Source organism: Neodiprion pinetum, chromosome 4, assembly GCF_021155775.2.
Source record: "Neodiprion pinetum isolate iyNeoPine1 chromosome 4, iyNeoPine1.2, whole genome shotgun sequence".
NCBI classification, from domain to species: domain Eukaryota; kingdom Metazoa; phylum Arthropoda; class Insecta; order Hymenoptera; family Diprionidae; genus Neodiprion; species Neodiprion pinetum.
In genome coordinates, this window is record NC_060235.2 from 6875741 (window position 1) to 7358213 (window position 482473).

Sequence of the window (482473 nt, forward strand, 5' to 3'; positions counted from 1 at the left end):
GCGCAGTCTCAATACGCTGCGATCAACGCATCGAAAGTTACAGCCGAAAAACGAAAACCTGAATTTTCGACATTTTTCAGCGGGTGCTTTTTTTCGTGTATCTTCTCTCCCGTTGATCCCACGCTTCTTTTGCTGCGTTTTCTGAGTTCCTTGGGGTCCAATTGTTCGGGAAAGAGTCATACGAATCAATTCTGAGACGAAAAATTTTTTGGTCGAAAAAAAAGGAAGGTTAACCCCTTTGTATTTTTGGCGAAAATTTTCGCGATTTTCAAAAGTGCTGGAATAAATTAATTGTGGCACTATTCCGACGTACTTTTGCGAGGGAAATCGATTAGGCGCAGTCCCAATACGCTGCGATCAACGCATCGAAAGTTACAGCCAAAAAACGAAAACCTGAATTTTCGACATTTTTTAGCAGGTGCTTTTTTCCTCGTACCTTCTCTCCCGTTAATCCCACGCTCCTTTTGCTGCGTTTTCAGAGTTCCTTGGGATCCAATTGGTCGGGAAAGAGTCATACGAATCAATTCTGGGACGAAAAATTTTTTGGTCAAAAAAAAAGGAAGGTTAACCCCTTTGTATTTTTGGCGAAAATTTTCGCGATTTTCAAAAGTGTTGGAATAAATTAATTTTGGCACTATTCCGAAGGACTTTTGCAAGAGAAATCGATTGGGCGCAGTCCCAATACGCTGCGATCAACGCATCGAAAGTTACAGCCCAAAAACGAAAACCTGAATTTTCGACATTTTTCAGCAGGTGCTTTTTTCCTCGTATCTTCTCTCCCGTTGATCCCACGCTCCTTTTGCTGCGTTTTCTGGGTTCCTTGGGGTCCAATCGGTCGGAAAAGAGTCATACGAATCGATTCCGAGACGAAAAATTTTATGGTCAAAAAAAAAGGAAGGTTAACCCCTTTGTATTTTTGGCGAAAATTTTCGCGATTTTCAAAAGTGCTGGAATAAATTAATTGTGGCACTAGTCCACGGTACTTTTGCGAGAGAAATCGATTGGGCGCAGTCCCAATACGCTGCGATCAACGCATCGAAAGTCACAGCCAAAAAACGAAAACCTGAATTTTCGACATTTTTCAGCAGGTGCTTTTTTCCTTGTATCTTCTCTCCCGTTGATCCCACGCTCCTTTTGCTGCGTTTTCTGAGTTCCTTGGGATCCAATTGTTCGGGAAAGAGTCATACGAATCAATCCTGAGACGAAAAATTTTTTGGTCGAAAAAAAAGGAAGGTTAACCCCTTTGTATTTTTGGCGAAAATTTCCGCGATTTTCAAAAGTGCTGGAATAAATTAATTGTGGCACTATTCCGACGTACTTTTGCAAGAGAAATCGATTGGGCGCAGTCCCAATACGCTGCGATCAACGCATCGAAAGTTACAGCCAAAAAACGAAAACCTGAATTTTCGACATTTTTCAGCAGGTGCTTTTTTCCTCGTACCTTCTCTCCCGTTGATCCCACGCTCCTTTTGCTGCGTTTTCAGAGTTCCTTGGGATCCAATTGGTCGGGAAAGAGTCATACGAATCAATTCTGAGACGAAAAATTTTTTGGTCAAAAAAAAAGGAAGGTTAACCCCTTTGTATTTTTGGCGGAGATTTTCGCGATTTTCTAAAGTGCTGGAATAAATTAATTGTGGCACTATTTTGACGTAATTTTGCGAGGGAAATCGATTGGGCGCAGTCCCAATACGCTGCGATCAACGCATCGAAAGTTACAGCCGAAAAACGAAAACCTGAATTTTCGACATTTTTCAGCGGGTGCTTTTTTTCGTGTATCTTCTCTCCCGTTGATCCCACGCTCCTTTTGCTGCGTTTTCTGAGTTCCTTGGGGTCCATTCGGTCGGAAAAGAGTCATACGAATCAATCCTGAGACGAAAAATTTTTTGGTCAAAAAAAAAGGAAGGTTAACCCCTTTGAATTTTTGGCGAAACTTATCGCGATTTTCAAAAGTGCTGGAATAAATTAATTGTGGCACTATTCCGACGTACTTTTGCGAGAGAAATCGATTGCGCGCAGTCCCAATACGCTGCGATCAACGCATCGAAAGTTACAGCCAAAAAACGAAAACCTGAATTTTCGACATTTTTCAGCAGGTGCTTTTTTCCTCGTATCTTCTCTCCCAATGATCCCACGCTCCTTTTGCTGCGTTTTCTGAGTTCCTTGGGGTCCAATTGTTCGGGAAAGAGTCATACGAATCAATTCTGAGACGAAAAATTTTTTGGTCGAAAAAAAAGGAAGGTTAACCCCTTTGTATTTTTGGCGAAAATTTTTGCGATTTTCAAAAGTGCTGGAATGAATTAATTGTGGCACTATTCCGACGTACTTTTGCGAGAGAAATCGATTGGGCGCAGTCCCAATACGCTGCGATCAACGCATCGAAAGTTACAGCACAAAAACGAAAACCTGAATTTTCGACATTTTTCAGCAGGTGCTTTTTTCCTCGTACCTTCTCTCCCGTTGATCCCACGCTCCTTTTGCTGCGTTTTCAGAGTTCCTTGGGATCCAATTGGTCGGGAAAGAGTCATACGAATCAATTCTGAGACGAAAAATTTTTTGGTCAGAAAAAAAGGAAGGTTAACCCCTTTGTATTTTTGGCAAAAATTTTCGCAATTTTCAAAAGTGCTGGAATAAATCAATTGTGGCACTATTCCGACGTAATTTTGCGAGGAAAATCGATTGGGCGCAGTCTCAATACGCTGCGATCAACGCATCGAAAGTTACAGCCGAAAAACGAAAACCTGAATTTTCGACATTTTTCAGCGGGTGCTTTTTTTCGTGTATCTTCTCTCCCGTTGATCCCACGCTCCTTTTGCTGCGTTTCCTGAGTTCCTTGGGGTCCAATTGTTCGGGAAAGAGTCATACGAATCAATTCTGAGACGAAAAATTTTTTGGTCGAAAAAAAAGGAAGGTTAACCCCTTTGTATTTTTGGCGAAAATTTTCGCGATTTTCAAAAGTGCTGGAATAAATTAATTGTGGCACTATTCCGACGTACTTTTGCGAGAGAAATCGATTAGGCGCAGTCCCAATACGCTGCGATCAACGCATCGAAAGTTACAGCCAAAAAACGAAAACCTGAATTTTCGACATTTTTTAGCAGGTGCTTTTTTCCTCGTACCTTCTCTCCCGTTAATCCCACGCTCCTTTTGCTGCGTTTTCAGAGTTCCTTGGGATCCAATTGGTCGGGAAAGAGTCATACGAATCAATTCTGAGACGAAAAATTTTTTGGTCAAAAAAAAAAGGAAGGTTAACCTCTTTGTTTTTTGGCGAAAATTTTCGCGATTTTCAAAAGTGCTGGAATAAATTAATTGTGGCACTATTCCGACGTACTTTTGCAAGAGAAATCGATTGGGCGCAGTCCCAATACGCTGCGATCAACGCATCGAAAGTTACAGCCAAAAAACGAAAACCTGAATTTTCGACATTCTTCAGCAGGTGCTTTTTTCCTCGTATCTTCTCTCCCGTTGATCCCACGCTCCTTTTGCTGCGTTTTCTGAGTTCCTTGGGATCCAATTGTTCAAGAAAGAGTCATACGAATCAATTCTGAGACGAAAAATTTTTTGGTCAAAAAAAAAGGAAGGTTAACCCCTTTGTATTTTTGGCAAAAATTTTCGCGATTTTCAAAAGTGCTGGAATAAATCAATTGTGGCACTATTCCGACGTAATTTTGCGAGGAAAATCGATTGGGCGCAGTCTCAATACGCTGCGATCAACGCATCGAAAGTTACAGCCCAAAAACGAAAACCTGAATTTTCGACATTTTTCAGCAGGTGCTTTTTTCCTCGTATCTTCTCTCCCGTTGATCCCACGCTCCTTTTGCTGCGTTTTCTGGGTTTCTTGGGGTCCAATCGGTCGGAAAAGAGTCATACGAATCAATTCCGAGACGAAAAATTTTATGGTCAAAAAAAAAGGAAGGTTAACCCCTTTGTATTTTTGGCGAAAATTTTCGCGATTTTCAAAAGTGCTGGAATAAATTAATTGTGGCACTAGTCCGCCGTACTTTTGCGAGAGAAATCGATTGGGCGCAGTCCCAATACGCTGCGATCAACGCATCGAAAGTCACAGCCAAAAAACGAAAACCTGAATTTTCGACATTTTTCAGCAGGTGCTTTTTTCCTCGTACCTTCTCTCCCGTTGATCCCACGCTCCTTTTGCTGCGTTTTCAGAGTTCCTTGGGATCCAATTGGTCGGGAAAGAGTCATACGAATCAATTCTGAGACGAAAAATTTTTTGGTCAGAAAAAAAGGAAGGTTAACCCCTTTGTATTTTTGGCAAAAATTTTCGCAATTTTCAAAAGTGCTGGAATAAATCAATTGTGGCACTATTCCGACGTAATTTTGCGAGGAAAATCGATTGGGCGCAGTCTCAATACGCTGCGATCAACGCATCGAAAGTTACAGCCGAAAAACGAAAACCTGAATTTTCGACATTTTTCAGCGGGTGCTTTTTTTCGTGTATCTTCTCTCCCGTTGATCCCACGCTCCTTTTGCTGCGTTTCCTGAGTTCCTTGGGGTCCAATTGTTCGGGAAAGAGTCATACGAATCAATTCTGAGACGAAAAATTTTTTGGTCGAAAAAAAAGGAAGGTTAACCCCTTTGTATTTTTGGCGAAAATTTTCGCGATTTTCAAAAGTGCTGGAATAAATTAATTGTGGCACTATTCCGACGTACTTTTGCGAGAGAAATCGATTAGGCGCAGTCCCAATACGCTGCGATCAACGCATCGAAAGTTACAGCCCAAAAACGAAAACCTGAATTTTCGACATTTTTCAGCAGGTGCTTTTTTCCTCGTATCTTCTCTCCCGTTGATCCCACGCTCCTTTTGCTGCGTTTTCTGGGTTCCTTGGGGTCCAATCGGTCGGAAAAGAGTCATACGAATCAATTCCGAGACGAAAAATTTTATGGTCAAAAAAAAAGGAAGGTTAACCCCTTTGTATTTTTGGCGAAAATTTTCGCGATTTTCAAAAGTGCTGGAATAAATTAATTGTGGCACTAGTCCGCCGTACTTTTGCGAGAGAAATCGATTGGGCGCAGTCCCAATACGCTGCGATCAACGCATCGAAAGTCACAGCCAAAAAACGAAAACCTGAATTTTCGACATTTTTCAGCAGGTGCTTTTTTCCTCGTACCTTCTCTCCCGTTGATCCCACGCTCCTTTTGCTGCGTTTTCTGAGTTCCTTGGGGTCCAATTGGTCGGGAAAGAGTCATACGAATCATTTCTAAGACGAAATATTTTTTGGTCAAAAAAAAAGGAAGGTTAACCCCTATGTATTTTTGGCGAAAATTTTTGCGATTTTCAAAAGTGCTGGAATAAATTAATTGTGGCACTATTCTGACGTAATATTGCGAGGGAAATCGATTCGGCGCAGTCCCAATACGCTGCGATCAACGCATCGAAAGTTACAGCCAAAAAACGAAAACCTGAATTTTCAACATTTTTCAGCAGGTGCTTTTTTCCTCGTATCTTCTCTCCCGTTGATCCCACGCTCCTTTTGCTGCGTTTTCTGAGTTCCTTGGGATCCAATTGGTCGGGAAAGAGTCATACGAATTAATTCTGAGACGAAAAATTTTTTGGTCAAAAAAAAAGGATGGTTAACCCCTTTGTATTTTTGGCGAAAATTTTCGCGATTTTCAAAAGAGCTGGAATAAATTAATTGTGGCACTATTGCGACGTAATATTGCGAGGAAAATCGATTCGGCGCAGTCCCAATACGCTGCGATCAACGCATCGAAAGTTACAGCCAAAAAACGAAAACCTGAATTTTCGACATTTTTCAGCAGGTTCTTTTTTCCTCGTATTTTCTTTCCCGTTGATCCCAAGCTCCTTTTGCTGCGTTTTCTGAGTTTTTCGGGATCCAATTGGTCGGAAAAGAGTCATACGAATCAATTCCGAGACGAAAATTTTTTGGTCAAAAAAAAAGGAAGGTTAACCCCTTTGTATTTTTGGCGAAAATTATCGCGATTTTCAAAAGTGCTGGAATAAATTAATTGTGGCACTATTCCGACGTACTTTTGCGAGAGAAATCGATTGGGCGCAGTCCCAATACGCTGCGATCAACGCATCGAAAGTTACAGCCGGAAAACGAAAACTTGAATTTTCGACATTTTTCAGCAGGTGCTTTTTTCCTCTTATCTTCTCTCCCGTTGATCCCACGCTCGTTTTGCTGCGTTTTCTGAGTTCCTTGGGGTTCAATTGGTCGGGAAAGAGTCATACGAATCATTTCTAAGACGAAATATTTTTTGGTCAAAAAAAAAGGAAGGTTAACCCCTATGTATTTTTGGCGAAAATTTTCGCGATTTTCAAAAGTGCTGAAATGAATCAATTGTAGCACTATTCCGACGTTCTTTTGCGAGAGAAATCGATTGGGCGCAGTCCCAATACGCTGCGATCAACGCGTCGAAAGTTACAGCCAAAAAACGAAAACTTGAATTTTCGACATTTTTCAGCAGGTGCTTTTTTCCTCGTATCTTCTCTCCCGTTGATCCCACGCTCGTTTTGCTGCGTTTTCTGAGTTCCTTGGGATCCAATTGGTCGGGAAAGAGTCATACGAATCAATTCTGAGACGAAAAATTTTTTGGTCAAAAAAAAAGGAAGGTTAACCCCTTTGTATTTTTGGCGAAAATTTTCGCGATTTTCAAAAGTGCAGGAATAAATTAATTGTGGCACTATTCCGACGTAATATTGCGAGGGAAATCGATTTGGCGCAGTCCCAATACGCTGCGATCAACGCATCGAAAGTTACAGCCAAAAAACGAAAACCTGAAATTTCGACATTTTTCAGCAGGTGCTCTTTTCCTCGTATCTTCTCTCCCGTTGATCCCACGCTCCTTTTGCTGCGTTTTCTGAGTTTTTCGGGATCCAATTGGTCGGAAAAGAGTCATACGAATCAATTCCGAGACGAAAATTTTTTGGTCGAAAAAAAAGGAAGGTTAACCCCTATGTATTTTTGGCGAAAATTTTCGCGATTTTCAAAAGTGCTGGAATAAATTAATTGTGGCACTATTCCGACGTACTTTTGCGAGAGAAATCGATTGGCCGCAGTCCCAATACGCTGCGATCAACGCATCAAAAGTTACAGCCGGAAAACGAAAACTTGAATTTTCGACATTTTTCAGCAGGTGCTTTCTTCCTCGTATCTTCTCTCTCGTTGATCCCACGCTCCTTTTGCTGCGTTTTCTGAGTTCCTTGGGGTCCAATTGGTCGGGAAAGAGTCATACGAATCATTTCTAGGACGAATTATTTTTTGGTCAAAAAAAAAGGAAGGTTAACCCCTATGTATTTTTGGCGAAAATTTTCGCGATTTTCAAAAGTGCTGGAATAAATTAATTGTGGCACTAATCCGACGTTCTTTTGCGAGAGAAATCGATTGGGCGCAGTCCCAATACGCTGCGATCAACGCATCGAAAGTTACAGCCAAAAAACGAAACCTTGAATTTTCGACATTTTTCAGCAGGTGCTTTTTTCCTCGTATCTTCTCTCCCGTTGATCCCACGCTCCTTTTGCTGCGTTTTCTGAGTTCCTTGGGGTCCAATTGGTCGGGAAAGAGTCATACGAATCATTTCTAAGACGAAATATTTTTTGGTCAAAAAAAAAGGAAGGTTAACCCCTATGTATTTTTGGCGAAAATTTTCGCGATTTCCAAAAGTGCTGGAATAAATTAATTGTGGCACTATTCCGACGTTCTTTTGCGAGAGAAATCGATTGGGCGCAGTCCCAATACGCTGCGATCAACGCATCGAAAGTTACAGCCAAAAAACGAAAACCTGAATTTTCGACATTTTTCAGCAGGTGCTTTTTTCCTCGTATCTTCTCTCCCGTTGATCCCACGCTCCTTTTGCTGCGTTTTCTGAGTTCCTTGGGATCCAATTGGTCGGGAAAGAGTCATACGAATCAATTCTGTGACGAAAAATTTTTTGGTCAAAAAAAAAGGAAGGTTAACCCCTTTGTATTTTTGGCGAAAATTTTCGCGATTTTCAAAAGTGCTGGAATAAATTAATTGTGGCACTATTCCGACGTAATATTGCGAGGGAAATCGATTCGGCGCAGTCCCAATACGCTGCGATCAACGCATCGAAAGTTACAGCCGGAAAACGAAAACTTGAATTTTCGACATTTTTCAGCAGGTGCTTTTTTCCTCTTATCTTCTCTCCCGTTGATCCCACGCTCGTTTTGCTGCGTTTTCTGAGTTCCTTGGGGTTCAATTGGTCGGGAAAGAGTCATACGAATCATTTCTAGGACGAATTATTTTTTGGTCAAAAAAAAAGGAAGGTTAACCCCTATGTATTTTTGGCGAAAATTTTCGCGATTTTCAAAAGTGCTGGAATAAATTAATTGTGGCACTAATCCGACGTTCTTCTGCGAGAGAAATCGATTGGGCGCAGTCCCAATACGCTGCGATCAACGCATCGAAAGTTACAGCCAAAAAACGAAACCTTGAATTTTCGACATTTTTCAGCAGGTGCTTTTTTCCTCGTATCTTCTCTCCCGTTGATCCCACGCTCCTTTTGCTGCGTTTTCTGAGTTCCTTGGGGTCCAATTGGTCGGGAAAGAGTCATACGAATCATTTCTGAGACGAAATATTTTTTGGTCAAAAAAAAAGGAAGGTTAACCCCTATGTATTTTTGGCGAAAATTTTCGCGATTTCCAAAAGTGCTGGAATAAATTAATTGTGGCACTATTCCGACGTTCTTTTGCGAGAGAAATCGATTGGGCGCAGTCCCAATACGCTGCGATCAACGCATCGAAAGTTACAGCCAAAAAACGAAAACCTGAATTTTCGACATTTTTCAGCAGGTTCTTTTTTCCTCGTATCTTCTCTCCCGTTGATCCCAAGCTCCTTTTGCTGCGTTTTCTGAGTTTTTCGGGATCCAATTGGTCGGAAAAGAGTCATACGAATCAATTCCGAGACGAAAATTTTTTGGTCAAAAAAAAAGGAAGGTTAACCCCTTTGTATTTTTGGCGAAAATTATCGCGATTTTTAAAAGTGCTGGAATAAATTAATTGTGGCACTATTCCGACGTACTTTTGCGAGAGAAATCGATTGGGCGCAGTCCCAATACGCTGCGATCAACGCATCGAAAGTTACAGCCGGAAAACGAAAACTTGAATTTTCGACATTTTTCAGCAGGTGCTTTTTTCCTCTTATCTTCTCTCCCGTTGATCCCACGCTCGTTTTGCTGCGTTTTCTGAGTTCCTTGGGGTTCAATTGGTCGGGAAAGAGTCATACGAATCATTTCTAAGACGAAATATTTTTTGGTCAAAAAAAAAGGAAGGTTAACCCCTATGTATTTTTGGCGAAAATTTTCGCGATTTTCAAAAGTGCTGAAATGAATCAATTGTAGCACTATTCCGACGTTCTTTTGCGAGAGAAATCGATTGGGCGCAGTCCCAATACGCTGCGATCAACGCATCGAAAGTTACAGCCAAAAAACGAAAACCTGAATTTTCGACATTTTTCAGCAGGTGCTCTTTTCCTCGTATCTTCTCTCCCGTTGATCCCACGCTCCTTTTGCTGCGTTTTCTGAGTTCCTTGGGATCCAATTGGTCGGGAAAGAGTCATACGAATCAATTCTGAGACGAAAAATTTTTTGGTCAAAAAAAAAGGAAGGTTAACCCCTTTGTATTTTTGGCGAAAATTTTCGCGATTTTCAAAAGTGCTGGAATAAATTAATTGTGGCACTATTCCGACGTAATATTGCGAGGGAAATCGATTTGGCGCAGTCCCAATACGCTGCGATCAACGCATCGAAAGTTACAGCCAAAAAACGAAAACCTGAATTTTCGACATTTTTCAGCAGGTGCTCTTTTCCTCGTATCTTCTCTCCCGTTGATCCCACGCTCCTTTTGCTGCGTTTTCTGAGTTTTTCGGGATCCAATTGGTCGGAAAAGAGTCATACGAATCAATTCCGAGACGAAAATTTTTTGGTCGAAAAAAAAGGAAGGTTAACCCCTATGTATTTTTGGCGAAAATTTTCGCGATTTTCAAAAGTGCTGGAATAAATTAATTGTGGCACTATTCCGACGTACTTTTGCGAGAGAAATCGATTGGCCGCAGTCCCAATACGCTGCGATCAACGCATCGAAAGTTACAGCCGGAAAACGAAAACTTGAATTTTCGACATTTTTCAGCAGGTGCTTTCTTCCTCGTATCTTCTCTCTCGTTGATCCCACGCTCCTTTTGCTGCGTTTTCTGAGTTCCTTGGGGTCCAATTGGTCGGGAAAGAGTCATACGAATCATTTCTAGGACGAATTATTTTTTGGTCAAAAAAAAAGGAAGGTTAACCCCTATGTATTTTTGGCGAAAATTTTCGCGATTTTCAAAAGTGCTGGAATAAATTAATTGTGGCACTAATCCGACGTTCTTTTGCGAGAGAAATCGATTGGGCGCAGTCCCAATACGCTGCGATCAACGCATCGAAAGTTACAGCCAAAAAACGAAACCTTGAATTTTCGACATTTTTCAGCAGGTGCTTTTTTCCTCGTATCTTCTCTCCCGTTGATCCCACGCTCCTTTTGCTGCGTTTTCTGAGTTCCTTGGGGTCCAATTGGTCGGGAAAGAGTCATACGAATCATTTCTAAGACGAAATATTTTTTGGTCAAAAAAAAAGGAAGGTTAACCCCTATGTATTTTTGGCGAAAATTTTCGCGATTTCCAAAAGTGCTGGAATAAATTAATTGTGGCACTATTCCGACGTTCTTTTGCGAGAGAAATCGATTGGGCGCAGTCCCAATACGCTGCGATCAACGCATCGAAAGTTACAGCCAAAAAACGAAAACCAGAATTTTCGACATTTTTCAGCAGGTGCTTTTTTCCTCGTATCTTCTCTCCCGTTGATCCCACGCTCCTTTTGCTGCGTTTTCTGAGTTCCTTGGGATCCAATTGGTCGGGAAAGAGTCATACGAATCAATTCTGTGACGAAAAATTTTTTGGTCAAAAAAAAAGGAAGGTTAACCCCTTTGTATTTTTGGCGAAAATTTTCGCGATTTTCAAAAGTGCTGGAATAAATTAATTGTGGCACTATTCCGACGTAATATTGCGAGGGAAATCGATTCGGCGCAGTCCCAATACGCTGCGATCAACGCATCGAAAGTTACAGCCAAAAAACGAAACCCTGAATTTTCGACATTTTTCAGCAGGTGCTTTTTTCCTCGTATCTTCTCTCCCGTTGATCCCACGCTCCTTTTGCTGCGTTTTCTGAGTTTTTCGGGATCCAATTGGTCGGAAAAGAGTCATACGAATCAATTCCGAGACGAAAATTTTTTGGTCAAAAAAAAAGGAAGGTTAACCCCTTTGTATTTTTGGCGAAAATTATCGCGATTTTCAAAAGTGCTGGAATAAATTAATTGTGGCACTATTCCGACGTACTTTCGCGAGAGAAATCGATTGGGCGCAGTCCCAATACGCTGCGATCAACGCATCGAAAGTTACAGCCAAAAAACGAAAACCTGAATTTTCGACATTTTTCAGCAGGTGCTTTTTTCCTCGTATCTTCGCTCCCGTTGATCCCACGCTCCTTTTGCTGCGTTTTCTGAGTTCCTTGGGGTCCAATTGGTCGGGAAAGAGTCATACGAATCATTTTTAAGACGAAATATTTTTTGGTCAAAAAAAAAGGAACGTTAACCCCTTTGTATTTTTGGCGAAAATTTTCGCGATTTTCAAAAGTGCTGGAATAAATTAATTGTGGCACTATTCCGACGTTCTTTTGCGAGAGAAATCGATTGGGCGCAGTCCCAATACGCTGCGATCAACGCATCGAAAGTTACAGCCAAAAAACGAAAACCTGAATTTTCGACATTTTTCAGCAGGTGCTTTTTTCCTCGTATCTTCTCTCCCGTTGATCCCACGCTCCTTTTGCTGCGTTTTCTGAGTTCCTTGGGATCCAATTGGTCGGGAAAGAGTCATACGAATCAATTCTGAGACGAAAAATTTTTTGGTCAAAAAAAAAGGAAGGTTAACCCCTTTGTATTTTTGGCGAAAATTTTCGCGATTTTTAAAAGTGCCGGAATAAATTAATTGTGGCACTATTCCGACGTAATTTCGCGAGGGAAATCGATTCGGCGCAGTCCCAATACGCTGCGATCAACGCATCGAAAGTTACAGCCAAAAACGAAAACCTGAAATTTCGACATTTTTCAGCAGGTGCTTTTTTCCTCGTATCTTCTCTCCCGTTGATCCCACGCTCCTTTTGCTGCGTTTTCTGAGTTCCTTGGGGTCCAATTGTTCGGGAAAGAGTCATACGAATTAATTCTGAGACGAAAAATTTTTTGGTCAAAAAAAAAGGAAGGTTAACCCCTTTGTATTTTTGGCGAAAATTTTCGCGATTTTTAAAAGTGCTGGAATAAATTAATTGTGGCACTATTCCGACGTTCTTTTGCGAGAGAAATCGATTGGGCGCAGTCCCAATACGCTGCGATCAACGCACCGAAAGTTACAGCCAAAAAACGAAAACCTGAATTTTTGACATTTTTCAGCAGGTGCTTTTTTCCTCGTATCTTCTCTCCCGTTGATCCCACGCTCCTTTTGCTGCGTTTTCTGAGTTCCTTGGGATCCAATTGGTCGGGAAAGAGTCATACGAATCAATTCTGTGACGAAAAATTTTTTGGTCAAAAAAAAAGGAAGGTTAACCCCTTTGTATTTTTGGCGAAAATTTTCGCGATTTTCAAAAGTGCTGGAATAAATTGTTTCGTACACTATTCCTACGTAATTTTGCGAGAGAAATCGATTGGGTGCAGTCCCAATACGCTGCGAGCAACGTATAGAAAGTTACAGCGGAGAAACGAGAACCTGAGTTTTCGACATTTTTCAGCTGGTGCTCTTTCCTTCGTAGTTTCTCAGCTGTTGATCTTACGCTCTTCTCGCGGCGTTTCCTGAGTTCTCAGGCGTACAATTGGTCCGGAAATGGTCATACTAGTCCAATCGGAGACCAAAATTTTTTCGCTCAAAAAAACAGTATGGCTTACCCCTCTGTATTTCTGGCAAAAATTTGGCGATTTTGGAAAGTGCTGCAATAAATTGTTTCGCGCACTATTTCGACGTAATTTGGCGAGAGAAATCGATTGGGTGCAGTCACAATCCGCTGCGAGAAACGTATAAAAAGTTACAGCCGAAAAACGAAAACCTGAGTTTTCGACATTTTGCAGCTGGTGCTCTTTCCTTCGTAGTTCCTCTGCTTTTAATCCCGCGCTGTTTTCGCTGTGTTTTCTTAGTTTTCAGGGGTACAATTGGTCTGGAAAGGGTCATACTAGTACAATCGAAGACTGAAAGTTTTTCGCTAAAAAAAACAGCAAGGCCTACCACTGTGTTACGTGGGGGTTTACGTGTACTGAGCGGTGATAGTTAATGATGAATGGAATAATCAAAGATGCTCCACATCAACGATAATGGATAAAAATCAAAACTCAGAATACCTACCTTCCAATAAGCCGGTAATGTAGGTACGTTGTTGCCTAGTCCTATACAGGTTTGTGAGAGTTGTTCAAATGGTTGAGGCTAATCTATAATAATGAAAATGGGAAAAGGTCGTCGTTCAAAATAAATGGTTTGAAGTGATTCATCTGGTAAAAGATAAAGTATATTCTGTAACAATGAATGACGATAATGACGTAGGACCCGAAAGTAGCAATTCAATAAAGTGTTTGAGTAACATACAACAGTGCACGCTGACGGACGAATTTATATTCAAACGCAGAGAAGCCGCAGAATCACTAAATTTGACCGTTTGCGTGTTTGAGCAAATCGTGTGTCATTCTGTTCTAAATGCTATTATTTATTTGATGCCAAGAACATCTATCCTGAACGATACTTATAACTAGCTGGTCGTGATTATTCGATATTGTATCTCTCTTTTTAGATTATCTTGAATTAATTATAAAGTGGGGCCGAGCTGAAGACTGGAGAATAACTCTCTGAATTCCCAAGGAAATTGCCTATAGCTGGACACCAATTCTTGTTACTGTTATTTCGAATTGTGTTCAAATCTTGGAAACAATACCTTTGATCTAATTAAGGGTAGTGAAGCTAGCCACCAACTTTAGTCTTACTTTTAAATGGATATTACACCAGTCAATTTTGATTAGAAAGGTGAAAACAAGAATTCGTTCGCTGTTGGAGATTAGCATTCGGATTGACTTATCTTTAGATGTATTCTTGTGGTGATGAGATCGAGAGCCGTCGGTAGGTCGGTCTGTGTCAGTAGTATACTGGAGCAGGGCCTCACCTCGAGTCCTTAAGGGTGGATGAATGATATTGGAAACGATGAACCCGGTCCCTCAGTCTTGATTATCAAAAGTTACTTTTCACAATAAATGTCCATATGTTTCACTCGTGGTTTTGATATGTAATGGTTTGTATTATTATTATTGAAATGATTATTTTACGGAAGTGATAAAGTTCTTGATTATTATAGTAAATGCTTAATATTACCAGAACCGGATTGAATCTGGGCTAAACTTCGTTTATTTAAGGAAAATGGATTATCATAAAAATGTCTATTCTCGAAGATATAAGAAATAGTAAAGAACAGGAAAGAATTTAGAAGGTAGGAGATAGTGAGTCTTTTGTAGCTAACAGAATAACTGAATGTTCGGATTTGACGAATTAGCAAGAGTTTTTAGGCCGGTCACAACTAAGATTTTCCAAACGCTACTATTACTCGAGAAGGGCTAATACGGGTTGACGTCCACGCACCTCGCGACTTGACAGACGAAAGACATGGCTGCTTGGGCCTGAGGATATTAATAGGGAAAAATCTGCAGTTGCAATAAGTTGCAACGGTAATTAGCCAATTAAGCGCGGGGGCGACCTCCCGGTGTCCAAATCTACACGGTCAGCGTTAGTTCGCGCCTTTCGACGGTGTTCCGACGATTCTCAATCTCGTCACTTATACGTACAAGATGTTGACAAAAGGTATCTTAAGATAATTCTCACGCATTCATCCACACATCTTAACAAATAATCTATTTTAATTTGGTGGTTGCAAAGGTAGTGGTTTATCCTAATTATTGATGATAATTTTCACTTAAAAATAGAGATATTCCCGGGCTGAGCGCCGCTGTTACTAGGTCAGTAATTTTATAGCGCAATTCTTGGTGTCAGCAAATAAGATACAATGTCAGCGGATTCTGAGGACTGTATGTGACCTTATTAGAATATGAGATTGTGATGAAATAATTGAAGAAATTAGAGAAATGAAATGAAATGGAATTTTGAAAAGGGTACGCCAAGGCGGTACGTCGGGGCGTAACACCTTTGTATTTTTGGCGCAAATTTTGGCGATCTTGAAAAGTGCTTGAATAAATTCTTTCGTACACTTTTCCGACGTAATTTTGCGAGAGGAATCGATTGGTCGCAGCCCCAATGCGCTGCGAAAAACGGATCAGACGTTACAGCCAAAAAACCAGATTCAGTATTTCTGATATTTTTCAGCTGGTGCTCTTTCCTTCGTACTTTCTCTGCTGTTAGTCCCACGCTCTTTTTGCCCTTTCCAGGTATAACCCGAGGTGGTTGTCGGAGGTGGTTGACGGTGGTTGGAGGTGGTCGGAGGTGAACGAGGAGGACGATGATTTGTGCTGGGTGAGTAAAACATTTTTATAATATTTGATGGCAATGTTGATTGTATTTGATATATAATTTTGCAAACTTGTCACGCTGACAATGAATTATTTCAATTCATTTTTCGCGCGAGCACAAACTCAGTAGATATTAATGCGCTAATAAAATGTATTATGTAACTGATTCCTTAATTAATTACATTAATCCTTACACAATATTTTTAATGTGTTCTTATACTGTAAATATATACTACTGTTCCCGGTATAACCCTAGGTGGTTATCGGTGCTTGTTGGAGGTGGTTGGCGGTGGTTGGAGGTGTTCGGAGGTGGACGAGGAGGAGAACGAGGAAGACGAGGAGAACAAGGTGGACGAGGATGACGAGGATTTGTGCACTGTGAGTATAACATTCTGAAGTATTAAACAGAGTAGCAGTAGGGTTAGGAGTAGGATCAGGAGTAGGATCATGAGTAGGAGTAGGAGTAGAATCAGGAGTAGGAGTAGTAGTAGAATAGGAGTAGGATCAGAAGTAGGATACCCTACCCTACTCTACCCTACCCCTTCCTACCGCCTACCCTATTCTATTCTTTCCTACCCTACTGCCTACTCTACTTCTCTGGCCACCCTTCTACTCCTAATCCTATTCTAACTTATACTATTCCCACTACTACTCCTATTCCTACTTCTCTTCCTGATCCTACTGCTTCTATTCCTACTTCTACTCCTACTCCTTCTCCTACTTCTTCTCCTTCTCCCACTTCTAGTTCTGATCCCACTCCTATACCTGATCCCACACCTACCTTCGACCCTACTCACACTTCCACTCCTGATCCCACTCCTACTCTTGACCCTACTCCTACTCCTGACCTACTCCTACTCCTGCTCCTGATCCTACTCCTCCTTCCACTCCTGATTCTACTCCTTATCACACTGCTCCTTCTACTCTTGATTCTATCCCTAATTCTACTCCTGATTCTACTCCTACTTCTACTCCTGATCCTACTCCTGATTTCACTCCTACTCCTGATCCTACACCTACTTCTGATCCTACTCCTACTCCTACTCCTGATTCGACTCCTTATCCTATTCTTACTCCAGATCCTACCCTACCGTGCACAAGTTGTCGTCCTCCTCGTCGTACACCTCCGACCACCTCCAAGCACCGCCAACCACCTTCAACAACCATTCATGACCATCTTGGGTTATACCTGGAATAGTGATAAATATTTTCAGTATAAGAACACATCAAAAATATTGTGTAAGGAATAATATAATCAATTAATCAATCAATAATATAATAAATTTTACTAGCGCATTTATAGCTAATGAATTTGTGCTTGCGCGAAAAATGAATTGAAATAATTTATTGTAAACATGACAAGTTTGAAAAATTTCAAATAAAATATAATGACAATTGTTATGCAATTTTATAACAATGTTAAACCCACCGAGGACAAATCCTTGCCCTCCACGTCCACCTTGTTCTTCTTGTCTTCCTCGTCCTCCTCCTCGTCCACCTCCGACTACCACCAACCACCCCCAACCACCTCCAGCGACCACTGCTAACCACCTCGGGTTATACCTGGAATAGTCACAAATATTTTTAGTATAAGAACACATAAAAAACATTGTCTAAGGATTAATATAATTATTTATTGAATTATTAATATAATAAATTTTATTAGCTCATATACAGCTACTGAATTTGTGCTTGCGCGAAAAATGAATTGAAATAATTTATTGTAAACATTACAAGTTCAAAAACTTTTAGAGAAAATAGAATCACAATCGCCAATAAATATTATAAAAATATTATACTCACTGTGCACAAATCCTCATCCTCTCCGTCTGCCTTGTTCTCCTCGTCTCCCTTCTCGTTGTCCTCCATCTCCTTGTCCTCTGCCTGAAGTCGAGTTTTGCCGGCTGGTCGACCTGGAGCGCAGGAACCACGGAGCGCTTGCCCTGTAGTCGAGTTTCACCAGGTAGTGGACCTGGAGCGCACGAACCATCGAGCGCTTGTCCTGGATGTCGAGTTTTACCAGGTTGCATACCTGGAGCGCAAGAACCACGGAGTGCGTGTCCTGGAAGTCCAGTTTCACCAGGTAGTGGACCTGGAGTGCAAGAACCATGGAGCACTCGTCCTGGAAGCCGAGTTTTACCAGGCTACGTACCTGAAGCAAAGGAACCACGGTGCGTTTGTCCTGGAAGTTGTTTCTCCAGGTAGCGGACCTGGAGCGCAGGAACCACGGAGTGCTTGTCCTGGAAGTTTAATTTCACCAGGTAGCGGACCCGGAGCGCAGGATCCAGGAGATAGAGAACCCGGTACTCGAAATCTGCGGAGCGCGATTCTCATACGTCCGCTCTACTGCGCGGTTGTTTCCAGACTGAGGAATTCGGCTAGCTGATTACTATAGATCGATGACGTCAAGAGAAAAAAAATTTTTTGTGTGACGTCACTTTCTGAACATCCGAACATCCAAACTTTGGTTTCGAACTTTAATACTATTCATGATGATGTATGATGTATGATGTATGATGAAATGATATGATGTATAATGATTTTAGTTTTTACATTTCATACAGAAAATACGCACTTTATCTTTCCTGCCGATTCCAGAATCAAGCGGCTAGGCCCTTCGATGGTCAGCCGTTGACTAAAGATGTATTCTTCACTTAACGGGTCAGCTAATAACGCTGCCGTTCTGCGACAGTTGGATCATAACACTTTTTGCTCGTACCTTTCAAATGTGTGTTAAAATACACTTGAAGTTTTAAGAAGCTTCGTTCGGTCTTTCCCTATCAAAAAAAAAAAAACAAAAATGTTGTCGACAATCACCTTCTTAGGTCTTTAAATCAGGACACCGTGTTAAATACTGTTTCATATACGGAGCATCCATTTCATCTCGATTGAAATTAGCGCATCCGTGATGCATTACAGTTACTCTGAATGTTTTTCCATACGAACACTTTTTAAAAAATAATTCTGCTTCTCTACCTGACGTAGATACTTCACTTGCGACTAGCTAAAATAGCGTTTCGATTCTATGCCCACGATAATTCAAGATCGAGAGAGCAAATGAAAAGTCGTTGCAATGATTATCAATATTAATATTATGGAATACATCGAGTGCGTATCGAATAGAATCCCGTTTCGAAATGAATATTTCTTCTATTTTTATATCATAGACGTATTATTGTAGATAATCTAGTTTATCTCCTGAAAAATTATCAAATTTATAGTATGCATCACCTATTAATCGTAAATGGATCATACAGATTAATATCGTACATGGACCGCATATACATATATACTGTCTGGTCTCTGCATCATTATTACATCTGATCTATTATTATTTACGATCTATGTATCCATACTTGTCTCGGGTACCTATACTTTAATTAAATCACTGTTTTGCTGCGAATTTCGCAAGAAATTTATTCGTATTATCATGTTCTTATATCGCCAGCAAGTTTGTAAGTACACACAGGCTGAGTACTGGCTTGGGCTTACCATTGCGAAGACTGTGCTACTTGGAAGGTGAATGCGGCCAGCATCATGTCGAAATCGGTAAACTCTCTGATGTTCTGCAATAAGTTCTCAACTCTACCGTTGGAACATCTCAGGGAGCGCAAGCGCACGACGATTTTTGGTTGTCACACCAAAGCCCATTAGGGCAACTGTCTTTATATTCTTTAGTCAATGATTCAGGTATCAACATTATTGTATGTATAAATCTTCGAATCTCTTTCAAAGCAAGTGCATTTTTATCCGAAAATTGAAACTCTTTCACATATAAAAAGTATGTGTACATCATTTCAAGATGTTTATAAAATACACAGTTTTCAATTATACTTGAGTCCATGTTGCAACAAAACTTCAGGTAAACATCAGGCAATAATTATCACAAATGTGATAGAAAAACAATTTCCATCACTTGATTGAATAATTCCATCGGTAACCGACATCTAAATGTAAGATTGATCAGATATTTGTTAGTTATATGATCCGGAGAATTTCTCGTATTGGTCCGATTCATTATACACCTGAGGCAGTCTCCGTGTTCTTTGTTAGGAATTCCGAGTTTGAGAATATGTATCCCCGATGAAGTCGATGCTATTTTACCCGGGATTTCAGCATTTTTCCGGTAACCCAGAGAATACAATTGTGTCATAATTTCAATGCCTGAACTTCATCTGTGGGATAGTAAATTATATTATCATCAAGAAATTTCTTGGAATGAAAATCCCCATACTGACTGTTAATAATTTAACCATAGTATCCAAGGATCGAACGCGTCATTTATTTCCGTAAAAATCTGCGAGCATAATTATATGTTGTGACTACAAACGGGAAACCCGATTTTCAACATGCTTTGATTCGTTTCATTACACATCCGCACATGTCCGTGTTTACATGAACGGAAGTAATTGTATTTTTCATTTGTATCAAAACAACTTGATAGATTTTATCGCCAAGTGATCTTCGAAGTTCGAATGTAGAATCGTGTCCGTCTACTAACACTTTTTCATGTCCAACGTATGTGACCGTCGCACCTGGTCAGAAGCGCACAAGTTTCATCAACCCCCACAGTTATCCCTTCGCAAGCATTTGTTCCGAGGACATCGCTGAATGACGCAGGCTCAGAGCCGCCTATAGCCCCATAGGTACATATAGATAAAAACCGGAAATTGGGCAAGGGACACCGGAGATTGGAGGAACGCTAACCGGATGAAACGTTACACGAGATGAGAAGTGCTTTATCAGATGTTGGTACGCGATAATTCATGGGCTTTGCTTTGCAGGCTCGAGATTTCGCGACATCCTAATTCTCTGTGTCAACCTGCTGCGCAGCACATAAATCAACGAGTTCTCGAAAATTTCAATCAACGGTTTACGCCTCACGGTTTAGGGAAGCGGGATTTGGTTAAGGAAATTATTACCAGGATTCTTCATCATTTATGCCAATAATTACGTACATTTTACTATTTCGTAACACAGTTATGACCAGAATTTTTCATGTTTACTGCTATAGATATTACATATTCTACGTTTGGTCCTTTTCTATGCATAATGAATTCTTCTTTGTTCATTTCGATGGTCGATCTTTTCCGCAACGTGTCAGGCCAGACGAGTATGACATCAATCAACCGTTTTTCAGCATCGTCTTTTCTCCGCCCATTATTTCACCCTCGAAATTCGAACAAAAGATAAGAAATTAGCAAGTCTGAGCTACGCAATTATATATACGCTGCGATGGACTCTTATTCTATACGGAAATCAGATCCGCTTTATAGGTATATACAATATGTACAAATATACCAGGTCTACACTTTCCCAATTATAAAACACATTACACGATCGATCTTACTTATACATATGTAATATCATAAACCGTATAGCTGCATTTGCGTTCAAGAAATTCAAAGGATATTAGCGCTTTACGGCTCGGTATCGGAAATTGTCTAATTTCCTTTCCCAAGTATCCAAGTTCCGATAAAAATACATTTATATATGAATAAGACTAACATGTATAATGTTTGTGGATGGATGATTCATTTCAGATGTCATCGTTCGTGAACGATGTCGGCGGTGTATGGTTTGCGAGTATGAAAAATCCTAACAAAATTAAAGTTTCTAAGCGTCTAATTTCCTCTGATTTTTACACTACATACCTGAATAAAATAAATTCTCGTGAGTAACTGCAACCAAAATTTGATGGATCTCCTCTTACCTCCAGTTATTATACATTCTATAGCATAATGTGTATATTACAATTCAACTTAACGCCGATATTAAATACGTACAAACGATTCTTGCAGTTGACAAGTATTCAAAATAGTTTTTACGTAGGCATGCTCAAAGTCCGAGTCTTACACGGCGTTCCTTGAACACTGTAGAACCGATTCAGTGCACTTGAAGACGGTCACTAAAGTCGAATAAACCACTAACTACTTTCTTTTAGAAGCACGGCAAGGTCGGAGGTCGCGACTCGCGACGCAGCGACTTCCGGCACAGGTGATTCTGGCGTTTCCGGTGTGTCAGGTTCGACCAGCGGTTCGGTGGATTGATTATTCGCCCGAAATCGGTTCTGCGGCGAAGCCGCATCTGCGGCTTTTCGCTGCTTCGGCGAGACGCGAAGCGCGTCGATATTCCGAAAATTCGACGCCACGTTAGTCCATGACGATTTCACCGATATTCTGGCGCGACGTCGTCGCCGCTTCGGCGACGATTCATCGCCAAAAAGAGCGGTGTCCCCGAACCCAATTCCCCGGAGGAACCAATTTCCGAAACCCCTTTTCTCCCAATCGCTTCCGCTCGACGCATCGGTCATCTTCTTGCGTTTCTTGCGGTCACTTGAGCCCCGCGTACTTTGATCGGCGATTTCCGCAGATACTCCGTCTTCGGTGGATGGAACTTTCGAGTAATCCGCAGCCTCCTCTCCGCCGAATCCTTGCAGCTTCGATTTTTCTCTCGTTGAGAAAACGGCGCCGTCCGTACGTCCGTTTATTGCACCATCTCGGCGAATCTCGGCGACAGCTTCGAACGGCTTGGACAGCGTGTTCTGGTTCTTCGTTCGTGGTTTATTTTCGCTCTGCGAATCCTCGCCGCTCTCGTTTTTTCCACCGAAATTGAACAGTTTTGATATACGTAGCTCCGATTTATTTGGGCAGGTCTTATTTCTGCTCGGCGAAGTGATCGTCTTCATTGTCTCAATAATCCGCTTCTTTATTCTCGTCACGCTCATCGGACTGATCTTTGGTGCCGTCTGCTGCTGCCGCTTTCCACCAATCTCCTTTACGTAACAGTCATTTTCCCCCGACTCAGCCGTTCCGCCGCTCTGCAAGCCCGAAAGCTTACTGGCCCGTCTACCGAAAAATTGCGCGACTGTAATCTGAAACAAATTTACACAGATATTAGGAAAAATTACTTCGAGGAGAAAGGTTTCGTGAAAACGTGAACATTTTGAGGATATTATCAAGTGAACCGGCAAAGAGATGGTATCAATTAGATAAAATTTATCGCGTGTGCGGGGTTCAAATGAAAATTCAGTGACGTAGAGAAAAAAAACTAGGTAAAAACGGTCCAAAAAATTTCAATCATGGCAATCAATTTGCGTTCCTATGTAGAAACTATATCTTGAAAATGCAGGTTGATAATCTGGAATTCACAAATTTCTACCAAACAAAATCTGATCGACGAATTCAGATCAATTGCCTCATTTACAATCGTATTTGTAAGCAGGAAATTGGGGAAAAGCTTAAGAGGCTTTTTGCTAAGCATTTAGCCGGATCAACTAGCCAATTTGTTAACTGAAAACTTAGAATTTTATCATGGTATAGCCTGCATAATTTTGTAAACTCAACGATATCACATAAATATTCGTAAAACTGATTTAGCAAACTTTGTGAAATGAGTTATAATTTGAATCTCATACCACGAACAGCCTCGTTATTTTCGCAGCGATATGAGTTAAGTCTTGATTTTGTCAAGTTTACCAAATGAATATTTAGTACGCGAGGAAACAATTTTCTCGGCTGTTGCCTTGGCGTAAAAAATTCAAGTGCTAGGCGAAAAACCACCGATGAATAAATTTATGGAGAAACCATGTATTTTCAGTATAAAAGATATTTATAATTATGAAACAAGGACGTAATTAAAGAGTTTTTGACCATAACCGTTGACTCTAATTCCTATTATATTTACAGATACTCTAGATTGTTCTTTTCTTTGTAGATACAGTGATCTACAAAAAGATTAACTAATAGATGTATCGCAAATCGAAGAATATTACCAAAATCCTGATCAGGCCGCAAATATTTTACACGAATCTGTTCAGTCAGGTTTAGACTGGCTTTAGAGGCTTCAAGGACACAGTGGGGCCCTAATTCGAGCTGATTTACGGGATCAGAGTCTTTAATCCAAAGTAATGGGGCGCTAATATGATCTTAAACAAGACGAAAATTAATTCCATTTTGAGGTAAATTTATAACTCGGTGCTCCAAGTTGGAATTTTCGAATATAATCAAGCCTGCTATAATCGGAGGCTATAAGCCGTACCGCGATGGTTACATCGGCCTGCAGACTTTGCTCTTTGGTTTCTGTTTCTGGCTAAAGTGAGAGAGTGCTGCTCACTCACACAGAGGCGAGACATATCCGACATCACACGATTTCGCCAGGTTTCTACTCGTACCTCATACCTAAAGGAGCCAATACCATTTGGTGCTAGAGTTCTCTCAAATAAGCATGGCGCTTTATCTTGGTTGGAACACCTGGCTACACGCTCGATACGTGCCTCGTTCAAAACCGCAATATTAATATAGGATTCCTGAGTCGGACAGGTATTCAGGCAGCATCACAGCAGTTATGGTGACTGGAAAAAGGAAGGGGTCCTTAGTCTGAATGAAAAGTTTCGGAGAAGTGAAAAAACCGTGCGAAACACTCTCGCCAATTTCGATTTAGCAAATTGGAATTAACACGAATGGAAAAACTTCATTATTGTTCAATAGAAATGGATCTCGGCAAATTCGAGTAACTCAAGCTCAGACATCTGAGGAAGGCTGTTTAACCCATTTCGTCCCAAATGTCCAAAATTTGTATTTTTGTTTATCAAAAAAATTCCAACGCGATATGAACGGGATGATCAAAAATATACCATTAGTGCCCTTTACAATGGTCGGTATTGCTTTTTCATTGTCAGAATATGCGATTTTTGCGAAAAAACATGGAAAAAATGGTCATAACTTTTTTCCAAAAAATCGTAGGCTGATTTTGACCATGCCATTCGAAAGAAGAGATCAACAGCTATCGATTTATGTTTTTTTTTCTTTTTTTCAAGCGACGCTTTGATCGAAAGTTACATCGCGGAAAGTCGTGTACAAATTTTGGACATTTGGGATGAAATGGGTTAAAGTTTAGCCAGAATGCTTTTTCCCAGATTTCGTTGCAGAGATTTGTCGAAAAGTCAATAAATATAGTAACCGATAGAGCGAAACTTGAATTGAACGTTTTTTTTTTTTTTTTTTTTTTTTTTTAAACAAACTATTTTTCGGTAAATGTAATTTGTTGGTTTCTTTTTATACTCGCAATAAGTGGGTTCGTCTAGATACTGCGGTCGGAACGAAAACTAGATTCAATTAATTTCTGCGTCCAGGCAACGTACGTTGTGTGTATTGGCAGCTGGAGGAGTGGCACGTCATTCGCCTAAGAGAAATTACGGGATGTATCGCGATTCGATCGGCATGCTTCTCCCATGGTGAATAAATGTTACGACTAGCTATCCCACTTCATTATCTTATTAACCAAGGATATTACTCGTCTTTCTAGTCTTCCTAGTGCTAATAATTGCCCTAATTTCTGATTTCCGATCAGTTAGGATACTGTTTATTATAACAATACGACATGGTTTTAATTGCGCATAATAATAAACTTAATAATATTTTTTCACGTATATATACACGGTATTGGCAATCGCAATAGATTGAAGTTGAATGTATTAACTTCTAATAACAATAAATAAGTTTAATAATTAATAGAGTCTTTAGGTTTTCACCAGACGCCGAACTCGAATCAAATTTTTCATCTTCATTTTATGATTTTCAACTATCGTAGAAAGAGAGCTATGTCGCGCTGAGGTTCCTTCGAAAAAGAAAATCAGACATTGACCTGCCTTTAAATTTCATAACTAAACACACTGGCGAAGAAAATAAATAAACCATTTAGTCCAGAAGTCTATAATACGCTGTTGTACCAGATCATTTGCACTGTCTTTTTTCGAAATAAAGAGAAGAAGATCATTGTCACGACGAATGCTTACCAGAGCTATCAAGACCACGAGAGCCAGTATCGCAACTCCGTACCAATGGTCCGTTATCCATCGTTGAAAAGTGGCTAAGCTTGCGTCCGATAGAAGGAGTCGTCTGAGGGTGGCCAATGGTCCGCTTGGGTCGACCTGGCAAGGATAAGAACGTGATATTTTACATTTTAAACGCTTTGTTTCATTTTTATCGACGAGATTAGCGAATGGGAACATATTTGTGTACGCACCTCCCGACACTTTTGAAAGATATCGCAGTATCCGTTATAGTCGTTACAAGGTGTCCCTGGTTTCGAAAACATGTCAGGAATATCGTAAGGTGGCAAATTCCAAGCGAAGGAGGATCTGAAAATTGTAAAAAAATATTCCCGTGATTAAAGATTGCACTAGAAATAAAAAAAAAATACGCGGCAATAACATCTCGTGAAAAAATTACAAGCAGGGCTGATTTTCGCCAGGTATTTTGCAGCACAGCTCGCAGCTCTTGGTCGGCGGATCGTCGGGCGCAGCGATGCATTGGCACGATTCTAGACCATAGGCAAGGCAGATGCTCCCGGTGCATTCCTGTGAAAAAAAAAGTTAATGATAAAAAGTGAACAAAGTTGAAGAATTTTGTTTCATCAAGACTAGCGTTACGCATTGGGGGATTATGAGAGTGATGAATCGCTTTGAAGGAAAGGTAGAAACTTGAAACGTTTCCTCCCTCTCTCGTCTGGAACCTTCGTGTAACCAACTGCTACTCGAGGTATTACTCTCATCAAAAAAAAAAAAAAAACAGGAGGAAAAAGAGGGAAAGCAGAAAGTTTATGGACGAAGATGAGTCGTGGCGAGAGACTACTGCGAACCATTCCGTGTCTGACTCCATTCCTAATTACTCGTTGGCTTAATTAAGAGGAAGCGATTAAATGTGGCCAGACTAGTTGGGACCAAGACGAATGATCAGCGGTGTAATAAGAAGGGAGAAAAAAAGAGCCGGAGAAGAGAAGAAAGAGAAACTCGCAGCTAGAAGAAGATTTCATTGCACCCTTCGAATACAAAACTTTCATATTCCCTGCTCCGCGATAGATCATTCCAAGCTGAATGAAACAAATCTGTAGCGGACGGAATCCGCTACGATGCGTTACACATGTGAAAAAGTTCTGGCAGGAGGCACGTTGTCACGGGTATTACGATTGTCCGTGGCGGATAAAGTGCCACGTGCGAAATATCAGCGCCATGAATAGTTGATCAACCGGGAGTTGAGTGGGGGCGAGGGTCTGCAGCTGTTTGGTGTTCAATATTCCCAATCGACGGTTCCTAATCTGCAAGTACGATAGGCAGATCTGCATGTATTGCAAGTTTGCCATTGCCACGGAGCTCACTTGGTGTAGACAACGATGTTACAAAGGTGTCGTTGCCACACGGGAGTTCGGCCATTATAACTTTCGAAACTTTGTGCCGCGCTGCGATTACAAGTGTTCCGTTTGTCTTCCGATAATTTATGGAGCTACACACCTCGCTCGAGGTCCTGGCTTGCGCGAACACCGGTATGAGTCGAGGCATATACGAGAGGTACTCGTAACTCTTAGTTAAATAGTTTATCTCGTGGAACGCCATGCTGTGGACGAGAAAGTCGTATATTTTTAGAACGTCCAGAAGAACAAGTAGGAAAACAGTGGTAATAACTTACCGAAGAGCGAAACAAACTCTTCGGAATATACGTATGTATCCCATCTGTACGATTGCTGTGTGTAACGCTTGGTTGATGAATGAATCTGATCCCAGATTCAGGGACGAAGAGTTCATCATTCCGAGATGGAACGTATTTCACGTCTGCTTCATGAATTCGAAAAAAACTTGGTTATATAATTTCAAACGTGCTTAAGCGGAGTCTTCTTCTTCTTCTCACCAAAGTTTGCTAATTGGAAACAATTTCCGTATATACCGAACGAACAAATTCACATCTTGGAGCAGACAGTTTAGATTGTTTGGAAACCACTATAATCGACTTCCAACACTGTGACTTAAGGGTTCATCACTTCGCAGATTTAGCAAAGCACTCGCGACTCCGTTCCTACTATCTCATTTCTCGTACCCAAGTTCATAGGAGTTTCCACAATCTTGTCATACTCGTGTTGCCCCAACTGAAGCAGAGATTAATAACAAAGAGGCTTTACGGCGCTTCGCAGTGTTCGCTAATCCTGATCTTAACTTCGTGTCGTTTACTTTGATACAAGAGACAGCTTGAGAAGATTCCTATGAGTCGTTCTCAGTGTTTGCTCTCGGTGTGTGCTTAAGGCTTTCGTAAAAGCGGGAAGGTAAAAAACGAAACGTTACAGGTGTTCACCGACGCGTACGACAAAATGATACCCAGATGGAGATCTTTTTGAATTTATTTGAATATCCAGAGACGTTGGCGACACACTGACCCTGACAGAATTTCTTCTGCAGTGTAACAGCTGTGAACGATTTTATTCCCCCACACAGAGACGAAGCCACATACAGAGGCTGGGAGAAATCCGCGTGCTTGGAGATCAATACATCAGAGGTAAATGTGACGGGGTGATACGAGGAGGCTGTAAGTGGTTTCGAGACGAGGAACAGAACGATACGTACCGCATAAGCTATATGCCGAATGCCTATTTACTGTTGGGATGAGATACTCACTCCCATGTAGCAGACGAACTCCTCGTTGCATATGGTTTTGTTGGGTTTGTTGATGGATTGCGGACACTGGGGACCATAACCGTCGCAAAAGCTCGCATCTCGGCATCCGTTATCGTCCCTGCATTTGTCTCCGTTTCGCAAAGTGCATCCAGACGTACAGCAAGGCCCCTTGACAGATCAAAATACAAAATTAATGACAACTTCGGTAATCAATGCGGTGAAGAGGATCGTGAATTAATACAGGTTTTAATTTGACGCGACGTTGGCATATTTCGAGTATATTTTCAGACTCTGCCAATCGTATCCGACAGGATAAGACCGGAATACGCTCCGCGTAGCCAACGTATCTGAAATGAAATAGTCATGAGAGTCAAAGAAGGCGAGCTCCGCTTCAATCTGGGTTTAATTATATCCTTCGCGTACTGTTACTGCTACTTTTTGCTAACGTTACCTCTACGTCAAAGAATCTGAGGTACGAAAGATAAAATTTTAATGAAATCAGAATTCCTAAGCCTGCAGCAACTATGCGAAACTACACCATGATCATCAGGTACAAGATTGCTTCGCTTGATACGAGCCATTCGAACCCACCGTGTACCTCACATTACCATTTTGGTGTTCCGACCCGCGACGTACATATAGATTCGTGTACATGCACACCGGGTGGCTTTAAAGAAATGGATATTTTTGTCTGAGACTCTACGGATTTAACATCTGGAGAAGAGAGACTTGTTCGAAATACAACGTAATTTTATTCACAACCGTCAAGGCATGTTTACAGCTCAGTAATTTGGATTCATTTGTACCAAATTGTTGATGACGAATATGGTTTCGAAGTATTCGAGAACCACAATTCGCATGAAAAAGATTTCGGGTCGAATGAAGAAGCGAAAGGTTGAACAAAAAAAAAAAGATAAATAAATAATACCGCATTGTTGGGGAACGCGTGATTGATTTTCCCCTTGACAAAACATGAACTTTGCATTTGACGGGTGTAGGTGCGGGATCGAGAGCCGTGACGGCGCTGCGGCAGTGTGAAGAGGAGAATGCTGAAAGCTCTGCGGGCTTCAATATCTCTGATTGAACTTTCAACGCCGAAGCCATCGAGGCTGACAACCGACAAATTCAATCTTCGCTAACATGCAAATGCGCGTTGGATTGTGAGAATGAAAAGGGTGGGACGATCTGATGGAACAAAGTTGTAGGTATCCAATTTTCGTTACAAGGCGTCGACAATTCCAGACGTAATACAACAGTTCGAAAGTTTGGGAATTTCGGGGGAAACAGGGACGAACGATTTGGCGAAATCGTGCTACCCTCTTCTCATGCGCGTAATTTACCCGTGTATAACACAATCGCAAGAAAAATTCGATAAAGTATCTCACAATGTCGAAAGCATGCAACGTATAACTCTCCGAACGTTATTTGATCTCGTGTACAAACCAGCGAGAAAGAAAATTGAAAGCTGAACTCGGTTTTACCGTCGACACTCTTAAGACACCGTTGAAACACGCCGGATTTGTCGAGGCTTTAATTGTAACGACCGGGAACGACGCCGCGCCCAGCGGAAACCGGGGAAATAAATCGCTTTGAAAGAAGCTTGGACAAGTGTGAATCGCACTTGTATCATGCTCCTGGTATCCGGTAAGTACCGAGGGGTGGTGGGCACTGGTGTACCTTATACTTCGTATCCCGCATTTGAGAGGTTGACGCTCTTCCAGCCACAGGATGCTTTGTACATCGGGTCTCGGTGAGCATTTAGCATCGTTTGGTGCCCGAGCGGCACGGCTAAAAGCCTGGATGTTTACACCGAGTAAAAAGTAACTTTTTCCAGCACCCAACTCCATTTATCTTGGACGATCCTAAAGGGGGTAGCAGGACCGGGGTGGTTAGGTCGGAAATTGTCGGAACGGCCGAGCCGCAACTTTGCAGTAGCAGTTGCACTCACCTCGGCAGATGTGATCTATCCATTCCCATCGCTGCAGTGGGTATTCTGTACGTATTTCTGTAGCGAAAGTCTTCCAAAGTTTCTTGTTCTATACGCCACCCGCCACCCGCCTCTCTAATGCACCGACTTCCGTTTTGGAGACTGCAATATGGTAGCTCTATATACGGTTCGTAACGCCTCGGGAAGTTCTGCAACATCGAGAACCCGGAGACGTGCAGCTTTTCCGTCTTTTCCGAGTTGAAAATTCCGCTTCATCACCGTCGAATGGACTCGATAAGAAATACAACCGCGTGGATCGTGGTCGCAGTTTCCAGCGGTGCTTATACACACGCCTTAGGGATTAGCACAGTTCGTTTTCCCCGCGTGTATTCGAGATTCTGCGACAAGATTGTCCGCGTGTTTGCAGAGGAAATGAGAATAATTAATCAAATGAATTGCGGCGGTAGCTCCGGGCCGGTTTCTATATCGCGGGGTAGGAAACTTGGTCCAAAAGCAACGAGAAGAGATAAGATAATTAATCTTACCACTTTGTAAATCAGACGGATACCACCCGCCTCCTTCCACCACCCGTTCGCGTACATAAACCCGACTTTGACTACCTTTAATGGTGATAGATTACCGCCCGAACTCGTTTAGTCTAAGAAAACGTACGTTCGATGGCAGGGAGTAGATTACCAGGGACTGCAGAAGCTCCGCTGGTGGGTTTTCGCTTTTGATACTCAACCAACGGGAACAAGGAATTGAATCTTGGCGATGTTCAATCAGGAGACAGGGTCGCTTCCATCCATCACGAACACTTTCATCAGATTTACACATCAGGACTTTGTGTTGATTTTACGCATAAATATGATCGCATCGTTGTACGAACAAAACTAGGAACGCAGACAGTACACGTAAAGGCGGTACCGTGTATAAACGGAACTTATACCAACCCGGCAAAACTTTATGTCCCACGCCTGCCGGAGGAGTTGGTGTACCTCTACAGGATGTTGCAGCGGTCCGATAACGGAAGACGGTTTACACAGGTCACATCCTGGTACATGTTTGTCCTCAGCAAACCCGTTACATCCCGCAGGATCCTCGGCTCCCTTGGTCCTTCAGCATGTACTATAATACTATCGAACACGCCACGAAGCAACGCAACTCTGACGCAAACAATACGTGCAGCTTCTGCTTTCCGCAACTTCAGTGTTACACTTGTCTTTGATGTTAAAATGGCAGAGACGCCTCAACAACAACCGAGTTACTGGATCAATCGAATGACCAGTAATGGAGGCCGTCGAAGATGATTCGTCAAGGGTGCTAAACGCTGGTTTTTTTCATAGTCTTCGGACCGCTAAAGTCTTTTTATGAAACTATGTTCTCACTGTTCCATTCGTAGGAATGGGAAGCAGTACGTTCAGAGCTGCAGAGTAAACGTTTGAACAAAAAGACAAGACCAGAGGAAATTGGATGTGGCCTACGAGAGTTTCGTCGGTGTACATGAAACTTGGGGAAGTTTTGGCCCAAACTTTGTATTAATATTGGACCCTTTGATTATCAGAGCCGCTGAGATAGCTACTAAAGCTCATCGCAGTAATAAACGTGTAGCAAACACAGTTGCAGAGTAACTTAATTTCATTAATAATTGAGTTGGAGTGGCAAGAAAAGGGACGGGTTTGTTTTCTTAGGCTCTCGAATAACCCCGTCTCTTTTCGTTTGGAGACGATGAAACCGGATGCAATAAAGCCAGCTAGCGGCATCCAATATTCCGTCCTCAACGGAAATCAATCTCGGTTTGGTACGCGAAAAATCCACTGGAACGAATCGCGTGACCCGCGTAAATCAGCCGGCGGTAGGAAAGTCATGTTGTATACGTGTCGTTCAATCTGTATTGTAACCCAAACTTCTAAATCGTCTTTGAGAAAAAATCTCACAGTCAAGGGTCGTCGAAAACAACGGCGCAAGACGCTGCTGCGATTTCCGAAACGGTTTGTCTTCCGGTATTATGAGAATATCAAGTACTCTCACCTGACTCGGGCTGCAGACCGAACCCTCGGTTAACCGACAGGGTATCTCGTGGGCTGGATGATGACGTCGTTGAGGATGACAGCAGGGATCGTTGCAATCCTCTTCCCAACCGCAATCACACTCCTCGCCTTCCTCCACCACACCGTTTCCGCAAAGCGAAGACTGTGGCTCTGTGAAGAGAACAAAAACTGTATCAATCACTCTAGACACAATGCTGCATATGATAATTTTTTCAAACGGTGTATGCCAAAATTTGATAGTTGACACGATTGATTCTACGTTGAATACTGGCGTGTGATTTATCTGCAAAAAAAATCCTATAGTGTCACTTCTTTCAAGTGAAGAATTATTCCGTTGAAAACTCCCGTCGAAGTATCCAAAGGACATTAAAACGTTTTACTGAACTAATTGTGAAAGAACAAATTTATTGACTATGATTTTTTCTCAGTGTATTGCAAAGGTTGGTTATATTCTTCAAATCTTGAAATTTACGCGATGACGTTCAAGAACATTAGAAATAAAGCTATGAGTATATATTTTTTTCGACGATGCCTTGTTTCAGTAAATCACGGATGTTCACACTTGTTTCGATAAGAACGTATGGGTTATAGTGTTGATAAAAGCTTTGAGCATGAAATCCTACTTACTACCGTATGTATCCAAATGCCTATACACACATACTAACAGAAATACGAGGAATGGAACGATGGTATTGTAATTCCCAGTAGGGAAAGAGCTGTCTCGGAATACCAAATGCACCCACATATACCCGGTGACAAGAGCGTTTCACACTAGTGTAGATTAGCGGACACGAGTGGCGTAAAGTGCAGCAGCGAAAGAAGAAAGAAGCTGGTATTGAAAAACAGCGCTTCACTCGATATAATGGACTGCATGGCGGGAGGAAAAGTGGGTCGAGTGCGAAAAGAGCGGTAAAGAAAGATTCAAGAACTCGCTAAGCGACCGACGATGAGTTGAAGCCGAAAATTTACTTGTCCTGAGCTGTTTTTGATACGGGAAAGTTGGCTTAGCTAATACCGCAGCTTATCCACGGCGTTCTAATGAAATATGCAAGGCATGTACTAAACGGGTCCGGGCTTCTTCCCTTTTACCTAGCAAAACTTCAGCCCTGCGCTTTTTCTTCGGTATAGAAAAGCTCGCGAGCCACGCGGGTGACGCGGCTGTCAGCCTAGTTTCACTCTCCATGCAATCACTCTGAATCACCTTCCAGAATCCAATACTCCACCTACTGGTTTGCGCTGCTTACAAGGAGTCTTCCAGCTTTTGTTGGAAAAGGCGAAGGACGCGGTGTCTGAAAGGAAAAACTCCCATGCTGTATACCGTCACACTATGCACTAAACTGGAATGAAAAGCCTCATCGATCACCTAGAGTCTTGAATTTTCGGGGCACTGTCAAACACGTATTCTACGCCCAGTATTATACCAGCACCGGTTGACCTCGTCCCATTCGATACTCGGCCGCATCACGCGATTGGTCAAAGACTTTGCATGTTTCAGGTCAAACTCCGGGAAATATATTCCGTTCGCGTTAGGCTATTGGCAACAAAATCAAGTGTAAATCTCTTGTCTCATCCTAACAGTGACGACAAGTTAAACAGAGAAGTCAGTCGTCAATACAACAGTTTGATATCGCGGATGTTACTTGTTTGTCATTATTGTATTTACCTTCACCAGCTATTTTTAGTCTTCTCATCCATTTTATGGAACGATATGCTGACGATACTTATTGTTGGAGTGAAGTGTACATATTGCGAAAAGTTTTTCGGAATGAGAATTGATTTACAACCACGCGTGATATGCGACGTCAACTCGTGTTATCATCAGATGTGCACCCGTCTTCAAATACGTATACCTAGATCAACGCCAAGTCACTTGATTAACTTACTCACAATGATAGGAAGTCATTTGAATTCACTCGCAGTAATTTAAATTCATGTAGTAAGTCGAGCGTACGACTGACCGTAGAACTGAGAACGGTCAACCCCTCGTCAAAATGAACCGTCGCACGCAATGTTGAGAAAGTACCTGCATCAAGAGCCTAGCGGATACGGTTCGAGTAAGGTTTCCATGTTTGATCGTCGCTGCAGGCGGTTAACTAGCTCTATTGGTTAGTCCTGCAGCTAACGGTGCCTGCAGGGTGTAGATCGGGCCGTATTTGGATGGGTACCGTCAAGGGAAGAGGGCGGTTTCAAAGGGGGTCAGTTTGGAGGTGCAAGCAGCCTGCACGCCGTGTGACTGGTCTATGCATTATGCAGTTTCCCGATAAACTTGTGTCACCGCGAAGCACGGCAAGCTATACGATGTGAACCCGGGTTGAGGAAGGGGTGCATCAAACAGCGTGCAAGTTTCAACTGCATTCACAAGCTAACTGGGACTCCAGCAATAGCTTCGGGTGCATCGCATGGTGATTGGGAGAATGTGAGAGGAGAGATCTTTATCGCGTTGAGGTTGGGCAAATACCGGGGTATAAACTGACCCACGTCTTTAACCGGTAACTCTGGAACTTGCGTCCTTCTGCAGATGTTATAGATATGTTATTAATACACTGGAGGGGCACGCTATCGCTTTAACGCCGTCGGCTGGACCGGGCACCGAATTCGTATTCGATTTGGACCAATCAGCTGCACGGTGCGAGTCAACAAAAGGTGGATCCGATGGGTTGGTGGATAGACAGTCCATTAACTGCGCCTTTGTTGAGGCTAATCGAATGTACCGGTGATACCGTTCGCCAGTTCTCTTCTCAAGCCTTCTTTCTATCCTATCTATCTATCGACACGTATCAACCGGCGAAACCCCCGCAACCCCCGGCGTCTTTGCGTGCTCCACGGGCATTAATTGAATCCTTCAGAAATTTTTCCACCCCTTCCAATAATAATAATAATCGTCTCTCCCTACGTGTCAGAATCTGTTACGTGGATCGCCACACTGTCGGGAAACTCGCCTGCGCCACGGAGAGGGTTCCTAATTCAACGAGACACTGTAATATATGGACCATCACACGCGACTGCCAATTAACGCAATTGGGCGTTCATCAGGTAGTAACAATCGGTGTTTCGCGGTGGTAGTTGAAACCAGCAAGACTTCTTTCAGTCTCAAACTGAATTTTTTAGCGTAAGGTTCATCTCAGGGACAGTGAGGAAGATCATATTTCAGCTTGAAATTTCATTTCACTCACTCGTCGTTTAAGTGATGAGTGGCCAATATTCATTTTAGCCGATGTAATTCTTGTTCATAATATTTTATACTGATAAATTCAGACGCGTTGAGGCACTTTGTTCCATTCCACGGTCCCTCCTACATTTTCATCACATGTAGAAATTGTTCTTATGAAATTTTCCCATTTCATTGTAACAGGCACCCCGGAGATATATTTCAATATGGTAATGCGGCCATTATTTTTATGACGCCACGACAGCGGACAGAGGGTTGTAAAATTGGTTTCACGGCGGTAAGGACTGAAACTACACTTCTTGCCCAGAGGTTTCCGTTACACGATATAATTTGAGAATGCCCTCGAGTTCGGAAATACTTTGAGGTGTTCGGAAAAAAGAAATGAGGAGAAAGCTTAAGCCAGCGTATAACGCAATCTTTGCCGAGAGTTGAAATTAGAATTTCTAATTTGCAGGACAATCACGAGTAAAGGAAAATTCCGAGGGGTGTTTATCACCGTGGTAACGGTCGAGGTGGTTCGAGGCACCGTGTGACCAGCGTTTCGCTGATATTTGCGACAATCCCGGGGCGTGTAACGTAAAAGGGTGCGCGACCCTTTTCCGGAGTCAAACGTCGTCCGGGGAGTTAAATTCGCGCAAGGGTTGCCGAATGAAATTCGAATCCGTGGGGCACGCACCCCGCGTACCCCGTTTAACGGGTTTCATTTAAACAACGGAGGCGGAGACGTCGACGGCGGGTCGAGTGGAGGTAGGGAGCTGGATTTTCCACCCCTGACAGATTCAGGCTCTTGGAATAAATATTTTAAGGAAGCTAAGGGCAAATAGGGTTGCAGGCGGGTGTAAGAATCCGGCAAAAGTGTGCACGATGCCTTTTACGCTGGAGCGGGTGATCAGGGGGATGATGGGGAGGAGAACTGCAGGGGCAAATACGAAGGCCCGGATGTTATTGCCGAACTAGGCGAGGCGGCGAGATGAGCCGGCTGACCCTCTTCACCGCCTAAAACGCCGCCGGATCCTTAGGATCGGGTTTCGGCTCGGCGGACGATGCGGAAGGAAAATTCGAAACGAATGGGAGAATCGCGGTTGTTCCGCCGTTGCCGTCGGTCGAGTCGACGAGATGATCCTCGTCTTAGTCGATTCGACCCACTACTTTGTCCGCAGAATATTCGAGGCCAGTCGGCCGTGCTTAAGGCACATCCCAGTTCACGCTTCGTTCACCGCAACTTGGCCGCATGTGTCGGCGTGATTAGAAAGGCTTCCGCAAACCCGTGAAAAATGTTTGGACAAAATTTGTGTATAACTTACGTAAGGGTGATACTGAATTTATATGTACGTTAGGGTGGTTGAAAAAACATTTGTTTTACACGCTCTGACCCCCTCAAATATTATTGATTGACAGAAAAAAGATCCTATGGAAAGATCAGTTTTTTAGCTTAAATGTAACAGTTGGCTATTGTAATTTTTATTTTCCATTCATTTAACACGGAAAAATATCACCTTTTGTTTGAAGTTAAAATCCCCGTAAGCTGTTCAATATTTTTTGAATTCATGTATAGATCAGCCTTCAGGCTGATTCTGCAAGTTTTTCAAACCTCTATGGCAGAGTATAGGTTTTTACCGAAAAGGAGAAAATCAGTAGTTTTCAGACGACTGTGATGTGTGTTCTAATAATGATTACTATGCTTTGTCATAGAGGTTTGGAAAATTTGAAGAATCAGCTTCAAGAATCTATGCATGAATTTAAAAGATATCGAAAGGTTTACGGATATTTCAACTTTTAACGAACAGAGAATTTTTTTCACGTTAAATGAATAAGAAATAAAAATTAAAATAGCGACATGTTGATTTAAGCTAGAAAATTCATCTTTTACGAGGATTTTTTTCGTATCAAACACTAACGTAAGGGGATAAGAACGAAAAAAGACAAAACCTATTTTTGAACCATCCTAATGTACATGGTACGTCAAGAGTCATGAAATAAATGATATCAGATCTAAAATTTGCTTTTGATTGATGATCATGCACAATTCTGGGCATTGAGTCAAATTCGCTACATACGACACTGAGAGTAATTTCGTTTTGTTAGGATTTTGTACTAGAAAATTATGATAAAATAAGTATCGCTACAGTTTGAATGTTTAAATATTGTTGCATTCATAAAAAATGTGGCTTAAGTAGCTATTTGGTATGATTGTAGTTCTAAGTACTATATTTTCTCGATATTTTATTATTAATTTGTTTGTTCGGTTTAATACTTTTTTCCAATCGAATTATTTAGTTGTAAAATCACTGCGTTGTTGGAATAAAATGAAATAATCGCAACAGTCACAAGAAAGTGTAGCACGAGTGATTATATCCAAGAAGAATATCAACATTTGAGGAAGATTTACCACTTATGGTAACTTCATTCATCATTTGTGGAAACTTTCATAAAATTCTGTATTCAATTAGTGTGGTTTTTGATCTATTTAAATTTTCAATTCATAACTAAAACTCGGCGTCGAGAAATTTTTAGTGAATGATTGCCAACACTTTACACACTTTGTTTGAAAATTGATCATTATTACTAAAGTCAAAGCACGAGCTTTGAACAATTTTTGGTCACAAACTTCGATTAGGCGTAATTAATGTGGCCAGAAACGGATTAAACGATAATCGTGATACATTTTCTGCATGTGACAGCTGAAAATTTCATCTCGGTTTAGCCTACTTCTAAAATCTTAATTTTCGATTACGATAAGAAACGAACGTAATCAATGACTCTACTTGATTTACTTACTTGCATTACTAAAGTCACGTGAACTTAAAATTCCTCCAAGTACAAGCCTGCAAAATTAAAGGACCAACTGCACTCACCGGCAAAGCATCCCTTGGCCGAACGGGCCTTGTTGTTGAGCACAGGGTTGATGGAGAGCAGACTGCAGGGGCTGAAGCGGTTGTTGTTCCGTTTGTCGCCACTGGTCGCCCTGGCGAACATGATGAAGTTGCCGTCTTCACCCCCGGGCGAGCACTCGTCCGGATCGTGCTGCAGAAAGGTCGGTCGGAAATGTTGGCAACGTTACGTGGAAGGCGGCGGGCGTATTATAGAGGCCGATTTTCGAAGGGTAGGTGAAGGGAAAGGGCAGAGGGATGATGTTCGGGGCGAGCGCGGCTCACGTGAAGGACTGGCAACAGCTGTTACGCCTCAACTCCGGTGACGTACGACTGTATGGGTTTTCGATTCCACTTCCAATATGTTATTGCGCTTTCGGTCTCCCACCCAGTTTCACCCCAAGCCACCCCAGACGACGTGACCCACCCCCAGTTACACGCTAAGGTTGCACAAATTTTAAAGGTGGCGCATGCCTTCCGATTCGGTTATATCGACACAAGTTTTACTTACAAGGAAAGTAACCGAGGTGTACTTACTTCGACGATTATCTTTATTCTGTGATACGTTGTGGTACGTAAAGAATAAAATTAGAAACGTTTTCACGCCTAAAGCTCTGCAATAGTTTATCGCACGGTAAGCTCGAAAAAATCCCACTTCTGACACCAGTTTAACGAACTTGTCCTACAGAATAAAATTACGGGGCTCGTTGAACGGAAAGAAATGATCAATAAGGCACAAGTGAATTCAGAGATACGTGTTTATAGATAGAAGTCAGAAACAAGAATGCTTTTACAATAATATCGACTCGCGCAGCAATCTTATTCAATTTCGTGACACATGAAAGCTTTTGTGCGTCTTTTAGCTGTGACGACTACTAGATCGGAAAGGTGGGGCAAGACGGGTTATTTCACCTTTTGTAACAGTATGTTTGATCACATGATTATTTTTAGGTTATTTAGTGGATTAAAATAACCGCCTGAAAAGCAGTGCGCACATTATCGTCTATTGATAGTGAATATTTAATTGGCTCCTACGAAAAATTTCATGTCATTATCGGGAGATCTCAATAAATTCAGTGGTGGAGGTAGATTTTAGGGGCTATTTTTGCCACTTGAACGACTGAATTAGCATGAAAAAAAACGTTTCCAATATTTTTTTTATATACGGCAATACATTACATACAGACGTGAAGAAAATCGATAAGATTCACCTCGGGTGAGTTTTCTTCGTGAGTTCAAAACCCTGTATGCTGGAAATTGGGGTGTTTTTGAAAACTGTGTGTTGACCGATCCACCAACTTTCGGACAGCCTTTCATGATCTAAATTTTGATCCGGTTAGAAATTAGGCATGTTTATTGCACGATGAGATTCGAAAATCGTACCATTTTCAAGCAGTTATGCATTGTTGTTTGTCAATAAATTTTTACGCCAAAAAGCTGGCCAAAAGTTGGTGGGTCGGCCGAAATACTTCTTATCTAGATTTTCACTCTGCATACAACCGATTTCGCATTATTGGGGAATATTCAGGATGTACAAAACATAAGTTTTGATACCGGAAGTTCGATCAAGTCGATTGGAAGCGAATGAAATCGGCAAAGTGGCAAAATTTTTAGTGAAGTTTATAACGAAGAATTTACAGTATCAGGATAAAAGTAAACATTTGGATTTAGCTGATCCATACCTTCGACGTTTTCGCCAAATTTTTTAACTCCGACAACAATTTAAGCCCGCTTGTGAAATGTTGTTTGAAATACCGGAATACCTCGTTCAACATTCCGATTTAATTCCGCAGCCAATGCGACTGCCGAATAAAATGACACCCACCGCTGAAAAAATTCACTCTTTTTTCTCTTTCGGTTTTTTCCTTTTTAGTGAGATTAACGCGAGCCTCTCTATTTCATTGATATTCCACAGACTATGTCGAGGCAACGGCCAACTTCCCTGATGATTAGCGCTCAAGTTTGGCGCCAGGGGATCGCGAATTTTGCCCGAATCGCGAACCCGAGGGAATGAGGGAAATCCTGCTTGTAGGTATATGTACGGCCTGTGTATAGCTATAACCACGTAACAACAACTTACCGGCGATCCAAAGTTGTGACCGATTTCATGGGCCAGGGTGACGTGCGATACCGCAGGTGGAACGTGCTTTCCGTAATTCAGCAGCGTTATTATTCCCGTGTTCAACGACTTCATGCTTCCTCTGTAATGCTGGAATCAGATATTTTCCCAAATTATCGTACTTTCAGACTTTCCGCGAGTCTTTTGCTACCCAAAAAGCTTATCATTCCGTTTGGGTCTAATAATATGTATATTCATCTGTGGCGGGTGACAAGCTTTTATCCATTGAAAATGAATTGTAAATAAAATTATTTCGGTGAATAGAAAACACACGAGTTGGAAAATGATTGTTCACGATTCGTTTCTTTTTACATACAAATGAATCGTTGTGACTTTGTGAGATTATAAAACGTCACGACAGATATGATTCTTAAATTTTTTCAAAGCTTTACAAAAATTTAGTTCTTAGTTAGAACAAACATGGACATGACTAAGCAATATGGCGTCGAGATCTGGTTTGTTAACCGATAGATTTAGGTCAACTACGCGAACAGGAAAGTACAGACAACTTCATGCAAGCTGTGAGGTCTTAGTTTTCTCGGAAGTAATCAATACACTGTAAAAAATACGACGAAAGATGTAATTTAAAATGATATACAGCTCAATCGGAGTAATTCATATTCTTGCCATCAGACGTCACAGAGCCACATTATCATTCCCAATAACAAGTTCGGTCTCTTTCACCACTAGGTATGCAATCAGGTATCGACGAAACTTTAACACATCGTTGTCCGAATTGAAGAATCGATGCGACAACACGGAGACGGGAAGATTATTCCGTAATGTCTGTAACTCTGACGGGTTTGAATAATTTTTAGTCCTTTATCCGGCTGGCAGACGTTGTCTGCCAGACGGTATTTAGCATAATATCAGGGCGAGTAGTCGACCCGTAGTGCATGGAACTCCTCCTATCCTACGGCGAGTAAGTATACCCTTGGAGTTTCAGTCCTGCATTCAGCTGCGGACCATGCAACTCAGTTTCAAGAATATTTCACCGCTCTATAACCCCGCGCAATTTCCGGTACGGGCTTACGGCCAAGGATGGTGAGGCAAAAGAGCAGACATACCCCGTTCTTCTCGCAAACGCCTCCGGCGTTCTTCAAATCGCCTGTCCAGGCCAGACCCAACGTTCCTTTCTCGAAATCCCGATAGGTGAACATGTAGGACAGGCAAAAGGCGTCGTAGTCCTCCTCTGGAAGAAATTATTGCAATTACGTCCACGGAGTACAAAAGAAATGCACATGTATAGAAAAATGGAGTGAAGGAGGCGAAAAAATTTTTAGTCATTGTATATTGCTATGATAATAGTACTTTACGCAACGAGTGACGAAAATCAGAGAATAGTCACCATTTCCTCGTTTCATCACTAATTGCATACAATTTTTTTCATCACGAATGCGTCGAAAACGAATGTTAATGACCGTAACACTTGCCTGAAATGGCCTGCAACGTCAGTTGTGTATCGGACCTAGCCTCGTTCGGTTTGCTTCGAGTACGCATGCGTAGCGGTGCGCTATGTTTTCTACTGCGCGTGCGCAGCGACGCACAACATTCTATACGACGAAGCGCGCATGCGTAGCAGTGCACGGTGTTTTATATGATTCGGACTGCGCAACGCCGCTGCATACTGCCATTTCAGGCACATGTTACAGGCGTCGAAAATTGCGTTTATGACGCGTGTATGATAAAAAAAAATTATTCACTACCAACATAGATTTAATTGAATTCGAAGATAATTTTTATTTCGTAATAATCCAATTTAATTTCGATAATAAAACATGCGTTTGTGAGAATATCAATTAGTGCAGTTACTTAAAAATGATGTCCATGTGTTTAAAAAATTGCATCAAGATGCTGCAGCTCGATTTTATGCCACTTTTCTCACTGTTGGATGAACGATGCTGGCAAGTTGGATACAGCGGGAAAATTACGTTCGATAATAAATAAGCCACTCTTCAATGGCAAAGTATGAAAGACGGTGCGAAACCCGTCAATGTCAAGTGACAGCTGAGCTATTAATAAAGACGGCCTTTGACAAAGTTCCATTCTACGTCGCCGCGCGCTTAATAAACTTTTATCATCAATCATACTTTTGAACGTATATACATATATACGTATACACATATGTACATAAATACGTATATATCCATGTATACACAACCAATCCAAGCGTGTTCTCAATACACAGGCGCATTTCATCTTCACGCACACACATACACGGATATCTGGTGTCAGATTAGAAGATTATTAGACGAAAGTTACACGTGGAAGCTGGCGAGAGAGAAAGAGAGAGAGAGAGAGAGAAATCGATCGAAGATCGCGTGTCAATGGTTGTAGGAACAATCAGCGGTCTGAGAAACTTCCCGCCGCCCTTAGGATATAATAATGAGGTTATTTTTCCTTCCGATCCAATCAGGGCCTAGAGGGTGCGTATCGAAGCATTTGATCTGCTTTGAAACGTGATGATTGAATCGAGAGAGGCTTTCGCAAGCGGCGAAGATGTGGCGTCGGAATCGAAAGACTGGAGTCGACTGCTTAATCCGATTGGACTATAATTATTTCCGCGAAAATGGTGCACAGAGTTTCCTAATCGTCGTACCGATAATTCAATCAGCGGCCGTGTTTACGAGAGAAGAGATACGCGCATCTAGGCAAGTAGTTATACGTATACGAGTGTATTTACCCCACATAGGGTGTCAAAAATTTAGGGGGTTGGAAAAACGTGGATTCTGTTATTACGTATACAACGAAAAATGAATTAAAATTGAAATTACTGCTTTCAGGGGGTCGTACACGATGCTTTAATACTCCTCGGCTCCGAGATGCGCGACGCTGAATCGGTAAAACAGCTGTTTTATTTGTTTTAAATGATCCACCCTCCGTAAATACAATTTTCCTGTTCTTTTGTTTTTCTCACTTTTACTTTTGCGCAAATTTATTTTTCAATATACCCTGCAGGCGAGGCGAAATTGGGAGGAAAAAATTATCCTCGCACGAATTCACCCCTCGTGTATTTCTGTACGACGTCTTTAAAGGCCGCTTTTTATTTCCTACGCTCGCACATACCTTTATATATATATGTATGTATTCGTTTACGTATACACGTATGGAAGAGTGGAAAATAGCGGTTATATAGGTACGTGGTGTTGAAATACTGAAATTAAAATATACCTACGCGTGGCTCGCCGACCATTCTCGTTTTTGATTTATTTAATACGCTATCTATTCCAGTTATATCAAACCGATGGGAAATACGATGAAAACAACGTTATTCGTATTACTTTCTGAAATATTATACCGCTCTCAATGACGTCGAGATTAAAATTTATAAAGGATTTTGAAAAATCAAATTGGAACGCAAAAAATAACGAAAGCTAACGAGCTCGAAAATTCGTGCACGTGTGTGTCGTTTTACAGTACATATATATATATATATATAAAATTGTGAACAAAGTGCCAAAACCTGTAATGAATTCTTTTTCAATCAGAAATCTCAAATCATAAAACTCGTTGTTATTCATCCGTTAAATGAATGAATGATTAGTTGATCAACAGATTGATTCCTGATTCTTTTGAAACAAATCTATAATCTTACGAATATTCCTACTGTATAAATATTCATGCAATTTTTTATAAAATTTTACACGTTGTTACGTTATAAAAGATCCGAAATTGAACAAATATATTTAAAGTCTGTTTTGAGTGAAATGTATGATGGCTACCCTAAAATTTCAAAGTGTAATATATAACAGCGTAACGTTATTTCTCACGAATTTTGCCCTTTTGAAACTTTGAGCGTAGGGTTTCGGACCATTCGAAACTTCGATATTTCGTCGAAGTTTGATTTATTTACTTTAAGTTTCACCATCAAAAAATTCGGATTTCTGCGCTTTCGGAACTTATCCGATTCGGAATTTCAACCCAGCCCCATTTTTTCCGGTTACATCGGAGAAATTCAGGGCTTGATTATATATGTATACCTATAGGGGGGTTCGTCTTGTATTCTGCAGGGTTGTATTCAAGTTGTTCTCCGCGGGGCGTTCAATGTAACGGATAAATGGCCCTCCCTCCAGGTCATTACCTAGAGCTTTGCCTACTAAAACGTTTCCCTCAACTGTTGTAAACACTAATTACACCGTCGAATGATTCGTTTAAGGCGCCTCACGGTTTCATTTGACTAGTACCTACTCTGCAGGCGCTGCGATACCTTATCCCCCACTATTCTCACCCTGGTGATAACGACGCTTACATTGTACACCAAAGCCAAAGCCTTTCCTGCTATTTCCACTTTTCAAGGGAATACTCATTCGCTGGTTGATCGAAAGATGTCTTGTTTTTGATTTGTACTTTTCGTTTGACGTGACAACCGATTTGACAATTCGTATCTATAATTCGTGAGTGCAAATTTGGACTATTTTCTTTTTCTTTTTCTATTCTTTGTTTTTTTTAACTTTTCGTTTACCTGCATGATTAAAATTTCAGCGGCGAATATGCGAATATCAATTATGGGACACAAGAAATTTGATTTTGAATTTGACTTCAAGATGAATGCAATACAGCTGAAATTTATTCTTTGAAATTTGTAGACTCGTTTCTGTCTATTCTCTACCTTCACGGTTATGTTATGCAGTATTCAGAACGAAATGTGTTAAATTGTTTGACGAAATAGAAGAAGAAATTTCTCAAAGCTGTTGAATTCTTCATAAACATCCGAATCATGTTCGGTGACGTGAGAAAATTTGAAAACAATCAGGGAGGTAAGAGCTTGGCTGATTGAGTCAAAATGTTATCTGAAGCACGCATATTGGTTTGATGGTACAAAACATAACGTATTCAATAATCAAACTTGTAAACTGTAAAATTAGTCCGGAAGGTCAAAAGTCATCAGGTCAAGGACCTGGACAGCCAGAACTATGGAGCGCTTGTCCTGGAAGTCGCGTTTCGTCAGGAAGCGGATCCGGAGCGCAGGATCTAGGAGGTAGAGAACCCGGTAATCGAAATAATCTTGATCCGGACAAGATGAACCAGCTGATCAGAGTGAAATCAGACAAATTTTTCCAGGTTTTTGAACGTTCCAGTGCAATTTGAAATGAAGTAAACTTTCGTTGATTATTCCTGTATTTTCTACTTTTGCATTTCCAAACGGATTGTTATGGCTTAAAAAATGAAAAATGATCAACGTTTAATGCGCGAAAATCTCGTAATAAAATAATTAAAAAAGTGTCGACTTATGGCCGAGCAGCCTGCTTGATATGAGCTTAAAAACTGTGTTAAATGAATGGCAACACAACACGTAAGGAATGTAAAGAATGTAAGATGAAAAAAAAAAAATTCTAAACTAAAATCTAAATGCATCGATTCCTTCCGAAATGGACGCATTTACTTGTATAAATCGGAGGGTAAAATTCTTTCCGGGTTAACCGCGCCCGCTTAAAGTTCTCAGGGGGGTAGAAGCCATGAGGGGATGAAAAGCTGGCTTATTATTCATTTTTGACGAGCTTTTCCCGGCTCGGCGTAACGGTGAACTGCCCGGTGTTAAAACGGCGATAAGAATGCCGGGCGGGGTTTTTAGGGGGTTGCAGCGGCGATGAGATGGAGCAGCGTAAGCTGGAAGCTGCGAACTATCCCGACTCAATTTACCCGAACCAAGCCAAACCAAACGAAACGAAACGAAACGTAAACGCGAACGGTAAACTATTATCATTGTCGGGGGTGTTGTTCGCTTATCGGGAGGCGCGCCCAAACCATTGTGGCGTTTCTGGTCGATCGGACGAAGCAATGAACCGGGGTATTATGGTTCGCTTCGCGCGGGTAACGCGGCTCGGCTTCAACTGGAGATTCTCATGGAGCCAGCGTAGCCGCCCAGAGAATGCCGGACCTGGTCCTGAGCAAATCGGAATCGGCCTGATATCTCGGGCTGACTCGCAAGGAACACGCCAGTTTGATGTCCTCTCTCCGATTTCGTTTCCTCCTCACGTATGTTGTAGAGCATTAAAAATTGAAAGACACGTACTTTATATTTTATTGGAGGAAAAACGGTTTAAAGGGGGTGAAAACGACCCCCGAAGATGGGCGCTCAGCGAGTCGATTTTTTTAAAGCGCTTGATGTATTTGAATGGACTTAACGCTGAAATGTTTCTATTAATGAATAAAACGTTGGATTCATTCGATTACATCAAGCGCTTCTGTCTGATACCGAGGATCCACACCGTTGGATGTCCATCTTTGCGAGTCGTTTTCACCGGTTTGAACCGTTTTTTCGCTGATAAAGAAATATGCATGTCGTTTAGTTTTAAACGCTCTTCAACATGCGCGAATTGCAACGAAATCGGAGTGGGGACATTAAACTGATGTTCCTTGTAAGATTCGAACCCCCGCAGTAAATGCATTGCGACTTATGCATGTATGGGGTCCATGTGTAGTGATCGGATTGAAAATGGGTTGAAACAAGAGTGTGACAAAACAGAGCTTTAAATGGTGTCGTTGAAGCTGATCTATTTACATTGGAATGAATATTTAAAGTTAATTTGATCCAGGAGAAAATGTTAGAACACTGAAATTAGACTACAAAAATCTTTACGTCTTAACTACGTGATAGGAATCTGATTGTTTTACTATTTTTTCACTGGAACTGATTTTATTAGTAAATGATTTATTAACAGTAACTTGTTTCTTGTTCAGTGACTAGTGTAACATGTGAAAATTACTACAACAGTACGTATCGGTTTTATTTTTTTCCAACCGAAGAACTCGGGAAAGAATCCGTATCAGAAATTTTTTTAGGAACTTCATTTAGGAAGATAATCAGTTATTTTTCAATAGAATCAGACGAAGTGTACAGATTTTCTGGTGAAAAAATAGTTAAATAATGTGATTCTTCTGAAGTTCTTGATAACAAGTTATTTACAATTCACGTGTAAGGTAGAAATTTTTTTTCTACATCACCGAGACTTTCATGAATCAGATTCAACTTAATCAGCTTTAGTTGCCTTGACTAATTTTCATATTTAATTCGACATATTTCAACTACCCTTTTCTGTATTTTCACTAGAAAAAAGATTGTTATTCTAATCAACCGGAAACAAAAAGTCGCGTTTTCGCTACGCACGTGATTAATTTTTTTTCCCGATGATATCTTGAGAACGAGTAACCGCATTTCAATGATTTTCGTCTCAATTGACGCGGCTTCTCCAAACTTAGAACCGATTAGATCTTAGCTTCGATCGGTTCAGTACTTTTCGAATTATTCAATTAACAAAATTTGAAAAAAATAAAATAGCGATCATGATATCTTGATAATGAATGAACGAAGTTTTATAAAAATTGTTACCACCGGATTTTTATGGTCGATGGTCAAGAATCTAAGGCCAGATGAGAAAAAAACTGTACCTTATAGCTACAGGTCAAATATAATAGTCAAAAGTTCGAAACTCCTGTGATTTTTGTGTATTAAAGCACTTGGCGTTCTTTAGTCATTGTCACGAATTTAACATAGTGCTTCCGTAATTCGAACAAGATAACGACGTTGTTGTTGTTGTTGTTGTTGTTGGTGTTATTGTTGGTGTTGGTTGTTGGTGTTGGTTGTTGGTGTTGGTTGTTGTTGGTGTTGTTGTTGGAGTTGGCGTTGGCGTTGGTGTCGGTGTCGGTGTCGGTGTCGGTGTTGGTGTTGGTGTTGGTGTTGGTTTCGTAGACTTGAGAGCAAGTTTGAAAACGGGAAGTTCAAAGACTGGCTTACGGTTAACCCAAACCCGGTCGTTTGACCTGCAGACTATACGTCCCGTGTATCCTTAAGCCTGGGCTCAATCCTCGGATGTGTCGCGGGCTTGTTTCGCACTGATTTCCGGTGTCTGTAAGCACAGAGCTTTCTTCGGGTCCGACAGCTCGGGGTATAGCTATTCTGCTTTGTATGCAGATTTGGGAAAGACACCGCTGGGATCGCGTATCCTCCTCTATTCGAATATTGTATGCGCGCGGTATAGTGTCTAGTATAGCCTAGGATTTTCGGAACGCTTGATATGCTCCTGGGCCCTGGGGAAATGAATTTTCAACATCGCCCCGGCCGCTCGTCGATTCCCTGCCAACGTTAAGACCCACGTTCTTAATCAACTCGCTACCCCGTTAATGAAATAATTTTCAATTCACGTCGTTGTTCTGGCACGAAATCTTCTTTGGTGCCTGACAGTTTAATTCTTTCCTTCGTTGTCGTACCTAAGCAATTCTCATATTTTCATTACCGGATTTGTATCGAAGTAGTTTCGAACAGTCAACGTCAATTTGCAAATATCAGTTAGTTAGTTAGTTATTTCATTTTTGTTAATCTATAAGACATCCATATTCTGACATGTTTAAGTTTGCTTCGTTGGTAATTGTCGTCACTTTTCTCACACATAAAATAATAGTTGAATCAAACAATTTTATACACTCAATTTCGATCGGTGAGGTTCATTCGAATTTACGCGACGTCGAGAAGTGTCAGAATAATTATATTTGAAACCTGTTATTCATCACGGAAAGACGACGTTGGATTGATTATCATCGAATTCTTATCAAATTTTGCCAGTGAAAACATGATCAACATTATTTATGTACAATTATGAAAAGACAGCATTTCGGTTATTGCGAAAGGAAATCGCATTGAATTATAAACTTCGAATATCACTCCCTTGATAAGTAACTTGAATAGAAAGTGTGAGGAAAAATAAAAAAAAAAAACACTTTGCAAATATTTAGAACCAATTACTTATACGATTGAATGACTCTCTGATGCGAATAATCGATTACATTGCATTAAAAAAGGTTCGTGGATTGAAACTTGGTTTGATTTTCTCGTGTAACCTAAATCAATTGCAGCTTCTTTTGTCGATGTTTTACTCTGTGAGTTTTCCCATTTACGATGGAAAATAACGGACTGATGAAAGCTTGCACGAACCGATAGGAACGAAAATAATTGTACCATTTGAAAGCACTCAACTCTTCGGTTCCCTCCACTGTTTAACCGAACAAAAGCAACCTTCGTGTAATATTCGAAGCACGAATCGATACGCAGACTAGTGTATAGATGCCTTGGTGTTCGTGTATAATATTGACAGCACTTCGAGATACGGGTAGATACGTTACGCGTAATGCTTCCAATATTTGAGGACGTTGGTTGTTTAAAAATCGATACTTTTTGTTAGTTTTATTCCAACATATGATATCAAATTGTGATATTTGTCGGCTTTGTGATGTTTGTTGAATATCTAGTTTTGTTTTGTTCTATTTCAAATCGACAGATTATTTTCTACAGCGTAACTGAAACGGATTTTTTTTTTATCCATGTTTCGATCGTTGAATATTTAATTTTACAACGTTACAGCGATATTGATTATGATCAACAAGTGGCAATATTAAATTGAGGATTGAAAAGTAAAAGAAAATCTGGTGCAATGATTCTGTAGAAAATAGTCTTTTGCATGAAACAAGTCATAGTTAAGTAAAATTGAACGAACCCGCCGAATAAAAAAAAAAAACCTACAAACAACGCACACTGCGATCTGGAATTGAAATTGGACCGAAGCATCGATTCGGAGTTTTGTTTCATGCAAATATAAGCTGTAAGTATTTATGATCAACAAATTTGTAGGAAGTTTTAGAAAAAAGCGTCACAAAAGTTTTATTGATTATTTTTCGTAACAAGAAGTTGACGTTGAAGAATTTCACGAATTTTCTAAAGTTCGTCTGTCAGAGAATGAAATTTAATATTTTTTATCTCAAATACGAAACAGATGATTCACAAAACAACGAAACATGCGATGTTTCAAAAGTTTCACCAGATTTGTACACATGTGTAAGCATAATACAGGGGGAATTCCAGGCGAATCCAACGAACGTCTGATTCTCAAAATTTTTTATCACGTTTAAATTTTTTTCTGCTATTGTCTCAACTCTGAAACAGTACCCTGAATTTTGCCACATTTTTCATTCAACTAGTTAATTATTTATAAATATTGAGAGGTATTTTGAAAGAGAGCTTTTTAAAATTCTCAAAAACTTTATTTTCTTTTACAAATATTACATATTCCAAGAAATGATGATATCTTTTTAGCACTTTCGCTTTTTTTCTGATCAACTAACACATTGTTTAAACGGTCTGAAAATTCCTAAAAAATTCTTAAAACTTCTATCTTTCAATACAACACTTCAAGACTGGTTTCATGGAATATGGAATTGTCTGGAATTCCCCATAGGTATACACCTACTCTATACTTCTGGAAATCCTTCATCAATCTATTAGTTGACTGTAGTTAACGGAGTGAACAGTGAAGAATGCAGTTCGCTTTTAGTTCGAGACTCGACCATACTTCTCTTCGTCCAAACTATCAAATATCCGAAGCCTTGCGATTCGAGATTGGAAAAGTAAGACGTACCATGAATTCAAAAAAGTAACCGCATATGATTAGAGAACGTGTGATAAAAACATACATCAAATTTTCCTCCAGAGCTTTCACGCGGATTATCAGAGTTTTCCGATACATACCCGATGTTACCCCGAAAGTTGGAGAACGGGGGAAGCAAGAAAGGGTGAAAAGGAAATAGAAAGGAGGAAGTGGATGAGCTGCTTGTTAAATTCGCGAGGCGGGGGAACGTGCATGAAATTCAAAACGACGCGGGGTTAAAGAAAAGCTCGATACGATGCAGCCGATCGAGGAGGTTGGATCACATGTTGGGCCGTATGGGATCCATGCATGGGAGAATTCCAGGGTGCGAGGGATGATTTTTCCCCATAATTTTACCCCGCTGCAGCTGGCAATTGCGAATCATGCGCAATCACACGTATCGCTCAGGATTTTTATTATTTAAGTTTAAAATCGCGGATATTTGCGCCGCGGCTTCCGGGCTTTTATCGTGATCATGATACAGTTTTATTGATAAGCTCCGTGCTTCACGTCCGGCGATCGTTCTCGTTCATCGCGGTCGTTTTACTCTAGTGCTGTATAGTAGCTGTATGGTACGTATCGGAAAATTGACGTGAAATGTTTCGTGAAATACGATATACATTTTTGTGGAAATTTCTGCTTCTCCTTTTTACGGATCGTTGGAAACTTTTTATGGCGATGGCATATATCGCGATATGTACGATTGAAAACGATTAAGTAACTCGATTGTAAAACAAAAACAAAACGAAAAAGAAACTGTACACGTTATTAACAAGAAATCAATAAGAATGTTATGTTTTTTTTTAAATTGTACTTTCATATGGGCTATTCCGCGTCAACCGGATCAGTCATCTCTCAGATATTTTTTTAATTTGGCATGTGGATTGTGTGGGACGAGTTAGATTTTTGTGCCAAAGCGCGAATCTCATAATGCAAAATTCGATTTTTTATTAACAATAACAAATTAGACTCCCATTTTTTTCAAAAATTCATAACTTCGGCAAAAAATTAGATACAATATATTTTTTTTTTTCAAATTACGCGGAAAGCTCCATAGAATTTAAAAAAAAATACGAAATGGTAAAAACAAGTTGTTATCAATTGTTTATTTAACAATTAATTTTTCAAAGATTTTCAAAACAGTGACTGACACGATCAAAAAATTTTTTTAAAATTCTGACATGTTCCTTGAACTGTACTACAACCTGTGAATTAATTCCAGAGGGGTGTTTTTCTTCGTTTTCGAGTAAAAAATCATTAAAGGTGTCGATGCGCATGAAATTGCGGCCCGCCGAGTCTCTACGTAATGGCGGGCGGCCGGTTGCCGTCCACCGCTACACCGCGGTGGCGTCGCAGCGTTATTTTAGAGTCATTTTCACGATGTAGGACATGATTGAAGAATCTGAAAAAAATACTGTACCTTCACAAGGCCTGCTCAAAGCGATAAGTGAAGTTTCAGGAATGTGTTTTTATTTTAAAATAAGTAGCAAGTTATGTAATTATTATCATTTATGTGCACTCTCATGGTGTGTAACCGTTATTTTGAATCTCTGTAATAAAAAAACGGTGAAAAACACATTCCTGAAACTTCACTTATCGCTTTGAGCAGGCCTTGTGAAGGTACAGTATTTTTTTCAGATTCTTCAATCATGTCCTACATCGTGAAAATGACTCTAAAATAACGCTGCGACGCCACCGCGGTGTAGCGGTGGACGGCAACCGGCCGCCCGCCATTACGTAGAGACTCGGCGGGCCGCAATTTCATGCGCATCGACACCTTTAATGATTTTTTACTCGAAAACGAAGAAAAACACCCCTCTGGAATTAATTCACAGGTTGTAGTACAGTTCAAGGAACATGTCAGAATTTTAAAAAAATTTTTTGATCGTGTCAGTCACTGTTTTGAAAATCTTTGAAAAATTAATTGTTAAATAAACAATTGATAACAACTTGTTTTTACCATTTCGTATTTTTTTTTAAATTCTATGGAGCTTTCCGCGTAATTTGAAAAAAAAAAATATATTGTATCTAATTTTTTGCCGAAGTTATGAATTTTTGAAAAAAATGGGAGTCTAATTTGTTATTGTTAATAAAAAATCGAATTTTGCATTATGAGATTCGCGCTTTGGCACAAAAATCTAACTCGTCCCACACAATCCACATGCCAAATTAAAAAAATATCTGAGAGATGACTGATCCGGTTGACGCGGAATAGCCCATATAGGAGTATAAATTATTTTTCGAAATCGTTTGTATTGTGGTACTTCAGTCCATGTGTTTTGAGTTTTAAACGGATGACGAAAATTGGTGTTTAAATTTTTTGAAGATACAGTACGTACTAATACCGATTTTGACATTCAAATTGCTGTTGTAAAATGGCGAGTATAAAAATCTCGAGAAATTGGACAAACTCTGTAAAATTTGAGAATCTCCAAAATCAGTTATTTCAAATTTGGCGTCGAGTTTTCAAAATGCTATGAGTTACATTCAAGAAACACTAAAACTTATTTTATTAGTAACTACGAAAATCGTAATTCCTAGTTTTTTGGAGTAACCGATGTTGGGTTACGAATTGAACTTGCAGAATGCTGAAGAAAATTCAAGAATTAACTAAAACTCGTCCAATTGTACGAAGGTCGCTATTAATAAATTTTTGGACTAACTGATTTCGAATTTTCCAATCAAAGTTCGGAATTTAATTAAGAAAACAACAAAACGTTCTCATATATTGACCAAAAGGTCGCTGACTTTGAATTTGAACGTAGATTTCGTAAGTTTTGAATCGTCAGATAACGACACCGTAACCGATAGAAAACTAGCAATAAATCAATTACCGGAAATCGGGATTACGTCGTAGTTTAGAACGCCGCGAAGCATAAAGCCTGCTTTCCCCTGTATGTATCTCATCTCCGAGGATTAGGCTCACGATGATCAACAATTTATAAGTGCGGATTATCCGCTTCGATAGGTTTCGTTTCACTTCTTCCAGCACGCGGCTTACATGTCACATCCCACGTGCACGTCACGAGTTATAAATTTCCTCGTTAATCAACGCAACTGCCGGTATATACACTCATGCATTTTATTACACGTATACGTAACTTATTTGTACATACATACACACACTCACACACGCACGTATAAACTTGCAAGTAGTCGAAACGCGATACTTTTTCACTCTCCCTTATAATTTGTTTTTTTTTTTCGTTTCATTACTTATCCGTTCATCGCAATTCATTTCATCGTGCTTCACTAATTATATACCTAACAAGAAACCTCAATTTACGTTGCAGTAGGTAATCAAATTGCAAAAAAATTGGGCGTAAAGGATATCATCGAGATATTCGACGGAAATTTTAATGAAGATGAACGTGAAAAAACGACAACTAATTTGCCAAGCTTGCACGAATTTTTTTGATTTAGAAACAAGACCGAAGTTAACGTCGACTTACAGTTTTTGCGAAGTATATTTTTATTCCGTATTTTAGAATATAAATTCCTACGATGATATTTTGGGTCCAATGAATAGGAACGAACTTCTTTTTTTTTTCGCGAGTATCACGAATCTTTGAATTTCGTGAATGATATCAAATAAATGATCGCAATTTTATTGGTTTATAGTTTAACACGTGACTTTCATTGATTCTCAACGTTAGCTCTGATTTCAAATGTTTTCCTAGAGTTCTAGGTAATTTTTAGTTACTTCGAGACTAGCTAGTCACAAGAAATCACTGAAAATTACCTGATGAACCAGAAATTAAAGAAATCACGCTGCATGATAGAAATCGAAGAATGCTAATGAATCGAAAACATCTTGCATTTGCCTCAAAATTTACAGAAATTTTCACAACTTCTAACGCTTATCGAAATATTTTTTTTCGAGCCGCTGTCATTCGGTAAATTTTGATAGAAAAAAAATATACAATAAAACAAAACCTCCACAGCAAAATAGCAGCTCTCATACCGATCAATTATCTTTTTACAAATATCGTTTCATATAATATTTATGGCTACAACAGTGTAAACCGTGAGTACACCTTGTTTTTCGAAGACATTTTCAACCGTCAAAGAGAACGTAAAAAAAAAAAATACACGCTTAAAAATTCATTTTCTATTCTTCGTGAGTGTTTTGCTTTGAAATTTTGAAAAATGCTACTGATTAGCGCAATTTAACGATTGTAAAAAAACAATCGCAATAATCACACTGAGAAAAATTTCATTTGTTACAGTAACTAGAAAAATTCAGTAAGACAGGTATCGTTAAAAAAAACTGTTTGAATATTGTTGGAATTGCGAAAAACGAGGCACGCCTAACCATTTTGCGCTATCGTCGATCCTTTTTCGGTTATTGCAACGCAAAATCAGTTTGTGAGGTTTACTCTACTTTTTTAGTCAAACAAGGCTTTAACGTCAATTTATCGTTGCACAAGCTTTAAATTTTCGCAACAGTTGGAAGAAAATATATCAACAGCGATCGTAACGAGAAAGAACAGTAACGGATACCAGACTTTCCGGTAACAGCTAGAAAACTAATTTTCATTTTCTACCTAGAACTATATTTTTTGATTGTGGTAAAAAATGAAAATAGTCGAGGACTGAGCGGTAACCGGAACTAAAAATTTCCATCAGTGCAGCTGTTTTTCGCCCCCGATAGCCGGGGACGATCCCTGAAAGAATAAATTGTTGACAACTCACCAGAAAAAAGCTCGAGGAATTCTTCGACCCCGTAAGTGCCGGTGAAGCGATAGGTTGGGTCTTGAAGGGCGTCGTGACCGTGTACTTTGACCCGTTTAATCATGAAGCTGATGTTGTCGGGCTGACCGTCCTGGTTGAAATCTGCAGAGTCATATAAAAGGCAATTAATTAATGCGGCGAACCGGCGATTAAGGTATTATACATAGAGGATAAACCCTGCGCCCTGTATGACTGCCCGCGGTGTTTCTAATTTGGAAAATAATTTATTGTCGCATCGCGAGGATTAATTTTAAAACCCGCAAACGATATCTGATCTGGAACGCAAACCGGAAGTGGGTATGTACCGCGGGGGCGAATCTAATGTCGCGCACGCGATAGATCGGATACACCGATGAATCGTTTCCGCAATCCTTCTCCATGCACATGCATCGTATGTACAACACGTACATGTGTTTACGAAAATACTCGTTCGCTTGCTTCGCGGTCGCTCTCCTCTTCTATTCCGATTTCATTAACAAAGTGTTTTATATCATTCGTGCTAATTATGCATTATACGCGAATAATAAAATACACGAGAAAATGACCCCTGTTATATTTGAAATTAGCGAGTTTGTTTTTCTTTCTCTTTTTGCATCGGAGTGAAATTCGTTTGTTACGATAAACGTTTTCAAGTTAACTTTAATGTAGCAGGTAAAAAAAAAAATTCTATTTCCTTGTACGTATGACTATTAATTAAAAACTCGGTATAATTTTTTTCGGGACACGGATTTTATTTATTTATTTATTTTTTTTTTTTTTTTTGACATATACGGTTAACCCGAAATTTCATCAATGGGGAAATTTCATGGGGAAAAACTTCTACTTCTCATTCGTGGGTAAAGTACAGTACCTATAAATTTTTTTTTCCATCGTTATAAACGACATTTGCAACAGTTACGTGCAATTTTGAAATTAGCACGGGTGAAGACGTCGCATAGTCTGAAAATTTTTATCTCTTTAAAATTGTATAAATTTTTATCGTCAAAAGAGTGATTAAAACAAAGGACCGAATTATTTTCCCCCAAATTGCTCATGAAATATAATATATTTATTCAACCGATGAAAAATCAGCTGTTTTGTTTTAGATCAATTGTGTTTTTCAAATTGCAATTTTTGTAGGCGCATCTAAAAAAAAAAAAAAACATGTCGATGAAAAAGGTTCAATTTCACAAAATTTCTAAGCTTGCCGCACCTTCGGATAACTCGGGCAAATATATATTCAATAACACGAAGCTGTATAAATAAATCAATTCTATGATGGTTATAAATTCGATCAGTTCGCGTGCCGAGGAACAGTTTGCACCTTTGCATGCAATAAACCATCGATCGATGGAGAAAAATCGATCAGAAATAAAGGAAGGACCGAGTATAAAAGAAAGAAGAAAAAAAAAAAATAAGAAATAAAATAAAAAACTGAACCGAGAGCGAGCAGAAAAAAGTTTCCTGTAAATATTCAGATTAATTTGGTTTAGAACGAAGTAGATATATACGTTGGGTATACATATGTATATACGTATTACAGTGGAATCTTATCGTAAAATCAAATTACGGCTTAGACATTCGGCGTGGCTGCACGAGCTTGCGCTTCGTATATTTAACACATACGAGAATGAGCGAGCGAAGTTTAGAAATATACATACAAATACGTACAAGTACACACGTGTTGTACGTTTACGTGCATACGGAAGACGCGGGCTTGGCGTGTCTGGTGGCATTTAATCACGGCTTCTAACCATGCAAGATTCGAAAAAAAAAATAAATAAACAAAGATAAAAATAAAAGAGGGAGGAGAATAAAAAAAAAAAAAAAAAAAAAAAAAAAAAAACAAGAAGGAAGGAAAGAAAAGAGAACGGAGAAAGAAGTATAAAAACGTTACGAAATCACGCAATCTTCGTGGGTGAGCCTTTGTCACTTTGGCGTCGATTAGGTGGATGTTACCTTCGGTTGGAAAAAACGATGAGGAAAATAATTAGAAAAAAAGATTATACTGAATAGCAGAGACTCGGCGGACGATAAATTACCGGTTTTGAGATACCGCGGCGCTCCCGATAATACGATAAAAAGGAAAGTAATTGCCATTATCGAGGGTTGAATAAAAACTGTAAGATATCTTCTCGCCCTTTGTTTTTTTTTTTTCCTTTAGAGACGAGTGAAAAAAGTGACGGAATGAAACTGTGATAAAATCAAAGTTGACGAAAAGCGCGAGAGCGAAACTGATTGAGCTGAATTTTATAATATTCTCATTTTAACAAGTATAACAATTTGTGCTTGTAAATTTCAATGAATGAAGTTTAATTGATGCAATAAGGAAAAATTCGTCGAGTGAAGATGATTTTTCATCAATTTAAAATTTATTTACAAAACATGTAAATTCGTTTACGTTTACTACCTTCAATCATGCCGTTTAAACAACATCAAAACTAAAAAGATTGTCACTTATTTCGTCGAAACGTCGAATTTACATGGTTTGCAAATAAATTTTAAATTGATGAAAAATCATCTTCACTCGACGAATTTTTTCTTAATACAACACGACAAGGTCACGAATAATTTCTAAAGTTCAATTGATGGTGAAATAGAGAAATCACACTTGACACGAATGATTTTTTATAAGTTTGATATTTTATCTCTGAATAAACTAACACAAGTTAATCGATTACAATTTATAAGAACGTCTAATTAATTCAATGATAAAATGGAAAATCAAATTATTTCAGTAAATTTATCGAGGATTATTTATTTCTTTTTCATAGTAATTGCTAAAACGTCAAGCTGGATTTCGTCACCCGACGCGTGGCGGCGATTATCGATAAATCCAGTAATTCGAGTGCTTTCATAGTTTTCGCCCTACTCAAGGAACAAAGAAAAAAGAAAAAGTAAAACCGGTTGCTGACTACGGATGCTCCGGGCGAGGGATTAGGATTTTCTGGTTTACCTTAATCAGCTTTGCTTGGCAGCAACATTATAACTTGTCGTAATATCGCAGGCATTGAAACCGCGGCTTGCCTCTTTGGCGCAAATATGAGGTACAATGTACTTTATCCGAGTAGTAAACGGCGGAACTCAACAAATAGAGCTTCCGACTGCGCATGGGTGAGATTTGTCGAATTTTCATGCAGGCTAGCAATCTTAAACTTCAGCTATCAAACGCAGCTTATGGAGGTTATGTGGAGAATGCGATTATTTTTTTAGGTTAGAAGGATCTGAAATAGTCGATGTAGTCACGCGGGAAGGCTTGAAAAGCTTTTATCGTCAACTAACCGATGGTAAATTATGGCTACGAGTCATTGTGACCACATAATTTCAATTCACCACTCGACGCGGCAGAGTTTCGCATGTCACGCCTAGTTTCTAGTGAGTTGGCTGCCCTGCTTTGCAGACGAAAATATCGACGCGGTACAATGAGAAAAATTTCATTCGTTGTAGTAACTAGAAAAATTTAGCAAAACAGGTATCTTTAGTAAAAACTGTTTGAATGTTGTTGGAATTACGAAAAACGAGGTACGCCTAACCATTTTGCGCTATCGTCGATCCTTTTTCGGTTATTGCAACGCAAAATCAGTTTGTGCGGTTTACTCTACTTTTTTAGTCAAACAAGGCTTTAACGTCAATTTATTGTTGCACGAGCATTAAAATTTTCGCAACAGTTGCAAGAAAATCTAGCAACAGCGATCGTAATGAGAAAGAACAGTAACGGATACTAAACTTTCCGGTAACAGCTAGAAAACTAATTTTCATTTTCTACCTGGAACTATATTTTTCGATTGTGATAAAAAATGAAAATAGTTAAAGACTGAGCGGTAACCGGAACTGAAAAATTTCTCTCAGTGTACGATCTCACCGACCAATAGCGTCCAGTTATCACGCGCATGCGCAGTTGGTCGTTTAGCCTGATAAGTTTCATCGTTTCTTCTCGGTAAGCCTCGAAATTCCGGCGCACTATGCGGGATGAGTTGCCCGCCTTGATGCGACGCCGTCTATACGTCTACACGCACTCGTATAATCTACGGGAGGCACGCACCACTCGAGTCGAGACCTACCTCCACCCCTCGCCCAACTTTATGAGGGTTTCCTAAAAATACTAAATAATGCAGAAGCCCATAAGCTGAAGGATGAAAGGGACCGATGTGAAAAAAGAAACCAGACGAGTGCAGCTTAAGCCTCTAAAATGAGTATGGCCACGCCGATCTCTCTCGGCGCTACATCCTTTCATAAAACCGCATGAGAAGGATCGAAGCACGTTTCTCTTTGTTTCCTTCTCAATCGGAAAGCTCGACTTGATGCGTATATTAAGTCGAGAATTTTAGCCATAGGAATACTTGTGTACTTTATACGGCGAACGCGGCGTATTGCACAAAAATAGGAAAATTTTTTTGCTGATCAACAAAAACACAATGACGCGGAAGATGGAAAAATCAAAAAAAAAAAAGCGACCATTGAACCCATGATTTTGTATTTCATTTAAAATTTTGCAATTTACTATGGAACTCCAGTATTTCGAAATACTTTCGAGGTTTCATTGAGAAATTTCAGAAATAATAATCAAGTATCTTATGAAATAAAGGTTTACATTATTCCCTAGAAAATTTTTAGATATACATGGCAGTTTGAGAAATTCTGGTCGGATGATATTATTATGCATATTTCAGGGGCAAACTTTCCGAGTCAGAAGAGGCGTGCGAATGTTGGTGTGGTATTAATTCGGGAAAGATGCAACCAACTTCTGGAGATGAGGGAGATGCGGGGGAAGGGAAAAATACGCGCCTGCAGGGAATATCGAAGAACCCGCGGGGTGCAAAATGTATTCTGATGAGCGTCTCAGCGGGGAAGATTGCAAGGAAGTATCTACTTCGAACGGCTTCAAGATAAGAAACAGCTAAAGAATTTCTAAACGACTTCTCGTTCGAACTGGCAAAGTATCTTTCACCGTATAAACATGCTGTAAATACAGGTCACCGTACGTATAATGAAAGCAGTGAATTGTGCGATAAGATATTTTTTTTTTAAGAAAAATGACACATTTTCGAATAAGGAATAAAAAATTTTATGGTTGAATGCGAACCGTAAACAAAAATGATTGCCACTCTTCGCTTGGATTCTTTTTTTTCCCCGCCCGTGTTTCCGCTTTTGTAATAAAATAAACCGCGAGTGTAATTATTACTTCGCACAAGTAGTCCAATCACGCAAATGTAGCGTTATTTTATTTACCTAATTGGTTGTATTAATTCGTTTGCACATTTTAAACCTATTACTTTTATCTACATGAGTGTATTTGTTTTGTTATTGGAATAATTGTATTTCATGCAAATGAGTGAGGTAATTTTTTGATCAATCAATTTATTTCCCCCTGTGTGAATCTGGCCGATTGCTTATTAACAAATATGATAATTCTGGCTCCGCGCGATTCGAATGTATGAATATTTATCCCAACGCGTCACGGTAACGAGGTCGATTTTTTCAGCGTCAAATAAAAAACGAACAATAAGAGGAAATTGAGGACAAGAGTAAAAAAAAATTATTGGCAATCGGAAACGTGATAGAGTCGTCGGATTCGAAAATTTATTTTTTTATTTTTTTGTCACTAGTATAAACCAGTACAACAATTTAAATATTTTTCAACAAGTTTCAATACAAATTAAACATCATATTATTAACGATGCAGAGTTAATAAAATCTATGTAACAAAAAAATTACAATTAAAACTCAACTTTTCGAGAATAATTCGCGTTCCGGAAAATATATCTCAAACCGTTCGTAACCTCGATATTAAATTAATTATTGAAAAGAAAAAGAAAATCTGGTTCAATGATTTTGTTGAAAATAGTTTACCGAATAAAATAAATCATCGTAAGGTAAAATTGAACGAATCGACCAAATTTCTATCGATCTGAAACCAGATTGAAACGAAGTATATCGACGTATTTAAACCTTTGTTTAGAAAATTCATTGTGTCTTTATTATCCGTGAGAAAAATAATAGATATCATAGATTTTTGACTAATAAGCCTCGTCAACCGAAATCCGTTCAATCGAGGTCAAAGGACACGACTGGATTTATCATCCATCACGCTGTCTTCAATTTCATCGGAAACTCTAAAATCAGATCGTATTGACAGGTATAAAAATGCTTGCTTACCCGTGTATCTGTATATCGCATTGACGCGTTGAACATGGCGAGTCATGACCTCGATGCAGGCCTCTTCCGATTTGTAGTGGGCGAAGAAAGTGTGGTCAGCCTGAAGGTAGAGCATACACGTTGTCTTTTTCGGGTCCACCGAGGTACGTTTGCGGAGCACTCGAGTGTACCTCTCTCTGTACAGTCTAAACAATACAATTCCAACCGATGTTATGGCTGAAACAACCCTTCTCTGTATGGGGTCAAGTGTGCCTAAAATAATAGGGAAGGGATCGAGGATTTTGGGAAAATTTGGAAAGGATTCAGAGAAGCGGGCATCAACATCCCGGAAAACCAAGTAAAAGCATCGTTTAACCCTGCTAGGGAATTTCTCTTATAGATTTTTCCCGTGAAAATTCACTTCCAAACATGCAAAAATCACTCTTCTTTTATCATTTGCAAATTAACTCACGGAATTGAGAACAGATATGGAGATCTCCTGAAGAATTTTCCAAGCAGAAGCTTGGTGTATCAATACGTGAAACAAACTTCTAAACAGTTTGTCGATATGAACTTGCTTGCGGTTTTTGTGGTTGTTATTTTATGTAGATGAAAAAGACAGGCTGACTGAACATGGCTGTGATATCTTTACAGCCTAATGCGAATATATAAAAAAAAACAAAAAACAACATGAAACTTTAGTTGAAGCAGGTCGTTTGAACGTCATTTTATGGTAAAAATAGGTATAAGACGGTAAAGGGATCTTACTAGACAGTTTAACTAACGATAAGAAAAGGTGGAAGAAAAAAAAAACCAGTAAGAACATTATCAGAAAACCCTCAAAGCGATTCTTCTTTTGTCGATCCAAACTTAATTAACAGTAAGAAGATTTCCAGAGAAGACAGATGACTTTTTGTACATCATAAACGTTTCTGGCAATGAAATAAATTTCTTGAGTTGCAAAAAAAAAAGATTTCTGACCAAGGAAAAAGTAAAAATCTAACCGTCGGGCAGGGAATTCGAAAATCCTTTCTTCCTAAAAACGTTCGCTTTGCTATTCGCGGTTTTAAAGTGTCCGCAAGCTCAGCTTTAATAAAATGTTTGGATAATTCAGTCGGGTGCATCGAGCCGTTTATGAAAAGCAAGAAATTGTTGGAAGAGACATATTTCATTCCTTTTCCTCCCCCTATTTTCTCTTTCTCACTCTCTGTCTTTCCTCTCTCTGTTTTTCTCCATCTTTTTAGCTGGCTTTCCCTGAAATTTCCTTCCTTAATTTGTCGTAAAGAAAACATGTCTGTACAACGTATAAAGAGAAAATACCGTTGAGAAATGAAACAGGAAATCTAAATGTTACGACGTAAAAAGTCCCTAGGACGTTTGATTGTACGTTCGCATATCAATCATCTTTGGTAAACTGAGTTGAAAATCATCATCGGTAATAATATTCAGTTTATTTCATTCAGTTTCAGTTAGAAAAAACAAGCGAAAAGACCAAAAAAAAAAAATTGCATACAGATCAGATGAACATTTGATTTTCTGTAAATAAGAAATTGGATTGGAAAGACGAGAATCAAACGAAAAACTACAAAATCATGTAAAACAGATTTATTCTTTCATTTTGTTATGGTTTCAGCCATGTTCAGTCATCCTAAAGAAACCGAATCAACATGAAAAAGGACAGTCAATGAAAAATCTGTAAGAATACATCCTTCGCTGTTTCAAAACTGAATTGACAAAAAATCCAGATTTCATAGAAATTCTTTTTTCCTTCACAGCCAATTTCGTATTCCGATGAATTTAATGCTAGCGAATAGCGGATATCTTTGAGGAAAAATTCCAAGACCGACGCAAATAGAGAGGAAGACGGAGAGAGAGAGAGAGAATATTTGGCCAAGGAAAAAAAGATTGCCTGAACCTACTTGTCGAGTAGTTCCAAATTGTGGGAACTGGCAGTTGGTTGCTTCCTTCGAGCATCCTTTGGATAAAAGCCGGGCTTTGCGTGAGACTTTCCATCGTTTAGGTGCTGGTAGATCGGCTGCGAGGTGTTGGGCTGATAGGTTGCCTCACTTTTTCTGAAACTGGAGTTCATCTTTTCAAATCGCGTGGGCATCAAGATCGAGCTCGAAGATACGGACTCATCCTTCCTTACTCGAACCCTCGATGGTCACCCTTGACGCTATCCTGACCCGGACTTCTTACCAGCTATCGTTCTTCGTAATCGTTTCCCCCTCCCTCCCTCCCTTCACCCCTTACCCCATTCCCGTCCACCTTTTCCTCCATTTCCGCGGAAGTCCGAGCGATATATTACGCGGAAATTTTCACTCTGTAATTTTTTATAAACTTGTCGCACCCTCCGGGTTACCGTCGATGCACGTTTCTTATCGTCACACGAAGCCGAGGCAGACTTCCTTGCATGCTCAACGTAATTAGCTCACGTCGTATCGTTTATTTTTACACATGTAGGACGTCTTATAACCGTGACTTTACTCTTGTACGTATACAATTGCTGATAATACTTCCGCTGCGTCACTCGAGCGTTTGATTGAGGAAATAAATAAGTTCATTGTTAACGTTCAGGAAAATCATTCCAAACGAGAATTTACATAATTGTACGTGTGTAATCGCATTGCGTACAATACAACTAGGAATGTAATTTTTCAATCACAAATTACAGACATAATTTTTTAATTGAGGCGAGAATAAAATGCTTTTTGCATTTTGTTGTTTTTTTTAAATTAAAGAATCAACATCTACTTTATATTTTATTTTGCTCGCGAAATATTATACGAGGATAATCGTGTGTACGATACGACGTGTGAAAGGGGGCTGATTGCAAGGGATGACAAATTCAACGTATCATATGCGATAATGATCTCGACACTCATCGTCGTTCATCACATGAGATAGAATTGTACCGCTTCTTTTTCCTTACTCTCCTAATTGCGACGTTTACAATTGAAAAGATCCCCCTCGTAAAACGAGTGATTTATACGGTATATTCGAGTATTGTTATGCACACAGGTAACGAGAGTTCACCTACTCTTGACTTTCAGTGAAAAGAATTTCAATAGGTAGAAGGAAATGAGGAAATTTGACGCCAGACGTTATTTCACATACGTTTGTTTATACAAGGAGTTTTTTTTCGCCAAAAATCAATACAATCATTTCATTTTATTACTAGTTGGTATATTTTAAATACATTGAGAATATACCAAATTGTTATATTCGCATCCCGCGGAGATCTCGTTAAAAATACAAAAATAAAAAATATCATAAGTTTCAGAAAAGGTTGGATATCTATGCTTGATTTTAAATCGTTTCAAAATTCGTGAAAATCTAGTAGATTCGTTTCATTTCATTCTACGTTGGCTCATTTTATTGAGAAGACTATTTACTAAAAATTCACCGAATCACTTTTTTTTATCATATTGGTAACGTTAAATATCTGATTTGACAATATTCTACCGACATTTTTTATGATTTACAAAACGCAATATTAAATCAACTACTGTAAAACAAAAAGAAAATCTGTTACAGTTTCTTTTTTTTAATTATCGAAGAGAGCTTCGTAGCTTACGAACACAAGCTTATGGGAAAATTAATTAAGAGATAAAAAGTATCGATTTTTGGACAATTCATTTGAAAACAATCTTCTAAATGTAAAGCTCTTACAATTTAAAACGAAATAAATTTACTATAATTCAATTTATTTTGAAGCAATTTAAAAGGATGATATTTTATATTTTCTTATTTTCGAAGATACGAGTACTCAACGAACAATTATCTTGTATTATCATGAAGTTATTAGACAATATCGATCTTCAGCTAAGCAACCTCGTCAATCGTGAATCGACGAATACCCATATCGATTGTCGTTCGTTTGAAAAGCACAAGAAAAAAAAAAAAAAAAATGGTCATGTTCATCATAGTCGAATAAACTTCAGTACTTGAATAATGTTTATGGAAAATGCGCGAATGGAGTGAAATCCGCACGCCTCACCTTACATTTGATATTCTAGCGTATCTAAGAATTGAAAGTTTATATCTACTCGTGGCTGTTACTCACGTATGGTTGAAGTTGAGGCTACCATTTCGATGGAGAAGCTCGCTGTCGCACGAGTGCTCTTGGCGCGGCGTCGCGACGTCGTTGGAGCGATACGCGATCGTGTGGTATATGGGACTGACGTCGTCCTCGTCGTTGACGTCGACGTAGTCGAGCGACGGTGACTCGCTTCGTCTCTTCCTGAAGTACCTGCTTGCTGGCTCTATGTAAATTTCTTCACCGTTGGCACTCCGCACTGTGCCGTCGAAGAGACCGTCTGACGTAACAACCCCGTGAACCAATGCGGTCTTGTCATCTGGAAAGAATCGCCGGAAATATTTCCCTCAACGTTAGTATAATTTCTCGTCCGAAGGATGGTTTTTAATATGTGAATTGTAACGTTTTCGTTTCGAAACATTCAAGGACGAGACTCTTGAAACGCATCGCGAAGCATGAAAGTCTCTGTCCTTGAAAAAAAAACGGAAAAAAAATGTCTCTCCATCTGAAAATAATTCGCAGCAAATATTTTCCTTAACGTGAATATAATGTTTCGTCCCGAAGATGGTAAGCGGTGTACAAGAAGAGTTCTGGCCACAGATTCCTGCGCCGACACAGTTACCGACACTTAGCCAAGACACAAACCCGTTTCTAGAACGTTCGACGGCGGGAGACATCCTCGCTTTGATTGACTTTATCGATCCTTCCGAATTTTGTTCAATGAGAGTTAAAACTATAGTAAAGCAGCGAAAATTGCGATTAAGGTAGGGCAACAAAATTATCGGCTGATCCATAATGTTAGACAATTAAATGATCAAATGATCGACAAAGTCCATCAGAATGGGGATATACCCTACCCTCAAATGTTCTAGAAGGGGGTTTGTGTCTTGGCTAAGTGTCGGTAACTGTAGCGGTGCAGGAATTTGCATCCAGAACTCTTCGTGTATACCTACTGATGGTTTTCAGTTATCGAATTTCAATATTTGTATTTCAAAATAATTAAGCATCAAAATTTCTATCCTTCAAAGCAGCTAACATCTACAGTACCTAATGTTCACGAACGGTTGGTAAAAACTCGCTATTTCTAAACGTTACAGTTTCAAGTATGGGATTAGTCATTCTTTTCTTCCTTGTAAGTTTTTCAGACTATTGGTTCTTCAGTTATTGGTTATTTAGACTAATCGATCCTTTCCGTTATCCCATTTTTCAATTGATCAATTAATCCACCGTAACGATCGATCGATTACTCGACTTTTCAAATTAAATTAATTCTTTATCCTATCAGTCGACTGATCGAATTCCACGATTAATCAAAGTTGGCATGTCCGTGCACATAGGCGGGTAGAATTACGAACCAGCTGGTAATGCAGCGTTGAATAATTTCGCAAGTTGTATCATCTGCTTCTAGTCAGTCGGAGAATCGATAACTGTGTGATTAACTTGCAGCTCAATGCAGAGATCTGTGCAGGATACGGGCGGGTACTTCGTTACTCGTAACATTCGCAGACAGCTTCGTGTGCATCGCGGGGGAGAGGAGAAGAGAGCAGAGAAGAGGAGAGAGGGAAGGAGAGCGTGACGTACTGAGATTATTGAATTAAATCATAGCATATCGCTTTTTGGGGGGAGCAGAAATTTCATTTGCTGGCTAATTGCTCGCTGATGGAGTAGATTCGATACCAAACTTGGGCTCTCTCCCCACCAAATTCGTATGAATTTATCTTCTCTTTACCCCGTCGTTTAATTCTCATTAAAAAAAATTTCGCACAGAAATTTCAAAGGGGTTTTTTAGTTACTTCTGTAACTTGTTCGTTTGTCGTTAAGTGTTTTCATCAATAAGTAAGCGGGACGTGGAAGCGTTGAATTAACAATACAAATATAATTTACACTTGTCAAACACTATATTTTTGCGATCGAATATTTTATTTTGATAAAACTTCAATCATTATTTGACTATTTCAAGGCTGCATCGAACGTATGGTCGAATAAAAAAGTATCAGTGGGAGAAAAATTCTAATACGAGTTAAGAAATTTGTGAGATACAAGTTTGTAAGGTTATTGCAACGATCATACGTTTCAGGGAAATATTTCGGAATCTCCTTATACTTTGTGAACTATATTTTGTGAACTATGATCCTCAAAAATTATTCCATTGTTGCAAAGCAATAATTTTTCCGTGTCTTCAGTCTTCAATCTCGTACTTAAATTTGAGGAAATTTCTAATCGGTTATTTTCTAGAGTTTCTACATTACGCGTTAAACAACACACGGATCGAACCGGAGGTTAAGTAAACAGTTGTAATAGCGGAAAACGAAAGTTCCAATGAAATCCCGCAATGATGAGCATCGGCTGAGCCGCGAATTTGCATAAGCACTATTTTGCGGGTTGTTCGGTTTCGAGCCTGGCATTGGTTGCCTGCTTGCGTCAACAAACAGCGAATTCGATTAAACGCGTGAATACATATTTAAGTGCGTGCTCGTCGTTCTACGTAACGATATTCCGGACCAAATTCCACAGTTAAAACAACATCGCACGATAAGAGAAACGGCGAACGAGTTCATCAAACTTCTCAGACACGTCGACACTCAGACAGCTCTTCCTGATAATTTTCCATCGCCGGAGGAAATTTCAATAAGCACACATTCCGAGCCCGATCGGAAAACTTCTCTACAAGTGTTCCTGATTTTCCAAGCAACGTCGTCACGCCATCAGTCCAGTATTATCCGTCAAGTAGATAATCTTATTCAGGATAATCATCTTATTTTTTTTTTTAAAGCTTCGACGTCTACCCGATACAACCAAAAAATTTGTTCGCTCAGTAAAAATATATTCAAAGAAATTCTTATTCAATTAAGTATAATATTTCGTTTAAACCGGTATTTTGTTTCAGCAATACCACCGAGTAACTATGTATGGATTTGAAAAAAGTATCCGTTCTCGATGAACATTCTACTTTATTGAATCTAAAGAATTTGTTTTTGTTTGAATCAAATAAATTCCTAAGACGAATAATTTCCTTTTAAACAATACAAGCAATTTTATTTTGCATTATGCGAAATGAAATCAAACTTTGCCATCTTTGAACACATTTTCGTTTCTTCAGATCAAACGAAGCGATTTGAAACAATAATAATTTGTCGTAAGAAACAAATTTTTTTCTTCAAACGAGCCGCCGAATTCATCATCGACAATGAAACTTTGGGCGTGACTGAATCGACCGTTCCAATCTAAGGACCGCGTTTCTAGCTCCTTTCCTGAATCCTCGGAGGGAATCCTCGCTACGATTTCAATTTATTACACGAGAGAATGCAGCTTGCAGTTCCCTCGGGACTTCGAGAAGGAGGAGAAGGACGTGCGACGCTGCAGGAAACGGTCGAGCGAATTTCTACGGCTGGCCAAGTCTGCTCTGCATTTCTTGCCGAGGAGGACCGTCCGCAGCCTCAGATCTGTTACAACCAGCCAGCCTCACTCCAGGATCCCAGAGAGCTCAGCGCCGGCTGAAGTGGGGTTGGAGGACAAGGGCTCTGATTGCCACTCCACTGCCCGTCGAGTCGGCTTCCCCATGTGTCATTCTTCATCTGGTCGATAGGCGGTGAGCGAAGCTACGCCATTGGGCACTTCTCTTGAAACCGTTGCGAAAAACCCGCGGAGTCAAAAACCGCGCAGTGGATGCACAACGGCTGGTTTCCGAAAGTTAATGAATTTGGCGTCGTGAAATTTGGGACGAATGGGCACAAATTATCTCTCGAATGGGGTAACCAAATTCAGGAAGCGAGAAAACAAAAAAAAAAAACTCACGTCATTTGCGCCAACGATTGTGAACACGAGTGAAAAAAAACATTCCTGCTGTGTAATTGGAACGAATCTGGCCAAATTGTAACAAGACAATCCGAAGTACTAACAACTATTTGAGAAAAAGTTTCATGATCAGAACATTCAAAGTAATCGAACAATGTGTTCTTTCCTCTATTCCATTGTTTCTGGGCTTATTTTGTAAATTACATAGTTTCCTTTTTTTTTTTATCTTTTTCACAAGTAATCATCTTCAGAGTGATTGAATGGTATGTTGTTTTACAAGTACGGAAAGTGGTCGAAAAAAAAAAAAAACAGTAAATAGAAAGGCAGTCAGGAGCAAAAAAAAAAAAGAAACGTTTTGAAAGTTGTTGAACAAAAAAACCGTTATGCAAGAAATATATTTATATTTTTAAAATCCAAAACGTAATTAACGCTCAAAGGATTTGCGCGGCTTCGATTTACGATTACATGAACAACTGTTCACTAGAATCAGACAAGAAATATCAATTGTTCGGTAATTGTATAACGAGATAACATGATTGGTCTAACAATTTTATAAAGCAATAAACTGTTCACCGTTGCAATTCAATATTAAAAAAAATGTCATAAGATTAGCTTGAGTTGCATTTTGTAAACCTTTGATGATTCATTACGTTGTTGTTTCAGCCCACCTTTCACCTGACTATACATCATCAAATGACTTCTGGCTAAGTATAAACGTTACGGCGATTTTCGCACCAAGTTTTAAAGATCTACGGCACTACATTCGTGTAATATTTCGTGTATAAAATCCGAAACGGATTGGGTCAGCACGGAGCTACGTGCTCGATGTACACTGCAGCAGCCAACGGGGTTTAGCCATTTTTCATGCGCTTGCAGACGTTTCCCAGTACCTTTAGCGAAGAGGTGAACCAACCGAAACAACAATAAACATTGAACCGGGTCAAGTAGTCTGTCTAGAGTACCGCGGTCTGCTTTTTCCCAAAGTGTATATTATGCGTTTGAGTATTTGTGTGTGTGTGTGTGTGTGTGTGTGTGCATCGTTCTCGGTAACTAAACGGTGAACTTTACTGGCTGGATTTAATAGACACACTCAGCCCCCCCGGCCATGTAACATAGCGTATCGTTCAATCGATAAAGGGTCGAACCCTACCTCATATCAACTTAGAAGAAAAGTATCCCAGTTGATCTATCCGATTTGATTTCTTTTGTAATATGTCATAGAAGACTATTAACCAAGCGACACTTATTTTTTTTTTATCTGCCATTTAACACTTTAAGGGGATGAAACCACCCTCAAAATTAAGGCACGTCAAGGGACGATTTAGCATTTTCACTCACAAGAACATAACATTTTTCAATCAATTCAACTGGATAAGTTTTCTCATAACGAGAAATGGAAAATTTAAATTGTTCAATTAGAAGAAAAAAAAAATTACCAAATCGCCATTTGACATGCCTTACTTTGGAGGGTGGTTTCACTCTCCTAAAGTGTTCAATGGCAGATAAAAAACAATATGTGTCACCGAGTCTTTAGTCTACTGTAACATATCACAAAGGAAATCAAATCGGAGAGATCGACTTCGGATGCCATCCTTGTTAGTCACCTTTCCCTATCTCGTGATTTCCACAACAGCTCTGATATCCAGCATGCTTTATTCCTCTGGAAGCGATGATACGAAGGGTTTGGACCATTCGCTGAACGAGTGAATCAACGTCCGTTGTTCCGGCAATCGGAATAACCTTCGCTGGAGGTCAACATAGAACAACAGAGTTTTCGGTACATGGACGTGGGTGCGAAAGAAGAATTTATACACCTCTCACGCACGGACGCGTATTTATGTCGGTAGAGTGGTTTCGAGGCTGCTAAACTACTCTCACCTCGGTGAACGAATGCCATGGACAGATGTATGGGATACAAATACGCGGGTAGCACTCCACCGTGCCAGAGAACATGGAGGTGCGGCCAACTTCCCTTAAGGGCCGGAAGTGCCGGGTTGCGCCTATTTATCAACGCACCGTTGACTACTTCTTATACGCAACCGAAGGGGGCCCTTACATCCTTCTTGCTCCGTCTCGCCCATCCATCTTCTGTATACCTTATACCTACCTCGCAAATAAATATATTCACTGTACAACCCGGCACGGATGCCACTGAAACGCGTGTGAGTTACGCCTGCCTTGGAAAGGAAGATCGAAATGCACTCAGCGGTTCGTGTGTACGCGATAATTTATCATCTCCTAAGTGTTGGAACGGTTCGTGTACACTCTACAGAGGACATGAATCTCACCTTGGTTATAATTCAGGTACTCAAAACGAACTCTGGCATTGTCCGAAATTTCAGGATCTACATTGCAGGAGAAACGTGATCAGGTGCTTTCAGCAGTCGATGTTCGACCAGATCAAAAACATCGGAATCGGATCGTTTCAAGTGTTCCAATAGTAAAACCTTTTCTCAAATTGCTGATAGCTTGACTTGTGGTACTAAATTTCGCTCAGATTAGTTTCTATCGAAAGGTAGGAACGTTATTTCATTCGCGTCCATCGTCATTGGCGCCAACTGCATGGTTGCAGAATTTATTCAAACACTTTTTCCTCTTTTTCCAACTGATTACCCCCCAACGAAAAGTCGTCGAAGTGATTCGCCAGTTATTGCACAACTTGAGACAGTCCTCCGTCCTTACGTAGCTTGAATTGTAAGCAATATGAAGCATCGTTCGACGATCCAGCATACCCGAAGCAGATCAGACGTTGAACCGCGAGTTATTACTCCGGCAATATCTATCAAGATGTTGGGCATGACTTAATGGTGGAGTTGGGATCACGTAGCAGGTGCCTGCCCACTAGCTCAATTCCGACGGAGCGATGGTATGCCTGGGTCAGTTGGTAATACTTCGAACCCCGCGTCTAGCCTTGTCTCGTTCACGGTGGTCAGGAACGTTGAGAATTCTTCCCCAAAGATTAATCATCGGCATCGGTGTTTCGCTCCAGCCCATCTCCCCCCATTCCCTTCGCCTCAAACTCATTCGCCAATGTCACTTAAATTCCGATGAAAGAGCCCGTCATACTTTGGAAATTGAAGGAGAGAACGACTCGCCTTCGCAACCCTTTTCCAAAGTAATTACTGCACTCAGTGACTCATGGTAAAGAGGTCTTTGCAGAGTTGTCATCGTTTCGCCACTTCCTTTGCGCCTTTTCATCCTTTCATTTCCAACGGCGAGCATTTCCTTTTCGTTTATTCAACTCCTGTTTTTCTAATTGCAAAAATTCAACTTGAACCTTCCGCAGCTAAAATGTTGGTTGCTTTAAGTGTTCACCGTTACAGCTGTAATTATTTTGTCAAGTTTCTACCCGACGTTAATTAAACTGTCGGTACCGACCGGTCAACACTACAAACACATTTACGGTCAAATTTTCCAAAATTACTCAAGTCCATTAATCGCTGAGCTATTGATAGTTAAAAATTTAACTTTTCGGTTACATCGTGCCGAAATACCAAATCAATTTTATTTGTCGATATAAAATTATCATACAATTTTCGTTAACCATTAGTATGAACCAACGACCCTAAAGCTTGGCATTTCGTCAGTCCAGTGAAACATATTTTTTCCTTTAACTTTATTACAAAAATTTCTTTTAATTAATCCGTTTCTGTTGACAATCTCGCCTTGAATTTCTCCGGAGACCGTAAGTCAGCTGCGTGCAGCAATGCGATAAAAAGCAAGAGGCCGAGGGTTGAGTAAGCATTTTCAATGGTTTTTAGAATGGGGGAATAAATTCATTGAGTAATTGCGGTAATTAATTAGCCAAGTGTTTCCGCAAAGCCGTATATATGTGTATGTACATAGTGAGTAAATTTCAGGCCAAATTACAGGTGAAAGTTTGTACAACGAGTCTTGCGCATAAACAACATCAGCGATAAAATATTCCCATTCCCGTACAATGCATTGGTTTGAAATAATACGTAATACGCGGGGGAATTATGTCGGATTCAGTATTGAATTTTTCAAATCGGTGAATATACTGCTGATTGTTTCGTATAAATAAAAATAGAAAAAAAAAACAAAAAAATAAAAATAAAAAAATACTCACTCACGCAGTCACACACACACTTGGGTAATTAACTGCAGTGTAGGATCGAGGAATTATGAGGCCAATTAATCTGTCGAAATTGGGATTAAAAATCGTGTAAAAAAAAAAAAACCCCCGAGTGAAAATGAAAAAAGAAATATATCGATTTCATCGATTTCACACGAATGCAGAGGCAAGCTCACGTCACGCACACACGGTCCCCAAGTCACGGGGGGATAAATCTAGCCCGATTTGTTGGCTATTCTGGTGTTCGTCAGCATTTCGTGTGGTCGAAAATTAATGCTGATGGCATCCGATGTTGTATGACGCCGGTTTAGCGGTAAAAGCGTGCAATCAGAGCAGTGATTGATGCGGCCCGCCTCCGGGGCCGAGACTCGACTCTCCGCCACCCTCGAAACGATATTAAACCGTTCCTCTGCACACACGTAACCTGCAGCCTACACTGAGAGAAATTTTTAGTTCCGGCTACCGCTCAGACCTTAACGATTTTCATTTTTTTACCACAATCGAAAAATATAGTTCTAGGTAAAAAATGAAAATTAGTTTTCTAGCTGTTACTATTCTTTCTCATTACGATCGCTGTTGCTATTTACCAAAAAAGGCTCGACAATAGCGCAAAATGGTAACGCGTATTCCATTTTACGTAATCCCAACAATGTTCAAACAGTTTCTTTAACGATACCAGTTTCACTGAATTTTTCTAGTTACTGTAACAAATGAAATTTTTCTCAGTGTAGCCACCCTCTTTCTCTTTGTTCGTTCGGTCTCCGTTTGAAAAAAAAAACTATACGTGAAAACGAAAAAAAAAAAACACGCCAGACGGAGTAGAAAAAAAAAATATTAATTTTACCCCGCGATTAAAAAAAAAAAAAATAACGTTCTTACGATATATCGAAGAATTTTTCACATAACTTGGAACTCAAGTTTCTGTCTGCTACTTCTTTTTTCAAATTTTAAGACTTTGGTATTAGTTTAACTGGCTGTTATTTTGTAAACTGATCGTTTCTGCCAGGTCTGTATTTTACCCAATTTCCTCCAAGTTTCATCCGATTCTGTAAATTAGTTTTCTCGGAATTTAGGACACAAGTTAATGATTTTTCGAATGTTCAAACACTCGTCATTTCTTAGCCCAAAGGTTATGCGTAAGTTTAGAAAGTCCCACTAATCATCACAGACAGATATTTGATTACGCCTCTGAAAAGTTCGTCCGAATCATTCAAATCGGTTTTTCCGAAATAACGACCAAACACGTTCTCACACACTTATGCACGGTAGAAAACGATTCTATGGCCAACGGAACGAGTTTCCAAGTTGAAGTAAAATATTATCGCTTTTTTTTAATCTTCGAAACTTTTCCAGACAACAAATCTAACAACCTATTTCATTTTGCGATGGTATCAGGAAACCATGAAATTCAAACGTGATATTCAGTAACAGCTAAAAATAATCGTTGCATCGATTGATCGAGTCTGAAAAAAATAATCGAACATGTCTCAGTTAAATCCATAATTTCGTATTCTTTTGAATCGGTGCCTTTGAAACAAAAATTTTGTAAATTCCGTTGCGTAGTCCTAACGGAAGAAAACTTTTTGTATAATTCATAGTTTCATTAAAAATATTTTTCAATTCCAGGTAAAAATGTTCATTTATCTCTCACCAATTATATTATTGCGTCTTTTAGAGAAGTAAAAAAAAAAAAAACCAAAAAACCGATTGCGATGAAAAATAATCGTTGAGATTATACTGGATAAATCGGGGAAAACAATCGTGTATTTATTCGAAAATCGATTATTTTTCGTAATTCTCGAATGGAAGGTAAATCTGCTCGTCGATCTTTCCCGGGTCGTGACAATCGACCGGGTCGCAAAATTGCTTCGACGTTTGAAATTCGTTATTCGATTAAGCCGCTCTTCCTTCTCGTAACTCGGGCGATATTTTCTCACGACGAATCGCGCCCTCGTCACCTGTTAGCGAAGGGAACGTAGGATCGGTAGAATCGTCGACGACAGCCTACGGGAGAAGCTGATTTGTAGAGAGAATATTGTACTCGCTCGGGAGTTACGGAGAGAGCGGGTGTAGGACGAGGACGAGGACGAGGAGGTGGACAAGGAAGAGAAGGGAGAAGGAGAGAAGCTCGTCTTGTTCGACGGAGGAGGGTTCAGGTATTGAAAGAAACATGAGGCGTTGACAACGTCATTATTTCACCCCGGAGATTTCCTTTGGGACATTGTTAACGCCGTCTACACACCGTCGCTCATTAATTCTCACGCAAACTATAACGCATGAGAGAGAATGGACCGAGGTGTTATTTTCACCTCTTCGGCACTTTCGTCGAAAACCGGACTGTCACGGTTGTGTCAGTTGCATAATTTCATCAACGGGGAAAAAGGTAAAATAACCTAACGCGTAAAGGTTTATCAGGTATTTTGCCCCGAACCGACCTACGTCTGACCTTCGTCATCAGCGATTTAGAACATTTTCAAGTATGGTGTAGAATGTGCAAAACATAGAAAAAAAAAAAAAAAAAACAAAAACATTTTTCACCGGGTTTGAGATATTTTAGACCACGGGTGCGATTTTTACTGCTTACGAAAACACGGAAACGCAATTTTCTAATGACAATAGCCGCAATCGATCGGCTTTCAATTTTTCTCACCAATTCCTTATCAGAAACGAAAATTTTAAGACCAAGACAAGAGTGGCCAAGCTTTTGGTTTAAAAGCCACAAGCGAAACATGGAATGAAAAAGTGAGAAATATCTAATTACATATGTATAAATTTTAAAAATACACAATAATATTTTACACGTTTTTTTTTTTACAAGTGCCTTAATCTGTAGTATTTTATTGTACTTGCATAATTGCATACGGTTATTACTCGGTCATGTCAAGGTTTGAACTTTTTTATCTGAATTTAGTTACAGACAAATGTAACTAGAATTGCCAATAATAAATTTAATCGAAATATCTCGTATGATATCAGTAATCAGAATCGTTTCAGATGGTACTAATTAAAAAATTCATAATTAATGGAGAAAAACTCAATCCGCGTCGAATATGCACAGTCCGATTTCTTTTTGTTGATTTTTTTAAAATTTTTTTATTTAACTAATATGTAAGTAGAAACGGCATAGTTCTGGAATCTTCAATTTTTCGTTCGAATTAGAAAATCTCCTGTCATCGTTTGCGATAGAGATTGAGATTACTTATTTTGTTTTCTTTCTTCGTCGAAACGTTTGTGTAAGAATACACATTCCACGTCTCGGCAATTTCATCATAGAACGAGTCATCATTGAGAAAAGAATGTGATAAGAAATAACCTTTAAATATTTTCTAGCATCGCAATATTCATTCATCAGATTCATCTGAATTTAATAAACATATCCGTGCAGTGGTGTGAGAGAAAAAAAAAAGTTAGTAACAATCGAGCAAAAAAATACGGTACGGGTACTTAAGTCTCACAATCAGTTCTGCTCGGTTCGTGAAATCGACTTGTCGGCTTGAGAGTTCACTACAGATTGACAATTGAGAGTCACAGACTCGGGTTTGAGGATTTGGATAATCTTGTTTACGCAACACCAAATCGATAGGCCGGCAGTTCAAGTTTGAATTTCACGAAACGCAAACAAAGGCACAAAGTGGTTACGAATATTGAATGAAATTGCAATTTGTACGACAGTTTTTTGTTAAATGAAATATTCGCGAATCCAGAACTGTGGAAGTCGAATAAATATTCCCAACAACAAGTCGCAATGCAATGAAATTGCTGGAAAAACTCACTTTTCAATTCTTCTCAGACCAATATCTGAAATACCCTCTATTCGATTCTACTCGGGCCGATATCTGAAAAACTTTCATTTCAATACTGCTCAGAGACCAATATCTAGAGAAGTATTGCATGTTACGGTAAATTCAAAATTTAAATCAGATGGAGGCAGGTTCATTTTGTGTAAATAGTGTTATTGAAGTTGAAACTTCATGCTAGCAACATGTTTTCGTTGAATAAATAAAATCTCAATTTTCGCAGTCGCCGTAAGCCAAGGTTACAGAAAAAAAAGAGCACGATTCTTTATAACTTTAAAACTGGTAACTTTTGCCGGTGGAAAATTATCGTTTAATCAGTTTTATTTAAACTTTCATTCACGATTTACTGCATTCTTGACGTTGACGTCAAACTAAACTCCAATCTCGTGCAAATTTTCTTTCCATCTCTGTTTTTGCATGCACTATTCTCTTTTCATCCGTTCCTTTACCAAACTATAAACTCGATAAATTTTTGTATTTGCTTATATTCATTTCTCTTCTAAAGCAATTTATTGTATTCAAATTTTAAAAATAAATTTTTCTCGATAGAAGTAAATGGCAATTTTAAATAAGTAGTTATCTTTCAAGGACAATTGGAATAAACATTTTCTTTTCCCAAGTATACGGTTGTTTCTTCGTTTTACTTCACTGTCATTGGCGCAAATAACGTTTCTCGAGATTTTTCAAACGCTTCTGTCCTTCTCCTGTAACCTTAGATTCTTACGGTCCAGCCGATTTCTCCTTATAAAATTCGCCTGAAGGTATATAAAAAAAAAAGCTTTCCCCTCGCTTACATTTTAGCAGGTTGACAATACCCGAGGACATGTATCGAGGGTTTTTCCATCCCTCCTGCAGGCGAACGACGCGTTTGGCGACGCAGATACGCGAGCACAATGAAAGACGCAAAAAACTACCCCACTAACGCGTTGAATCCATTCGAGAAGCCACTCTCACTCTCTCTCTCTCTCTCTCTCTCTCTCTCTGTCTCTCTCTCTTTGGAATACACAGCCGAGTAGATAACGTTGCAGGTATACGTACCATGTACGTATATTGGATACACACGCGTGATAGACGCTGTTTATAAAGGAGGATTGTAAGATGATATACCCAAGGCATTGTGGGCCAGTGATGCCTTTCAAACATGAAAATACATTTTACGCAAATCCACGGAGGCGATGGATCCGTGAGCTTGCGTTCGAACTTTTGACGCGTGCGGGCGTGTCGTGCTTTATTTTCATCCCCTTACACCCGAAAACCGAAAGGCAGAGATTGGTGAAATCGAATTTCAGCTCAAGGGAAGCCGAAGACGTACACTGAGTGAAATTTTTAGTTCCGGTTACCGCTCAGTCCTTAACTTTTTTCAATTTTTACCTCAATCGAAAAATATAGTTCTAGGTAGAAAATGAAAATTAGTTTTCTAGCTGTTACCGAAAATTCTAGTATCCGTTACTATTCTTTCTCGTCACGATCACTGTTGCTATATTTTCTTGCAACTGTTGCGAAGATTTAATGCTTGTGCAACGATAAATTGACGTTAAAGCCTTGTTTAACTAAAAGAGTAGAGTAAACCTCACAAACTGATTTTGCGTTGCAATAAGCAAAAAAGGATCGACGATAGCGCAAAATGTTTACGCGTACCTAGTTTTTCGTAATTCCAACAATATTCAAACAGTTTTTTTAACGATACCTGTTTTACTCAATTTTTCTAGTTACTGTAACCAATGAAATTTTTCTCAGTGTACGTGCATCATCTTTTCGAATCCGAAGCTTGTGGAAAAATCGCAGGTGTATCTTTGGACGGTGGGAAAGCGAGACGTGATTTTCTTCAGAGTTTTTCCCGTAATAAACCTCGGGCAGAAAATCGCGTGTGCGAATACAGCGGTAGATCGGTGTTTCTGTGCCTCGTGCGAGTGTATAAGACGCCTAGCTTGGAGGGAAGACGACTTATGGCTGACACACGCCCGGGCGACAGAAGGGAGGAAAGGAAAGACGCCTCCAGGAAGCAAGGCGCTGTTCCTAATCGTTTTGCTTCAGAACTCGCTCGAGCGTGGACACACGTGCTATCGTATTTCCAGGAAATATGTAACTGCCGAAAGATCTACGGTTTATACACGTGTAAGAAGAGAGAGACGGAGAGAGGAGGAAAATAGAGAGAGAGAGAGAGAGAGAGAGAGAGCGAGTGAGAGAGGTTGAAACGCGAACGCGTCTCAAAGTGGAGCGACATGAATTACAAACCACAAGTTTCATTGCATATTGCGTATTGGCCGATGCGGAGATATTTTTTATGTTATGAGATACGACTCGTATAACGAGCTTTCGTCAAATTTTTTTTTACTCCTAAGATGCGAAGATCGTCGCTTAAAGGCCACAAAATTATGAACAGAAGCTTAGAACTCGATGCATCGTTTCAGATTGCTTTGAAATTTTTTCAACTTCAGTGTGCTCGTTCGATTTTATTTTATTATGCCTGATTTTGTTCGGGAAAATATTTTCTAAAAAATTTACCTGACCTCTGTTTTTTCTTCTTTTTTTTTTTTATCACATTGGCATTGTTAAATATTTATTTTTACAACGTTGCATTGATACTGATTCACAAACAATTTGTACCAGTGTCTTTATGGAAAATTATCATCTGAATAAAATGAACTGTCATAGAGAGAAATTGACGGAATCTAGTATATTTTTAAGAATTCTGAAGCCACCTGAAGTCGAGCATTGATATCTTAGATTTTATTCAATATTCTGGTATTTTTTATTTTTGTATTTTTAGAAAGATTTTCGTATCTCACGAATATTGATAAAAAGTGTAGATTTTCGATCAACCCACCTCCTTCGTTGTTAGAATATATTAACTCTTCAGCTACTTCGATTACTCCGTTTGTATAATAATAATCACTAATTTTACTCAAAGACTTTATAACTAACGATCACACAATGAACGTATGAATCGCACCGTCATTCCATATTGATTGACCAAATTTCGGCAACAAGAACAACGTGAAAGTAGTTCGGTGATCTTGAATTCCTGACGAAAATTGAAGTTGGTAAAGTTAACGTAAACTTGGGGACAATGAGTCTGAGACGGCGAATTTTTTCTACTAGAAAGTTATGTTGGTAACACAGAGAAACCTACAGCGCCACAGTCGGCGGAGCGTAAAACAATAGAATACCGCGGGGATAATGACTTGTTGGATTGAAACGTATTTTAAGGTTAGATTCGACGGTCATGGGTCATGTAACGTTTATTGAGATTGAGTTAGTTTCGCGCTCGGCCGACTCTGGCGCTGTAGGTTTCTTTGTGTTGCCAACATAACTGTCTAGTGTAAAAAATTTGCCGTCTGACAGTCATTGTTTTCAAGTGTACATCCAAATATGGACTTTCAGAAGAAAACGGAGTTTTTGGTGTGTCGGAAATGAAGTAAACAGTGATGAGGAAAATGCTCCCGAGGTATATACACATAATTCGGAAGTTAAACAACTCGAAAGTCATTCCGTGGTAGATAAAAATAGTGAGAGTTTCTCCAGCACTTCGTTGCGCAAACGTAATTAACTTCAATCTTGTAATTCCCGCCAATCTAATAAGTAAACGGTAGACAAAGAGAGCGAGAAGAGAACCCTGACGATGTTTCACCTTCAATTCGCACGTTCATTTATTACACCATTATTACATTAACTCAGGGTGCGTAAGGCGCGGATCAGAAGCTCGAGGCTTGTATAGGAACGTTAATAACTTTGCTCCACAGGAGCTGCATAACGGTGTGTATCCTTTGCTCGTACATACAAGGGAAAATACACAGGCAGACGTATTTACCTCGGTCGGTAAATTGGCACCGCAGTATAATACGAAGACGTATAGATATAGGAGCTGTCTCGAATTACTTCTAGTAAAGCTTACGTCAGCAGCGAGCAATTAGTTGGTATCAAATGTCCCCTACAACTTGCAATTAGAGATGCTGGATGGCTGGAGTTGGTTACCACTGAATACCCGATTTGGTCGATGGGTCTCTTGTCCCTTATCCAGCCTGTATCTGCTACGCACACTTTGCGCCTTGGGCGCCCAGCCGATCGTTAGGTTACACAATTGTTCACCACACTATTTCCGATTGTAGTTTATGCCGTACATCCGTTACCAAGGATTCGTTTTCGACTTGAACACTCTTCAAATCACTTCCGTGTATTTGGCGAGAGGTCGCTTACGAATTTGGTCAAAGTCACTGGAAGTTACGGAGGTTCGTTTAAAGTAACGCGAAGTGACGTCAAGATATGTAAGTTCGTTTGAAGCGATATTAATGCACTTGAAGTTATGGAAATTCATCTGAAGTCCTTTTGATGCGTCTGAATTTATGGAAGATCGTTTAAAGTCATGCGAATTAGTGACTCGAAGCTACAGAAGTTTATCTGAAGCCATTTGTAGCGGACTTGGAGTTATGGAAGTTCATACGTAGTGTTTTGAATACACTTGAACCTATGAAAGATCATTTAGTCATGTAATAGGTGACTTAAAGCTATAAAAGTTCATCCGAAGCCATTTGTAGCGGACTCGGAGTTATGGAAGTTCATCTGAAGTGATACGAATGAACTTGTATTAATGGAAATTCATTTCAAGTCATCTGATTGCATTTAATTCCAATTCCATTAGTTCCTTAGTTAACTTAAAATCGTGCGAACAAATCCGATCGAACTCTGTGATTCATTCTTTCTGAATTCAGATAAATTCATTTGAGTTAATCAACGTTATTTTGAATAAATATTGCGTTCTGGAATAGATTTGGTTAAAAGTATACATATATCAAATGAATAAACCCATCCAGTATTGAATTCCCGTAAATAATTTCCTGTACTTTGAATCTATTCGACGACGCGTTTTTTAATCGAAACTTTCTTTCCAATCAAAGTTGGAATCGTTAAATTTTTTTCTCTATTATTGAGATTACTTTTCCCACTTTTTCGACATTCCAGTCAGCTCATAATTCTTCCGCTTTCGTATCCCGAGGGAAAACAGCGAGGCGCTTGGATAACTCGCATGTCTTTAACGAGACAAGACAGACTCTGATGAGATTTCCAACTCTCCTCCGTCTGTCCCGCACTTTCGTCCCGTTTCAGAAACGTTTCTCCGTCAATTTTCCTCCGACTCTCGTCTCTCCGTCTCTGCATCTTCGGAATTGAGTCAAGTACCTTTTCCCTGGCCTCGTGCAGGTGCCTCATATTTCGTTACAAAGATGTTGGGACCCCGGAATTTCTACGACCGATATTTCGATAACCGTTAAGAGGATGAATAAGAGTAGACGGCTGAAATTCGGTTCAATTTTTAGACATTTAGGCACACGTCGACGATCAATTATTCAATTCGATTTCAGGCTTTGTTTTAATCAAAACAACGTAGATCGAGTATAATGAGAATATTTTTGTTTCTTTATTTATTGAAATCAAATAATGAGTAGCATTGTCATTGACAATAAAGTCAATCGTCTAGTTCTCAAAAACGGTTCAAAAGATTCTCTTCAAATTTGGAAACAATATTCTTCGATAATTTACCCTCTTTAATTAACATTATAGTCTTTAGTTGACTGGATCTTTTTTTTTTTTCTTCTTAATCTTCAATTTTCAACGAAAACACGGACTTTGACTTCAAACGTTAGCCATTTTTTCAAAAGGAGGGAAAAAAAAAAAAAATTGGATCGTGGCAAAAAGAATAAATAATTCAAGTCTCTGACGGAATAAGCCAGTTTTTCTTCTCACACTTGTCGAGTTCTCTCGTCACGAGTCACGCCTCAATTCACTTTCTTTCTTTCTTTTACTCTTCTATCAAATCACTCCGTTACGTCCTCAGCCGTAACGTCGCAGCAGGATTGAGGGTTCGTAATCGCGTTGATACAAAAGGGAAGGAGACAAGCTCTTAAAACTAATTCGCTTTACTCTCGAGATGGCGACGCTAGTGGAGAGAAGAATTTCACTTTCGATTGAACAGCGGCTAGACGCGTTGACTACGTAAACAAAATGGGAAAAAAAGTGAGTAAAGTAAGAGGAGTAAAAAACAAAAAAAAATAAAAAAACCGTTCGACTGACGGTTCTTCGTACGTAACTCGAATGAAATTTCTCGTCAGATTTTCTCACATTTCAAATCCGTACATCTTCAGTTATTCTGAATTCATCTACGAACGAGATGATTCAGAATAATTTATAAAAATTGTACCAGTGATAGATTTTTGTTGTTAAAACAATTTTAGAAAATCACAGTTCTCTTTTTACTTATATCTGTTTGGACGCAATTTTTTTGTTCTACTTTTTACCAGTATTCCAATTTTTTCATCTACATAACAAACGTGCAAAAATTGAGCAATCTTCGATCCGCGTTAAATAAATTTCACACCTTAAAATAAGTATCGTGCGCGTGATGCGATGATAAATAACCAATGTTCCTGTGATAAATAATTCTTTCGGCGGGAGGGAAAGGTAAATATGAAAAGAGGAATGTAAAAAAAAAAAATTAAATTAAATAAATAAATAAAAAAAAATAAAAAAATAATCACCCGCCCAGTTGACGTGTAAAGCTTTCGCGTTATAGATAAATCGATATTCTTTACGCTCTTCGGTGGACTAATAAATTTCTTCGCTTAAACCAAAACGAATTTCTCCCTCCACGTATGCATGCATACAGGAATATATGTGTATATATATATTTATATGATAAATAGGGCATTCCATGCCAACTCTACCCGCCATCAACCCTCACCACCTCCGATTTTGCTTCAACTTTAACGCTTTAATCGAAAAAGTAACCTCTAAATTGTTTCACATATTTTCGACAGCTGGTACTAAAAAGTTGTCTTAATTTCGCACTAATTTATATCCCAATATCCGTCAGTCATACGAAACAATCATTAATACAGGAAATTCTCAACGATGACGTGGAGATGGAAGGAAAATATTTTTTTTTTCCGACCTGCTGATAAATTATTCATTTATTTTGTTTTTCTTTTTTTTTTTTTGCTAAAATACGTTATATTTTCATGAATTTCATTTTCACCAAAAAATTACTCGCAAAAATACAAAACTTTTCAGACCTTGCCAAAGATTGGGAGATCTTTGGTAACGAGAAGTTAGAACCAAACGAATGTCAAGGAAACGAATAATATCAAAGTATTTAACCTGAACTAAATGTCTTCGTAATTGAATTACATCTTACAAAGTGAAATTGTCAAAATAAAATCAATTATTCACTTGTTTGGTGAAGAAAAAATTCAGGGTTACACGTATAATTACGCATATCGAACACGATGTTAGATCTATCACATAATGAATGTCTTTCATAAATATGTAGTAAAAATGAAAAATTATGTACCTACGTAAGTTTATGAAATTAAGAACACTCATTTACTGATTATACATCGAGTTATAAATGAAATTTGTTGGTATAAAAAATAGTGCGAAAATAAGACAAAATTTTAACCGACGGTAGAAAAAATAAATAAATAAATAAATAAAAATGTAAAATAATTCAGGGGCTACTTTTTCGTCCCCCGAAATACTGTAATTGAAGTTTCATGAATTGTAATAAAAAATAATTATCGATGGAATCGATACGATATTTCACTCAGGGAATAGACGCTGGTAATTTTGGTCAGGAAGCAAGTCTACTCTGCTCGAGTGTTGTATGGTTTAGAGAAAATTCGAGGAAAACGGCGACTCCTCGAGATAATAAAACTCTCCGTCTTAAACTGTAGGAAGAAGGTAAATCCGGATGTACGTTTCTTGTTTGGGAGGTTGGAGCTTGGCAAAAAGATGTTGATGCATCCGTTTAACCGAGATTTCGCCGAATGCTAATCCTTGTGCATTATTAAACCGTTCTTGCAGCCGCCGGAGCCTCGTGCCTCCGAATCTAATCTAGGGTGGTGATTTAACGGCGAACAGAGAGAGAGAGAGAGAGAGAGAGAGAGAGAGAGAGAGAGAGAGAGAGAGAGAGAGAGAGAGAGAGAGAGAGAGAGAGAGAAAAACCCTCGACGGTTAGAAATAGAGGAAAAGGAAATTCTTCGGAAAACTTGGAATATATTATACCCAAAACTTTCCGCACGTCGACGATTTTTATATATAACCGACGACGCAGAATGCATATTGTTATTCGGTACACTGAGAGAAATTTCATTTGTTACAGTAATTAGAAAAATCGAGTAAAACAGGTATCGTTAAAAAAAACTGTTTGAATATTGTTGGAATTACGAAGAACGAGGTACGCGTAAACATTTTGCACTATCGTCGATCCTTTTTTGGTAATTCCAACGCAAAATCAGTTCGTGAGGTTTACTCTACTTTTTTTTAGTTAAACGAGGCTTTAACGTCAATTTATTCTTGCACGAGAATTAAATTTTAGCTACAGTTACGAGAAAATACAGTAAGAGTGATCGTAATGAGAAAGAATAGCAACGGATACTAGACTTTTCGGTAACAGTTAGAAAACTAATTTTCATTTTCTACCTAGAACTGTATTTTTCGATTGTGGTAAAATATGAAAATAGTTAAGGACTGAGCGGTAACCGAAACTAAAAATTTCTCTCAAAATCAGTGTAGGATTTGTCGCTACGTTGCATAGCGCGAAAAAACGGAGATTCATTCGAATATAAAGCTGTTGAAATATTCACTTGTTACTTCGAGAAAAATTCCATTTGCTTGTGAATAAGGAGAAATTTTGGAAAACTATAAAGAGTCGAACGTATACGGTATTCGGATTTGAATAATGAAATTTCGATTCAAGGAATTACGTGTCAGAAAAAAAAAAAAAAACAAATTTACGGGAATGCATTGCTAGTGAGATTTATTTCACGTTTTTGTTGCGTCATAGAATAAATCGTTTTCTCAGTCCTCGTATAATTTTTTGTAAATCGATCTTACTTGCACTTTTACGCGGATGAAAACGACACAGAATAAGGAGATAAATATCGAATGAATCGAACATTTTCCTAATGAGAATTAAATTTTTAAACCCGCTGTTGGATAAAAGGATCGGAATAAAAGGAAAGCTCAAAAAGTGGGGAAGAAAATACGGTAAGAGGAATACCTGTAATGTATTGTATTATATGTTTTAACGACGAGTCTCAGCGTGATGCAACGTTCAATATTTAAAAACTTTATGCACAATTTATTTTCGCTCAAGCCGACGAGGTTGATTAAAAATTACGAGCTTACGAGGTACTTAACAAGTTGTTTTCATTATTATTTTTGTTTCTTCTTTCATTTCGTTCGAGAAAAACGAAGAAAGATTAACTGCACGATGTTTCGCGCTGTTTACTCGCCCTGCAGTGCAAAGAAAATTGTGCAACTATTTGAAGGCTAGAGCTAAAGTAAGCGAAGAGAAGAAGTGGATTATTTTTAACGTGTAACTAAAGAATGAGTAGAATTTTTATTTTTTTGAAACTTTGAGACTTATTTATCAACGTAAAAAAGACAAAAGCAAACTTTACAAGTAATAAATAACGATTTTTGTTATTATCCGACGTATAGAATCAAAATTTATTTATTTAAATGAAAAAAATTTTTTTTCTTGTCAACCTGTGATTAATTATTATTTTTGAACGTGATTTAAATGCAAAACTAAAGTTTTCGTAATTGTTATTTGCAATAAATATTTGAGAAAATAGGTAACTTTTGCTTAATATGCGAAATATCGTTTTGGTTTCTAAAAAAGCAAACTGTATCTAATAAAACTATTTTTTCTTTCATCAGTCACGTGCAAGGAATGAAAATTTGACATCTAGAATCCAGACTCAAAATTCGTTATCCGACCGGTGTTATAATCGAGAGTTTTCTTACGGGTAAAAAAATTTCTCAGCTCGTGAATGAAAATATTTCAACTTATAACGATCGCAGTATTTGGATGAGAGAATTGAATCTTAATTCGATAGTTGAAAATTGTGTTAATTATAAACGTAATTTTGAAAACCCGCTTGACAGAGATTCAACTTTTATAAATTCAGTTTTTAAATAACTGTATTACACCAGCAAAACGCAATCCCGTATTGAAAATCTGATTGGAATTTATGTTGCAAAGGGTGGTATAGTCTAGGTTGGGGCGCGCAAGCGTATTGCCGAAGCTCGGAATTTATTCGTGACATCGAAATCGAGGGCGAAATCCGTTGTACATAAAGTTTGCTCGTTGAATAACGCTTCATTAAATCCCCCAAACCAGTCGGTGTAATACAAATCAACGAAAACCTCCGAATATAACAAATACCGAGAAGGAGAGGAACAAAAAAAAAAAAAACTTACCCTGCCTGTATAAAATACAAGTGCGTAAAACGCGCATAAAAAAATATTGTACAATTTCACACCCTGATTAATCGATCATTCGTCAATACCGAAGATATTCCAATTTTGTCTGCTTAAATTCCTACGATTTCCTTTTCTATTTTCATTCAGAATTATGTCACATTTTCCAATTAATCAAATTTCCGACAAATTTGTCTGTTTATTAGCACCACTGTAAAAATGATTATCAATTTACTAAACATTTACTGCACAAACAAGTTAATTAAATTTACAAATTCGGTGAAGCTCGGTTAAGTTTACGATAAAAATGTTTCATTTTACTAAAATTTATAAGAAAAACACAGGAAAAAAAGTAATTTGAATTTAGTAAACTGTTTAGTCAATTTATTATATTTGTAGATTGAATAAACGGTTGAACGTATCCGAATAAAATATCCAATACAGTATAGAAATTTTTAACAGTGTCGGTGGATTCGCGGATGTAAAATTTAATTCAAACAAAAAAAAAAAAAAAAGCACTGCAAGATTCATCGTACGGTAAAATTGAAAAATTTACGTTAATACACTGAAACCGTTTTATACAGAGTGACGACAATAATACTAATAATAACAATAATAATATCAAAAAAATGAAGATTGAGTCCCGATTATCCGGCAACGTGAAATTTGACAAATTACAATTTTCCGTTGAATAAACAGGCGAAAAATTGAAAAAAAAACAAAGGACCTCAGATAAACGTGTCGCAGAATCATCGCGGTAAAAGCTTTGCTAAAAGGCTGAACAACTCGATGTACGTATAAAGTTCACTGCTTCAAGTACACAAGTTGGAGGAAACTTTTGAATTACGTGATTTCATCGCGTACGATATTTCGCAATACATACAATGTGCATACGCGATAAGTAACCGCCTCGCATTATAATTAATTATAATTCATTACAGGTTGTAATTAATTGGCCGACAGGCAATCAAAGTTGATAACATACAACGTTGACGATAACGCCGCAGAGTTACAACATAACAATAACCGTATCATAATTAATCAGTTGGGAAGGATGGAAACATATGTATAGATGCGTGTAAAACGCTAGTGCATGTGTAACGCGATATTCCTGCGGCTTTCTGTCGGCAAAATTCTTCAGAATAAATTGGACGATTTCGCCGTACGGAAAAAAAAAAAAATGGAAGCACGGTATATTGCGATTTGTGGGTATCGTGTAACGTATGCAAATGCATATATCATACGCACGTTACGCAATGCGTGAAACAATATTTTACCAATTACCGTCTCACCGAGGATAATCAGACCTAACCTCAAATGTGAGGAACATGATATTTGAATTTATGTTTTTCAGAAATTTTAAACGTAATCCGCGAGGACCATCCCTGCAGTTGATAGATAATGACGAAAAAACAGTGTCTGAATTGTTTCAGATTTTTAGCTTGTTTTTAAAATGGTGCCGAAATCGTTACGAAATTGGAAAAAATTATCTCAATTTTCGAGTAAGAAAATTAGAAAATATCGTTTCATTCATTTTATTTTTTTCAAAGATGAAGGAAGATTTTTCTTCTTTTCGCCCCCCCCCCCCCCCTTTTTTTGGAGCAAATAAAACGATATAAACAATAGTTTCTAGTTTTTTTACTCGAAGGTTGAGAATTTTTTTTTTCAAATTCAAATTGATTTCGGAAAAAAATTAGAAACTATCGTTTCATTCGTGTTACTTGGTCAAAAGAAAAAGAAGATTCTTCTATTTTTTATCCTCTTTTTCTGACCAAATGAAAGGATCTAAACAATAGGTTTTAATTTTTTTAATCGAAAGTTGAAGATGTTTTTTTTTTCAATTTCAAATTGATTTTGTCACCATTTCCAGTCAAGCTAAAAATCTGAAATAGTTCATAAACTATTGTTTTGGGCCTTATTCATCGATTCCAAGGGTGGCAAGCACACATTGGAAATTATCAACCATAACTGATATGTTCTACTCAAAAGCGAATGTCTAGTTAAGCATTTTGTTAATTTTAATTTATAATCTGAAGATGTTCGGCGAGTTCCGTCGACACGTCGTTTACGTATTATAAAATATATTTGACCAAAACTCGACGAGTCTTTCTTCATTATGAGAAAAATCAAATAAATATTATACATTATATTTCTCCTCTTTAGAAATAGAAAAAAATAAAGAATTGCACTCCTGCCAAATTCAGCGAAAGTTCGTCAAGAATACGACGAATGATTGATTGATTGATTCGTGTGAAAAAATTTCTATAATGTTCGTAATTTGCGTAAAAAAATGGCGGGAGTTTGAAAAGTTGACTTCAAAGAATACGAGAAAGAAAAAAAAAAGATGAAAAAAAATCAGTAAGTGGCTGAGGGGTAAGATTGAAAACGTCAAAAAAATCTGTTCCGAGTTATAACGAGTATGCGTACCGATTATATAAGTTGTATTACACACCCACATATATATATATGTATGTATATGCGAAGAAAAACAACCCCTCCGATATTTACTTCGAAACGGTCGAAAATTTAATTGATGTTTGAAGCATGAGATTCGCGGTTCCAACGAAGAAGACGGTTAATTTGCATGAATTATCAGAAAGTTGTGACCCAGCTGCAGATGGTTTTAGGAGAGAAAAAGAAGTGAAGAAAAGCGACGGGGTTTCAAGCCTGTCCAAAGCAGCCGAATCTCGGTTGCGTTGATTAAAATCACTTTCAGAAAGGACCTTCTTCTTCCCGCAGGAGCGTTAAAATTTTCCACCCAGCCTGGAGGTAATTGAGTGTTATATAATAATTAATGACGCTATGTACAATTAATTAACTTCGAGTCAATATTATATTCTTGGCGTTATTAGGTATATTCTTCTTCTTCTTCTTCTTCTTCTTCTACTTCTCCGACATCGGGGAACATTATAATGCATATACGTATAGCGATTGCGACGTATAAATTTATCGGAGGAAAAATCAAAGGGACTTAAAGCGATTCGATTCGACTTAAGGAATAAAGTAGTGTGGAGAAATTTGATTTTTGGTGTTATTAAGACTTGTACAGTCTGAACAGAAAGAAAAACAAAAAATATTATCGTGAGAAAATAGCTAAATTTAAAATAGACCGATACCTTCTTGTTAAGTTAGGGAAAATATTTCAAATACACAAATTTCAACGCGACTAAGATCAATTTTGTTGAAAATTATTCAAAGAAAAATAACCTGTTTCACTCTTGTGTTTCCAGCGCTAAAAACTACTGTTCTAAAAATTTTAAGATGCTGTCTAAAAAAAAAAAAAAAAAATGTATGAAAATTCTGTCCACCAAATTATTCATAATAATTCAACAACCGAATATACTTGGTTTTAATTTGCGTCTATTGACTTTTACTTATTTTTCCTTCAAAGTCACGGTATTTTTTATTTTTTCAAAAAAATTCAACTCGAGTCACCAAAGTTCACGCTTTTTGACCACCGTCGCTCCGATTTAACTTCTAATTTATCAATATTTCGGTACTTGGCGGTTACACGCCTAATTGGTAGAAATTTACGAGTAGGCACTAATTTGGCTAAAACGTTGCGTGTGCCCCGTGACCGCAGCTGCGTGTTTGTACGTGCATATACGTATACAAACATATATTTCATTAGCCGCAAAAAGCTTGTCACGGTGAAATAAGTAAGTCCAAAGTAAATGAAATAAAACGGCGAATAAAAATGTCAGACTTGGCGTTATTCCGAATTGATACGAGAATTTCTCCTTAATTAGACTTTATGAAAAGAAAGTACGCTCTAATCACACTTTCCATTCGTTCAGCCCGACTGCAGCTGCAGCAAAAAACTTGCCAATATTTTTTCGTACATCTCCAAAAGCTGTATATATATATATAAATATACAAGTTGTATTTACTCTGCAGCGGAAAACGCGAGGTTTTCGAGATTTGGTCGGAGGCAGAGAGATAGAGAGAGAGATGGATAGAGAGAAATATAGATGTGAAAAAAGTTCACGTAGTATATGCATCGTAATAATATAATGCAAATAAATGCTGAGTTGATTTTAATATATATATATATTACATATATATGTATGTATGTATATGTATATATAAAAGGTCCTAGGTGTGTATATACAAGTATATATGTACACCGAGCAGGGAAAGAACTCGCTGGCGAAGCGAGGCGTCGACGGAATGAAAATTGAAGCTTTCGACCGAGTCAGCGTATATTCGCAGTTGGAAATTATTTTCACGACGGTCCATGGCTTATGAAATAACGTATAAGCATGGGTACCTATGTGATTATTATTCAGAGGCCCGCTAAAGTTTCGCGGCACGGATCAAAAGAACGTCTCGTTCTTCAAAGTGCGAAGTTAGTATGTACGATGGGAAAATAATTGAAAATACACAACGAGTTTGCGTCTGGAAAAATTGTTCAGCGACGAAATTGATTAAGTTATCCTTGCACCGTCGGAAATCAAACTCGTTACGATTGATTTTTTTTTCATTATCTTCTTTTGTTTTTCATCCATAATTCTAAGCCTGGTGAGTGAATTGTCGTGATTGAAAATTGAGATGAAAATAGTTGAGAGGTGTTGACATTTTTTTGAAAGTCAACTTAACGTTCTATTTTTCATTCTCTTTTATGCCGAGATCGCAAACTTTCCCTAATTTTGTTTCCTTTCATTGTTCAATCGATTCTATACTAAATTAACAACAACAAGATTGTTTCATGACTTGAGAACTTTTAAGACGATACTAATAACAACAACTTTAATTTGACTAACTCGAATCACAGTTTTGGAACTTTTTTTCCGCCTTCTAGATTCGTTTTAAAACTTTTTTGTATTACATGCATTTTTGAAGAATTTTTTCATTACTTTGTAATTTCCGTTATCGAAAATTTGTAAAGGCTGCCTTTACCAAACTATTCGTTCAATGCCCCGGAAAATTTTTAATCGCAATGCACAACGTTTTTACAAAAAGGTATCCAATATTTGCGATTCTTCCTCCATTTATCAAAATTTTAAATTCTCGAAAACGGAAATTTTAAAAATAATGAGAAGATTCTTTAAAAATTCAGGCATATTCAGAGATATCGACGAATTCATTTCACATGGCAAAAGAAAACATTCCCGGACATTTTTTTAAACAATTTGTTGATACGTTCGAAGCTGACAAGTTAACCGAGATACATGTTTGAATTGCAAGCTCGCACAATAACGCAATTCTGCACGTTTTCATATTGCATATAATCAAAAGTATATTCTGATTTCTAATACAGTTTTTATCCGGTTTTAGGGTTCGTTTGATCCCATCCGAGGAGATTTAATAACTTTTCTCAAGAGGATGCGAAGAGCGGAACAAAATTTTTGCCGATTAGTTTTGGTAATAAAAAAAAGTTACCGTCAAGATTTTACAAACTTTGGTAAAGCTCGTTTGCAAGTAAATCAAATATGGAACTCTGTATATGTCTCGTCCATAAAAATGCATGGAGTAGTTGAAAAATTTCGCAACTTGGAAATAAGCTTCTTCAATTCTCTGAAATAATTACGGTAAGATGTAAAATAAAATGTAATCCATAGAAAATGCTGTCACGATTTTACGGTAGCAAATGTCCCGATTTTTTTTTTTTTTTTTATAATTTCGAGGTTTTTGATCGCCATTTTTCTAATTTTTATTTTATTTTCAATTTTTCAGGAGGGATCGATAGAGAAGAGGCCCGTAAAGAGATCCGGACAAAGAGACTTCGGATTGGATTATTCGTTCGTTTGAGATCGTGGTTAAAACCCAATTTCACCTCATTGGACAAATTAGGTTAGACCGTCCATATTATTGATCCAGAAACCCTGCTATACAATATAATTATTCGTAAAAATATGCCAATAAACATCACTGAAAGTATGAACCGGTTATATTAAATTCTACCATTGTTATAAACAATCAAAGTCCCGTAAAGTTTAAAAATCTCGAACCTCTACAGTCCCCTTAAATCAATTTAACAAACCTAACTAACAATTCTGTAAAACAGGCACAGAATATTACACAATCACACGCGAACACAGATTAAACGAAAAGGAAATAGTTGATTGATTAATAACGTTGAAGCACTTCGGTCATCTCAGAAGCCGAGAAGGAGCAATTATTTATCATCGATACGATTCATCGTTTATAACGATACATCAACAAGCCGGCTGTTTTTCACACACCAGCGCATCGTAAGTACGATTAATAATAATAAATGTCTGAAAGAAAAGTAGTAATTTCGGGGTGCGAACAGGCGAAAGAAATGTCAGACGAAATCCGACAATAAAGTGAAAAAGCTCCTACGGTCGCTGTGAAGGTGTAAAAAAGCAGCATTAATTCATTCGGTTGGTCGGCAAAAATCTCCCCATTAAAAAAACTTGAGGATAAAATTCCCCCTGGACAAAAATTTCCCCCTAATAACCAATTTATTATAACCGAAACCGTGACTGAAGGTTGACTGCTTGGACCAAAGTTTAGAATATTGTGGAGGGCCGGATTTTGAAAAATGATATCGTGGACGGCGAGCTTAATTCGACGGATCAAGATTCATTCATACCTGGTCAAATAGTTGAACATGGTCAGTACACAAACGGCAACGGCTTCGTCCGTTTCAAACACGAGACCCTCATCTTCAGCAAAGCGAAGGCGTTCGCTCCTGAGGGCACGGCTTGGGTACAGAGTCTTTGAAACGTGGCACGGAGTGTGTTTGAAGGAACCGGGGTAGTCTCAAGGGAACCCTAAGGTACCCAGGCTTGATTAAAGCGGTCGACTATGTCTTTTGAAGCTGCACGATTAACGTTGCAGATTCAACATTTTTTTTTGTTTTTTTTTTTTTTTTTTTCTTTACACGCCGCGCCTTCCGATGAACAAATATTACACGAGCCGTAAGAAATAGGTAAACTATATTTGTGCTTTGATTTTTTGTCGTGTCAGGATTCGATGTCTACACTGAAAAAAATTGAGTGAAACAGGTATCGTTGAAAAATAACTGTTCGCGTATCGTTGGAATTGTGGTAAAAAATGGAAATAATTGAGGACTGAGCGGTAACCGGAACTGAAAATTTCTTTCGGTGATAGTGTAATATGTAAGTCATGTCATATGTAACATCGTTCCGCGGTAAACTTTATTCCTTATTTAAAACCTATCGCGAAGCGAACGAGAGAATTTTGGCTCGGTAATTTTTGACCATATAAACAAGGAATATAAAAAAAAATATTACTACGACTGTTTGAACGTTTTGGTAGTAGCCACTGATCGGAAACGTTAGATACCGTGCGTAACGATTTAAATAATAGATAGAATATCAAGGGATAAAAAAATTTGTTCACGTAGTTGGAAAATTTTTAATACCGTCATTTATCGTTTCACTATAAAATCCGTATACATTTTAAATACAATACCGTTTGAACAATAATTGCAGTAACGAAAATTTAATACTATTCAACATTATACATGTATAATACTTTGTAACGTTTTCAATTTCACTTAGCGAAAATTTGGCGAATAGAACGAGCCGAGCAGTATTGGTAAAAGAGTAAAACCGGCCGAGCACACTATATGTAGATATGTGTTGGAAGAAATGTTAATGGAGAATAAACCGGTGCGCATTAAAAAGGTCCTGCTTTGAGAGGATTTGTTTTTTTTTTTTGTTTCTTCAATCGCCACTCAACATTTTTGTACGAATCCGTTTCAATTTTTCAGCAGTCGCGATATCCGCCCGCACACACACGGACGCGTGATACGTATAACCGATAAAAGCCCCGCAAGCTCTCATTTCATCGCAGAAAGTGGGTTTGCCAACGAGGGTCCACTCGTTCGATATTCACCCTGTTAATATAAGGCTAATTAAAATCTTGTGGAGTGCGTACGGCAATCAAACGAATTAACCAAACCACGTGATATAAACCACCGATTTTACCGTAGCAGCCGTGCAGTATAAAAGTCGACTGCGGACAAAGTTTTCGTTACAAAGTTGTATGATATCTAACGAGTAAGGTATCCCGGATCGATCTCTCCGATTTCATTTCTTTTGTAATATTTTATGGTGGACTAAAAACTAAGCGACGCGTATTTTTTTTTTTTTAGCCGCCATTAAACACTTCAAGGGAATGAAACTACCCTCGAAAGTAAGGCAGGTCATGGGGCGATTTGGTAGTGATTGTTTTTTTTTTGTAATTGAGAAAATTATATTTTTCATTTCTCGTTACGAGAAAACTTTTCCAGTTTAAGGATTTGTTAAAAAATATCATGTTCTTGAGGGTGAAACTGCCAAATCACCCCTTGACACGCCTTACTTTGGAGGGTGGTTTCATCATCTTAAAGTGTCTAATGGCGGATGAAAAAATATAGTTCTCGCTTTGTTTTAGGCTACTGTAACATATTACAAAAGAAATCAAATCGGAGAGATCGACTTGGGATGCCTTTCTCGTAAGGTACCCAAGTCTGCAAAGATAGGCTCGTTTTGTTTTTTGCCACGCTTGAGCCTTGCTACCCGTTGTTATGAAAGTCGTCCAACGTTCGTCAACTGCCCAAAAAAGTCGAAAGGAAAAATTATATTGCCCGTGTTAGTCCGCTGTCACACTTTTTAGTTATTGTTACGCGTCGAAAGGAATACTGACAATAATCTAACGATCAAAAATTAGGTAAATTAACATTGAATTCTTCCTTGTGGCGAAATAGAAAGCACATACCGGTTTGTCTTTACTATTCCATTTTTCCCTCATTAAAAAAACGCGCTGATTTCATCATTTTTCAACTACACTATCCCATTTTGCTCCCACTGTTTCATCTTACACTCACAATTATTTTTCACTCCCAGTATCCCATTTTTCCCCCACTGCAACTACTCGCTGATTACATCATTTTTTAGCTACAATATCCCATTTTCCCCCCGATATCCTATCGTGCTTCTACTAATCCATTTCATCTTTACTATCCAAACTAACTTATGGCGCAAAAATTTTTTCCTTTTTAACCTGTTTTACTAATACTATCCCATTTCACCCCCATTATTCTATTTTGCTCCCACTATTCCATCTTACACTCACAGTTATTTTTTACTTCCAGTATCCCATTTTGCCCCCGATATCCCATTGTGTTCCCGCTATTCCACCTTGACCTCCACTATCTCAATCAGCTTCTGGAACAAATTTGTTTTTTTTTGTTTCATCCCATTTTACCTGCACTTTTCTACATTATCCTCACTGTTCCACGATACGTTCACTATCCCATTTTACCCCCATTATAAAATTTATCAATTTCTATTCCATTCCATCCTTGACCATCCCATTTTGTCTCCACTATCCAATTTCGCAACTACCGTCCTATCCCGACGACGCTATCCCATTCCGCCCCACATTATCCAATCCACGAAAGATCAAATACGCGAGTAGAAGAGGTATTGAAAAAAACGTGGACGTCTGGTTGCAGGGTAAAAAGTGATGTGTAATCTTTCCTGACTCTGCCTGCACCGTGGCTGTTTGGAGGGGGATTAATTGGTGCCTTTCAGAGTCTGGCGAGGGAAAAAAAGCGGGAAATCCTAGCTCAGCAGATCCCGAGGCGCGACGACGACGTGGCTTTCTTTTGTGATTAGAATTTCCAAGCACGATATTTCCACCGCGATCCCATAGACTCCGGATTACCGTTGGGCGGCGCGTTCCGCACAGAGCCGTAGTTAGATCCGGAAAAAAGGTCCGCCAAAGTTTCGCACGGTGCATTTTAAGCACGTGGTTAAGGCAAGGCGGCAAGGCGGCAATTCGCCTGCCCCGCATGCCTACATACCGATCTGCCTAACGCCGGCTCGGAAGAGTCAATACTTGCGGGATTCATAATCGAGTGAGTTCCCCGCGGAACCCGTAAGCCACACGGCGTGAAACCAAATTAACCGATAAGGTTACGTGACGCGAATCGGCGAGCAGGGTTCTCCGATCCTTCCTATTCGGAATGTACAGGATGCGGTCCACCGAAGACAACTACTGCCGGAAAATGTCCTCGCGACGTCAAAGTTTGCACTGAGAAAAATTTCATTTGTTACAGTAACTAGAAAAATTGAGTGAAACGGGTATCGTAAGAAAAAAAAAAAAACTGTTTGAATATTGTTAAAATTACGAAAAATGAGGTACGCGTAAACATTTTGCGTTATCGTCGATCCTTTTTCGGTAATTGGAACGCGAAATCAGTTTGTTAGGTTTACTCTACTTTTCTAGTTAAATAAGGCTTCAACGTTAATTTATCGTTGCTCGAGCATTAAATTTTCGCAACAGTTGCGAGAAAATATAGCAACAGTGATCGTAACGAGAAAGAATAGTAACGGATACTAGACTTTTCGGTAACAACTAGAAAACTTATTTTCATTTTCTACCTAGAACTATATTTCTCGATTGTGGTAAAAAATGAAAATAGTTGAGGACTGAGCGGTAACCGGAACTAGAAATTTCTATCGGCGTGGTTGTCGGCGCCATGTAACCTAAGTTTTTTCATTTTAATCGAGGCAAATATAACCCTCGAGATTTCCGCATCTGGACTTTTAAGGGTTTTATAAACTTGAGACAAAAATGTCCAAGGGCTTTTTTACGCGTTATTGGATTTTTTGGATGCGCATTTTTCAAAACAATAAAAATTCCAATTTAATTTAAGGGGTTTCATTGCAATCTTAACACTTTGGATTGCAGTACACATTAAACCATAACTCTGGGAAAAATTATTCAATGAGCATTTTTATTACTCTTTCAATTCTCTACTTTTGCTACAAATTCTTCATCTAGAAACAATGATTTTTTCCATTACAAGGAAGTGGAATTGAGCCTTTAACATTTTTTTTTCCGATTCTAATTTTTTCAATCAATCCCAAATTCGAAATATTAGAATTTGGAATCGAAGAAAATGAATAAGAAGAAGGAAAAATTTCGCTGAATATTTTACGTCTGAATATTTACGTTTCGGGCAGATAAATTGCCTCTTAATGTTTGAATAGCAAGAATTTTTTGTTCAAACTAACGAGTTTGTGATTAACGACTGAATGTAACTGACGGAAATTGATTAACGTAACCGGTCTATGCTTGAAAAAAAAAAAACAATAATAACCTAAAAAAGGAAAGTAAAAATATATTGAACGAAATTCTTGGTACCGATAATAAAGTTACACGTAGCTAGACGCTGTATTTAATATACCTCGCAGTGCCATTTTCAACAGGTTTAATGAATAAAAGTCCAGGTTGTAATTAAATATTCCACCCAGCGTTACGCCTGCAGACGTAGAGTCGTGCAAAGTTTATATTATTACAGTTCGTATGTGTTATGAACGTAAGTACATACATGTATGGGGTTCTATACTACATACAAATATACTACAGAATTATGGCGAATTCCTGTCGAAATAGGAGAAAAAAATTGCGAGACGAAGAAAGATATCCACATGTATGTATATATATATGTATAGAGTGTGCCACGCAAATTAGAACAGCTTTCGACGGTACTGTTTTTTATTTTGGTCGACACGTTTTCAAGTAATATTAACGCCTTTGAAAATCCTAATTTTTTCATTCTCGCAACTGTTTTCGAGTTACGAGATTTGATACCAAAAAATTAAGATTGGAGAAAATATTTTTTAAATATATCATACAATTTTCCAATATCTTGAGCAGTATTAAAGCTATTTTAAAACTGTGCAGAAGATAAAACCAATCTCTTCACCTGTACTTTGTATCGTTGTTTTCAAAAACTATTGTGTTTGAAATCAGTTGCACCTCTTACATAATTTAAACACGTCTGATACACGGTAGATCAAATATTTCAGAATTTCTGTAAAATTCGAAAAACGATTCATCGCTGCAGATTTCTGTGAACCTGAAATTTTCGCTTAAGCTCATCCGTAAATGTAGAAGAAGAAGAAGAAAAAAAAAAAAGAAAGAAAATTATGAATAACAATCAATCATTTCGACTATCTCAACGTTAAGCAACCACCGACTGTTCGAGATTCACTCCGAAGCGCATGTCAATTAAATTGACTTGACAAAGAAAAGAAGGGAGAAGAAAAAGTCATGCAAAATATGCAAAGGATTGAGAGAGATAGAGAGAGAGAGAGGGAGAGAGGAAAAGGTGTATATATATACGGAACGCGTATCCTCGTCTGGAAATCGTAAAAATGTATTCAGCATTGCAGGTCGGTTCTTTTCAAATTCCACGGGCTATTATACGCGAAAGGAACGGCAATTGTTCCGTTTTCCTTTTATACAAGTGCGCTTTCGAAGAGGCGGACTTGGCTGAAACGGGGACGTCTTCTTCTCGGGCGGAAGATCGACTCGGGAAGCAAAAGGGATCTTTTAATGGGCACTCGAGCCGAGCTTAATACCGGATGGTTTTCACCTTCGACCTGCAGCCTGAGGCCCGGACTGATGTACCTACTTCTTACTCGGCTGCGTATAAGCGGGGCGGAGAGAGAAAAGAGAGAGAAAGAGCTCTCAAGCGAAATCCTGGCGAAGGTGAACGGAGCAATTTGCCACTTCCTTAATTAATTACTCAAGGCAGATAGCCGGGCAGTGAGATAAAACCAAACTCGCGGCCTGCAGCGCTGGGAATAATGGAGGATCGCTGGGAAAGGCTGAGAAGGGGAGGGGGTGGAGAATGAAAAAAAAAAAAAAAAAAAATGTGAAAGAATGAATAAAAAAAAAAAAAAGAAGAAAGTGTACAATTTTAACAAAAATATGCATATGAGCCCGAAAGTCCACAATATGCAAAAGCTGCACATTTGCATAATCACTATCAGCGCCGGTTTTGCACGCGCAGCTTCAACTCGCTTGCAGACTTTTTCCGGGATGAAAGGTAAATTTTCTAACAGCGCACTCGAGACGAGACTCGAGAGGGCTGAGTAATGAAAAAAAAAAAAAAAAAAAAAATTTATAAAAAAAAGAAAAATTTGCAAACTAAAACGAACCGAAGAAAATATACGGCTGAGAACTATGGGACTGCTTTTGAGAACGGCGTGATCCTAATTGATTTTTTACACGGAATATTTGAAACCTCGAGAGAGTTTTATCCGGGTTACTTTTGTCGAATTGAAAATTTATTCAATAATTTATTCAACGTATATTTGGAATGAAATAGTATCGTGACCTAAGAAAGAAGTGGGATGAAAACTTCTTGAATGTTGAAAAACTTTGGAAACGCCCGAATTTCAGATTAGGAGGAAGTCTCGAGAGTAAATTAATTTTTCAACTTATTACAAGTTGTTATTGTATCCATTGCAATGAATATGAGTTCAGAGTTGGGTTCGTTTTTTTTTTTTCATTTTATAAGAAATATCTGAAATGATCAATTTGATTGTTTTGTTTAGATTATATATCTGGATAAAGTGAACTGTACAGGAAAAATGATCAACGTTTTAAACATTTATTTTAAGCGACTTGGATTCGGAATCATTTAGAAACAAAGTAAGTTCTGGTCTGTATATATTTGGGATATATGGTACAATTTTGTGTCGTTGCAGATATTAAAGACGAATAAAATTGTTGGTGATTGTGTTGAATTATCTATTTAAAGACTATTTTTTAACAAGTCACTGAAAAACGTTTTTTTCTCGTGTTGGTATCTTTAAACTTTTGAGTCACACATTATTGTGGTGAGTCAATTCTCGTAATAAGATAGTGTTTTACGGTTTTTGGAGTCACTGATTAAGAATCTGAAATTATGTTTCAAAAATTCAAGACGGTGAATCCAATATGGTGAACGAAAATTTCAAATTTAATCAAACAGGGTCAAAAACTCTATGCGGGGGTTTTCAGGGTCACTGATTGAATTCATCGTATTGAATTTTGAAAATCTAATTTGAGATTCGTAATCAGCAATCCTAAAAACCCCTGGACACAGTTTTTTCTTTGGATTCGATCGAATTTGAAATTTTCGTTCGTCGTATTGAATCCGCCATCTTAAATTTTCAAATGCGATTTCAGATTCGTAATCAGGGACCCAAAAAACTTATAACTTAGGCAAAACATGCTTATGTGTAGAAGAATAACTTTCTCAAAACTGAATTATTCCCTCAAGTTTCTCGATTTCTCCAATCAATTTGTGTCCAACAACAACAATTTACAGTATATCGTAATCATTACTCTCAAGTACTGAAAATCTGTTTGTATAATATCAGAAATAGCTAATAAGCTCAAAGGGTTAAATAATTAATTTTACAACATTGTACAGACATTGATGATAATGAAAAAATAGGTAATACTGAATTGAATACTGATAAACAAGAGAATCTTTTTCACTGACTTTGTAGACAACATTGATCTGAATAAAACGAGCCACCTTAGAATGAAATGGAAGAAAACTCCGAAATTTCCAACGATCTTCAAGCGATTTGACATTTTTTAGCATCGGTGTCTGTAACAGCCTTTGTTTATAACTCCGGTACTATTTATTTTTGTATTATAATACGATAATTTTCCAAAAGCTTAATACTTCTACAATAATAAAGTCCAACCGTCTCTTAATAAAATGAACAAAATTATCCATTTCTTGCCAACCAACCTTCTCAACCGATGCATCATAATTTCCAAAAAAATTAAGGATCGTCCCGATGTGAAAATTCCACGAAGCTCAACTGCTTCTAGCTTTATCCATGCGGCGTGGCGTTTGTTTATTGATTGAAAAATCGAATTCCCCGGCGGTTCAAGGACCCGAGGTGAAGCTTCGGCTGTCGTGGTAATAAAACGGGACTTAATTGCTCATTACCCACCGGAGGAATGACTAAAAGTGTGAATTTACCCGACGCACTTAAACTTCTCGTGTATAAGAGGCACGACTTGATCGCTACTCGTTAAGAATCGATTGGATCGACCGATAAAGACGAGCAGCGATAGCTGCGATGGTACAAGAAAAAAAAAAAAAAAAAAATCCACTTCGCGTGTAAATAAACGACGAAGAGTAGACAAAATTGCCCTGCCGTATATCGCTTTGCATTTACGTATAATCTATAGTAAATATACCGAATATTATAGAAGGACAGAAACGACGTCGGAATAATAAATATTTCTCTTAACGCGGACGATCGATAAAAATTTTTTTCACTTTATTTAACAGACCGATCATATTTTATTATAGTTTACCGATTTGTCACTTCAATTTTAACTGAATGTGTACAGTATTTTTTTTCACAATAGTTAATTTTGACGAATATTATACAATTGCAAGAACGATATACAATTCCCATTGTATTATAGAGTACTGAAAAAAAAAAAAAAAAAAAAAACGACCTGTAACGTAGTTAGGAAAATTGATACACCGACGGTTTTTAAGTCTCGATCTTCGCTTCCTCCATAAATCGATTGTGGTTAGATTGTGCAAGACTTGTGAGTGGCTAAAAAGAAGAAGAATCGATGAGCCTGGTTGAAGGGCGTTCAATAAGCCGTTGGAAAAACGGCATTCAAAGAACCGCTTATCTCGGTCTTCACCGTGACAAAAAAAGTGAAGTGTACCTCCACAAAGTCGCGTCGTTGTGATCAAAGAAGGATATATTCTGGAAATCTTCGGCGGGATGCAGCGCCGTACGACAAATGCCGATATTGATCGACGTTTTCGGTTGAACAAAAAAAAAAAAAAAATTAGGGATGTACATAAAAAGAGAGTTCACTCAAGGGAAGAAGAAGAAGAGGAGGAGGAGGAGGGTACATAAGACGAGTAAATCGATAGTGTTAATTGCTCGTTATACACTTGGTGTATGTATACCTGGGTACATAAAGAGAGGTTAAGAAAGAGAAGATAAAAGACTCGGGTGGTCAGGATTGCGGTCGGTTTTTTTTTTTTTTTTTTGGTCCGAAATGAAAGACGTATACACCGTATATATATATATACATATACCCGCTTCCCAGTTTTCTCCGTAGTACCCCGGACGGGAACAAATCGGCAAGAGGTCAATTTTCCTGGATCGCTTGACCGTTTAAGGCCTGCTGCCCGAAGCACTTAAGGGTTGTAGAATAAAAGGCAATTCCTCAGCCGGCCAGAAGGACGATCGGGATGTAGAAGAAGCCAGAGAGAGACTTGAAGACGTGGGAGAGAAGAAACCGGGTTAAATTCCCCCTCGGTATTGGTTTTTATGACACCCCTAAAACGTAACGACTAACGGAACGTGAGCGAGCGGAATACCTTAACAACCCTATTGTCTCGAATTCCGCGTATAGCTATACATATATAATATTGCATATATTGCATGTATACCTGAGTATGTAATATATATATATATATATATCTATATAGTAGAGCTTGCGCAGCTTTGCGAACGATTTTCACGGGCGTATGGCGCGCCCACATCCGAATTATCTGTAAATTCTAAGCGTGATGGGGGAAGGAAGGGAGGGGGAGGGTGGGGGTGGGGGGGGATGAAACCCCAGGAATCCTTGGAGCGGAGCCCATGATGTTCCCTGTCCTCACGTCGCTTCGCTGACCCCTCATTAGACCCCGCGAGTATTGCTGCAGCAGCAGCAGCCCATGATTAATTGATTTTTGATTTACGATGTACAATAGGTGTGATGTGATAAGGATGAAACGTGGTGAGAAAATGATGCGGGGGAAAATGAATTCGTTTCCACGATACTTTGCGTTTCAAATTATACGGATGTAAGCAAATATCGGATTTTTTTATCTCGCTTACATAGCAGGGAATAAATACTACGTTAATCCTAATGAGTCACGGCTCGGTAGAATCGCGCAACTGACACACGGGGGTGAAATTTACCCCGGAGCTCCAAAAAAATTAAGATTATGCTTTAACGATGAGTTTTAAAAAGTCTAAAAAAAAAAAAGAAAGAAAAAAATCATCCAGTTATTGATTAGGAATCGCGGTAAAAGTTTCTCTCAATTTTCCTAACCAAAACTGATTGTTTAAATATTGTGAAAAGTCAAGGTAAAACGAAAAAAATACATATTACGGAGTTGTTTTTTGTTCCTTTTTTTCTTTTTTCTTCTAAGGAATTGATTTCGGGGAAAAAAACCTGCGAAAATCTATTTCTGAACTCTACGAGGAGTTTGAAAAAAGAAAAAAAAAAAAAACATCAGAAATAAAAATACAAGTAGAAAACGAGAAGCATGAGAAAGAATAAAATATGAAAGACACAGGTTTGAAGAAGAGAGGGAAATGAAGAAAACGTAGAGGAGGGATAAAAAGAAGGGTTTTTAATTAGTTTGAAACGTTTTAGAAGTAACATAATATAACTGCGTAATACGCGTGTCGGGGGGGTGGGGAGGAAAAGGTGGGATATAATTTAAGCCGGACGTCGGGTGGGGTAAGTAAAATATGCGTTGGGGCGAGAAGAAGGGAGAAGGTGAAAGGAAGAAGACAAGAGAGACACAAAAGCTGAGGACCGTAACGACGCAGCATCCGGCTCATCTCGAGCAGCCACCTAACACAGATATTTCACGTTATATTCTCGAAATTGACAAATTTCACCGGTTACTTATACCCTGAACGAGCTGCAGGGCAGTACAGGGGAGGGGGGAGAGAAAAAAATATAAAATCCGCCATCATTTCGCCGGGGTCAGACAATTTGTAACCGGAAACTAAAAGAGTAATGATATTCATAGCGTCCCGCCCTCATGCTGCAGGGTTCGGGGCTTCGGAATTGGGGTGTTCTTTAGGCCTTGCGAAACTCTCCGAGAGAGAAGGAGGAGGAGGAGGACTTTTGAAATACTACGACAAGGTGATGGAGAGCCAAAAATTTACTTTTGTCGTCGGTTGTGTAAGATTGTATAATTGGTTGTTTTTTTTTTTTCTTATTTTAATTATAAAACTTATTACTTCGGTACCGCTTTGTCGTACAACTTTTGTTTGTAATGAAAAAAACATCCGCTGCAAATTTCAACTCGATCGGTTTCTTATTTTTTTCAGAGGTCTCGCTTTCGAGTTTTCGTTTTTACATTTAAATAACGTGTAGAAAAATGCTCATTCAACGATATTACTTACAAGAAAAGGTCTACAGATGTTTTATGCAATTTTGCAAATTTTGAAAATTATTGTGAATTGAGAATGGAAAAGTTGAAAAATCAAAAACAATCGTATCAAATTTAGACATAAATAAAAGTTTTTATTATTTTTCACTTTTTTCTATATTTTCATGCAAAATTGACGGTGAGTTAAGGTAAGCATTTTCTCACGTCTCATTTCAAAGTAAAAACGAAAATTCGATACCGAGACCTCTAAATCTGATCCGATAAAGCTCAAATTTGCAAGGGATTTAATTATCATCATGAACGGCACTTTTACGAGGAAGTGGGACTGGAAAAAAAATTATTTGTTTTTCTTTGAACCACCCTAATGAATATCTTATGTATGGGGCATCCCACGTCAAATCAACGGGTCATCGGCCTGACTCCTTGGGATTCTAATGATCAATGTGGTTTTTTGGTTTGTTTCGGTCAAAAAATGACGACCTCATGAAGTGAGGACATATCCTTGACATGAAAACGAACAATTTTTGAAATATGTGAAATAGTTTTGTAAAATCAGATACTTGAAAACACATTCTTATGTCACGGTTCCAAAATGGGATGAGAATGCTAAATATCTAGGTCTTTTTCTTTGAATATTCGAATATTTTTTTATTTTTTTTTTTTTATTTGAGAATTTTTATTTTCATGTTGGTTCCTTCTAGTGAAAAAGAAAATGAAAAGAAAATCCACAGTGACAAAATTCGATTTTCTTTTTGTTTCAAGAGTAAAACGAAGGAAACGATGCTTAATTCGAAAAAAAAAAAATAATAGAAACTCAATCAACAGGAATAAATAATCAATTATTTAGGATAATGCCGTAATTTTTGTCATATTTCAATAACACTTTCATAGAATTGGTTATTTCAAATAAAACGAGTGAAAACGGTCAAGCCGCTGACCCGTTGATTCGACGTGGAATGCCCCGTATACACCATATACTCGTAGAAATAAAGAAAAAAAAAAAACGGATTATGTATCGATATTTACCCGAGTTCGATCGTTTTGTTTGAGAAACGTTTGTTCTTTGTTTTTGAAAATTTCAAATTTCGAACCGGGGAAATAAACTTGACGTTGGGCTAGATTTTGAGTCGATTTAGGAAAGTTTCAGTGTTACGTTAAATCGAGTTGAGAAACATACTGTTTTGAATAAATTTTCAAGATTTAAATAAACTACTCAATCATAAATTTTAAAACCAATTTTCCGCTCTCAATATCAAACTATTACCAATTTTAAACAACCAACTAATTGAAATCATACGATAGGAACTATGAAGCTCAGTAATTTGTTTACAGTTTCACTGCTTTAATCCAAAATAAAATTGCAGTGAAATTTTGAAAATAATATCAAACCAGACCATGAATCCGTGCGGAAACAAAGGATGAAAACCGAAAATTATGTATAATCAATATAATTCGGAAAAGTGCTTGAAGTACAAGTAGGAAAAAAAAAAAATCAAAATTTAACAAACAGTTACGATTTCACACGCGTGACAGAATCGAATGAATAGAATAAATTAACATACGAAACAAAAAAAAAACTTGGTATCCGATTACGTTGATAAAGTCGTTGAAGGGTTGCTAAGCGTCAAAACGTCTGTTTCCCTGAAGGGTTTACCAGACTTTGAAAAGGCGGGAAACGAATTGGATTATGAATATTCAATGGGCCAAATTCATTTAGCTCGATCGATTGCTCGCGAGAATTGAAGACTGAAGAAGAGGTAGCGGGGTTCGAAACAAAGGTATTTGCATATCGCGTGATCGAGATATTTTTGCGAAAATTATGCGTTGAGAATATTGGATGCAATGTGACAAATTTCATTTTTTATAAAGTTACCGTGAGATTTTGGTGAAATGATTTGAATATAATTGGAATGAAATGAAAATGCGGAACAATAATTTAAATACGACCTTGACATTAAATTATCACAATAGTTCTCGCAATGTTTGTAAGAAGATATGTGACAATTGATCGTAATTAGAAAGAATAGCGAAATATGTGTGTACCAAATTTTCTGGTTACATTTACAAAACTAAGTTTCATTTTGTAATTAGAAGTGAAATATTTTTTGATCGTGATAATGAATGGAAATAATTGAGGACTGTGCAGTAACTGTGACTAGAAATTTCTGTCGGTTCGTTGAATCGAGGCGTGGTTGAAATTCCGAACTTGAAAAGTTTCGAAAGCCCTCAATTCCGAATTACTTAGTGGCGAAACTTGAAGTAGAGAAATCAAACTTTTACGAAACGATAAAGTTTCGAATGGTCGGAAACCCGACGGCTCAAGGTTTCGAAAATTCAAGTTACGATAGAGCAAAGTTCCAAAAAGTAAAGTTACAATACGGCAAAATTTCGAAAAATAAAGTTTCGATGAAGTAAAATTCCGAAAATTGAAAAATACTCAGACACCGTAGTTTACTTAACCAGTGCGCGTAATAAATCAGAAAAACCAAAAATCAGGATGACCAGGATTCAGAACGTAAAAATATCGAAAATCCAAAACAAAGATCAAAATGGTGAAATATCACCAAGCCAGAAATTCACAGAACTGTAAATCTTTGATCATTCGAAATTCCGATGTTTCAGATTTTTAAATTTTCTTATTTCCGCATTTTCGGAACTTTGACTTGTCGGATTTATGCTATTTCGGCATTTTGTCTTTTCGGAACTTTTCACTTTTGAAACTTTGCACTTTTGGAACCTTGAGCATTGGGTTTCAGACCATTTTAAACTTTGATGTTTCGTCAAAGTTTGATGTCTCTACTTCAAGTCTCACCGCACTAAAAAATTCGGAATTTGTAGCTTTTGGAATTTTTCAAATTCGGAATTTCACCCCCGTCCCGTACGTAAGTTTTTGCAAATTTTGCATTATAAACAAACTTTTTTACGCGCGTGTAGAATTGTGGAAACAGCAACGAAATTAGAAACGATAATGACACGTCGAGCAGCGAGTGAAAAACATGTTTTTTTTTATTCAAGGCTTGTGCACTACGACAGGGGGAGAATTTATAAGTAAAATTAGCCACATTCGTACACAGAGTACAACTTAATTTCCCTCGGAATTTCCCCCTCTCGCAAGCATAACGATTTTCAAAAGGCTCCGAAGAGCGTCTCCACTCGTAAAAATGAACACTCAATTTCGGCTTTTTATGTTTCCGACACTCCTCTAGAAAGTTTCCAATCTGTAAATCGAACAACAATTCCAAAATTATAACAGTATCGATTTTTCTCTTTCTCACGTCCTAGATAAAATTCAGAATATGAATTATTCATCGAATGCTGAGCTTTAAAAATTAACATACAAGTTTTGTTACCGTTATAAGAGAGCTCAACGAATTTGGCAGTCAAAGTTTGACACAAATAATTGACTAAATATGCCAAGAAATCGAAATGGTGTATCAACGAAGTGGAAATACGAGAAGACAGGATGGCGTTGAGAACTGCTTATATTAATTAACCTGGTTTGCAGATTAATCAGATATCAACCTCGTGCCCGCGTTAATAATCCGAATTAATCACGGTGTACCTTATAAACGAAACAATATCGGCTCGTCCATGCTGCCCTGAACCCATATTAAATATTCAATCTCGCGATGGATTATAATTAAAGGTACACGTACTTTGTCCTGCCTCGAATATAATCCCAAGAACTTGTTAAACGTCACTTTACGTAATTTTGATATGTATGAATAAAACCCGAAATCACGGAACGCGATTTTAATTAATTAAATATCCTTACACGCGTTACTCGCATATTTTCTAAAGAAATTCCAAGACCACTACTCTTGATCACGATGACTCAAAATTACCAGGGGTTTTATTATCTTTTTGAAATCGAAGCATTTTAATCCTGGCAAAAAATAATATCCTTCGTTTCATTTCATTTATTCCCTCACGTTGTTGAATGTAATCAATCGATTCTAAAATTGGCCAGAAATTTGTTCAGAAATTACAATTGAGTGTGAATCGTTTTCTTTGAAACATATAAAATTGTGTATCAAAACAAATTGAGTTTGTTTTAATTTATTTATTGTTCAGTCAAGATTTCAATAATTGAAATAGATAATGAATTTTGTTGTTAAAAAAATCTCTTGCATTGACTGAACATTGGGTTTATTCTGTATATAATTCTGTCGACTTCAAATTAAGGGTTTTCCTCTGTGGGTGTTTTCATTGGTTTTGAATTTCGAATTACAATGGAAAACGTAAATGAATTTTTGATTATCGATTGAACGTGTCCATTGACAAGAAAATATTGAGCTCAAGTTTAATTTTCTCTCAAAACCTCTCTCTTCTATTTTTTACACGATTTTTAAAAAAAACTTAATTCGTGTTTCAAATATGTTCATAATTGAAATGATCAAGTAGAAATCTTAATAGAATTTTGTTTATACCGACATTACTAATTTTCAACTTCCGAATCCTTTCTTTTCCGTGACAATTAGATATCACTCTCCATCACCATTAAAGATTATCTATTCGACGTTGGATTAAAATTTACTTACCGAATTTCACGTACGACCTACAGAAGCAAGCAAATTTATATCCACATAAATTGTTTTTCTCTTTCTACGAATCCAATTTCGAAAATTCGTGTAACTTTCGAACCGTGTTAGAAGCATTTTCACGCAAATTCATGGCGTGTATAACAAGGTCTGAGGCGGGCAAGGGCGGGGAAAAAAGGGTGTCGGAAACACATCCCTCGGATTTGTCCCGTCAGACCCTGCATATGCAGTTTGATTCCGCCTCGCGCCCACATATCAGCGGGATCCCTTCTCTGAGCTGATATTTGCCGGGAGAAAACTGACTCTTCGAGGGTTTGCGGGTCGCTGAAACAGGGGCCAAGTTGGTTAATAACGTGACCATAACTCCCCCCGAAGCTGACACCCCTTTATCGAGGCGGAGGCCAATATCGGAGTGCGATAAATTTATTATCACCTCGGCTAGGCGCCCGTCGAGACTTCCAGGATTACATGACGAGGGAGATTTTCATCTTCAATATTACACCGAGACTTTTCTCTCGAGAAATGTTAAAGGTGTGCCAAGTGTACGGTTAGGTCAAAGAGATTTCTGCAAAGGCAGAAATATCGTCAAACTAAGGTATTCGAGTTGAACTGAGTTGAAACGATATGCTCTCGGCATAGAACGAGATTGAATGAGAAATCTTAAATTTCAGATCACAGTATTAAATTGTTTATACAATGAAAACGACTTTAATGAACTAGGAGCTCATTTTGATCGTAAACGAATTCTCTATATGTTCAAATACGTAGTGAACCAAAGTTTTAATAAATAAAAAATACTTCACCGTTATCCAAAATCTGATGTTTCAGATTTGTAGAAGATTGGATCACGAACAAAGTGAGTCCTAGTTTATTGAAATTGGTCAAACTGTGCGAGTTTTTCATTGCACAAATGATTCGTTAATGAGATCTTTTTAAGGTTATTAATAATTTTGATGTCGCAACTGAAATTGACGAATTTCTTTTTAGTGGGGGAATATTGTTTCCTACTTATATAATTCAGACCACAAGATGAAAAAGAGAAGAAAATGGCTAAGAGTTGCAACCGATCAGATTCTGAGCAAAGTCGGCTCAACGACTAGTTCTAGTTTTTTATTTTTTTTTTTTCATTTCCTACGTAAAGCGACGAGTTCTATTCCCACAACTCGAGGTTGCCAGTTTTCACGTATCGTTACCATTCGCGAAAGAAGGATTGTTGCGGAAAAGAAATTTTCTGCCACGGTCGGGAAAACAGACATCATTTCCCTACGCAAACGATCCATCAATTACAATGGAAGATTTTCTTCTTGAATCTAAGAAACTTTCGGAAATTCGCAAAAAAAATTTAGAGACTACAGAAATTTATTCAAAAGTTAACACAGCCAGATAAATTGAGAGATCAATTTTTCTATTTTTTTTTTTTTTTTTTGTTTTTTTCGAATCATCATTTTTACGGATTTAATACTCTGACCGTGAGAATCGTTTTACGAATGAAGAGAAATAAAAAAAATTCTGCAACCGAGCGAGGTCTCGTAGTTCGATAGTTATAAACTGCGGGATCCTTCGAGCAAGTTTCAGGATATTATAATTACGTGTGACCACGAAACAATATGTGAATCCTGTAAAGCTATCCGCACGGTTTACCATCATGGCTGAATGAGACTCCGAGTATAAAGGTAAAGGCGTAATTTTTTGAGGGTTTTGGTTGAAAGCTCGAGAGCGGTTCACCGTGGATTGCATGAAATACCAGCGACCACTTTTTGCGTTTTGCGGTAAAGGGTGGCTGTCGGGAGGTAAGGGTGGGAAGAGCCTCGGCTAATAATAAAGTGGACGAAACACTCGAGTCGAGGGTTTCGGGCGGAGGGTGAAATGACAAGAAATAAAAAAAAAAAAAAAAAAAAAAAAAAAAAAACAACAACAACAATAATAATTGTGGTAGCAAAAAAGAAAAAAAAAAATGAGAAGAAAATGAGCTCTTGTATTAAGTTGACGTGAAAACCTTTTCCGAGGAAAACATTTTCTCTTCGTCTTTCTCTCTCTCTCTCTCTCTCTCTCTTTCCCAGTTTTTAAGCGCCTAATACGATTAATAATTTAACTAACGCGTCTAGACGCCCACGGGGGATCTTTCGAAACGACGGAATGCCGGATCGAGGCGTAAAAGGTGAAAAGGATGACACGGATTCGTGAGTGAGCACAGCGTTGGAATTCAACTTGCGCCTTGAATCACTTCTGTAACTAATTTCAGAGGGGCGAGGGGGTGATGATATAAGCACACCCTCATGCAACGCAACGACATTTACATGCAAGCATTATATATATATGTATATGTAATCATTCTTTTTCAAATGCATAATCTGATGAAGGTGATGAGAAGAGAAAAAGCTGATGCGAGAGAAATATTCAGGGAATGTTGTTTCAGCAATGTCTGTAATTTTTTAAACTCATTTTTACTCTTTAATATTGCTTAATATTCGATAATCCCAATTTAGGTAAATTACAAGTGTAAGGAAAATGAACCCTAAGTTCAGCGATGGAAGATGAAAGAAACTAAGAAAAAGTTAGTGGATCAATCTAATACGATTCATTGCTTCTATACTTGTGAAATAAGTGTGAAGTATTTTTAAATTTTTATAATAAAGGTATCTGTAATTATTAGGGCCCGAACAAAAATCTGTATTGAAAATTACAAAATATGTACGTTTGTACGTATACTATTGACTTGAAAAACTAAAATATAGAAAAAAATATGGAAAATAGAAACTGTATTTTCTGGATCTAAGCATCATACTGTATGTAGATAACCAAATAAGGAATGAAAATGATTTGAATAAAAAATATGTATTTACATATTAATCCAGGCCCTAGTAATTATATTAAAAAAAGAAAACTAACGAAAGTGAATAAAATTCAAGTATCTCCTGGCACAAGATTTGAAAAAAAATATATGCGAGTTTAGAACTTTTCTAGTTCCTAATTATGAATTTATTGATTCAATGTATTACCAAGTAATGGAGTCGATTTTCCTAGAAAATTAAAGAAAAAACATTTCAGTCAATGAAAATAAACTGTTGAAAAAAAATTTTTTCAAATTTGTTACAGTACTTGTATTGTGGAAAAAGTTTTTTTCAGAATAACAACGAACCATCGTGAAGTGAAATTGAACAAATCTATCGATGTTTCACTATTTGAAAATGATTTATAATGAAAAATCGATAAAGTCCAAACTCTGGTTCGTAATTTAAGTGTTTTAATCTTATTTCTCTAGATGTATCGATTAGATAAATACTCAAAGTATTTCCCAGTAAAATTAAAGATAGGTAATGCGGAGAAACGAAGACGATGCAAAGCAGAATGGAAATCGTTGCCAAGTTTCGAGCGTTACGTAACAATGTATGCGATACATGTTCGACGTTCACGTGTACGTGCAAAACACTCTGAATTTTCGTCGATAAGTGAAAAAGTTTGGCAGTAGTCTGAATTTCATTTTGTCGAAGGAAATAAGAGATCAGTATCGAGGAAAACATAATTACGGGAGAAAATCAAATCAAGAAAGTCTCTCGTCCTCTGCTTGGATTTCGGTCAGATGCAATTGCTGCTGCTTCTTCTTCTTCTTCTTCTTCTTCTTCTTCTTCTTCTTCTCTTCCCGCTCATGGCTTTCAAACTTTTTCTCCGAAAGTTTAATTCGAGTCCTCGTCGATAATCAACGGAATGAAATAAGAGTTTCTCCCCGGCTACTTTCCCTGCCTCTCTCTCCACCTCTTTGAAAGATTATACTCTCAACGAGGAAAGAAGAACCTTTGGTTTATTCTATATGACGTCATTACGCGTATTATACGAACGTTAGAGAATATTGTAAAATTCATATATATTGCTTGTGATTCTTCCACCTTTGATGAATTTCAACTTTCAAACTTTTGAGCAATTGTTATTTTTTAAATCCTTCATAAAAGTTCTTTTGGTCTTTGATTTACATATCTGTGAAAATATCATCAAAATTGAATTGTCAAAATGGCCGACATTAATTTCGTTGATCAAGCAGTTACCAGAAACGCGGTTTTTTTTTTGGAAAATACTAAATTTTGCATATGGTGTTTTCTTGTAACAGCCTACGAGATATTACGATGAGAATTTGATTGAAAATGGTGAGGATGAAGAATGTCGAAAGATTAGAAAACAGAATAATCGCAATAACGAATTTTTCAAAGCGCAAAAATTTATTTGCTAAAATTTTGAAACGCAGAAAGGTGAAGCATGAATAATAAAACTAACAATAAGATATGTTTCGGCTGATTGTTACTTTCTTTTTTCTTCGCACGTTTCTATATGACCGTTTTATACATTCATATTTCTGTGCCTCAAATTTCTGAAATTCTGTGAAATAAATTTTCATGTATTCGAAAATTTGACATTCTAACCCTTCCATCTTCTAATCGTTCTATATTTTCATCTCTATGTCCGTCTGTATCGGTGGCGAGTAGTATAATAATGAGAGTTGCTTCGTACAGATCCCAATACCGACATCTTACCGATATCTCAGCCGCTTGACAGTTCAGACCCAAACCCTTTTTTTTAAACTGTCGGTAAGATGTCGGTACGGAGATCTGTACGCGGAATTTTCCTTATTACAAGTCTCTGGTGATTCTATTTCTGGCTATCCCATATTTTCCGAAATTCGAAAACTGCGGAGATTCGTTTACCGGCACGTATCGCAAATTGCGAGCTTTCGCGGGTGTTCACTGAAGCGTAAAAGCGGCAATCAGTGAATACGTACGAGACGGGTATGTGGGTAGGTAGAATTCAACTGTTATCCAGTGCACGAGGAGGTGTGCTGAGGTAGGAAGGGAGGGTGAAACCAGATTAAAAGTTCGTCTGCACTTGACACAAGCCGCATGGCGGAACAGAATCGGAAGATGGACGTGCGGCCCCGAGGCGTCCGAGGAAGAGGATGTTAACAGGTTTTATTTTTATTTTCTCTTAGATTTCCTCTTAACTTATTCCGACCGAGATCGAGCTTTTTTCTCTCGCCCAGAGAGCTTATGTCCGTCAAATCAGCGCTTCGTCGCATTTATCGTAAGGATTTCCCCGTTTTTCTTTTCGATAAACGTTAGCCCCCGTTTTTCAACCCCTCAAACTCTATGGAATCAATCATATTATTGCGATTCGTCGCCACTGCAGTCAAAGACTTATATTGAATTTCGTCTGTCATGTGCAAACTTGCGATTTAGTTGAAGTCAATTCTAATGATTCTATTTTTCAAAGTCCCGTATGACGTCGAGTGAATTCAGATGTGACTTGAAAATGGTTTGAAAATTTTTGCACGAAGTAGATGTGGCTCGAAAATTACCGTGATGGAAATTCAGGCAACTTAAAAATGTTTGCCAAATCTTCAGATGACTCGAAAAAAATTTCAACAATAACTTTCAAAAGCTTCATATAACATCAAGTGAATTCAAACGTGACCCGAAAATATTTAACAAACCTTTGAAAGTATTTTGAACGCCTTGAAATGACTTCGAGAGACTTTGATCGAAAACATCCAAAAGACTTCAAAAAACTTGTCGCCTTTTCAAATATAAGTTTGATGGGAATTCGGTTGGCTTGCAAATACTTGAACAAACTTCGAAAGAATTATCGTTTCAAGACTTTATAAGAAATTCAAACGAAATCCAGGTAACTTCAAATGAGTTTATTACATAACACCAAGCGAGTCGAAAAAAAAAAAACAGACGTCTGTTTGAGCGTAGAACTTTCAATGGGAATTTCAATAACAATAATGATTAAGATAGAATTAAGATAGGAATACATATAATATCAAGAAATGTAATTGAATCTCGTACTGCAGCGGAGGGAATTTTATTTCTTTTTTTTCTCATTCTATTGCAATCCGCTTTTGCACTTCTGAAGATGGTATATATATATGTATATTTCGATTGGCCGATGCTGATCTATTGAAAATAATATTCAAGTGAGCATAAAAATCCCCGAGGTAAAGCAGTCAGCTCTTCTCGCGGCATGAGCGGTAACCTTTATGCTTGTTTTTCGCCGCTTTCAACCCCTCAAATTACGGGTTGGAAATTCCAAGCCGCTCGTGCCAATAACTTTGAGACGTAAACTTCTCAGACTCGGTTTGGTTATACAATTACAACTTTGACAATAAATCTCTGTCGCCTTGCGTAACTTCCGCAATCGCACTTGCAATCGATTTGGCCAATTTTCCGATCCCAGGGGAAAGTTATTTATCGCTCTATTCCGAAATCATATCCGGCTTCAGTCTCTCGTCTCTCCTCTAGACCGACGTTATTATAATATCTATGCATGTTATATCGTGCTTGAATTTGATAACGAGCCAAAAAGCAAAGTTCGAAAATCGTTCAATTTGTATTTGAATCGAGTGTTTCATTTTTGAAGAAGCAAAAAAAAAAAAGTAAAAAAAAATTCTTCACCCACAAACAAAGGATTTATTTACTTCGTCAAACATACTGACGAAAATTCCATTTCCTTGAACAGGGAAAACACTTTGGCCACATTTAAATATTTCACGGAGAGAAATATTGCTTCCATTTGCGTTTATTTTCTTTTTTTTTTCTTTTTGCCCAATTCTAAACTGAATTTTATTTTGACGAAAGAAATACAGAACCATTTCGTTGTACCGGGAATATTCCAGTTGCGCGGATCGAATTAACTCATTACAGAGTACTGATCAAGTAATTAGTCGATTTTACCTGTTAATATGCGTTAAACTTACAGAATATTGATTCGGCCTTAATAAATGTAGTCAAATATGCATTGTGTTAGCAATCCAAAATTGATGCATTTCTGTAGTTTACAGAAACTGTGTATAATTCGTATTTTTTTTTTTAACAGACTTTATATTAATTTTCGTTTCATAGTAGCGATAAAATATTTCACGAAACGGAAGTGAATTTCAATTATTCATTATTCATAAAAATCTGTAAATTTTTTCTCCCCACTGTATTTTTGGTAAAAAAAAATGTGCCAAAATATTTTTTGCACTCTACGTACCTTTGCGTGCAATATCATTGATCAATTAGCATTCCTCTCACAGACAGTAACACGATACTAAAAAAAAATAAATAAACTTCAAGGCTTTCTGTTAAAGTATATCATACGTATCTAGAGTTGGAAAAAAAAAAGAAAAAACCAAATCAATTACAGAAACAATAATAATGAATAACCGATTTTTGTTCAATCCTTTTTCTATCGAAACACGGTTTTAAAACTGGTCGTGCATTTCGACCGTGAGGTAAATATGCACGGGCTAAGTGTTGCGGCACCAGTACCCGCAAAATTTTCGGATTTGATGCGGTTCAGCCTGAATTCCGTCGAGTGGCGAGCTGCAGAAATTCGGTACACGCAGTCCTGCCAACTGCGAACTGTTTCTACTCTCTGGAATATATCTGATTGTGGGCACTGGCGCGTGTTTCGAACACGCGGTACCCAGTACATTTATTTCCGAGATATAAGGCAGGCGGATTGAGGATGATTCTGTCCATCCAGTATTGGAACAGCATGAGAATATATACACAGAGAACTACACCGAAGCGGAATTTCCGCTTACCTTCTCTTTTTACTTGTGTGAAACAAAACTGCGCACAGTATCGGCTGGCTAATGCGACACACACACACACACACACACATACACAAGTGAAATTTAATTTAATTTAATTCAATGTGTTATCAGTTTTTTTTTTTTTTTTATTTTATCTATTTTCAGTCCCGAGTTATTTTTCTCTTCGTTTATGTTTGTCGTGGGTTATTTTTGTCTCAGGTTATTTTCATCGTGGCTTATTTTTGCCATGAGCCATTTTTATCTTTGTTCATTTTTGTCTCGGGGTATTCTCGTCTTCATTTATTTTCGCACGGGTTATCATTGTTTTGCGGGTTATTTTTTTCACGTGGTATTTTTGTCTTTGGTTATTTCCTCTTCGTTAATTTTTCTCGTGAATTATTTTTGTCTCAGATTATTTTCACCATGGGTTATTTTTGTTTAGGTTACTGTTTTTTTTCAGGCTATTTTCGTCTTCGTTTATTTTTGTTCCGTTCATCTTCTCCTTGGGTTATTTTTGCCATGTGTTATTTTCCCCTTCGTTTATTTTTGCAACGAAACATTTTTGTCTCAGGTTATTTTCACCGCGGGTTACTTTCGGCATTGTTGGATTTTGTTCGGATTATTTGCCAAACGGGACATCAGTGTCGTTCACCGTTAAGAATCCAATCCCAACCCGAAAAAAAAGTTAAGCTGATCAACATGTTCATCAGCCTCGGCGGTTGTCTGGATAATTGACAAGTCCCCGCCAGCAGACAGTCCGCAAGTCGAACTCGCGTTTCAACTCGTACCGAAAAGTCTCAGTGTCCTAAAAATTGCGGAGTTGGCTTCGCGTCGTCGGCTGTCACCCTTGGAAAATCCCACGGATTTTCTCCAAGTTCCGAATTGTTAGTTGAGTCGCGGGCGCGCGTCTTAGGCGGGCTTCAAACAAAGCGGTAACCGACTTGGCGAAGGGGGTGCGTATAGTTCGATCTCAGGTTTCGGTGGAGAAGGGGTCGCGGATTTCCTCCCTAAAATCGTTCGTAAATAACACAGCCACGCTGGGGTCTCAAGGCGCGGAAAAGTTTCCGCTCGTAAAAACCAGTCAAGCAAAATGGACCCGCGAAAGCCGCCGTTTCGGGGGTGCGGCCGGAGGGGGGGGGTCCGCCGGATGAAAACTTGAGCGAGAAAGAGAGCAAGAAATAGAGAGACAAAGCGAAAGAGAATGAGAGAGAGAGAGAGAGAGAGAGAGAGAGAGAGAGAGAGGAGAGAGAGAGAGAGAGAGAGAGAGAGAGAGAGAGAGAGAGAGAGAGAGAGAGAGGAGAGAGAGAGAGAGAGAGAGAGAGAGAGAGAGAGAGAGAGAGAGAGAGAGAGAGAGAGAGAGAGAGAGAGAGAGAGAGAGAGAGAGAGAGAGAGAGGGAGAGAGACGAATATTTGAACGTTTAACGAATTCTGACGGGTGAGGGAATAATTTTGCTCCCCCCTCCTTCCCCTTTCCTCGCCACCACCCATTTACCTTTTCGCCCCCGGAGGACCACTCTAATTTCGAACGCATCCCCGTCAGCCTGACGGATCATTCTCTGGAGAGGCAGTCATCACGAATTCCGCGCGAAGGCGATTTTCGCGTGTCCCAGCTTCCAAACAATATATACCTGTATTGTATATCAACCTATTGGCGAAATAAAATACATATATACATATATATATATATATATATATATATTCGTGCATCGACGCTGGGGGGACACGAATATAGGTTCGCATAAATAAAGCTGTGTACTATACCTGCCACTTTCAGGATCGAGGGTATATTTCACGCTTTTTCAAAACACGCGACTCCCACCTCCTCCTCCTCTTCCGCGGTAGTTACCGTTAAAATATAATATATTCTATCCAATAATGTATACACGTATACATATATATTTTCTATACCTATTTGTAATTTGCAATGTTTCTTTGACCCCTTAACTTATCGACGAATAAATTATGACTGACGCTATTCAAAATTACTCCCAGCAACCGTTCGATCACCTCGTTAGTTTCTGCTGTAATTTCACATCGTTTCACTTGCACATCCGATTAGGTGAGGTATTCTTGTACGTTATCAATAAATTTAAGCGAATTCAAGTCAATTCGATTTACAGTCGATCGAATTCAACCGTGGTTGTGATTTTTTTTTTTTTTTTTTTTTTTATCGATAAAACCGCTATGTTACAAATTCACTAATAAGGTTAAAAAGTTTTTAATTTATAATTAGACGTCGGATATCGATTTACCACGTTTTACAAATAACGAGCGATTTATCTAAAACGTATTGAGAAATTTTCCTATTGTCAGAAAAGAATTTGACACTCTTCTAAATTTCTATAAAAAGTCGAACCATTCGCAATTACGGAGATTCTTAAAAAAAGGAAATAACCGAATTAATTCTTTCCAAGAACTATTCCAAACAGTTGTAAAAATTCGTCAACTGATTTATTCAAGCCCAAGTTCCGATATCGTTTGACGAATCGTCGTAACAAAAATCGAAGAAAGACAAAGAAGGAAGAGAAAAAACAAAACGAGTCGACGCAACGTTCGCAAGTAATTTTGGGACAAATTTTTCCACTGAAATTATCATCCGAACGCAACAAAGGCAACGTATGGGATAAACGTCGAAACCGATGCGAAATTAGGGGGGGGGGGGGGGGTGAAAATGATTCCAGGAATTTGGTTGTTCATCACAGGGTGTGTTGCGGTTTTCCTTAAAATCCCGAGGGAAGCATGTATTTGGTAACTGTACACGGGATATTAGCGGATTTACCGAAGCGACTGTAACTCTCCGGGAGCGGAATCGATTTTTTAAAAATCGATAAAATATACCAACGTTATTCCATTTTCTCTTCGCGGTGAAGTTATGAAAAGCAGAGAGAGAGAGAGAGAGAGAGAGAGAGAGCTTGCAAGCTCTCTGTTGCTTTGGCATAATACACGTGCAAGTGTTTGTGTGTGTGTGTATGTGAAATGTACTTACTTACGTGAATCGTACGTATATGCATACACACGATGAAACGGGAGAGAAGATTGCGTCGCCTTTGGCACGAAGATAACGATTCTCAAAAGGACTCGTAACTCCTCCTCCCTTAGCGCCATTCTCAATTCTCAACCCTCAATCCTCCGTCAGCGACTCGCTCTACCGCTGCTTAGGAATTTATTTTTAATGTCAGATTCCTGAGTAATTAAGCGTCCTGTTTCAGAAACGAAGACAAAGCGGGTTCGGCTTCATTATTACTCCCATGCATATTCTACACTCTTACAATTACTTCCAATTAATGTCGGTTTATAACGTTCGTGATTTGTTGTTTTACTTATTGAAATAAGCCAGTAGTTCCTTTATTCCAGTGTTCGGGTGTTGGTTGAGTTTAATTAGTGCAACTATCCGCTTAAGAGTTATTATTTGTCACCGGAAAAAAGTGAAAAACACTAAATGCAGCAACGAATCTGTACCACCAAATCGATCGTTTAACACAGTTTAATTGTTTCATTTCTAGCGTGATGATTTCAGAACTATTATAAATTACCAAACTTGGTTGATATCACTAAACTGTACTGTACTGATGCGGTAAAAGTATTTACTGGCATACCACATTTATTCGACTTTACACTACATTAAGACGGGTCTAAAATCATACCTATTTTTAGTAGTTTTTTTTCTTTTTTTTTTTATAAAGACAATGAAAACACTCGGAACAATTTGAGTTTCAGGGTTTTATTATTTATAGCTTTAAGAACAGTTGATAATTTTCTCATTGAAGTTAGTAACAAAATTATCTTAAAAAAAAATTCAAATTGCTGTAAGCGTTTTCATTTAAAAATAAAAACGCTCAAAAATAAGTATTATTTCACCCTTAAACACGGTCAAGCTAAGTTTAAACCATGTCATCGTATGAAAATTCGTGTTTAGAAAATTTCTTCGAACAAGAAGTAGATCTATTAAGCACGAGAATTTCCCTCGGTGAAAAACCGTCAATGGCAATGATACGAAATTCAACGTTCAATAATATTGGCCGTATAGCTTCTCAACGGCGATAAAGCGTACATGTAAGTCGAAGCTTTTATCGGGGTTGTAATTGAGATGTGTGAGGTAGAAACGATGCCGAGAATGTCTTGTACGCCTAGACTATAACTGTAAATCCTCTAGGTGTTGGGCTAAGTAGAGTTAGGTGAGGTTGGTTTTGGGTTGCAGGTAACGCGAAGGTTGCAGACAAGGCGGTTTTTCCGTACAGTTGCGGAGGAAAAACAGATCGTGATAAAATAGCGATTCCGAGGAAAACGACCGCGGGGTATAAAAAAAAAGCTAAGTAATCTTCGTTTCAAACCTTATACACACCGTGGCTAGAGAGCATAAAATGAAGAAGGCAGTAGCCAAGTTTCTGCAGAGCTTCGGCCGTTCCGCCAACGTCTTCCGTCAGAACCGAGGAGAAACTAACCGGGACGATAAACTTTTTCAGTCACATCCAGATGCTGCTGCTGCTGCTGCTGCTGCTTTTGGTGCTGTTATACCGTACGTAAAGGAATAATCTTTCATTTTTAATTTATTATTCGCCATCCGACTTAGGATCGTAAAGGCAACGTGGCTGCCTTATTTATCGAATCTCCGACGGAACTTCAAGTTTCGGTCGCATGATAATTCCTACAACCGATTGGTGGTCGGGGAAGGAAAATAAAAGGGTCGCGGCTATGGAATATGTCGTAAAATTACAAAATTTATAAATGTCAAATTAAAGAAGAAGAAAAAATATAAAAGAAAAACAAAAAAAAAAAAAAAATCGAAATATGAAACTGTCAGAATGAATAAGAATACGTTTAGCGTATACCAAAACATTCGGAATTATGACACAATCTAGAATTCATTCGAGTGTTGTTCGATAATGGAAATAAATTTGCAAAAACTGAACTAGGTAGAAATTTTTTCTACCAATTATCGATATATTTTGTTTTCACGTGAAATTTGACTTTTCGAATTCGTGATTTTTCTGCACGTGCCGAGTTTCACCGTTTCAATTTTGTTTTTTAAAAAAAAACACTGTCACCGTGACACCCTCTTACTTTCATTCTCTATGCATTTTTATCCTCGGAGCGAATAAAGCGGAAGGGTAAAAAAGTAAAAAAAGAATAAAAGACAAAAAAAAAAAGAAAAAAACCGTCGGCACGCGGTTACCAAACTTTGATATTATTCCACCTCCGCGCGGGAGAATCGTTCGGTGTTATCATACGAACGGGAAATTTTTATTTTTTTTTTTTTATTTTTTTTTTACCGAAACGGCGTCACGCTGATCACGTTCGTTCCACGCTTGGTCAATAATTGAAAATCAATTACATCCGAATATCGGCAATATCCCAGCTATACACGCCCGTTCCTACTCCCAATTTTATCGACACACCCTCGAACCGAAAATACTAAAATCATCCACCTGCTGTTCCAAAACAGATACAACGATATCAAAATATGAAACGCTAAAGAAATATTGGATCACTGCTGGTGCTACAAAAAAAAAAAAAAAAAAAATTGATAAAAACAAAAAGGAACAATCCACACTGCGGATTCATGTTTTTTGTTTTCAATCTTGCGCCAAAACTTTAATTCCTGAATAAGATTGCGTGGAATAAGCAATAGTGCGAATCAAAGTGAACGATTAACGGCAAGTAAAATATTGAATTTGTTTTAAATTTATTTTCATAAAGACGCAATTCGTCGTTGTTTAACTGATACAAAAACGATCAAATGAATTTTTTCTCACAAATTCTAGCGGCTTCACGCGTTGGTTAAACAAAGAATTGAGAGAAGGCCAGTTAAGGTCTTACCGGCCGGATATTCCTAACCAAACTAAGTGTCGGTGAAAATATTGAACACTACGCGATGAGATATAAATCTGAGAAAATCGATCGTAACCAAGTCGATAAGACGATTTTTGTTTTTTTTTTACTAATAACAATGCCAAAAAGTTGTTGATAAATTTTCTGAACAACAATTTTGCCAAAAAACTCCAGTGAAAATTTTTCAATTTCACGTAAAATGAATTCATTGATTTTTCGAATACCGGTGAATTTTTTTTTGCTACGAGTTTTCAGCGATTTTGAAAAAACCGTTTTCGAGAATTTAAAATATTTTGAAAAATGGATCAATGGTCCTGAATTTTTTAATAGATTTTCGTAAATGATTATATATTACACCGAAGAAGTTCTATAGCCACGGAAAGAATGGTTTCATAAATAGAGCGTTGGAAAATTTCGGACAACAGAATTATTGCAAATCATCAAAAATTCAAAAAAAAAAAAATTCATAGCTAGTCAGAAAAATCAATGAATTCATTTTGTATGTAATTAAAAAATTCACTCCAAGGATTTGGTTCAAAAATATTTCTTCAAACAACTGATCAACAATTTCTTGGCATTAATATTATTCGAAACTAATCATCTTATCAACTCGGTCACGATTGATTTTTTTCTCAGTTTTTCATCTCACCGCAAATTTGTCTTCAATAGTTTCACCGAGATAGACTTTTGGTTGTGAATATCCGTCCAATAATACCTTAATTAAAGTATTAAATCGCTAAAAACGTTGATTGTTAAACAGTAATCTCAGTTGCAAAAACAAAGGCGATTTCGTGAAAAATTTGTCCCGAATTGCAATACCAACAATATTTGAACAGTTTTTTTTTTTTTAACGATACCTGTTTTCCTGAATTTTTCTAGTTACTGTAAAAAATGAAATTTTTCTCAGTGCATGCAGTTTAGATAATAATCTTCAGAGTCCCGATAGTCCGAGTATCCGTTGCGAGTCGATGAACAAAGTTCGCGAGGTGATCAACCGTTAAATGTTCTGTCACGTTTTTTTTTCCCCCCGCATCCCCCTGACACCCTAAATGCCTAGAGCCAGGGGCGCCCTTGCGTGCAGTCGATTTAGTTTCGTTTAATTTTGCGAAGGTCAGGGACGAAGCCGAGCCCGGAGGACATCGTTTTCGGCGATGAAGCGTGAAGCCGCGGTGTCGAGGCGCCAGAACTTTGTTCGAAACGAGTTTGGCAGCGAACTGGAAGGGCGATTCGGACAGGTTGAAATGAGGTGTAAGAAACTTGCGTATATAGGTATACATGTTCGTATTTGACGGTTTCAGATTAGGGCAATCCCGTTTTTTTTTCCATTTTACCGCAACAATTAATGCCCGAACGTCGGTTTTTTCTTTTCGAATTAAAAATCTTTATCAAGTCTTTTCAGCTCACGTTCACAACGAAATATTGAAATAACGTGAGTGAAAAACGTACACTTGTTACAGTTTCTTCGCAGAATTTTCTTTTCCAAAAATAACCGTGTAACAATGCGAATTAACAATTGGATTGGATCCATTTTGATGCAAATAATGACACATTTATAGATCTTGGAAAGTGGCTTCGGTCCGACATTTTCAACGAAAGTTATAAAAAGTTCTGACTTTTCAAAAAGTTATCACGATTGTTTTTGAAGATTATTAATCAACTGTGTGCACCATTTTATCCATAAAGGACCGTGCTCTAGATTATTACGGAAAATTGTAAATTTCAATACGCCGTCGAAACTTCACAGTTGAAAGCTGATTAGTTTAGACTTTGTCTAAATTGTAAAACACACGAGTATAGAGAGACAGACAACTTTTTGCGAGTAATTCAATTACTTCTGTTCAGTTAAGCCGAGTTTATACCGAGCGACGTTCATAGTTAAATAAAGACTCGGTTAGGGTATTAAATTTTTTCTCACTAGATGGCATCCTTCGATATTTCGTATCCCATCATTCGTCACTTTAATTTGAAACAGCTAGTTTGGTATATTTTATTCTCTACATACTATACCGAGAAGTTTTAATCGAAGGATCTGCTCGATTTTCGCAACCGTCTAGTTTACAAGCGCAGCCAACTTCGTAAAAATGTTACCAGAATTAATAGGCCGGCCGTTATTAACAGGTTAGAGGTTACGGTTAACTGTCACTTGTCAGCCGGTTGATTCTAGGGAATTTCTTCTGGTCAGTGAAGGTTTGCTTCAGGATGCCAGCACGGACGTCAGCCAATCAAAACTAAGCAAGTTGAATCTCGCTCCTTACGAGCGGATCTTTTCAAGAAAACCTCTCGTTACGAAACTCAACGTATCTCCGTATATTCGCTTATAACTCCAGAACTACGACTTCTCACCAGATTCTAGGCTATATTTAATTACGACCAGATCAGTAGGTTTGGATACGAAACGATATTTGTAAGCCAATACGACTGTGATGCGAATGCTGACTAAACTCTTACGGATCTATGGAGGAAAGTTACTTTATAAAATTTTTAAGATTTCGATAAACTCTGTAAAAAAGTCTGCCAAGCCATAACTGTGTCAATTAGTTTTCCCATAAGCAGCATTAGAAAATATTCGCGTGCCGATAGTGCGATGCCGATATATTATACTTGTGTGCACAGAGAAAAATTTCATTTCTTACAGTAACTAGAAAAATTCAGTAAAACAGGTTCGAAGTACGAAAAACGCGGCACGCCTAACCATTTTGCGCTATCGTCGATCCTTTTTTGGTTATCGCAACGCAGAATTAGTTTGTTCGATTGACTCGACTTTTTTTTTTTAGTCAAACAAGGCTTTAACGTTAATTCATTGTTGCACAAAACTAATTTTCATTTCGTACCTGGAACTGTATTTTTCGATTATGGTAAAAAATGAAAACAGTCAGGTACCGAGCGTTAACCGGAACTAAAAGATTTCTCTCAGTGTGCAAAAACGTAGGTGAGAATCGGTAAAGGAGGTGACAACATCTGGCCATTACAATGATATAACGTCCGACTTGACCATATCTCACCCCCCGTTTCTCCCGCGACATCATTTTTATACCTTTATACCCCATTAAATCGGGGGAAAACCCGTCGGACCTTTGCACCGGAGTAGAATAAGAATAAGAAGTAATAGAACGTGGGAGGAAAGGAGAGCCGGGGCGGCACGCTGTCGCCCCATACTTTTTGATTAAGGTGACTCTACTGCCCGAGATGGTGCCGCCGCCGACTCCGTTCTACCAACTCGATTCAATTACTTTCAATTGTGCTATACGCACCGGAACGACGACGCTACGTGATAATGGGGCCCAACTTTCGTCACTCCGGATTATAACCTGCACCGGCGTTGAAAAGAATCGCGGAGGCTCGATGGCTTTTGCAAGCTTCTGCAAGCTCCCTAAATCGGTGGGACCACGTGACGCCGAGTTTCTTTTTCGCAGATTCTTACGAGCTTCCATTCAGCGAAGAGCTTTTTCTTTCTTCGCTCGGTTTCGCTTTTTATTTTTACTTTGTTTTTATTACCGTTTCTTCTTCTTTTTTTTTTTTCTTCTTCCTCATCTTCTTTTCACCCCCTCTTCTTTATTCTCTCTCTCTCGCTCTCTCCGTCTGTCCGTCTGCCTGCTTCATTCTTTTTCGCACCAACGCTTCACCGCTCACCTCGAGCAGCGCTCTTCGTTCACCCTGCATAAATGAGAACGTGTTGTGTCTGCAATGACCCAGCAATTCTCTCCAACTCTGCACCCGACTCTCCTTTATATTATACTCGTACTCAATGCAAGCATGTGTAATACGTGTATGGTACATATGGTACCGAACATCGCCAGCTTCCTCATTTAGCAAACTGCCAATTAATTTAACGTCGAATTTGTTCAATATCGCCTTCTACGGTAGCGGATAATTTTATATCTGTACGTACGTATCTAGTCGATAATGCTGATCGAAGAGTTTTCATTTTTTTCATCGAATTCTCTAATGGGTATAATTAATTATGTAGTATGATGGTTAACTGATCAATTTCTTAATATAAATATAAAGAGAAAATCAGGCTGGCGGTGATCGTTGGAAAACTTTCGACGAATTTTCAGTGAAAATAAATTTTGATGCTGAAATGTAAAAAAAAAAAAAAAAAAAAATCCAAGTAATAATATCTCCCCGCGGCGATTCTCATTTTATTCAAAGTTCGGTGGATGGATAATTTCACAGTGGGAGAAAGAAACTTGATACGACCGATGTTTTGACACCGATGAATTCTAAAACTTGGAACTTCTTTAACGAATCGCAAAACTCTCCCGCGACTAATCAAAATTCACCCAACGAATAAATGGTCTTGCATGTTTGTGGGAGAAACGATCATTTTCGTCGTAAGCTTGCAGCTATCCACAATCAGTAACCATACGAATAATTATCGATTATCAGTAATAAGACACAAGATCGAAGGATAAAATCTTTGTAAGAACGTCCGGATTTGTCAATCAAATAAAAAATTAATTAATATGTCCGTAGCGTTTCCTATCCTGTAAAAAAAATGGGACGTTGTAGAAAAACAAAACTTGAGATTTGAAAACGGTGGATTGAAATATCAAAACGTAATTAGCCGCAAGTTATATCCTTGGCGGCAGAAGGAAATGAAGGGTATATTATAGGAATCCTGACTAATATGCGCGATCTACGCTCGAGTAATTTATATGTAGTTACGAAAAATTAATACGAATATACGGGACATTCCGTGTCAACTCAACCTGGATCTGACCCTCAACCTCTCTGATTTGGTTCGCGATTTTTATACGATTGTTTTCAATCTCGGAGGCATTAAATTTTTTTTCTTTTCTTTTGTTTTATTCAAAATTTTTCGAATCGATTGGAAATATCTGAAATTTAAACAAAAAAACGAATATATTGATCGAGACGATTTGAAAATCTGAAATAATTCTGAAAAATCGTGTGTCCGGTATCAAAATTGTTGAGCTTTGATTTAGGGCAGGCTGGTTTTCTCTGTTTGTTTCTTTCGAGCTCTTTTTCAAAGAAACTTAAAAAACAATTGTTAAAAAGAAAGAAGAATTAGAAGGAAGAGTCAGTTTTCTACACACAATCGGTCAAACATTTTTATAGGTAACATCGGATTTTTGAGAATGTTTTCAGTTTTATAAATTGTGTCAATTAATATATTGGCTTTTAAGAATTGTTTATAATTCAAGTCGATTCGAAGAATTTGAAACAAAAAACATAATTATAAAAAAAAAAAAAAACGTCTTTGAGAGTCAAAACAGTGACGTAAAAATTCGTCAACCGAATCAGAGATGTTAACGGTCAGACTCGGATTGAATTGGCATGGAATGCCCGATACATTTGTGTGTGTATATAGATGATTAGTATAACGAGGCACGAAAAGAGAATTCTGCAGGTAAATTCGCGGAAAGCGTGTAACGGATTGCTCGCGCCATTTGTACAACTATACCAGAACCAATTTCTAAATGTGCAGAAGCTTAATTTCCCGGCCATCTGCACAAAGTTTTCCCTCCTTCTCACCGCTTGGTCTGACGCCAACTTGTTCTCATAGTTCCGTTCACACATAACTACAGCAGCGAAGCATCCTCCTCTGCAAGATTTCGACCTGCGCTAAGGGGTCGTAAAATAATTTGAAATTATTCACGAAAACTGTAAAGTAATCGGCAAATTTTCGAATCTACTTCCGTATACCATATAAATTTGAAAAACGACTATTTACATTAAAGTTACTGATACTACAATGAGAGAAATTTCATTTGTCATAGTAAGTAGAAAAATGCATACACAAAATGCTAAATCAATTTGAGGCAATAATGATCTATGCAATATTATACATCTTAACAACTTTATACAAAATTATCGTTCGGATTTCTTTATTGTTTTTCTTCAGCTTATACGGCATGTTTTCTAATTTTCAACAGCTACCTACACAGTGGAAAAAAAAAAACGGCAAGACACAAGCAGTTTTCCCTCATTTTACAATAACTTCAAACTCATTTTCAACACGTTATAAACAAAAATATGTACTAACGTTAATTTTAAGTACACCTTATTTAGTTAAACTTTAGATAACGGTGATAAGAAATATATTAATCAGTGCAAAAAATTTTCATAAAACCCTAAACCCTGAAATTTATTAATTTAATGACAAATACCCAGAAATAGAATTAGATCAAAACTTCATTATTGTACATCCACATTCCGCATTGTTTCTTCTAAGAAATAGAAAAGTCGTTCATTATACATTTTCAATTTTATCGTTTAATATTATTCTGCCTTTATATTGTTTTCAATTATTATACAAACTACGTTCAACTCTCTGTTTTGCACACCGTGCGGAAAAATACGCTTGCAACCCCTGTAATAAATACCGATTATTTTTAATACCAGCGAATCTCTCTCTCTCTCTCTATCTTTTTGTCAGGACTAATCGCGAGCCAAAGGCGATTCGCCATTGGTGCACAGAGCCGCACGGCACGACACGAGAGACGAATTCGCACGCGTGTATAAAGCTCGTATATAAAAATACACACACACACATGTATATATATATATATACATACGTATATATAGGCACACGAACATACATTTCTACACTTGACTCGGTTCTGGGCAAGAGATACCTTATCTCGCAGTTTCACGCCGCGCTGGCTTAATACCCAATTTCATCCAGGCTTCATTTTTTCGCATTTTTTTTTTTCTTTTCTCTTTTTCCTTTTTCTATCCCCACCTTCTCTCTCTGTCTCTCTCTTCGTTCTTTTTTTCCCCATGTTTTAATACATGTATAAAAACAGTTTGGTTAGAAAAAATATTGGATACCTTAATCGTAGGTCAGATATTACGTGGAGAAAAATGTGTGTAACAAATGCATGTGATATATTACAAGCAGAATATTATATGTATATACATCGACTTGAATATACGGTCTCAACTATTAACTTTTGACCTGATATTCGGGGTGAAAATTACGGTCCAACTGTGTAAGTCTACGTTGGAGTACAAAAATTTTTCAGTTCTCAGGTCTTTAGGGCCTTGATGCTTATGCGAAACGCGTTAATCAATTGTATTTCGTTTAAGAATCGAACCTTGAGTTTTGGAATTTTTGGACGTCGTGTCGTCGGAGAAAAAAATTTGAATCGATCGGTTTTTCGTGTGAAAAAAATTTGATCCTGCTCGATATAAAATTTATTTGAAGATTAATCCTCAGGGGTTGCCTGAATTTAAAATTTTTCAAAAACACTTTAACTCGTGTACAAGCACATAATTGCATAATCGTAATAATTATATTATACAACGTTAGTCGCAAACTGTCTGTATATTTTTTTTTTCCACTAGTTCCACTCGACTAGATCCAAATCTTTATTACAACGTAATAAAATCAACTTAAAATTTAAGTCCGCATCAAAAAGACGTCGAAAATTCGAAACGACCGCTGAAGAGATATTTTCAATCCAGTTATTCTCATTCCTCCAAAGATAAATATTCAGTTGGATGCTTAGAAAAAACCGCATTCCATTGTCGCAAACATACATCAGTCGATGTGCAGGAAATTAAAAAATTTCCCCACCATTCGAGAATCTACGTACGTATCATAGTTGTTTGTTTGGCAGCATTACAACCCGTGGAATGAAGGGTGTGATAAAAAATGTGAAGAGAAATAACTCTATTAATCAAAGCGACGCTCCGTATCTACTATCAACAGCCGTTTGTAATTCGAATTTTGTTAAATTTCATAGTACTATGTGTACATAGATATACATCTATCTATATGGGTAATGGGGTAATGGGTATACAATGTATATGGGGCGTTCCGCGTCAAACTAGCAGCCCGTGTACATTTTCGATTTTAATCATTTTTTAGTACGATGTTCGTACCGATCCAAAAGGGTCTCGGGATTTGTTTCGGATTTTTTTAGCCACCGGTGAAATTTGAAAAAAAGATTGAAAACCAATTCCGAAAACGACTTTTTTTTTAAATCTGGAAAAAATTCACAGACCGATTCTATGGTTTAAAATGTGATTTTTAAGAACCACACGACAATGGGATCTCAGTGTTTGCAATTTTTTTAGCAACTTTTAGTCTTTCCATGTCGGAATTGGATTTTTTATTTTTTTTTTAATTTCTTTATTCACCGATCTAAATAGATCACGGATTCATGAAAATAACGTGATTCTGCAATCTATTTAGATATAGGCACATAAAAAATAAAAAAAAGCAAAAACAATTCCGACGTAGTAAAACTAAAAACTTACGAAAATAATCGTAAATATTGACATCCCATCATCGTGTATTGTTCAAAAATCACATTTTGAATCATATAATCAGTGTGAACTTCTAAAAATTAAAAAACATTGGCGTTTTTTCAATTGGTTACGCGATTATGTATAAATTTCACCGGTGGCTGAAAAAATTCTGAAAAAATTCTCGACACCGTTTTGAGTTTGTGAGAACATCATGTTGAAAAATGATCAGAATCTAAGAAGGTGAAGTACACGAGCTGTTAATTTGACGTGGAATGTCCTATATACATACACAAAAGCGGTGCGACGGTACGACTTTTTGTTATATATCTATAGGTATGTGTCATTCGAAAGTTTGAAAATTTTTTTCAATTATTTATAAATTTATTTCTCACATCTTTACCTCTTATTTCTTTTTCTTGCCAGTCCGATTGACGTCACTTTCATCGCAGAGCATAGTATATTTTTTTTCAGCGATTCTTACGAGAGGAACAGCGATATAACCTCACCTTTTGACGAGGAAACCTCTTACGTATTTTTCACGTACAATTGGAGAGGGGTCGATTCTTTTTTTTTCTTATCTTTTTATCGTTTTATTTGTTCGTTTCTTTTTTTTCTCTCCCCGTGTTTGTTATTCTTTCCGTTCCTTTTTCCAAAGCTGGGGGACGCAGCGCGATACACGCACGTTGAGAAAAATTCATCCTTACAAATATACATATATATATGCGGAGGAACTGAAGTGGCTGTAATATAATTGGCTGTATGTATATTCAATATCCATTACCGTATACTTATGTTGTATATACATAAAATTGTTTCGGAAAATCTTTTTTCAAGTGGTTCTTTGATGGGCGCCTCAATTTTCAATATTAATTAAAGATAACAACAATCAAACAGTCGGTGGTGGTCTCACTAATAGCAAGAGCTCGAGTAGCAGGTTCGTTTTCAAATTAAATTAAATCATCGGTCCACGGTATAAACAAAGAAGAAATCAACTCGACTTGAGAACACTTGTGAGCCGTACCGTCTGAATAAAAATTTAGGTAAGGAGGATAAACAGTTGAAAAAAATTTCCAGCAATATTTATTACGGCAATAATAATGGTGAACGCGAAAATAAAAACATCCATACCTATGTATGAATGTAATAGAAATGGTTCTGAGCAATTAAGAACGACGAAAGTTAAGACATCGACAATTTAAGAAAAATTTTCACAATTTGAACTTGCGATACGATAAAATTAGTGTTTTTGATTTGAGATCCTTACGTTTTTGGGTTTATTTACATTGTCATAGAAATTTTCAAGGATCGCTTGGAAACCGTTTTAGAAATCCTTATTGTTAATTAACGTTGTAACAACTATTGATAAGAAAATTACATTAGCTTTGTAAAACCAGGCTTGTATGAGGTAAGATTTCTTGAATGATTTTGGAATAATTTTTTGGTGATCTGAGAAAAATGATTTGACAAACATCAGATTCGGATACAGAAGAAAAAAAGACACCAGAATTAATTCTTTTTGAATGTTCTGGTATCATTTGAATTTTGTCGAATTTATTGGAATGTTGTTTCATTCGTGTTCGTTATAAATGTGAAAAATATACGATGAAAGTAAATCTTTCAAAAGATTTTTCCTGACTTTTTTCCTTCTCCTGACATTTCGATTCAGACGGTACTGTCCATAGACCCTTAGCTTGGATTCCGTCAAAGCCGGTCGACGTGACGTCAGCTGACTTGAAATTAGGTGAATCCGCTTGAATTCACTCCAAGTATCGACTGTCAATCGGAATGAAACTCTTCCGTTTTTGGTTAAACGTGCAGAGTAGCTGGCAGAATTGGGATATCTGAAAGTGGATGGAGGCAAAGCGAAGTCGACAGGATGAGCGGAAGGGGGGGAAGATGAAAGTGGAGAACTCGGTTTCCTTCTCCGAGCCGAGTTGCCAATTCGCGAATAGAACCGGGGCAGCGGATGGAAATTGGTTTCGACAAACAGCCAATAAAGATCGAGGGAGGGCCTATAGTTATATACCGGGGGGGTGTAAAACTCAGTGACAATAGGCAACGTGGACGTTCGCCGTCGAAGAAGCCGGCAGGGTTGCCATTCAAGGGAAAATTTCTTATAGTCGAAAGAAAACTGCCCCTCCGAGTCGTTCGGCTTGAAATTCGAAATTGAGTAGAAGAGTGAAGCGACGCAATAGTTACTGTTTTTCGCACGGTTAGTCCGATCAAAACAGATCCGAGTTAAAAATATTCTGGATATCGCTGAATTTTTGTGCAGAGGAATTTTCTACCCTTAGGAACGCAAATCAGAAGTCGTGTTTGAGCTGCATAGCCGTAGTTTCGAGAAAACAGAAAAACTTGACGTTTTTTAGCGTTTTCCTCAAAAACTGCTATCGTATAGATGAAAAATAACTCGACCATCGTGTAGGGAGGAAAATTCTACATCGAATTGTGTCCTCGTGTGTTAGAAACGGAATCAGATTAAAAAATTAATAAAAAAAAAGGAATTAATTCACCAAAATTCCCCAGATTCCGTCGGTAAGTAGAATTTCTTGGCAGCACAAAAATGACTTCAGATGTGAGTTCGGAATATTTTTAATTCCGACCTATTTTGACCGGACTATGTTCCACGTTGACGAAGGAAAAACTTATCGGCAATTTACAGGTATCTATGAAACAAAAAACTGTGCTTCGATTAAGCGAAAGAAATTCATTCCAACACTTCTAAAATTACTCGAACACTGTTTTCGACTTGTTCGAAAAGGAACGAAAACTGACTCGCAGAGTGACTGCGCTTACGCAATATAATCGAAGTTTATTGGTTTGAAGTATCGAACCACGCAGTATATTTTCGTCTGCAAGGCAGGATAGCCAACTCACCTAAAACGAGCCTGAATGCAAATCCCCCAAGGCTTGCGCATGCGCACTCGGAAGCTGAGTCTGTTGATTTTCACAACACGGCAGGGCAGCCAACTCACCGGAAACGAGGCATGAAATGTTAAACTTTCCTGTATCAAGCGGCGATTTGAAATCATGTAAGCTGTCGTCGGTCATCAATCAATTAACGATAATAGGTTTCCATGCCTTCCGACTATTTCAGATCTGTCTAACCTAAAAAACAATCGCATCACGCACGTAACCTCCGTAAGTCACGTTTGGCAGTTAAAGCTCGACTAGGTGGCCAGCCTGTATGAAAATTCCCCAAAGCTTGCGCATGCGCACTCTAAAGCTGAATCTGTTGCTTTTCGCCGTGTCCTCCCGATAAAATAGAATTCTTTCCTCGATAAACAAGCCTCAGGGGAATATCCCATATCAGACGACGTGTCAGCATCCCAAACCGTTACATTCTGAACTCTGAAAACGATTTCGGTGCGCAATTTAGCCTCACGATTGTTCGCCAACGTTCGGCAACTACGCAGAGTCAGAGCGGAGGAAGCGGTGCCCTTTGACGATGGTAATTAGGAGCTGTCAGAGTTTGAGAAGAAGGTGAAACAAGTATGGCATCGCTCCGTATCACCATCCCGATCTCCGAGTTTCTGTTTGTCTCGCGGAAGTCTGAAGCATGCCTCTTCACCCTACGCAGGTATGACGGGGGTACATAGTAACAAGGGCTGCTGCTGCGAAGGGTTTCGCATACCTCCGAGCGAATGGGTATTGTGTCTAAATTGCGGCTCCGAAGGTGACCTTGAATGATATCATCGAGACAGAAGTAATTGGGGTCCCATACGTACGCGTGCCGCGAATGAAAGTCGGTACGAAGGGGATGTTCGACGACAGTGACGAAGGTCTTCGTGCATATCTTTGTACATGTATACGTAGTCATAGTTTCAGACGCGATTTGGTAAGCTGAGAATTTGACGTACCCACACCGAGTATCAAATTCCAGACCAAACAGAGGACGGGCCTTTGAGCACTTATTCCTCGTCATCCCCCCTCCTCTTGAGCCTGTCGTCGCGTATTAGAAAAATCAATTTTCCAACGAAAAAGATTCGCCGTTGTGTTATCATTATTATATTACTTTTCTCGACTGATTTTCTCTCTTCTTTCTCTAATCCATCCTGCCGTAGCGTTTATATTATAGGTACATTACAGTACATGCTACGAGATTAAAAACTTACGGGTGAGATTTTAATTCGAAAAATATCGTTGGAAGTGATTTTTGCCTCTCTTCGTTAATTGATAAATATTCCGTAGGGTTGTGTACACAGGGTCGTTCCATGCCAACTCAACGAGGTTTAAACCCGACTATTTTTAATTTTGTCGAAACTTTTTTAGGTAATCGTACGACGTCTCTAAATCCAATATTTTTCTTTTTCATTAATTTTCACATAACGATTTTCGACTTATGAATATTTAAACATTGTTACAGTTTCACCGTTTTTAATATTCCTGAAAAATTCATGAAAATTCCGTTACTTGTTCGGATAATTTTAAAATCAACGCTGTGATCGAAATTGTTTTTTTTTTTTTACTTATCTTTTGTTTTAGAGTACTCGAAAATTTTCAACGCACAAAAAATACGATTTTACTTCAAGTTTTTCAAAAATAAACTGGTAACATACTAAATCAATTAATACTAATCCTGGAATGAAAATTAAAATTTCTTCTATAATTCTATAAGATATTGGAAAGTTTCGGACTGCTAAGAAAAATGTAGGAAACAAATTATTTCATCGTGTAAACGATATTGAAAAAAATTTTCGCAACTTTTAAATTCTTCGACATTTTTCAACTATTATGTTCGACTATGAAAAATTTTCGTGCAAATTGAATATGGCAGTCAGAATCTGGTCAAGCGGGCATAGAATGTGCCATACAAAATCAAAAATCGCGATGGTGTCTGGTTAGAATTAGTTTTGCACCGTTAAATTAAACTGTTTTCTATTATTCAACGTACTCGCTTCACAGAAACCACAGCAGATCTATTGTTAAAAAAACTTTTCCTGCTTTTCATATATACTGAGGTATATTGTGCAGTACATAGTATATATATATATATATATATATATAGGTATATATAATACGCTCGCATGCGTATGCATGTCAAATATTGTGAAATATTGCTTTCCGCCTACCGGCTTTCCGTCCTTGTAATATAGAATAGAATGTATATGTCTACTATATTCAGAACGAAGAAATATACCGAGTAAAAGCAACTTTCTCGCTTCTCTTTCAAACTTCCTTCTCTCTCTCTCTCTCTCTCTATTTTTCGGTCTCTTTCTCGCGTTACAATAGTACAGGGATAAATTTCACAATCCGAATATCAAATTCATTGAATCATCGAATTCGATGAATTATATTTTGTGTAATAATCAAAAACTGCAACCTAAGAATTACTCCTCAGTCGCAGATGTAAATAAATGAATGAATCTGTTATTTTTTTTTTTGTAATGACGCGTTAGAATAATTCGATTTGTAAGATATGAAAACTGTCAGATATCGAATGACAAACGCATCGCAGATGAATGAAACGAATATTTCTGATTCCATCGTTTTCAAAAAAAAAAAAAAAATACATTCAAAAAGCTTTTCCGCTGGATCCTTTTTTTTTGTTTATAGATCCTCTGACTATTTTCATTCGAGAACGGCAAGTGATCGCCGACAAGTCATAGTGTGCAGAAATTGTGTAAAATTTTTCGCAACTCTACAGAAAATTAGTCACGAGAGAAAGCGCGAGTCGAAAAGTTTGACGATAAATTAGGTGGTGAAAAAAGGCAGAAAACGGGTTGAGGTATGGAGGATCGGACAGGGAAAACGGTTCGCCAGCAATGGAAGCATCCGTCGGTGCCAATCGTAGAAAAGTTTGGCATTCGGTTAACTCATTGAGTTAATGTGCTTCCCGTGTACCGAGACACGCTTTACTGGCCCATCAGGACGTAGCCGAGTCTGTGTTCCTCGCCATCCCCGACGAGGACCGCTGAACTCACCCCCGGCTCTTTTCGCAATCCGTTTTCCGAGCCAATTCAATCGCACCGCGTCGCTTCACCGACTAATCCCCGGACTTCCGGGCTGCAAGGGAGAAAAAGGCGGTAAACACGCCGCGGTGCACATGTGCGTTGAGATAAAAGGACCTGGTCCTTTTTTTTTTTGCTCCAAAATTATCCCGTCAAGCTGAGAATCAGTCGGTGAAACGCGCCTCGCGTGCCAGGCGAGAGAGGAAAAAAAAGAAAAAAAAAAAACCGTACAGAGGAAACGGTAATACGATTAGCGGAGCGCTAATCGGGTGCAGTTTTTCGGGGTTTGGAAGCTTTTCGGAATCTGAAATTCCCTGAATTTTCCAGGTATTTCAGCATGGTTATAAAAAATTTTTACCAACCTTACAAGAAATATGATGTCGATTAGTAAAATTTTTTTTTTTCATACATTAATATTACTGCCTTTGATATTACTTGGTAATTATCTTACTGTCTGACTATCAATTTACAAACAATAACCTGCGATTTTGAGGTATATCCCTTCAACTTACGCAAGAAGTATTGAAATTTGATTTTCCTGTACTTGTTTCAAAAATTTTTATACCCTTTCACAATTTCTGTATTTCATACTTTGACTTTATGATTGAACATTTTGAATGATCCTGCGATAAAATACATTTACACGTTTTCAAAAATTCGGCATTTGTAACCTTTGAGTATTCCGATCTTTCCTCCACATTGTTACTCCACCTTCCTGCGCCTATTTTATGCATGCATGGGAGAAAGGTGGATGATGACACGAGGAAAGGGGTTTGTCGTAAGGTCTCGTCGGGGACAAAGCGTTGGGTGACTCAGGGGGGTATATATATTAAGGCACAAAGCCGCAGAGAGTGAGTGCGACTCGGAGGCGAAGGAAGATTAAAAAAATGTTTCTCAAAGAAGGAACGCGGAAAAAAATGATGACAGGAAATGGAACAAAAAATTTTCAATCTCTTCTTCAATTTCTCGCCTTCTCGTCGTATTGTTTTCCCTGCCTCGCAAAACGCGAAATAAACGTACATCCGACGCAGTTGAAAAATTTCAAACCGTTCGCTCAGCGAATAGTTTGCAATGAAGAGTCTCTGTATAATAAATTCGGCTCTATGCGGTCAGATTTCCGATCGACTATTTACTCGAATATTTTTAAACATCAAACGAATTATACTCAACAAAGTAAAGTTACAATTCGTTAACTAAAAACCATCAGTAGGTATACAAGGAAAGTTTTCTACACAGATTCCTGCATCGACACAGTTACCGACACTTAGCTGCGACACAAACCCTTTTTAACCTTACTCTTAGACTGATGAGTATCTTCAGAATTCATGAAACAAATTTCATTATTTTTCATTGTTTTTTATATTATTTTTGTTATTATATATCCATCGTGAATCTTGTTCACTATTATGAGCCTTAATCCGTTCACAATTTCCACATTTTGGTGGTTGAGTTGAAAAGTTTCGAACACACCCGGGAATTGGTCGAAAATAAAGAAGGTCGGGCCGGAGTCAAGATAAATACAAAAAAACGGGTCCGCTTCTTTTATGGGAGGACACTGCAGGATCTGTTTAACAACCGGCGAAGCTACGAGAGTCGGTTTAATTACAAAATCGAGTATAAAATGATGCCAAGTTTATTTACAGGCTGCATGTGAGTCTGTGAGTTTGTGTTTGTGTATGTACTTACGAGAATAACGATTCGTACGGGGAAAATCCTCAATCCGAACACGGAGAACATAAATTATACGAGTTTCTGTCGCAGACGGAAAAGAAGAAGGGGTCGTAAATAAGTAAATATATATGGTATATACATTCGGGATTTGAAAGTTCAACCATAAAAGCAGGGGAGACCATAATTCGCGATGGCATTGGAATCGCACACTTTCACAAACGTGCATACATGTCGTATATTTATATGGTTATATAAACGTGTCTGAATATTCTCGTCGAAAAAAGGATGACGTCGTCATTATATATCGAGGGTGATAACAAACTCATAAGATTAATGATTGGAACTCTGCCAACTTGCCGGCCGAAGGTCGAAATTCGCGGTTCAAATTAACGCGATTTTAGAATATTTGACTCTTGTCAATCTAAAATATTTTACGTACGCCGATTGCTGCTAATTTTATCCATCTTAGACGATTATAAATTCATTTCGTGAAGAGTTAGATTAGCATGTTTGTTTTAGTTAATATCGAATAGCAACGATCATGTCGGTAATCTACGAATAGAAAAAAGATTGAATTAGAAATCTACGCGTAAAAGTTTACCTGGAGAAAAATAAACAGGTGATAGCGAAGATACTAATTGTATCAATTTTTTCGTTTTGTTTTGGTTTTTTTTTTCCTAATGACTATCTCACAATCAGACGTGATTAATCAAAACTCAACCTACCGCAGGTATAAATTATCAGTAATAAACTTGATGTCTAATTGACAAACAAACGTTACGAGAAAAACTGCAATTTTGCTCGTTTGACTCAGAATATTGTAAAACGTGCGAATGCTTAATGATATGAACGAAAAAGCAAAACCTAAAATTTGTTCTTATGGTACGTTATGCAATGATTTTGGAAAATCAAACTTCACAAAATCAATTGATTTTAGGTTTTCAAAATTTTTACACGCAGTTATCATAAAAGTCTTATTGTTAGGTAAAATCGATAAAACTGTAAAAAATATATTGAGTAAGTCGAAATTTTCTCCCAACATATTTCCATTGAACAAGTCTATTGTATGATTTCGAAATGAATGCAACGAAGTTGTATTTCGACTCTTTTTTTAGCATGGATATTTTCAAGTATTGTTTGAAAAGACTTTTTTTCAACAGTTGTGTCATGAAAATAAATGAAAATAGATTTCCACATGTTCGATACAGCAAATTTGACAATTTATGAGGATCTGTTCCGCGAGAAAAATGAGCCCAAAATCAATGAATTCAGATAAAAACCAGAATTTCATCAGATTGTACGTTAATTCTGATCATAAAGCCTTTCCTTGAATTGTTGAGATATTGCACGTTGGTAAAAAATAAATACTTTTTATTTATTCTATTGGAAGATCACAAATTATTATTTCCGTAAGCTGTAGCGTAGATTCATTTGTTAGTAACAAATCGAAAAATTTTGAAGTATTTATAAGAAGGCTTAGATATTGATGCTTGATTTCAAAACGTTTTAAAATAGTAAAAAATTCCGCAGTATCATTCGACTAAACTCTACGATGGCTTATTTCCTTCAAGACTATCTTTCATGAATTAATTAAAACACTTTTTGTCCATTGCGTCAGCATTGTAAATTATATTTAATTTTGCAACATTGTATTGATGTTGATTACGATTTAAAAAAAAAATAACAATTTCGAACTGACTACTGAAAGAAAAGGAAATCTGTTTCAGCGTTTTTACAGAAAATATAGTCTTCCGAATAAAACGAGCCTTCGTAGAATAAAATGAAACAAATATGCAATATTTTCATCGATTCAGAAGCGATCAGAAACGAATCGACATCGATTACTAACCTTTCGTTAATACTTCCAATATTTTCTATTCTTGTGCTTTCAAGAATATTCCCGTAGCTTAAGTTTACAAAAATTCATTAACTAAACGACCATCTCCTAACGAAATTTATAAGCAAAAGCATTTACTTTCAGGCAGCAACTATAACCTCCTCAAACCGCACAAACTAATTTTCTTCGCGTGATTGGAATCGCGTCGTTCAGTTGATGACTCGCGTTTAAATCGCGACGGATCAGCCAATCATGCACACGTTCTATATAACATATTTCAATATGATTACGCGTTACAGAAGGAGGGGGAGGAGGGTGGTGGTGGGTTGAGGGTAATTAGTGCCCATCAATTAGGTTGCTCTCTGCGTGACGCGTGCGTCGAATTTGCATTGTTAGCGAAACGGGAGTGCATCGATCGCGTTTCAACGTGACAGTGCGTGTGTGTGCGTGCGTGTGTGTGTTCAGATATTCACATAACCGTGTAAAAATAAGCTTTGCTAATTACGCGAAGGCAAAAGGTCAGGATCGAGCGATGACAGACGGGGATGGTGTGAGATGTTAAAAAAACAAATAATCCCGCCATACCGCGAGGTGTTAATTATTCATCACGCAAATTTCATGCGTCACGTGTAAGAGGAAGAAAATATTGAAAATAATTTCCCTTCGGCAAAGAATTATATTAATTTATAGATTATTAAAAAAGTTTATCGTCTTTTTTCTTGTGCCTCGTTTTCTTTCATTTTTAAAAATCGATTCGTTAATTTACAGAATTTTTCGAAAAATAAAAACAAAGAAAAAAAAAAACATCGAACACAACGATGCGTTATCTGTAGTAAAATCAATACTTCAACCAATTAAAAACTAGCCGTGGCATCTTGCCTTCGCAGACGCGTATCGTCCTACCTTTATGTAACAACCTCCGGGAGAATATAACGCGCGATGCGATGTGATATAATGCACACCTGGATGCGCACGTCAAAAGCAGTAATAGGGGTGTTGAGCTTATTGCCGGCACGCGGGATGATCGATGACGGACGCACAGAGATATATGCTGGTGTTAGTCGATGTAGGTGCATGCCGTGATCGATCGATCCAACAAAGTAATCAAAGATAAAACCTAGCAAATTTACGGTATATCCTGCAGCCACCACTCGTTCGATTCGTATTGTTATATTTAATCCCGACTCAACTACATATAACGTGCACTTTTTTGTACGCCGAAAAGCGGGACGAAAGTGGCAAATTATTCCCCCAATGAGGGAAAAAAGTAGCAGTTTTCCTCCGCATTTGCGGGAAATATGACCTTATATTTCCCGCAAATTAATTTTTCACTTTTTTTCTGGTTTTCTCTCTTTATTTTCCATTTTAAACTACATCTCTTCGTATTGTTATAAGCTTTCGAATATATTATAGTTTTTAGACTGATAGATCACACTTACGCGTGAAAGAAAAATACTTTCATGTCAATAATTTGGCCAGAGTTGAGTCGGAAATTGAATCCTATAACAGGGAATAAATGTTGATCATTTCCTCGCTTACCGCCGGCACTAAACTCACCCGCGGGAATAATCTTCGACTTTATTCCCTTGTTACATAATGTACTATTTTAAAACGGCAGACTCTCGAGTATAACAACAAAGCCTAAAAATTACAAGGTATCCTCTTTTCTGTCGCAATTTTATACGGGGCATTCAATCGACGATCACCATTTTTGATTTTGTTCAAATTTTTCTACACACTTCTCCCAACTGTAAAACAGCACGCTGAATTTTTACAATTTCTCTATTTGACCGATCTTCAAATGTTTGAAATAAGAAATACAATTTTTGATGAATTTGAAAAATGGTCGTTTTCAACATAACTAAATATTTATAAATAATTAACCAGTTGAATAAAAAATTTGAACAAATCCAGCTGATTGTTTTAAAATTCTGACAATTCTGTAAAAATTTTCGAACAAAATCAAACATGATTATGCTCAAGCATGTTTGGCCGAATTGGCGCGAAAGCTCTGCGAGTATATTAAATTCTTTAAAATTAGGGCAATGTTTTTTACTCCTTGTTTTCCCGAAACAATCTATACTGAATAATCGCAACGACGAATACTTTTTACACACATCTCGATTCCCCTTCTTTTTTTTTTTCTTCTTCTTCTTTTGGATTATTATTTTTATTGAGATCATCTCCACCGAGTGAAAAAGGCACGTTGAGACTCATCGCCGCGTGTTGCGCAGTGCAGTGTTCGCTGAGTGTGAAATTTATACGAGATGAATTTTTACACAGTCGACTGCCCTCCCCTCCTCCCCTCCCTCACCGCCGGCTCAATCCTCCAGCATTAATCTTAACCATGATTTTTATTTAGGTTTTCATATTAATAATTTTTCCACCTCTCCAGCGTTTCCCCCTTTTCTTTGAAATTACACTTGGCTCCCGTTTTACGAATTATTATAAATAATTTTTTTATATCATACGTCAGGCGATCGCGACGTCCGCCAAAATACGAAAACGGTGTGACGATAATTGTTATACGCATATAGCTACGTATACATGTAAATATTTCTTACGTATGTACCTAATATCGATGAAAAAATTTATGTAAGTTGGCAAACTATTTGAGAATATTATTCTGTACGGAATGCAATTTTTGCAATTTTTTTTTTTTTTCTTTTTATTTTAGCTGTAATTTTTCTACTTACAAACATTCCAAAAGATAACGAAGATAATTGTTATAAAATTTTTTTATCGCGGTACGAAAAATCTGCAAAAATTTCACTTCACGCCTTGTAACATTATGTCAAATCGGCACCAAATATAGTCAGCAACAGTTTGTCACATCGCCGAAATGTTTTCACTCATAGTGTGGAATAACGTGTATTGCAGATATTTAATCAAAGCATGCGATAGTATAACTCAAATGAATGAAAACCGTGTAACGTTGCGAATAGTTTCAATCAATGAGTGTAAACCTGCGCGCCCATGAATAATGTATGACTCGTCATCAAAGGAGTCGTGATGGTCAGGTTCTTTGACGGTATAATGAGTAAGCGACCAGCGCGTTGCGGGATTAATAATTATCCAGAAAGCTTGGATACGCAGGCACGTAAGCCGTCGCATTGGAAAGTTACAAAGAACATTCGCATAGCGATACGCAGGCGCATACATATTTATTTATATGTACATATATATATATATATATATATGTTGTATTCGGATAAAATTAGAAGGAGACAAAATAGACAAAATTCGAAGGTCTGTTCGAGGGTCAAAACTGGCAAGTTTACTCACCTTCGAGTGTCCCTGTGTAGGCGTGCTGAGTGTTGTAGGCGATGAGCCGCCCTTTTGAACCTTCGAACTCGGCGTCCGACGCGAACAGACCAACATCCCTTACAAGCCTCATCTTGAACACTCTGCAACATTCGACATATATCTTTAATCTTCGTTCCCATCGTATCACGCTTTACATTACGATCATGCGGCGGGAGGGTGGGGGGGGGGGGAGGTACAGCTTGGACATCAACATCAACAAAAATCATACCTATCTGTTGGAGTTTTACATGAAAGAAAATGAAAACACTTGGAGAAATTTGAATTCGAGGAGGAATTTGAACTTGTAAAAGATAAGAATAAATTTTTCGAGTTATACGATTACGAACGAAAAATTTCATTTTTCGACCAACGAATTGTTAAAAAAAAACATTTTATTTAAAAAAAAAAAAAAAAAAGCTTTGGAATTGATATTGAACAATCTAGCCACGACCTCGAATGTATAAGCAGGATTTAACGATTGTGTCAAAAATTTCAAGTCGATCGGATAAAAATCTAGACCGAGGAATCTGCGTCAATGGATTGAAAACGTGGTCACTCGCTACTTATATGCGTCATGATGCCGTTTTGTTATTAATTATAAGCAAAAAAATTCTGAAATGTTCTTGAAACTATAAACAAACAAGTGTTTCCAAGTTTTTGAAAGAGACGTGAAAATGTTTGAAACCCTGCATAAAAGGGGAAAGAATTATTTTTACATCTCTACTACTTTGGGTACTGGCGCATTTTTGTCGTTCACGATTAGTACGATTTTTGTTACTGGAAATTTTTTTCTCTGGCTAATTAGACTGCCTATCTAGTAACTCAGAATATTTCTCCAGTAACTTCGACAAAAAAACTCCGCCAATCTCTCACATTTCCAGAGAAATTGTAAATCCGACAGTGATTTTTTTTTTCCGCGCAGAAGTTCCTACAAACATGTTCTGAAACCTACCAATTTACACGAAGGTTACTTCTTTTTTTTTTTATTTCAGTTGGAACAAGTTCCAAGCCTTAGTTTTCGTGGTACAAAAAACATTCTCCCTCGGACTGGAAAGATTTTTATATTGTACAATAGATGCACAATCTTGTGAGTAGATGAGACAAAAAATGTGACCTTGTTGAAACGATGAGAGAATACCGAGGTTTGCAAGATGTTGAGACGGGTTGGAGAAAAATCGGGGAATTTATTTTCTCGGTAATCGATTCGACGTTGCTTGCTTCCCACGATGTAATCTGACACGTAATAGCTTTCCTCGTTACAATTAATTGTGCAGGTAAGACGATTTCTATGTAAGATATATATATATACCCATTTGTACGTGTTTGCTATGGTTCTTCTTCTCTGCAGGAGACATTTAAGTCACGTATAAGATGTGCATATATATATATATATATATATGTATATTGTATACCCAGGAAAAGAAACAATAGAAGGAATTGGAAAGAAAAATAAATCGGAAACTCGTCTCGATGCCCCGACCGTAATCTTTTCCTCTCTTTTTCTCTTTCCCCGCTGTCTCTCTTTCTCTAACTGTTTCTCCTACCTTCGAGCTTAGGTTTTTATTCACGTTCAATAATATTGAACGGTAAGCTCCAATTAATACGGAAGCCGATTGTAATAATCCAACTTGTTTCAGATACATTTTTGCCGTTTTTCCTTCCCCCTGCTCGATAGATTGAATTAATTAAATCCGCCTGTGCAGTGTAACGAGTTTCTTCGGTAATAATATTTCCCTGGATACCTTCACCTGCAGGTTATTACTCGATTCATACTCACGTATTTGAGGTATGTACATAATATAAATGTATATTATTACATGTACTAAGTCGTGGAAATTTTCAATTACCATAGAAATTGACGGTATATATAAAGTGTAAGGTAGAAAGTTTCTCGCCTGCGTTCGCCGCGAGAAGACGTGAAATGAATTTAAAAAATGCACCGTTCGATACTTGCTAAATAACAAACCGATACACCGGGTACTAACATAGCCTGCATTTTTTATACAAAGATACAAAATCTAAAATATGAATTGAAATCATTACATCAAATTGAAATATTGTCAGTTAAAGGTTGTAGGTACGTACAGTTTATAGGTCGTCATAGAAACTTTAGTTAAATATTTAATTTAATAGTTAAATATTTAACTTCGCAACATTGCACCGATACTGATAGTGATCAACGAATGGCGGTGTTGAACTGACAATATTGAAGAAAAAGTAAATTATTTACATTAACTTTGCAGAAAACAGTATGCTGAATAAAGTGATGCTGAACAGTTGATGCGATAATATTTGGCAATAGAATGATTGAAGAAAAAAAAGTATGGATTTCTTGACAGCAGCCCCGCAATCTCTTCACGGAGCGTGCATGCAGGTTGGAATAATTTACGTATATAGATACGTACGGGTTAACAAGCTCTTAATCTTACCCGCTAAGCCTTCTACGTAACTAATTGATTTATCCTTAGTCTCAGCGGCGTGCAAGGGTCTCCGATCAATACACAGACTAACACATAGAGATCAGAGCCGAGTTCCCAAAGGTTGCATGCACGAACACTTGGTGTTTGAAATCACGTTATGAGGCAGTCGGCGTATCGTGAATGATGCAATTCCCTCTCTGAGAAACTGCACGGTGTGTATAACGCAGCGACTAAACCCGCACACACTGCACGCATAATGGAATGGTGCGCGCGCCCAAGCTTTGGTCTCGCATCGGTAAGACCATGGCGAAAGTGGATCCGGGTAGAGACGAGGAGAGGAGATGGGAGGAGAGAACGATAAGAAAGCCAGGATGTCGGGGGCGGGCTGCACGCGGCTAAGCAAGGACGATAAACCGGGATTATTCCCTCATGCTAGGAGCATAAGGAAGCTCCCGTAATGCGGCACTCGACTGGCAGCGTCGAGACGTCAGGTGGTAAATGTTTACCCGCGACTGCACTACAGCTCCTCCTATGGATCGATCAGGAATATCGTCGAGTTTACGGAGAAGTATCTCCTATGGGTTTGCGACTTCGAAAGTGTCGGCGAAAAAGCGACAAATAGTGGTTCAACAAGTCACCGGAATCGCGTTAATAAGCGATCAGGATTCAATCCAATTCGCGCTTTCTTTTAAATGTGAACGTCATGTTACAGCAACGCCATCTTGACTGTAATCTGTTTTACGGATACCTTCTGTACACGGATGTAGTACTCCTCGCTTCAAACCTCCGTAGTCGAGTGTGTAAGCGCCGTGCAGAATGGCAAAACGCAAATTGCTGATAATCGGGACTGGCCGTTTGCAACTGGCACGTCAGCGCGATGAGAGATAAGCGGAAACTGTAAGATCGCCGGAGTGTCACATGGTCAGGATGGCCCTTGTTTAGATAAGTCGATATACCCTGAAGAAGAGCTCCTCGAAATTACCTCACTACGCGTTCAGATTCTACAGATATTGAGAGGAGGAAAGATATCCCAAGCTTCTCTGTTATGGACTGGGTCCTAGCTCTTATCGGTAGCAATTTTTCGTTTTTTTTTTTTTCTCCCTCTTTCATTCAACTTTCACCCTGGCCGATCAGCCCTCAAGGTTTCGGGTCAATTGAACATTACGACGGCAGATGTATAATATATAATAATGCGAAACGCGATAGGGGGTTTGATTTTGCAGACAAAGGACAATGTCGCTGTATGCGTGTAATGTGTATTATACTGAGAAACAGTGCTATATCACAAATGTAGAGAAAACGAGAGACATTGAACAGAAATCGAAGTGATGGCCACTACTGAGTTTCGATGAACCTGACTTCAGGACTTTACCGAGACTGCAAATGACTTCCGAGTGTTTTCGTGACCTTAAGTAACTTTGAGTGACTCAATGTCACTTCAACTGACTTTTCGACTTCGTGACACCATAACTTCACAGGAGTTTTCAATGACGACCAGTGCTAAAGTTAAGTGTACCTGACTTCAGGACTCCGCAAGACTTCAAACGATTACAAGTGACATTATGACCTCAAGTAATTCAAAGTAATTCAACTGAGTTTTTGACTGTAAGGTCTCAAAGACTTCACGTGACTTCAAATGACTTCTTGACCTCGTGACTTCGCACGACTTCACGTGACCTCGAGCGATTTGAGAAGATTTTTCTATGGTTTACACATGACTACAAGAGCGGTTACCCCCCTTAACAATGCAGAGACTGAACATTCACTCTGTGCCAAATTAATATGCAGCGAAACCGAAGCAGTGCATAGATAATAGCCGCCTAGTTATCGCTAATGGGTTAGGCCTGAGGTATCGAGAAGCAGAGGCACTCGACAGTCTCTGCAGGGGATATTCCGAAACCAAGAGCTACGCTGCAACCACTCGGCGGTCTAGATACGATCCACTTCCGGTTCCACATCCTCGTCCTCGTCATCGCCCTTCTCTCCGGTTCATCCCTTCATCGTAACTCGTACACGAGGTCAATCAAATGGGTCATTTGCCTAGGCTGAACGAGCCAAGGCAAGGTCTGCAGCCCTCATGGTCGATAATCTGCATCCCATATCTGTCCCTTATCTGCGGTGCAGTGCAGCGCATATTCCCAGGTCGATATATACTCAGTGGTTTATTACACCGCATGGATTTTAATCTTACGGATTGAACCCTGGTACTGAAATCCAATGCGTCAAAGAACCAGTCCTTTTCCCAAGTTATTCGATGGCAATCAGTCTGAGAACTGTTCGCTTTATCGAGGTGCGCTGCTCACCAGCGGAAAAGGAACTCTGGGTACCTATAGAGCCAGTCAAAGTGAAAGCAGTTCTTGTATCCATGCCTGGATCTTATTACGCAAGATCCTTTTCATCCGTTCTGCAGTGATTGTTCAAAGTAAAAGACTTGGCACCGTCAAATGAGCGTTCAAATAATTTCTGTGCGATAGCCACTTCGAGAAGAATCTTCAACTTAGGTGAGTATTTTCCTCTCCGTCACGTAATGACACTTTGCAAAAAACGTTCAAACTTGTGAGTTCGGGCGGTAACTTCTGTCCATGGAATTGTTTCTAATCAAACTTGGAGAGTAGAAGAAGAAAAAGTAGAAGAAGAATAGTTTCATTTTCTGTTCTTTTCTTTTTTTAAGAAACAGAAAAGAACGTTCTCCGTACAATTGTTCCAGAAGAAATTGGACGGTTCTGGAAAGATACCTTCATTCCTTGTCACGGCCTATACCAATTTAGGGGTTGGATGTATTGAAGATTACTTTCAGGCAGCAAATCGCCTGAGAAAGAGTACCTTTCTCTTCTTCTTTATACATTTACGATCCAACACGTCACCGAACGATGGAAGCGCGATTGATTGTGCTTTGTGGTTATTTGACGCATGTGTCATAAATGCAGCTCATGTAGCCCCCGAAATTACAACTCCTTTTCCGACCACGACATCGTTTGTATCATGGTTCCACTACAGGACAGGTTTCACTCGCTCCGACTCCACCCATGACCCACGTGATCTTCCTCTAGATTCTGCCCGCGAAGCTTTATTCATAATTCATCATGATTCCACGTCATAAAATACTCCGACTGCGTCGTGCTGCAGCAGAGAGTAGCTTCCAGTTACATGGTGATAAATCATTCAGCTGCACCGAGTGAGCGAGCATCAATTTGTCCTAAATGACAAAGGCGTGATCCGTATCCTGATGCACGCACGATCCTCCGATGATGCATTCGCTTAAGGAAGTGATGTACAATTTAACAGTTGGAACTCAAATTGTAAATTCAAGGAATTTAAGTGACTGAAATATCTTTCGAAACAACGAAGAATCTATCGAAATCACAGAAATTATTGAAATTATTACGGATTACTTGTAATCAAATGACAGCGCTGAATAAATCCCGTGGCAAAATATTGAAAATAATGGACATCGTTGCGAATGCCAAATGGTATCAATTCAAAATGGTATCAAAACTAACTACCCGTTTCAGTCACACATTTTTCAACTGAATATTTTGACCTGAATTTTCTTGCTCGGAGGTTTTTGGGATCGATGATCACGAATCTGAAGTCGGAGTTTGGCTATATCACCATATCGGATCCGTCAGGTTGGATTTAGAAACCATCAAATTCTGACTTCAGATTCGTGATCGGTGACCCCAAAAAACCCCGTGCAATAAAATAGAGGCCAAAACATTGAGTGGCAAAATGTGTGACTGAAAGAGTTAATCATACGTGACTTTCTGCGATTCTGTCAAATTCCAAAATCATAAAAAATTTCATAGAACGTTAGGAAATCATTGAAAATCAGGGATAATACTGTAAGTCAAGGAAGATCACATGCCGAGTTATAAGTCCTTATAAATCAATCCTGATGAATCGAAGTACTCGATTTCATTCCCAAATGAATGTTTCCTGGAAAAGATGAGACCCAAAGCTTTTCTGCTTCTAGAAAACCAATTTGGATCCACGCTTAATCTGGACCCCCGTCGTCTCCTCCCTCTCTCTAGTATTTCGCACAGAAGGGTTATTCTCGTCTGGGTGTGATTGTGACATGACAGACGGATCTCAAGGAGTGCAACGCGAGGTTCGTACGGTGATGTTGAAAATCCGTGGTCGTACCGAGTATAATGCATAATGCTGGTAGCGAGGGCGAGCGATAAAGCGTCTCTATAAGCGCAGCATGTGAGCCGGCTCTTTGAAAGCCGCATATTATATATATGCGCGTCGTCTTTGCGTAGTCTTGTTTATTGAGCAAGAGATTGCCGGCGTGACGGGTTGTCAAACATGCATAGATGCAGGCATACGTGCTCTTGACGTTGCTGCTCCAAAGAGATACCCACCTGCCAAGGGCCTCAAGACGCAATACCAACGGCCGTTCCGGTGTTCCCGGTGATTCCGAGTCCTTATCCACCGCGTCTCGACGCCATCTGCCTCCGTGATGCTCCCGCAGCGACGACGTGTCGTACCAAGCTGGTCCATAACTTCTGATGTACGACCCTTGGGTTATTCCTGAAACAGACAAGCACCAAGGTACGGATCAGATCGTTGCTTTTTAGCTTGTAATTATGACAGAGATATCAGAAACGGCAGATTTATCGGAGACAAATAATACATTATGTCACAAGGGAATAAAGTCGACTTTTATTCCTGTCTTACATGTAGGACTTTATTTCCGACTCAACTCTGGCCGCGATATTCATTTGAAAACTTGGTTTTAGGGAAAAGTATGCCACTTTTTTTACAAGTCGATCGTCGATCAATTTGTCTTTGGGCCTTCAGACCTCAATTTATAAACTCGTTGTTCAAAATTTATACCTATGTTTACTTTTCTCTGCAGTTGTAGTTTTTTCAACTCTATAAAAAGCAGCCAAATTTGGATTACAATTACATATCCTAAGGTGTGTGTTATACGAGTGCCAAAATTAAAAAATTTAGTGTACCTAATTTAGTATTAACAATACATTTAATCCTACGCAGGATTCTTACATTACTACATAATGACGATGTTTAATTTTCAACGTTTGATACTTCTTGAAAAAGAACATTCAGGTATTTTTGTTCGCCTTGCTTTCCACTGAATATTTTTTTTTCTGATTTTGGATGAATAAAACGACGAATCAATGAACAGACTCAATTTCTTCTTACCTCGACTCATTAAAAGTTTTACACTGGAAAGAAAAAAACTGATGATGGTTACTGTTGTACAGTCCTCAAATATATTTTCATTTTTTTGCTATATCTGACCGTAAAATATGGTTTCACGTACGAAATAAAAATGAGTTTTCTTGCTTTAACTGAAATATCTGATACGTGAATGTATTCTTTTCGGATGTAATCACACGTACTATATTTTCATGAATCAATTTTGGTGCAGGGATTAATATTAACAACAATGATCACATTTAACATTTACTGGTAACGAGTGTCAAATTTTCTTATCACTGCAACAATATTTGATAATTACTGTAATGATACTGAATTTCCTCCAACGTTTCCAGATAACTCTAATGAAATGAATTTTCTCTAAGTATATCAACGATATTATCAAATTTCCTCGATCTTCTACTTCATAAAACTATCATATGGACACATTGGAATCTCATTTTGTTCCGAAATTTCTGTAGAGTTAAAAAATTGGAATTCAAACAGATCCGACAACTGCAGAAAGTATCGCACAGCTGGAGTGTTGAACGAGGAAAATAGAGGAGGAGGAAAAGCTTGGAGGGAAAAATGAAAATCCAGGTTCATTATACTATTCTATCTGCCTCTGCATTGGAACAAAACGTGGACAAACGTCGAACAATCCAAGTGGACTGTGAGAGTCCAGTGATGAATGGGTGAAATGAACAATCGGACAATAGTGCCTTCGGCCATCGATAGATATATATATATATATATATATATATATATATATATATATATATATATATATATAACTAACTTACGGCCGCTGGGTAGAATATCGATTTCAGATTGCTGAGTCCGCTTGATGATGCTCTGCTGCTCCTCGGCTGTCAGAACAACGCGAAAAGGTGCTTTTTTATTTTTATTTTGTTTTTTTTTCATACAACGCGAGCATGTTTTACGCGTTTTTTTATGCCTGTTTTTCATACACAAAGTATCCGTTTTTATGACGGTCGAGTGAGTCTGCGAATGCGCATCAGCGGAGTACGGAAAATAGCACTTTTGAGTCCTAGAAGTTGAAAGTGGTCTTTTCCGTACTGCGCGCATGCGCTGTCACGAATAAATCTAACATTACGCGACCCTAACCTCAATTTCGTGCTTCGCGAAAAAACGCTCAACATACTCATGTTATGTAAAGAATCGTGTGCAACAAAGAGTTAACGTTCCTTTCCTATTCGTCTTCGACTTCACCTACGACTCGTATTGCAAACTTGCGCTCAGCCCGAAAAAAATCGAGTTTGCTTGCTTGTTACGCGATACAGGGTTTTTTTTTCACTGTTAATGAAAAACTGTCACTTTTGACCTGTTTGAAAAATTGTCCAAAAAAAAAAAAAAACAACAGTGGCGGGATTCTGACACTTCTTTTCGATACATATGCAGCGGAATAATTGAAACAATAATTCAGAATACATCGTCAATTTTTCAACAAATCACCAGCCGTCAGACGGTGTTAGAAAAATTTTTCACACCTCGAATAGGGTTAAAATTCTGGGAGTGAATTTTCCCTTCCCTGCATCGATAGAAAGAAAGAAAAAAAAAAAAGCAGAGAACCAAAGTTCGCATTCGGAGCTGCGTGCATTTTTATTATTCTATTTTCTCACACGTCACAAAAATATTTATAGTTTTGAAAGAGGCATTATATTTCAGCACGTCGGTCCGCTTGTGACACCTTATAATACATCACCTGCATAAATATATACATGTATACACATATATAAATATATATAGACATACGTGCTGAAGTGTGAAAAATCTCTGTCGCGATCAATCGCCGCGTTGCAAAATTGCGTTTTCTTTCAATTTACGGATAAAAAAAAAAGAAAAGAAAATTCAATCAATCAATTTCAGAGAGACGGAACCGGGTGAAAATTCTTTCAATTCAGAAACAGGTATTGGATCCGCGACTGAATCGTACTTGCGACTTCGATAGCGAAATTCTAAATGCGAAGAAAATATCTAAATCAATCCGAATATTATAAACTAGTCAATTCATTTATACATAGTTGAACGAAATTTTATTCGCAGACTAGGTGTTATGTATGTATATAAATTATAGTCTAACAAAATGAAGTTTGCTCCCTTAGATAAATTATTCAATAGAGATGTATATACATATATTAGGTCTGTACGTTGGATTAATTCAGGAGGCTAATGAGATCCGAAAAGAAATTAATTCAATGGGTCTAATAAGCGATTAATCGAAATTTCCAATAAATATATTTTTAAAAAAATGGATAAAAAACAATCAACGTCTACGAATGATCGATTTATATCAAAGCCCCAACATAATGTAAGGGTTTTTTTTTTTCAAGTAAGATTGATTGAATTGACAGAAAAATTTATTTGTGAGCGTGTGGAAAATTTATCGTTATTGAAAATCAACTCTTTTAATGTGAATCAGTTATAAGTATACCATTGGAAAAAATCAGTGTATACACAAGTGAAAAATCACTGAATCGTTAGAGTGTGTTAGAGTGATCCTTAATAGGGTGTTTTTTTGAATTTTAATGCTGCCAGGGGTTTTGAATGCTTTCAAATTGAAGTAAAAATAATTACCGAAAAATCTGAGCTCTCTGTGTATCATCTTTAAGACAGTCGGCTTTCCGATCGAAGTATCGCATGGAAATAACACGTGGAAAAAAATCTTTTGCTCTTTGAATTTTTGTAACTCGTTGACGAATATACCGATTCAAATTTATAGACTACATCGTTATGAATTCCAAGAAAATCAAATTCTCCCGTCATTCAATTACGGAATTCGATACCTGGGCGTGTATTCCCAGAGTAAATTTTTAACCGCTTTCTTTCAACGCTAGGTAAACGTGCATGCGGTTAATTAATTATATAAAATAGAGTAAAAATTCATTGGCAACAAGCCGTAAGTACCGGGTAAAATGAGAATATAAGAGCTTTTGCGGAAGCGAGTGGGTTGGTTAAGATAGGTGTGTGTATGTATGTAGATACATACATATATATATATATATACATTTACCGCATATACACCAAAAACCCGTAATATTTCCTTGCTGTCAAAAGTTAACGTGCGTGTTGGGTTTCGGATGAAGATAAGACAGGCCTGCCATGCTGTAACAGAAGCGGCGTGGCGAAAAAAAAGCCAAGGTGAACTGGCAGCCACCCCCGCGGCCCCTTTGCCACGACGCCACTTGCTGCGTGGTTTCTACCGGGTTTCCGGACACGCGAAAGTTATGCTAAATTAGCTGTAAACAAAGGCACCACCGCGGCCTCGATCCGCTTGCCGCGATAAGGGTAAAAATCTCGCGGAATAAACTTTTACATAGATAACGTTGCGCGCGGGGGCGAGGAGCAATAAAAAAGAAAAAAAAAAAAGAAATTGCGGAAAAAAGTATGATACGGTAAAATATCTGTAATATATATTGTACGTACGTGTGTATATAGTGTATGAAAATGTGCGTTCGTGGGCGAGATTTCGTTAGTGAAAACTTAATTATACGCCTGCCCTCGTTCTGCAACTCGAGCCCGATTTTCAACCGGGAAGAAGTTTCGTTGGAGAAAAATCGATACTTTTCATTAATTTTATTACGAGACACCCGAAATATTGAGTTTTGCCGAATTGGTACATTTTTCTTTTTTTTTTCTTTTTTCATTTACGAAGATCCGTGAAAAACCAAGAAACATGTAAACAATAATGGAATTATGAAAAAAAGATCGTAGATCCATCCATGCCTTGTTTCAAATCGTTTGATATTCGTTAAAAATTTAACAGGATCATTAAATTTCACGATGTGCTGGCTCATTTTATTCCGATCATTGTTCACTACGAAACAAACGAAAGATTTTGTTTTATCTCGTTGGCATTGTTGAATATTTGATTTAACAATATTGCACCGATATAATTGATTACGGTCAAGAAATGGCAATATTGTATTAACGCCTGAAAAAAAAAATCCAATCCAGTGACTTTCTAGAAAACATAGTATTTTGAATAAAACAAGACGTCGTACAATTGAATAGATCGAATCTACAAGATTTTTAACAATTTCGAAACGATTTGAAATGAGAGAATCTCAATACCTCAGAGTGTTTGAAGTGTGTAGCTGACGAATATAACAATTGCTTTTCTTATTGTGTCATTATCTTTTAATAAAATTTTCAAAACGTATCGATATTTGGACAATCAACCTCAATTTTCACCAGTAACAACACAAAAGTTATGTCAGAATTTCGACAAACACTTCTTTTTCGTCGAATTTTTCTCACATGGAGATGAAATTATTCTATTCCTATCGACATACATCAAAAACTAATTCTTTCATTTTTTCAAGGTGTCAAAAAATTCTCCAATTTATTCGTTGAAGCTGTTGAAACTTTGTGATTTCGTTGAAAAAAAATTCGTCACGCAATTTCGAAACAATACAAAACAGTGCGACAAATTTGCAACAAAACCGCTTAAGATTTTTTCATTTCGCGTGAGTTTCTACCCATTTGAAAAAAAAAAATAAACAAATAAAAATACGAATAAGCTTTCGATCGTTTGATGTAGAATTCCAACGAATTATGCACATAAATACCCGCGAAAATTTTTCATCGTCAATTATAGATTCTTCAAAACTCTTCTTCTTCTTTTTTTTTTTTTTTAATTGTAAATCGGTGGGTCTGTAACGGGGAAAGGTCTACGGGGAGGACTGTCCGCGAGGCGAGGGATTTATCAGGGTGGTCTTGAGTGGAATGAAAAGCGGCTTTTCAGATCGCAAACCGAGAGTGTAACGGTGACTCGGTGGAATGTGGTTGCCGGAACGCTTTTCAATCCGTACCGGAGTAAACAGAAAATGAAACATGGAGTCATTGACTGTACGAGTGCTCGATGAATAGCCCGTTCAACGTGCAGTAGGATACGCATTTCGGAATATGAATCCAGGAACGTGAAAGTCGAGAGAAAAACAACCGGCATCGGCGCTTTCGCCCCTCAATCACTAAAGGCCGAGCGGTTTATTCAAGTCGCGATTGGACGTAACCAGCGAAGCATATACGGACTGGAAAAACGTCATCGCCGTCATCGTCGTGACGTGACGTGACGTGCAAATGCAATCCGTTTCCCGTTCCAACTTTTGCCGTTACTCTTTATTCTTCCCTGCAAAGTTTTCTAGCCCGCAGCAACGGTGTACAGACATGTTAATTTATTGAAATTTGTTCATCGGAACTAGGATCAAATGAACCAGTAGAAATAACCCGAATCGAAGTAACACACAAAAAAATAACACGTGTGAAATTCAATTTAATTTGCTATAAGCCAATTTTTTTAACGCATAAATTATTTTTGTATATATACATATATATATATGTATGCGTCACTTGCCTGGTTTTGCACCCTGTACCAATAAGGATCTCTCCTCGACGATTTTACCGACTAAATTATCAAAGTGAAAATGCTCGTTACATTGTGACCTATAATTATTTCGCAATTAATTGGAAAAGGGCTCGGCCCGCGTTGAAGTGCTTTTCAATTTAGGGGCTTCTATTATACGAAGCGATGACTTAATCGACTTGTCACCCCCTTTCCCCTTCAAACATTACCGAGAAAAAGAAATTGCAGTTTTCCTTACCGCCAGATTTTAATTGGACGGTGAATATTGTTTCGAAAAATTAAAGTTTATTTTACGTGGTAAAATTTTAACGACAACGGTTCATTGTACAAGGAACAATTACGCACGGTGTCACGAATTTCCGTTATGCGAATCCGGCAATACGATTTCAAACTCACTGCACCCTTTTCGCATACTTCTTTTCGAGTTCTAGTGTATTGTATTCTATTGAAAAGAGGAAAGCAACGTAACAAAACACATTCACACGCATTGTTATACGTATCGCGAAAAACAATCGTCACGTAAACTATAATAAACGAGTTTAACAGATTCATAAAAAAAAAAAAAATGTTATTCATCGATCATACGTAACGATTTTATATTCGCTCGGTGAGGTAGGTAAAACGCTTCTAAAAAATGTTAGCAAAAATTAGAAAGAAAACAAAAAGAACGAGAAGCACGAAGAATTGAAGAAAGAAACTATCCGTCAAGACGGTGACAATAAAAAATGAGCACAATGAACGACATTTATATACACATGACGTACCTACGCTCTGGCAAAAACTGAGCATTGCAGAGATACGGCGAAAAAGTGGAGAAACAGCAGCAGAGGTAGGAGCAATTCTTGAAAGGTTTCATTTAGGTGAATTCATTCTACGTGTAACTTCGCTTCCAGAAATGCGGGTGTATATAATTTCCTTCTCTGGATTTACCTAGAGGTGAAGAGAGAATGCCTTTAGAATTGTTGCAGGCATGTTATTAGATTCTGCATAACCGAGCCGAGGACGCGCTAAATTCCCGTGGCTTCCAACTTCCCCTGATATAACCGTATGCGTCTTATCCTCGGCGACGTCTACAACACTCTCAACCTTTACATTCGCATTCATTTACACCCGATCACGTAAACGCGTGAATGCCACGACACGTGACGCTGTATTTTCTTGTGATTATCGCAATAATCTGATGTTGGTTAAACAATAAATTGATGCCACGGACTTGTTTAACTCTTTAATTCACTTTGGGGCACTCGGCGTTCCACGTAATTTTTTTTTTTTTTTTTGCAGCTTTTTATTTACTAACTTAATTTTTCGGTAAAAACTGTCGCGTTTTTTGGTTCTACATATTCCCTAAAATATTTACAAGTCCGAAGAAAAAAGATGAAATTTAAATTTAAACAAGTAGTCGAAATTCGTACTTTTCCGTGAACAAAAGCGTTTTTTAACCGATTGCCAATTTTTTCACAAGCTTAGTACACGCAAAAAACGTTTACAGAATTTGTTAAAAATTTATTTTCTTCGTGGTTTTGTTTGTCCGCCATATTGGAACCACTATATTCAATTTTTAAATTTCGATTTCAGATTGGTAATCAGTTACTCCAAAAACCATGTAACATAGAGTTTCATCAAAATCGAATAACTTTTTGAATTTACGTACACCATATTCGATTCACAATTTTGAATCTTTGAATTTCAAGTTCAGATTCGTGATCAGCGACCCCAGAAAAACCCCCGAATAAAAAAAATTCCGACTAAAACATCGAGTTGAAAAACATGTAACTTAAAGTATTAACAAGAGGACTTCGATTCAAAATATATTCGCTTTTTTTTTTTATGCATCCATCTTTGCAGTGAGATTTCTTTGACTCGACGTTTGCTCAATCACGCATAGAGAAACCCATTAATTACTTTGTGAATCGTATCCTAGAAGATTGCCGTCTAATTACACAGGTAGAGGAAAGATCCAGTCGTCGTACAGTTCGTATCGAACAAAAGCGGGTAAATTTATTTGCCTAGATCCATGACAGAGAGATGTATACGAATAATTTCCGGTTAGGTGCTTTGAGTTAATTAATGAAGGCTTAATTAATGAACGAAAATCAATGGACAAAGGGCTCAAGGTTTTGGCCGAAAGGCAGTCGTCAAGCTTCTGCCAAGCCAGCATCCCACACCAGGGTTTATACCCGTGGCAAGGATTAACAAAAGCGTCCGACAGACAACAACAAGCCTGAATGAATCGTCGGGCAACCGGCCGCGCTGAAGGATGCTGCTAATTATGAGACGGCGCGCAGAGTCGATCGATCTTTCCGTCTATACATGTATATACACACACGCACACCTATACACCTATACACATGTACGAACAGCGTCGAAAAAGACGTTCGAGTGTTTCTGATAGCCTTCCGCAATTTGCCGTGGCTCGTTGATCGTTCCGCTAACAACTTGCCGTGCCCTCTTCGCCCTCCCAGTTTTCGTCCCTCCTCATCCAACCCCTACGGCGTATTTCTATCCCGGGGAAAAACGAGCCAGCCAAGAACAAAAGAGGAATAAGGCGGTGGTGAAAGAGAGAGAGATAAAGGAGGAAAGGAGAGACGAAAAATAGAAAATGGGCGGGGAGGTGTATGAGTAAAGAAAAGTGGAAGAAAAGGAAAAGAACTAGAGGCAGCAAAGCTCACAGGGATGGAGAAAAAAAAAAAAAAAAACAAAAATAAAAAAAATGAAACGGAGGAAGAGAGGAAGCGGAAAATGGTGAAGGAGGGACGAGGAGAGGGGGGGAAAAGGCGACCGCGTGTGCTCGAGGCTGCCTGACGAGACTCTGACTCGTTCCACTTGGCACAGAGTCAGCGGAACGCGGTCGGTCTGCAAGTTGCAACCCTCGTGCCGTTCCGCAGGCAAAACGAGCCAACCTTCCTTCCCACAGGACTCATGGCCGTCTTCCTGCATCCTTGTAGTTATGCATTCGCCGGGTAGAATGGGGATGTGTAACAAACGCTGCGGACCGGATGTTCTTGTACCTTATACTTGTTTTTTTTTATTTTTTATTTTTTTTTTTTATTTCACGCGGTCAAAGGGTAAATATGCGGGATGAGGATCGGACGATAGAAGGATAGAAGGATAGAGAGAATATGTTTTCTGGAATATTAAAGTTTAGATAGAAAGTAAGGAGAGACAGATTATGTATTCGTCGGAATTTTTAAATGGAAGTAAAAATGCACGATGATCGTAAATTGAAGGGATTGCAATATCGGATTTGTAATAACGCGGAAATCCATTTCGTAAAATATCAAAATCTGTGTAGAAAGGTTGAAGCACAGAAAGCCAAATTATATGATCAGAAAATAAAAGGGTCCGGCTGTACCGATTTTTCAAAATGTGGACAAATTCAAAATATAAATTCGTAAGAGTTTTAGAACATACTGGTAAAAATGTTTGAAGATCAGAAAATATGTGTGTCGCATTATCGAATGTTTAAACTCGCTCACTACCTATCTATCATTTCAAAATGTATACGAGAGTCGAAATATGTTGAAAGAAAATATAAATTTAGAAAGATCCAAGGTCGAATATAAATACATATAACAATCAAGCTGGATTTCATTCGGAATTAGATTTTAACTTTGTTAAGAATTCAGATTTTTTTTTTTTAAATATCGACATTCTTTCAATAAATTTTCGCGTTTTTGTCAATCCGATATTCTGTCGTTTCTATTTTCTAATCTTTGCGAAATTTTATCGACACTCGCCATTTATTAATATTTATTGACACTTGCAGAGTGGAAGATCAGAAAATCGATATTCATTACCTTATCACTCTTAGCTTTTTGATAATTCGATTTTGAAAATGGATGAAAGATAAAACGTATAACCGTGAAAGTTTCCTCCTGAAATCAATTAATAAACTTACCGATGATGAATATTGAATTAATTTAATCCCATTGCAGATTGGTTTAATAATAATTTGAGAAGGACAGTGAAGAAGAGACGTTTGACCCGTTTATTTTCGTTCGTTATGAAATTTCCATTATTATTACAATTGTGAAAAATTTACCTTTGAATATTGTTAACAAAATCAGAAGAATCTGCCACAAGAAATCCAGTTTCGTGAGTTTGTTTCTAAAACAAGAAGTGCAGTAACGATTTGTTGTTAACCCCTTTCCAAGAAACCACCCCCATTCTCCATATTCAAACGAAAAATTTTGTGTACAAAATTAATCCCTAAACACAGAGTTCACAACGGACTTGAAGTGTTTTTAGAAAATGGAAGAAACCAGATTTGATTTATTTCTTTATCACGAATAGAGCCAAAAGAATCTAAGAATATTTGACTAAGTGATTTTAGTTTCTATGAAACGGGGATCGGAATCGTTATCATCTACGTAACTAACTGTGATATTTGATTCATACGTATGTATTTTATTCCTCGTGCATCCGTAAGACATTCAAGAGGTAAGAACCACCCTTAAAGTTTGCCCCAAAAAATCGATTTCTCACAACATCTCGGTAACAACGTATAATTAGATTTCTGTTTCTTTGTTTTTTGAAAAAAAGGAAGTTATTGTAATTACTACGAAAATGAAAACTTGTGCTTTCAATAGATCTCCACGTTTCGAAGTTTAGAGAATCATCTCTAATCGTTTTCGGATGGACGTTTATGTGTGTCCAATTATTTATGTGATCAATTTTTTTTCCGACTCCAATGATTTCAATACTTTTCGTCTCAATCAAACCGAGTTTTCTGAACTTAGAACTGATTAGATTTTGGCTTTGGGCGATTCAGTACTTCACAATTATTTAAATAACAAAATTCAAAAAAAAAAAAAAAAAAAACAAATTCAAATGACATCTTGAGAATGGACAAATGGATTTAAATGAAACCTGGTACCGTGAAGTTTTTGGGTCGCTAATCACGAATGCAAGGTGAGAATTATGAAATTTAAATTCCGCGTATTCAATAAGCTGAAAAAAAGCCTAAAAACATTTGGATTTTGATAAAAATTGGAACTCGTTGGTTTGTTGGGTGGCTGATTACAAATCTGAAGGCCAATTGCAAAATTCAAAATAGGGATCAAATATGAAATATGGTGGAAAAAAATCGAAAAATATTTCGGTTTTCGTAGAAATTGGTCGGCGCAAGTTTTTTCGGTCACCGATAACGAATCCGAGGTCAGACTTGCAAAATTAGTAATTTTGGATCCATTAAAGTGGTTCAAAACCAAAAGAATCGTCACATTATCATGTAATATGATATCCAAGGGTTTTTAAATCGTCAATCACGAATTTGAATTTGTAGTTCGAAATTTCAATTGGACATTATTCTTTTTTTTTTTCTTCATGAACTTGGAACGTAGTGCAGTGTAAGAACGGGAAGTTCGATGGCTAACTCATGGCCAGTCTAAAGCAGTTTGTTTTTCGATAAAACCGAGTGAAAATTATTACAACTATTTTCAACAGACGATAATATATGCAGTGTTTTTTATACCCACAGGAACAGCATGACTTATTTGCTTGAGATAAAATCTGGGGTGGTTTTTACCCCTCGAACGGCAGAGCCAATACCTAGAAAAATACGATGCCAATATTTTCACATATACTACAATACGTCGCTGAATAAAAATAAATTGTTGAGTCACATCGCGGGTACTTTCCTCGTCACTGTAAAAAAGAGCTTCGTGCAGACATTGTCGTAGCGCGGAGAGAGAAAGAGAGAGAGAGAGAGAGAGAGAGAGAGAGAGAGAGTGAGAATCGATATCCCGTAACGTGATGATGCTCATCCCTCGCAAAACCTGAGATAAATCTCACACAGGCGTTAATAAGTCGTTGAAGCTTAATATCGAGTACACCGGAGATAGGTTATTCCAGACTGCTTAACAATGGTCCAGGTTAGGAAATATAAGAGCTGTTACCTGCCACTTACGAAGGGAACCAGAAAACAAAATGGTCTAAAACCATGTCGAATCTATTACATACCGGATCAACACGTTCGTTCCATCCTAGAATTGAAGTCATGATCAGACCGATATTTCGAACCTTATTAGTATACTCAATTCTATGATTTCCAACCATAATCAGTAGTATGTGAGAGGCATTTAGCCTTCTTAATGAACTTGAAACTACCGCAAAATTAACACTCAAGCAATTCTTACCGGTTCAATGATGATTGGCTTTACACATCATGCTAGACTTTACTAAAGCCATCGGTAATATTTAATGGTAAGAATGAAAAGTAAATTTGTCTATAGGTCATCGGTATATAAAACAAGCTTACGGTAAAGTATCGAGGCGGGTGAATCGTTGAAAAAAAAAAAAAAAAATGGAGAAGAAAAAGAGGAGAGAGGAAGAGAGATAGATAGAGAGAGAGAGAGAGCGAAAGAGAGGGAATCGATCACCCTCTAACAAGTCCTTCATTTCTCTCGATGGACGGATGACACTCGTGGGAAATACCGAGAACGAACCAGCACGGCAGCTACAGGCCAACCGGTGTTAGAACCCGGTGTAATCGCAAAGCGTGTAGAGCTTTCACATACAGGTTTGGTATATAGGAGCTTTTAATTATAAGCCCACCGTGAAACGGCAATTTAACCCACACGCGTCTGCATACTTCAAGCTTCCGGAATTAGCTGTTGTTTACTTTTAACCTCCTCGCCTAGTCTCGCGTGACACGCGAATCGTATACCAAGCCGGTTGCATAGTTCCCTCGCCGCTATAAGGTGTAATACATCACTCCCAACTCACGTCACGCTGCATACTCTCACGTTCGCAAATATATTATTCGCATGGAGGCATAAAATTTCCTTCAACATGGTAATTAATACTGAAATAAATTGAAATATTTCTGCGGTTTTGTTTCTTTTTTTTTTTTTTTTGTTTCCTTGTGTTTCAGTTTTGTTATCACATATTCGAGTATCAAAATAAAATTTTGAAAACGTATGGGGTATTCGGTGTTAAGTTAGTAAACGATTTACAATTCTAGGTTTACGGTTCTTTTTTTTAAACCTGTCTCAAAAGTTGACCAACCGATTTTCAACCAACGACGATACTGGTACTCGTTTAAGTTTTGAATTTGAATATTCTCTCATAAATTTCACAGAATCAGCTTAGAACCTTTCGCACCAATTTTCATCATTACTAGTATTATCTTTATTCTTATTATTATATTAAAATTGAGAAAAAAGTAAGTAGTCAAGCATAGACCACACGTGTTTTATTCTCCTATTCAGACACACCCTTTGACACGGAGGGTCTTCTTTCCGTCGGCGTTCGCGTGCGGGAATTTCGCTTTTGAGCCTGGTAGCTAAAAGGGTAAGTAAGCTTTTACGTTTAGACCCCGCGGACACGCAGCGGACTTTGGGGCAGGGGAACGGAGGAACGGCGGAACGGCGGAACGGCGATGCTGGAGGAGGAGACTCCAGGATGCCGAGGGAAAAGAGGAACGGGGACTCGAAAGCAATTAGTTTCCACTTTTGTAGAGAAAGGGTTGAAGGGTCGAGCTTCGGGCGTCGAGGACGTCGACCTCCTCCTCCTTCCCCCTCTTCCTTCTCCTTCTCCTTCTCCCTCCTTTTCCTCTTCCTCTTCCTCCTCCCTGGAGACCTCGAGATTGCCGAGAGGCCTTCGAGTTCCCACCGAACGGCTACCGCGGCTAACGGACATCGGACGAATTGTTCCGAGTACACAGAAAACGCGTGTGTAAAGTTAGGGAAACGATCGCTCGTCGTGGAAATCGACCGAGTTAAAATATTTTTCTCAAGCATCATTTTATTCACCCCGTAAATATTTCACTCGTTACAGAATCGATCGATCCGGTTTCATTGCCGTCAACGATTCTCGATCACGCAACCGTGATTAGTGTAAAAATAAAACGAGAGTACAAAATTTTGCCGCTAGATGGTGCTCCGCCCGCTAATTTTCTCGCGGAGAAGGCAATTACTTCTAAAACCCGTTTATATCAACACGATAAAGTTCTTTGTCGATTGAAATAATTTTTATAAACCAAAAAATAACGAGCATGAGTTGACAGTTCGAAATAATCTCGTTACTTAAATGGTATTTATATTTCTTTCGTGACGGTTTACTTGTCGAAACAACAATCTGGCTATATTTTATTTTGACCGATACTGTTGACTCTGTTTTCATTGAATTCAGATGGAATTTGATGTATAGTAACATTTTACAGCAGGAAGGAAAAAACACATAATAAGAAATGCGTAAAACCGTATTGGTAACTGAAATTTTGTTTAGAAATAAAAGTAGCTTTTATCCTGTATACAGAATATAAAATTGAAATATACGAGCAGAAATTGTACCAATTTCCATCGACAAAGTAACTACAGCGTGGAAGATAATAATAATAATAATAATAATGAAAATAACATAGATACCAGTGTACAAGTATTTCGCTCCGGGGATTTGTTCAACGGCATACGCGCTGTAACGCAAAACTGAAAATAATAACGAGACCCGGTTTGGTATAGCGATTCGCACGGAATGAGTTTTTTTGTAAAAAATGACCGCGCGTGTAGTTTTTCACGCATTGCAGACGATGCAGTGGAATTGAATTTTAATCCCACAGCATACAACGTTCAAACACAAGCTGCGCGTTAAAAATACACATTCCTCCGTACGTTTTCCAAATTTTATGAGTTTCCGCGCGTGCGTGTGTGTGTGTGTGTGTGTGTGTGTGTGTGTATGTGTTTTTTCCCGTTAAAAATAAAGCATCGCTCGTAGATAGAAAAATAATGAAACTCGAAATTCGAAACTGGTTAGTGGTACACTTATTTCATTTTATCGATGAGGAATGCAAGATTCATAGGAAAATATTTTCAACCCTCTCGACGCTCTTTAACCTCGTAATGCTAATCTGTATGCATACTATATTGAAATGAAAGAGCAACAAGTGCGAGGCTCGGGGATCCGAGCCCTGTCTGTCTGATCACAAACGAACTGTTACCACTGTGAGAACTCTAGCATTTCGACACAGTTGATTTTTATCGAAGCTCAATCCTCGTCTTACTATTCCTGAATTCCTGAATTATCCTCTTCGCCTCTGAAATAAAGTATTTCAGTTTCGAGGGTCCGACAACAACAAAAAAAAAAAATAAAACGCGACTCGGACCTCATTTTAAAACGTGACAGTCTCAGGCGGGTTTTTCTCATTCGCTTTGAATGTCGAGCAATTCGGAACAAAAAGTGGGATGAAAAAATCGTCGGTGATAAGAATCCGGGGTATATTTCTTATATGCAGATGTTGTTCGTATACCTACGGACGCTTTGATGTTCGAACTTGAATACGATTCAAAGTCGGGTAAATATCTGCACCCACGGAGTCTTTCATCTTTCATATTTCAACCCGGGATATTATCGACTTTCAGCGAAGCACATGACAGTTAACGGGAAAGGAATGGGAAAAAAAAAAAAAAACTTCACGTACCGCGTGCCGCGGTCACGGAGATGAAAAATCCCGAGATTTTTCATACCATTGGATAGCCCGTCGAACGGAAAGTTGAAAAAGCGACGGAGATGGAAATTGCGAATCAAAAGTTAGAAATTAGCGAGGAATCTACTGACCGTCGAAATTTTTCGCTTTATACCGCGACGTTTGATGTCGTGTAATCAACTTTTCCGATTTATTGACGATGTTTCAGGTGCGCAGTTCGCTCAAAAATTATTTAAATATAATCAAGGATTGCAAAGTGAAGCTGAAGTTGATTGAGTGCAATTTTAATCAAAAAAATTCTACTCAATGTGTAACTGAAGTAAACGGTGAAAAATTCAAATGTTGTTATCTTAGTTTTTGGTGGTCTGAGTTGATAGAAAAATGTTATTTGTTTGAAAGTTTATTATCCATAAATCCAATGCAATAAGTTTATCTATTGGAATGATTTTTATCTCGAAACTAAAACTCGACGAGCAGAACCGCATAACTTCGATAAAATTACGAGATAATCATAGATCGAGTATTCGTCGAATGATTGTTTTCGTAAAAATTAGCAAATAGCAAAATTATGAACAGAACAGCTCAGGTATCGATGTTTTATTTCAGAAAACATAAAAATTGTTAAAAATCTGATAGTTTCGTTTGACTTCGTTGTACGATGGCTCATTTTAGTCATCAGTCAATTTAATGTTGTCATTTCGTGATTTCAAACCATCTCATCGCAACGATATAAAACTAAACATTTAAAGATGCAAACATGAGGAAGAAAAATTTCTAACGCATTTGTAAAGAACAATCTTCTGAATAAAATGAACCATCGCTGTATTGTCGAGTGAAATAGAACGAATCTATTTGATTTCTAACCATTTCAAAGCAATTTGTACTGAATCATTGATATCCAAAGCTTGTGTTCATAATTCCAGTATTTTTAATTCTTATAATTTTAAAGAGGTCTTTGTAGCTCACGAATATAATAACAGCAAATTATGTAACAAGGGAATAAATTCGAAGATTCTTTACTTATCTAATATTACCCGCAAATGCGGGAGAAAAGTGTTACTTTATTCCCTCATCTGCGGGTAAAAAGTAAAGAGGGAATAATATGTCACTTTCGTCTCGCTTTTCAGGTAAAGAAATTTATCATTGCGCTTGAGTCGGGAATAAAATACATCAAATATACTATTGAACTAGTTTAAAAGTAGAGATCTTCTGCCAACCATTCTTAACAACGATCCTGCATCACTCACCAAGTACTGACCTCAAAATTTGCAAAGTTATACCAAACGGATCGGGATTGAAATGTTGAAGGGAGACACACGCGGCGACAATTATCATTTCACAATGCGCACATAGCCAATGAAACGGATGATAGAAAGGGAGAGACGAGACTCGGAATGAGAGAGGAAGCCGTAGAGAATAGCCCCGAGCCAATAAACTGTGCGAATGCAAATATCTATTCCATATTCAATTCCGTCGGAGGTAATGGAAAGTTTCCAAGCTAGCGGTCGCTCTGCTGCTTCTGCTCGCTTTTCGATGGGCTTCAGGATGTGTCACACAGTCGAACAAACTGGTTTATAATACTCTCCACGCCGCGAGCGCCTTTTGTTTACTTCGATTTATACGTCAATTAGCATCAATTCGCACCGGGAACCTTATCGCAAAAAACGTATGATTTTCAACGATATTTCCCAACTGTTATTTTTTTTTTTTTTTTTACACGCACATTCAACTACCTGAATTCTCGTGATGTGCGTCATTCATTTTTTCTTTTCTTTCCTTTTTTTTTTCTTTTTTAACATGTAAAATCTAACATAATTTATTCCCCGGAATTGAGATCGTTTGTTCGAGGGAACTGATTGGACTTTATTTTTGTGAGAGATCGAAAGAACACAATAAAAGTATCTTCGACAAAGGAAAAATCAGGTTTTCGAAGAGTTTCGAATTATGTGTTGAAAAAAGTATTCAAATTTTATAGCATTATTGTTGCATTGCTTTCGTAATAAAAAAAAATAATGCGACACATTTTCAAATTGGACACTTTCATTGCCTACTGTCTGTTTTCAAACGACTTAATCACGAATCACAGGGATCGGGAAATGATGAGCTAAAAACAAGACAAGAACCTGTCGCAAGCAATTCGGAAAAAAGTATTTGTTCGCGAAACGAATGAACTACAATTGACGTATTGACAAAAGACATGACACAAAAATATGAATTATCTGCAATTGTAGCAAGTTGGTAAATATTTTTCGTATAAACTCGATGTTCTTTCATCGATCCTGTTTTGCACGATGATAAACAGTCGTTTCAAAAACAAAATTAAATCCAACTTGATCAACATCGTTCACAATTTTTGAATCCGTATTTTATTGTGGAACCTTTTTTTAATCAGCCAATTGTCGATAAATAGTTTCTGACTTTTTTTTAACTATCTGTATCTGCTTTAATTTCGTCCATCTTAAAAATCCTTGCCAACAACGATCATCGACAAAAACAAAAACATGTACGAGTGAGTGATTCTGCAAACAAATTGAAATGCTTCTCCGCCAATCATCGGTGGATTCGTAATTCTAATTCCTGCGGAAAAACCACGCGGTGCGTTAAACAGAAGACAGGCGTATGATAGATGCAAATTGAAGTAATTGGAGGGATATAACTCAATCCAATCCGTCAGAGCGGTCTGCGTAACATAAATACAATTACGACGTTGGCCCTCTGAAAATTTGTTGTTCGATTTGCAGGGTGGAGATTTTTTTTACAACGTGATATACGATACAGGGTGAATTTCTAACGACCGAACGGTACGTCGTCTGCTAAAGTTTAATGCGCATGAGCTACGATCCGAGAGCAATTGTTTGCCAGGGTAACCGATCGTCATAAATTTTTGAGGTTACGTTCACGGCGATTGGTAACCCTGGCAAACAATTGCTCTCGGATTGTAGCTCATGCGCATTAAATTTTAGCAGACGACGAACCATTTATTCGTTAGGAATTCATTCTGTACAGGAAGCAGCCTGAAATCAGCTTTCTTTTCTTTCGTCTCGCCAACTTTTTGTCGACATTTTTTTCCCGTTGGTCAGGAAAAAAAATCCGATTGTCAACAGTTTCACCGTTGTTATTTCTCTGGTCTTGAAATAACCATGGAAATAATCACTGGTTCAAAGAGTTCGATTCGAATTCATTCGAATATTTCCAGCCACTTTCATATGGGTCATTCTATGCCATTCGAGGGTGAACACCACCAAACGGAATTTGAACTAACGACATATCGAATTTCACAAAGTAAGTATTTTCCAGCTGTTTTCCTGTAGTTCCCAAGGTATTGGTTCAAATATCATCGAGAATTGATGATATATAAAAAGCTCTGTCACACTTTTCACCGTCAAGACTTTGTACAATTTTCCGTCAACCCATCTGATTTCTTCATTGATTTGTAACCACCTTTTTCAGAAGGTAACGCATGTTCAGTATTTTTTTCAGGCACTTATACCTTCAATTACTTCTTCAGTATAAATTTTCCGATTCCGATGATCGTATCATAACGTTTAACCACCAATTTGTATAAGCACGATTCGAAAATGATTTGTCCTAAAATTCACATCTCAAAACATCGGCAAAATATCAAAGTATGTAAAACGACGTCCAGCCTACTTTCACCAACAGAAGTATTTTTCAACCATAATAAAATTGACCTTTCTCAGAGCACGTAACATTCTCAATTCATCGATCGTTAATATTCAAAAATATATACACAGCGAAGGGAAATTAGGAAAAAAAAAAATCTTCAACCAATATATTGTGTATTCACCGGGGGTCGCAGTTTGTATGGAACGCACCATAGGTATACCAAAATTTAACCTCAGAATTCGTATGAGCGCTACCGCGTTTTCTCAACGTTTTGCTGCCTTGCTGCTGGTTGAAACAGCCGCACATAGGTAGAAGTTTGCGCATACGGCATAACTCGTACAACGAAAAGCGAGAGAAAAGTGGCAAGGGGGGGGGGGGGGGGGGCGGGGGGAAAAGACGAAGAGAAAAAAACCGACATTCGGTGTATTTCGCGGGGGGATAAAAATTGAAGAACCCTGCTGCAGCGAACCGGTCAAAACCCGAACCGGCGCTTTTAAGTTTTAAGCTTTCGAGCTTTAGGTGGGCTTTGAAACGACCGTCCCAGCGAATCCCCTGTGTTTTTGAGGTTTCAAAACACGAACGGAGAAATCGCCAACACTGCGGTAACGAAACGTGCAGCGAACGTGCGACGGAATTTGCCAGAGAATCCGGGTTTGCTCTGCCTAAGCCCGGAAAAATGATTCGTTCGAATGCGAAACTGCTGGGGTGTTATTTTTTTTCTTTTTTTTTTGGAGGGGTGGGAGGGGGGAGGGAGAATTTCTTCACCCACGAGTCATTTTTTATTCGCAATCAAAAGTCAAAGTCGTACTCGAAGAGTTGGAAAAAAATGTATTCCAACATCGAAGCGCGCGTCAAATTTCATTTCAACCAATCGAATGATTCTTGTAATTACCGAGCGATATTTTTCATTGACGGTAAAAGAAGAAGAAAAAAAAAAAAACAAACAAAACGAAAAAACGCGGTCTTAAATAAGACTTTTTTCAATTATTTCACGATGGGACAAACAATTTCTCTGGGTGCTAGAATCGATTCGAAACTTTCGAAACTTTCTGGGTAATCTGAAAACTCCATTTGTTTTTTTTTTTTTTTTCTCAAAATTCGTCACACGATTTAACCTCTCGAAGTTCAAGGAAATATCATTTTTCAATACTGCTCAGATTGAATCAAGTCCAGATTTCGAACCCGCTGTGTTAACACAGTATGAGTGCGAGAGAAAAATCAAGATATTGTACGAAATTACATCGAGTTTTTGCGCTGTGAAAATATCGACCGGTTTGTTACAAGAATTAGAAACAGTGAATTTGTATTTACTCAAGGTATAAAGAGCAGGCTTCGCGAGTGAACATTTTAACAACATGCTGCCAGTGGTGAAAGCGGAAAATCGGATGTGGATAACAGTTGAAAATACGCTAGCCACTGCGTTGATTTATTCCGTACCTAAATCAAATACGGCAAAAGCTGGCGAGGCGGAAGGGCGATTCGTTCCCGTAAATATTGAGATTCTCAATTCCAATTTGGTATTGAAATACAAACTGCGCCGTTTCAACGTTGCGTATCTTACCGCTTATCGTCTGGTTTATAAAGTACTTGGGTGAAAAATGCGAGGATTTCAAAGTAGAAAAATTACAAATATAACGACGAACAAGATGGCAAGGATAATTCAGCGAAGACAGGTTATCGAGGAAATACGATGATCGTATCATCCGAAGGCAGGAGGAGAAGATCGAGTGGCTTTTACAGCGAAATCTTTTTCGTCTCAAGTTCGTTGATCTTGTTTGTTTCCAGCCGACATTTCATTTCTTATTCCCCCTTATACTTTCAACTTATTCTACGTATCCCGCCCCTCGTTCTTTCTCTCTCTTTTCACCCACCTTGAATCACCGCCTTACCAAAAATACATTTCGAATGCTTCGCGCGGCCCATTAATCCAAGAAAAAAACCAGCCCACTGATTGATGAGATGAGATTTTCAGAGAGACGGAAGGTTGCGCTTACCTTTTCCTCCGTATCTTCAACGTTAAAAATATCGCGACGTCGCACTGACCTCCCGACGCGAAAGAGAGAAAGGGAGGATAATCCAAGCGAGTCGCTTATTTCCTATCTCTCGAGTAAAAAGTCGAGAAATTCGAGGGTCGACAAGCGAGTCATGAAAAAGCCGACTGAGAGACAGAAGCAGGCACATGCCAGGGTGGAAATATTCAAAGGGAGAAATTTCCACCGATCAGAGTGGAGCAGAGCAGGCAGGTGCTTATACAAGCGATAAATTTGAAACGTAGGTGGGTAGAAGCAACCCCCCTTCCGCTTTCATACGATTATGTTCCGGTTGAGTTGACTACACCAATTCCCGATAAAGCGGCGCAGCGGGAAAAGTAGAATTCGGAATTTCCCCGATTCAAAACGATTTTTTAATTGGCAGATCAACCCGGAAATCCGCAAGGGTGTGATAAAACGTCAAAGAATAAAGTACGTACGAGGAATAAAGAGCCTTTCTAATGACAGTCCCGCGGCCTCGTTAAAACCAAGGGCTTGCCCTCGCACACGTGCAGGTGGTAAGCCTTTATTACACCGGATCCCCTTATCGAGGCACGGCAGACGTTTGGGATCCACGATATGTTCCCTCGCGAGTGGAACGAACCGAAGAGTGAAAAGCGAGCGTAGAGGAGAAATTTTGCACCCCGAAAGCCGAGATGTCAGGTCTCCTCTCTCGTCAGAACGTAACTGGTCGTATCGTAATTATTGAAACTTTGATCCCACCGCAGTCACCAAATTACATCAAACTACACGGCGGAATCGCGTCTATTTTAACGATCCTGTTGCGAGGAAAATTCGAGTCAAGAACTAACTTCGGAACGGTGGTAATTTGATGGAAAAAATTTCAACATTTGAAATATTTTTTCATACATTTTCCAAATAATATCGTAGCCGACTGAGAATATCTGTTCAGGCGTTGTGTAGTTTCAGCTTCAGATTATATATTTTTCCAAAACTCAATATCAAATTCAGAAATTTTTGCTAAGCCAAGTCGTCACTTTTGCTTTATGACGATTTAATTTTGTCATCAAATGAATCTGATGAAATTTTTCTCTGACATATGAAAGTAGGACAAATATCTCATTTTCTCTACACTGCAAATAAGTTAAAAGCTCGATTTTAATTGCAATGGCTAAAGCAATAATAATTATCACTGACGTATCAAAACTATCAATTTCGTTTGAAATAGTTCATCCAATGACGAAACGAATGGAATATTGTTGATACACGATCACGCTGATGTGAATTTTTTTTTTTTTCAACCGAATCAATGATGTCAAAAATGAGCTTTTCCAATATTCCCTAGCTTTCAACACTCGGACTACTTTATTAAAAAATATAAGTATAAAACAAAAAAAAAAACATCCACCAAGTCCTACCGAAAAATTAAACAGCGGTAAATTTCACGGTTTATAATAACGAATTACTTGAACTAAGCGAAAAAATAATTCGTTTCCGCAAAGTGTGTTAACCAGTCCCTGATCTTCCTTCGATGACCTTCAACGGAGGTAAGGCAGGCAATATTTCTATAAGCGATGCATATGCATCTGGAGTAGAAAATGTATCTTCACGGGAGAGAAGAAGGACAGGTTTTAGTCTGCAAGGTGAACATGCCAGGTGTAATAGGAATATGTAAAGTTTGCGAATATTTATGTGCTGCACTGAGGATAATAATATTATTCGCAGCTTTTATATCCGAGATCAGAACTGCAGCGGTGGCGCGAGAGGTTATATTAGAGGGTAAAGTAGGTACATGTAATACCGGGTATACAGGCTGAGTGTAGTAATATTATGGAAATTAATATGGTGGGTGGTTGCGTTGCGCGTTACGTGTAAGAGGGGCTGGTGGCGTGGAGAATATCAAATGTCAGGTGAAATGGTAGGCAAGACAAATAAACTCGCGTGTTCTCGTTACGACTAGACCGTTCTGTCTTATCTCCTTTCTCTATATCTGCGGCTCAGCCAGCGCCGCGTGGAAGTCAAATGTAGATATTTGTCATTTTGGCTTATCCACTCGGTGTCGCTGAGCCATCGGTTTATTACACACCGCCTGGTGAAGGTGAAATATTCTCGAATCTAAAAGCGTTGAAAGAGAAAAACGACCCCCCTCGGTAAGTTTACCTTCGTCCAACTTTACCTCGCCAATATTTTATCCCGCGGCGGAGACTCGACGGATGGAAACGCCCATTCAAATACTCAGAAGTTCATTATTCCTTTTCCTTATTCTCGAACGGCAACAATTTTCGCTTACGTTGTGACGCTTGGATATTTATAACCGAAGCGTCGGAGAAATGAACCATTGAAACGGTAAAGTAAATTAAGGAAATGCGCAAAATGAAAGCCGAAATTTGTTAATAATTCAACTTTAACGCAGTCAAGTTTTTCGCAAAGAGACAACGAATATTATGTACGAGGAAGAAATTAACAATTAAAAAAAATTCTTTTACAATATCTGTACAAAACTTTGCATTCGACAAATTTTAACCATATTTTCGTACATCCGCATTTTCATTCATTCCTGTGAGAATTGGGCTCAAAAACGGTCAATTTGCAAGTTACGTTGGCTCGTCGAGGTTAGTTTGCGTAACCGGGTGAATTTCTGTATTCTTGTATAACGAGTTCCTCGATGTTTGAATAGGTATCGACTCTCGGTGTAAACAGCAAATATCGAAACACCGCCTGTAATTAGCGATGTTGAACGAGTCGAGTCTTGTGTAACTTTTGCTTTAAGCACGCTTGCGCGAAATTTCGCGAAGGGCTTTCCAAACTCGACCCCTCAATCGCGCGTTGTGTGTTTACACGTGTAAACCTGACATACGAATAATTTTCTGACTTTCCCCTGGTCCAGAATCAACGTAACGATATGAGAGTAAAAAAAAAAAATTAGTGCTTTCGAAAATTTTGCTCAATCCCGGATAAATTCTTTAAAAAACAAACTTCAAAACGAGCTTTCGATATACCTCAGATACAAAGTTTTTCTATACTTTAAAAACCAGTTGCATTTCTCAGAGAAAAAAATAAACAAATTTAACAATTTATCACTTTTCATCAGGAAAGCTCAGTCGTTAACAATTTCAGAAAGTCTGCATCTCACTACAGATTTTCCTCCTTCAATTTCAGGCACATAATTTTGTTCGTCAATTAATCCTTTGTAAAACATTCAATATAAACTTTGGATAACAACAACGGATTTTTCGTTGATCCATAAATTCATAACTACAACTATTGTAGATCGTAGATTTTCATTCGGTACCTGACAAGCCCAATTATCAAAGAAATTTTTCTTCAGTGATTTGAGGAAAAAAATTGATTTACGCAGTTTCACCATCTTGTTGCGGTATTGTAAATATTTGTATCAACGATTTTGCCCACTCATATTTATATGAGGATTATAAAACGGCACCTGTGCACACGTATCTCCATCCGGCTAAACATAAAACGATATAATAAAATATGAAAGAATCTGAAATATAAGAAATATAAGAAATATAATAACAACACACCGCAAGAAAGAAGAAAACATATTTTTCTCGCTTGTGTTCATAGCGTCTGCAATGAAATTCGCGTGTATAATATGCACATTATATAAATATACGTATCCGTTGGAAAATTATTGATAAAGAATACCTCTCTGATTTGTTGGAAAATTGCGTTTCGCTTCTCATTAATTTCATTCGTAAGGTCGCGAAATTCAATTACAGAATGGAGGGGCGATGAGAAGGAAGGAAAGAAAAAAAAAAAAAAAATTTTAAAAAGAAAACATGATAAAATAATAAAACGAAAATAGAAGAGAAATAAAAACAGGAACAAAATGAATAAAAGAGGCAGAAAAACTACGTAACGAATCCCCGTTGTGGCGCAGAATCCTCGTCTCGTTCATTCGCGGAAAAATCTAGACTTGATTGCTTGCCAGTTGGCAAAAGAAAATTTGAATAAACATCCCCGACAGCAGCAGCTGCAGCAGCTGCAGCAGCAGCAGCAGTTCTCGCAAATTCATTCATCTCTTCATACAAAGTTGCTTGATGCTAAATCCGCGTGCAGTGCGCGCATCAGCGTAATTCAGCAACGATTTTACCGCGGTTTTACCACCCTCATGCGAAACAGTAAAATTACAACTTACGGCTTGCGATTTACCAGCATCATATTTACTCGCAATTACAGGTACCTACACGTTATATTCATCCACTCGGAATTACTATTCTAGGAAAATTGTATGAACAAACGTGCGATTTCCAGCTGCGTAATACGGGATGTTTCCGAATTGAAGTTGCCTACCATTGAGGGGCACAAATATCGTTAATACAGACCTACCGAGTTATCTACCGATAACTCGGTAGGTAACGAAGTGCTCGCGTCGGTAGGTCTGTCTTACCGATATTTGTGCCCTTTGATGGTAGGCAACCCAATATACTGCGGCGTTTACTCAAAAATATCCTGTGTATATACATCAAATATTCAATCTCTTTCTTGTTCCCCCGTTTGTTTTTTTTTTTTTTTTTTTTTTTTTTCATACAAGTTCTTTTTCTGTTGCCATCGCATGCAGCCACCCAAGAGCAGGGATCAGGCAGTTGTAATAAAAATAAATTCACCAGCCGCCATGCCCAAACTCTTCGACCCGAAAGATTTAAATTGAAGTGAACATCGACGAACAATATAAGTCTGGATTCCAGGGCTCTCGATTGTTCGTTCGTTTATTTCACGGCGGCAAGTTCGGGAAAAGAATTGCGTCCTTCAGACGGAAAAACTTACTAGAGAGCAAAATTCAACGATCCTTGAGAATAGATCGACAATATTTCAAAAGATCGAAAATCATAAACGTCTTGAAGAGAAACTATCTGAATGATCACATTCACAGTTTTTAATGGCTCGGTTCAATTAGGTAGATATTGAAATAGTCGAGTTCTGAGAAAATTGTCGTACGTAAAAATATCAAAATGGTGAACGATTTTGAGAAAGAGATGGAAATAAATTTAGAAAAAAAAAAAATACGATTCAAACAGTAAAGTAGAGCATTTCAGAATGAAATATACTATCGAAATAAAAGTAAAAACGATGAATTATGATAAATTATAAAAGAAAGAACGTGTGACAAATTTTCGAAAAATTCGTGGAAAACTACTGAGACGATTGTGAATCCTTTCCGAGAGTCTAATTTTATAAAGAGAGAAAAGAAAACGAAAAAATTGATAGAAATCGTTTTTCACGAAGCAAAGTTTTTCGCGATTACAACTGCAATGGACATTCCATTTTACGATAGTGTTTAGAAGTGAATAAAATAAAAGTCACGAAGAGGTTCTCTTGAAGCGAGATACGTGATAAAATAATATAGCGAGAAATGAAAAGTTTCCGAAACACTATCAGCGTTAAAGATTGTTGAACGTACGCAGGTGGAATTTTTTATTTTTATTTTTCACAATATTATATAATATTTTGTGCGGTCTCATCCCATTTCATGTGGTATACGTATATTATGAGAGTTCATTTTCGGCGGGACGGGGACGGGAAAAAGTTTTTCCTGTAAATGAAAAAAGTTGCCGACAGTGATATCGAAAAAGTTCAGCCACGGAGCTTCGAGTCTGTGATATGAGAATACAAACGTCACGGACCAGTGGAAACTGCTTCCTTCGCGATTGAAAACTGAAGCGAATGAACGACCGCTGTGCCAAGGTCTGTGTTCGCCCCCTGAATCCCCATTTTTACCCCTCCGCAAACGGTGCATTTTATTATTTTCGGTGAATATAAAACGCAGGATAAAAATAAACTAGGAATTTCCCCTCGTTAATCTTCGAGTTTCGTTCAATATACACGATTCTTCCTTAGCCAAGAGCCCACCCCCCACCCCCCTTCGACCTCATCAATTTGAGTATTGACGTTTTTTTCACCAATATTCGGTGATAATTGAATCGTTTTAAATTCGAAATATTTAAACGGACCTAACAACAATGAGTGGCGATCGAAACGATTAAATTCAGTTCAGAGGTAGAGATATTCAAATTTATACAATTTTAGTAAAATTAAAGTACAAAATCTGGTGGATTGAAATCGAAATTTCAAATAAGTGAAAAACTTGAGTCTTGAGAAAATTAAAATATCCTGACTCGATTTAGTGCTAATTAATTTTTCCGTTTTGTTAATTTCTTTATGTTTTATCGAAGCACACTGAGAAAAATTTCATTTTTTATGGCAACTAGAAAAATTGAGTAAAACGATGTAAGCGTAACCATTTTGCGCTATTGTCGATCCTTTTTTGGTTATTGCAACGCAAAATCAGCTTGTGAGGTTTACTCTACTCTTTTAGTTGAACAAGGCTTTAACTTCAATTTATCGTTGCACGAGCATTAAATTTTCGCAACAGTTGCAAGAAAATACAGTAACAGCGATCGTAATGAGAAAGAATAGTAACGGATGCTAGACTTTCCGGTAACAGCGAGAAAACTAATTTTCATTTTCTACGCAGAACTGTATTTTTCGATTGTGGTAAAAAAAAATGAAAATAGTTAAGAACTGAGCGGTAACCGTAACTAAAAATTTCTCCAAGTGTATGGAGGGATTTTTAATTTTTATCAATTCGAATAATAATTTTATTCTTTCAATTTTTTTCGGCTTTCTAAATTACAACGCGGGACCAGCGATACGAGAATCGAATTGACGGATCGTGAAGAGTTGAAGGGGAATTTGCATAGAGCGCGAGTTGGAATCGTATATTTCCTCGGCACATACCGCATCAAAGAAGAACGGTTAAATCGCGGATGGGATTTCAGAGAGAACAAAAGTGGGGCAGGAGGTTGGAACGCGTTGCCAAAAGTTGCGGAATCCCGTAATCTGTCGAGATTTTCTCCCCCACCACGTTCACCCCCTTTCGGTTTCGGCCCCGTAAATACTTTATACACGGCACAATGAAATCGCTTTTCCGAGGGTCGTTCGACGGTTGATAAAAGATAAAAGAGACAGGCTGGGGTGAAAACTGCATTGAACAAAAAAAAAAGAAAAAAAAAAAAAAAAATACAGAAAGAAGCCATGCGTGCTAGCAAAGAATGGAAAAATAATAATCCGCAGCACGCAGCGTAGTCAGAAAAGCGTAAAATGATAAAAATCGGTAAAGCGATAGGTGAGGGTTGGTTAGAACGGCATTCTCCCTCTGAATTACCGGATGCTGGAAATAATTTCCCACGTTAGGTAAGTGAAGCGATTTTGTTAGGGTGACGAATACTCCACTTTAAAAAAAAAATAAATTCACCATCCGATCGTGAGTTGATAAGAATATTTCCGATTATTTCAAATACCTGCACTTCTAGATAAAAACGGAAGCTGTTATATTAACAGCGACAATGTAGAGTCGAATTTTTATTCGATTCAACCCCCTCAGACAATCATCGAAATTCGGTTATTCGTTCTCAAAATATCCTTCTTTTCATTCTTACGTGCGTAGGAAATTATACCTGTAATAACGGCTTGGCATATCGGTACGATCGATTTTTCATCCGACGATATCTCAAGAACGATTGAACGAACTTCGATGATCTTGGTCTCGATCAACGAATTTCTTTGTGATTTATAACTGATAAAATTCTGACCAGAATCGGTGAATAGCCGTTCGTGAGTTATTCGCGAAAACGAGAATTTATTAGCCCGAGATTTTTAACTTCGGAAGTGCCGCGGAATCGGCAAGAAATTCGATTATTTTTCCTGCTTGTTTGCCTGGATGATAAGTAAAAAATCGATTCGTAAAATAGAGAAAATAATTCGTTAACTGGATTCCTACTAGATGTCACCGATGATTTGGCATTCCCGTAAGAAAAGATTTATCAAAATTGAACATGATCCATTCTGAAAATGACCAGATCAGAAGACCAATCGAATGTTTGATTCTGCATAATCCCATCAGTTTTAGTGGGTAAAATTTTGAAAACAAATTGAAATTCTTCCGGCGTTAGGAGTAAATTTATGACGGATGCATTTTCAGGATAAATCATTATTTCGTAATTTTAGAATTGTCGAAGATCCAGTGAATTACCAATGGCTATTTAGCTAAAAGTAATCGATTATTCGATTTTAAAAAACAATCGATTACACTCGATTAACCGGGAAAAAGTAATCGATGAAATGTAAAATCGATTATTTTTGGCCATCCTTACTGAGTAAGAACCGTATATTGAAGCAAAATCATGCTGCAACCAGTTTTGAAAACTCAACTCATTCGAAGCCATTAAAAAAGTTGCAAAATCGTGATTTTACGATTCAGCGTTTCGTTCCTAATAATTTCATCCCCATTGAAATTATTCACCGAGAGAAATTTCCAGTTGCGGTTGTCACGAGGTACTTGACTATTTTTGTTTCTCACCATAATTGTAAATTACAGTTTTGGGTACGTAATATAAACTAGTCCGTGATCAACAGCTCTTATCGGAAAATCTTTTTTCTTATCATAGTCAGCCGTTTATCCGTACTATATTTACTTGCGCAACCGTCGTCGTAACGATTTCATGTTATTACAACGATAAATCTACATTGAGGCCTTAATTGGAGTAAAAAAATGTTGAGCATAGACTAAACCGAGAACAGATAGACAGAAATGGGAGCCTACTAAAGAAAATTGTCAATAAAACAGATAATTTAAACGGTATACTTTTTTTTATTAATTACGATCGTAAGCTTTACTTATCTGGCTACCAGAAAATCACTGAAAAATTACTAGGCCGAATAATTTTTGGTTAAAAAACATAAATAATTGAACCTAAGAAATGTCGTTTCCTTCCATTAACCTACACTTCGTAAAATGGGACCCATTAAATGTCGCATACGTTACATGAAAGCCATTAATTTTACTCGGTCTGACAAAAGTCTAATCTTAGGTTTCAATCTGTCTTAAGAAGCTCTAATTTTTTCTGCCTCAGTAATCATTAATCTGATAATGAGTAAAAAGAAATATAATATTTGATAAAAAAAATCGTGTAGCTTCTATTTGAAAAATAAAAAAAAAAGTAATAATTTCATCTAATTTTTTATTGCAATTTCAATAGTGACATCTTAAATTCGATAGATATGGTGATATAGCTGGTGTGAATACAATATACTAACTGTGAATTTTCACGCTTATCCGGAACGTTGAAATTTCGTACTTTTTACAAGCGAGGAGCAAAAACAAACAATTGTCCCGTTGAAATTCCAAATTTGAAACAGTTCCAAAAGCGCCAAATTCCGAATGTTTGGCGGCGAAGCTTGAAGTGAAGGAATCAAACCTTTACGAGACAAGAAAGATTCGAATGGGCGGAACGCCGACGTCTCAAAGTTCCGAAAACCAACATTCCGATAATTCAAGTTACGATGAAGCGAAATTCGAAAAAACAAAGTTTCGATAGAGTAAAATTCCGAATATTAAAATATCCTCACACAGCTTAGTTCACTCAACGAGTAGATGTAAAAAATGAGAAAAACCGGAAATCAGAATCACCTCAATTCCGAACATAAAAATATCAAAAATTTACAAAAAAAAAAAATACGAAAACACAACGCTGTGAAGTTTCACCAAGCCAGAAATTCACAGATTTGAAAATCTTTGATCACTTGCAATCTGTCTTAAAAATTCTCTCACATTTTCCCACTTTTGGAACTTTGACTTGTCGGAGTTACGCCGTATCGGATCTTTTGCGCTTTCGGAACTTTGAGCAATGAATTTCGAACCATTCAAAGCTTTCATTTTCGTCAGAACAGGCACGATTTCTTTGCTCCAAGTTTCATCGCCAAAAAATGCTGAATTTCGCGCTTCGGCAACTTTTCAAATTCAGAATTTATACTCCGACGCGTTACTCCGACGATCCACCCGATTTCACTGAAACTTTCCTACAAATAACTGAAACGAATGAAATTTCTTCTCGGCTTGCGGTCGCAGCGTGACTTACCATTGAGCTGCGGTATCGGAGTGGCGGCAGCGAGGCAGAGACACGCCAAAAGTACGGGAAACATTTTCAACCCCGTCAACGTCGGCCGAACTGGAACTTTCCTCCCTCTCCTCCCTCTCCTCCCCCTTACCCCTCCCCCCTTCTCGTTCCGGTTTTGGTTCTCTTTCACCTCCGAGTGGCGAATTGACTCGCACTCGGCACGTGATATCGGGATTTCGCGGGGTTATCAGCCCTCCACCTCCGTCCCGGTGCCGTAGGGGCGAGAGTTGCGGGTCACGGCTTAGCGGCTCAAAAATATAACCGGAAAAAAGAGAGCTTTGAAAACGAGTTGCACAAGAGCGTCGGCTGCAGTTGACGATTATCGTACGTATTTGAATCGTCCTTTGCACATTTCCCGAAGCAACGAAGACATAATTACACTCTCTGTCATAAATCGTCGATCATCGGTTCCAGCCGCGAGATTAAAAGCGATTTTCTTCACTTGCACTTCCGCGCGTTTCACGTCTCTGAAAGTCTTTACGCGTGTCTTCTTTTTTTCTTTTTTTTTTAATCACTCTCTCACACCGGCGTTATAACCGTTTTGATTTCGAATTGTTTAAACCGTTTAAATTCACAGGCGATAATTATTACAGACACTTCTAGGAATTTGTTCCAGAGGTAATAACATCAATTTCGTTGTTACTGTTATTCAGTTTTTATATCGAACCTCTCTGGTTGAAGTTCGCAATTTTGATCGTTATTTTGCGACTTAAGAATTTTTCGGGATCCATTAAACAATGTTTCGTTACTTAAACGCTACTACCTGATTCAATTTCGTATGAAATTTGTTTAGGGTCTGAACAGAAAACGTCCTCAATTAGAACGTGAAGCTGAAATTCTGAACTATAAAAGTTCGAAGTCGAGTCACCCTCGTGGAAAAAAAGAAACCAAGTTGGGTGTAAATTCCCATAGTGAAAGAATTGAGGGTACGAATTTAAACCCAAGTTCAGAGTTTTTTTCCTTCAGGCCAATTAAAAATTAGCAACATTACTGTATTACTTTCTAAACAAAAAAACTTTTCACTTCGTCGGATTTCAAATATACAGTTCATTTTTTTTCTGTAAAATCAATTTTCGACGTCACGTCAGGTTAATTTCCGCAACGTTCGCGCAATTTATACACAAGATCCTTTTCGTTGATCGAAGTGAACTCCGATGCATAGAAATTGGCATAAAAATATGATTTGATGGGTTTCGAAAAGAAGGCACGGTAATCTGATTTGTTTTTCTTCAAAATAAAATTCACAGTTTTCACCGTATTTGTTTCGCAATAAAATTAATTTCAATCATGATCATTTCAATTTCAATTTAAATCAAACATTACGGTTCTATCATTCCTCTGTTTCAATAATTTTTCCACCATACCGAACAACGCTCGGCAGACTTTGTAAAAGTCTGATGCCTGTCAACGAGAGGATTGTTTGAATCTAAACCACATCAAAAAAAAAAATTAATAAATAAATAAAAAAAAAATTATTATACAACGAGTTGAAAAATATACCGAGATAAAACGCGGGGTATAATTCTGTACAGTATGTAACAATCGAACCGTGCGAGGAAAATAGTACATGTCTAAGTGGAGAATAGAGAGAGAGAGAGAGAGAGAGAGGGGGGGGGGGGGGGAGAGGGGTGGGATAACGCAGAGCGTTACGCAATTAGTAATAAGGGTGGAAAGTTAAACGTTCGCAAGTTGTTTAAGCTCTGTTCGTTGTTTGAACGCACGATAGAAGCTTTCGAAAGCGGGGCGGGAAAACGAGCGAGAAGGAGAGAAATGGAGAGAGAGAGAGAGAGATGGAGAGAGAGAAAGAGAGAGGGTTTTCCGGAACACCGGGAACAGAAGTTCGAGGTGGTGGTTGTACGTGGCTCGTTCGTCTCTTCGTTCTCCACATGCCGACCAACCGAGCCGAGTTATTGCCACTAACTTTATACGCGGCCCTCGGCTTCCTGCCGGTCATCTCGAAACTCTAATTACTTACGTATACAGAGAGAGAGCGAGAGAGAGAGAGAGATACGGAGAGTGTGAGAAAAAGAGAGACTTCAAATGCTTCGTTAAGGCTGTCTTGTTCTCCTCGCGTAATTCGATCCACATGTGAAAGAGCTTCTTATTACCACACTAATAGACCTCTCCGCAAACCTCGGTGGTCTAGACGTTTTTCAAAATTTTTACCCTCCGGCTTCGTTTTCGGTAATTTAGAAAAATTGAACAGATTTTAATTTTTGCTTCGTTTTTTTTTTTTTTTTTTTTTGACATAATTTTGGTCCTGGAGATTTATTCAAATTTCTGGTTAATATCAAGCCATTGAATTTCGGAATATATGATTTACGTAAGACTTTTGAAAGACATTGTTAAACAATTGAGTAACTTTTTGTAAGGATGGAAATCATTTTGTTCAGAATTCTTGTTACGATGAAAGGATTGTGATTTTTTTTTTTTTTTTTTTTTTTACGTCAAAATTATACTGGGAATTGTCTTGAAAAAAAAAGTGAAAACGACCAGATATTTTTCTTCTTGATTAATTTGCTTGCAGCTCGGTAGCAAATTAATTTGTAAGTCATACGAATTTTTATCAGGTCAGTTGAACGTTTAATGAACTAAACTAACCTCGACTAACGAGGCTACAAAATGAAAAGAAGGGAAAAGAATTTTTACTTCGTTGATATTATTGCAACGAATTAAAGTTAAAATGTATGAATTGAAACGAGTTTTTTTGGCTCTCAATAATAAGCGTTAAATTTTCGCAACAGTTGCAAGAAAATATAGCAACAGCGATCGCAATGACAAAGAACAGTAACGGATACCAGACTTTCCGGTAACAGTTAGAAAACTAATTTTCATTTTCTACCTAGAACTACATTTTTCGATCGTGTTAAAAAATGAAAATAATCAAGGACCGAGCGGTAACCGGAAGTAAAAATTTCACTCAGACGTACACGTATTACAAGTGATATGATATGCCAAAATTCTTTCGAGTGAAAAAAAAAAAAAAAAAAATTGCAAAGTGGTTTAGCGAAAAAAAAAAAAAAAAACGACGCAAAGAAAAAATAACTTTCGTAAATACACGGTAAAATTTCATTGATAATCAAACCCCATCGCGGATTTATTGCTATCCAACAACCTTGATACAATAATAATAAAAACAGCACCGTCGTATTTTTTCGAACGTCAGATCGATGGATGGGGAATTTGGGATGAGCCGATAGCCGAAGGGGATTGATGCCCCTGATTTTGCGTCAAGAACCACAAACTGCAGTAACTGGAGGGGTGCAAGGGGTGTGATAGGGGTTGGAGAGGGAGGACGAACGAGTAGCGACTGCGAATTGACGTCCGCATTTAGCCTGCCCCGGAACTCCTCTCTTTGCCGCTCTTCAATATGTCAATAATTGAATGAGTTCCTCGTTTCGCAACCGCCGGTACTGAAGGGAGGTAGAGGAATAGGGGAGAATCGAATTTAATATTGCAACAGGCTGTGACTTCCCTCGATCGACTTTCCCCCCCCCCCATAATAACACGTGCAACGGGTTTCCACGACTGACGAGCACCTGATACAGCCATGAATGATAGAAAATCGTGCAGGTTCAACCTCAGCTTTCAATATCCAATCCTCAAATTTTCATTACCAAGTTCCTGCGTTAGATTTCAAATTACCGAGTGACAAAATTATGCCTTTAAATATCATTGCATCGATCATCGATCGTTAGTAATTTTCAAGATTACAAATCGTTTCAAACTTCGAGTACGCGTGAAATGAATCATTTTTTTTTTTTTCTCATTAAAAAAATTTCAATAAATCATTCACCAATCCACCGAAAATAATTTTACACCGCAATTTGGATTGTAGTAGTCATTCTATAATTGTCAATTTCATCTGTTTAATATTTTCAACTCGTAGAGGGTAAAAAATCTTGTTCACGTTCCTGCGAGAATATAATTTTGAAACATATTTTTTTTTTTTTTGTCAAACATATTTCGCTCTTCATCTGTTTACTTAGTAATGAACATTCCAACAATTTCAAAATATATCTACAATATCAATAACTGTACTGGAAACTACTCGAATAATTCAAGTATCATAAATAACATTAATCGAACCAACTTTTTTCCCCACTAACAGTCCAACTTCAATATTTTTTATCATCAGCCAACATTCATTATTCTATAATAAAAATATAAGCACACACGCACACACACAAAAAGAAAAACGCGAACCTAACAAAGTTGGCAAAAAAAAAAAAAAAAAACAACATTTCATCGAATCAAATCGTAAATGTAAAAGTTTATATCAAACAAATATTGTTCGGTACGGGATTCGATTAGTGAGATTGCTCGCCGACGACGACGACGGTTGAACTCTTTCTTTTTTATTTATTTATTTATTTATTTATTTATTTTTTTGGTATATACCTTTCGCCCCCGGGACAAATCGATTCATTTTTCATGACGGTATACCGCGGTCGCTTATGAAACAATAATACGGACACAAAATGGAATAAACAATGGCTAGGAAACGATAGACGAGAAATTACCGAGGAAAACACGCGCACACCATAATGTACACATATGGTACATCCATAACCAAACACATGTATAATAATAAACCCGTAATCGAACCTTTACCTGCGACTCGATGGCTAGAGAACATTATATTCATGTCTAAGTATACGGTAAAGATGTAGTCAAAGCTCGTAAAGCTGGCTTCACGCTACACGTTCGATAAAGTATACATATATATAGTATATATATATGTGTGTGTGTGGGTGTGTGTGTGTATGTACGTAATCAGTGGATAATATCGATAAGTGGCCTGTTGTATACCATATACATAATGTATATTCGCGGAGGGAAAAGGAAAGCTTTTCTCTCTTTTTTTTCTTTTCTTTTTTTCTTTTTTTCTTTCATCTAGTCTCATTTTCTTTTCTTCTCTCCTACACATATACACATATAGCCTTGTCTCAGCAACGGATTGCTTCGTGAATATTTATGAGAAATTGATCGGCACGTTAATGAAGTTCGGATCGCGACGATGAACGTTGTTTTTCTTTTGGATCATGCACATACGTATAAAATACAACACCCAGCAAGCAACTGCGATGCTCATTCACGCCACGTTGGTTGTACCAAGAACCTCGGACTTTATTATGAGTTTGCACATTTTGTTGCCGGGAAACGATGGCGGGGGAAAGGGAGGAGAAGGAACAATCACCTCGTAATTATACCTTAGACGGTGAAACTTGTAGGTACTGTTGACTTAATTTCAATCCTGTTTTTTTCTTTTTTTTTTTTTTTCTAAATATCTTACGCGGTTCGTAGAAATATTAGTTATCGTGGTGTTAAATTATTTCGTCTTTTTGACGGTACGTATCGGGGAGTCAAAATTCAAAACTTTGTCGAATTTTTCACCGATTAGTTTTAGTCGGCGGTAACGGAATTGTTTGAAAAAAAAAAGCAAAAACACTTTATTTCATACCGCGCGTATAGTACGAGAAGCGGAATTTTTATTTTTTTTATTTTTCCCCCTTCGCAAAACTTTCCCATCGCACGATAAACTTGCAGGTGTGAAACTAGACGAGTGAAAACCTGACAAGTAATTAATTCGAGAGGAAAACTTTGCACGCGGTATGGTAATTATTACGAGTTTGCTTTTTTTTACGAGCCGTGGACTGTTTTATTACCTTATTTGAAACAAAACCTCTGAATCGGTAAAAAGACACGTTCGATATTACACGGACGAGAAAACCATATTACAAAAATTTATAATCCACATTTTCCGACAATACGGAGGAAAGAAAAATAGATTCGAAGCTGCAATTATAATTACACCCAAGTATCGATTTACCATATCATTCAAAGGATGGTGTACGTATAACTTGTACGTACAATCCGTTGTGCAATAATTAATTTGTTTAGAAACTCTGGCGACTTGGTGCAGGTAAAGGGTGAAAGGGCGGGGAAGGGAGGGGCGGAAACCTATTTGCGGAGCTTTTCAATGCGCCGGAGACTTTCTCTCCCTCTCTCTCTCTCTCTCTCTCTCTCTCCTCTCCGAACGCGCGGGGCTGTTTGTAATACCTAGGCGAATTAATTAACACGACTACCGAAGCAAATCGGCACCGCGAATTCACATCTACATGCCACTTTGTTTAAACACCCTGTCAAAACCACGTGCGCCGCTTCTCGCCGGCCACCCGGCAAAACATCCCCCCCTTTACCCTTCCGGCGGAGCGATAAACACCGATTCAAAACTCGCCCTGCATCGCAGATTTAATTAGACATTGCATGGTTGGCAAAACTGTGGTGCTAGTTTCAAAAAAAAATTAATCATCGAACAGAAATTTTTAGCCGCTCCCTTGTACGAAGATTCTTCTGGATCAAAAAACAGAAAGCTAAAAAAAAGAAACACTTGTTACCAATTTTTATGACTAGAAATTCTCGTCGTGATTTTGTAAATTTAAGGAACCTGATCGTTTTCGAAAATCAATCATTAAACACGAATTTTAGCTCCTTTGACGGAAATTCTTCAGGATCAAAAAACAGAAAGTGAAAAAAGAAATACTTGTCGTCATTTTTTGTGATAAGAAATTGCTGTCGAGATTCTTTGAAGTTTGAGGAAACCGACTGTGTGAAAATACAATGCAAATTAAATTCTGTTGTCAGGCTCGTTTTATCACAGTTAAATAATCGAAATACAGTTATTTGTCAACAACGACAATTTCAAGATTACATAAGCTTTTGAATTTTTTACCCGATTCTTCGGTAGCTAATTATTCTGATATCAGTTATTAACTTTTTGAAAATTTTCAAACAATTAATTAACGATCGATCAATTATTTTCTTCACCCATTATTTGAATTCTTTACTTCAAACGGATTGAATTATACGAGTAAACATGTTTCGTGGGAGTTGAACCTCCCCGATTCACGATACTTTCACCACTTTCACCTACTTTTCCCTTTACTTTGGGTACGAATATTAAGACAGTAATTTTGAGTCGAAAAAAAAAAAAAAAAAAAAAAAACACTTGGATACAGAAAATCGCTCTGTGAAACTTCAAACCAATCGAATCGCTGTATTTTTTAGCAACGAAAAATTCGCCTCGCCAGAAATTCGACATCGGCATTTCAGGCATCTGCCGCGTGCTACGCGAGGGAAGGTTGGCTGTATAGTGTGAAATTCCAACGAGTCAATCGAGAACGCGTACATACAAAATATACACGTAGGTACAAATGGATGTAGTGCAGAGATACAGGAGACCGAACCGCGAGCATTCGGAGCGCGATAAATTTGTTTGTTTGTTCGACACGTGTCACGTGAACCAGATTTCAACCATACCAAATCCGCATAAAGCGATTTCGGGGGACGAGTTTCGAGCCGGGCGTAACAAATCGTTTCAATACCGTTGTGAAAAGCGTGACAAAAACGCACCATTTTCTCGATTAATTATAGCAAAATGCGACTATTTTGAAAATTAGAAGACGAAAAGTTTTCATTCGATTAAATTCAGTCACTATAATTCATTATTCACGACTCCGATTCCTACGCGATGAAATATTCTTACTAATTATACACGTATGAAAGGATCGACGAATTTTTAGGATAGCGGAAATATCCGTCACTGAAAAAAATTGATTCCGGATCGTTGAACAAATCGCAGACCAACGACGAAGTAAGAGAGAAAAGAAATTTAAGAAAATAAACGACAAAGAAACATTTAAGAATCTTTCACCCTGTCGGAGGAAATAGGACCGATAAAATTCCTTGCATCATTTTTCGCACGATTCGAATTTGCACGTGCTGAAAATTTTCACCGGAAAATCTCGTGATCTGAGAATCAAATTTGTCGACTGTAACAGTTATTAAAACATATTTACTTGTAACTTGATTTTTTTTTTTTAATTTTACATCAAGTCACGCGATTAGAGATATTAATTACGAAGCTCTCAAGAGGGAAAATTTTCTATCGTCTCAACATTCAGGATTGAATATTGAAACCCTCCGCACGTGACGATGGAAAGAAAAATGAAAGTAAAAACGATAAAAAAAAAAAAGAAAAAAAACATCAACAACTAAATAAAATAAATTCACATCCTCGAGGAAATAATTAATCGATCCACTTGAATAATCACTTGAAGTTTAACAGAGTTGAATTCCACCTGAATTCGACCGATTGGAAAAGTTTAATAAAATAATTTCGAGTAATTCCAACGGACGAACAATAAATTTTATTGGCAAGGATGAAAGAAAAGTTATTTCATCGACACTGCGCACAAGTATTGTGAACAATTCTGTAAAATTTATTTCTGGGTTCATGTTTCAACGTTATTCGACACGTGTAAGAATCCCTCGATTATTCGACTGACATCCACTTATAGCCAGCCACTCCTAGAGATTTTCAAACTTCGCACATCCGTTTAGGGAAAGATTTGTTCGTGACTGGTGAGAATAATGGACACAAAATCCAAAAGCAAAGCTTTCCCTATTTTTTCTCCCTAAGCGCTGGGTGCAAAAGTCACGTGTGATGTTCGAGTAATTGGAGAAACAGCAAAGACTGAATCAATCATCTGATGATAGATAGTCGCAGGATGAAACGGAAGAAGATTAATTTGCCTGCGAGTATCTGATCGTTACAAATTTCAAATCATATGAGATTGAAGAATAAAAGAAAAAGAAAAAAAAAAATGTCGTCGAGATATAACAAAAACGAAACCACGTTGAAATAAAGAGACGTTTCTACCAATTCGAATGAATCCAAAGACTTTCGTTTTACACGTGAGAAACGAGTCGAACCAAAAAAATAACAGTATGAAGTGAAAGCAAAAAACCTCAACCGCGCAGGAAGAAGCCAAAAAAAAAACGGAAACGAACATTTCGACACGATTCATTCGCTGAGCTTAATTTTCTCCATCGTAATTCGACAAACTGAAAAATCCACCCTCCTACATCTTTCCCATATCAACCGAAAATCCATGTACATACATACGTGCAAACGTTGCGATAGTTTTCAAGAGAGTTTTACGGAAGGTCGGCAAAAGCTACGTTTCGAATCTTAAAAGACGATTATAAAAAAAAAAAAAAATCAGCTTTTGTTGCAAACTTGTGAGTTTCGCAAGCACGTAAGCTTCGAGTCACGTGTAAACGAAATTTGAATATCCTTGTTCGAGACGGGTAGTTTTGTTATTGATTACTGTATACCGGGCAGCGTGACTGTCTCACGTTTTAAAATCGACTTTCACCCAATAATCAGGATCGGCAAAAGCTTCCTGACGTAGCAGTCGCGTCGCGTGGCGTTTCGGCACGTGGCGACAACATCGCGGCTCGACGACTCGACGGGCTTTGAAAGCTCAGGGCGATTCGCGATCCGGGAAGGCGACTGGCCCGGTGGAGCGCGCCCGGCGCACTGCTCAACGTACGACGATAACAAACCTCCGGTAGGGGCGCCGCCACCCCGTCACCCCACCACCGCCATCCACCCCCGACGAGGAGAGCCGGGGGTTGCACGTGTGGAGCGGGGACACGCGACGAGACGCGTCGCGTCGCGACGCCGAAGCGCTCTTCCTAACCTTATTGCCCGAGGGGGTTGGGTAAGACGTTATTTTCGGGGACTAAATTTACCGAGATGAAACAATGGGATTTATTTTTTTACAACCCCCTTCGCAGCGCCCTTTTTTTTATGGCGGTAGTAATAGTGGCGGTGCAGAGTCGTCGGGGTGGGATTGATGTTCCGAATTTCAAGAGTTCCGAAAGCGTAAGATTCAAATTTTTTTAATGGTGAAACTTAAAGTAAAGAAATCCAAGTTCCGAATCTTCCGAAACCCCACGCTCGAAGTTTCAAAAGTGGTAAATTCAGAAAGGGCATGCATAAAATTCGACGAGTCAAAGTTCCGAAAGTCCGAAAATGAGGTGATTCAAAAATCTGAAACATCGGAATTCCGAATGATCCAAGATCTTCGATCCTGTGAATTACTGGCTTGGTGGATTTTTCACTACTCTGATCTTTCTTTGTTTTGAATTTTCGATTCGTAATTCTGGTGATTTGATTTTCGGTTTTTCTCATTTTCTTTTTTTTTTCTTTACACCCTATCGTTGAGTAAACTACGCTGTGAGATTATATTTTAATTTTCGGAATTTTACTCGATCAGAATCCTTACTTTTTGCAACTTCGCTCTATCGTAACTTGAATTTCTGAACTTTGAGCCGACGATTTTACGACTATTCGAAACTTTGTCGTTTCGCAAAAGTTTGATTTCATTACTTTTCAAGTTTCGTCACCAAATAATTCGGAACTTGAAACCCGACCCGGGTTGTCTGCTACGTTCCTATACCCACAAGGATCATCAACGAGGATACAAATTTTAAAATCAATGTATGGGGTTATTCACGCCAAATTTGTAAACGGTTCATCATAATATTTTTTAATTTCATCAAGAATTTTTTCCTTCTTTGTACGATCCCTGAACACCTTCCAAAAAAAAAGATTTCAAATTTTTTTCTATTACTCGTCTTCGCCCCATGAATTTTTAAACCCATGTCAAAGACACCGCAACCGATTTTTATAAAACAAGAAAAAAATAAAAACGTCTTGTTTCCGAAATAGAACATTTTCACGCAAGATTCGTAGTCGAAGGACGGTTTTTCTTTTTCAATTTCAAAATTATTTTTTCCATTAACTGCAAATAAAATTAATTTGAAAAAAATCTCTAGTGTTTACGATTTAGAAAAACAATTAAATCTCAGGACTAAAAAAATAATTTGAAAAAATATATTTTGATCAAATATGAAGAGAGAGAAAACAATTTTAAAACTAGAAAAAATGCTCTTCCGCTTTGAATCTTGTGTGGAAATGTTCTGTTTCGCAAACGGAAAGCTTGTTTTTTCTCGTTTCACATAAATCGATTTGAGTGTTTACGAATTTGAAAATTCTTCCGGTACGGTTTTCAAGGTTCGTACTATTTAAGGAGATATCCTTGATGAAATTAAAAATTGTAATGATCAACCGTTTACAAAGTTAACCTGAAAAACACCGTATAAACATATAATACGCATACATAGGAGATTCCACCATCCTGACCTAGTCATGACTATAATAATATTTCATTTTCATTCACTGTTATACGGAAAAATCACTTCTCCAGTCATCGCTAATTTTGCGCAATCATTGTTACTATTATCGTAAGCAATTCGGACGGTAAGTTATTCGTAAAAAACGAAAACCTTAAACCCACGGAACAGGGATGGGTGTGCATTTAGTTTGCAGGTAGACACGAGCAATTACTTGATTAAAAAAAAAAGAGAAAAGAAAGAAAGAGAAAAAAAAACAGACATTAGTTTCAAAAAGTTGAACGGGAACGAAAGGTCTGCAGCGAAAAAAAAAGGAAAATTCACAGCGTGGGAATTTTACGCTCCGAGTTTAAATCCCGATGAAGGATTTATTCTTGCTAATCTCTTTTGATCCTTTTTTTTTTTTTGAACAACCAAACACACGCCTATCTCAGCTCGGGATTGACATTTTTCTTTTCTCTTTTTTTTTGTCTCACAAATGAATTTACCTCGCGAATTTTATCGTAATCGATTGCGGTTAACAGTAATTTCATCATCCTAGAATTTCGCACTTCAGAAGCAAGTTTTTCGAAGATTTCACTTTAGTTGATCAAGTTTTCTGCTCGGATTGCAGCTTCGAATTTGATACTTATGCAATCGCATAGGAAATCTTCCAACCAACGAAAACTCATGCCTGTCGAAATACTTAAATTTCAAATTTATTAACTTTATAATATTCGCAACTTGTTTTTTTTTTAGTGCTTCTTTTTCGCGCCTTTCGATCGCGGCTTTGACTCAGAGGTCTAACTTTTTTTTCATCACTTTGATATTAATTTGTATAATAACCTGGATATAAGTAAAAATTTCACTCAGTTCTAAGCTAGAAATTTATCTTGGCGTAAGATTGCAAAATTATCGAAGCTGTAATGCTGGCATTTTTAACTGCTCGCGCGATGTGAATGTCCAAACAAATAACTTAGGTTTAATAAAACTAAACCGTTAAAAATTTTTACCGCTTTTCCTACGAAATTTGACAATTTTCTTAATTCCATACGAGCTGACATGCATTCGTGTAAAATTTTCAACAAGTCGAGTGAAGTTGATGAAAAAAATTTTCACCCTTGTTCAAATTCGTGTAAATTTTCACTAGATGGAATAAAATTCTCTGTGGTCCATATTGACTTGAAATAATACGAAATTTTCTCGAAATTTCTTCACCTAATTCTATTCAACAACCGCGCTATTTTCATCGTGAAAGAAACATAGATAGTATCGATTAAAAATTCAACCAAAAATTTCTTTTTTCCTACAGTACGAACCGATTTTCTCCCAGTCTAACTCATTGTTAGTTATTCAAATATAATCGTGTTGGGATTTTATAATTTTTTTATTTTTTTTTTTGTGTAAATTGCAAGGAAAATAAAATGAAACAATGAAATTTGACGTGATGGAGAATTATGCGGCTTAAAAATATTGCACAAGCTTCGTGATTTTCTGAAAATTTTTTCAATGGCACGTTCGCCCGTTCAACATCACGGCAGGGATTTATCCGTGCTTTTAAGAGTGGCCAAAAAAAAAAAAAAAAGAAGAAAAAGAAAACTGAAAAAATGAAAAGTAAAAAGAAAAAAAAAAAAAAAAAAAAAAAACAAGAAGAAATCCCCACCTAAGTGATTTGTGATTTATGATTCGTAACGTTTCCGAATACGGTGTCCCGAGACACGCTCACGCAACTCTCGAAACTCCGAACGAAGGAACTTGGTCGGGTGTGTAGGCAGCAAGGCGACGAGGGTAGCCGGGAATAGCGATCCGCAAAAATGAGAAGGGTCGAAGGGACCGCCCGCTAGTCGCCGGGCTGCGTAAACAGACTGCGGAAGGGTCACACGCGATAAAACTTAACCCGCGCCCTTGCACCTCGCCGCTCTTAAAAAAAAAGAGAGAGAGAGAGAGAGAGAGAGAGAGCCTCGGGCCGAAATAATTCCCCAAAAGGGATTCGACACTTTTCGCCCGGCTATAAATATTCCCAGAGTTACGTTTCTCGTCTGGCTTTACAACTCGTGTGGTTGCAAAGGGTTAGAAAACGGAAGACGACGATACGAAAAATGTTATATTGAAAGAAAAGAGTACGGTACGGTTCACCAAAGCACGTGTTTTTTTTTTTTCTTTCTTTTTTTTACGTACAATACGGTGTTTCAGAAAGATACAATTTGCTATTTTCGATCGTGAGAAACCCTGAAAAGTTTGTCCAGGATGAAATTAAGATTCTGTCAAAAGACGAGCGTTTTACTTTATCTGGAAAACATCGCACTCGGTTGAATTTTTAACTATTTTTTTGCATTTTTTTGAATTTATGAAGCATCGTGAATAGTATTTTATTATTTTTATTATTATTATTATTATTTTTTTTTTTTTTTTTTATCGTTTGCGTCAATCATAATATCAATTTACGTAATTGTGACTATTAAGATCGAGTCTTTGGTTGATGTTTGAAAAGTGTATCTAATGAATTTTTCATTATTAATTCAATCTCGTAAAATAGTTGTAATTTAATATGAAATTTTAATTTAGGAGAGCACAAGATTTCCCGGTTGATATATTGTTGTATTACGGATCGTAATCTTTGGTTTGAACATAAATATGAGGAAAGTAATGACAATTGAAGTGCAACAGCGTGTTTCTTCATAAATTGAAAAAAAAAAAAAAAATCAAATAAGCGAAATATGAAATAAGCGCAATCTAACACATAACGCTTATCTTTTGAAAAAAATTTTCTTTTAACCTAAACAAACATTTTAGGGTATGCCACGGTTAAAAATCGTAAATTATTGTTTCCTGAAACATGCCAATGCATATTATACGTGTATATTTTTACACTTTGTTCTTTTTTGCAATTTTTCTGGAGGAAAATGTTTTTACAAAATTATAAACTCTGCGCGAGCTGATCGTTTCAGTTACTTTGTAGAAAAATAAATTTACGATATTACTGCGCCAAAGTACGATGATAATTTATTAGACGGTTTTGGAATTGGAAATAATTCCCTGTTTTATGAATTTTTTTTTTTTTTTTTTTCACTTACAAATTATCATACGTCTTCGAATTTCGATCCAATAAAGAACACACGTACCTTTAATCTGAATCGGACGAAGAAATAAATAGTAGGAAAATAGTTTTATTTTTTCAAAACTGTCTCCACCAATTATTATAATCTAGAACGGAACGGTCGTAATAATTTCAGTTTATCACAAGTTAGGATCATTATGTAAAAAGTATGATATATAGAACGATAACGATGAATGATAAGTAAAAATTCAAAAGTGTGCTGGACGAGATTCAAGTTACAAACAAAAACACCAGAGATTCAAGGGTGGATTTTGATTATCCGGTCATATGGTGCAAAGGCTGAATAAGAGGTGTTACTTTTCTCCTAATTAGAAGAAAGAAAAAAGAGAAAAGAAAAAAGAAAAAAAAAAAAGAAATCACACAAAAAGTTATTACCGGTTACTCAAGCCTTTCGCTCGTTATAGTCTTAAGTTTACAGTTACTCGAATATACTGTTATTACGTAAGACATAGAGCTGAAGAGCGATGTTGTATTTCAACAGAGCCAACATTATCCGAGCAAGCGAAACGTGATAATCGACCCGTCAACGTCACCTGTAATTAACCCGGTAAAACTTGTTGTTTCTACGTCCTCTGCGCCTGTACACACGAACATAAATATATACATGTATAATACGGCTTTTATAACCGCGATTGTGTACTTTTTTACTCGAGTACCAAAAACCTACCACGCACCCCTCAAGCCTTAATTACAAGGGAAAGGAAAAAAGGATGTGTAAAAAAAAATATTTCTGGTTTCTTTTACCTTCTAATTAAAAAACAAAAAGTAAAACCCTTTGCAAGCCGATCTTTTTTTTTTTTTTCATTCTCTTTGAGCCCTCCGAACTTCCGAAAGCCTGCAGAGCTTTACTCTCGAGCCGTGCGGCACGTGTCGTTGCGAATATTTTTTTTTTTTTTTTTAGCTACGGGAAGAGAGCGCGATGATTGACAAGTCGTTTGGAAAATTTCGTCAAAACTTTTTGACGAGCGGATAGAAGAAAAATATATATATATATATATATAACAGTTAAAAATAGCCGGCTGATCGCAAAGTCAGTCCCAGCCGTAAGGAAGACGGAGAAAAGCTTAGCTTTTTTTTGGAAATAGGAACGATCGGATATGATCGCATTTCCATTGTCCTCGGTAGTTCGGTTCAATTTGTTGGAGTTTTGAAGAACGAAGACCGTGAAAAATTGTCGTACGAGAATTAATTTCGAAATGATAAACGATAGGCAAGATATAAAAAAAAAAACAATTTCAACAATCAAGTTAAACGTCGTGCAATTAATCGAATCCAAATAATTAAAAGCTTATTGTTACAAACTGAAAACAAAGGATCACGTAACAAATTCAAAAGAAATTCGCACAAGATTCTGAGAATTATGAATTTCTTTCCGTATTGTATTAGATTTTTAACAGATATGATGATATAAAATACGGTTGAAATTTTGAAAGAAATGATTGAAGAAACAGAAAAAAGAACCGAATCTGAATCTTGCGTAAAAATGTTTCATCTCGGAAATGAAATGTTTTTTTTTCTTCTCGTTTCATAAAAGTGAATTTTGTGTCTTTTTGAAATGGGTTTAAAAAATCATAGGTTAAAGACGCGTGATTCGAAAAATTTTGAAAAAATTCTTGGTACACTTTTCACGATTCGTACTAATGTGGAAAAAAAAAATTCTCGACAAAATTAAAAATTAACACGGTCAACCGTTTACCGAATTGGCGTGGAAAGATATTTTCTATTCATTATTGCAGTATACTATTAATCAGCATAAAAGTTCGAAACAACCTTTTTTTTTTACCCACAGGCAATAAAAGTGCCGCTTCAGTCCCGGATTTTTGTCCAAGCATAAACAAATTGTCAATCCGCAAGGTGTTTTTACCGCAAAGAAAACTTCTGACTCTCCGTGAGCCTGTTCGTCAGATTTCCAACAACAAGTTTGGTGGCAAGAAAGCTCAACGGATCTTCCCCGTTGACGATATTATTTCAACAAACCATTTCCAACTGTTTCAGCAGTAACTCGACGCCTGTGCAAACAAGTAATAAATTACTGTTCACCCGCAGCTGCGCCCTGCAAGCTGCACGTACGTCAGTTTCGGACACGGAAGGCGGTATCCGTTGTGGGCAAGATCGGTGGGCTTTACCGCCGTGCCTCTTTGCAGAGCTTGCAGCTTCGCGGAAAGTAATATCCTGACGGTGGAGCAGCCACTGTACGTATATATACCGACCGAGTCAATGTTGACGCGTCGTCGGCACAACCCTTTTCGTATACCGTCCACAATTTCAGCCCCGAGGCACCAGCCACTCAGACCAACACGTACCCATTAGTCTCTCCTTCTCCTTGTCCTTTTCCCCCTTTCTCTCTCTCTCTCTCTCTCTCTCTTTCTAGTTTTTCTATAATTTGTTTTTTTTTTTTTCTTTTTATTCGTTTTCTTTTTCCACCGTAGAAGATTGCCTTCTTACGCAACGTTTTAGTTTTTAATTTTCATTTATTTATTTCTTTTTCGCTTTTATGTACATTTTTTTTCATACTTGACTGTTTGTTTGTTTTTTTTTTTGTTTATATTTTCTTTTCTGCTTGATTGTTTGCTTATTTATTTATTTGTCTTGTTGTATTTTGTGAAAAGAATAAACTGCATACTTCTTTCTTTCTACTGTTTAGTTTTTCAAGCATTGTACGTCTTGTAATAATATTGTCTGTGGTTCTCAGGGAGGTTACTCGAGAACCTAATAAATTACTTGTTACTCTACTCTACTCTACACTCTCTCTCTCTCTCTCTCTCTCTCTCTCTCAGTTTTTCTCGGTCTATTTCGAGTGAGGCGAGTGTGCGTCCAGCACCACCCTGTTGAAATAAACGTCACTAGCGGTTGGAAAGAAGACGGTGCGAGAAATATCCTCGACGATTCATGGAATAGAACTGGAGATGTATTGAAAAACGTGAATTACCGTAGAGGTGATTATACAATACCTTCTTGGCAATTCCCGTTTCCGTTGTATTTACGAAAAAACGACTCTTTGCAACGCTTGCCGACTGAAATTATATCGTATTTATTAATCAACGATCAAGTCAACAAATCGGAGACTCCTGAAAAAGACGTTCTCTTAAGATAATTATTGATTACGTGTGGACCAAACACAAACGAACGTGAACAGATCGATTGGAAATTGACTCGGTATCAAAAAATAGTTTATGCAACTATTTTATCCCTCCGTAAACCTGGTGGAAATAATTTTCACGCCTATCTACGACATTGATTCTACGATTAAGTAGAGAAATTCAGAAACTTTCGTAGCTTTGGCATAGAATTTTTTTCTTCAGACTCACGTAATTTTTCGCAGATTATCGTCATTTTCAAGAGACAAGCGTGAAGTGACTCGCATTTTCACGATCGTTATATTGTCATATGGAAATGGTAAAAAGGATATAATTTGTTGTTGAAATATCATAGAATTTTTCGTTTTGTGAAATAACAAATCTTAGTTTTTTTTTCATAAGACTCACCTAATTCGAATAACGCGAGATCGAAAATATACGATAGATTTTCTAAATCCTTCCACATCATACTCACGATCAGTCTTCGGACGTATACCCGAATTTTGCTAGAAACTTGACTTGTCTGCGATAAGTTTTATTTGCGAGAGAGAAATGCGGCAACTAGCTGTGGTTCAAAAATAACATTTCATACTTTTTTGTTTTGAACATTTTCGTCATCTTATCGATCTAAATCGAATTCTAAAATTGTCGATTGCCACAATTTTTCGCAAAAATTCGTACTCTTTCGTGACAATTCATGAAGTTTATAAAAACTAGTACTTTCAACTTTCAAAATTCTTAAAATACTGCAAGAAAAAAAATTTATGTCGTGTGCGTACAAAATTGTAATTATTTTTTATAGAAAAGTGTAGATGTTCATAATTTCTTATAGAAATTGGTAGTTTTTTTTTTTTTCTTTTATATGAAATTCCACGCGTTTCTACCGAACAATAATCTCTCATAAAAAATTGTAGACTTTCGTAATTTTTGTCGATTTTCCATAATATTGTAAGCTATTCACGATTTCCTCCGATTTTAGAATATTTCCTACAATTTTCATCGAACATCAAAAACTCAGGAGTATTATTCACACGTTTATTCACGATACTGCCTCGTGACTCTCGGACAACGCGAACAAAAACGGAATTTTGAAAACAATTCTAATACCTGGTTATGCAGCAGCGAGATTTTAAAATTTCTATAAAAATCATATTTTTCTAGTCATACTTAACACTGTGACATTATTCTCATTCTCATTGACTTCAGTCCTCATAGTTACCTCGTCTCAACACTATCATTCAATTCTTTTCAAGTATAATTTTTCATCCGTTGACATTATTCTCGTTTCGATCATTCGAATGTTAGTCAGCGTCTCGAAGAGCGTGCAAGTTTAAAATTACATTCATTGATTTTGTAAAAACGCACGATTCGGTTACAGAAATGTAACGAACCTTGAATTTTTACTCAAAATTAATTTCAATAACTCGGCAATGTATCATTTCCTCCGCGTCATTGCCAACGGAGAATTCATCGCTGTGTGCAATTTGAGTACGTGCAAGTATTTCGTCATAATTAGGGGAGCGGTTGATGCTGCCGCCTCTGCTAATTGTTCCGCAATAGCCGTGCTCGACATGGTGTGTAAGTGCATATACTCGGTATGTGTAGAATTCTGCAGCTGCTGCTGCTGCTGTTGTAGAGCTCGGCATGCCCGCAAATACATTGTGCAAAACGGAGGTTCAAACGAGATGCCCAATTATCGCGTGTCACTTGCCTAAACGATGATTCATGGATAATTATCTCAGTTAAAGCGATTTTTTTTTTTTTTTTTACCTATAACGCACGTTTTGTACTGAAAATTATGCGTTTTTTTTTTTTTTTTTTTTTTTCAACGCTGACGAATAGCTACAGAGTCGTTTCAGCTTGTCAATGGATATCGTGCACTCGAAATATACATGCAGATTAGGGTGAGTCAAAAAATTTAAATTATCGAATCTATGGTCTTAAGAGGAGCTGTTTACCGAGAAAAAAATTATCCCATTTGGAAAAATTTTTAGCTCAATTTTAAAAGGTGTCGCTGGCAATTTGAAATTTCCCATTTAAACGACACGCAACATTTTTTTTTTTTTTTTTTTCGTTAAAAATGCTATAACTTTTGAACCGTTTGAGATCAAAAAATTTTCACGGCATATTCTTGTAGGGCATTAAATTCTCTAAAACAAGACCGCCGAGTTGATTTTCTAGACGCGAAAATTCGCGTACTTACGGGCCACGAAAGTCGAAGAAAAGCAGAAATATGCAGTTTTAGGGCTCTAAGATTGGAAATATCCGTACTAAATGAAAAAACTTAAACTAAAATGAAACAAGGTGTGTGAAAGATGCTGTTTATAAACTAGATTCGTCAAAGGAGTAGAGTTTTAACTCATTTATTTATTTTTTATTGCACTTTTAAACATTAATATTCTTTTTAATTGTTAATAAAACTTTGTTTGTTACAATTAGGATTGCAAAATGAATTGTTTTTTTTCTTAATTTTTCGTTAAAGTTCGATTATAATTTTGTATCAACGCTGCAGTGTATATTTTTGCTTTTCTTCGACTTTCACGGCCCGTAAGTATACGAATTTCGAGTCTAAGAAATCAACTCCGAGGTCTTTTTTTTAGAGAATTTAATGCCCTGCAAGAATATGATTGGATAATTTTTTTAATTCAAACGGTTCAATAGTTGGAGCATTTTTAATGAAAAAAAAAACTTGTTTGTGTGTTATTTAAATGGGAAATTTCAAATGGCCAGCGACACCTTTTAAAATTGAGCTAAAAATTTTTCCAAACGAGAGAATTTTTTTCTCATTAAACAGATCCTTTTAAGACCATAGATTCGATAGGTTAGTTTTTTTGGCTCACCCTTATCCAGATGTACATGGTCGTGGAGAATCGACGAAGTGACGAAGTTTTTACGCGTTTTACTTGTCATCGTCGTGAAAAAGGAAAAGTCTGCATCGCAGGAGTTTTTCGTTTTTCCGAATTCTAGAAATTTGAAAACGCGAAGGTTCGCTGAAAATAGCAAAAGTGATTATCGACCGAAACCGATACCTTTCCTTACATCACCAAAGATGATGAAAAGTAAAAATTTATTGAATTCCTTGCCGAGAATCGGGCGAGAGATGAAATTTGTTTGCAAAAAATTGTTCATTGCTGAGGATGAAGAAGTTTAGCTCCACTCATTTTGATAATTGATCGTTGCGATTCCACTCTGTTTATACAATAACCATGAATTATTCGAGTTATCTCAATGGTGTAATTTAACTCCAAGTGTACCCAAACACGACGATGGACTTGTAACAGATTGCAGACATTAAATTTTCATTCATTACGTAGCAAGTTTGTCAATTCGTCGGCAGTAGTATTAAGCTAAAACCCGAAGCATACAACCGTAACACGTGAAACATCGATTAAATTCAACAATAATTTTCACCTCAAAAGAATAAAAATCGTCACCGTTTCCACGACCATTTCCACGACCGTTCCATTCGAAAAAATTGAATGTAAACGAACGATGAACAAGTGCGCGAGTTTTTAAAGCAAAAATCCGTTGGTACCTGCACTCGGAGATGATTGTTTGCACCGCTAATTGTCAACACAGAAGAAAGCTCGACTCCAACCGGTCTTGATGAATATCGGTGAATGAAAAACGTTTGCAAAAACAAACAACTGTTCCAACAAAGAATTGGTTTTCGCAACTGTTACACGGTACCAACAAGGATTTCTTTCCGTCCAATGAACAGCGCGAAGCGAGTTTGTTTTATCGGCAATATTATCGACCCCTTCACCCTTACACAAACCAAAAGCTTGTTCCCGGTCTCTCCTACAGTATTATATAGTGACAACTCTTGACTCTCTGGGCGGCCTTTATCTCTCTCTCTCTCTCTCTCTCTCTCTCTCTCTTGGATATTCAGTGAAGTCTCGAACAATACCGGGCGGTTGGCTGGCGTTGAATTATTCAGGTACGAAAGTAGCGAAACCTGCAGCCCCGAGGTCCGGCATTGATTAAAAGGCGCTCTCTCCACTCGGAGCACTCGAAACCAAGCCCGTTGCACAGCCGGTTGCCGGCCAGCTTTTACATCCTCCTCGCCTCTTTTCGAGTGTTACCTGAGATACCTTTAATTAACCGACAGACGTTATTCCGGTTTTGGTTGGAGAACGGACTCCATCCCCGCCTCGCTTATTTTTCTTTTTACGAAAACTTGCGAGTCGAAACCCTCGTTATATTATCAGGCATGTTAACCGGAGAGCGGCTTCGCCGAATTATACTTGAAAAAGGAATTTTCCCTTTTATACTTTTTAGGGGCTTCTCTGTAATCTTACCCTTTTCAAAAAAAAAAAAAAAAACAGTCACAAGCGCTATTTTCTCCAATCAAAAGGCAGCTTCGAACGGTAATCGGCATTTTTATAATGAATGGACGTAACTTACGGAATCGTGATTACGATACCTTTATGCGGATTAGGGTGGTCTTTAAAAAGATCATTTTTGAATTTCGACCAGCTCACCCCCATAAATCGGCTACAAATAATTTATAAATAATTTCCTATTTTTTAACATATTTTTATTTCAACTTAAAACCGTGCCCGCAAGAAGATAAATTTCCTCATTTAACCCTTTCGGGGAGACATTAAATATACTGAAAGGATCTCGGAGAAATTTGGTCGGAGGAGGTTCGTTGGGCTGCTGATTACGAATTTGAACTCAAAATTTGAAGATTAAATACGGTGGAGCAATATTACGGAACAAAATCCTAAAAGTCGTTTGATATCGCCATAATGGATCCATCGTTCCAAATTTTCTAATTTCAAATTCAGATTCGTAATCAGCAACCTCAAAAACTTCCGCGCACCGATTTTTTATTGAAATCCATTGACTTTTTTGATTTTGGTCGAAGATATTGGATCCACCATCTTACGGGCCCGGGTTAAAGTTGAAATAAGATTTTGAAAAAATTAGAGAACTATTTTCAAATTATTTGGAACCGATTTGGTGAATGAGCCAGTTGAAATTCAAAAAAAGACCTTTTTAAGGACCACCCTAATGCAGGTACATCTAAATCCGATAAGGTTTCTTACTTTCTTATTTTTTTTTCCATTCTAATAACGTACTTCAATAAGTTTCAATAGATACATCAAGTTTTATTAAATAGTTGGCGCTGTTGATAAGATTCGATGACAAGTTTGTAAAGAGATGATCACACTGAGAGAAATTTTTAGTTCCGGTTACCGCTCAGTCCTTGACTGTTTTCGTTTTTTACCACAACCGAAAAATATACTTCTAGGTAGAAAATGAAAATTAGTGTTATAGCTGTTACCGGAAATTTTAGTATCCGTTACTATTCTTTCTCCTTACGATCACTGTTGCTATACTTTCTTGCAACTGTTGCGAAAATTTAATGCTTGTGCAACGATAAATTGACGTTAAAGCCTTATTTAACTAAAAAAGTAGAATAAACCGAACAAACTGATTTTGCGTTGCAATTAGCAAAAAAGGATCGACGATAGCGCAAAATGGTTTTTCGTAATCCCAACAATATTTAAACAGTTCTTTTTTTAACGATACCTGTTTTACTCAATTTTTCTAGTTGCTGTAACAAATGAAATTTTTTTCAGTGCAAAACATAGCTAATTGTAAATATAGCGGTTATCTAGTTACTCGTTGATAGTGGAATGTTTTTCGATGAAGTTTGAGGATTCTAAATTTCAGGTACATTATTCTAAACCGATCATTTTATCGTCAATGTTTTTTTTTTTTTTCTTTTATTCTCTTTTAATCCGACTCTGTAACCTTCCACATCATAATACTATTGAAGTTAGACGTTCGTTCTCAGTTGTTAGCTATTATCTTTTCTCAACATAACGAAAAAACATCGTTCTCGATCTAAAATAAAATTGAGTTTCATTGCTGTAATCAGAAAGTCTAGTGTACATATATCAATGTTCGTTGTTCGATTCCGGTCACTCGTACTAGGTTGCGTGTAAACTTTCCGAAATGAAATTTTTTCATTGAAAATATAGTCAGTCAGACGTCCAGAGTCAAGTTAGCGCAGAATACCTTATACATAAATGCAGGTTTTCCGGTTGGCCAGAAACTCGAGCTCGCCTTGGCAGCGAAGAGATTGGTCTTTTGGATTCCCTTACATTCATGAGGCTAGAATATACGTCGTATGTATCCACGAATAAGCGTGCATATTTCGCGACCCTTTTTATCGTTACAAGCACGCGGTACAGCTTCTAAAAATTTATGACGAATTATTCAAACGTAGGATTTCCCGACAATGCACGCCTTTCAAAGGCTGCTGCAGTTCCGCACGCAACGTTGAATAATTACTGCATAAAGGAGTTAACGAGGCGCGTCCAAATTTCAGATTTTACGACGAAAAGGAAATGCGAAACGGGTCACACGATTCGTAAATGCTAATGAAAAACCGCGATTTGTGGTGTGGAATGAATGACGACTCCGAGATTCATTCTGAAATCAACACGCGGAGAGATTCACGGATTTCAAATGATCGATAAAAACGTCGCGATCGATTAAAAAAAAAAAAAAAAAAATTAGCAAGACAATTCGACTAACAATTCAAAAACAAAAACTTATGCGGCGGTGATTGAAAAAATTGACACTTCAGTGAATATTGACGAATTTGGTTTAGAAATAATTTTCCAAACACAAAAGACAACCGATAATAAACAATTTAATTTTAACACCACAAGCACACTGCTCATAAAATTAACGTATTCATGTTTGTTTCTGCATAGCTCATTCATAAAAAAAAAGCTTTCTTATAAATTATATGAAAGGGTTATTATTTTCCAACAATTCACAAGTTCACGCAACCGTTTATAACTTGTCCCACTACAATCTCCCTTTTTTCGTACCAACTAAACAACTAGATAAAAAACCGATGCTACAAAATTTCTAGAAAACTCATTTTTGACGCTTATATTGGCGTTAAAAAGATCATAAATTATTGCAATCTCTGTATAAAGTTGTCAATATTGGGACATCGAGTATAAATTTTATGCGAAAGGATTTTTCTCGTTACCAAGGAGTGTGCGAATAACATTAATTTCCAACAATTTCAGCATCAACTTTTAATGGCGCTTAATTAATTGGTTATCGAACTGAGAAAAGATTAATTTGACAATTTTCTCTCGACCTAATCAGGTACATCCGAGTATGTATATCTATAAAAATATATTCGCTAAACGACGAGCCTCTGCCTGTCTATAAGTAACAATCCTCATTTTTCCCCTTTTCCATTTCCCGTATTCTGTTTATTAACTGTTTTGTTTGCCTCAGCCCATCGCGATGAAAAGTAACGCTGTAATCCCAATAGCTTGGCGCATACTTTGCGTGCGGAAGTACTAAAAAGTTCAACTTTATGAACTCGTAAAAGTTTCCTATATAGTCTCCGAGAGCACCGTTTCAGGCCCCCATCTCCTTTCGCTTCGCCGATGTTGCCATCCTCTCGCAAAAACAGGCATCAATTGGATCCAACTTTGTTAAATTGCTTTTGTGTGAACTACTACATATGCTACGTGAAAAACAAACTTTCGTAAAACGTGTCAAACTCTTGAAACTATATTATTTTTTTCAACAGAGATTTTCTCCTTTCACTTTTTCAACGTATGTATCGGGAAAGAAATGAAATCACGAATAACGACAGAAACGAGACAATTCTGCGCAACGAGTTGCGCTCCTTTATACACGGAGGGAAAGAATTTTTTGATTCAATTTTTTCAACCAAATGCTGTAATCAAATGCGGCGGACACGATTCAATACAGAACTGCATCAAACCTTTGAATGATCGTGTTGACTATAAATTTATTCAAAATAACACGACGTGAGTTTCTCGCGATAATATGAATTTTGCATCCAGAAAATGTGTGATTAAAATTTCTAAAAATTTCGTTTTGCTTTGTTGCAAAAGTACGAAATCTTCTATACCAAAACAAATTGAGCTTGTTTCAATTCATGTTTTGTTGAGTCAAAAGTTAAATAATTGAAATAGACAATGAATTCTGTCGTTACAAAAATCTTTTGCATTGACTGAACCTTGGATTTATTCTGTATATAATTCTGTTGGCTCCAAATTTGACGGGTATTACACTTGTTTCAAAGCATGCGGTGTTTTTTTTTACGTCATAAACGAATTGGTGCAACTGATTCAACCAGTTACGCCAAACAAGCTCCGGTTGGATCGACAAAGCATTCGATCTATGTAAATTTTTTGTTGGCGAGATTCACGCGCTTATTTTATTTCAAGTGCCGAATTGTTTCTGTCAACGAACGTGCGACTCGGAGGAACAATGCATAGACTTGAAACAATTTCGGAAACACATGAAAAAGTTCACTCAAATCGATACTTGACTTGATCGCGACAAAAAAGGCTTTTATAGAATCAAGGAATTCCCTTTACTAAATCGTATTTACAAACTAAGTAAGTCGTAATTGTTGAATTCAAGTAATCGTATTTGGAATGGACTCCAACAAAAAATCAATTTTGTTGGTTAAATGATTTCTTTTCCTCTATGTATCGCTTCGCCGAAAGCAATAATTTTTTATTCACAAAACAACCGAATAAAGTAAATAATTTCAAATCAACGCGACTTCTTCCTCCTCCGTGAAACGATAAAGAATTTAAAAAAGATCAGCCGTCGTATATTCTATCAAATTTACCCGTTGCCTCCAAATTTCATAGATGTGAGATAATAAGACGCGAGGCACTAAAGAGCCCTAAACCTACAGTCAGTCGGTTAATTCGCGGCGTAGCCGAGCCGGTGGAAAAGTGGATGAAAAATAGAAAGAGAAAAAGAGAGAGAGAGAGAGAGAAACGAAAACGGAAGTTACGTGAATAGTGAGAGTTCTCTCCGCATAGGAGCAAGTAAACGGACTTAATCGCCGATGAACAATGCGCAGCCCCCCCTTTCTTTCGCCACCCCCGAGTTGCTGACCCTTTTAATACGAGGTGAAGTTACTCAACCGGTCCATAAAATGCATTAAAACGCCTGGCTCGGATAAAGTAATTGCCAGCCGCCAAGCCAGTCTTCCTTCGCCTCTGCTTCTTTGCTCCGCTTTCAGCCTTTCCCTCTCTCTCTCTCTCTCTCTCTCTCTCTCTTTCCTTCCGCCGTTTCACCCGGCTGTCCCGCTGGACTTCCGCTGCTTCTTTCCCCCGTATGTTAATCCACTTCCTGTACGAGGGTTGTTTGAATCCACCGCCTTTCCTTACCCGTAAATTATTATAGACGCTGGGATGTAGCCTGGGAATGCATTGAGTTGAGGAAGTTGCTTCTCCAAACGTCGATACTTTTTTTTTTCACTTTTAACACGAGTTAATCGTACAAATTGAATGTTTAAAAAAATATTGTACAAAATATTGTACTCGTAAGCTGTCAAGATTCTATTTAAAAAAAAAAAATACTTTATTCGTCGACAAAAGTTTCGGTATTATTGTTTCATTTCAAACCAGTTAAATATTATTGAAAATCTGTCGTATTCTTTCGATTTCATTCTAAGATCGCTCGTTTTGCTCATAATACTATTTTATTCGAATTTAATGAAACAATTTTTTATTTTTATTTAACGTATTGGAATCGTTATATGTATACTTGATTTCACCAAAAAAATGTAAAGTAATTTCAGCAACTGTTCACATTCGTTCCTCAAAATTTTGTGAAAAATGTCCGTCAGGGTGATATTCGAATTTGTCAATAAAATTAATGATACCTGAAACCAGCTATTTATGATTATTCATTCTCACTGCGCCGGCTCGAAAGAGTTTTTTTGTTTTTTTTAATCTGAACTCTTAATTCGAGCGCAAATTTTATTTACCTTCAATTTCGAAGTATCGTATTAAATCAACGTGCTTTGCCTATTCCCGTCAGTAACGTCATTGCACGTGTAATTGATTTAAATCCCCGTAATTCTAATCAGCGTGTAATATAAAGTGACTTCAATGCCGGGTAAATTTCCACCCGGTAGGTATAAAGTATATCTGCAACCTGCAGCGAGCTTTTTCGCTTTCGGTATATATTCAGCCGGTCTGCTTCGGGCTTGTTTAGGACGTTGAAAAACGTGCGCACATACTACAAATACAACATCAAAGCGACGAAGGTCAAATAAATACTCACCAAAAAGAGGCAGCGCAAATAAGTTGCGTCAGGCGCGACGCTTTTCCCAGGCCGGAAACTCAGCACCACGATGTCAATACACTCTCAATTTTCGTAAAAGCATTTTCCACGAATGTTTTATTACGCCAACGTCACCCGGTTATCGACACGTAGGTACGGAAAGGTGGATTATTTACTTATTCACTGTGTTTTTACATCAATTATCGGAATTGAGGCATTCTGATTATTTTAAAAATAAGAAAAAACTGAATGTCAACGACGTTTTCCGCTCTAATGGGGGGGGGGGGGCTTCTCAAACTACGAACATTTCACTGAATGAAAAATGTATTTCGAAAACACATTTATTCCCGACTCAACGATAAAGTTAATTTTTTTTACCTCAAAAGCGGAACGAAAATGTCACATTTTTTTTTTCTAAAACGCATTTGCGGGAAATATGAGCCCAATTCGAAAGTTCCAATTTTCAGATAAATATATTGCTACCAGAGTTGAGTCGGAAATAAAGTTTTCTATGCAACTCGGGAATAAAAGTCGATTATTCCCTTGTTACATAATGTACTATGAAACATATATATCAATGCCGACTTCACGTATCTGGATGTAAGTTGAAATACTTTTACGTTCTACGTTTTTAATTTTTTTTCTCTGTATAATCACGTAATATCAAATTGTTACACAATTCTGGTTGTAAAATATATATTTTTTTTTTCACGTTCAATTTTTTTTTATTCCGATCCGATGATCCCGAGAAAAATTTCCACATCGTAATTGCAATCACAATTTGTATTATAATACAAATGATTTTGTAACGTGATAAAAACCTGTATTCATCGGGAAAAAACTAGGGGGCAACTGGAGCTAACGAAAAGTTGAAAAGTGATATCCGTGAAGGTTGCCGGCAATAACTAGACATTTTATTAAGCACATTTCAGGGGAAAACACGACAAAAATCACTAACAAGGGCCGTGGCCAACAACACTAATAAATTATTCAACTTAATATCAAGTCGACCGTACTTTATTCCTTCTAGTTTCTCGCGGATCGCGTATAATTACGACCGATCACTTTCGCGTCCGTTTACGCACTGCTTCATTCTGGTGTGTCTGACCTCTCGACGGTCCGTTCGATCTGTTGTTTATTATTTCAAATCGTACGATCTAATCCTGAGAAGGTGTTGTTCGTTCTCACACTTTCGCACACCTACACTTTGTGTACATTCTTATTCTAGGCTGCGCAATTCCATCGGCTCCTCAAACCAAAACAAGTACATATTCAGTTACAATTGATCCTACTTGTACACCACGCGGTGTTCGTTTTCTTGAATTTACACCTGTCCTCGTCTTTCTCTCTCTCTCTCTCTCTCTCTCTCTCTCTCTCTCACACTCTCTCTCTCTCTGTCTTTAGAGCAAAACATGGCAAATTTTCATTTTTATAAATTTCGTCTACATTTTGAAGATTTTTTTACATTGATAATAATTATATATAGTACTTTTCTCACAAATAATATTTAGACGAATACATGGGTTGAATAATCAGTAAATCAGTAAGAAGTTCTGCATTAAACCCCGTGAGATATCTTCGAAAAGAAAATAACATTAATTTGCAATTTCAGCGAACGTGTTGCCATTAATAACATCGATCGATCTGCGCTGTTGGTAACCAAAAGATAAGTGATTATTAGTGAAACCATTGAAACATTTAAAATGGCAAAACTTCATAGAAATATATAAAATTAAAGTGAGAGAGTATTTAACGATGCAAGTAAAAGAGAGATAATTTACATGGACAGATTAAAACAAGAAAGACGATTTATTCATCCAATTTTTAACTAAAAAAAAGACGATTTACAGTTATAATTTTACCTTATACTCTTTTTGACCGATAATTTATGAATTATATGAGTGAATGATTGAATGGACGAACGAATAATATAATATATTTTTCGGCTATTGCCATAAATTTGTATAGGAAAAAATTAAAGGAATCTTTACAATTTTCACAATCTATAACATAACATTATTTTTCTAATTTATTTTTAAAGATTTCGATCCACACGTACAACGTAATACGATAAATAATTTTTTCACCGTCGAAATCGATGTCTGTAAATTGTAGTAAATGTAAAAACGAAAAATTAGACGCTCGGTGAGGCGCGAAGAGACGATAAGTAGTACGAGCTGTTATTGGTCGGACGCAAGCAACGCGAGGCGTCCGTCATTTTCGCTCAGTCGGTAAATCGCCAGGCGATGTGATCGATCTTATCGCGTGTCGCGAAACGAAAGTAACGCAGCTTATTTCCCGATTAACCACATTTTCAAACAGAGCAATTTTATTCTGTAGTTTCAGCGTCAATTCACAGGTTATAATTTCCAGTGGATATTTATGCGGAAAAACGTATGCATAATGCTCTTGACTTCACTTGTAGGGGTTGGTTTCAAATTTTAGGATCATGAAAAAAATAAAATCTCTGACCGGAATTAAAACTGCAGGGTATTTATTTATCAATAATTTCGATATTTGAATACCTATCACTTTAATTATTGCACACACTTGCTCGATTATTGTTACGTTTTTATAATCCGGTGCATTAAATTGTACACGTGATTTATTCATAACTGTTATGTCCAGTCCGTTACTAGATCTCGATAAATTTGTACATTCGGAACGATTTGGAAGATTGACAAATTTTGTGAATCAATTTTATTCACTAATGAATTTCATCTTTAATATGTTTATCGTTGCAAATTTTACGAAAAAAGTAACATGAATTTTTCAATACTTTCACGAGAATCCTGAAAATTACATTAAAATCCTTTGAAAGATTATTAAAAAAAAAAAAAAAATACAAACCGTATTTCGGGGCACGAAAATCGTGAATATTCATCACCGGATTACTGTAAAAATTTCACATTCTGTAGGTAATTTTTCAAATTAAAGAACAATTTCCAATTACTCCACCAACAGCAATAAAAATTTGCACAAGGTTTGCATTGGCAAGAAAAAAAACAACAACAACAAAAATTAAAAACATCGTTTCTTCACTCCGTTTAATTTTTTTTTTTTTTTTTATCGAGAATCGTGTTTTCCAGTTACATTATAACCTGAAAACATTCCGCGGCGCGTCGTTTAGAAAATATTCGATAAAAGACAAGGCCCGACGTATCCGCCGTTGAAAAATCGTCGGATTAAACCTGTCGAAAAGTCGTTCTTCAAAACGACCCCTTCATTCCAAACGTGTCAGGGTGTAAATTCGTCGCGGGTTATTTAATGGTACAAATTTAAATTATCCCGCGTAAAATAATAACGCAAGGAAGTCTCGCGAGCTTAAGCGAGTGTGTGTTTTGCGTATTCGGGGGTGTGGAGAATGCCCGTGGGACTCTGAGGGATGAGCGGCGGCGCAAGGGGGGGGGGGGGGGGGGAAGGGGTGAAGCGAAAAGGATGGCAAGGGAGGAGGAAAACAATCGAGCGAGGAATGCAGATGAGCGCAACCGTTAGGAATAGCTGTTAATGCGAGTGCTTCTGGCAGAATGAGACGGAACGAAAAGAGGTTTTAGCGCAAGGACGAGGGCGGAGAGGCGAGGGGGGGGGGGGAGGGGGGGGAGGAGGAAGAGGGTGGAAGGATAAAGATGAGGCGGAAGACGGGGTTAACGCGAGACGAGGGGTGGGAGGGAGGAAGGGAGGGGAGGATTTATTCTCGGGGCGGAATATATGCATGAAAGAGTCGTATGGGCTACGCGAGCCGCGTGAAATAAGAATACCAATTAGGGGCACAAATAGAATCACCATCTTCCTTCCTTCCTTCCTCCTCCTCCTCCTCCTCAGTCGCGGTGAGAAAAAGAGCCGCTTCGTTCCGATGGGAAAATCCAGCGCCGTTGCTCCCTTTACTTCGCCGACTCTTAAACGAACGAATTATGTATGGATGCGGGTATTATAAAAAGGAGAAAAATTTATGTACGTATATTTTGCATTACGTATTCGTTATTCTCCCACCGAGCTGTTGAGACAAAAAAAAAAAAAAAAAAAAAAATGAAAAAAAAAAGACAACCACACCTTACCAACGAGAAAATTTCATTTGTACATTGCAGAATTTTAATACGAGAGACAATTTTATCGTGGGGCGGTGTTGGTTGTTGGATTATTTATTGAAATTGAACCGATCGAACGATGAGAGTCTGAACAATGGGTGAAAATCAGATGTTTTTGGCTTTTAAAAATCTTGATTACAGATATTTGAAATAGTATTTATTTATTTATTTTTAAACCAGTCCTATCACTATTGGAAATGATTTGTCGCATTTTCTGTTGATATATTCGTCGAAAGTTTCTCGCTACATAGCGATTGAGTTACTTATTCAATGCGAGGATATTCTCAGAAGAATAAGGTCAAATGAAATTTGAATAATCCGAAGACTACGTTTACTGAAAGTAGAAGATAATGGAATAAGTGGGTATAATAATTGGGAGAAAATTTCTGAGCTCCAGACTGTGAAACTTATCAATTATTATTGCAACAAAATTGCAGATTTGATTTGAGGCAGAAATAATGGAATAATTTTGGAAACCTTGTGATATTATTGTGTGAACGTGAAAACACTTGCGGAAAATATTCATTCGAAATAAGCCAGAAAAGGAGGAGAAAATATTCCCTTAAAGCGGGATTACATTTCGTGTATAAAAGTGCGTGATTTAAATCAAGACTGTCAAAGTTTTGATCGCAATTACAGACCGATTTTAGTTGAAAGGATCAAAGGTATATTACGCGGCAACACGCGGCCGACGTCATTTCAAGCTGGAAAAGAGGAGGAAAGTAAGAAAAAAGGTGTAGAAGAGATCTCAATCTTTTGGAAAGACACTTGACACGCGCTCGGGCGGACTTTCGTCTCTGAGAAGAAAAGGGAAAAGTTTATATCAAAGTTGAGGGAAAAATAAAGCGATAAGAAATAAGGAAATGTGTGACACGAACGTCAGGTGCACGTAAAGTTTGATGAGTTAGCGCGTATTATATATGTATAATAATATACGGAATACGTATACATATATATATATAAGCAGGCAAAGCGAGTTGATAACGAAGTATTCTCGAGTTATTATTTGCCTTATTCACGAAATTGTTGGACCAATCTCCGGAAAGTTATACGTACCGGTAAACTTCGGTCTAAACGTATATGGTATATATATACATATATATATATATATATGTATGTGCGAGGATAACTTGAGGATTTTATCCCTCCAAGGGGGAAGGAAATATATGACTGTGCGTAGCTGATTGTTAAATAAACGCGTGTGTGTGTGAATAAAATTTGCAAACCATTTAGCGTGCGTGCAGGAATTGTGTTCACTGCATTGGCATAAAATAGCATAGATAATTCATATGGTGAGGTATGACGAGAGAAGAGGGGGAAATATTATCACGCTATTTCTGTTGCAAAATTCATCCTTTGTTCTCGATGTTTCCTCCAAAGTTATGTTTGGTTTTATGTTTCCCGATGTCCGTTGTCGCCAGTTTTCATTCTTCAACGTCTGGGAGATGAAAATTTGAGAATAATGTACGCTGAGAAAAATTTCATTCGCTATAGTAACTAGAAAAATTCAGTAAAACAGGTATCGTTGAAAAAAACTGTTCGAATATTGTTGGGATTAGAAAAAACGAGGTACTCGTAACCATTTTGCGCCATTGTCGATTCTTTTTTGGTAATTGCAACGCAAAATCAGTTTCTTCGGTTTACTATACTTTTTTTAGTTAAACAAGGCTTTAACGTCAATTTATCGTTGCGCGAGCGTTAAATTTTCGCAACAGTTGCAAGAAAATCTAGCAACAGCGATCGCAATGAGAAAGAATAGTAACGGATACTGGAAAAATAATTTTCACTCTCTACCTGGAACTATATTTTTCGATCATGGTAAAAAATGAAAATAGTTGAGGACTGAGCGGTAACCGGTACTAAAAATTTCTCTCAGTGTAGCGAGAAGGAAAGAAGGAGAAAGACAAGACGTCGTTCCTTTTCTCTTGTCTTGGAGAATACGCCACGCGGTTACTTCTCCGGTTTAAACTCGTAACTCATACAACTCGCGGACAGAATTCTCGTAACCGATGGGATCGTTACGGGTCTTATGCGAATTCGCTCAGCCGGCATTCTCGGGGCGAATATCTCGGGGTGACAATAGATCGTCATTTTAGTCAAATAAATGTCCGACTTGGGGCGTAAAACCTGTAACGATCCCTTCGCCCGGCACCTTGTGCACCGAATTTATGTCCTCGCCTATTGGTTCCCAGCTATGTTAACGCCTCTGTTTATCTCCGAACTACTGGAGGAAATCGTCCGTTGGGGGTGATCATATTTTTTCTCGGAACTCCGCGCTATCGCGTTCAAGCCAATTTTGTACAACGCGCTTGGTCGAAGAGGGTTTTCTAATTTTATTCCTAGCTTTGATGATAAATGTTGTTCGTCTCCGCGTGGTAGAAAACTTTTACTAGAGATAAAAGGACCGAAAATATAATGACAAAAATCTGTCAATTATTTTGGATCAGCTATTTGAAATGCAGAAGTTTCCTCACGAACCAGACGGCAATTCCTTGAAAGTCTTCAAGTCCACATTTTGCTGCATGAAATTACCGATCCACTCGTCACTGACACTTTAAAACCATCGAACGCCATTTTTGTGCCATCAGACTCAAGTTTATATTAACGTAAGAATAATCTACAAGTTTTTGCAATATTTATGCGCCATTACGGATTTGGTGTACATCGAATTCCAGACGCGTTGAACAGATTCGTGTTCAGTGATGACGGAAATTCGTCGAAAAGAATGTTCAAACATATATTTTTCATGCCCAATTGCAAAATTATAAAAAAAAAAAAAACATCTACGCGTCTCTTTGAATTCTACAAAAACGAGACGACGTAAGAAGCACGGCGTCTAATCTTTCGACAAGTCCAACGACACTTTGACTTTCATTCGAAGCTTTCACAAGCCTGAACTGTCAGAATGCAAGCTCAGGGCGAAAGGGGATCCGTGTAGGTACTTTTGACGCTTCTTTGTAAAGACAACCTCTCTTAGACGGCGACGTGTTCCGACAATACGGGTGAATTTTCGTAATATATTTATAACGCGGTATGGAAAGTATAATGGTTGTACGACAGGTTGTCGATAGAATCCGTCGACGTTTTGATACATTGCCGCGGCATCATTGCCTATTATATATTATATATTACCCAAGAGTTACCGTCCCGCGCGCATACGCATTATACAGGCGATGGATATACTTGTCGATAATAATACGAAGCCCAAGCGAGAGGGGTGAGGGTGACTTTGCAAACATCCATACCGTGCGCCCTCGTCCATTCGGATCGACGTTTCGGATACACTTACCACCATGGTGGTATGACATACATGATACATAGCTGCTGTAACGTCGCCGATGGTTCATCTGTTTTCGATCAACGGCATAATGCATATCACTCTCGCTAATTGCGATTACACTTTAGATACCTTATCTCCCCCTGCAGTTTCTCCGTGGAAAAAATTCGATTAGACGAAACAACGCAACTCGTTACAACGTCGATCGTCGAATGCTGACGACTCGTAAAAGCACACGTATCCATTTCGGTGGGTTTGGAAACGGTACCGATAATTGAAATTCAATTGGCTCCACGTCGATTGGACAACATCGTCGTACAACGTACATATTGGGTCCTAAATCGCACCTGGGTTTCTTGTTCAACACCGCTGAAGATCGAGGATCGCGCTACCGAGGTACGGTTATTCCGACATAATATTTGACGGACCGGGAACAAGTATGAAGACTTTTCAACGTTTATCTGCCTCCCTGATCACCCTCTCTATCTTCTTTTCAACATTGATCCAGCTATCCGTACGCATGGATTCGCGTATACGGGGTTTTCTCAGACACTTAAATCAGACCCAAAGCCCCCGAGCATATTGTGGGAGGTATGAAGTGTTAATTATTGAACCTGATCAACCCTGCCGCGGGAGAATCAATTCCCAATATCCCTAACACCAATACGCACAAGTGTAATTTGCACTTCAGCTCGAGGCAAAGGTTCATTGAAAACGATCAGGGACACGTAGATACGCCCGCTTACACGTGCAAGGTGAGTTTAGGTTGGGCCGAGGGTGAGAGTGCTCACTTTCAATTAGGGGGAGGAACCAACCGACTTGCTAAATTACTGCCTCGTTATGCGATACTTACAACAGTACGATCGTATATCATATACGTCTTGATTACGTGTAGTTGTACATGCGAAGATGAAGTATCGGGTGGAGAACTTTTGACATTTACGATGAAACTATTGGGGTACTGGTTCTGGTCGAGAGATTGGACTTGAACTTAATCGCCAACACTCAAAATTTCACCGCTTCGAGTGGTTTTAGAATTTACTTGGAGTACTGACAAAGTTCCCGAAACTCCGTCTTGCTGATGACTCGGGCAAAGACAAAAAGAATATCGCAGAATTTTTCGAAGCTTCTACGAGAATACGGTAAAAATCATTGCTCAGCGACGAAACTTGAGTGTTGATTAAAAGTTCTCTTCGTCAACTTTTCACCAACTGTATTCAAAGCTTCTTTTAGAACATGAAGTGCTCTTGAAGATTGTCAGAATGATTGCTCAACGACGAAACTTAAATGTAATATGTGAGCTCTTCCCATCAACTTTTCCCAAACTGTATTCGAAGCTCCTTTGCGTATATGAAGTGCTTTCGAATACAGTAAAAATCATCATTAAGCGACGGAACTTGAATGCTGATTAAAAGTTCCCTTCGACAACTTTACTCCAACTGTATTCAACGTGTCTGCGAGATCATAAAGTGCTCTTGAAGTTTGTCAGGATCATCATTCAACAACGAAACTTGAATGCGGAGTAAAAGTTCCTTTGATCAACTTTTCTACAATTGTATATTCTACGTGTCTGCGAGAACATGAAGTGTTCTCGAAGATTGTCAGAATGATCATTCACCGACGAAACCTCCATGCGGTTTAGAAGCTTCTATCGTTGACTTTTCTCGAACCGAATCATCCAAGAATATCATCCAGAAACTCTGATGACCAAGCCGTTCACCTACCACTAAGTACAGACGTAGAACGAGGATCGGGTGCTCGGCATGTGGTTCCCAGTGTCGGGAAGCGTTCCGAAGTATTGCGTATAAACCGCGAGGGTCGGACACCGGCGCCAGGGAGTTTCATATTGTAGTTAACGGGGAAATTCGTGCACACGTACGTACGTACACCTTGTACGTGCACGCATTATACCTACGGGAAATTCATACGGTGGGCGAAAGTTTCAAGTTACGAGAAGGCACGACCCGCACGAGGCTCGGCAGGAGAACTATAACGTCGTGGCGCCGAGGCCACATCCACGTTTAGCTTGGGCACACAATGTGTCATAACCTAGCCAAAGCGGGGGCGTTTATTTGCCAAGTTACACGCGATATTAAGCTACGGCGCTACGGGTTCCCCTATTCTGACCCCCCCCCCCCCTCCCCCCCACCCCGGCTCACGCCCACCAGAACTTCCATCTTATTTGCAATTAGGAAACATCTCCCGTGCCGTTTTCATTAACACGATACCTACCTGCTTCTGCTCCTGATGATAATACCAATGCCGATGTCGCTGGTTTGCCACCTATCGCAAGCAGCGGCGTATGTCGCTACTTCCTCTCCATCAATTCAGACTTCCTTGAATACCAATCGATTTAAACATGTGAAACGAAGCTTAGAGAAAGAAACAGTCGTTCGAAAAACCTTTTAGTAGGTCATAGAAATTAATTTGAGTGGAGAAATGAAGGAAATACGACAGATATAATTTCAATTATTGGAGGAAAGGTTTATTGACTAATACGTCCATTATTTAACTCTTTTGTTTTTGATCCTATTCTAATTTTTTTCTCAACTCTCTTTGCTCGTTGAACAGATTTGAAAAAATTATGTAGAGAAAATTTGAGAAATATTCGATTATACAACGTTATTGTTGAAGAGCATCCGATGAACTCGACTTACACAAATCTAATCTAATAGAAGACTATTTCTAAGAAAAATAAAATTCAGACAACCTCTGAAGTTATTACCCATCGTGAACAAAATGAGTCTAAAAATACTAGAATAGGCTAAAAACGACACCAGAGCTTAATCATTTTGGATGTCATAATTGCGAGACTTTTTCGCCGATTATTTACATCTCAGCTTGTCATACTCAAATTAACTCGTGTTCATATCTATCACCCAGTAAAGATGTCGATTCATTAATTTTGGCCATCATTGGCGGCAAAAAGACGGCTGTAGATTTTTTGAACTATTTTTTCTCATTTCGCAACTTTTGATTCCGATTCGTTCCTTAACACATTGTCGGAAAACACAGGAGCTTCAAAAACTGCAGGGTGAAAATATCAATGCGAATTACTCTATCACAGTTCCTGACACTACATCGTTGTAACTTTCAAACGCGTAGTACAAGTGTAAAGATAAACTGCAGCAAACGGTTTTGATTGCAGTGAACGCTTGACGCTTTCATCACAGCGTTAAACGAACCGTTTTAATTGTCAAAGTTGAAACGAGGTATGTCGTTGAGTGTCACAATCACTCCGGGAAAACTACTCGATGGCACTAGATTTACCGAGTTACCTCAATCCGAGGTTCAGTAATGATCACTCGGTCTTTCGAAGGCGAAAACGAGCAATTTCGGATAAGCCATCAACCAGTTTTCCGACACGCCGATTTTTCTGCTCGATTTACTGCAGAAATGCTCAGAGTCGCTAAGCTGACGGACCGATTCACCACCGAGAAAAGTTGTACTTACAAAAATTGTGGTCCAGCAACCTTAAACAGGTTTTCTTTTTTTGATAACTTGTTTGAAGTTATACTTAGTACAAAATTCATGATACGCGCATTGATTTTACATGTAGTTAAAGAAAAATTTAGAAAGACAGACTGTTGATTGAACGCTTATATGATACTCGATTCCTTGATCCTGATTCCATTTTTTCAATCGCGAAAAAAGGAGCCCTTATGTGGGCATGATTACCTTTCATGTTGGATATGAAAGTAGAAACGGATATGGAGCTTAAGTCAGATCATGGCGCGGACAAAAATTGATCCAAAGGACCCCACGGAATCTTTATGGAAATTGCCTTCCGGTAGAATTTCCTCGATTTTCAGTATGTTATAGTACACAAATCCCAAATATCAGTAGTTTCCGTGATTTTTTGACACCTATGGATTTCGTGATTTTCACGAACTATAAAGCTCTAAAGAGACTTGAAATCGAACGAATCACTCAAAAAACTACACGGTCGATTATCGAAGACAGGCAGGAAGCTGCGATTGATTCCATCAATGCATCGATCCCATCCACGGACTCGCTGGTTTACTAACGAGACACTCCGACTCTTGCAATAATCGACTTGTCCCATTTTTGTTACGCGTGTGCGGAGTCTCTGCAAATCAGCCGTGCGATTTTTGTGTGACATATTTAATTTCAAGTCCCTCCTGAAGTTTTGTAATTGGTAAAAATCGCGTAATCCCATATATAATACAAAAATATCGAAAACTACCGATTTTTGGAACTTGTGTCCGTGAGAATTTTTCAACGGGAGGATGTGTACCGCATCATACACTAAATCCAGCAAATTCTACCGTAAGGCTGTTTCCATAAGGATTCTGCGAGTCCTTTTCGCACGTATTTCGTCAATTAGCATAGTCGCCAGGTGACATTCAAACCATGTTGGGGACTGGGAAGCCTCAACAAACAAGCCACCGCTAGGCACTCAACCACCGTGTAACCGCACGCCAGCTCGTCATTACGCATGCTTGAAACCAGGAAACCTGCGAGATCTAGGATATATTGCAATTACTATTTCGATGCTTCGCGTGGTCGACATCAGAAGCCCCTAAAGCCAAGTGGGAACCAGAACGGCAATCTGTTCGTAATTTGCACCATGCTCGACGTCGACCGTTGGTTCTCGTTTACTTTCCTTTCACAGCATATATTAATAACGTGTAAAGAAACGTGAATAGCCTTACATTAGAATGATCTTTGGATGTAAAAGAGTCTGTTTTACGAGGTTTAAATCATTTGACCAATAGTTTTGTTCGAACTATAGAAACAGAGAGACAATGTGGTCTAACGCACTTCAAATCCAGGCATCGATTCCCAAGCTTATCCGTATTGAATTAGACACTCGGCGAAAGCTTGCATTGTAAGATTTTGTGCCGATGCTTTTGTTTGGTTTACAGTTTTCAGGAGACACTTTGCGAGGAGTATATGATAAGTTGTGTTTTGAATATCAACTTTCATCACTACCTACATCGATACAGTTAACATACACCAACAATATTGTACGATAAAAGTAAACGGTCAATTCCCAAAAATTATTCCTCAACTAAAAATCAAGCACAGATCTTGATTGGGTGATGAATCATGTGCAAACAACTCTAAAAAGCTTGGAAGCCTTCGGTGACTACGATGAAACGTGACAGAGTTGAATTTTCCCGCGGTACGATGTACGATTGTCGAAAACTTCTAGCACTAGAAATTCATGGTTAGCGAACCTATTATTTCTGCATTAATTATTCAAAGCGTACAGCGATCTCTACACGCCTGGATAACCAAAGTCCCATGAGGTGTCCGCGCAGCACGCTGATTAATTTCCATAGTGATCCGAAATTTGCAAGGACCAATGACGCATTTATGTATGCTCCGGATATTGCATGGAAACTCAATTACAGCATTGCATGTACGATAATCACTGCGGTATGATATTGTAAAATATTTACACGAGGGGTTTGAACCCGTCTCTCGCATCGCGTAGGATATTCATGATTTACGCGAAGAGTGCCCGACGCAACGGGACCATTATCGCACGCACTTAAGAGTGGAAAAATGCGAAGATAAGGCAGTCGCGTGTTACCTTGGGGGTGAAATTTAATTAAAAATAAACACACATTCGCCCGATTCATTGCTAATTAAATTTCTGTCCACCATTGCACCCCGCGAATGCGGGAATTATATCCTTTTGGAAGGTTGTAGGTGTGCTATGCGCGGGTTTGTGGAAGGTGGTAGGTGAGGGGCTACACTCTGGTACCGAAGAACCGGCACCTTTCGGTCATGTATATGGGACATTCCACGCCAATTCGACCCTTGACCTCTTACGTTTGGCACGCGATTTTTTCCATGATTTTTCTCACTGTGAAAGATACTCTGGTTTTTTTTATGTTTTGTTTCGAGTCAATTTGAATTTTCTACAATTTTTAGAAACGACTTATCGACCGACCAAAATTAAAAATTTGACACAATTCTGATAAATCCTGTGTCAGATATCAAAATTTTCAAGCTTGGACCCGTAGTGGGCCGATTTTCCCTTCTTACTGATTTCGAGCTTTTTCTGAAAAAAAAAAAACGTTAAATAAATTAGAAGCGGAAGTCATCTTACTATGGATGGTTGCTGAAACATTTTTATATGTCACATTGGATATTTGAACATTTTTTCAGATTTATCGCAAGATATTTTTTTCTTCTTTATTTTGCCAATAAAAAAAAGTGCAAATAGTAAAATGGTTCCGGAAAAATCTGAAAATTTTTTCAAAAATCCCATGTGATATATAAAAATGTTTCAGCAGCCATCCATAGTAAAATGACCTCCACTTGTCATTTTCTTAACGTTTTTTTTTTCCAGAAAAAGCTTGAAAAAAGTAAGAAGGGAAAATCGGGTAAAACCCAGGTCGAATTGGCGTGGAATGCCCCATGTATGTTTAGGGCAGCGGCACCCTCGCCACCCTTTGTAAGCTGCGTATAAACCGTATCCCGTTTCCCTCGGCTTGTCGCGGAGCTTCTGTAACCGTTTTTCCTTTCATTACCAAGCGCCAAACATCCCCATTAATGATCGCTGTAACAGGGACGCGTAATGATTGTTTTTCCAGCCCCACCGCCTGGCGATGAGGTCAACCGGCAGTTGACGAGTTCTTAAACATTCGCTCTTGTCAAACTCGGAACGCATTGTTGTGAGACGGGTTGGGTCTGACTATCAGATGTGTGTATGTGAGTACGAAAACGCCGACTCGCGACACAATTTGGTTGCAAAGAAAATGTTAAGTAGAAAATTTATTTGATGTAATGTCGTCGAAGCAATGGACGATAATTAAGGGCTTGTTAATTAATTTGATTCGAATTTTAAATTAAACTCAAAGACGAAACGTTTAGTCGAAATAAATGGATTTGAACAACGCAAGAAAAGTTAATTCAGAATTCATGCTTCGAAATAAAAGTCAAATGTAGTGATTTTGAAACGTATTATTTTACAAAAAGACAAACTTTGCAATTGTCAATATGAAATTATTTTATTCGCGCACTCTGAGTTTCTTGTTAAGAAATTTTTAAATAAGATGTCAAGATTTGGAACTTTCATTGTAAAACGATTTTGAGTAAGAATTTAAAGTGTCTCGTAGAGATGATTAACTGCTGCAAAAATAGATCTTTTATAACCGATAAGGTAGAAGGATCTTTTTGAAGTGACTGATTCTGGTTAAGCAAGAATGTTCCTTTTGGAGTTCGTTTTGTGATTTGATGAACAAATCGAACTCTCTAATTGGCTGTTCCCAATTTCAAGGAATTTAGACCGACGATGAAATTACATGAGTGTAAAAGAAATATTTCGGGTCTTCTCATTCGCGCTTTTTATTCCTGCTCCATGGGCTTCAAAAATAACGTAAAATATTTTCGATCATTTCATTTATTCCATTGAAAACATTTATTCACAGGTACCAAGAAAAAAAAAAAAAAAAAACATCATCCGTTTTCCGTCAAAATCCTCTCCAGCGCACGTGTGCGTGTAAGCCTGTTTAAGATTATTAAATAATTTAACCCAAGGTTATAAAATAAGCAAACCATTGCAAAGAAAAAATAAAATAGCTCAATTTCCTGAAGGAAGATTACAAAGAATAACGCGTACGAGGGTTTGGCGTAAAAATATGAGAACGACTATTAAGATGTATAAAATATAACGATAAACGATACGTATATCGATCCATTTATCTAGCATGCAGCTTGGAATGATTCGTTGAAATTCTGTACCTTTTATTAATTTCAGTAGGAAATAGTCGTACGTTGAGTATTTGTCAAATTATTATTAACATTTGCGAGTTACGAAGATCTCATTAAAAATCGTAAGACTTTTTTACCTGTGACTTGAGCGTTGCTCCAGAGGCGTGATATTCAAATATTGATAAGACTTGAAATTTTTGACAAGGGTATAAAAATTGCTTCGTCATAATTATCTCATGTCTTACTTGTACATTCTAGCGAACAGAATTTGCACGTAAATGTAAGCTGAGAAGAATGATTAGCTACTTGTAGCTTTGACTTTCGTGTCTCGCCGAATGCAATCTTGAATTGAAGTGAGTATACAGTCGTTGTGATTAAACCGATCGCTGATTCGAATGTTCCAAACTACAATACCGTTAATTTTTCATTAATATTACGTAGGAATAAATTTTAATAACGTCCACGAGTATGATTTTCATAATTTGCTTAATCCTCATAAACGATTTACGAGCCGAAGATACAAATTCATATCACCTGACGTTACGGTCGTTCGGTATCAGTTCTGATTTAATACTGCAATGTACGTCGCTGAATTCAAACCGGCGAAAAAAAAAAAAAAAGTTAGCGTGGTTGAAAGGAGAAAGAATTTGAGCACGAAAAAAAATAAAATTATAATAATAATAAAGCAGATATTCGAAACCTTGTTTCTTTAACAATCAGATCGAAAACTTGAGTAAAGTAAAATCCCGGGGATGCTTATAATTTTTTTTTTAACGAGAAAAAAGCACTATTTCTTGTATACACCGTCTTCTTTTTCAATCCCAATTCCATCCACGAGATTGACCCCGTTGGCGTTCCGTCGCATAAGATTGCAGAATGAACAAAATACTTGAAATAACTCGAGGAGTGCGAAAACGAAATCCGAAAGAAATCGCCTTATTAGTTTCACCGTCGCTTTCAACGTCGTGGAGTAACAAACGATAATACGAAAACGAAATTCAATTGCGATAACGATCGGATTCCTCAGCAATTTCCTTACGGTAGCTTCCATATGAAAAATCGTTTCACTAACGAATACTCTTTAGCACGGTTAACGAAGCGTGCGGTTGGCTTCCGTTGACTTATTCACGAACACGAAAATTTTGAACAAAATCCAAGTTATTTCAAAGCGTCGATTCGCTCGACAAGATTTCAAGTGAACTCGAAATGACAAACTTCAATTATGCTTAAAGTATATTGCAAATGATTTCACACGATGTCCAGTGAATTTCAATTGACTTGAAATAATTTCACGTGGCGTCACAAGTGCAGAGTTTCAGGTAAAAAATGAAAGTTTGTACCGTTTGATGCACGTTTCGATGGTGAAGAGATGAACTCCAGTCACCAGTGAAGTGCCGCCATGTGCAAGGATCATAAAACTTGAGCATTTCCAACCTCACGTATTCCCCGCGTCTTTAAATACAAACGTAAAAAGTGAACTCACAACTTCCGTGCAGTTTTTTTTTTTTTTTTTTTTTTTATCACCAGTGTAAAACACGACCTGAGCTATGCTCGGTGCACTAAATAAAAGCTCGTGTCACGACGTGCTTACAAGGCGAGCCACGCGAGCTTTCAGCCGGCATATCGGCCGTGGAAGAGTCAAGACTTTGCACGGTGATCCGCAGCTCGATCAGACGTGGAATAATTGAAGCTTCGCGGTGTGTATTTTCCACTAATTCAACCGGCTTCAACCGCCTTTTGCACCTTGGCACTTCAACCCCCCCCCCCCCCCCCCCCCCTTTTCCGCCTCTGTAATTCCGACCTTCGTGCGTGTCCGCAGACCCTTGAATTTCTCCACTCGTATACAAGCGCCGCACATAAATGTGCATATTACATTTACTCGTTACTCTAGCTACGTGTAACGAGCTTTCGTGCTCCGATGGATGGACGGATTCGGAGTGGAGAAAACAAAACGACTAGAACGACAAAAAAAAAAAAAAAACCAACAACCGGGCATATAACGTAGTTTTCTCCGACCCGTGCGGATTGAATACGACGACGTCAAATGGCCGCTTTCGCACGGAACTTATTTATTATTTAAAATCTAGGCTCCCGCCAAGCCACTTTCTTCCGCTCAACTTCCCCGCTCCGGGATCAATCCTCACCTTCTCTCTAAGCTCTTCGCTCTATCCATTTTACACACACTAAGTACGAACCTGTGCCCGCTAATGTGCAAAAATGGGTAGCTAGTGGAGGATCGTACTTTCACTCAGCTCTCTCTCTCTCTCTCTCTCTCTCTCTATTTTTTTCTTAATATTTCCACAATTCATCTGCACTGTTGAAAGATAGTAAAAGCAAACTTTTCACGAAATTCAAAAAAAGCATATTTGTATACGAAACTCGGCGCGGATTTGATATTTTAAACCGCGCATGCGCAAGTTTTGGGGGATTTTCAAGCAGGCTGGCCAACCCAAACCTCCAGCTGTCAAACGGAAACTAGAAGAGGTTATGTGACTGATACAAATTCATTCGGGTTATACGGATCGCAGATAATCGATGTAACGGTTCGGGAAGTTGTTGAAAGCTTCTATTGTATTGACCGATTGATGACACGTTTCGATCAAGTTGGATCACCTGTCGAGCGGACGAAAATATTTCCACGGTACGGTCTAGCTGACCAATAGAATTGGACTACTTTGCGCATGCGCAATCGGTGACTCAGCTTGCTTGGTTCGACCGTTTTCCTCTCGGGACAAGACTCTAGGATGACTTGTACGCAAGGACGAAATTATTTGAAAAATAAGAAGAAGAACATCACGCTATCGAGTCCGTGAAATAATTTGATACGAGCTGGTTCCCAAGATGGCGTAAGTTTTGCGCGGCTCGTTATTCAACCGAATTTGCATACCAATTGTTCAAAGGCAGAAGGATGTGCTTTAGACTTGCAGTAAACCAGCGCGCATGAACAATAAACGCGCGATGCACAAACGTTGAATAAATAAAAAAAAATGGTTAGTATAATACACGTTGGGTGAAGTCAGGACGCGTGGAAAATAGATTACGAACCGGAGAGAGAGAGAGAGAGAGAAAGAGATGGAGGTAAAATTATGTAAAGAGGAGAACAAGAAGAGAAGAAAATACTTCACTGTGACAAATATCAAATTGTATACCTGCAAATTCTTCCTCAAATCAAAAATACCAGCACGAGAGGCGATGAAAGACTGGCCATATTTATAGTCTATTATAGTTATAGTTCAAACAATCATTCCGCGTTCTACGCAGAATGGCAGGATTGCCAGTCAAGCTGGCAGCGCCTGTGTACTAGAAAAGTTTTAATTGTGTTCTATACACTAATGACCCGAACCTACGCCAAACCCAATTCCCACCTGAATTGAGATTAATGTTCATCTGAATTCCACAAATTACCAAAGTCAAATTGCTCACGGTTTCCAATTTGCGTTTATAAAAAATATACGACGTGATTGTAGACACGTATACATCGTACTTAGGTTGTATACATCTAATATTTCATCTATGAATAGTGATTGTATGTTTATTATATTTGTGTATGCATAGGGCATTCTGTGCCAAATCGGTTAGTTTTGAACTACGGTATTTTTGAATTGGATGAAAATTTTGTGAGCTTGTTGTAGCAAATCTAAAATCCTTAAATTATTTTTCAATAATTCTTTTTTATGAAAGTAATTTTGATTCACCAAAACCGTCACAAGGTGTCACTACTGTTTCAAAATTCTAAAGATATTGTATTTTTGGTTTCAGTCATTTTGAGATTAGTCTCGTTGTGAGTCAATTATTTATTTGTATTTTGGTTAGATATACGCAGCACTATGAAAATTTGGACAGACAGAAATCAATGCCAAACGTTTTTGAAGTGTCATAACCAATTCTGAAACATTGTTTGCTCTGTGAAAAGTAGGTTAAAATTATGTAGACTAAGTGAAACCAATGTTTTTAAATTTGTATACAATCTTAACAGATTGTACAGGCTAAATTAGACTTTGGTCAATGAAAATTAGCAATATGCTTGAGATAATTCTAAAACAGATAAATAAACCCATTACTAGGTTAGTCACAAATTATTTGATTTTGATAATATACAATGTTTGTGAATTTATTAAACATTTTTTTATAAAATTTCAACATTGTCCCTGATTATTAGCATTTTTCGGAAATCCGATGCCCAAAAGTTAAAAATTCATATCATCCACCGCAAAAAATAAATCTGGGGTCTTAGTGATGCAATTATGAATCAACTAAAAAACTTTCGACTAAACCCAGAATGGCATTCTCGAATAAGAAAAAAAGTTGAATTTTGAAAAAAGAGACAAATATTATGAAATCAAAACGCGATGAGAAAAAGAAACGTCCCAGCAGGTCGAATAAAATTTTTGTACTCATTTAATTATTTTTCACTGTATAACTAAGTTAGAAAAAAGTAGAAATTACAAATTAAATGTTGATATGACAATGCAACGATAAAATTACAAAAATGTAAGAAAAGAAACGATAATAAAGTGGACCTGGTCAAACATTATGTTTAGTTAAATTTTTCTAACAGAGCAACCGCCACTGCATTGAAATTTATTACCAATGTAGAAACCTGATGGTTAAATTACACCGAACGAGGTGTAATTTTCGCGGGTGTCATTCGAACGAGCGAGATTTAGTAGAGCGAAATCCGTTAAATGTCTACTACGCGACGCGTATATATATATGTATAAAAATTTGGTCCTTAATAGAGTTGTCCTTGAATTTTCATGATCGCAGGGGCTTAAACGCTTTCACATTGATAAAAGAAATTCCCTGAAAATTTGAGCTCTCTATGTCAACTCGTAAGATAGTCCGCTTCGTGATCGAATAATATCACGGACATAATATGGAAGAAACTTTTTTTTGCTCTTTGAAATTTTACAAGTCATCGACGAATATTTGGGGTATACAACAATAGAAAGCCCACATTTTTGTAGAGAATTGAACACTCTACAAAAAGCTCTGATGCATAAAGTTTGTAAACGAAAGCCTTGGCACGTTAATAATTAGCGTTCAAAGTTTCATTTATATAAAACTATCATTTCGCCACCTATAATTCTCTGCGGAACGTCCGTTCCGAAACCAAAGATCAAATCAGCGCTGCCGCGTTCTTTCTCTTCGTGCATTTGTATCGGCTTATGTAAGTTTTGTCCCTTGCATTGAACGTTTTTGTAATATAAATCTTTTAAAATCTCATGAGACTTTCGAAAATTGCGAGTAGAATTTCTTTCGGGAACTCTAGAAATTTTTTTACAATTATTTGGGCTTTTTTTTTTGAATATTTTGACGATTTGAGATACCTACGAAACGTTTGTTAGTGGATATCGTGTAGAACGTTTTACATGATCCTGAAAGATTGTGTAGCTTTTAATGCTGAGAAGAAAATTGAACGAAAGATTGTTGAAAACTTTCGAAACGTACGTGAAGTTTGTGATAATTTACGAGAAATCTATGATAAAATTTGTTCGAAATGCAACAATATTATGATTGCAACGTTCAGGTTCACGAAATTGTTGTAATCGCTCTAAATTATCTCCTGAAATTTTGTAAAAGTTTGAAATATCGTACGAAGTGTTTTCGAATCCGTTGAAAAAGAAATTTCAAATTGCACACATGAAAGTAATCTGAAATTGGCACCAAAATTGTTTGTAACTGTCTGACGAATTTATGCGTCGGAAACTTTGATCGATCAAGCTTGATCTTGATGAAACTTGGTAGGCTATGAAAAATCTCGAAATAGTGGACTAGAAATCAAATATTTCATTGCAATAGATTCCTTCGTCATCAGAACTATGAAGAACTTGTGTGATCGTTAAAGCTTGATCTATCGAAACTTCTCATGGACATAATTTGGCGATCCGGGGCGAGCTTGAAATTCCGCATTTGAAAAGTTCCGGAAGCGCAATATTCCGAGTTTTTTGCTGGAGAAATTTAAAGTAAAGAAATCGAACCTCGACGAAACAGCAAAGATTCGAATGATCCGAACAAAACCCGATGCTCAAAGTTCCGAAAGGATAAAATGGTAAAAGGGCGTAACTCCGACAAGTCAAAGTTCCAAAGGTGAGAAAATTCAAAAATTCAAAAATCTGAAACATCGAAATTTCAAATGACCGAAGATTTTCAGTTCTGTGAATTTCTGGATCGGTGAAATTTCGCCACTTTGATTTATCTTTGTTTTGGATTTTCCATATTTTTACGTTCGGAATTCTGGTCGTTCCGATTATCGTTTTTTCTTATTTTTTACACCCAGTCGTTGAGTAAACTACGCTATATAAGTATATTTCAACTTTCGGAGCTTTTCAAATTCGGAACTAAAATCCCTTAAAATTCTTCAAAACCCGAAGTCAATAAATCCAGCAACGCAGCACGAAGTCTGTGCAAATGAAACAAGATCCTAAATTCAGTAAGGACCTTAAGGATCCTCCGAGTTCCTCGGAAATCATTGAAATCCGCTGGAATCTGACGCGTTATAACCTCGTGCAAGTTGCACCGTACACGTCAAAAAATTGAAGAGTGTTTAACCGTTCGCTTCGCGACTTTCGCTCCGTCCGTCTAAACGTGATTTCGGGCTTTCGTAGTCCAGCTTTCGCCCCATCAACCCCTGGGGTTAAAAAGGTAAGAAAAACTGTGGAAAGAAGGGAATTCCATGAGTCAAGAACGAGCCGCGGCCCGTATATTCGACTCATTCGATATGCTTAACACAGCGTTACCGCGTTACGTGACTTTGTTTACTAATCGAGGTATCGTATCGCATTATCGTCTTTCCTTGAACATTTACCAGGAATAACTGGCTTGAACGGAGAAACCGAGAGGTGGAATAAGGCGGATAGCATCAACGCCGCACGTAACTCGCGGAATATCTTCCGTCTACACGAGCATACAAGCACAACATTATTTATCGATCAACGGACACTGCCTCTGTTATTACGGCTTTGTCAGCATGTTGAAGCGAATTAAAATTTATCCGCGTAGATCGGATCGATCGATCTCCGATCAAGCGGATGTGCGCAGACAGATTCGGAGTACGATGAACAATCTGGTTGGATCAGTTTTAAATCGATTATATCTTGGTCAAAGTTCTGATCGGTCCGACGAATTCTTTTTTATTATTTATTTTTTCTTTGCCAATTGCGATGCGCATTTTCAGATATTCAATCGTTTTGATTCGTATCGGCGGGACAGCTGAAAAAAAATTGATAATTTTTATCAATTTTTCGAGGAGATCGAGTGATTGAATTTTTTCTCAATAATATTGCTCTGACATTTTTGAAAGGCTGGCAGATTTCTTGGATTTCAATCTCGTACCGACGGCTAATTTTATTCGGAAGAATATTCTTTACGAATTCGGTGAAATATTAACTTTTACAACGTTGCATCGATGTTGATTTTATCATCGGCGAATTAAGACAGAACTGAAACGAATGTTGAATAAAATGGAAAGTCTGTTGCATTGATTTTGTAAAAAAAAAATGAATTTCCAACAATTGTTAAAACGATTTTAAACGAAGCATAGATATGAATTATAATTTTTTCTACAATTTCAGTTTATCTCCGAATGATAGTGATTTCAAAAAAAACTACTTTCATTATCAACCGAACCTCCTTAACTGATCAATAATTCGATAATGTTCCCTTCGTTACAAAAATGTATATACACTCGTATACTTTTTTCTTCCCTTTACTTTCCTTTTCACCCCTTGGACTGCGAGTAAAAATCTCTGGCTGCAACACCGTTGCGGTTTATTGTACGGCAGCCAGGCTTCCAGGAAATAGAGTAATTCAAAGACCATCAATCAAGAACTCAAGGGAATTAGCGTGATTTGAACCGACGTAGACGAACGATATGAATCGTCAGTGATGTATAAATTCGCAAGTATTATTAACCGTATGTATGCCCGTAGATATGCAAAGCGATCGCAATCTGTGAATGTTGATATTTTCTTCTTAATAATAATCGATCTAGCGATAAGGTTTTATTTGAATAATCACCAACATTCATTGCCTCTGTTAAAACCAAATCATTCTTCCTGATGCAAAGACCGAAAGAACGTAATCGAAAGCGATTTAAATGCTGGACGAGCTAATTTGACTAAACCAACATCTCTCAGCTCAGCCTAGCTTCAATATCCGATTCCCGTTTTTCACACCATTTTTCCAGCTCTTAAAAGGCTCACGGAATTTTTCTGAAAACTCTTTTCCATCGGTTACTCGAGCCGCTTGAATTAATTCAAAGTTTCGATCAAGAAACTGAATAATTTGTCACTTTTACATGTAACGATTACAATTTCCAATCACTTTCAAAAACGATATTAATTTACCTGAAAATTGTTGAAACTATTTGTAATGCGATTTTATCATGTTTCATTAATGAGATCGTTATAATTGAAAAAATGTTTCGAATGGTCGAAAATTTTCACCATCATTCAGTTACGATGTAAGAAAAGTAAACACGATGAAACTTTTCGAATGTAACATATAATATTGGAGAAAGCATCATCGTCTGCTTGACCCGATAAAAGTTTACTCAATTTCAAACGCTATACATATTCGAAGTGAATGAGAATTCATTTGATAATAACACTGGTCTGTAAAAAACAAAGTTATTCTACTCCTTCTTATTATCGCGTGTAATTACAATAGATTTGACGCTCTCGAATCGAGATCTAGTAATAAAAAATGTATACCAAGTATACTTTCCATGCAATGTATTTTTTTCTTTTAAATGAAAACGCTATTTTTGCTTAAAAATTATAATCAAACACTAACGGTAGTATATAATTATAAAAAAAAAAAGTTATAAAGTTGGAAAGCTTGGACATTAAAATCGTCAGAAAATCTATGTACCGGTATAATTCTAGTTATTTTGTAGTCTTCTTTCTTTTCGAACTGCGCGACATGAAATCACAACGAGAATTACTCAGGTTCGCTCATTGGTGTGAAAAAAACGTTGGGCGATATATTTCTTTCTCTTTCTATTAATTCGAATTGGTTTTATATGCAATATTAAATTTTTTTGACGCAGGATTTCGTCGCAGACTCGTATAATCGACTTTCCAATGCAGTGCAAGTGTAATCGTTGACTTGGATGAGATAAATTATGGATCCCGAATAGCGTGCCGGGATTTACATATATATTAAATTATAGATAAATTATAGATAAAAATTTTTTTACAGGCAATTACGTCGTCGCTTAGTTTTAGAGCTCGGAACGTCTTGAGCCGCGTGGATAATCGAAGGGCGGCATTTCGATAGCGGGGTAAAAGTCTCTTGATGTATAAGAGAAACGCGACGTAGAGAAATGAGTTTTCGAGTGTAACAAATTGCATACAAGCTCGAAGGAAGTTGGGTATCAGTTAAAACCTGGGTATAAGATTGATGGTCGAGGAGCGGCGAATACTCGACGCATAACCTCGAGGGCGAGATTCCCTTTTCCTGGCTGTACACGCCCACCGAGAATCACCTTTATTTGCTATTTTAAATCGGGGCAGATGAAGGGACCGAAAGATCTCGAGTCACGGTCGAAAAGGACACGAAGGGTTTAAGGTTGGAAATTCCGAATTTAAGAGAGGATCCGAAAGCAACGAGTCCCGAATTTTTTGGCTGGCGAAACTCAAAGTAAAGAAATGAAAATGGGAATAACTGGAAATTTTTCCTCTGTTTCGTTATATTTAGATTTTCGTAAAACTGAAAAGATTTCTTTTAAACCGGAAACTGGTGCCATGTGAGTTTACTTTGATCGTCAGAGATTCAAAGAAGAAAATGTAACGATTTCGGCTTTTCGATGTCGTTATTACTTTCCTGATTTTACTTGTTTGTGAAGTGAAAAAAAAATGTGCAACAGAGATAAAACTGTCTCACTTGTAAGATCTATTCGATAAATCTGTGAAATAAATTTTACGTTATACTTTCGGATTTTTTTTATCGAAGATGAAGAAGGAAAAGTTAGTAAGAAATGAGTTTGGGACGTGGTTGACATGTATTTTCGAAAACAGTCAAAAATCGATTACACAACCTTTGAAATTTTGTTTTACGCAACTTTTTCGAATCAGATAAAGAACTTAATAAAACAGTCGACAAAAATTGCAGTCACTGCGTAAACAATTTCTCAGTGAAACTTTTGAATTTTTGAACTAATCATCGCAGAACTTTTTACGTAACATTATAATTCGTTCATGAATTCTGCGTAACTTTGGTCATAAATTGCAGACGATTGGTAAAACAGACCGTGAAATTCTAGAAAGTTTGAAACTCTGTTCGTACGAGTGATCTTTATTTTTAAAAATTTTTTGTTTTCACATTCAATCTAGAATCTAAAGCTTGTCGAAAAATAATTGGAACGTAACTGAATGCATAAGTGAGATTATAGGGAAAAATTGTTTCGTCAGAAAGTGGAAGTTTTCATCGAGTAGAGACCAATTTGTTTACGAAAGCGAAGCTCCGTAATGATCGAGTGAGTATAATCGCAGTAACAAGCTGCTTTATTATAACGAAACTGCCTAACGGGCTGAGGGAAGTTGAAACGTGAGGGAAAACCTTGTCGCAGTAACCTTAGCCATCTCTGATCTATATGTCCCAGGAAATAAGAAAAACAACCAGACATCTAATACACATAAAATCTCTGGCAGTTGGACTGACTTGCTTTTTTTTTTGTTACAGTATACAAAGTTCAAATCGATCAGGACTAAAAGTAAAGTTTTGGTAATTAGTATCGAAAACTTGGTGCTAAGATAGATTCGGTGATATGTATAATTATAAAAAATAAAAAACTCCCTGAATTACGAATTATTGCGCAGAATTGAAGCTAAAAAATTTATTTCAAAATTCTGTTAATTTGGATTATTTTTAGCGGCTGTCGAGAAGAAATCTGCGGGTTAAAAAAATTTTCAAACAGTAGGCGATTGATCCTGAAAAAATCTGCTTGAATCGTTTACAAGAGTAAAAACGCGAGGGGAATTGAGATGAGGAGAACGAGCGATTCGATTTAGCCAAGAACGCCCCGTGTAGAGATTTTCTTTTTTATGAATATAAACCAAGGCGGGTAGCAGAGTTCCGGGATTTCTACATCAAAGAGTTTTTATTCAATCTCTTGTCGCCCCAAATTCAATTTCAACCATTTGAACGAGATTGGTTCGGTAAAAATTCAATACTCTTAACACTCGGCTGCACTCGAGTGAACGAGAAATCTGACAGCAGGTCTTCTGCTGCACGTAGAAACAGCCGTTCATTCGTAATCAGTCAGATTTAACAGCGCCTCGAAACTGTCACGGCGATAAAAAGACGTGTGCTTCAATTTTAGTGTCGACCATTTTTCGGTCAATTTTCACGACAATTAACAATTTGGTTAAGATGCGAAAATCCGATTTCTAAAATATCGGTTACCTGAGCGTTCAGGTAATTCATTATTGAATATATCATTATTTTACACGAATTTTAACAACGTTTCATATGCGAATGATTGTTATTAAACATCTGCGCTTATCCAATTATTTGAAAAATTGTTCGTAACAGAATTCGGAACCTTGAAATCTCTCAAACGAATATAAGACGAAAAATAATTCGTCAAGTGTATCGAAGGCACGTGAAAATTTTTTTTCTCTGGATCTCGCGTCACGTTTATTACATGGCAAAAAAATTTTCTCTGCTCTGGAATTTTTTTTTTTTTTTCGACATTTGAAGAATCGATAAGTGCTTGAAATTCACCTCGTTTCACGATACATTACACTTTCATCTAAATCTTGTTTGGCATCATTAATAACGAAATAATGAATTATTTGTAAATTATCAAGAAAGATTTCTCTGATTTACAGAAATTAATTAATTGCAGACTGCAAACAACATATTATCTAAAAAAAAAAAAAAATAAAGAAAAGAATCGTCAATTCATTGAACACCAACTGAATATTCTGTACGCCGAAAATTCGACAAGTGTTTTATCGACAGCTCGTGATGAATAAATTTCGAAATTTTTACAATAAAATTGAATATTTCTCAATATTTCACAGCTGTTTATTTTGTATTATCAGGAAAAATTTCTTTCGTTGAAATAAAGTTGAGTAAAAATTCAAGCCCGTGGATCGATTGAATAAAAATTAAAGTTGAAAGTAATTTTTTGGCAAATTATCTTACGCGAAGAGTTTTGCTTCGCAATATAATTTTCCCTTCCTCACATTTTCCGCTGCGTTTTCTCGCACCGTTTTCGTTATAGACACATAATGAGCGCAAAGATTCCACAAAGAAAAAACCAATCTGCTTCACCGAGGTTATTCAAACTTTGGTTGCCGGCTGTGATGCGAACGAACTTTTCCCCTCATACGCAGTCTCTATGCATGATGCACGACTCACTCTTCATTTTTCTCTCTCTCTTTCTCTCTCTCTCTCTCTTTCTTCCTCTCTCGCTTCATCAAACTTCACAACATCGTGGAAGAACTTTGAACGAACTTGTAGATCTCGAGTAGATTTCGCGTCGAGTACTCGACATGAGAAATCCTTGCACCAAGTACAAGAGTCAAAAAAATTTGTTCTCCGGAGTTTTCCTTAAAGAGAAAAAAAAAAAAAAAAAAAAAAAACGCCGTAAATTCGTGCGACGAAAACTTCTTCGTCACTTGATTTTTGCAGCCGTTATGCATGCACGCAATCTTGCGAAAACTTTGCCGTTGTACCGCAAGTGCTGTATTTACGTTTATACCATGCGAAAATGGGTATTTAGACCAAACGAAGTATGGCGAAAATCTCAAACAACTACCGCGGTATTCGGTTGTTTTGTTGATTATTTGATCAAATGCGGGCTCGTTGTTCAAGAATTAATCAAGTATTGTACTTAATTATTTTACGAGTAATTTTTCGGACGCCGCGATTTAGATATTCGATTAATTTCCGATTATTCGGCTCGTTTCGAGATCAATTGAGTCATTCGATTAACGAAAATTTTTTTGATAATCAAACACACTGGAAAGTGGATTTACACATTTCACTGCGAAACTGTTCAGCGTATTGTGTTTTACAAGGTGAATTCATTAAATCAGAATAATCGAACTGACTGACTCGTTAATCGTAAATTAAATCTTTTCATTCGGTCAAGCCAAACATCTCTTTAATTTTCTTTCGATAAAACCACTACACCTGCAATCGTTATGCAAAGAATAATTAACAATTTCTCGTAAAACTTGAAGTGTCTAAACGGCACAGCGAGTTTTATCGATTCCTAAATATAAAGTTCAAACAATTTCGGATATCGCGAGTGCTTCCGATGTTGTGGAAAATTGAACTTTTCAAAAAGAATAACAACGATATCAACTTCATCGACGGACGAGCGACGGGAAAATTTTGGGTCATGAATAATAAGGGAGCGATAAACAAAGCGGGACTGAGAAATTGAGAAATTTTTCAAACCTCATTCACGCCTCCGAAATTCGTCGAGGGAGATAAAACCAACAATTGGCGTTATCCGGCGTCTTTCAGCCTCTCGAGATCCTATCTGTTTCGGATTTCGGTGTAACGTTCAGCTGCTGTAGGTTGGAATAACGGTTTGTTATGCTGAATACAATAAACAGGTGGAAGGTTTCCACGGAGCTTAGGCAGGCCTTGATTGTAACGCTGATACTCCGTACACAGAAGCCTCCGACACCAAAGTTCGTCGAGTACCAACCGGTTTTGCAAGAATTACATCGCGTATGCCTATGTATTCTGCATTATGCAATATATTCAGATAACAAGATTATATTCCGTGGAAATTACTCGTCTGTGTAGAGGATATTCCACCTGATATCGTAACGCGAATAAACGTGAGGAAACAGAGTGGAATCGTTGCAACAAAGTTCTTCACTTTTACTTCGCATTCCCACTTGTGACACCAATTTTAACTGAAATGGACGTAACTGCCGGGTAATCTCGGTTTGTTGAAATTACGATTCTTCTATATTGTTAATTAAGAATAATTTCGAGTTATGACAAACACATTGTCCTTAACTATTTCCATTCTTTACCAATAACCGAAAAATACAATTCTGAGTGGAGACTTGAAGAGACTTTTGTATAAAAAAAGTAATTAAAAAATCTACCATGTGTTAATATTGTTTTTTATCTATCCGCTTCATAGTATTATACATTTTTTCGAATACTATTGCTTTAATTTGTTGTTAGGGCAACAATAGATTAGTGTCAAGGTTTGATTTAACTTAACATCGGTAGTAAGGTAAATAAACATGTTTCGTATCGCAGTAACTTGAGAATGTATTATTGACAACTATAATCACACTAAATAATAACTTGTGCGATATTTTTTTGTAATATTAAAAAAAAAAAAACACCTAACACCGAATTTTCTAGCATTACAACTACAGATATTTCACAATTACTATTACAAATACAATTTTACCCAAGATTTTTTGCTCAAACAACGAACAAATTGGGTTCTTTAAGACAGATAAGATTTTTCGGAATGGGTTGAAAATATAGAAAGATCAAAAAATAGAAGGGCCACAATGTTGAATTTTTAGAGAAGCGACAATTCAATTTATAGAATTCAAAAATGTATCACAGAATATTCAGAGTAGGGAGATTTGAAAAAAATTGAAATGTCAGAATATAGAATGCCAAAATATAGAATCGTACACAAATTTTAGATTTTACTGTTCCATGTTTTTACTCATTCTATATTTTGTTTTTCTGCATTTCGAATTTACCTACATTTTATTAATTCTACAAATTATATTTTCGCGCCATTGAAATTCGATTTTTTGGTTCCTTCCTCGGTCGGCCATTCTCATATTTCACCCAACTTTTCCTTTTTCATACATAACAGACGGTTAGAATTTCGCCCAAGATTCTTTCCCCAAACAGCGAACAAATTGGGTTCTTTGATACAGGCGCAGGAGACAGCGTATTAAAAAAGTTAAATTGTTTTAATAAACAGCGTCGCCACGGCCCTTCGAATATCCCGCCGCGCCTTACGATTCCATACTTTTATAACGGAGAGGCGCGACGCCGTGAGCAGCATGCAGCCATTCTACAGCCCGTTTAATAACTCGTTAAATATAATTTAATCAAGACATAAATTAATATCGGCGAGCCAATAATATTATATTCAGACGAGTCTGCGCGCCCGTGTGTGTCCGGATACGAAGAAGCTTTAATTAAGTTTGAATAATAAGGCTGAGGTTTATTAAAAACGCTTTCTCTCTCGCCCCGTATTAATCGCTGTGTACAAGGAAACGCCGTCGTATTATATTATTAAAATTTTAGTTACCCACGCCGCCTTTGCGAGGCCGGTGTTGCGTATTTTACACTAGCATAGCCACCCGATTTCCATGGAAAATCCTCTCTGATAAGTTATAGGCACGTGTTTCGTTGCCAGCCAACAATCCCGGCGAACAAATTTTAATCATTATCAAATGAATATTAATATATTTAAAGAGCAGAGTTAAAGGATCAATTTCATGAATATTCATACATTTGTAAAACCGACTGGCGTATATTTCGCGAAAAAGACGTACGTTAAACACGTCATAAATTTGTCGCTAATTTCCTTACCATATGTATGGCTAATTTTATCTCGGATCCGTGTCTTTTTTTTTTTTTACTTTCGTTTTGTGCATGAAACGATGCATAAAACGTAACAATTTACACCCTTCCTGGTAATTCTGATTATTCCAGTCTACTCAATTCCGATAAGCTTCGAGCTATTTCCAACGGGGAAAATAATGTCTTCACTTCAATTCATACAATCGATAAACTTTCAGGAATTTTCAATCTGGAGTAAATACCGATGTTGCATAAGAGTTTCAGCATCGATGCAAAATAAGCAAAAAATGCCCGTGCAAATTCCATTGAAAATACGATTTGTTCGGAATTCAAAACTGTCAGACATAGAAAAAAAAAATTCACGAACGCCGTAAGTATCTGAAATTTTTCAAAATCCGTTGAATACTTAGGGAAATAAATTATATTCCAATTTAGGAAACAGCTTCAAACCAATTATAGCTATTATATTGAAAAAATGATTTGATCAACACGCGTAATTACAAAAAAAGAATATTAGAAGGTTCGCGAAAATTCCTGACGAATAGATTACCTAATTTTATCAATGAGAAAGTAACGCGAAATATGAAACACGAATTAAGTTTGATATTTAGGCTGAAAGGAATCGGAAAATTCGGCAGCACGGTATCGAAATTCCTGGCCAATTACTAAAGCATATAATCATTCCGGTTTGTATTGTCAAAGTTTCGCACTTTTTCCAAAATATATATACATATATATACCACCAAGCGCAATAACGCGCACATTGATCGTTTACTTGAATAAACAAATTTTCATCCGATCGGATCAAGGCGTCTGATCAACGATTACGAGATAAAAATAATGCCGAGGTTGATACAAACGTCTTGAAAAAAACTCCGTCATCGTCAAACGAAATTTTTTTATCAATTGGCCGTATATAGTCATGGTCCCCTTTTGCATTCTACAACGCTTATCAGCTGTCACTCGGCCTTGCTACGAATCGACGTTTCACGGTTGACTGAGTTTTCAGTCTGCCTGTCTAGACTCTGGCTTTTAATGTACAACGATAGCGATTATAATCACATGCGACAATAAGGGATTCTCACACACCGGCTTATAATCGGAAAAAAATTTTGTCAGATCTTAAAACTGTTCATTTCACGCCTTATATAACATTTATTTATTATATAATATAATTATAATATAAGGTTTACGCAGTAATTGTTGCAGACGAAAAATTCTCCCAATATATTGGATTTTTTTTTTTTTTTACCGTTCAAACAACATGTTTTTTCACGAAATTTCTCTAATATAGATGAAAATAGTGTGAATGATTAAATTATCATAAAAAATAATGATAGACTTTTACATTAAAGCAATCAAAAACCGGATATTAACAAAATCTGGAACTTTTGTTGCTTCTGTTCGAAAGAACTGACAAAAGCCCAAGTTTACGAAAGGAAATACTTTATTGTTGTAACAATAAACTATGCAAACACGGTTATTTTGAAAAATTCTGCGAAGAGATCGGAGTGATTAGAATTTTCAAAGCGTTATTTGAATGGGAAGTAGTTACATTATAAGTTACGAAATTAGGCACCTGGGTTAGACTCGAGTTACAAAATCCTATACTTCAGGAGGATATTTGATTCGGTAAAAACTAACATTTAGAGCTTGTTGTATAATAAACAGTATTAGCTTAATCAGTAACGGACTAATATGGGTGAGTTAAAAAATTGGCGGCAAAAAATAAATAAAAATCAGGTCACTCACCATTCGCGACCTCTGAAGTTGGGTCAAACAAACGTTGCAGCTGGCATCGCGTCCTGGAAACAGAAAATTGATGATAAACAATAGCTGTGCAAAAAATGATGAAAAACAAAAGCACCGATAGAAAAAACAAATCGGCTTTGATCGATTCAATTCCAGCGGTGCTTTTGTTTCCCAATACAGAGGAATGAACGGAGATTAACCGTTTCGAATAGGGGTTTCAATTTGATCAAATTCTGTGATTTTTTTTATCCATGAATGACTGCACCGGTTGAAAATTAATCGTTGGATAGCCGAACAAATAAACATTGAAACAAGGGTAGAGAAAGTGGAACTAGCAGTAAGCGATTGAACTTTGAATTCAAACAATTTTCTCTTACGGCGGAGAAGACGTAAGAACTGCAAATTTCGTCTAGAAAAGGTTCATTGTTGTGACTTAACAGAGATTTCATGATTTTAGTATTATTTAATCGCAAAGGCGTAACGTTCGACCAATTTCCATGATTAGCTATAGCTTAGTTTTTTTCGTTATTTGAATCTGCAGTATGCATCGTCTGTAACATATATTTTCGAACCTTGTAAATTTGTCATTTATAACTGACAATAATTCCGTACGTTGATAATTATGAAACTCAAAAAAAAAAAAATCTATGCGGACGATTTGTGGAAAATTTATTCACGGAGAAATTCAAGCTACGATTCATCAAATTTGAAAAAAAATATTCCCTAGCGTTGATATAATCGTGGTACAATAATTTCAGTCATTTTTCTGGCCAACAGGTTACTTTTTTCAAATTCACATCCAAGAGTTTAGAATTTTGTTTATCAAACCATCACTACGTTTCAATTAACTTCAACTCGAATACCTTCAGTTCCACTCTTCAGCTATTTTTTTATTCCAGCATTTGATTTACAAGAATACAATATGCGATACCGAAATACGAAACAAATTTAGATGTAAACTGAAATTCATTACATTCAAAACAATTCACAGGTGTAAGAATGTAAGAATCCAGGCATTACTTTATAGTTGATAAATTCCCGTTCGCCATATTTTACATCTTTCGAACAATTTTTTAATTACCGCGGATAAAAACCAACGTTTCAGATAAAAAAAACTTAGATACTTGACAGGTTCGATATCACCTGTCAACACGAATTTTGAGTCTAGGTTATAGATGTCAAATTTTCATATCTTCCAAGTAGCTAGTAAAAGAAAAAACAGTTTTATTATATAAAGTTTGTTTTTTATTTCAACGTTCTGCTACCTGATGCTTATACTATCAACCAAAGACTTCAATACTTATTTATGAACGTAAAAAATACAAAAGCAAACTTCATAAGTAACGAATAAATTACATATTGATTATTATTCGATGTATAGATTCAAATTTTATTCATTTAGATATAAAATTTGAAAAAATTATTGACCTGTATAATCTGTCGAGTGAAAAAAATGTCTGTAACACTTTGTTACTTCCAAACATTTCAAGCTTGCTAACGCATCGCAAAAGATCGTGAAAAGGACTATTGACCAAAAAGAATAGTAACGGATACTAGACTTTCCGGTAACGGCTGGAAAACTAATTTTCATTTCCTGCCTAGAAGTATATTTTTCGATTGTGGTAAAAAATGAAAACCGTCATGGAATGAGCGGTAAACGGAACTAAAAATTTCTCTCAGTGTGCCGCATTATGTGCAACTTGCTCTTGCGTAATGTTTGCAGTGACAGGTGCGTTCATGCGAATCGACCCGACAGGTCACAGAGGGATTGTTGATGACCCTATTAGCATTTTAAACAGGTTTGATTCGGCGTCCCGTAAATCGCGATGCCTCCGCGAATCCGCCGCCCCTAATTTCCACCCTCGACTCGAGTCTCGACGCCGATGTTCGTGGCTGCTGTCCCTATAACAGCCAACGGACGGAGGAGACTGGTTTCGGTATTCATGTTGACAGGAGACTCGCTGTTAATTGGACGCGAGAAGCGTAGATTGGCAATAAACCAGATACGAACCAGAAACGCGACAGTGAATCGGGCCGTCTCGGATTTCTAACGAAGATTATTAGCCCCAAGCTATGTGCCGGTATTTTGTTTCACTCATTTGCTTGCGTGTTTTCATTTCTCTTTTTCTATTCACATAAACGTATCGCTTTTCAGAAGCCCAAGAGACCTTCGTCAGCGGCTTGTTATATTTCTCCGAAACTCTCGCGGATCAAGTCTTGAGTTTCTTTTGTCTCCTTATTCTCGAACACCGGCTAAAAATTTTTTTGTTACCAGCAGTCTCGTTTTCTTGGTTCTACCAAGCATCATTTTTATTTTAATAAATATTTCTCGGTGAAAAGAATTACTTTTGAAAAACCCGAGCTTGTTTCATGCGTGATTTCGGTGCACAAACTAGCCGTTTCTACGACGGTCGAGTGAGTCTGCGAATGCGCATGCGCGTAGTACTGAAAAGACGACGAACAAGTTGCGCGCATGCGCTGGCGCGAACAAATCTGACGTCACGCGACCCTAACCTCAATTTCATGCTTCGCGAAAAAACGCGCAACATATACTTGTTACATAACGAATCGTGTGCGATGAGGAGGCGACGTTCCTTTTGCCTCGCGTATTTGCAATATTCGCCTTCGGCTTCACCTACGACTAATATTGCAAACTTGCGCTCGGCCCAAAAAGACCGAGTTTGCCTCCACGTTGCACAATATACTATCTTTTCACATTGATTACACGTCTAATTATTCAGTTAGCCAAATTATAGGAGCAGTTTCACATTCGTACATAATTCACGTTTATTTTAATTTTTTTATCCATGCAAAGATGACACTTTTTTTTCGAATAAAATTTCCTTTTCCGATAAAAAATAAACGTTAAACGAATTGCCTGTTTTTTTTTTGTCTGAATTGGAATGAATATAAAATTTTCCCTCTGACCTCCTGTTCCTCAGAATCAATAATGCTCGCGGGCTGGTCGAAAAAATTTAAATTAAGAGGTAATACAATAGCAGAGCTTCCAGCCAAGCTTGCGATTACGTATCAACGGTGAATAAATAAAATTCTCAGAATCTGGGCACATCGTAACACGATATTTCCGAACGGCCTAATAAGACGATAAAAAGACACTTCTCCGAATCCCTTGAGATTTATTAACTCGCCGGGAACTTGTATAATTAGCAATATTTTATGCTTGGTCGATATATTATGGGGTATAGAAAGAACTATACTTCCATTCTCCTACGACAAAACCTAATTTGAGGAAGTAATTTGTTAGTCAAAAATATACTCTTACTTTTACAATTGGTTGATTTGGTTAGTTGAGAATTTACCAAATATTCGTGAAAATTAAAGAAAAGGAAATAAAAAAATTCATAAGTCAGAAATCAGATGTTGATTTTTCATTGGAAATTACTGTTAAAAAAATTTTTCAGTGTCGTTAGATTATAAAGAAAAGCTTGATTATTGTTTTAAGAAAACTGTTTTCTACAGTGCTGTTAGAAGGCTGATTCGCTATCACACAATCAACCAGGTTAAAAATATTTACATGATTGCACTAATGTTGATTTTCATCAAAAAATAGTCTAATAATGTTGAATTAACAATGCAGTGTGAAAAATACCATTGTCAGCAAAATTTTATTCCGATGGTATAGTTGTATGCAAAACAGTATGATTTTCGGTAAAATCTAGACAATGTATTACGCTGTGAAATAAAGAGGATTAAAAAAAATCCTTCGCTTAATCACGAGCTGTACTCACCTACTAACGAAAAATATATATATATGTTTTTTTCTTTCAGATAAAGCAATCACGAGTTATCATGTCTATCGCGAGGGTACTTATTTCACCAAAAACCAGTTCTCAACTTCTGACATTTTCAAAATTTTTCAACGCAAATTTCCTGAAATATTTTACAAATATTCTTCTTTTGTATTCTCAAAGCTTGAATGAAACAATTTTTTTGTTACGTTCAAAGAATAGAATAAAAAAAAAGAATAGAGAAATTATGTTGTTTTGTTTTTTTTTTTCTTCTCTTGCCTTTCAAAACCCATGTAATCATTTAAGTCCGATCATCGTAAAAGAGCAAAAGCACCCTGTGGGCGGGCTATTTCCGGTGAAAGGACTAGAAAGCCGGACGGTGTGGTACGTATGTATATAATAATAGTTGCAGGTAAATATACACATACATACGTACACTTGGGGACAATGAATCTGAGACGGCTGATTTTTCACACTAGACAATTACGTTGGCAACGCAGAGAAACCTGCAGCGCCACGGTCGGCCGAGCGCGAAACTAACTCAATATCAATAAACGTAACGTAACGAATCTAACCTAAGAATACCGCGGGAATAATGACTTGTTGGATTGACACGTATTCTAAGGTTAGATTCGACGGTCATTGGTTACGTTAAGTTTATTGAGATTCAGTTAGTTTCGCGCTCGGCCGACTGTGGCGCTGCAGGTTTCTCTGCGTTGCCAACGTAACTGTCTAGTGTAAAAAATTATCCGTCACAGATTCATTGTCCCCAAGTGTACATACGTATATATAAATCGATGAATGGATGCGTATAATACACCGATATTATAGGTGTACGTATAGAGAGAAGGATATTGTTATTCGTTGAACGGCGACGGCGGTATGAGAGGCGGCAGCTTGTCCTGACGTACCCTCCTTAAAGGAATGACAAACCTTATACTGCACCCCCCCCCCCCCCTCCCCCCTCCCCCCTTCCCCCACCACCCCCGACAGGGCTGTTATATCTATACTGCAGACACACGCCCAACCGCCGGATAAACGTATCGGACGAACACGCGCGTAACAGTGGAAATGAAACAAGGAAGGAACATGGAAGTGCTCGTATCGACCGCACCGAGGGATATTATAAACGTGCGTTATTCTTGCATCAATTTCTTCCCTCTTACAGATATACGACGGTGTTATTTTTACTTCACCGGCGAAGATCAACCGCGTATGTCGTACCACCCACGGATTTATAATGTATGATATGAATATGTATAATAAAACTCCAAGTCTCGAGCTGATTTTTTTTTTTTTTTTTTTTTTACCGAATCGAAATTCCCGGAATTTATGTTCGCGGTTTATTTTTTTATCTTTTATTTTTTCTCGTTTCCTTATTGTCTGCCTCTCTCTACTTTTTACTTTTTATTTCAGCCATCAGGCAGCAGCTTCGACTACGACGCGAAGCATCTTCTCCAAGTTTATCGGTTCCGGAAATTGACGGGATGTCTTTCAGACGCGGCGACTTTTAGATGCCTCTTCAACCGTTGCTTGAATTCTACCAATTAGGCATTTAGTACCGTCTCAAACATCCATTTCCTAACCTTGTTTTTTTCATATGAATTCGTGAATTTAATACTCCGTGAAAAAAAAACAAAAAAATAATAAAAAGTGTAAGAATATAATACTCGACGTGAAGCATTGAATAACTAGCACGCGGGTATTTTCACCGTTCGGTAGTAAAAATATCTAACGGTTATATATTTTCGTGTGCTGTAATCATGTTTCAAATATTATCGCTACGAGAGTCATTAAAATTTTCGGTAAAAAAGAAACGTCAATTACTTATAGCAGCAGAATATAATGCGAGAGGAAAACACTTTTCAGTGAAAATGGTTAGGTATATAATTTAATTCTAATTTTTTCATGTAAATAAGCCTTCACATTTTTAAACGTAAGTCAGCACTAATTAATCACGACCGTGATGATAATAATAATAATTATTAAACGTAATTAGAAATATTTGCTACAAAGATCAAATGAAATTCTTTCACCACCGAGAAGACAATTAAGTCGTATCGTTAGATTTTAAGGACTTCACAGAACCCTCCGGCATTCTGCAATCTTAATAAAACGCTGGTTAGCAGAAGGCGGAAATGATTCTGTAGTAGCGAGGAAGGAGAAAGAAAAGATCGATGAAATTTCTTACTGCCAAAATCTGATCGTTGAACATTTAAAAACAAGTTACGAAAATTCACTAATAATTCTTACGCCGATTCTACAATACAGTAATTGACTCGACAATGAAAGCACTCGTCGTTGGTTGAAATTCAGCTGGTTTTCTGATCTAGACACTTGACTTAAAGAACCAACCTATAATTTATCGCAAAGAGCGAGCTTACAACAAAGGGTTTGGGAAAAAGCACGGTTAATAAACGCGGTGCATTGAATTTTCAGTCAGTAAAGAAAAAAGCAATAAATATACCATCACCATTTTTGGGGCTTTGTTCGTCAAGTACGAAGAGCTTACGCTGAGTACTGAGAAACAATAAGAGCTTTTCATGTCTGAGAAACTGCTGTCTTCGGAATATCACGCTTCGCCAAGCCCTACATTTTGTTTGTATCGAACCTCTCAAAGTTCGGTTGATATTTAAGGAGGTTTTACCCCCTTCGAAAAAAATTAAAAAAAAAAAGGTACATCTTCATCGTATTGATCAATAAGAAAAGTTATCGGACAAATTTCACAGACATACGATTAGAAAGCTTGTTACCGAGATAATAAAAGTCAATTGTAATTCGTTCGCTCCGGTCAAAGAGACTTACTTTTCAAAGTTTCAAGTGTGATTTTAAACACTTACTGCAGGTGGTGTAATTTTTTTTACTGATAAGGAATTTCTTACCAGCCTGTCGGTCGTATTCATTTCTATCATTAAAAATGTTTTCTCTGTGGTCAGCAAAGTTTTTTGAAATAATCTACGGAGTGTTTCTTTTTAAAGGAACTTTGAAAACATTGTTTTGAGAAAAACGCGTTCAAAGTTTCAAAAGCACTTTCAAACGCTCCGGTGCGTCTTTGCAAATGTGCGCGTAACTTCGAGAATATTTGTCGGATCGACATGAAATTTTCCGTGCATATACTTGAATGCATGTACATTACGAAAGTGAAATAACAAAAATCGATTTTCGAAAAATCCTGATTACGTATAACCCGTCAAACCGACCAAGCGATTCAAAAAACCGAACACAGCGGGACTAGAAATCCTCGTAATAGAATATATACAGTGAGAAAAATTTCATTTTTTACAGTAACTAGAAAAATTCAGTAAAACAGGTATCGTTGAGAAAACTGTTTGAATATTGTTGGAATTACGAAAAACTGGGTAAGCGTAACCATTTTGCGCTATTGTCGATCCTTTTTTGGTGATTGCAACGCAAAATCAGTTTCTGAGGTTTACTCTACTTTTTTAGTTAAACAAGGCTTTAACGTCAATTTATTCTTGCACAAGCGTTAAATTTTCGCAACAGTTGCAAGAAAATATAGCAACAGTGATCGTAATGAGATAGAATAGTAACGGATACCAGACTTTCCGGTAACATCTAGAAAACTAATTTTCATTTTCTACCTAGAAGTATATTTTTCGATTGTGGTAAAAAATGAAAATAGTTAAGGACTGAGCGGTAACCTGATATAAAAATTTCTCTCACTGTAGGTCGGAGTTAGCGTGACCCGCGTAGCAATCGATACAGCCAGTCATTCTACAGATGACATTTGCAAACCGGAGTGTTTGAAGCAGTTGGCAAACTAGCTGGCGGCTCCATGAAATACCGAGGATTCCGGTATAGCTCGAGCGTGTTTCCGTTTTAGCGGATTCCTGGTTTCCTTCCAATAAGACAAAATTTATACCTGACCAAACCGAGCCGTCCTCGCGCGTTTCCACCACCATACACGCACGCTACTATCGCTCTCCCGCTGCCCATAATACGTTAGCCAAGTTTTGGGACGACCGGAGGGCGGAAGTCGTGAATCTCGACTGATTAAATCGCCTCGTTAACCTGGCGTTACAGACCCTCGAAAATTCGATGAAAACCAATCCCGAGTAACGGCAAGGTTGCGGAAAGAAGACCGTCTCAGGAATGTCCGATTCCGTTCGTCGTACCGTCGGAAGCTTGACGCTTCGCTTGGGCCTCGGAAACGTTTCCGGTCCAACATTTCCCAGAGACGATAAATCCGGTTCCTAAATTTTCAATTCACCGTATCCAAGAGCTTGTAGGATAGTTGCGGAAAATTATCAGGGCGAGCCGCTGTCTTCGGGGAAAACCGTGAGGCTGAAGCGTCGTGGCGACATGACAACGACACCACTTGTACAAGGAACGAGGATCGCGAACCCTCCGAACGTCATGCGAAAATTTGGGGTAACGGCTGATGGATTCTATGAAGAGTCGACAGACAGTCTCGAGTATCGTGCGGATATCCTCCACTCGAACAACCGTATATTGTTGCTGTTAGGTATGCTTCGGAAACAGGCGTTCTCTGGATCTTGACACAGACGTCCGCGTCAGCAGATACGCGAATCCGAAATTACGTTCATGATCTGAATGAAAATGAGACATTAAAAGGCATTGTTTCGACGAAAATCAGATTCAGTACCGTCTTCGGATTCTCGTTGTAACAAGTTCCGTACACTGAGAAAAATTTTATTTGTTGGAGTAACTAGAAAAATTGCGTAAAACAGGTATGGTTAAAAAAACTGTTTGAATATTGTTGGGATTACGAAAAACGAGGTACGCGTAACCATTTTGCGCTATTGTCGATTCTCTTTTGGTAATTCCAATGCAAAATCAGTTTCTGAGGTGTACTCTACTTTTTTGGTTAAACAAGGTTTTAACGTCAATTTATCGCTGCACGAGCGTTAAATTTTCGCAACAGTTGCAAGAAAATATAGCAACAGTGATCGTAATGAGAAAGAATAGTAACGGATACTAGACTTTACGGTAACAGCTAGAAAACTAATTTTCATTTTCTACCTAGGACTACATTTTTCGATTGTGGTAAAAAATGTAAATAGTTAAAGACCGAGCGGTAACCGGAACTAAAAATTTCTCTCAGTGTATCTTTGAAAAGGTTTGCAATGGATTGCACAGACCTGCGATGGTTTTTCCCCCACAAAACTAGGTAGTAACTTCGGTAGGTATTAGATACGAATCTATGAAAAAAAATATTTAAAAAATTCTATCACGTAAATTTTCTGAGAATTCTTTTTTTTTCCTGTTTTTCAGTACCACTCAAGTTAACTAATTCAATTTCAGTGTTAGTTGTACGTGTTAATGGTAGTGTTGATATTTAAATATTCATCTACCCTGACTGGTTGTTGTTTATGGTGATTTTAAGCATACTTAAAGCTTAAGTACAAGAGAAAAAAATTGAACAGGAGTTTTGAAGAAATCAAAAAAAGATATAAGTATTTTTGATTTATCGAGTCTTTTAAGTCTTGTTTGAAACTAGTGCTGTTCATTTTATAACTGAGCATTCCGTTTTGTACTCATTATATTATAGTTTTACATAAAATTTGTTAAAAAATCTGTAAATATGCGTACCTTGCATAAAAATAAATTTCGATATGCTGTAGAAAAACTAGCGCTATATTTTTAATTCAACATACTTAAATACCAAAAAAAAAAAACAAAAAAAACATTATTTCGAGGGGATATTAAAAGTTACCGTAATTTTAATTTAAAGCTGTTCGATTATCTTCACGTTTCAAGACTGCATAAGGTAACTGAAATTTCCTTACCCGAAGTTTGAAAACATTCCGTACCAAAGAGAAGTCACGAATCGAGCAAACGCGGTTCCGAAGAGATGTCCGAAGCTGATTTTCCCAAGAGCTCTCTCTTTGATCCCATATGTGTATATATTATATGCAATCATACACGCAAGTCCGGCGAGACTGATGAAACAGGCATGTCAAAGAGTTCCTTTGGTATTCTCCTGAAAGACCTCCCCTTAACCTCTTCGAAATGTATACCTTCTTTCAGGACTGGATGTGAGATATGGAATGAAAAATACCTCTTCAGGAAATATCGGTATTATACCTTTCTGCGACTTCTTGAAAACCGTACGTTTATCGGAAGGCCAAGAACCGAGGGATATGAAAAACCTTGTCCAACTCTAGCGCAGAAGCAATTCCAGTTGTTTTGGTGTTATCTAAGGTTTCTGGTCGAGACTTCTCGGAGCAAGAGTTATCGGACAATCTGGCGTTACACGAGACGAGAAAAAAATGTTAATAAAACTAGAAATTGCGTCTTGATGGTTTGTAACTGTAGATACTGCATGTAACTTTAATTTAAAGATTCTTTTTACGAAGATACTTCAGGGACCTGCTATTTGTTTAATTGAAAGACTGCGAGATTCATATTTTTAATCCAAAGAACCTACTTTTTAATAAAAAGACAAATTAAAAGTTTTGTGGGAAGATTTTTGCTAGAAAAACGAATGGGCAGTTCAAATTTTTATTTAAACAAGGCCAAATAAATAATAAATGTTGATGATTATGAATAGGCTTGATTTCATTTTACAAATACTAAACAATTTTATAATTTTTTGAAACTTTTAGAAATACCTCGAAAAATCTAGAATTCCCGGATATCCCTAGTCGAGAATTCTCGAATCACGAGAAAAAAAAAAATAAAAAAAAATAAGTCCAGAAATCAGAAGCCTAGCAATATCTTGAAAGACCTTTGCTATCCCCTGTGAAATGCAAACCATCTTTTACGATTGGACGTGGGATATGGAATGAAATATAACTTCTTAGTAAATATCAGTATCATTAGCGTGAGAATGAATTTTTAAAGACCAAAATTATTTTACGAAAAGCCGAACCCGTCGTCCACCCCCTCCAAAATTGCTGATTTTTTGTTGGCATGTTGCCCACTTAGCGAATAGTGTAATAAAATCAAAATATCAGATCACTAAAAAATTTATTGTTCGAGCCAAAACCATTTTTCGTTTTTTTTTTTTCTTTTTTTTTTCGTACAAAGTTACTGAAAATCGTTTTCCTAGTGTAAAATTAAGGAAGTAGCAAGAATGGTTAACACGTCCACAATAAATCAGCCAAATCTTATGTGGTGGATGACAGCTCCGGCTTTTCTTACATATAATTTTGCTCAAAACCACAAGACCTCCACGTCAAAAGCATCATTCCAGATTACTTAGACGTTACATTGCGGCGAATATTGTACCAAAGTATTACCGACGTGGTTCCAAAGCCTCGTGTAACTGTATTGCAGGGCAAATCTCCGAGCGAATGGAAAATGCCGTCATCCGGCGTTGACAGTCGGGCACGCTTTGAGGTAAGGAAAAATCTCCCCCCCTTTTCATCATCCTACGCGGCAGCGTATCGTTGTATCGCTCAGGGGACAATAAATTGAAAACCATGTTCCGAATAAGGGCTTTACTCACCCGCGTTGTGAAAAATTACTTTCGTAATACACCCGAGGATAGCTGGGGTAAGGGGAGGGGAGGAGGGTGGAAAAATTTTGTTGCAAATTTTTCTCCATTCTTCTCTCGCTATGCAGTTTACCGCGTTTAGGAAATGGGGAATAGAAAAAATTGGAAAACGACGTTGGAAGAAGAATAACAAGCGCCGTTGCGAACCTCTCAATTCGAACATTAACGCCACGACGGCGTCCATCGGACCCCAGAGAGCCGTTCCACGGAGAAGGGTGATAAATAAAAAAAGGAAAAAAAGAAAAAAACAAGAAAAAGAGAGAGAGAGAGAAAAATGGAACAACGGGAACAAAAAAGACAAAAGCGTATGTATAAAATACGAAGCAAGGGTCAGCCGGGTAACGAAGAATAAGGAAAAGAAAGCGCGGGCCGAGTGATCCTCGCGAAAACACTTCACCTCCGACTCGCCCTCCCATTAATCTCCCTCTCTTCTACCTCCTCAGTATTTTATTCGATCCATTCTCCGTACACGAACAATAACCAATCCGCCCGATCATTTCCTCCGCCCTTTACAAGCGTCAGAAATAAGTTGGCATATTTTTTGACACAATCAATTCGTTACGTCTCGGAGGTACGTAAATTTTTGTAATTTATCATTGCGTCGATTCGGATAAATATTATCATCGATGTATGTCTGGAGAATTGAGCAAGAGATCGCCGAAATAACGTCGAGACATTTGACCTGAAATAAAATATGTTTCAACCAAACAAATTGACATTTTTTTTTTTTTTTTTATAGATTATCAAAAATTGAAACGGACATTTTACGGGTAGGTTATACTGATTTGTTTCCATGGAATTCATATCGCCAACCGTACGTTAATTTCATACATACACAATTATTAGATTAGATTGATTGTAAGCCGCAGATCACCTGTATTCGCGCAATAATTTCACTCTTAATGGATTGCATAGATAATTTAGTTAGTACAATATAATTATTGTTCATTTAATGACAGTAAAATTAACACCAACGAGAGCAAGGTGTTGAAAATTATTTCATAATTTATAAACAGCTTTTAACATGTCGCATATTGACCGGAAATATTTTTATTCGTATTAAAATAGAGCTCGAGGATGATTTTGAGTTTCGGAGGAAAAAAAAAAACGAGGTGCATAGACGTCGATAAAGAGGTCCGGACAAAGCGGATAACTCGGTTTGTTGCAAAAGTTTGCGCCGTCCAAGCGATTAGAGAGATGAAGTTAGGGGTGTAAAGCACGAAACACGGAGTAATATCGGGCCGATGAGGGGACGGCTGTTTTCTGGAGGACTTTGGCAAAGTTGTAAAATGCCAAAAGCAGATAAACGAGAATTGCGCGGGGGGTTCGAGTACTCCAAAACGATTGCTCTGATAATGCTCGGCTAAAGTTTCTCCGGCAAAAGAAGTTCGCCCTCTTCTTGCTTCCGTCTTGTTCGTTTCTTTTTTTTCCTCCCTCTTTCTCTCTCTTTCTCTCTCCCTTGCACACTTTACTCGCCGGCGAAGCTGCTGCCCCGAGTTAATAACTCAATTTACTCTTTGCCCACCGCCGGCAAACCTCTGCTCGACTAATTGAGACCGTCCAATCACCTCGTACTCGGTTACGAATAATTTACGCTGAACGAGTGATCCGAGATGTCGAAAATTAATGCACGCGATAGCATCGTTTTACGAATTCTCAGAGCTTACAGTTATCACTGTAACAAATATTTCATACCTGTATCCTGAATTTTCTCGACATTGTCACATTTCCGAATTACGATTAACTCGATCCTTCGATGTATAAAAAAAGACATTTTTCAAAGAGCTTTTTTACCGAGGAGCTATTTATTCGTTGAAATCCTAAAGCCTTTTTTAATACCATCGTCGGGAAATGGCATGAAGTCTCTTTAATTTTCTTAACATCACTTTGCCTTCGCTTGAAATCAGTTTGAAACTGATTGAAACTGTTTAAAATCGTTTCAAACTACTTGAATCCGGTTTGAATTTGTTTGTGATCATTTTAAGCTGGTTCAAAATTGCTTAAAATCGTTCGATACTCTTTGAAATTAGTTTTAAGCCACTTTAAATCCTTTTTAAACCGCATCAAACCGTTCGAAATGATTTTTCACCCAATCCGTAAATGAATAGCCTGTCGTTCTACGCAATTTCAAACTGTATAAAGAGAAAATTGTGAAACTTAACAGATTAAACGTTAGACTGCGCATTCGGTTATCGAACACAGTTTACGAAGGCGAGGAGAATTTTTTTCAGTTAAACACGTCTCGAACAGTTGATGTAACGATTCGAGAAGGATTGAAAATTTTCTATTATTAATTAATCGATGGCTGATGACTAAAACGAGTTATTTTAACAACGTCATTTAAATCCACCACTCGCCGTGGGAGAGTTTGACATATTTCGTCTCGTTTCGACTAAGTTGGCTCACCTGCCTTGCAGATGAAAACATGGCCGCCGTACGATCTGGCCAACCAATCGAATGCGATTGTCTTGCGCATGCGCAGTCGGTCACTCAGTCTGTTCAGTTTCACCGCGTCCTCTCCATATTTAAGGCCGATAAACCGTACGATAATTACTGAGTATTTCAAATGTTAGCGACAAGAGGTTTGACTTACTTGAGAACATTCACCGTTGATTCACGAGTCAAATAATATCGTCGATAATACTGAGACTTGTTCTTGTCGAGTGTGAGTTTAGGCAAGACGACGACCGAATAACTTGTGTAAGCCGAGCTAATCTCCAGCCTAACCTCAAATTCCCGGGCGAGAAGAAGAAATTGGCTTCACGATATCATTAGCAGCTTGGTCTCCGAGGATTTCCGGCTCGCCAAACTGGGAAAAGTGAGAGAGAGAGAGATAGAGAGAGCAAGAGAAACAGCTCAAGATCGTTGGGTGAAAATAGCAGCCTTACGAGTTACACGAGTCAACTTTCGCCACGCGACTGAGAGGCTCGATTATTCGCCGAATTATGTCGTGATCGCTGGTGTTTTTAACTCGAATCATCGCGCCTCGTTAACCCCGCTTTGAAGCGTCTGCGCTGTGCTCGTGCAGTTCGGTTCATAAGAGTGATAAAGGTCTTGAGCAAATAAACAACTTAGTTCCTTATATGAGGCAGGCGTCGGCCTTGGAAGTACGCTCATATCTCACGAGGGTTGGTGATATTGGAGTTTATTGGGGCTGGTTCAGATTAGATTTAGGGCCAGACCCAAGAGCGCCGTGCAAGCTCGGCGAGAGCTTTAAACCCGTGTTAATAACGATCCCGTAAACCTGACGGTAACAGAGAGGCTCAAATATTTACCAGTAATTGCATCTGAAATTATACCCCAATCACAAACGTCATCGGATGTTTTAACCAGACGGATTAGCCACATTCAATTCCATGCCTGCCAATTAGGCGTAAATATCGCGTAACTGATTGTCAGACAAACACAATTTTGGCTGAAATTTATTTCCCTTCAATTGATTCTAGGCCTGAAATTGAAGGGTCTAGAAAGTGAACGAACGTTTTGAACTCGTGCATACATGAGGGAAGAAAAATGTTGACTTTACTTCCGGTCTACACGCCGAAGGATACTCGTTTCAATTACAATTATCGTGAATTTGAACACTCCTAAGACAACATTTACTCGATCCTAATAAAATATTTCTTAAATGAAGTGTGCAGGTATACACGATTGTACTCGTTTACTTAAACTCGAGAAGTAATTATTCAATAATACACACAAACCGAGGAAAATTTCTACTCAAATTAAACAAACATTGTCTTGGTAGTAAATAAGAATGCGCGTGTATTTGATTCGTACACCTATACCAACCTTTTTCCTCAACCTAATCTAGCAAATACACCGTTTGCTTTGAGAACAAAGAATTTCTGTTCAAAGTTCTGTTTCAACTGCAACAGAAGAGTTTCCGTTCACTATGTAAACTAAGTGTGTAAATTATTTACACGTTTGGACCCAAGTATTGACCCTTTTATTGTCCAAAATTATAAATTGACGGCACAGATTGTGAATTATTCAATGACTAAAACCAATTGCTACAGAGGGTTAGACACTCGAAATTTATTTTCCGGTAATCTTAGAACCAAGGATCAAACAGACACAATCAAAAAATGTAAATACCCTATACACTTGCATTATAAACCAAGTAACCGGGAATTTAAGGCGCAGGAAGTTACGCAGATTCGTTTCTGTCCACCCGGTGTCCAGGAAATAACGACCGCATCGCGTGTCAATTATTCTCTGCGTATGTGTTTCCGTTTGTGATAAAGCAAAGGTACGCAGGGGTGCAAGGTAGGAGCGCCTTTCCAAGTGTTGGAAATAAAGTTGTTGCCGTGAAAACTTCTCGACGCGTCGTTCGGCTCAACTAGAAGTAAGTAATTACCGGTCGGTTCGCGCTAATAAAGGTAAGCGTTTAAACGAATGCTCGCACCATGCCCCGCAAACTCTCGGAATTCGTGTGTGTGTGTGTTTTTGTGTCAGTGCAGGGGGATGTTTTTCGGGGAGTGTCGGATCGGGAGAGCCCCCGGAATATAGCCGGGGTAAATAGCGCGCGAGTGGCGGGAGAAAAGCGAGAACCGTAAGCCACGTTTCGTGTCCGACAGAACGGAACACGCAAATAGCCGCTTTAATTAAACCGCCAGCACTTACCGCCACCCCCTGGTCGCAGTCCTGCAATATGTTTCCCGAAAAAACTTTTTTTGCCACATTTTAGGTACAGAACAATTACCTTGCAGCCACTGCGTGCATCGCGTCGCTACCAGTTTGGATATATTTATGATCTGTTTAGCCGGGTGAGAAAACAAATTCGAAACGAGAGGACGGCCCCTCTTTCAAAACCCCTTTACGCATTTTTTTCACATTTTTCTTTTTCCTCATATTCATTTACACCACGTTTTGCAAGCGAATTTCATACCGTTTGACGCTTGAACGGAGAGCTTGATGCTTTTTATTAAAGTTAAAATTGTTGGTTTTTTTTTTTTTTTTTTTCATTCGGCTCTTTTGGACTCGTGCTGATTAATGCACACAGGGAAATTGTGCCACTCTACTTTTCGGAGATAACAAATATACCCAACGGTGCCCTCATCGGCCTACTTCTCCTCGGCAACCCCTTTCCTCTTTTACGCGCAAAGCTGAACTCCCGGAGTATATATTTATTCAAGACTTAGTACTAATTAAAATGCAGATCCATGTGATTAATTTCGAATGAAGAACGACTTCGCCGAGGGGTTTGCCGCTATGAGAGACGCCGAAAGAGCGTGAATTTATATTATATCTAAACAGCGGCGCAATATAGATATGTTATGGAAAATACGGGGATGATAATGCATATATCTATAACTAGGAAAACTGTGATTGTTCCAGCTACGATGTTGTTACAATATTACAAAGATAGTATTTTCATACAATCTGTCACACTTTCTTGTATTGGGATATGGTAATATGCACAGCAATATGCTCCAGGTGATATTTGAATTTTAAAATTCACCCCTTTGACTGCGCTGTTCGTAAAAGTTTCGTAACATTTTTTCACAATCGGTCCAGAAAGCGTCTGTCTTTTTTTCTCCTACCGAGTAAAGTTGAAAATCAAACTCTACGAAAATGCTCCTGACATCACATTTACCATTTGTTTTATCGAATCTCATGAATATTTCAAGTTACGTGAGTGGTATGATCGGACAGAGAATATTTTTTTGGCAGAAAAATTTTTTTTATAGAACGTTCGAGGAAGGGGGATTCTTACCATCGGTCGATAACGTCGGACAATTAACCGATCCGATGATCGATAAAGTCAATTAGAGTGGGAATATCGCCCGTCCTCGAACGTTCCAGAAAAAGGTTTGTGTCCAATGGTATCGGTAATGTAGGAATCTATGTCTAAAACTCAATTCGTGTTTAGGATGAGAGGAAATTACCGTGTGATACTATTTCTGGAATATCCAAAAAAATAGACGAATACGGTACGAGGTGTAGGTTTTGAATTTTTTTTTCAACATCCCTTCCCTTCACCCAGGTCTTCAATTATCGTCGTAGCTTTGCAATAAGGGTTGAGTAAAGCCGGACCACAGCTGCAGCCTGAAATCTGGCCCATCGAACGGGGATTTTCTGGCATCGATGTCAGCGGGTTCTGTGTTTGTGTGCGTCCAATGCTTATTTACGACATGTAACACGTGCCAAACCTCATTTCAGCTCGACTCCGAGGCAAGAAGAGATGGAGCCAGCCTTATCTCGACAGTGGTGCAGGTCTGCGAGCCGATGGAAATGTACCGTCGTGAATGAAAAATAGGTGGAAGAAGAAAGGAGGAGTCGAAATCAATGGGAGTATTCGATGCGACCTTTACACGGTTTCTGACCGTCATTGATGCTCGACCCGGGTTATCTGCTTCCGGGCGCAGCTGAGGAATATGGAATTTGGGAAAATACGGGTCTGTCGAAGCGTATCAATGATCGTCCGAAACCCGAGGAGCAATATTATTCCTACGGCTGGTCGGGGATCCCGAAATTTCGGAGGTTTGTTTCAAATATGCATGAATTATATCAAAGTTATGGCACACCGCGGGATTCCTACGGGCGATTTCCATTCTCTCTGGTACTGCTAGGTTCATGTTTAATTCTTAAAACAAACCCGCGGAAAGCTTTCAGCTCGCTTTCTCTCCCACTCTCTCTCTCTCTCTCTATCTCTCTGTTATACGACAAAGCAGCTTTCGCCCACTCGTCTAGATTTCTGTGGGTACATAATTTCTCCGCATGCACAGACTTTGCTCACGGGTTTTCAAACTCTGCTTAATTTGTGTTTGCGACACTTCTAACTCACTCAAGTTGACGACGTGTCAGCTTTTACTACACAATCCTTGTGATGGATTTATTATTCGTTACTGTCGAGCATATCGTGAAAATAAACTCGTTCTATTCTACTCGGATGTAGGGGGTGAAAATGTGAATAGGGTAGAAAATAAATGGTCGCAATATCGGATTTTCGAAAAATCGTAAATCTATAGAAAAATCGATGTCTAAAAAGAACATAGCATAGAAAATGTATCGATTTGCCACATTCTTATTCATTCTGATGAGCCTATACAGGCTTTCTTTATTTCGAAATTCTACAAAGTAGACTTCAACGTCTTTGAAAATTCGGAAGCCACTCGTTCCACTATCCATTCGTGTAAGCTAACAATTGTGAATTTAAGTTTCGAATAATTGTAGAATCAACAACGTATTTTGGTAGTAACTATTATCAATTTGTTGTTTATTCGTTTACTTTTGCTTTCCCTTACGCATAACATCCTCGTATAATTTTAATTGCTCATTACTATTCCCTACAAATAGTTGTTACTGGTAAAAATGTCATTTCTCAAAAATCACCGATTCAATATTCATCTGAAATTGGTAGGTAAAAATCGAATTCAAACAAATTCACAGAAGTAAATCGTTATTTTTCAATTTCTGCCACTAAACGATAATGTAATACGTTATTTCCTAGAACACGTTTTATGATATCTCGGATACACGAATTCCGAATGAACGTCGATCCGTGCATCTTTGAACCATGATATCGACTCATTTTTTTCTCCGCACCTATTAAATTCCTCACAATTAACTCACGCGCTTCAAGTATTCATTATGAAAAATATATTTTTGTTTCTTATCAGCTTCCTTAAGTTCGTATATTAAATTCCATCCTCCAAGTGTTTGCAAATTACTGTACGTACATTTATATATACATGTACATAATACATAAAGTATACGTGATATGCAATGTTCTTTGAATTTTGTACCCACTCCAGCAGCCGGGCGTACACAGGTAGCTATATTAAATTCTACGACGGAGGGTTGGGCGTTGAAAAACAAGCCTACAACGTATGAATATTAAATTTGATACGTTGAAGAGAAAAAAAGAAAAAAAAAATGTCAAGAGTAAGTGTTATACGTATAATATATAATGATAATAATATACAGCGTGTACGAAAATTGTATACCTTTATTATACAGAGTCGTCGCGGCGAGGGAGTCGGAAAACTTAAAAATTAAACCGGTTTAATTTCAGGACTGCAAAACGCAGGCTGGATATAATAGCACAGCTCAGTTTGAGGAAGTTGAATGGGTGTGAAAACTCGACGAGGAAATTCTCGAGTAACTGATGGGTAAAATTTATCGTTAGACAGAACGTCGATACGCGTCGTGGCTCATTATTTCTCCCCCGGAACGTCAGACAGTATGGCGTCGGAACAAAACTGTAGATGCGCGTTACACTAGGCTGTAAGGTAAATTATATGCTTTATATATGTGAATATCTCGGTCTCTGCGGGATCCTTTGCAGGAACAAGTTATACCTATCTACGGTATTATAGGAGCGTTTGAAACGCGTAAGTTTCTCAGTTCCTTTGGGTATTTCCATGCGAGAAAGAAGATCGGGAAGTTTGCAGCATGAAAAGCGTTCGAGTTTTGCAGAAATTCACGTCTAAGAAGTATACGTCATCCTATGTAATCGTTATTTGTTATTCGGAGATGAATTGTTCTCGGTAATTAGTTTGCGGGATCGCGGAAATAAAATTGAAAAATAAAAGAAAGTCAAACCGATTTTTTTCTCAAAATTTTATTAACGTATTTCAATCTTGGAAAATAAAAAATTGCACCACCAAATTTACGGTTAACATCGAAACAAGCTATGTACCCTGTATTAAAATTGCGATTTGTTTATCTGACATTTTTTTATTTCCAGTTTTGATCAACCGCGATGAGTACAATTAACGAGAATGAATCCTGACCCATTTTTTTTTTTTTTTTTTCGAATGGGTAAAAGTAGGAAAAACGTCGTCTTTCGCTCCATATTTAAAGAACTTCGTAGCGAAACTGAAGAGACTGTAAGGAAAGCCAAGGCTTCATATTATCTCGATACCTTCCAGTCCCAAACTACCAGCAGTTCCTTCTGGTCCAAATTGCGCGAGCTGGGACTTGTCGTCACGAAAAAAATGAAGACCCATCTTCAGTTTCCTACAGAGAAACTTAATGGTGGCCCCCTACTACCTGGAAGGGACTGAATTCAATGACGATAAGTTCTATTTTAAAGACATCTCATGCGAGGACCTAACCCGAGCTCTCAACCACTCTAAATCCAACGAGACAAGCGATGACGGTATATCGGACAAATGTCATCAAAATGGCCCCACCCAGTCTTCAAGCTTAGATCCACAATGTTTTTACTTTCTCATTAACTGACGGCATCTTCCCTGAGAAATGGTAATACTCTCTGATCACACCCATTCCAATGATCAAAGCTCTCTGCTCATGTGGAGACTACCGTCCCACCTATATTTTATCTGGCGTGTCATGACCAACCAAATTTCTGAGTACGTCGAGGAAAAAACACCTACTCAATCCTTTCCAGTCTACCTATCGCAGACGATACAGCACACGTTCTGCTCTGCTTCGAATGATCGATGATGCACGCCTAGCTGATTTCTCAAAAGCCTTCGACAAAGTTCATCACGACACACTCAACTGGAAACTCAGAGGAATTAATTCCTCAGATGCGTCAATCACGGGACTCTGCTCATACCTCATCGACAGGCACCAAGCAGTTCGAGATTCGTCGGGAACCGTCACGGATTGGCGCAAGGTCGAAAACGAAGTTTCTCAGGGTTCTGTCTTGGGACCTCTCCTGTTCTCCATTTATGTTTCAGATCTTAGCAAGAGACTAAGACACCGCAGGTACAACATCTTCGCAGATGACACTGAATTCTATCTGTGCTGTACATCTAATGAACCGGAAGCAGGTAGCTTCCTTCTGCAAATGGGAACTCAAAATTGGACTCATCCTCAATGTGGGTAACACCAAGCTCACGATGATCGAAACTACGAGGCTTATCCACGTGATTGACTTTAAAGCTCTAACGTATATTACAGTAAATGGTATAAAACGACCTAACTCGACGTCTACGCGTAGTCTTGGACTCACCTGAAATTGGCTATTTTTTTTTTTCTCTTTAGATTGAGAAAATTACATTTTTCATTTCTCGTTAACAGAAAAGATTTTCAGTTGGATTGGTTGACAAATATCATGTTCTTGTGGGCGAAACTACAAAATCGTTCCTTGACATTTCTTGCTTTGGAGGGTGGTTTCACCCCTTCGAAGTGTTTAATAGCAAAGTTTTTAGTCAACTATAACATATTACAAAAGACATTAAGTCAGAGAAATCGACCTGAGATATCTTCCTTGTAAGCCACACTTATATAACCTATTTTTAACTCTACCGAATAGAGATCCGACCATGACACGTAGATTGTAAGTGAAAAAATGGTTGAGGGAAGTCGTCCCAGAGCGCTTAATAAATTCAACACTAACTCTAACTATTTCTCTACCTCTCTGTCTCTGTTTTTGCAGATCTTATGCACTTTTTTCCATATGCATCTATTTTACTGCGATACATTGCAAGTACAAATCCGTGGTTCTCCGCGCCTTCTTAACCTCATTTTTTCCTCTCTCTGTCTCTTTGGTTTCCATCGTGAAATTCGTTATCGCTAAAGAGTGTGAAAACGAGAGAGAGAGAGTGCGAGAGGAGAAGAGCAAATGGTACGGTGCACTTTCGTTCGTGGAGTTGCACGGCTGCTCGGCGAAAGAAACCGATGGAGAGAACACAGTGATCCAATTGAAATCCGATTGGGAGAGCACTTTCATCGCGTGGACTGGTCGAGGACTATACACTTGGTATAGAGAGTGCACTCGAACTCAAACGAACCGTCGCGCGTCGGGTTCTTAGCACGGCTGGAAACAGCGGCTTTGTATGTCAACAGAGAAAATTTATATACATTATATTTTATACATACGCATTGTATACCCAACAAGTGCTACACCCGTATAATCTCAAGTACCGATAATCTTATTTACATACCTTCGTCTAATCGAAACTCAAAAATCAAACGCTGTTGTCACCGAACGAATTGTTCGATAAGAATATGATAAGGAATAAAAGGTGTAATCAGCATTCGCCACGTGGATATAATCTATCCGTAAACTGTAAACAGATGTACATAATGACGGTAATTACTATCGTCATTGTGATGAACGTCGATTCAAATGTTTTCCGCTATCCACCGCAAGGTGGCGACAATCCGTTTCTCCCGTTCTCACAGGCGGACCAGTCGATATAATTACCTACGAATTTTTTCTCAGAACAAGGAAATATTTACAAGCAGAATCCAGGTCGGGATGGGCAAATTGCAGTAATGAAAAGACGCGAATTTACAGAGAAAATTTGCATATTCACATCTAAGCTGTGTGGAATTTGATGAGGCTGTTTTTACTATTCAATAGTTGAAGCTTTGAAGCTAAAAAACGCACTTGGGAGTTTGAGATAAATGCATAATTTTATCTAAAGAAATGTAAGCCACTCGAAAACGTTCCGAAGGTTTATTATTGATATCACGTGACGTTGAAGCATTTGCTTCATTAGTCTGAATAATCTTTCACGATCACTGTCATATTTTTTGGAGAAATCGCACTGGGCTTATTGAATTAGAATGTGCTATGCATCGTTTGTGATTTCTTCTTTCCAGTTACTCGTACCGATGAAAATTAGTGTTTACAAAGAGCTTTGTGAGTATCTGATGTTTGATTTGTTAAGCTTTGCGATTTTTGCCTTGTATTGATTGATAAAAATCCTCGCATGTCTTCGAATCTTGGTCTTATCGATTAAATTCAAATATATATAAGGTATATCATACAATGTGTATTGTATACAATATACGAAGTAGATAAATATTGATAAAAGATATCGTTATCAATGGCGAACGAAATTGATGTTTTGATTTCTTAAATCAAATTAAATTTTGACACACCACTCGCGATAAATGATCCAGTCATCAGTTATATACTTATGTCGATCTACGTATACACGTCAAGATTTTTTTTTTATCATGTGCGTAGATTATTTCATTGCATAGATAAGGAGCTAGTTGATAACAGAAACGTGAGTAAATTTTGCCAAATTAAGAATACAATAATTACAAAGGTCTGCGACAAAATACTCATTCAGAAAAAAATAAATATTAACCACATAGAGGTGCTAATGTGCCAAATCTATATCTGCTTTCTATTTTTTTTTGTCGCGTATATACTACATGATATGATTCTTTATTGATTGTTCAAAATTCAGAATCTGTTGTGTTTTGTTTTTGCATTTACACTACTTTAACCTGTTTAAATAGTATCTCTACATAAAAAACCAATCTGATTGAAAGGGAAAGAAAGATATCGCCTAATGTTGTTTTCACACCAATGCGTACCCCTGATTAATTCTCGTTGTGACTTCGTTTAGCGCAGTACGAAAAGAAAAAAAACTACAAAATAACTGAAATTATACTAGTAGATAGATTTTCTGACGATTTTAATGTTTAAACTTTTCAGTTTTACAACTTTTTAAAAATTATTATTGTTGCTACCATTCGTGTTTGATTATAATATGTATGCAAAAATAGATGTTCATTAAAAAAAAAAAAAAAAAAAATATCACATGAACAGTATACCTACGTGCTACATATTTTTCATTACAAGATATCGATTCAAGAGTATCAAGTCTGTTATAACTACACATGATAATAAAAAGAAGCCAAAAAAAAAAGTAGTTTTTTATTTTTGGAGATCAAGGTTTCATCCGTTCAGTCTTCAGTTTTTATACCAACGTGAAAAATTTACGTAGATCAGCACGCGTACTGAATGTCAATGTTATAAATTCGAATATTTTTCGATTCGAGTTGAAGAAAAAAAAAAACCTGAGCTTCCGTCACAATTGGAGAAAGTGTTCTTTTACAGTTTAGAGTCACTATATCAGAAGAATCACGATGTTTATGAACTTTAACGCAACGCATGGTACCTACTGACGGAAAAAAAAAAAAAAATTCAATACCAACAATCGAAATGCGAAAAAGAAGAAGTTGTAACGAAAACTTTTGATAATTTGATTTTGAAATTCACGAGAACATTTATTTCTCGAAGAAACTAAAGAAAAAATTAAAAATAAAAAACAAGTTACTTTTGTATTCCTTTTTTCTCTCTCGAGAGAGAGAGAGACCGAAAGGGCGAAAAGGTGGTGCCTACACATTTTGTGGACACATTCACGAAGATGGGAACAAAGAGGGATAATTTTATTTACCTGAATGCGGCCAAGCCAGACGGGCGAACGAGATGCGGTGAAACGAAAAAGGGAGTGCGGGGGGATGTTTGCTTGTAAGTTCATCCCCCCCCCCCCTCCCCCTCCCGCCGCACATCCGTGTTCCCGGTTTTCCTGGAGGGATAGTTTCGGAGTGTAAGTAAACTCTGTAACGACACCTCCGGCATCCCAAGGTTCCGCACCCCTTGCAACTTCCGTAAAAGATGAATGTCCGCCCGTCGCGACGCGACGCGACGCGACACCGAGAAAGAGCCGACCAGGGTTCCGACGATCCGAATCCTTTATTATTCATATCCTATAGTCCCGGGTGTTTATGAGCTGCCCTCGGCAACCGGCCTCCTGGCCATCCCCATTCCCGGCCCTTCAACGTCGACAAAACTCGATCGTTCGCCGACGAAGCTCTGCTACCGAATGTATATATATAGACGGGATCCAACCCTTTGTCATTAAAACCCCACCGCGAGTCGACCAAGCGAATCAGTTTATTGACCGCACCGAGTTCCTCACTTCGGTTCTTCATTTACCACCTCGGTTATTCCTCGTCCAATTTTCTTATTCATCATATACGTCGAATGATGACTTCTTCTTTATGATTTACTCAAAATTTACAATGTTTTTTTCGCTTCACGCATTGCTCGAAAGTGCACGAAACCTACGTTTTAAGTTAGATTCTAGGTAACCATGAAAAACAAAAAAAGAAAAAAAAAAAAAAAGTCATATTCCCTGATCGTTACCTAAGATTTGACAGTTTTATCCGAACACGCGCAGTTTTTTTACGATCAAGCGCAAGGTACGATTGATTTTATAAAACGCAAAATTTTTTTTTTTTCTCATCTTATTTGCCCGTCAGACATACAAAAAAAAAAAAATTTTTACTTTAGTATCGACATAAGTACTTCCGCAAACGTGAGTGAATTGCAGAAATTTCTCTGACACAACCGAAAATCTTATGTTGTATAAAATAAACTGTAGTATCCACCCGATCGTGAAAATCTGCTAGCTTTCAGCTTGTGAAACATCGATAAAAGAACGTGTTTTTTATGGTGCCCGAGGATTCAGCCTAAAACTGATGATTTGGATGGAAAGATCAGACTTGCCTACATCGAAAATACCTAATTGTAAGAGCATTTTTTTTTTCACTGCGATAAGCATACAGTAGGGGTTCGGATGTAAAAATCGATCAGTTGATAGTTGAGAAATTGATCATGGAGTTTCACTTGGCCTCAAAATTGCAGAGCAATCGAAATTTTGGACTCTGATTGTTTACAGATAATGTCTAGATCGACCTATTATATAGATATTTATAAGCTAATATTTTATCCCTACGATATTAAGAAAAACCAAAAATAATCAATTTTTGATTAAATCCATTATTTTTTCGACACAATACAAAATCAATTCACGTGATAAGTCTCACTTATTAAGTACCTATTTGATATAATTGGTGAAAAATAAATGAAAATTCTCACATGAAATTGAAAAATACATTCAACGAAACTACAAATCGTCAGCAAACTTTTCCACTATTTACTCTACATACTGAAATTCACAAGATTTTGGTTTCACAAGTAGTGTTCTAGAAAAAATACGAAATAATCGATTAGTCGATAGATTTTTATCGAGTCATGTTCTATTACTTTGTTTTTGGACACGATTAATCGATGCGTCGATTATTTTTAGCTTAAATGGCAATTAAATATGCGGAGAAATCAATCGTCGTTAATAGAAGTAAAAATTGACCGCGCGGGGGTAAAAATTTCTGGCCGTTTCCTCCACGATTGTATAAATGCATATCACATGTAACAACGTGGAACGGTTTATTTCGAGGGACGACCATCGGCCCAACTGCCTCAATTCGACCACAGGCCATTTGTTTTCGAATGAGATCGTAAAACTTTTGCGGGTATCTATTCGTCCCACCTGACCGAAGGTCTCGGGTCACTCGATCCCTTGACCACGCGGTGACTTCATGCTCCAGACTTGCCGACAATTTCTCGCGAATAATACATATATATATATACGTGTATGTATACGAGAATGTACAGATACACGCCTGTATATGGAGAAACGAAATAGTCGTGAGTCGGAAAGTTCAACGTGACAAATGATTCCTTTGTTCGATCGATTTGAAACCCTTTTCGTTTCTTTCGTTCTTTCTTTCATCCCTTTGATAGAGGGTGAAAAAAAAAAATCCCAGCGTCGGATCCGAAATTCATCGAGATTCTTCAAGCGTTCGTCTGATATGTCTTATAGACAATTTGAATGAAGATGTAAACGTTAGGCACCCGTTTTCTTCATTTCACTTACGTTTTTATCTTGTCAATGATACGGAATTAATTGGCCGAGTTTGGATTGTGATGCGGGTGTAAGGGGTAGAGGAAACATACATTTTAACGAAAGAGTTGAAAATCGTTGAACGTCAATCAATCTAACAAGGCCGAATTCGTCCGTCCGCATGTCACGTGAGATGCAATTATACATTGTAATTATTTTTCGCTATTCACCCGTTGAATCGCAAAGGGAAAACCAATTTCAATTAAACAATATGAATCAGTGCTTTTTATATAGAATTAATTCGAACGTAGGGAAATAAAAGGAAGGAAACAAGTTTTTTCAGGATGGTTAAGGATTCCGCAAAACACCTTTCGACCATGTGAGTATTTCGCTCTGCACGTATAGAAGGTATCTGCATACTGGCATTCGAGGTCATACAGAAGCTTGTATAATGTACATACATAGTAAAAAGCAATCGCTCCGTTCCAGAGCGAGCTTTTATCTCTGAGTATTTAGTTCGCTGTACGGAGGTAGAGGCGTAACATCCGAAATGTATTATTCAGGCACAGAATCCCTGTATTAAGATGTTGTAAAGATTGCATAATTAAACTAGATTTTCAACGATGAGGCTTTCTTTTTTTCGTGCTCTTCTTTTTTTTTTTGATTTTGTTCTTTTCCTGCATTATTACCAACTGAAACAATGAAACAACAAAACACTTGCTGCCCTCCTTTCTTTCCCTTTCTCTTTCTCTTTCTCGGTTTCTTCATACACTGCAGGCACTGATGCACGGTGAACCATAATGGTTTACATTCCTTTGCGAACTTCTTTGTTAACAGTTTATCAATTACCGAGAAAATTCTCAGGATTATGCTACTGGAAGGGAGAGGGAATATGCATGTACCAAGGTGATTGCGAAGTTATCAATTATGCTTGAAAAAACTTCCGTGTGTAGTCTTTGGGCGTAATAAACACGTTGAGAAGATAATGAAAGCTGAGAGATGAATTAAGAAAAATACAAGTATAATGTGGAAAGCGACGTTAGTCAGATTGGGTTTGATGCTGAATAAGTTTTACTCAAGTCTCGCGACGCACGCGACAGATGCAGAACCGAGTCTGCGTGCTAATTTCAATTCTATTGTTATTTCGCGGTACAGAAAATAGCGGGGAAGATAATCTCCGCTAATTTTAACTATCGCGAATTCTCTGCGGACGCGCAACGCTTATTATATACGGCTAATCAGGATTATTCTCTCGTCTCGTCAGGAGAACAGAGCTTCAAAATGGCTTTTGCAGTGAAATTATACAACGACGAATTTTTCAGCAAAATCTGCGACACCTTTTTCGCTGCTGTGTTGAAAAAAAAACAAAAACTTCCCAAGTACCATCCGGTTTAACCATGACGCACGTCAATTTGATGATAATACATATTTATTTTAATCGACGAATCTTTGATCCACCTCGATCTCTTTAATAAACAAAACAATTTTAATATCAGTCTTAGAGTATCGAGCTTTTACTGGCTTTTTTTTAATTCCAATTCATTTGAACTTAATTGAGCACAATATAATTACTTATAAATGACATTGAGCTGAATGAGAAGATTGAGAATTATTCAAAGGATCATCTGCTCGACTCTAAATTAATTGTGATCGGAGTGTATACAGGAAATTCAGGTACACTATGGTTGAATTCAAATTATAACAATTAGATCTCTTTTTGGACGGTTTAGATTTTTTTCCCTGTAGACTCACTCACATTCGCAAGCGCGAATTACCTTCTCAGATTTTGGGATTGAAATAAACTTCAAAACGTTTACCAACAGTCCTACTGGCTGTATATTCACAAAGTGAACGAAGTTAATCAGAAAAAAATGTTCACTTCTGTCTGTCCGTGGTGAGAATATACTAAACAATGTTGCCGATCAAGTGCGTAGCACTTCGCTGTACGTCAACTAACGCTGACAACAAGGTTGTTTATACATGATAAAAATTCTGTGATGTCTGGATTAGCGATATACACATGTGCGAAATAAGCGTAAAGTAAATAATTGGATGGTATTTCAATCTTCGAATCTTTTGGAACATCAGTTAAGATTTCAAATATTATCTTTTGACGTTGATGGACGGAGAAGAGATCGTAGTTTACGATTTTAGTATCAGGGTGATAACATCGGTGCTGCTAATGATATATCGAAGGATATCTTTGTGTGCATGCAAGCGGCTAATTCTGCTATGAAGTACCGAAAACTTCGCGAACCGAATTTAATTTGAGAAATGCACGGCAGTACAAATTGCTTTTACCAACTAAAACCGCAGTTTCCCAACTAACCAGGCAACGTCCAATAGTCCTGGTGGTTGCTGTCCTGTTAAGCCCATGAAACTTGACCTCGGTACAATAACCAATGATCGAATACCCACGGATGCAGAACGTGTGACTTAAATTGCATGCAGTTTCACATGTGTGATTGGTTTTTTATGATTTTGCAATTTGCTGAAGCTAAAGCTGAAACTCCAAAATGCTCTATCCATTCCACTTGAATTAAGAATGTTAGAATCTATTTGAGTTGAATTAAAGCTGAGAGACTTTGATTGTGATGATTGAATCTTCGTTGAAATCTGGGCCCTGTCAGTTTTCGCGAAGATGAAGATCGGTTGTATAGTTTTTCTCTTTCATAACATGCCAATTTAGACTGATAAGGGTGATAAATCGGATTCAATCACACGCCTTGTAGTTAGTTAAACGAGATAAATTCAGAGCTCGCATAGTATAAAAGACGCCAACTGACGGCTGCAAACCAACTCCCATCTGGGCTCCATAAGACAGAGCATCAAGTGTGGTTTTGAAGATGATGAAAATTGCGATCTTATTCGCCCTCGTGGCTGCCGCTGGTAAGTAACAAAACCTTTATCTACATTTTGCGGAGAACAATTTTCAGTCGGAATTATACATTGCTCACGAAGTGAGTGATATTCCATCTGCTTTACGAAACGAAAATTTGACAAGTGCGGGTTTGCATTCTCCGGCAACTTGCATTACTCGTTCTTGTCGACTTTTTTGAAATGTCAACCATGGAAAAAACACATTGCTGAGTAAATTCACTAAGAACCAGTCTTTGTTTACCGTTTCAAAAAAACCTGAACATCTTTGTTTTAGTTGCGGAGCCCACATCCCTCCTGAACTCGTTGAGCCCCACCGGGCGTATCGTCGGTGGTGTTGCTACCTCCATCGATGAGGTACCCTACCAGGTATCTCTCCAGGTCTTCGGCTCCCACATCTGTGGTGGTGCCCTCATCTCCGACACCTGGGTCTTGACCGCTGCTCACTGCATGGTCTACCCCACTGCCTGGTTCACCATCCGCTCTGGATCCACCCTCTCCAACAGCGGCGGTAGCACAACCTCGTTCGCCTCTGTCATCAACCACGCCAGCTACAGTTCGAACAGATGGGGAATCCCAATCAACGACATTGCTCTCATCCGACTGAGCAGCGCCGTCTCGCTGGGATCCACCCGTGCCGCCATTTCTTTGTACAGTGCCAACGAGGAAGCCGTTGTCGGTTCTGCCGCCGTCATCACCGGATGGGGTGCCCTTACTGAGGGAGGCAGCTCTCCCGTCGTCCTCCAGACCGTCACCGTCCCAATTGTCTCCAAGTCCGACTGTAACACCGCTTACAGAATCTGGGGAGGACTTCCCGACGGCCAGATCTGTGCCGCTGTTCCTGAGGGAGGCAAAGACGCCTGCCAGGGTGACTCTGGTGGTCCCCTCGCCATCAGCGGACGTCTCGCTGGTGTCGTTTCCTGGGGTAACGGATGCGCCCGCGCTGGATGGCCCGGTGTATACACCGAGGTCGCTTCCTACCGCAGCTGGATCTCCACCAACTCTGGAATCTAAGAAGCAGTCTCTAAACTGCACTCCGCCGACCTTCCAACCAATCGCGAGGCTAGATTTCATTCATGATATTGTAATATTGACCGAAATAAAGCATAACAGTTAAAAAAAAATTTCCATGAAAATTCATTAGTCCTTCTACACACCTATTGTAGTATCCTGCTGAAAGGAAATTCGACGGGATGGACTTCATGGAGCTCAAACAACGGTAACAGATGTCCAGGCAACCGAGAAAGTCTCATTGCTTTTACAGGCTTTAGATAACAACAGTCTTAAGATACAGAGGATTTCCTCCACCAAACTTGCGTTCTCTGTTGGTATAAATGGTGACCGTTTCTTTGCAAATTAAAATTATTCTATTTCTCTAAATTCCTTACCGAAACAAAAGAATTCTTAATACTGGGCCTTTAAAACTGTAATTCTTCAAATCTCTCATCCGACATCGAGACTTGTAAGAGAGTTTCACATCTCTCTAGCTTCTCCGGGTACTTAATCAAAGTGAGCAGAATATCTATTAGAACACCTGCACTACTGAAATAATTGAGATAGATTTAATAACGATAATTGATTACATTAACTCGCATATAATTTATTCAATTCACCACAATTCATCTGGTAATAAAGCGCCTTCGCAGACCAAAAAAAGTCAGTCGAGTCTTATCCTCGAAAGAACAAAAGACTTGCGTCTGAAAAGGATCAAGCTCGTAGTGATTCTCATTCTCGTGACCAACACTTTCGGTAAGTAACTTAGTAGCAATCTACGTTTATTTCACATAGAAAACACTAGTTCAGAGTCCAAATATGAGGCATTTAATCTCAGAGTCCAATGCCCAGAGAATTTCCCATTTTATTGATAAAGAACATTACGATTCCAGCTCAAGGCCCTCGGCTCTACCACAACGAGCTGAGTCCCACGGGCTGCATCGTTGGCGGAGTGGCAACCTCGATCGACGAGGTACCCCATTAGGTCTCGCTACTAGTTTACGGATCTCATATCTACGGCGGAAGCATAATATCGGTAAGCTGGGTCCTCACCGCTGCTCACTACATGGTGTACTTGATTGGGTGGTACGCGATGTGAGCTGGACCCACGCTTTCGAATCAGGGTGGCATCGTCAGCCTTTTCACCGCCATAAAAATCCATGAGAGCTACGGAACAAACTCATTCGGGGTTCCCGTGAACAACATCGCCCTCGTCAGGTCAGGATCCGCGTTTGTCCAGGACTCGGTTGGCGCAGTCATTGTTCTCTATTCATCTGGAGAAGAGGCCAAAGTGGGCACCAACGTCGTGATCACCGGATGTGGTACTCTAACAGAAGGTGGCAGTTCCACTACCATTTTCCAGATAGTCGCTATTCATCATTTCCAAGCCTGACTACAGTACTGCCTATGTAGCATTGGGCGGACTTCCCAACTAAAAGTGCTTAAAGAAAGCAAAGACACCTGCCAGGGTGACTCTGGCGGTCCTCTTGCCATATATGGACATCTCGCCGGTATTGTGTCGTGAGGTAACGGATGCACTCGTGCTAGATTTTCCGTTGTCTACGCTGAGCTTGCCGCTTACCGCAGCTGGGTTGTCGCTAATGCCGGAGTATAAGTCACGCTGCTATGAATCGTTCGTACCTCAGAATAGGTGGTGTTCCAAGTGTATATTATGTTTGACCGTGAAGAATAAATCACAATAAATAAAAAAAAATTAACAAGTGTTTATTCAAAACTGTCATTTACAGTACACTTATTGCTATAACCACTAGTACCAATGGCGATATGAGAATAGAATTATTCAATAGTGAACATTCGAGAAATTAGAGAATCGAATTAATTAAATATATTACCGGTACAACTGGCAGTAGTAGGCAAGCTAGAATCTTACTTCGGACGCCTGTACGATGCTATTCCAAGTACATCCAGCTCAAGCAATTCTACAAATATTTTTGCGGACCTTTCGTATTTCCGCTGTCCAGAGCAAGTAATTCCCACATCTGGATACTATGACTGTCATAAAAAGCGTACGTTTTTGTACTAACGATTGTGGACTTTTTCTTATGAGTTAAATTATTGTGAGAAGACTTGGTTGCCTTTTTCCATCAAGGGTATCGATTCCATATGGGTATAGTTAACTGTATCGAGTAGCGTATTGCGGGTTCACCTGTCCTGGACCTTATCTAACCGTCAAGTGGGTTGAAGCAGTCGTAATCCATTCTGATCGCTTTTCGGTAGAGTTAATTCAACAGTAGTTATAAAGTTGAATATTTTTCAAATAGAACCGAAGATAAACATCGCGCTTTCATGCGTGACTATTATTTAGCACAGACACATTTATTTTTCTGTCATCTAGTTGTGTTACTGGGTGTATCGGTTGTTCCGAGTCCCGCTTAGCGACCTGTCGCGCTGCATGATAATTGCGGAATGATCACTCGAGCTGAGTGCTCCGATCTTCAATTTGATCGCTTCGATTGCTGGTGGCGCCCTCTGCGCGCGTGACAGACTTGTCGTGCGTTTACCACATTTCGGTAGTGTACGTATATAGTTTTATTCTCATATCCAACGAAGCAACCCCGAAATTTGAATGCTAGTACTTGAGTGACGGGCATCTTTGCGTTCTGTCTTTCAGAACAACACGGTGCACATTGCGTTCACTCCTTGTACCGTGCCTTGGGGTTCAGTCACCCCTCAGGGCGTACGTACTACTTCACTACCCCCGCTGTTTGGGGGATACATGCTTTTCATTTTCCGGGTTGCCTGGATTCGTAATTGACTCGTAGATATATTCGTTATATCCCACGGCCCGGGTCACGACACAATCGACAACAACTTGAGTGAGCACATTGTTGAAAAAGGTGGTCAACAGCGACTGAAAAAGCATTGATGTAGGTCTTCAAAAACACGAAACAAGGGATTTGACTTTGCACCGACTTCTCACACCCTTCAATGAATCCTCTGCTAAGATTTTCATGAGCCACTATCAAATGCAAAGGTACCAATCTTATCATTATGAATTCATGCGGTGAGCCAGAGCATATAACTATAATATAGGTTTAAAGAGTGCCAGCTGTATGATTGGTATATGATGAGCTGCGCCATCATCTAACATCATGCAAGCCATCACTAGTATTTGATAAGATTTTAGAATATTGCAACAAGTAAGCCATATAGTGATACGAATCGAATTTAATAAAACGCGTACTTTCTTATTCACAATAAGTTCTGGACTCCAATTCTTAGCATAAGTAGAGCCGTCGACAATTATCCAGCTAGTCTCGAGCTTTCGATCATACAGAAAACGAACCATTTTATTATGTTCATTGATACGTAATTGTATACATGAATCAATCTATAACATTGACACAGTTGTATCTAATAACATGGTGCAAGATTGAAATAAAGAAGAAACGACTACTGCAATGGACATCAGCTACAGTTTGCACCTATATTTCCTGCCCGGACTGTGTTTTGAAGAGCAGACTATGTTTGGATCCTGTCGACTGCAGTTCATTAAAGAGATTTAATGAGGTTTCTTTAGCAACTAAAACAACCTATCTTAGGACACGTATGGACGGCAAAATGATTAACCATTAATCGATCGATGAAAACGAGATGGAGGATTATAATAAGTTTAGTATTACCAGCTACCAGAACAATATTTCGCTGAGATATTGAGTAAACTGTTTAAGACTACACAAGTCGGTTGAAGCTGTCGTCAATAATGATATTGATGAGGAATGACCATATTATACATTACTTCACCACATCCTCACATGTTTTATGAAATGGAGAAGTTATATCAGTCGAAATGTGATAAAACCAATTCTCGACTCGTAATTCATCTAGGAAATAATAGAGTACTTTGAATTATATCGAAAACAGGTCAAATCAATAAATTGTGTCCAAAACACAATTTAATCACGCATGGGCAAAACAGGTTCAAGAAAACATTTTTAAAAAAATTTTCAGTACAGCCTCACTTCTGCAAAAAATCTGAGAAAATTACAGGATATGCAACGTGATTAGATGTTCAAATGTTGAAAAAAGATGTTTGTCGCTTTAACAAATCCATCAATAATCAGTAATTGAAACCTGAACAAAATTTTTTACAGCTACAGTTTCGTACCGAAAAATCTGATGAAAATCTCTCACATGAATACAAATATCTATAAAATACACCATTTTTTCATAATTTTCGGGGTGGAAATGATGTCAAAATCGAATAAGAACTGAAAATCACGTTTGTGTCGGGCTCTAACCTAGTACTGAGTATAGATAGTTAAAATGCAATCTAACTTGTTATTTTGGGACTAGCAACAAGTTGATGTATGATGAATCCGATTTGATTAAAAGGCAAATTTCACATGCAAACTCGGTTAGGTCCAATAGTTGTCAACGCTACAACAACTGAATATTTATAAGAAAGAACATGAAAGTTTTGTCATCCATCATCAATTCACACATGGAAACTAATAGCAAAGGTGACTTTATCAAGGAGAATTTCTAGCTCGAACTGGAGCAAGGCTACAATACGATACCATTCAACATTATCAGAATCCGGAAGATCAAACCAAATTTAGTTTGAAAAATTTTAGAAACAAAGAAACAGGACGGAGCAAAATATTGGTCTTGAATGCTGAAACTTTGAGATAGTGAAAGAGTTCACATACCTGGAATTATTGTCAGAACTTACATCAGACAACGAAGGGACAAAGGGAATTACAAAGCTAAACGCCACTGCAAATCGCACCTTTGTCTCGCTAGTGCCCCTCATGAAATCAAGAAACGTCTTCAGGAAAACAAAGTTACGTCTCTACAAAACACTTATCCACACGGTACTGTTTTACAAAGACAAAGCCTGAACAATCACGTACAATTCCAAGGCTACTTGATATGTTTTAGACTATAATTTTGCGAAAAGAGATTCTGGAGAATAAAGTACAAGCACGAACGGTACCAGCTGCACAAAGAACCCAATCTTTCGATATACGGGTATATCAGATTGACAAGGCTAGAATTGACAGTAAATGTGGGTGACAGATGTATGGATACCAAAGTAGGTCCTGTCTGGGCAGCCAAAAGCAAAACCGCCCGTCAGGAAACCAAGACTGCGATTGGTGGAAAGCGTTTTCCGTGAGGACAAGTTCATGAGAAAATTGCAAACATTACAAGAGGCTAACTGGGAAGGTTTGACTTCGTCTTTAACACCATCGATGAAAAAGAGTGACTGAATCCCCCGTTTACTGTGTCCAGAAGTGTAGCCGTCGGGCAGCTGACAGCAAGTAATCATAGTCTACAGGAAACTGTGAAGTACTAAATCTACGGAAAGTGATTAGATATTGATGGGTCTGGACTGCATATAAAATCGTTAATTATAACTGCCATAATTGGAGCACAGATGAAATCTGAGCTTACCAAATCTTGGCGCAGATATATGAAGATAAGAATCAGTAAAGTGTTCGTTTGTTTGATTGACTGGACGAGATTAATTAAGTAAGATATTTAATCAGATTCAATCACGTGGTGTATATTCAAGTAATTGTGATAAAATTATAGCCAGAATGGTATAAAAAGAGGCGGCAGACAAATGTAAAACAACTCCCATCCGGACTTCAGAAATCAAAGCATCAAGCGCGGTTCTGAAGATGATGAAAGTTGCGATCCTGTTTGCCCTCGTGGCTGCCGCTGGTGAGTAATCAAACCCTCATCCACATCGTGGGAGGAAATTTTTCAATCAAACTTATGTTCTTTCCACCAAGTAAATGATATTCGCTCTGCTTTGGGAGAGAAAAACTTTCCGAATTCCAGTTTAAAGCCTCATGTGTCTTTGATTACTTATTTTTTTCAATACCTGGGAAATATTCAACCCTGAAGTAGTACGTTCCTGAGTGGAAGTTTCATAGACCGGCGAGTGTTGACCGTTTCACGATAACCGAACCGTCTTTGTTTTAGTTGCGGAGCCCACATCTCTCCTGAACTCGTTGAGCCCCACCGGGCGTATCGTCGGTGGTGTTGCTACCTCCATCGATGAGGTACCCTACCAGGTATCTCTCCAGGTCTTCGGCTCCCACATCTGTGGTGGTGCCCTCATCTCCGACACCTGGGTCTTGACCGCTGCTCACTGCATGGTCTACCCCACTGCCTGGTTCACCATCCGCTCTGGATCCACCCTCTCCAACAGCGGCGGTAGCACAACCTCGTTCGCCTCTGTCATCAACCACGCCAGCTACAGTTCGAACAGATGGGGAATCCCAATCAACGACATTGCTCTGATCCAACTGAGCAGCGCCGTCTCCCTGGGATCCACCCGTGCCGCCATTTCTTTGTACAGCGCCAACGAGGAAGCCGTTGTCGGTTCTCCCGCCGTCATCACCGGATGGGGTGCCCTTACTGAGGGAGGCAGCTCTCCCGTCGTCCTCCAGACCGTCACCGTCCCAATTGTCTCCAAGTCCGACTGTAACACCGCTTACAGCATCTGGGGAGGACTTCCCGACGGCCAGATCTGCGCCGCTGTTCCTGAGGGAGGCATGGACGCCTGCCAGGGTGACTCTGGTGGTCCCCTCGCCATCAGCGGACGTCTCGCTGGTGTCGTTTCCTGGGGTAACGGATGCGCCCGCGCTGGATGGCCCGGTGTATACACCGAGGTCGCTTCCTACCGCAGCTGGATCTCTACCAACTCTGGAATCTAAGAAGCCGTCTCTCAACAGGACCTCTCCAACCCTCCAATCAACCGTGAGGCTTGATTCAATTCCCGATCTTGTAATATCGATGAAAATAAAACAATTCAAATGAAAATTTATCCGAAAATCCATTAATCCTCCCACATACCTGTTAGTGCAACTTCATAAAAGGACGTCCATCTGGATAAACTAAATGCCGGTGAAGCGATGTTCACCTATATCCAGAAGGTTTTAATAGACTCCCTGTCTCTGACTTTGAGTACCAGTTATACTTTTAGATATCGAGAATTCCCTTCGTCAAACTTACTATTATTAATGGCAATTATTCAATTCCAAATTGAATAATTATTCAGCATGCCCTACACTTTTCAATAATACGAAATTTCATATTTGACAACTTCATTTTGCTAATCTTTATCTGGTCATCTGATTTCCTGAAAGAATTTCTTGCCTATCTAGCTTTTGAACTCGGCAAAATGCAATTGAACTTAGCAGAACATCCATCACAATACTCATTCTAGTTAAAGAATTTATTCTGATTCAATAACGATAATCAATTAGTTACGATCACGTATAATTTATGCGATCAAACTATATTTCAACGCCTTCAGTTCACAACAATAAAATTTAATCGTCTTCAAGCCTTGCGGGAACAAAAACGTTATTAGTATAAACGATCTATGCAACATCTGTTATTTTGCAATCCACGAACATCAAGTATATACCTAATATAGATATCTATCTTAGGGGATAAATTGAATTGGCCACTGATGTCAACATGTACTGCTGGTGGTTATTTAGGAATGGGAGAAACATCTCATCGACGCCGAGTTTCATTCTCAATCTACAACCGTGAGGTACAATCATCACTGCGAATCGTAACAAGCTCAGTCATTACATACCTAACGTTGCCTGTGAATTGTAGAGTCGATAGTTAGTCATTGAAGAACCAGACAACGAATTCTCTTACAACTTAGAATCCGTCATATCTTATTTCCTATTCTTTTTGCATATATTAGAATCATTTATATGTAAACGTAGCTTCATTTGATAACGCTTTTCTTCTTCGCTTCTCAACACAATCTCCAAATATTTTATCTATATATTTGTAAATTACATCTACTATACCCCAGGATCGCTTAATAATGTCAAGGGAATAAGGACTCGAATCATTTTGTTTTATTTTTCATTTGTAAGTATAAATAGTGTATGAATGTCTAATAAATTATGCGTGCATATTAGGGTGGTCCTTATTTGGGGTGTTGACGAATTCCGACAAGTGCGCCCCCTAGACACGTTTGAAATAAATTTAAAAAAATGTGTGCGAAAACGGAGCGCTGTAGTCCAATTAGAAGACGTGCCTATAAGCTCGTTTTGTTTTTCATTTGAATAACATGGGATTTTCAGACTACTTCAGTCATTATGTTTTTGAGTTGTCCCCATGAACGCAAAAAATTCTTTTTTCACATAAATCTGTTGTTCATGGATCTCGGAATATCGTAAAATCTTTTCCGATCCAAAAAAACAGACGGCGATCAAAAAATTTTAATTTTAATTATTACTTTTTAAAAAAGTATGAAGTATAAACGATGTGTTTTGAAATACACTAATTGAAATACATATTTTTTCCCACATGTACAATTATTTTTTTTTACAAACTTATGACGTAGATAAGACTGCCTTTTAATTGGTGAAATACTGTCAAGCACCAAGCGGCTAAAAAGAGGTATTCTCACGTTGATCAATTTGCCGTCGTGTATAATATCAGGGGGATGGGGGGGCGTAAAGGTTGTGATAACGACTTTTGGAAAAATATACGCGTAGTTGTACCCATGAACAACAGATTTATATGAAAAAAGAATTTTTTAAAACATAATGATTGAAGTAGTCTAAAAATCCCATGTTATTCGAATGAAAAACAAAACGAGCTTAGAGGCACGTCTTCTAATTGGACTACAGCGCTCCGTTTTCGCACACATTTTTTTTTCATTTATTTCGAACGTGTCTAGGGGGCGCACTTGTCGAAATTCATCAGCACCCCAAATAAGGACCACCCTAGTGCATATACAAAAAGAAAAAATTGAATAAAATCGAAGATCAAGTGAATAAAATCATTACTGATTACCATTAAATTTCAACCTATGGATTAATTGTATTTATAATCCTTGCACTATTTCTTTTAGTATATTCATGACAATTCAGTTGTAGAAAAGAAAAAAAAAGAAAATAAATCCGTTACAAAATCACACTCTAAGGCAATTAATTGTAAGACGCCTTAACAGTAGAACGTGGATGGTGCAGTTGTATCAGGAAAAAGACCCGGCGTCACATGATAGTCAAGCTCATAGTAACCCTTATGAAAGAGCCGAAGTATAAGTAGCGTCATCATGGATGTTTCTCCGATCAAAAATGACTAGATAGTGATAAAAGGATCACTGATCAAGTCTTCGACATCACATAATACTTCTCGATTGGATACCATGAAAAAAGTTTAGTACAGATACATTCATTTCCTTTCGATCCATTTGAGCAAGCTCGTTATGGGAAAAAGTGGTCATTATAGACAGGGATAAATTTCACATCTGATTGTGAGTGTTCCGGAATAAACGAGAGAACGTATGAACTAGGAACTTGTTACTGCTTCGATTCCTTAGAGCTCCCAATGAATTCCCAGCTGGGTTCTTCTGTTCCAATAAGAAATGAAAAGCTGTGAACTATATCATAGTGAGTTGATCGTAAGCCGGAGTTACATTTACGTAAATTATAAGTTTATTGAGCGCTAGCTGTTCATTACTTGGAGGACAAGCTGGGCCGCGTCATTCAAGCCATCACGTATTTGGCTTGTTTGTAGAACATTACGGCAAGCAAACGATGGTGAAACTGATCGTGTTCAATCAAATATGTGCTTACGGGTTCGCGATACACTTGGCGTTCGAATAGTATGGGAGAGAGATCTCAACGATTATCCGGCTAGTTACGGGCTTCTAATCTAAACAGACAATAAACTCGAAACGAAAATGACCAAGTTTTTAGGTACCAATGTATTCGCGCTAGCGACTGGAAAACCTCATATCCAAATATTTCTAAAATTAGTATGTAAAATCATTTAACAAAATAACACTGCTTGTACGATCTAATAAGTGTCGAAACATTCTCCTCGACCGAATCATGAATACGTCAGTTGGGGCTATGTGATCAATTTTCATAACAATACGGCAACCGCTTCCGAAGTTCCAGGTTCGATGGTTCACAATGAAATTGTCCCACCATATTTATTGTAACATTTAATCTACTCGAAAGAATCGAATTAGTTGACAAAGCTGTATAATTATCGTACATGACACATGATTCAAGTGAAGAATAAACTAATGCCACGATGGATATCAGTTAGGATATTATTTAGAATATTTATAAAATAAGTTAAAACCCTAAAGACTTCGACTCATTGAAGAGATTTACCTTAGTTACTTTGTTAACGGCATTCAGTACTCATCTCAGGAAATGCACGGTATTCACTCTTTGGCCATTGAACATCCGGTATAAAAAACAAAGACGATAAAAACAAGACGGCAGATCACACTAACAATTTCACTGTTTCAAAATTGCTAATCGACATCATAGCAGAACACAAATTAAGTTTTATATCATCATTCGTTTCCAATATATGATGGCTTAGAATGTAGTCAGAATCTCAATCTACCGAACATCTTTTTCTACTGTAAAATGTCGATTATCAGATTTTCGTTTCACGGTGAAATTCTGAAAGTAATTCTATTAAACTTGGTAACTAATGTGGCAAAAACTTAAGCTCGAGCACACACCTGAAATCCTCTATTTTCGACATCATGGCTTTCTTTGATGCACATGCACTTTCGAATAACTCAATTACACGCACTGTTTCATTGGGTATAAATTACTTAACATTGGTTTAAAACACTGACAGTGGCACCATCGGTGCTTTTCAAATCAAACTTTCTACACAGGTGTTGTTAAAAAAATCGTATGTAAAACGTGCCGATGGGTGATATCTAAACAAGTGTGACTTTCGACATGATCCGTATCTTGTGACACAACGTATTATTTTACTCACCTTTTGATACGCATTACGTACTTGATTTATCCACATTGAATGCATTTTCCTTTTACAAAAATTATTTGTGTACGAATGCCACGAAGTAACTTTCTGTAATAAGCAAAATTGAAATAGAATCATATTATAAAAGTTAGGGAATGTGAAATATATGTGAAATGGTACTCGGAAAAATAGATATGCACGTTCTGGATACGCATATAGTCGATGTACAATTGCATTCTTGTGATAGTAAAATCGCAACGCCAAGTCGTAAGAACCTAGTCGTTACTGAATTTTTCGTCTGATCGCGTCCGACAATACAGTCCTAGAGAACAAGTGGGTTATTGTGGACGTATGGAAATCAATTAGATCTTGTTGAGATCCAGACCGAAATGAATACCAGAAATCGTGACAGCAAAGATTAGAATGGAATTGGAATCTGAGTCTATCCAATCTTTGCACGGATACGGAGATAATAATCAGCAAAATGTCCTTTATTCTAATTAACTAGTCGATATTAATTAAAAAAGATATTCAATCAGGCTCAATCACCGGATATGTACTTAGATAATCGTGATAAATTCGTAGCCACAATATCATAAAAAGAGGCAACAGGCAGCTAAGAACCTACTCCCATCTAGACTTCAGAAACCAAAGCATTCAGCACGGTTCTGAGGATGATGAAAGTTGCGATCCTGTTTGCCCTCGTGGCTGCCGCTGGTAAGTAAACATCTTGTGGAGAATAATTTTTCATCATAATTACCATTTTTTACGAACCAAATAGCCTTTGCTCTGCATTACCTGAAGGTAACTTCACAAACGCAAGTTCTTGGAAATTTCACATACCTCTGATCATTAATTTTTTCGAATGTGTATAAGATATTCGATTCTAAAAAATATATTACTAAATGAGAATTCCACAAATCAACGATTGTCCACCGTTTCACGAAAGCCAACGAATCTGTGTTCTAGCTGCGGCCCCCAGGTCCCTCCTTAACTCGTTGAGCCCCACCGGCCGTATCGTTGGTGGTGAGGATGTTAGCATCGAAGAAGTACCCTACCAGGTATCTCTCCAAGTCCTCGGTTCCCACATCTGCGGTGGTTCCATCATCTCCGACACCTGGATCTTGACCGCTGCTCACTGCATGGTCTACTCCGCTTCTTGGTTCACCATCCGTGCTGGATCTACCTACTCCACCAGCGGCGGTAGCGTGACCTCCGTTTCCTCGATCATCAACCATGCCGACTACGCATCAAACTCCTATGGAATCCCGATTAACGACATTGCTCTGATGAAACTGTCATCAGCCCTCACCTTAGACTCCACTCGCGCCGCCATTACTTTGTACGAACAGGACCAGGATGTCGTTGTCGGTGCTGAGGCCATCATCACCGGATGGGGTACCCTCACTGAGGGAGGCAGTACGTCCACCACCCTCCAGATCGTCACCGTCCCAATCATCTCTAAGTCTGACTGCAGCAGTGCCTACAGCGTCTGGGGAGGACTTCCAGACGGTCAGATCTGTGCCGCGTATCCTGAGGGAGGCTTCGACGCTTGCCAGGGTGACTCTGGCGGTCCTCTTGCGATCGATGGAGTTCTTGCTGGTATCGTTTCCTGGGGTAACGGATGCGCCCGATCTGGATGGCCCGGTGTTTACACCGAGGTCGCTTCCTACCGCGACTGGATCACCGAGAACTCTGAAGTCTAAGAAGCAGACTGTCAACTGCACTTCGCCAATCTTCCGACTGATTGCGAGGCTTGATTTTATTCCCGACATTGTAATACCGACCAAAATAATGCGAATCAATTAAAGATTGTATTCTAAACATCACTTCGTACTTATGCACACTAAGTAGAGTAACCTTATATAAAGAGAAATCCGGTGGAATGCTCTTACAATTAACGCTGCTGAAACGACATTTACAGATGTCTAGGCAGCCATGACAAGCTCATTGCCTTGACTTCTAACTTTAGATAGGAGTTCTACCTTCTAGATACTATGAATTTTCTCTGCCGAACTTACTACTCGTATTAACAACTGTTTTATAACAAATTTAATGATTACTCCATCCACTCTATATTATTCAACGACATGCGAGGTTTCGTAATCGCCGCCTTGATTCTCCGAATCTTCCACACGACATCCAGTCTCGTGGCAGAATCTCTCACCTATTTAGCTTGGGCGGGTATATGATGAAAGTGAGCAGGATATTTGATAGCTTACCTGTACTACTTAAAGGTTTTATGTAGATATGATGACTATAATTTATATAATTGGTCACGATTTATCTGATCCTTTGACGGTATGAAGACACCTCATCAGTACAACAACGGCGAGGATTCAGTCTTATTCTAGAAAAAACACGAACCTCGCTTTCATCGGAAAATGATCAACCTCATAGTGACGCTCATTCTCGTGGCCTCCACTTTCGGTAAGAAACCCCCAAGAAACTCACTCAATTGCATTCATTTCACCTGGGAAACTTTATGTTCTGAGTCTAAGTCTAAGTTTAAAGCACTTCATGTCAAAGCACAACGCCCCAAAAATGTGCCATTAATTATTACCTCTGTTCAGCATAATTTCATTTGGTAGTAACGAAACTTAAAATAATCCCACTTTGCCGTTCAGGGTGGATGTAGGAGATACTCTCAGTCACATTGAATATTCAAAAAATATCAAATTCTTTTTATCTAGTATCACATTAAGATCGAGTAAAAATTTGGGTATAATGGTTTGAGGGCGCGTGAAATTAGTTACAAGAATCACGATAGACAATCGAAATTCTTCTTTCAAATATTTGAGATATTAACCGCGAAAAAAGAGTCCGCGCGTGAAAATAGCCTGTTTGTTACCTCCACTATGTAGCCAGTCGAATCGCGCAGTGGCGTTTGGCTTAACTCAAAGAGTTACATTCATTAGTAGTAAATAAGACCTGGTGAAGATCGAAATCGATGATGGTCGTTCAGAGAAGTGGTCCGAGTGACGTAAAATGTCATAAATTGCAAATAATTTTCACTCATTGATTTCTCTTGTTGTTTTCTAACAGGTAAGACAATCGTTAATTTGAATTCACATAAATGAGTTTATATTTTTACTTTAAATGTTGTATCGCAAGTTCGATGTACGGTAGGACTGAATACCGTTAATTCAAAATAGTACCAGTTACCAATACATTCTAATACTTATTTTTTTCTTATGAAGGAGGCATGCGACCCACATGCATAATTGTTAGTGTGTCTACTAATTTAAAATGTTTTTCGTAACACAGTTCATAAGGCTTGGACATTAACCTTTGATGCAATAGAGTGTTGAAATTAATTGGTTAACTTCAATAAGCTGCACATAAGCTGTTGAAGTTTAGACAGTGATTCTTATTGCAAATAAAAGATAGATTATTTTCATGCCTTATTAGTACCACTGTTGCTATGACTAGTGGCATCGTCAATATTATTAAAATTTCTTCCGAATTTTTTTTGCAATTAAAGGTACACGAGTGAATCCAATCGGAAGAAAGGAATATTTGCCTGATTTCACGACAGAGTTGACCAATAAATTCTCCATGCCTGTTCACTGTAAACTGATTTTGGTACTGTGTGACTCTTTTTACATTTTAAATGTTTATTGTGGCATCTAAAACGTGGTATAATTTTATTTGAAGAATATTGTTCACTATACTGTCAATTATATGATGCATGCATCAAGAGTTAGGGTCAATCATTAATTAGGTCATCAAGAATTAAGTTAGCAACTTGGGTGCGTTCACTCATTGTACCTCACGGTTTCATTCATTTTACCGCCTGAGTGAAGGTTCGAATACATTTCGAAATAAAAAAATCTCCACAGCGCAAGGCCAAGTTTCAAATTTAAAATCCATGCAATTATACGGTAAATATTGAAGCCTCAAGCACCTGACTTGCCAAACTCCATTATTTTGTACCGCCTAAGTAAGAATTCGAGTTGCTTCAAAATCAATAGGGGTCAAGATTAGACGGCGTGAAGCCTTATGTTAAATTTAAAATCGATTTGTGTCACATTTCGATAGATAATCACGTCCCAAACGATTGTCATGCGGAAATGGAGCGGAGACGAAAAAGATTATATTATAGTCAATTTTGACCGTTTCTATGTCCAGAACCACTTGAAGGATTGTGATTAAATTTATAAGGCAAGATCATGTGGATGGGATCTCCTAATCCTTTAAATTTACACTGAATATATTCACTGATTCAAGAGATATGGCGCCATGAAACAAGGAAGAAGTTGAATTGGGTAAATAGTGGCTAAACTTAGTTGCGATTAAAGCACGGTCTGATCCACGTCAACGAGCCATCATCTATTTGGTATATTTTTCGAATACTGCGGCAAGTAAACGATAGCACAACCAATTGCATTCAATCGAATACGTGCTTTCGTGATCGCGATAAATTTCGCGCTCAAATGGAATAAGTAGAGCCGTCGACGACAAACAGGCTAGTTATAAGCCTATAAGTCCATCCACACAGACGATGAACTCGAATCAAAGATGATCAAGTTTAGGTGCATTGCGTCCACTCTCCTGTTTGTAGCAGCTCATATCCAAATTCCAGTAAAGTTCTGATCTCCGGATTTTGAGGAGTAGTAGTTCGACCGTGTGAGTGTCGAAATCTTTTTCCTGACTGAAACGTGAACACGTCAGTTCAGGACTCCATCGTCAATTTTTATATCAATGCGGCAACCGCTCCCGTGAACTATTTTTATTTCAGTTCTATTCGCATCACACAGGATTCTAGTGTGAAACGAACTACTTGTTATGCTCGACATCAGTCAGAGTAGTATAGCAGCGTATTCGTCGCCTAGTCCGTGTTTGACGAAGCAGAATGAGTTTGGGACTTGAGGATTTCAGCTAATTGCAAAGATTCAAGTACGTTACTTCCGTGAATGCATAGTATGTGCTTCAAAATCACTAATTACAACTACGACGATTACATCACAGATGAAATCTGAGATCATCCAATCTCCACGTGAATGTAGGGCTAAGAATCAGCAGAATGTCCTGTCTTCTAATTGCCTATTTAAGATTAATTAAAAAGATATTTAATCACTATCGATAGCGTTGTAAGTATTCAGATAATCATGATAAATTTATAGCCTGAATAGCATAAAACGAAAGACCCAACAGTAATAAATCAACTCTCATCTGGACTTCGGAAACCAGAGTATCGTCGTGAAGATGATGAAGATTGTGATCCTGTTCGTTCTTGTGGCTACCGCTGGTAAGTAGGTAAACCTCAATAAACATCTTGTGGAGAACATTCTTTAATCAGAATACAAAATCTCCCATCCCCCATTCCCCAATTCCACATAGAACGGCTTCGCGGGAGGAAAACTTTCCAAGTGAGAGAGCTTGAAATCTTCCTGTGACTCTGATCATTAATTCTTTTCGATCCCTCGATGAACATAGGGTAGTTCGGAATCAGTTGTAATAAGGACCAGTTGTGTAACGATTTTTGTTGACCGTTATCTTATTTGTTTTTAAAATGAAAGAATATGTAATCAGTTTTGTAATTTCGGCACTTTACTGGTATTTATTTATTTATTTATTTCTTGGGATAAGAAAATAAATGACGGGTGACATTGACCAAGACAACATACATATAACGTTATGATGTATCGGGGAATAATCTCTCTATCTAATAAAAAAGTTTCAAACAAATGAACGTAGAAAAAGATTATAATAACAATAGTAAAAAAAAGATTATAATAACAATAGTATACGCATGAAGTTGGCGGTGGGATGAGATCCCGAAAACAAAACAAAAAGCATCTAGCAAACCCTTTGACAGCTGTCATCGGTTGTTTATGACAGTCTTTGACAAATATCTTTATAAGTATCTGTTTCTGACGCGCAAAAAATGAACATGCAAACGAAAATTATCAAGATGATTCCCGACGGGAATTGTCTTTTTCGCGCGTTGGCGTATTCTGTATACGGCACTCAAGATCGACACGCAGAGGTGAGACTGAATATCGTTTCAAATATAGTGGATAATTGGTCTACATTTGCGGGTTTTATTACAGGTAATGAGTCAAACGGTGCTGTGATTAGGTCACCTGGTGATTACAAATCACATATGAATAAAAATGGAATATACGGGGGAGAAGCAGAATTAGCTACAGCTGCGGACAATTTTAAGATATGTTTAATCGTGTATCGCGAAGAACAAATTTATCCACACCGGATCGGATCACAAAATGAAACACAATGCTCGCTACTCTTCACCGGCAACGGAGACAGTGGACACTTTGATGTCTTGCAGAACCAAAATAAAATTCAGATAGTGAGTAATAAATATGAAAAGTAACAATCAAATAATAGTAAATCTAAATATATCACCAAACAGTCAAAAGGACAGCCAGGATTTACGATGACAATGGAGAAAGGAGGAGTTTCAAGCAGCAGACAAGGCGATGAAGATAGTGGATGGTCGGAAGTATCACAAAAGAAAGAGGAAAATAAAATTGTAAGTGCGAAGAACCAAATAAGCCATAGAATAATATCCATCAAATATTCGTATAACCAGGTAAGAGGACGACCAGGATCGATGTTGACCTCAAGAGAAAGAGGTGTTTTGCGGAATGAACAGCAACGCAAATATAGAGAAAAAAATAATATAAAGAAGGTGATTTTGGAGAATAACTGGCAGAGCGGTAGCAAAAATAATTCAGCAAGTCAAGGAGATGGATCGATATCAACAGAGAAGGAACACCAATTTTTAATCAACGAATGGAAGCTTAGATTGATGAAAAAAATAAAAGTAAGCACAGAAGGAATTGAAGTGGACAGCAAGTGCAGACCTGTCATCAAATCAACATGAAGGAATTCGTCTGTCTACTAGACAATGCGTAAGGAAATAGTGAGGCGCGTAGCGCCGAGATGGGGTTGGCGCGCGAAGCGCGCAGGGGCGAAGCCCCTAGTATACAAATGAATAAATTAATATTTTAAGTAGTCAATAAATAAATAGAATGCTTATCTCAACATCGTTGTATCATCGAGGTGCCGAAATACATTGATATTAATATTGGGCCGTCAGTTTTTCGTTATGCTATTATATAACCTCAGAATTACTAATTGTGGAGGTTAAATATAATTAAATTTCCCCAACAGAGTTCGAAGAAGCCACTTGGCTATTTATATATTTGTGCACATGATACTACGAATATTTAATGAGACGCTAGCTAGGTGACAATGAGATAGGTTCCCTTCGAGAGACACTCATCGACTGACTTACTCAAGATGGCGTTAATGCGACATTTCCCGTCACACCACACTTGCACACATGGATACACGTGCTCATGATATTAAAATTCTTAGAGTTGTAACATAACGCGTATCTCTCGAATGATAGTGGGTACTTACTATGCTATACTATACTATACTATACTATACTGCGCAAGATATTTGTTATGCTACAACTGACCCCTGTCCACTGTATTCCCGAATGAAAATTGCTTCGACGGACAACCGTTTGCCAATTTGCGAAAGCCTGGACATCTGTGTTTCAGCTGCGGCCCCCAGTTCCCTCCTGAATAAGCTTAGCCTCGTCAGCCGTATCGTAGGAGGTGAAAATGCCACCATCGAGCAAGTACCCTACCAGGTATCTATCGAGGTGAACGGCACCAGCATATGCGGTGGTTCCATCATCGCTGAGAACTGGATCTTGACCGCTGCTCACTGCATGGTCTACGATATCGCCTGGTATATAATTCGCGCTGGATCATCTCTCGCTTCCAGCGGCGGTAGCGTGACCACCTTTGACTCTTACATCACCCATGAGAACTTCTCAGTAAACAGTGATTATGGATATACCGTCAACGACATTGCTCTGATCCATCTGAACGACAATCTCACCCTGGACTCCACCCGCGCCATCATTCCTCTGTACGAACAAGGCGAGGAAGCTGTTGAGGGTGCTAAGGCCATCGTCAGTGGATGGGGTTCCCTCACTGAATCAGGCTACTGGCAATCCGTGCTCCAGGTTGTGACCCTCCCAATCATCTCCAAGTCTGACTGCAACACCTCCTACATAGCTTGGGGAGGACTTCCTTACGGCGAAATATGCGCCGGGTATTCTGATGGAGGCCACGACGCTTGCACAGGTGATTCTGGCGGTCCTCTCGCTATCGATGGTGTTTTGGCGGGTATCGTTACCTGGGGTAAGGGATGCGCTGAGGCTGGATGGCCCGGTGTTTACACCGAGGTTGCTTACTACCGCGACTGGATCAGTGAGAACTCTGGAGTCTAAGAAGCAGACTCTCAACTGTACCTCGCCAACCTTACAACCGATTGCGAGGCTTGATTTCATTCTCGATTTTGTACTATTTCAAAAGCAATACAGTAAATTGACTAAAACATGTTTGATAAACTCATCCTCCCCTTTATCCTAGCGGCTATTCCACCATTTTCTTTTCACTGTCCACTTTCCACAGCATCTTCAAGTGAAACTAATCATCAGCCGACGAGCGCTATAACGACATCTGGAGATGCCGATGTCCAGTTCGAATTATGGACTGTCTTAAACTTTAGTGTTAATTCATGATATTTTCAGGTCACTCATGCAAATCCGAGGATTCACATTCTTGAACTTTCAGTTTTCCAATTAATGATGATTTCAAGCTGTTGTCAAGGAGAAGACGCTCTTTCTGAAATTCAGACCGAAGGATGGTGAAATTCAGTTCTTCACACTTAATTCTCATGATAATAAAAAATTTTCAAACCTGTCTGGGTTCTACGAATACGTTATAATGGTGAACAAGTATCCGAAGCATTGCTTATCGTGCTGCTAGTAGCATAGTATCGGTACGTGCAATGAGCAATCATTAGAGTTTAATCGCATTAATCACTCAATCAATATCGATTTATTTTTGGAGCGTTACTATGACGATATGAATAATCGCTGTATCCACGTTCGATAAAAATCAAAGTCAAATTATTTTGTCGCTTCGGCCCCAGGAGAGGGCTCTCTTCAGAGTTACTGGAATATTTTTACAGATAATATATAGAAATATGTAGAACATTTTCATACTTGAAATTGAATTCTAAAAATTTTGTTCTGACTCAGTACATTTCTCGACCTGTAACAGGAATTAGAAATAAAAATCCAAGAACAACACAGGTAGATGCATATTTCGTAATCAAAATGCATCGTGCAAGTTGAGATATCTTTTTTTTTATCGTAAATCTAAATTGAAAGCAAGATATTTTTACATTATATCTGAGTACTTTTTAGGTCGAAAACGTATCACATTATTCTAGAATTTTAATGAGTTTGTATACGAATCGGTCAGAGGCAAGTTCACGACTTGTATAGACCCTTTTCAGAAAACAATTTCTAGTTCATGTTTAAGTGAGACTTTTTGTAATTAAAAATGAAAGTGGATAAACAAGCGCACGTGTGTAAGTGTAGCGTATCCTTGATGGGAGTGAAGGAAGGAAGGTTTAAATCAGTTATAATTAACCTAGTCAAAATCGTTTATGTAAAAGCTCATGAAAAATATAAAAATAATAGAGAGCGAAAAGTTTTTTTGTTTGATCTGAGTTTTGAACGAACTATAACAGATATTACTAAGATATTAAATATCACGTCGGATGGTTACACTGAAATTTTTTTCAGGACTATTTCACGCATTTCATGAATTTAATCTGTTTCATTATTTTTTTAATTCTTCGGTATCCTCGCATCTTCGTAGCTGAACTTGGGATTAAAACTTAATATCTAGTTCAGGTGGTACGTCTCTCTATATCCAATAGGTAACCTCTTTTGAGTGCGGTGACTCTAGTTTTCAAATTTTTACTTATTTAATTTAATGGAAACTGCATTGCATATACACTACAGGGAATTTTATAAACAACATTAGATTTATTTTTCAAAAGGATTATCAAAAGGCTGTTTTTCCGAGTTAAATAGAAATGGTAGATTACTACTGTTCCTGGAGTTCTTAAAAAATTTAATAAAAATTTTACTATCAGCAACGATCTGTCCTTCCTATTTAACTTAGATAAATATAAAACCCCCCAGAAAAATCAATCTAATGTGATTTACAAAATTCTATGTAAATCATGCAATGCAATTTACGTTCGTCAAATAAATAAAAAAATTAAATTCAGAGCTTACGTATACGAACGAAGCATCATATTGGACGCAGAGAGACACAGCCTTGACTAGACACAGATTGGCCATACATATATGTCGAGAAATGTACGTTGAAATAGGAATTTTATAATTAACTTTTAAGCGTGTGAATTTTATACAAATTTATTTATGTTGTCGATAAAAAAAATTCTGTCACTCCGAAGAGGTCCTTTTCGTTCGGGCCAAAACTTGAAATAATTTGATTTTCATTTTAATAGACCGCCGACACCAGGATTATTAATAAGCGATACTTTCACCTACATAAGTAAAAGAAGAGGATTGAAGTTGGAGGATGATTCAAACTCGTGGGGAATCATAATCAGAGACGATAATCAGAGAACGAGGTTCGTATCCGTTCCACCAAGAAAGCACAAATTCTGTGTCCAAGATTATCGTATTAACTCTCAAAGCCCGACTTGACGGAAGATTTTCCATTACAGTGGGAATTGCACCGCGATTCGGGAGAAGACTTGTTTTAAAAGTGACCCAGGTTTTTCCAGGCCTTGATTAGCGTTGCAGATTCTAAAATATTTTAAGATAGCCTTTGCGATTGCAGCCCCTCGCACATGAATCATCATGTTTGCGATTGGCACGTGACGAGTCGATAGTGAGAAAGGTGGCACAAGTGGAGCTAACGTTAAAAATTGCCCTGTACGAGTATATCATTTTGAGCACAAGCTGAACCACGTTACGTAAAGCCACTACAAGTACCTAGGACGTAAGTATAATGTTGCGGCAGGTTGAAGATCACCGAACCGATCGGATTTAATCAAATACGTGCTTCCTTGATCGCGATAAACTTGATGCCTAAATACTATAAAAAGAGCCGTCAGCGATTATCAGGCCAGTTTCAAGCTTCTAATTTACACAAACAGTAAACTCGACTCGAAAATGATCAAGTTTACTGTTTTATTCGCCTTGGCAGCTGCCACAGTCGGTAAGTAATCAAGCAATAACTAAAACTTCAAGTTAACAAAGTATCCCGTAAGACCAGGACGTAAGATCAGTAAGAAGACTAACGTGAACTCGTCTTGTAAATGTGGGCCAAATTTCGCTTACGGGGTTTGGCAGTTATTACCACGGTGCTGCGATTGATGTTCTCGGAACTACTGAACTCCGTAACCAAAATTAGGCCCATTTTTTCCGTGAACAGAAAATAGGAGTCCGGTCTCTTTCGTAATCTTAAATTCTGGTCTGGACTCAAGGCGGCCAGAGTCCAAGCCTCATTCCTGGCTCGTTTATCAGGTGCAGTTCCTCTGCTCCGTACACGCGAGGTGAACCCGACCCATCGCATAGTCGGTGGAGCGGCGACGACCATCGAAGAGACGCCTTACCAGGTTTCGGTTCGCGCTTTGGGGACCCACTGGTGCGGTGGTAGCATAATCTCTGAGACCTGGATCCTTACCGCCGCCGAATGCATGCCCTTCCCGTGGACCTGGTACACGGTCCGCTCCGGATCCCAGCTCTCCAACAGTGGTGGCACCATCCACCAGGCTGCAGCAACCATTCTGCACCCGAGCTTTGGCTCGAACGCCTACTGGCACCCCGTGAACGACATCGCCCTCATCCAGCTGAGCACCAGCATCGTCTTCGATTCCACTCAGGCCGCCATCTCGCTGTACGACCTGAGCGAACAAACAGTCATTGGTGCCCCCGCCATAGTCACCGGATGGGGAGCGACCTCCAATCACGGCGCCTACTCTGCCACCCTCCAGGCTATCGCCGTGCCCATCATCTCGCAGGATGATTGCGACGAAGCGTACGCCAGTATCGGAGGGATTGAGGAAAACCACATATGTGCCGCTTGGGACGAGGGTGGTCTGGGAGCTTGTCAAGGCGACACCGGTAGCCCCGTCGCCGTTCATGGACGCCAAGCAGGTATCGTTTCCTGGACATTCCAATGCGGCGCTGTTGGATTCCCGGGCGTCTATACCGAGGTCGCTGCCTACCGAACCTGGATCACCGAGACCTCTGGAGTCTAAAAATCGACGTTGGAGCTTCGTGATCGAAAACTGAATTGTTTGTGAACACGTTAGTTTTAGGCATGACCTTGTAATGTTGAATAAATACACAGCGATTGGAACGTAAATTTCTTTTCTCCCAGTTCTGACTACATTGATATAACTAATTCAAATAAAGTTTCACTGAATATGAACGACAAAACGATCCAAACATCGAGAAAATGACAAACCCACTCCATTTCAATGTTCTCGGCTTAACAAACTCGTTCTACTGTCTCTGCTCAAATAAGCTTCAAAGGTTTTGATTCCTGGATGAAATTTTTTTTAAACTCGGTCTAAATGCACCGAATTTTTTCTATTTTCAATCTCTATCTTCAGAGTTATCCACTGTGTAAAAAGATATGGTATTGTATTATAAACCGTAACAATTCACCGTGAAATCGGTAAATTAACTTGGGTAGTTTAATCCAGACCTAGATCTCTGTATAACCAGTCTATTCCACAACGTGGCGGTAATTGAATCAAGCTATTATTTTCTCGCCTCAAACATTTCATGTACATCGTAGTACGAAGTTAACCAACTGTCCAATCTTATGTATTTCACTAACTGCACATGAGCCGGTGGCTCTTGGCCGCCTGTATTTGTTTCTGTATACTCAGTGTGAAACGAGTAATACACATTGAAAATGACCAGTTAGATGTCGAGCAAGCTAGTAAAGTCACGTGGATTAAAAGGAGCTGAAAATACCTTTTGTCCGTATCTCTTCTCTGTCCCTAATCCAACAGAGGAAAATAATGTAATTTACTCCCACGATCTTTCTCTGCGGGGAAGCACATATCAGCTAGGATAGCAGCTGCGATAATTATTGTCTGGGTCGTGCTTTACGGAGCAAAATGAGTTAGACCCTAAGGAAGAGTTACCCTGGGACTCCAGCTGATTAAGGAGATTTACTAGCGTTTCTTCGGGGTTGGATTTACCGGCCATTTGAACAGACACATGGATACCCACTCATTAGCCATTAAACGAACGATAAAATCGTATAACATGGGCCACAAGGATACCCTTGCTCGGTTCTTCTTACTTTCTCCTGACGTGGCGTATAATAAATTCAGCATCGGCTGCAACATCTTCTCCCATAATTTGTCGACATGGTGACCCAATCATAAATGTCTACGAGATTATACAACGTCGAATGTCACAGTGATTACTTCATGAACCTCCAGCGAAAAATATGTTCAGGATTCTACAACCAAAATGAGAATTGCCTCCAAGTTTCTGATGTCGGAGCCTAATATACTGTCACGTTAATCTCATCTCTCTGCAATATCGAAAAACCATGATCCCAGTCTCTGATCTAATCATATCTGATCGATGAACTGTCAGAACACGAGTAGATTTTAAATCCTCTAATTATACGCGGTACATTGTCACTTGAATTCCTACCTGCAGACAAGCACGAATTCTCAATTATCATATCAAATTTATGAGTCGATTTAATCGTGACCAGTCAGACAAGTTTGTACGTAGTTCCGACAAAATTTGTATCCAAATCGTATAAATACAGCTGAATATAAAATTAAGCCGTCAGTTACGTTTTGGAAACCGACGAGTACATTATTTCAGCCTAAGGATGATCAAGATCGTCGTTCTGGTCGCCCTCGTGGCTGTTGCCTGTGAGTGCCTGATATCCTTACACGTATTGAATATAAAGTTTTGTACAAAATATATATTTTATACCTTACATTGGTTACGAGGAATATATTCGCTGCTCAAATTATAAATCCTGCACCATTACCAAGTGCCAAAGCATATTCTCCACTTGTTAATCTTACAGTGTAATCTCTATTCCAGCTGTAAATGCTTCGTTCCAAACCGGCAATGTAAGCCCGACTGGTCGTATCGTTGGTGGTGAGGATGCCGCCATCGAAGAAGTACCCTACCAGGTTTCTCTCCAGGTCTTCGGCTCGCACATCTGCGGTGGTGCCATCATCTCCGACACCTGGATCTTGACTGCTGCTCACTGCATGGTCTACCCCAGAAGATGGTTCACCGTTCGCGCCGGTTCCACCGTCTCCAGCATTGGCGGCACCCGCACATCACTCAGTTCAGTAGTGAGCCACGCAAGCTACAGCTCAAATAGATGGGGAATCCCGATCAACGACATCGCTCTGCTGCAACTGACATCAGCCCTCACCCTAGACTCCACCCGTCAGCCCATCTCTCTGTACGCCGTTGACGAGGAAGCCACCGTCGGTTCCATCGCTGTCATAACCGGATGGGGTACTCTTACCGAGGGAGGCAGCGCTTCCAGAACTCTCCAGACTGTCTCTGTCCCCATTATTTCCAAGGCTGACTGCAACAGCGCTTACAGCGTCTGGGGAGGACTTCCCGACGGTCAAATCTGTGCCGCGTATCCTGAGGGAGGCAAAGATGCCTGCCAGGGTGACTCTGGTGGTCCCCTCGCTATCAGCGGACGTCTCGCTGGTGTCGTTTCCTGGGGTAACGGTTGCGCCCGCGCTGGATGGCCGGGTGTATACACTGAGGTCGCGTCCTACCGCAGCTGGATCTCCACAAACTCTGGAGTCTAAAAATCAGTCTCTCCATTTCACCTAGCCTATCCTTGAAGCAACCGCGGGGCTTGATTTCATTAACGATATTTTAAATTAATAAATACATGTTTGATGAATCTGATCATCCTTGTAGCTGTTGAACCGTTCATCTTCTTATCCACTTGAGGAACAGTGTCTTGACCGTAGATTTGTGTATATTTGCTACGCATATTGCCAACTTTAATTTAATTACAGATATAGCGACATTGAATAAAATACTAGGCTCCAACTACTAAAAACCTGAACTTCATTGTCTCCTGAAACTTCTCAACTACTTGAACCATGAACTGAAACAACTGATCCCTTATACTGTAAAAACTCTTAAAACGAGCATACAATCTAGATTTTATTCACCATATAGGTAGGTAAAAGACATCAAGACAAGAAGCATTCGAGTCAAGTGTTTGGTAGTTACCTAGATTTGTCATTCTGTTTAGAATGTTATCGGAGGTTTATATCCATGTGGCATCTGCACGTACGTGCTATGAGATTCATTTGATAAACATGATTAATCTCGTTTGATGAGGTAATGGTTTAATTAATCGTGATTTATGCGGTGCGACAACTAGCGACTGTCAACGTTGGAACAATTTCGGGTTTTACTCAAATTTGCACATTATTATGCTCATCCTTGTAGCCGCTGCTGCTGCTGCTGCAGATAACTAGCTCGCGTGTACCTTGAGCGTCTGAAGCAATAATAATTTCAGAACATATACCAAGGGTCGTTTGAGAGAATTACCTCTAGGCTTGAGACTATGATTAATGCGCAATTAATCCAACGGAAGATGGAAAATGCAAGTGAGTTGAGTTATCTGTGTGATAACCTGGCTGCTGAATAAAAAAATGTGAGGTTCTTAACACTTCAATCAATTTCCAGTGCATTATCAATGATTACGTAGATAGTAACTCGTTCTGTCCAACACAGGCATACAAAAGCTGCATACAAAGTAATATTCAATTACATTTCACCATGGTCTGAGATACTTAATCCCGATAAACCCGGTACCCAGACCATATAAAGTAGCCTTACAGTACAGTAACTTTGGTACAATCTTAAAAATCCACGATCAGATCAGTGTCGTATCAGGATGATCAAGATCGTTATTCTGCTCGCCATCGTAGCTGGTGCTGGTGAGTACCCAATACTTATGCACGTGTCAAACAGACTTTAACAGAAAGCTACTCTTTATACTGACCGCCTGAGACGGTGATAATGAGATTGAAACTCCGTAACTACGTATCATGTTGAAATTAGTGACATTATTGTAACGATTTATGCTCCGAAAACCCGTCATTTCGCGATTTTTGAATTGTTTGGAATTCAGTAAACTGCGATAAAATAAAACATTCTCGAATTTTGAAATCGTAGTTTATTGAAAGTCACTGTAAAAATAAGAAAATAGTGATTTTGCCACAATATTTCGTTACGGTAACGTTACGAATTTTAATCTCGTGACTATGTGAACTTTTTTTTGAATTTCGAGCGGAATGTAAATTAATCGCTAATTTCAACAACACTATTTCACAAATCTTTAATTTGACGGCACTTTGTTTAGATATCGTGCACGATGTCAGGCAATACTGGCATCGTCACAAATCACTATATAGAATCAACTGCGTAGACGTGTATTTGTGTAAAAGCCACAGCTAATGAAAATGCCAGCGACAAAATGCCCCGAGGCAGCCAATTCGCCAATTGACGCTTGTCTCGGATGTTTTTATTCCAGCTCCAAATCCTCTGAACCCCACGAGTCGCATCGTTGGTGGCATGGATGCAGTGATGTCTGAGGCACCTTACCAGGTGTCCCTAACTCTCCTGGGCTCCCACAGTTGCGGCGGCAGCATAATCTCCGAGAACTGGGTCCTGACCGCAGCTCACTGCATGGTTTACCCCAGAAGCTGGTATCTTGTCCGGGCTGGATCCGTGTCCTCGACCAGTGGTGGCAGCCTGACAACACTGCTCCTGGTCGTGAACCACCCGAACTACGGATCAAACAACTGGGGGCTCCACGTCAACGACATTTCCCTCCTCCGGATGAGCTCTCCACTTGTCCTGGACGCGACGCGCCAGCCGGTTTCTATGTACTCCAAAAACGAAGAGGCCATGGCTGGCGATCGCGCTGTCATCACTGGATGGGGTGCGCTAATCGAGGGCGGTAGCTTCTCTACAAACCTCCAGATCATCAACATCCCCATCATCTCCAAGGCCGAATGCAGCAGCGCCTATAGGTTTTGGGGAGGACTTCCTGCTGGTCAGATATGCGCTGCTTTCCTCGAAGGCGGTCGAGGCACTTGTCGTGGAGACCAAGGCGGTCCGCTGCTTATCCAGCGACGGCTTGCTGGCGTCATGTCATGGAGCTATGGATGCGCCCAGCCTGGACTCCCCAGTGTCTATACTGAAATCGCAGCTCACCGCAGCTGGATATCTGGCGTATCAGGAGTCTAAGGAGCCGGCTGCTGATCCCCTACTGTCCTCACATTTTCGGGTCCTTTTTTTGAATCTTAATGGAATGAAACACACTTGTCGTGGAGCAATTAAAATCACGTTAACGATTTTCCTGCTTTTTCCTTCCATACCTGCGTCGGGGAAAATCTGCCTAGCCATAAGCCAAATACTGGTCTGTCTAACATCGAGGTACGACATTCAGAAGAAACGAAAGGCATACCTTGATGGACGTGAAGGAATTGAACGAGCGTTTCGTGCGGAGCTTCTACAGGTTTGTAAATTCACATCGGTTTTACCGTTCCAACACAAAGTTTCAGATAGAATAATTGAACCCAATTGAACCCTGTCCTCCTGGCTTTGCTACTTTATTGATAAGCCCCGGCGATCCTGCCGCGTAGTATATTTTTAGTCAATAAAATTTAATTGGTGTGATACGTCAACCAAAGTGGCTTATCGCATTATAAACAACGAAAATATCTATCAGTGGTTGTGTAGTTTGTTATGATTAGCACCCATCTATTCCGTGAAATACGAGGAATCAAATAACAAATTTTCTGCAATATGTCTCATACGATTATTCTGTGGCTACTTACAGAGAGATTCAAAGTTCTCTTCGCTTCTGTCATACTTTCATCGATGACCCCCACACAGTTACGATATTTTCAAGACTTGATTATAAATAAAAATGATTTTCAACTATGCACAAATATAACAATAACGATAAAAGATAATTCATTAGAGTGTTTGGACGTTTAATCTTCTACTGTCCCAAATCTGGATGTGTTAACGTGAACTGAGAACGTTCGTCATTTAACTATCTGTTAGTTATACAATTCCCTAAATTTAAAACATACACAATCCCGTCACCACATACAAAAGGTGTTCGGTGTTACGGTATTCAGCGACATTTTTGGGCTCGGGGCACCGGGTGAGCAAAAAATTTTACACCAAGGACGTAAAGTCCCTAACCTAATAGAAAATTGGAGCCTGGATTGGTATTTGCGGGGTATATATGAACACTATTAAACCGTTAAATCGAGCTTTTCGTATCCAGAATTTGGAAGCTCACACATTTATTAAGCAGTAAGCCGGTCGCGGTAATCCCCCCTTTCATTTGTAACCACGTACATAAAGGGTATTTCAGACCCTAATAATAAATGTTAATTTTAGCAATCAGCCAAAATCCTTCGTTCTCCGTTGTCAACGCTTTGATCAAAACAAATGGCCAAAGCAACGTCAACACCAGCAGCGACCAACGCCATGAATCTTAACCTTCAAACTATTGTGTTCCAGCCTCGCTGTATCATAAACCATCAACCAACCGTTCATACCGTAGTCAACAAACCGTATGCTGACTGCAATGAAGAGCTGTGCTATTCAAGTTTCAAACGAACTAAGTCACATTGTGCTGAACTATTATTCACGAGTGCCTACAGATGCAGTGTTCATCGAGCTGTACTGCGGAGCCAGCAAAGCTGTATGCCAGATGAAGCATGCGAAATGGAGGGTTTCGGCACTTCAAGAGCTGCTCATTCTCTGGGAAATTCACTGGTCACGATCCAGAAGCGTTTCGACACTACAGATCGCAAAAGTCTACCAATGAACTCAAGTGTTTGAAGGTGACGATAATCGACATTCTATGTAGTCTGGCTTACCCTGAAAATTTTTCGAAGTCTCACAGATGCCAATTCAGATGTGTGTCTGAAGTTAAACGGTACAAGGCAACAGCCTAGTGCGGAATTCTACCTCCGCTTGCGAGCAGAGTGATGAAACAATACCTTCGACATCGAGCACTCTTCAACTTACCAGGCTGTACGTAATTGGTTCGAACCAATTACAAACATGTTTGTCCTTCTCGCTCTCAAACTACTGAACAAAGGACTAGTAGATCCTGCAGAGTACCGCGCGCGATAGCGTACCTACATCGCGAACCTTTAACATCTCTTACGCTATATCCCCCTGTACCTACACACGCGTCGAGTATATAAGTGAACGACTAGATCGACGTGTCACACAAGTCAACCAGAACTATATACGTGTCTCTCTACCCAATAATCTGCCCCAGCTACGAAAATGTATTATGCAACGTTAACTATATTGTTGCCAGCTCACTCCGGAGCGTTACATACCCATGTACATGACTGGAAACATGTACAACCTGCACCCTCGTGTATGGCTGTAGGCGTATTGTACTGAAACACAATGTGCAGAGCTTTGGGGGCAGAGAAACGGGGTGTAATGGGGTGCAGAGGGCCGCGGCGGGATGGGACGAGAGACCGGAGAACAATAATGGAATGGAAATGTAAAGAACAGGTTTTGGCAAGGGAGTTGGGAGACAGTGCTCAAGTGCTAATGGCTTTCCATACTTATAAAACTGGAATCGATTCTCACCTGCGGCTGCCACGGCGACGAAATTTTGATCCGTGGATTTTTCTTTTACTTCTCTCCCGCTTATCCTTGCCCCTCCTGCCCCCGAAAGTTTCCCACCTCCAGCTTGGACTGAATGTTCACTAATCGTCCAGGTGGAACGGAAGCGCCGTGAATCGAGCGAGATAACCCGACATATGCCTCGGTGTAGGGTACTCACGCATTAGCGATATACCTACTCATGGGATTCCCCAGGGAATAATTAAAAGCATGTCCATGCAGGATAATTATAGCATCATAGATCACTAGGAACCGTGTTATCGTTGCCAGTGTCTGCTGATTCCGAAGGGACGACGGGATACTGCCGTCACAGCGAATGCTCAAGCACCGTAACCACCGAAAATCTGAGTGGGATACAAGACGTGGAATTTTCGCATTGTATTCCCAAGTGAAAAATATCCGATCTGCTCCTTTTATGGTTTGTCAATTCTTTTCACCCTCTCCCAACGGCAACAGAAGACCCGACTATGTGGCACGAGGCACAATGGAACTAAGTCCAACGAATCCTTGGAATCCCCGGAATCCGAGAAAGGCTTGCGGAAGAAAGAATTCACCCAGCCAACGGCTGAGGCTAACGATACTCAACACAAAGGGATCCAGGGGTGAACCGGCACATCGAGGAAGAATTACCTCGGGTGGGAAATCGGCGAGATTGAGACAATAAAATGGTCTCGTTGATAATCAAAGAACTTTACAAGGTCGCTGTTTCGGGCGCGATCAATCGCCGGAAATTTATATTAACGGAAATTGAGGCGTGGGCTTGGCTCTTCGGCGAATATCTCCAATCTCGATACTTGCTTCTCGCGGTGGATTAGGCGAGGCTTTAAGTCTAATATTCTTAATAGGATTATACATAATAATTTCAGACTCGGGACTCGATTCCTGGGCGAACTTCGTGTCTGGAGGCAATTACAGGCGGCTTTCGAGTTTTGGCTCACCCTCCCGCCCTTTAATTCGAACGCTAATTCTAGCGTACTCACTAAAAGTCACTCAGTGCCATCTGTAACAGTTGTAGAAACCTACAAACCCGCCCCATTCACAAACCCACCATTCTGCAACCAGTGGACAAAGACAATGACTACAGCCATAAATTTCACAGATGAATATCGAGGGTTCGATACATAATATAAGCGAGACTCCATTTCGTGGAGAAGCACCTGCGTCAATCCGACAAGTGAATACAAAATGTATCGATAATCATCTTCTGAGGCCTTGCGTGACTATCTTGAACGACAAATTTGCCATTTTGACGACAGTACGAAAACCTGGTTCGCTGGATTATTATCACCGCATATCCTCGAAATTGGACGGTTGAAACCACTCGAGCGTTTCAATATCCACATGAGTTATTGGTTCATGTATGGGTTTCTAGGACAGCGCTAGGTAGTGCCGGAGATCTTGTGACCCACTCCCAAGTAGTGTACCGTGTTGTTCGCATCTGATAAATCACTGTTAGGCCACGTCAGGTGACAGCTGTTGCCCACGTATGTCCCGATTTACGATACACGTGACCTGCCCGAAACCTTGGTATGCTAACCGCTATGAACTCGAAGGAATTTTCAGGCACGCCAAGTATAGTAAAACTCTACTCAAGCGTACTCGTTATCCGAAACGAATATCTTCAATATGAAGGTGGAGCGAAGACCCGAAAGCGGCGAACCACATACAACCTTGAATTTATATTCAATCACAGCGAATCTAATAATACCTGAAACTGCTTTGTACTACTTTTAAGCCTGATAGGCGTCAGTCTGTAAATACACGTTGAATACATTCGAGCATTCCCAAAAGCTTCTGAGTAAGGCTTCGGCAACCTTTTATGAATAGGTACAGCGCGTATTTTTCGTCGGTGTCATTTCGGCGTTATTGGGGGAGAGGAGCATGGCAGTAAAGAAAGTCTGAGGATACTTTTAGCAGTAAATCTTGGCCGAAACCTGTAAAATAGTCACCTGATAGGCAATAGCCATAAATAAATAAGCGGGGTGGTGGGGGGCGTGGGGCGAGAACTTCTATTTCTAAACCGATCCATAAAGAGCTTTCGAGTCCCGGCGTGGATGTGGGCGCACCCCGCGAGACTCACCGTTCTAGCGGGGCTCCCTGCAGAGAAATAAGATGTCGATTTATGTCTTGGGTTGGCGACCGCCGTCGCCGGGAAACATTATTAACGGACCACGTGGCCGAGCGTTTCCGACTCCCTCGAACAAGCCCCCTGCAGAAGTTTCCCTCTCGGGCAAGCCGATTGTTTGTAGTCCGTGGTATCCTCCCCGGAGAACAAGAGTTTGGGTTAAAACTTTGAAGGATATAACCGTGCCTCGTTTACCGCTCCCTGCACCTACTCCCTATCCGAAAACCTATTCACAAAGGATTCAATAAGATCTGATCAGGGTGCGACGAGTATTTCAAGAAAACCACAGATTTTGTAAGTTCACTCCTTGGCTTACCCCTTCCTTTGTATTACATCTATTTAGCATCCAGAGATCCATTGTCAGATGTTGAAGAAGCAATTTCATCTCTGCATGGCTTTCAATGGTGTAAAGTGAAGATTCTAGCTGATAAAAGAACGATCGTTCACCCTAATCCAATCAGAAAGTAATTTTCCCCAGAGTTTTCGTCAACGAATTTCTGACACACGCGTGTATATCGCAGAATGGAGAAACGAATTTATTTTCAGACATGTGGATATGCAGCTAGAAGAGGATAAGGACAGTGTGAGCAGAAATCGGCAGCCAAGCGTAAAAGCCACGGGAATGAGATGTTATATTGAAGAAAGTTTTATTCGGTGATAGGTGGCGGGGGAGGAATGACAGGGTAGGGGTGAACTAATCTGAACGAGGAAAAGTTTATCTTTCGTGCGTCACGAATTTCATTTTTATTTTCTACGTGCGAACTCGCTTCACCTGCTACACACCGTGGAGGATTGAAAGTAGGGTCCCGGAGGATTTCGGCTTCGCCTTTACGTTCCGGGGATAAACTTTTTCCACTCGTTGGGGATTATAACTCTGATCGAAGCACGTAGGGTCGAACCACCCCCTTTTATGTTGTCGTTAGCGTATTCCTTGACGAGGAAAACAACAGATGCTGCGACTGCAAGTATCGTTATCACGCATTACCGGCCACGTACAACGGTAAAAAAACAAAAATGAATAAAACTCGGATTAACGAGCTTCGTTCCCCGCCTGTTTAAATCCAGATCTCGATTTTTATGACATATTGTCAACGGTTCAAATTTTCATAAAATTTCACCAGCATTTTTATCACCCTCCCATTTCTCAACTCGAACTTCCTACAATGGTCGACCCTTTCTCACCCTTGCCTTCGTCGTTTCATCTTTATGGTGGAATCTTTTCTGATTCGTACACAAAAGGGTAATCCTCGAAGGAGAATTTTTTCACAGTAAACATGGAGAAGTTCGCAAAATTCCGAAGTATATGAATCAGCTGATTCCAACGTACTGCTTACCAAAAAACTCGTTCGAAGGAATCTGGAGATCAATACAATTTCAAGAGCCGTTCGAAGTTAGAAAATGTACGCAATACAGATTTTTGAGTCAGTTTTGACTAAAAAGTGATCTGGAATCTGATTGAGAACAATAACTACACGTACGCAAATCAATATAAGAATCACTGCCAAAATTACAATCCACACATCAACTCTCGATGACGTCAACTCTTTTATCTAAACGAGCGATGTGATGGCTCAAGAAATATTACACGAATAAGCATATCTGCTAAGCTAGTTCGCGATCCAAGCAATCAATCAGTTTCGATAGACGCGTCAGATAGCCGTCCACCTCTGCGACAGTGATTGTAAACAAAATCATTTTACGAAGGCGGGCAGAATCGATCCGCACGTGATTTGCAAACGTAACATAAACAAAACAGTGTGGAACACTGAAGTGTGCGTTTAACCTCGCAACGAAAATTCGAGAAACGATGAAAGTAAGGTGAAATTTCGAGTTCGGGTTTTCGTCGATGTCGAGAATGGGTGAAAGCCGCTGGTCAGCACTCCGCGAACCCTGGAATCAGCGTGAACCCGTCATTAAACACAAACCATCTGCGGTGGATGCTCTTATTTGCCCAGCGGCCGCGTACAATTACGCAAACTAGCAAAACACAACCGACGGCCTCGACGCAAGAAACCCAGTTAGGCGGGAGAAATCCCAGAAGCTTTTACAGGAGAAGCTGAACATCGTCCGCCATCGATTTCCAATAAGCTGAAGCTAAATGACCGACGCTGGGTTTGAATATTCTCTGATATGAACGAATTAAAATTAATAGAAACGATCGATTCCACTGCAAAACAATCAACCTCTCAGTACCAGCTCTTGGAAGTATAGAATTGGCCAATTCTTTTCCGCCTCGTAACGAACCCGCAACTTCGTCACCGAAGCGCCAGCTTCTAGTTGCAGAAATTATAAGCACCAAATGAAGAGTTCTGATCAAACGAAGAAACTTGACGATGCACGGTCCAGTTACGTAACAACAAAGCAGTCGACCTCGAAGCTTTTCGTCCCACGGCACTGAGCCGATTCGACCCTTCGGCACAATGGGAAACCCCATCAGAGAAAGGATTTGACAAACCAATGTATACCAGAAACCATTTCTGATCACTGATTCGTCGACGGCTCTTTTGCCCTTTGAACAACGAGAGGAGTCAACATTTCGATGGCAGTAATTGGCAAGAAAATAGACAATGTAGCGGACAACGAACGAGGAAGGAAATAAAGCTCCGATATTGACAATTTATCGCTAACCTTGGTCACGTTTCTGGTTCTATTTCTCCCTCATCGTGACTTCGGGAATAGTTAGTTACGACGGTTTTCTGCAGAATAGTATCCAAGGCTGATGGGACGCTAGCTTTCAAGGTACCACCTCTCGCCCCGGTTCTCCCCTGAACACAATAAAGACCAAAGTCTTAATGGCTTTTCCAATACCCTTTCCGCCCCTCTTCTTTCGTCGCTCTTCTTCCCCGAGCTGCACGTGGCCCATTCAAGTTCATACTCCAGACTTCGGCCAACGTTTTCTTGTTCCTTAAGCTCCCGCCCCAATAATCGTCACGCGAGCTAATCATTTGACCAGATTTTTACTCCCCTGTAAATAGAAGGCTCGAACTCTTTGCCTGCGAATTTCGTTAGTTAAGTGAGAAGGCCACTGTGACGGACAAAACAATAACCGACTTTTAAGAATTTTTTTCACAGGGATAACTAATTAATAAAAGGATCGAATTGTTGGTGTTTTATTAAGTGTATATTAAACTTGTTTTATGTGAATTTTAATTAAAAAATGTTTAAAATTAACTAAGATATGGGCCTTGACTTAATGACTAATAAAAACATGTCTCCTCCATCGTGGCATTGATATCTCGCTGAAGGGTTATCTGATAATAAATAATAAATTTTATCAATATCTATACAAATGTAGCCATCATTGTACGTGGCCGTTTTTCTTTTCTTTTTTTCTTTTTTTATTATTTACAAAATGGTGACGGATTAAAAAAAAAATTTCAACGCTCTTTGGTTTTCTTCAAACCGTCGCCATTTTATAAATAATGAAAAAAAAAGAAAAACAGCCACGCACAACGATAGCTGCATTTGCACAGATATTGATAAAATTTTGTTTCTTATTTTCATATAACCCTTTATCTAGATATCAATGCCACGATGGCGGGGAAATTTTTTTATCTATCGTTAAGTCAAAGTCCATATCATTGTTGATTTCAAGTGTTTTTTAATAAAAATTTATATAAAACAAGTTTAACAGACACTTAGTAAAATACCAACGATCCGATTGTTTTATTAATTAGTTATCCCTGTAAAGAGAATTCTTAAGAATCAGTTATTTTTCGGCCCTCACAGTGGCCTTCCTCTTAAACTATCAATTGAGCAGATCAGTCAGAGATTTCGATAAAAGAGATGAAATACAAACTTAGACACGTTTGCATCTTTTTTTTTTCTTCATCGAACGGTTTAAATTTTCCTCAGTATGTGGGGATTGAGAAAAATTGGCATTATACCTTAGAGATACCAAAATTCAGGATCTTTGGAACGGAATTTGACTACGATCGTGTGGAAACGAATAAGATACCATTCGTCGTTGAAATAATTCTGTATAGCGTCAAGGCTCAAACTTAAAGAGCTGGTCTAATTTCGGTCACAGAATTTCCAATTATTTCAGAAGTAAAAAAACCACCCCTGCAATCATTTCTGAATACCATACTGTATAATTTATAAATTAAATCGCTGGTTATTTTCACATTAGGTTTTTTTTCTGTGAGTAATTTGAACTTAAACCGTTTCCCCCTAACTGCAGATCATTACGAACAACCGACGTAGGTATAAAGTCCCAGCGTATAACGTAAAGTAACGAGAAAGTAAAATTGATGAAATATTATCCACAGAGTATAACTATAACCACGAACCGTTTTACGGTTTATCAATTTTTTCCCTCTCCTCTTCTTCTTTTCCTCGAACAAGTATAATGACCCGCAGTCATCCTCCGCGGAGTATAAAATCCAAAGTATAGGAGGACGGTAGAAGGAATGGATGGAAAATCGCTGAGCAATTCCATGTAACTACCGAGCTAATGGATCGGGGGAATCGCTGCCAGCGTAATTCCTCACTATTCAACGGTTTCCAGGAGGTTTCAGGAGCCACGGCGGCGTTAGAAAGGGAGGACGCGGCTAAGTCTTCCCTCGGGAGGCCAGACGCGAAGAGTTTACTCCTTCTTTGAAAGAAACCAGGGCTCAGCCACCCGCGTCTCGCTTATAGTACCGTAAGTTTACCTCCTCTAGAAGGACTGTAGGGTTTGATGCGTCATTTTTGTAACCACCCTTCTGAAATTTTCCGTATTTCCTAATTTCACTTTTAATCTCTCCAGTAACGCAATTCGTCACTAAAATACAAATTTGATCAAGTTTTGGTAGTTACTTGACTTTTTCTTTTCTTTTTTCTTTTTTTACTGGTTTTCATGTCAATCAAACACCACGACGGTACTGAGGTGAACAAAGCTCCAATTATAGGACCATTTAAAGGAAAAATATATTTTCGCAACCGCAATAATATCATATGATACGTTGATATATTGATATGTTCTAATCTTGTTGAGATTGCAGCCACCTAGATTCTGCACCTCTCCCTCTGTCCCTCCATATCCATCGTTCTCTCTCTCACTTTTTCCTGTTCTCTCATCCTCGTCGTTTGATATCCTCGGTCTCTAGCCTCTGGCTGGTTTGATATATTGCAAAAATGGGAGGTGCGAGGTTTTTTGTGTCTTACTTTTCTCTCTTTCTCTTTCTCCTTTCTGTTTATATTGTTCTTCTTTTCGTTTTCGTGTTATTCCTTTTTCCATCCACATTTTTTTTCCCCTACCTTTTTCCATACTTGTTCTTCTTTCTTTCTTCTTTGTTTTATTTTATTTTTTTTTTTTTTTTTCTTTGTACAACCGAAGCGGAGAGCAGCAGAAGGACATTAGGGTGAAAATGAATTAGTGGCAAGCGGTTTTCATGGCAAAGAAAATCTGCGCGGTTCCCGCCGCCGGGAAAGATTTGGGGCAGGGGGGGGGCGGGAGGGGAGGTTTGTCTGCACGCCAAGGCCACTCCACTTCTCTCGAGTCGAACGCACATGTGAATGATGCTTGAATTTTTTTTTTTTTTTACTTCCTCTCTTTTTCCTTGCAATTTTTCTATTTCTCTCTCTCTCTCTCTCTCTCTCTTTCTCTCTCTCTCTCTCTCTCTCTCTCTCCCTCTTCGTCGCTCTCTCCTTTCAATCCGCTCCAACTGCCCGGGTTTCCATGATCAATCAACGCTCGCTAAGGGTAACGATAATACATCAACCGTTTCAACGATACAGTCAAACTGAATTTTGGCCAAACATTTCGTACGACAAATTATAGCGGGTAAAAATCTGATACGTCCGATCGTTGACGTTTCGTTTGTTCATTTCCTTTAGTTTTCTAATAGGAAGAAATTTAAATATAGGAAAATATTTGATCGAGGTATGAAAGTAAGCGATAATTCAATTTACGGATGATATCGTTATTGCGCATCGTGTTCTAATTTTTATTCCAATCGTGCACCTGTCTGATAAAAGTTTGACAGTTCCCAGGTGTTTCGGCGCAAGCAAGTTTCGGTTCAATATACGAAACGCCTTTAGCTGCGTGTCAGGCTCACCGTATTATTATATTGGGAATACGTAACGAAGCATAAAATACGGTTAAGCTCATATTCCAGGGGTGATGGTATCGAAGCTCGAAGAAAATCGGCAACAAATCCTACGGAATCTTATTACAAAACTGGCAGACAAGCACGTATACAAGTGTATTTGTATTTTCCTATATTAAATGGCTTCATCTTGTTATAAATATTGACGTTACAGGGTATATTAACACTAGAACTACCGGAGTAATCAAAATGACTGGTTTTGGAATTTTATTTTGAAATTCCTACTTCGTGTTACATTTTTTTTTTTTTTTTTTCTTTTTGCCACAACGATGCAATGACTTTTACAACGACAACTAAAGGAGTAATATAATGAATTTCATTTTTGATTTATTAGACTGGTTTTACATTCTCATTTTGAAATTCCTTTGCGGTATAATTTCATATTGATTGTGAGTATGGAAAATTGCCGATTTCATTTTTAATACGTACGGTTTTCGGAATTAGTTTTTTTGTTTTTAATGTTGCATTATTGAGGATTATATAAATATGTGGTCAGATAAATTGAGCGGATAAATTGTTTCAAGGAATGCGAAATCCATACACATTTACGAAAATTTGCGGAAAGTACCTATTGCAGACTTTGCGCAACATCAAACTTCATTTTTTTCATTTTTCTAGAAGCCGATTCTTTATTCGTTTGAAGATAATTTATTTTCTCGATTTCTTTCAAACTGCAAAACAGAAAATATTAATAATCTGCTCGTGTTAGATTTTTTAAAAAACTACTGGGTCATAAGTAGTAGGTTAAGATGAATATAAGATTTCTGGATATGAAAAAAAAACGATTGCACATTTAAAAGTAACGCCTCATTGTAACATTTTTCAATTCCATACCTCGCAAGAAACTTCAAGCTGATGTTTCTGTGTATGAGATTGAAGGATCGCGAATAACCGGTTGCGGCTTGAGTGAGAAAATTTGAAATAAAAAAGTTTTACGATCTTTTAAGAGCTGTGACAGCGACAAAGATACGAAATCAGATCAGATATGGCCAGGATTAAACGCTCTAGTCGGTTCTGGTGATTTCTCACAAGTTCACTGATGCAGTACATTTTTATAAACTTCGCATCGTTAAATATTCAATTTCGCAAAATTCCACCGCAACTAATCATAATCAACACAAATGGCAATATTGAATTTCCTGTAATCAAAAAACAAGATCCGCCCCAACGAATTTGCAGAAATCAGTTTTCTGCAACAGTATAAGCCAACGTGAACTGAAATCGAACAAATCTATCAGATTTTCATCCAATTTCAAATGAATTTGAAACGTAGCATCGATATCTGAGCTTTTCTTTATAAATTTATCAAAATTCTTCATCTTCTTCCAAAGTCATCTTCGCATCTCACGAACAGGCATAATAATTATGTGAATACCTACTCATCGTACGATCGTCTCGCAATTCAATCTTAATAAATTGATAAAAAGTATGAATTTTCCCAGTGTCCCAGTTATTGACCTTTTTTGGTTGCATCTGTTTGACCCTTAGTTCTAAAATTACCAAAAAAATTAATTCTAACCCACCAGCAATTGATTTCGGTGACCGAGAAATTCACAATTTACTTCGTCAATTTATAATTTTCTAAAATAAAAGGTTCAATAATAGTGTCCAAGCGTGTCAATAACCGGTTCACTCACCTTGGACGAGAATGATTTGTAACCAGATACAGCCAAGCCTCTATCTCTTCGAATATCTACCTACCGCAGCCAAATGTCATCCCACATGCCAGTTTTATCGGGCCTCAGAGCCGGCAGAGCGATTCCGGGTCGAACAGAAGCGAGAAGGCGAGAAAGCGATAGATTGCCGGCTCCCATAATTCATAAAGCTGCGGTGCACGGTTCGTGCTTTATATATATACATATATATATATATATATATATATATGTATGTATGTATACACACACATCGGAAACTGGTCGAACGTGAAGCCTTCATTCATAGAACGTAAACCGAGTCTCCCAGCAGCAGCAGCAGCAGTAGAGGCGACGGTTATCTGCAGGGCGCCCGTTTGATAAATGGATTCGATTTACTGATAAAACCGCGATAAATCAACATCCATTGTTTATCAACAAACAGCCCGTTTGTTTGCCATTATATATATATGTATATATATATATATAAGTTTGCCCTTTTTTTTTTTAAACTTTTTTTTATACGTACACCCTCTTCGTATAGATTCTCTACCACCACGTCGCTGCGCTACGACTGAATTTAAATTTACGAATTCATCCGTCTTGTATATTATATTACGCACGCACACACACACACATATATATGTATATATATATTTAATAAATTTTGAGGGTAAAAAAATGAAAAAAAAAATTCACGTCTCTAGACTGTGTAACATAATTTTACCGTGAACATTTTAGCCCAATTAATTTTTACTCGAGGCTCAAATTTATTCCAACCCTCGCGTAGGGCAGTGTGTACGTTAAAAGCTGCGAAAGAAAGGAGGCAAAGAAGATTTTCAACCCTTTTTAACCCTTGTCCCCCGGGCAAAAATTTAATCGGAAATATACGTGAGTGTAGAAAAAAATCTTTTTAGATATTCACGAGATACGTAACAGCCCGAATTATCGTGACGAAGATCCGATACATTTATTTCAAATAATTTGCAGAGACCTGCGATTTCAAGTAATCGTATCTGCGAAGTATGACATTTTTTTTAATTTTTTAATTTTTTTTTATTAATTTGCGCGAACTGCAATTGCATATTTGTTTCATATGCTGGCTTGAAATAAACTTATTCAAACTGTTATCCTAATGAGACATTAACCAAATGAAATTAAGTTATCGCGTATAATTTATCCATTTTGTACGATAACGTTAGAAGAAAAAATTTTTCCTTTCGGCGGAGATTGAAATGATTGAATTTGTCACGATGTGGTAAAAATACTGTACAAAAAATTACCAATCTATTCGTAACGTTTCCGTTCAAATTGATCAGTTATTGAGTTGGATTTTTGTACGATTATTTTTGTATTTTCTACCGAACGAACGCTTTTCGAGAGTTTCAAATATTTTTCAATGTGCGAAGATGTCCGGATGGGAGAAGGAAAAAAAAAATTATTCGCCGAATTGCGAACAGCTATCACTGAGTGTGACAGAAATTTGAGTGAGAATCGCGTTAAACTTTTCTTCGATATTTGTACTTTTTTTATTTTTTATCGTGCAATTGGCGTCAAAAGTTAAATGAGAAACAATGTGAATATAAAAATACTATTCAAACCAATTTGAAATTAGAATCTTATAGGAAGATGTAGAAAATACTTGCTAGTTGAAACTAATAAATACTTGTCCAACTGATAAAAGAAATCTCCTCCCGTGAGTTTAAATAACTGGAAAATACGACGTAGAAATTTTTCTCGTTTGATCAGCGCTTCTCGGTTAATATGCGAGCTGCCAGCTATCAGATTATGCGCACGAATTCGTACAAGCCTGAACGTTAATGTGGGTAGGCGAAAACGGTGAAATTGTTTACCTGCCAAGTTTGAAAAGCTCACGTAGCTCAGGCGAACGAAAACAGCCCCTAAATACACGTTGATACATAAAACGTAGCGTAATAAAAGTTCCGAAAATACGTGCACGTGACGAGCGTGAATTCCACTTTGTTTAATACAAAATTTCCTAACACGTACAGACACAGACACGTACAGCATAAAGTGACAGACGCAGTTGACTGGTCAAAGCTATGAAAATTCAGCCAATTTTTCACCACGTGATGAAAAAATAAGCTCAGGGACAGGGAGCGTATTTTTTTTTTTTTTTCGTGCAAATGAAACGATAAAGTGAGATTTAAAAATATATGCAGAACTCTTTTCTGCGTGGAAGCGTAATTACAGTAGCGTTTGAAAGTATTTTAACGGTATGAAACTCGTCATTATTTTCATCCGCAATTTTTCTTATTTTCCCTTTATTTTATTTAACTTTATTATTCAACGAACGAGAGACGATTTTCTAAAATTATGTAGAACATCGTACTTCTTTCAATAAAAAATATTGTTAATTATTGTGTTTGAGCTTCATGGGTAATTAGCCCAATTTTAGTGAAAAAAAAAAAAAAGAAAAAACTTTTGAGCTCTACTGTATATGTACGGTGAGTTTCCGGTGATATGTAATAATACGAAACGACGCTTCGTTTGTCTGTAATTTACAATGCGTACGTTATTGGTTACCTACATCGATTATACCTTGAATTTCGCGCGCTTTAGTAAACCGCATGAATAATTCACATTGGCATACATAACGCAGCGGTAAAGTGTTAAATTTCGTATCGTTCGGACACTCTGCGATTGATAACTTTCCGTGGGTAATCGATTTCCAATCGTTTAATTTATCTGCGCAAGCGTTTCTTTGATTCGAACACTCCTTCTGACACAAAGATCAAATCCACGATACTAACTTGCGGAAATAACTAGTACTAAAAAAAAAAAAAAAAAAAAGAACAATTATGTAATAGGAAAGTAGAAGAAAAAAATACTCTAATAAATGATACAATAAGGTTCGTCAAACAAAAGCTGCTCTTTCGCTGCGGCATTTACAATTAGTATGAATTGTATGTGCATACCTACCCTAGAATTAAACGGATATTAACGAACAGTAAATTAAATTTGCATTGTGGTAGAAAAATACCGTAGATACACCGTTATGCGGTAGAAAATTGCCATGCGTGTTTCAAACTGTATCTTTTTTTTTTTTTTTTTTTCATCAACGTCCATATTTTTCATTAAATTTTTTTTCTTTCTCGTTGGTTGGTTTCTTTTTTCTTTTTTCCTTTTCAAACCTTTTTTCGCGTCTCGATAAATATAACGATATGCCGATGCTGGGTTATCGTGTAAAATAAATTATATAATAAGAGGCAGCGTGATGTAAACGCGTGGGTAAAATTTTATAACCACTTTTTATAACATCTCTCTACTATCAGTAAAAGCTTTTTAAAGATTATTACAGGTTTGAACACGTGGCCTTTTATTTTTATTTATCTACACGATCTTTACACGGTAGTTTTTTGTTCTTCGTTCTTTTTTTTTTTTTTTTCTTATGTTCTTTTTTCTTTCGCTACTGATTGGAACTGTTCGAAACCGGCGATGTTAAGTGTTCGAGAAAAAAAAAAAAATAATAAGAAAAACTTTATCGAAATACAACATTTCTAGCGATTTGAAAAATTGATTTCGCTTCGGAACAAAATATTCTGTATGTAGTGTAATAAACCTTAAACTGTTGGGATTAAAAAAAATTTGAACCAATTTTTATCCATTCATGTATAATTAGTTTAGAGTTGCATCATTAAACCGAAACATTCGTTTGCACGGAAAAAAAAAAACAAAAAACGAAACTAACACGTTTCTCAGACTGGTATTTTATTTTTGACCGTCGAAAATAATTATTCAAACAATTTTCTGAGTCCCTTTGAAGCAATTTAGTAGAAACTCCATTTCCAACTCGTCTTCTAACGATTTTACCGACGTAAATATATTGCGGAATGCCTCGCAGCGTGTATTTTGTGCGTGTGAATGGTTCACCTGCTGGTGTTGTAACAAAACTCATTTTTGATATTGGGGATATACAAACTCTTTTTTTTTATATTTCAGTTATGTTTTTTAACCATTTCTCTGTTTCCAGGGAAAAAACGGAAGTTATTCTAATAATCTAAAAAATTAAAAGTCGAGTTTTCATTAAATATCCACGTTCGAAGTTTATTGTTAGAGAATCACCTCCAATCATTTTCACATGGACGTCAGTATGTGTGTATGTATGTATACAAGTACGATACTCGATATCTCAATCTCAATCGACGCGGTTTTTCTAAACTTGAAACTGATTATATTATGAATTTTATCGCATCAGTACTTTTTCACTTATTTAAATAAATAACAAATTCAAAGAAATCAAATAATAATTATGATATTGCGTGAATGGATGAATGGATATGAACGAAAACTGATACCGCGATGTTTTTTGGCTGGCTGATCACGAATCTGAAGTCAGATACAAAATCAAAAATGGCGCTACAATGTGGTGGAAAAAAATCCAAAAATATTCAGATTTTGGTAGAAATTGGTGGGCGGAAGTTTTTCTGATCACCGATAACGAATCCAAGGTCAAATTTCCAAACTTTACAATGTTACATCCATCATATAGTGGTTCAAAATAAAATAAATCGTAACATTTTCATGTAGTTTGGTATTCGATAGGTTTAAAATCATTAATCACGAAACTGAATTTGTAGTTCGAAATTCGAATTGAATATTATTCTTTCTTTTTTCTCTACGAACTTGGAGCCTGCAGTGCGAACGTTTCTTTTGCCCTCAAGTTTCTTCCTCGGAAATTTGATCGACGGGTTTCGCTGCAAAAAAATTGTAATTCCTCAACAGGAAATGGCACGCAAATGAAACGAAGATATTCGCATTATATGTGCTTTTTTTAAAACCATCCGCCTGCAAACGCTGCAGCAAAATCCATCCCAGCACGCCTATGCGTCTTGATATTGTTGCCCACGTCGCTAGATTTATATATAGTCGATATATCGGTAGGTTAATGCGTAAATCATGTCAGGGATACTTCTCGGCACCCTTATCCTATAATCCTAAATTTCCACTCGATGGGGGTTACAGGCCGGGGTTGGCTATGCTCCTCAATTTTTTCCCCGTATAACAGTTTCGGGTTCGGAAAAAAGACTTGGCAGAGTTCGATAGAAATTTCGGCCATTTTTAAAAAACTTATCATCGTTCAGATTATTCTAAAAGATTAGAAATTATTTAGGGGTTCAACGTACGGATATTTGAAATATTTTCCAGTAGATAGTAAATGATTTTATAGGGTAGCAAAATATTACGATAAATTGTAAAAAAAAAAATTCGCCAGGACTTTGACAGGTGCGAAGAATTTATTTCACCGCGTGAAAAAATGATGCAAAAGTATTGAGAAAAATTAACTCAAATTTCGCGAAGAGATCGGCAAAAATTGTTCAAGGGATTGCGGAAGATTGTTCATATTTTGAAACTGGTCGAACTTACAATCGAGTAACGTGAATTCCCTAATATTTTTATTATTATTCGTTAGTTTATTCAGTTGAAATTCATGTTTTTCGCATTCTTTTTCTACTCTAGAAAACTCCACCGTTTTATTAAAATCCAACTGATTAGCTTTATTTTGCTTTCGTTATAATGTATGGTAAGTAAATTTAGTACAATAAAGATGTACAAATAAAAACGTGATAAAGTAAAAGTTCAAATAGTCTCACTAATAAGGGTGACAATCTAACTACAGGGAATTTTTTGAAATGCTGAAATTTAACTGCAAACATTTCGTATTAACAACTTTTAAAAAATTACGTTATTCAACAAGACGTCATTTTACCCATAAATAAATTCTTCCTAAATCATCTGATTGTGAGTTATATTTGGAATAAAAATAACTCATTTCTTACAAAATGATATTAAGCTTATAGTTTGTCAATCATAACAAAACACCGAGTCAGGAATTTTCGAAAGAATTCATTCATGAATCAAGTGACTTATTTTTCATTGAAATCAAACGAACTGTACAGACTTTCATGTGAAAAAAAAAGTAGAATAGTGTAATTTCCATAACGTTGTTATCATACAACCATGTGTTTGCAAATAAATGTCGTTATTCTAAAAATTGTTTCCGAATCACAAGGAATTTGAAGAAAAAAGTCACATTTAACATAAATGACTCGAGTTGGATTTGCCAAACATTTGGTTACAAGTCATGTTTCTATCTCGACTCATTTTTCATTCGATGCAAGCTGAAAAAATTATCTCGATGATATTCACACGTACCATTCATCCGTTGACTTGATAAGCTCGAAACGGGTACACATTTCTACTTCATTTATACCGATTTCAACATCGAAACGCAAACATCACGCATTTGGGCTTGGTACTTCTAGGTGCCTCCAATGCGCATACACGCACAGACACACGTCATGCAAACGCGTATATGCAAACACACGCAGAGACAGCAGACACAATGGTTTACGCGACTTCGCCAGCAGTCATTCATCTTCGTCGGTATATTGGCAAGTCAATTTCCTCTACAGAGGCAGCGCCCTCACCCTCGAAGCTTCATTCTTCTTCCGTCCTTCGCCCTTTTTCGTCACTCTCTCTCTCTCTCTCTCTCTCTCTCACACTTTGTCTATCTTCTTCTCTCTCGCACCCTCTCACGCCCCCGCACCTTGGCATGTATATTTCATTACCTCAGTGGCCGGAATCATTAAGCCGGTCTGAGCTGTTAGGGTCCCGGTAAATCCATGAGGAGTCTTTGTTAAGGAACGGGTAACCTCGTTTGCACATCGTTTTCAGGATCAAAGTCACCGCGATTTATTCCTGAAAGTTGACGTTCAATCAATTAGAGGGTCCGCGTGTGCGGACAAACGAGAAAGCTCGGCTCTGCAGCTTATACACCGCAACGGAGAGTAGAGAAAATAGGCGTAGTGCCTTCGATTCGGCAACTCCAATTCTGAGCTATGAATTATTGAGCAGGAAGACCCACGTCGATCGCCGGTTCTCAGGGTGAGTATTTCACCTGTCACATCGTCGTATCGATTATCAACGCCCAGCGTGAAAAGAGTGATATACAGTGTAAATTGGTAACGACGGAATCGTCCGTCGGGTGTTGTAGTTTAATGCGCATGCGCTACAATCCGAGAGCAGTTGTCTGCCAGGGTGACCAACCGTCGAGCATCGATTTGATGTACACCTGATTTCAAGATTACGAGGATTTCAAAAGTTTTGCAAAGATTTCAAAAGATTTCAGATGAATTCGGAGAATTTCAAAGTATTGAAAGAGACTTCATGGGATTTCAAGAGATTTCAAAAGATCACGAGAGATTTCATGGGATTTCAAAGGATTTTTTCGAATAAAAATTTCAGAGATTTCAAAAGATTTCAGAAGATTTCAAATGACTTCAACATATTTCAAAAGATTTGGAGAGATTTCACACGAATCCAGAAGATTTCGAGAGATTTCGGGGATTTCAAAAGAGTTCCAAAGATTACAAGAGACTTCATAAGATTTCAAAGAACTTTTTCGAAGGAAAATTTCAGAGATTTCAAAAGATTTCAGAAGATTTCAAATATTTCCAAGAATTCAAAAGATTCGAGGCGAATTTGGAGAATGTGAAAATATTAAAAGATACTTCATGGGATTCCGAAAGATTTCAAAAGATGACAAGAGATTTCGTGGGATTTCAAAGGATTTTTTCGAACAAAAATTTCAGAGATTTCAAAAGATTTCAAAGTTTTCACGTGACTTCAACAAATTTCAGAAGACTCAAAGAGATTTCAGACGATTTCTGGAGATTTAAAATATTTCAGGGATTCCCAAGGAGTTTCCAAGATTACAAGAGATTTCATGGGATTTCAAAGGACTTTTTCAAAGGAAAATTCCAGAGATTTCAAAAGATATCAGAACATTTCAAAGATTACAAAAGATTTCAAAGGATTTCAAAAGATTTCAAAGTTTTCACGTGACTTCAACAAATTTCAGAAGACTCAAAGAGATTTCAGACGATTTCTGGAGATTTAAAATATTTCAGGGATTCCCAAGGAGTTTCCAAGATTGCAAGAGATTTCATGGAATTTCAAAGGACTTTTTCAAAGGAAAATTCCAGAGATTTCAAAAGATATCAGAACATTTCAAAGATTACAAAAGATTTCAAAGGATTGCAAAAGATTTTAAAGACTTCAAGAAATTTTACAAAATTTCTGGAAAAGTGTACACAAAATTTTACGAGTGATGGCCAACCGTCGTAAGTTTAGACGAAAGTTTCCCGCAACGTATGGAACTTAGAAAATTTTAACTGATGTCGGTTTTTAGCGCAACTCGCAGTGGAAACTGTTAACATTTTTGAGCTTACGTTCATGACGATTAGTTGCCCTGGTAAACAACTGCTCTTGGATTAGGGTATGTGTATTAAATTGTAAGGGACGACGGACCATTTTGTCGTCAGCAATTGACTCTGTATACCATATATGTACAATCTATGAATATCGATATCTTCGGGCTTGAATGCACTTGTAATTCAAGATGCATATGTGTAAGGTTGGGGTTAATTTTGTTTTCTCTTAGTGTTGGTACAGGACTTGTAATATCATTTTTTGCCGTGCAGAAAATTCTCCCGAGTACAGGATTCTCAATTGACGTATAAAAATCAAGCCTCACACCATATGGCTTTCTCCCATTCGAAATACACACACTTATTCTAGTTTCTTCAAGGAATATTTCAAAATTCTCGTCCGAGTATGGTCTTGTATGGATATCTACAACAGTGTACTTAGTTGAATTATCTTCAAAATAAAAACAGCTTTTTGTCACGTGGATATCTTCGGTGAACGATTGGAGTATCCAGAAACCAGATAAGTATAAGCAAAATTAAAACGGGTATCTTTTGTTCAAAGTGGCAAACAAAAAACTCGATTTCTTCAGACTGATGGCACTATAATCGGTAGAAAAAATTGACGGTGCAGCTTTTTAGAATCCTTTTTGATTAACTGATCATTGCCAGCTGACAGCGATAATTGTTACATAAAGATCGTAAGGTGAAAAAAATTTTTAGTCAGGTATCTCCGTTATTGTATCGAGTTTCAAGGATGAAAGTTCTTCTGACCTCGATTTTGTTGGTCCGTAACTCTTCGACAAAGAAAAGTATCAATATAATACTGGTATCAGGAGGGGGAAAGTCCGAATACCCTCTACTTTTCAATCAACCCTGATAAATTATACATATCAGCTACATTCGGATCTTCCTTGCGTTAAATTTCTAACGCGTAAGCCACTGACCTTCAGATATCGACCAACAAGAAGAGAAGTCAAACTTTTCGTCCCATAAACCGGATACATATTAATATATTTATAAGAAAAACTGAAGAAATGTATAATTTTGGAATAAGAGTACGTGTAATAGACGTGTAATCCAAGTAAGATTGATTGGGAGAACACCTTGGTATGAATGGAGAAAATTTTGAAAAACCATATTCGAAATTCAGTATTTTTTTTTTTTTTTCTAATTAAACGCGATTTTTTCACAATTCTGGAAATTTTGCGATTGGGATTAAAATTTCCAACCGAACCTGAACTAACAATCAGAATAACAAAAGTATTTTAACGAAGCTGATTATGATTTGTCCATTATTCTGCGTAAACAAATTAGCAATTACCAATGACGAACGAATTGTAACGAGTTTCAAAATGCTTTAAAATGAATTTACGTAATTGATTTATTCTTTTACAGCCAACTTCTTTCGAATGAATTTTATCGAGGAAAGCAGCAATCGCAAAGAAGCTGCAATATTTTCTTTATTTACCCAAGTGATCTCGAACATTCGGCCCCTTGGCAATTAGTTGATGGATCAAAGAATACCAACATTTCCCAGCAATAAAAAGAGAATACTTGATGTTAGTTTAAGCAATTACTTCCGGATGTATGCACAGTAAAATGAATAAATGCCCAATTAACGTTACGGCTAACTTGTTTACGATTCGGACCAAATGCGACTTAGATTCAATACGAATTATGCGACAATGCAATCCATTTTCTCACGCCATCTGCAACGCCAGTCGTTGTCACATAATTCGTATAGAATCGAACTCGCATTTTATTCCGGACTAAAAACAAGTTAGCCGTAAGGTTAAGGCATTAATTTATACATTTTACCCAACACGGCGATGTACCAGGGTGACCAACTACCTCAAACCTTAAAAACTTTGACGGTTGCGAATCGAGTAGAACCGTTCACGGACAATTGTCAAAGTTTTTGAGGTTACATAAATCGCGAAGAGCCGCCGCGCCGTCTGAATTTATGACGGTTGGCTACCCTGCGTGGCGAACAGCGGTTCTCAGATTGTAGCGCGTGCTTATTAAATTTGAGCAAACGACGGAGTAACGTTTAAGTCGTTAGAAATTCACTTTGTACATCGCAGTACGTGTAAGGATGTAAAATTGATCGAGATTGACTCTTGTTCGCGGATTTCGAGTGTACGAGTCGACAGAGTAAAGTGATTTAAAATAACGATGTTCGAGTGATATAAACTGGAGCAATGCACGTTGCTCTTCAGCCTCTGCAGTCAGGTAAGTATACCTATAACAGCCATGGGAAGAGTGTGAGGAGAGGGCGAGCCTGCGGAGGTACAGCCGTTAAATTCTAAAGCAACAATGCCGAGGTGTTTTATTTTCCCCTCTTAATGGATTTGCCTGCCATTGAGTCGTTAGCTTTAATTGAATTGTTTATTTAATGAGCAGCCCCATTGTGTATTCGGATTATAAGTGCCGGGGCTAGAGAGCAGCGGGAACTCGGTCTTGACGCAACACGTATTAGAATAAATTGTTAATGCTCAACCAGCTCGCAATTGGATCCTGGCTTCGCCTCTCCATCTGTAATGCATCTCGCCAAGTCACGACCTTTACTCGATTAGGCCCCGACCAATTGTCACTTCTCTCTCTCTCTTATTTATCTCTTCTTTTATTTTATTATTCTACTTTATTCGCGCGTACATTTCTGCTTATTTTTCCCTTTCTTCTTTCTATCTATTTATACATTTTATATATACATATATTATACATATTTCTATCCATTTTTACATTTCTACATTCTATATTCTTTTATTTTTGTCTATCTACTCGTTTATCTATTTTTCTCTCCCACTTCCTTATTCCAGTGCTAATTTTGATTTTATACTTTTTTAATATTTAGCCTACAAGTTATTGTTCATATTCCCATTCGAGGGAAAATATTCCAGGACAAATAACCGCGTCTCTCTCTCTCTCTCTCTCTCTTTCTCTCGTCCACGCTGGTCATTCTCAAAGAAATTTCGTTTTATTACAGTATATACCATGGAAACTATCGTCGAATCTGTGTCGCTGTAATAATATTCAAATATCGGTATTAATCGGTAAGCGAAAATTTTCAACATGAAACTTACATTCGGTAGGATTATTTTTGTCGATACTAAATCTTTTAGTAACTTCAATATTAGTCCGTTTCTTCACTTTGTTACAAATTTTCTATTCAATGGAATCTCAACTCCGATTAATTGTCATATCAACATCAAACTATCGCAATAGTTAGAAGAATGTATAGTACGCGTCAACGTAATCACTAGATTTTCGTGTATACTTAGATCAAATAACGATTTTTCTAACCTTGATAAAAACAATTCAGTACACATTGTTTCTCAATTTTATTATATGCACTGATACTGTATTTTCTTGTACCTAACTATCGTGATAATTTGATATTGATGCATAAATGAATGTATTTTAAAAACTTATTCAAACAGAAAAAGTAGAGTAAACTAAGAAAACAGGTTTTCAATTTTGCAATAAGCAGAAAATACCGCATTACCGACTATAATTCACATTTTCTTGTAATTCAAATTAGATATTTAAATTTTTACTCTAACATTACTAGTTTCACAACGATTTTCTACAGCAGCCAGATGAAAACGGAATTTCTATCGCTGCAGCTGACAGTCCTAGATTTTCACGTTTAGCCAAAATCCTCCAGCTTGCAATGCCCGCATCACTTGTTGATAATTGCGGGCGCATTTCGGGCAGAGGTTTCCCTTCTGGAAATGTTACCCGAGGTTCTGTTCAAGCCGAGGCAATTAAGCTCACCCGAAGGCGAGTCTCGAATGAGATTTTCATCCGCGTCCAAGGGTTTCTTTTTATACCGATGCAGCCGCGACCCCGTCGAGTCGTTTTACCTTCTAGATCGTATAATTCATCCGGCGGGGTTTAATATCGTGTTTGACGCATTTTTTATGGTCTGCCATTATGAGAAGATGGTCCGTCTCTTACGCGCCGTTTATTTCCACGCTTTTATACTATTCGTCAAAACCGCGCCCTGGAAAGAGAAGGAGAGAACGCGACCAGCCTCGTCTCTTCTTTGTCTTCTTCTTCACTTTTTGCCGCACGAACATAATTTTATTCAACTTTCTCCGTCTAGCCTGAGTGCCGAATTGCATACGGCGTACCTACAAGAAACCTTCCGATTAGAGATAAGAAAATCCTGCCACAATGAACAATTGATCTCGCTTGTTTTCATCAATTCAACAATGTAATTTAAATTAATGCATTGCATTCGTAATTTTAAGTGATTTGACTGTTATTTCCGATCCACTAAATGATTGTTAAATTGTATCGAGGAAACAATAAAACGAAAAATAAATGTATACGTATATTAACTGACGAAACTGAATGAACAATTTCAATTTCACTAACAGGTAGTCGTTAATTACAAATTTTTTCAAATGAATATTCAAATAATTCGAATGACAAATGCCTTACATTCAAATAAATGTATCAAAGGTGAGTAGATCTGGTTTGTACCGAACAAACTATCTTTTCAATCAAATAACGTGTAGCTTGATTTGTGTGAATCAATTAGTAAATTAAATTCAGCTGTTTTAATTTACGCGTGATATTTTTTTATTTTATTTCTTTTATTTCAAGCATCAACTGCAAAGAGGATTTTCAGAACTTTAAAAACAACGCAAAAAACAGTTTTCAATATACCGCGTGAATTAATTCGTACAGTTAATTTCACTAATGTCACTGGAGGCAATAATTCATTTTCTAGAGCATTAAACTATACGGGTAGTAATGTTGACTAGTGAAATGAATCAGCTACCATCGATACGATTACCGTAAAATTTCGCTCTAAAACAAACCGAAGAAATATAATTACACGTGACTTCGAAATCTTTCAACTCACACAGAAAAAAATTAATAAGCTGTTTGAAAAAAAATGAAAGAATGTTTACAAAAATTGGAAGCTGAGCCAATGAACCTGTTTTGTTCTTCAATTACAGACCCAATTGATGAAATACAGGGAAATGTAATTGAAATTCTTTCGCTAAGCCCTTTGAATCGTGAGATTTTTTATTCCCTCGTGACTGTAAAACAATCCGTTTTTTTATTTTTACTTCGTTCTTTTCCAATGCTTGTATAACAAATTCAATTTGCCAAATTGATTACACTGATCAACAGTGATTTCGTTGCCGTCGATATTTGAATGGTCTTACAATAAGTAAAATTTGAGGTCAACGACCGTAGGCGTAAGCTTAGTTTTTCGAAATTGGCTCCAGTTATTCATTTTATCGAAATTTTTATGTATGACTCAAAAAAACAATATTTAGACGAACCATTTCAATTTTTTTTTTTCTTTTAATATGTAAAGTTTACGAAAAAAAAAATACTACACAGCGCAGTAAAAAAAATTTTTTTTTTGTTGCCTCGCTTTTTCCGTGAATCCTGGCGCTTGAGAACGAAGAATTTACGAATAAAATTATGATTATATAAGAAACTATCCCCCTCCTTACAATATTACAAAAACATAAAAAACTAGAACCAATGTAATACAATCGTGATTTTATTCGGAAAATTCTACGATCTCAAACACCAAAATTGACGGAAAAGATCAGAGCAACAAAAAAAAAAATTAAAATAAGTTCTTCTTTTGTTGAGCTATGTTATCAATACATAATTGAGAGAAACGCGATCTCGTCGTTTTAGTTTTTCCATATTCTCACGATTGTACCGCTTTGCGTATAATAATAATGATAAAAACAGAGACGAGAATCAATATTGCTCGAATTTTATCGTGTAATTACATCATATATCAGACAAGAAATTTACCCCGGAGGAAAGCTAGGCAAGGCTATTGTCTAACAGTTGATATTGCACCAGGTGGCTCTTTGAGCAGTCAGGCACTTGGCTGTGAATACAAGTCATATTCGATTGTCCCAAACAATACCGGGAGTTACGTATAATACCGACAGCCGACATCTAGGTGGTGAAATTTTCAACTATTGTTTGAGCGCATGACTCGACACAATTTGGGTGCAGCGAGCCAAATTGCAAAAAGAGAGACAGAGAGAGCGAGAGAGGAGAGGAAGAGGATTTTATACCGGACGCTCATCTAATACTGAACCAGCCGCTTTGATGTTGAAAATTTATCTTCTCTTCTCTTTTTCAATTTCTTTTTTTTTTTGTCAAACTCGTTTTCCGACACGTGTCGGAGCGAATTTCAGCGCTGCGAAGACTGACGACAGCAGCTCTGAGCTCTATTTATTTTACATTTTTACGAATCTATGACAACCCAAATCATCTACTTGTAGATGAACTGGGAAAATTTAGGCTCTGCTCGCAGGTTTCGTATTTTCTAGAAAGTGGAAGATTTGTTGAAAGAAAAAATTCAATAACCAGAAATCAGTCTTCGAAACACTTGAATATCAATAAATTTACGGATGATCGGTTTTTGAGTAAATCCGAGTTGCAATAGTTTGATAATCGGAAAAACCAAGACTCAAAAAATAGTAAAAAAGTGAAAAGTCAACTGAACGCGATCTTACACGTAACGTAAAAATCTCATCTTTTAACAGAATATTTCTTTTAACCTAAACAAACATTTCAGAAGTGCCAATGTGAAAAACTGCAAACTTATTTTTTTCTCAGACACTGTAGTATTCGTTGTGAGATCTATGATTGATTGTACAAATTTTCCGCTTAATTTTGTCCTTCTTATGCTTTCATATTCCCGTTTGATTGCAACAAGTAATCAAACATGACTATTTGGTAATCGAAAGATATTGTAAACATTTGGAGCTGCTCGGTTCATAATTCCAAGTGGCAACTACACGGCCAAATCCAATTACCAACATAACAGCCATGTGGCTGGTTGACGGTTTTATGCTGCGAGGCTTAAGTTAGTGACATTATCATATCGAAACGTTACGGAAAAATCACTATTTTCTTATTATTAAAATGATTTTGGAGTAACTGGGATTGCAAACAGTTCCAAAATTGTGAAATAACGGTTCTACCTCAGCATGAATCGTTACGATATCTTTACTAACTTCAACATGATCATATCCTGGCTTGTACTCGGTAACGACAACCAACACACGTGACATTTGAAATGTTCTCATAGTAACCATTTCCATTTACCCGTTTGAAGTGTCTTTTTGAAAGCATTTTCCGTTTTTCGTTTAAAATGGATATGTTGAAGCATTTTACCCGGCAGTGTCAAGTACAATGCGCCTTCGCCGTCACTTGCACCAGTGGAACGATTGTTTTCCTACGATTCTATGATCACGCGACCCGGAAGAAGAAACACGAATTATCACACGTTTGAGAAGCAGTCGCTCCTCAAAGCGAATACCGCATACACGTAAAGTGAAAAAACGAGAAACAACAAGATAATCGACAGATGTTGTATTACAGATGGAATATGAATATTGTTCCATTATGCAAACCATTTTGCATTTTATGAACAATTTTAAACATCTATTTTCCATTTTTTATTTCAAGTGGTCTCAAAGTAACCATTTACTTTCACTCACTTTGATTACGTTTTTTAAAGCATTTTTTATTTTTCATTTTAAATGCATCTTTTGAAGCATTTCACCTTGCAGTGCTCGTGGCTTTTTGATGGTGGCCATCTTGACAAGCTTCGTAGTTTTAGCAGAATTAACTAGCATTTATAAGGTTTCTTTGAAGCCACGAACAAGTTTGAAATATCAGACTACTTTTCGATGCCACCTAGATGCTAGCAACTTTTCCTACTCTGCCGCCAGTACAAACTCAGGTCAAAACCATGTATCTCCACGATATCGCCACCACCTGAAAGCCATAAGTCTTGGTTGTCGTTTCCGCATACATGCCGGCATAAAATAATAATCTTGCCATTTAGCGGTTACCCATAATTTAATGAGTTTTACCGTAGTGTTGCTGTATAGCTGCCATGGAGTTTTAATATCTTTCAACCATAAAGATTCCATACGCCTCCTTTGTCGCTGTAGGGTGAATAAAACCAATAAAGAACCATGACGCTTGAACCACCTCGCCGTCACGAAGAAGCCACTTTTCAAACTATACGTAAGTAAGTAAAGAAGGCAACTTATGTGTGCCTAATGCCGTAAATGGTAAATATTTGCCTATGATATATTTGTATTCAGCTATTCTCGTAAATTCTACACTGTCAGTTACTTTTCGCGTATTACCGAACGGCCGCTTTGTGTTATCTCTTCTACTGTGCAACTTTGTCTGTAGTAACAAAGTCCATCTAGTGGCAGTATTACAAAGTGCACAATACGGCACGGCCATGTTGCCGATGGATGAAAACCATATCAATTCAGGATACGGCAATGCCATATTTAGCGCATCTCGTTTGCCAAATAGCGGTACCATATATCGTAAATTTTATCAAATTTAACATTCTCGACCCACCAAAATACAACGTGGCAGCCAGGTGAATTATGCAAGTATGTGAGATTTAGACACGGCTACGTGAGTTACGCGGACCCCATTTTGATCAAAAGCTTATAGTACCGATAATGTCACTCGCAGCGCTACGTTCGTTTGATACATTGGAAATATGCGCGCGCAGAAGTTTGGAAGTTTAATAGTGTTGCCAACCACCAGGCGCAGTGTGACAAACGATACCAGCGCCATGAATGGTGCTTATTGGTACTAAGTACAAATTGTGACTAAAATGTGGTCTAGTTTTGTAACGCGAAGATATGTCTCCGCCCCTCTTCCACCCCTGCAGGAAACAATGTGAAGTGACTATGTTGCAATTATATGACAGCCAGGTGATTCTTGGACATTGAGTTCCAATGTTAATCTGCCGAGAGGAATTTCATACTAATACCACACGGTTTTAATGTGGCATGTCAGCTAGCCGTTGTAATGATTGTAAAATTATAAATAAAAGAAACGATAAATTTAAAACTACTTTAAGATTTCATGAAATCGAAACACTAGAATTAAGGATCGGTTTTTTTCCTGTAGAAATAACGTAAAAGTACCTAACTCGTTTAGCGTATCTGAATAAATTTTTTTAATAATATTGGATTCTTGTTTCATAGCTTCGCTTTTTTCATAATAAAGCTAAAAAAAATGGCACATAAAATTGTATACGTATATAAAAAAAAAAAAAATTATTCATTCATTTGATCGCTCATACTTCGTATATAATAATTGTTTCAAAAGCTGTATAATATTGAAATTATTGAGTGTAAATTGTCTTCCCACTCATTTTTTATTTCTAAATTCTCACCCGGTATTTCTTTTATTTTTAAATAAAGTTTTCTTAACATTGGCTCAACTTTGATAATTATGCTGTGAATGTCTTCGGCAGATGTATGTCAATAATGGCGACTTGGTCGTTACGAAACGACGATCCACGTTCCTTCTAATTTTGATGATATTTCAATCGATTTTCGTCGTAATTTGATATTATTTGTTTACACTTATTACTTACTGATAGAACCTTCGTCACTATCTATTGTTTTAAAGTCTAATACGGTCGTTAATTGTTCGTAAGATTTTTAGAAACACATAATTAAATAAAGTGAATTGGCACATCGTGCTCCGTAGATAGTTTGGCCGAGATCGAACGCTTCGTCGAGAAGGTAGTTGGTATTAGGCGAAGGTGCATATCACGTGATCGGCACTAATTGTAAGAGTCAAATTATACTTACAAAGAAAATATCCCAAGTCGATCTCTCTGATTTTATTTGTTTTGTAATATGTTATAGTAGACTAAAAACTAAGCGACACGTATATTTTTTTATCTGCCATTAAACACTTTAAGAGGATGAAACCACCCTCCAAAGTAAGGCATGTCAAGAGGGGATTTAGCAGTTTCACCCACAAGAACATAATATTTTTTAACTAATCCAACTGGAAGAGTTTTCTCATAACGAGAAATGAAAAATGTAATTTTCTCAATTACAAAAAAAAAAAACTGACAAATCACTCCTTGACATGCCTTACTTTGGAGGATGGTTTCACCCCCCTTAAAGTGTCCAATGGCAGATGGAAAATAAAGACATGTTGCTCAGTTTTTAGTCTATTATAACATATTACAAGAGAAATCAAATCGTAGAAATCAACCTGGGTTACCTTCTCTGTTAATTATTGTTTTGGTTACGTCGGGCATATTTGAATCGTTACACCAAGTAGAATGTTATCGGTGTGATAATGCGAATAAATAACGAAAAACAATGGAAACTTCATTGCTTGAAAAGTTGACTCCGAAAATTAATACGTGACTCAAAGATAAGTCAACGTACCCAATTCACGCTGCAACTTCGACTGGATTTTTGCTTATCATCATCCGCATTTCTAGACCAGCGATCAATCCAATTTTGGATTCACTAATTCGAGGGTTAATCGGTGGGTGTGTCCGCGTGTTGCTCTACTAATGATACACCCTGCAGCCTGAGGAGTAATTCAGTTATCACGAGGGGTTTGCGAAAGCGTGGCACACACAAGGATGAAGGGCAGAAATAAAACCTCCTCAAAGCCGGTATGTAATAAGGTAGAGGTAGAGGTACACTTGGGGACAGTGAATCTGAAACGGCTAACTTTTTACACCAGATAGTTATGTTGGCAACACAGAGAAACCTACAGCGCCACAGTCGGCCGAGCGCGAAACTAACTCAATCTCAATAAACGTAACGTAACCCACGACCGTCGAATCTAACCTTGAAATACGTATCAATCCAACAAGTCATTGTCCCCACGGTATTCTAAGGTTAGATTCGACGGCCATGGGTTATGTTACGTTTATTGCGATTGAGTTAGTTTCGCGCTCGGCCGACTGTGGCGCTGTAGGTTTCTCTGTGTTGCCAACATAACTGCCTAGTGTAAAAAATTAGACGTCTCAGATTCATTGTCCCCAAGTGTACGTGTATGCCGAAGCGATAGCGACTGTTGAGGGTAATGACGGCCCTCGCGGATTCGAATTTAACAAGTAAATGCCTACCGGAGCCGCTGATTAATAGCCGGAGATAAGGAGTTGGAGGTTAAATCTACTGCACGCACACTTGACCGAGCCGTATACTTTCGAAAGAATATTTCGCTATTTCTTCCATCAAAACTTCGCCAATTATCAACGCGCGATCCGATAACACGGAGGTTTTCATTATTATTCTTCTTACTCTTGGAATTGGACTTATTCCCGGGGAAGTAATAAAGATATCCCTCATATACCCTGCGGATGCAGATATCGTTCACTGCGACATTATTATCTTCCCGTGATTAATTATATTATAATTGGCTATTGATTACGGATTTGTCGGGGAAAAGAAAAAAATTCCACCCCTCGTTATATTATACTTTTAAGCCATATCGCTCTCCGACTTACAATTAATCTCAAAACTTTGTCAATTGAAAATCGAGACTTTCGTGAGGAAAATCCAGAAAAAATGCTTAATAAATTGGAGGGTTCTTTGAATTTTCTCGACTGAAATGCGATCTTAATTTTTTAATTGTTGTAGCAAATTAGAGAGTGGCTCAGTTTTTACTCCACAGAATTTAGACAGTAACTGCCGTTATTTGTCGTCTACGGGAAGAAAATTTGAAAGCACGTTTTCCGAGTTACGTCGAAGTTGCGAATATTAATTTCATTCAACATCATGTTTCCTTCATTCAACTTTTGCAATCAACTTCATTCTGTCCTCAAGATTTGTGCAATTTGATCGACCCTTGAAAGTAGACTGAAAACATGCTAACCATATGAGGATTCGGTTTCTATAAATAAAATGTAAGTTTTCAAGTATTTAGGATCTGTTTCTATGGAAAAAAAGCATCCTAATTAATTTTCCCCTCTTTATCTTTCTTCAATTCATTTATCAAACGAATCTACGATCCTTCTCAATGTGAGAGTATTCAGTTCTCAATTTAGACATGTAAATTATAAACAATAGCCTAGATATCGATTTTTTATTTCCGATCGTTTTGAAATGGTAAGAAACTCTGTTATTTCACGATAGCTTATTTCGTTGAGAAAATTAATTTTCACAAATTCGGTAGTACATACATATTTATTTATTTGTTTATTTTTTTTTTTTTTTTTCAACAGCTACAGTCAATTCAATTACCGCTTTTTTCATAAACAAAATCAATATCAGTGGGCACAATCTTAAAAAATAAATCATTCAACGATTACAACGTGATGATAAAAAAAAGTGTCACACAAATTATATCTACAAAATTTTTCATCGTTTTCAAAGAGCGATTAAAATTAAAAAATTGATGTCTCGAGCTGCGCGTATTTCTTTTTTCGTTCTTTTTTTCTCTTTCGAATGTTTAAGAAAATCGCCTTACATTCTGCGAATATATATGAATACTTTGTCAAACACACTCCGTGCGAAAATCCCTTGATTAGATTAGAACAAAGAAATATTTAAATTCCCAACTCGCCAGCCCTTTCAACGTAACAAATTAGACAGCAACCTGCAAAGCCGTTTATCACAAAAGGTGAATAACTCCTCTCGAGTATGAAGATACGTGTTAGCAAGGGTAGCCCCCCCCCCATAACGTTAAGAGCGGCGGTATGATATTACGTATAATAACTGCAGTTACAATTCCGTCGAGTACTTGACACGTGAGTTGTGCCCGTCCCTCAAAAGTTCGCCCCCAGTTTTAGCCCGCTGGCAAGGCTCTCGAGTAGGACATGTATAATATAAAGGGAGCTGCGAAAGCGACGGTTTGAAACGATAACCCAATTACGTAGAATAGTAACGCTAAGTGCGTGAGTTCTGAGGTGCTCACAGGTTAGAAAGCTTCACGCGGCTTATATACCTACCTACCTATCTACCTTACCGACCGGGGAAAAGAGACGGAGCTTGTACAAATGAGTCCTGCGGTCTGGTTTCAGGATGGTTTCAGGATGGTTTCGCGAGTCTGGAAGATGAGCCCGACGTTCCCACGGGACCAGCCCGCTGATGAGCTCGCGAATGGCGCGCACAGCCACGTTGTTCGAGAGGATTTCATTCGAGTTACTTTTAACTGGAGCCTTTCCTGCAAGCTCCCTCCATTTTATACCGCATCCGGATCTCTCTTTCTCTTTCTCTCTCTCTCTCTCTCCTAATCCCACGACGAACGCTTTATGTAATTCTTTTCTATATAAAGTTCTATCCGTAGCGTGTACTTAGGTATGTGGAGCATTCTGCCTCTAATCGACTTTACCGAAATCCTGACGCTCTCAAATTCTGTTCAAACTTTGCGAAATCATTTTTCTCGTTGTTGATAAGACTATCTGTGATTTTTAGAGATTTTCATTTTAGGACCTTTAGACCCTGGTGGTGGATAAAATATGTATATGTATTAGACCTGTCCTTAAGAAGGGCAAAATAGAATTTTAATGGTCTTACCCCCCAAATTGGTTCGAAGTAATTAAAAAAAACGTCCGAATTTTTAAAAATTTTTCACTCCATGTTTACCCGTGCCTAGGAAGCCTTACTTTTTCCCATAAGAAAAGCATTGGTTTTTCGGGATTTTTAATCGTTTTTTTACCGCTGCCGTAATTATCAGCTAAAAAATCGCTAATTCTCAGAAAATGTTGACAGTTGTGTTACCTTTTAGTCCAATTTTTTGGAATTCGATACAAGCATTTTTGGGTATTTGCTAACCGACACGTACATACGCGTCGCTATATTTTCAACCTCCGTTCCCGGTAATATTATACTTTTAACGTATGGCCTATACATAGTATACATATACATATATGGAGTTATACGTATCTGCGGAAACGCGGGCAGAACGGGAAATCTTCTGATTACGAGTTCTAGTCGTCCAGTGATGATGGTACTTAGGTACTTTCGCATATAAGGCGTCGTTCAAATATTACGTAATTTTGTTTTTAGCTATCTACTCACCCCCGTAACGCTACGTAACGATCGCGAACCCCCCACCACGTTACATAACATTAGGGGAAAAAAAGCATTTTTCGAAAATTGAATTGAAAATAACTGTTATCCATTTTGTGCAACACAAAAAACGGTACGGATATGAAAATATTCCTTTTCAAGTTCGACGGAAGCTTCGTAATTGATGGCTCTTTTACATTAAACTTAACTTCTTTGTTACATAGTTATTCTTAATATTTTTATTTGGTACATTATTTGGACAAATAGTCCTTTAAACTTTAATGTCACGTAACGCTCGGCTCCCCACACCGAGCATTACGTAATATTTCAACGGTGCCTAAGTACGTATATATACAGGGTGTCCCAATTTGAAAGACGCATTACATTTTTCGCCGACCTATTAGTTAAATTGAAAAATGTATACTACAAAAGTTGTGTGGTTCGGAGGTTGAAACATGAAGAATTTTTTCATGCGTTCCAGCATCATAAATGGTGATACTGTGGAGGATGGACCAGTTTTTTTTTAATGGAATCGTACTTTTTTTTTCAACTCAAATACTTTTCATTCGAAAATTTACAACTTTCTCGTGAAATTTTCTTTTATAAAGTGAATAGTTCGCGAGGTGCAACAAAAAATCAAATTCTGCATTCACATGAGCTTGAATAGGTAACTAAAATATATATACCTATATGCAAAGATAAGAAAAACTACGAGTACAAATTTAATTTCATCTATTTTTTTTTTTTTTTTTCTAAAACAAGATACGAGTATGTAGTTTTTCATACACGTTTTAGATTTCGCGAGTAAATTCGTGGAAATTCTTTTGTTGAAAAGTTATACGTGCATTATAATTAATTACTCTAAAAAAAATTTCATCATCTTCGTATATGTATATGTGTATATGTGTAATATTAAAATACAAGTCAGTATTAATAGATATTCATTTGGCATATTTTTTAAAAGTAATCAACGTACTGTTCTCTTCAACTATATTCATATCGATGGCGAGATGGAGGTAAATTGAGACGAAAAAAATTGTGCGACGGTGGTTGGATAGTATATCATGTTTTTTTTTTCCAAGCACTGCGCACCTATTCGGGGTGCAGACGGTAAAAATTAACACACGAAATTCCCCGCGGCTTTCCCAAGTACCCTTTTTTTCTTCTTCAGCCGAACCGTAATTAAAATTTTTACGAACCCTGACAATTTCGCAAATCACTGGTAATAAAAATTGTAAAAATAAGTCACAATGGAGCAATAATAATTAAGAAAAAGGAAATCGTACCGAATGAATATTATATGTGACTCGACTGCATGGTAATAATAAATAAAGATTTGTTAAGGTAATAACAAAATAGATATTCAACTTGTTTGAACACGTTTAAATGATGCTCATATTTTCGTTTTGTCTGAAATAAAAAAAAAATCGAACTCATTCCGTGAAATCAGTAATTAATTCAGTAATTTATATGTAAAGTACGAGCTCTTTGATTCGTATTCAGGTAAGAATAAAAATAAAATGAGCAAGACAAATTCAATTAACCCGGTCAAATACGTCGAGTAAATGAAACAAGTAAATTCTCTCCTCGCGCGCACGGTTCGAAATATTTGAAATCAAATCGTGATAAATATTTGATATCAATATGCATGTGCAAAAGTGTTTGTGTGATTGAAGATTTTCTCCTTTCACTCTTCCCAATAACGCTCGCGCGGCCTCTGCAGAGTCAATATTCACTTTTCAACTGTACCGCGGAGAACGAAGAAGAAGAAAATCCAATTTCAATTCGGATGTAAGTAGATATAAAAGTTTTCCAGACAGTTCAAGGTTTTCGCGGTTCGCAAGTTTTATGGCCACCCCGTGACCAACCTACAGTCATAGGCATCCATACATGATACATATATATAAATAAAAAAAAAATATACATACATACGTGTATAGGTATACAGCCTATAATAAGGCGGTTATATTTTTTCCCTTCTCCGTCTCCATTCGACCGAAACTCCGCGATTTTCATTCTCCTTTATTATTTCGTATCTAGCCAAAGATTACGTACCCAAATGTATTGCGTACATGCGTGAACAAAAAATTGTCCGAATTTATCCAATATGGCGATAAGATATGGCTTTAGAAATATTTTTATAATTTAAGGGGGAAAATAAGCTTAGGACTACGTTTTTATAGTGTTTTTCATGATTTTTTTTACAAGAAAGAAATGTATATAATTTATGGAAATTTTGAGCACATTTTATACATATGTTCAAATGAGCATTGTGATTGTTTTTAAATTGTTTCCTCGAAAAATATGAAAGATATCAGCTGCCACCCGTCGGAGGTCACCATCGGACGTAGATGTTTGTGTACATTCTGGAAGCTACAGTTTTCATCTGAAATCAATAGAGCTTCGAAACTTTAATGACACGGTTTTCTTTTTCACGATCCTAACTTCCCTAAAAAAAAATTGAAAATTACATTTTTTAGAGGTATTGTAACAAAAGAGAAAAAGAAATTTTTTTTTTGATATTTTTGAAAACTTCTGTTGCAATAAAAAAAAATACTTTAACCAATGATGTTACTCCAAATTTACGTCTACATAGAAAAACAAAGACATGTCCTTTAACTAAATTTGAAACCCTATTGATTTCAAATGAAAACTGTGGCCTCCAGAATGTACACAGTCTGACGGTGACCTCCGATGGTTTGCAGCTGATGTCTTCCATATTTTTCGAGGAAACATTTGAAAAAAAATGACGATACTTATTTGAATATGTGTATAAAATGTTCTCAAAATTTCAATAAATTACATAAATGCCTTTCTTGCAAAAAAAAAAAAATCATGAAAAACACTAATAAAAAACGTAGTCCTAAACCTATTTCCCCCTTCGAAGAAAATATCCTTTCACCGAATAACCCAAATTATAGTTACGAACGATTTTTTAATCAACAAAATCACGTGTGTCTGTGAAAAAAAAAAAAAAAGAACAAAAAAAAAACTTTCCCTACATTTGATCGCGACATTCTATGAATTGAACGAATTCCAATTTCTATACTTCTGTAAAAGAAAAAAAGAAGAAGAAAAAGAAAAATCGCATCACAATGGTGATTTTCGCTGCTACAGACAATGTATAAGCCATTTTCGAAATCGGCGCGTGTAACGATAATAACAGTAATAATAATAACAGTGAGACACGTGTTGCCTGATTGGCATAAGTGTGCCGCGGCAGGGGAAGACTTATTTCTTTTTACGAGCGACAGATTATGGACCCTGACGGGTGGGGCAGGCATCCTTCGCGTGGGCACGCAATAAAAGGGCCAATTTCATTGTTACTGCCAGAGTAGAGGATCATCAAGTTTATATCCCTTGCCCGGCGATACAAGGTGTATAAGGTACATACATACCTCATACATTCGTTGTACATCCGCGGAATCTACGCGTGTATAACGCAATACGGAAACGTGTTGCTGAGATGAAATCACCCGTAGGACACACTGTGTCTATTTGTGGTATTATACGTACACTACTAACGAGAAATAACAACCCGTGACGAAAATAACCCACACAAAAATAACCCACACCAAAATGACTTGCACAAAAATAACCCACGCAAAAATAACTCACACCAAAATGACTTGTACAAAAATAACCCACACAAAGAAAGATCCACACAAAAATGACTTGCACAAAAATAACCCACGCAAAAAAAGATTCGCACAAAAATGACTTACACAAAAATAACCCGCACAAAATAGCCCGCTTTCGATTAAAGCAAAACAAAAATAACCCACACAAGAATAACCTATGAAAAAAATAACTCACACGAAAATGACACGTAGGAAAATAACCCACACAGAAATAGCCCAGATTAAAATAAACCAGGACATGGCAAATATAACCCACAAAAAAAAATAAACCACAACGAAAAATAACTCACGCAGATGTAATCGCCACAAAAATGAACCACAAGAAAAATTAACCCAGACAAAAATAATCAATAACAAAAGTAACACACGACGCAAATAACCCACAATAAAAGTAACCCAAACAAAAATAAGCGATAGCAAAAGTAACCTACACAAAAATAAACCACGACGAAAATAGCAATTGACAAAAATAACACATTTGAAATTTAATTTAATTCAACCGAATTTGCTGTAATTTAATGTTTGGACATTTTTTATCAATTTTTTTTTCATTGGTTATTTATGATGGATTACTTTTGTATGGGTTATTTTTACACGGGATATTAAGGTCCATCGCCTTTAAATTGTATTAGCAGGCGGTAATGTATGTGGCGATAAGGCGATCTCTTGTGTCGTAGTGCTATTCGCTATCGTCAAAATACTCCAAAATTATTAAAAAAACGTAGTGCAACGTAATATTTTAGTGTTTTTCACTTTTAAAAATTCAACTTTTCGCATTCGATGTGATAATAGAACTTCTCTTGTCAGGGGAGCAAAAAGCCAAGAAAAAAATTTATATGAGACCTCTCACCTTTTATATTACGCATTTTATTACTTTTGCAGACACGCGTGAGCTGAAAAAAAAAAGATAATGACACGATGTCCCAAAAATAAAATTCAAATTCGGAGAACGAGAGTTGTATGAAAATTGCTGCTAATTTAAACGCATTTATGAGTGCTGCAACCACTCATGAATTATCCGTTCTTTCTCATCTCTTTTCTTTGTGATCATCTGTACATTTCTCTGTCTGATGCTTTCAATTACTTCCCGAGACACGAACGTCGTCAAACTAGTCTGTACAAGTAGGTACGTAAAAGTCTCGAATAGCGAAACTGTCAACAAGATATCTTGTTATACAGAGTAAGATTCAGCGAATCTTGAATGGGTATCCATACTTCCTTTCCTCTTCGGTCTAATTAGCTTCTCAGAATATTGCAACGACATTCTGAAGGATTGGCGTGTAAAGGAAGCGTCACAGTGTATCAAAAAGCAAGGATAACAGCAATAGGTGAACCGTTGATAAGAGAAATTTGAAGTCAACGGTAGCAATTTTTTCTTTACCGAAACTCGACGAATCATTATGTCAACTAGAAAATGAAAGTCTAGTTATTTCTTTTTTTACAGAAAATGGCAATCCCGATACGTGTAAGAATCGCGAAAACCGTGGCATAGACTCAAGGCGCGTAAAGATTCTTCTCATTAGGCTACGAAACGGTCAAATTTGTTAAAGTCTTATTTGATTAAATATTTTACGATAATCACTTACTAACCAAGTTCTGGCGAACTTATATTTCGACTTTCCGCATTTTCGTTTTTTCCATACCTGTTGACGTCAAACTATTTTTTTCAAACTATCAACATTTTGAACGAGTGGATTTCGGAACTTCTCATCATGTTTCAAAGATCCAAATTTTACCCGTCCAAAAAAAGAAAAACTTAATTCCGAAATCGAGACTTGGGTTAAATTTCGTTTTGAAAGCTTGGATGCATCCAAACCGTTGCTTTGAGAAGTATGAAGTATCAATATTATCAACCTAACTAAATATCGTCTAGATTCTGCCCAACGCAGGATAAGGATAAAAATATCAAGGTTACAAAGATCGCATAAACTTGGCGTTCGCGTCTTGGAAAAGCGACGCTACCCTTCGTCATTTGACCATTCCACCGTCTGGCCTCTGATCACCGGGCCATTAAACCTTATCGTGTGCATAATTTGCCATTCCACCGTGTTTTGGTAAGGTTTCCTTTGCAGACGACAGCGACAAAAAAACGGAGGACCGAGATACGAGAGGTAGAGAATTCTTTGTGCGCAGTCAGTCACTTGCTCCGAGAGATACCTCTTCCTATACACAGTATACACATGTAGCTCATGCCTTTGTGTACGACTAGAGATGAAATGTTCTTCAGTGAAGAGAACGGGGAAGTAATCCAAGTGCCTGGGTGCTTTTGAAGTCGGATTTTTTGTCACCGATTCTCTTTCTCCCACTACTGGAGTATTTGTTTTTTTTTTTTTTATTTTATTTTGCCCGAGGTGAAGCGAAGACTAGCACCTTCCACCCCAATTGTCACCGAGGCGGATTGCAACTGCAGTGACAAGATTTAATTAAAAACGCTATCACCAAAGCAAGTTCCGAGAAGAATTTCTTAATGGAAACACCCTTCTCGGGTCGCTAGTTCCTCATACTTATACCTACATAATGGTGCAGTTCTCTTGCTAAATATGCTGTCGTTCTGCACTTATATTAAACCTGGTCCTTCAGCTCAGTGGTACTTTTAGCAGGTACATTAGCTGGTCTCGGTTTCTACATTTGGCTGTTTAATTTTTTTATTTTTCTGGAGTTCGAGCCACAAGCAAAGTCAAGTTTTGATCTCCCGGAGAGATCACGTCAAAGAACTGCTCTGTGAAAAAAAGTCTAAAAGGTCGCGAAGGGCCATTTTATACCAACTACCACGATAAAATAACAATTCTTTTTAATCTAACTTGAAGGTATCGATAATATGTCAAATTATCTCGTTAACTTTTGCTTCTCTGAAGTTTCACTACGAATTTTCGTATCGTTTTTCATTCCTTCTTTTTCGACCATCGACGCAACGGTGAAGTTTTGCACATACCAAATTTGATAATTTCACTTCCAAACATTCGAAGATGAAACATTTCTTTGACAGTTTATTTGTCGTATAAACATAAAACCTCAACAATCTTTTTCAGGAAAACTGGTGGCCTTAGAGAGAAGAGAAGATGGGAAAAGCCGTTCGAAAGGATAGGGTGAAAAAATGAAAACAGTGAAATTTGAAGAAGACTTCGCCATCGGCATATTATTTCTCTCCCGCGAGGATCGCTTTGATCATCCGTCTTTTGTCACCGTGGATTTCGCGCCTTTCTTCGATCTTCACTTTCTTCCCTGCAGTCTTATTGCACCCTGGTTCTTTTTTCCAACATCCACACTCTGGCATTATACCCACATCTAACTATCTCCTCGTCACCCGAGGGTCCCGACGTCAATCCGTCTTCAGCCTTACCTGTGCGTCAAGTCCCTGTGTTCCCTGATTCTCGTCTCCAAATCCCGCAAATATACACTGCCGGCCAAAAGTTTGGATACACCAGTCGAAATTTCGTGCCGTACTAAAAATCGGACAGCGGACTCAAAAATAAAGATAATCAAATTTCCTAAGTGGCGTTTTATAGACGACAAATTTACCTTCATTTTGCACTTTTAAAAAAGTTTCGACGATTTGCGACTATAGGAATCTTTATTTTTACCACAATTGGCACAGTTGACAGATTTCATGATTCTAGGATGCCTATTCATGAAAAAATTTATATTATTGATAGAAATTTTCATGATATAAGAGAACAAAAGATTTTCGAAACTTTCTAAGAACACGTTATAATACGAGTAGAATAAATGTTATAGATAAAGCTTCGTCTCACATTGCATTGTGAATTTTAGAAATAGCGTAAAAAAAAAAACCTTTATTAATTGAATATATGCATATAATTATATACCTACATTCAAAATTAATGACTATCATCAGAAAGGAGTGCACGTTTCCGAAAAATCAAAACAAATGGATAACAAATACAATTTCTCCATGCAGGTTTATCGATCAGACATTTGTCAACAGCACCTATGAGTAAGAAAATGTGGACAAAGCATGATCCCAACAAACTGATCCATCAGAGTGTTAATCATTCTTGCATAATGCGTAATGAAATTCCGATCCATCAAGTTGATCTGATTAGCCTTTCGACGTATTATACGCATTTTAAGAATGAATCACAGAGTGAAGTTGAGGAATTAATTGTCAAGCAAGGCACGCTGGAAGGGTGGAAAGGGGGAATTGACAGGGTGTCAAAATGGAGACGCGACATGAGTCAAGAGTGACGGGCGACGCTTGGATAATTACGGGCGACACGAGTTACCTCTCTTCGGATATTGTGAAACCAGGTACCATTTGCTCGCGTACCACTCCGTCGCAGAAATCAGGCGGAGTTTCGCGGCGTCGCGTTTCAACCGCGAACGTCTGCGATGTGTAAACTAGTGTTTATATAATGTTATACGTGGCACGCGAGAGAAAATCACGTGTCAGCTCGACTGCTGAACTACCCGCATGTCATGCAATTCCCCACACTTCTTGTATTGTCAGATCAAAGATATCCTGCAGCTTGTATATCCGTATTACAGATAATTACGGGAAGTTGATGGGTGTAGTTCTGTTCTACAGCTGCAGCCGTTATCTCACCGGAGGCCGACGAGGAAATCAGTATGCTGCAGTCACCGCAATCCTTGCAATTAGTAGAATAAAATCAGAGTTTCTGGTTACAGATCCCGTTACCGACACTTGGCCAAGACACAAACCTTTTTACAGAATGCTTGTAAGTAGAGCATATTCCCACTCTGATTGACTTTATCGACCGTCAGATCATTCAATTGCTCTACCTCACCGGCGATTTGTCCCATTTACGGTTGCACGGTGTAGTACCGGTAGGAGGAGAATGAAAGGAAGGCGCAGCTTTGTCTACAGGAGCTCTGTGCTTCGGCTGACACACTGGCTTGTTCGACTTGCAACCCAGTCTTGCTCACTTAACCTTATACAAACTCTTCACACACATCCACATACATTACACTCCACTTTACTTTAGTTTTAACATTCATCGGGCAAATTTCCACGATAATGCAGTTCCTCGATCTTGCTTGATGAGGAACGCATGTTGCTAATACAGTTCGGGGAGATTACCCGATGAGGGTTAAAATGATGGTAAGATAGACTACAATTACGAGAGAATTGGCCTGATGAAGGTTTAACCGACGGTAAGGCAGAGTAATTTACCAGTGAAGTAGAGCAACTAAATGATCCGACGTCGATGAGGTCAGTCTGAATCAGGATATTCTAGAAAAAGGTTTCTGTCTTGGATAAGTGTCGATAATGAAATCTGTATCCAAACCTTTCATTGTCATTCTACTATTCTTGAACTCATTTTTTATTTCGGACAATTGATGAAGTCACCGAATCATGGCTCAAAAAATTCTTAGTATCAGTCGGTGTTAAAACAGGATCGATGTGATGCTACGGAAATATGAAATTCGATGTCGGATCGATGGTTGATGAAAAAATATCTGTTTCATTGGATAATCAATCACTGAATTATTTCGACAAAAATGATAGATTTTCATTTGTTTTCTGTACCAATGAGACTTATTTCCCTTATAAACTTCCTGTTACAGTCATTGATTATGAACTTTGTCTGCCGATTTTACCGTCCGAGACTTTTTGACCGAACTGTACACTCGGCATAACCGTAATTCCTACGCATCTTGATTCAGCCCTGCAGAAGAGAAGCGGCGAGTATAAGGTGTCTTCTCGGCGAAGTAACAACTGGAAGCACTGCAGCGATTAATACCTTGTTCGCTTAGCCGCATGATACGTGTTCCTGAGTTACATATTTTATCACGGACTCCATGAGCTGTACAGTGCGGGTTACACGACGTGCATATTGCACATGCACAGGTACGTGTGCACGAATGCATGAGGCGCAGACACATTTTCCAGACGGTGCGGTAACCATGAGGACGAACCTGGTTAATTAAGACGAGACGCCATCTCGTCTGTCTGAGTTGCTGCTGCTGTTGGTGCACATCCACTTTTTCTCTCAATTAGCTTTATACGCTACAGCTGTTTACGGGCGAGTATAAAACTGTAGAAATGTCAGATAACTGCAGGACAGTAAGGTCGAATTTTCAAAAATGAGAAAACCAGTTTTACTAAATTTTAAAACGTAGAAAATCAAAATGTAGAAGTGCAGGAATTATTAAGGATTCTATGATTCGGCAAGCCATACATTCATGCATGGGGGTCAAAGAGTAGAGTGGCTACATAATAAATTATTTAAATATCAAATGATCGAGTTTGTGAAAGTCTTCTTCGTTGTATACAGGGTTTCAAAATATTGAAAATTAAAGGATAGAAAAGTTAAAATACAAAATGGGCTAAATATGTATATTTTTGTAAATGTTTTTACATTAATTCTGACGATTCTGTATTTTAGCTTCCAAGATTTTTACCTGGATTTCTATATTTTTCTACATGTATGTACTGCATTTTGTGTTTTAACGATTCTAAGCTCTGGCTTTCAATATTCTTATCTTTCCGCGATTGGGCCCTTCCGTACTGATGCAACTGTCTGCGCATTTGACAATCGAATATTGCATTTTCGAACAACCGATATTGTGGCCATTCATCGTCATGATCATCACCCCTTATTCGTTCTCCCGATTCTATATTTCGACTTATTCTATACTTCAACTTTCTCCATCTTCCGATTCTATAAAATGGATTTACGCATATTCGAAAGTTCAACATAGCAACCCTTCTATTTTCCGATCCTTCCACATTCTTACCCCTCGGCCATTCGTTGTGCCTGAAAAAAGGAAAGCTCCGGGGTAAATGGATTGGAAGCAATCAAAGGCAGAGGATCGAATACCCGATTTCAGGCCGATCATCGAGGAGTTGGAAAAGAGAAAGCGACAGTTGAGCGTGTCCATAAAAGCGCTGGCGTTCCGATAAAACAAGGAGGACAAGAAGAAGGAAAGTAAGACGAAGAAGAAGAAGAAGTCGCGACCAAAGAACTAATTCCAGGTCAGGCGGCAGTCGGTCTTCATAAATTGGTTCATTTCTCACTTCGATTGTCGCGGGAATCGGGGGATCCATGATGGGCGGATGGATGGACGGATGGATGGTCGAAGAAGAGGCGTCGGACACTTTCACCGCAGAGACCACTCGAGGCCATTGTTTTCCTCGACTGCGGCGGTGCAGGTTTATTAAGATAAGTGGTCCCGCTTGTCTCGAAAGGACGCGATATCCCGGACCTCCAACCTCCTCCTCGACTTCGCCCAGCTGTCAATTAATCTTTCCACCCCCGACCTCTCGACGGTTTCTTGGATTGTTTTGGGCCCCGCATTACCCTAAGAGCTCTCGAATTAAAATCACTTACCCAAATGGCGCCGGGTGAAAATAACGCCGCTACCGTTCCATTCCGCTTTGTTTGTCTCTCGCCTCGCCGGCTTCTCTGCAGCTGTCTCTTTTCCACTCCCGTCGAGGCCCTGTGCAGGGGTTCAATTTTCACTATTGTCTCAGCCCGCGCTATTGAAAGAGTCGGAGAACATTTGGGAGCACCCTCTGTATTCACCCGAGTCCCTTCAACCACGCCTACGATGCTTATGCCTCTCAGATCTTCCCTTCCGCAATCGCTTGCCTGCTAATTTTACTACACAGTACCATCTTCGAGGAGTTCCCAGCTTTCTTCAGATGACAAACACTGGTTGCAGCACCTTGAGAGTGCCGATATTGGCCAACTTTCACAAGTCGAATACATACCGTACGGATCCAGTCACGGTGGAATTGTATCTTGAACTTAACCTAAATCTTCGATACACGTGACCATCGGAATTTCTTATCAATATTGACAATAGGAATTAGCTAGATCCGTTCGTAGAAACAAAAAAAAATGAACAGGAAATATTGACTAGTCTTAGAAAAACAGTCCCAAGAATTCCGCCGTTCTCGCTGTTTGAGAAAATAAAAATTTTCGATATGAAAACTTGCGTTTTTCCAAACAATTAAAGAGTGTACTGACCATTTTTGCTCAAAATCGAATCTGTTCTGAGTTAAATGAAATCGAATCGACGTACCAAATTTTATGAGCGCTCGATTTATCGTCGGATAAAGAAGTTTTCATCCCTGGACATAACTCAGGAATGGTTTAACCTATCTTGTTTAAAATTCTAATCTGTTACAAGTTAAGAATAATACCATGGATCATGACCAAGATCATTAAAATCCGTTCATCTATTGTCGAAATATCGTCGAACGAAAAATTGATCTCCAAGCTCCTCAGACATCCATTTTTATATGATCGAAGGTGATTCTCGAAACCTGAGAAAATGGAAATATAGCAAAATTCACCTATTCATTTACGGTGTGATTATAAATAACGTAATTTCTTAGAGCAACAGAAAGTTACAGTAATTGAGATGAAAATATTCTTGCATCGTGTATGTCTCACAGAAAAGCGATGTGGATAGTGTAGTTTTGCAGATAAAATCAGTCAGGCTTTGAGTCCAAAATTCTCTTCGTCTTCTATTGCAAAACTTGACTAAAGCTACCCAGAAAACGTCTGATAAATATCGCCTTTAGCTCAAAGTGACGAATTCAATAATCACAAAATCGATCAGAGTCAAGTTCGAAGCCCAAGACATTTCGTATTTTGGCCTGGATGATGCGGAATTTGGGTAAATCGGATCGGAATTACCGAGTGGTTTCTCTGTTCGTTTGGATATTCCCCCGGTGTCGTGAGAATTTTATCTCGACACAAAGGATTTACCCGGTTTCACGAAGTACTCAACTCATTTCCAAAGTATTTACGACACTTTCAGCACTGCCCCTCGGGGCCGAGGTTTGAGCCCCCGGATTTGGGGTCGGAGTTGGCTGTAATACCAGATTTGAAAGTTAAAGCCTCAAGTATTTAACGGCGAAAAATATGAGGAGGCTTCTCTCCTGGTGTATAAAAAAGCCGTATAACTCCTAACCGATTATCCCGCGGTAGATAATGTCAAAGTTAGATGATCCAACTATTCCTCATCCTGCGCATGTGACAAGCTTTTTAGGCAAAACAAAAATGTCAATTTCAAAAAATTTTCTCATGTTCCGTAGATGCAGGCGATCACTAGAAACTAACATCCTGCGATTTCTGGTTACGTAAATTCAACAACAAAGAACAAAAGTTTCTCAGCATAGAAGAATCTAAAGCAATTTCAATAAAGTTCAATTCATTTCTTCTCATTTCATCACGTCTCATGAAATTCTCAGTTTGCAGAACAGTTTCATTTTGTTTCGTTCGATGTTTTCTCAAAATTGTCAACATTTTTACGAAGATAATTAGTGTTTTGAACAAAGATTAACTAAGCACGTGATATAAATGAGGATAATTTCAAAATTCCAACCAAGTATTTCGAAGCAAACGAGAGTCTACGAATTTTGAAAAATGAATAATTTCCGGGACCGTTGGAGATTCTGCTGTTGTACAAACCAGGCGGATTTCATCATCCGCGTGAATATCACTGTTGACAAAAGTTTGCCTCAACCTTCGTCAAAGTTCGTGTACAGAACGTATATATCAATCTGCAAAGGTCCAGAGGTGGCCAATATCTAGACGCGAAGCTAGCTAACGACAGCCCGCAAACACGGTCAAAAATTCTCGCCCGTTCGATCATCAATCAACCGCTAAAGACGCGGTGAATAGTGGGACACAGCGATACTGAAAGAGGGTAGCACACGACACCCTTAAAAATTTAATTAATCATTTTAATTTACACGGGAGTGTAAACAGCAATAATCGCAATATTTAATTCGAAAGGAGAAAATTGCAAAAGAGCGAATTTGTCGATTGCATTGATCGACAAAATTTTGTAACAAGGAAGGTGCATACTAATTTTCGATTTGGGTGTTTTGTTATTTACAATAAATACCAATTAGTTAGTTACAATAAATAACAAAATGCCATGAATCAAAAAAGGTAAGTCAACACAAAAACTAGACCTAATCGAATGAAAATAAATATGGCTTTACAATGAGGGTAAATAGGTATTTGAAATTTAGTAAGCACCTTTCTTGTTACAAAATTTTATTGACCCAGTGTACTGTAACACTATGTATAACCTCATTTTTGTTAATGAAAACTGTATTTTTAGAAAAACTATAAAAATTATATTACAATAAAATTGTTCGTATCTGAAATATTCTAACATCAATTCTATCATAATAAACCTTGCACCTAACGTAATCGGTTGAAAGTTTTCATGTGACAGACAAAAAATGAATTTTTGTTGACCAATACGTATTTTCAAATCCCACCAGAAATAAGGTGTGAAAGGTGAAAGACCGTATTATTTTATTTATATTATTTCTCATTTTTATTCTATTCTCGTGAAAAACCTGACAGTGTAAAAAAAGGAAATATGTTTGTTGATTAAAGCTGCCAAAGAGGAAAATATTGACTTGTCGAGTTTTGAGCTGCCATGTTGGATTCGTTGTTTTGGTTATTTTCATTTTACCTTAAACTCAGAGTCAGAGACAACCCCTCGAACAATTGAACTTTATGTTTGTGTTAATTTATGTATTTTGACCCTTCCGCTATATTACGGTTCTACTTGTTGACATTCCGATTTCCGCTTCTTCCGTTTCCACGAGTTCGAAAACGTGAACTTCCCTCATTCTAACTCACCCGCAGTTTTCATCGGTAAAGTTTACGAGAATTCAACAGCACTTTGATTACCGAGATTTTCCTCATTAATAAGCTAGTGCATTCTGTGCGAATCCAATTTTCTGTATCGACGAATAAAAATTTCCATTCATTAAAATTTTTAATTGTTTTAGGGTTCGTATACATCGATTATGCACTTACGTGCCACTACTCTCAATCCAGGAAATTTAGAAAAAGAAAGGGATCGATTTTAAGAGAGGTTCACTGAGAAAAATTTCATTTGTTATAGTAACTAGAAAATTTGAGTAAAACAGGTATCGTTAAAAGAACTGTTTGAACATTGTTGGAATTACGAAAAACGAGGTACTCCTAACCATTTTGCGCTATTGTCGATCCTTTTTTGGTAATTGCAACGCAAAATCAGTTTGTTCGGATTACTCTACTGTTTTAGTTAAACAATGCTTCAACATCAATTTATTGTCGCACAAGCATTAAATTTTCGCAACAGTTACAAGAAAATATAGTAACAGTGATCACAATGAGAAAGAATAGTAACGGATATTTGACTTTCCGGTAACAGCTAGAAAACTAATTTTCATTTTCCACCTGGAACTATATTTTTCGATTGTGGTAAAAAATGCAAATAGTTAAGGACTGACCGGTAACCGGAACTAAAAATTTCTCTCAGTGTATAGGATTTGGATGGTACAATTGGTTTATGATCGTTGATCGAGTAATTGAATTATGAAGGAGTCGATTTGGGTGAAGGGTTTGGATTGCCATGGAGAGATATAATTATAAGTGACTCGAGCGAAAGCTAGTAAAGGAGTAAAGAGCTTAGAGAAGTTGAAAAGACTCGCTATATACAAATAGTTGCAGTATAGAGATGAACCTGCTGATTCGGTGAATATACAGAAAGGATTTCTGGATACCAAGTCTGTAGAACGGAATATTTTAATCCTCTCGTTTAGCTTTTCGAACTTTATTCCAAATTTCGGAGAGCATATGCGATCGCAATATTCGTTCGTCATTTAATCGTCGCTTAGGCGTTAATTCCGAATTTTGCATCCTGTGTAATCTTTCCATTCCCATTTCCTGGCGGAAGAAAACGACGCCTCGACTCGACGGATCAGGAATATTGAATACGTGTGGCGCCTTTGGCGAACGGCGAAAAAGGGCGTCGCGACGCCGATCGAGAGGCGAGAGACTGATTCTCGCGAACCGCGGAAGCCCGGGTCCTCAATTTTCGCGGGCGTTCAAGTGTGTAACCTATCGAATTCCGGCGTCGCGACGCCACCCAGCATCCGGCACTCGTGCGGTGATACGTAAAAGGAAATAACTCGCATACTTCGGGGTCAAAGAGAAAATTCTTTTCCACCATTTCGTAGGGTCGTCAAATCTGACGTGCAATTTACGACCGATTGCGAAGCAATATCAACCTGCAAGTAGTGAGAATTCTTGCGAATGTTCAGCCACGTCAAAGATACTCGATAACTGAGGGTATATGTTATATCAACTTAAGAAACACAACTGATGCTAGTTCAGAGGAGCGGTTAGGTTACTTTTAAAAAATTTAACACATTCCACAATCGACTTGTCTTCTAAGGTTACGTAGCACTCCTACCTTTACCTACCGAGCAAACACACCCTCATTTTACTTCTCATTCTTTTCGGAATTGAGCAAAGTATCTCAGCTATACACTTTTTGGCCCTCGAAATACGGGAAATGTGGGAACAGTAAGACGTGTCAAAAAACCACACTTTGTTCACGATTTTCGGGAAATAAGTAACTTTCCTGAATTACGCCACAAAACAGCGACGTGCAATCGAAATTTGAACCTTTCTCGTTCGTTTGTTTATTACTTAATATGGGAAGAAAAACGGTGAGTTTGCTCGGTCGGTAAGGGTAGGAGTACTACATGACCTTAATCAAAGATCATTTTACATCGTAAAAATTTGTGGCAAAAAAATTTCTGTCCTATCCATTTTTTCATACCCATGATCCAACTTATCTTTTCGATGCCTCATACGTATCCTCCGATGAACCATTTCTCATCATTTGAATGTAGAATTTTAAAAACTAAAAATCATGGCTGTAGTTAAGATCAATAATCCTCACTTGAAAAGAAAATTTTCACTAATTTGTTGATAGGTTGTTTGAAATTTTTTTTTTTATTTTTGATATGACACATCGAAAAGATGAATTGGGCATTGGTGTAAAAAAATTAACTTTGATTGAGGCATGAGTTGATTTTGGATGATATTGATTTTTTTTTTCTAAGTAGCTATACCGAGCCCCTTAACGACTTGAATTCCATCGGAAATTTTTCGTTCCCTTTTATTTATCAGGTGATCCTACCTACAGAGTGTTTTTTCTTGCTTCGCATTTTCAAACTTTTCGCCAACATCGGTATGTGTAGGTACACTTCTCGTTTAAACCGTACCTAATTACATTTATATCAAATTCCAAAGAGTTGCAAGTCTTCATTACGTCCCAGCTTTGCTTTGACTCGCTGATACGCGGATGCTTGAAATCAGGACCCGTATAAAGTACGCTCAAAGAGTCTTGATACCTACGCGAAAAGATCACGAACATTACGGTAAGTTGAATTTATATAAAACAGCGTCTGGTGACAAAAAAAAAAAAAAATACGTAGAATTCGTAACGAAATCGCGATTCTACGGAATACCGAAGATGGTAGACTTTCGACTTTTCTCAACATAATACCTACACAAAAATATCTATGCGATTGATGAGAAAACCACAAAACACATTGTGAATATCCAACTAATCGTATAAACCTCGGACTCAATTGTAAATTGTGAATTCAAAAACCTTCAAATATGTAACGATATTTACTGCAAAATCGTCATGCTTTGGATTTATATCTTTTCCTGCCACTGGGTAGGAAAAAAAAAAAAAAAAAAACAAACAGACAACAAAGCAAATAACGTAGACAAAACTAAAAATTTGGCTGTATAAAATGACTGCACGAATACTTGAATACTTTAAACGCGTATTTTGAGCCTCGGAGATACACACTTTGTACGTATAACTTGAACGCGGTCTGAATTGATCAAACGGCGAAACTGCCAGAGTCAGAATGCGTTAATGAAGAAGCGAAATCGTCGCCACAATGCAGAAGTGATGGAAGAGGGTGGAGGGAGGGAGCTTTCCGGGAGCTTTCACGCCGTGGCGAAATAGAAAACGTCAATAATATCGGGCTGCGTTTTCCTCTGCGGTCAACGACGATCGATGGACTCGTGGGCGGAATTACATTTGCAAAATGTCCCGGAACCTTCGGAAGAGCCGGGCGGAACAACTGATCCCTTGGGACGACGGGACGAGAGGGATGAGGAGGAAGAGGGAACGACTCGCCTGTCACTGCAGAGCCTTTGGACTGGCATGGCAGAAGCACTCGGCGTTGCGACGGAGAGCCGATTATTGTGCGATTTTGAAATTGGACGTTCGTAGACGTCTCCGAATATTCAGACGTGTTTAAGCGGGCGATTCGATATTGTCCGGAAAGTCTTTCCGCAGCCATATTTCAATCAGGTTGAAGTTAGTAACGTCAACGTAACGAAACCTACACTAATAAAAATTTTCTTTTTCGAAACGCCTCAATTTTTTTACGACGAACCAAATTAAATTTTTTCTCCATTCGTCGGTCATTCGATATTATTATTATTATTATTATTATTTTTTTTCTCAATTGATTTGAGACCGGTAAGACAAAACTCTTGACAGAAATAATAAAACTGTATGTATTCATTCTTACACGTTGAATGAAAAATAGAACTGTCTTCCTTATAACTTCACTGAAACCTGACTAAATTATATCCGCCTTTCAGAAAAATTCCCATTTCGGATTGCCGAAATTACAGTTTTTTCAGTGAAGATTTTCACAAATCCTCACGAATTTCAAGTAATACATTAGAACAAATACGGGAACACAGTAAAGAACGTGTTACAACACCGGTCGACACGAATTTTGAATCTGCGTTCTAAACGTCAAATTTTCATGTCTTCTATGTAACTAATAAATAAAAAAATAGTTTTATTAGACAAAATTTGTTTTCATAGAAACCAGAACTTTATTTCGGATTTTGATAAAAATTGCCTATTTTCTCAAACATTAATTGTAAACAAAAATTAAACAAACTTCGGTTTTGCATTTGAATCACTCCTACTCGAAAATGATAAATAATAATAAACTACAAATGTAAAAGAATTGTTAAACAAAATTTTACTTTATCTATTTTCGTGTGGACTTTCTCGTATCAAACCCGAAACGTAATCTCCCATCATGCTCTCATTATAGTGCCCCCGATAAAGTTAATAACGATAAAGTCCGTCACATCTTGGAAAAAACGTTTTCCTTTCTCTTCCGAATAGTCACCCATATTAGCTATCACCCAAATAATTCAAGACTTATTTATCAACGTAAAAATGACAAACACAAACTTTATGAGTAATAAATAAACGTTTTGGCTACTATTCAACGTATAGAATCGAAATTTATCTATCTCAATAGAAGCTCTGAAACAGAAACTTTTTCTGTGTTGACCTGTGTAATCTGCAGCATTCTTATACAGTACGTAATATACGTCATACAATTTCATCCCAAGAAACATACGCGTAGATACATCCCTTTTACTCTGAATCATTTCTCTTGCTCTTTCCTTCTTTTCCTCCAAGTTATTGTACATACGTTTTTACGACAAGGTAAGAAGACGTTCATTTTTCCCGCGACATATGTATATATGAATTCCGTACGGTGCGATACGCGAATGGAATTCTAAATGCGTTTAGTTTTCGCATCAGATTTCCGCAGCTGCAGCAAGGATTACGAACTTGATAAACTTTACGCCTTCTCGCAGATTCGTTTTTCGAATTACACAGAAATTTCGCATTTCCAAGATTTCAAAATTATATATACAAGGGTAACTAAGTCGACATATTTGAAAGATGTAAAACGAAAAATTCGAACGTTAAAAAAAAAAAAAACTTAAAAGCGGCGTCTCTTTACTTCTCTAACTTTTACTCCTGATGCTTCTCAGCGTTGCTTTTTACCAGTTGTTACGTATTTAAATGCGCTTCTGTCTAGTTCACAAAATGTGGCAATACGCTTGATATTTGAACTGCAAATGAAAAGTCTGAATAGTTGAAATTCTTGTGGTATCTCATTAATTTGAACAGTCATAAAGTATAGCCAAAAACTTTAACGGTTCAAAATTCGAAATGATCCAAATTGATTGCGGAAAGCATGCCGAAATTTTTTTTTAATTTTATTACGCATTGGTCACGCATTGGGCTTTCATTAAATTTATGCACCAAAAATATAATTCTAAAAATGTAAAGAAGACTATACTATTAGATGTTGATTTTTCATTTCAATTCGGTTCAAACTGATCAAAAAATCTAGTAGTTTCAGAAAACTGCTGCTCAAATATGTACTTAAACAAGTTTTTTTTTTCCACTAGTAAATTTTGCTATTGTTAGTTCGTGTGTATATAGTTTACTACAGTGCAATCTTAAAAAACTGGATATTTAATAATATCAATGGGTTGCGAAAAGTGAATAAATTGTATGAAAATTAAATGAATTGAGTGACCGCAAGGTGAATTGAAATGAATCGACCAGATCTTCAACCGTTCAAAGTTAGCAATTCAAAGTGAAAACACGTTGTGTCGGATCTTATCGATAAATGTAACATTTTTCTTGCATTTTCAGGAGAATACTCGTGCAACATATCAAAACATAAATTTGACAACTAGGAATTATCTGGTAAGAGAATTATTAAACAAATAATAATTCTTGAATCAACAATCAGCTGGCAATGTATTAAAACAATGTTTGTTTTTGTTTCATTTAATTCTGGGGAATGCGAGCTATTCGGAATTTCGATCAATCATCCTCAGAATTAACAACGATAGATAAAATATTAGTCGCCTATTAGAAATACGTATCTGTAGAAATCGAAGCGATAAGATCGAAGAGAGTCGCGTTAATATGCCCCGGTAATCCATGAAGAGTCTCGAGAGTTTTAGCCGTTGCGGTAATCGGTTTCCCACCGGAGCATCTAAAACCACACTCACGTGTGTTGAGTGGGTAAAAAACGATAAGAGCAGAGGAAACGCAACGTAAAATCAGAACCCGAAAATGTATCCAGTCAGGTTTTTTTAATTGATTTGAATTTCCGGACGTGCGTTGAAGGAGCAGAGAGAAGAAAAAACGCCCGAATCCCCAACTTATTCCCTGCGGATGTATCCATATGTATATATATATATATATAAATAAATAAGAAAACAGTCGAGACGCGTCGCAGTTCGAGGGTATTTTCTGTTCTTTCTTTTCGCCTTCTTCTTTCAATCACGACGAAATCCTACCTGTAGGGACTCTGTCGCAGTGTCAGGAGAGAAAGAGTTTTCCCATTTCATTTCTGACGCGAGCTCAACGGAGGTTATAACGAAGGCGAGAAAACTTGTAGCTGAGATTTGTGAAAATTCTAAAAAAAAAAAAACCAGTGCCTACTAATTTCCCCGGGGTTCGGATCGAATGGTATATTGTGTAACAAGGTAGAAAACTCGGTCTTTTCGGGTGGAGCGTTAAATTTGCAATACGAGTCGTAGGTGAAGTCGAAGACCAATATTGCAAATACGCGAGGGAAAAGGAACGTTGCCTCTTTGTTGCACACGATTCTTTATGCAACAAGAGTATGTTATTAGGCGTTTTTTCACGAAGCCAGAAATTGAGGTTAGGGTCGCGTAACGTCAGATTTATTTGCGACCGCGCATGCGCGCAGTGCAGAAAAGACGACTTTCAACCCCTAGGACCTGAAAGTAGTCTTTTCCATACTCCGCGCATGCGCATTCGCAGACCCACTCGACAGTCGTAGAAACGGGTACTTTGTGTACGGAAAACAGGCATGAAAAAACGCGTAAGATATACTCGCGTTGTGTAGAAGCTGAAAAAGCTTATTCGAGCGAACCTGCGCTGTTCTTCCATTCCCTGCAAAGCTGCTTCACTTGACATGTCCGATACTTGCCCACCGGCATTAATCTTTCCGGCAGATAAAGGGGATGTCTTCATCCCGAAGCCGCCAATCGAGCTTGGTAACTCTCTCGGATAATCCGAACCGTCAGTGAGATGCCTCAGAGGTTGAAACTAATCGTTCAAGCTCAGATAACTTTCCTCATCCCCTCGTCCAACTTTATCGGCGATGTACGTCTAAGACGGCAATAAATCCGCGGATAAAAACTGCAGACAAAAATCATTTTTTAACAATTTCACAGAGTTAGGAACTTTTTCTCTTCCAATATCGTCAAAGGCGTGCTTTCCGAATTGTCTTCAATTTGACGTTGCATATTTCGATGTAATTTAAGAACCAGCTTGAAATTTTGATTACTTTTTCGATACTTTATGAAAAGGATTGCGCAGAAGATTTTTGATCTGAAAGAGACGTCGCACAACAAAAACGTAAAAACCACAGCAAATTAAAAGTTTCTTGGGTATATAAATTAACCGTAACTCCGATCAACAAATTCCTTTTGTATAGTTTTGACTATCATTAAACCGCGCGTAAAATTCTTGAGTATAACTTTCTGTTTATCGTTCGGTAAAATCATACCGACGACGCTTGGGAGTCAGTTAGCGCCATATTTCGAAACTAAACGTATTCAAATACGAGAAACGTTGAAATTTGACTTCCGAATAATCTTAACCTAGAATAATCAAGTACCTGCAATTACTCGCTTTGAGGCACTGCGCAACATTACCAAGAGTCGAATCAAAGCTTGATCTTGTTTACGTCAGCCTTTAAACTTGGTTCTCCTCAATCGAGTATATTTGAAAGGTCAAAAGAGCCGACGAGCAGACGCAGAACTCATCGTCAGTGGGAAGAGGAACGCGGTTACAGCGTCGACAGATTCCCATGAGAAACGTCGAGTATAAACTAGATTCGAAATGTCTGCTGCGGATTATCGTAAGTTTTGCCTTTCCAATTTCATTCCTGCCCTGGCTGCAGCTATACTCTCGTAAACTTCTAACGAGATAGACGGAGACGACGCGCCTCGCGACTCCCGGCCACATTTCAACGGATTCCCCCCTATATTTATCCCTCAGGATAACCTCAGCCGTTCCGCCTCTGCGGCCGACCTCGAACGAGACCCTGACTTCCGGTCTGATGACACGTCGTTATTATCCGAAAATTGATGAAGAATTTTTTTTTTTTTAAATAACGTTCAGCGGTTGTGATATAGTTATTTCATATTCTGAACGAGACGAAAACCTGGTTACAGTTATTTATACAGTCCTCAAATATAACTGCCGATATTTTCAAGAATTCAGACGAATATAAAAGACCACTGAAATGTCCGTACAGAATTACTACGGGAATTTGATAATATGAGAGTTCAGAAATTTCGATGGCGCTTTAAAAACTTTGATGGTAGAAATTTCTCAGGGAATTGAATGTATAACGAATTGGGCCGTTAGCTTGCAGAACCTTTGTATCAGTTTTACGTTACAGTATAATTGTATCATTTCTACAACGGCTACACTCAATTACACTTAGAGATTGATTCGAATTACTTTTCTTCATTTCTATTCTGATTTCTGTCACATTCTTTGGAACATCAATATCTCTTTATAAGTACAGGAATTGATCAAGCTGTTGATTTAATTAGAACTTAGTTTCTTTATAAATCCTAGCTGTAACTCCTAAGCTAGAGATCGTGCGGAACGTTTTCCAATGCAATTCGCTTTTCGAAGTGCAGGACGTACTAAAAAAAATATTCAAACATTTTTCTAAACCTCTGATAGCCTCTTTTAGTTACTTTAATTTTGTCGAAAAATAAATATCAGAATTGCTGGCTACAAACGACCTTTTCATCCCTTAAGGGACTTTATCGTACGATAGCTTCCGGGTTGAGCAAAGTGTGAATGTTGATGTTCGAAATAACGACGAAAAGACAGCACGACATATCGCTACTGCTGCTGTCAGAGAAATAAAAATACTAAAGTGGTTGCTCAAAGAGCACAACGAACCAACAACGGAGAAACATTGCAGCATAAAGCCGCTGCAGAAGAGAAACTGGAAATACTGAAAGAGCGAGACGTCGATACCAACGCCGAGATAAATGACGGAGCGACATTGCAGTGCACGGACATTTACAAATGGAGAATAGAAGTTCTGAAGTGGTTCGTCGAAAAGCAAGCTATCAATATCAACATTAAGGACAGTGATGGATGTATTTACATTACAGCATTTGACTGGCCAAATAAAGAAATAGAAATGATGTAGTGACTAGTGGAACAGTAGGGTGCGTTCGAAATGATTCGGGGGGGACATTACCACCACACGTAGCTGTTGATACGGAGCAAATAGACATTCTGGAATGGCTACTGGAAGAGTCGCTCAAATGCTGGAGCTTAGTACAATTGGGGTAAAACGTTGCAGCACGCGGTTTCCAGGGTATCAGAAATAAAAGTCTTGACATGGTGGGTTTAAAGCCAAGATGCTGATATTGACGTTTGAGATATTGCTGCTATGGCCAGATAGTTAGAAGTACTGGAATGACTCGTGAATGAGCAAGATGCTGATGTCGACGCTTGGTGTAATGGAGGATATGCATTACAGAATGTAGTTGCGGAAGCTGACAATGAGAAATTGTAGGTCCTGCGGTGGATGAACAACGAAGCACGGTTAAGGTGTCAACGCTACCGAATACTCTGTGAAAGACATTACACCACGTGGCAGCTACGGCCGGTAAGATGGAAGTGATAGAGAAGATGACAAAATGGTTGGCAGAAGTCCAAATTGCCGATATTAATGTGCGAGATACCAGAAAAAAAATATCGCAGCACGTGCCTGCTAATGCAGAGTAATGGAATGTTCTTAAATGGCCAGTGCAAGAGCAAGTCTCCGACATGAACGGACATGATGATAATGGAATCACATTACAGCATACGTAGCGACTGGAACTGTAGAAATGGCAGTTCCCAAGCGGCTGTTGAAGGAACAAGGCATAGATATTAACCCCAAGAAAACCAATGGATGAGGGTTACAATACATTGCTGCATCGATCGACAAGTTGGAAGTATTAGAAGAATGAGGTATCGAATGGAAGTATTCAAGGGGATGTTGGAATTAACATTACAGTAGCTAGCCACTCTGACGGGGAATATATAAATGTCGAAGTGGCTGAAGAACAAAGGATGGATGTTACAAAACGTGGTAGTCTCGAAGGGAAAATTAGGTAGGTGTACTAAAATGATTAGTGAAAGAGAAAGTCGCTGATGTAAAAACACGCAACAGCGATAGTGATACGTTAATTCAGATTGCTGTTCGAAGTGGATGAGCGAAAGAACTGAAACGGCAACCGAGAAAGGAGTTTAGTACTAGAGTGATATTATGAAAAAAATTGATACAGAGGCTCACTTCGTCTACACGAAGAACGATGTTCAAAGATGTAAAATAAAAGTTTAAAAATATACTTCTTCAAAACAATATCTACTTCTGTTTTTTTTTGGGTTGCATAAAATTTTGACACGCCTGTACACACGTACTTTAAACTTATTTTAACACGATAAAATTAACTATTCGGTCAAATTGTTTCCAAAAGTTCATATAAAATCGGTCTGCAAGACTAAAGCATCAAAACCTGATATAAAAAAAGGTTGGGTTAAGAGTTAGGGAAGCGAAAGCGAGGGCTGGCGTTTGGAATTCCAATCGGGTGGCCAGCGGCAACGGAACTAGAAGTAAAAGTCGAGGTTGAAGACGTAGCCGGAAGTCTGAAGATTAATGTAGCCCGAACGCACGCGGTGAAGAAGAACAAAAACGTACTAGTGATTTTCGGGTTAGTTGAACTCGCCTGCCAGGGGTCGCCCACGATCAAGGGTTGGTGGGTAGGCGCTCGTTCATCCTTCACTTTTTCTCCACCCCTCCGAATATATATTATTATACGGGTACATATATATATATATATATATGTATAAATATATATGTAATCCCATGCATGTATACCCATACCAATCCTACGTGTCGCAAGTTACGATATATATTACAAGGAACAAAGAGTGGTGACTGTATAGAGGGAGCCAGAAATTTATCGCCGTCATTTATCCTCCGTTTCAGTCTTCAGACGATTAGTAACAATACAATTAACCCTCGAAAGCCAGCATTCAATATCTCCAGCCGTTGCTGTTCTTGGCAGAGCTCCAGTCGTCTGCAGAGGTCCGGTCAGTGGACGGTCCGATTTCAGTTACTTGAACCTTGTTTTTCATACCCAAGGGTTGGCCCGATTTTTTTTGTGGCTCCATCTGCGTTTGTGTCTGGTAAGGGTTTTTGCTGGAATCATGTGGACAGGCATGTATATGTATGGTTCCTACGTCAATTCGACAAGAATTTAAGTCGATTTTCAAGCTGAGGTTGACCATTCGTCGATGAGACTCGCACCAGACTTCGGGACTGCAGAATTTATGGATCCCAAACACTCTAAAACAATTCAGACAACCGTGCGTTGCTTGAATAGTTTTCACGTGGCTTGGCGTGTCCTCGGATAACTGCGACTCTACTCGAAACCACAAAAAAATGTGTAGTATGACATCGCTGGATTGCACGTCACTTTATAGTCAACCGTATAACGTAATCTTCAAATCAACCACAAAAGACTATAGAGTCCATTTCATCACAATTCATAAGTCTATCTGCAGGGATGAGAGAGGCTCGTTTGGACACCAGCGTTATTGGACACCAAACATAATCGGAAGCCGTATTGGACACCAGGGATAATCCTCATGCGTGCATCTGCGAGAATAATTAACAGTACATTCGGTGGAGTGTTGCAGACGAATATGTATCTGCTTACATAGCAATTCATAAAACACAATATATGTGCGGTATATGGATCATGAATTACAGTCGGGTTTGAATTTAGCAGAAACTTTGAATATATACGAGCTTAATTCGCACCAAAGTATACATGCTATCTGTATTGTGCATACACATATGCAGCGTACCGTTCACTGGGTTCAGTTGAAGCTTTACATTTAAACCGGAACGTACATATGACGCTGCGATACTTATATAGTCTCCTGAAACTCGAAACAGCTACTTTCCACTTACCAGTTCGTATGATAGACCGCACATCCTACGGTACACACAATATTTGGTTATACAATACAAGCAGAGATCATAACAACTCGGTATAATGTAATCCGCAGTGTAGCTGTGAGTTCTGAAACTCTAAGCTTTCAAAGGTAGAGCTGCGAGTTTAACATAGTGGAGTAGTCAGTATCTTCAATCAGTATCCCGGGCTTAAGCCATCGGCAGGATAAGCATACAAGGTGTTTCCCGTCAAACTCCGTAGTATGTTGAATTGCCTACCACCGAGGGTAACAAATATCGGTAAAACAGACTTACCGAGTCATAATCACTTCAGTCAAGTCAAGTAATATAATCATTTTAACGTGACTTCGGAATTAGATCACCGAACGCTTCGGCACAGGTTATAAACAACGAAAGAATCGCTTGGCCAATTCCACACAACTTGGCAACGCGTGCAGTTGCGGCTCACTCGCTAGGACTTTGAACGCGCTTCTTGCCAAGTCACCTACCGATAACTCGGTAGGACTGTATGAACGATATTTGTGCCCCTAAAAGGTAAGCAACCGAACATCGAGCGCCGCTTACTTAGAAACATCCTATATAACGCGGTATCGCAAATGCGTCGAGGAAACGTCGAGGTAACTGCAGCGACACGTGGCGCGAAGGAACTCATCAAATCTTAATTAAACACCATGACAGATGACGCCGAAGCATGGTTAGCGGTGCAGGAAGAGCTGCCGCAGTTGGGGGAGAAGGAGATTTACCATCGGAAGGGTGACGGCCGGCGGATGGATGGAGATGCAGAAAGAGTGGAGACGCTAAGGACGAAGAGAAACGTGAGAAGACGAGGCGCAAGGCGGAATGGAGAAGGCGATGGGTGCCGGAAAGTTGGTCCAGAGTTACCTCAAGATGGGTATTAATCAAATGAAGCGGTTTCTGTTACACCCGGTGCGCGAATCTAGCTGGTGTTATAGGAAGAGTTGTGGGAACTGGTGAGACGAGGAGACGGTTTCTCTCGCACTCAGGGATAATCAATCTGCAGAATTAGATCTGATGAGAGAAGAGCGTCACATCCCTCGGCAAAATTTTAGCAAGAACGAATCTAGTTTGAATGCAACTTATTGTATGTTTCTTCGTTGTTACACCTCATGGGTACAATTATTTCTCTCTTATAATTGCGACGCCCGAAATTGAAAAGAAGTGGTAAAGTACTACGTTAAAGAACCACCCAAGGAGTCTGGATTCTCAACTTATAATTAAGGGTTCCCGTTTTCATCGTGGAATTAGCTGTATACTTGAAATCAATTAGCTGTGGGTGTGTTTATTTGAATTCACTTCAAGTGTTTTGAATCCCGTTTAAAAGTTTTCAAATCAAATTTACACTGCACTGATATACGTATTATAAGTAAATCAACACTAATAAATATAATTTTGTGCCAAGCAAATTGTGGCATTTGTATTGTAGCACCACATTCCACAATAACTCGTCTAATTCAATGCGTATTTCACATAAAAATATCAAAATACGAAGCGAACGTTCCAACTACCAGATGGTATTACATAGCGTGCATTCCCATAATGATGAACCTACATTGAGGAGCTTGTTGAAAAGCTGCAATCCTTTTTTAACCGAATCATTAAAAATTTCTTTAATCAATGAATCGTATGTGCTCGAAAAAATTCCTATTGACCGAGCATATATTATAGGCTGATCAACCGACTCAGAGACGACAAAAAACCTGAAGTTATAATGGGATTCAAAAAGTAATTGAAAACCTCATTTAACTTGAATTCAGATATTTTTTAAACCGATTGATTAAAAAAAGTCTGTGGTATGAATGCTTATCTAATACGATCGCGACTGAAAATGACTTACTTAAACCTGCAAGTAATACACGAGTACGTACAAAATTGCAGACATCCGATCCATACATCTCATACACCTAGCAACAAAGTATATGCGCAGGTCTGGGTGAAACAGATTTTTTATTGCAAGCGTCGGCGTCAGCAGGTGAAATGCGTGGTATACCGAATGGGAAAACTTTCGTGATTTATCAGTCGAGGTATAAATTTATATTCAAGTTTACAAAATGGTATCCCCTGGGTCGCGTTACGACTGCCACACCCGCGACTCGAACACAGCGACGGCAACGGCGGCGGCTGCAAAGGTTCAAGTTTTTTGATATATCGCCATCCCTTTGAATGGCTCTTTAGTCTTCGTGTGGCGCTCTCTAATTTTAAATTATACACAATTTGAGAACCGGCGGATCCGAATCCCGACCCACCTTCAGCTTGACAAAGGTTCAACAATCTCTTATTCCTTTCTGGGTACCCTTCGTATAAAATTACCCCCTGGCGAGGTGATCGAACGCGAATCAGATCTTCGTTCAATTATATTCATCGGTTAAACATTCAGCGAAAATTAGCCGCAGGCGGTGTTGCATAATGGTTTCAGCAAGATTGCTGCTGCGCGTTTAAATTAAATTGGTTCACGTAGGTAGGTATACAGAGAGGTTCTCTTGAAAAGACCTGCACGTAACGCGCGCGATTCAACTTGCTTAATTTCGATTAGCTAACATCCAATCTTCCAGCCTGAAGCAGACTTTAGGCAGAGAAAAACAAATTCCCTAGAATCAACCGGTCAACACGTGACAGCGAACCATAACCTCTCGCGTAATAAGGGTGCCTTCCGAAACCATAGACTTATAGAGGCGGTCTGTACGGTTTGTGCATCGAGCTGAAGCCGTAATAAGAGAGAGAGAAGGCTGGAGTTGGCCCTCTTGCTCTAATCCATTACTTGGTGGGAGAAAGACAGACTTATACGAGTATAACTCCCCGCTTGCCTTATTGCTTTCCCCATTCTTTCGATCGTGCAACAGAGATGACCGGCTCCAGGACTATCTCTGTCTTTCGGTTTGTGCTTCAGCGGTTGCGTAAGACCGCGCAGTCAATCTGTGTAAATCTATTTTCGACACTAGCTAGCAGCGTTAAAAATTACCTAAGACCGAGGCTGAACTGCTCCCGAATTCTATGGTGCAAGAGAGTTAAAAGATTGTTGACGTCACTGAGAGCTAATTTCAGAACGCACCCTTAAAATCCGCGAGTTGCGGCGTCAACGCGATCCACTGCGCATCGGTCACTCTGCCTGTCATGTTAGTAACATTTATACAAAGTTAACTAGGCGTATAAAAAGACGAGTTCCAATTGTCGAGCAGGTCCTTTCAAGAGAAACTCTCGGTATAAATAACACTGCACGTGCTGTATCGATAACTGAATATACCTATGAAAGAAGAAGTGAAACGATATTACGCCGCGGTAACTGGGAAGTTTTTAGTGGTCTCTTTTCGTATACTGTAGTATACCTATGTAGGTGTGTATGCATGCAAGGTATATCTTTCTTGTGTGTGTATACATATATACAGTACACCGAGGGAATATAGAATGCCTTTTATTTTCCTACGTCCGATATTGGCACATTTGTTTTCATCCCCAGCCGTAAAGAAGCCCCGGGCTGGAATCGGAAGGGGAGTTATTCTCGCGAGAATAGAAATACAGAGGGTTACCACGATACTCCCTGGTGGTTGTGGGGCCTTTTCTTGTTTGCCATAATTATCGAAGTAAATCAATATCTGTGCCCCGCAGGTACCTACACGAGTTTCCGACCTGACATTTGAATTATAATTTCTGGATGCGAACGTTAGAGAGTAAGTATAATTGCTGTAGAAACATCATGTATTGATGGATTCAATACTTTGAAAACATTCTTTAAACGGTCTATTACCGTACAATTGTATCCTCCGAAGAACTCGGCTTTTATTTTTTCGATCGATTCTGACGCACGTGAGTTTGAATTGAATTTGTTCCCCTCAAATTTGAATAGCGTTTTATAAGCGCAACGCAGCTTCACTTCAAATATGAAATTGTGTAACACGTGGTAAAATATCCAACGTGAATGCAGATGGCTTTTTATTGCGACTGGTAGCGTCATCTGTGATATCTGCAACTGCCGACCAGCTCGAAGTCGCTTAGCTCAATCCCGTGGAACCATACGCCGATGTCGTAAAAGTCGCGGAAGAATTGCCATCAAAGTGACATCGATAGTTTATCCTCTAATTATTAGTTTCATCGCAATCAAAAACTTTTTAAATGCAGTAAACTATCAATGCGTGAACCAGCTCCATAAAGTCAAGTGAATTCGAGATAATCATGGCATTTTGGCGAATGAAGAGATCGCAAAAATGGTGAACCAAGACGAACCTGATATATTCGCAACAGTTTTCAATGAAACTAGAGCTCGTTATATTATAAATTTAACAATTCGCTAAAGGACTCTGCGTTGTGTTATATTTCTTTTGCTTTATTTTTGTAACAAAGAATATGATCAATATTACGCCACCGGACTGAAAATATAGTGTCTTCTTAATTGACTTAAAAACGGCTTCAAATCATGGGGCTCATTCGGTTAATCATGCACAGTCTGAGAGAGGCTTAATCCGCCCACGAATAGGCAATTACAGTTACAGCAGTAAAAATCCGCCTGTGCATAGGCAACTGTTGCTAGAGTTGTAAAAACAGTCGCATAAAGACAGGCTGATTTACCTTATTGTGATACTCTGTTCCACAGGCCACACACGATATAAATCCATCATAAAATGATTCTCAAATTAAACATCACGCGGGAAAATTGAAAAGCGATTTTTCAAGATTTGTGGCAACTTTAAAGCCATGTTTTGAAGAAAATAAAAAATAAAAAAATCATACCAGCAAGCTTGATGAACTTTTTAAGACTGAACGAACGCAAACTGTTACTGTGTATCGTTAATTCTGGTTGCGTAAATTGTGCTTTCTCACAGCACGAGACGTTTTCTATTTATAGAAATTTCGATGAAGTGTTTGACGTAGAAACTTATCTTATAATCACCTAGATTACAGGTTAATAACAGTGAATCTAATTTGAGCATGCTTATACATAAACTAATCTCTCCATTTAAATTCAGTCTACTCAGTCTCGTGGCGTAATTAGTAACGAAGCACCGAGCCGACTGTTGATGTCGCAGCCAATCATTAATCCGGACAGTCTGTATTCTAGACAGAGGATTACAAATCGACTGTGTCGACTCACCAGCCAGTATTTCTGAATTTATTACACGGATTTTGTATACATCATTATTTATCATTTTATTACCTGCGGCAGTTGGGAGTAGATCAAATTTCATGATTTATATGATAATACGAGTTTGGAAATAATCGTTCTCCTCTGTTTATCCCGATCGCATGTATTGATCGATGGACTCAATTTCTAATAAAAATAATAATGAAGAATATATTAAATAGAAAATATTCAACTGATCCCAATCCACGTGAGGAGAAAAATCATACTGTGAAATATTGTCTCTTCAATTGTGCAATATTCATTCAAACAAATTGCAATTTTGTAAATAAAAGTGGTACTAACGGAATTTTTTCACGTACAGCGGATAAATCTTTTTTTTTTTTATTAATAAATTAAATAATAATTATGAATCTCTGCACTATAAATTTTCCAATTATTTTGTTGAATATGAAAAACCTGTTCAATTCTCAAAACTGCATTGGAAAATTTGATTGAGAATAATTTTAAACAAGTGACACGTGAACATCAAAACATTCAATTCCTACAACAGTGAAATTTCGTGACTTTTATCGAATGACATGCTCAATGAATTACAAAGTTTCTTGAACTGAGTATTTTTCTTCCTGTTTCATTGGATTGTACACGAGATGTTTCGAGAGATCTACCAGGTTATTTCCGCGATGCGCCGTGAAGTAATAGCGATGAAGTTATTAAAATTAATTTCTACGATCAAATTTTTCTAGATCATCAAACCTTTTTCGTTTCATATATGAGTATCATCGATGATGCAAATGAGTAGCATAATTTTATAGTTAATCATCAGATTGCAAATTGCACAGAAATGTTAAAGATCAACGCGATATTTTGTGATAGGAACATTCGATAAATTATTATCTTTCTGCTACACAATAACCGACAACAATAGTGTGATCATTCATCAATCCCTAATAGGTGAATAAATAAAAGAAGGCAAACATTCGCAGGCATTACGCACGTACATTATAAAATATCTATCATATTATCTTGTCCAAATCATTTTATCGGTAATTTCACCCAAAGATCATAGATCAAATAAGAATTACAGTGAGGTACGACAGATTATATAAAAATTTTCAAGTAGCACACGAATAGCGATTTTATCGAAAGGCGAATAAGATATTACATGAATAATAGATTTGAATAAATTAGCTCGAATCTTCTGACTGCTAGGGTGATCAGGATGTGAAATTTCGAATTTTTAACTTCATATGAATTAACAGTTGGAAAATCAATGCATCATATACCCAAGCTTTGGTAACCTGTTTCCGGAAAATCTCTCGCTTTTCGCGTGGAATGTTAATGCGAAAATTCCCATTGAGTCAATATTAATATAATATGAAGTGATGATTGATGGTGAACAATTTGCATTGCAAACCACTCGATGAAATCTCACTAATTTGATAAAACAGTTAGGCAAGAGAATTAAACCCTTTGAACCCCACTGATGTGGAAAATTGTACAAATACCGGTTTTGTTGATTGACTATTGGAGCAATTAATCCATATGCACGTTATTCTAACTACCTCTCTAAAAAATGATCATATTTTGCAGTGTCAACACATCCATATTCAGATACCGATAAAGCAACAAAGGCGTGGGAGGCTCATCTGTGTTAAAATTCAAGCAACGTATGTTTACCTGTTTTATAGTCAAGTTTTCTCTCCTAGCTTTTGGTCCGTTAGATTGTAACACGCTAGAGTATTTGAGAATTACGAGTCGGATGTTCTCTTTTTCAGAATTCCATTAAATATTCCTATCTCATTTCATATAGCGACTCTTTGATTTGAAATGACAAATGGCAGAAATTTCAATGAAAACTAGAAAACTTCAGCGATCTATTTTCAGCTAGGAATCTTAACGAAGCTTGGTCTCCACTGGAGTTCCACTTTGAATTTAATTCCACCATTCAATCTCTTATTGATAATACTAAAATAGCAGAGTCGTCGATCAATTGAAGTTAAACATAGATTCGAAAGTTGATCTGCAAATTATAAATGAATTGGACTTTAAGGAACTATAAAAGCCTCGTTGACCTACGTCAAATGAATTTGACGACTGTCACAACCAAAGAACCTTCACATTCGAACGAATATGTAATGAAGTGCGGTATTAGCTATGGGACAAAGAGTTTTCACCATGCTACTTACGAGCATTATAGGAAGATGACAATATCAAAACAACGTTTCAAGATTACAAGAGACTTTCAATTTTCAAGATATTCGTGTGATTGTCGACTTTCATCTAGCAAAGTGCTCGGAAGAAAAACCACAGAGGTATGTAAAAAGCAATGCGAATGGTAACAGAAATAAAATAAATAAACAGATGTGCTTGAAAAGAGGTTTATTGTGTATTTCGTTCCATCTGCAACATAGGCACTGATCCAACACTCTAGTAAATTGTTCATACTTCAACGGGATGTGGGGTCGTTGTAACAGTAACACAAATTGAGACGTGTTCAAGTTGAAGACTTCATCTCGGAAGGTAGAGAAATTGTGTGTAATTGGAACAGAAACATTGAATAAATTTACTTGAGTGAATGTAATCGAACCGAAATGAAAATTTTCCTTTATTCAACGATTTTTGTTAAGTTATTACTTCGATGCGGATGTACAACCATTCCGAAAAAGAATAAAGTGCACAGCTAGACGGAGTAAAAACTGTTTTTGTTTCAAGTCTACTCAAGAACCTTGTAACTTTGATTGAAGAGATGATTGTATTGCGAGATGCATGAGAGCTTTGAAATTGAACGAATCGTGATTGTGGGAGAAATTATTTATACGAAGATACGAAAGCTGGAACATCAATATGTAGGTAATCTTGTGTTTGCTTCATAAAATGTGTGTTGTATATCTAATGTTGATTTATTCAATGACAATCTACTTTGTAGAATTAAGCTTTATAAAATGGCCTACACTGCAGAGAGCTGTAAATACACTGTTCTTCAAATGTATGGGATATCGAAGTGGAAAAAATTCCCTAAAAAAAGGTCAACATCATTTCTGAAATGTTTGCTCACTATATCTTACTACAATAATGTAATTAATAAATTAGCGTCCCTCCAAAAACGAGTTATAAAAATTGTAATGACATCTAATACGAATAAAACGCTGCAAAGACTCAAGTGTTCGTTTGATGTCGAGGCTTTACGCAATCCATATGATTATCATTATCAAAATTTCGAATCTTCCAACATAACAACGAGGAAAAAAGGTTTGATGCTACCCACGATCTACAAAACTGCTAACTTCAAAAGCAGTTTCATAACTTCGTTGAAGTTATTTATAGCCATTTAGTATAAATGGCGTACATCGATGCAATTTTAAAGACGCGAGCAAAGCTCAATAATGTGAGTTTTAATACTATCTTTTTAGTTTCTTATTCTATTCTCTTTACCTGTTACCTTAATCTTAATTTTTAGTTTACAAACACCATTATTACGCACAGGCAATTTTACCTGCCTCGTTAGGTTTTATTTGCGTGTGTAAAATATTGTAAATAATATTCTGCTGCTCAATAAATATGACACGTGGAATATGAAAATACTACTACATAATGAAATCACGTTCCCTTATTTAGCCATCGCTTTGTCACATGGCCAATAGAAAAAATCAACACACGAAAAACAGAAAAAAGATAACAGGTTGAAATTCATGCGACTCACCCATTCTGCATCGCGACGATCTGTGCAAGCCTATCACAACACAAGTATATCCGCAATAAACCCTCATCCGCAGCTTATCTCCTGGTCCTGGAATTAAAATCCGTTTTTTATTATTTGAACATAAACGTCGTAGTATTTTTGCGCCTGTCGATTGTTTCGGTTGCTTCGGTGTTATCTGAAATCGCTTTACGTGAATATAGTCAAACGCCGAAACAAATGCATTCTTCTATTAAATTCACTTGTTCGGCGAACGCGTGAGGAAAAAAAGAGACACACATGTACAAAACGGTCGAACAAGAGGAAGCGTAGAGTAAATGAAAACAAAAACAACCGCCCACAAACATTCCGAAAACGGAGTATCAAATATCGATTCTAAAAATCATATAGACAAAAAGTAGTGAGAATATTTCGGAAGCATTTTCTTATAGAAATAGTGTTTAGTCGAATAAATTATGTGATACAATAAACAAATGCAATAAGCTCGTACTTGTACCTTGCATTTATCGTTAAATTTGATTCAATTCAGCCTCCAGATTTGATCGAAAGTTAGGAAGCATGCGAACCGACTACGAGCAACGTCCACAAATCACAACCGTTGACTGAAAACTGTTATCCCAACGGAACGGTTTCGTGTATCACATGAAATTGCATGTCGATAAAAAAACTACCGCATTACTGTCACGGCTTTACGTAGCCTCAGGCTTGCTTACTTACAGAGTAATGATCGCGATATTTTTCCCAAGAGCAAGCGTTCGAAACCCCGATTCCTCTAAAGTTAATCAAAAGTTTACACCAAGTTCAGCCTGTCTCGAAACTACACAGAAAAAATTGAACGTCGTATAAACCGTGTCGAAAAAAATGGGGCGTTAATCATTTGTCTCGTCACAACCAACTGCCGATCACTGATGCAAATAGTGCTGCTCTCTTTCGGAATGCTTACAAAGCGTTGGAAAGTCGGACAGGTCTCGAGTTCGTCTTTCGGCCACCGAATGTCGCTCCGATAGATTTAAAAAATGTATGGATCAGCCAATAGACGTTGGGTGGAAACTTGGAAAGTGTCAACTGTGTGTGCGTCACTGGCAACTATAGTCTGACTATTCATTCGGCCACCTCACACAGCCAGAGATTGAGTCGACTCACCGACTCGGACCGCGGCATTGCGTGGATCATTCATTAGTCAACCAGAGTTGGGTGTAACCCGTGTAACCGCAAATTCAAGCAATGTTATGATGTGCGTTATCAAGTACATCGTTCTTCTCTTCACCCTCGTATCAGTGCCGAAAACAAACGGATGTAAGTTGAAGCGACGAGCATATTCGAAAACAATTGAACCGAAGCATGTAGCTCTGATTCCGATAGACGAAATAATATTGTTTCAAACGTGAACTATCCCTTTGGGCCAAGCCCATATAACGCTCAACATGGCGTTGGCTTGCTCCAAACGGCGACGTTATTCCGAAGACGAATTATCCAACCCTTGATTCTCTCATCATCGCCAAATTACGCCGAGGTAAAACCTGACGCTTCGTAGTTTATTGTTGTTTTTTTTTTTCTTTCAGATGATTACGATTGCGGCATGCCACTGCTTGAGAAGGCTCAACTAAAGGCTACATCATCCCTGTCCGAACGAGGACCCGAAAATGCCAGGCTTAACGGTAAAAATTTTTAGAATATCGTTTGATTTTTACGTCGAAAGACACAGGGCGAGACTAAGTCGGTTTAGCTGAATCCAAAATCGAACCAAACATGTGGATGTGGTGAAAATACGCCTGCCTTGAATACTGTGTTGTTGTTATACCGTAGCTTCTTCTTGTTGTCGGCTACTAGCTTTTCTCCTTATTACTCTTGATGTTGTAATCTCAAATTTACTTTCTTTCAATGAATCTTCGCTGGCACAAATATCGACTTCTTTGATTTCAATTATTCTCCAAACCTACAAAAAATTCTCATTGTTTATTAGTTCATTCAAACGAGAGGTTTGCAGGGCAGTCTTGCAAGCATTTATGTCACATACTCAGGGCTGATAACAATTCACTTTTGTTAATTCTTTCTATACGTATTGATCGCATCTTCTGTTACAATCATCTGACACGCTCCAAGTTCCTACTAACGATAAATTATATGCTATACTATTCACGTTCAAATTTGTCAGGTCAGAATAATCATATTGAAATTTTACAAGTAGGTAATAAAAAAAAATTCACCTAATCGTGTAACAGCAAGGTTCTAAAGAAACTATACAATTTTTGTCACCACAAAATATATCTAAAACAAGCTTGATCAGCCAATTGAAAGAAATCAATAAAATGGTACAGTACACTTTCCGTAACTTCCTGCTCTCAGAACACTCAGGCCTAAGCTTTTATAGTAAGAAAAAATCAAAGTTGAATAGTACCCTGACTAAGCAAGATTATCTTTTTTTTTTATTATAATATACCAGTGTTTAACACATCGTGACATTGAGACATAAATTTTCATGAAACGATACGCGAACAAAGTAGTCGCTAACAAACGACGCACGTTGAGTTTCCCCAGTAGATATAGAAGTAACTTTTTTATTGCGAAAAGTATTTAGTCAACTCGATGAATGCATTGTACGTACTTCTCTACATCAGGTAATCACTCCTATCATTTTTATCAAAATTAGTGCTATCAGCCCTGTACGTATCATTCTAGATATACTAGCACTCATCCATCAGAAGATAAGCATGTAACTCTTTGAATCCTTGCCTTTATCGCCTCGTCAATACTCAGGGTTGTTGCAACCTGAGAAATTTCTAAGATTTGCAAAAATATATTCAAACCAAGATCTGAGACAATATTATACGCTAATATGGGTTTTATTTAGAATTCTAATTTCTGTCATAGACTGTGACTGAAAGCGTCAATATGAAAAGTTGTAATGCAAGAATCTAATGTGTGAATTAAAAATTTGTAACAATCCTGTATCACTTTCACTTATATCCACATTACGAAAGTGACCAGGTATTATTTTAACAGTAGATAATTTTTAGCTCAAAACGTCAGTTGGTTTCTTACATGTAGATAAGAAATTTTATAGCATAGAAAAATGACACAATTTTGAAGTTCAAACCATGCAACAACCCTGATTTATTTCCATATATTCAGGTTCAACCTTAGGTCTGAGTTTGGTAATCGAATAATAGCCAGGAAAAAAGTAAAATTGCGTCTTGTATATTTGCTTCAGGTGGATACTAAGAAGTCCCAAAATTTTACAAAACGGAGCCTGTCGTAGAAGTCCGCTGTGAAACAGTTTATTTATATATTGAAAAAAGAAAGAACGTAACTTATTTCAACATATCTGATTCTTGTTATGATAAAAATGGCAAGGTCGAGTGTTCGATGGGCGTTCAATTGGTTGCAATGGGATCCAAGTGAGACGGAATTCCTAAAAGCTATTTCTTGCATACAAATCGAAGAGAAGGAAAGAATCGGTAGATTCGTGTTTAAAAAAGATGCGAGAGCCTCTCTTGTCGGCAGATTGTTGATGCGTAAATTTGTAAATGAGTACGGCAATATTCCTTACGGTGATGTATCGTTCGGTAGAGATGAAAGTGATCGGCCCTTCGTGAATGGCGACGTTAAGAATCTAAACTTCAACGTGTCCCATCAGGGAAGCTACACAGTCATTGCTGGGGAAGTTAGAAATTTACTGTTAGGAGTCGATGTAATGAAGCTCGAGTACACCGGTGGTAAAAACTTGGCTGAATTTTTCCGAATTATGAATAGAAATTTTACACCTACCGAGTGGAACTCGATCAGAGGAGGTAACTCAAAATCTGAAATGGATCAAGTATCTATGTTTTGCAGACATTGGTCTCTGAAGGAAAGCTATGTCAAAGCTATAGGCGTAGGAATAACTATGGATTTATCAAGAATTTCATTCAAAACAAATTCGCCCTTAGTGGCGGGTCAGTTAGTTACGGACACTGAACTCTACTTAGACGGGGTGAAACAGAACTGGCTCTTTGAGGAATCGTTACTTGATTCAGATCACTGCGTTTCCGTTGCCTTACAAGAAAACAAATCTGCCCCAGAATCTCGCGGTATTAAATTTGAAACAATGAACTTTGAAAAGCTAATGGAAAATTCAGTTTCCCTTCATTCATTGGACCTCGAATATTGCAAGAAATACTTTGCCAAGCCCGAGCAGCCCGAGAAAAGATTTAGCTAGAGAAGTTTTGTTATCTTTATTAGTAAGTAATGTTGAATGTGAACGAGTATTCACAAAATGAGAATTGTCATCGCATTTAAATATCGACAAACCCATATTTTATTAAAAATACGTGATTAATTATTATTATTATTATCTGACGTAACAACCGATAAGCATTGTACGATTATTATTGAATCAGTGGGTAAATAAATAAAGGATTACATACAGCCGAACCAGCCATTTATTTTTGAAAATATGTTAGATTTTGCATTCCAGCTTCCTCTATTATTTAGACTAACCTGATGGCTATTATTTAGACTACCGTCAATCGACCAAAGCTAGACTGAAACAATGGTAGGCTTTGACAAGTGTTTGAACTTGATCAATATTTATTTCTCTTTCATAATTCAGTTCCCTCTCCACTTGTATCTCTATATATTTTATGCAAACAACTTTATTGATCGGCATCAAACTAAGCCAGATGTTCCCTGTACAATGTTTCATGCTTCTGACTAATTTTACATTCTGAGTCCTTGAATTTCAAATTACTAGAGGTAAAACTGAGGTAAAGTTCAATGAAACCGGAACAAACTTTACCCCCGCGTTATTTTCTGTAAATCGTTAGTAATAACTTTGAATCTATCTATCCATCCACCTTCTATTAATAGTACGACCATAGCAGAATAATCAATTGTTCAGCTAAATATATGTCTAGTCCAAGTTTCATACGAGGAGAAATTTACTACTCGGTTCGACTGTATTAAGATTTTCTTTGTAGCAATTAAAGGATAGTCTGAAAAGTATTTTTCCGACAATTATTTATCACCTTTGCCAGAGGCTAGATCTTTGTGTGTTATTATTTATTACCTCGTACTATTGGAAACATAGTAAATGCCTAGTTAAGTTCAGTTTGAGTTGCTTGCATGCGTAAAATATTGTTGGGACATAGGCGGAAACGCATGGACAGCTAGCAGCTCTGATTTTGACCAATACCTCATCATCGAACTGAACGAAGTGATGAACTTGACGTCCATCGCCACCCAGGGGCGTTCGCACTCGAGCGAATATGTGATGGAGTACGGTATTAGCTATGGCACAAACGGTCTTGACTATGCTGATTACAAGGAGGAAGACGGCAACACCAAGGTAATTTTCAGCGATTACAGAAGGCTATCATTTCGCAGCGTATCTGTGTGTTCGTCATTCTTTCACCTAATGTATTATTCCAAAAAGTGACGAAACAGCTGACTGGCTGAGTGTAAGACGAACGCGTTTGATATATATATTTTAAGTTATTTTATCAATATCCCTCTTATTAATCCAATAATAAATCGTTGATGGTCTTAACGGGCTTAAGGGTCGGTGTAACAATAATGTATGATACACGATGTGAGTAATTATGCATGAGTAATCTATCCGCTTGCATGGTAGTAGTGGAAATTAGTGTAATCGCCGCTGGAAGATCCTGCCCCCTACATTGTATCACCTTGGACTGAAAATGAAGGATCATAAAAGAGACTATTGTGCGAAAAGAAAAACATTGTACAATCGTTATACTTATGTGTTTCTGAACCTGTTTCACTTTTTCTGCTTCTCTTCTACTATCTGCTTTCAACAACAATTGGATACGGGCTGGGAATTGCAGGGGATTCGGCATGGTCACCGGACACCAGCAGCTACGATCAGCATCTGACAATGAAGCTGAAAGAAAGATACGATATACGCAGTATTGCGACGCGTGGTCGTGCACATACTAACGAATTCGTAACCGAATATATTGTCCAATATTCAAACGACGGTTCGGCCTGGACAAGTTATGAAAGCGAGGATGGTGTGGACGAGGTACTGAGAAAGAATATTGGAAAAAATCAATTGATATTTTTCGCGTTTGGTACTCTAAAAACCTTTGATATATACTACTACTTTCGAGTGTTTATTCGATGGATGTTTTTCTTTATTAGGCAGTACCAAATGATACGCAGTACAACGATATTCAAAGAAATATTTAATTTTCCAATAATTCATCCAGCCACTATCGCATAATTTATTATTTCACTTTTGTGACTAACACTCTATCTAATACCAACTTGTTGCTACACAATTGCACAAATTCTTGTTTCACCACGTATGCATATTACAGTAGCGGTAGAAATTTTTGACAATAATCTTTTCACTAAAAAATCAATTTCTGTGGCAATATGATCAGTTTCGGTGTATAACTTATCTAACAAGAGGGAAGGAATTAAACTAACACTTTTCCCAACTGGCCTGCTAAATTGTCATTCCCTTACAGATGTTCAAAGGCAACGTAAACGGAGATATGATTAAATTGAACAAATTTGAGGTGCCTATAATTGCGAGATGGATTAGAATAAATCCAACTCGATGGAGGGATAGAATATCCCTGCGCGTTGAGCTCTACGGATGCAATTATGGTATTAGCTACACTCTGTATCAAAATCATTTTATCTGTAGTATTGGAATAGCTTAGATCCTTTCTCACGATTCAACTCTATCAACTAATTATAGTATCTGACGTGCTGTCCTTCAATGGCTCATCGCTCGTACGTTGGGATCTTCTTCGAGAGCCAATCGAAACGGACAGACATTCTCTCCGTTTTCGTTTCAAAACTAACAATGCCGACGGAGTGTTGGTGTACTCTCGTGGAACGCAAGGGGACTTTTTAGCCTTACAATTGCGAGACAACAGAATGCTGCTAAACATAGACTTGGGGTCTGGTGTCATGACGAGTTTATCCGTCGGAAGTCTGTTGGACGATAATATGTGGCATGATGTTGTAATATCCAGAAACAGAAGGACGATTTCATTCTCAGTTGACAGGGTATTAATCAAAGGAAGAATCAAAGGGGAGTTTTACCGTCTTGACTTGAACAGAGCTGTACGTAACTTTCTTTTTTTTAAATCTATCGCAATCAGGGTTTAACTTTGAAAATAAATAGAACAAAAATAAACACCGTCTCTCGTTTGTTAACAGTTCTTCATCGGCGGGGTGCCAAATAGGCAAGACGGCTTAGTGGTAAATCAAAATTTCACCGGATGTATAGAGAACTTTTATCTAAACACTACCAGTTTCTTCCACGAGCTTAAAGAAACTGAAATAACTGGCGAAAATCTTAGATACCACAAAGTGAATACGATTTACTACTGTCCAGAACCTCCTATAATTCCAATAACATTCTTGACACCGCAATCATTCGCTCGACTGAGAGGGTATGAAGGAGTTTACTCATTAAATATTTCGCTCGCATTCCGAACGTACGAACATCAAGGAATGATTATGTATCATCAATTTACTTCTCCTGGATACGTAAAAGTGAGTGATAATTGTAATGCTAATCATTTTTCAATCGATAAACATGTACTCGATTGAATACAAGTGACATGACTACTTGTGTTTGTAGCTGTTCCTCGAAGAGGGAAAAATAAAAGTGGAAATACAAACCCAAGGTAATCCAAAAGTGATATTGGATAACTTTGACGATATGTTTAATGATGGAAAATGGCACCAAGTTGTACTGACGATACAGAAAAATAGTCTCACACTCAATGTGGATGGTCGTCCAATGCGGACGCGACGTTTACTGGATATGACAACAGGTTCGTTATACTTGATTGGTGGGGGCGTATTCGGAACAGGAACAAATCGAGGATTCGTTGGATGTATGAGAATGATTACCGTTGACGGAAATTATAAACTACCTACCGATTGGAAGGAGGATGAATACTGTTGCAAAAATGAAGTTGTCTTTGATGCTTGTCAAATGACAGATCGATGCAACCCTAATCCCTGCAAACATGCAGGAATTTGTCGTCAAACCTCCGACGAGTTTACATGCGACTGTACAAATACCGGCTATGCAGGAGCCGTCTGTCATACATGTATGTAGCAAAGTGTAATGAAGTTTCAAACGACCCTTTTGACTCTGGATGACCTGAGCATAAAACTGATTTCAATTTCTGTTTAGCCCTGCATCCGCTGTCGTGCGAGGCCTACAAAAATACAAATTCTGTTAATCAGAGAGCTGAAATAAAAATTGATGTTGACGCAAGCGGGCCTTTACGCCCGTTTCCTGTCACGTGTGAATTCTATGCCGATGGAAGAGTAATGACTGTTCTCAGACATAGTAATGAGCTACCAACACCAGTTAACGGGTTTGAAGAACCGGGAAGTTTTATTCAAGACGTGAATTACGATGCCGACTTTGACCAAATCGAAGCTTTGTTGAATCGTTCCACCAGCTGTTCGCAAAGAATCAATTACGCTTGCAAAGAGTCGAGACTTTTCAACTCGCCAGGTTTGTAAAACCGAATACCGAAGTATATAAATAAAATTTCACTGACCATAGCCAAATAATAATTTCCAATAATTTATCTTACAGTTCCGATAACCGAAGATTTCCGACCAAATTCATGGTGGGTCAGCAGAGGCAATCAACGCATGGATTACTGGGGTGGTGCGCTCCCAGGGTCTCGTAAATGCGAATGTGGAGTTCTTGGAACTTGTGTAGAACCGACAAAGTGGTGTAATTGCGACTCAGGGCTTGAGAGCTGGCAAGAGGATGGCGGTGACATTACCGAAAAACAGCATCTGCCTGTAAAGCAGTTACGGCTTGGTGATACTGGAACGCCACTTGATGAAAAAGAGGGAAGATATACTCTCGGACCTTTGATCTGCGAAGGCGATGGTAAACAAAAAAAACTATAATTATCTGCGGTAACACTGATCATCGTCGACTCTTTTCTAATTTACCCTATCAAATTTCTCTGTAAGGTACCGAATTACCGTGGGTACATTTGGGTAAGCAGAAGATCATCTATCTGCTAATATAGGAATCAATTGAAGTGCCTAGGTTTACGGTAGCTTTAAAATTTCCATAGCTGACACGAGTATAGTTGTTGTAACAATCTCCAATCCTGTAATTAATTTATTCAACAACTTTGTTTGTCTTATTTTTGTCTATTTGGACTTTCACCTTTCCAAAGTAATTCCAAAGCAGCATAGACGATTAGCCTCATCCAATAATAATTACCCTTGGCAGAATATTTCCAAATATTTGCCAGTTTGACAAAAGAGCATTTCTGTATATTTTTCTACCCGCACACAGAATCCCAACGAAATCTTGTGTGTAAAATTGAAACGTACTTAGGGAACCTAGAAGTATGTGAACCATATTGAATGAACCATACGATTATTAAATTTCGTCACCCAATTTGTACTTACCATAAATCATTTTAAACCTATTTAAACAAATATTCAATGAAAATAATGCAGAGATAAAATTAAGAATACTGATATATTGACAGTTACGAAATGAAAGAAAAAAGAACGGAAATAACTGAAACACATTTCAATTCAAAGTGCGTGACAAATCACAATTTTCATTTCAGATCTGTTCAAAAACGTTATCACGTTTCGCATTGTTGATGCTACGATTAATCTACCAACATTCGACATGGGTCACAGCGGCGATATTTATTTTGAATTTAAAACCACAATTCAAGATGCAGTGATCATTCATAGCAAGGGACCTACAGATTACATCAAAGTATCTATTCACGGAGGAAACCAAATTCACTTCCAATATCAGGCTGGAGGTGGGCCGCTGGCTGTTAGCGTTCAAACATCGTACAGCCTAGCCAACAATCAATGGCATTCTGTATCTGTGGAAAGAAACCGCAAGGAGGCCAGAATCGTTATCGATGGAGCTCTTAAGAACGAAGTCAGAGAACCACCTGGCCCGGTCAGAGCGCTACATCTTACCTCTGATCTTATAATCGGAGCAACAATTGATTACAGAGATGGCTACGTCGGATGCATCAGAGCGATGTTATTGAACGGAGTGTTACAAGATCTGAGAAGCCATGCTAGAAGAGGAATCTACGGAGTGAGCACCGATTGTGTAGGGAGATGCGAAAGCAGCCCGTGTCTGAACAATGGAACATGTTTGGAGAGATTTGATGGATACGCGTGTGACTGCAGATGGACAGCTTTTAAAGGACCAATTTGTGCAGATGGTAAGTTAATTTATCTATAGGTTTTACGCTTTTATGAGACAACTAATACAGTACACATCTTTGATCAGAGATAGGTCGTTAAAATTTTGTTTCCTTATGTGTTTTCAGAAATTGGTGTAAACATGCGACAGAGCTCGATGATTAAGTACGATTTCATGGGAAGCTGGCGTTCTACTATAGCTGAAAAAATTCGCGTTGGATTCACAACGACGAATCCCAAGGGTTTTTTGATAGGTCTATTTTCTAACATTTCCGGAGAATACATGACGATAATGGTATCCAACAGTGGACATCTCCGTGTCGTTTTTGACTTTGGTTTTGAAAGACAGGAAGTAATATTCCCTGATAAAAACTTCGGCTTAGGCCAGTACCACGACGTCAGAATAAGCAGACAAAATTCCGGGGCAACCCTGGTCATACAGGTCGACAACTACGAGCCAAAACTTTTCAATTTCAACATCAAGGCTTCTGCCGATGCTCAGTTCAACAACATCCAGTACATGTACATCGGTAAAAACGAATCTATGACCGAGGGATTTACTGGCTGCTTGTCTAGAGTTGAGTTTGACGATATTTACCCGCTGAAGCTTCTCTTCCAAGAAAGCGGACCAGCTAATGTAAGATCGTTGGGCAGTCAGCTGACGGAAGATTTCTGCGGAGTTGAGCCCGTTACTCACCCGCCGAATATAGTTGAAACTAGACCACCGCCGCAAGTCGACGAGGACAAACTGAGGGCAGCTTACCATGAAACTGATACAGCCATACTGGGAACTGTACTGGCTATCTTACTGATAGCCCTGATAATAATGGCAATGCTTATTGGCAGGTACATGTCCAGGCATAAGGGAGAGTATCTAACGCAGGAAGACAAAGGAGCCGAAATGGCTTTGGACCCAGATTCCGCAGTCGTCCATTCCACGACTGGTCACCAAGTTCAAAAAAAGAAAGAATGGTTTATTTAATTTTAGTACACTGCCCCCGATTCTATCGTGCCGAAAATGTGTACGATTCAATGCTTTTTATACAGAAAAACGTATTTTATAAAATAGCTGACTGTTTGTCACGTCAAACGTGGAATCTCTGTGTACAATAAACACGAACGTACAGTCGACATAATTTGCAATTGAATTTCAAACTACTTATGAAGAAATAATTCGTCAAAAAAAGACACTAAACTATTATTCGGTTTGATTTCAATCTTACGGTTTGACGTAGTTAAGAAAAAGTTGAACTTTCAGAAATCCGGATTTTTTTTATCATTTTTTCATCGTCACGTAATCGCAAACTCATCTTCTTTCGAGCAATGTCCAAATTAGAATTTATAATCAAGATTATTATTATTAATTGTCGATTGCTTGGTTCAGTCTGTTAGTTTATACAAATCCATTGATTAATATATACCCATTTTTACACTAGATTTATAATTTCTTAGCATTTAAATTTTATCTCATTGGTAAAACAAAATGGAAAGAAAAACAATAATAATTATAATAAGCAGAGACTTGCTTCTCAGTTGATGTACAAACATTTTCTACTGCTAACAATTATTTGATATTATATTTATCTTTCTGTCCTTTATTATCATAATCTCTACTAGTTGTAATAATTACCGTCCAACGTGCATCTAACGAAAATATACTTTGTATTATTATTATTTTTATTATTATTTTGTATTTTTTGATCTTTTTTGTTTACGAATACTATTATCTACATCACTTGTGTTAAAATTATTTATCGAATTTAATGTCATTCCCTTGATTTTCACTCAAAACAATCTGGTTTGCATATAAATTACTTGTTTGTTTTGTACATACTCCATTCTACGTAATGATAGTAAATTTTAATTCTGGGTTGTGGTTCCTGTAAGATTGTATGCCATATCTAACTTCGCGCCAATGATGTATCGGTACAAATAAAGCTGACAGTAGTTGGAATAATAAAATATCTTGTTGCAGAATAATGTCATAAATAATAATGAATGTCAGTAGAGATATCGCAGATTTTCCACTAACAGGCAATTATCTATCGTACTCTTTGTTCCAGACAAAGATTGAACCACAACCTTTAATTTATGATTTGTAGTGGCGCTTACACATGGTGAATTGCAGAAATAAATATTAATAAAATTCTGATACATTCCGAAAACAAAAAAAGTGTACACATATTGTTTCAATTTTTTTCATAACACGCCTATTATGTTAGCCTTACTCTAGACGAAGAAATACATGGATCTGAAAAATTGTGATATATCATTTAAAATGTCTCAACTGGGAAAAAGAAAATATCAAATCGTAAGAAATCTTTGTTCCATCAAATGGCTATCAGTAGCACTTATAGAAGCTTAACTATCCAACAATAGTAATACATAGATTATAAATTAATTATTTATTGGGAGTATGCAAATATTCATTGATTTATTGAACTATATTCTCATAGGGAATACGGTTTCTTTTTCCTGTTATTCAAGGCATAGATGATAACGTGACTACTTGCTTAGAATTGATTATTTTTCACTCAAATTCCTAGCTGTGCCTTCAGACTGAGTAACAGGGTGCTAGCGTAGGAATGTTTCTCAGTGACGATAATTACGTAGACTTGAGAATGTGAAGTGAGATCTACAAAATTTTTTAGATGGAAAAAGTAACTTCAACTGCCTGCATCCAATAAACTCACAATAAAACTGTAAATACGTTCAGTAAACAGTTCGATAAAAGAAACCCTTTGCTCATTTGGTTAATTATACCAAGTGTCAAATTTTTTAATAGTTGTGTTCGGTACTGCTCAGAGTCGTACCAGCTAGAACCTGCTTTTTTAACTTTTGAATATTTTATATATTATCCTGATTGCGGCATAAATGTAGTAGTGCAACGAATAAGTTGTGAAAATTCACACCAAAAACAAACAAGTTGAAAACTGTTTGTAATTGCACGCCATATCGAAAGAAAAAAGTGGGAACAGACCGGACTGGACGTGTAGAATAATTTCAATATGAATACTAACACTCATATTATGAACGAGATGAATTGAAGCACCATTCGAATCACACACTGAGTAAATCACATAACACTACGATAAGTTTTAAGTTACGTGGTGTTTATAATGAAAATTATAGTGGTAATGACACCAATTTTGTAGAACTAGGAAGTTATTTGGCCCAATGACTTTTGTAAGAATAAATATTTATAGTGAAAAATTTGACATGTTATTAAAGTTACTCCTAAACATCCCATTCCAACTGTATTTATAGCACCTGAAAGACTAAATTGGTATTATTCACACCTCATTGCTGGAAATAAATGAAAATTAAAGAATGTAACTTGTCAACTCAGCGAACATTATTGAGATGATCAAAATTCTCTCCGCACGTGAAGTTGTGTTGAATATACATATACAGCTCTAGCGATGATCCCCACAATTTCAATGTCTTTCAAACTCTCTTTACATCCACAGCGTGCGGATGAACAGAATCTTACTACCTACTGAATCTGGGAACGTAGAGATTCATTCTTGCAAGAAGAAGGCAGAGATTTGAGGTACAGTCACGCTTTGTAAGACTCTTCAAATTCAAATTATAAACAAAGAAAAATATTAGTTTCTCGAAAAAAATAATATCGTGCATGACTTGATGTTTGATTTCACATTGATGAACATTAATCAATAAGAAATGAGAAAAATTTTTAAAAACTTTCAATGACGAAGTGCAATTTGAATAAGCGAATTATTTGTTGCTCAGATATTTAATTGCTGATCAAACTGCAGTCATTATTTTTACACATGTTGCGCAAGTTCCATATGCGGTACTTAATTGGATTATATACATATTATTTATAAACTCAATGCATGCAATTCATTCTTGGATATAATGAAAAGTTACACTGTAGTCAATCACAATATCGTACATATAAAATATAAAAAAATGTATATTTCGATCAATGGAATACAACAAATTCAGAGTAAACCCAATAATAGTGATGCATGACTTAAGATTAAAAACAAATAATATTTTCCAACGCTAGCCACTCGTACTTTCGATCGCTATCCGTGCGCAAAATCGCATTTTATCGCAGATTGAAAATAAAATTTCCGTGTAAACAAAATATCTTTTACAAGATTTCGTTGGAATCGAAATTATGATATTTTCGCCCATATACGTTTTTACGTCGACACGCCCGTATGAATTTTTCAACATCTGCTTTACATGTCGTATGCACGATAAAAGTGGAATTTCGTGCTGAGATACTTGATGTGAGATTTTTACAATCTTCTCCCATGTGTGATGAAGTGATCGACGTCCTTCCAGCATGGCAATATTCATGCATATATGTAAGTGTTGTTTATAATTAATTAATAATAGAGCAACCAATAACTCTTGCTCAATATTCTCTAACGTAAATAGAAACTCAAAAACGTTGAAAAACAACCGTAACCCTAATTTGTCAGTTGTAAAAAATGGATGTGTAGTACTTCAATACAAAATGTGGCACTAATTCTTAGATCTACATATTATAATCAAATACGGGATCTAACAGCCTATATTCGAAAATATATGTTTTCGAAAAAATCATCAATTATTTATTTTTATGCAACTACGATTATTAATAAAAAATAACGAAGTCATGTAACTATCTTTAAAATGTTATGAAAAAAGGCTACGCGATTAGTTGAATTTAGAATTGTCATGTAATTGATAAAATAAATATTATATAAATAAAACAGTTTCGTAAAATTCATAAATTTTGGAATAAATTGTCGTCATTCATATATTGACAACCATGAGCTATCAAATTATATTATTATCAACATCAATTGTCCGACACTTTTGTGCCAGGGTTTCTCGAATCATTAGATATCTGCAATTTCTCTAGTGGCAATTTTGTTACAATTGGATAGTCTTCATCTGGAATCAAACGAATCAAAAAATCACTCAATAATCATAAATGGGTTACCCGGTTAACATACAGCACGTGGTTCATGAGTAACTGTAATGATTTCGAAGTGATAGAAATCCAGTTTTTAAGACATCTATTATGTATATATATATATATATATATATGTATATATATATTTAAAATTGGTTCTTCAGTTATAATTGTTTCTCTTTCTACGGTATATATATGTATATATATATATATACCGTAGAAAGAGAAACAATTATAACTGAAGAACCAATTTTAAACTTATCTCACCTGAATCATTGTCGCTAAGTTGACGTGGCGAGAGTCTGCAGCCCCTTGCCAGATAAGATTGTAGCTTACCCACACTCGCTAATATTAGTCCCAAGAAAGGTGGCGAAGGATTGAGGGGCCGAGACAAATATTCGGGATGATATTGAGTTGCTACATAGTAACGATGACCTTCCAATTCGACTACCTCCATTCTCACTTTGTCGTCGTCATGTCCTGTCGCAGTCAAATCATAGATTCAGACTATGCGTTATTCAGATTGTAAATAGAATATGGTTAAACTTTATAATATTCAATATTCAGAAACAGTATAATTAGTTTGACCCGTTTACTGCTAATTAGTATTACGCCTTAGAACTTACCAACAAATTTCAATCCCGCGGCTTCGAGATCTGCAACGTATTTTGGATTCACTTCATATCGATGCCTGTGTCTCTCCTCAATGTCGTCTTTATTACCATAGAGTTGTTCTGCAGGAAAAGGTAAAGAATAAGATTGTTAAATACTCTATTGAAATATGCGTTGCAAAGATTTTCAGAACCAGGAGTGTGCAGAAAATTCTGTGCAACAATATTGGAAAATTACATTCCACTTTCGTAAATGCTTGTAATTACTTATGACGGAATTAGCTGCTGTAAATCTAGTTCGCCTCTTTCCAAGTCTCATCGTTCCACCCATCTGACCCTGATTGTGCTCCGGCATGTCAATGACTATTGGATGATTGGTATCTGGTTCAATTTCCGTGCTATTAGCTCCAATCAAATGAAGAACATTCCGAGCGAATTCAATAACAGCTGCTTGCAGCCCCAAGCATATTCCAAGGAAAGGTTTATCGTTTTCTCTGCACCATTTACACGCCTCCATCTTCCCTTCTATTCCGCGCTTTCCAAATCCACCCGGCACAATCACGCCACTACACACATTTAAATATTACAATTTCAAGATTTTATTAACTTAGTCGATGTACGGCATAATTTTTTGCTATAATTAAGCTTTACGATAAAATCAGTAAACAAAATGACTTACTCGCTCTTGCAAAGTTTTTGCCATGCTTCATGATACAAGACTGGATTTTCTGCTTTTGTAGCCTGTTCCAAACTGGCAGCTTCAATGTACTGAAGCAAATATTTTCATTATAATGTCAATTATGAAGATGAAACGTATACGAGTTTTTAAAGGAATTGATTAACTTTTCAATGTTAATTAGTGAATACCCAAATTTAAAGAACTCACGGTTAAATTCAATTTGTAGCCAGCTTGTACAGCTGAATGTTGCAATGCTTTAGTGACCGACGCATAGGAGTCCTCCAATTTAGTGTATTTCCCAACGAGACCAATATTCACTTCTTTACGCAAATGGTCAATGCGTTCAGCGAGATCTCGCCATTTTCGCATAAAATGGCGAGGTCGTGGCATACTGATATTTAATTGCAGCCTATCGTTCAGGAACTCGATAATCTTTTGATGCTCCATCAGTAATGGAACACGATAAATCGAAGACAAATCATGAATGGTTATCACCTATAGAACGAAAGTATTATTAATCAGTGAAAATCTGAACATCATTATGCTGTCAATAATTGCACTCAGTGCTGTGTATTGGTTAAATGAATTAATTGCAACAATCGTAATTACCTGCTCAGGGGCAACATGACAGAAATTAGAGATTTTCTCCTTCACCGAATCACCAATGGGTTGATCGGATCGGCAAACAATTAAATCTGGTGACAGACCCAAGCCACGCAACTCCCTGACACTGGATTGAGTTGGTTTTGTTTTAGGCTCGCCGGTAGAACGAGGCTGAAAGTTCAAGAAATTTATTTGTAACATTAATTGTATTGCTTCGGTCGAACCATTCCAATCTTGATAATTACAACTTTTTGTTTCAAGAAAGAATTTGTTTAAAAATTTGTAATATAGATAATCTCTGGTTTGGATTCGTGACAATAGATATATTCAATTATTCCCATGTCGACATTATTACTAGGCCTACAAATATACCTGAGGAACAAGAGATACATGAGCACAGCAAAAATTCTCCCTCTTTACTCTGAACTGAAATTGTCTAAAAGCTTCAACAAAAGGCATTCCTTCGATGTCTCCAATAGTCCCACCGAGTTCGACAATGCAAACCTAAAACAGAAGAAACAATCCAGAAATTAAATACTCCGCAATAAAATCACCCTATTTGGAGAAGACGATTCGAATACCTCGGGTTTGTTTCCATCCTGTGTCACGGACTGATGAGCCATTTTTTCTACCCATTCTTGAATAGCGTCTGTGATATGCGGCACCACTTCAGGGAAACACATACATTGTTACAATAACTTTATAACAAAAGGAGATGGAAAATACCATGTATTATAAAACTGGAACACGCATGTACCGATATTTGTATTCTCTGCTCATTGCGCAAACAATGCACTCATAGATAGTGGAGGAGAAAAATTACCTTGAACAGTTTTGCCCAAGTAATCACCACGTCGTTCCCTGGTAATAACAGACTGGTATATTTTACCCGTTGTGATGTTATTATCTTTATGGAGAGTAACGTCGAGAAACCTTTCATAGTTTCCCAAGTCAAGATCCACCTCGCCTCCATCGTCAAGAACATATACTTCGCCTAAAACAGATTAATCGTGATGATAATAAAACAATCGACTTTGAGTGCGTTTCAATAGATTAGTTGCTTTGAGAATGGAAAGAAATCACGTGAATTTTAACCTCTAGAGGACCGGAAAACCGATAAATCGGCTCACCCTGTAATATGAACTTTGTGTATAGTTGATACATGATACCCAGACACTGATTTGTGCATTTCTCAAGAGCGATTTTAACTCTCAAATCCGCGTCGTCTAACGGTTGAAAGCTAATCAAAAACAAAGTTCAGGCTAATTTGTACAGCGCATGTTATGACTATAGCAGATATATGATAGTTGCACTGTTTCAACTCGAACAAGACCAAAAGAAAGTAGCTGTGCATTCATGGAACAAGAGAACATGTATAATTAATAAACAATCACAGACAATTGAATCATGTTTTTCAAAACAACAGTACAAAAGGTATTGTTTCCCTTCACACTGGATTTTATGTACCAATTATTCCGAGTATAGAACAATAGAACAATTGGTAAATTTTAAAAGGGAAAAATTTGTTTTTTTAATATTGTACCGAGAACCGTTGGACAATTTACTTATTATCGAAATTCAAGCTGATAGCTGACGATGGAATAGCCAAGTGTACCATATGTCTGAATTTCTACATAAATATGAGTGGAAGAAGCAATAAATTATATTGTTATCAACAGGTGAGTCCATTATCTGAAAATGTAATTGAATCAGTCTGTTTTCGTCAATCTTGTTTTAGAATCATGAAAAATTTTGTAGTACGCTATGACCTACGATTCGGAATTTATCAACAGGTGTACAGATTCAAAGGCAATGCAGTTTCTGCGCTGTTTCGAAAATTGCCAAGGATTAAACTTTTATATTTCGTAAGAGCTGCAATCATTTCGTAATACCCCGACACGTGTTTATGGTGATATTTGATAATTATTTTTGTTTGAATCAGCAGAGCAGAACTATATCGATCGAATACATGATATATCGATTGTTGATCGAACCTTTCGAATTCCGAGAAAATCACGTGACCTTAGAAACCGCGCCAAAGAGTGCGCACACGAACAAAATGGCTTCGTAGCGACCGCATGGTCGAGATCGAACAGGGTTGTAAAATTCTTATGAAATACAACAATCATTAGAAATGATAAATTGCCGGCATCGGTAAGATCGGCGACAAACGGACGTCTCGGAGTCTTTGAAATAAACTCACCGTGTTCGTATGGCGAGAATGTCCCTGCGTCTATATTTATGTATGGATCTATCTTGATGGACGTCACATGAATACCGCAGTTTTTCAAAATCGTACCGAACGAACTAGCGATTACACCCTTACCCACCCCGCTAATTACACCGCCGGTTACCAATATATACTTCATTACGAATCGAATCTCGTTGATTTAACGGGAATTTTCAATCCTCGAACCGTACGTCACAGACCTTCACTCGCGCCACACACACCGTGGTCTGGACTCTGGTTCGACACGATGCGGCGTGGAGATAAAGAACACCGCACAATCGGTTCTGATTGGTCGAACAGATACGTGACGTTACCGGAATTCTCGCACGAGAGGATGTTCGAATACTACACAATATTGATTTACCCCCAGCGTTATAATTGTAGATTATAATTATGTAGGCTTTGCAGGGAACGTGTATAGCCCGATGAAGGCGAGGAAAATTTATATAATTTTTGTAAAATGGTTTTCGGGTTTATTTACGATGGAAAAGAGCAGACGCCGACGCGTACGTTCGAAATTGATTTAAACCAATTACGGCGAACACGGCCCGCGCGAATATTTGAATCTAAAAAATGAAAATCACTAGATAACACTAACATCGAACTGACGCATCAAGTTTTTAGAACTTGGGTTATTTTGTTTGGACAACACAATAATTACTCTGAAAAATTTGATAGTCACAGGGTGTGTACTGCAAGCGAGAATTTAGATTTCAGGACTATTACAGTAATTGGTGGGAAAATAATTAAAAAATTCGAAGATCTTTACTTCATTTTCTTAAAAAATTTTAAAAACAATATAATTTGGTTAGGTGTTAAATAAAAATATATGTAAAGCAGTTTATATACAGAATGAATTACTAACGACTGCATGGTTCGTCTGCTAAAATTTAACGCATTCAAGACCGCGTATTATAAATTAAATGTCACAAGTTTCGATCAAAAATGTATTACGTCAACTGTTCCATGATGAATCAAAATATATCAGGATTTTTCCAGGACTTAAGGAGCAATTTTTGTTTTTCAGGATAATTACAGGATTTAAGGATATTCGAGGAGCATTAGACAATCTGTAGATAACGTTTTGAGCACGTTGTGGGAATTGTTGAAAGTGATACTGAATTGATCGTGAAAACTGTAAATATACAAAGGTGAAAACAAACAACAATGTTGTTGATTGTTTACGTATCATTGGCGAGTACAGCGACTGATTAATCCAATAATTTTGCATTACGGAAGATTCCATTCATTATAGAATGTATAACACACTCAACGTGTTTACGTGTTACGTTATTGTGTTCGCAAATGCAATTCAGTAGATTTGAAACAAAACTATAATTCGACGAGACTGAATTGAAATTTCGCCAATAAGAAACGAAGCATGGAATCAGTATCGTGATACTTAATTTGGTAATAAAAATGCACCAAAGAAATGGAAGAACTGCCTAGGAAAATAGAAGTATAAAAAAATCACGCATTCTCGTCTGGCCGACGACCTTCTATGAATGCGTCAACAATGAACTTGTGGATTTTATTGACTTGCGACGAATTACGGAAATTAGTTGTTAAAAATTTATTTTCAAATTTTTGCATCTTATCGTGCACGAGGCTAATATTTTCCTTCTCTTCTTTCCATATCTAGATAACATAGTTATATTTTATAAGATATCTATCAAATTAGGCACTATAGATATAAAAAATTATTTTTATAAATAACAAAAGCTCTCACTTCTTACATAAAAGAGAGTAAATATGTATTCTAGTGAAAATACAGAATTCAGACTATTGCTAAGAGCTTGTAAATAAACCATATATTTAATTAAAAAATAGCAGTGTCTAACATTAGATTGGGAAACGATACGGGTACTACGACGAATATCACATTCAACGTTTGTTTTAAATAATAGACACTTCCTGTACAATGGTATACTTTTTTGATCCGCTTAACGTCGTTTTTTACCCTTTACATTCAGACTTTTAAAGTTTCATTGATTCTGTACACATGTTTTGTAATTCAGCAAGTTGTTTCTGCAAGAACGTAGCCCGCGTTTTGTTCAGGGCTAGCCTTGTCTCAAATATTGACACCAAAGGTCTCGTTACAATATCCGTTATATGCGCCAAAGCCCTTGTATGAACTGAAAGAAAGTTTTCAAATTCATGAATTGCAAAATAATAAAAATATTGTTCAGCTTTGCTGACTGTAATTCTGCCTATAGTTGCACCTGTGATTGTACAAACCTGCGCGATTGTGAATAGTAGCCATCAAATCTGGGTGATTTTTACAAGCTTCTGCGCTGTCTTCTTCTTCTTGGACCAAAATCTTTGGTAGATCTGTCATTGTCTAAAGATGTGAAAAAGTTAAAAAAAAATTTCATAGATGAGAATATTTCGTTTATGTACTGAAACTGCAGCTTGTCACATCAATTTTAGAATACAGTGTTCATGCAATTATTCCAACTCACTTTTAGACACTGTTCCGAAAGGTCAGGGGTGTATAGAATTTCTAATGGTATCTCAGTTGCTTCTCCATTATGCGACTGAAAGCAGGTTACAAGTGCTTCTTGTTCCTGTAAAAAATTAACGTAGATAAAAACAATAATCAATCAGGCTTAGAAGCCACTAGATTAATAATTTGCAATTTGCATTATTAAATATTATGAGAAAAGTTTCACCTTCGAATCTTTGCCTTCTGAAAAAACTGAAAATATCAACCCCACAAATCCATGGTCCATTGTCTGATAGGTGGCTTGTGTTCTAACATCTGAAACAAAAGTAAGCAATGAGATCATATGAAATACTACACGGTCACTAATTTACTATTTTCTTGGGTAATTGTTATTCTTACCAACATGTGACGGCCAAACTGTGATATGGGGATGAGAATGGTACCAGCCAAGTACACGCATCGGACGATTAAGTTCAATTGTCAATCGTTCCGCCTCCGCCGCTGCTTTCAAAACTTGTTCCGATGATATTTCTACGCGATCTTTTTTTTTGTCCGATCGCCGCAGTATTTTCACAGCAGATACGTTGGCAATTCCAGACTCTAGCTGTAAAATTTTCAGGTTTTTTAAATCTCTATCTACGCTGTCAATGAGCTGTGATCTTCCATAAACAGAATTTTGACGTGTAAGTTTGATGAAAATAAAATTACAATTCATAGAAAACCCAGGAATTATCTCGACGTTTCGATACGAAATATGTAAAACAGTAAAGATCACTTACATTTCCAATGAGCAGTCCCATAACTTCAAAATTCTCTGTCGACAAGGCATGTTGAAGACAGACCATATAAACGTCAGCGTGTAGCTCAACTTTGTGCAATGCAACTTCCATGCTTGCAAGGAAATACTGTTTCTTAAGTTTTTCCCGATTCACTCTGCAAATTCTACATCGACTTTTGGCCCTAATACAACCGAAAATACAACAATTCGCGATCGGTGTATAACCAATAAATCCGTAGCAATAAACAAATTTTCCCTCTACTCCCGCAAGAGGCGTTCAACACTTACGAGTATATATATTACCGACTAAGTCCGCAGTACTAACATGCTTTTCGATATCGAGAATACTTCCAAGACCCAGAGAGCAAAACCCTTGTCAAAGAGCGTAGCGTCGATTCTCGTCTTGCCGCGGAAGCGTCGCTGCGATTAGCTGACATAGGCCATGTTCGTAAATTGACTGACAGTACTCAAAATTCCCTAGGACAGAGTCAGAGCTATTCACGAACTTGAAAGCGCAGAAGAGATAAAAGATTGCTGACAGTACTGTCAGTCAATTTTCGAACACGGCCATAGAAATAAGATGGGGGCCCATAAACGTCAAATTTGGCGTAGATGGCGCCAATGTTCTAGGACCATTTGCGAGCGTAAAATCAAATTATCTATTCGTGCCAAAGATGTCAAATGATATTCGCGACAGTGAATCCGGCAGTTGGACAGTTTGTCAATCAATGGATGAAATAAAAAAATTGTTCCAAATAACATTTATTGGACATACGCACGGAATGAGGCATATGAGGTTGCAATAAAACGAGGTTATGTTATTCGGCTATACGTTGACTGAGGATGTATCTTCAGTCAACGCTTAGTTGAAGCAGTTGAAGTGCCAGAAAAATTGCATTATCAATTTACCGACACCTACCAGTCCAGCCGTTCAGTGTGCATTCTACAATGCCGGCACAGTCAACCGATATACCGATAAGAAGATTTTCCTTCTCTTTTTTATCTCTTAACACAAAGAGGGCTAATACTCAACACCTACCGTCCAATTTTTTTCCCTATATCTGTGATTTCCTACAATACCGACGGATACCCATATGTATATGCACACCTGTTCTGAACGGCTTTACGCACGGTTTTATGTGTCATCAATTTTCCGCCGTATTTTTTCTTCCGAAGGGAGGCGGCGCGTGACCGATCAATCGATCGGCGTTCGGTTAAAGTCGGCTTTTGCACAGCTTCGGCATCTTTCGTGTTCTATTCATAGTATTCAGCAAGCGAGAGCCGAGTGGGCGGAACGGATTGCAGCAGTGAGCAGTGACTAGTCGGCAGTCTTCGGTCTACGTTGGTGGTAATTTGATCGTGCCGAAGAGTTTCGACCGAAATCGACGTCCGGGCCGAGCTTTTGACCCGGTAATGAAAATCTAGATACACTGTACAGTGACAGTTATTTTGACGGCAGTTTTTTTCATAGAACAAACGCAAAGATGGGATCCCTTTTTCGGAGCGAGGAGATGACCTTGTGTCAGCTCTTCCTCCAAAGCGAAGCAGCTTATGCCTGCGTGTCCGAGCTCGGAGAATTGGGCCTCGTTCAATTCCGCGACGTGAGTTTAAAACTCCTAATTTAATTCGTACGATATTATACTCCTAGGCGATATCATAACCCCGAATATTTTTAACCTCTCGCATGGTAATTTTCCTCCTTCCATACATCCGTATTGATCGCCTGGTCACATCTTATTGTACCAATTGTGAAATTTCCATGTTAATTGTAAGAGCGGAATGACGGGTGGGGAAAATTCCGTCGTCAATTTTATGCGATGTGTACGTTCTACAGATATTGTTATCCTCTATCGGAAGTAATTGATTCTCAACCAAGAATCGTTTGAGCATTGTCTCAGAAAATATTTTTTCACCACACAACCTTCGTCCAATTGCCACTGTCGTCTTAGGTTGTGAACAACATTAGCAACTTTTGCAGCAATAATTCTAGAAGATTTTTTACAATTTTATGGCTGTACAGTAAACTTTCATTATTCGCCAACTATAGTTATCGACTCAGTATAAGAAAAGTTTCAGATGTTGATCGACAAATTATGTTTCACCATTGCTCGTTATCGTCACTGGACGCGCATAAGAACTAGCTAAATATTCATTTTTTTTTTGCTCTCAAACTGTAACGTGGAGACTAATTTTTATACCATTCAATGGATTTAGAAACTTCTTTACATCTAAATGTATCAATTTGTCAAATCTTTTCCTTAAACTTAGGTTTGTTACAAACTGAACATCTGATAGGATCTTTGGAATTTAGGGAAAGTATGTTGTAGTCTATGTCCTACGTTTATCATGTTGTTACAACTCCTATTTTACCTTCTTGAGTAGCCTGCTTACCTTCATTTCGCTCAATGGCATAAAATGAATTTATAGTTTAATCTGATCAACATGAGAATTAGAAGAATAATATGGGAATGACGAATTGTTCAGTCAGAAAATTAGAAAAGTTTGCAAACTTTAAGCATAGAAAATTTGTCTGATTTCTGAAATTTTGTATTAAATTTGCCTGAATGTCTCTTCTTTGAATATCGTACATTTATTTGCTTGATGAAATCAGGTCTTCTGCTTGTCAAATAAGTCTTGTAATAACTTTTGCTTTATAACTTGAGAAGTAACTTTATTTACACTGACTTTGTGATTGGGCAGTTAAATCCAGACGTCAATGCGTTCCAACGAAAATTTGTCAACGAGGTACGGAGATGCGACGAAATGGAGAGGAAATTGCGGTATTTGGAAAAAGAAATTAAGAAGGATGGAATCCCAATGCTCGATACCGGTGAAAATCCGGAGGCGCCGCAGCCCCGAGAAATGATAGATCTTGAAGCGACTTTTGAGAAGCTTGAAAATGAGCTGCGTGAAGTGAACCAAAACGCTGAAGCTCTAAAGCGTAATTTCCTAGAGCTGACCGAACTGAAGCACATACTGAGAAAGACTCAGGTTTTCTTTGAAGAGGTAAGAATCTAATTTCCCTTTTTTCTTATGTCAGGGGATATATATTCGATACTGAAGATAATTATAATTTTTTTCCTTTTTTATTTTCTTGGTTTTGTAAAATCACCCTTTATATTCGTTCTGTGTTATATAACAATTGGTATGGAAGGATTTAAGTACCGAATCATTAACTGTTCTATTAACATACGTAAGAAGGGCGGGTATATCATGGCTGTGGACTTGTAATTTTGTAAAAAAGAAAAGTCGATTTTAACATTAATGTGGTTTATGTGCTCCTCCGATGAAAGAGATATTCCTGACCGGCTGATGTTGGTTGAAAGAAAATTTTCTTTTACATGATTATTATTCAGCAGATGAAGAATCATATTATCACATGATATTCGTAATAAAGTTTTTTGATATTATTGTGAAAGGAGAATGTACTAAAGAATGAATTATTTTACTACCATGTGATCAATTGTATTTTATGTATCGCGTTACGAACATCTTTAATAAGTCCTGTGACTTCTATTTTACAAGAAGTGCTTCTACATTAACTGCGTTCAGATGTGAGGCAAGGCGTGTTACATTTCCAAACAAAAGCAGCTAATTATACTTCGCAAGAGTTATTAACTGCTGCAGAGACACTGCGTCATAAAAAGTTTTCCATCAAACACGTCAAGCGGTCATAGATATCTACTTTTGAGGTGTAAGAATACTTATGTAAAGCGTCTAAACAATAGCTGAGGAAATTAGAGTCAAACTATTACCAATTTCAGCCGTAATCGCTAATCGTGGTAACAACATATTCTTTGAAATCCACAAAAGATATTGTTTTTTAATCCTGATTTGTGTTTCCAAATATCAGTAGGAAGCTATTTTAAGAAATTTTTTTACTAATATTATTTGAAAAGTAATCTAATTTCAATCGGTGAAGGGCAAAGAAGAATATTTTGATATTCATTGGTTTTCACACAGCCATTTTATTCGCAAATAGTACTAAACGTATTTGCACGATGTTTAGTTTGTGAATTATATAACATTTTGGAAAATTAACATTAACATCGATGCAGTAGTATCTTTGAATTGAAAGAGATCCGAAGCCTCCAACAAATATTTCATTTCAACATTTTGCCACAAGCATATTTATACTCAAACAGAAAGAAACTTTTCATTCTTCAAAGACAAAACCTGGTTTGTCATTATCATACGTTAATTTTTTAGTTCTTACTGCTACTCGTATGCTGCTGAATGTGAATATCTAAAATTAACTTTATACTTTACTGAAGTATAATGGTTTCATTGCAAACATATATATTATCAGTTTCCGCTTATAAGAATCTTCATTCGACATACACGATTGTAAATTGTATACGGATGGCGCTTTGCGTAGCTAATTAAAATATGAAAGAAAAAAAGAAAAAAGAAAAAACAATCCGAGATCTCAAAATGCATGAAAAATTTATAAAATTTGCACCACAGTACCTGATGCTAGTTATTTTTCTCTGCTTCTTCAAATCCTAACAGAATGCCATGGCACTTTACTTACCACGAATGAAATAAAACACCATTCGTTTTGTTAGTATGTATTACTTGATAAAAGTAAGACTAATACGGATATTAGTTGGATGAAAAAAAAAAAAAAAAAAAAAATAAAAATAAAAATCGAAACAAGATACGAAACGAAAAAAGAATAAGCCTGTGACGCTGTCTGGGTTTAATGTTACTAATTATTTTGTTGAGTGATTCTAGGGATGTTTATGTGTCATTGTTGCCAACTAACAAAGGTTGCAGCCTTGCAACAGACACAAGTCACTTGTTACGCTCTGTCTCCCCGTTATTACATTTCAAGCAACTCCTTTGCCCGTCACTTCGTACTGTTCTTGTTAACTTCAATGCCGATTAAGAAATAATACCAGCGCATGATCGTCCGTCTGGTTGACATTTTTCTCGGCATACAAAACAACGAACGGCACGAATTATGTATTGTGACCAACACAAGTTTCCTCCTAATAAAACCCAAACACTTCCAAGGTTTGAAAAATTACACACGTTTAATTGTTGTCTTGGCCAGTTCCAATGCACGTATAAAAAAAAAAATTTCTTCGTATGATTGTGGGGCTTATCGTAGTTATGTTTTTCAACCTATGAACGTATATCGAATCGTCAGTTTATTGGTAAACCTTGTATCGTTTGTTGAAAACTGGAAACAGACCGCTGTGCCTGTTTTTTTTTTTTTCCTTTTTGTCTGTACAAGTATATTTGTCATTTTGTCAGTATGCCGGAAGTGTGATCGAGATGATAATCGTTTCTTTCGATATAACGTTGCTTGTTCAAGCATGAGATAAAACGGGATTTTTATCTGGGTGTAATTTGAATACAGTCGTGAATGTAGGTAACAGCCGGATCCGAATCAGTTCTAACGATGTATTCTGCTATTCAAACTATCGGAAATATGATGAAATTAGTTGAACGTTGTCTGCGAATCGAACCAAGAATTTATACGTTATCTTGAAACAAACTTGAAAAAAGATGAAATATATCAGCGTTTGTGAAATCCTAGTTCTCTTTTTAATCCATTATTAATCATGAAAATCAATTTCATCAGAATCGAGATTAAAGTGTCTAAAAATCAATTACGTTTTGATACTCGTATCTTTGGAGATTAAACTGAAATCATAAATCAATTCTGCCACTTAATTATAGTTCCAGGCATTGAGTAGTGTACGTTTTTTTTTTTTACCGCCTATACTTACAAATGGCCTGACTTACTATTACGATTGTTCTAACTGAAAATTCTCATTCTCTGGTAGTTTGAGTTGATTAGAATTAATCGATGTCAATTATTTGCTCCATACTAATATATTATATAATATAATATATGCAGACGTTTTATTTCTCTATATCATACTAAATAGTCCGCGTCCTTAGAAGTTGGGTACATTTATACATACATAGCATAAATTTAGCCAGCCATGGTAGAAAGTAGGCAGTGATTTGACCTCGTCTTTAAGTCACATGCTACTACGTCATATAGTATCAAGGTTTCTCTGTCGTGACACTGAGTATGAAATATAATCGTTATTTCCTTTGTTGGATCTATTACGTCACGGAAGTAAAGCATGAAGCTTTATAATTTCATACATGGGAAAATAGGATTTTCATATGGCTAAGAAATATGCGTTAAATTCATCTTTATTTCCACAAATCATTCATTAAACACTAAGCCTTTACATAACGTAACACGGTAACTCGTAATATAAGTTATCTGTAAAAAATGTACACATTTTTACGTAAACTGTCCAAGTGGGATAATTTGTTGGATAATGTGGGCAAATGTAAAAAAGTTAATGGGCTGTACGAAGTCAAGAGAATGAAGTGACAATAGTAAAAAAAAACTATTTCACGCTTATAATTTGAATCAGTAATACAAAATTAATAACACTGCAAACCACTTCAACACCTTTAGCATTTCATTTTTAGATTCTATTTTTACTTCCATTATTTAACGATTTTGGAAGCAAAGAATCACTTTTATCTTTTCAAACGTTAAATCTTATCACAAGTTGTGACATTGAGTGGATTTACTTACATGTAGTAATCAGAACAATATGAATGATCGTAAGATTTGTAAATCAATTAGTCACGTGATCCGACCTATGAAATTATAAACTTCTTGTCCGCAATTTCAAATTCGCATGCTTTGAAAATTTTTCAATTTCTTCTCAGAAGTAACGCGTATTACGTATCTCTCTATTTTCTATTGCTGGTTTATAAAGTCAGTTCCTCCCGCTTTGAAAGATAATTTTTAGATCAGTGTTAACTGGTACTGTAAACCGATGTATTGATTTATCTTATCAGCTTGGTATAAAACCACGTTGCTTATTAGCAAACTGAATTATCACCTACGTTACATACAGCAAGTAAGCGTTAACTATGCATGAACATGTCACAAGCCGCAGCATGGATTGATCCTGCTAATTCTTCCGTAATTTTGGCATCCGATCGCTAAAGATTTACTTTGAACTCATATTTCTGCTCTCAACATCTATAATCGCGGTTAATAATTTGATTCTATTCGTATAAACATCCACGATTTTGTTATAAAAACAAATTTTTTACATAATCAAATTTACACTTTCCAATTGTTATGAACCTTCAAGTTGTTACGTGTAATACATAAATGTTCCATTTGTTGATTTGAATTATTCGTCAATTTGTGTTATAAAAATGTAACGATATTTTTTTTTCTCACTTTTCAACGTTTGAATTTGATATTTTGATACTACAATATATTTTATACAATTTAGCGCGAGTAATTTATATAAGAATGCTTGTCTACTTTGTCAAGTGTATGAAACTCTTATCAAGAAATACAGTTTTCCGTCATTCATTATGAGTAATAGGTATGAGTAATATCACACGCATGTGTACGATAATTTATCCAGTAGCATGAGATTTATTCACATTAAACGGTTACGTCCAAACTACCCATTATAAATTACTTTAAAATAATCAATTACTTATGTAATCTGTATTCGGTCCTTTTTCTTCACTTTGTCGACCTATTTGACCATGAGAATTGGTCATTGCTATGTTTTCTTCATTTTTTAGAATACTAGTTGCAGCTGTTACGTTCAATAAGCGTCAAACAATTAGTTTTTGAACAGGAATCGTGTACTTTTTAATTCTGGGCAAAAATCTTCCATCCTTTTTGTAGTAAATTATAATTTAAACGCGATAATTTTGGCAGGATCCGATTATCTTAAGGCTTTGTGTGGCGTAAAGACTTGATTAGTTTACTTCGGTGGCATTCTACATTCGCATTACAATATGGTTGGTTAACGTTAGAATTTACTTGTCGTTTTACAGTTTTGCTTGTCGAATATAAAATGTCAATTGTTCGATTAAACAGATTGAGATTTTTGTAGATGAGCTAATGATGGTAATAGTTTTATTCAGAATCAATGCCTAAGTGACTGGAATAAGTGATGAAGAAATCCTTCGCTGTTGTTAATTGATTGCTATATTATCAATTCTGTAATTTCTTTTTTTTCGCACACTAGAAATCGTCGCTTACTATGATAAACCTGCATCATCCTACTTACTGTATTAGCACTGTATATATTATTATGAAATTGATGTACTCTACTTCATAGAATTAGTAACAGAACGTTGATAATAAATTAGCCAGACTTCCTTTTTGGTAGCAAAAAATTATCGAGGTAAGAGAAAAGTTGGCCGTTGAATTATTCAAGCGATACGTCGTTCCTAATGCTATGAAGGTATATGAAATTCCTCCTATCCAAGTCCTTCTCTTCGGCCCAATTCAAGGGCGATATTACGCATACCGTTGTAATTTGAATCGGTTTTCCACGTCCCAAAGTTTGAGAGGGAAAAAGAAAGAAAAGAAAAAAAAAAGAACATTGTGGGGAGACAGGGCATGAGGAGGGGTGATACGTGTCTGTTGCCAGGCTGAGCACGGAGGTGTCGTGTCGCAGATGGCAGACCCGAGCCGCGAGGAAGAGCAAGTCACCCTGCTGGGCGAAGAGGGCCTCCGCGCTGGCGGCCAGGCTCTCAAGCTCGGGTAATTAATTGTGGCGTAACACTGCAGAATGCAGAGCGCAGGGTTCCAGAAGTTTCTATGTTGACCAAAATACCTTGTCGCGCGCTGTTCTCTCACTTCTTACACGTTATTTGAAGCCTGGACAATAAAATCTAATTTAATGATTTTCTGAAAATTTATTCCGTCATACTTTGTTATCTGTCCGAAGAAAACGAATCGTTCTTTGCTTCGTTGGGGCGGAAAGCGAAACAGAACTTTGTAAGATATCGAACGTTTTCAACTCGTCGACCTTATTGAAATAGTAAAAGAGCAGCCTGCGTAGACAGTTTACGCTCTGCGATGGCTAGGTGATTTTGTATACCTTCCTTTGTTGTCGATGTCAATAACAAAGTCTTGTTTTAATAGTTCTTTCGACGCAATACCATTACTGCGGACATAAGAAAATGTTTGTTTATTTATATTTAACTTTAGTGCCCTAGAAGCTTTGTATGAACGCTATGCTCTGCACCATAGAAGATAGTGACCGAGGATCATAGACTGTACAATATGCATGATTCTGTGTGATTATTTTCTACTTTTTTTTCATCAACATTTTAATACCACATGCACCTTATGCACTGTACCGCGTCATGGTACTCGGTCATTAGATGTCAAATTATGAACGCCAAGAGCTTAAATTAAGTTTAGGCAGTTAGGCTTGGCATTAGTTTGCTATAAGGTGTTGCGATACTGCTTCGAAATACAAAAAAATAATGCTCTTATCCCAGTTTTGAAAATAATATGATTTAAGATACAAAAAAAAAAAAAAAAAAAAAAAAAAAAAACAATTAAATATCCATGTAATCTGGGACAGGCATTGAAACAAAGTGTTCGGTAGAGAGCGCAATAAGTCAGCGTGTTGTGTGGTTGCAGCACCTGTGTATTGCAGCAGACACCATAGGAGCGCACTATAGGAACCCGCTCAGGCAAGCTGATATCAAACGTTATATTTTGGCGTTCGCACAACCCTGTTTCTGATAATCTGTTGGTTATTTATTTTTTTATTTATTTATTGATTTATTTATTTTTTTTAATTTTTTTTTTTTCTATTCATGCTCAATGTCTGCCTGCAGCTGTAAAACAATATTCCCAATGCTACAAAAATATATCTGTAATGAAATTTTGATAATTGTCAAGGCATTATTAGCTGCGATTAACTTGAAACGAGATGATATTTTTCAAGTATAATCGTAACGATCACTTCGTACAAATGAGATATCCACTTTGCATTCGGTGTTGAAATTTTAATTTGATTGACACAAACTAATCAGCATATTATTCGTATCTTTTCAAATTACACCTCGTTATAATCGTCCATTTCTATCTTCACTTCTGTACTCTCGTTATTTTTATCTGTGAAATTTTATCTCGCAAATCCAATAACCAGATATGATAATTATAGCACTGATTATTGATTCATTGTTGAAAATATTCCATTATTGCTATCGTAATGTCGCATGTTAGATATTTCCAATCTTTCGTCAGGTTCATAACGAGTATTTATAGTACATATCTGACAGGCATTTCCTGCCACTTAACTACCCTGAGAATAAAATTTGACCATTTTCGTTACAAATTCAGAAAGAATTTCTTCTCTCTTTAGAATTATTCACCTCATTTACGGGAAGACAAACTTTGAATGTTCGGTGAAACAACGTGTCAAAAACTTGACAAGCAAGACGTATCACATTTTATCCTATACGCTTGTGATCCGGACACAAGTTTGCTCAGGTCGTTGAACACTATATTTTTGAAAATTCAACCTTGGCACCGTATTGTTCAAACGAACAAAATCCGAAGACGCGGAGCCTCAGCTTTAGTTTCTGTTTGTATGCCAAACGGATTTTGAACGAGTATCAGATGCATATTAAATAATTACTAAATAATGATTTGAAATGAATATGGTTGCGCTTTATTTCAGTAATGGTCCATTTGGCTTGTGAAGCCTGTAAGTGTTTCAAATTGACGATCGTTTTAACTCGAATAAAATGCAGCTTAAAAATGCTTTGACAATTATCGATGCTATTGAAAGACAAACGCGACTGTTGGCTATTAATTGTTGAAAATAACATTTTGTTTATTTGTTACCAATCGGATAATATCTGTTTGATACGTTTTTTTTCCGTTTTTTTTTTTATTACTTTGAAAAATCAAGTATTATTATATGAATAAGTAAACCAAAAAGAAAGACAAAAATATCAAAATAATCGTGCAGCACAAGATAGAAGAATTTTTAATACACTCGCTCAGTTTCATTCGAGAAATGAAGAAAATGAGAAGTGTCTACTTTTTTTTTAATACGAATTAGGTATGAGTAAAAGAATCTTGTGAAATTATTGACGATGAATTATTGTCAACACGAAGCTGTTGCTCGCTTTGAAAACAAATTTGAATCTTATTTGTCAATTTTTATTTCTTATTTTTTGGCCCATACGCGACGATACGACAAATTTATTACTCAGATCAAACATGTAGAGACATGTCATGTGAATAACATTTAAATGATGATGGTGTGGCCATGGGTATGTATGAACATGTATTTCTTTTAACACTGCCATTTAGCAGCACCAGCTTTTTTCCTTGTTAGTTTTCTTAGATTTACGATAACTATAATTTGTCAAATTGGCTAGCAGGATAATTTGCAGCGACATTCAATCCGTTCGTTGTCTCAAGTTATCGTTGAGAAACGTCAGCTCTAAAAGCCTTGTGCAGCTTCACGTTTCGACGATTAATTGTAAGACCGAGTAGATCTGAGAAAATTAACTACCGCTTAGATTCGCAATCCTGGCAAAAAATCTGCATGTTGCTTGATCGTTGGATTTATATTGCTCGGTGCGGTTTTTTTTATTTTTTATATGCTTGCCCCTCTTACATTCATGTACCATATACATCATTACTCGTACCAAAAACGATAACCGACATTAAAATTGTATTTTTTACTTATTTATTTATTTATTTATTTATTTTTTTTTCATAGGCAATGTACAAAATCATGCACACACTATGTAGTGTATGTATGTATAATTTACAGGTGTATATATACTCCAATATAAAACTATAACACAGTCTCCAACTCACTCACTCTGTACACTGATGTTATTATTTTTGAATGGTTTGATTGAAACTTTAGGGTAAAAATTTTTAATGAATAATAATGAATAGAAATTAAACAAAAAAGAAACAAACGATCGATTATGTTTTTTGAAGTGTCTATTAATATTGAATCAAATAAGAATTGCCGCTTACATATTGAAATGGTCAGTTCTTTTATATGTGTACTTTTGTACAAGATATATATCAACCAAGAGACACGGCAAACGATGGAAAATTTCTGACTTGCTATGAGTTTAAAGTTTATTGCAGCAATAAAAATGGCAATTTATATTTGGATCAAGCGCAATGGCATTGAAATACTCTCTTACATCTTGAGGCATCATTTTGCATCATCAAATCACATGTATATCGGTAGATATCGGTTGTCGTAATAAAATTACAACGAAGTATCTGAATCTCGAACTTATCGATAATTAAATAATAACCATATTAATTCAAAGTATTGAGTTCTGTTTTTTTTTTCTCTTTTTTGAATAAGAAACACGCACTTCACACCTCACGTGTAGATAATCAGTTTTCTCGCTTTTTGTGACTTTGTATACACATTTTTACTATATTACCTCGTGGAGGCGTTTCTCGTTAAATTCTCTCAAGTCGAAACGCACAGTTTGCGTCCGACAATATTGGACCGTCAACTCTGACGACATCAAAGAATACATCTAGGTTCTAACGCTTGAAGACTTTTTAGCTGCTTGGACAATTGTTTACATAAAACGTACGTGAACAAAGCGACGAAATTTTACACACAACGATAACCATTGAAATGAACTTTGAGGCAAACTTTTTTCGAATACAATTTATTACCCTTTTGGCAAACGGCTAGGTAGAAAATGTCGTAAGCCGTAAGATGCAAAGAGTACCTTCATTGATACCAGCACAATGAACGCCAAGAACCCGCGTTGAGACAGAGTGGCGTTGAAGCATTGTGGTCGTATATAGTGTGCTAATGTGGTTGTGTCTTGTCTGTTGTGTCGTCAGCAAGAGCACGCTGGCTTGAACCCCACCGAGTCCATGACACGTGCACTGATTAGTGACGATAATATCGCCCGCCAGTCTACCCTCGGTCCTGTACAGCTGGGGTACGTACCTAGATGCCTCCTCGACTAGTTACACTCCGCCCTATTTTTAACATCGGTGCTAGTATGATACCAACACCCCTACTTTAGTTATTCACCGCGCACATTACTAACACATCAAATTTCACTCTCATCTATATCTCTGCGAGCTCATCTTGTATGGTAAGATTTTAGTATTAGACTACGAAAGCGAACTGCGAATATACACCTTGTATTGTTCGTTTGCATACTCTGAGACCGGTACATAATTATCTGGCTCGCGGTCTCCTCTTGTATGAATGCTTCGAAATATTTGGAATCAGCGTCTTCAATTATGTATAGTTTTCTTTCTTTTTCTTTTTCTTTTTTTTTTTTTCCATTGTCATTGATAAACGTACAGAAATAGTATTAACGGATCGTGTTCGTGTTACGAAAAGCAAGTTTTTGGATATTGTACGAGCTCAGATGATGCATTTTTTTTTCATCAATGATTCTAAAATTCATTTTTTTTTTTTTTTTCTTTTTTCACTTCAAGAAATAAATTGTTGATATTGTGCTACACTCAAACTCTTTTAGCATTCTATAGTCGTAAAAGTTTCATGGTAGTATCATACGACTTGACTTTCTTACGCCTTGGGACTTGCACTCATGGACTTCTGCCTGCCTATGGAATGCTATCTATCCTTTCTCGAACAAATTCTGAACAATTTAAACGGAACAAAAACATAAAAAATGAGAAAATAAACAACCTTTAATTGTTGAATCACTTTTTCACCTCTATGAAATAATACATACGTTGTACCATAGAACGTAGCGTACCTGTAGTTGCCCTATTTCCCTTTCCTCTATGACCACCTAATAGTTGTATTAACAATAATAAGCACTATTTTACTCCTTAAGACAGCAGACAATATACAAATAGTTTCCCAGACAGTTCTTATTTTCATTTTTATGTTGTTTTTTTTTCAATGTTTTTCTCGGGCTTCTTTGTTGATCCTGAAATCATAGATTGATTATTTATCTATTCTGAAATAAAAACGTGCATATAAGGTTGCTATCGATTGCCTAAATAAAGTACAATTAAAAATATTAGCTACGTGTTGTTTGCATTATATCGTGTTGTTGGAATTTGAAAATCATTTCCTACCATCCTTTAATGAAATCTTTGGAAACATTCTATTCTGTTAATGCATAAAATAGACCGAACACCTCAAACACTAAACAGAAGCTGAACAAATCAAATAATCCGGCGATGCTCATTAAACAATACTTTTCTCGTATCATGTAATAGCTGCAAGTGTTTGGTTTGCTGTTGTTTTGTCTGAGTGTCGTTGTTGTCTTTTGAAAGTCTATCATATTATATATAATTTATAATTAAATATATTCGAGAAGAACTAAAAATCTTCCAAGGTATGTAAGCGACCATGGCTGCAAGAATCATCGTCCTGCTGTTATACACAATTCGACATGGTCTCCTCACAAATATTTGAGTTATTATATCATATTCCTGTCATTCAAATGGATGTTGAAAACTTTTCATTGAATGAGTATTGAATCATATCGACTCACATTGTTCTTTACTTCAACTACGATATGATTTATCTTTTTTTATTTCTAACTCTTATGATTTATGCGAGACAGATTTGTATATTGCTGCCGTAGTAAGTTCAGATGCGCTCTACAAGAAAAAAAAAGAAAAAAAAAGAAAAAAGAAAAAAACAACATATATACATACAGTATTTTTCGCTCTGGTGTGTATACCTATTGAATAATCAACAATAGGATTGAAACTTGAAAATATCCTGTCTGTAACTGCCATCGTTACATACTATATATTTTCATTCGTTTCCTTTAACACTTACGTGTATTTTGTGAATAAAATATTAGAGATTACCTTTAAAAAACTCTTTACGTAGCAAAATATTTTTCAAAAATCGAAATCAAAATCTACTTATTGTTAAACAGAAAATTCATTTATTCTATACCAGGAACAGCGCTGTCCTGTGTATTACACTACAATTGAATTTATTTGGAAAATATTTTCTATGAACACCAGGCAAACTAAAAGTTACTAATAACGTTATCTAAATCCATAGCTAGGCCCTGTATGTATACATATTTCACCAAATTCTTTTGTAACATGTATGTTTCAAATTTAATTCTTAATAAATAGTTTCGTCGCTGGAGTTATTCTCAGAGAACGCATACCAGCGTTTGAACGCATGTTGTGGCGTGCTTGTCGTGGAAATGTTTTCTTACGTCAGGCTGAAATTGAGAGCCCACTCGAAGATCCATCATCAGTGAGTATAAAAGATATAAAACTATGTTCAGGTACGCCAAGATAGCCATCAAGTCTTCTTCTAAAAATCTAATTTGCTTCTTGCAGAGCGACCAAGTGTACAAGTCGGTTTTCATCATATTCTTCCAAGGTGACCAGCTGAAAACTCGTGTCAAGAAAATATGCGAAGGTTTCCGCGCCACTCTTTATCCTTGCCCTGAGGCTCCAGCAGACCGCCGTCAAATGGCAATGGGTGTTACAACACGTATCGAAGATTTGAACACGGTAGGTCATTTCACACATAAATTTAAACACTCGTGTTTTTATCCCAATATTGTAGTTTTAATAATCCGCTATTGCATTATCGTACTCAAATCATATTACTGAAGATTCATTTTAAAAGTTGAGATATTTTTTTCCAGGTTCTCGGCCAAACGCAAGATCATCGACACCGAGTCTTGGTAGCTGCGGCTAAGAATATAAAGAATTGGTTTGTAAAAGTGCGAAAGATCAAAGCCATCTACCATACTCTCAACTTGTTCAACTTGGATGTTACCCAAAAGTGTTTAATAGCCGAGTGCTGGGTTCCGGTATTGGATATCGAGACTATTCAACTAGCTTTGCGTCGTGGAACTGTACGTATATACCTTGATTTACTAAATTAATCGTTTACTCTCTGATATCATTTGTGCAGAATCTCAGTGACTCGTAACGAGTTTTTAATTCTGCAAATCTGATGGTTGAATTTTTCCAGGAACGCAGCGGAAGTTCCGTACCACCGATTTTGAATCGTATGCAGACGTTTGAGGACCCGCCGACGTACAATCGAACAAACAAATTCACAAAGGGTTTCCAGGCATTGATTGATGCATACGGTGTTGCCTCATACAGAGAAATGAATCCTGCCCCTTACACTATAATCACTTTCCCATTCTTATTCGCTGTCATGTTTGGCGACTCTGGCCACGGACTTCTCATGTTTCTATTTGCCGGTTGGATGGTACTGAAGGAAAAGCCTCTCGCGGCTCAAAAATCTGACAATGAAATCTGGAATATATTCTTTGCTGGTCGTTACATTGTCTTCCTTATGGGCTTGTTTTCTATCTATACGGGGCTAATTTACAACGATGTCTTCTCGAAATCTTTGAACATATTCGGATCATACTGGTCCTCCAATTACAATATCAGTACGCTTCAACATAGCTCGGTGTTGCAATTAAATCCGAACAGTACAGATTTCAACCAGACTCCTTATCCATTTGGGATGGATCCAGTCTGGCAGTTGGCTGAAAACAAAATCATATTTTTCAACTCCTACAAAATGAAGATCTCTATAATCATCGGTATCATTCACATGTTATTCGGTGTTTCCGTCGGGCTGTGGAATTACCTTTACTTCAAAAAAATTGAAAACATCTTCGCCCTCTTTATACCCCAAGTTATTTTTCTGGTTTTCCTTTTCCTGTACATGGTCATTCTTATGTTCATCAAGTGGGTAAAATACGGACCTGCATCCGGTACGTTTCATTCTACGAAATGAATACTCAATAAATTTACACCGTTAATCATGTTTCGAAGGCTAAATATTGTAATTTTCATATTCCAGATATCAAATACTCGTCGTATTGCGCTCCCTCGGTACTCATCACTTTCATTAACATGATTCTCTTCAAAGATACGCCACAAGTGAAAGGCTGCGATGAATGGATGTATGCTGGACAAGGCGTTCTGCAAAAACTTTTAGTCATTATTGCGCTCCTCTGCGTTCCCTGGATGCTGATAGTTAAACCAGTTATGATCATGCGCAGCAACAAGAGGCAGCACTATCAGGTTTATATTATTAATATTTATCTCACATTCACGTGTCTTCATTTTTATTCGAACTCTTACTTTAATCGAACTCTTCGCTGCCGCAGTTGAACAATCATGGAACTGAAAATGGCGATGTGGAAGGGGCGCCCGGAGCTGCAGCGGCAAATCCCCCTGCCCCTCAAGGCGGACACGGCGAAGGAGAAGAAGAAATGTCAGAGGTATGGATTCATCAGGGAATCCACACCATTGAATACGTCCTTGGCAGTGTGTCTCACACTGCTTCCTACCTTCGACTCTGGGCTTTGTCACTCGCCCATGCACGTAAGTAACCAGCTGTAATGAATTAATTTTTTTTTCACCAAATTTCCTGAAAATTTGGCGTATAAATCTGTGACCTGTGATTTTATGTTACGTTACTTTTTCAATTGGCACTGTTATTATTCTGCAATTTTTAGAACTGTCTGAAGTACTTTGGGACATGGTGTTACGAAGGGGATTAGCACAAGAAGGGTACGTAGGTGGTATAATATTGTGGGCAGCGTTTGCCGTTTGGGCAGTTCTGACCGTCGGTATCCTAGTTTTGATGGAAGGGTTATCTGCTTTTCTCCACACGTTGCGTCTTCACTGGTAAGTTACCATTTGTTAAAAGTTACGAACACAAATCATCACTATTCTATACGACTTATTCAACAATTTGTCCTATTCGTCTTTAGGGTGGAGTTCCAGAGCAAATTCTACACTGGTCTTGGATATAGTTTTACACCGTTTTCGTTTGAAATAATATTAGATACTGCACAAGCAACAACAGAAGATTAAAAATGATCGAATTTACTTAAACCCGTCTATCTCGTCTATGAAACAATGTCAGATAATGTAAAATTACTGTGTAATATTTTGTTTTTATAGACATAGCGGGGCTTACATCTGAATATTAATTCCTGTTTATCGTGAATCTGTATTCGTCTCTATTTTAAATAATGTATTTCTGGATAATTGAAGTTCAATTATAATCACGAATTGTTGTGTTAGGCAATAGATTGGTAGGCGACTAACAATATCGTACAAAGCTACCGATTTTCATCAGTATATGTGTAATAATATTCATCAATGCCAGTATCGTCACATCGTCGGCGATGTATTTTGGATTTTTCTGTTTACCATTAAAAAGGGGTGGTAAAAAAATTAAATACGTACTTGATCAGGATCTGCTGTGGAATGTGTTAAAACTAATAATGAGAATGTCTTCAAACGGCAAATAGCTAGGTGGAAATAGAGAGTAATAATAAGCGTCATTCTCAATTTTTGACAACCCAATTACGATTAGCAGTTTTGATCATGCTATAACGATGAAATGAAAACTTACAATTGGATTTATAAACAATGTGAAAAAGAACGAATATGACCCCGTTTTAATGCATTGAAATTTCAAAAAAGTTATAGAAATTCCATTTGTCAGATGAAACTATATAAATTTAAATATCCATGTGTCCTAGGATTTAAAATATCAAAAATACACGTCCGATGAAATAATAATTACTATATTAATGTATTGAAACTGCTTTTGTGGTGTTATGTATTCTTTGGTGTTTAAAAATAAATGTCGCAATTTAGTGTAACATAGAAACACTTTATCACGTTACGTAGGATTGCAAGAAAAAAATAATTTGAACACATATCTTGTATACTTAGAAAACAAGATTATTCGTGGGTTTCCTATAATTTTTATTTTTACATTCTTACAAGTGAGGGCTGAAGTTTGAGTGAAGCACGCTATTTAGCAATTATTCATTCATCTTGCCCAAGTTATTTTCATGTAAATAGAACCATAAAGCAATCTTGTCAACATAAATAAATCTACGTCGTAGTTTTATCTCACAATTTTTTAAAATATCAAATTTTGCTTAACCGAATAGCCTGTATCTCTTGATGGTAAAGCCGGAACAACGGAGTTGCATGATCGATAATGATTTGATCGTAGGAATGCAGGTTACTTCGTGGGATAACAAGAGCGCAGAAATCTTTTTTGCCAGTCGTTGATAATCTCTCACGTTCACTATTTGTCACGTTTATTTCCGGTCATTCAGCTTTCTTTCTCAAACAGCTTAGTATTTCATGATTAGTAAAAGAAGCTTTAAACTTTTCGACGGATTTGATCTTATGAAAATAAAAAAGTGTCTATTTGTCAGTTGTAATAATAATTAGTTGATGTTGTAGTGAATTAAGTCTAATATATTATAATTATAGACAGCTCATTTTCTAGAGAATGAAATTTGAAACACGGTGAGTGGTAGTCAAGAGCTTTTTCTCCACAAAAACATGAACAGTATTTTGAAAATTTTACCACAATCAATGTGATATGTGCATGTCTTCAGTCAACGCTGATTCAATTGTACTCGATACAATTTCCTTGAGAATTGCGACATTGATTTTCACCAACAAATTCTCTATTGTTGAATCATTCACAATGGAATTGAGTTGATTTAGTTTCCTTACAAATATTCGCATCTTATGCTCTGATCAGTTCAAAGTTTTCCTCTGAACTCGCTATGTGACGTGAACAAAATTATTTCGAAATACTTTATACCCTGAATTGGATTACACGTGTTAAATCGTATTCCATTTATGGCCTTAACGTTACTTGAAAACCAATGAGTATTAATCAATCGCAATTGCGTGCCGTGTTATTCATTTTTTTTTTTTTCGGTTAACAATGACTAAACGGCAGTACTCTGCATGAGACTTGTGTAAATACGTTGAGCTTGTCCGAGATGTGAAAGTAGAACCGGAAAATAGTAATCAAATTGATAATAGTTGAAATAAGGGAAAAATGATGACCGATGCGGACTTCGGTGGTAAAAGTTTTTCTCACTTTTATAAGAAAAGCCGTTATCTCAGGGTGAAAAAGATACAGGGAAGAGGCCTTTGCCAACAAAGGCATAATTTTGCAAATCCGCTGAGCGATATGGACCCCGTGTATATCAAGGCTGAGTGGATCCATTTATAAAGATATAACCTCGGCCACTCTATGAGTCAAAGCTGCTTACCGTTCCCGGTAAGAATCTTTGCTCTCTCAAGATCCTAAGTGGTTATGACACCGGGCTTTGTACACCGCAGATTCTCCTCTTTATATACCTACTTTACCTCGCGGCATGGTGAGGTGATGAACGAAAGAAACAGGAAAAATGGATGGAGAATGTTTGAAAATCCTTTTTTAACGTTGTACAGTAAGCGGGAAAAAAATGCTTTCTTGTCGTTGTAAAACATGATTGTCAAAATTCATTGCTGTGAATTTGCGGAGAAAAGTCAACTATTCCGAAATGGATAGCTGCAAAAATCTAGAAAATCGATGTCACAGGCGGTGGAGAAACAAAAACAACAATTATTATCAGACTGTCAGAGTTAAGATTTGAGGAAAACTTCATGAACGGAATGCGTATGAAAAAAAACAAAAATGTGTAAATCATTTTCTGAAATCTTGCTTACAAGATCGTTTCTTAATTTGTCAGCATGTGAAATGTTCTGACTTTTTTTGAAATGTTTTCATAACAGCTTCTGAATCCCAGGAACAACCGTTTCTTTTCTCTACTTTCCTGTGTCTAAAATTGTCCTTTATTGTAATTTTGGAGACGCGTATAGTAAGATGACGTTATAAACTATTGTGCTGAAATTTTACGGATTATTTTCTGATCTTCTGGAACCGTTTAGAATCGTTAAAGGGAATTGGAAATAATTTTTACTAAATTGGTTTAATCGATTTTTTAAATTTCATATCTCAGTAATTTTGAAAGCAATAATTCGTTCCTGTGTTTCATTTGTTACAAAATATTGAAGAAAGGTACCGTATAACATCACAGGTGCTAAAATACACCTCATGATTCAATAACAGTGTAATTCGACTGTATGAAACATTTGCAATTATCGTTTACAACGAGATCACAAAATTGCAAGCTAATTGTTAAAAATCACTCACTGAGAAAATTTTCATTTGTTACAGTAAATCGAAAAATTGAGTAACACGGGTATCGTTAAAGAAACTGTTTGAATATTGTTGGAATTACGAAAAACGTGGTACGCGTAACCATTTTGCACTATCGTCGATCCTTTTTTGGTAACTGCAACGCAAAATCAGTTTGTGAGGTTTACTCTACTTTTTTAGCTAAGCAAGGCTTTAACGTCAATTTATCGTTGCACGAGCATTAAATTTTCGCAACACAGTTGCAAGAAAATATAGCAACAGCGATCGTAATGAGAAAGAATAGTAACGGATACTAGACTTTTCGGTAACAGCTAGAAAACTAATTTTCATTTTCTACCCAGAACTATATTTTTCGATTGTGGTAAAAAATGAAAATAATTAAGGACTGAGCGGTAACCGGAACTAAAAATTTCTCTCAGTGCCGTATGCAGAATTCCTTCGATTCGTTTGCACTCTCTTCGCAAGACTTTCGAAGTCATGGAATTTTGGCGAATATCCGCAGGTGTCTTCGCCCTCCGCAGTACGAACGAGGCGAAATTGAACGGCATGTAAGGAATAGGGCGAGTATCGGCGGGGGTTGCGTTAGTCACCCTCTGTCTCGGGGGCTCTTCATGGCTCTCCGCGACTAAGCCACAATGGCATTAAAATTACGTATACCAGCTGAAATTGAATTGCAAGTTGGAAATGTATCGCGTGTAGTCGTAGAACGGGCCTTTCGGGTCGGGTTAGTTAGCGCGCAAGTACACGTATCAAAGGCTCTCCGAATTCAAGCTTAACAAAGCCGGCATTGGCTTTACTAACCGTGTCACGTATACGGCGTACCTTACCTGCTTGTTACCAAAACTAACCCCTCAACGGCTCCGCAACCTTCAACCTTAATATGCCCACTGGGAGATGCTTTGCGAGCTTGTTTCTCCTCGCTTTGGATAAATCGAGGCTGCTGCTCGGAATTATCTGCCTGAATAATCTTCTCAACGCATTCTCACTTCGGCCGGACGAGAAAATACATAGATTCAACGTATTCGTGGTGTTGACGATTTTTTTCCCCAACCATAAACCCTAAATCGACTTTAAATAATTGAAAAACAATTCCCTAATTTTTTTACATTTTTATCTCAACTCTGACACCTGCCTGTAAGAGGGTAGATTTCCCCATTCAAAATACACGTGTTTCGGACAAATTTACAATGTATATTTTAATGCAGGAGTAACAATGTTCAAAAACATCTGTAGCTACGAGTTTTTAGTGGGCTAGACGAAATTTCACTTCCTCTGAATAAAAAAAAAGTCAGATTTCCACGGTGTGCAATTTGTCGATATTGCCTGGTATATGACGATGTACATTTTTTTTCACGTAGTAGCACTAATGACCACTAAAACCTCGCAGTTACACATTTTTTCAAAACATTACTACTCTTACAATAAAACATATACCGATAATGTATCCGAAACACGTGTATTTGAAATGAAGAAATCCATCCTTTTTGCGGGGGGATTAGATTAGAGGTGAAAATTTGAAAAAAATTAGGGAATTACTTTTTGAATTATTTAGTGGGACAGTCGAAATTCAAAAATAACCTTTTTAAGGTTCACCCTAACGAAGAGATAAAGACATACGGCGTCAATAAGCCGCGTATAAAACTCGTCAGGTGGTCGTTCGGTGGAAGTACAATAGGAGCGGTGCGATAATATCCGCATCAGTCCTCGTTTTAAATTTAAATCCGCTAACTAAATCTCCCATTCAAATTATATAAAGGATGCGAACTGTGCACCGTGCTAGGAACGCGCAAAAAGCCCCGGCAGCGTCAAATGGCCCTAAGTAGCTGCTTAGCTGCACATTTGGCTCGAATTTCCAACCCCCGTTGCACCGACACCCCTCCACTTACATCGCGGGATCTATCTCCGTACGCAACACTCGAACCAGCCGCGTATCGCTACAACGAGATCTGAAAACCATGCCGATAGTCCTCGGTGGATACAATGCTAATCTGTTTCGAGTGGAACCCCTTGTCCGCAGGGCCCCCTTTTTCTATTCCACACACGGCATGCGCCACACTTCGGTCGAAGAAACAAACCCTCGGTAGAAGTGGATGTAAGTTGTCTGAACGCGGAGAGGATGATAAAATTTATTTATTTGTTTATTTATAAATTTTAGGGACTCGGAGTCCTTGTATACATATATGAAGTGTCAAAAGTGAATATAGAAATAAAGAAAATGTAATGGGAGGTGAGAAATGTGTGATACTGAGTTTTATGATACTTTTAGATTCATTTTACTGAAGTTGTTACATGTATGTATTTACATATTGTAATCGAAAGGAATTTTGTCGGTTTCGCATGCTTTTGGTGCAATTAGAATTGTTTCATTTGCTCTTTCAGATCGCTTGAAACGAAACCTTGCCAGTAAGATTTGAATACATATTCAAAACAATCCACAATCCGCTTTATTCAATAAACAATATTTTTATTCATTTGAGCAGGGCCCTCTAACGGCCGAAATTTCAAAATTTAAATTTTTCTTTTTTGGACTTCGACATCGAGAAATTATTGACCTATATTCAAGATAATATCGACAAATGATTCAACGCAATTCATAATGCCTGAAACAAAATTGTTTCTTTATCACGGTTATTATTGCGAAATATTATACCTATCTAAAAATGGTTCCTGATTTGCATAAACGTCAATTTCAAACTTCATCTTAAATGATTTGGGTGTACTTACACGATTCAAAAAAGTTATAACTGTATCGTTGATTACAAAACTGAATTTTCTTTTTTAACGAAATATCTTTTGCAGCGCCCGAAGAAGTATTTGGTTGAAGAAAAATTTTATCCTGACAGTAGGACTTCAGCCGGAGGCCTGCAGGGTGAGTCTAACGAATTTGTTCGATTCAGTTTGGTGATTTGGGCCGATTAGGCTCGAGGCGATATTATTAGGCATGAGGTGGAATTAGATGCATCTGCCGGTAGGATCCATTGTTGCTGCGTAGGTTTACACGCCTGCAAACCAACCCCGATGATATTCAGCCGAGCGTAAAGGCGTGGATTCTAATTGACAAATTAAATTTCACATACATCGCCTTGCAGCAGCCCGAGGTTTCCCCAAAATTCATTATTATACATGTGTGCCCACGGGATATGAAATTCTAAAATGCATCGTTGATTCGTCATAGTTTTCGCATTATCGCTCGCACGCCAACTTCTTTTCTGACCATTAACGCTGCTGCCGTGAAAATTTCCTGCGATAATCCTCGGCTCTTTCAGCGATCATAAACCGAACGAAAATCTAGAGAGAGAGAGAGAGAGAGAGAGAGAGAGAAGGCGAAAAGCTCCGATGGTGTCGAATGCTCGGTGCGTTTTCGTATTTCCATGAAAAAGACCCGCGCCTCGGCAAACGTGCTTCGTATTAAGGGTGAATTATCACAGAATCAAAATAATTCGATAGCTAGGGGCGGCTCGTTCGAGTGGGGTTGGCATCCAGCGCTGTTGGCATTAGGGGTTGTCCCGGCCCCTCCGTTACATGTTTGGATAAGGTTTTGTCCGTGGATAACCTCGGCCGATCATGTTTTCTGAGTAAAAAACCACGTGTAAGAAAATTTCGATGGAACAATCGGGAACTGAGACGTCGAAAACTAAGATTTGTCAAATCGGCATTGCGCTGCCCGGAAATTAGGACGGGAAAATCTTACTGTCCCAGTTTCTGGCCGCCGTCATTACTTTTCCACTTTCCCAATCATATTTATTCATTTAAGTTAATTCACTGGGCGTGTATAGCTCTATTAAGCCACCGTGTCGATGCAGCATCGCGGCACTGCCTAAAGGCTGATTTGCTCTGTGGTTTGGAAAAAAAATTGATCCTAGCTGCAGCGTAATTCCGCCCCTCGTCGTCAATTATAGCCAATATGTGGAAGAGGTTTTTGGCATGACTTCTAAGCACGAAAATTTTAGAAACCTGTTTTGCAATCGGCACTGTCGAATGATCGCATTCCCATTATACATTTCTCATTGTCAGTTTAGGGGAGAAAATGAATAATAATATGCTCGAGGTAAATTATTTTAATTGAAGAATCTCGAAACGGTGAACGACTCCGAGGAAGAAATATACAGATAAACACGTACAAAAAAAAACAATTTGAATTTCTGATTCGTATGAGAGATTTTTTTTATCGGTATCCAAGGTCAATGTTAAAAAATCATCCATAGATGTTGATGTTTCAGCATTTTGGTGGGGGTCCTTCTCAGGATTATAACATTTATGAAACACAACTTACGTTATACATACCTAATCAATTCGACAACAAAGAAAAATAAAAAATGAGGAAATGCTTTGGGCATTTTTCTCGTTCTTTGTTCTTTGTTTTTCGTTTTCCGTTCTTGTTCTTGGACTATGTCTAAATAAATAACATTGAATTATAATTCTATTCCTCTGTGTAATTTAGGATACACGAATTAATTATTGAAAAGCTGAAAAAAGTCACCATTTGGTAACCAGAAACTGTGGATAATTGGAAAGAATATTATTGTTTTGAAAAGATGTTTTTAACTATTTTTGAATGCTTCTTGTGGCAAAACAATTAGATATGCTATTCGGACTTTTTTGCAGAGTTCGTCGAGACGTTCAAAACTCCTGAACATAACTTTCCTCTATCCGTAAGGGTTTAGTCAGCGTTCGCATTATAAGTGTGTGGTCTTTTTCCGACTTGGCTTACAAATATATTTATATCTCAAACCCTATAGATCTGGTGTCAACGAAATATGGCCTAAAATCTGGCCAGACGTTGTGGCTATCCATAGAAAAAAAAAAAATCAAAATCAGATCAACAGTTCTAGGGTTATATGCAAACAAAGACTTTTCCAAGCGAGCGCCGTAGTATGTCGGGTTGCCTACCACTAAGGGACACAAATATCGGTAAAACAGACCTACGACAGATGCAGTCGTAATCACTTTTGGCAATTAAAATCATATAATCCCTTCAACGTGACTTCCGACTACGAAAGTTCCGACTAGGCTTATAAATGTCGTTCTATCTCCATAACTATCGATATGGTTGTAACGAAAAATAGACTAAAATTTGGCGAGAATTGTAGGTCTTTACAGAAAAAATAAAATAATCAAAATCGGTTCAGGAGTTCTGTATTTATAAGCGAACATACGGGCAGACAGACAGACAGATAGACGTTGAGTTTTATACTTATGTATGTAGAGAAGAAGAGATGATATTCCGGAACTTGCAAAGTCAGGACTCTTCCCGTGACTCGTACATCGACTTTCATCTATATCTGTGATAGTACCTAAAACGAGAAAGGAGAACGAACAGGTGTGCTAGTTAGAGAAAATCCAGACTGCCGAGTCTTCCCGTTTCTTTTTAATGCAAGCTCTACGTCTGCACAGCGGCAGATACAAGCAGCCGCTAAGACGAAGGAGAAGCTTCCAGATCTGATGCACAAAGCACATGCAGATGATAATTTAATTGGATTTCAAGTTAGAAGAGCCAATCAGAGTAGACAGTCTTTAATCGGGTTAGACGGAGGTGATATCGGCGGAATATCAATTACTCTAATTAACCAGGATGCTTGTGAACTTCCTGCAGTATCTCGGGGGACCGAGTGGGGTGAATAACATCTTTTGTCTCTGCCAAATTAACGGGGAATATTCAAATTTCATTCCATCCAAACTCGGTGCAGATTCGTGACGTCTTCGCAACTCTTTTCGATCGCTCTGTTTTATAGGAACTTTTTAAAGCACCCAACGTTCGATTCGCCAGGAATTACGCCGCCGAACATGGACGAAATGGAATTTTTATATCTATTGAAAAAAAGATCCAAAGACCGCCGTACAATGCTGCGATTCAGTGACACGTATCAGGCACATTAAGCACGCAGAAAGATTAGCTCGTCAGCTCAGCCAGGACAATATCACAATAGAATGAACCGCTTCCTGACTCTCGACTTTCAATTAAATGCAATTTTTTTTTTTTTTTTTCTATCCTCTCCCATTATTCTCACAGAGCGGACGTATTATTGCTGCTAACAAATGGGATAATAGATGCGTAAAATCGCGTCGGTTCATATTCTACTTTCATCAAGAGGTATTCAGGTATTCTTAACGTTATACCTACGCTGGTATGAAATTAACATTTTTTCGATGACCTTGCGCTGACGATTCGGTTTCAACGATCCATCATCTACAGTCGAGCAAACAAATTGATAAAACATAATACGTAAAAGTTATGAAGTGATGAAATCAAGCCTGAATGAGCGGGATTAAACTTGATTGAGACGAACTTCATTAAACGAATTTCTCAGTAACAAGGATGAAAAAACGTTAAAAATCGCGAAATTCATGAGTTGAAAAAATGTTCCGTTGATGATACAAGCAGATAAATCACAATGCACAAAATATATCCTATTGATTGTACAATTTTTATGGATCAGGGCTCACTTTAATTGAGCCGTGGCGAATGGAGGAATAATCTACCGAATGAGAAATGTTATTGAGGTTAACTGAGGAGATGAAAAATTGCAGGTAATTTCAACTGGCCGAACGGCTTTAAATTATTACAGAAGAATGTGATTGCTCTACTTTAAAAGCGGGCGATTTTGAATGGAATTCGTATTTTTTTTTTCCAAGATAACAAGACGAGTATCAGATATCCGATTCTGCTGAAAATTTTCGGGGAATTCACTTCGATTCTGTACCAATTACGTGACAATGCATCCCATTTTCTCATATCAGCTGCATCGCCAGTCATTGTCACATATAATTAATACAGGATCGAAATTGCATTTGGTTTCGAACCGAAAACAAGTTAGCCGGAAAGTTCATGCATTTGAGCATTTTCCTGTTTTCTACGACTAGATTCCCCTGGATTGATTCTCCCGGGACCGAATTTTCCGAAAAATATGCACGCGAATGAATTCCCTCCGAAAAAAAATCGCACCACTCAGAAATTTCTCCGGAAATTCATTTTAGTTTATTCATTTATTTTTAATTATTTGTTCTTTATTGTCCTGGAGATTTCACGAAGGAGAGATTTTACCCACTGAGAGAAATTTTTAATTCCGATTAACGTTCAGTACTTAATTATTTTCATTCTTTACCACAATCGAAAAATACAGTTCTAGGTGTAAAATGAAAATTAGTTTTCTAGCTGTTGCCAAAAAAGTCTAGTATCCGTTACTATTCTTTCTCATTACGATCGCTGTTGCTATATTTTCTTGCAACTGTTGCGAAAATTTAATGCTTGTGCAACGATAAATTGACGTTAAAGCCTTGTTTAGCTGAAAAAAGTAGAGTAAACCTCCCAAACTGATTTTGCGTTGCAGTTACCAAAAAAGGATCGACAATAGCGCAAAATGGTTAGGCGTACCTCGTTTTTCGTAATCCCAAAAATATTCAATTTCTTTAACGATACCTGTTTTCCTGAATATTTCTACTTACTATAAAAAATGAAATTTTTCTCAATCCCAGGGAAAATTTTGTCCAGATGGATCTTACCCGAAAAACTTAGTCCGAGAAAATTTATTTCACCGAGAAACAGATTGGATACTATTTTGCTGTACATGCATACCTCTGTTGCAGAATTCCATAACGCGTATTTTCGAAGCCTCGGAGAAATACCTTATGATTAAAAAAGTACGCAATTAGACAGCTCTGTATCATAGGTATGTACCCACATAGTTGCACTCGAAACGGTTGAGATCGGTGGCCCAGAGAAGAACGATAAACGGCATCCGCAAAAGGCAGTGTCGTTACCGTGCTGAATGTGAATTGTAATTTTCCGAAACATCGAATTTCCATAGAATTCCGGTTCGGTTCTAAGTGGAGAACGTTTGATGACGGGTATTACCATGATGCGCTGTTTCCTGCGACCGTGGTCACAAATGACGTACCCTTCGGCATGACGAGTACCGGGCTTCGGGATCTGTGTGTGCAACGCGTGTGGGAGAGAACGGGAATTTTAACTCGTTGTAGGTAGGTACACACAGTGCAGGATGATCGTTGTTTCTGCCATATTAATATCGTTCCCTCGGCGGACATTTCACGTTGTTATTACGTAACAACTCTCGTTAAACAAGGTATCATTGTCGTGATTACCGGATCAGAGCTGACTGCATGCGTATATAATATATCTGCAGCTTGCCGCGGTGCGACTGTTTAAAATCGGAACAACATCTAGCAGTTTCACCTGTCAAACGAACGTTACGATTATGCCTCAAGAGATGACAAACATTACCTAATGCTCGTTACGATCGCTTATTTCTTCTACGCAGTTTCGCAGTGTTCGTGCCATCGGAATTAGGCCACGACAGCGAAAGACGTTGTTTTTCTCATATGTTGAAAAAATTTCCTCGTGACGTCAGAGCCTGGCTATCGGCGCCATTTTATCACCACATAACCTAAGTTTTTCAGTTTAATGGAGGCAAATCGTTGTTCTTGGGGTTTCAAATTATTCACCTCACATAAATTGATCGAACATAATCAATGACATATCTGTTCCACTACCCACACGTGAAAAAAGACGGTCAACGGTCAGCTGTCAGCCTGGTTGCATTAGTTTCATTTGCTACCACCAGATGACGCATTGCAAATTGAGAATCCCAATAAACTACGATCTTACGTGTACGGTAGGGTGGCTCATTTTCTGATTCATTTTTTTTTAAGGTGCTACTCGAAAAGGTTGTGACAAATATTAATAAAAAAATAAATAAATTATCGTAAAACCTGCAAGAGGTAGGAAAATATGAGGTCGCTACCAATTATTGGAATATTTTTGATTTATATTTATGTATACACCTTACGGACTTATATTAGTGATATTTTTCTCGTATCGTGGTCCAATTAATCATTGTTCAGAAGAATCAGTACTGAAATCGAAATAGGGACATTAAGGTGATGCGATAATCCTATTTCGGTAGCAAAAACTGTTATCCCAATACGAGAACAGCCAACTGCGGAATTTTAAGGCGCAGTTTGCTGTTGATTGGTGAATGATTGATTGGACCACGATGTGAAAAAATTTACTAATATTTATACATAAGTTCGCAAAAAGGTGTACGCATAAAAATGAGTGAAAAATATTTCATTAATTGGTAGCGACCTCTAAATATTTTCCTACCTCCACTACGTTTTACGATGATTTTTTATTTGTTAATTTTTTTGTTTTTTTGCAACATTTGTCATATTTTTTTCGAATAGCATCTGGAAAAGAAAAAATAAGTTAAAATATGAGCCCTCCTACTGTACAGGCGCGCTGAGCTATTGAGATGGCGATGCTCTAGCTGGGAATGGAGAATCAGGCGTATTATGATTATGAAAGACACAGTACACGCGATTAGCGTCGGTAAAGGCGGTAATGCTAATGAAACAATAATTGGATGGAGGGTTCGGGAGGCTGGCTGGCTGGCTCGAGAGAGTGGATAAACTGGCGTGTAGGAAAAACTCGTAACGCGAACCACGCCCAGAGCTCTTCTGATTATGTTCCATTAGCCAATAGCCGTTCGGCTTGGAGTTACAGGTCCTGAACCGCTCCGGGAATTTTTATCATTTTTTTTCTCTTCTTTCCCGCAACATCATCTTGTGAAATTTGATTTACGAAGCGTGTGGAGCCTGCGTACAAGTGTACCCTTTTTCCAAACAGTGCCGAAATGAAAAGTTGGCGCATGCGCATATTCCAAACGTTCTACTTTCCAAGCCAAGACTGTTTTTTTTTTTTTTTGCGCATGCGTACTTGCGAAGTATCGCACAAGTTTACGTATTGCACGATGAAATTTAAGAAAATTCTGTGATTGCTGTTGGCGAAACGGAGATATATTTAAAAGTTTGTTACTGGCATCAGGTAGATAAAAATAATTTAAATTAAATTAAAAAAATAGAACACACGTGCGTGAGTCTGAAATTCCTTGGAGATAGTTACCGAATATCTGCGAAAACTCGAACACAACATACCCTTAAAACTAGTAGAATTCATTCTGAGCGATTGATTCATCCGAGCGTGTAGAAAAGCCTGGAAATTGTGTTTTTGACCGGAGAAGCAGTCTTCTGACATCGCATTTGGTTCTTGAACAACCTTCATCGTATTACGGTTTCGTGAAACTCTTCCCATTGAAAGGAAAGTTCGCCTGTTGGATATCCCGCGACAGTGGAATGCTAAGTTGATCAGAGCAGTTCTCAAGCATTTCATCAAGAGATTTGAACTTGGATTAAAAATTCCCTCCTCCTTTTGTTAAACACAGCGATCATTGGCCTTCCTTGGATAATTTATACCGCTTGTCGTGACGTAAGTAACCTCAAAAATTTTGACAGTTATCGCAGTAACAGTGGTGCTCAATTCACAATCGTCAAAATTTTTGAGGTTACATACGTCGTGACAAACTGTATAAACTTGTGACGATTGGTTGACCTGGCAAACTGTCTCTAACCTCAAAAATTTTGACAGTTACCGTATTAACAGTGGTGCTCAACTCACATTTCACAAAATTTTTGAGTTGGTCGACCTGTCAAACAGCCGATCTCACAATCAGATTGCAGCGCGTGCGCATTAAATTTTATCAAACTATGGCCAATATACAGTCGTTAGGAATTCATTCTGCGCAATACACTGAAGTCTTACCATCGCGCTGAAAATATACCTTGTCGCGGGTGTAAAATCTTCGCGTGCGTAAGCTATTAAAATTGTATGTGCGCAAGACTCGCGGTGGTAGAAGGGGGCGGGTGGGGGGGGGGGGGGGGATGGTATAAATCGGGGGCGACGGGGGCACTTTGCGCCGGGTTCCGTCAAGCGTATCTGAAAATTATGTAAATCGTGGAGAAAAGCTTTGATAAACACGCCAGTCTCTGATCGTTATGCAGATGCGGCCCCTCTGTAAAATGGCGGCTCCCGGCAACTCAGCTTCCTGGCTCATCTCCCCCCCCGCCCCCATCCTTTCGAGCCCTTATTCATCGCCATCGCGTTTCGGATTCTCGCCTACCGCTTTCTCTCTCCCTCCACCCCTAACCGCCCCCACATCGCATCGGGACGTTCATTTTCACACCCTGCGCTCGACGAAGCATCACCAACATCGTGCGCCACCCCCGACGACTGGGGTGCGGATGACGACGGCGGGGCTGGAGGGGGATCTTGGGGGAGGCGAAACTACGCGGCTGCGTAACCTGGACGGGATTATCGCGCTCTCTTCGCCGAGGGTAACGAGACGAGCTTGCGATTTCATTGGAAGAAGCCTCTCGGCGCTACCAGCCAGATGATCACTCTTATATTATACCGCGTATCTGCCCCGGTATACGCATGTTTTAACGACGCCGTTTAAACACCATTCCGTCTAACCGCATGCACCTGCGGATGTGCACGAAGCGGCCGTGGAAAAATCATTCTTACCTTCCGTTTTACGGTGCTCGTCGACGAATTGCTATAATATACACCACACCAGTTACATTCGGAAAAAAGATCAGGTCCAACATGGATTTGTTGACGTGTTTGCTTGCTCGAGCCAAAAATTGATTGGATTGAAATAAATTTCGATTGATTCGAATGAAAATTTTTTGCTCGTGTTATTTAACATAGATGTTCATATTCGAATAAAATCTTTTTCTTTTCAACCAAGCCAGAAATTTTTCTTACTTTCTTTCCAGTTTCATCGTTTTACGGCGATTTGGAGAAACGCATACTTCAAATGCGTGGTTATATTTCATTTGATACAATTTTATTTAGCCTTGAGGAATCACTCATCACAGTTTTTACACCAAGTATACGGTAAATAGTATTAACGAATTGAAGAGAGTTTTAGTAATTTTGAGAAATTATTTTGTCGTCCTATATATTCGATTACAGTGGCAAAAAAATTACAGTACAGATACGATTGTTCGAGCTCCAAGCTACAAAATGGCCGTTTTGAAAAACTAAAAGAAAAAAAAAAATCTGTTCATTGCCTACAACCGTGCGATGTCCAAGGTGCATTTCATAATTTGACACGAGTGATTTATAGATTGGATTACGCCACAAAACATGAGTGTAGATTCAATCTGGAAAATGGAGCTTAATGCCAAGACTTTAGCTTTAAATTCTTTCTTGATTCAATATTCTACTTGTAATTTACGCAAAATTATAGCGTTTTAGAGTTGAACTTTTTTCGATCAAAACCAGGGGGGGGGGGGGTGGGCATTACTTTTTTACACGAGTGTATTTTATACTTATACCTAATCATAACATGTCCTTTAACCCTTTCAGTCACACATTTTTCAACTCAATATTTTGGCCTGAATTTTATTACTCAGGGATTTTTGGGTTCACTGATTAGGAATCTGAAGATGGTGGATCCGATATGACGGCTGTAAAATCGAAAAAAACAATAAAAATTCGATGATTTTGGCCGAAACTAATGTTACCCGGGAAATTTGGAGCTATACGAACTAACAAAGATCATTTTAAGTTGTTAATAAACAGTGATAAGGTTAGGACATGGTAATTTTTGAAGCGGGACGTTGAGTCGTCCACTGTGACTGAAAGGTTCAACGATCAGAAATTGGGATACTTAAAAAAAAAAAAAAAAGTATAGAAAATTTATCGAAAAGTCATGATTTCGTAGACTGTAAGTAACTTCTACACCTTCCTTTTCACTTTCGCCTTTTGTTCCCGCAGCTATCTCGCTCGAAACTAACGAACGCGGAGTGCCACGATGTTACAGTAGGTACATAATTGCCAACGTGTGGGTGCAATTATGATTCAGGTGCTCGTAATTAGTATCAGGCGTTAAAATATTCCAGTGTTTCCGAGGAAAGCTCAGCGCTCATCTAAACAGCCGACTACTTACCTACGAGTTATTCAAACATCGCGTTCATGAATAAAACATGACTCGACACTCGAGCCGTGTTAATGCGTCTCTTTTTATGGCATGGGTTTTTAAACAGAAGCGAGAAGAGAGGTTTGTCGAACATTTGAGCCGACTGGGAATAGGAGAAAAAACCAACACCTAATACTCCGATTCCTACAAGAAAAAACAAGGCTACCTGCATTCCGCGGCACACATCTCCCTGCAATCCGTGCAAGATATCGATTCGTATTTCGAGATTTGATATCACTTAATAGTCATTAGATACCGCAACTATAATACGCTTGTAATCCGTTGCCTAACAAGTAATTTATACCGTCTGCACAGCCTGCTGAGAAAACTCACATAATATAGTAATATGAATAATATACGATGTACAATTAACTAAACGGTATGAATTATATTTTTACCGGTAGTTTTACGAATTGAAAGAATGAATTATGAAACTAATTAGCGCTCAATTAAGATTTAAAAATAATACACCCGCTTCTTTGCATTTCCATTGCTTCATTTTATGAATGTGATTGTTTCAGTATTATTATTATTATTATTTTAATTAATTTTTTTTTTTTAGTTTCTCTTATTGCTTTTCACAATTTATGCATTATGTATAAATCATCCGTTCATCAGAGGCGCGTGATGCCTTCGTGATGTTCTTTTACATACAATTAAGAATATTTTCACTTTCTGTTGTAATAAAAACGGATAGAATAATGTTTTAGAAGAAAAGGTATCATGATTTCTATTCGTGTGGCTTGTGTTTGTTTTTTTTTTTTTTTTTAAACGTTTCGAAACAATTCACAGAAAGTCTAGATTTATCGATAATTCTTGGTGAGAAATTTTTCACTACCGGTTTTCTATTCGTTTAGTCTGCGTTTGAAAGTTCTAAATTTATTTATAATCCTTAGTGAGAAAATTTTTTCGGCAGTAAGATTTTTTTTTCCCAAACTCAACTTTTTGAGAAACTCAAAATCATGTGAAAACTTTTTGCTGATTGAAGAAATACTGATTACTACTTCGAATTGATACACGCAAAAAAAAAAAAAAATAAAAATTGATCGTTTCGATTTTGTGAAATTAATTTTTACTCATTTTCTTCTACGTGTTTAAATTTTGTTTCTTTGCTTGCTTCGTGTTTTACAATAATAAATTCTTAACAGTTTTTCAACTGCCTACATTTACTCACCAATTCACATTATGATAGATTACTGAAATTAATTGTTAGAGATAGCTTTAGTTCTGGAATTAGAGTGAACAAGAAATGTCTAAAAATGTACAAAATTTGTAGTAAAAATTAGTAAAACAACGAGCCACATTCATTTCTGCACTCTGCAAGAAAATTATCTTCAAAGTGTAACTTGAGATGAGAAATCGGTGAAAGAAATTATAAATTGTATACATAAAGTTTGATTATAACGTCGTTTTTGATGCAAATGAAAGCTTTCGGTAAATTGAAATTTCTACGATCCCCACACGAGTATCCGGAATAATCTCACCGACGAAAATATTGGTAACGATATCACTTGCATTGAAAATAATTAAAACCTAGGACATTTTTTTGACGTTGAGCAAAAGCTGCAAGGTTTGTTTTACAGTCGATGCACAATTTGAGGGTAAATTTCGTTTCGCGCACAAAAGCTTTACAGTTCTTCGCGTAACGCACGTTGATATTTGAGACGCTTTTTCATTAATTATTAGCAATATTGGGGAGAGGAACTGCATTAAACGACATTTGCATTTGATCCGTTTGATGGTGCCGTTCGACCCCGTGAATAAGATCTCAGGACGAGATATAAAAGCGATCTGTAATCCCTTGAAATAGGACCTGTTACGGCAAACTGCGGTATCTCCGATCACCGAGGAAACCGATCTTATCGCGAATTCAGCCCTGCTGATGGACCCTTCTGCTCCATATGCTGAGCTAATAAGCCTCCTAATAACAAAACCACCCCTCGCAGCCTGTCACTAAATATTTTTCTCCACCAACAGGCCCGCCGGGAATTATTGGTGAAAATGTTTCCTCCTTTCTCCCATCGTCTCTACTCCTTTTCTCGGTACATGCATGGATCACGTTTCGAGGGTGATTTCCGTTCCGCTGCAAGCCTGCCTGCGCGATATCCGGAATCATTCCCTCTTATTGTATATCGGGAGAATCTCTTGAAACTTGAAAATCAACCGCGCATGCGCGAGTTTTATCGGCTGTTCATTGCAGGCTGGCCATCCCGAGTTTCAGCTGTCAAACTGTTTCTGACGGCGATGCAGTTGATGCGAATTTTCGAGGTTAGAATCTCAAATAATCGAGGCGGCGACTCGGAAAGGTTTGGGAAGCATTTGTTATCGGGTCGGAAAGTTGATTCTTCAAAAAACGGTCGGAATTTAACGCTTACGCTCTTTGAAATTTCAAACGTAGACATTTTGCGTAGGTTGGCCCGCCTGCGTCGCAGACAAGAATATCGCTGCGGGAAGATTTCGCCGACCAATGAGATTGAATCATTTGGCGCATGCGCGGTTGATTTTCAAGCTTCAAGAGATTCTCCTGATGTAACGCAACCCCTAAAAGACCTGGAATTCAGAAATATTTTCAATTTCTTATGTTCGTTGGGACGGTGTCTTGATCGAAGATAAATTTCTCAACTTAATTTTGTAAAATTAGGCACACCGCATAGAGAATCAATTTACTTGTTCTCCCTGATTTGCTTCATTCGATAATTATAATTGTTTTTTTCGTTCGAAATAAGACATGCCTAAATATAATAAATTGCGAGCCAAGATCAAGGCATTAGGGTTATTTGATTCAATTTTTTTCCTACTCACAACAAGTAAGTATCGTCTAACCGAGGTCTGTTAAAACAATTTTTGAGTTTCGTAAATATTTACTCAATTCGAATAAAATTTTCTGAATCTCGGTAAATTTTGTGTCATCCTTTGAGTAAATTTTTCACGAATAAAGTCAATATTTTGGCGATGGAAAGAGAGAGAGAGAAAAAAAAACGATCAAACAAGAAATTTATTAGAGTCAAGTGAAGAGTCTTGTTTGAACCAAAAAAAAAAAAAAATTATCTATCCCACGGAGCCAATCAGGAAAAAAAGTAATCCTCTCTCACAATGAATTGTTAATATCATAAATCTGCAAATTAAGTATATGCAAAGATATTATACACTTGGAGAAATTCCATCGATTTTTTTTTTCTTTTTTTGTCAATATTACGCAGGTGATTAAATCCAATTTTTTTAAACACAATTCGTATTTTCCTTCCAGACATTTTTTTCACCAATTGCTAAGCTTCTTCGATGTAAGATTTTATCACCACATTGCGACCCTCGTACGTAGGCTCGTTTTGCACGAAAAATATCAGTTTGACAGTTAATTTATTATATTACATAACTGTACGCGTATAACGAAGTTATTGTTCACAAGCAGGCAGTGTTATCAAATTGGTTGTTGACGTAATTTTTGCGGGAGGCAGCCAGCGCTTAAGAGCTTAATAATCCCGTTGACACTTTTGACGGTGCAGTAAAGGGGCTTCGTGTGTCGCCCCCGGAATTGCCTGCTCAATAATTCAGGGCTTCGTAATAGAACTTGTCTGCGGACTCGATCTATCATAGAAAATTGCCCACGAGCCTCAACGCCGCGTTATAGCTATAGAGTTGTACGTTACACTGCACAAGTACCGTGTACGGATGGCGAAAGTTATCCACGTTATAGAAAGATAACGGTGCAACGCGTTACAAGGCTCCGTCTCTCTTATTATTCATAAACACCATTTCCAACGATTGATTAACTCGGTAATAACCCCTAAGCCACGTCTCATATCTACGCGTCATACTCGGCGTTACATCCGACTAGGTACGAAATAAAAAAGAATTCCCCAAAAATCTCACATTCCATCGTATAAATTGTGCAGGATGATAAGTGAACTGTGTAAGATAAAAAAGTAAGGTTCAAAAAGTTGTACCAAAATCGACTGACTTGAGTTTTATCTAAAAAAATAACCAAAAACTGCAGCATATTGAAATTTGATTTAAGAAGGCTCGGCTCGAGGAGTCGGAAATCCTTGAAATCCATGATATTATTTGAAGTCTTGTGAAATTTCACGGAATCGCTTGCAATTTTTTGAAACCATTGACATCTCTAGAAATCTATGAAATCATCCGAAATCGCATGAATCTTTTGAAATTATTTTTAATCTTTTGACACCTCATGAAATTTTTTGGAAATTCTTTGAAATCATTTGGAATCTTATGAAATCTATGAAATCTTTAGATAATTAATTAAAAATCCTTTGAAATCCTCTGAAATCTTGAAATCTCGAATCAGGTGTACATGAAAATAAATGTGCGATTGACCCCTCGGCTCAGCTTGATGTATTTCTGGAAAGAATTATTGAATTATCATTCGAGTTTATTTGTCAATGTAAAAATCGGGTTCTCAGTAGAATTCGAATGATTCAAAGCTCATCTTGTTTGCAAAATGGTTCTTTTTAAATCCGACTATACAGTCAATTTGTAATAACATTACAACATATTTTTAGTACTGCATAAGCTCATCGATTACATTGTGTAAAAGACTTTTGCTCGTAACGAATTTGTGAATCATTGAAAAATGGTAACAGAAAAAAAAATTCATTCCAGCAGTACATTTGTGAAGAATTCATTTTGTTTCAGGCAAAAATACAATAATGTAATTTAGTCGAAATTATTTACTATTTAGAATTCTAGGCTAATCCCTGAGATTCAATTGTTTCTCAATTTATTATTTTCATCAAATTCATCTCGATCACGAGCTTCAATTAATCATTATTACCGGTTTAACACGTTTTTTCAGTAATGTACAATCTTAGACACATGCGTAGCGACAAAATTGTACTTTGCAGTTTCGCAGGGATATCAATGCAAATGCGGTATAAAGTTATTCGGCAATTTCTCCTGTAAAAAGTGCAGATTTCGGCAGCTGTATGCAGTGTGTGCACTTGCCAAGCTAACGAGCTGCAATTAAACACGAATGCGAGACGACGTTCGCTGCATCGGTAGACATGCAGTGTTTGGTGTACGTATAACGTGATATGGTGTATTCCATGCCAACTTAACGTGGATTTATGGCACATGACCTCTACGAGTTGGTTCCTGATTTTTTGTATTGTTCATTTTAACTCTCGAAGGCACTCACTTTTTTTCAAATTTTTTCGAATCGATTTGAATTATCTACAACTTTTTTATATGTACCTAAATATTATTCAGTATTCCTTCGAGTTGACAAAAAAAAAAAAAATTAAAAGAGAACTTGGGCCAACTGTGGCTCAAAGCTGAAAAACTTTGATATGTGGCACATGATTTTCCAGAATCATATCACACTTTTAAATTGTATCGAACGATCTGTCCATTTATAAAAATTGTCGATAATTCAAATCAATTCGAAAAATGTCGAGAGTCAAAACAATTTTACAACTCTTATTACAAATCGGGAACCAAATGAAAGATGTCAAGGGTCGGGCCCAGGCTGAGTTATCACGGAATGCCCCATACGTGGAACGGTGTACGTGCGGAGTAGATTTTAAATTCAGATGCGCAGACTTGAGGGGGAGTCAAAAGGGGGTTGCTGGCGGTATGGAAGCTGAGAGGGGCGTTGGTGCGAGAGAGGAGGTGGAGGAGGAGGAGGAGGAGGAGGACGGGTATGCTCGACAAATTAGCACGTTTTAAATCCAATCTGAGTTGAAAGCGAACTGCTTTGCATACCTCGCGCACGCCCAACATTTGAGGTGTAAAATATTAAATCCCGCGTGCGCACTCTCCGCGAGTTTAAATTTGAATTTAAAAGTGCGCGCAGAACGAGCAGCCAGCCAACCCGACGGGCTGCTTTGCATTCTAAAGCTAGTCATTGCTTCTGAGCTTTGCTTTTGACTTCGCGTGCTTCAGACGGGGAAAATAGCTGGCCGACGTCCCCCCCCCTCTCACACCTCTACACCATCGTTCTTTCACATTTGCCAATTCTTCTGCAGCGTGCGGTGTTACTGATTCAATATAACAATGGCGGATGTTGACGCGACAGCCGTGGCGCGAATTATGACAGAGACAAATTCATTCCTGAATTAGGACACTGCGCAATTCAATGCCACGGGTTCAAAGAGGTTGTTCATTATTTTGCGCATTATACCTGTCTATTTTTTGTTTTCTTTTTGCTGCCGTGATTTGATCGCTTCACTCTCAAATTTTAAGCGCAAACTGAAATAAGACTGTGTTGAAAATTGGACATTATTGGGGCCCTAATTAATAGATAAATACATATTTCTTTATTCAAATCATTTCCTTTCCTTATTTTCTATACAATTTCAAAAAATTTCAAAAAAACATTTCTACACAAAGTATGACGTTTGGAGCCGGAAAATGCAGTTTCTATTTTACATATTTACTTCTATATTTTAGTTTTTCAAGTCTATATTATACGCACGTATTTTGTAACTTTGAGCACATATTTATTCGGCCCTGGACCCTTCGTTTTAGGTCAAGATAAGCCAGTGAAAATGTTATCGTGATCATAAAAATGGTCAAAATTGGCATGTTTTTTCGTGAGTTTTGATAAGTTAGATATATAGATCAAGGTTGAAGCCGTGGACAACCAGATTTTTTTCTCTGTGATGAAAATAGTAGATTCTGAATTTGTGGGTATCAGAATGATCTTAATTTTTTTTTTCTCTTTACATTTCTCGGAATCGACTAGTATTATTACTTGCATAGATCAGAACATCGTCATTTGATATTTGCTGTGACCTGAGTCTCAATTTGGAATTCTATTCATGCTGGACGAATCATACAAATGCTCCTCAAGCTAAGTTCAAACTATAATTGAAAATGTAGCTGTGATCCAGAAGTTTTTCTGAAAGGAGTAAACTGAAACCGTATAATATAACCTTATTCTCAACATTTTTTCATCGAAAATTCCATACAGTCCGTCCGAATCTAATGAAAACTGTCTCATTTCAATCACAAATGAATATCCTCCAAATCCTCCGAGACAGTTTTATTCTTGATTTCGTTAATTGTTGTCTTTTCAAGCTTTATTTTTCAAACGACGTGTACAATTGTTCCAATTAGAAGAATATTAAACTATAACAGTGTTGTCTTTCTCAATCCAACTATGAGCGTTACCAAGATATAAATCTAAAACAATTACGTACACGATCCGAATGAGAGAAACTATCCGGCACGACGCGTTATATTTTAACGTATCCAGGGTCCTTTCTGCTGCAGGCAATTCCTGGCACATTGTCGAGTCGGCATATAGATGTGGGTCATGGGTCACTACTGTTGGTGGTTAATGTACTATTAAATGTAACCATTGTGTTCACCGTCCACGGGGTTCACAAATTTACTTTGTATCCATTGACCGTTGTACGAAATCTCCCTTTCCATGGAATTGCGGGAAAGGCGTGTGCACGTGTCTATCGAAGCTAAGAGTGGAGAGCAAAGAGAGAGAAGACTGATCCAAAACTTTCCCCACGATGCATTTCGCGCCGTACCGTCGATATGACAAATTCCAAAATAATCTTTACGCACAACATTACGCACTGTGCGAAATCACATTGCAGGCAATACAGACGCTTGCGTATTCGGATCCAGTTTTTGACTTCATCAAAAGTACCGTCAACGCAGTGACTTGCAGTTTTCTTTTCCATCGTTCACCCCTTTACATTTGCACTATGGAAATTGCGGACGCGTCACCGAACTCGGTTAGTCCAAATCATCATTAAGAAGGTCGGTTGGCTGAAAATCGACACATATTTATTCATTTTATAACGAGATACTCGTGTACATTCAGTTCTTACCAAAATTATTATACAGAGTGAATTCCTAACGACTAAACTGTCCGTTGTCTGCTAAAATGTAACGCGCGTGCGCTGTTGGCCAGGGTTACCAACTGTCTCTAACCTCAACAATGTTGACAATTATGTTGTGATTTGAGTACAACTGGCAACATACATCGCGGCGAATTGTCGTCTAAATTTTTAACGATTGACAGCCCTGGCAAACAACTGCTCTCGAATTGCAGCGCATGCGCATTAAAGTTTAACAGACGACGGACCGTGCAGTTGTTAGAAATTCACTCTGTATTCTTAAGCTGCGAAGATCTGTTTAAGAATTCGGGAAAAGAAAATACTGGAATCGTAAACACAGGCTAATATGTCGATGCTTCGTTTCAAATCGCTGCAAAATTCACGGGAACATCATTTTTTTCATCATGTTGGCATTGGCAAATATTTGTTATTACAACACTGCATCGACATTAATCACGATCAGTAAATGGAAATATTCAATCAAATACTGAAAAACAAACGAAAGCCAGTTTGAGGGGTTTTCAGAAGGACTGCCGTCTGCGTATTTTTGTACGCAAAATGTAGATCCGACGGCGAAGCGCGCGTTTCAAAAAAAAGAAAAGAAAAAAGGCATAAATGAAAAGAGATAAAAGGAAGGAATAAAAAATCGACTTTTCGATGAGGGGAAAGCCTAGCACGCGTATTCATATGCTAAGACGACCCAGAGAATGGTCTCAGCATTTTCCCAAACAAACTTTTCACTCAATCGAGAATTTACGGCAGCCGGGGCTGAGCAATTCCGTATATTTGTATGTTTGTATACATCGAGGCTTCGGTCTCACTTCCGGTTCTTCCCTCGATTACCCGAGCGATTGGTCCAGGCCCAAGGACGCGGAATAATTTTCTCTGCAGTAAGAAATTTGGAGAAATCGTTTTATATTGTTCACGCATAGGTAGAGATAGATTCATTTTCTGAGTGATTGGATATATCCGTTATTTAAAATATAGAGGGCAACGATCATTATTAAATAAATGAATCTGCAAGTATGAAAGAAGTTCTCGTTAGCTGTTGCATCACAACGATCAATTAGGGTGAATAAACACCATTCGTTCATTCGTTTTTATGTATTTATTCAATACAAACAAGTTTTATCTTTGCAGTAGTGAATTTACAGTATTCAATATCCGCAGAAAAGTTGAAAGAAATAACATCTCCCTAAAATCGAGCTCTTCTTACAATTTGTTTTCTTTTTTTTTGTTTTTCAAAGTTGCAGCCGTTAGACGGTCATGTTTCAATTCACCATATACCCACACAGTTTTTCCTGCAAGCGTTCAACTCGTTGTAGATTTTACAATGATTACGGGAAAATAAAAATGTCAAGAAAATCGATCACTTCCGGTCGTCAATCCTGTTACACTTATAGGTGCAAATATAATAACTATATCGCTTGTGCAATAATTTTTCATCGAAGAATACCGTGTCAGTTACTTTTGCTATTTCAATTTCGATAGTGCAAACTGATAGTTGCTGATGTTCTTTGCTCGATTTTCCAAAAATAATTTCTGCCAAAGTGGTGAAAAAATTCGCTTCACTACGACATATATTTTTTAATAATAAGTGTAAAGAATTTCAGCGACTCTTGTTACCATTTTTATTATTACAGTACGTTTATTTGAAGTATTAAACTTAATCCTGTAATAAAATCATCCCCTCGAAGTAATTTTTAAATTTCAATTTGCCATGGCGCGCGCACTATGATCACGAAGTCAAATCGTACTAGCCGAAGGTATACGGATTACGTTATATAATATATAGGTATAATGTGTATGTATACTTACACGTCCTACCAACCCCTTACAGGCGTGTTACATAGGCAGGTATACGCGGGACGTATTAGCCGTCCCTCGGAGGGTTAATAATTAGCGGCGTGTAATTAATCTCGTGTGTATGACGGGAGGCTTGTAACACCCGGGGTAACACAACATACCACTTCGCCGAAAACCCTTCGAAAAACAATTGACACGCATGAAATTGATTGATAATCACACCGTAATTATTACCTCTTGGATTCGCGTGTTACACTTTCGTCATCGCGTCGCGAGTAAGAAGCTTTGATCAGGCTTACGGAGGTTAAAGATTTTTTAAATTTTACGGGTTTGGAAGTAAGGGAAGATAGAAAATGAGCAAATCGGGTTTAGAGGTACGCGATTTCAGCTTTAATTTCGAAGAAAAAATTATTTCGTAACGTGAAAACTGGGACTGCTATGGACACTGAAGTCATCGTGTGCACAAAACAACGACGAAAACGGTAAACATTTCTTCATCCAAACGGAGTATCCGAAAAACGAAAACCAAAGATCACTTTAAAGGCTAAGGCACCCTCTATACTCCTATGGAACCGTCCATGATCATGTGGAAATCGTTTATAATATAGATGGAATCGTGATTACCGTAATCAAAAACAACCCCATAACGACGAAAGCGAGGCTCGAAATTTCTACTCTTAAATTTTTTAATTTTTCGAATTTCCGGTTCGGCGACTAATCGAAATAAAGATAATGTACTCGACTACAATGATACACGGAAAGTAGAAAAAAGGTGAAAAATCATTCTTGAGACTCAGGAGCTTCCTCAATTCATCCAGCATACGATCCGGATTGTTTGTTAGGTAAATAACATGAGACTCGTAACTATACTTACGAAGGTAGAATCTCGCTAAAAGTCAATTTAAGGTCATTTTTTGTGTGGTCGTTTTACTTTCAGCGTGGACGTTTTGATCATTGACTATTATACGAATTTCATTTCAATTTCTTGATCTTCTGTAACGTAGATTATACGCTGTAAAAAATTGGCGGAGTTAAGATCGACCAAAAGTAGCGGGTTGGACTACTTTAGGACAATTTTTGTGCTCATTTCAGAAATTAATCAGGTAGTACAATTGACGTCAAATATTGCAAGATTGACAAAAAGAAAATATTCTATAGAAGTCCACACCGCATTTTTTGACATTTATGTATCCAGTATATACTGCTAGAGAATCAACGACAAACCGGAAATTCGAGACAGGCATAATTGTGTTGGCTAATATATTCGAAAGTAAAACTTCCGACTGTTCGAAATTCTGAATACTCCGACGATCTCTGAAAATATTTACAACCAACCCGTTTACTTTGAAATAAAACTATCGACACAACGCGTCTGTCTTTGAGTAAAGAAACACTTTTCGGACGATTTTGAGATGTTTTGGATGAAAATTTCCATTTCTTTACTTGTCAATTATTTAACGTGCATTATGTCTCGAAAAAATGATAAAAAACGAAAATGAAGATTGTACGCCGTCGTGTTGAAAAAAGCTGACGGGTTGATACCAATTTCAATACCTACAATTTTCCATCGACTGTAAGAAGTGAAATTTTTCTCAACCCATGGCAGGCGAGTCTCGACCGGCGAAAATCGAGGGCTGAAAGCCGGGTCTCTTCGTCCTTCGATAACACTTTAGTGGGCTATTTCCTGCGATAACTCCGGAATTAGGCACGGTGCATAGGTGGAGGCAGGCTAACAATGCCGGGCGATGACTCCGCCGACATTACGAATTAGACTCGGTTTCGCGTTTATGGGAGATTCCGGTCGGACGCATTGGCGTCGCCTCTCCGTCCGTAGCAGATTTTCGATGCCGCAGCGTCTAGAGGCGGAGGAAACGATTCCGCGCCCTTGCCGGGTGCCGAGGTATTAGCATTGGTTAGCTTTATGAGGCGCTCAGTTCCGTCCTTCCCTGGCTCTGCAGATCAATAAAATCTCGCTGTCTGGAAAAATAATAGCAAATAATCGACTGACTCTGCGTTGCACTTTCCGCACCGCGACGCTTCTTGAATTTTAGATATCTTCCGATGCGTACCATTTTTTTTTTTTTTTCTTTGTTTCTTTTTGTCTCCTTCACACATCCGGGGGCGAATTTTTTTCACCCGTTTTCACAAGTTTTTTTTTTCTCAGTTTTAACGATTCGCAGAATCGAATCTCTCCGCTTCACGATATCATCGTTATGGATGTTCGGACTACGTGTAGTAACATCTACGGTTTAAGAATCGATAAAACAGATTTAGAAAATTAAATCCAAGTCCAAATAGTAAGTGGACAAAAAAGTTTAAAGTCCAGATAAGGATCAACCTGATTATTGTTAACAACAATTGGAGAAAAATTTTGGCTCTTTTAAAATATCCATTTTGTAGAAAAATTTCTTGCTTGAACAATCAAACAATCATTTATCAATCTTTACATAATTATTTCAACGTGTAGATCTGATTCCGGAATCGCAACAGAAATTATGGGATTGTTGTGCCAAATATTTTCTCAGACATCGCTTGAAAATTTTGTTTCCTGCGCACTATAAAATCAACTACATTCTTTGAATGTATGATTACAATGTTTGGCCGGATCTATTTTAACCCTGAAATTTCGTTGCTAGGATAAAATTTCGGTCATTATGACAAAACTGTTTCCGACTGAACGTTGTAGAAATGATGAAACACCATTCTGCTATTTGATAAATTATGTAGCTCATTTATTCGTAAAAGATTTTTATACAAATTGTCTGAGATGGATTGATATTTTCCAGTTCGTTAACTAATAAAAAAGAGGAAGAAATTTATAATCACGATAATTTACAGATGATAAACTTGAGGTTCGGAAATCGAGCACGTTATTGCTATCCAAAATATAACTCACAATCAGATGATTTGCATTGTTTTTTGGTAAAGAAATAACAAACTTGTGTGATTTCTGTATCGCCGCTAATGCAACGAAGTGCTTACAGTTAAAATTTAATGTTTTGAAAAGTTTTTCTGTATCTTCAGAGACTTTCACCGAGACTTTCCTATTATTAGATTATCTTTAGCGAAAATATTTTCAAACGCTCTCGTTCCATCACCTTTTGTTTAAGCAATTTTGTTTGTTTGACTGTAAGTCGCATACATCCTTGAATTGTTCAGGTCTTTGGTTAATTAATAACATTGTACGATAATGCTAATCAATGGTTTAAAATTTTTAAATCCTTGGTGATTGGACTTGCATCCACTTCTATTTTGAAACGGATATTCCGACACAATAACTGTTTACTTTCGTTTCCACCGTTTCGACAATGGTTTGATCGGCAAATGATTTCGGATATTGCCCGAAAAAATACTTTTCCATACATGTTACACGTGCAGTGATAAAAATATAACCGAATCTCTTACACGCGGACCGTGTTACAGGAAAGAAACGCTTCTTTGAGAGAGATAGAGAGAAGCTTCCGTTCCTGCAGGGGCGGCGGCATTAGCCAATATAATAAACTTCGTAAAAATTCATGGCTGGGTACATTACCTTCCCCTTACCGGGATTCCTCCACCCACCCCTTGAGGTGGTCGAGGTAGTCGTAGCTGCTCCGCGGTTGGTTGGCTGCCTGGTGCTTTTAAAAAGAACTGAGCGAGCCAATTTGTAGGCTGTCGGAAACTTTTAAAACACTAGTTGACAAGCCCCGAGCCCCATGGTGGCTGGTGTACCGATCCAGTCGGCAACCCCTCGTCGTTCCCCGAAGAGAGACTCGATGGATTGTAAAATATAACGAACTTGCCTCTTTCCTCATTCCACCAACGGCGAAATCTCATTTCCAGACTTTAGGGGTGCCGGAGGGGGTGGAAAAAAAGGATTTTATTTCCCTTTTATTTTTCCTCCATTCTTTCTTCTCACTCTTATATATTCCTACGGCCCTCGCGAATTCAAATCTCGCGTAGAAAGGTAAGGAGAGATGTTTACTTGTGAAAACAGAAAACTTTCGGATTAACGGAAATATACGGAGGTATACGTGTATACATTAGGGTGGTCCTTATTTGGGGGTTGGATTGATTTTCATTGGGACGTACCCGGATTTGTTCCAAATCATTAATGAAATATCAACTGGAACACGTGCCTCTAAGCTCCGGAAGTTTTAAATATAAAATACACGTAGTTTTTATGACCAGTTATTTCGTTTTGGATGACTTTGGTATAAATTAAGGGACCGATTTGAAACTTGACGGAGTTGTTGCTTGTAATGATGAGAACAAACCCTGAAAATTTCATAATTTCATAACTGTTGTTCCCTTATATATGTATAAGCCTAATGAAACTGACGCTATTAAGCTTACACATAAAAAGAAATATATTATAAAACGATGATGAGATTTGAAAATTTTTAGGGTTTGTTCCTGTCATTATAAGCTACAAATCTGCCAAGTTTCAAATCGGTCCCTTAATTTATATAACCAAAGTCATTCAAAACGCAATAACTGGTTATAAAAGCTAAATGTATTTTACATTTAAAACTTTCGGAGCTTAGTGGCACGTGTTCCAGTATATCATTGATAATATATTCTTGCCATTATTTCGTTTCATCTGAAACAACTCTCGATAACTGGCGAGTTTTGAAAATTGTCACAGAGACAAATTATAATTCGAAGTGCGTCAATGACGGCCATGTTGGTTTGGATCAGGGTTTCAATTCGATAGTCAAATGTTTGTAGGTAAGTAAAAAATGGTGCATCGGATTACCCAAGTTTTTATGAAACCCAAGTCAAAATGTTTTTTAGAACTGAAAATCTTGACGTGAGGAAATATTTTACATAATTCGTTGTTTCGATATTGAAAAAGATATTTCCGTTTACAAAATATCAGAAACTATGTTTCAATGTTTTCTGCAGCTTGTGGGTATACATATGTAGATTTTTGTACATAAATTGCAGAAAATATATTATAGTTAAGTAGAGGTAACATAATATTTAACGAAATGTACGGAAATTTACTTCAATAGACTTTCGTCACGTTGTTCACACGGCAATGAAAAAAATATTTTGTTATACATTATTTTACACCATACTACAGACCTCGTGATCTAAAGAAGCGGCATGATTACTCACATCGTAAAGAATCAAGAAACATTTTTGTCCATTTTGTCGATTCTCGGCAGGAGTCTAATGCGTTTCAGGCAATAAATGAAACGAAAAGTACCATTTTCAATATTGAAAATCTTTTCAGCTATTATCGTAAAAATATCCATCGAACGTTCATCATTTATTCGGGGTCGCGAGAATACAGACGAAATAAATCGCCTAAATGCAGAAACGAGTCTGCGTGCATACCGATAATAATAATAATAATAATAATAACAATAATAATATAATGCCTTATATACCCGGGTCGAGTTTTGCGCGCGGCGCGGCTTCGCCAAATATGCTAGCGGATTTAAATATGGGGAGTTTAAAAGTGTTTTGACGTAACCGCACGACCATTTCTCATCTTTTCTATGCAGACCCGGTCTGCTGCTCTCCCGTTTGATACACACTATTAGCCCCATCTTCTCTGATTTATTGACAGCTTAGCTTTCACCGCATAGATGGGTTATACATATATTGAAAAAGCTTTGCCATCATAGTTTGTTATTCAAAAACTTTTGAATACATAATAATAGTGATAATAACGCAGAGCGATAGTCTAGTAGACGCACCATATCGGGAATCTATGTATAGAATTGTAAAAGCATTTCTTCATTATTATTCCAAGTGTAAATTTCAAATTATCAATACGCATGAATTGTTACAGCATTCTTCAATGAATTTGCCGATATTGGGTTTAGACGATCAATAATTCGAGTATGTTCCAGACGCTTATTCATAATTGTGAAAAAAAATCGAAAACAAGAGTTTCATTAATTTCGTTAGTCATTGGTTTATTTTTTCTTACAAAATATTCTTATATTATAGCATTTTACAAGTACAGAATATACGATAAGAATTACATCGGTCGTATTGTAGTGATAATAATTTCGTCACGTTTATACGTACAATATTATAATATGCATATCAGAAGAGTTCTATTTATCGAAATATATTATATCGTAACGTGTCTCATGCACTGAGTTGACCATAGTTATTTATCTTCAATTAGTCGCAATCTTTCATTCAAGCATCTCTATTGATACATATAATAATAAATAACAAAATTCGATATATTATCGTCAAGAATTTCACTTGCATATAACAATACGCAAGTCGTATCAAATTTCATAATATTTTGGCGGTGCTTCGGTTATCTTCGGAGATTGAAAAAAATTCGACGATTGAATTCGTCCCCGAGGCGATGGAGTCTTTGGTGGATTTATAATCACTTTGTGGGATGCGACGATAGAAGTTTTGATTCCTGAGTCTAAAAAGACCGCATCCGATGGTTCAGCAGCTGTCCATGAATTTCGAGCGTTAAATACGACGAACCAAAAATACGCGCTCACAACTGGCGGCAAAGAAATTAAATGGTTGATATTACAAGATTGTATTTAGGACATAATTTATATTTTGTGCTAATTCGGAAGTAAAATTCGATGATCATAAGTACTCACTAAAGTAGAAACCTGCTATTAACGCGTTTTCAGAATGACAAATTTCAATGTCGCAGTCACATCGTAGTTGAAAAGTAGATACGACTATACCGCTTCCCTGATTAGCCAAGCTGATGATTTCAAAAGTTAACCAAGGCACGGCGTGATGCTTATTTCTCTGTCGAAATCATACGCATAGCCATATTATTTCAGATGTTAACAACGAATGTAAATTTTCACATATTCGTGAATGCGAATGCGGATACATTTTTAAATCTGGCGCCATTATTCCATGGCTAACAATTGACAATTGATTGACTGACACAATTATCGCCGTTTGCATCTTATTCCGGAAATCGCCAAGCTTATCTGAACCAAGCCGATTGTTTGTTTTATTATTCAACGACAAATTTATAACAGATGTAAATGAATTTCGAGGTTAGACTGTGATTCAAACGTGAGGAAAAACTTTTATAGTAAGAGTTTATTATGAAACTAATGTTTTTTGGGTTATTTAATATTATTTTCACAATTTTTAAAAAGAAACTATGAAGTATTTGTGACAAACACATTCGAAAAATATTCCCATGATTTTTGCAAATGCGGATGCGAATGCGAATGTCAAGATATATGCGAATATTCGTTACGTCATTTCATATCAGTTTTCAAAGGAACGAAAAAATGGTCGAGGTGAAAGAAAATCTGATTTAGAAGCAATTGATTTATTCATTAGAACTTTTGTGAGCATAAATTCCGTTCATTCAACAATCATTTACCGACAATGAAAATGTACACCGGTCAGATACCCTTGATCCCAGATTGTTACTTGAATGATATTTTTCACACGATGTTTAATTGTCTTTACTTACCAAAAGAGTGGCTGATATCAGGCCAGCACTGCAGAAAAAGTAAAGCGTGGAATAAGCCAGAAGGAAAGCGAAAATCCAAGTATCTAAACAAGTAAAGCATGCCTGCGGTGAAGATCGAAACGAATAATGACAACAGAATGTAATAATTAGTGTGAAATATTCTTACGGTCCAGTTTTTGTTCAATATTTGTCGAGCGCTTGGTCCAACTGAGTCCCATGAAAATTTTCATGTCATTAAACTCGATCAATCGTTGCTCGTCACTGAAAAATTCTTGAACCAAAAACTGGATTCCAAAGATCGAGGCCGACTGTAATAATCTCACGAATAATCAGAATTGCATCACAAATTTACAAAATCATTGTGGAATAATCACCGTGTTTCTAGGATATAGTTTTTTTCAATTTTTTTTTCTTCTCACGACACATTCAATGTAGGTCTATAAATAACGTATCTCACCAAATCGAGCAGCCCAATCAATCTCGCCAATAAAGTCACGCTGATGCCACACATCTTGTCGATTCTGTACAAGTTATGTCTGTTTTATCGTGAATTAACGGCTGATTATATTCAATTTCGCGACGAGTCTGTAAGGCTTTTTTTTTATTTTTTTTTTTAAATTTCAGTCAACGTTACAAATATTATTCCAGATTTGTCAATCTTGTTCAGCGGTCTCGTGACGTGTGAAACAGCGTTGTGGAACTTGAGTGAACATTCGCCGTACTTGAGAGATTGAAAAAAATGTAAACACTAGTTGAAATCACCGAACAATGACGGTTCATTAGTATTACGTTGAAGTGTACACACTGTTAGAGGTACAATTTACACTCTGACCTGTATTGTTTCTTGGTTTGTTTGTATTTTTAGTTACAGGAGACTTTTGACTATGCTTAGTTCGTGAAAATTTAGAAACTTATTTATACACCATAGGAAGAAGTATTCTGAAAGAATTAAGATATGTACAGTCATCAAGCTGCAGAGAAATGAAAAGAAATCACAGTGTCGTGGGAAAATTTCGATGTAGAAAACTCGCCAGGGAATGCAGAAATCGCATAAAATTTCTTCACTTTAATTTAAGTTTGTTCAAATTACCATCCGTGGGAAATCAGTAGATATTTTGACAAGTGGACGCGATTATGCACCGCATATACCAGCAATTTTTAAACAATTTTCTGAACATTGTTTTGTGCTCATATTTTCCGGTATTGAACATTCATAAAGTTGCGAGGAAAGTTGTTCGGGTATCAAATTATTTGTGAATGATGTCTTGCGCAATAATAAGTAAAAAATATAACAGAAAATTTATTCGATTCCAACTGTTACTTGATCATAATAAGGAATGGATTCATTCAAAAATTTAGGTTACTGGACGCTAAGATTTATACAGTTTTTAATTCGCCGTTATTTAATTCATATTTAAGAATGAATCAGTCGTTTCCTTGTGAATCAAAAGTTATCGGAAGAGATAAGACCGTTTAAAAAATTTCCAATAATTTTGTTTGTGCCAATGATAGCAAACACTATTGAAAAAACTTCCCTACTTTGTGACGGGAAAGAATCTGAGTAAATTCGAATTATACAAGGTAAGATATTTATAATTCGAAAAAAAGCTTTATAATTAGAACCTATAAACTGATCCACCTCTGGAGTTTATTTAGTTTGTTTTAGTCTGAAAATATTCTAGAAATCTCAGATTACAGTACAGTAATTATAACGCCCAAATGGTATAAATGGCTTCAATGGGTAACATTTGTAAAAAAAAAATGTCATTCATTCTTTGGAGATTAATGTGGTCATCAAAATGAGTCCAAAAACATTAGAATTGGATCAAAAATATTAGATTTTGATCATTTTGCAATGTTCTGATTATTAAACCTTTTCTCAAACTGTTGATAACTTAGCTTGTGTTTTTCGAACCTGTTACGAATCGAATCGATTACACGGTAAACACGTGTTTCATTTATGTTCACATTAACAGAAATAATACGGTAGGATTTTTTCAAATTTTGCCTTCACATTTTGTAACTTTTTCTTCCCATCCATCCATATGATTGCGAAGTTGTCCGAGAATCATGTTTCTAGACTTTGGAAAAATATTTGAAAAATATCCAAGAATTCGGGGTGTCAATTCAAATTAATAGGAATTTAATCGCCTGAAGATATGCGAGTGTGATGCGGAATTCAAAATCTAAGTTCAATTGTTTCGAACTGCGTAGCCGAGTTGGACAGCAATGTTGTTTCATTTATGTTCTCTATATCATCAACAGAAATAAAATGGTAGGATATTTTCAAATTTGTTTTTTCACATTTCTTAATTTTTTCTTCCCATTCATTCATATAATTGCGAAGTCGTCCGAGAGTCATGTTTCCTGACTTCGTAATAAAAGATGAAAATTATCCTAGAATTCGGGATGTCTTATTTCGGGATGTGTTAATCGTCTGAAGATATGCAAGTGTGATGCGCAATTCAAAATCAGAGTTCAATTGTTTCGAACTGCGTAGCCGAGTTGGACGGCAATGTTGTTTCATTTATGTTCTCTATACCATTAGCAGAAATAATACGGTAGGATATTTTCAAATTTGTTTTTTCACATTTCTTAACTTTTTCTTCCCATTCATTCATATAATTGCAAAGTTGTCCGAGAGTCATGTTCCCTGACTTCGCAATGACATATGAAAAACATCCTAGAATTCGAGATGCCAATTCATATTGACAAGAATTTAATCGCCTGAAGATATGCGAGTGTGATGCGGATTTCAAAATCTAAGTTCAATTGTTTCTTACTGCGCAGCTGAGTTGCGCAGGAGCCGAGCAGCTGAGACACGAGTAAAACTAAAGCAAAATAACGTGCGTCGCGCACGTGGTTTAATTCAGTCAAGTTGAGACGATGGTAGAGTGACAGTATTCGGTGTTAAATAATAACCAGATCGCGAGGCAAATGACAGTTCAAGAAATGGACATATCTCTGAACATTTCGGCCTCCCCAGTCGCTGGTAAAACAAAAAAGGTAAGCGATCGAGATCCCAGGTTATGTTCAGGGTTAGGTTAGGTCACTGATGTTTCCACGTCCCGACATCATGTTCCCTCTTGAAATGCAGCGATGTAAAAGTGGTTCGATTTCCCCTTCATTCAGGTCGCGGGATATAAGAAGGAGTTTTTCAAACCGCAGTTCAAACGAGAAGTGAAAAAGATTGCACGTGACAAGGCGAGGGCCGAACCGACAGCTGCTGGTCCCAAACATAGAGTCAAGCAGAAATCACTCGCAGCTATTGTCAGTAGAAATTTGGGCCAAGGCGGAGGCGCCACAGCTTTTCCCAAAACAGAGACGCGTCTTGAGCCTGATAAACCACAGTCTCAACCTAAACAGGCTACAGACTTAGGTTCGAAGAGCCAGGATCAGCTGATCGTAAGTAGCGAGGCGGACAAACCGATTGTTTCATTTGCCAAACCCGGGAAGCAAACTGGAATCAAAACAATTTTGGCCAAGAGGCGAGAGACGGGGGAAAGCAAGGAGAAAAAGTCGCTCGTTGATATATTTGGAGAGAAATCAAGTATCGCTGCAATTTCATTGCCCAGTAAAAGCGAAACTCCGGGCTTCAATGGCGCTAAAAGAAAGTTTAGCGACGCTCAGGTAATTGTCGACTCAAAAAGCCCGAGGAAAAAGGGCAAGTTCAATGACGCGAGGAATCTACAAGCTGGAAACACTGAAATAAAAAACGTTAGCTTCAAAAATGCTGTAGAAAATGCAAGTGTCAAAGCTATGCCAAGCAGAACTGGTGGCTCTGGAAAGATTTCATCCTTGTTTGGGAATAATCCTGAAATACCGAACCTCGGGCAGAGATTCGTCGAGCCTGTGAATGAAGCAGTTTTCAGCAGTACTAAATTCACGGACTTCGATCTTCATCCGTTCACGGTTTGTAGTTTCCTTTAGAAATTGTCTCAACGATTAGGCCACACGCAATATTCTACTAAGCCGGCTAAGTTTTGACAGTTTTTTTCTTCTCGTCAGGTTTCTAACTTGGAACAGAACATGCAGATAACTAAATTAACTACCGTCCAGCAAAAAGCTATCCCTCATATATTGTCTGGGAAAGATGTTCTCGTTCGGTCTCAGACTGGTTCCGGCAAGACGCTGGCATACGCGCTGCCGATCGTTGAATCGCTTCACAAAGTGAGACCGAAACTTACGCGGGACAGCGGGCTGCGAGCCTTGGTTATTGTGCCGACAAGGGAACTCGCTCTGCAGACATACGAGTGTTTTCTGAAGCTTATAAAAGTTAGTCGAAGATTCTATAGATGAGCGAATTTTAAAGGATTCATAGGACGCCAAAAATTTTTGTCGCTTTGTTTCTCGTTTCCAGCCATTTACTTGGATCGTACCCGGATATCTAGTGGGTGGTGAAAAACGCAAGGCGGAAAAAGCTAGGTTGAGAAAAGGATGTAATCTTCTTGTTGCCACACCTGGCAGGCTGCTGGATCACGTCAAACATACGGAAGCGCTAAGGCTTCACGATGTTCAATGTTTCGTTTTAGACGAGGCTGACAGGATGCTCGATATGGGATATGAAAAAGATATTTCCGGGTAAGTTTTGTTCTTCAATTTAGTAATTCTAAATCATACGTCCGGTAGTTGAAGTTTCGAACGTTATTGCAACGATTCATATTCAGAAAAAGTCATTATCTTGCAACTTTACCTGAATTACTGAAATTACCTGAAATTCGTTAAACTAATTCAGGTTTTGTAAATTTAACGTCTCCGGCTATTTCGAAGCTGCAATCTAGTGATGTCTATTTTCATGTTTCATTATATTAAATCTACAAACCCCAGCTTCATTAATATCGCAGAAACTAATTGTGTTTTGACGTCCTTTTTCTCTACTGAATTTGAAGGCTCAAATTTAAAAATGGTACTTTGTCGATTATTACAATTCACAATTTTCCTGCCTCTCGCGTAGCGATTTTAGTATGAGTTTTATAATAACAATGCGCTTTTGTCACGTACACTACAAAGCTGAAGTTATTAACATTAACGTAATGAAACATCAGGGAAAAAAATCGTTATTGTGCAATATTTGAGACTTTTAAGGAGTTGACTTTTCGAAATATGTATATGAGTATGTTTTGTTTATCCTGGTTTACTAAATTTCAGAGAATTCTAAATGTGCGAAGTAACGATTTTTCCTAAACATGCATCGTCACTGTAACGTTATTAACTTCATTCTCAATATATGCTCTTCTTTATGTCAATGAATGTAATTATCTGCTACTAGAAGTTTTGTCCATAAAGATTTTCCATCAACAATGAGTGTGAGAAATTAGAAACGTCGCATAGAATACAAGTAGTTTTGTAAATCATGTAGGTATTTCAGATGTGACGGTTATTATCCAGTTTTCTCTGAATAACAAACTGATTATTTCTGCCCTTGAACGAAGCTTGTGTGTTATAAAATTTTTCCAAATTTACATCTTTTCATTAAATGATTCGTTTGTAAACCTTGGATTGTTGGTATCTTTTTTTTTTAGTGTAGCCGTTTAGCAATTTTCAACGCATGTGAACTGTTGATGAGGCATTCGCCAGTAATCAAAGTTCTATATTCGAAAATAATCACGAAACTCAACAACTTGAATGTTTCCCGATTCCGAATTTAAAATGTGCAGATCGATTCAATTAAAAAGTTTGAATCACTTAAAGTTTCTGAAGTTGAAGGATATACTATACAAATTCTAAAATTTATTATGGAACCACATGAATAATCAAAAATATACCACAAAGCAAAATTTAATAATAGAATATTTGGTTTCAAAAATTTAACGAACAACTCAATTATACTTCTGTAATAATTGTAATCAAAATTATAATCATTGTTATGGTTATTTGATTGAAAATTTCAACACTTGAGTACAAGAATAATGTATCAAAGTCTTGTCTATTGCATATTCTGAGCTATTATGGTAGTTTATGTTTGATTATAAAAATTTTAAGGATTGACCTACCTAATTTTCATTCAAGTAATATCAACTAAAGTTATTTCATATTTTTCCTCATACTTATTCGTTGAAATCCCGATCATGGTATGTTTAAATTCAACCCCCCATTTATTTTGAGTTTATTCACTTTCCCGTTCATTTAAATTGTAGCATCGTTTCTGCTTTGGAGGAGCAGAAAGGTTTACTCAGATTTGGTGTAAAAAAGTTCGTAAAAATCGAGACCGACAATTCGGGTTACAATCCATTGGCGATGCTTCGACAAAACGGCAAGAAAACATTCACCGACGAGGATGTAGACTCGATGTTGACGGAAACGAGTAAAATCGGCGAGAAAGAGGATTCCAGCCTTCCGGTAGAACCGCCGTCGAATATCGTCAACGCTCAGAGAGCGAAACCGTCGGATAACGTCGCCGTCGATTCTGAAGTCGAGGAGAACGAGGCCGAAGATGAGGATGACAACGAGTTTACGATACAGCGAGAATATCACTCAGGGACGGACAGCGACCCGGAGAAGGAGGAACAAGAGTTTCCAATTAGAAACGAGAGGAACAAACGGAAGAAACCGCTGCCTTTGTCTCTTCGCGATAAAACCAGGATCATCGCCTCGCGGCACAAAATTCAAGCGGTCGTATCGGAGTCGGAATCGAACGATTCGAACGACAATTCAGACGGTGAAAAAAATACGAAGGAAATTTACGAGGTCGCGGATACGACTTTGAAAAATCAGAGCAAAAGACAGACCGTTCTACTTTCAGCCACTTTGACTCAGGCTGTTGAAAAATTGGCTGGACTCACGATGGACAATCCGGTCATCGTCGACGCGGCGAGAGAAAATTTAATCAAATCTGGCGGTAATGTGGCCGAAATAAATGAGGATCTAATCGTTCCGCAGAGCGTCAATCAAACCTACGTTGTAACTCCCCCCAAATTGAGGTTGGTCAGCCTGAGTGCCTACATAGCTGGCAAATGTCAGGTAAACTGTTTTTAAATAGTATATTACGTAACAAGGAGGCAAACTCGATCTTTTCGAGCCGAGCGTAAGTTTGCAATATGAGTCGTAGGCGAGCCGAAGACGAATATTGCAAATACGTGAGGTGAAAGGAACGTTGCCTCCTTGTTGCACACGATTCTTTATATAACAAGAGTATGTAAGGCTTTTCTTTCACGAAGCATGAAATTGAGGTTAGGGTCGCGTAATGTCAGATTTGTTCGCGACAGCGCATGCGCGCAGTGCAGAAAAGAGCACTTTCAGCTCCCAGGACTTAAAAGTGGTCTTTTCAGTACTCCGCGCATGCGAGTTCGCAGACTCACTCGACAGTCATAGAAGCGGGTACTTTGTGCAGAGCAAACACGCATGGAAAACGCGTAAAACATGCTCGCGTTATATAAACGTCTTTCACGGTATTGATAAGCTTTGAAATTATTGTTGATAATTTTTTGTCACATAGAAAATGATTGTTGATATTTCGAGGCGCTAGTGAAGAAATACTGCCATAAGGAATCCATTTCTTTGCTTTTGACCCATTACTTTTTAATTGCTTTCTGGATCACGTCAATTCTTGCGGTCAATTTTACGCAGATTTTCTCTTCACTATGCAAAAAAAATCATGTTCTAAAATCTAAAAATACTTAAATAGTTCTAATAATATGACCGTAAATTATAACGAAAAAACAATACAATCAGAGCTTATTTTGATCAGTTTTAATTCATCGTTGGTGATTTCTGGAGGCTATTTCCGCGGAGTTCTGATCGGTTTTGAAAGCTGTATCCAGATCTCTGTACCGAAACTAAAACTTTTCGAAAAAAGAATTCTTTTATTTAAAGCGAGCCTTTGGTGAAATTTTGTACAAATATTGCTATTTTAATTTTTACACAATTAAAAAAACTCTGTTAAAAAAATCCATCCTCCAATATTTAGGTTATGGTATTATATGCATTGAAAATTAGTTTCAACTGCCTGTGTTGAAAATTTATGTGCAAGGAACCTTTTAAAGAATATTCTATCCACCGCTGAGAGTAATTCCCTGCGCATACACTTTCATTGCAGGAGATTAAAATTTTATTGCAAGGACTATTTTCCATAATCTAAAAATTGTTAGAAGTATTTTTTTATACGACTTTTAGTAACAATTTTCATAATTTCATCAAAATCTTTCCTCAACTTGAGTTCAAAAAGGGTTTAAAAAAAATATATGTATAGATATATATAGATTTTATAAAATATTTCAGGCCGCGGGCCAGCACAAGATTTTAGTCTTCATGGCGACACAAGACATGGTCGATTATCACGCCGAAATCCTTACTTCGGTGCTTTGCAAGCAGTCCGACGAGGATGACGAAGACTCCGAGCCTTTGGTCGACGTTGAATTCTTCAAACTCCATGGAAACATGACGCAGAAGGAACGCACCGAAGTTTTCAAAACGTTCAGGGCTGCCAAAAGCGGCGTTCTCCTCTGCACGGTGAGTGTTCGACCTTCAAAAAAGAAAAAGAAAACAAACAGTCCTATTATTGTGTAGAAACTGAATCGAATCGAAAAAAAAGATATCAACTTTGGTATCGATATTCATCGCTTTTAACATATTCGGTGTAAAAACAAGTGCAGCAAGTTTACAAAAACTTTCAGTTTGACGTGCCAAGTCTTTGACTTTTCCATTCAAATTCAAGCTAATACGTGTAACTCTGTTAATGTTTTACACGAATCGGTTCAGATTTAGTGTAAGGTTTGCTTCTTTTTAATACTAAACAGTTATTTATGCCAGTTAAATATAACATCGCGAAGAAACTATTTTACATGCTAGCAAGCCTTGAAATTTTGCAGGAACGTCGGTTAAGGTGACAAGCAAAAATTTCGTTCACGTGCACTGACTTTTTTTTATCTTTCTTTTTTTTTTTTTTCATATACTATCCTGCCAAGTCAGCAATTGTTTATGTTTCTTGTTCAGATTCCATCACACGAGTACAGGTATACCTTTTTCTGCGTCGTTTGCGATGCAACTTCTTTTATTGTTATTTTTCCGTCGAAATTGGTCCGTTTTAAATTCCTGCATCGGCATACGCCTTTATTGCGTCAGTTTTTATATTTCCCCAACATTTCGGCGAAAAGTTGTACACACGTACAACAATTATACAACATAATGCAGAGGGTGATACCCGTGATACTTGCGACCAATTAATGGGACTAACAAGATCTCGGTAAACCGACTTTATAAAGGCTCGGATCATTACGCGATCAGTGGGTAGTCTCGTCGATTTAGTAGGCATGATACATATCGTGTCTATGTATCTCTTTTACGTATACTTATAACCAACACATGTGTGTATATATGTATAGGTATAATGCTACTTGCCTGTATTATGTATATCTCAGAAATGGGCTTTCGAAGTTCGCGGGACAAAGACCGGGGCCATTATATCAACGGTGAATGCAATTTTCTAGTATAATCATTGCAATTAAAGTCGTCACAATGACTCGCGCTGTGGGGGTGCCTTCCGAAAAACGCTAGTTCATTAAAATGTACCCGTGCACACACTGTGTAACCTATACCTTACACCTTATACCTTATACCTAGGCATGTCCCACCTGCGCCAACCCTCCTCCTCCCTCGACATCTTACCAGAAACATTCTCTACTATGGAGCATTTTTTACCATTTCGCTGGCCAACATCCAGACTTATTTTCCGTCATTCGTTTAATCGGTTCGTAGGCACGATCGCAAAAACCGGATTACAGTGATGTACGACACGGGTTTCTTTAATTCGAAAATACGTAATCTTTATGCGTGCAGTCATTTTGTAATCACGATATAATGTTCGATTCCGGAAATACTTGGATTTTATCGATTCGATTTAAAGTTTGGCTAACATGATTTCAGAATATTTTCACACCTTTTACATTTTCTGTTGGAAAAGAGCGAGTTTTTAGATGCTGAAAATGTTATTGTTATACGCGTTTTGAATTCACGAAAAACGATTGTAACAGTTCGAAAGAAATTTTGGTAAGAAATTGAGAATTTTATCGATATGCGTCATGTGACTTTTTATATTTCTACTACTTTCGTCTGGTCGTGATTTATTCGGATTCGTTACCAAACTTTCTTCCGGGCAATTGCTTCGCCGCTAGTCGATACTTTTTATTACTCTGATTTGTTTTCGTATAGAACTACGAACATCTCTTTACAAATATTAACGCAGAAAATACGGGAATTATAATCAATACAACGGCCATTATTGAGAAAGAGCTTAAATATTGATGCCTAATTTTGAAATACCTCAAAAACGGACAAAAATTCAGTAGAATCGCTCGATCTTGCTCTACGATATCTTCTTGAATAAAATGAGATGCCGTAGATCGAAATCGAACAAATATACTATATTTTCAATCATGTTAGGGCAATTTAAAACTAAGCATTGATATCTAAGCTTTCGTTTCTATAGGATTACTAAAAAGTGTTCATTCTTGGCCTCCTTAAGCCACCAAACTTGGACAATGTCTAGATTCGTTCTACTACGAATAAATCGAACGTAAAAATGGACTAAAATTTCTATTCTCTCGGTAAGACTGATCAGATTAAAAATTTTATTGGACCTAAATTCAAATGAATGGTTGTAACCGTCTCGACCGCATGATTATTCAACTTGTGGGTATAGTTGAAATTTAAATCCGTCCAGCGCGAATATGTAATCATTGTACGATATGCAAACTTATGAGCATAAGCGGACAATAATTACGTAATGATAATTAATAAGGAGGATAGTTGGGAAGACGGTTAATGCCTGGTTATCAATTAATAAAGCCGCGTGTGTACGAGGCGGATTGTATATGCCTATAAATTGTAATATATGTGTGTATATATATATATATATATATGGGAATAAAAAGAGAATGGTACGTTTGAAACGTGAGATAATCGGGCAGTCGACACGATCGTAAATATAAAGAGGAACGCGTACGTCACTTCCGTGAGTGTAAATACACGTCTGTACCTGTGTGCGTGTGTAAATTTTCTAAATGTCTGCACGCACCACGCACATTTAATCACAAATATTCGTGCGTAATGAAAAGTAAAAAATAAAATTAAAATATGAAATATAGCCGCCACTCCCCGGGCATATTCATGCCGTATATATACATACCTATAAGTATACCTGCAGGTATAAGAGAGCGATGCTGTAAATTAAACCGTGACTTATTCTTTCAAGAAGAAATTTAATATCTTCGCTTCATGCTGAGACCGTTGGGGGAAAAAATTAGGTCTCTGTACACACAAACGTTGAAAACACCCACACGGTTCTTTTTATTTATGTACACGGATATGAATATGTTAGCACGTTAATATATGCCCAAGTATCGTTGCTTTACTGGTAATTATCGTTATTCTTTATCCCAATGTTACGTTAAGACTGGCGTAATGTTCTTTTTTTCACTCTAAATAAGAAGATTCTCACTTTTACAGTATAGTTAAAGAAAATTTTTAACCCATTCCAATTATTCTCATATATTATTCTTATTTGTTATCCAACGCGACGTTATTGTTCTTTGTAAATTGGTATAGTCGCGGTCAATTCTGCAGGCGAATGCAATTTTACACAATGCTATTAATTATTTATGTACGTTTTCATGTTGATTTTAAACTTGTTTTGTTGATATAGCGTCAAGATAAATTAACCAAGTATTTTATGTTATATTGGCATAAAATCATTTAAAAAGTCAGGATATTAATCCTGAGAAAACGATTTCCTCGAGTATCGAATCAAAATTTAGTAAGAATTTTTAATCTCAAAATGATTAACATGTGATGAATTGCAAACGATGTTTAACTATCGTATAAAAAATGTGAATTGCGATTTATTTTTTATTTGGAATATGTTTTACTTGTAATAACCGTACAGTGAACTGTGCTGAATCAAACAAAGGTTCATATGAGAATTATTCCAATATGTTAAAAAGTTCGAAACATTGATAAGTATGTTAATGAAAGTAAATTTCATAATTGAATGGAAATCGTTCTCCGAGAAATTGGATTTTTGTTTCATAAGATTGAAAGAATGAAATCGTGCGACGCTCATTTTTATTTGACAACGTCTTCAAGGCGTCCGAAACATAGAAACGAACAAGAAAAAAATATACACGCATGTAACAGCACGCAAATTTTTTTGTCGCTCATTTTCGTACCTGTGATCAGATGAGTTTTGGTTTTGAAGTTTCATTTTTATTTCATATCTATAAGATATTTACTATATTCTTCACATACACACTTGTTGGGTGGGGGTCAAAATTTGGCAGGATCAGTACATGGAATTGGTGATATATCGAAATTTCAAGCATGCGAAAATGATATAACCAAATATTTCAAACATGAATTGTTCAAAATCGTCCGTTATTTTATTTTCGCATGTTTGCTTTCAGACATACTAATCTGTGACACTTTCGAAAGTCAGAATTTCTAACAATTCATCTTTTTTTTTTTAATTTTATCATCGCATATTTGGAATCTCGATATATCGGACATTCCAAATATTGATCGTCCCAAGTTTTGACCCCCACACGTATGCACTCAGACGAGTGTTTGTACACCTAGTCGCGGTAACTGCATCTTATCAAACCTTATTAGTCACTCATCTATTTTTTGTCCCCTTACGCAAGTTCGCCACGCTCTTGCCACCGGACAGGAATGCATGACAATTGTCAGCAGTGGCATGGCAGCAACCTTGGTATCTATTTCATACACAAGTAACGTGTGTGTCCCGTGAATTAATTCCAGAGTACCGCGGGGGGTCCGCGACAATTTACCCGTACAATGACATCGTCGATCGAAGGTTCGGTTCGGTTCCTCGACGAAATGTTTCGTGAAGAGATCATTGTACACTGCACATTCTCGATATCGTTTTTGTTTGATCTATAAAATGAGACTCACGCCACCCTCTCTCTCTTCTCTCTCCTTCTCTCTATTTTTCTCTCCAACACCGATCATCCTCCATTCTCATACGCGAGGAAGCCTTTTTATTCCGAATATCCCCACACGCATACCTCTTCGATCAGACTAGGCCTCGACGGGATGACACAGGTGTGTAATACCGGATTGTGATCGCTCACAAGCGTTCCAATCTGCCTTCTCTCCTTCCCGTATATGTCACAAATTCCACGTTCTTTCTATTGTACGTGCAACTATAACCAATCTGAACAAATCCCCGAAACTCGTACATATGGAGTGACAAACGATTTCGAACGGCTTCAAAGTGATTTCAAACTGATTTCAAGGAGTTTCAAACGATTCTTAAGTTGTTTCAAGCGATGTTTTTAATGCGCTTACAAACTCTTTCGAGGAGTTTCAAATGATTTCGAAGTGGTTTTTAGCGATTACAAACTAATCACAAATGGCCTCAAACTACTCCCAAGCAGTTTCAAATGATTCCGAAGCGGTTCCAAGCGATTTCAAAATGATTAAAAACGTTGTTAAGCTAATTCGATCGCACGTAGTATGATCAAAAATAGTTTCAAACTGAATTCAAAAAGACTCGAAGGATGTAAAACTGGTTTCAAACTGATTTCAAGCGATTTCCAAGTGATTTCAAACCGTTTCAAGCGATTCTATGCAATTTTTGAGCGATTGTAATCGAAAGTGGCTTGTCATTTGAAGGAGTAAACAGACCTTTGCTGACAAGAGTACTTCACTGCCCGAAAAGTGTTCAAGTACTGTTCGCAGTCAAACGAATGAAAACTTCTGATACAAGTCAGTCACCGATGTCCGTATCTAATGATCGAAAAGTTCGTCAACTTCTTCGAAATATTTCGGACGACGAAATCCTCGTTTTTTTCTTCAGTAACTCCATTGCTTTCGGAAGACGGTTTCATTTATTTATTGTTTCTGAGAAATTTGGGAAAGTGGACGGATTGGAACCGACTTTCTTGTGGCTGAAGAAGGGACAAAGCGACGAGAGTGCTCCCTGGAGTGTTCCCTGCAGTCTAAAGGACCAAGTGTCCGGCAAGACGATGTGGAGTCCGCTTAGTCGATGAAATAATTGACATTTGGTTCGATCAAATTGACACGGGCAGTTTCTGACGCGGAGTTGGGGGTAGGGAAAAAACTTTATGTAAGGTGAAAGAAGCGCGTATACAGTAGAAGCGGAAGGGAAGGGGGAGGGAACGGTGCAGTCTGGAGTGACGTATCCGTGACGTCCGTGTCATGGAGTAGAAGTAACTCGATCGCTATGAGAAGAGGCTATGAAGGCAGCCCCGTGGCGCGGGTCCCATTCAATGGATAACGTTCGATGCTGTTGCAGTCGTAACGGAGCCAACCGAGTGCAGTATGGCTCTTGAAGTCCGACCAACTCGGACGAAGAGACTCTCCATTTCATCAATCCGATTCGAATTTCATGCTACGCACCATTCGCCATGGGCGAATGCCCCTTGATCTCGATCGTTTCCGCTGGGACGAGGATGATCGGTCTTCCATCTGCAATCACGGGGATGATGTCGATGCCAGATCGTTTATCTTGGGGTGGGCGCAATTTGTGTATCATCCTGACACCGGGTCAAACACGCTTCCAATACAGATTTACTCCCGCCTCTCTAGTTTCTCTATGCTTTCTTTTTTACATGAAGGTACAAAGTTCCTCTACCATCCATAACCCCAAGGAGTTCAATGTCTTGTCTTGTCCATCGCGGATATTGATGTAAAGTGACATGGTATGTGTTTTTTTAAAAAATTCGCGATTTCAAAGGATATTGCGTACGGACAGCTTCTTCATAGTGTCCAGTGAGTGGTCCGGGAAATGTGTTTGAATTTTGCTTTTCCTTCAAAAGTCCTGGAAATTATCCTCGAATTTTTCTCGCATCCTAGAAATGTTCTATATTTAATGTCTTTGAATAATCTGAAAATGTCCTGGAAATGTTCTATATTTAATGTCTTTGAATAATCTGAAAATGTCCTGGAAATGCCCTTGAATTTGTTACGGATTTTTCACTGGACACCATGTTTTTGATCTGATATCTGAACGGGGCACCGTGTTAATTGTTCCATAAGGAAAGGAGGAATAATGCATGAACTCTTATGCTTTTCTCAAATATAAAAGTCTACTCGTAGAATGAATGAACGTTTGGCTGGTGTAGCCTTAGAAGAAATCTATTCAATGTACGTCATTTCCATAATGCAAAGAAGTATTAGGATGTAATTCTGAACAGTTTCAATTTGCTTAACACTAAATACTCTTGGTATTATTTCAAATATTTTGCATAGCACTACAAAAGTCAGAATATCAGTGAAATCCGCTCGAGTCAGACTCGGAAAAAGCATTTGTTAAATCTGAAAAGTTTTTTTGGTTTGGTGCATAATCGGCTTTTGAAATGAGCGAATAAAACGAATCTCTTCCTCGCCACCAACAAAGAATCGAGCAACATTCTTCGGAGTCAAATTTTTCATTTTCGCAAATAACGGAAACATCAGAAAGTTCCAAAACCGCTTTTCTCGGATCCTGATCCATTGTTCCCACTTGTTAAACCCTCGTTCCACCACGTTTTTGCACCGAACCGTAGGTCCAATAAATCCTCAATCATACAAATCTCTTACAAATTGAGTCGATACTCCGTCCTGCATGGCCTAAAGGATTAAGCACACGTGGGGAAAGGTGCAGAAGACAAGGCACGGTTCCGTCACACGCGTACACCCGATACACCGTGCGAAGAAAAACGCGTGTACCTAAAGCAGAAGACAAGTACGTACATACACGTCGATGCGCAAGCTCGCTCATAAACGCGGCCGACCACGTCTACCTACATAGGATAGTTGCAGGACGCCGCCGCAGTACGCCGCGGCACGCCACGCCGCGCCGCGACGCACGCCCGCTGCGAACTCCAGCGGCGAGCGTTTGAGCGCCGTCGGTCCGCGCCCGTGCTGCTTCGCCTTCTCTACTATGTTTGGATAGGTAATGATTTAGTACGACGCGCACTTGAATTTCAAGTTGATACGAGCAGGGTCAGACGCGGCGGGTGGCGGGTGGCCGCCGGTGGGTGCCTAACAGGAACAAAAAATGAGTAAATGAAAAAAAAAGGAAAAAAATGGCGCCTTGCGGCACCGGGCAATCTGGAGAGGGAAATCGGGGTATGAAATTCTTTCACGAAATCGCCCTCTACACTTGTTTTTATATAATGTACGATTATTATGGTGATACAGACGTGAGGGAATCTTATACTTAATTTATAATTAGTTTCTTAACTTTCTAAAATTTTTAATTATTTATTATTGTAAATCTTACGAAATTCATTATACATATACCAGCTACGTGGAATTTGGTATGTTCGATTCTCGAGTTCAGAAGCTATGTTATGATACCGATAGGGTACGTTGAATAGTTTTACATACCTACTGGGAGAAAATGGTGAAACTTTGTGCGCTGAGTTACCGACTGCGCATGGCAATATTTTCGTTCCAAGGCAGGGCAGCCAACTAACTTATTTGATATGGCGACTATCTCGCGTCAAGTGACGAATTGGAATTACGCTGGTGTGATGACTCGTAGCAGTAATCAGTTATCGATCAGGTAACAAAAAACGTTTAGAAAAGCCTTATCGAATCACTACAGCAACGATTTTAGATCTGCTTAACCGTAGAAAAATCGCAAGACCTGCGTAACGTCCATAAACCGCGTTTGATAACTGAAGCTTGAGATTGAGATGGCTAGCCTGCGTGAAAATCCAACAAAGCTTGCGCATGCGCAGTCAAACTTTAAATTTGCCAAGTTCCGCTGTTTACTCTCGGTTCAAGAAAATTGTTGAACAACATCTGAATACTTATTTCAAAAATTGTTCGAAAAATCTCTAAAGCTTTTATCGTCAATTTCCTAAAATAAGGTAAATCATAAGATGTTTCATTCGTCGCCAGATATCGAATCAAACCTTGTACATTTCAATTAAAATTTATAGAACTGGACTTAGAAGAATATTAACGCGCATGGCGTAGATCAAATAATAGTCATTCATAACAATTCGTTGAAAGCAATTAGTCAATCCCGTACGGATCTGCGGTATAAAATTTAGCTTCCAGAAATTTCGATTGATCTTATATTATACGAGGCTGAAGTTATTAACGCTATCGTAACCAAACATTGGGGAAAAAATAACTATCTTCTTAATTTTACAGCGATTATAAAGAAACTAAGTTTTCGAATTATGAGTGTGTTGTGAAAAAGACATGGCGCCGGAAAAGACGAAACAGCAAATGCACGGCGCGTGTTGCGTGATCGAATTTTCCAGGGTACAAGCTTCCTCTTGGCGAGTAAGTTTGTCTAGATCTATGCGTGCGCAAGAGTAGACGTATAAAGTGGGCTTCTCGTTATTAATTCCTATGGTGAAACCCATGGAATGGTCTCCCGTCCCGAAGTCCGCCTCCCGCCGCCAACCACCGGATGATCTATGACCGGAGTGAGATGTTTTGAACGGCTATCTGTTTCCGATCTCTTCGATCGCTCGGTGCTCTTAAACGATCGTTTATTTTAATCGCTCCTATCAATTTCGGGCCCACATAACGCTTATGTACATATAGATACATGTACATTGCACATACATACAAAATGTATCTAATTCCTATCAAATGTCGGAGGCGCTGTCTTTTCAATGTTGTAACGGCGTCGCTTGATCGCTTGTAATGCTTTTCGCGTTCCTTTTTCGTATCATCAATTTCGTCATCATCTGCGGCATTCCGAATATTATTATTGAAATAAATTTCATTTTGCACCGTATAAATTTAACGGAATATTAATGATTTCTAAGATTGTAATTGCAAGTAAAATTATAAATTATTAAACAAATAAACTGTTCATCTTTTCAACATTTCACAAATTGGTATTAAATGATTTCAAATAAATTGTTGTTGTATGTGGTGCTTCACATTCTAGTGACAAAAATTGTTAAAAAAAATAAACTATTGAACATTTTTACTTGAAATATTTTTGAAAAAGTATCGAAAGATCACTTCAAAGGATCATGTAATTAATACATTTAAAGATCGAATTTAAGTATAGTACAAAAATACGACGGACAAAAAAGTCTATTTTTACAAAAAAATGGATAACTTTTTTATTTTGCAATATTAAGGGCATAAATTTCTAACTGAGCCGTCTAGGTACTTAAAATTAAAGGGGAAAAACCTGGGGTTGCAAGTAAGGGTCAAGTTGAATCGAAACATGAAAGAATTTCTGTATGCAAGTAATATTCATGTGATCGAAAGCCAAACTAGGTTCATTGAAATGTAAATTTATTGTCAATTTTTACAAATTTATTCAAAACAGAGAACAATTGTGCATCTTAGAAGAAAAGTCGTCTTGCACAGATTTTGTTCGTCGTGTTTTGTGTGTTTATTTTTCTCGGTACTTGTTTTCAAATTAACGACGATGTGTATAATTTCTTTGCGAACGAGTAGCTTGTTAAGACATACGACGGTTAATTAATGTCAGTTTCTGTAATGCTTTCCGTGTTTGGAAGATTAATTTTTAATTTTTACTCGTCACCAATAAATTTTCATCGTCAAGCTCTTACATCTGCTCCAACACAGCACACACAAAAGTGGGAACATGAGATGAGAAGAGGTCAAAGTCGTGTAAGAAGTAAAAAAAAAAAAAGATGCGAGTCTACATGAATTCTCGGCGTTCACTTCGTACGACGTATCATTTGTTCTCGACGTTGTATCATACACGACACGAGGAAAAAGAAATCGTAAATTAAATTAATCTCATGCATTTTATGCTCACGCGATAAGTGTAGGTATTCGAGAAAATTTTACCGCATTTTGTATTTTCGGAGAAAAAAGGTTCTATTACTGATTAGAAAAATCATTAAAAAAAAAAATTTCACGTGAAGTAGAAATTTTTTAATAAAATTGCAAATACAGTCAATTTGACTGGTGTGATAGTTCTATAAGTGTTAAACTCGTCGCGTTCACCTTCAACCTCATCGGCAAAATTGAAACTGCTTGATATTTTTCAACGGTTAGTTTTGCTTTTGCAAAACTTAGGATCGATCCTTAAACCGTCCTGGATCGCCTAATTGGAATTGTTTCTTTTCACGTTCTTGCAGGACGTCGCGGCTCGTGGTCTGGACTTGCCGAAGGTTGACAGCGTGGTCCAGTACACGGGTCCACTGTCGGCGAGGGACTACGTCCATCGGGTGGGGAGAACAGCCAGAGCCGGATCCTCGGGGAGCGCCGTGATATTCCTGACACCGCCGGAAGTCGAGTTTGTCCGGATGCTCGAGTCGCGAAGAGTCCGCATACGCCAGGAGGACATGACCGGCATCCTGGACAAACTGTTGGGTCCGATTTCCCAGCACAACAGTGTCCAAGCCGCAGCCACAGCTCTCCAAAATCAATTCGAAACCCTCGTTCTCGAGGACAAGGAGATGCACAGAAGAGCCTGCAAGGGTGAGTTTCATTTTGATGTTTCGTATAAGTTTTCGTTCCGTTTGCTTTCAAGAATATGTACCGTGAATTCAAGATGGTGGACTGTGTTGAAAAATTTTAAATAGAAAACAACCTGTTCGAAATAACGTTACAATCCAATTGTAACAAAAAAGTATACACGTGTTTTTTCAATCGATGTATTAGTATTATTACTATTTCAATTTTGAATAACTCGAAAGGCAGGGACTTTAAACAGTGTATTTAAAATTAACAGCCCGTGTACCTCGTCATCTTTGACTTTAACTATATTTTACTATGATCTTCTCACCGATCACCGAAAAAGGTCTTGGAATTGTTCAAATTTTTTTTCGTCATTGGTGAAATTTGAAAAACTGTCATTTTTTTAAATCCGTAAAAATTCACACAGATTCTATGATTTGAAATGTGATTTTTAAATACCACACGATAATGGGATCTCAATGTTTACTTTTTTGTTCGCAAGTTTTTAGTTTTTTCAATATCGGAATTTGAGTTTTTTTGTTTTTTTTTTTTTTTTCTCTTGTTTTTTCTTTCCACTATTCCCCGATCGAAATAGATCACAGAATCATGAAAACAATGCGATTATGGAATCCATTTAGATCGAGACATTTTAAAAAACAAAAAAGCAAAAACAATTCTGACTGGAAAAAAACTAAAAACTTGCGAAAAGAAAAAATAATAAATATCGAGATCCCATTATCGTGTGTTGTTCAAAGATCACATTTTGAATCATAGAATCAGTGTGAATTATTCAAGATTAAAAAAAATTGACGTTTTCCCAATTGATATTTCGATTTTTTTATAAATTTCCTCAGTAGTTGAAGAAAATTAAAAAAAACAAAAAAAGAAACTTCCCGTGACCCTTTTCGGTTGGTTAAAATATCATACTAAAAAATGATCAGAATCGAAGGGCGTGAGGTACGTAGGGTGTAATTTGACGTGGAATGCCCCGTATGTATAAGTCAAACTGGGTAGAGAGAGAAAGATAAACAAGGGGAATTAAACCTTCCCCCCCCACCCACCCTTTTGAATCCGAGCAACATTATATGCACGTATTATATCTGTATCGTGACACTGCAGGAGGTGCGTGCCGAGGGTTGCAGGGTGTTCGAGTAGCTAGTCGTATATTTACATATATTTACGCAGGAGATATATTTATAGGGTGGGAGAGGCGAACGGAGGGATGATCTTGGTTGCTGTTGCATGGTTATCCTGTTACGACCGTCATTCGCACGAGGAACTATTTATATATATATTTATTTATTTACTGCAATAATAAATCCATTTGGAATAATTTTAATTCTCTACGGGGGTCGCGCCGCGATATGCTGTATATTAAGTGTGGTATTAATACACGCTGTGTTACGCTGTAAATAAAATGTTGAATCACTGATGGATAGATTCAACGTTATTGAGAAATGATCTTAGAAATCGTTTGCTTTAACGTTATAAAAGCCGAAGGAACGGTTTCGACGAATTTTACAATTAGAGTAACACATTTAATGGTACGAATGAATAAATGCGCACTTTGAAAAATTCAACAAGTTATGTTTTATCGGAGAAAATTGACAATCGTAACTTTCGATGCCAACAATTTTTATCATCGAAGCGATTGAAATACTCATTATTCAACCAAGTTATTAATTGTTACCTTGGCGTTCCGGCTATGAGATATCCTTCAGGTCAAATACAGTTTGGTTGAAAGTTGAAAATTTCAGCCAAATATTTTCTTTTTGTTGATGTATCGTTCTATTTTTTTCGATTCAATAAAAAAGCTCGCTCACCTCTTTCCGTTCAAAGTCTTGATTTCAATATGTCCTTCAATTTTCTCTTGCGTTGAAATCGGCAAAAACCGGGTGAGAGTTTGTTAAGACTACTGCGGGCAATGAAAAAAATAAAAAAAAAAAATGAGCGTATCAGAAAGGTCAAGTCAAGTGAAGAATGAGATGTTGGCTACTCGTCAGATTTTACAGGATTCACATCATTACATAAACGTTTTGACGGCGTTTAAGGTATTTTAAAGGATTTAGAAGAATTTTAAAGGATTTTGTACGATTCCTGCAATTTTCTGTAATTTCATAGATTCAAAGTGATTTCACGGGATTTCGTATGGCTTCGAAGGAATTGAAAGGATTTCAAACAATTTCAATGCATTTCTAAGGATTCCGTAAGATTTTTGGAATTCTGTAAATTTCAAACGATTTCACAAGATTTCAGAGAATTTCGAATGATTTCGTCGGATTTCTGAGATTTTATAAGATTTTGAAAATTTCGGAGCCTGTGTCGCGTTTCAGGAATTTTATGTAATTTTAAAGATTTCATAAACTTTCGAGATTTCACGAGTTTCCAAAGCCTTCAAAGATTTCATAGATTTCAAATTATTTTACAAGGTGTCATATGATTTCATAAAATTTCAAAAGCATTCGAGGAATTCCAAAGGATTTAGAAGAATCTCAAAGGATTTTGTATTACTTCCTCAACTCTGTGCAATTTCATAGAATTTTACAAGACTTCTAAGGAGCTTAAAAGATTTCAAAGAATTGCATCTATCACATGATTTCACAAGACTTCAGAGTCTTGCCAAGAATGATTGCATAGGATTTTTAGGATTTCGTAAAATTTCAAAAGTTTCAGAGCCTTCGTGGCATTTCGAGAATTTCATGTAATTTGAATGATTTCATAAATTTTCGAGCTTTTAGAGATTCCACGAGTTTCCAAACGATTTCATGACTGGTGTAGATCACCGGATCATTGAAGTGTGGTTCACCCCTCGGTGAAAACTACGTCTAATGGTCCTTGGATTCGGAAACTAAACTTGGACAGGGGGATCAGCTAAAGCGGCATCTAAGCTTGCAGCCGTCTTTCGGTTGGAATAATCGATCGATCAATCGGGGACGGTCAAGTGGCTAGTTGTGTACCGTCATTCGGTCGGATGTGGGTAAGGGTGAGGGGGATGGGCACAGGCTCCGAAACGTGAATTTGGTACAGAAAACGCCTCCCTTAACCGTTTCAAATCCGCGACTAACCTTCGTGAAAAGCCTCGGTTGACGGCCCGGACAACCGCACGAGGCGGCAAGGCCTTTCAGGCCGGAGATTTATCACTCGGTGCTTTGGTTTATTTCTGCCTGATACTTTTGCCCTTTGAGCGTAGAGACCTCGAGGTTAGTTCGCATTTTGGCAGACTTTAGAGGATTCAATAGATGCGAATTTTGGCTTACCCGCGCAATGCTGTACCTACTACCGTGATTCGAACAATTTAATCAGATTTACAAGGGAGAAATTGCTCGATTCGATTCTCGATTTATAGCGATTCAGGCATGAGTTTAGTGATATTGTAAGGGCTCGTTAAAAAAATGAACAAGTGTAGAAAACTGATTGCTTCATTTGATGCTCAATTTCCACCGATTTAGACCTCAGTTTAATGATTTTACGAGGTATCATTCAAAAAACGAACAAGTGTCGAAAACTGCTTGCTTAATTCGATGATCAATTTCTAGCGATTTGGATCTCAGTTTAATGATTTTACGAGGTATCATTCAAAAAACGAACAAGTGTCGAAAACTGCTTGCTTAATTCGATGATCAATTTCTAGCGATTTGGATCTCAGTTTAATGATATTATGAGGAATCATTCAAAAAATTAACAAGTGTAGAAAATTGATTGCTTAATTCGATGATCAATTTCTAGCGATTTTAGGCCTCAGTTTAATGATATCGCGAGGAATCATTCAAAAAACGAACAAGTGTCGAAAACTGCTTGCTTCATTTGATGCTCAATTTCCACCGATTTAGACCTCAGTTTAATGATTTTACGAGGCATCATTCAAAAAACGAACAAGTGTCGAAAACTGCAGCGGTTGAAGTCCGAGTAATTTGAATTCAATATACCGACATTTTCGCGAATTTATAGCTTTTTCAACGCCAAAAATAAATGTTGATTTTCGGATTCGTTTTTTCACCGCATTGATCTTTAAACTTTTATTGAAAAGTCTAGTGATTGACTTCAACAAATTCGTTGCTTTACCCGTAGAAGCTGTACTGAATTTATTGAAATTGACAAGGATCGTTGGATAAATAGCAGTTTGAATTGTTATGATCTCTACTGAAAAAGTTGTGACCCAATCCGTGTCGAAATTATTCGGAATTTTTCTTCAACGCTTTAATCATTTCAAGTGTGATTGATTAAAAAACCACAAGTACATTTCAGGACTGATATGCCAATTATAGTATTTGTGAATTTTTTTTCACAATTTTAATCAAATAACACAATTTTTTAAAAATCGCTAAAACCTTATAAACTCTTAAATTTTTCAAAAATCACACGCGTTTTTTACAACTTAGAATGTCCAAAAATACTCCTGTGTTATGCAAAATGCACTACGAATCGACGGGCTTAGTTTTTCTGAAGTAGTCAATTTCGTTAAAAATTAAGAAAACAAAAATCCCACGAAGTCTGAATCGGTTTTTAGGGGATCGGAGATCCGGCCAGATCTATTACACGTGGAATGCCCCATACACACCCTCAACGAGGATCGTAAAAACGATGATTAAGAACGAAGTCGTCGTTGACGTAAAGCTAGCCATGTATGCCGGGTGAATCCCAGTTATACAACAACAATAAAGAGGCACACGATACACTTCGAGGAGGGTGGGTGGTGTAAATTTACGAAGCACACGGAAGTGAGCCTCTTTTATTATACTCACAACGCAGACTTTTCGTCTCTGTGTACATAAGTACCTATGTATAAAGTATATTATAACCACTCGCAAAAGCTTCAAGAGGGTTGCGGCGAAGAATTGAAATTTATTTTACTCCCTCCGTATACGGACGCGACGCTTCGCACACACGAGACGCGTGCAGAAGTTGGCAAAGTGGCGAAGGGCGGGGGGGGGGGGGGGGGGGGCGAGGATAGGAGAAGTAGAAATCTCGCTAATTCGCAACATTATCACCCCGATAGAGCTCAACAACCCTCAATGCCGCTTGCCGAGGGGTTCTTCTCCCCTTTTTCATCCCCCTTCCCCCTCAAGTCGGACGGGACTCGATCTACACTCGGTTCGTGATAAATCCACGGTGGAGCGAATCGCGGTGTTGCGAAGAAAATTAATATCGTCGAGACAATTGGTCGGTAAATTGTCGAAATTGATGAAAATTCGAGAAAAACGATTTGAAATATCATTGAAACGTGAGATTTTCAACGGAGTGAAGTTCGTAACGTTGCGGTAACATTGGTTCGTTGCGCGGAAAAATTATTATTTCGGAACTGTAGGATCGTCGCGAGTTGAGTAATCTGTTTTTTAAAAAGCAAAGTGTGTTCAGATATCTGATATTAAACTCCTTCAAAGTCGTTCTAAATTTTTACAACAATGACTTTGGTTTCAATATTTCGTTACGTTAACGTTACTAAACTAAATATGATACATTTTTCCGATAATCAATTCGAGTGTGGGAAATATTCAAAAACTGTAAGCTTAAATTCGAGAAGTTTGATCCGATCGCATGTCACAGTTTTTTAGAGATCGCATTGTTCTACAATTATTTCAATTTCGGAAAAAATTAATACACCCTTGGTCCGATTTTTATGAATTTTAAACTAATTTCATTTATTGTAGATGAATTTGGACAAGAATAACATGTTTTTAAATAAATTATAATTATTATCAAATCACCACTTGGAACCCAGATTTTCGTCACTTACAATCGAACTTGAGTAAAAAATCATTCCTGCAAAATTCATGAATATCAAATGTTCATTACTGCCTGCAGGCTACCCCGTTCTACTTACGGTAATAATAACAATAAAAGTCATTTGATCAGACTAAAATTACGAACATTACACCAGAGAATACGAAAAAAAGTGTCAACTTCACTTTTCGACTCAAATCTCGCGCGTACATCTTTTTTGCTCAGCATGTGGAAAGAAAGAGACTGTGAATTGTTTTGGAGAAATGTCTCAAATAGGGAGTAAAAAAAGGAAGAAAAAAAAAAAAAATGATAAAATTAACAAAAAATATATAAACTATTTTTTTTTTTTTTTTACTCACTTTCCCGCTAGTTTTCAGGTCAATTCACGGACACTTGCGGACACGACGGGTTTCATCGTAGGCGAGAGTTACGTCGAATAAAGGATATCGTTCACACCGGTAGTTGCCGAGGGGGTTGGGGGTGGAGACGGGTGGGGCGGGGGTAGGCCGACACAATCCAACCACTGAATGTGGCTTCCGCCAGCCAAAACCACTTACGCTTTGTGGCGTGGAGAGTCTTAACAATGCGATACAGCCGTACAGGATACAAATACAATAAGACGTAGTTATATCACTTAGGAACAATATAACCCCCTCCCTCCGTCCACCCCTTGCCGTTTTCTCCTCCTCTTTCAGATTTATGTGCTAAATGGAGAAAAATATTTTATTCCCTCTCGCCTTTTTCTTCTTCTTATACCTCTTATTCTTCCTTTTTTTATTTTCCTCTTTTCTGCTTCTGAATTGTTGTTTTATTTTCCTATTTCTTGTTTTTCTTCTTTTCTAACTTTTTGCCGTATTTCTTACTATTTATATTACTACGCAGCTTCTTGTATGATGCGTATAATTATAGGTAAGACGAAAATCAGCTTTGCAATTGCGGAATGGTACAAGGAAAGAAAAATATTGCGGGTTTAACATCATCTGCGGTGAATACAGGGTTGGGAAAAAGTATGGAAAGCGCGAAAAATTTCCGTACTGAGAAAAATTTCATTTGTTATAGTAACTAGAAAAATTCAGCGAAACAGGTATCGTTAAGAAAACTGTTTGAATATTGTTGGAATTACGAAAAACGAGGTACTCGTAACCATTTTGCACTTTTGTCGATCCTTTTTTGGTAATTGCAACGCAAAATCAGTTTTGGAGGTTTACTATACTTTTTTAGTTAAATAAGGCTTTAACGTCAATTTATTGTTACACAAGCGTTAAATTTTCGCAACAGTTGCGAGAAAATATAGCAACAGTGATCGTAATGAGAAAGAATAGTAACGGATACTAGACCTTCTGGTAACAGCTAGAAAACTAATTTTCATTTTCTACCTATAACTACATTTTTCGATTGTGGTAAAAAATGAAATTACTTAACGACCGAGCGATAACCGGAACTAAAAATTTCTCTCAGTGGAAGGTTAAATCATAGGGATTGAATGGCGACCTTTGATTTGATTAAGAACCGCATCTTCAAGCTCATTTTGAGATCAACTTAAACTTTTTTTTTTTTTTTATTCCACTAGCTTACTAGAACTGGGATAATGTCAGGGAAATCTAGATCCTAGGTTCTGAAAAATCTGGAAATGTAATGTAATTTTTTTCCCAAAAATTTGCGATCATCCTGATTATACAAGCCGTACTTGACGCAAGGGAAAGGTAGTGAAAAGGAAAAGTTGAGCAAGAAAGAAGGGGAACGGGAAGAGAATGTCCACGTGCGAGGTTCACTGGGGATCGAGGAACCCCCCGAGTTCCCACCGTACCGCCCCCGCTTACACCTACGCACAATGCGTGTACGCATCGCATCCCATCGCATCGCACGTACACATGAGCAGAGAATGCGACACGTACCGAAAAATGTCTGTATGGGGGAACTATTAGCGGGAGCACTTGACTCCGAGGCCCTTAATGCCCTGTAATAGCACGCCATGGTACTACAGAGCAAGCTGCGGAGCCCCTCCCTTTCCTCCCTTAAATCCCCTGCGCAGAAGGTCCTATACGGGGATCCTAATGGAACCGCAATTAATCAGGGCATGTATCGAGTCGTTACCCCTACCACGGCTGTACGATGTACACGCCGAAGGAGCCACGTGACATTATTTATCATCCCTCGGCCGCAGCGTTACATCCATATACTGCTATTTGTGTATTATGTGTGCACGGATGTGTATGTACGACATTTAGGCACTGTGGTGTAACACGAGGTCAGCGTGGAATTATATTCCTTTAAATTAGTGCCAAATCCACACCCCGAGGAATTACGACCCTTTATACGTTAATCGATGTGTGATTTGATTTTTTTCTTTGTTTTTTCTTGAGCATCGAATGATCGGATCAACGATTGATTGGAAGGGTTGAGTAATCGGAAAAACGATTGATTTAAGTGGCTGATTAATCGATTGCCTGAAAAAAGGTACAATTTTGATACCCCTGTTGATCGGTTAATCGGGAAAAGGATTAATTGAGAGAAGCGATTGATCGATCAATTGGGAAATCGATGGTTTGGGAGAGAGATTTATTGGAAAAACGATAAATTGAGAGAGCTGATCGATTAATCATTTGTTTGAAAAATTGACAGACCTCCGGTAAACTTATGTATGTATAAGATAGACGTGTGGAAAATGAAAGACACAATCACGAATGATAGGCATGAAATTTGCCTCACTATGAATGAATGACACTCGATTTGTCAATGCAGCATTTTCTCTGCTTGAAAATAAATAAAGGAATAAATCATAAATTTCAAAAATCAAGTAATATAAAATATCGATTCTTTTTGGGAATGTAAAATCGATTGTGAATGCAAAAAATCTGTTTATCTATCTATCAAAAAGTAATCCCGGGATTCTTGTTTTCGTTATGAAGAAAAAAAGTCATCGAAAATAAACAAAAATTGTATCGTACAAGAAAAAAACAGTCATTGTCCCCTGTTATAGTATTTTATTTTTGTCCCTAGAAGCGAAGGTAATTTTTACTGAAAAATAATGTGCAGAATTGCGTTCTATGTTCGCAGCCTACGTATCCTGGATCCGTTTTTACGCAAGCTATCCCAAAGACATGCGGGAGATATTTGACAGGCGGGAACTTCACCTTGGACATTTTGCAAAGAGTTTCGGACTCCGAGATCCGCCGCAAAAAATTGGCGGTGTTGGAAAGACGATTCAGCAAGACGACATCAAAAATAAGATTCACAATAATCGTCTATCCAATGAACGGTGAGATTATTTACATATAATGCGTATAGTTTTTTTTTTTTTTGCTTCATTATGCATCATGAATGTAATTTTTATCTGTGGAATATGGTTTTACGGATTTTGGAATCGGCGAATGAAAGAAATAACCCAAAAATTCGCCGACACGCGAGTTTAATTTAAACAACAATTAGTTTTCTTCTCAATTCATTAATTTTCTATTGATTCACGTTTTGATTTCTTACGAAAAATCTAATTTGAATCTCGAATAAGAATTCTCCAAACACTTAATCACGATATAGTTACGAGCTATTAATACGAGATATTAATTACGAGCAGAAAATTTCACTGAATTAAAGCTAGAGACGAATTTATGCGAATAGGTCCAAACTATTCCATGGATGTGCCAAAAATTTGGTTGTATATCGATGACCGCTAATAAGAAAACCCAAATATCATTCCAGAGCGACAATGTGAAAACACCTATGTGACGTGTACGAGCATAAAGACATACGTGTTTTTTCGTATTGTCACTATGGAGATAAGTCTTTATCCTGCAAGAAAGGAAAGTAGACGCACCGGATGTCGCGATGTTTTTTTTCTTTCTTTCTTTATTTTTGCACGGACACACAGTAATTTAGTGTATAAGTAAAATGTTTGCGACGACTAGCGCGTGTTTATATGATGCACGACGTATTCTTGCTCAGTTATGGTCACCGACTAGTACCTATTATTATACCCATAAATCGGCACCACTCCGGCTCACCAATCCATCCTTTCACCGATTAAAAATCGCTCTGTGGTATAATCTAGCAGCTGGGGACGCGTTACAGTCTCGTATAGAATTATACATGTACATACGTATAGTAGACGGTGTGAAATGACAGTTGAATGACGTTTAAATGACGGAGAAAAGGATGGACGGTCACCGTAAATGTTTGCGGTAGGAGAAAAATTAACGAACCTGAAACACCTAGTGTGCGCGTTGTCCAATACCCGAAAATGTATACAACGTGTAATAAAACGAAATGTGACACGAGAAAAAAAATAAAATAAATATAAATAAAAAAAAGAAACAAAAATAATGAAAAAAATTAAAGGAGGGATCGTAATGCCGAGAGGTATTCGAATTCGACTCGGCGTCGCGCGGTGGCGGCGTAGGCGCAACGTAATAATATCCAGAAACGCTCGTACGGCGGAAACAGCGGTCGCATCAGTCTGTTTAATAGCCGTATTGTATAATTACGAACAATGGGGCTCATGCACTGCAGCGGGGGCTGAAAGGCTCGCCACTGACTCGGGAAACGTTATTCCAACCTGTCCGCGTCGACGTACCAACTTCAAACCGGCTCCGAAGAGCCTGGATAACGTGGATAACGGGCGATGCGCACCGTTTATACTTTATAACGTCATTTATGCTCGCTTCGCTTGTCCATGTGGCACCGAGTTCGTTTGAAGCCTTTGGTTGCACTTCTCGTGTCGCACCCTCGTGCACGTGGATTGATTTCTGGAGGTATAGTAGACATAACAGGCCAGTTCTTGATACAGATTTCTGTTACCGACAGTTACCGGCAGTTACCGACATTTTAGTCGGGACTCAAACCCTTTCTCCGATTACGTTACTACGTCTGTCACTGGCCTTGTATATCTACTAGGTACACTTGATACATTAATATCAGTCCAACATTTACATCTTTCATCCTTTAACCTTTCTTTTTGAGTTTTGATGTTTGATTAGTTTGCTTGACGGTGCTGCATTAAGAGCGTTTGTTATAGATGAAAAATACTTTTAAATTCAGATGCAAAGAATGTTGTGTTAACTATGAAATCTTATGAATTCATACTCATAGTCAATTCCTTGAGGGGCTGCAATAAGTCTAGTGTCAAGTTGGTGGATAGTAAAATATCAACCCGTATGTTTCAAATAAACAAATAACCATCGTATTCTTCACCAACTCGAAATAATTCTTTCGTCGTCAAAAATATGTCTAAACAGTGAGCGAGATGGATACTGAAATCAATTCTCTAAGTTTCGTGATCGTTTCACCGTAAAGTAATTTTTCAACATTAACACAAAGTTATTTTCATCTTCCCAGCAAGTAAACTGCTCTCTTCACATTCTAAAACTAGTTAAACCAGTAATTTCTGGATACCTGTTTGAATTGCAATTTTAAGAATGAGGTTGACGACAGTATGTCGATTTCAAAACAGATTCAGTAAATAATAATATTGTACGAAATATTGTTTCCTCGAATTAAATTGAACTCGATTGATTTATAAATGAGACTGATTGGCCGAGAATCGATACTTTTTCTGAATTTTATTAAGATATAATAATTCATTTAGTATATTTATCATACCATCACATTTGCGAGCTGTACGAAGATCTCTTTAAAAAATTTTAAAACAAAAATTACTACCGGAATTAAAAAAAAATGCTTGAATATCAATGATCCGTTTCAAATCGCTTCAAAATTTTTAAAACACCAGTAGATTCGCTCAATTTTGCTCTACGATGATTCGTTCCATTCAGAAGACTATTTTCTACATATTCACTGCATGGGTACAAACTGTTGGGAACACTTATTTTCATGCCGGCATCATTATTGAATACTTAATATTATACCGATATCAGATAATATTACAACGATATTAATTGTCATCAACAAATGATAATAGTTTTCAATTGACGACAATAAAAAAGAAAAAAAAAAATAAATCAAAAAGACAAGGTAATCGAGACAAATACACGCCTCGTAGGCTCATTCTCGCCATTAGATAGGCGTGTAGAAACATAGACACGTACACGTATGGTTGGGTTTGTAAGTCCGCAGGCGTGCGCCAAGTTGGAAAGCCAACTGACACATGACGGCTGCGGCGCAGGATGGATGACGGATGACGGATGACACGAGGTGACGCAGGGCGACATGAGTTTTGACGATGATCACCGCGCTATTTCACCCGTTTCTCTATAATGGTTGGCGGTACCTGCCGGCAGTCGGTTATTTCGCCGGAACCGTCTCGGTTCAGTTTTCGTATAGGCACATCACATCACGTCCGTCTTATGCGTGGATAATACCAGAAGTTAGATTAGGCACGTCTTACATTAAATTTTACCCGATGCGCTCCGGCTGCTGGAACCGGAAATTCGGGGCACCATTGCTAGTTGGCCGGTTTTTTTTTTTTTTATAGCGAAAGCCGCGATGTTGATCCTCGGATTTCACTTTTATGCAGTTCACTATTTATCGCTATTGCGTGTTGTTGTTTTTCCGTTGACAAATGCGTCTTGAAGTTTTTGGTCATAGTTATCAACCAAAAACCTCAAGACTTAGTTATCAACGTAACAAAGACAAAAGCAAACTTTGCAAGTAACAAATGAAAGTTTTTCTTATTATTCGATGCATAGAATCAAAATTTATTTATTTAAATATAAACATATTAAAAATAAAAAAAATAATATAATATTATAGTTTCGATGCTGGTTGTAATACATATTCATTGTCATTGGCCAGAACTACACGATGTGCATTTTAATTCAGCTGAAACTGAGAAACTCGAGTTATTTATTTTTATTTTTATTTTTTCTATCCATTTTTTTCTCTTTGTCAATTTTACATTAATACCGGTCTTCTCGCTGTGCAGCCGTAGTGTTCATAATATGCGTAGAGCATTAAACTAGCAGGTACCACATGGCGTTTGTTACAAATTACCCAAAATTACCGGCTTTGCAACCGACGCGACAGTTTATACGACGACTTTTTATTGTTTTCGTTTCGTTTTTTTTTTTTGTCTCCTTGGTTTTTCTTCCGTTTCACCCTTATTTTCTACTTTACCCTTCCTTTCACAGACCGAAAAAAATCTTTACGAAGAAACAAGGAGGGGGCGGCCCTGGATCTAAACCAAACGCTCTCAAGAAGGTCCGAATGCTCAACACTTCCGAATATGCCAGTGGATTGGAGACTGTTAAGAAACAAAAGAAGTTTTGAGGTAAAAAATCGATATGATTTAAAGTAAAAATTATCACGAAGAATAATTGATAAAGATAATATTTCAACTATCGGAGATTTTGGGATTCATCATTCGTTTCTCTTTGAAACGAATTATTTTGGATCTGAAAACTTTGAAAATGTTAATTTTGAATGTTATTTATTTGTTAAAAATTGAATAAAAGTAATGATGACTCATCAGAAATCGGTTCACGCGTCTCAAAGGTTTCATCGCGTGGCTTAGGCTCCTTATATTCCAATTTTCCTAATTATTTCCTGTGCAGGTTTCAACTTATAAGCAATCATGGTCGGTTTGTGTAAATATATTATTTATAATGCGATCAGATATACCGATAACTTCGGTAAACGAAGTGAAATTGAACACACGCAACACCAAATAGAAACTGTAGTACATTCAGTCTTTACATTGTAGTGTCGGAAATAGTGAAAACATAAAAATTTTAACGACATAACGTCCGGTTAACGTACTTATACTATACATATATTCGTTTTATAATCACGTATTTCGGTTTGGCTGAAATACTTTTTACTTACTCGTAATATAACACGGATCAACACGAATTTTGAATCTACGTTCTAGATGTCAAATTTTTAATTGTTCCACGTAAGCAATAAATGAAACAATAGTTTTATTAGATAAAGTTTGCTTTTGCATGGAAACAAGAACGATATTTCGGATTTTAAGAAAAAGTACCTATTTTCTCAAACATTTATTGTAAATAACTAGGCAAACTTCAGTTTTACATTTAAATCACTTTCATTCAAAAATAATAATTGATAATAAATTACAAATGTAAAAGAATTTATAAAAAAAGTTTCAACATAAATATTTTTCGTACTCCTTCTATTTTCGTACGGACTTTCTCGTATCAAACTCCAAACGTCATCTTCCATAATGCTCTCATTATACTGCCTCTGATAACGTTAATAACGATAAAGTCCATCACATCTTGGTAAAAACGTTTTCCTTTTGCTTCCGAATAGGCACCCATATTAGTTGCCAACCAAAAACTTCGAGACTCATTTATCAACATAAAAAAGGCAAAAGCAAACTTTAAGTAACGAATGAAGGTTTTGGCTGTTATTCGATGCATAGAATCGAAATTTATTTATCTCAATAGGATCTAAAAATAATTAGCACACGTTTTTTTTTTTTTGTTGACCTGTGTAATCCTTGAGGTTCAACCATTCATTTGTGCGATATTCAATTTTTCAAAATACTTATTAAAACGTTAGCCTCTTGAATCAATACCAATATTTGTTTTGCAAAATCAAAAAAAAAAAAAAAAAAAAAAAAAATGTCGTATAAAAAGATAACATCTGCTGATGTGTGTTGATGATAAAATTTTATTATTGATAGTGATCACTCCAAAACGGCTCCTACATTTTTTTTTTTCAAATATCTACAGCCGTACCTTCCATTTGCAACATATTTCGCAGAGATTAAATGGAAGTTAGATTTAAAACCTGCTAACCTAGGTGAGCAAACACATAACTGTTGTGAGAGGGAATGGTAAAACTTGGTAAATTGAGCGTCTGACTGCGCATGCGCCATGCAGGCTAGCCACCTGAAGCTTCAGCTATCAAACAGAGGTTATGTAGATGTTGGGACTTTTTTCTCAGCTTAAGCATATCTCAAACAGTTGATGCAGTAATGCCGGAAAGATTGGCAAACTCACCGTTACGTGTCATTATAACAACAAGTTTTAAAATTGCCACTCCACGCGGAATAGTTTTTTTTTTTTTTATATCACGTCCCGATTCGAGTGAGTTAGCTGCCCTGCCTGGCAGACTAATATATTGCCTCGGTACGATATTACCGACCAACAGAGTTCAATTGTTTTGAGCCAGCTCAGTCGGTAATCTGCAAATTTGCCAAGTTACGCCGCTGCATTTCGACATGAAATTCTGCGGTGGCTATAAAGCTTCTAAATCACACAAAACGAATGTTTTTTTTTTCTCGCTAGAATGCGCGAAGCGAATCGTGCAGCACCTCGTCGCTGTTTGGACGGGGTTCACTTCGTATTGTTCAGTGGCTGGAAAGAGGGCGGGAGGATCAGGGGCGCAAGCGCGAGATGAAAGAGAGAGAAAGAGAGAGAGAGAGAGAGAACGAGAGAGAGAGAGAGAGAGAGTAAATCAGAGTAGAAAAGAGAGCGAGAGAAGCCGCGGAGTGTAAAACGTGTGAGACATGATTAATACGGTCACATTATTTCAGATTTTTTTTATAACACGCGCCCGAGATAGCTGAGTGCAAATTGGTCGAAAATAAAAATGCAGATAGGTAGGAAGGTAGCCGTATATAGAGCTAGGAGAAAAGAGACGGTATCTGCGGGTAAGGGGGCTTGGTTTAAATTTAAATTTAATTATCGTTTCTTTGTACCACTGGCTTAAGATAAATGATGCTTTCGGTGAAATTATTTTGCGGTATACTTACTGTTGGTGATTTTTTTATTTTTACATTTTTAGTTTCACTTCTTTCTCAATTATTCTGTGGATGATTTTTTCTATGCAAAATATGCAATACACGTTTCATCTAATGATTAGAAATTTTTATTTTTATCTCTTTAGCAAACTAAATTTATGTGAAACATTAATTTTTTTTTTTTTTTTGTGTCGCTTCATGTCGGATTTTTCATGATGAGACATTTCAATTTATTGATATAAAAATTTATATACATATCGGGGAAACATTGAGCATCATTCTGATAATTTTTATTTGTACAAGTAATGATTTTTAATACTCCTATAGCCGATCTCTGGGAGGACTTTTTAAAAAAGGCATCTTGCGGTGAACAAGATATCTGTACTGGATCATCCGAAATGTAAAACAAAAAAGATCTCGTTAATATAATAATCTGGGTATGTAATCCACGGAACAAGCAAAACATTAATTTTTAACAAAACACCGGCTTCTCAGAACAAAAAAAATTCGATATTCGTAAAAAATTTCGCCCCAATTTTGTTTATAAAATGGAAAATATTTATCGGTGAGAAAAACCTTCGATCAAGGACTGAAAAATATATTCATAAAGCTCGTGTAAAAATTTGAGACTGGTCGGTTCAGTCGTTTCCGAAAAATCTTGCTCACTGACTGTGAAAACATAGTTTCGAGAAAAACGCTTTCAAAGTTTCAAAAGCTCTTCCAAACTCTTCGGGGCGTCATTGCAAATATGCGCGTAACTTCGACAATATTTGTCGGATCGACATGAAATTTTCTGTGCATATACTTGAATGTATCTACATTACGAAAATGTATTCCAAAACAATCGATTATCGAATAATCCACTCTGCGTACAACCCCTTAAACGGGGATTCGAGGTAAAAACGTCGACGTGTTTCAGAGCTGCGAAAATGACTCGTATACCCAAAACGAGGTGCGCGTAACCATTTTGCGCTATTGTCGATCCTTTTTTGGTTATTGCAACGCAAAATCAGTTTGTTTTGTAACAGCTAGAAAACTAATTATTCATTTTCAACCTAGAACTATATTTTTCGATTGTGATAAAAAATGAAAATAGTTGAGGACCGAGCGGTAACCGGAACTAAAAATTTCTCCCAGTTCAGGGAATGCACCATGGATGCATTGTACGAGCCAACCGCTGAAAATGATCGCTGACGGCGAAGAAGGCGGACGAACGATAAATCAGAATCAAAATGAATAGAAGAGAATACCGAAGGTGCGTAGTAGCATAGACAGTAATGCCGCGAATAGAAAAGCGCATCAGGCGGCCGCAGACTGCAGACGACGACGGAGCGATTATGGTCGGTTCTAACAAAAAACCGCGGGCACGGCAGTTGCGTATAGTGAAGGAGGTCGATTATTCCGGGTGATTACCGATTTCCGAGCAGTTAACAACTTTTTCGATCGCTTACACTTGTAGTTTCACCCGCCACTTCTTCACCTTCTTTCACTCCTTGGCTGTTCATATCTGGCCCGTAATTTATCAGCCCTACGAAATACCGAAAGCCCAAAATCCCGAAAGCATTGCCTCCGATTTCACGGTTTGAAATTAGCGTCGATCCATTACGGAAATTACCGTCAGCTACTTTGACAAAGAGAAAGTAATTCCCCCCTTTTTATACACATCTTTTAATTTTTATTTTTATACAACACCCTATTTTGCCGACACAGATTTTTTTCTCATCCGGAGCATCGGTTGCGCTTTTGACGCTGCTGAAATTAAATTGTAATGACGATTTGTTCAAATGCTGCGCCGCATTTTCCGCCATCGAGTATATTTATAGGTAGGAAATTTTTATAAATCCCAAAATCGATCTACTTTTTTTTCCCCTCAATTAAAAATTAAGAATTAAATATCATCGCGGGCAAATTTGTTCAATTATAGAGATGTAATCCATAATTGGGTAAATAATTTATCGATGTAGGTTCAAAAAGTCTGTAATTCTGAATTCAGAAAGACGTTTTAAAAACGCAGAATCTCAGCTGTAAACATTTTGCCATCTCAAACTTGAGAAAAATTACCTCATTCTACTAGTTTGGTTTTTTATTCTTTTTTTTTTTTTTGTTCTACCAAAAAATTCATATAGCTCCATGAGATTCTGACGACAAATGTTTGATTTCATACATAAATTCAATACCGCAAAAATTATCCGAAACAAATTTTTTTCTTTGAATATCTCGGAGAATAAAAAAATCGACTTGTATAATCTCTGTAATACTCATGATTGTATAATAAAGTATACATAATTGTTATCAATAATTTAATCCAACCGATTTTTGGAGAATACATTTACAAATAAAATGAGCTATTGTTTATCAAAATTGCACAAACGACATGGATTTTTCAGTGAAATTATAGTAGATTAATGAGTCATGATTTGATGCTGTCATAGATTTGATGAGGTATTTAAATAATTGAATTCTGCTTTTTAAATCTTTTTTCTAATGTTTGTGGGAATTTCTCTACTTTTATGCGATTTGATCAGTTTCAGCGACAATTATCAAACCTATCTTTAACCGTGTTATTGTTCCAATTATCTTTTTGACCTGAGTGTAAATGACACTTGAATTCAATGGAATATCTTTCTGCCTACAGCAGACTTCATACAACGATTCAATTTTCAACTTCAAAGAGAAAAAAAAGAACAACAACGAAATTTTAAAAAATCGAGGAAACTCGCTATCATATGATAATTACAAATCATGAGAAAAAGGATCACGAAAAAGGATGGATTTGGTGAAAATCATTAAATTTCCCCAAAAATTTTCTCTCTCCACTTCTTTTCTCACGTGTAAATCAAACACGTACATATCCTTTGCAAATTTATTCGTAGTAGCGTTTAAAAGAAGATGATAAATAATAAAATATGAAAAAATGAAGTCACACGACAGATGTATGCGTATAAATGCTCGCACCTGAGCCACATCCTTAATTTCTCCTGGCGTGCAGCGATCATAATTCGTTCCTGTTCCCTCGCAGCCGCGGATGCACGCATTCGACGCTTCTCGCTTGCCTGTAAATGTGTAAATACGTACGTCAGGTGAGAATGGCAGACACTGCGAATAATCGTACGGGGGTATCTATGGCTTCTTTGCACGACAAGCCAATAAAAGGGGAACCGGGTTGCAGCAGCCAGGCAGTCAGGCGGTCAGGCAAACCCGAAGGATGCATCTCTCGCCTGTAAAATGCTAATCCTTTGATTCTTTCCCGCATTTTGTGCAGCAGGTTATGCAAGGAAGATGCGTCTGTTGCAGAGCAATTAACAGAGTGAAAAGTGAAGAAACAGCGGATGGGTGGAATCGCGTATTTCTCACACCGAGAACAGCGGAGTCAAAAGTGTAGAAGGATCGGAAAATGGAAGGGTCGCGATAAAGAATTTTTTAATACGGGAAGATTCATTCTGCATAATTGTAAGAGTACAGAAAAATCATCAAGTTTTGAAAGGCGAATTATCGAATCGTCGGAATTTTTATTAAACTGTTCTTTCGCTTGGGATATTCTTGCTCGTTCTGACGATTCTGTGCTTTGACTTCTCTTATGTGATTTGATTTTCTTCGTAGTTCGATTGTCTCCGCTGAGAGAAATCTTTAGTTCCGGTTACCGCTCAGTCCTTGACTATTTTCATTTTTTACCATAATCGAAAAATATAGTTCTAGGTAGAAAATTAAAATTAGTTTTTTAGTATCCGTTATTATTCTTTTTCATCACGATCACTGTTGCCATATTTTCTTGCAACTGTTGCGAAAATTTAATGCTTGTGCAACGATAAATTGACGTTAAACCCTTGTTTAACTAAAAAAGTAGAGTAAACCTCACAAACTGATTTTGCGTTGCAATAACCAAAAAAAGATCGACGATAGCGCAAAATGGTTACGCGTACCTCGTTTTTCGTAATCCCAACAATATTCAAACAGTTTTTTTCAACATTTTGAGCATTTTGAATTTACACAACTATGTAACAATATGAATCAGCGAGATAAATCCCTTGTAATATAACGATGTGTAAATAGTTTTAGACTTATGACTTGAGCTTCTTGAACAGTAATTCTTCGATTGAGTGGAAAGATGACCATGATAATGATAATAACGACGATGTCTGTAGGGATTATGATAATCATTGCACTTGGCTCGCGGAAAAAGAAAGCTCGCGGTGTTAAATCGAGGTGAGATCTTACGCTTCCAACTAGGAAATGAAATCGGTTCACGAGTTGCTAAGTGCGATGTACAATGTACGTTAAATTGCAATGGTTATATGAGGTATTCCACGCCGATTCGACTAGGTCTTGATCGAGTCCCTCTCGAATTTCATCCACGATTGTTTACGATGCTGTTCCATTACCAAAAAGCACTGAATTAAGAGAAAAAAAAAAACATTTCGGCTAAACTTGTCTCATTTAAGATTTTTGAAAACCAAAATATGTTCGGACGTGACTTAAGAATTTGAAAAATTTTTAAACGTTCCAATCTGACGCAAGATTTTTGTAGATTTTTAACCCTCACACCATACACTGGAATCAAAAGGGCCACACTGTATCTTTACTGTAAATTCCGTATGAAAAATATCCAGAATAATCTCGTTTCATCGTAACAATCGTTAGGT

General features: G+C 37.9%; 13 protein-coding genes across 27 annotated transcripts; 9 read left to right on the forward strand and 4 right to left on the reverse strand.

Moving 5' to 3' along the window:
• Positions 1–20502: 20502 nt before the first annotated feature.
• Positions 20503–370658, reverse strand: LOC124215857 (disintegrin and metalloproteinase domain-containing protein 10). Of its 9 annotated transcripts, XM_046619705.2 has the most exons (18): positions 370372–370658; positions 369879–369965; positions 241942–241994; positions 151044–151212; positions 144239–144360; positions 65473–65764; positions 63326–63484; positions 61428–61612; positions 55254–55394; positions 41211–41335; positions 40105–40233; positions 38010–38178; positions 31966–32135; positions 28008–28175; positions 25798–25925; positions 25592–25706; positions 25362–25496; positions 20503–22439 (listed from the first exon to the last, which is right to left on the reverse strand). In XM_046619705.2, exons 2-18 carry the CDS (start codon positions 369887–369889, stop codon positions 21492–21494), a joined length of 3219 nt encoding a protein of 1072 aa, XP_046475661.1. In that variant the 5' UTR covers positions 369890–369965; positions 370372–370658; the 3' UTR covers positions 20503–21491. The 9 variants fall into 9 exon arrangements, with proteins under 9 accessions (XP_046475661.1, XP_046475656.1, XP_046475651.1 ...); XM_046619700.2 differs by lacking the exons at positions 241942–241994; positions 369879–369965; positions 370372–370658 and adding exons at positions 182212–183046; positions 191475–191620; XM_046619695.2 differs by lacking the exons at positions 241942–241994; positions 369879–369965; positions 370372–370658 and adding exons at positions 182212–183046; positions 191455–191620.
• LOC124215860 (transmembrane protease serine 9-like) lies at positions 271339–279261 on the forward strand. The gene is made up of 7 exons (XM_046619711.2): positions 271339–271478; positions 271744–272477; positions 273298–273432; positions 273583–273750; positions 277523–277649; positions 278037–278150; positions 278415–279261. The coding sequence occupies exons 1-7, from the start codon at positions 271436–271438 to the stop codon at positions 279149–279151; spliced, it is 2058 nt and encodes a 685-aa protein (XP_046475667.2). The 5' UTR covers positions 271339–271435; the 3' UTR covers positions 279152–279261.
• LOC124215863 (trypsin-3-like) lies at positions 283818–285041 on the forward strand. The gene is made up of 2 exons (XM_046619714.1): positions 283818–283934; positions 284187–285041. The coding sequence occupies exons 1-2, from the start codon at positions 283892–283894 to the stop codon at positions 284921–284923; spliced, it is 780 nt and encodes a 259-aa protein (XP_046475670.1). The 5' UTR covers positions 283818–283891; the 3' UTR covers positions 284924–285041.
• On the forward strand, positions 288357–295474 carry LOC124215859 (transmembrane protease serine 9-like). The gene is made up of 6 exons (XM_046619710.2): positions 288357–288468; positions 290759–291496; positions 291641–291749; positions 293604–293729; positions 294210–294322; positions 294631–295474. Exons 1-6 carry the CDS (start codon positions 288426–288428, stop codon positions 295365–295367), a joined length of 1866 nt encoding a protein of 621 aa, XP_046475666.2. The 5' UTR covers positions 288357–288425; the 3' UTR covers positions 295368–295474.
• Positions 289234–290118, forward strand: LOC138190924 (uncharacterized). Its single transcript, XM_069135781.1, has 3 exons — positions 289234–289533; positions 289597–289716; positions 289777–290118. Exons 1-3 carry the CDS (start codon positions 289327–289329, stop codon positions 290068–290070), a joined length of 621 nt encoding a protein of 206 aa, XP_068991882.1. The 5' UTR covers positions 289234–289326; the 3' UTR covers positions 290071–290118.
• On the forward strand, positions 296849–298195 carry LOC124215862 (trypsin-1-like). Its single transcript, XM_046619713.2, has 2 exons — positions 296849–297020; positions 297199–298195. The coding sequence occupies exons 1-2, from the start codon at positions 296978–296980 to the stop codon at positions 297933–297935; spliced, it is 780 nt and encodes a 259-aa protein (XP_046475669.1). The 5' UTR covers positions 296849–296977; the 3' UTR covers positions 297936–298195.
• Positions 298926–300511, forward strand: LOC124215864 (trypsin-6-like). The gene is made up of 2 exons (XM_046619715.2): positions 298926–299087; positions 299684–300511. The coding sequence occupies exons 1-2, from the start codon at positions 299045–299047 to the stop codon at positions 300400–300402; spliced, it is 762 nt and encodes a 253-aa protein (XP_046475671.1). The 5' UTR covers positions 298926–299044; the 3' UTR covers positions 300403–300511.
• A 273-nt stretch (positions 370659–370931) lies between the features above and the next one.
• Positions 370932–383285, forward strand: Nrx-IV (neurexin-4). Of its 3 annotated transcripts, none has more exons than XM_046619846.2 (11): positions 370932–371171; positions 371438–371533; positions 375701–375897; positions 376349–376490; positions 376585–376955; positions 377052–377390; positions 377479–377956; positions 378043–378372; positions 378457–378762; positions 379466–380092; positions 380201–383285. In XM_046619846.2, the coding sequence occupies exons 1-11, from the start codon at positions 371105–371107 to the stop codon at positions 381052–381054; spliced, it is 3807 nt and encodes a 1268-aa protein (XP_046475802.1). In that variant the 5' UTR covers positions 370932–371104; the 3' UTR covers positions 381055–383285. The 3 variants fall into 3 exon arrangements, with proteins under 3 accessions (XP_046475802.1, XP_046475801.1, XP_046475803.1); XM_046619845.2 differs by lacking the exon at positions 375701–375897 and adding an exon at positions 375005–375201 and having other exon boundaries at positions 370933–371171; XM_046619847.2 differs by lacking the exons at positions 370932–371171; positions 371438–371533 and adding an exon at positions 375062–375201.
• A 709-nt stretch (positions 383286–383994) lies between these two features.
• Ctps (CTP synthase) lies at positions 383995–389378 on the reverse strand. Its single transcript, XM_046619848.2, has 11 exons — positions 389108–389378; positions 387728–387898; positions 387486–387571; positions 387277–387408; positions 386911–387075; positions 386509–386796; positions 386302–386390; positions 385890–386188; positions 385638–385745; positions 385279–385491; positions 383995–384989 (listed from the first exon to the last, which is right to left on the reverse strand). Exons 1-11 carry the CDS (start codon positions 389271–389273, stop codon positions 384895–384897), a joined length of 1812 nt encoding a protein of 603 aa, XP_046475804.1. The 5' UTR covers positions 389274–389378; the 3' UTR covers positions 383995–384894.
• Positions 389379–390692: 1314 nt separating this feature from the next.
• LOC124216756 (lys-63-specific deubiquitinase BRCC36) lies at positions 390693–392929 on the reverse strand. Its single transcript, XM_046621667.1, has 6 exons — positions 392360–392929; positions 391980–392184; positions 391807–391895; positions 391597–391701; positions 391373–391475; positions 390693–391269 (listed from the first exon to the last, which is right to left on the reverse strand). Exons 1-6 carry the CDS (start codon positions 392468–392470, stop codon positions 391112–391114), a joined length of 771 nt encoding a protein of 256 aa, XP_046477623.1. The 5' UTR covers positions 392471–392929; the 3' UTR covers positions 390693–391111.
• A 684-nt stretch (positions 392930–393613) lies between these two features.
• Positions 393614–410499, forward strand: Vha100-1 (V-type ATPase subunit a family protein Vha100-1). Of its 4 annotated transcripts, none has more exons than XM_046620160.2 (12): positions 393614–393768; positions 393830–393959; positions 395059–395364; positions 400818–400930; positions 407291–407417; positions 407504–407680; positions 407818–408030; positions 408150–408912; positions 409002–409225; positions 409312–409528; positions 409663–409834; positions 409921–410499. In XM_046620160.2, the coding sequence occupies exons 2-12, from the start codon at positions 393843–393845 to the stop codon at positions 410021–410023; spliced, it is 2532 nt and encodes an 843-aa protein (XP_046476116.1). In that variant the 5' UTR covers positions 393614–393768; positions 393830–393842; the 3' UTR covers positions 410024–410499. The 4 variants fall into 4 exon arrangements, with proteins under 4 accessions (XP_046476116.1, XP_046476118.1, XP_046476119.1 ...); XM_046620162.2 differs by having other exon boundaries at positions 400845–400930; XM_046620163.2 differs by lacking the exon at positions 400818–400930 and adding an exon at positions 401822–401874.
• Positions 410500–441555: 31056 nt separating this feature from the next.
• Positions 441556–443765, reverse strand: LOC124216151 (uncharacterized). The gene is made up of 5 exons (XM_046620332.2): positions 443529–443765; positions 443238–443379; positions 443072–443154; positions 442224–442380; positions 441556–442117 (listed from the first exon to the last, which is right to left on the reverse strand). Exons 1-5 carry the CDS (start codon positions 443580–443582, stop codon positions 441885–441887), a joined length of 669 nt encoding a protein of 222 aa, XP_046476288.1. The 5' UTR covers positions 443583–443765; the 3' UTR covers positions 441556–441884.
• A 160-nt stretch (positions 443766–443925) lies between these two features.
• Positions 443926–475595, forward strand: LOC124216681 (ATP-dependent DNA helicase DDX31). 2 transcript variants are annotated; one of them, XM_046621489.2, is made up of 10 exons: positions 443926–444652; positions 445862–446077; positions 446204–446983; positions 447080–447346; positions 447432–447652; positions 449209–450031; positions 451289–451519; positions 462127–462469; positions 471227–471428; positions 475252–475595. In XM_046621489.2, the coding sequence occupies exons 2-10, from the start codon at positions 446009–446011 to the stop codon at positions 475388–475390; spliced, it is 3075 nt and encodes a 1024-aa protein (XP_046477445.1). In that variant the 5' UTR covers positions 443926–444652; positions 445862–446008; the 3' UTR covers positions 475391–475595. The 2 variants fall into 2 exon arrangements, with proteins under 2 accessions (XP_046477445.1, XP_046477446.1); XM_046621490.2 differs by lacking the exon at positions 443926–444652 and adding an exon at positions 445285–445346.
• Positions 475596–482473: the final 6878 nt, after the last annotated feature.

Bases quoted from the DNA above. Each gene is read 5' to 3' on its own strand.
- LOC124215860 (XM_046619711.2), top strand. From the start codon at position 271,436: ATGATGAAAATTGCGATCTTATTCGCCCTCGTGGCTGCCGCTG. The intron at 272,478-273,297 runs TAAGAAGCAGTC...ATTTAATCTCAG, and splicing joins TCTCCACCAACTCTGGAATC to AGTCCAATGCCCAGAGAATT. The intron at 278,151-278,414 runs GTGAGTAATCAA...TCTTTGTTTTAG, and splicing joins TGCCCTCGTGGCTGCCGCTG to TTGCGGAGCCCACATCTCTC.
- LOC124215863 (XM_046619714.1), top strand. From the start codon at position 283,892: ATGATGAAAGTTGCGATCCTGTTTGCCCTCGTGGCTGCCGCTG. The intron at 283,935-284,186 runs GTAAGTAAACAT...TCTGTGTTCTAG, and splicing joins TGCCCTCGTGGCTGCCGCTG to CTGCGGCCCCCAGGTCCCTC.
- LOC124215859 (XM_046619710.2), top strand. From the start codon at position 288,426: ATGATGAAGATTGTGATCCTGTTCGTTCTTGTGGCTACCGCTG. The intron at 288,469-290,758 runs GTAAGTAGGTAA...TCTGTGTTTCAG, and splicing joins CGTTCTTGTGGCTACCGCTG to CTGCGGCCCCCAGTTCCCTC. The intron at 291,497-291,640 runs AAGAAGCAGACT...CCTTTATCCTAG, and splicing joins CAGTGAGAACTCTGGAGTCT to CGGCTATTCCACCATTTTCT.
- LOC138190924 (XM_069135781.1), top strand. From the start codon at position 289,327: ATGAATAAAAATGGAATATACGGGGGAGAAGCAGAATTAGCTACAGCT. The intron at 289,534-289,596 runs GTGAGTAATAAA...ATCACCAAACAG, and splicing joins ACCAAAATAAAATTCAGATA to TCAAAAGGACAGCCAGGATT. The intron at 289,717-289,776 runs GTAAGTGCGAAG...TCGTATAACCAG, and splicing joins AGAAAGAGGAAAATAAAATT to GTAAGAGGACGACCAGGATC.
- LOC124215862 (XM_046619713.2), top strand. From the start codon at position 296,978: ATGATCAAGATCGTCGTTCTGGTCGCCCTCGTGGCTGTTGCCT. The intron at 297,021-297,198 runs GTGAGTGCCTGA...TCTCTATTCCAG, and splicing joins CGCCCTCGTGGCTGTTGCCT to CTGTAAATGCTTCGTTCCAA.
- LOC124215864 (XM_046619715.2), top strand. From the start codon at position 299,045: ATGATCAAGATCGTTATTCTGCTCGCCATCGTAGCTGGTGCTG. The intron at 299,088-299,683 runs GTGAGTACCCAA...TTTTTATTCCAG, and splicing joins CGCCATCGTAGCTGGTGCTG to CTCCAAATCCTCTGAACCCC.
- LOC124215857 (XM_046619705.2), bottom strand. The intron at 151,213-241,941 runs GTGAGTGACCTG...TGTCTGTTTCAG, and splicing joins AACTTCAGAGGTCGCGAATG to GAATAACCCAAGGGTCGTAC. The intron at 32,136-38,009 runs GTGAGTGCAGTT...TTCTCTTCACAG, and splicing joins GGCCAAGGGATGCTTTGCCG to AGCCACAGTCTTCGCTTTGC.
- Nrx-IV (XM_046619846.2), top strand. From the start codon at position 371,105: ATGATGTGCGTTATCAAGTACATCGTTCTTCTCTTCACCCTCGTATCA. The intron at 376,491-376,584 runs GTATTAGCTACA...AACTAATTATAG, and splicing joins GCTCTACGGATGCAATTATG to TATCTGACGTGCTGTCCTTC. The intron at 376,956-377,051 runs GTACGTAACTTT...GTTTGTTAACAG, and splicing joins GTCTTGACTTGAACAGAGCT to TTCTTCATCGGCGGGGTGCC.
- Ctps (XM_046619848.2), bottom strand. From the start codon at position 389,273: ATGAAGTATATATTGGTAACCGGCGGTGTAATTAGCGGGGTGGGTAAG. The intron at 387,076-387,276 runs GTATATTTGTAG...TTGAACTTTCAG, and splicing joins ATGTATCTCTTGTTCCTCAG to CCTCGTTCTACCGGCGAGCC. The intron at 385,746-385,889 runs GTAATTACAAGC...CTTTTCCTGCAG, and splicing joins AGCAGCTAATTCCGTCATAA to AACAACTCTATGGTAATAAA.
- LOC124216756 (XM_046621667.1), bottom strand. From the start codon at position 392,470: ATGGAAGTTGCATTGCACAAAGTTGAGCTACACGCTGACGTTTATATG. The intron at 391,476-391,596 runs GTGAGTTGGAAT...TCACATCTTTAG, and splicing joins TTTCGGAACAGTGTCTAAAA to ACAATGACAGATCTACCAAA. The intron at 391,270-391,372 runs GTTTGTACAATC...ACTTTCTTTCAG, and splicing joins TACTATTCACAATCGCGCAG to TTCATACAAGGGCTTTGGCG.
- Vha100-1 (XM_046620160.2), top strand. From the start codon at position 393,843: ATGGGATCCCTTTTTCGGAGCGAGGAGATGACCTTGTGTCAGCTCTTC. The intron at 408,913-409,001 runs GTACGTTTCATT...TTCATATTCCAG, and splicing joins AAAATACGGACCTGCATCCG to ATATCAAATACTCGTCGTAT. The intron at 409,226-409,311 runs GTTTATATTATT...TCGCTGCCGCAG, and splicing joins ACAAGAGGCAGCACTATCAG to TTGAACAATCATGGAACTGA.
- LOC124216151 (XM_046620332.2), bottom strand. From the start codon at position 443,582: ATGTGTGGCATCAGCGTGACTTTATTGGCGAGATTGATTGGGCTGCTC. The intron at 443,380-443,528 runs GTGAGATACGTT...AGATTATTACAG, and splicing joins TGATTGGGCTGCTCGATTTG to TCGGCCTCGATCTTTGGAAT. The intron at 442,381-443,071 runs GTAAGTAAAGAC...TGATTTCGACAG, and splicing joins TGATATCAGCCACTCTTTTG to AGAAATAAGCATCACGCCGT.
- LOC124216681 (XM_046621489.2), top strand. From the start codon at position 446,009: ATGACAGTTCAAGAAATGGACATATCTCTGAACATTTCGGCCTCCCCA. The intron at 447,653-449,208 runs GTAAGTTTTGTT...TTTAAATTGTAG, and splicing joins TATGAAAAAGATATTTCCGG to CATCGTTTCTGCTTTGGAGG. The intron at 451,520-462,126 runs GTGAGTGTTCGA...ACGTTCTTGCAG, and splicing joins GCGGCGTTCTCCTCTGCACG to GACGTCGCGGCTCGTGGTCT.